Source organism: Mastigoproctus giganteus, chromosome 8 (assembly GCF_048544385.1).
Source record: "Mastigoproctus giganteus isolate SK-2022 chromosome 8, ASM4854438v1, whole genome shotgun sequence".
NCBI classification, from domain to species: domain Eukaryota; kingdom Metazoa; phylum Arthropoda; class Arachnida; order Uropygi; family Thelyphonidae; genus Mastigoproctus; species Mastigoproctus giganteus.
Genome location: NC_143582.1, coordinates 205,940,756 through 206,390,582, shown reverse-complemented (window position 1 = coordinate 206,390,582; position 449,827 = coordinate 205,940,756). Strand labels below are relative to the sequence as shown.

At 37.8% G+C, this 449,827-nt stretch overlaps 1 protein-coding gene across 2 annotated transcripts; it reads left to right on the top strand.

Annotated features, from left to right (window-relative positions):
- Window positions 1–103,846: 103,846 nt before the first annotated feature.
- Window positions 103,847–339,848, top strand: LOC150082224 (uncharacterized). Of its 2 annotated transcripts, XM_090380062.1 has the most exons (27): window positions 103,847–104,021; window positions 162,861–162,942; window positions 167,167–167,232; window positions 169,763–169,869; window positions 172,660–172,779; window positions 184,412–184,543; window positions 190,242–190,421; window positions 191,797–191,859; window positions 194,491–194,634; window positions 197,142–197,345; window positions 210,151–210,258; window positions 219,909–220,046; window positions 226,655–226,735; window positions 227,830–227,952; window positions 237,662–237,778; window positions 246,957–247,076; window positions 251,815–251,839; window positions 264,960–265,075; window positions 267,602–267,724; window positions 273,149–273,281; window positions 281,879–281,991; window positions 283,923–284,051; window positions 295,962–296,000; window positions 315,540–315,608; window positions 320,897–321,091; window positions 333,670–333,785; window positions 339,403–339,848. In XM_090380062.1, exons 1-27 carry the CDS (start codon window positions 103,881–103,883, stop codon window positions 339,710–339,712), a joined length of 3,294 nt encoding a protein of 1,097 aa, XP_090236188.1. In that variant the 5' UTR covers window positions 103,847–103,880; the 3' UTR covers window positions 339,713–339,848. The 2 variants fall into 2 exon arrangements, with proteins under 2 accessions (XP_090236188.1, XP_090236189.1); XM_090380063.1 differs by lacking the exon at window positions 167,167–167,232 and having other exon boundaries at window positions 339,403–339,847.
- The last annotated feature ends 109,979 nt before the right edge of the window (window positions 339,849–449,827 follow it).

Here is a 449,827-nt window from a genome sequence, read left to right as displayed (position 1 = left end):
AAAGCATCCCTCCTTTGAGCAGTGAGGTGCTGGAGGAGGAAATCCCTGCAGATGAATGTTGACATGAGTTTCATCAATTGGCATAAACTTTCCTGAAACTCCCAGCAGAACCAGTACTACTGAAGGGTATTCATGTAGCTTGAAAGGCATCCACACTTTCCAAAACTCTGATATTGCCATTCCAGTTGGTACCATGCTCCTTGGAACACCACTGATCCTACTGTAAGGGAATATTGTGTTTCCTGTATTTGAAATGTGCAAGAGGATTTGCCGACAATGATGGGTGAAGATACCTTAAGCAAGAACTCTGGAACCTGGCATGCACTCATCGACAATTTCATATACTAAAATAGTTAGCTGTCCTTCCCCAACCAGTCAACGGTAATGCTGCAATCACAAACAAAAACCAACTCACTCAGCCTGGCAAGTAGGAAGAATGAGTTAAACATGGAAACCAGGACAGAACACTTTGATCCCTGGTAACTTGAAACTATGGGAAGCACAGGTGTTTAGGTAGGGGGGGAGAGCAGATAGAAGAGGTGGGTGTAGATATCTGCTGCAACAATGGATACCGATCCAAGCATATCAAGAATATTTTTGACAATGCTTCTAAGTGATCTGTGCAACCTTCAGATACCTTCCTCCAGATCACACAAAAGAATCCAGAGGTGAACTTTTTAGTTGGCTAGCTGCAAATTCAAATGCAGACTCAGTAATTGCTGAGAACTTTAATATTTCACCCCAAAAGCATGGGAAAGCTAATTATGAGCTTGATGCAGTGCTTGGAGATATTAAATTTATGCAAATTAATACTTCAGCTACAAGCGGAACTCAGGCTTAAGACCTGCTGTACCATAACACATTGCACATTAGGTTGATTAGGAACCTACTGTAAATTTAATTTCGACCACAACACAGTAACTGTTGCGGTATCTTTGCAAATGGAAAGTCGTACTTAGGTAGCTGGCGCAAAAACAGAACAAAGAATCTTTTCTGGAAATATATCAGTTTATAAATTACAATTAAAAACATTACTGAATATAATTGGAATGACTTGCAATCAAAATAAGAAGCCACTAGCTGAATAACATATAGGCTGTTCCAAACTGCTCTGGAGGGCGCTTCAAACAAAATCAGATTTTCAGAGAGAACGAACGGAAGCATAGTTCGGACCCCAATTCAAAATCAGTTTTCAATGGAAAAAAATTCAGAAAATAGCAAAATCCTTATTGCATTACATATTGTAGAAGACGGAAAGAGCCAACTTCATTAAATAACAGAAGCAAGAGCATAACTTAATTTAGAAAGGAAAAGTTCTTTCTAAGTCAAGAAAAGCGAAAATAATTGTTGATTGCAGCGCTAATAACGATATGAGAAACAGCTTTAAGGACTGGGCTGATGCTACCTTTTGACACAACTCCCAAGATGTAGGAGTATCTACCCAGATATGAAGTGGGGGAGGAACCTAGACCTCGCAACCTCAAAAACATCTGCTAAGTGTGGAATTACAATCTCTAATTCTGCCCAGATACGAAGAAGGGAGTGTATATTGAGAGCATTGTGAATCAATTCGGTCCTGGAGAGACAGAATGTACAAGGCTCGTGCGGGGTAGAATTTTTTACAGCATGGTCTGTGCTTGTTAACAGGAAAGACTGTTTTTACAGGAATGGGATACACTTGAATAGAAGGGATGCAAGAATATTCGCTGATGCTAACGAGGCAGTGATAGGTGGGTTGGAAAACTGCTAGCCTGGGGGGAGGGAACTAATAGTTTAACTAGAGCCACAGGCAGAGGTTAAAGCGATTCTTGCATTGCTACTATACAGCAGCCTGGAAAGCAAGGCGTCTGGGATTTCAGACTCTGCTGTGGATCATCATGGAGCAAATGAATATGTGGACTGTGTAAGGGTAACTAAGAGTAAGAACATGTGCAGTATACTTGCATGTACACTAATGCTAGGAGCATTGTAAATAAATTTGATGAATGTAAAGTACTGATCAAGTCATCAAATGCAGGCATTGTAGGAATAGCGGAAATACAGTGTCACTCAGACATAAATTACATCATATAAAAAACATTATGGGAATCCTATTGCCCCAAAATTTGATACTATGGCATACCATCTTCAAAAGGGAAGCAAATATGCGTCGAAGGTCGTATTTATATGGCCCAGGCACGTTCCATTGTAGTATTTCAAAAGCGCTCGATTAGACAAGTTGTCTGTCCAACATGTCAGACATAAGTGATGCTGGATATGGTGTGCAATGTATACAGGACAGGAGAGGTGGACGGGTTATGCTCTTAGTTAAGAAGAATATTAAACCTAAGGCAGTGCATCCAGTTGATTTGGGTGATGAGTGCAATGTTGGGTCAATTTGGTGTGATATAAGCACTGGGAAAACAAAATTGAGAGCAGGAGTGTGTTAGAGGCCTATTGACTGTGGTGAGCAGTGTTGAATCCAGGGGGGTGAATAAAATTCCCGTGAAAAATAATATTTTTTATTTTATAAAACACGAATTCAATAAATTTATATCAAATAAGCAACACGAAAAATCACATCAACTAAGTGCGGTACTTGTTAGGTGGTAGACGCCGAAAATAAATCACTAAAATTCAAGACACGAGATTTTCAAAATAATTAAATGGGCAATATTTCTGGACATAAAAAGGACTTGGTGCGGATGGAACTATCCAATTATATTAATGGAGGCAGCAAAACGGGTAAGCAAATCCTTAGCCACAATTATGTGAGCATTTGGATTTAGAGGAGGTTCCTATGCACTGGAGGTGTCCGAATATATCTCCAATTCATAAAGGGGATCAAAAGGTGGCAGAGTGAGTGCAGACCCGTAAACGTCTGTTCCTGGGAAAATAATGGAATCACTAGTTCAAGAAGTAATGCAGGACCATTTGGAAAGGAGTGTAATTATGCTGCAATCACAGCATGGATTAATTAAAGGGTGGTATTGTCTAACCAATCTGAAAGATTACTATGATGCAGTGACCAAGGAACTGAATCCTAAAGATAACTTTGATATAATATTCTTTGATTTCAGGAAGGCTTTTGATACTGTTGCACATCAAAGACTGCTTACAGAGTGGTTATTAATGGGCACTGATGTTCATGGAGTTCTCCAGGGTTCAGTGCTGGGTCCATTGTTGTTTTCAATATTTATCAATGATAATAATGAAGGTATATCAGGCTTAATGTCTTAAGTTTGCAGATGATACAAAGGTTGGCAGGGTGGTTAGCGAAAGTCATCAGGGTGAGCTACTGCAACAAGATCTCGGAAAATTGGGTCCATGGAATACAAATGCAAGGTGCTGAACATGGGTAGCAGTAACACAAGAATAGCTTATCAACTGTGTGGTACTACACTCAGAGCAGTAGAGAATGAAAAAGACCTGGGAATAATTGTGCAGTCAGACATCATATTCTCTGAGCTGTGCAGACTTGTTTCCAGGACAGCCCATGGAGTTTTGTAAATAATATACAGAAACTTTGCTAGTTTCTGTATATTATGTATACGGCCATGGGTAGGCCGCATCTTGAGTACTGTATAGAGGTCTGGAAGCCTCACTTTAGGAAGGACTCTTACCTAGAAAGACTTCAGCTCTGAAAATTGCAGTGTCTCGAGACTAGGCACCTGCGGGGAGATCTGATTGATATGTGTAAAGCCTTGAATGGATTGAATAAGCTGAATGTGAGTGATATTCTTCCACTTGCTGAGACTACACACACGAGGCATAAATTCAAGTTGAGGAAGGATGGTTGCAGGATAGATGTGCCGAAGTTTGTTTTTAGCCAGAGGGTGGCTGATTATTGGAACAGACTTTCATCTGTTGTGAAAGTGGATGGGTTGAATAAATTCAAGAGAGGACTAGAAAAATTCTTGGAGTGTACAGATGGGTGAATTGTAGGGTTTTTTTTTTTTTTTTTCTTTTTTGGCTGATGCTCTATATGCTTGCTTTCTTGCATCATTTGCCGTTACTACTATTAATACAATCACAAAATGGAAACTTTAAAAATGCTATAAATCAGCTACTCAACAAGGCTACTATGGGGCCAAATAAATTTCTGGAAATATATCAGTTTCTAAATTAGAATAAGTATCTCTTTCATGATGTAATAATTCTATAATATATATTCAAAACAAAATTGGAACAGACCAGTTCAAGATATGAAGGTAAACGTAGAATAATATTATGTAAAATAAATTTAACAGAACTGATTAATGCTATCGAACCAACAATTAAACACTACAGAAGATTGTGATATAAGAAAATGTAGACTATGTAAAAATAAAAAAAAAAAATATATATATATATATAAATATTTTTATATATATATAAAATGTGCAGAGCCCAAGGTTTTGCACATTTTTAGAGAGAGGTGCTTAAACTAAGAATGCCAACAACAGATTTTAGTACCCAGCATAAGAAAGAGGCTAATTAATTGTACTCCAAGGAGAAGGCACAATGCCTTGAGCTATGACCAAAGAGAAAGCTCTGAAAATAATTAACTAAATTAATAAAATTATCTGGTCTGCTATTTGTTCGGTTATCTGTTATTCTGCTAGTACGCTATCAAATATTAAGCAACCAAATTATTAATAAATTATTACCTTTTTCTTACTAAGGCCTCTTAGCCTATCTTTTGGTCCTGCAGTTACTGGAAAATAGCAATCAAACACATAGCTTTTGCTGATTATTATTTGGTTGTATTGAATGGTGCTATATAACGCACCCTTGATAACGTACTATTCAATATATCCTCTTATAATAACTGGAAATAATTTTATTTTTATTAATTTAATTATTGTGTAGAGCTTTCTCTTTTTTGAGTTAAGGAGACAAAATGGTACTCATACCAAGAAAGGCTTCAGTTCTGCAAAATGCAATGTCTGGAACTAAGCACTTGCAAGGAGACCTGATTGAAACTTTAAACGGATCGCATAAACTAAATGCTGATGGCATCCTTACTCATTCTCGGACAACACACATAAGGGAACACAAATTTCAACTGAAAAGGAATGGTTACAGGATAGATGTAAATTTTCTTTCAGGGAGTAACTAATTGTCAGAATTAACTTTCCATCTGCTGTTGTGGCAGTGGATAGTTTGAATAAATTCAAGGAAGACCGTTGTGGTAACATTTTAGACACATCAGCGACTTAGACCGTATTCAGCCGTATACATTAATCTGGAAATTACTACGTTCTGTGGTCGATTTGCCGGTTTTCTGGATGAAGTGTTGCATGGTTTCCTCTCACCCGAAACGGACTAACTCAACCACGTTGTGAAAAAAACTCAAAATATTCCTCGCATTATTGACGGAATTCAAACTCGATCCTTTTCCATCGGTGCAGGGAGAACGATGCTTACGCGCACTGTGCTTATCGCGTGGACATTTAAGGAAGGACTAGAAAAATTATTAAAGGGGATGCACAAATGAGGTGGATAGTTTCAATAAGCTGAGAATTCTTTCACCATCTCACTTGCGATGTTGTACTTGAACCTCAGTTAAACCCTTGGAGGGTGCAAGTTATCACAAGGAATTTCTTGACGCTTGCCCATCTCCTACCGAGATGCTAGACGCCCCAAAGTTTGACAATATAATTTCTTGCCCACGGCCAAATGCGAGGCTGTCTGCTGGTTCGAGTTTAACACTGCTTCTCACTCAGCGTGCTGAATAATCTTCAGATATGTATCCCCAGCAAATATAATGGAAACATTTAACACACTTTAGGCCGACGCACAAAGGTTTTTCAAAGATTTTGGGGACTCTTTTCTTCTAGTTCAATTATGAAGAATCCCTGCAAATTTATGTATGATCTTTTGAAATGGTCGTTCTGTGTCTCTACGCACTATAATAGGACTATATTTCTGCTTAATAGGAAGCCATACTTCAAGATATTCAAGATCCTAAACGCTAGGAATAATACATGTGCAGATCTTGCTTAAGGGTAACTGTTTCTGTCCTTTCTGAGCATGAGGTGGCTCTGCTAACCGCTAATTTTGAAAGCTCCGCAGTCGCCGAACATTATTGGGTTGAGCGCTGGCGATCATCACGTGTACGTAATTCTGCTTTACCGACACTCGTGATGCACGATCATGCCCAGCTAACTTGTGCTATTGTAACCATCAATATATACTGAAGTACACCATTCACAGACTAGCTGATGAAGAGGCACTTCGCTTCGAAAGCTACTATATATTTTAACGCTTTTATCTTATTTCATTTCTGTTTTATCTTATGTATATATCATTTTTATTTTAATAAATTTATTTTAACCAGTTAGTCGGTCGCCGCAAGAAACTTTGATGATGATGCTTCTATCCTCTTGGGTAGCACAGTTTGATATAATCGCCATCTTCATCACACCGGGTGGAAAAGATCTGAGCTCAAATCCCGTCAATAACGCGGGGAATTTTTATGTGCCTTTTTCACAACGTGGCTGAGTTAGTCGGAATGAGACGAAGGTAGCATGTTTTTTTTTTTTTTTTTTTTCCCTCCCAGAAACGCGGGTTTTTCGTCCAGCAAACAGCAAATGAACTACAGAGCATACGCAATTTACAAATATAATACATACGGTGCAAAATAGTCCAAGTTGCTGATATCCCTAAAACTCTACAACAACAAGTAACTATTATTATTATTATTATTATTATTATGTCTAAGGTGGCACCTAGACTTCCGTCTATCTCCACCTGATCAAGTTGACTTTGTGCAGAACCTCTGCAAAATAGACGTGTATGGAAGGTCTCTTCGCCATCAGGGAGAAGCTGTCACCTGCACAGCCGCTCCCCGTTGGCGAATAGACCCTAATGGCCGCCCATATTCACTTGGTGCTGGTCCTGGTCTTCTATTTTAAGTGCCTCATGCACAAAAATCCCGCACCCACCGGAAGTAGTGCTATACCGGTGGGTGCCAGCAATCCCGCTCCCAGGCTGCCCACACCTGAGAGCCAGCAAAAAACATATATACACACACATAATATAAACAAACTAAAAGAAAAAAAAAAAAAAACAACAACAAGTAACTGTTTCCATACTGACATGGAAATAGTAAGTCAGTCAGCAGTGAGTTAATATGGACTGCATTGTAAGTAAATCCTGCACGGACTGCGCCAAAAATTTGTTTCTCATTTAAATCAAAACTTACTCATTTGTAATTTGAAGATATATCAAGTAATATAAGCAATTTTAAGACTCATGTAAACATTTAAGCAAGTGGAGCCCACATTTACTGTAATGTAACCCTATATGAATGTGTTAACTCGCAATTCAGTTTGTAGTTAACCTGGGCAACATCAGGATTCACCGCTGGATAACAACAGACTTAAGAGGTCACCTCCTAGCCTATTGTTGTTCAGCGGTGAATCCTTATTGATTAATAAACTGATAAATAATAAAAATAAATATCATAATTGGTTTTTCCAGCATTAGAAATGCGAATGCCTTTTACGAAGTCTTATTTAGTAGATGTAATATGAGAGCGAAAATGAATTCGTGCTAAAGGAGATGATAAATGCTGTATTACGTTTTAAATTTTTGAAAAATAATTTCGGAACCGAGACATATATGCGTCCTGAAAAAAATGTTGGGACACTGGCAGAAAACATCGAAAGCCCATACAAATTTTGGAACACCAGCACATCTAGGATGACAACTGGTTGTCCTAGTCATTAGGTAACTCTGGCTTCATTACTCCGCAAAACAATCAGACAGCAGTAAGTTAATAAACTAAGTGCTCTACAGGTCCTTAGGACATTCAGTTTACTGATTCACTACTTTTCCAATATTGTAAGTTCTTCAAGAAATATTGAAGAAATCTTACTAGCTGATGATGTAATTAATTTAAAATCATACAGACTATTTAGTGATGCATGCTCAATCCTTTAAAACAACCTAACAAAATTAATATTCTTTTCTTACCATCGCATGCACTTAGCAGTCTTTGGATTTCTTCCGCACAGCTACTATTCTCTTTTCACTAATAGTTGGGCTACTAGAGTACTGTCTTGTGTTTTGAAATTTCCCCATTTAGTTTCTCATCTCACGTCCACAAAGCGAAATTCTGTGAGACTTTTTTCAGAACTTTCGTCTCTCCAGATGTAACAGACAGTACGGCTAATCAGAACATTTAGTTTTATTTTTTGTTCGGTAGTAGCCAATTAGGAACTGAGTTAGGGGCCCCTATTCGCAACAGAAGAAAAAAGTCATTAATGGTATTGATTATATTTCTCTAACTGCAAAGATTGGAAAATGCTACTGGTTTCCAGACCCTGCCGATTTAATAAAAACATTGCGCACAGTATGTGAGATAAGCATTTAAAATATGAATTATATGTTTTATATAAAAATATTCAAACCTTACTAAGTTTTTCTTATTTTGACAAAAAAAAAAAAAAAAAAAGCTAAGAGTATCTTTTCCTAAAAGTAAACACCATATAGAAATGCGTGATCACAGATTAGCAATCTCGTGTGTAGACAGTGGGTAGGATCGCCGACCTCCCCACACCGGGTGGAAAATACCCGAGTTCGAGTGCTGTCGATGATGAGATGAATTTTATGGGTCTTTTACACAAAGTGGCTGAGTTAGTCGGGCTCACGCGAGGGTAGCATGGTTTTTCTCCTGGAAACTTGGGTTTTTCATCCAGCAAACAGAAAATCGCCATCAGGATACTTATAGACAGTATACACGGAGCAATATGGCCTTAGTTGCCGATGCTCCTAAAACCCTATAACAACAAAAACAACATAGATTAGCTGACAAACAAGTAAATGCACAAAAAATTCTTTTACAGCAGAACTATTTGTAAAAAATCTGTCATGAATGGATAATAAAATGTTAAAAGCTTAAACACGTTGTGAGAATTCCAGAATAAACAAAAAGGAACTTCTTCAATTGCCTCAACGTTTTGTTTTACTATTAGAAAATAGACTGCTTCCTACAGTACGATTCTAATCTATGACGCGAGAAATTTTTACGGCCTTTTTCACAACGTGGCTCAGTCATCTTTAGACGACAGTAAATTGGCTTTCTGCTCCCAGAAAACAGGCAAATTGACCACAGACATATACATACGGGGCAATATGGCTTAAATCGTTGATGCGTCTAAAAACCCTATAACAAATGCTGCTATGTTATAAATCCTCGCAGAAAGCACAGTGGTTTTGATTATTTTTTATTTTACATCGTGATTATGTGTAAGGGAGGACGGCGATTCTACCAACCAAATATACTACCCACGAGGTCTATTGACCACAAAATATCCGCAACAGTCCATTATACTGATGCTTGGCATTATGGCCCTAGTTACCTAAAAAAAAAATTCTTGTTTCTCAGAGGAAGTTCCAGGAGCAACGTCTACAAGAGATTAGGGCGCCTCCGTAACCAGGTGGGAAGGAGCAGCAATGCATACCACACGCTTCTTGATTAGATCGGGGTTCGAGCCCGTCACCACCAAATACGGAGGATGCGGAAAGATCAGGGAATGACCACCGCATATTCCCGGAGCAATATGGCCTTAGTTGCTAATACTCCTAAAAAAAAACAAAAAAACAAAAAAAAAAACAAGAGATTAGACATAATTATATCTCAACAAATATTATATCTCAGCAAATCTTGCTGATCCTAGCTTCTAGGATGGGATCCTCCATGCGATTCCATGGCACGAGAAGTCAGTCCACTTCTCCACCTCTATTTCATTTAGTCTTGCTTTATTTCTTCTACTTTCTAACTATTGGAGGGTTTCTCTGTTTGATCTTCCTGTCTTCTATTCTTTCCTACCTCTCCAGCTCCCAAACTTCTCCTTCAATAGTCTTTTAATTTTATCCTTATTTGAGCTCTCCCGGGTCTTTTTCCCTGGGTTAGTCCAGCAAATGATAGTAGATCCTGGCTGCCTCCACGTGGCGGGGATGAGGGGTGTGGGACGTGTTGACCAGGTGTTGCTACTTGCCATCTACTAAGAGCCAGGTATCGGCCGACAACATAACAATGCTATACTCATATGGTAAAAAAAGGTAAAGTGCAGCCATTATCAACCCACTGCAGGATGGAAGCCTCCTCAACAATTCACGCTGAGGGAAATGGACCATAATCTGTCACGCTGGTCCATTGCGGGTTGGCAGATCGACCGTATTCAGCAGTCAGGGGCTTGAACCCCGGTCTACTCAAAGAGCGTGTTTCCAATGCACTTACGCTCCTGACCACCCGGCTATGGAGGCCTTTTATACTCATATGAGGGGGTATCAAAAAGTTCGTACCCTGACCTAGATAAAATTCAGTAGGAAGCTGCCGTTTTTAATATAAGTTGTCTACATAATCAATAACTAACATGTGTAATTTCATCCGTAGGTGATCGTACCCCAGAGGTGGAGCCCGGAATCTGAGGAAGGACGCTATGGTTGACAAAGTGGAGTATCGAGCAGTGATAAAGTTACTGCATTTGCAGGGCAAGAAAGCTCAGGAAATTGACGAAGAAATGAAAGCTGTGTATGAGCAGAATTGTCCGTCCTATGACACTGTAAAAAAGTGGAAACGGGAGTTCCAGTGCGATTGTACAAGTGTCTTTGACGAGCCAAGAGAAGGAAGGCGATCAACATCCACAGACGGTGAGACGGTTGCAAAGGTTGAGCAGCTGGTACTGAGTGACAGTTCATTTAATCGAAAATGCAGTGGGAATTAGTTATGGATCTGCCCACAGCACTGTACATGACAAAAAAAAAATATATATATATATATATATGATATTAGGGTACCTGGTTAATAATGGGTAAATAATTACATCTACCCATATATTTATTTTGTCTGTAAATTGCGTGTGTTGTCTTGTCGATTTGCCTGTTTGCGAGACGAAAAATCCCCAGTTTCTAGGGGGGGGGGGAACCTTGCTATCTACGCCTGAGACCGACTAACTTAGCCACGGAGTGAAAAAAGCCCATTAAAGTTCCTCGCGTCATTGACGGAATTCGAACCCAGGCCTTTTCCACCCGGTGTGGGGAGGACGGTGCCGATACCAATGTGCTACCCGCGCAGGCTCATTTTACATGACCAAAAAAAACGAAACTATTATATTAGGCCACCCGAATATTTAAATTAATATCTTTATTGAAGGCAGTGAATGGTTACATGATTGCCTGATGCAATAATACCCATAACAGCGACAATGCTAAGGGCAAATTCATCATCTGCCGTGCATTGTGTATAATGTCTGTAAATTGCCTGTGTTCTATGGTCGATTTGCCTGTTTTGCTGGACGAAAATACCCAGTTTCTGGGGGGAGGGGGACGGAAACCTTGCTATCTACGCCTGAGACCGACTAATTCAGTCACGGGGTGAAAAAGTCCATTAAAGTTCCTCGCGTCATCGGCGGGATTCGAACCCAGGCCTTTTCCACTCGGTGTGGAGAGGACGGTGATAATACATTTTACATGACCATCTGCACATGTCTAAAGTCTCCGCACGATGGGTTCCAAGATTGCTGACGCCTTTTCAGAAGTTATGTCGAATGCAATGTTCTCGCCAACTGTTTGATTTGTGTAATGCGGATGTTGAGAACTTTTTTGTTCGATTGGTGACAAATGACGAATTCTGGGTGTACCAATAATCCGGAGACTAAAGCATGTCAAAACAGTGGCTTTGATTCGTCTCAGGAAGGCATCAATGAAGTGGAATCGTGGTTTCAGGCAAAAAGTGCGGACTTCTATGATCAAGGCATTGATCCATTGATGGGAGAAATGTGTTACATGCGGAGTATAATAAGAAAAGGATACATATAAAAGGATTAAAGTTCCTGTGAAGTTTCACTTTTCTAGGGCTATTATTTCTAGATAAGGGTACGAACCTTTTGATACCCCCTCGTACATCAAACACATTACATACAAATGGCCGGTTTTGGCGTAAGCTTCTACACAAGATGTACAACGGCGGCTAATGGGGGAAACCCCGGGATCCGCCTCAACAACACATGAATATCCCCTGAATATTCCGCTTAGTTACCTTACCACACGGACACAAAAATACAGAACTTTAATATAGCTTAAAATAAAATCCAGCTTTACTTAATACTACGAAAATGCCACTTTTATTGACTTTACATCCTCCCCAGAGCCTTTAAAAATTAATCAGATTCCCCGAACTTCCCACACTTAAGTTAGATTACTTAAGTGTGGGAAGTTAGATGTTTAAGTTATTATGATGATTTAAGATATTTAAGATGATTAAGTTAGATGTACTATATTACTTAAGAGTCACGTTTAGAGCTCTATTTGCTCATATTTTATAAGTTACTATTTAAAATAACTTTTTTTTTCTCTCCTATCTTGTGAGTTTATACAATCAATGGATTGCCAGATTCTGCACTGAGGTGCCCAGCCTTCCACCGAATACCAAAAAAGACCGAATCGGCGGTCTAGAAGATGTGGCACTGCACACTAATAAGTAACATTATGTTCTCTTTTTACAGAAGTGTTATTCATTAGTAGTTGTTGTAATAGGGTTTTAGGAGCATCAGCGACTAAGACCATATTGCTCCGTGTATACTGTCTATAAATTGCGTGTGTTTGCTGGACCAAAAACCCCAGTTTTCGAGAGAAAAAACCAAGCTGCCCTCGCCTGAGACCAACTAACTGAGCCACATTGTGAAAAAGGTCCATAAAAATTCTTTCCGTCATTGACAGGACTCGAACTCAGGTTTTTTAAATAAATATAAGACTTCGCTAGGTAATGTATTACAATTTTATATATATATATATATATATAAAGAATCTAGTAAACAAACATTCAAGCAAAAGTGATGTGAAGTTTTTTTTTTTTTTTTTTTTTTTAAGCGTAAAAATATCAGGCGTAAATGTTTAAGGAAAAGTATCCCTTTGTCTCACTGCTCAGCTGATTCGTTTTTATCAACCAGCACAATTTTTACATCGTTGGCATAACGAAATGATGTGAGAAGCAGATTACAAGCCTTAAAATCGTTTATCTTCTTTTTGATAAATGTCCTTTCCTTTAAACATGGAAACGAAAAGACAGAATTGTGGAGAATGGTCAGAGCTGTTGAATTAACTGCTTTTCATTACACTAGGAACCGGATCTAAGAAGGCGGGCCGAAGAGTGCGGATTCATGCTGAAGGGTTTTTCCTCTTCCAAATCTGGGATTAAGTGGCACGTAATCGGTTCCGGTAAAGTGAAGGAAGCTGTCCTGATCCTTTAATTCTTTCTCCAGTACACATGCACTCTCCTGCCTAGATACTAAGATTTATCACTTTACCTCGGAAATGGCGCATTTGCGGCTTTTCTTGTTTTAAACTCCGAACAACGTCCATTTATTTTCTTTCTCTTCTCGAAAGATTACTTCTTCTCCACCCCCGCTTTCTTTGACAGAAAATGTGAGAATTGATAACGGCATTCTGTTTCTATCGAACATAAAGAGTGTTGGAAAATATAGATAGAAGTCAGGTGTGACCTGTCGACTGTATGTAAGCTTTTTTTGAATGCGGCTTTTAGGACAACAGAAATATCCGCATTGTGGCAAACGTTGCGATGCAGAATCAGTTTTATGTCGCTTCATGGCCACAGCATTCTGATTCTGAAAGTAGCGAATTGATAGAAAAATATCGCCTTTTATGGGTATATTTATTAAGTTATAGTGTGACAGAGAGAGAGAGAGAGCGAGCGTACTAGTGCTGCAAGCGATCATTTGTTTCCCAACTTTGTATCTGGGAGGGCTGAGGACTAGGCTATGGCACAAGAAGACCTAACGTAGTCTGCGTAATTACTAGTCGATGGGCAAAGCGGTAATCCTACAAGAGATAGAGAGAGAAAGACAGAAGGAGAGAGAGTGGCGAACAAACATTGCTACTGACTCGATAAATTGACCGCAATGAGGAAGTAAACTTCAGCTCCAAGCGAAACGATTACGGTAACCTCCTGCGGATCGTCTGGGGATTTACGGTAGTCAGGGCTGTGGGGCTTCCTGACGTAACCAACGGTTTGCCAAACATAAAAAGGGTGAAACATTTCTAAATGCCTCTATATTCATTCCCACAAACTACTTTAGAGGGTAAAGCCATTGTCTCGGGTGATAGAAAATGCTTTCGGATAATTTTTATCAAGAAGAATTAATGGCAAGCATTATTACTCTGAGCAGATGGAATCAGAAGTCTTAAATCATAAAAAAAAAAAAAAAAAAAATGGTTTCTTTTTTTTTTTTTCTTTTTCTTTTTTTTTAACATTTATTTCTATCTGTGATATACTGGTCTTTTTTTAAAACTCGAAATTGATATTTATTATCAAATTAAATATGCCTACACGAAACTAGTCACCAAAAAAATGGGTGGAAGTACATAAATTATGCAGTATAAGTACTACAGTATTAACAATCAGATACATATCTGTTTTAAATAAATTCCCAAATGGACAATTTGATAAACGGCAAAATAAGCTTAGTACAATTAAATAAAACAGATTTAAACAATACGAGGGACGTTTGAAAAGTTCGTAGCCTGAGTATGAAGGGTTCATTTGAGGAGTCTGGTGACATGCTACTTTTTAACATCATCCCCTCTGGAATCGATACACTTTTGCCACCGATGCTGCAATGCGTTGATTCTGTGGGGGTGGGTAAGAAGCTATTTTTATTACTCTGAAAATCCTATTCCTCAAAGAGGCCTACAATTATATTATATTATGTTATATTTTTTTATATCCCCTTATTTTAACCCCTCCCACTTTAACACCTGACTTGATTGATTTCAGAAAATTCCCAGACTCACGGGGACCCCTAATATATTAAGGTATTCTTCCACTGGACTGGCTGAGTTTAGAAATGACAGACACACACACAAGAATGTAGAATATACAAATTTGTTTTTTATTGTCATATTATATATAAGAAAATTACAATAACCTTTAACAGAATACAGTATTTAGTTTGACACTTGTTATTTTACTAATTTATAAATGTGTATATATCTTGTAATTTACAGTCAACCTTGTTATCAAAAGAACTACTAAATCCTAATACTTATATATATCTACATATATATATATATCACTGTGTCTCTTCATGTTGCTCTACAAAGATTTCAGTAGGTCCGGGCATTTATTACCTCTCACAACGCACAATCAGTCTCTTTGCTCCTTAACAGTCCATGTAAGTCAATAAACCACCATCAGCCAATGAACAGACAAAATATAATTTCATAAGTGCTCGTTTCCCAACTTATTAGGAAATACATATATATTCATTCAAGAATCCTTCCTTGCAAACATGTCAACAGTCAACAATATCCAACCAATTTACTTAGTTACCTTTCCGTTCAATTAATCCACTATTTCACAATTAGGGCTAGATGCTCATTTAATTGTTTACCTGTTTAATCATTTTCTACTCCAAATAAGTCATACTCACAGCAATTTAACATTCACAATAATTCAAGGACAAAATTCTTACTTCCTACTACAGATTAACTTACTCTTAAATTGCATTACTCTGATCTCTATACTAAATTGAATTATCACTCCTTAAGTATTACACTCGTTCAAATATATATTTAGTACTTTGACACTCTCTCTTAAAACTTATAGCGTCCTCCTAGAGTCCTTTTCATTATTAAATTAGTTCCCCTTTTTTACAAATTATATTCTCAGTACTTATTCTAACACTTACGCAATGGTCTGGTATTCCTCCCTGCTCGGTCTCTCTTCCTATCTGCTCGGGGTGAGGACTGGAAAACGAAAGGTTGCTCATCCGGGGAACACAGTAATCTATCCTGGGTTTCTCTACCGGGTACGGCACGGCTGAAGATAATACCGGATCTTATCTCCTTTCTTCTTCCATCTGCGTTGCGTCCGAGGACTGGGATACCTTTCGGGTCGACTAGTCACTCAACTGCTCAATCGAGAAATTTGCTTCTAGGGCGTTTCACCATTCTTCCTCCATAGACTGCATTAACTTCTTCAAGGGAACGATACTTCCGACTCTAGACTTTCACAAAATAAATTCTTATAATCAATTCTCCCACTACAGCTTCCATCTCTCCAGGACTGCTTCCACCACAAAAACTCCTCTCCGAATGACCAGTATCAATTTTTTCTTCCCTTCTCTCCTTTCTCTCAAATTTCCCACCGCTTTCTTCCTGGCCAATCGTTGACTTCCCTATCCTTTCCTTCGTGATCCTATTCGTCTCCCTTCATTTCCGTGGGCGTGCTTTCTTTTTCCTAGTGTGACCGAACTTCCGATAATCTGGAAAATTCTGGTAATTTCTAGAAATTAAACGTAAGTTCCGGTCAGCTAAGAGTTTCAGGCTTTCTTTGTGACCTCACCCCCATATCCATTTCTAGTCGCCCACACCTGCTAGAGGTCGAACCGTGAAATCTATAATAGGGCCACTTCCGCACTCAGTGCCCTTTCTATAGTGTATATGCTCCTGTCTTAAGTGGGATTTGTTTCGGTTCATTATAATTACTTTTACTGACTCGCTTAAGGAATTCCATACAAACAAACTACAACTAAACAGGGAGTGACTGGAAGGTATTTTTGAATTCCAGAGCTTCTTAACCCATGTTGTTTTTATCAGAAAACCACTATTCGTATTACAGTTAAATTCTCATAATATTTAACAATTTTTATTAATTATTGTAAGGCTGGGTCCTTACATTGCATCTCTCTCCCCCTAAAATTTATATCCCATATATATAAATTTTATACAGGTCCTCAGGCGGATGTGCCTTCTTCCAGGGCCTACTTATTAACTACAATCTATCCCTCCTTCTAAATTTTCTATATACAATTATATACATGACATTACTTAAATTTTTTTTTTTTCTAAAACTATTCCCATCCCATGTTTTCATTAAATACTGCTCCTAAATACATTTGTTGTAGTCTGTTTGTCTCTTTCAACTTGAGGGCCCTTTCCCCATAGGAAGTTTCAGTTCTGTGGTTCCATGGCCATTCGATTCTCTTCGACTCTGTTGATTCATTTAGTTTGTGGTCATTCCCATTCTTTTCACCGCCACTTTCTTCCACTTTATTTAAAAGTTCGCTATCTTCATGTTTCTCTTTATCTTTCTCCTTTACTTCTAATGTTCCCACGTGTAGTGTTTTGGTCCTATTCCGCCGTCTGGGTCCCTTCTTTCGCCCTTTCACATCAATTTTTTCAGTCTCTTTCCACTTCTTTTCTTTCCTTTCAATTACCGAGCTTGATCTCTTGTCGTTTCTCTCACTTACCGGACTTCCATAATTCATCTCTCTCATTTCTGGCCTATCCTTGCACTCTATTGGACCAAATATGAGGTTTCTTGAGCGCCAAGGATAAAATCGACCTCTCTTGATCTTCCATGACTTTCTGGGATCAGTATTCCCATACTTGACTCCCTGATCCACCATCTGAGTCCGGCAGAATCTGGCTATATGCCCATATCTGCTGCACCTATAACACTTCACCTGACCTTGATGATTCCATTTATGTCCTCGATTGGCCAAAACTATTGGTTCTTTATTCATAAACTTACTTCTATGTGTGAGGGGCATCGTCCTTGTGCTGCCTGATTTATTCCTCCCTTTTTCACAGGAATTATTTTCCCAGTGTCTAAGATGCAGAGCATTCATACTTATATGCTGCCCTTGATTTGTGCCCCTGTCTTGGCAGTGTTCATTTCTGTCCCCGTGATATCTATCCCTATACCAGCAGTCTTTGGCCCAGTGATTGCTTCGCCCGCATATATAGCATTTCTTTCCATATCTTTCTCGCCTAACTTCTTTGACTTCCCCTTTCCACCCCTCTGTGTCGTTGTACTTGCCTCTTGTGCTCTGCCCTATTTGCGGTCTTATGCCCCCCTGCCTATTATTTTCATCTAGTGCATTCTTTTTTGTGTTTAATTGCTCTAATAATTTATTTAATTTTATTTCCATTCCCGCTATCTGTTTTTCTAGCCCTTCTAACTTAATTTCGCCTTCCCTTTCTTTATTACCTTTCCGTTTTGTCTCTTCTTCTGTCGCTAATACATTTATGTCCCCCTTTATAGCCCCCCGACCTTGGAGGTCTAGCTTTTCCTCATCAGTGGCTAGTTTCATGGCCTCAGCTAATGAATTGGGTTTTCTCCTTAGAATCTCTCGCTTATATTTATCCCTGACCCCCATCAAAAACTGTCCCATCAGGATTTTGTCAAAGGCACTATTTTCTTTTTCCGATACTTCTGTTGTTAATTTTACTGTTAAAAATCTTTTGTAATAGTCCTCAATGCTTTCGCGATTATTTTGACTATAATTATTTAATATCCCGATTCCTTCTAGGAACGTGATCTTTGGGGAAAATAACTTCCTTAATATCTTTTCAAATTTGTCTAATGTTGCTATTTCCATCCCTTGGGTCTCCTCTAAATACCTAGTCTGGGCCCTGCCCTCTAGCTTGAATTCCGCCATCATGACTATTTCTAGTTCCGTTAATTCTTCCTTTTCCTTAATCATTTTCAGTTTTCTCAGAAAATGTTCCACATTTTCTGATGGTTCCCCTTTAAATACTTTTAAAAATTTGCTTAACTTAATTGGGCCCCTATTATCATTCCCTATACTAACAATTGTTTCTCCTGATGTCTCCTGCCCGTTGATATTTTCCTCCCTTTCTCTATCCCTACTGCTGTTCGCTCTCCTTGTAGCCATGACTTATCTTTCGAGGTTGGGGTTTAATCTAATTAACTCGTTATTTGTTGTCAATACCTTTCTTATTCTATAACTTAATTCACCTAATTCTAAACACAAGGAAATTCTATTTCAGTACCCACTTTAACTACTTACTTTTTCACTTTTCACTTTCTGGCTCGCCAGCTGAATTTTTTCTATCAGTTTCAGCAACTGGATTACATATATATATACATGTATATATATTTTCCTGTCGTTCTGAACTCAGCCTTCCGTTGTGCAGAATTATCCTGGCTGGCTCGCCAATTGTGGGGGTGGGTAAGAAGCTATTTTTATTACTCTGAAAATCCTATTCCTCAAAGAGGCCTACAATTATATTATATTATGTTATATTTTTTTATATCCCCTTATTTTAACCCCTCCCACTTTAACACCTGACTTGATTGATTTCAGAAAATTCCCAGACTCACGGGGACCCCTAATATATTAAGGTATTCTTCCACTGGACTGGCTGAGTTTAGAAATGACAGACACACACACAAGAATGTAGAATATACAAATTTGTTTTTTATTGTCATATTATATATAAGAAAATTACAATAACCTTTAACAGAATACAGTATTTAGTTTGACACTTGTTATTTTACTAATTTATAAATGTGTATATATCTTGTAATTTACAGTCAACCTTGTTATCAAAAGAACTACTAAATCCTAATACTTATATATATCTACATATATATATATATCACTGTGTCTCTTCATGTTGCTCTACAAAGATTTCAGTAGGTCCGGGCATTTATTACCTCTCACAACGCACAATCAGTCTCTTTGCTCCTTAACAGTCCATGTAAGTCAATAAACCACCATCAGCCAATGAACAGACAAAATATAATTTCATAAGTGCTCGTTTCCCAACTTATTAGGAAATACATATATATTCATTCAAGAATCCTTCCTTGCAAACATGTCAACAGTCAACAATATCCAACCAATTTACTTAGTTACCTTTCCGTTCAATTAATCCACTATTTCACAATTAGGGCTAGATGCTCATTTAATTGTTTACCTGTTTAATCATTTTCTACTCCAAATAAGTCATACTCACAGCAATTTAACATTCACAATAATTCAAGGACAAAATTCTTACTTCCTACTACAGATTAACTTACTCTTAAATTGCATTACTCTGATCTCTATACTAAATTGAATTATCACTCCTTAAGTATTACACTCGTTCAAATATATATTTAGTACTTTGACACTCTCTCTTAAAACTTATAGCGTCCTCCTAGAGTCCTTTTCATTATTAAATTAGTTCCCCTTTTTTACAAATTATATTCTCAGTACTTATTCTAACACTTACGCAATGGTCTGGTATTCCTCCCTGCTCGGTCTCTCTTCCTATCTGCTCGGGGTGAGGACTGGAAAACGAAAGGTTGCTCATCCGGGGAACACAGTAATCTATCCTGGGTTTCTCTACCGGGTACGGCACGGCTGAAGATAATACCGGATCTTATCTCCTTTCTTCTTCCATCTGCGTTGCGTCCGAGGACTGGGATACCTTTCGGGTCGACTAGTCACTCAACTGCTCAATCGAGAAATTTGCTTCTAGGGCGTTTCACCATTCTTCCTCCATAGACTGCATTAACTTCTTCAAGGGAACGATACTTCCGACTCTAGACTTTCACAAAATAAATTCTTATAATCAATTCTCCCACTACAGCTTCCATCTCTCCAGGACTGCTTCCACCACAAAAACTCCTCTCCGAATGACCAGTATCAATTTTTTCTTCCCTTCTCTCCTTTCTCTCAAATTTCCCACCGCTTTCTTCCTGGCCAATCGTTGACTTCCCTATCCTTTCCTTCGTGATCCTATTCGTCTCCCTTCATTTCCGTGGGCGTGCTTTCTTTTTCCTAGTGTGACCGAACTTCCGATAATCTGGAAAATTCTGGTAATTTCTAGAAATTAAACGTAAGTTCCGGTCAGCTAAGAGTTTCAGGCTTTCTTTGTGACCTCACCCCCATATCCATTTCTAGTCGCCCACACCTGCTAGAGGTCGAACCGTGAAATCTATAATAGGGCCACTTCCGCACTCAGTGCCCTTTCTATAGTGTATATGCTCCTGTCTTAAGTGGGATTTGTTTCGGTTCATTATAATTACTTTTACTGACTCGCTTAAGGAATTCCATACAAACAAACTACAACTAAACAGGGAGTGACTGGAAGGTATTTTTGAATTCCAGAGCTTCTTAACCCATGTTGTTTTTATCAGAAAACCACTATTCGTATTACAGTTAAATTCTCATAATATTTAACAATTTTTATTAATTATTGTAAGGCTGGGTCCTTACAATTCCAGCTGCGAATAACATTTCTCTTGGGCCTCCAGGAATGCATACACTGCAGAAATTACGTCAATGTTCGGTGTGAAAATGGATTCCAGCCAAGTATTTTATCAAATTAGGAAATAGTTGGAAGTATGATGGTGCTAGATCTGGTGCAGGGGCGTTCCTAGGGTATGTGGCGCCCGCGTGCCAATCGCAATTTGCGCTCGAGTGCTAACTGAAGTTTTGAAGTTTAGCACTCCCCCTTTAAAATTTTCTTAATATGTGTATGTAAGTTTCAGGTTTTCAGACCCCCCTTGAAGTTGGCTCCCGGGTGCAGTGCACCCCTTGCACCCTCGGGGCGGCCCGCCTCTGATCTGGTGAATATAAGGGAAGGTCCAAGATTTCAAAGTCGCACTCATGTAGCCACAGCAATGATAGACTTTTGAATAGGCGCGTTGTTTTAGTGGAACAAGAGCTATGTGCTAAATTCTCCTCGGCGTTTGTCTGCTATTTTTACGTAAACGCCTCACAAGGTCTGCGTAATATGCCCCTGTGACTGTCTTGGCCTTTTTGAAGATAGTCCACTAGCAACACTCCATCAGCACCCAAAAGACCGATACCATCACCTTGGCAGAAGAAGGAATCGACTTGGCTTTCTTTGGAGGAAAGAAGAGCTATGTTTTCCACTGTTTGGACTGCTCCTTTGTCACTGGCTGAAAGCGATGGATCAACGTCTCTCGTCCATGGTCACAATCCTTGCAAGGAAATTTGCAGGATCTGCATGAAAACAATGCAAATATTCACTTGACTTGATTATTTTTGAGTTTTTGATCTACTGTCAATAATTTGAGGACCCATCGTGCCCATTAATTAAACTAAGTTTGGAGAACGTAAACCTATAAAGATTTCTTTAGTGTTTATCTTAGTAATTAATTGATAAGGAGATAACTATATTAACTTTTCATTTCTATTAATTACAGAAAATGAAAAAATCATTTAATTTAAGAAAAAAAATTGGACGAGCCTGAAATGTAAGGTACTGCATACATTAACTTGTTTTACACTATCCAAACAATTGGTTTCGTAGTGTATCATATTATTGTATACAATACACAGTATAAAATAAGAACACTAGTTATGTTTTATATTTAAAATTGTTTTCTGTGATTTTTAAGAATATTTTGTCTAAAAGTTTTTGGCCCGTCATAAACTTTTTAGACAGATATTTTTCCTGTTAAATACGAAAAATCACTAGTTTTATTATTAAATATTAATTGTACTATAAGAACTGTTATTATTATAAACATACGTTTACTATTATTATTATTATTATTTATTTGGGTTTTTTTTCATTCGGGTAGGGCACTTCTCAGCGCCAAGTAAATTTCTGATTATTCGCTAATATGCAGTCTCCTTCGCTAGAGTCTTTGTGCAGCAGTACAAGACTATTATGAAAATACAACACAAAGTTGTACACTGAATGGACAGAAATCATGGAATACCCACCTAGTACCAGGTAGGCCCACCTTTCGCCCGGATAAGGGCAGTCACACGGCGAGGCATTGAGTCCACTAGTTCACGAAAGCGTTCCACAGGTATTCCATCCATGCTTGCTGCACCGCTGTCCATAATTCCGTTGCATTCCTGGGTAGAGGATCCAAAGCTCGAATTGACCTTTCCACAGCATCCCAAATATACTCTACAGGGTTCATGTCCAGTAAATGAGGAGGCCATTCCATGGTGGTAAAATCTGCGGAATGCTCTTCGAACCATGTTCTAGTCACCATTCCTCTGTGGGGAGGAGCATCATCCTGCTGGAAGAGTCCATTGCCCTGTGGGTGCACGAGGACCAACAAGGGATGTAGATGGTCTGCAAGAATGGACACATAACGTGGGCTATTCAGAGATGCGTATAGACGTACCAGAGGAGGCCCCAATGTGTGCCAGTTGAACGCGCCCCAGACCATTACCGACCGTCCATCTGCCCGAACAGTTCCGTGTTGACATGACGGGTGCATAGCTTCGTGCGGTTTCTGCCAGATACGCACCCTCTCGTCGCTCGAAATAACTGGAAACGGGACTCATCGGAGCAGGAGATCAGTCTCCAATCATCTAAGGTCCAGTGCCGATGTTTTCGCCCAGTTGAGGCGTAGAGTCCTGTATCGTGTTGTTAGCAATGAGACTCTGGTGGGTTGGCGGCTCCCATAACCTACTGCGGCTAATGATCGCCTTTTGGTCTTGGTGGAGACGTTTCTAGCAGCTCCCTCGTTGAAGTCGGCAGTGATTTGTGCCAATGTCGCTCTCCGGTTGGCTGAAACAATGCGAGACAGATGTCGACGGACACGTTCATTCACCACCTTTCTCTGTCAACAGCGCTGTCCACGATGAGATATTATTCCAGAAATGGTGTATTCCTGATACATTCTTGATACTGTCGAACGGGGATAGTGCAATTTCTGTACCACCTCCGCGATAGCGTGACCCATGCGTCTGGCACCCACTATCATCCCTCTTTCAAAATCAGTTAACTCATACGTTTATCCATACTGACATTGAATTGCCGTCTACGTGAATGCAGTGATGCAGTGTACCTGTATAAATGCCAAGCGGTGGGTTCGTCCACTAGCGAGAGGGATTACAGCTTCGCGTTGCCCAGGAACCAGGTATTCCATGAATTCTGTCCTTTCAGTGTACATACTTCCAGAAGCTCATATTCTCTTCATTGGCGAGTCACTGTCATGCATCGTACTCCAAATAGAAATATTGCACTAGTTATCGAAATTGCTACACCTAGAAAAATCGACGGATATACCTGAAAATTTGCATGCATAACTGTAACATATATGGATGTAAACGACTAGCATGTAAAGCTGATCGGCGCAGTAGAACGTGCAATAACATGTCTGTTACCGCCCTGACGTAGGAATCTGATGGTGCTATAAAAACAGGCGCCTCTGTAGCCAGGTGGGCAGGAGCAGCAGTGCGTAGCACACGCTTCTTGATTAGACCGGGGTTCGAGCCCGTGACCACCAAATTCGGAGGATGCGGAAAAGTCAGGGAATGACCACCGCATATCCCCGGAGCAATATGGCCTTAGTTTCCTAATGCTCCTAAAAACCAAATGACAAACAAACTATAAAAACAGTGGCAAAACCGACAGATACCGACAATACCGACAGATCCGCCAAAACTGGGAGGCCCGTCAGGAAGATTGGTTTGGCATAGTTGTTAAACAGTATGGGGAGCCCAATTTCGTGTATCTCACAAAGTGCTCAGAATCTGTAGTTACGCTAATGTAAGAAAGCCTGTGTAAATATTAGTAGGCAAACAAAAGAATCAGCGAACGAACGTCTAAGGGTGCAACACCTTGAGTACTGCGTACAGGTCTGGAGGCCTCATTTTAGGAAGGATGTAGATTTACTTGAGCGTGTACAGAGAAGGGCAACAAGATTGGTGAGGGGAATGAAGGGATCCTCTTACCAAGAGAGGCTTAAGTTCTGCAAATTGCAATGGCTGGAGACTAGGCACCTGCGCGGTGATCTGATTGAGGTATATAAGGCCTTGAATGGGTTGAGCACGCTGAATTCTGATGGGATCCTTCCACTTGTTCAGATTACGAACCTAAGGGGGCATAAATTCAAATTAAGAATGGACAGATGTAGAATAGATGTGCGGAAATTTGCCTTTAGCCAGCGGGTGGTAAATTGCTGGAACAAACTTCCATCTGTCGTTGTGGAAGTTGATAGGTTGAATAAATTTAAGGAGGAACTGGACAGGCATTTGGAGGCAATGGTGTGATTTCACTTGCTTTCTTGCATCACATGCCACTACTACTACTTAACACCTTTAACACAAGTAGTGCAGCGTTACGTATATGAACAATCAACACGGAAAATGCCGTTCACATGAGTCGCGATGCCTGAATGGTTGGACACTATTGGCAACAATGGGTACAAGAAGGTACTCAGACACGTCGCTAGGGCTCTTGTGGCATCAGAAGACCGTCAGAAAGGAAAACCGACGCCAAATAGCGACAGGAAGTATATGTCATGATCTGTCGGATTTTCAGTATCGTAAATTCGTCACTGTTTGTGCCTGTTGCGGGAGACATGATTGGCAGACAACTGCGAAAAGCAAAACTGCGTTCTCGCCGTCCGTTACCTCCTCTACCTCTGACGTAATTCCATTTGTGGACGTCTGGTGGTGGTGGTGGTGGCGTTGTTATTGTTGTTCTAGAGCAGTGATCTCCAAACTTTTTTGGTCGCGCACCCTTATTTTACTTAAAAGGACTACCGCGCACCTCGGAATAAAAAATTAAATATATAAGTTTAATATTTTTATTTATTTATAAATCATTATATCTAAAATCACATATAATTTTAAAAGATCACAAATAAAAAAAATATAAAACAAAAAGTTCAAGCACAAAATTATATGAAATCATTAATGTAACAAGTGTAGTAAACGTAATATAATACTATTTGTTTTATTTATAAATAATTTACATGGTATGCATTATATCCAGAATCACATATATAAAATCACAATCTAATTCCATGCAAAAATACAAAACAAAACGAAATTGAAATTAAAGTAAAAAGTGGTATAAATCAAATCAACAGCATTTTTTTAGTAGGAACAATGTACTTGAATATTTTTCATTATTGCTATGTATCTTGGTTTCATATTTTGGGACACAGCTACCCGAAGATCTGGTTCCAAGATAAGTTTATTTCTAAACGTGGTTTTAATAATAGTCATTGCAGAAAAAGTCACCTCACATAGGTACGTTGATCCAGATGGAAAGATTGCATCGCTCGCTCGGCTTACCAAATCACCCTATGGATCATCCGAGCACCCCACTTTGGGGACCATTGTTCTAGGGGTTTTAGGAGCATCAGTGACTAAGGCCATGTGAACGAAAAACTCGAGTTTCCGGAGAAAAATCCATGCTACTCTCACCTGAGACCGACTAACAACTCAGCCACGTTGTGAAAAAGGCCCATAAAAATTATTCCTTACGTCATCGACGAAACACGAACTCATATCTTTACCACCCGGTGTGGGAGGACAGCGGTTCTGGCAACCGTGCTACCACAAGGGCGAGCAGTGGTGCAGGGAGAGGGCTGCTTACGCAAAAGAATAATATGTGCCGTCTTTAATGACGGATAACCTTTTCTGTTTGGGATACAGTGATGGCCGTATGTGTTTAGGGCCACGACAAGGTCATAAATAATCTACTCTGCATTGCCCACACATACAGACAGTGCCCACACATAGAGCTCTCATATCCGGAAAGTGCTTGTGTGATATGGATATGCTTCTCTGGCCCGCACGCTCACAAAATCTATCGCTGATCGAACACATTTGGGACATATTGGGACGTTTACTGATCTCTTTCTCTTAGTCTTTGTCTCTGCCACTATTGCTCAACTCAGCGCAAGGACAACAAGCATAGTTCAATATTCATCAAGATGATATTTGCGAAAGGTTGGACTGCTTGTACTGCTGTTGATGGAGGCAATACGTCACAGTGATGTGCACCACATTTTAGTAAGCAAATACAGCTGAATTCATACACAAACTTAATTATTTCTTCCCTACATAGATATCTGTCACTCCACTTATTTTGAGCTCAAAACATGCACGCCTTTTAGGTGGGACAATTTCAATGATGACCAGTGTATGCGAATTCGAATCAATGATCCAACCACACATCCATTAAACGTGTAAAATTATGGAAACGAAGTTTCACATTAAGAGGAATTTCATGTTATGGAATAAAACAGAATGCTACATTGTGTCATTTTGTTATACCATAGTGAAAAGCATAAAAAAGGCAAATGCTGATATAAAATATTATTTTAGCACCATTAAAAATACAAGTATCAATATTTTTCATAAGTGAACCTTACTTCATTGATGGCCGATGAAGCAGTGTATGGTGCCCAGAAAACAAACATAGGTTATTAATTTATTCATATCTCTTCGGAACAACTAGCCTGGAAAATTCATTTGATTTCAATCCAGTTCAACTCAAAAGTATATTTCAGTCTATTTGGACTGATACGACCAAAAATTTTGTCTGAATTAATTAATCATGTAAAATAAAAATGGGAAAAATCGCTCTTAGAAGCGATTTCACTGTTTCAAATTCACTGTTTATTTATGTAAACAAATTTGAATCAACAATAAAAATAGAAACAACAATAATTAAATAGCAAAAACTGGCATTCAAAATATGCAATCATTTTGAATGCCAGTTTTTGATATATTTTGCTATCATTGGTGGTTTGATGTCACTAAACACAGCCCTCTTGGGTAGTACAGTTAGTAGAATCGCCGTTCTCCCCACACCAGGTGGAAAAGACCTGCGTTCCAGTCCCGTCGATGATGTGAGGAAATTTTATGGGCCTTTTTCATAACGTGGCTGAGTTAGTCGGTCTCAGGCGAGGGTAGCATGGTGTTTTCTCCCAGAAACTCGAGTTTTTTGTCCAGCAAACAGAAAATCGACCACAGAACACACACAATTTGCACAGCAGTATATACGGAGCAATATGGCCTTAGTCGCTGATGCTCCTAAAACCTTATTACAACAATAACAATATTAAACAAGTTAAGACAGTAGTATATAGCAGTTTTTTGTTTTACTTAATGATTAGTGATTCTCTAAGAAAGATGGAGCACACTACCGAGTACGTGTGTGTGTTTTTTTTTTTTTTTTTTTGTCTGAAAAGGCTATATGGAGGGTTGATTCAGCCTTCTGATAACGATTTTGATATTAATCCTGCTTGTGACATATGGCAGCAATGTAATTTTTTTTCCCGCAGGCGCAGTCCCAAACCTTATGAACAGGTGTATCAGTTGTAGAAGTTGTTTTAATGTCGACATGCCTCAGAAATTGGACCCATGGTTGGAAGGTTACATAACCGCACTTTCCGAAGAAGGGTACAGTTATGCGAAAATTATTGATAGGTGCAAGTCGAAAAATTTTAAGTGTATCGAAGTTTGGTATCAATAAGGTTTTGAATGGCAAAGGAAAATTCCGCGAAGCTGCTGCAAGAAGGCGGAAAACACCGAAGAGACTGCAGCCTGCTCCAAGTTTATCGCATAATCAACGAAAATTTGCAACTGGAGAAGAAGCACAAGGCCCTCGTACACCACCAAGGCACATTGCAGAGCGGCGGGTCAATGCTCGAAAACTCTACGAAAAATATCTGGCAGCTGAAAGGTGGAAATTCGTAGCAACATTGGACGAAGGGTGGATGTAGCTGAAAGGTGGAAATTCGTAGCAACATTGGACGAAGCGTGGATGTACCTCTCCTACTGCAACAAAATTCGGGCAATTTATTACCGTCCACAAGGTGACAAAGCCTTTCTAACATGGGCGCATCAGTGCAAGGAAAGTTTTGGCCGAGGTTTTATGGTTGTAGCCGGATTTTGTTATAACGGCAAATTTGAGTTGCGTAGAGTCGCTAAAAACGTGAAAGTCAACTCAGTGTATTACCAGACTGAATTTCTACAGCCGTTGTTTGAACGTGAAATACCCACATTGTACGGTTCTGACGCTGAAAAGGTCTGGGTGCACCAGGATAAGGCGTCCAGCCACAGTCACATTCCACCCGTGCTTTTTTTTGTGGAGAATGAAAGCGGTAACAGGTATGCGTTCGATTCCGTTTGAAGATATACCTGTTAAATCACCTGACGCCGCACCCATGGATTTTTGCGCAATCGGACTTTTGAAAAGAGCTCTCGGAAATCGCCACCCCAGAACTGTTGAAGGTTTGTGGAAAGTCTGCCAGCAGGAATGGAACAAAGATCGACTTGGTAGTTTTGCAGCGGGATTTACTTCAATAGAAATTGCGATGCAGGGAAAACAAATAGAACACAACCGGTGGGGTGGTGGCGACACGGAATTTTATAGGTTTAAAGGACTGTCAAAATCGTTATCAAAAGGCTGAATCAACCCTCCGTAAAACTGACAGTTTTGTTATTTGGTTCCTCTGCAGCACGAGTTTTGTTTAAAGTGTGATTTGGTTGCAAAAAAGGTTTCCCCCAGGTTAGCAAAGAATTTAAACAGTCTGGTTCTATGATAATAACCAAAAATAAGTGCGGGTTGGCAGAAAGAAGTCCGTGAGGACGCCTGAAGATATTGCATGTGTACAGGAAGCATGTAGACATGTGTTATTGTTAAGGGCGGTTTCTGGAACGTTAATTCAAATCCACCTCGTATCACTGTAATTTTAAAGACTGTAAAAAAAAGTTTCAGACATGCAGTAGTGTAAGGTTTGTGTGGTTAGTGCGTGTTGTGTTGTTGGTGCTGGCCGCTTGGCTACCCAGGAGCAATGATCAAGGAAAGCTGCTTCTAAGTACACGTCCACACCACGGGAAGGCGGGCCAGTTCTAGTAGTAGGTAGAACGCGCTTAGGGTTCCGTTTACGAAACAACAACAACAACAACAAAAAAAAACACCACTCTGGGGGCCCACTCCAGAAGGGGGGAAAAAGAAAAGAAAAGAAAAGAAAGGGGAATCTAAAAAAGAAAGGGCAATTTAAAAAAAGAAAGAGGAATTTTTAAAAAAATTAAAGAAAAAAAAAGGAGTAGAACTTAAAATTCTTAACACTTCCCTCCACTGAAATCTTACGCATTGTCTTCAAAAAGTATTTATACTATACATTCTTTTTCTTAATAAAAATTATTAGCTATCCTCTCAATTTTTACAACACACTGGACCTATACAAAGCCATTCGTGTCAGCAGAAATTTTCGCCTTTTAAACATTTGATTGGCGAACATATGAAGCGCATTTAGATTAAAAGGAGTTTCAGTAAGTTTAGTTTCTTTACCAGGAGAAATTGTTCTCCAGTAGTTTAAAATTCTGTTCTGATGCCCAAATATTGTGGACAATCATACAAACCATGGCTCCAACTCTCCGCATCTCCATAAAAAAAAACAAAAAAAAACAGACAAATGTAAGAATATAAGAAGTAAACATGCTCATAGAGAACCACTTATTTGTCCTTATGTCCATTAAATAAGAAACCCGAGGGATAAATTACTTAGTCACTAATCCAGCCTCGGATATATCTCATCTGTCCTGCCATTTGTTCACCAACTCATTCCAGCATCTTTGTTTCTCTCTCTTAGCATCTTGTTGTGTGTCAATCTCAATTCCCATAAATGCAGTTGGAATCTGTTTACGGATATAAAAACATAGCCCTTGAAATACTAAGAAAAAGTCCAATGGTGGCACTTCGGCTAATACCTGCAAAGCAGCTGTCGATACGTGAGAATTAGCATTAGCATTAGTAGAGGCATATGATGCAAGAAAGTAAGCTTATACAGTATTCCTTCGCCCCAAACGTTTTTGTCCACTTCTTCCTTGAATTTATTTAAGCTATCAACTTCCACAACGACAGACGGAAGTTTGTTCCAGCAATCACCTACCCGCTGGCTAAAGGCAAATTTCCGCACATCTATTCGACAACTGTCTTTCCTCAATTTCAGTTTATGCCCCCTCAGGTTTGTAATCTGAGCAAGAGGAAGAATCCCATTAGCATTGAGCCTGCTAAATCCATTCCAGGCCTTATACACCTCAATCAGATCACATCGCAGATGCCTAGTCTCCAGACGCTGCATGCAGAATTGAAGCCTTTGCTTCGTAAGCTCACCCCTTTGTTCCTTTCACCAGTCTTGTTGCCCTTCTCTGTACTCGTTCTAGCAACTCTACATCCTTCCTAAAAGGAGGCTTCCGGACCTGTACGCAGTACTCAAGGTGTGGCCTGACCATTTCCTTATACAAGGGGATAATCACCTCGTTATCCCTGCTAGCAAAATTCCTGTATATCATTGACAAGACCCCCTACTCTGGCAGCCTGCCTGCACTGCTCAAAAAACTTTATATCTGACTGGACAATTACCCTCAGGTCTCTTTCCTTCTCCACTACCTTGAGCGTAACACCACCCAGTTGGTACATTTCTCTGGGGTTACTGCTGCTCATACTTTCATTTGTCAACTTCTCAGCCCATCGGCCCAACTTTTCCAGATCCTGTTGCAGCAGCATACTGTCATTACTGATACACTGATAAATATACAAAACAACAATGAGCCCAACAGTGAACCCTGGGGGACACCACTAATAACAATGGTCTACGAAGAGCAGTGTCCATTGATTACCACTCTCTGTCTTCTCCCACTCAACCATCCTTTTATCCAGTGTCGCAACTTGCCCTTAATGCCATACTGTTTCAGTTTGTACAGTAGTCCTTTGATACTGTGCAACAGTATCAAAAGCTTTCCTGAAATCCAAGTATATGATATCAAACTTATGATGATATGATATCAAATGTATATATGATATCAAACTATTATATCATTCTGTTATACTGGGGGGGGGGTTATATACTTCTTACTATTTATTATGCTTCTTGCTTGCTTATTAATTACTTACTTTCGTTCGTTCGGACTTCTCTGGACAACACATCTGTATGGCGGGACACTTTCCTTCCTTAATCATTTGTTCAATGATAACCCCAGTATACTCATGTGATTGTCTAGTGGTTTTTCATATTAGGACAATGATCTCGGCCCTCGGTAAACTATTCAAGGGAATAGGAACTGCAGCTTCGATCAGGCGTTGTGAAAATACTCAAACTCTTTCCAATTATAGGTAGAAATTCGAGTACCCGCGGTATCAGTTCTATTATATAATTCTTTGCTTACTCATTCGTGTGAATAGAGGATAGGCCTGAGGCATATGTTTAAAACAAAATATAGTTTAATATACTCCATTATAGAATTGATACATGTATGAAAACTACTGCCCTAGCGGCAGTGACAAGCAAATCCTAAATCATTTGGTTACAATAATATAAACTGACTTTATGGAAGTATTTAAGAGTTCTTAGCATTTATTGATGTTTTGGAAATTAATGGGTTCTTCACATAGGTGTTCTTCGTGTGGATACTTCATCTCAGGCAAGGACTAGCATATGACATAATGGTTGTACAAACATGATGGGGTCAATACTAAAAATACTGCACTATTTAGGATAGCATGCTTAAGATACATCATTTACCTATTGTTAATTTGTGAAACTGACAATCTAAGTGATGCGCTATTTAAGATAGCAGTATTAAGACATTTTACAATTTATCAATGCTAACATAATTAATTATATTATTGAGGAGTAAGGTTTATGCATAGCTGTGGGATAACTTACCTAAGTAAGGATGACTCATTCTATGGGGGGCGGAACTCGGTGAGGGGATTCCGTGCTTTCGCAGCCTTCCTTCGGGTTCTGCTATCTTCGCTCGCTCATTCTGTATCTTCTTGCGCTGTTCTTCAAGCTTCTCTCTGTACAGTCATTCTGTAACGTAATTCCCGTTTCCAAAAACTTACTGTATTTTTTCACTCTCTCTCATACAGACTAACTAACCGACTGCTTCTACCAAAAACCACCACAAAACCACTGTCGTCTCTCTCGCTCTGTCGTCCGCCGGGTATATCCTGCTTATCGCGTGAACTTTCACCTCCTCCTCCTCAGAGCTTGGTCACGGGTGGGACACTTTACTCACGCGGTTGACATCGGACAGCTGAACAGTGTTTGTCAGAGAGCGAAAGTTCGTATTTTCCTGGACTTGTGAACTTACTTCTGCGTGTAGCGACTGTTATCTTGAGTTAAGAAAATAATGGCAAAGGGAATTTATAACTGAGAAAGCAACTGGGTCGGATAAGAGTCTCACTAGCGAATTTAACCATCCTATATTTGACAAGAAACTGATAGCGGTTAGTCATGGTAGACTAGTATTTATATTTTCTGCTGAAACAGCCAAAATAACTCTTTAGCAAGAAGGGGCACAGCAAAGGGGGGGGAGGTAAATGCATGGGAAATATCTGTAAATTAATATGAAAAATGTGGGCATTTTACACTCCTCGCCACTACCGCTGAGGATTTCAGTCGGGGTACACAACTAAGACTGAAATTCTCGACGTCCCTACTGGGGCTTTGACTTTTGTCAGGGGGGGACAACATAAACATTCCTCCTCTTACAGTATGTAAAAGAAACTTAATTACTAACATATTATATGGATATAATCAAATAAAATACAAGACAAACAAAACAAAGCGTATAGCACTTAGTTCACTGTGCGGACTTAATGTATTCACACTTCTCAATGCTGTTCGCTCTCCACATGGAGGCCATTGTCTGCACCCATCTGTTGAGAAATTGTTTTTTTTTTTTTTTTTTTTTTCCTCACCACTAAAGTCCGTGCTTCAGTTAACAGTTTCCCTGGTTTAAATAAGTGAGCATTTTGAAGCACAACAGAAAACAGATCTGGACTTCCAGGCTGAGGTTGTCAGGCAGTAAAAGAAAAGTTCTTCTGTAGTCCATGATTCGGTGAGGTTATTCTTCAGCAGGCTGGAGACACACAAAAGGAGCTTATCCCTCCAAGGAATGTTCTGGGCACTGCTTTTGTTCATAGTCCTTACTTGGCTCACAGGCACGACATAAAACATAAACAATCACACAATTAGTAACTGTCCTTAGGTCATGGACACAAAGCATCTGAAGTTAATTAAGCAAGTACATTATAATTGTATACATGTAACTAAACATCACAATAACATAGACATGAACTAATAACTAAAATGGAACACTGCAACATACATAAAAGAAATATCATATATGTAAAGCTGATAAAAATATTAAAGTTAGGTCTATAAAATATATATATGTATATATATAATTTTTCTTTTGAATATTGTAGACCTTAGCAATCTCCTTACACAGAAATGAATGGAATTACAATCTCTTCTGTCTCCACGTTTGGCCTTGTCTTTCTTGGCTGTTAACACATGGCCTTGTGGTAAACCACTTTCACTATTCAGTTCTCAGGAAGAGCTTTTCTTGCCTTCACTAGACCGATGAATTCCAGCCACTGGGTGCAAAGGTTCACTGTGCGGACTGCACAGTGGTCCGCCGGGTGGTTCCAGGGACAATGAAAGGGATTGTTTCTTGCATCAGGCAAGAATTCTGGATCGTGACAGAAGACTTTAGCATCCACCACAGTCCGGAAGGGAAGGACTTTTTCCAGGCTTCGTGCCTTTCTTTCTCCTATAGCTATGATCGTTTGGTATGGCTTCGTAAGGATGCTTAACCATGATCCGAAATGCCGAGATGCAAACGCTCCTGCCTTTGGGGTTGATGCAATATACTGATGGTCCCAACTTACTAGGGCAATCTCCTCTACTTTGAGTGCACTTTCTTGGTTACTGGCAAATAGAAAATCAATGACGATCCACTTCGAGAAAGGAGGAAGTGATCCAAGGGGGTGTGTCGTTGGTGACCGGGGAAGGGCAGGTGTGCACCAGGTTGGGCGGACAAAGCGATTCACCATCCCAAGTCTATGTTTTGAGACCTGCACCTCACCTTTCCAATTTAGGAAACTTCTCGTGCCATGGTTCTCATAGTGGCAGGGAAAACGCATTTCCAGGGCTGCCTTAAGTTTCCTCCTCATGGGTTGAGACCGCCTTACTTCCTTTTGTTTCCGCTCTTGCTGGGAAAGCTGCTGCGGGGTTAGAATCAGCTCAGCTCCAGAAGACTCCTGACAAGGACTTATGGATTGATTAGGCGCTGGGATCTCCCTTTCTGTGGTGGTCACCCTCTGTATCCAACGTAAAGGTGCTAGGAGGAAGGTCAGCATTGTAGCGATGAGGCATCGTACAGACCTGTGAAACTCCACCATCGCGACTAAACAAGGACGGATAAACACGACTAGTTAGTGAAGAAATACTTTTCTTCCTGCTTTTCCTTCCATTCCTCTCTTCTATATTAAAGATTCGCTCCACTTACCCATCTTTTCCTCCTTATACTTTCGAATCCCGGGTGAGGGAGTATTTGGTACCATACATACTCCACATTTACCTTTCATTCATTCTTCCTGCTCTCACTCACAACCTCAAATGTCACTTTCTTGATTTCCTTGCATACCTCTCCGAAGACGAATTACTCAATTCATTTGCAAAATCAAACATGCCATGCATGGAAAAAAAAAAATAATATCCCCATCAGAAAACAAAAACTTTAGAAATCATTCTCTTATTTTAAAATAGCCCTTGATTCTCCTAATTAGCACAATGTTTTGTTTATCAGCAGTCTGGATTTTTGAAGGCACGAACATGAGTACACTACTTCAGCAATCTTGTTTCTGTTTTTTTTTTTTTTTTTTTTATAGTCAATATTACCTATATGTTTTGTTCTATATTGATCTTCTTACATTAATGCACTATCACTTACTCCCTACTGTCATACATGATGAAGTTCTCATTAGTAGGTAAACTTTATTCAAAAAGAAATTATTGACGGAATTAGAATTCTGATTAATATTGTTTTGAGGATTTCTTTCCACAGTAAAGTTTTTTTTTTTTTTTTTTTTTTTTTTAATATATATTATTTATATATATGTAGTACAAGAAGATGGATCCCAAGTCTAGATCTTGAAGTTCAGAAGTTACCTCCTATTCACTTAAATTTTTTTTTCCTCTGGAAAGTGATAAAAACAACTAGTGACTGGGAGGAACCAGCCGTCCCCAGGCCAATTGCCCTATCCTCTCTCCAAAAGAAACCAAATATTATCTCCCTCTTGTTCTCCCTTTTTTTTTTTTTTTTTTTTTAGGATCCTCTCTCTTGACTTTTGGATTTCGATGTGCAATGAGAGAGAGGGAAAACAAAAAGTGACTAGGGGATTTCCGGACATTCCCTCAGCCACCTGTATCCTTCCTCTCTCCATTTTTATACCGCATAATTTCATAAAGTCTAGATATATTTGGTGGAGAAAGGTGTTTGCTTTAATAGTATTAGCCCAATGGTCATATTTGAATAGAATTCGGATACAAAATCTCTGGGTTTTTTTTTTCAAGGTTCATTGGAGTGGTTCGTGCTTCTGCGTGAGATTTATAAAGATAAATTAATTCTATTTTCCTACTTGTGCCATGTCATTCAATTTGCCATCCATTTATCTGGCTGCTGATAAAACACATTGCCAGAATCCAACAAAACTGATCAATTTCTTCACCTCTGTGGTCAGTTATGTACTTTGATCCTTTTCTTATCATAACTTCGCTTATCCCCTCTCTCTTTCTCTTGAAATAACACAAGTGTTTTTTTTTTCACATTAGTACAGGAAGATGATCTACTTATCTAAAATCTTGATCTCCTGATGTCATAAATTTTTTTTTTTTTGTACTGGTAAAGTGATATGTAAATTAAAAAGAAACCTTTTCTCAATGGTCCTACCACAGTTTAAGCAGAAATGCAAATTAAATTCCCAATCATTCCTCATTCTCTCCTTAAAAAAAAAAAGACTTGTGCTTGCTCTTCACATCTGCTCCTATAGTTCTCAGTATTCTCTGTCCCTTTCATCTCATGCATTATTATGCAGGGGATGTGTATACAGGTGTATATCCCTTCCTCCTTCTCCTATTTAGCTATTTGATACAGATTCGGAATCGAACCTTTTGTACATTGAATGCCTTACAAGAATGCTAAAAAGATTTTTTTTTTTTTTTTTTTCTCTCCTTTTTTTTTCATCTCTTCTCTCTTCTGTGTTTCCACCTGTGCCATTTATACTTCTCAATCCTTTTTCCCGCTTCCACTTTCTGTCACCAATCTTATTATTTATTATTATTTTTTAAATTTTACTGGTGCTGGTTCTGAAACTGGTCGTTCGGTGTACACAACTGTCTTGCCAAAGCATTCACTTTGCTAGTAACTGTAATTATGGCTTGTTTCTCCTTGAAATCGATACACATCACTATCCTCACTTTAGTCTCTCCAGGCATCTCTCAGAATACCTGCCAGATCAGAACTACTGCCATCGCTTGGTCGAAGGTATCTCTCAGCAAGATGTGGACCCAATATCCACTGAACTGCTCTTTCTATCCTATCTGGTGGCTCGCTTTGGCTTGTGTTTGCTTGAGTGTTGTTACTCTGATCTGGGGTGACACCTCTTTCTGCTTCAGCTACATTGCTGGAAGTATCAACCACTGTATCTGCTCTTTCCACTGAAGCTGTCTCTGGTACTAATTCCTCAGTTTGTGACTGGGACACCACAATTTCCTTTGGTGGGGCATGAGTTACTCGGTCGCGACTACGTAAATTATATCCGTGGGTCTGAGTAGGTGCTTGCACAGCTCCCTCAGGTCTCACTGAATGCTCTGTCCTTGGTTGGCCCTCCTGATTTCTTTGTGGGAGGGATGACAATGGGATTGATATGGGTAAGCTTGTCGGATTGATCCTTGTTGGTCAGGGAATTATAGGTGGGATAAGATCACAATCCTCCACTAAAGGTTCATCAAAGATCCATGTCTCTTTGGGCACTGATGTAGTGCTTGTTTGGTCTGGTGAATTGCTATCTTCTGATTCCTCTACTCTCAATTCGGGAAACACTTTCCTGTCAATAACCTTTGTCAATCTGTCCACGTGCACAATTTGTTTATCTTTAAGGTTATACAGGTGCTGTATTTCATAATTCACTAATGATGGCTGACTGATCACACGGTAGGGACCTGTGCTCAATCGAGCCAATTTCTTTGTAGTGCCCACTTTTATTTTAGGGGTAAAAAGATAAACAAGGCTTCCTACACGGATGTTTTTGTCTACTGCAACAGATGCTCTACGATCCTCTTGCCTCTGCACTGCCTCTTCCAAGTGTTGGGAGACGATTTCATAGGATCTGCGAAGGCGTGCACACAATAGTTCTGCATAGTTTTCCAAAGACGCATATGAATGTCTCTCTTTGGAATGCCATAAGTCAGATGGCAACACCAAATCTCTGCCATACATTAAAAAGTTTGGCGATTCCTGTGTGGAACTATGAGTTGCCGCGTGGTACGCAGCGATTGCTAGTGGGGCCATGACATCCCAGTCCGTTTGAGACTCGTTCACTACATGAGACAGGATGTTTGCCAAGGTGCGGTTTAGACGTTCGACCTTTGCATTGGCTTGGGGGTGGAAGGAACTCGTATGAAGCTGATGAATATCTAGCTTTTTACACACCTGTCGTAACAGTGATGACATGAAGTTAGTGCCCTGATCTGTTAGGATGTATTTAGGAATCCCATGTCTCGAGATCACATTGTTTATGAAAGCTGTGGCCACTTCCTCAGCCTTCTGGGTATAAAGCGGGCTTACTTCTGCGTAACGGGTAAAATTGTCTATTGCCATCAGTAAATATTTGTGCCCTTTCAAAGTCATTGGAAGGGGTCCCAAAATGTCCAAGGACACTCGAACCCAAGGTGAGTTCTCATTAGGAACTCTCATCAGGGCTGCTTTTGCCTTAGGGTTATACCCTCTATGCTCCAAACATGATGGACAAGTCTCCACATAATTCTTGACGTCGCCAAAAAGGCCTAGCCAGAAAAAGTGTTTTCTAACCTTCTCTAACGTCTTGTGTAGGGCCAGGTGGCCCCCGCTGAGAAAACCGTCATGACAGGACTTCAACACTTCTGCTTTCAAGCTGGTTGGAACTACTAACTGTTCACAGGGCTCTGAGCGAGTAGCTCCATGGTCAGGTAAAGTGTAGTGATACAGTATCCTGTCCTCACTCAGATAGAAGGAGTCTGGGATTTTACTTGTTGCCTGGAGTGCTCCTTCTAATTGCTCAATTAACTCCTGCAAATTAGGGTCCTCTCTTTGGAGATTCCTAATCAAAGTTCTGGTTTGTTGTTGCGGCATGATCAGTGACTCTATGGTGGGATTTGCTGCTATAGGAGCAACTAATTCAGCAGTTTTGGATTTCTTAAGCCCCTTTTGTCTTTTCTCTTCCTCTAACACTGGCCTTGAAAGGAAATCGGCATTTGAGTGAAGTCGACCCGGCCTGTATATGATTTTGAAATTGTATTCTTGTAGAAGCATACTCCAGCGAGCTAATCTGGGGGATGGATTCTTTAAGTGAAGAAGATAGCTTAATGGTTGGTGGTCTGTTATTAGTGTGAAACTGGAGGCTATTAAGAATGGTCTGAACTGTGATACCGCAAAGACTATTGCCAAAGCTTCCTTTTCTGTGGTACTATACATAGTCTCTGCTTTCTTTAGTAGTCTGGAGGCGTAAGCGATTGGCTGTCTTTGATTTTCGTCAACTTGTTGCTCTAGCACAGCCGAGATTGCATAATTAGATGCGTCAGAGGACACAAAAAATGGTTTAGAAAAGTCAGGGTAAATCAATAGGGGTGGTGTGGTCAAAGCGACCTTCAGCTTGTCGAATGCCTCTTGGGCGGCACTGTTCCATAAAAAGGGGGTGTTCTTTTTTGTAAGTTGGGTTAGCGGCCTGACTATCTCTGCATACTCTGGGACAAACTTTCTGTAAAATCCTGTCATCCCAAGAAATGATCGCACTTGCTTCATTGTTCTTGGCTCTCGACACTCTCGAACGGCCTTCACGTTCGCTGGATCGGGACGGACACCGTCCTTATCAATGAGATGACCTAAGTATTTTATTTGCTCTTTTAGGAACTCACACTTCTTTGGTTTCAGCTTCAGATCGTACTTTCTCAGGCGCTGGAAAACGTTCTCAAGCTTCGAAAGGTGTGAGGACCAAGATTTCGACACTATGATTATGTCATCTAAGTAAGCGAAAATGGAATCTCGTTGTAAATTATCCAAGACAAGCCCCATTGCTCTCACAAAACTAGATGGCGCGTTTTTTAACCCAAAAGGCATGCGCCGGTATTGTAGCAGCGATTCCCCTGTAGTAAAAGCTGTCTTGTGGCGGTCCGCGGGGTGCACTTCAATCTGGTGGAATCCGGCTTCGAGGTCCAAAGAGCTGAAGTAGCGCGCGCCTCCCAGAAGTTCAAGTATCTCACTCATGGAAGGGATCGGGTATGCGTCGGAGATCGTCTTGGCGTTAAGTTTCCTAAAATCAATACATAACCTGTATCCCCCACCTCGCTTCTTCACCAGAACAATGGGCGCGGCATACGGAGAACAGCTGGGTTCAATGATGTTTGAATCTAGGAGTTCTTGGACCTGGTTGCGAATCTCATCCTTTAGTAAAAAGGGGGTTCTGTAAGCATTCTGTCTAACAGGAATGTTGTCTGTCAATTTAATTCTGTGTTGGATAACTTTTGAGTTGCCTAGTTGGGCTGGTGATTTGGCAAACACATCCCAGTATTTGCGTAACAGGTCTGATAATTGGTGTCTTTGATCGGCAGTCAGGTGATCAAGCTTAAAGTCCTCTATGGTCACTGGAGAAACTTCCCTTTTGCCTCTTTCCTGGCTCTTAGGGTTAATTGATTGAGGATTCAGGTTCTCCAGACACACAATACCCATGCCTTTTGGAAGATGCAGCGGTTCCGCTGTTAAATTGGCGACGAGCACAGATATTTTCCCACTTTCGTCCACCTGGTCTACCGAATATTTCACTGCTAAATCATCCCGGCTTAAGTTTGAATTTGGCCCTGCTAATACTAGTTGTTTGGGAGGAGCAGCAAGCTGGTCACAAGATACTGTTACCACCTGTTCTGTGCTTGCTGGGAGCACATGTTTACATGTAAGCTTAGCAACTGTGGGTGTGGAATCCACCAATTGTTGCCGAATATCCTCTTCCCTCAGGCAAATCCCTAATGGAACTGATCGTATGATCCCTTTACCTAAGTCTAGGCTGAATGAAAACTTCCTTAATATGTTCAAGCCGAGGATGATATCATATTTGCCACTAAAATTTTTTGAAGTAACCAAAATTTTCTCCCTAAAAGTTGCCTTATCTAATTTAATATTAGCAGTTACTGTAGTGTGTATTGGCACAATATTTCCTGAAACTCCGGTTACAGTTAATTCTGGAGGTCTGAAATCTAACGATGTATCATTTTTAATTTTATTAAATAAATCTGCACTCATTAAAGAAACGCCAGCACCTGTGTCTAAAAGAAATCTAGTTTTAATGTTTTGTACAGAACCCAATACCACAGGTAGTTTAGTATTATCCTCCAGAATGTAAATGCCATGTTGTGTTCTGATGTCTCTGACTTCTGGCTTACTAACTTTACTAAAGTTAGGGGTTGGCAAAAGGGTTTTATTACATCGCGAATCCTTCCTATTAAGTTTAGAACCCCTTTTTAGTCATAAATTTCTATCTCTATCTCGCCTGTAGCTTCCAGTATTTGTATAATTATTTTGCCTGCCCTGAAATGTTTTTGGCCGAATTTGCCCCTGAATATGCTCATTCCTATATGTTCCTCTCCTTATCCTAGAATAAGAGTCTATATTACTCCTATTATGATCAGCATAATACATTCTATTGGCAGCTTGATCTCGATTTTCATTAAAATTACAATATTGATTATTAGCATAGGGCGTCCTAATTTTTGGGGATGCAGTGTACATGTCCGTTTCGTAATTCGTGCACGGGCGACTGCGGAAAAGTTGAGTGAGTTGATGGAAGCTCGGACGGCCGTCAAAAATGCGTCTTTCCCTTCGTTCGCGATTGTTTACCATATTTCTGGCTGCCTGCTGCCGGCCGTGGTATGGCAAGATTATGCGTCTTTCCGGGCGGTCAACGACCTCTGGTCTGAAGGTCACGTTAGCGTCGGTTAGCGGATCTACTGCGCTGTCCGAGTGGAGGTAGGTAGCGCCTAATGCTGCTTGACCGTGGGGAGGGGAAAATTTGCCCACCTTCATAGTTTGCATCTGCTGACTCAGGGCGGCTATTTGTGTCTCTAAATTGTTGATTGTTGCGTGATTTACTGATAATGAACTTAACGATTGTTGTAAGTCGCGTATTTGATCTTGAATGGGTTCAAGAATGTGTTTGGGATTATTTTCCTGTCGCTCCCGTTCATTCTCGGCCCTTACAGGACTATTAATAACATGTACAGGGACAGTTTTTGTGTGAGTAAGTTGGTCATTAATTTCCTCTCTTTTCGAAATCTCAATTGCCTGTGAAAAAGTTAAAGGATTGTGTGTGAGCACCATTTTTCTAATTTTTCCAGATATGCCCCTAAGGAATTGGGCCAGCATTGCCTGGTCTAAAATGTTTAATACTTCAGGTGTCTCTCCCTGAATTTTGAAAGCTGCCCTTGCCAAATTCCTCACGCGCGCGCTATAACTCGCAATGGTTTCCGAAGGTTCTTGCACAGCACTGGCGAACTGCTGGAGGGAAGTGATAATTGGTTCCGTTTTTTCGAACTGAGCTAAAAAAGCATTCTTAAATATGTTGTAATTCTTTTCCCCGCGTAATTCAAAGGATTGGGCTAAAAAGTCGGCTGCCGAAGCACGAAGTTTAGATTTCGAGACTGCCAAAAGTTCTCTGTGTCCCCAGAGTGCTAATTCTCCAACACTCTCCAAAGTTTCGAAAAACAATTGGACTGAAGGGCCTTCATCATTTTTGCCAAAGAATAATGGCACAAGACTTAAAAATCCTGCGATATTCGCTGAATGCGGTCTGTCTGGTTCTGGGGTGGGTGGTGGCTGTTGTGTTTGAGGTAGGGGGGATGATATTCCTGTTGTTTGAGGAATTTGATCCTCCATTTTTTTTTTTTTAAATTTACTAGGAATTGGGAAATTTAATTGCTAATTTTGGGCCCCTGTCTTCCAAAATAATGTGACTTACCTGTTGCTGAAACAAAATTATGATGTTAGTAATCACTTATTTAAAACAAGAGTGTGTTATAGCATGTAGTCATTTGTTTATTAAATCTAATTATAAAAATAGCAATAATTTATTAATTAGTGTAGATGTCCTGTGTTGTTGCAAAGGAGTAATGCCTCCTACCTATTCTCTTAGCGCACGAAATCAACAGTCTTACTACTTATCAGTAATCCCTTTAGATTCTTTCTCTCTGTGACTTCTTCTTCTGTGTAGACAGTTTTTCATCCCGCAAAATATTTAATCCTGGACACAATTGGCACAAGTGTTATACTGGGGGGGGTTATATACTTCTTACTATTTATTATGCTTCTTGCTTGCTTATTAATTACTTATTTTCGTTCGTTCGGACTTCTCTGGACAACACATCTGTATGGCGGGACACTTTCCTTCCTTAATCATTTGTTCAATGATAACCCCAGTATACTCATGTGATTGTCTAGTGGTTTTTCATATTAGGACAATGATCTCGGCCCTCGGTAAACTATTCAAGGGAATAGGAACTGCAGCTTCGATCAGGCGTTGTGAAAATACTCAAACTCTTTCCAATTATAGGTAGAAATTCGAGTACCCGCGGTATCAGTTCTATTATATAATTCTTTGCTTATTCATTCGTGTGAATAGAGGATAGGCCTGAGGCATATGTTTAAAACAAAATATAGTTTAATATACTCCATTATAGAATTGATACATGTATGAAAACTACTGCCCTAGCGGCAGTGACAAGCAAATCCTAAATCATTTGGTTACAATAATATAAACTGACTTTATGGAAGTATTTAAGAGTTCTTAGCATTTATTGATGTTTTGGAAATTAATGGGTTCTTCACATAGGTGTTCTTCGTGTGGATACTTCATCTCAGGCAAGGACTAGCATATGACATAATGGTTGTACAAACATGATGGGGTCAATACTAAAAATACTGCACTATTTAGGATAGCATGCTTAAGATACATCATTTACCTATTGTTAATTTGTGAAACTGACAATCTAAGTGATGCGCTATTTAAGATAGCAGTATTAAGACATTTTACAATTTATCAATGCTAACATAATTAATTATATTATTGAGGAGTAAGGTTTATGCATAGCTGTGGGATAACTTACCTAAGTAAGGATGACTCATTCTACGGGGGGCGGAACTCGGTGAGGGGATTCCGTGCTTTCGCAGCCTTCCTTCGGGTTCTGCTATCTTCGCTCGCTCATTCTGTATCTTCTTGCGCTGTTCTTCAAGCTTCTCTCTGTACAGTCATTCTGTAACGTAATTCCCGTTTCCAAAAACTTACTGTATTTTTTCACTCTCTCTCATACAGACTAACTAACCGACTGCTTCTACCAAAAACCACCACAAAACCACTGTCGTCTCTCTCGCTCTGTCGTCCGCCGGGTATATCCTGCTTATCGCGTGAACTTTCACCTCCTCCTCCTCAGAGCTTGGTCACGGGTGGGACACTTTACTCACGCGGTTGACATCGGACAGCTGAACAGTGTTTGTCAGAGAGCGAAAGTTCGTATTTTCCTGGACTTGTGAACTTACTTCTGCGTGTAGCGACTGTTATCTTGAGTTAAGAAAATAATGGCAAAGGGAATTTATAACTGAGAAAGCAACTGGGTCGGATAAGAGTCTCACTAGCGAATTTAACCATCCTATATTTGACAAGAAACTGATAGCGGTTAGTCATGGTAGACTAGTATTTATATTTTCTGCTGAAACAGCCAAAATAACTCTTTAGCAAGAAGGGGCACAGCAAAGGGGGGGGGAGGTAAATGCATGGGAAATATCTGTAAATTAATATGAAAAATGTGGGCATTTTACAATTCTGTTCGAGAAACACGTAGAATAGCCAGCAGCATTGTCCTTTGCAATGACATGAGTTGACATGAATTGTCACTCCTAAATATTTCAATTGTTATAAGAGGAAGCAATTATTGGTAGCTCAAGAACATACAGTATGAGAAACTATTGTTGAAACAGCTACGTTTCAAACGAACGACTACTTTATAACTATTGACTGAGAACTGTTTCTTTCTTTGGACAAGACAAATTAAACAATCCCTGACCGTCATTGAGAAAAAAGGCGATTCGCCTTTTGTGACTTATTTCGTCAATATATGGAAACAATGCAAGTTATTCACTGTATATGGTTCATTGACGAAGCGCACTTCCACTTGATTCTAACTCAAGGTGTGGAGGTGAATGTGGAACGTTTTAACAACAAAGTGGGACAAGACCTCATAGGGCTTTTTAAGTGCATCAGCAACTTAGCTGATGCACTTAAAAATATAATGCCATACTACGCCATATACAGGGAGTATCATAACATATGGGACCCATTTCAGGAATTTATTTAGAGCATAAAAATGATAAAAAAGTTCAGACCTATCTTTATATAAACAGGTCTGAATTTACCCTGATTCCAAGTTACAGCCATTTTTGTGTTCCAGCAATTCTTTCTGCAAACTGAGTTAGCATAGCTGGCTTCATTCAACTGTTTACAAACAATTCTCAATATCTTATCGAGGACCTTGCTGTAGTTGTGTAAACAAGATCTTCTCGTAGTGGTCTTTGAGTGATATCAGTTAGTTCTCCTGGCAAGGTCATGTTTGGAGCTTGTTATTAACATTTTGATACTGCGCATGTGCTGTGATAATGCAGGCTTATTCAAATCAAGAGATGACAGATATGCATGTCATGTATGGCCTTGCTAAACCAACGCAGTCGAAGCAAGACGTCTTGCTTTGAAGCATGCAAAAAAGTCCCTAATTGTCATGTGCCAAATAAAAAGACCTTTCAGAGAATACATTAACGCCTTGCAAAAATTGGTTTCAGATGAGATGGTGGTAGATCCATCAGCACCAGAACAGCAAATCTGACAAATCAGACATCTGGATTTTTGAGCGGGTGAGGAGGTCTATGACGAGGCGCAGGATGGTCATTTTGGGCATTTCCTGTAAACGTAAGCAGATAGTTGCTGTAACCCAAAAATGCTGTAACTCAGAAACAAGGAGAAATCAGACCTTCGTTTTCATATGAACTTTTTTATTGTTTTTCGGTCCTAAATCCATTTTTGAAGTGGGCCCCACATGTTATGACACACCCTATATAATATATCTGTAAATTACGTGTTCTGTGGTGCATTTTCTGTTTTGTGGACGAAAAACCCGAGTTTCCGGGAGGTAAAAACCACGCTACCTTCTCCTGAGCCCGGCTAATTAAGCCACACTGTGAAAACGGCCTATAAAAATTCCTCGCGTCATTGACGGGATTAGAACTCAATGTCTTTTTCACCAGTGTGCGGAGGACAGTGTTTATAACACGGTAATGTCCACGAGGACACATACAGCGAATGCGGTTTTTTTTTTATTTCCAGAGGGAATCTTTTAATGCTAGAAATCACATTCAATTGATAACCCGGACGACATGGAATTAGGTGGTCTTGGCCTCCGTACTCGCTTAATCTTAATACCTTTGATTATTTACTTGGGGATTTCTGAAGGAAAACTTTTACATGAATAATCCAAATACCTTTGACGAATCCAAATGTGAGATCAAAACTGCTGTGGAGAGAATCTCTGAAGATACACTTTGTGGGAGTGGGGTTTTAATGATGAAACAATCTATCTCTATTTATCCCTGGCTGGGTCGCCAATTGAGGGGGGTGGCGTTTTTATCTTATATATATTTTTATATTACTTTTTATTTTGTTATTATTTGTTATTTATATTCCCCACTTTGCATCTGACTGGTTATCTCACAGAAGAATTCCGGTTCTGAGGGAGTTTCTATATTAGTGCACTCCTCCTTTGGGTTTTGCTGTGTGTTCAGAAATGACCAAACTCCATTTTCATTAAGTGAAATACAATCAGTTTATTATACATACTTACAAATAAAAGATAAGACAAATCATTACACATTATTCACTTCATATATAGGTACAGGGCATGGATCACGTTCCTGGTCATTAGGCTCTACCATCCATCATCTTCTTCTTACTATAGGCCCACTAACATCTCGTACAATCAGTTTAATTTAACTCTTTCTTAATTACAATTGACATTTATTATTTATCTATTTATATCTTTCTTTTTCATACCTATCTAGCACAATCCTACATTCTTCTTCAAGGTTGATACAATTCTACTTCTGGAATTATGTCCACTCTACAAACTATTCTATTCTATTCTATTCTCTCCCCAGCACTTTAAAGTTACATGTTAATGAAATGTACATGGGATTATTTATTTCTTCATTCCCTCAGGTAAACTTCAGCATATAGCGACTAACTTCTCTACTTCAGTAACATTATATAAATAACATACAACTGTACCTGCTCTATAGGCTAACCCGTCCAAAATTATTACTTTTACTCCATTGATTAATCAGTAAATAAATCATAACTGTAAACCATCCTTCATTAACTATTTCTATGATATTTCCTTACTTATCTATACCTTAACTTAACTCTTTACTGTATGCTTCCCAAAATCTCACTTAATATTTATCTATCTTCTCTGTAGTCCTTTGCAATTACATAGAGGTAACTTCGTTGTTTAACCACTTACTTCTGGGGATTTGGATCTTACCGCTAATACAACGTGTGGCTAGTGACTTTCTACTCTGCATCGGGTCCTCCATTGGTTTGGGAACGTTCATCTGGAATGCTAAACTCTGCCAGGGACACTTTTTGCTTTGCCGATCATACTGGTCTCGTATCCTTCTTTGCTGTGCCGGATCATTCAGTAGGGGCCGCTTCCCATCGCTTTATTTCCACAGGACGGTACGGTGTTCTTCTCGCTGTCCTCCTTTCAAATATATCTCTCGGTGGACGCTTTCGGACTTCTGTGATTCGTCTCGAGAAAGTTCCCCTTTCTGTAACTCATCTATACTTCATTAAAACTATCAGAATTTAGTGAACTCACCATAACTGGTTCTACTGGTGGATCGCTTCCGGGGACTGTTTCCTGGGCCTATCTTTCCAAAAAATCACTCTCGAAGAAATTTTATCATCTTCCGAAAAACTTTATTATCTCCAAAAAAACTTTATCACATCTCGAAAAATCATCTCCGAAAAACTTCATCACATATCTAAAACATCTTATCACCTTTAAAAAACTTTATCACACATCAAAAAAACTTTATCACACACCGAAAAACTTTTTCATCTCCGAAAAACGTTATCACCCCTCTCGTTTGCGCGCGCTCTTCTCCTTTTATTTCCCAAAATTTAGTAACGCCCCTCCTTTCCTCAACCAATCACTTCTATCTGACCATCATCGTCCCCTTCCGGTGTAGAGAGAACTTCCGTTTCTATAGAATTCTCGAATGTTCTGGAAAAGACCAGAATTTCGGAGCTCAGACTCCATCCGGAAAACATCTGCGTCCATTTTCTTGATTCGTCTCGCCTTATTATAAAATGACCACACCTGCTCTGTTTGCAGTAAACAAGAGCGCCCCCGCTGGTACCCCTATTGTCATCTCTGGACCAAACCGTCCCTTGCCATACTATCAGTTGACCCCCCACTGTTCCGTCTTGCTATCTTCGCTTGCTGTTTCCGGTGTGGGCACTGATCATATATCTGTTTCTAATGTTTTTCTTCAAGGTATATTTGCTTGTACATTAAATTTAACCTTCTCTTAAATTAATTCCATTAGCGCGAGACCCATTATCTTAAACAATATTAGTGACTTTAAGTGTTTTCTTTTGTGGTTTACAATATCACTATCTAGCGTTCTTTCTTAAATTATATTTAAACTTAACTTGTAAGACTTTGTGTCTTTCAACTTGCTATGGTAACTGTAATCGACATCTGCCAATTGTTTTGGATGCAGAAGTATCACATATCTGAGTATGTTTTTGCTTGAATAATAAGCTTCTAACATGCCTTATGCATTTAATGACAAGAAGCTTACCTATAAATAAAAAATACATAAAAATACACAATACATAAAAAAATATAGGCATTCAACGCTACTGCGGCTTTTCTTAATGATCCTGTATAAATATTTTGTTCTTTAAACTGGGTTTTTGTGAGTTTATTCTATGTTTTCCGACCCACGCAACACGAAAATCGCCCAACCATATGAAACGATTGGGCTGGTCGCAGTATGATAAAAACAATGTACTGGCCAAGCAAAAATATTCCACAGAAACCTACAAATCTAATCTACTGCATATAAAACCAACTTGTACAGCATAATAAACTTAACTGCAAGACACTAAAGTTTGTGTGAAAAACCTGATTTACAGGGACAGAATTGAAAAGATGTTATAGACCAGGGGTCCCCAACCTTTTTCATCGGAGGGCCACATAGAAAATTCATAACAAATGGCGGGCCGGAGTCGGTGCAATTTTGACGACTAAAAACACCGTAAATCAAAAAACGCAATTTTAGCGACTTCACCAGGTCAAACGGGGTGTACAAGATAGAAAAACTATAAAAAATTATAATATTGATTGTAATTAAAGACATAGTCATATTAAAAATCACAATTTTTATTATTATAATCACATTTGATATTACAGAAATAGCAAATCAATGAGATGTTTGTAGTTGTTTTGATTTAGCAATAATTGAAATGTTAGGTTAAATAGTAAAGTTCCCAATCTTAAAAAGTCTTGCAAATGTTCATCTGTCATTCTTGATCGATGTTTGGATTTTATATATTTCATTTTTGAATATGTTTCTCCACATAGGTAAGTGCTACCAAAAATAGAAATTATTCTTCTTGCTAATTTTTTTAATTATGGAAATTCATTTTCTGTCAAAGTTTTATAAAAGTTAATTAATGTTTCATTTTTCAATAATGTTTTCAGGTTATCGTTACTTTGAAGATCTATGATTTCTAATTGTAGATCTTTATCTATTTGTGAAACATTTACATCAAATGGATTCTGAAATAATGTAAATAATTTTCTATTGTTTTCGAAATCAACAAATCGATCAACAAATGCTTCCATCAATAATTCAAGATTTTGGACAAAATTGTCGGTAGAAAAATCACAAGTGGGCATATTATTATATAAACTTTCACAACACAAAAAATGGGAAAAATTATTTTGTTCAATTTGATTTTTAAATAATTCTAATTTTGTCTGAAATGCTTTAATATTGTAGAACAAGTCATTGTAGAACAAGTCATCGCGACTTTGAAGTTTTTTATTAAATGTATTCAAATGTTCACAAATATCTGTTAAAAATGCAAGTTCCCATAACCATTTAGAGTCTGTTAATTCTGGGACTGGTTTTAATTTTTCGTTCATGAATATATCTATTTCTGTTCTGAGTTGAAAAAATCTTTTTAACACATTATCGCAACTCAACCATCGCACCTCCGTATGATACAACAAATCACCATATTCGCTTTCGATTTCTTCCAAGAAAATTTTAAACTGAAGATGGTTCAGGCCATTTTTGCGTATAAAATTCACAATGCTAATTATAGTCGACATGATTGAGTTCGAAGACAAAAAATTACCACACAACGATTGCTGGTGAATAACACAATGAAATTGCATAGGTCTTTCGATGTTTTTGGAATCAAAATATTTATTAACATGGTCGATGAAACCAATATTTTTTCCAACCATATTCTTTGCACCATCGGTCGTAATTGCTGTCAACAATTCCCAATCAAGCTGCAGGTCTTCAAACACTTTTGATACGCTATAAAATATGTTTTCACCAGAGGTTTTATTCTTCAAGCTTTCAAGTGCAGCCAGTTCTCCTGTGACTTCAAAATTTTGATTTATACCGCGTATGTAAATGAGTAACTGTGCTGTGTTGGTAATATCTTCACTTTCATCAATTGCAATCTAAAAATTTATAAAATCTGTAACTTTTTGTTTCAGCTGATCTTTAACATTAGCAGACAAATCTTCGATTCTTCTCGCTAAAGTTGACACTAATAAACTTATAACAGCGAAGTGCTTAACGATGATCAGGGCATATTTCTTCTGCAATTGATAGGCACACTCTTTTCACAAACTCGCCAACAGTAAAAGCCTTCCCTTCTTCAGCAATGATTTGAGATGCTCGCAAACTAGCTCTAATTAAATTTAAATTCTGATTAGTGAAACGTGTCATCTGTTCTTGTTGCCTCTTGAAATCAAAGCTCAGCTCTTGTAATTTCTTGTTTCGCAACTCTCCTTGAAGTTTATCGTAAATTGAGGCATGTTTTGTCGTATAATGCCGTTTCAAATTATATTCTTTCAACACAGAAACTGCTTCCTTACATATAAGGCAGGTACATCGGTTATCGTCCCTTATAAAAAAAATAATTAATCGACCAAAGTTCATTGAAGACACGACATTCGGAATCAATTTTTCTTTTCCTTGACATCTTGATTCGCTAAAATTAAAATTAAAAATTCAAAGTTAAATAAAATTAAAAATAATACGCATTTATACAAATAGCACTAATAAATTGTTGCGCATGATAATCGGTGCAGCGACCCGACGACTACGGTCTGAATGAGAATAGCTGACCAGGAGAAAGATTAATACGCGTACTCGTCTTTACATTGCAAACTGCAAAGAACGCATTGCGTACTATTTTTTCACTAATACTTACTCGATTAATAATTAGATTAGTGTTTAGCAATTGTTTTAGCAGTCGCTTATTTTAACTTTACTATTTCACTTTTTGACAACTCGTGTTCGCCGGAAATACTCGAGGCTATAAACTTATAGCCTTGGGCACTCGCACTGTTGGGATTTCCGACATCGCAAGAAACACTGCTGCCAAGTGGAAGCGCACAGATTTGCAACAATGTTACAAAATTATATTTGGACGCATTTACATTATATTTTGATTAAAAATATCCTTATATACGATATGTAGCAACCAAAAAAAGATTTCTATAGAATAAATTTCACGAGGCGGATGAAATAGTCTTTCGGGCCGGATCCGGCCCGCAGGTTGGGGACCCCTGTTATAGACAATACGATTACGATCAGTAATCTCAATCTACTCCTAATACGCAAAAAATTATGCAATAATCGATGCAATTTGCATATACACTGCCCTACCATTAATATCCGAACACCTCTCCATGGATGGGGAAACAGGTCCTATTGCATGCAACACGTCACAGAGCCTGCTATAAATATGCACACTGCATATAAATTGCAAAAGTGGGCATGCAAGATGACACGTTCAACAGGTCAACAGAATTGATCGCCTCAACAAACGCTAGACGCCGATTAACATGGTGTAAGGAGCGCGAATCCTGGACTGCAGAGCAGTGGAAAACAGTCCTATGGACAGACGATTCAAGGTTCTCACTCTACCAGTCTGATGGCCATTCCTCGGTGTGACGAATGCCAGGGGGAACAGTTCCTTCCTGACTGTATCCCCCAACAGTGAAGTTTGGTGGAGGCAGGGTCATGGTATGGAGCTCCTTTCGTGGTCTGGCTTGAGCCCATTAGTCGATATCGACAAAACCATGAATTCTGTGCAATACCAGGACAGCATGGACAATTATGCACATGCACTTCCAACATTATGGCAATACTTCGGGGAAGGCCCATACCTGTATCAGCAAGACAACGCGCCATGCCATATTGTTCGGGTTGTAACAGAGTGGTTCGAGGACATGGGTGTGGAAAAGTTGAATTGGCCAGCCCAGAGAGCTGATCTGAACCTATCGAGCATCTTTGGGATGTATTAGATCGTCGGGTACGTGCACGTCGAAATCGCCCAAAGAATAAGGCAGAATTGGTGGCTGCCTTAAAGCCGAGTGGAGGAAAATATCACCTGGCATTTATAAAAAGCTGGTTGAGAGTATGCCACGAAGATTGAAGGCCGTCATAAAACCAAAAGGTTTCAGCAGAAAATATTAAATGACACAATAAAAGCTCTTTTTCTTTCCCTTTTTTTTTGTCTAAAGTCAGGTGTCCAGATATTAATGGTAGGGCAATGTATATGTGGTCGATAAGAATTTTAGAATGAACATTTATTATTATTATTATTATTATTAATATTAATTTATTTCCGAAGAAATGTCCCTTTACAGCTATGCAGCTAGAGGACACTAGTTACATACACAAATTAAATAAATAATGATAGACAAATGCATTGTGTACAGAGCCCAGATACAATACACGGCCTTAAACAGCCTCTGGTGAAGATACATACAAATAAAGATACAACAGACAAAAGTACATACAGATACAGTACAACAAAGTGTGGATAGAGCGGCATCTCTGAGAGTCCGCTTAGAGCATAACGAGGGCATACATGTCTGCAAGAGTGGAAGATCTGTAGGTTTTGTCCTTGCAGAGCTTCTCAACGACTATGACTAATCTATTCAATATTTGGAAGGAGCTATGTGAAAACATGTTGTCCAGAGAGAACATGCTACGCAGCTTCGATCTGTATGGGGATGTGTTGGTCTGGAATCTTTTCCTATCTGATGATGATATCCCAGATATCAGGTGAGCTCAGTTTTCCGGATAGAAGCTGAGAGAGGATAAGAAGATTCCTATAGATTATGTGATACCTCCAAGGAAGCATATTAAGATTGGTGACCAGAACAGATTTTGAGATTGTAGGTGTTAGACCGGCAACCCTATTTAGTTTCAAAATCCAGTATTCCAGGAATAGGAACCTGGCTTGGTATGATGAGGGTACAGAGGACCATATAGTCGAGGCATATAAAGGAATTGGGATTATGACTCGAAGAATGTATCTGATGATAAGGTGCGGGTTATGGAAGTTGGAGATCTCCTATTTTACTGACCATGAAGCGGCAAATGTTTTCATTCGAGTGGCATTAAAGTGAGCCAAGAAGGTGAAATCTTTATCCCATGTGACACCCAAATCCTTATAATCCTTATGTTGGGTGAGTTTTTTAACTGGAGAGTTCTCTATAATGATGTTCACATCGTTAGTATTTCCCTTCTTGGTGATAGAGAGCTGTTAGGTTTTCTCTGTGTTAATGGAGAGCCCAATCGCATTAAGGTAGTTTTACAGTTCATGTAGCTGTCGGTTGGAGCTCACAGTGATAGACTGGAGAGATTGGGGCATTTTGTGACGATGAAGAACTTTATATCATTTGCGTACGTGGTAAAGTTGGCAAGATTTGCGAGGAAGAGTTCTAAGGATGCAGCGAAGAGGGCGGAAGAGAGAACGCTCCCTTGGGGGAGCCCTCTGGAGCAGAGAATGCGGTGATTATGGTTCTGATTTCGGATGCACAGGGTTCTGAACTGTAGGAGTTTCTTAAGGAGAACTAGAATGTGACCAGAGATTTTGAAGTAATTGCACAGTATGGCACATAATGCATGGATGGACAGATTGTCCTAGGCCGCCTTAATGTCGAGGAACACAATATCCAGTTGCTGTTTGTTGCTTAAGGTACCTTCAATTCTGAACAGTGTGTCCATGAGGTTGGTAATCGTGGATCGTCCCGGTAGTACAATATGGAGGTATGGTGGTTTGTGGCCAAACATGTGATGGGTAAGAGCAGAGAGTATGGCTTTTTCCATGATTTTTGAGGAAGGTGCATTCTATAGAAATTGGTCTGTAATCGTTATGCAATTTTGGGTTAGACTTTTTTGGGATGGGAGAAACATAATATATGTTCCAGATGGTAGGATTAGCTCTTGTTTCGAGGGTGGAGTTGTATGCGTCAAGCAGGGGGTCGATGATATATACACTGCATAGTTTAATCATAAAAACAGGGAATCCATCCAGGCCAGTGGTGGACTTGTTGGGAAGACTGTTGATGACATCAGTAAGGCGTTCCTTTGTAATGGCTATTTTATCCAGTGATGGTTGGTTAGCTGGTGGATTAACCCGAATAAAGGGGTTTGGGGCAGGCGGGGGTTTAATTTCGAAAGAGTTAGCCCACGCGAGCAAGACGTCAGTAGTCATGGGGGACTGTTGGTTCTTGTTGGTGTAGATTCTTTTCCCAAGTTTCATTCTATGTGCAATCCAGTCGTTCTGTGCTATCCTCCGTATGAGTAGGAAGCGTGCCCGATGTTTTTTTATAGAGCTTGTAGTCGGTTAGATCCTGTGTTCTTTGCCATTTCCTGTATAGTTTCTGTTTCATGCTTTGAATTTGAGAGCAAAAAGATAATTTATATGAATAGTAATAAGACTCTAGGAGTGACACAGTGAACTGTTTTTATGTAGGATGTTTCGATATAGGACGCAGAATTAGCTAGCTACCACTCTTCTCATACCGCTAATGACAGACACGCGAATGCAGAAAATTTGTATTTTCATTGAATCCTACACGATAGGATTCGCTGGTTTAAATGGAATTTACCTGCAAAAAGTGTTCATAACTATATAATATGTTTTAATAGAAAATAAATTATTTCTATCTACGAAATGAAACGTAACAGGATTTCGATTATCCGTCTCTGGGTTAATAGTTTTGCAGCTCGACCACCTTTTTTAAAATAATGGCAGCTGCTTCGCTTCCCACCCATGCATTCTTAAGTGGCATTGTTGCCTCATTTTTCGTGCCACACTTTTCGTGAATTACGTTTTACTGCTATCGTTATGGTTTTATTTGCAATAAAGGCTTTGGCTATACGTTGAGACAAACATCCGTATTGCTTTTGCTCTTGCACGTACCCAAGAACTGTTGCAATCTGACGATAGCTGCCTATTGATAGAATTTACGTGTCATAAGAAATGTAATAAAAGGCAAAACTTGTTTACTAGCGCTAGAAAGGAAAATTTTAACGGGGATGAAATACTTATTAAATAAATGTAATAAAATATCTGTATTAATTACAGAGATTTTTAAATTAAATTAATAATTTTTTCATTAAAAGTTTAAATGGTAAAGTTAGTTCCAAGCGCCATCTTAGGAAAAACGCTTTCTGAATAAATTAAGGTTTAGTGACTACTAAAATTAAGAAAGTGGGCACCATTTTACAAAATTAGCTTAAATAATTCAAACTTTTTTATTACAATAATTCTATAACACGAGTAGAAGCGACACTGTCAGTTTTTTGAAACATTTTTAAATGGAATCATGTCGGCAGAAGGCATATACCCAAACAAGTTAAGTGAAAATTGTACTTTCTTATTTGTGTATATGTGAATAAAAATCAATTCCCATTACACGCACGGGATTAAACACTAGTCTTAGCTTCACTACAAGTTCTTCATTTCCACCAATTCGATCATCTTAGAATTCTAATGGTGGAAATGAAGTTCTACGTATAGAAATTTATTTCAATACGCCACTCAATCAAATATAATATCAAAATATAGTATCAAACATAGTAACAAAATATAGTAACAAAACGTGATGGGAAACAAGTTAGCTGTAAAGTAAAGAATTGTGCTATATTTCAGGCGCATTTGACTTTTTAAAAATTAATTAATTTTTTTTTTTTTTACCTTTTCTGTAATTAATGTAGATCGAAAGTAAATAACTAATTATACTAATAACTCATAAAATAAACGAACAGCATTGCGTACTTCACAACGAAATACCTACATTACAAACTGTAAACAGTTCTATAAAGTAGGTAATTCCACCTGGATTTTAATAAAAAAAATGAAACATGCATTTAGCGTATTTCTGTGATTAATCGAATAAACTAATAGTAATAATCCATTATTTATATATTTAATTTTAGTATTACTATTAGTATTGATAAATGATGCAAATAAGTAAGTTTATACAACATCAGCTAAAAAAACCTACTCACATCATCTGTTCATCCTCTCTAATACGAGGAGTGATCATTTTAATTGTCTTATCTTAATTGTCATCACCTGAATCTTCTGTGGATTTCTCCTCGAAATACTCTCCGCTGAACTTCACACACTTTCACCACCGTCGTACCCACTCATTAAATGCTTGCTTCTTACAAGCCATTTTTCAAAAGTGTCGAACGCTAAACGCTTGCCTTTTAGAGTTTTCAGATGTGGAAACAGGAAGAAATCACACAGGGCTAAGTCCAGTAAATAAGGGGGATGTGGCAGAACCTCGGAACCTATAGCAGTGATCACTCATTACGATACGCTTCATCTCTTTAACTGTTTCCGATGTGTTTAAGCCCCGTCTGATAGAATGACGAATTACATATCGCTGTTCAATCTGTATGTCCGACATAATATTTTCTTCAAAACGATCGTCAGTGACACGCGGATAAAAAAACTCTTTACGCAATACTAGCTCGACAAGTATTGGCATGCGCACACAGAGTCTGCTCAGTAACGATCAGGGTGAACGTCTCTAGCGGCACTTATGAAAAGTTCGCGCGGTAAACATAAAATCTTGCACCAGTCCGCGAATTAAATGATCGCCCCTTGTATAAGCCATTAGCTGATCGAACAAACATATTTTTAAGACCGCTTCACGGCTAATGAAGAATTTCGTAAAAGATACGGACAGCAATAAACATATCTTTCAATAATTAAAACTAAAGTTTCCATGTATTAGTAATGTCAAAATCAAAAAAGGTATTTTCGTCGGTCCGCATTTCAAAGAGTTAAGTGAAAGGTAAACATTTTGAAAGAGTGTTGAATCCTTTGAAAGTGGAAGCTTGGAAATCCTTCGAAAAAGTCGAGAACATTTATGAGCAACAAGGGAGCAGTTAACTATAAAATCTCGATTGATTTTGTAGTTGTCTGCTCGATTGTGTGTGTTGTCCGAAAAAGAGTAAGGATGTCATCAGAATTTAGTTTATTCAAACCATTTAAAGTCTTAAATTTTTCAATCAAGCCTCTTTGCAGGTTCCTAGTTTCCAGATGCCACAATTTACAAAACTGAAGTCTTTTATGAAGAGTATCCTTTTGTGCTCCTGTTCAATCAAATGCCTGATAGAGTTAATGGTGGTGTTAATTGGAGAAAATAAGTTTACGTCGTCAGCAAAGATCAGAGTCTGAGCTGTACTCTTTAATTATCCTCACCTGTCAATTTTAATATTAAGTTTCCATAGAGTTAGTTCCTAACATTAGTGAGGTCATGTTTCAATTGTAGCCTTAGATTCTATTTTCTTCATCCGACAAAAAACGTCTGCAATTAAGAAATCTTAAGACGCACATCTCTACCAATTTATTATTGATAGAGCGAAGATAATAAAATACTTTTTCAGCATACAACTAGCAGAACGAATGATTTCCGATATTCCGAATAATATTATTAAAATAGCTTAAAAGAATCCTTGACAGTTCAATTTTATCTATTATTATAAATATTGATGGATGTCGATAAAGGAACTTATTGATTGAGCGACAGATGGAGTTATTCCCTGTTATTTCCATAAAGGGCAGAACCCATGAATCTTTCTTCATTGCTTATTTGAAAAATCATGTTGAATTTCAACAGACCAAGACGTATCGATTTTTAATAAATTTCCTTAAATAATGCGAATTTCACTCAAGGATAAATTTAACTTGTCTCTGATAGCAAGTTTTATAATATCAAATTCTTCTAAGGTTTTATTGCTAAGAGGCCTTGAAGGTTTTATATTTTCGTTAATATTTAACTAGTTTGAAAAGCAACCACCGTCTGGGGTGAAAACTATTTTTTTATTTTTTTGATTTGCAAAAAAAGTAAATAGCCTAAGCATTTTTATTTTGTAAATCAATGCAAGCAAACAATACTCTTTTAAACAAGAGGCCTATTTAGTTTTAATAATACTCTTTTGCTTTTCAGACTGCTCTTTTCTAATACGAACTAGGAATATTGGAGTAGAAATCGGTGTGAGATTAACTTTTGATGGCACATTGATTTATGAAGTAGAATTATCCACATCTTCGAAAAACTTAAGGTAATCTAGACTGAACCAATTTATTATTAAGCTGTCGTTTCTAATTATCATAATTATAAAGTTTGAAGTAAACGCTTTGGCCATCACACTTTCGTTACTATGGTAACTTTAATCAGCGTTGAGTGTGATATGTTGCACCTGTTTTTTAAGTAGAAAATACTTTGCAAGAATGCGTGTTTAATTTAAAAGAAAAATCTGTGATAAGAAAACAAAAAGTAATAAAACATCCGTAAAATAATTTATAGCATTTTTTCTAACATTTGAAACGTTCGAGAGTATAAATAGCTTTTACTGGATTTATCATTTTAGGCTATGTGTACGGTAAAGAAAACGGGCAGGGAGGGGTTTCTCTAATAAAGGTTCAGCATGTGACATCCTTGTTTGGATCCATATGGAGCAGATGCAGATATGTCTGAGGACAGTAGAGTTAGACCATACGGTGGTGCTAAGACTTTTCTAATGCAAGTGTAATTCATACGATAAGTCAGTTCTGTAGACCTAATCAGATTTCAAATACATTAAACATTTCTTATATAGTTGCCGCTACTGTCCTTAACTTTAACCTTGAAAGAAGTAATCTCTTTCATGCACTCTCTCACGTGCTAAGCACACGTTAAGAGGACGCTAGATGTTCTTCGCGGCTCAGTTATCCTGGTTTATCAGCCTCACCTGTCGCTCACAGCTGTTCACGTCAGAAGAGTTTGCGAAAATTTTTTTCCTGCTCCGGAACCTGTTGTGTAGTGATGCGATGTTTGGAAGGGGGGGGGGTGCACTTCACCTACTTCATCTAGCAAACTCGGGAGCTGTGGCCTGGAATTTAGCTTTTCCTTATCTCCTCCAATCTGAAGATCGAACTTCCGCTTTGTGCTGAGGCCCCGTGGAGAAAATAGAATTAAGATATCCCGGCATGCATAGTATGAGAAGTAGCATGCGTGGATTGACTTTAAGCCAACGAAACTTTAACCGAAAGATGCGTTGATATTACAGTCCATTATTGGTAAACAACACAGACTGTATAGTGTAATTTAAGTAATATAATCCTTGTTGTTTTTCAGACCTGTTTCATCGAGTGGGATTTATACACTGCAAGGGAAAAGAAAGTGCGTCTTCCAATACGTATAATTTTTATGAACATATTAACTGCACAGGAGGGAATTTTTGCCGGAGAACGAAATCCTCAGTAGGGCCTACTGAGGATTTCGTTCTCCGGCAAAAATTCCCTCCTTGAATTTAATATTTTTTGTAAAAAAATACAAGTAATTTTAAATTATGCTGGTCGCTACTCCATCGGCGAAGCAAAATATCCAAAACCAATTACAATGGCTGAAATACGGTCGCACTTTCCTGGTCCATAACCATGATACCAGTCTTTGATATACACTCCCTTCTAAAAGTTTAGAATCACGTTTAATTTTTCGTAATTTTTAAAGATTTTATTAAAATAGGGCCAACTTGTTTATCAATTTTTATTAAAATATTTTCTGTTATGAATAAAAATCACACTTAAATAATATTTAAGAAATGTCTAGAATATTCGAGAATATTCCAGAAAGGTGTAGTAGAAGACTCCTGAATGTGGTAGAATATTATAGATGATTTCTGAATGTGGCAGAAGGTTGTAGATGATTTTAGAATATTCTAGAAAGTGGGAGTATTATTTTAATATTCTAGAAATTGGGAGTATTATTTTAATATTCTAGAAAGTAGGAGTATTATTTTAATATTCTAGAAAGTGGGAGTATTATTTTAATATTATAGAAGAATGTAGATGATTTTAGTGTTTTGCAAATAATACAAATTGAGGAGTAACTTATAAAATCGAACACCCGTAATTCAGAAATAGTGTTTGGTGTAAGTTTTGTGTGTTTCGTTTCGTGGCAATATATAAGGAAATGAACGTCGAAAAAAGAAGTGCTATTATAACTCTGTATAAAGAAAGCAATCCCATGAGAAGTACTGTCAAAAAACTTGGTGTTTCATTTAAAGGAGTACAAACTACCATTCGACGATTCAAGGAGATTCGCAGTTTAAAGGACAAACTACGATCAGGAGGACCGCGCGTAACAACGGAAGCACAAGTGTCTACATCCACTGTAACACTTCGCCATAAGCAGGACTTCATGATCGTGTAGCGGTCCAAAAACTCTTATTAAAACTGGAAAATCGAAAGAAACGGTTGGCTTGGGCTAAGCCATCAACATTAGACAATTCAAAAGTAGAAAAAGGTACTACGGACGGATGAATCCAAATTTGAAAATTTTAGATCCAAGTGTAGAGTTTATGTGAGACAATCAACTGGATAAAAAATAGTGCCACAATGTTTAGTGCTTACAGTCAAGCACGATGATGGTTCCATCATAACCTGTGGTTGCTTCTGTTTTAAGAAATTTTAAGAAAAGAAGGCTATGAAACATTCTTAAACATAATGCAATATCCTCTGGACTTCGACTTTGTTGAAGATATTTTATATTACAAACCAATGGGCCCCCGAAGCACAGCTCGAAGCTGTGCAGGGACATTGTAGCAACTAATCAACAGAAGGGGTATTGCATATTATGGTGTGACCATCCAAATCGCTTGACGTTAAACCCAAAAGAACTTTTATGGGATCATCTAGAGACAGTTCTAGACCATCAAGTCTGCGAAGTCTGCCCATCTTCACAAAATTTATGGGAAACCTTGCAGGTCGCTTGGAATAAGAACAAGACACTATCATAAAATTAATCGCCCAGAATTCCATGTCTGTGTAATAAAATCACCTGGAGGATACTTCGATGAAAAATCAGTATAGTTGGTAATATTAATCGTTCCAATATTTTTTTGCTGTAAAGTTTTCAATGCTTAATAAAAAGTCTTAAAATACTTTGTAATGTATTGTTCTTTTTATATTAAACCTTACATTGTCATAACTAATTTCAAAAAAATAAAAAATAAATAAAAAATAATGAAAACTGTTGTCATACGCTGTGATTCCAAACTTTTAGGAGGGAGTGTATATGCGGAAGATAGCAACAGAATATGTGAAAAAGAACATCTACGGAAGTATTTCACCAAAAAAATTAAACTAAGTAGGGTCAGTGTGTACTGTCCGTAAATTTTGTGAATTCTATTATCGGGCTGCCTGTTTTGCTGTATGAAAAACCTCTCCATTCCTCGCTCGAGACGGCTTCACTGTGGGGGGAAAAAAAATAAAAACTATAAAAATTCTTTCTGCTCTAGAACGACTTCTGTACGACGACCGCTGGAACAACTGGATTTTAATAGGGTCAGAAGGACTACGATCTTGGGGCAAGGATTGTACTTCTCTTCCGGAAATTTGGAGTTATTCATCCAACAAAAAATCGACAAACCGATCATAGAATATATGCCATTTACAATCATAATACACTGACACCTCATAGCCTTAACTACTTTATCAAAAATCAAAACTCTCACTTACACACAGACAGACAGACATGGCCCCTAGCAACTAGCATAGTAGGTGCAATCGGCATTCTTCCATAAGGCTGGAAAGGTCTCGGTTCGAATCGCGGTGACAATTTTTATTAGATTTTTCATATTGTGGCTGAGTTAGCCGGTTTGGGGGGACAATTTTATTCATAAAATAGCACTTAACTTGAATGCAGAATAAATTTCATAATAGAGGGAGTATCAGTTTATGCATCGTAGTGGCCCTTACAGCAATAATTCTCAACTTTTTAGGCCTAGAAACCCCTTTTTTGGAAGGAGGAAAAGAAACTGAAATTTGTGACCGATCAGAACTGAGCTTTTTATGACCAATTGACCATTTAGTCATAACAAGTTTAGTACTACCCCTCGGGGTCGCGATCAATCGATTTAGAACTAGTACTAAATATATCAAGAGCCCAGATACTGCCATTGGTTTAAAAAAAATATTTTCAAAGTTTTAGACATATTCATAAATGAACCAGGGATATTATCACCACGACAACAACCTATGAATATAAATTTCTGGTCATTATCAGTGTCCAACGACTAACTTTTAGGCAGAATCGATACCTTGTACGTGCCTCAACTATAATTTGTTTCCATAGTTATTTTATTTTATTTATTTATTTATTATTATTTTTTTTATACTCATGGCAGACTTTCTGGGGGAAATGCTACTTTTACCCACCAGGGAGATATTTTGATCGATGAGCGAGTGTAGGCTTGGGATTCTGTAGGTCTAGAACGACTGGATTCTAACAGGCTCCCAACTGCTTATCGGGGATTTGCAGTCGCCTTTGAATGTCGTCGCAACTCGGGGATGCCGACCGACAGGACCGAAATTTGAACTGAGGTCTATCAAGGAAGCGAGAAAGAGGATCATAGTGTGCTTTACCTGCTTACAGTAAGGGTGAGGTGATCAATAAGCCAATAACAGCAGCGAAAATGCAGTCTAATGGAGTTATAACAATATCCGTCGATTCTACAATGACTCTATGGTTTGAGTGTTCTGATCAGTCTTTCGTGAAGTTGACAGAAATTTTTAAAGATTAATTTTATTAGACAAACACGAATGGAAGAAAAAAAACGAAAAAAAAAAAAAAAAACTAAATCAGACGAATAAACAAAATTGTAACTGTATTCCTAAAAAAACCATTCCGGTAATGGAATACGTGGTGAAATGAAAGCTTAGTTACAGTTGAAACTAAACTTAAATTTAGAAGGCTTTCTTATAAAAATGGGGAAGTTCTCGAAATGCAACGCATGAACGATTTCAGAAAAACAAAACAGTATATTACGAGCGACCGGTTAGAAAGTACAATGGATGTAATAAATCCCTTTTCTCAATCCGCTTTATAAAAAGAGGTTTAGATTAACTGGAAAAAATAGCTGTCTAAATAATATCACTATAATATTAATAATACTTCCGTAAACGGTGAGAAGCAATAAATCTGGTTAAAATGCCTTTACACATATTGTATATATGCAAGTATTTGGTAGTATAAATAGTACAGAAATTTTTTTATATCACAGATTTTTAGGCGATTCCAGAAATTCCGATAAAACAATTGTAATGCGATTCTATAGATTGTGGTTTCTTAGTTTTGACTGAACAACTTTTAAATCTGATTGTTTTTTTTTTTTTCCAGAAAAATAGTTCAGACCCTCTTTTATAATTTTTCTGAGCTGCTAGCCATGTAACACTTTCCAAAGGAATTAAGAGGATCAAGTGATCTGTTTGATCTTATGATCCGTTTTCTAGTGTTCTTTTCTTACTCTAAGGCATCGATTTCCAAACTGGGAGGCGCGAACTAGTGCAAAAGGAGGCGCGAAAAGTTTAACAGAAATGTAATTTTCATAACATAGCATATATAAATAAAAAAATATATACATGAGTTTAATAAACAAAAGCAAACCTTCAAAAAAATAGTTTCTGTTCCATCAAATGCATTGCTAGCTTCGTACTAAGTTTCTTACAGAATCGCGAAATGTAAAAAACCACACACACAATAGGAGAAACTCTAGTTTTGTGGAAGAACTAGAAATTGCATAATTATGGATGTTTTACTTCAAGGGAGGCGCCGGGAAAATTTTACAGGTCAAGGGAGGCGTGGGCTCAAAAAGTTTGGGAAACGCTGCTCTAAGGAACACGCAGAAAATAAATGCTTGTTACACTATTATCAAGTTTGTGGAAGCAATTCGAAGTACGGGCCAAGCAGCTCAGTTGAATTACAAAGGATGATCTGAACTATTCTTCCGGAAAAAAAAAAAAAAAAAAAACTGAGGTTTAAAAGTTGTTCGGCCAAAACCAAGGAATCACAGATTACGCAGTCACATAAATTATTTCACTGGATTTTCCAGAATCGTCTAAAAAAATAGCTATCAGTAATTTAACAGGGCTACGTCGTTATTTCTGCATTTAGCGTGTAACGATACTTGTGGACATGTGTTATTGTAAAGGACTGCTCATAGAACGTCAGTTCAACTCTGTCTCGTGTCTCTGTGAATGAAGAACAGTACCACTGTAAAAGGGTCAGATATGTATTTAGTAAAGGTTTGTGTGTGATGTGTTGTTATGGCCACTTGGCTAACCAGAAGTATCAGTCACCGGGAGAGATGATTCCGGGTATTCGTTCACACCACGGGAAGGTGGGCCAGTCCCAGTAGAGCACCTACTGTGTCATCTGATGTTGCCAAAAGGTGAGACAGATTTCTTTGTGGGGCCCACTCCAGAGGAGAGAAGGGGGGGGGGGGAAACATGGTATTAGAAATAGAAAAAAGAAAGAAAAAGAAAAGCCTGGGAGCCAACCCCAGAAAGAGAGATAAAAAATTAGAAAAAACCTGGGAACCTTCCCCAGAAAGACACAACACAAAAAAAAAAAAAATAATAAAATAATAATAAAAATATTAGTAAACTGGATTTTTGCAGTTTCAACGAAACATATTTGTCATGGTTCGTTGAAATTGCAAAAATCTAGATGTCTCCCTGCTACTATCCTTTCTATAATTTCCAGAAATACGCAAAACGTATTTCGCCACCCGTCCCTTTGGCTTAGGTAACTGATCTCTTTTACCAATGGAGGGCAGGGAAACACGAATTCTAGGGAAATAAAAAACTTCGGAAGGAGCAAATCCAGTGAACAGGACGGATAGATCATTGCCCATATCTTTAATTTCAGCTTCGGAAATATTAAGTTATACACCCAAGGAGTCTATTCTGACAGGTCATAATTCGCCATTTTTATGGATTTCAAAAAATAGAACTATATTTCAAAAAATATAACTCTTAAAATATCAGCGTGCTATTCAGCGAAAATAGATTACACAGAAATATTTTAATAAATAAGATAATACTTTCTGATTAATTAACTTTCTGCAATATTGCTGAATTGAACCAATTGCCAAAGAGACCTGGCTTATTTAAAAATCATAATTTAAAAAAAAATAGCAATTTAGTCCATTTCCTGTTTGTTTTCTTCTATGTTGAAACGAAGCTTTCCCCTCCGTAGTTATGAGTTCTAAAGGCTCTTTCATTTCTTCCCGAAAACCATATATGCTAACTAAGGACTTCTGTTCGAATTTTCCTTAAAAGCTGCCTATTTCATCCCAAAAAGTTATTGAAAGCTCGACAGAAATAAGAAAAAAAAATTTAGAACGAATGGATCTCGTAAAATTAATGTGAAATATGAAAAGAGCATTATGATTCTGTGTTTGCCCCAATCTACTGTATTCTAAACACAGGAATATAAGCGAGCAATAGATACATTCATCCTAAAGCGAGTAGAGAAAAATCGATAAATTCTAAACGAATACAAATTGCTTTAATTTAACAAAGATACAAGCCCATCGCAGCTAGCATACTGGCTGAGATTGCTATTCTTCCACTAATGTCTTATGACCTTAACTACCTCGGTGTTTTTATTGAACAACCAAACAGCTGAAGTGCTAATAAAGAACTTTTTAGTAAAAGACTTTATCACCTTTAAAATAAATTTTAAGATAATCGCTTTCTTCGTGTGGCTTTGACTTCATGTTCGAAAAGAAACAGAGATCAGTAGAGATGACGCCTGGATGATGAAGTTCGAACTACATCTGCGTATATCTACCATATGATGCTTCTAATATATTTTCCAAACCTGTACGCCCGAATGAATATTAACATTCATTTAGTGTCTGTAGATAGGTGACAACAGACTTGTAATGGCTGTCCTTCCCCCCCTTTTCAAAGTCTGAAAGCTTCATATGTTGAATAATAAGACATGAATATTCAAGTTCTAGAGGTGTCTCTCGTCGCAGCGTTGTACCTAAGTCCTTATGAATAAGGGGATGTACTTTACATAAACATGTTACATATTCTGTGTATCCTCCAGCAGGGACGATTTGCATTTAAATGGAAGCTTCACTGCCGGAATAAGCGAGCATCAACCTCATGGACTGCAACTAAAGATCGCTTTAGTTTACCTCAAACGTGACATGACCTATGACATAACGGCGGCGTTTTAATTTCTGGGACTCAGCTTGATTAATGGTATTCACCATTAACGATTAGGGTTTAAGCTTGATCTACTGATCCAGTGCACTGAGTTCAATCGGTTCCGTGTAGAGGACCGCAAACTTCAATCCCCGAATAAATGGGGAGAAAACGAGTCAGCAAAATATGCATTAAAAATAATGATATTAAAAGCAACAAGAATAACAAAGCACAATGCATAATGTTCGAAGTTGGTAAATATGTAATGCAACCCCTTCCCAAATACTACTGTTTTCAAAAACTTAAATTCAACGAAGTTATGATACTCAAAGGCCAAAGTTTTAAAATAACTAATAAATGTCATACTTTGTTTAGTTTTCGTAAATCAGGTTAAAGCCTGGATGTAATTACCAACCTCAGCACCCCTCTATGCAACAGATGAGTCTGTTATTGTTGTGGAATATGTGCTGAAGCAGCTAAGGCTACGTATACTTAGTCTATTAATCAGATGCATTTTTTGACTGGGTTGCCTATTTTCCAGATGAAAAACCTGAATTTCTTTGAGAAAAAACCGCGTGACCCTCGGTCACCGCATAAAAATAGTTCATAAAACAATTGTATTTTCGATGTATTTTCAACTGTGTTTTCGATGTATTTTCAACTGTATTTTCGATGTATTTTCAACTGTATTTTCGATGTATTTTCAACTGTATTTTCGATGTATTTTCAACTGTATTTTCGATGAGATTTGGGCCTAAGCCCAAATCTCATCGAAAATACAGTTGTTTTATGAGATGTGATAAAAAACAGTTATGATATAATGACTATGGTAGCCGCGAGAATTTAAACTCATTGATGCGAAAGCTATTATGTGTTGGAAGACAGTGAATCTTATATATTAATAGCATTAATGAAAATTTGAAACTCATAGTTTCGGCGAACGGCATAGCATATTCAAATTAAAGATGATTTTTACAGGAAACCGCAAAAATAGCATAGAACGATTATAACATGTATCATTTTATTGCCCAAGTTTCCCTGGTAATGTTTGCCCGTTCCTTCATCTTTTCTACCTTTTTCATCATCGCTCTCTCAACTGTCTTTCGAAATAATTCCGCAAATTTTCAATTGGTTCAAATTAGGAGACTGTGCGATATATGCCACATCATTCTGAGTGCTCTTTAAACCTGCTTAACACTTATCCTGTGTGCATTGGCGTTATCGTCATGGGACATCCCACTAAGTTCTGTGTACGACAACAATCCAAGAAGAAGCATATGGTCTACAAGAACAATAAGGTACACCCAAGGGTTTACAGGGCACCTAAGGATGATGACAGGATCGATATCGTGCAACGAAAACATTTCCCATTCCAGAACACCCCAACCAGAGGCTGTGAAAGACAAAGAATATGATACGTGGCACTTACTGCAAAACCTATAACCGTTCGTCAGGGAAAGTGTGAAAATTAAAATTGCGAAACCTACTCCTTGAATCATAGTACAAGTTTCAACCATTCTAAAGAACACTCTCACAGTTCACAACACCAGTGAAAATGGATGTCACATTTGCTCAGATACGGAACGCTTATAGAATACTGTACAGTATGGCTGAGTCAGAGCTTTTGTTCCTGATGCGTGTGGCTATATGAATAGTTTTGAATTGGGATTAGAATGAAAAGTTATACAAAGAAAAATAACAACACCGAATACTTGACTTAAAATTTTTGAAGTGATTTACAGGTCTCTCAAAATCGAGGGCGGATAAGTCAGTTTTACTGGACAGTTTTGAATAAGGTATTCTTGTATGACACTCTCATTATTCAAAGTTTTTCTGCAAAGAGAGAAAGAATGGCGGTTATCACCACCGTTTCAGGATAGTGGCATATACTGTATGTTGTTTTATGCATTATGGTTGATTTGCCAAGTTTTCAGCAGGTTGCAGATGTCAAAATAACAAATATATCCCGCAGAATGAAGATGTCAAAATAACAAATATATCCCGCAGAATGAAGATGTCAAGATAACAAATATATCCCACAAAATGAAACCATCAACAATGAAACCATGAATGACAGAAAATTTCAATTATAAGTAGGCACAGAAGTTGAAGTTCACAATTGTTTGTGAACACTTTTAGCTGGGAAGGCCATGTTTACCGATTTCTTTGACATAAACAAAGTCAGTGACAGAGTTGCCAAAAAATGTCTCCTCAGCGAAAAGCGAGAACTGCAAATTACTAAAGCCAGCCACCAGAAGCAAACAGCGCAGATTGCTGCCATAGGATGTCTATTTGCAATACTATAATGCTCCGCCACGCCTCTTCTGCGAAGGTATCAACGACCAAAGGTCTGTCCATAGAAGTCTATCCACTAAAATAACCATACTCACGGGATGTGATTATCACTTGTGTGTGTGTGCCCTCAAAGGCGAATTCGATTCGAGAAACAATTTTAAAAAAATCACGAAGGCATCGAAGGCCAATCGTTTTAAGAGGTGTATCGAAAAAGGGAGTGACTACGCTAATAGCAAAATAATTACTCTTAAGGTAAAGCACTAAAATATGCTACAGCAATCGTTCTCGTATGAGGGAAAACTTCTATAGTAATACTGATAAATGTTTGATATCAGTCGCATCCTTCATTTTCATCCTCATCGGTGGCACCGTTGGTATAATCACCGTCCGCTCCACACTTGATTGAAAAGACCTGAGTACGAATCCCGTCAACGACGTGAGCAAATTTTATGGGTCTTTTTTCACAACGTGGCTGAGTTAATCTGTCTCACGCAAGAGTAGCATGGTTTTTGCCCTCCTGGAAAGTTGTATTTTTCGTCTAATAAACAGCAAATCGACCACAGAACACACACAGTTTACAGAGATATTATACACGGTATGGCCTAAGTTGTGGATGCACCTAAAATCCTACAAAAACCAACCAATCTTCATTTACAAATTGGTTTAGTTATAAATGGACTATTTTACCCATGGATGTCTGTATGCAGGTAAGTTTCTATTGCAGTAGATACTCGAATTTTGGCACATTTTTATCGTTTTTAAATAAACGGAGAAAATTAATTTGAAGAAATGAGATATCTGTGCAATTAACATGCGCAAACATCCAATGATTAACTTGGCTTCATCTGGAACAGGGGTCTTAACCTTTTATGTACGGTCACCTCCCTTCCAACTTTGACCTGCTACCTTACTTACCTTATTCTATTTCGTAAATTGTAAATAAAAATCATGGTCAGAAAATTCAATTTCGAAAAGACTGTTCTTTACAGTGCATTCTAACACCGTGAAAATCAAACAGTGAAATAAAAATAAATTATCGAATAAAAAAAATAAAATTTTTGAGATATGTTGGGAGGCCTTCTCATCTTCCCTAGTTTGGCAAGCTTCCCTCCGCCACCGATCTAGAACAATGATAAAAATCACACCGAAACTGTGGTCTATTCTAATTAGCCACTCAAAACATGTCCAAGATACAAGAATACCTTCAACTGGCCATTTTATGGAAAAGTAGGTCGTAATATGGTCAAACCTCATTTATAATGTCAGCTTACAGTTACTAGTCATACATCACGTTAAGCGACAGAAATCGGTCTCTTTCCCTTGTATAATCTTTTCAGCGAGGTCTCCTCTCCGTAACCGTTGTCTAACACTTGGTATAGCCTCAAAGAAAGCAGTAAAAGAATATCTTACAACCTTAAAATAATCTCTCTCTCTCTCTCTCTCTCTCTAAAAGAGGTCAATTCAATTTATTTTTGCACAATAAAAATAATTCATTAATAACAGAAAGAATAACGGTATATATTTTTGAATGAATGAAAACTGAGTATTCATTTTGAACTTACAAACTATGACATGAAATCATTTGACTTCATATTAAGACCATTTCCTGACTTCGAATTTTACTGACCGAATTCGAATTATAAATACAGTCAATAAATCGATTAATCAATTTTAAGCCCTAAGATTGAAATATATGAAAAAAAAAATTAAGAACTCAAAAGGGTTTCGTACCCAGCAAAAGCTACAACACTCATCCATCGCAAGCTTTCCATTTGCTGATATAATGGGACTGTCAGGAGAACAGATATTTCGTTGAATGAAAGGACATTAAGTCCGTGTAACAGGCTCTGATCTTTCAGGGGCAACTTCTGGACGATAACATGGTAACCGAAGAGATAAGCTCATTACAAGGACTTAATGTCCTTCTATTCGGAGATCTCTTCTCCCCCCCCCCCTAATGTTTTTTTTTTTTTTGGGTCTGGCAGCTTACCATATTAGCAAATGAACAAAAACCCTGAAATATATAAACTCTAAGCCTATTTAATCTTAGAACTTAATACAGTAGCTCGTACCACGTACTCTCGTGAATTTTGAAAGCCTCGCATTTGGGCTTAATATTTTATTCAACTTTGTAAATATAATGTAAGTATAATACAACACATTAAAATTAAATGTGATTAAACGTAAAAAGTAACTCGCCAATTTATGCTTTTGAAAAAAAAATCGAATGGTAAAAAATGGCGTGAAATTGTTATCAAGTTAATGACATACAAGTACAAAAACTGCGAAACTTTTCTCTTAAGTTACTTCTTTGCATAATTTTCATAATGCAGGCCAGCAATTAGCTATATAGCGAAATTATTAATTAGTCTTAGACCTACCCAAGATTAATCAATTTACATATTTAAGGAAGAAGAAGAAGATTTAAGGATACCCACTGTTTTGTGAATCACTCTGCACATAGAACGAGATTTATTATTCATTCCAAATTTCTTTTTAATGATAACTAGGGGGCTTCGCCCCCTGATTGTTGCACTCGCTTCTTTTAATAAAATAAAATACTTACAGAAGCTTTCGACACTGTGTGGGTCTCTTCCTTAGCTATGAATACATAAATACATTACATATGGAAATCAAGAATGGTACCACGTGGTCATTTTAGATAAACAAAGCACGAGCGCGAGGTTTTACAACAGTAAAACAAGCTTCTGTTACGTATTTTAGTATTTGTTACATTTACCACGTAACCCGCATCCCTCTTCTCCCATTGGCTGAATAAATATCACTAGGAGGAAAATTATTTTAATGTAGAAAAAGATAAAACAATTTAAAGGTATACGTAACTTTAGATTTCAAAACTCATTTGAAAAAAATCTAAAAAACTATTTTACTGATAACTACTGCATCAGTTACCGGCTATAATACTGAATAATAATGAAAATTTTTTTCGCAGAAATATGGTGAGCTAGTGTATATATATATATATATATATATATATATTTTTTTTTTTTTTTTTTTTTTAATGCTTATTTCGCATGTGCAGCCCTTTTTTTTATCTAACACTCTCAATTCGCAAGATATTTCATATTTTAATTTTAAAGTACTAAACTTTGGCCTATCTGTTCATATTAGTGAGAGTTTTCTAGATCTTGCTGCATTGGTCAGCTTCTAAACTATTTTACACCACCTGCTTCCAGCATATTAGTATAAGTAGTAGCAACGATTTAAGAATGAAAGCTTATACAGCATTAGCAAAAAAAAAAATTAATAATAATAATAAAATAAAATAAAACAAACTTCTCATATCACCTGTCTATCCCTTCTAATAATTTGTATAGTTCCAGATGGAAGATTATCCCAACCATCAGCTACTCACTGTTAGAAGACAAATTTCCGCATATGGATCCGGTAACCATCCTTTCCCAATTTTAATTTATGCCTCATCATGTGTGTAGTTTGAGCAAGAGGAAAGACTCCATCAACATTTAACTTACTCAATCCATCCAAAATCTTTCAAGTTTTAAAAGCACGTTCAATTGTTGAACGTGCTTTTAAAATCTCACATCATTGCGTTAATTCTACCGACAGTTTTTGTTAGGTTTGCAGTGATTACACAATTAAATCTTACAGACAAGTCTATAACGCTCATATTAAAGAAAGCATACGAATTTTATTTTTGTTGCAATTTAGGTGTTCAGGACAAGAAGCAGGCTCCTTGAGCACACTTCTTGATTGCCGCATATGATGAGGAACTAGAAGCTTGGAAATCCTTCAAGAAAAGTTTGTGAACATTTTTTGGGCTATAAAAATGTTAACTGCGAATTTATCACAAACCTATCAAAATATCGGTGCAATGTCTCTAAAAATATACTTCCTCCACTCAAGTTAAGACTTTTTTCTCAGATAACCTTGAACATGGAAATGTTTTCATCAAGATATTGCTACCATCGAGAAAAGTTCCAAGGAAGGTGGAAGTCTAATATTCTAGCAGACTATTGCTTGACATTGCCAGCCTCCTGATCATTACAAAATAAAATGCAAAGGAAAAAAAATTGGCTCTATATTTACGTCATTTATTGTGATACTTGTTAAAATTTTATTAAAACGCTGTCTACTGGCCACAGCCAACCACTATGCTGCTCACTCAACATGTTGGACAATCTTCAGAGATGCTTTCCAGCAAGCATACTTGAAGTATTTGCTAGATGTTCACACACTGGAGGTTCACACCGAAAGGCTTTGCGAAGATAACATATAGGAGACAAGTTTTAGCGACTCTTTTCTTCATACCTAACTGTAAATAACCCCTCCAAATTTAAGCTCTTGGAGGGATTTGATCTGTCTTATGCACTCAACTACAATTGGACTATGTTTCTGCTTAATAATGGGCCATACTTCAAGATATTCAAAATATTAAACTTTTAATAATAATAGATGAGCAGATCTTGCTTAACTTTACTGTTTCCATTTTGACAAAGGCTATAGTGTGACGTGACCGCCTTGCAAATAAAACCTTGTATAATTTTTTTTTTTTTTTTTTTATGAAAACCCCAAACACGAAAGGTATCAGAACCTATAGTACTTAGTACCGTGCATGGGTTGAAGGAGAAGTGCGGGGGAAGGGGGATACGTTATCGGGTTGAATCCACACGCACTGCATTCAAGATTTTTTTCACATTTAAATCAAAACTGTCTCATTTGTAAATATGAAGGTATACCAAGTAATATAAGCAGTTGCAAATAAGACGTGTAAATATTTCAGCAGGTGAAGCATGGACTACACATAGACCTAGATGCATGTAGTAACTTGCACCTCAGTTTGTAGTTAACACCCTTCTAGCCTGTGGTTATTCAGGGGTAAATCCTAATGAATTAATAAACTGATAGTAATAATAATAATAAAATTTCAATAAACGCAACCTGTCTTAACTCTCTCTAAATCTTTGAACGCTAGGCAATACCCTACTCCAAATTTAGATTCAGCTCATTAAAGTCCATTCGATGCACCATATTTTGGAAGGTAAAAAATCAAAGTTTGTTGTCTAGAGGAATTAATATCACTATTAAATTTATTTATCACTAATGGTAGATATTATTAACACGAACTATTTTTTGAGATCTGTTTAGTACTTATTTATAAGAGTGCCAAAGTTGCCTCCGTAACCAAAATACAGAGCTGTGTAACGTATAATCATGCTTGTAAATTGCGTTTTATAAAGATTGAATACAAATAAAGAACCCTTAGAGATTGCGTAAAGTTCTACAAGAATAAGTATGCATTGTACAATAATAAAATGCAATACTATATAATACAATAAAACGTTATCACTGCATTTACCCAATAAAATAGACTATAGAGCTTACAGTTCAATACCCAATAGCATAGAGCTTACACTTCATAAAATACAATATCCAATAACAAAGAGTTTACAGTTTAAAACGTATTGCACTTTTAAGTTACATGTACTAATCTTCCTTTCGTTTCTAGGACATTAGATCACAACCCAAGGAACGTCCACTACAGGTTAAAAAAAAAACAAATTAGAAAAAATAGACTGTCATATTAGGACCACCCGAGAATTACCTCATCTACCCGTTTGTATTATGTCTATAAATTGCGTGTTCTCTGGTCGGTTTGCCTGTTTTGTTCGTAGAAAAACTCAATTTTCCGGGATTACAAATCCTTGCTGTGCTCGTCTGAGACCGACTAACTCAGCCACGGAATTAAAAAAAACGAAACAAAACTATAAAAGTTCCTAGCCTCATTAATGAGATTCGAACTCGGGCCTTTTCCACGTGGTGTGTGGAGGCCGGTAATTATAACCATTGTGCTATCCGCGAAGACACCGTATCGTTAAGAGTGAGTACTCCCTCTGGCATTTGTAATAGCTTTAACTGTTTGAAGCATTCGGCTTAAGACCTGTACACAAATGAATACAACAGTTGCTCAGTACCCTAGCAGTGTTTTGTGACGTACAGTTAGTAGGGCAAATATGCCATAGGTCCTTCCGCTTGGGCGACTTTTTCCAACAGATTGATGAGGGCTGCTCGCACATTTCACGAAAATATCCGATGCATTCGAATCGCCTATTATATCAGTGGACGTCCACAGACACACTTGTCTGTACTGCTTCCGATATCTTTAAAACGTCTAGTACATTCTCAATAAGTGACTTCGTTTAAGCTTTTAGAGATAGAGCTAACAAAAGAGCTACCACAAGCCTCCTGTTGACTTCTACAAGTTGCATTTAGCAAAGCTCGCCGAGGTACGCCGGTGGGTTGAGCCTCGTGGGTTGATTTTTTTTTTATTTAAATTGAAGGTCACAAATTGAATTATCTCTCTAGGTATCAGAGATAATTTATTCAGCCACAGAATAAATCCAAATTGAGGAAGAGAAATTCATACAAAAATACCAAAATAAAGTTAAAATAATCCAAGGATATATTACTAAAAGAGCAAGAGGAAAAATTCCATCAGCATTGAGCCTGCTCAAACAATTCAAGGCCTTATACACCTCAATCAGATCACCTCGCAGGTGTCTAGTCTCCAGACGCTACAATTTTCAGAACTGAAGCCATTCTTGGTAAGACCACCCTTTCATTCCCCTCACCAATCTTGTTGCGCGTCTCTGCACTTCCTCAAGCAACTCTACATCCTTCCTAAAATGAGGCCTCCAGACCTGTACGTAGTACTCAAAGCGCGGCCTGACCATTGCCTTATACAAAGGGATAATCACCTCCTTATCCCTACTATCAAAATTGCTGTATATCATTGAAAATACCCCATGATCTGATCTGGCAGCCTGTCTGCACTACTCAGAAAACTTCATAGCTGACTGCACAATTACCATGAGGTCTTTTTCATTCTCTACCACCCTGAGTATGGTATCGCACAGTTGGTATGTTTCTCTGGGGTTACTTCTACCTATATGCAGTACTTTGCATTTGTCAATGTTAAATTTCAGTTGCCACTTCTCAGCCCATCTGCCCATCTTTTCTAGATCCTGTTGCAGTAGCATAGTGTCATTACTGTCATTAACAACCCTGCCAACCTTTGTATCATCTGCAAACTTGGACATTAAGCCTGATATACCTTCATCAATATCATTGATAAATATACAAAACAACAATTGGCCCAATACCGAACCCTGAGGGACTCCACTAATAGCATTAGTCTATGAAGAGCAGTGTCCATTGATTACCACTCTCTGTCGTCTCCCACTTAACCACCCTTTCATCCATTGTAGCAACTTTCCCTTAATGCCATACTGCCCAGATTACAAACCTGAGTGGGCATAAATTCAAATTGAGGAAAGACAGTTGTAGAACAGATGCATGGAAATTTGCCTTTAGCCAGCGGGTAGGTGCTTGCTGGAAAAAAAACTTCCACCTGTCGTTGTGGAAGTTTATAGCTCAAAGAAATTCAAGGAAGAACTAGACAAACCTTTAGAGCAAATAGATGTGTGAAATGGGATGATTTTTTATTTCTTTATTATTATTGTTTTTTTTTTTTGGTTGATGCTTTATAAGCTTGCTTTCTTGCATCATATGCCTCTGCTAATGCTAATGCTAAAAAGAAAGCACAAATAAATCAATATTTAAAAAACGTTTAGTATAATTTTATTAAAATTATAAAATTTTTCAAATAAATCCAATTTCAGTTGATTGCATAATCTCCTAGTTTTGTTGATAAACTTTTAAGTATTTAGATTTAGCATTTTGCGGTTTGAGTGATTCTGTTTTTCTATTTAATCTCGGGGGCAGTTAATGTTAATAGATGAACGTAAAGCGCTATTTTCATATTATGCATTAATGATTATGAAGAAAACACAAAGGTCTAAAATTTTTCTTCGATCCACAAGATGATTAATCAACCGAAACTTTATACACCTGTCAATATTAATAATTTCTGTAAAATATTACTTTTAGTTTATAACAAAGATATCTAGTAAAATTCAAATAGATTCCAAACTGGTGAATTATACTCCAGTATTGGTAGAACACGCATTTTAAATATTTCAGTTAAAAATACTGGATTACTAAAATTCCAGCAAGATCTTTTAATTAATCCAAGTTGCTTCGTGGATTTCTCATAAATGCATTTAATATGATTTTTATAAATGCCGGTGTAAAAAAAAATGGGGTGGGTTGTGTACGGGGACACAACCGCAATCGTTTAAAGCATGAATCCGTCTTTGTGTTATTAGAGGAAGGGTAAGATGTAAATGAATAAAGTCTTGGTGGTTATAAGTGACGTATAATTTTATTTATCAAAGGCCGATGATAGGAGAAGTAAGATACATATGGCATAGTATTTACATCGATGTTTCTTACAAAGGTTAAAGCTATACAAGTGTTGCCCAGAGTAGTGGGCGATGTAGAAATGTACTTCAAGTTGAACTTTTGAATTTCTTTCTAATGATATACGTTTCATAGATTTCTGTTCATATTTCCTTTGCAATTTTTTCGACATTATGAAAATTTTCTTCAACTCAGCACACTTATCGGCTTATAACTTTACAAATTTTATTTTATCGGTTATTATTGCTAAATAATATTGTATATCCTGTTATTCTCTACAAATCGACACCAATTTCAACGTCCTATCTCTTCGCAGTCCAAAGTTACACTGCCCAAACGCCGCGCGGCGTCGCCATTTTCAGTCTTCACGCGCAAGCGCTACCCCTCCCCCCTCACCGCTGCACCCCCCAGTACCCACCATTTTAGATACGGACATAAACCCTCTATCCAACAAAATTTAAATCATTAAATTATCATTTAAAGTTTATGAGATATAAGCGCGACAAATCTTGCCATTTTTTTGGTCGCTAGAGTTTTCGTAAAGATCCCCTATACCGGACCGAATTTAAAGCCGTATTCACGTCAAAATTACACCTAAGTCACAAAGTGAATTGTCTCTGGGTATCGGAGTAGTAGCCGAGTAATCGGGAGTGCAGTAGCACACGCTGTTTTAGTAGACTGGGGTTCAAACCTCTGACTGCAAAATACGGTCGACCAGCGTGGCAGATTATGGTCCAATTTCCTCAACATGATTTGTTGATGAGGTTTCCATCCTGTAGTGGGATGATAATGACTGCAGTTTACCTTTTTTATATATATATATATATATATATATATATATATATCGGAGTAATACAAGAGCATAGTCATAATGAGATCATCAGTGGAAAAAGTTCCGATCAAAAAAGTCTCGACCAGAAGTTCCAACGACACTCTAAAAGCACCATAAGGGTAACATGCTCTACTTTGAATTTAAGACCCACAACCAGTTATACTGAGCCCGAACCTTGTCGCAAACATTTTTGCAAATTCAGTTCTTACCATGACTTACTGTGATGATTAAAATTATATCGATCCTGCTCTATTAGTGGTGTTAACAAGTAACTCCTCACTCCATGAACCAATCCACTGAAGATTTTTGTTATTTTATTGAAATATATCACGCAGAGGATTCTATCGATCACCGTCATTGCATTGATATTCCTAATTTCATAGACGATTTCATTGTAACGTATTACTCATTAAAATGGCCACCTTTATGAAGTTCTCCATAAATTATGTTCACTGGTAGTGACTAATCAACTTGTGACTGTATTTCATGGATTAGATTCCAACATAGTCTGTGGATTCCATTAGATTCCAATATGATTATAATCACTGTGCTACCCGAAGGGTAGCACAGTAATTATAATCATCGTCATCTCACAACAAATACAAACAAACCGAAGAATACAAGCAATTCTAGACACAACATCACGACATCTGATAGCCTTGGTTGCTTTGCCATTTTACACACATATACATCGTAATTATTGTGCATAAAGTAGCCTTTATGTACAAGTTCAGCTGTCTTTTGTCTTTATTGAACTTGTGCTTAAAGGCTATTCATGTACCATCGTCTGATTTATTACTCGCTATATACATTTATATAGCGAGTAATAAATCGAGCATTAGCATATATGCATAAAGCGTCTATTTATTTCGCCATGTTCGTCCGTCCGTCCATTGGACTCATAGTGGATGGATTTTCATGAAATTTTACATTTCTCTCTTTTTGAATGATTGGTCAAGTGATTCCAAATTTCATTGAAAGTGGACCAATCTGACAATTATTTTTCTGTTCATCCGTCGGAATGTAAAAACTCGACTTTCACTGGATGGATTTCCATACAATTCTATAGAACAATTTGTCCAGCCATCACAAATTTCATTAAAATTGGACCAATACAAATCCGGAAATTATTTATTTATTATTTATTTTTTCATACATATACATGGGTAATCCACATACAGTATGTATGTGGATGGCCTTGGATAGCCTATATGTATTTATGTTTATGGATACCCTGTATACATACTGTTATATATATCGATAGCCATGGATAGCCTACGTACAATGGCGCACAAAAAAAACTGCATCATCTTAAAAAAGTTACATTTGTAGTGAAATGTATAAGATATTGTTTGATTGCAGTTATTTTGTTTGTCGCAAAGCAAAGGTATTGTGTCAGATAACACTTCTATTGCACCAGACAGCAATTTAAAGGTATTGCATCAGCCGTTTCTATAAATACGGCGTTGGAAGGGTATACACGCTCATTAGTATCCTGTTTACCAGGAGGTGTAAGCATGGCTCCACATGTTCAGTTGACACCAAGAACAAAAAGTGGAACTGTTGCTCTGTCCCAGGAAGGGCTTTCTATGCGTGCTATCGCTGATAAAATAGGCTGCCACCAGTCAACAGTATCCCGGGTGCTGAAATTAAAGCGTGAAACCGGTGATGTGAAGAGAAGACTTGGATCAGGCCGTAAAAGAGTGACTACGCCTTCCCAAGATCGATATTTGAAACGGCTATGCCTTCGTAATCGCCATGCTAGTGCTCCTGATCTAAAACTGGACTTTGAGATGGCTTCTGGTGTTGAAATAAGTGCACGAATTATCCAAAGACGGTTTGAAAGGAATATGGTCTGTATGCCTATAGGCCAAAGAAGAAGCCTTTGTTGATCCAACAAACGAGGAAGAAGCGACTTGCTTGGGCTAAAACGCATGTTTCACGGACAAAAGAGCAATGGGACACCGTCATCTTTTCTGACGAATCGAAATTTAACCTGCATTGCTCGGATGGGAAGCGATATGTCAGAAGACGAAAATCGGAGGCATACCATCCTGACTGCATAACACCGACTGTAAAGTTCCCCACCCGCCGGTCAGATGATCTGGGGATGCATAACAAGCAAAGGGGTGGGGCGCGGGCGAATTAAGTTTATTAACGGAACGGTGAATGCAGAAACCTACAGTGCTATCTTGGAGGAGTGCCTGAAACTCGTTATTAGGGATCACCACACAGACGTCCAAAACTGCATTTTTCAACAGGACTCAGCAACTTGCCACACAGCAAAATTGGTAAGTTTTATGCTATTTAGATTTAATGATGAGATTGTCTTCTAGTCTCACAAGGCTTAAAACATACTTACACCAATGTTTTCCCTCGTTTTTCTCCCTTAAGGGCAGTCATACCTTAGAAATGCTGGCATTACAGTGTTGGACTGGCCCGGCCGACAACAGTGCAGATTTGAACCCTATTGAAAATTGCTGTTACATAATGTCGTATAAAACTGCTCAGAAGAAACCAACAAGTAAGATTCAGCTGCAGGAGAGCATTGTAAGGGTGTGGTACCACGAAATTGGGCAACCGTATATCCAGAAGTTGATTAACTCTATGCCAGATCGTTGCAAGGCTGTAACTGCAGCTCGAGGAAGAAAAACAAAATATGGAGGACTTATTTTGCTGATTTACAATACATAATACTATTACGTTAACTTGTCATTTCAGTTTGTACACGTAAATGCAATAAAATGTAGGTTTGGTTGTCATGATTGCCAATTTGCATGATTTCTTATATTTCTATTAATCACGCATTTTACCCTTTGGGAAGATATTTATGGCAATTAGGCGTATCAGGTGGAGTCTTTTTATTGGATTTCATTCACAGAGATATACAGTGAGTGAACACTGAATTATGACCACACCTATGAAAACTGAATGCGACCCGTTGACCACGTGAGGTAGAGAGTGCGGAGTTAGTCGACCTATGTAGTATAGATAAGGTGTCAGTGGTTCAGTAGGTAGTAAAATTCCGAGCGTGATGGGTAAAAGGAAGGATTTATCGGACTTTGATAAAGGACAGATTGTGGGTGCTCGACGAGCTGGTGCCTCGATTTCCCAAACGGCTAAACTGATGGGGTGTTCGAAAGCTGCTGTGGTTAAAGTGTACCAGGACTGGCGTCAAAATGGTCAAACAACGACCCGACGGCAAAACTGCAAAGGTCAGCGATAGGTTGATGTTAGAGATGAGCGCCAGATCCGACCACTCGTACAGGCGCAGCACTGTTGAAGAGTTGACTACTCAATACAACATGAGCCAACCCGGAACAATATCTAGCATGACCATGCGTCGCACGCTCGCATGTATGAGCTATACCAGCAGACGACCCCTACGGAATCCTATCCTAACCAAGGTTCATCGGCTTAAAAGACTCGCCTGGTGCAAAAAGCATGCAAGTCGGACGTTAGAAGACTGGAAGAAGGTGTGCTGGTCCGACGAGTCACGTTATTTACTCCACACCGTGGATGATCGTGTACGGATTTGGCGTCAACAACATGATGTTCTTGATCTATCATGCATGGTATCAAAAGTGCAGGCCGGTGGAGGAGGTTGTATGGTGTAGGGCTTGTTTCACTGGCAGGAACTTGGACTCCTGTTGCATGTGAAACAACGTATCAGTGGTCTCCGCTATCGTCAATTGCTTGCTGACTGTGTACACCCCGCTATGTTACACTTTTTCCCGAATGGCGATGGTGTCTTCCAAGATGAAAATGCACCGAGCCATCGGGCACTTGTTGTGCAGGAATGATTTGAGGAACACAGTTCTGACTTCCAGCATATCGATTGGCCTCCGAACTCCGCCGATATCAATCCCATAGAGCACTTGTGGGAGATTATGGAAAGGCATATCAGGTGTCTGGATACACCAATCACCTCCATACCTGCATTGCTGACCGCATTGCACACAGTTTAGTTGACCCTACCTCCCGAACGAGTGAGACATCTTGTTGAATCAATGCCACGTCGGATAGCCGCTGTACTGAGGGCAAAAGGAGGACTTACGAAGAATTAGGTAGGTGGTCATAATTCAGTGATCAATCAGTGTATATCCCATCTAACAAATTCATTTCGAACATTTCTGCAACCCACAATACAGCGCAAAACACATTATTTGCAAAATTCAGTAGTGATGCAATTTTTTTGTCTGCCACTGTATGTTTTAGTTGAAATTATGTTTGTCACTGTACGCCAACTGGAGGAATGAATGGACAATATAGCGGATGAGCAAAACGAAATGTTTTTGGTTCGCTCATAAAAGTCATTGCTTTTTGTTCGTTCTTTTTTGTTATAAATCATGAATTATTACTATTGTACTTGCTAACCACGGCCTCCGTAGCCGAGTGGTCAGAAGCGGGAGTGCAGTAGCACACGCTCTTTGAGTAGACCGGGGTTCAAGCCCCTGACTGCTAAATGCGGTCGATCTGCCAACACGCATTGGACCAGCATGGCAGATTATGGTCTATTTCCCTCAACATGAATTGTTGAGGAGGCTTCCATCCTGCAGTGGAACGATAATGGCTGCTGCTTACCTTACCTTACTTGCTAACGCGTCTTCAAATCTTCTATGCCATATTGACCTTCACGCTCCAGCCGTGGCTACTAGACAGAAGACTACATTCCACATCGGTAATTCTAGATTAGAGATATCCAGGAACTCCTTCTTCAAAAGAACATTGGCACTCATGAACAAGTTTGACTTGGATATGGCTGTGAACAAGAAACAATTTCACAGAACTATTTGGAGTAGGTTGACCGATTGACGGATGAGTTCTGGGCTAAAGATGTCCTCATTAATTCGTGTGTGTGTGATGATGTCTCCTGCAGCAAACTGCTTTCTGCGAGTTTACATAGCGCTGGACTTGACGTCATGAATATCTTTTTTATTTTTGTGAATTGGACTTTTCCAGTTTGAATTAACTTTCATTGTACAAAGTATATAGATTACGTTCGATGGCCGTCATTCAGTGTAGCCACGTGTTCTGGAGCTCCTGAATGTTGAGTTATATTAATGTGTTTAAAGTATTTTCTTCCACTGGAAAAGTGTGCCAGCTAAAAGAACTTCGCAAGTGGATTAAGTGGGTAAAAAAAATTTTGTTATTACGAGGGTTATCTGGTCTGTACTCTCTCGTCATAGACCAAATCCCTTTAGGCTTAGCATTCTGCTAACGCTTTGCTGTAGTCAAACACGCATTGTTGGCAGTTAGGCCTAGTGGATATTGCTGGGAATACGATACGTACAGTACATAAAGTTTTGGTATCAGTGGGTAGCTCTCTTCTCCAGCTTCTGAAACAAGTACCAACAGAAGACTGAAACATACAGATGGTGTTGGAAGAAAGAGGAAATTGGACTGGATGTACAGGTGACCTTTTGTGACTTTTCGTTAACTATATTTAGAGAATGAACGTTTTTAAGAAATTTTCCTATGTAAACCAGTACAGCAATATGCTGGCAGTATATGTTTAGAATAATCGTTTTGATTAGAGCGGACCAAATTTTGGAAGCCCTAAAAACCTACAAAATAATCTCTTTGACCTGTATGCGTGTAGCGGGTATTGTTCACCAGCATATTACAGCCACAAACTGATATAAAGATTGTCAACCCCGATAATCCGCACGTCCGAATATCCGGAACCTTTGCTGATATGGATAGCAAAAATCACAAACTGAAAGAAACCCAGCCAAAAGGGCAGGACGACGAGATAACCCCCCTAGAACAACAAGAGGACACAGAAGACGCCTGTCCTGGGACCCCCCAAACACAAAGCAAGCGTAAAAACAAAAAGCTGTTAACAGCGAAAATAGAGCGGGGAACACGCTCCCAAACTGAGAATAAGGACACTCAGGAAAATGTCAATGCGAACGAAGAAACAAACAATGAAAAGCAGCAGGAATCTCCCCCCATAGATCCCTCCCTACCGGTGGGCACTGTCTATGAAAAGTCACTGGCACTCAAAACAGCACTGGAATCAATATTTAAAGAACCGAATAATAGAATAACCACCCTTGTGAGGTCGCAAATCGTCACAATCTTTAACAAGATGGAGACTATCCTTTTCAAGACATATGTTGAAAATGAAAAGGTCACCGCGAGGCTGCAGGCCTATAAAGAATGTGGGACAAATAAAATGCAACAGCGTGCTCCCACTTTTGCTGAAACGCTGAGGAGTAATCAAAATCAGGGAAAACAAACTCAGCCCGGGCCCCCAAAAAGGAAGCAACCTCTCTTGATGACACCCAACTTGGTTGTGCTTAGACCTGTGACCACAGATGGCCCCCAGGAAAAGAGAACTAGTGAAGAAATAAAGACAACTGTGATGAAGGAACTAAGGGATGACCTCAAAGCTACTAAGATAAAGTCCATTCGGAAAACGAGGAATGTAGGACTCGTTATTGAAACGGAGGGAAACGAAGACATACAGACGATAATGGATAACCCAAAAATTGCCACCTTGGGTTTGACTGCAGAATTGCCAAAAAAGAGAGGACCTGCTATCATTGTCTTTGACATTGACAAAGACCTAACCCCGGAACAGTTAGCCACAGAGATAATAAACAGAAATCTGAGACCGACCCCCCAGCAACTACAGGAACAGCGAACCCTGGTGCAGCCTAGGTACTCCACCAGATCTAGGGCAGGACCAAACAGAAACTGGGTTCTAGAGCTGGCCCCGACTGTCTGGCAGCAATTAAAGAATCAAGAGAGAATCTACATTGAATGGGGATCCCACCGATTCCGGGAGCATGTGGCAGTCCCGAAATGCTTCCGGTGTTGTAAATACGGCCACACAACTCATACATGTACACAAACAGAATCAACCTGCGGTCACTGCTCTGGCAGGGGACATGAATATAAAACATGTCCAAACAAGGAGCAAGATCCAATCTGTACAAACTGCAAGGCAGGGAAAATGGACCATTCGCATTCTATCAGAGACCCGAACTGTCCAGTTTATCTTAAAGTAAAAGGGTTATACCAGTCACGAACCGACTATGGAGAGACGCCCTAAAGAGTACAATAGATCCAAAATTGCAATAATACAGCATAACGCGCAGAGAGCTAGAGCAGTGGCGCAGCAACTTAGGGTCATAGCGGACGAGGAAGCAGCTGACGTCTTACTATTACAGGAACCATATACCCACTCAAAACGAGTGTGCGGATATCCGGCTGCATACAAAATAGTCCATGACGAGAGTGACACCCCTTGGGCTGCAGTTGTGGTGCGCAATCCCAATTATACTGTGACTAAAGTAACACAGCTTTGTGCACCCTGGGCGGCGTGTGCCCACATCTTAACGCCATTGGGCCAAATCTATGCTGTGGCCCTTTACAGCAGGCCGGGCGAGGACATCGCACCCATCACCAGGTACTTGCAGGCCTTGACCGACATGCTCCCTGATCAAAGGATCATAATTGGGGCAGATGTAAACTGCCGCTCACCAGCCTGGCACAGTCTGACCCCAGACAGGAGAGGTACCAGAAATGGACAGATTTTAGAGGACTTTCTCTCGAACTCCCGGTTCACTATCCTGAACAGACCACACCAGATGCCTACATTTTGTAATACCCTGTGGGAGGCGACTATTGATGTCACATTGTCCACGAGAAACCTTGCAGGTTACGTTGATGATTGGATCGTCAGAGACTCGTGGACGACTTCCGACCACAGGGTGATTACCTGCCAAATCAGAAGATCATTAAACAGGCTACTGATACCTAAACAAACACTAAATCGCTTCGCCATCCGCTGGGCGAACTGGGAAAGGTTCAGAGAGGTTTTAATGCCCGCTGCAGCCCTACACCTGGAAACAACAAACCAGAATGGGGATCCAGACGAGAATCAAAAGAGGGTAACGGAAATAATACTTGCGGCGAGTGAAGCATCAATGAAGAGGAGAAATCCCAAACCGGGAGCAGTCCCGTGGTGGACTCACGAGATCCAGCAACTCAGAAGGGAGACCATGAGAAGAAGAAAACTCTTTCAACGGGCAAGACGCACATGGCCTGCTGCTGAGGTCCAGATACTAAAGGAGCACTATAGAGAAGCAAGAAACAGATATACGGATGCGATAAACAAGAGCAAACAAAGAGCCTGGGAAAACTTGGCAGGCATAACAGGAAATAATGAGCCATGGGGGGTAGTCTATAGGATAATCACAAACAAACTCCCCAGGGGGGAAGTTATTTCTACCACATTGACACCACAGGGGAGCCAAACCACCACATGGCAACAGTCAATCACAAATATTCTGGGCACTATTTTCCCGGAGACTGCCATGCCTACTTCACCTGAACAGCATAGAATATGTCAGGAAAATGACATATACACCACTGACTCCCGTGAACCACCGTTCACGCTAGATGACATCAAATCCGCGGCAAATCACGTAAGAAATAATACGTGCCCTGGCCTCGATTATCTCGAACCGGAAATTGTCAAAAAAGTAACGGATCTGACCCCCGAACTCCTTCTAAATCTGTTTAACAACTGTTTGCATCAAGGCATCTTCCCAAGAAACTGGAAGACTGCGGGACTGAAGCTGATCCCAAAAACACCCACGAAGCCTCCACAACAGCCAACCACTTACAGACCGATAGCTTTGCTACCAGTGATCAGCAAACTATTTGAGAGAATGCTATATGCCCGAATTGACACACATTACAAGAGTGCTGAACTGCACATGTCTACCCAGTTCGGCTTTAAGCCTGAGTCTTCGACAGTAGAGGCACTTAGACATCTGCTGCACGGTGTGGCCAGTTGCAACAGTAAATACTACCTAATCATCTCCATAGATTTTGCCGGGGCTTTCGACACCATTTGGTGGCCAAGTGTCCTGGCAAGGCTAAGGCGGGCCAACCTTCCCTGCAATTTGTATCTCACTATCAAGTCTTACCTTACCGACAGGAGTATTAGTGTCGTGGCACCCTATGGTAGGGTAAACCGCCGTGTCTGCAGGGGTTGCCCCCAGGGTTCTGTCCTGGGGCCGCTGTTGTGGAACATTGTCTTGGATGAGTTCCTGGCCATGGACCTTGGTGACGTCCAAACCCAAGCTTTTGCCGACGACTTAATCTTGAAAATTGCTGCCGACAGTAGAACCCAGTTGGAGGTAAAAGCAAACCATGCCATCAGGATACTACAGGACTGGACCATCTTACACTGCCTAAAAATCTCACCAACTAAGACATCCTCAATCTTACTGAAAGGCTCCCTTGACCTGCACAGGCCACCTCAAATAAAGGTGAACAACACCACAGTGAAACTCCAAAGCCAGCTTAAGTACCTGGGGGTGATATTAGATTGTAATCTTTCCTTCAAGCAGCATCTCACACATTTAAGAACAAAGATAAGGAAGTACTCTGCACTGTTAGCACGTGTGGTTCGTCGGGACTGGGGACTTAAACGTCGCGTGCTCTCCTTATATTATAAAACGACATTCCTACCAGCTATAACATACGCCTCTGCGGTTTGGTATCACAAGGCATCAACCGCCGTAAATAGACGCATAATCGACTCAATCCATAGAACTATCCTGTTAACCATTACCAGAGCCTGTAGCACCACTAGCACTGTTGCCCTACAGGTCTTGGCCGGAGCCCTTCCCCTTGACCTGGACATCATACGTACTGGAATAGCCTATTATATAACCAAAGGAATGCCTTGCACCCACCAAGACTACACAGTGGATAACAATGCAACCCACAAGGCTGAAAAGAACAGGCTGCAGAAATACCTAAAAGAAACCTGGCAATACCGCTGGACAAACACAACAAAAGGGAACATCACCAAAAAGTTCATCCCGGACGTAGACAGAGTATACCCCATTCTTCCAACCTGGCTGCAACCCGGACTTTACACGACCTACCTCCTTACGGGTCATGGGGCTTTCAATGCAAAGCTTACAGCATTGGGAATAGTGGAGGATCCGCGTTGTACTTGCGGGGAACAAGAAAGCTGGGTGCACATTATGTTTGAGTGTGTCCAATACGAAGACCTTAGATGCAGACTAATAACTAGAGTTCACTATTTACCGAGGGATCTCGAGTCACATCTACTAGATACACAAGAAGAATATTTAGCCTTAACTGATTTTGCCCAGGGATTATTTAGCAGGCGCCAAACACTAGCCGCCATATACCGAAGACCTTAACGGAATGAGACAAAACAAAACTGCAAATAGCTGCGAGACGACACAGAGGAACCGACTATACAGACCTTGGACTGACTACAAAATGCACTAGGAAAAGACAAGTGACAATAGATTGTCGAACTACAAGAGTCATGATTACCGCCAATAGAAGCGAAAAAACACCTTTAAATAGTCGTGACATCAGAACAAAGGGACACTGCCCCAAGACCTTGCAGCATAGACCCACTACATAATGACAAAAGGTAGTGTAAGGACTAGCAAACATCACGGAAGGGATAAAACCCCATAATGACAGCCAGTAGACTTGATTATGACCCCAAGATAATGACCAGAAAATAAGCCCCAGACCACATGCAGTCTGGAAGGATGACATCCAGATTTAATCCCCTATTAGTGTCCCACCTAGATGAGACTCAACGGCCAATTTTTTAGGGCCTGCAAACTGATGGAGACGACATACGTGGCACTCTCCCGCCGGAACAGCCTATTGGCGACCCAAATCCGCACTCTCTTGAGCGGATCTTTCTTTCCAAACTCCTGGGGAGGAGAGGCTTGCCTCTCCTTGCCTCCCCAATTTTTTCACTCTGGTGGGGCACGGGCATGCCTCACTACCTGCAGGGGCCATCTACTCTGTCGGCCCCTTATTTCCAATTTCTTCCCCCCAGTCTTCATCCTCCCCCCAAACTTTTGTCTTGCACAGCGTTTAGCCCTACATGTCAAAATCAAAAGAGAACATCAAAATTCTTGCCCGAACCTATTTGGTTTTTAAAACTCACTTTCACCGCACAGCCCCACGTCGCGCAATATTAATACTAACTTGTATCACTAATATCAACCTCGATTTTTTTTTTTTTTTTTTTTTGGTCCTAGCCACTAAAATCCCAGGAAAGTAAGTGGCAAGACCAGCCAGAGTACAAATATTGGTAACACCCGGCCGGCCTCCCTGTGGCAGGTATTGGTAACGTCGGGTCTCACTAGGGGCCCGGCGACTAACAGGCCGGACGAACAATGGGCACAACAAACTACACAGTACATATCCCACACACTTTTAAATCTCTGGCTTGTCCGATACAGAGAACATACGCGGAGATGGGAGAAATCCCAGGTGCCGTCAGAACCCGAACATACCTAATACCTAATACCTAATGTACAAAGTATATTATGTTTTGTACAACCTTTGCTCTGTTATACACTTTAACTGGGCTAATGCCTGTTGTGTATATTATATGTTAAAATAAAAATAAAAATGTAACGCCCATAACTACCACGTTGCATACACCGAATATGCTTATTTTAATGTCAATATTTTTCTTTACTTCTAGCTTCCTGAAATTTCTTTCGCAAACTTCTGTTAATGAACCTTTTTTGTTCTTGTACCACTATTTTTCACTTTTCTTTGTAATTCATTAACTGTAATGTTTCTGTTTTGGCTACTAACTGTTTTAATACTGCTTTTTCGAGCACGTTCCGGGTCAAGATTTCACCGCGAACTGCTGCTCACATCCAGGGCTCCCACTCCTGGGTTTTTCCACCCAGATCTGGGTTTTTTGATTGTCATCTGGGTTGATAGGTTTTTTTCACAAAAATATCTCATTATCTGGGTTTTTTCGGTAATTTTTAATTTTAAGTCAAAATTTATTTTTATTTCTTGTAAATACAATAAAATTTAATACATTTAATAACAGTTTACAATTTTCTTAATTTTATATTCTAACAATACTGATCATAATTTGTAATATTTCAAGTGCTTGTACAAAATACTACAAATGTAAAAGGATTTCCAAGTTTTCACAGGGTTCTACACTATGATTTTCGTTCGTGTTACTAACATGTATGCGCAGCCTACTGAGCAGGCGGAAGGCGGTCTTTACTGCACAGTCTTTCGTGATCGTTCGTGGTATTATTGCATTATTTGGTGTGATTTTTACATTTATGCGTGTACTACATACAGTGATATAATAAATTTAAATTGTAGTGACTATTTCTATTTTATGTTAATGGATTAGTGATTTATTTTTTAGTTTATAGAACATTTTAAATAAGATAACTGCTAATTAGCCATACCAACACAATGTCTGAAACTTGTTCTCCACAGAGAAAGATGAGTAAACGGTGGTATACTCAAAATTTTAGAAATGAATGGTTAGAAGATCCGGAAATAAAGGATTGGTTGAAAGAAGACAGTAATGAAAAAGGTGCGTCTTACTGTATTTGTTGTGAAATGAAATTAAAGAATGCCAATAAATCGATGTTACTAGTGCATAAAAATACAGTTAAACATAAAAAAAGTGCAAATATTGCTAAGACAAGTTCAATGTTAGACACGTTCTTCACAAAATGTAAACCTACGGAGAATGAAGAAGTAGCAAAGGCAGAGTTAACAATTGCTGCACTAATTTCTGAGCATAATATTCCATTTGGGCAATGTGATCACCTTATAGAAGCATGTAAGTAAGCATTTTATGATAGCAATATTGCAAAATAAGTTCAGATAAAGGCGACTAAAGTCTCTTATCTTATACAAGATGGCATACATGAAAAAATATACATTTCTAACATATGCAGAAACAACAAGTTTTCAATGATAATAGATGAAGGTACAGATTTATCTTTATCGCAAGTTCTAGCTGTTGTTGTTAGATATTTTGATATTCAAAAACTTGATGTTGTAGATGTGTTACTTGACACTGTTCGTGTCGAAAATGGTACTTCAGAAGGGCTTTATCAAGCTGTAAAAGATCTTTTCATAGAAAAAAAAACATTCAAATAAGTAATCTTGTTGGCTTTGGAAATGATAATTGTGCCACTATGATGGGTACTAAGAGTGGGTTCCAGTCATTGCTAAAAAAGGATGTACCATCGGTATTTATAATGGGATGTGTTTGCCATTCTTTTAAATTATGTGCTAGTCGTTCAGTCAAGGTACTACAATCATATCTAGAAATATTTATAAAAGATATCTCTTGTTATTTTTCCCGTAGTAGTAAAAGATTAAACGAGTTCAAAATGATTCAATATGTTATAGATACTGCTAAGCATAAAATCCCCAAATTAGCACAAACACGTTGGTTATCCCGTGGCAATGTAATAAAAATTATTATTGATCAGTGGGATGCGTTAGTTCTTTATTTTCAGTCTCAATCAAAAATTGACAAAATCGATGGTGGAGGGAATATTTACAATACTATGATCACCAAAGGAACTAAGCATATGTTGCTGTTTTTAGGATATGTACTGGAGAAAATAAACTGCCTGAATATTGAATTTCAATCTGAGCATTTCAGATTGTACTTAATTCGATCAATGGTTTCAATTGAGTATAAAAATATTCTTAGTTTTTTCATAAAAGAAGAAGTCATTACTTCATGCAAGCTGGTTGAAATTGGTCCAAGCAATGCAATAAATCATAAGCCTCTGAATAAAATATATTTAGGAGGCCGTTGTATGGCCTTATTAAATTCAACACCACTTGGTGACAGTGAAAGCAGGTTTTAAAATGATTGTTTAAAATTTCTTGTTGAACTTTGTATGGAAATAAGAAAAAGATTTCCTCTAAATGATGATGGAATTATCGCCAGTCTCAATGTTCTTGACCCAGCAGTGATACATGATCGTGCCAATTCGCCATCATCAATTTTCCATTTAGCAATGCAGTTCCCTCACCTTGTTTCTGAAGACAAAATAGATCTTCTAGATGATGAATGGAGATCATTTCGTTTAAATCAAGATTTAGATTTCTCATACAAAACCATCCCTGAGTTTTGGTATCTGTTACGTAATGTAAAAGATGGCTTTAATAATTCTAAATATGAGATTTTATCTAACTTTATGACCAGTCTAACTATTTTACCTCACTCTTCGGCAAGCGTAGAAAGAATCTTCTCCCAAGTAAACCATATAAAAACAAAAGCCACAAACTCCCTTAAACCAGAAACTGTGAAAAATCGACTAATGGCAAAACAGGCGATAAATAGATCTAATCAAAATTGCTATATATGGAAACCTAAATCAGAATTGGTAAAAGAAGTCATACAAGGAACTTGTCATAAAAGATACGAAGAACGTTTGAAAAAATGAAAGAACTTCAAAAAATAAATGTGGAGGGAACTGAATGGGATGAAAATTCTGATTAAAATTAAATAAAAGATATTTTTGCATGGTAAGTTTTATCTTATTTGTGTTGCTATACTATATGATGAAAACTAGGTTTTTTTTGGGTTTATTTAAGTTGCAATCTAAGTTTTTTTAAAATTTGTGAGTGGGAGCCCTGCTCACATCAAGGTCTACTGCTGTAATCTTCCTGCCGGTGAATCTCGATAGAATAAACAGAATTATTTATTAAATTTTTCTAAGATAACCAAGTTTTGTAACGCCCTCTATATGTCTACGATACCTGAATATTACATTGCTAATGAAAAAAGCACCCACTAACCCAAAGATACTGTTTACAATGCAACCTGTATATTATTATCATTTAGGCTGTGTACTTTATAGGTTTTATTGCATATCCGGTTTTTAAATAATTTTTTACTTATGCAATTACAATTTTCTTATTATGCTACATGTAAATAAATGCTACATTATATCTGTTCATTCCTATTTGATCAGAGGATTCTAAAGACTGGGATTAAAAATGTACTTTTCCTTGTAAAAGTCATACTAACGACACTCTCCAACTACTTTCTAATAATATCGATCATATTATGAAAACATTCTGATCAGAAGGTAGTAAACTTCATGAAAATTCGTCTTATAGACCTCGCTTTATGGATTAACGTAGTTTTCCTTCAAGTAGGTTAAAACCTACTTGAAGGAAACAAACACATTAAATAATGTTTGAAGAAACATTAAATAAAAACAATAAAAAAACCAAACTTTTTGAAATAAATAATTCAGAGACATACCTGCGGCGTTGACGCATCGTGTCATCAGACGAGACACCCTTGATGAACTGCTAGTGAAACTAATAAGTGACCTCCATCTCATCATCCAAGTGAATGTGAACTTCAGCCCCTTATTCAAGACAGCCGGAGATGTAGTAAGAGCAAGGCGACAAGTCAGGAATATGGGCTGTGCGTTGCAGTACCTATTTCCCATACTGCTGGTGCGTTGGTTGTTTGTAGGGTTTTAGGCGCATCAGCGACTTATACTATATTATGCCTTATATACTGTATTATGTCCGTAAATTGCGTGTGTTCAGTGGCCGACTTCCTTGTTTGCTGGTCGAAAAACACGAGTTTCCAGGAGAAAAGACCGTGCTACCTCGCCTGAGCCCGACTAACTCAGCCACGTTGTGAAAAAGGCCTATAAAAATTCCTCCCATCATTGACGAGACTCGAACTCGGGACTTTTCCAGCCGGTGTGGGGTGGACGGCGATTATATCAACTGTGCTATCCAAGTAGGCTCTCATACTGCTGCAGCTAAGCCTAGATGTCAAGGGTTTCTTGACTTGTCGTGGGCAAGTTTCTCGGCCGCTTTGATATTGTGGTCCGCAGTAACTGCACTATTGGTTAGCTGTAGTGATGGTCACTGATTGTGGCACCGTGGGACAATCAGAACTGCATCACCGCACGCTGGACACATTTGGACGAATCGACTGTGTTCACAAAAAGCACTTTAGCCACCGTTCCCGCCTCGCTTTCAGTATCCGATACTTATGCGTATATACCCTGGCTTCTCAAACGGCGACCTGCGGGCCACTTCCGGCCGCCAGGTTGTTTGAACTGGCCCGCTAATTATTAGCTGAAGAGTATAGAAATTATGGAAACAAACAGTACAAATATAAATTCGTTTTCATAGAAGCTATTTTGAATTTGTGCCAAGCTAAGAGCAGCTAAGTTGTTACAATTACTAATATTACCACCAGAGCGTAGCACCTCTCTGAATGTCGCTTCCTGAGAGCTGATTATCTACAATGGTTGCCAATACAGCCATTTCAAAATTCAATGTAAATATTTGAAATCCAACCAAAATTTGTGTTATTTACACAATAAGCTTTTAAAATTGTTCATGTAAATGAAGCAAAACGAATTACACCCTTTTTCTTTTTTAATCTTTATTAGATGGTGACATTATGTTCTAGCAAGCCGTGACTGAGTTCGCGCGAACTGTACAATTGTTTATTCACACATTTTACGCAAACTGTCCAATTTAATTACATACCTCGTTTATTATCTTTTAAATTGTTTTTATTCAATTTTAGCAGAAAATGTCTTTCTTGCCCAATTGTTTAATCTGTAATGAAGTCCTGTCAGTTGCTAAAGTATGTAATCTGAAAAGACATGAGACCGAGCATAACGATTTTCACGTAAAATTTCCCACACCCTCGAAATCCAGAGAAAGTAAGCCAGATAACCTAAAAGCGTCATACAGGCAGGCCAACGTAATATTGTATGGACCTCCTGCATCAGAGGAAAAATGTATGGTGGAAGCTTCTTTGAGAGTATTTGCTAACATTTTGAGAGACGGTCGCCATCTTTCCAATCTAGCATTTTTGGTTGATATTTTTCTTAAATTAATGATCTAAATATTTGTCTCAAAAGAAAAGATAAAAACATCGGTGAACTCTATATGAGTCTATCTTAAGTTCCAAAAAGAAACTTGAGTTTTTCATTCAAGATGTAAGAAGTAATGAATTTATTTTCTTCAAAATTTTCAAGATTAAATGACAAGTACGTATGAAGCTGATATAATATTATTATTATAATATTATAATACACTGAAAAGTGAGTTCGATCACAGATTCAAAAATCTGGAAGGCAAACAAAGTGTGTTACGATTTGCTGCCAACCCTCTATCAATACAAATCACATCTAAATGGATGCAAGAAATAAAATAATGGTTTTAAATAGATGAGGAAATGTGTGAAATTATAAAAAAAAAATCAAGGGTTACTGAATTATTTAAGTTAACTTACAACACAAAATTTTCGATAGAGCTGCACACCAACAACGAATATCCTGAAATCACAACAGTGGCTACAAAAATTCTAACGATGTTTGGGTCAACACCTGCTTTTGGATCATTAACATCCATCAAGTCAAGATATAAGAGCTCACTTACTGATGAAAATACGAATCACACCCTGCGAATCGCACGCACAGACTATGTGCCTAACTACAAGGATGTGATGAGGGACCAGATGTGTCACTATTCCCACTGACTGACGATTGGCCCACCAAAGATTCAACAGCCCAGGTTAGTGGCTCTTTACTTAATTTAATTGAGAAGACTGGGTATATACTGTTCCAAGAAGGCGGCTGGCGCCTCCGTAGGTGGGCAGGAGCAGCAGTGTGTAGCACACGCTTCTTGATTAGACCGGAGTTCGAGCCCGTGACCACCAAATACGGAGGATGCGGAAAAGTCAGGGAATGACCACCGCATATCCTCGGAGCAATATGGCCTTAGTTGCTAATGCTCCTAAAAAAAACCAAATAACATAACCAAGGACGCTTCATTTCAGGCATATCCCAAATGTTTAATCCAAAGATCTGGTTCAACTGAACGACTCCTAAATTACGGTATAAACAGGCGGTTAAAACATTTACTGCAATGTAGAGAACGTAGCTTCAAATAATGTTGTATATTGCTACATATTCTTACATTTCCTAACCTTCATAGAGTGCTAAAGTTAATCATAAAATTTATGATGGTTTATCAAATAAGAATTACGCATTCAACGATACATCAGCCTTGGGAATAATTGCCTAAACATCTGAGTTGTGATTTCCTGAATAAATACGCCATTCTCATGGGAAGTTATTTCATTTTTTATTTTTAATGATAGCTATATAGTGCACTATTCAAGAACATATTCGGTTAACTCTGGTTTTATGTTGTTAACAACCATATCACTCTTAATTTATTCATTCGTGATAAAGGACCTCACTTCATCTCAAATTACTATTCCTGACTTAAAGGAATGTGCACTAATCAGGTCATTTCCTCTTTAAGCATTAATAGACAAATATTAAGAATGATTCATCCTAAGATGAAGTAATAGTGGCTACTACACTATTTACAAAATTTATAACATTAAAATATGCGCGATATCACTTCCAACATTCATTATTGCCAACAGCGAATTAAATTAGCACCTCACAAATTTTTAACTTGGTTCAAATAACAGGTATAGGAATATTAATTATATTTAGGCATCTTTAATTATCTTCATGGTATCGTACGCATTATATTGTGCCCCATGAACACAGCAAATGCATCGTTGAAATTAAGCTACGATAAATATTACTTATGAACTCGGGTCTTTTTTTTTCCCCCACATATAAAATTACATTTACAACATGTGGAGAAAATATTGAAGAAATGATTACCAGAAGCATATATTTTATAAAAAAATAATTTAAGGATTCAGACTGGGTGGGTTATTTCAAAAAGGTACTTCCGGAATAAAGGCCATGAGGTATTACCACATCGTGTTTTTAAAACATGAATGCTGACAGAACTTTCTGGGGGAAAAAAGGACTGGAAACATTTGAGTTTTTCTATCTGTCGCAGCAACTAGGGAGCAATGTAAAAATTGTTTGAAAATCAATGAAGAATTCCATCTAGAATTAGGAAGAGGGGTTAAACCCTCCAAGAAGGGGGAACCTTCACCTACACCTGAGATCGTGCTGAAGTATAGGTTCTCGATTAACTACTACTTTCAGAACAATATCAAATCAAATCTGGAGCCCTCGTGTCTAGCATAGTGGTCACGATCGTTGTCCTTAAATGCCGTGCAGAAAAGGCCTGGGTTCAACTCTTGTCGAAAGACAAGACAGGAAGAATTTTGAAGACCATGGCAGAGTTAGTAGGTTTCAACCGGTTACATGTTTTTTCCTCCAGACAACTTGAGTTTTTCATCCAAAAAACAGGCAAAACAACCATTCAATAGATGTAATTTACAGACATTATATACTGACGCTTATTAGTTAAGGCCGTCTCGCACTTATTCTAAACAACCACCAACTAAAATCTAGAAAAACAATTTTAACCATATAACTCAAGAATACCAAAAAATTCAAGACCGTGATTAAAGTCTATGACTGCTAAATACGATTAACGATTGTATTTATGATTTACTGTAAACTCCTCTGACTTGGTCAGAGGTGTTTAAACAAGAACTATATCTTGAATGAAGACACTCAGTGATGATTCGATTTAAAAATGTCATTTCACTATCATTAAAGGTGCATATTACTTGCTTGATGAAACGCTATGCCCCCTATATGCATCATCTCTGATAAAGAACCAAACTAATGGTTTAGTTGTGAGACTGAAAAAAAGTTTTTCATTCTACGGGCATACGGTCTTAAAGTTAAGATGCTTATAATCCACTGATTTAATTCCTTCTATCAAATTTCACCTTGGTCATTCAATGGTTGTTAAATCATCCATTTAAAAAGAAACAACAACAACAAAAGGAAAGGGTGTTGAGTTGTTTTTAGCATTTAAATGCTTCAATATGAGTGGCTGACATGTGTCATCTATAAAGAAAGAACAAATACTTTGTCATTGATAAATTTAAATCTTTTTGGTTTGACTTTTGGAGTCCATGACAGCGAATTGGCTCCAGCTTATATCAATTTTAGGTGCTCATCTTTAAACAAACTAAACTTAAATTTAGTTTGCTTAAAGATGAAAATTTAAATTTAGTTTGCTTAAAGATGAAAATTTAAATTTAGTTTGCTTAAAAAAAATACAAGATACCCATTACCCAACCCTAATACGAGTCTTGATTCTCCCATAACATCTGATTCAAACTGGGAGAATCAAGACTCATATTAGGGTTGGGTAATGGGTATCTTATTGTATTTTTTCAGAAAGAAAAGCAGAAGATAGACAAAAATTAAACAATGCAAAAATTAAAAAAAAAAAAAAAGAAAGCAAGGATGTAGGCAAAATAGTTACTATTCCGTCCCCGCTCAAAAATAATCTTAAAAAAAGATGTTAGAAGAGGCTGAAAACGCAAATCTAAGAATGTACACCAACCGTACTGAAACAGATTAAGAAAACGAGAGAAAAACGTTAAAAAATTTTATTTTAAAGATGTACAAACCAGCTTGGAAAATCGGATGAAGAGCTTTAAGATATCATAATAAGAAACAAATGAACTACAAATGATAAGGCCAAAGGCCGCAATTGTCTTGCATTTGGATTATTTCCATTTAGAAAAATGATTTAAACTAATGATTTTCAACATTAAAAAGAGGAAAACAAGCCCTCGTAGACAACTCCACATTTATTAGTTTAACTGGGTGAGAGGTTTAATAACATTCATATCAACGGCTTGCAAAATATGTCAATATTTCTAAATGTCAATACATGCATACAAGTACAATACACGATGTTTGAGCGAATTCGTTTTCAGAACTGCTGGAAATGAATTCACCCAAACACGGTTTCGTACTTTATTCAGTTCGCACCGCTTAAGGTTGCGCACGTACATTAACGGATCGCTCAGCGATGAAAGTTGCCTTTACGGGGTACTAAGTCTCATTTGCAACGCATCGTTGCGAAACTGACGGCGTCAAGTTTGGCAACAATAATTTTCATCCAATAAATGAAAATTCCTCCTCTGAACTGTAACTGGTAATGATAAAAAAACACGTGTTTTCCTTAAATAACCAATGAATTCCGTAATTTAAAAAAAAATTATTACGTTTTTCATGTGTCTATACCTCTCAAGGCACATGCAGAAAGGAACATGTGCATGAATTTTTAATACTGTACTGTAAATTAAATTAAATATACAGTAATCGGTATTCGTTGTAAAAGTTTTAAAATTATCGTTTAAAAATAATTCGTCATATAATATATTTTTAGAAACTGAATCCAAAATTTGCACAAGGATAAATTCAGATATTGTTTAAGACAGTTAATTTCATTATTAACTTCGGTATTCGGTTAATGGTAAATTACCAAAATCGGTACTTTCCTTATAGCCATTTTCACATAAGTACAATATTATGCATGATCATTTACTATATAGCGAGTGTAACGGATTATGCCGACCGGGCTAGCCAGGTGGGTAAAGTGCCTGCCTGGCAACCCAAAGGTCGCGGGTTCGATTTCCGCCTCGGGCTTGGATCAAAGTACTGCAAAAACCTTGGGAGGTGCACTATGGCCACAGAAGCCGATGCGCCAACAACTACCAAACCAAAAAAAAATAAAAAAAAAATAACTGATTATTTTATTGCAATATCCTCTTAGTTTATCGGGTACTTTCCATAAAAACCCTTTCGGGGAGCGAAGATCGAGAATTTAATACATGAAATTCGCCTATTAAACTTACAATTTAAAACGAATACATTGGCATGTTTTTAATGCAAATTTTATTGTTTGCCAAAGAAATTACTGAAGCAATGAAAAGCGTACGCTGAGTGGCCACTTTTTTTAGGTACATTTACCTAATAACGATTACTCATCTCGTCCTTAGAAAAGCCTAGGTTTGTTGTGGCATGAACTGAATGAGATGTCGAAAGCGTGCCACAGAGATGCTGCTCTAGGTTGACTCAGCTGCTTCCAACAGTTGTTGCAAATTGGACTGCTGCAAATCTCTACTCCGAGGAGTTCGTTCCATCTTATTGCACAGGTGCTCAATTGAACTCAGATCTAGTGACAGGAGAGGCCACAGCAATAGGTTGAATATACGCTCATGTTCCTGGAAACAGTTTTGTATAATCCTTGCCTTTTAATGTGCCGAATTATCCTGGTGGAAGTATCCATTCGAGATGGATACACTGTAGCCGTGAAGGGATGCGTCTTGTCGAAAACAATTTCCAGATAATCTATCACATCGAAATATTGCTTCACTGGTATCAAGGGGACCAATGTGCATCACGAAAACACTCACCACACCATTACATCGCTACCATCAGCCTTCATTTTTGTTGACACCAGATAAGATGGACCCACTGCTGCTGCACTATCATTTGACCGATTTTGTCTCATCTGTCTTGGCAGTAGCACAGTAGATATAATCACCGTTCTCCCCACACAGCGAATGGAAAAAAGGAACTGGATGCAAAAAAAAAATAATTTTGATATCATATACTTGGATTTAAAGAAAGCTTTTGATACTGTTGTACATGGAAGACTGCTATACAAATTGGAGCAGCATTGCATTAAGGGCAAGTTGCCGCTATGGATAAAGAGATTGTTGAGTGAGAGAAGACAGAGAGCGGTAATCAATGGACACTGCTCTTCGTGGACTAATGTTATTAGTGGTGTCCCCCAGGGTTTGGTGTTGAACCAATTGTTGTTTTCTGTAGTTATCAATGATATTGATGAAGGTATATCAGGCTTAATATTTAAGTTTGCAATGATACGAAGGTTGACAAAGTTGTTAATGACAGTACGCTACTACAACAGCATGTAGAAATGTTGGGCAGATGGACTGAGAAGTGGCAATTGAAGTTTAACATTGACAAATATATGGGTAGCAGTAACCCCAGAGGAACGTACCAACTCTGCGGTACTACACTCAGGATAATGGAGAATGAAAAAGCCCTGCGGGTGATTGTGCAGTCAGATATGAAGTTTTCGGAAAGTGCAGACAGGCTGCCAGAGCAGTCCATGGGGTTTTGTCATTTATATACAGGAATTTTACTAGCAGGGACAAGGAGGTGTTCATCCCTTTGTATAAGGCAATAGTCAGGCCACACCTTGAGTATTGTGTACAGGTCTGGAGGCCTCATTTTAGGAAGGATGTATAGTGCTGGAACGAGTACAGAGAAGGGCAACGAGATTGGTGAGGGGAACAAAGGGTTTTGCTCTTACCAAGAAAGGATTAAATTCTGCAAATTGCAGCGTCTGGAGACTAGGCACCTGCGAGGTGATCTGACTGAGGTGTATAAGGCCTTTCAGGGTTTGAGAAAGCTCAATGCTGATGGGATTCTTCCTCTTGCTCAGATTACGCACTTGAGGGGGTATAAATTCAAATTAAGGAAAGACAGTTGTAGAATAGATGTGCGAAAATTTGCCTTTCGTCCAGCAGTTGATTGCTGGAACAAACTTCAATCTGTCATTGAGGAAGTTGACAGCTTACATAAATTCAAGGAAGAACTGGACAAACGTTTGGAACGAATGGGTGGGTGAAATGGGAAGTATTTTTTTTTTTTTTTTTTTTGTTGATGCTGTATAAGTTTTCTTTCTTGTATCATATGCTTCTACTAATGCTAACTGTGTGTTTTTGTGGCTGCTTACAATGAAAGACAAGTTTCGCACCCCATTAGGATCAATCTATTCGCAACTATTTTGCCAAGTACGCACTAATTTGGTAACCGCCCACACTGATAAGAATCCCCGATATTGTAAAGCGTCAGTTGTTAGGGGTCCTTTCAGATAAAGCAAGGTTTCCTGACGGGTGCGTGTTACCGAGTTAATTGGTCTCTGGCGATGACCGAGCGATTTTTTTTTTCATTAAGAAGGGGTTCTAATCAATAAAAACAGGGATGGAAAGACATGAACAAAAATTAGGAGACGGAGACTCCTCATGGCCGCAGGTTCTAATCAATAAAAACAGGGATGGAAAGACATGAACAAAAATTAGGAGACGGAGACTCCTCATGGCCGCAGTTGCCTCCGCATTTTAAACTGCCCAACCCTGTCAAGATGATGGCACCTAATTACAAATAAAAAATCATGATCTATTATAGATTTTCAAAACCGTTCTTGAATATGTTTGTTCACATATTCATTTGAATATGCGAACAAATAGATCATATATCACTCACAAAGCCTCAACCAACAATCGGGTTTATGATATTAACCAGAATTTAAAGTTGTAATTTTTAAATACAAAATTAAATAACTGATGCATTTACGCAAACGCAAGGCGCTTCCGTAGCCAGGTGGACAGGAGCAGTAGTGTGTAGCACATGCTTTTTGATTAGACCGGGGTTTGTGCCCGTGAGCCACCAAATACGGAGGATGCGGAAAGGTCAGGGAATGACCACCGCATATCCTCGGAGCAATATGGCCTTAGCTGCTAATGCTCCTAAAAACCAAATAACAAAAGCACAATCGCAAGGATACTAACGATAACACTTGAAGCAGTAGTGTAATTAATAAAGACGGGTTTCATATTTTATTACTTCGGATATACGTGATCAAATCCAGTTAGGATCTATTTTTCTTTCTTTCGAACTATTTCTTGATTCATTTTACAGAAAAATTGAACGAAGTGATATAAACGAGAGATATAAATAATCAAGCATGTCATCGGGATGGGAATTTACTGTTAAAAAAATCTAACCACTGCACGAATTGGAACCTTATATTCGACCTTAAAACCAACCTCCACGTTCTGCGATGCAACTGGATCACAAATCTTACAGACATGTCAATCGCAGAATCCGGCATACCACCCCGCAAATTAAGTAACTACTTTTCAACCACGCGTTGTATAAGTATAGTAAATTATTGGGAATTCAACGCATAGTATTAACTCTTAACATTTATAAAACGCATTCGTGAGAGTACAAAAACCAGGGCATTTTTAAGGTTTTTATACGAGAGATCAATACCATTACGAAAAAAAAAATTTCTTTTCCCTAGTACAAACTACAGTTTGGAAGAATAGTACTGGTTAAGAGGAAGAATGTATGTTCTGCTTTTAATATTAAACTGGCGCTGAATAGAGAGAGAGAGAGAGAGAGAGAGAGAGAGAGAGGATGCGCAATAAATATTTACAGCATTCATTTAAAAAACCTAGAACTACATGCATTTATAGAAGCAACACATCAAGCAGTTTAATATAAGTAATACACTATATTAAATCTTACATCTTACCGATGCGAAGCGTCTGACCTATATTTGACGTCACGGATTTACAACACACTTTTAGATAATTCCTTCATGACTACAGAAGCCCAGAAAACTACTACTCTGGGGCTAATTTTTGGTTACGCACCAAGACACAAGCATACACAAGCAAATGCAAACAGTACTTACTGTACAGGCAGTGTTTATTGAGAAAATCTATGGGAGGAAAGTAAATAATAATAAATTTAAATTTTCTGCTTATACTCCGGGACGACCAAATGGTCAGGGAAGTAATCTTCATAACGTTTCTTAAGATCAAAGGTTAAAGTATAATTTAAGTGTACTAACGTGAAGTAAAGCACTGTTATAACAAACTCGCAAAAAAAGCAACCATTATTATTTCTGCATAACAAATTCAGATAAAATTAACTGTTTAAAGAAAACTTTCCACTATTTCCGCATAAAATAAGAATTTTCACAGTTTATTGCATCATTTCTCAGTTCAGGCATTGGATTTCCCTAAAATATTGCATTTTAGTATTTGATAACCATAGTGAGATCTTTCAGTATAAAGAAAACCGTCAGCGGTACCTGACGTCTTATTTTAATGTAATTAGGTCGAGCTCAGTATTCTGTTAAAATGTGGACTTCCTGCTGGAAGTTGTTTACCGATCCACGTGATGTGGTCGTGTTTTTGTTCGTAATTACTCCCAACTTTCTTCCACTGACGTAATTTGCGTCTGTTGTCCATTACGTAAAGCCTGTGATGCTAACAGGATGCTGTGGCACCTCCATCTAGCTCCTCATTTCCTCCTCTCTGGATTACGCGATGTCACATCTCAGTGATGACGGGAGGGTAGAGGGGGGGGGTATGAAGGCAAAGAAACTCCCGCTCAAGCGCGAGACGAGCCAAGTTTTACCTGCGCAGGCGGCACACAGAATGCCGTGAACACAAGGGCCCTCGATTACGACAGAGATGCCGAAGACTGTCCTACGACTGACCACGTGAAAGTAACCTCCAAGCACGTGGCGAGAGACAACAAAACACCTTCGTCACGTGAGCCCCCCTTCCCTCCCACGCGGTGGCCACTTCCGATATGAACCTCCGCGTTCCACGCCACTTGACTGCATCCTGACCAGTAGTATGTACCAGTCGGCCGCCTTCCTGCGGTACGTTCCCGCCACAATGGTGGGGCTGCCGTCAGTAGTTCCGCTCAGGGAGTTATACTCACTTTTCTTGCTACTGATTCTCAGAGGAACACTACGGGACTTGAAGGTTTACAGTGACCTGGGCATGGCCGAGGTGAACTGCGAAAGCAGTCTACAGGTAGGAAATGGTCTTTTGATTATTTCATTAATATTTAGTTTTGGATCGCAAAAATGCGTGTGCGTCAGCCTCAGAGCATAGTCCATCTAGACTATTTTCAGTTGAAATAAAAATGCAAGATATTATGTGTTTTCTCTAGATCTATATGCATTTGCGTTGCATCCGTGCGTGCGTATGCGTGTGCGTGTCAGCTACTCAGGCATAAACACTCATTGTCAGTGCCGGATTAAGGTACGGGCTAGCAGGGCTTTTGCCCAAGGCGCAATTCTTTAAGGGGGCGCCAAATTTTACAAATTATGAAAAGAGAAAATTAAAAAAATATATATATATCCTTAGTAAATGGGTACCGAAAAATCGTTCTGCCCGTGAAACGAAAGTACCTTGGTCCGGCCCTGCTCACTGTTTTCTGTTATAGAGTTCGGACAGCCAGCTTCTGGTTTATGAACTTGTTCAAACATCGGCACGGAGTTTATTATATTTCACCCGATTACTTTCATATCTTTCCTTTCTTCCAACTTAAAAATATATTATTTACCTGCTCCATTTAAAATTTATAACTTACAGGTTAAGAATGCTTCAGAGTGTACAGATAATTCTAGTTTATTGAAGGAATTGTATTTCAGAGAGCTATTCATAATACGTGTGCGCGCTTTCTCGCTAGACTGCTGCTACAATCAATGTTCACCTGCAGGGGGGTTCGCCGGGGTTTGATAGAACCCGCTATGATATCCCAGGTTCAGCGAACCCGTTGATTCAATGGTGAATTCAGACATCTTAGTTCGGAAGAGAAATTAAAAATATGATTTTTTTTTTTTGCTTGCTCGCCAAGAAGTTTCCAAAAGGGCCTACCATCCATTCTATTTTTTTTTTTTTTTTTTTTTTAAAGCTTAAGTTTGGCCTCCTTCATAAGAAAACACGTTACTGGGATTGCGCTAGTAAACCAGATCCCGTGTTTCACAACTAACATACTGCTTCCTGTACTTCCATAAAAAAAGAAAAAAGAAAAGAAGTTAAGTCTCTTATTTATGTTTATTGGCTTACTCCGATCTTACATTCGGATGATGTCCGCAAGATGCAGTTCTACCAGCACATCAGCTACTATGGCAGATTATCATATATCTTACTAAAGCATAGTAGATGGAATCCCATCCAGCTTTCAACGTTATTGCGAGGATGAAAGAAATCCCCTAAAGTACAATGGCCTGTGTGTGTGTGTGTGTGTGTGTGTGTGTGTGTGTGTGTGTGTGTGTGTGTGTGTGTGTGTGTGTGTGTGCGCGCGCGCACACCGATGTTTTTATTTTAGCAAGAAACAGTAAAATATTGATCTGGTAAATCAGCAGATTTAAATATACACCTATCATAAAATATACACCAAAACTTTTATTATTATTATTATTATTATTATACTGGTTGTCTATTACTACCGGATTAAAGAATAAATAAAATAACCCAACAGAAGTGGTCTCATTACGTTACAGTTCTGTACATACATTTTGCTGTCATAAAAATTACTTAGCCAAACTTAAAACTTTAATGACGTTTTGTCCACAATCTAATACACAATTCAGAAAGTGTGTTTACTGTCTGTTAGTTATTAAAAATACTGTAAAGTATTTTATTAACGAGAGTACCGCTTCGTAAAAATTTTATTTCAACCTCTTTCTGCGATCTCCTCAGACCCTGGAGGTGTCAAGATTTTGAAGATCCCACATTGGGACGAAAACATGTTTCCGAATAAGAACTTCATACTTGGATCAAAACAAGACTCAAGCATAATCCAAATATAAAGCTTCCACATATCTCCAAACATAGACTAGAAAATAAATTAAAATTAAATTAAATTATTTCTCCAGCCAACGTCGGGCACTTGGGCTATAAAAAAGATAACAGATGTTAACAGATGATAATCTGTTTATCATCATGTATCTTTATAGACGATAATTATAAAACACTGAAAAACAAAGACGTATCCAAAGTAATTTCATACAATTGGAACAGTGCCAGCAGCTACTAATGCAATTGAATATTTGTTTACAAGTCGAAATTTACCCCTATCCTACATTAAAGTAGATTTTTCGAGAAATTATATTTAGATACTGCATTTTCCACCCACCATTATCTCTCTTGGACGCTACAAACTTTCTTCATCCACATCCACATAGGATTACTTGGTTCTGTGATTAGAACATCTGATACTACTGTGTATAATATAGACTCCTTCACGCAACTATCTGATTAAGGGATTTTGATTTCTGTCATGTAATGCAATATGAAAAAGTAGTCGAGATAAAACAGAATACGCAGATATGCTTGACTGCTTAACGAGGAATCGTAATAATAAAAGAGTAAGGGCTACATTTGTGGAACAGAGCAACGAACTCATTAATAAAGATCTTTCCATCAAACTCGTAAGAAACTAAGCTGGCGATATTTTGTTGGTTTTAATTTTCAGTTAGTGGGTTAATTTTCTAGGAAAGTTTACCGCTGTGATAAATGAGGAATGACATATCAACAAAATTTAAAGCAATATACAAAATCATAAAATATACATAAAAAATATCGAAAATGTCTATGCCTTATGGCCATAGCATACTGCACTATTATTTGTTTATTTCCAATAAAACAGTCTTTTAGTAAAGAATTCTAAGGGAATGCTTAATAATATTTTCAGGAAAATCTGTACTTAATCATTACAATATTTACTAATAACTTAACACAGAGTAGCTGTGTACAATACATACAATATGTAATGCCAATTTTTATAGTATATACTCTGTGAACATATACAAGCACTTCGAATACGAAAAACGTAATGTAATACTAAAATTACACTTACCGCCAATAGAATAAACGTATGCTTTATGATATCCTGGCATTCAGCATTATTCTAATATTGAGTTTTGATGTATTTATCCATAAGAACAACATGGCGACACTTCAGTACTGAAAAACAAAATTAGCAAAATCACCAACCGATCAGAATAATTCTTGCGAAAAACTTCTTGCTGCTTCGAAACACATCCGCTAGGGGGTTATTTTAGTATCAATAAAAGAAATTCTCCGAAAACTAATATTAATTAAATATAAAATTAAACAAGGACTATAATTTCTACTTAAAATATAATGTAAACAAACAGTCATTCACTTCGCTTTAAATCGAAGTGAATGGCTGATGTTTGTTCATAAAGGTATATTTATAAAAATACAGTCTCTAATAATATATGATTATGTAATAACTAATCTAATTATGTATTTCTCAATAGACATTTTTAACGGTGCTCAGATGGTATTTATCTTTTTGTTCTTTAAGCAAATATATCAACAAACACTAGGTACTGGTTAATATTCTCGCTTTCGCTGAATCAAAATGAGTTGTTAAATTCTAGAGCCCAGTGGTACAGAAAATTCATTTCTGTGGTGGTGGTCAAGAAAATGAGGAGAATTACTGTTCTGTAATAAGTATTTAAAGAGCATTATCTTTACTATATTAAAAAAAACAAGTAAAAATATTTTATAGAGAACAGGAATGCGCCCTCCCTCTAAATTCACTATATTATATGAATTTAGAGGGAATTTATTCACTATATATAATTTCGAACGCTAAATCCTTAACTTTTACATCATTCCCAGCCTTGCGTCTGAGGCGGACGCCTGGGTTGCCAAACCCTCATCTCGACTCTACGTTCTTCAACAGTATATGGTACTTTATATAGATGACTGAAATTAGCGATGAAATTATTTGCATTTTAATCCTAAAAAATGCAATTAATTTAATTATCGCTGACGGTTTCGGAAATACATGTAGTTACATATTTCCATCATAAAATTGACTGTCGTTCTAACTTCAGAAATATGCAACTATTTTCGAAACCGTCAGTGATAATTAAATTCATTGCCTTTTTAACTATATAGTGTAGTTTGTGTTCAAACAGTTGTTTCGGACAGAGTCAGGTATTTTGAATATCCAGTCATGTTTTTTTAATATTATGAGTTTTGTTGAGTCCGTTTCCGAATAATTAAAAGATAATCAAAAATTAATATTTGTTTTTAACCAAAATTTGATGTTCCTTTTTTAACCAACGTTTCAGATTCGTTTTTTTTTTCATACCACAAAATCATATGTTTTCTTTATTTTTTCTTTTTTAGCAAAGTAACTAAGACCACGAGACGTCAGTGTATTGTTTTAAATTGATTTGTCCGTTTGCCTGCTTTGCTGGATGGAAAAAAAAACCGAAGTTTCTGGATAAAAACTGTGAAATCTTCTTCCGAGACCGACTAATTCGCTATGGTATGAAAAAATCCCCCCCCCCCCACACACACACACCAAAAATTCCTCCTATCTTGTGGGGATTCGAATCCAAACCTTTTCCATACGGCGTGAAAAAGACAGCAATTTGTGCCATCGATGAGGGTGAAATTACAATTAAATTGACTTCTCTGGACAAAGTCGAGCAACAAAGTGACAAAGGCATGCAAAGCAAGGATGAATACAAACTTCATTGGATTCATCCTTACTTTGGGAAGAGGGAAATGAGATATGAAAATTGCCCTATAATGCAAAAATATACAGTAAAACGATTTCGGAATAATCACAGAGACCATGCGAGATTTACCGGAATGTAGTACGGCTGCTCCAGGGACCCGAACAAACACAATTACTGTTAGTCCAGGGAACTCTGTGACTTTATTTTTAAAACCTTCAGAAATATGTACGCCAGAGCTGCTCCAGATTGCCTAAATCCTGCAATACTTAGGGGAAGTGGGTAATTACTCCATTTACCAGTGGACTCTCACTTGATTGCAAAGTTGCCATAATTTTCTGAAAAAAAAAAAAAAAAATCATAAATTCTGGGGGTTATCAACGCAGTTTAATCTCTTTCGAAATTTTGATACGAAAGAGGAGTTTGGAATATACTTGTATATAAAACCTGTATTTATTTTATTTATAACCCCAAAGAGCCATATGCTTTTCTTTTGGTTCTCTGGAAGCACGTCTCATCCCACTTTATTCAAGGCACTGGATATATTTAACTCCTCTTTATCTTCTGGAAGCTGTCCAACTTGGCTAAAAATTATATACTCAATTTTTATATCAACAGAAAAAACTCTAGGTTTCTAATCGAATATTACATTCCTTTATATTATTTAATTCTAGTGCAAACTAATGGATACGATCACCTGAAAAAACATTTTTTTCCTGCCGTCTACTTTCATTTGAACAAAATAACTGCATTCCCTTTCCTTTTGCAAATTCCATGAATGTGGACTTAGACCCAGAATTCCATGGCCTTGACACTGGCCTATCCGAGGCCTTCACTTCTAGTGCATCACTAACTGCAGCATAAACTTTATGTGCACGGTGTATAACCCATTCCTCTCACAATCTGCAGCTAGAGAATGACCTTGCGAGTTCCTTCATCATGAGACTATTTCTCATGCATTCACATTGAGTACTGGTGCGATTAGAGAACCTTTCTAGGTTCACATCTGTTCAGCGCGGTGGTGATCAAACTTTTCCTACACGCTCCTTTTTATTATAAAAGGCACTTGCTTGCTGTAATATATTTACGTCTATATATGCTACCTTCTCAAATGTACGCGCAGTGATTATAATCACCGTTCTTCCCTCACCGGGTGGAAGAGGCCCGATTCGAATCCCGTCAATGATGAGAGGAAGTTTTATGGGCCATTTTCGCTCCGTGGCTAAGTTAGTCGTTCTCAGGCACATATAGAGCCTCCCCCCCTTCGAAACTCGTGTTTTTCAAACAGGCAAACTGAACACAGAACACTTGCAATTTATGAACGTAATACATATGGGCACATAAGTTCGTTTTTGGGTAGCTCTAATATGACAGTTTGTTTTTTTGCCCTCTCAAATATATTCGGATACCCTTCCGAAGGTGATGAACGATGCGAACCAGGCGTATGCAGATAGGGAACAGGTGTAAAAGTGTACAGGAAGAACTACAACTATCAGTAGCAGACAGCATGTGTTGCTCACTGTGCTTCAAAAATTACGATTGTCAGTTGTCACGTGTGTTAATAATGGTACAACATAGCATTCGAATCTTTCGAAGTCGATAGTGCCCAATGTTGTGAAAGATGAAAGACAGAGTAATACGCCCTAGTGAGTAGCACAGTTTGTATAATCATCGTCCTTCTCACACCTGAGTTCAAATCCATCAATGACGCGAGGAATTTTAATGGGTCTTTTCCACAACGGGACTGAGTTAGTCGGGCTCAGGCAAGAGTGCCATGGTTTTTCCTCCCTGGTTTTTCGTTCAGCAAACAGCAAATCCACAATAGAACACATGCAATTTACAAACATATTATATACGACGGAATATGGCCAAAGTTGCTAAAGCCTCTAAAACCCGATAGCATGGCAAAAGAGTGATACAACAATTAATTAATTCCAAGATCGGATAGAGGATTTCCTAGAAAACATGGCACGAAAGACCGAGATTTTAACAAAACTGTCCATAAGTGTATTCTCTCTCTCCATAGGGAGCTGCATCGGCTTGGTTTTCATGGGTCATCTTCAGCTCAGCTCCACATAATACCAACGACCGCGAAACATCGTGAGTAGTTAGTTGGGAAAAAACGTTACTTGGTTTCTATCCATCCGATTATACCTAAACATGCGTCAATACTGGCTTGAGGTGTCATTTTTTTGGTTTATGAGATGGGGATTTCAACTCCCTAATAAATATTTAAGAATAAAAAATAAGTATATTAAAACAGAAAATTCTCCATTTCTCATGATACTTGTATGTCGTACATAGAGCATGTAAATTGTATTAATGAATACTCGGTAATATGAATAGAAAACATTTCGAAGAGTTTATTCGGGATCTGCTTATAGTAAGACATTGCAAGAGTTTTTTATGATTAAGGTTGACAGACATTTTAAAAGCGGGAGAACGCAACTTATTTCACATTTTAAAAGAATAGAGTTCGAGGAGGTTTGACAGCACCTCCCGAGCGGACACAATTTTGCAGGATAAGGCGGGTTTCATATCTGTGGAGTAAACAGCTGCTCAGACTAAAAATGATGTCGGAAGCGAAGGAGAAATTCTGGTTTTTGGGTGCCGAGTAAGTGATATTTGTGATATGCTTAAAGCAAGAAAATTTAAAAATTAATTCCAGTAAAAAGATGTGTTCTTGTCTAGAAATCTGAGTACTGTTGAAGATGAGCGTGACACAGATTCTATTTGTAGGAAATAAAACAATTGAATTGCAGAATAACAAGTTTAAATTAGATTAAACTTGTAATACTGTAATTTGACCTTTCTGAATCCATTGTGAGATTCTGTTGTCAAGCAATTCAACACCTTAAATACCAATACATTCAGATGAATTTCTAATCTGTTGTGAAGTTCTCCACCCCATAGAAAATTACTTGGACATTTAAGAATCTGATGGATATTGAAATAATAGTGGATGTGAAGTGAGATAACAGTATAAAAATACACACAATTTACAGACTCACTGTAGTGACGCCTCGTAAGCTTAGTTGCTTTTGCGCACGAGACACGAGCACGCGCGCGGGCACGCACACGAATCGGGCCGCCTTTGTTTCTAATAACAGCAAGTGTGCGGAGCCGGATTGATTCTACAAGTTGATACCTTCCACCTGTATCAGCAGACTCAGTCCGTGCTAACGAAATATTCCCCATACCATGATACCGCCTCCAGATGCTTGGGTTGTTTTAACAAGGCAAGCAGGGTCCATCATTTGGTGAGGTACTGGCCACACTCTCTGCTTACAATAGAAAAACAAAGTGTATTCTGACTACATCAGTTTCTTCCATTGTTCTAATGTCCAATTACGACGTTCTCGGCACCACTGCAAGCGGATTTTTTTGTTTTTCTCTGAAATAAATGGCTTCCGAATAAGCAGGCGACTGTCAATATCCAGTTTCTTCAATTCCCTGTGCATGGTTTGAGCTGAAATAGGGCGGTTCTGGACTTGGTTGAATTCAGATGCTATTTGCTGCACACTGGACGTCCCAATTTTCCGTACCTTCCTCCTTAGAGTACAACGACTTCGCTCTTGAAGTATTGTTTTTCTGCCTCATTTGAGATTTGAAAAAAAAAAAAAAAACACTTGCTTTACACTCATTAAAAACCTTTCAGAAGGATGCTCTTGAGAAATTCGTTTCTTGCTAAACGTGCACCCACGATAAGACCTTTTTCAAAGTCTGACAGGTAACGCGTTTTTCCCATTTTGGGTTCAGGTTATGTAGTTGAAAAGCCTGTGCATCCTTTATGCTCAACGAGGCAACACGTCATCACCCCATGTCCCATTTTTCTTTGCAGCTATTTGCATTTCTTCTGTCCGTGACTGTCTTAATACAAAGGTTCGTATATTTTTGGCCAGTATGAGTAATATTCCCTGTAAACTGCGCGAGTTCTGTGATCGATTTGCTGTTTTCTGGACAAAAACCTGAATTTCCGGGAGCAAAAACCATGTTACCTTCGCCTGAGACGGACTAACTCAGATATATTGTGAAAAAAAATCCATAAAAATTCCTGGCATCATTGACGGGATTCGAACTGAGGTCTTTTCCACCCAGTGTGGGGTTGTTGTTGTTATTTGGGAGCATTAGCAACTAAGGCCATATTGCTCCGGGAATATGCGGTGGTCATTCCCTGACCTTTCCGTGCATGGTTTATTTGGTGGTGACGGGCTCGAACCCCGATCTAATCAAGAAGCGTGTGCTACGCACTGCTGCTTCTTCCCACCTGGCTACGGAGGCGCCTACCCAGTGTGGGGAGGAGGGTGATTATACCAACTGTGAGACCCACGAGGGCCGTAATGTAGATGTTTTTTTTTATTTGATTTGGTAGTTGTTGGCGCATCGGCTTCTGTGGCCATATTGCACCTCCCAAGGTTTTTGCAGTACTTTGATCCAAGCCCGAGGCGGGAATCGAACCCGCGACCTTTGGGTTGCCGGGCAGGTACTTTACCCACTCGGCTAGCCCGGTCGGCAATGTAGATGTAACTAATAATGTGGTTACTTAGTGTATTTATATCTGAACAACTTTCAAGTATATTTTCAAACATATTTTTCCACTCCTGGGTGGGTAAATTTCACAGAAGGATTTTTGAAGCTACGGTGTTTATTTGTAACATGACATAGAGGCTCCGAGTTCCTTTGTGTATTATTACAAATAAACATAATATATCTCGGAAGAGAAACATAATGCTATTTATTTTTAATGCGATCCTTCTTCCGCATCTCGCTCCAGAAGAGGCTATCACGATTTCGTTAGCAGGAGACCAGGACTGATATCTATATAAACCATGTTAATAAAATATTAGATACTAAGAGCATACGTAACAAAGGTTTATAGACTAGATTTTAATAGGACGTAGAGCGATCTTTGGTATGTAATACTATACATAACATTCACGAACACTTTCCAACGTTTGACGCACGTCAAAGAATCTATTTCGGCATTCTTCCAACAGAACAATTTTTAATTGTCGAAAATTCGAAAGACATGTGAAATCGCTTTCTTGATGTGTTAGTGCCGAGTTCGGGATAACCGGCCTAACACATCTTTCTATTTTGAGCAATAGTGGTTCGATTAAAGTGACGTTGGGCTTGCAACGATCAAGTTCATCTATTCACACATCTGTCCGCACAGAATCACATTATTCTCTCCAACCAAGCCATCACACACTAATAGGGCATGTTGCCCTCGTGAAAAACTTAAGATTCTGCCTTCCCCATAAAACGTCATTAACGTTAGTAGAACTTTGTTATCCGGTATATCATATCACTTCTTCTACGATGTGCAATAAAAGAAAATCTTTCCAACACCTTACTACAAATAGCAGGCACCACAAACCAAGAGATTGTCGACTCCATGGTTCATAGTTGGGAGAGTCCAGCCTTTTTTCAACACGTTCTCTGGGTTAGAGTTACACCAAAGTTCTTCCATCTGAATCAAACTGAGTATATCTAGATTTGTTTCTCCAGAAAGTCCTTTCACGCTGTTACAGAGGCCAATTCCCCCAAACTTGGCACCCATCACTATGCACTATGCATTTTGATGAAATGCTCTGTGTACAGTATGTGCAGTGACAACTGTCCCTATACTTTTCTGGATCTTTTGGGTTATTCTATTGCGACTTCGAACATGGTTTCTCTGCTACATACTGTTCGAAGATTACTTGTCAAATACTCCCGCATGTAGCGCAGTAGTTATAATCACCATCCTCCCACAACTGGAGTTCGAATCCCGTCAATGACAGAAGAATTTTTATGGGCATTTTTCAAAATGCGGCCGAATTAGTCGGTCTACTAAGAGTGATTCGTGGTTTTATCTCCCGGAAACTCAGGTTTTGCATCCAGAAAACAAGCAAAACGACCAAACAATACACAAAATTTTCTGTCCCCCTCATAGCCTTGGCACATAACACTTAACCTAACTTTATAAAAACATTCTGTTTCCCTGGTTGACCTCTCCTGGTTAACACACTGCTGACGATCACTGTCCTTCGACACGTGTGAAAGCGACTGGAGTTTTTCATACTGTGGCTGAGTTATTCGGTCTCCGGAGAGGGCTTTATGATTCTTTGTCCACTCAGTTTAAATTTTCCACCTACCAAATTGGCATACCGACCGAAAAGACACCCGATTTTCAAAAACGATACACTGACGTCCCTTCGATCAGAGTTGCTCAACTTTGGCATACCCAAGTTCTTTTCACTATGGTAATATGCTGTCCACGGAATGTGTACAAGCTCCGAAACCCATCGTACGCTAAGTCCAGGCGTACGGCATACAACCACCTATCACACTGAAATTCTTTGCGTTTCTATCAGCGTAGCATGTTGACTGTAAATGGCAATTCTACCTTCTGCAATTTCATTATTATCTCTGTGCTATTGCAGTGCCCTCTACAATATTTGCGCAGCTACAGTTTGCACAAATATGATTATTTTTAGTACACTGATACTTTTGGTAACCCAGAATATATGGACAAAAATTTTGATATTTATAATAGCAGGACTGTTTTCATTATCCAGATATAAAGCTTTTTAGAGTTTTATTTTACTGATTACGAAATAATTTTTATTATTAATTGTATAGACGCTACAGTATTAATAATGTATGGATGAATGAAATCAGTCTTGACGAAAAACGTTCTGCTCAGACCAACAGGGGACCCGAATGTCACATATCCCAAAAAAAGGTTAATTTTCACAGATGTCTTTTAATTCTGAGCCTATATTCTGTCGCCAAGAACTGGATGTACAGCGCAGCGTAAAATAATAAGCGTATTAATTAAAAAGTAGAAAATAAAAAATCAGTGCACGGTGCTGTACATAAATTCAGGTATGCATCATCCACGACTTGCTGGAAACCGTGTGGTGTTTTTCATTGAAAAGCGATTTCTGAAAGAGGTGCGGCTATTGCGTGTGATAGCCCTGTTTTTGTACACGTACAGAACACAGTTGTCTAATGCTGGTAACTCTACTGCGTGGCCAGCCACAGGAAAACAATGTTAAGAGCTTGCAGATCGATGAACGCGCTGGCTCTATTACCTTTCACAGGTGTATTGGGAATAATTCACGGCAACCTGGAGATCACAATTTGGACATAACCAATTTATCTTCGATGCACTAGAAACGCTTAGATAGGAAAAGGAGAACTTTAACCAGGTCAAAGTTTTTTGTTTTATTACGTGTACATTTGTACTATATGATCAGGTCAGTATTACTGAAGGCCTACTAAGATCGTGTTAAAATATACCCTGAGTCAAAAATAACTTTTTATCCACACAGATTATTTTCAGAAATTGCAAAATGTTTTATGTCATCAACAAAAGTAGTTAATTTGCGTAAATATTCATCGCAGTATACATTCTAAATAACTGTAATCTCACAGCTATCTTCCAGACATGTTTCATTTGCCCTATTGTAGTATTTTAAGGTATTAGGACCATATACCTCACATTCAACCCTGGTGGGTAGCACAGTTGATATGATCACCATCCTCCCCACAGCGCCTGGAAAAAACCTTAAAAGAATCTGATCAACGACGAGGAATTTTTATGGGTCTCTTTTTCACAGCGTGGCTGTGTTAGTCGGTCTCAGACCAGCGCTGCAGATTTTTTTTTCGTCCAGCAATCAGCAAATCGACTACAGAACACGCAATTTCAGACATATACACAGCGTAATATAGCCTGAGTTGCCGATGCGCCTAAAATTCTACAACCACCAACCAACCTAACATTCATAGAAGTTATACCTCAATTCAGCCATAAATAAATAAATTTCCTGTTTATAATCAGAGGAGTTCACAAGATAGCGAGAATACAAGAAACAGCACCGTATTTAATAGTCACACAGGCTTGAACCACGGCCACTCAAAGCATCTGTACTTTGGGTGACCGTTTAAACAACTTGCTTTATTTGTCTTTATACAACACAAGAAATGCGAGTGGATCACAAATTTTCATTGTTTCTAGTACATAATGATACAGATCAGTGTCATTTTTGCACAGTAATTTCGCAATCTATCCTCCTCATATTACCGTACTTGTGCGCTTGCAGAAAATCATACCTCAGAACTGCAACCAAAGAAGTCAGCAAGAAGGTGGAACAACAATGTATAATGAAAATTTTGCTGAATGAAGCTCAAAATCGATTGATTTTCACCGAAGGTGTACAGTACAGTTCGGGAATGATGTAGTCTTAAATACAGGTGTATGACGGTGTTCTGCGTTCAAGGAAAACTGTGAGACAATGAATGGTTCCTCCGATTCCACTTGTCAATCCTATGAAAAGTAATAAATTAGAAAAGCTTATTCTGGACAATTGCCGCATATCTGTGCGTGAAGTGCTCGTCAGTGAACTGGATTAGTATTAGCCACACTCAGTGATCACCGAATTATGAGCACCCCATAATGGACTATGCCGCATAACTCGCATTAAAAACAGCCGACCAACTTCGTACGCTAGACTCTGGAGCAGTGGTAATTTGTATCTGGTCGTGAAAATCAAGGTGATAAAGTAGAAGTTATGGGACGTAGTAAAGACATCAAGGAGTTTCAAAAGGGCACGATTGTGGGAGCTCGTGAGTCGTTGCTTCCATATCCGAAACGGCACATTTTGTCGGTTCCTCATGGCCCACTTACGGTGTACAAAGAATGGTGTTGAACGGGACGAACCTCCCGCCTACAGAACTGTAAAGGTTTATTTACGTAAGGTGGATGTTTGTGGCGAGCGAAGGGTGCAACGCATTGTACGGACTGAACGGCGGGTTACTGTGCAGCAGTTGACATCGCAGTACAATATGGAGAATGCGAAAATAATATTCCAAATGGCGATGCGCCTCACACTCAAACGTATGGGGTTCCACAGCAGACGACCAAGAGACACCCTCTCCTCACCGCTGATCATCGTCAATGACGAATGCTGTAGTGTCAACAACACGCTGGTTGGACTGGAGGAGGATTGGAAATGAGTGCTGGTCGGAGGAGTCCAAATACCTGTTGCAACACACGCTGACGGACACCGTGTTGTGTGACACATGCAACACGAGTCCATGTACCCATCGTGCATAGTGCCCAATATCCAGGCAGGTGGCGGTGGCTGCTTAATATGGAGCATGTTTTGCTGGCAAAAACGAGAATCACTGGTGCGTATGGACCAACGTTTCACTGGTGAGGTCTTTTTTTTTTTATATCATATTAGGATCACCTGGAAAATTACTTTCAACTACCCATGTGTATTATGTCTATAAATTGAGTGTGTTCTCTGGTCGATTTGCCTGCTTTGCTGGACGAAAACCTCCAGTTTTTCCAGGGGTAACCTTGCTATCTACGCCTGATACCAACTAACTCAGCCACAGAGTGATAAAAGCCGATAAAAGTTCCTTGCGTCATCGACGGGATTCGAAACCTGGCCTTTTTCACCCGGTGTTGGGAGGACGGTGACGATACTAATGTGTTACTCTCGCAGACTCTGGTGAGAGCAACCGGTAGCTCTTAGGAGACCATGTGCATCCTGCCCTGTTGCCTTTTTTTCCCCTGAACAGAAATGGGATCTTCTGAGATGATAATGTGCCGTGTCATCGGGCCCGCATTGTGCACAAGTGGTTCGAGGAACTCAGAGAAGATATCACCCATCTTTATTGGCCTTCAAATTCGCCTGGCCCCAATCCATTGAACACCTGTAGGATGTTTTGGAACGGGAAGTGAGGCGTATGGACACAACCGTCATCTATTCCGACATAATGGGAAGCATTGCAGTCAACATGTCTGCAAGGCTTTCCACAATGCATGCCTGTAAGGTTTCCCACAAAGGCTTTAACTCCACTATATGTAATTTTCAGACATCTAGTGGAATCAATGCCTAGGAAAATTGCGGCATCTGTGCGAACAGTAGGTGATCATAATGCAGTAATCGCTGAGTGCATATACTGCAAGGAAGCCCGAGGTTTTTGCTGCACTAGCCAACCAAAAAATAATAATTGTAATAATAATAATAAATAACAATAATAATAAATAATAAATAATAATAATAATAATAATAATAATAAATAATAAATAATAATAATAATAATAATAATAATAAATAATAATAAAATAAAAAAAGATTAAAATAAATAAAAATAAACATAAACTACCTATGTGCTTCCTTCATCACGCAGGTACCTCTTAGCTGACCTTTGAAATTCTCCAAGCTGTCAGTCACTGACCACCCTCAGGCTCAAATAAAATTTTCTCCGATTCAGTCTAAAACTCTCCTCGTAATTATTGCACCCAGTTTTGGGATATTCAGTGAAAATTTCGCCTTTATTCATTTTACTGTCCCTTCTCAGAGCCTTATAGACCCTAATTAGGTCCACTCCAACGTGCGTGGTTGCTAAGCTCTGTATCCCACATATTCGAACTCTTTCCTAATATGTGTGCCATTTTCAAATCTTACCATGCGGGTTGTTCGTCTTTGGACCAGGGGCGACTCGTTGGTAGGCACTGCTGAACTACAGCACCCCAGCTTTTTAAATCTAATATACAGTCAAGGGAGTTATATGAAATTTTGTGAAGAACAATGCAACGCAATGAATATCTTTATTAACAGGTCCCGCATATAGTATACTCATTCTCTATTTCCAATAATCATTTCAATAATAAACGAATAAAAATACGAAATCGTTTTCAACTTTGAAGTTTAACCGTAGGTGGAACTGTGCGCTACACAGTTCCACATTTTGACCCCAGTAGTTGAGTCAATGCCTAGTTGGAAGGTTGCCAATACGCATTTTTTAGAGGTAATAAAACTAGTCAAAGGAACTGTGGAGCGAGCAGTGCCGATTTGAACAGTGCACCAAACTTGAATGAAAAAGTTATTATTCTATTTTCAACAAATAAAACCCGAAGAATGGATTTTGTTTTTAAATAAAATTTCGAGATTACTCAAGTCTCTTAATGGTAAGTGTCCAGTTAATGTTTTGTAGTACTGTATTTTTAACTTGCTTACTATTATTACCATCTATGTCTACATGTCTTATAACCAAGACAATTTAATGTAATTTTAAGAAGCAGTACTCCCATACATTAGAGTCACGAGCTGCCACTGCTTTGGACCCTTTCAAGAAGCTCGATGTCTTTTTTAGCATTGTGACCTTCTTTTTGACTTTCTTTTGACCTTTTTTTTAACATTATCACCTTCACATCTCTACAAGCAAATGTTCGATAAATCGTCGATAAAACATCATGGGTTCTCCACTACACTGCTCGGAGAACTTCATGTCCGCCCATATCATAACCAAAATCCCTTTCTTACTCTAACGTTATGAGTTCAGTCCTACCAAGTGTATAGGTTAATCTGGGGATGCTCTTCCCCAAGCGTAAGACTTTGCATTTTGCTGAATTAAAAGATTGCTGACCATTACTGATGCCAATCCGAGTCATTCTGAAGGAGAGCTGCTTGTTGCTTATCATTGACCTCTCCCCCAGGCTTGACACTATCTGAAAATTTTTACATCATATCCTTTCGTCGATATCATTTATGAAAATCAGAAACAACGGTTTTTTTTAAATTATTTCTTAGTAAGAGAAATAAATTCAAAATAAATTCAAAGCTAGAAGTAAGAGACATAAATTCAAATTAGGGGAAAGCGGTATAGATTGGATAACAGAAGGTGCTCTTTTAGCTTTGAAAACAAACAAAAAAAAAAAAAAAAACAGTCGCTGGAGATACTTCAAGTCCCACTTCAAATTCCAGCGATTGAAATTCTTGCCGATGCAATGAGGTCGCGCGTTGTTGTGTTGAGACAACATTGCTGTATTACTGGGACTTACTCGTTTGACTCTTTTATTGAGATAGTCTAATATTTCAATGTATTGGCTAAACCGGTCGCACTTCGTTTTTTTCCAAAAATTAGGAGTGAATGCATAGTTATCCTTTGAGTCACAAAAAATAGTCATCGTCACTTTTTTGACTGATAATTAGACTTTTAAATTTTTTGGACACGGATATTTTATAACAAAATTTATTGGAATGTCTCCTGTTTTCCAGATCTTAGTGGCGAATCCAGAATTCATCTGCAGTCACGATAACATTATTAGATGTTATTGTGACTATCTTCTTATTGCTTCCTATCCCTTATGCAATCCTTATAAAAGTCCTTATGGGCAATAATGCTGTCAGTTGGGGTATTTTTATAAAGATCTTATGAGTTTTCCTTTCGTAAACTCTCGTTTTTCATCCTGAAAAACAGAGAACGAATTAATTACTTCTTCATATTTTTCTAAAAACTCCAACCTAATTCCTCCTCCAACTACTTTCGATTATCACATATGGACCGAAGCTATACCAGCGTCATATTGTCAGCAACATTCCAAAATATTATAAGTAAACGGTGGAATTTAAGTCAAAAAGATGGAAAATTACAGTTAAATACTTTAATAGCATAGTAGCAAAGAGATGGCTATAAGTTTTTTTTCAGAAAAGTGCTGCATATTCTAGAATACAGGTGCAGTAGCGATCTGATCTTTCTTTCTTCTTTTTTTGTCTGTCTATCGAAGAATGTCTTTAAAGAAAATGAGTTCTGTCGCGAAAGCATTGACGGTATCTGTAACCAAGCAACGCTTCAGCTAGGATTTCCTTTATTAGTATGCTTTGTGGGTCGTGCTGAAGTCGGCCGTAATTCTGATCACGGGTTTATCATCTGTAAGGAAAGAACACAAAACCACTGAGAGCAATACATCACTGATCTGAAGGATTACTCCTGTCCAACTTATCGTAACTGAATTCATGAGGCAGCCTTTTTTTTCTTTCTTTCTTTCCTTCTTTATTATTTGTTTTTCTTTTCTTATTTTGGCTCTTTTCTTAACAGTTCGATAAATTTTAGTATTAGGTAGTAAGTGTTCTTTTTACATCATAAAAAGTTACCCATGGACATCAAACATACCGTATATTAACTGTAGTGAATGATGGTTTCAATAACAGATGGAATGGACTAGTAAGTACGATTGTCTCATTATGAGCAACTTCAACCAACTACTGACAGTTGGGAATACGTAAACCGGAAATACACTATATGGTAACATTTTTTTGAACAAACTGCATGAGTTCTACTTATTCTACCATATCCGAGAGAGAGTACAAGAGTCAATAAAATCCTACATCTGGTTCTCACTAAGGAGTCTAAAAGTATGAAAAACTTGACAGTGGTGGAACCAATAATAGGAAATGACCATAATAACAAAAAAAAAAAAAAAAATGGGTTGTATCTAAAGAAACCGATGTGATTAAAGGTAGAAGCGAGAGTTTCAATTTTAAGAGAAGAGATTATAATGGAATGAGATATTTTTTAGGCCCGATTAAGTGGAGAGATTACTGCATGCTGTTGGATATATACATGTTACGGAATATATTCGAGGGATTTATCATCGAAGACATAAGCTTATCCGTTTGTGGAGATATAATGATCGCAGAGAAATGGTTGGAGTTAAAGGAGGGCAAAACGCCAGAGGAGGAGGAGGATATGTATTAATTTGTAATTAAGAAGTCTGTATGTCAGCGTACAAATCTGTTGAGACTGTTAATGAGAAGGTTTTTAGATTCCAGGAATATCTCCTTGGTCTGCAGAAGTGTTAAAGTATCCCCAGTTCACAAATGTGATGCTAAAGAGGAATTGGGTAACTAGAAGCCAATGAGTTTGATTTCCTGTAGTAAGGAAGACCATGTAATCTATTCAGGACCATCTCGGCAAGAATGGTATCCTCAATAGTTCAGCATGGGTTAGTTAAGGGAAGGTCATGCCTAAATAACCTGGTAAATTACTATGATGTAGTCATTAAGGAGATGGAAGCCAAGCCACAATTTTAATATTATATATCTAGACTTCGGTAAAGCTTTTGATATTGTCTCTCATAAAGCTTTTATATAAACTGGAAGAGGATGAAGTTACTAGTAAGCTCCTACGCTGGATTGTAGTCTGGCTGAAAGACTGGATATAGAGGGCTGTCGTAAGTTGATCTCTAAGAGTGTTTCGGCCCCTTACCATTTCTACTTTTCATAAATGACATTATTACTATTATTAATGCTGTTATATTATTTCTCCCTGATTGGGGGGTTCCACCACGTGACGGGTATTGCTACCAACTACACAGGGTGGTTGTTGTTATGTCTGGTGTTACTGTTGGTCGAGGAACTCTCTGACTATCCTGCAGGTGTTCAGGATTGCGACTTTCTGGAGTTCCTTGTAAGTGTTCGCTGGGAGACTTATTGCTGCTAGGCTGTTATGTAGGGTCTTTGGCAGCATACCTGTGGTTGACACGATGATCGGGATGGTCGTTACTTGTTGCATAAGCTACATCTCTTTGATCTCCTGTCTTAGGTTCGTGTATTTCCTGATTTTTCCCCCATGGGTTTTCTGCAGGTTGCCAGTGTTTTTGGTACCGCTATGCCAATCAGGTAAGTAGACTTTTCCTTCTTGCCCACAAGGGTTATGTCAGGTCTGTTGTGCGGGATTGTCCTATCCGTTATTATGGTGCAGTCCCAGTACAGCTTGTGAGTTGGGATCTCTATCACTGTCTGGGGTTCGTACTAGTAGTACGGTACCCTTTCTTCGGTCAACTGGTATTTCCTTCCTAGCTTCTGATGTGTTATCATGGCTACCTGGTCATGCCTATGAGTGTACTCAGTCTGGGCGATCACCTTGCATCCTGCAAGGTGTTGGATCGTTTCTGAGGCCAGGTAGCATCATTGCCATGTGTCATCGGACACTCCGGGATCCTTGGCGATCTTTTTTCTATAGTTCCTGGTGGTAATTACCTGGTCTAGGATGGCGAACATGAATCCTTCAGTCTCGGGCAAGAGCGTCCCGCGCGTGAGCCATGCATTGGAAGCAATTTTATCTATGTGATCTTCATGGAGATCATTGTAGTGTCTGCCATGAAGTGTCTTCTGTACCCATCTTTCTAGCTTCGTTTGTGCCTCCTGGTTGGGGGGGGACGCCTCGCTTAGGTTGAGTGGGGTATACCGCTTGTCTATCTTCCTTATGGCCTGCTGGAGTGCTGCTTTGTGTTTCTGGAAGTAATCCTTCAGGTTAACTATCGCTGTCTTCAGTTGCTCAATGTGGTCTATCAGGCCCCTTCCTCCTTCTTTCCGGGCAATTGTCAGTCTCCCCACCGCAGATTTCGGGTGGTGTTGGCGCGTTTTGGTCATCATTGTCATTGTCTTTCTCATGATATCCTCCAGCTCGGTGTTAGTCCAATCTATGACCCCGAAGGAGTATGTTAGCACTGGGACTGCATTGGTGTTTATGGCTTCAACTGTGTTCCCTCCACTCAGCTTTGCTTTCAGCACGCTTCTGAGTCTCTGATGATATTTTTCGGTCAGGCAGGCCTTAATTTCCTTGGGCTGTAACTGCTGAGCCTGCATCATCCCCAAGTATTTGTAGGCCTCTTCCTCTGCCATGGCTTCGATCTCTTTACCATTCTGCAGCTGGTAGTTTCAGTTGACTAATTTTCCCTGGTGAAATCCGTGGGTCTTGCATTTGTCTAGACTAAATTCCATCCTAATATCATTTCTGAATTCTTCGGTGATCTGGAGTAGTTGCTGGAGGTGCTTCTCGGTTCCCGCGTAGAGCTTGATGTCATCCATGTACATCAGGTGGGTGAGGGTGTACAGGTTCTTCCTTCCTTCCTTCTTTGACCGTACTTGCTACTGTTGATCATGGTGGATAGTGGGTTAAGTGCTAGACAGAACCACAATGGGCTCAGGGCATCTCCCTGAAACATTCCTTTCCTGATGGTGGGGGATTGGCCTGGTTGTGATGTTTCGACCTTAATGGTGGTACTCCATTTCGCCATCGTTCCTCCTAAGAAGTTTGTCACTATCGGATTGACTTTGTAGATGTTCAGCGCCTCTATTAGCCAGCTATGAGGCACGGAGTCAAAGGCCTTGCGGTAATCGATGTAGGCTGTGTACATGTTGCAGCGCTTCTTGTAGGCTTGCTCTATAACTGCGGAATCTATGGTTAATTGCTCCTTGCATCCTTTCTTCTGTTCGGCCATTATGTTCTGGCTCTCCAAGTGGTGTGATATCTTCCTGGTTATGCAGCTGGTCGGGATCTTGTACATTGTTGGGAGGCAGGTGATTGGCCTATATTTCGCCAGATTTCTTGTATCTTTGTCTTTAGGCTTCAGATATGATTCCTTGAGTGAGAAAGTTCGGGATTGTCTCTGGGTGCCTTATCATTCGGGTTAACTGCTCTGCCAGGTGCTTGTGTGTGTGCAAGTGAGCTTCTTGTACCAGTAGTTGTGGACGTTATCTATTCCTGGAGTTTGCCAGTTGTGAGAGTTCTTGGTCGTCTGTTTTACTTCTTCTTCCCGAATTTCCCACACTCTCATTTCTTGTACGTCCTTGGTTTTCTTGCGTTCTAGTTCTATCCAGGGGGCTCGGCTGTTATGTCTTACTTCCCTGCTCCACATGTTTCCCCAGAACTCTTCAATCACCTTCTGCTCGGGTGGTCCGTTCCCTTCTTTCCTGTCTTCTTCGAGACTCCTGTAGAAGTCTCTTTGGTCTTCATCAAAGATTCGGTTGTTTATTTTCCTCTGGGAGCTCTTTTTGTATAGTCGCTTGCTGAGTGCAACGAGGTTCTGCTTCAATGTGTCCAAGTACTCTCCTGTTCTCTGATTTTTTGTCTCATGTTTGCTGTGGACGCTCTCTCTTAGGCATAGATAGCAAGCTTTTCCCACCAGAAACTGGGGTTTATCGTCCAGCAAAACAGGCAAATCGACCACAGAACACACTCTTACAGACATAACACATAAACGGGTATATGTCATAACACATATGGGAGACCCTAATATAATTTTTTTATTATTATTATTTTTTTTTTGTGGACGCTGTCTCTCTTGAGGATGCGCTTCACTTTTCCAATTAATTTCTTACTCCTATTGCCTCGTTGGTACTGTGTCAATTGGCCTATCTTGACTCTTAATTCTTCTATCTTCTGCTGAAGTCTTCTTTCTCAAGCTGGCGGTTCCTTCTGTTTTCAGTTCTTCTACTGCTGGTCTCTCTTTTCTCTTCCATTAATACTCGTGGCTGCTACCGCAGCACAATACACGGCTGTGTGGATGGCCTCCAGTGTTGCACCATTGCTGTCGAGGTAATGCGGAATTATGTGCCGATTGAGGTGGTCTGTGACTCTCCACAAGGTTCTATTCGGCTTCTGTTTCGGTATCACGTGAGTCTTTGAGGGATCCATTCCTTCGAATTCTGTTAGGGCCTTCTTCCACTCGTCCTCTGTTCTGGATATCATGACCTCGTCTCTTTCCACTTCAGTTACTGTGGGTTGTATTTCTTCTTGCTCTTCCTCCTCTGGTTCCGTGGTGGTATGTTCTTCCTCCTCTGCTTCCGTATTCTTTATCCTTTATAGTTAATTGCTCACATCCTTCTTGATTTTTTCTAAGATTGCAGGAGCTATCAGGTTCTTCGTGACGATGGTCCTTCTCTGATCCGCTATTCGCTGTTCGGTGACCTGAATATCCGGTCTGAATATTCACTTAGTATGTAGTCTTGCCCTGTAAGTTGTCATATCGGTGTCCAGCTTCGTTCTTTTGTAGTATGCTTGCATGATGTACTTATTCATTTCGATGCTCCACTTCATGCATTGGCGTTTTCTCCCTTCCTGGGTTGTCACTAGCGCAGTTGCGCAGGAAGCACTTCCAGCTGGTGGGGCTGGATGGTCTTGCCTTTCTCTCGTGGTGGCCATAGGGGGGGGGGACAGCGCCACTTGCTCCACTGTCTTCCTCGGGTAACCGTCTCTGATTTTTCGGACCTACCCCTCTGCCTATAGCGAGTGACTTTATCCTGCGCCACACTCAATGCAGTATGATTACTATTTCTCTGCGACATCATCTATCTATGGAGGTTGACCCGTTTAGCTTCGGCTTATGTCCAGTGGTAGTTTTCGGGAGCGACGCCAGATGGCGCCACAATCTGCCTTAGCCGCCACTCCGACCTTGGGGTAGGTAGGTCCATTGGAGCAACTTTCACGATGCTTATTTATTTATCAATTTTTATTACTATTAATTAATTTATTATTATTATTCTAATTTTATTACTATTATTATGCCAGTCTCCCAGCGTGATGGAGCCACGTTCGCTTCCGACAAAACGGTACTCGAATCCGAGTCCATCAGGCTGGTAGTCCAGTGTCGTAACCACTGGGCCATCGCGCCCCATTATTATTATCAGCAGCCATATGATGTAAGGATGTTTGAGGCTTATGCTGCACCAGCCACAAAAAATTTCTGAATTACCCTGAGAGAGAACTAGAATAGAACCAACAAGAAAGAGAAGAATGATGATATCCAGTTTAGGACCCTGAATGTGCCAAGCCCATACTCACCTGATGTGAGCCACTGGGGTTGAGGGGTTGATGAAGGTATCCAAGGGAATATGTGAAAAGTTTGCAGATGATTTGAAGGTAGGATGGGTGGTTCGCAGTTCAAGCCAGGACATATCGATTCAAAAATATTTACATCGGTTGCATATATGTTCTGATTATTCATTTGGGGAACAGAAATCCTGGAGTCACATAAAAGCTAGGGGGAGAGGAGCTAAAAGTGGTCTAAGAAGAAAAAGACTTAGGTGTTACAATTCAGGTTTCATAAAATTTTTGTGGGAATGGGAATAGTATGGAAATTTTGTTTTACTGTATATTATTATCATTTTTTTTGTGACTAATGAACTTACTAATACTGACAAAAAATGTCGTGCTGAATAATCCTCGTGGGTAACACAGTTAGTATAATCACCATACTTCCCACATCAGGTGAAAAAGACCTGCGTTCCAGTCCCATTAATGACATGAGGAATTTTTGAAATGCTGGGATTTGTCTTAAACTTCAACTAGGTAGTAGTGATGCAACTGCAATACACAATGTTATAGTTATTCAAAATAATCAATTCTTGATTGCGTTAACCAAAAGAAAAGAAATAATTACGGAGTATAAACTCAAATTTATACTCCACTGCTTGCACTGTATTTTAAATATTGCTTACAATTTAACAAAACTTCCCTACTGAACTACTCTTGGAATTCTTCTCGGATCAACTTACTTCAAATTGCACCAAAATATAATTTAAAAAATTTCATCTTTAAAGAGAAATAAGCGATTTTAGTAAATTTGAACGCTGAATCTACGAATATTAACTTGAAAATTTTATATCACTCATTATTTTCAAGGAAAAGGAAATGAAAGTGAATAATCTAACAAATTAAATGCAAAACATTATTATTTTTTTTTTCATTTGTAACTAACATCTAGATATACTGCATCCCATTTTTAAATGCATCCAACGATTCTTTAAAAATAGTATCTTGCTCTAACATTGACTAGGAAATTGGCAGTGACCATTTTAAAATAGATTCGTGCTGCATTTTGAGCTGGGTTTAGTGTGGCTTCAGATGCAAAAGTTTTCTAATTTGCTGGCCAACGAAAATACCATCTTTTATTTTCTCTTCATAAATCCATCACCGTTCTTATTCATGGCTTATACGAAGTTTTTCATTAGAGCCAATTTAATATGAAGGAGAAGTAAAAAAAAAACCTTTTTTTTCTGTTTACGAGAGGCTTGATGCAACACATTTTTCTGCCCTGGAACTAAGCTCTTTCTAATAGGCCATACTTGAACTGCTTCATGCATGACTTTTCTCGGTTGTCCCACTCACACAAAAGCAGCAATATTTGGTGTAGTATGGATGCATCCCAAGAAAAAGAATGCTATCACTTTCAGGTCACTACATACCTTCCACAAATATTTATCATAATCAATACTTTTAAAAGCGCCTGCATGTTTCCTTAGCATTCTAAGAAATGCCGATTTCTTAAAATTTTCTTAGCCTTCTAAGATCTACCTATGCCGATCGCACATAGATAAACATGTGCGATCGGCATAGGTGGATAAATATTTCCATTATGTAGAAACGTCGAATTGAATTTTAACTTTAATGAATCTAGGAATATATGCTATTCTTCCAGTTTGTACTCTCTAGTCCCAAAGCTTTCATAAATTAAATGATATCATTGTAAAATACTGCTTATAGAGATAAAAATTGCTACTTATAGAAGACAATTTAAGTCAAAATCTTTTTAACTTGTGCGAAACTAAATTACTTGGTACCGTTTTCCAGAAGGGTGTACTGAATTTTCTATAAATTCAGGTTCATAACAAGGTCATTTAATTCTGATTGTGAAATAAAGTAAGTAGTCATTAATGCAGATATCTGAAAATCCAGATCCATAAATTGAAAACTGTAGTCGACTCATTTTTTGAGTTGATTCTCTTTGTTTTAAAGTTTATCCTTCAATAATAAGCTCTGATCATGAGGTATTGGTTGAATGCAAAGAGCAAGTTTGGGTATTGTATATTACAATGTTTCAACTTCATAAACCATTTACCATCTCTAGAGGGTTCCTTTATGCCAGCCTTCACTAAACACCACGGAAGTTAATTATAAACAAGTATAATATCGTAACTCTGGCTGAACTTCTCGCTGCCAGACTAGACGACTCTTCAGACATATCATAAATCTCTGCTCGTTCTCACAGCAAAAGAAGAAATGCCGGTATCTGCAGCAGAACCTATAAGGCTCAATAAACTGGCAAAAGTTCTGCAATATAATCACCTCAGTCAATGTACATACTCCCTGTAAATATTTGTCTTCAATCTTTTTATTAAACAAAAACGCTATAAACCCTTGGCGCTATGCCGTGACAGCTTATTGCTAGTATCGCGTACTATACTTGTATTGTACATGCTTGCAGTACAGAGTTTAATAATAATAATACGGAGTACACTCATAGACACGACCAAGTAGCCAGGATAATACATCAGAAACTAGGAAGGAAATACCAGTTGATCGAATAAAGTGTACCGTACTACAAGTACGAACTCCAAGTACAGTACTAGAGACCCAAACCCACTAGCTGTACTGGGACCGCGCCATAATAACGGATAGGAAAATCCCGCACAACAGACCGGACATAACAATTGTGGACAAGAAGGAAAAGGCCACCTAGCTGATTGACATAGCGGTACCCAACCCTGGCAACCTATAGAAAACCCATGGGGAAAAATCAGGAAGTACACGAACCTAAGACAGGAGATCAAAGAGAAGTGGCATATGCAACAAGTAATGACCATCCCGATCATCATGTTAACCACAGGTATGGTTCCAAAGGTCTTACAAAACAGCCTAGCACCAATAAGTGTCCCAGCGAACACCTACAAGGAACTCCAGAAAGTCGCAATCTTGAACACCTGTAGAATAGTCAGAGAGTTCGTCGACCAACAGTAACACCAGACGTAACAACAACCACCCTGTGTACTTGGTAGCAATACCCGTCACGAGGTGGAACCCCCAATCAGGGAGAAATAATACAAAAGCAATAATAATAATAATAACCACCCGAAGTCTATCATGGAGAGACTCACTATAGCTCGGAAAGAAGGAGGGAGGGGTTTGATTGACCTCACTGAACAAAAGAAGAAGGCGATTAAGAATCTGCTGGATTACTTCCAGGAAAATACAGCACCAATCTACCAAACCATGAGAATGATAGACAAATGAAACACCTTAACAAGGAGTTAAGTCACACAGAAAGCAAAAACAAACCAAAAACAAAAACAAATACCAAAACAAAAACAAACCTTAACTAACACAGAGAGCAAATACAAAGACAGAAAGATTGGCGAAGAAGGCACTCCACGGCAGACACTACAATGGCTTTCATAAAGATTACATAGATAATATGGCTTCCAACGCATGACTTTTAGATTTTTAGCAAAGCATTCGACTCGGTCCCTCATGAGAGGTTACTGTATGAGATTTAACAAGATGGAATTACTGGTAAGATTCTAAGATGGATTGCTAGGTGGCTTCAAGTCAGAAGGCAGGGGGTTGCGATTAATGGATATTCTTCGGATTGGTGTAACGTCAGGAGGGGGCTCCCTCAAGGATCAATTCTGGGACCACTGTATAAGGCAATTGTAAGACCACATTTGGAATACTGTGTTCAAGTATGGAGACCTCATCCGAAAAAAGACATCGAGCTCCTTGAAAGGGTCGAAGGACGGGCAACTCGAATGGTGAGGTCGGAAGAAGGATGACCGTATGAGGAAAAACGCCGATTATGTGAGCTACAGAGCTTGGCAATCAGACACCTCAGAGGTGACCTGATTTAGGTTTATAAGGCTCTGAGAGGGATTAGTAAAATGAATGAAGGTGGTTACAGGGTTTGAGGTTTAGATTGCATTGTAGGAAGTTTTCGTTTAGCCAGCGAGTAGTTGATAGCTAGAACAAGGTGCCTTCGTAGGTAGTTGAGGCTGACAGTTTGAATAAATTCAAAGGTAAACTGAATTACTTGCTTGTGTGAGGAGAGAGGCATATAATTTATGTTTTCTTTCCTACTTAATTGTTTTTTGTTTTGTTTTTTTGCCCCTGCAGTAAAAGCCTGTGGCTTCCTTGCACTATATGGCGAATACTCTTACTTACGAGGAATAGCTTTTTCCCGATACCGAAGAACTCATGCTCGCCATCCAAGACCAGGTAATCAACGCCAGAAACTACAGGAAATACATCGCCAAAGTCCCTCTCCCGGAGTGACAGACGACATATATCAACGATGTCACCCGGCCCCAGACACAATCCAGCACATTACCACGAGCTGCAGGGAGATCACCCAGACGGAGTACTTTCACAGACAAGACCAGGTCGCCAGGATAACACACACCAAAAGCTAGCGCAAAAGTACCAGTTGATCAAAGAAAGTGCACCGCATTACAAGTACGAACCTTAGGCCGTACTAGAGACCCGTACTTACAAACTATACTGGAACCGTGCCATAAAAACGGATAAGACGATGCTGGACGGCAGATAAAACAAAAAGCTCATCGACATGAAGGAAAAGGTTCCATACCTGACAGATATAGCAATGCCCAACACCAGTAACCTCCAGAAAATCTACGAGGAAAAGATGAGGAGGAAGTACACAGATCTAAGACAGGAAGTCAAAGAAATGTGGCATATGGAACAAGTAATGACCATCCCGATCACCTTGTCAACCACCGGCATGGTGCCGGTGCCTAAGGGCTTCCATAAGAACCCAGCTGCAAAAGAGAGGAATCTAGGCCTCACAAAGAACACTCTTACATGGAACTCCAGAAAGCTGCCATCCTGAACATCTGTAGAAGAGTAAGAGGTTTATTTTTTTTTTAATAAAAACCTATAGTACTTAGTACCGTGCATTGGTTGAAGCGAAGGTTGAGAAAATATTTTTTGACATTAGACTTGGACTTCTGTAGATTGTAATTTTTAGGAAATACGTATGAAGGAAAGCTGTTCCAGAAAACAGAAGTTGAATGAATGAAAGGAAGAAGAAAAGTTGATTCTGTGAGTTTGAAGTTGGACAGTAAATGGATGTAAATCTAAATGGTAAATAAATTTGCGCTTATAATCCAGAACAACCACAGGTTAGAGAAGTTCACAAGACAGGGTGAATAAAAGAAACTGCACCATATTAATAAACTGCCAATTGAATTTACCTTGGACTTCGATATCAAACATTTAGAGGTTAGACTTTAGATAGACATTTAGATACATATTTAAAACAAAAGAAAATGTTCATTTTATGGATATCTGTGACTATTTTAATTAAAGCACATCACAAAAAAAAATATATATATATATATATATATGAGGTGTGGCAATAAAGTTCCTGGACTGCCACTGTTGCGGTCATATTCGATGAGTTTGCAAATACAAAAAATTAGTATGTTGTAGTTCAAACTACCTACAAGAGATGGTAGTACAGAGATTTTCCATTAGGCTGACAGGTTGTAAGTAACAACCAGTTTCGTTAGTAGCGTTAACTTTCCGTATCATGATTTTGCAATGGAGAAACGAATAAATATCAAATTTTGCTGTAAACTGGGAAATTCTGCGACAGAAACGTTGTTGTTGTGTTTTAAGAGCATCAGCAACTAAGGCCATGTTGCTCCGTGTATATTGTCTATAAATTGCGTGTGTTCTGAGGTAGATTTTCTGTTTTTGCTGGACGATAAACCGGAGGTTCCGGGAGAAAAAACCATGCTACCCTCGCCTGAGACCGACTAACTCAGCCACGTTGCGAAAAAAGACCCATAAAAATTCAATTCCTCTCGTCATCGACGGGATTCGAACTCAGGTCTTTTCAACTCGGTGTGGGGAGGAGGGTGATCCTATCAACTGTACTATCCACGAGGGCCGGAGAAGGAAGAGGAAGATCTGTGCAAAATTTCTGATGCACAGCCTCACGGATGAGAAGAAGCAACGAAGACTGTCATCATGCGAAGACTTCATCTAGACAATCCTAATTTCCTCAACTGTATTTTCACTAGAGATGAGTGTTGAATGTTTAAGTACGACCCAGAGACGAAGCGTCAGAGCATGCAGTGGACTTCGAAATCATCACAAAGGCCCAAAAAAGTTTCGTTTACAGAAGTTCAGGATCAAGGCGATGCTTATCATGTTTTTCGACAAACAGGTGAGATCCATAGGAATTTGTATCTGAAGATGAGAGAGTCAATGTCAGTGCTGCGTTCTACGTTCAGGTACTTCAAAGACTGTCGAAGCGCATTTCTCGGGTGACGCCTCAATTTCGACAGGCAGTTGGTCCTTGTCGCACGAAAATAACCCCGTCCATTCCGTACTTGTGACGCTGACGAAACATGGCATTGTACAGATCAATCATCCACCCAACTTTTCCGATCTAGCGCTAGGGAACTTCTGCCTCTAAACTGCCCTCAAAGGAAAGGGATTTCAGGATGCTGAGGACTTAAAGAAAAACGTAACCGCCGAACTGAACATCATCTCTTTTGACGCCTTCGCTGACTCTTCAGAAACTTTTAGAACGGTATAATAAGTGCATTCAATCAAGGGTGATTACTTTGAATAAAAATAAAACCATTTTTGAGCTCTATTTTGTGCTCTTTTTATTGCACCAGTCCGGGAATTTTATTGCCTCACCTCGTATATTGAAGAGATTACAGGAGAATTTTAGAAAATATTAAGTTGTAAGTAATCTCCTGTCTGAGATAGAAAGTAAAAATAGCTCTGGTAAATTACGTTCATCGTCAATCACAGAAATCAATTCTGTAAATGCATTTTCTATCATTTCGCACTTCCAAAACGCTAATTGAGTTGGCTCTTCAAATTGTACAGTGAATGAATTCTGTACACTTGCATTAGATGTGTTAACGTGGAAGTTTTGGGAGAAGAAACCATTCCTTCTAATGGAAAATAAATGTCATAATACTTTATATGACACCTCGTTAACTTCTGCCATCTCATTATGCTTTTGTCGAAACACTTAAAGAAAACTGATGATAAGATCAGCTAATATTTCTAAGGTAAGAGTAACAAGTTATCCCTCAGGAGAAGTCAACAAATGCGACATGATACATTTGTTCGGAGGTGCATTTCCATTCCCTTCTTTTTTCCTACTGTTAGCATCCAACGTGTCGAGCATAAAGAGTACCATGACTATCGGACAGAATGTTTCTACTGTGTTGGTGATAACGCTACTTGGCCCGCTATTGCACGTGGACGACCTCTGCGACGTGAGTTGATTAGAAGTAGCATCTTTCCTTGTAAGGTTACCATGATGTCTGATGCCTACAGTGAATACAGAAAGGGCAAAAGGCTCCCTACGGAGCAGTAGAAAAGATTAGGTCACTTTACTGGAATCAGACCGAGGTGCTGACAGTCCTAATAGTGTTAAAAGTAATGGAAGGACACGACTGGCAACCTCGGAAAGTGGGATGGAGGCACGAGATGCTGAGAAACTTGAGAACCTCAAGGGTGCGAATGGCATAAGCGCTGATATGTACATTATGATGCATGACTCACCTTTACATTTTTTATCTTTTGTTTTTAGTATTTTTAGGAGAAACTTGTAGCGAGGTTTTTATTACGTTTTGCGTAATCTATAAGAAACTGAAGTCATGTTGTAGCCGCGATTTTGATTTTATGAATAAATAATAATTGTTTCGGTTCTTTAGAACAAAGAATTTTTAAAATTTAGAATGCACAAAGTAGTTATCGAGCAATTTAAGGATCATATTTTAAACAGGACAGGCAGCTGTAATCTGGTCCACGCGGGTAGCATAATGTATATAATCATCTTTCTCCTCACACTCGGTGAAAAATGCCTTGGTTCGAATCTCGTCAATGACGTAAGGAATTTTTATGGGTTTTTTCACATGAGTTAGCTGGTCTCAGACGAGGGTTGTAATGTTTTTCCTCCAAGAAACTCAGTTTTTCCGTCCAGCAAAATAGGTAAACCGACGACTGAATACACGCAATTTACAGATAATACAATATACTGACGCCTCAAGGCCTTAGTCGCTTTGGCACTTAACAAACACTATGTCTATGAGCCTGAATGTATTGTGTGTCGGTTGGTATAACAGGTTAGGCACATTAACTCCATTTGCGCCACCACCTTAATAATGAGTGATCGATCTCAGGCATGGATAGGTTTGCCAGATTTCTATGACTGGATTAAAGGACACTGAAAAATAATTAATGCTACCACTCTCCAATTCTCACTCCACCCACTCCAACCCCAAAAAAGGAAAAATGAACGATTTCTTAGTTAATAATTAAACATTTTGTTTATATTTTTTAAATTTTGGTTTAAAAATTATAGTTTTCATATTGACTATAAATATTTGCAAATTTAGAATTAAATTTGCAAATATTTATAGTCAATATAAATTTAGAATTTAAAATATTTAATGGTAAACCACGGCTTTCTCTGGGGAAGGATATGAATTGATATATAAGGATAATGAACGATATGGATGATATAAAAAGCATGAATTGATCAAAATATTTTAATGCAAGTTTAGTGCATTAATTGACATCAAGCTTCAGAGGTTGAAACAGTTTCATAATTTGTTTTCAGTACTGAAACCTCATCAAATAAATCATTCATATCCAACTTCAGTTTTTCTATTAATTTAAACAAATATTCTGCAACTTCAACAAATGAGTCATAGTTAGGACAACCACTTTTAAAGCTTAATTTGCTGAGTTAGAAAAAAAGGGGTATTTTCATTAAAATTAAATTTCTTTCCTAAATATTTCAATGCAGCATTATAAAATGCTTTGAAATCATTTATTATTGTGCTTTTAACTACAGGGTTTAATTTCTGAAAATGCTGATGATACCCAAAAAATTTTTGATCAAGACGATTCTTCAGTGAATTTTTTAGATTATCCATTATATAAAAAATATCACTGGCACACGTTTCATTCTTTTCAAGATCTTTTATTGCTTCGCAAATTATTTCGATCTCATACATTGAGAAAAGAAAATATAATTCTGTAATTATAAAATTCTTCAAATTAATGAAAATTAATTTGAAGAATTTTAAAAAACTGTTTGGAACACTTTTGGTTTGCTTACAAAATAAAGGCTCAAAGCCTTCCATGAAAGCAAAATTCGTTCTATACATGGTTGTAAAGAAAGCCATCTAGTTGGTACGTGCCTTTAAAATTTCCTTAAACTCTGTTTCAGCAAACTCATGAAATTCTTAAAGGTTATCCCTTCTTTTAGCTGAAACAGAAAAATGACCATATATTTTTGAAGACAATAATTTCTATATTAAAATCTAAATTACCGAAAGCATATTTAGTTAATTATGAATAATGTGAGCATGGCAGTTTGCTTTAATTAAGTCTTCATTTAATTTCTTAATATTTTGGAATAAGGATTTATGACTCCCAAAATTACAATTTGCATTGTCTGCACTGAAACTAGATACCCTTTGCCAATCCAATTCTAAATTACTCATTGAATTTTTTAGGCACTCAAACATTCCATCTGCACTTTCATTAGCATTTTCAAAAAAATCAAGAAAATAGTTTGTAGGACCATATTCTTTGTTGAAGTATTGAATTGACAAAGGGAACATTTTCAGGTTCTTTCTATTAGAAGCATCAATCTGTAAACAAAAAAAAAAAATAATGGTGGATCATGATGTTTTAAATCATCAAAAACAATTTGCAATGCTTTTTTACCTAAAACATTACAAACAATGGCAGCAGATTTAATTCTTCCACATGGTATTTTTGGTGCAATTTTTGAATCATTGTAAAGTTTAAGGTTCAATTTCATGCTACAATCTAATGAGTTATAAGAACAGTGATGCTTAACTTCCAACCCCACATGGCCCTGCGCATGTGGGGTTGGAAGCGCACGCTTCCGAAGCCTATACGGAAATCCGCCACTGCCATTAAGAGGCACAGGCATTGAAAAATGAAAATAAAAGACAAATTGCATCCTTTCTCGTTTCAATAAAGTACATGGACAGTTTGGCTAAAATAAAGGATAATATAGGTCTGGCCACCCTAAACGTGGATGACAAGGCTCGCGCTCTCTCTCTCTCTCTCTCTCTCTCTCTCTCTCTCTCTCTCTTTCTCTTACCTCCCCCCTCCCCCCTCCGAAACTTGGGTTTTCGTCTAGCAAAACAGGCAAATACACAAGAGAACACACGCAATTTATGGAAGAAATGTGTGAAATGCTATGTTTGTGTCGTGTATGTGTTTGTTATGTGGTTTAGTTGTTTCTGGCTGCTTTGCTATCAGGAAGCAACAAGCATCAGGGAGGTGCGTCCTGATAACGTCTACTCCGCAGGGAGGCGAACCGCAGCAAACCTCGAGTGTTACGTACTGAATGTACAAACCATTCAAAATATGAGCAAATAAAACAAAACAGTAAAGTAATAAAAAATATAAAAATAAAAAGGAATTCAAAGTTAAAGAAATTTAAAATTTAAAGTAAAAATAAATTTTTGAAAGAAAAAAAATAATAAATAAAAATTCAGAAAAAATAAGTTAATAAAATACTAGGGGGGCTTCGTCCCCTGCTCGCTTTGCTCGCCCATCTCCACGCACGTTTCTCTATGTAACATGTAGAGGTATACGGAGTAAGTTGAATCTTTTCTACGTAAAAGACACACCTGTCGAAACGCACTGGTCGATATCTAATCAGGAAATGACCTATGTAATTATTTACCTGTGCATTTAGGGTGCGCGGCATTCTCAAGGTCGAATAAATATCACAGTAAATCTCCAGAACCTCCCTCCTTGTACACCCTCTAACATGGTGGCAAGCAAAACAGTGGGAAAGCAGTGATTGACAAGTTGTGACTCACATATTTCGGCAAAGGGACAGGAACAAAGCAGTGATTGGCAGATGCCGCTGCTTTCCCCTTCCCCTGTCCTCCTAGGTTGATATGCCTAGGGTGTCTTTCCCCACATTTGCCGCTGTTTTTAAATTGGGAGCTCGTTTTCCCATTTTAAAACAGCGGGACGAAGGAACAAGCACCCTACCTAAGCTAATCCCCCGCTCCTCGACGACACAAAACAATCAGAAAAGGGAGGTGCCTTCACCTGCCAATTATCGCCGTCTTCCTCACTTTCATCGAACTACCCTGGACTTCAGCCAATATCACTATGTAATTATTTACCTGCGTTTACATAGGTCACTTAGGAAAAGGCCTTTTGCTTCGGGTTCCATACTACACGAGGAATATTGTTGCATACGAAAGAGCAGGACTAAAATATTTAACTGAAATATTTGCAAACTATACAAATATTTAAAATAATTACAAAATACTAAACTACAATATTTACAAATATGCAACATTCATTAATATACAAAAAACGTTACAATGGAACAGCAAATGTTAGCAGTGAATCATGCACACAAGGTTGGTGAACGTTATAGAGGCAGTTGTCAATAATTAATTGCATTTGTAGTGACGTAATTGCCTCGCATTCTTCTGCCATTGGCTCGAATAAATATAAGTAGAAGGAAAAGTTTTTTAATGTATAGATAGAAATAAAATTCCGGCACCAGTGCAAGGTGGTGCCAGAAGATGATCCAACCTCAGGACCAGCCTGAGGCCAGCAGGAAATAGAAGTCAGGAAGACACAGTGATGTCGTTCGGCTTCGTACAAGTATGATTACCAACTGTCCAAGTCGAAGGTGAAGGTGGTACTTGAGCTAAAAATGGTGGTAGTGACGATGGTGATAGCATCACGAGATGGCGACGATGGAGGTGCTGGTCTGGACTGGAGGTAAAGCTGGAATAGGAGTAGTTCCTGAAATTGAGGCACTACTGATGAGTTGTCCACGTCTGGCAAAGGCTTTATGTGCAAAATCTTGCAGAAGATTAAAGTTTTCTTTGAAGTCCAAGAGAGACGACTCATTGCCTGGAGCAAATGGTTGACACACAGCAGACAGAGGCTGATGAAGATAAAAGTAATATGCACAGGTGAAAAGAACATGCTGCCAGTCTTCTGGACTGCCACAGTTACAGAGGGGAGAATCAGACATGTTAAACATAGCAAGTTTAGCACGAAGGGAACTATGGCTAGAAGAAAAAGGGTGCAGAGACTCGGACTGAACCATTTTAGAATAGACTTTTGTAAGGAAAAGGATACAGATGGAATAAAGTTTCTTGTGACCATACCTTTGAAAGAAGAAGACCACCGATCTTGCCAGGGTTAAACCAGGTGGTTCCAGCAACGAGTTTTTTCGGTTTTAGGATCGGAGTGGATATTAACAGATAAGTCTAATATGTCAACTGAAATTGCATGTCTAAGGTAATAGCAAAAACCTAGATAAGCGATTTAGAGGTCCAGAGATAAGCAACCGTTTAAAACCTGGAGCGCAGCTGTCGAGACAGTGCGACAGGTACGACTCATCATTAAGAGCATACGTCTTTGGATGGAGGAGAGTTTCTCTTGAATGGCAATCTTCTTATTTTAGTATACCAAAACCAGGCGCCAGCGCCATAGGTACAAATAGGAACAAACACCAATTTGTACAAAAGACGAAGCGCATGATGGTTAATACCCCAGGATTAATGCGAAAGATGGACAAGCATAGATATAAATAGATAAAATAGCCAAGTATACTTGGCTATTTTATCATAAAGGTACAAGATATGTTTCTGGAAGTTTAACTTGCGATCTAGAATAATACCCAAAAATTGATGTCAGTCAACCACAGAGAGAGAACGACCAAAACGTTTAACAGTCGGAGGCCTGAAAACATTAAGGTTGCCATTAAGATAAAGAAGCTTAGTCTTGCTAGGAGAAATGGTAAGTTCATTAATAACGGACCAAGAGCACAGATCATTCATAGTGCTACTGGCAGTACTTTCCAAAGAAGCACGAGAATTACCAAGGACAAGAAGGGTTAGATCATCGTCATATGCTATTTTAGAAGCATTGGGAGTTGAACGGAGAAGCCACTCATTTAGAACCAAATCCCAAGCGAGTGGACCAAGTACTGAACCGTGTGGACATCCTCTAGAGGCAGAGCAACTAAGTTGTTGAGTTCCAGAAATGACTTGTACAGAACGGTGGAGAAAGTCCAGAGAAATCTACGAAAATAACCATAGCATATTTAAACGTGCAGTACTTTGGAGAGAAGTTCAACCAAGATCTCCTCAGTTCCACGGCCTGGACGAAACCAAACTGGTCAGAGGACTTTAAAGAGCGTTCGGTAAATAGACAATCTAGACGGGCAGAAATAAGTCACTCAAGAGTTTTACCCAAGTTGGACAATAACGCAATAAGACGATAGGTCTTAGCAGAAATAGGAGTACCAGCTTTGGAAATTAATTTTAACAATGTCGTCTTCCAAAGGACAGGAAAAGTTGCCTCGTTCAAACATTTATTATGCAGTGTAACAAAGGCAGATGGATAGAGTTTGTGTAGTCGCTTAATAAAAATGTCCTCGAGGTTATTAAGTCCATGACAACTATTATTATTGATTTTGAAGATTGCCAAATCAACCTCCGCCTGGCTGAACAAAGGAGTGGATTCAGAAGTAAGATAGATACTGTTGATAGATCTAATTTGTTGGTGAATAGGAAGATAAGTATTGTCTGAGCCAAGCTCTCGAGGATAGCACAATGGTTAATCTCACCGTCCTCCCCACACCAGAGCCCTCGTGGTAGCACAGTTGGTACAATCGCCGTCCTCTCCAGACCGGGTGAAAAACACTTGAGTTCAAGTCCCGTCGGTAAAGAGAGGAATTTTAATGGCCCTTTTTCACAACGTATCTAAGTTAGTCGGTCTCAGGAGAGTGTAGCATGGTTTTTTAACTCCGGGAAACTGGGGATTTTCGTCCAGCAAACGGAAAATCGACTACAGAACACACAATTTACATCTAATTTGTTGGTGAATAGGAAGATAAGTATTGTCTGAGCCAAGCTCTCGAGGATAGCACAATGGTTAATCTCACCGTTCTCCCCACACCAGAGCCCTCGTGGTAGCATAGTTGGTAGAATCGCCGTCCTCTCCAGACCGGGTGAAAAACACCTGAGTTCAAGTCCCGTCGGTGAAGAGAGGAATTTTAATGGCCCTTTTTCACAACGTATCTAAGTTAGTCGGTCTCAGGAGAGTGTAGCATGGTTTTTTAACTCCGGGAAACTGGGGATTTTCGTCCAGCAAACGGAAAATCGACTACAGAACACACAATTTACAGACAGTATATACAGAGCAAAAAGGCTTAGTTGCTAATGCTCCTAAAACCCAATAACAACAACCCACACCAGATGGAAAAGACTGACTCGAATCCTGTAAATGATGCGAAGAACTTTTATGGACTTTTTCACGCTGTGGCTGAGTTAGCCGGTCTCAGGACAGAATAAAAAAGTTTTATCTCCAGGAAATTTTGGGATTTTCGTCCAGTAAACAGCAAATCAACCACAGAACATACGCAGTTTATTGACATCGTACAGGTGGATAAGGCTGTTCTTCGGTAATCCTAATATATTCATTGCAAGAAGCATATTCCAACTCATTACAACGTGTTTTATATAGGAATTGATGAATATTGTTAAATTTCACTATGAGTATAACACTAAACATAATAAAATTCCTTTTTTTAGAAACACACTAGAACAAAGAGTTGAATAGATTGAGATCAATTAACTGATCCAAAGCATATATATACACTGCGTTTTCGCACGTGTAGTGATAACCAATTATTTTAGAGAATTAGTACAGGATGGTTATAATTAAATTGCATCACTTTTGAAACCTTGACTCTCTCAGAGAAGAACTTGGAACAGACAGTGTCTAGACTCTAGACCATTTCTTTCAACAAAACTATGCGATTAATAGTTTTTGTATTTCATAGTGTGTCGGCGCTACTTTTTTCCTAAACTTCCAGACGCCAAAAGTAACCTGTCGGCGTTCATTTAATCTGAAATAATATATATATTTTTTCCCTTCGTTTATGTACGTTCTCCAGTTAGCAAAGGGTGTCTTTGAGCTGAATATCTTCACTGTTCTGGTGTGCACGAAAATGGCAGAGATATTCAGCTCAAAATATCAGGACCTTCATATCTCCTGGTGTAATTGGTGAGCAAGTTGCAGTTTTTACAGTATATTTCGAAATATCTGGGATGTTTTTATTGTTACAGACATGAAGTCATACTTGGAAAAGTTTGGTTGGATTTATCAAAGTAAGCACAGTGCAACTACAGCGGTGATGCGTTAGTACAGAGTAGTTTAACAGGGTTAAAATGCGTCACTTTGGCAGCCATGGTGGACATGACTAGTGATGCACACAGCTGCGACCACAGTAGCAATCAAAAGTCAATGTGATACTGGAAAAGAAATATCGCTTTGTTGGTAGAGCTCTTTTACCAAAACAACAGTAACATGTTCTCTGTGCTTCGAGAGTCCTCTCGTCATGATGAGAAAATTCGAAGAAACAAATGCTTTGTCTGTAGCTTCCAGCAGAGGATGCCACCCAGTTGCCACAAAAATTGCCATTTAGGCCAACCGAGGAATACCTCAACTATCCGTGTGTATCATGTCTGTAGATTGCATAAGTTCTCCGATCAGTTTTGTCTCTTTAACTGGACGAAAATCTCGAGTTTCGGGTGTTAAAACCCTTTATTTTCTTGCCTGAGGTCAACATTTTTTTTTTCATTTTTGATTAATATACATACAAATATCCACATACACAAACACTTTTCTTATACAATCTGCAGGGAAACTCCTTCTGATTATAGGGGCTCACATCTGGTGAGTATGGGCTTGGCAAACCCAGGGTCCTGAGCTGGATATCATCATTCTTCTTCTTCTACTTCTGGCTCTCTCTCTCTCTCTCTCTCTCTCTCTCTCTCTCTCTCTCTCTCTCTCTCTCTCTCTCTCTCAGGGTAACGCAGGAATTTTTTATTATTTTTTATTTTTTGGCTGGTGCAGCATAAGCCTCAGGCTTCCTTGCACCATATGGCTAATAATAATAATAATAAAATCTCATACAAATCCATAAATTACAATAAAGCACTCAAAAGACTCTAAAGAAAAATATGTATGCGTGTATACATGTAACCGTTCGGTGTAGCAGCGGCATTTCAATTCCGCCAGTTATCATCGTATTGTTTACAGAAAGCTGTAGTTTGGCCAAATGTAAATCCCATGTGGTTTGTATGTGCCACCTTAACCGGGCAGCAGCAAAGCGATACCCATCCGCAGCACGAGGAGGTGGGTCTGTATTAACCTAATTGCCCAAAAAGGGGCAGATCTCGAACCAATTGCAACTGCTGTTGTTGATGAAATTGATGTTGCTGTGGAAGACGGTGCCAAAGAAAATGCCCACTCGTTCCCTGGTGCCAGAGGCAGTGTCGCCACAATTAGATATTCTATGGAGAACAATGGATCTAAACAAAAAGTGTTTCGATCCATTCTGTAATGGTTTGCTTGCATGTTTGCAGGTACCGATGTCTAGCTAGGATGGAGGTGGATGACTTGTGGACCAATTATGTGCATTTCCGGCTAAGCTGCGTTGTGATTGCCCATAATTCCTTGGTATGGACAACGTCGCATCCACGTATTATTGAGAAAGTTCCTGTCAATACAAATATATTACTTTTTGGTACAAATTCACATAAAACTTCATAATTGAACCGTCCTTCTTTGAGGAAGTTCGATCACGCGATCCTGAAACGTATATCGTTACTGTAATCTTCTTTATCACCATATATTTCCTTCAGGATGGACTTCTACCATTGCTTGGTCAGTACAAATGTTGCTTCGGGCCACATTTAATGATGACAACGTTATTTCCCGAAATTTTGCCATCTGGCTCTCTGCATTCTTTTCATTTGTGGCTATGAGGATATCCAAAGGACAAGTTTTATCAGGACATTATTCCGTCTCTAGCTGAAAATAGCCATCATATTAAATAATTTTATTTTATTAACCTGTAACTCACTCATACTGCATTGTAACTTGATGTAATAAATTGTGCTTTGTGTGTGTAAGTCATTTGGTTGCATGTCGTGCTAAAGGCGTCCCTATGTCACTTTTTGGAATTAATTTTTATATACCACTTGTTTCTTCATATTTAGGATGTATATTCCCTATGGTCTATGCGATTCGTGGGATTTGCCACCTACAGGCAGCCAAAATGAACACCTCTCAAGTTTTTCCGATATTAGTTTAATACACGACCACTTCTTCAGAAGTGCAATCGGACACACACACACACACACACACACACACACACACACACACACACACACACACACACACACACACACACACACACACACACACACACACACACACACACACTTTCTCAGATTAATTTTTAGATGCGGGTGTTGTTCGGTATTTTCAATCTGTGATAGGCTATATCAGGTGCCTTCAACCTACAATACTGGTGCCAAGGTATAACAATTATAAACTTACAACATTTCATTAGAATTTTTTTACTAGAAGTTGGGTTTAGAAAGTCACTTTTTGGAAATCAGCTGTTGAAGACCACATTGGATTTGTTGTTGTTATTGTTGAGTTTTAGGCGCATAAGTGATTTAGACCATTACGCTGTTTACAATTGTACTGCGAAATATGGTCTCGTATATTATGTCTTCTGTAAATTACATGTGTTCTGCAGTCGACTTATTTGTTTTTGCACGAAAAACCCTTCAACCCTCACCTGAGACCGACTAACTCAGATACGTTGTGAAAAAAGCCCATAATTTCTGGCGTCATTGACGAGATTCAAACCCAGGCCTTTTCAACCTAGGAGGGAGGCACGGATGGACGGTACTTATCTGTAATTTTTTACCCGCGAAAGCTACTTGATTTATCAAGAGTTTATCTTAGGTGGTGACTCTGCATTATAAGACAAGTTGGTCTTATTAGAGGAGAAAGAAGTGAAAATCTGTGAGTACGTTCTCAGTACATACAGAGGGCATTTATAAAGAGTCGGATCAGATGATACGTCTGATGAGGATAACTTGCTTATATGCTTTTCTGGTACCTGGTTATTCATTGTCTATGGAAAGTTAGTTAAATAAATCCCCTGTATTTCTTGGGCACATCCGATGATGGCAGCATGTTGTGGCTGTTGTTGGGTTTTAGGCGCATCAGCGACTTATGCCGTATTATGTCTGTAAATTGCGTGTATTCTGTGGTCGATTTGCTGAAAACATGCTACCCTTGCCTGAAACCGACTAACTCAGCCACGTTGTGAAAAAAGCCCATAAAAATTCCTCATATCATCGACGGGATGATTTGAACTCAGATCTTCTCTACCCGGTGTAGGGATGACGGTGATTCTACCAACTGTGCTGCCCACGAAGCCGATGATGGTATGCCAAGTGATCAAAATTGGAAAGCAGTGGGCTTCGAGTGGTGCCAAGGCTTCTCTATTAACTCCGGGAAGTGGGAGAGGTGGAAATTATATGCGTAGTAGGATGAATCTATACGCAACGTAAAACATATTTCTAGGGCATGGATGCTATTTCCTCTTAAGGGCTGGACATGTGTACATATGTTATTGTCAAGGCGGCTCCTAGAACGTCAGTTAAAATCTGCCTCGTATTGCTGTAGGTTTTAACAGACTCTGTAAAATAGGCCAGACGTGTAGTAATGTAATGTTTGTGTATTTTATGGATATTGTGTTGTTGTGTCGTGCTGGCTCTTGGCTACCAAGAAACAGCGATCACCATAAAGGCTGCTTCCAGATAATCGTCCACACCACGGAAGGTGGGCTCCAGTAGTGGCACTCCCAAATCTCAGTTTATAAGACAAAAAAAAAAAAAAAAAAAAAAAACCTGTGGGGCTAAATGCCATGGTGTATGGGACACTCTGTGATGCTATAGAGCTTGCTAAGGAATTTGTTAAAACAGCTGAGGATCCGATATTCGACGTTCAGGAGGTGTTTCTGTTGAGAATGCCTAGGATTAACTAACCGACGCATAAAGGGGAATTGGAAAAATACATCTTTGTACGTATTTTTTGACCAGCCGAGGGTGGCCAGTGCCACTGATCACCCTCGGCTGGTCATGGTCTCAATGCCCTTGAGCTTCTGCTTCACTCGCCACAGTTCAGCCAGTTTCTTTTCCCAGAATCCGCGAAGTGATGCCCTAATGTCGTCAGATGCTCATTCCAAACAAGCGCAAGATGGTAGACGTTGGTGATCACGAAAATTGATAATAGCTTAGTTCAAATTTAAATTTCAAGAGGTCCCTTAATTCATTAAAAAAAAAAAAATCCACACCCTGTGGACTCCTCATCCGAGTGAACCCGCCATACAAGTCCCCATAACAGAGTGAAGTGGCATACCATCTCCTATGAGGTTGCCGGCTACTGGGATATGCAACAATTGAATCTTCCGAAACGTAAGAATGATTCACATCTTACTAGTATAAGATGCATGCCTTGGTTTTTAATGAATATTTTTCTAGAAGAAAACATAGCACGAGTAGTATTTGAATAAATTCGGTATATTATACGATTTGTCAACCTTTAAAAAATGCAAATAAATTTTAAAAACTTTAAAAAGAGCAAAAACACCTTAATTATTGTTTTCTCTGCATATCACTGGCGATAACTGCTCCAGCACTAAAAGGCTTTCTTACTACTTAACCGCACATTTTAAAACTTTCCTTTAAATAATTACATATTTTTTTAACCGTAAGAAGAGGCCATCGATATCAATAGAACTCTTCGCACGTTGGATATCGATGGATTTAATGTTCAATGTTTTTCTTTCTTCTCCCCCCCCCCCCGCCTTCATTAGAAAACCTTCAGCACGACGACAAAAATTTACAGTTAAAATTGTTCACAGTAATATTTTTGTAAACGCTGTTAGAAGCAGTTTCGTAGCGAAAGCTGCAAATCGGAAGATAAGCAGATTAAGTAAGATTAAAGTACTCAGCTTTACTGTAGAATACCAGTAGTTGATCAACGACGGTTTTCGTTAACATTTCCATCAATCAAAACCAGCATTCTCTTGAAAAATGATTTCAGAAGAAAGAACAAAAGAAAGCAGACGTCAAACTGAAGCAGAACTTCGTTAAGAAAATCGTTGTCACACTTCAGCGATATCCAGCAGAAGATAAATACAGTACACTGTATGCCATTGCAGATACTTATTTATGTAAAATAAATATTTTTTTGCGCTTTGCGGTTATTTTAATATGGCTCATATTTAAAATTTTTTTTTTCCATTTAAGTTCGTACTTTTTTTTGAAATAGTGTGCTTGGGATTTTTTATAATTTATTTATTATTATTTTTTATAATTTATGGCAACTAGGCACCTCAGAGGTGACCTGATTGAGGTTTATAAGGCTCTGAGAGGAGTTAGTAAAATGAATGAAGGCAGAATTTTCACTGATATAGAGAATTCCAGAACTCGGTGTTATAAATTCAAATTACTGGGTAAGAGGTTTAGACGAAATTGTAGGAAGTTTTCTTTTAGCCAGTGAGTCGTTGATTGTTGGAACAGGTTACTTTCGCAGGTAGTTGAGGCTGACAGTTTGAATAAATTCAAAGCTCAACTGGATACTGTAGCTACCTATATGAGGAGGGAAGTAAATAATTTGTATTTTCTTATGTACTCGTTTTCGGCCAGTGCAACAAAAGCCTGTGGCTTCCTTGCACTAAAAGTAAAAAGTAAAGTGCAGCCATTATCAACCCACTGCAGGATGGAAGCCTCCTCAACGATTCATGCTGAGGGAAATGGACCATAATCTGCCACGCTGGTCCAGTGCGGGTTGGCAGATCGACCGTAGTGAGCAGTCAGGGGCTTGAACGCCGGTCTACACAAGGAGCGGGTGCTACTGTACTCTCGCTCCTGACCACTCGGCTACGGAGGCCGGTGTATGATTATAATGTATTATTACCGGTAGAAACGCCTTCGTGGGTAGCACAATTGGTATAATCACCTTCTACCCAACACCGAGTGGCAAAGAGTTGTGTCGAATTCCTTCGATAACGTTGATGAATTTTTATGGTCCCTTTTCACAACGTGGTTAACTAGTTTAATTTCAAAGAAAAGAACGAAACAAGCACAGTGGATAAACATCGGTGCCTTTTAATTGAAACATCCCGTATGTAACATATACATAATAACATACTTATACATACAGGTTAACATTTTCATTTGTGATAATTATTTAGTGGGAACGACATTATAGATGATCACGAAATTCATTTGATGTATAGGTAAAGCTATATAATTTAATATATCCGGCTAATATGCAAATTGGGAATTTATCATAATTTCATCATTCATTATAATTCCAAATTATCTATCTATTAATTAGGAATTCTATCATAGACAGAATTCCTAATTTGCATATTCGCCTGATATATTAACTTATATAGATTTCCCCCTATATTTGCCTAATTTCATTAATGTTAAAATTTTAGCCAGACATTCTTATTTTACATCTAACATTTTCGAAGTGAGAGGGCGTTGGTGTGTGATAAGTGAAAAAAACTAAAGCTATGGGGATCAGTATATTCAACAGCACGTTTTCTTCTGTCAGTTTTCTGGTCAGTTTTCTTCTGTTTTCTTCTGTCAGTTTTCTTGTTTTTCCTGTCATTTTTTTTTTTTTTTTACAATTTCTTAGCACCATGATAAAGTGTAAATAATATTTTTTAAATATACACTGGACAGAAGAGCAAAATCTAATCGAAGTCTCCTGCACTGAAAGCGATTCTACAAATAACTGATACAAATGGACTTGTCTGGAATTTTTAAAAATTTTCTAAAAAATAGGATGCAGTGAATAACGCGACTAATAATTATAAAAGAATTATCTGGTGTTATTTTATTATTATTATTTTTTTAAATATAAAATTCATTTTGGCATTTGAGTTTCTGTAGTTCGCGTCCTTTATATATATATGAAAATTGTACTTGGATTGGATTTTTGTGTTCCTGCAGTTTACAGATTGATAATTTTACTTGAACCAAAAGTAAAATTTCACTTATTTTTTTCGCCATTTTATGTAATGATATTAGCAATGTGAATATTAAAGTGGCCTGGAAAAGCCAGGCAGTAAAAATTACGTTACCTTCACTTTTATAGTCCTGGAAATTCCCGATTTGTCTTCTTCAGAGAGCGTTTCTCTCGATTTTTTAATCAGAATTCGTTTTTCCCGATTTCTTTTTCCTTGAAAATCTGGTCACCCTGGTTATAGGCAGCAGCGGCTTTTGGTGATTTCAACTGGTAGTACCAAAATAAAAATAGATACATAAAAATAATATATATATATTTATTTATTTAAATCAGGTTAATTGATTAAGGACTTCTAAATCGTTTAATTTCAAGTTGATCATCGTACAACAGAGAAGAAAATAGCGAACCAGTTTAAGAGTGGCACGTTGCTTTTAGCCGTTGACTTACGAATATCATTACATTATGTAACATTTGATGTTTTATCAGTATTCCAGGCCTAATTTTAAAAACCTAAATAATATTAAGAACCTAAACCTAATATTAACAACTAATATTAAAAAGTGATATACTAGTAGGGAATAAATATGTAATTTTCTCTTAGTTCGCAAACTATAATAAAGTGTCTTTATTATAGTTTGCGAATTCAGACTTAAGATAATTCCAAATTGGAAAAAAAAAAAAAAAAAAAAGAGAAAGAAATTAAAAGAAGAGAAGAGAAAAGAAAAGAAAAGAAAAGAAAAATGGTAGAAATTCTGCAATGAGCTCTTCTTTCAGGTAGGTGATTATTCTTACTCCACATAAAATTGTTTATCAGAGTTCATTTTCAAGGGAGGGCCCCCACCTTGAAAACTGAAGTTTGTCCCCAAGGAAACTGAAAAATCGACTATAGAATTCACACAATTTGCAGACACACACTGATGCCTTTGTGTTTTATTTTTAATTTTTCTTTTATCTTCTGAATCTGACTAATATCTTTGTTTAGAAGTGACCAAATACCTGTTTAATAATAGGAAACCGAACTTGCTACGCAGGTAGCTGTTCGGATATTTAATTTAATTTAATCAGTAATTACACCGTTCTCTGCTTGCTAATATTCGTGTATAACTTCATTGAACTGGTTTACTCTTCAACAGACGCACTGGAATAGAAAACATTACAAAAATAAACTCAGAACTTATATTTTGTAATCTGTGTGAACGTATGTCTTTACGGTTGGGGAAATGCAGTTATTGTATTTACAGAGTTTACGACAACCAATTACGGTAGGACTTCAATATAAAACAAATAAACATTACGTAAAAAGTTTCCACGGTATTGTATAGAGGGAGTTGGTCTCTTGCTGCTTTGAAAAGGAAGAGGAGAAAAAAGCCTGTACTCTCTCCTTTCTATCTGCTTGGAAATAAGATTTTTCTGTCTTGTTCTGCTGCATCCACTTTTCGTGTTGTCACACGGGATGAAACACCCCCTACAGGCAGTGAAAAAAAAAAAAAAAAAAAAAAAGAAAAGAAAAGGCAAGCCCAATGGAGCAGTTCTGTGTTTCTACCCGCTCAAATGGCAAAATTAGGCTGGGGAAATACCAGTCAGCCCTAAAGAAAATCGTATTTTTTTCCTCTTTTCTCAGAGAATTGGCTAGGCTGCAGTAGAGGTTGTCTGGATTATCTGATGGTTTAGTTTGGTCGTGACAGAGCCGCCTCCAAGATTCTCGCGGGCAGCCACCGTTGATCAAATCGCAGCCCGTACCTTTTGGGTCGTTAGCAGTCGCACCGCGGTCGAAAGTGCTGATTAAGTCTGGGTCCAGGCTGACAAATTTAATCATTCCGCTGGGACGGTCATGGAGGGGTTTGTCGACTTCTCCCGGGTTGACGACTTGAAGGGGATTCTGCCAGTTGTCGGTCGGCTGAGCAGTAAGCTACCGACACTAGGAACTTGAGAATTTGTTCTCAGCTAAGGATTAGAAACTGGGAGAAGTTTCTCTTTCTTTCTCTTTGTCTCTGGCTTACTTTCTTGCACTCTCTATCTTTCTTTCTTTCTTTCTTTTGGTAGACAGCTAGACTGAAAGTCTCCGGTGGACCGGCGTGTTACTGGACGATTTGTCTATTTCCACACAAGTGAAAATAGAAGAAAGCTGACAATACCTTTCTGAAAGGCGTTTAATCTTTTGCACTCGATATATTTGTAATGCATTTTGCCCCTTGACTTCCTAACACCCATTTCTGTGTTTCTTAAGCAGGAAAAAGTTTTGCATTCTCTATTTTTCGATCGATTTCTTTCTCCGAATAAGAAATCGTGAATAATAAGTGCTGATATAACCAGTTTAATTTTTATTTTTTTTATTCTTCACCTGTTATCATTTTCTCGTTTCCCGGGAAAATAAAGATTATATGTTCGGAAGAAAGAGAGAGAGAGAGAGAGAGAGAGAGAGAGAGAGAGAGATCGGTAAAGGAAAGATACTTTTTACTGAATTCGCTAAAAAGACATGCCAAAGGATTTGCATCTGATATTGTTCGTTCTCATGACAATCTAGTATTTCCATTTCAACAGGACTGATTTATATAAACAAAATTTATATTTAATTCCAGTTGTTATCTATTTATGTCTCACCGCTTGCACAATAGATCCACAGCTTAATTTACAGATGTAGAAATAAAAAAAATAAAAAAACTGATAGTACCGAAATAGTGAAACAAGAATAAGAAAAATAAAATACTTCAATTAACAGTACTAGCCACTAAATTTGTTGATGTTAAGTGCAAAAATATAGAGCATTCACGTTACTTTTCAGCTGTAGAAAAAGATATTAAAATGAATTAACGAAATGATTAGTATATATTTAAATATTCATATATTTGCAGTTTAATTGTATACAATTCAGAGATCTCTCTTATGCAGCTACGGAAAATATTAGCGTAAGATCCAAAAATAATATTTCATTTATTTATCTGATGTTTGAGCATAACGCGATTAAGGAGAAGTCAGATCGACTTTGTTTCTCCCTCGGAAGTGTTTCATGCTCAGTTATGATTCCTTTCCCCAGCTTGCTCCCCACAGAAATCTATCTATATAGATAGATCCAATTTAGGCCCAATTTCGATTGCATATCCCCCAGTTCTGCTCCCCCAACACCAGATATCTTTCTACCTACAATAAATATTTTTTTTTTTGGTGGCAGTGACAATTTGAACGTGTGGTGTTAAAGCTCTTCACATCCGAGAGGGTTCAGTATGTGAGAACGTTGGAAGCAGCCGATTATATTATTGTGCTCTTCCTGCAGCCGGCTCCTCACGTCCCCAAAAATGGATTATAAATTTTCTCCACAATTTTAAAGTGGTGTCATTATTCGATTTCAAATGAAAACTACTTTCATGGAATTCTTTCTTATATATTGGCATGCAGCAATGAAACTTCTGAAGTAGGCTTTTTTCCCTCCGATAATGTAGAACATTTTATGTCACAACAGAGTTGGATGAAATAATACTACGTTCAATAATTACAGTCAGCCATCCACATACCTTCAGTTAAAAAGCGTGTCATGAATGTCAGTCTTGCAAAATTACAAATTCACAGTATTTACAAACCAATTATACCAGCGTTTTCTCAAACTATAGTGAGGCGCATCCGTAGCCAGATGGGCAAGAGCAGCAGTGCGTAGCACACGCTTCTTGATTAGACCGGGGTTCGAACCCCTGACCACCAAATACGGAGGATGCGGAAAGGTCAGGGAATGACCATCGCATATCCCCCGGAGCAATATGGTCTTAGTTGCTAATGCTCCTAAAAACCATAACAACAAACTACAGTCCGCGAACCCCTAAGGTCCCGTAAAGATGTTTCAGGGGCGCGAATAATGTCCGAAATTTGTTATCTGCCTTTAAAAACTGAAAAAATTTAGAGTTAAAAAGAATATTGTTTTTCTCCCAAAATACTTTTCTGGAGAAAAAGATTTTGCCCGAAATATAGAAAGTTTAAATGTTATTGATTTGTATATCGTAATTGGCTTGTTTCCAATTCTCCATTTTCATTTTCTGCCTACACCAAAGCTTGCAACAATTGTAAAGCAGTTACTAATCAGTCCAAACTATATTTTGAACAGGCTAACAGCAGAACACTTGCTTCATGCCCTAATGTTAGCCGAGCATTGTCTCTTGCCAAAGCTATTGGCTGCAACTTTTGTCCATCTCTGCTCCCACCTCTGTCCAAACCAGATGGTTCTGTTGTCGCTTCAGCCAAGGATAAAGCTGACCTGCTAGCATCCCATTTTTCTTCCAACTCATGTATTAATGGCCGACCGGGCTAGCCGGGTGGGTAAAGTGCCTGTCTGGCAACCCAAGGGTCGCGGGTTCGAATCCCGCCTCGGGCTTGGATCAAAGTACTGCAAAAACCTTGGGAAGCGCATTATGGCCACAGAAGCCGATGCGCCAACAACTACCAAAAAAAAAAAAAATATATATATATATATATATATATTAATGATCTTGGTAAAACACTTCCCACCATTCCCAACACGCTCCATTCAATGTCTCCTGTGGTCTTCCGTCAAAAGGATGTCAGAAGGATTTTGACGAATCTTGATGCTAAAAAAGTTCCAGGTCCTAATGGTATTTCTCCACTTGTTCTCAAAACCTGTGCTCCTGAATTTACTCCTGTTCTTTGCCGCCTTTTTCACTTTCTTATTCCAAAGGTGTTTTTCCTTCTGCTTGGAAATTTGCTCATATCCAGCCAGTTCCTAAAAATGGTGACAAGTCCCTTCCATCTAATTATCGTCCCATTGCAATTACTTCTACTTTTTCTAATGTAATGGAGAAATCAATTAACCGCCAACTCTTAAACTACCTAGAAACCTTCCGTCTGATCAACGATTGCCAATATGGATTCCGTCAGTGTCGATCGACTGGTGATGTTTTGGTTTATGTTACCCATTTATGGACTAATTCAATGGAAAAGTTCGGTGAAACACAAGCCTTGACATCTCAAAGGCTTTCGATCGTGTTTGGCATAAAGGTCTTCAAAAGAAGCTTCCATCTTAAGGTTTGCAAACTGTTTTTTGTAATTGATTATCCAGTTTTCTCTCTGATCACTCACTGAGGATGATAGTAGATGGCTCTGTCTTCTAACTTCTCACTAATGCCGGTGTACCTCAAGGTTCAGTTCTCTCCCCCACTCTTTTCCTCTTGTATATTAATGATATTCTTCCATTGACTGGAAATCCTATCCATAGTTTTGCCGATGATAGCACATTGCATTCCACTTTCCATTTTAAAAAACCTTGCTCTGCTTAATCAGCTTCAACTTCTCGAATATCAGCTACCAGTCCTTAAATGCCGATCTCCAGGTAATTCTCCAGTGGGGCAAAGACAACTTAGTTGATTTCAATCCTTCTAAAACTCAGTCTTGTCTTATATCTCGCAAAAAAGATTCTTCTGCTCTTATGCTTATATTTGGTGACACTCCGATTTCTAGGCAAAATAATATATCTTTTTTGGGGATTACCCTGCCTTCTATTCTCTCTTGGAAAAAGCACATTACAAATATTGCTTCCTCTGCATCAATAAAACTTGGTTTTCTCTTTCGCTCTTGGCGTTACTTTTCTTCCAAACAGCTGTTTACTCTGTACAAATCGCAAATCCGCCCTGCCATGGAATATTGTTCCCCACATCTGGGGTGGTGCTCCCAAAGCCTCTCTCAGGCTTCTTGATTCCATTCAGAAGAGGGCAGTTAGGTTAATTAATGACAGAGTCTCTTCACTCTAAGAGACTCTAACAGAGTCTCTTCACTCGTTGTCTCATAGATGTACTGTTTCTGCTCCATGCCTCTTCTACATTCCTTTTCTGTTTCCATGGGCACTGTTCTTCTGAATTGGCTTCATAATTCCCGCTCTCTCTTTGAAAACAGTTCGAACACGTGTCGTCACCAGCCAACATCCATTTACTGTCCAACTTCAAACTCACAGAACCAACTTTTCATCTTCCTCGTTTATTCATTCAACTGCCGTTTTCTGGAACAACCTTACTTCATACGTATTTCCTGAAAATTACAGTCTATAGAAGTTCAAGTCTAATGTCAACAAATATCTTCTTTCGTCTTCTCAACATCCAACCCAAGCATGGTACTAAGTACTATAGGTTCTAATACCTCTCGTGTTTGGGGTTTTCATAAAAAAAAAAAAAAAATGATTTTCAAAAATATGTAAACAAATGTCGGAATTTTTTTTTTAAATAGAACGAGTTTTCGATTGATACCGATCATGATCATATATATAAAAAAATCGCGCGTGTGCCGAGCACTGTGCTGCCACTTTATTAGGTACACCCCTGCTGTGCAGAAATATGGTCTGTCCCACAATGTTTCAAGTCACATGACCACAGTTTTGTGAATATAAATGCAGCAGAACAACCTTTCTAATATCAGTTAAGCGTAAAAACCGTAGCGAGAATGGGGAAAAGAGGTGATCTAACGGACTTCGAATGTGGGATCGTAGTAGGTGCAAGATGTGCTGGACAAAACATCTCTGAAACGGCAGTTCTCCTGAACCTTTCACGCACCACAGTTTCATGGGTGTATCGAGAATGGTGGAACGAACAGAAATTATCCTCTCAATGGCACTGCTGTTGAAGAAAATCGCTTGTTGATGAAAGAGTTCCCATCAACATGCATCATGTTGATGGGAGGTAAGGCTGAGAATTTGGCGAAAACAACATAAATCCATGGACCCGTTATGTCTGACGATTACTGTGCAAGGTGGTGGGGGCAGTGTTATGGTGTGGGGAATGTTTTCTTGGCATACATTGGGTCCATTGATACCCATAGATTCACGTCTGCATGCCACACCGTACCCAAACATTGTTGCTGACCAAGTGCATCCGTTCATGTTGACAGTTTATCCTCGGTCAGATGGTTACTTCCAACAGGATAATGCGCCGGTGCACAAAGCCCGAATCACTATAGAATGGTTCCAGGAACATGACAATAACATTTCTTTGCTGCAGTGGCCCGCTCAGTCCACGGATTTCAATCCTATTGAACATCTTTGGGATGAGCTGGAAAGGGCTGTTCGCTGCAGGCGTACACCTCCGTCGAATCCGAAGGAACTGCGTGATACACTCATGTCTGCATGGTACTCCATTCCTGCACAACGTTTTCAGTATCTTGTTCAATCCATGCCTAGACGAATTCAGGCTGTTTTGAAGGCTAAAGGAGGCTCAATACGCTTCTAGGTAGGTGTACCTAATAAAGTGGCAGCACAGTATACTTTCGATTGCACCGTATCTAAATGTCTCTGGAAAACAGCATCGATTGAGGTACCCGATACTTGCGATCTTCGTCTTTATTTGCTGAGGTTTTTCGCTTTCGTTCTTGCTGGATACTCTCGAGAATGTTCTGCACGTCGTGACTTCGGCATTGTTGAACACTCAAATTTTATTTTCGAAAATTATTGATCTGAAACATCTATAGCGGCACCTAGCAATGGAATGTAACAAAAATGCGAGACGAAAAAATAAATTGTTGACAAATATTTGTATTGTTGCAGTCATATGACAAATACTTGTATTGTTGCAATCATACTGCAGGAAGTATGATTGCAATTAAGTCACAATCGTGCAGTAGTAACTGCAAGATTGTGACGTCATACTATTCAACAAATAGCTACAATCAAATGGGTAATTAGTATATTGGCTTGGATTTCGCTAACCTCTTCCAAACTAAGGCTGTTTTCACATAAAAAAAAACCATCTTTTTAGCATACAAGGTACACACCCTTTTTTTGTTGTTGTTTTATTGTGTTTTTCTAATGCAGTTCGACGAAATTCAAGCGAATAGCATTTGAATTTTGTAAATCGGTTCACTAGAACTCGAGATATCGTACTGGTCACGAAAAATGTGTAATGTGCTCTAATCACACTAGTAGTGAGTGTCAGCGCAGACTAATGGTGGGAAGCGCCTCTGGTGGAAGCTGCAGATAGCATAATCACTTCCGTGACACATTTTTCGTGACCAATCAGATTTATTCTTTTGAAATTTTTGTAGGTTCCTCAAGGATGTTTTACATTAAAAAAAATGAAGCATAGCCAGGTGTATTTATAAATTTTAGAAATATCTGGATTTATAGTCATTTAGTTCAATAATGGTTGGCAGGCAATTGGTAAAAGAGTAGTACCATCAACATTTCGTCATCAGCTCATCACAATAGGGATGAAAAACTACACAATAAAAATAGCCGTTTTGAAATTCGGAACAAGTCAGACAATGCTTGGCATGGGGTTTAAACAGAGGGTCTACTTTTTTTATTAATTAATAGAAAAAGCTAAGCTTCTGTGTGCCCCTAATTTTAAATTGTTCTTTCAATTTCAAAAATCGTCTTCAACATGGTGGGGACCAGTTGCGTAACATACCACCAGGCCCACTTGACATGGCGATGTTGTGAAAATCATCCTACGAATCCTCGTGTCATTGAAAAAATCTAACAATAGAATTCAACAAAAAAATTTCACGAGGGATGTTTTACTGTGTTCTGATGTTAGCAGCAACTTAGACTATTTAAGTATGTGATCTGCGAGCTGAAAAACCCAGAATGACTAGGGGGATATCCCACTCGCTCTGCTTGAGATCGACTTGATTGAAGAGTGCTTTATAAATTCCTCCAGTCATTTAGAGGAATCAAACCCAGGCCTGTCCAAATGAGTGACAAGCAGTGAAACCACTATACTGTCACGGAGGACTCATTAACTGGATTCAATCTCTGGACTCAATCCCCTGGTGTGAGATGACTGTGATTTGGTCTACATTAGTGGACTGAGCCAGATGTCCATAAACAAAGCTTCATTGTTTCAACAGCAACCTATGGCTAACAAGCAGTTTTGCTACCTTGAAGTAGATCAAGTTTAAAAAATATCAAAACAGTTTGTAATTAGCATTGCATTAGCATTAGATGAGGTATATGATGCAAGAAAGCAAGCTTATACAGCATCAGCCAAAAGAAAACCCTTTCCATTTCACCCATCCAGTTACTCCAAAATGTTTGTCTATTTCAGCCTTAAATTTATTTAAACAATCAATTTCCACAATGATAGATGGAAGTCTGTTCCAGAAATCAACTACTTGCTGGCTAAAGGCAAACTTCTGTACATCTATTCTACAACTGTCTTTCCTCAATTTGAATCCATGCTCCCTCAGATTCTTAATTTGAGCAAGTGGATGTATCCCATCACCATTGAGCCTGCTCAAACCATTCAAAGCCTTATACACCTCGATCAGCTCACCTCGCAGGTGTCTAGTCTCCAGATGCTGCAACTTGCAGAACTTAAGCCTTTCTTCGTAAGTGCACCCCTTTGTTCCTCTCACCAATCTCGTTCCCCTTCTCTGTATTCGTTCTAGCAACTCAACATCCTTCCTAAAATGAGGCCTCCAGACCTGTATAGTACTCAAGGTGTGCCCTGACCATTGCCTTATACAAAGGGATAATCACTTCCTTGTCTCTGCTAGCAAAATTCCTATATATCATTGACAAAACTCTATGACCTGCTCTGGCAGCCCGTCTGTACTGCTCAGAGATCTTCATATCTGACTGCATAATTTCCCCCCAGGTCTTTTTCATTCTCCACCACCCTGAGTGAATACCACACAGTTGGTACATTTCTCTTGGGTTACTGTATCCCATATGGAGTACTTTGCATTTGTCAATGTTAAACTTCAGTTGCCACTTCTCAGCCCATCTGCCTAACTTTTCTAGATCTTGTTGCAGTAGCATACTGTCTTTACTGTCATTAACAACCCTACCAACCTTTTTATCATCTGCAAACTTGGACATTAAGCCTGATATACCTTCATCAATATCATTGACACAACACAACAATGAGCCCAGCACCGAACCCTGGGGGACTCCGCTAATAACATTAGTGCACGTAGAGCAGTGTCCATTTAATACCACTCTCTGCCATCTCCTACTCAACCATCCCTTTATCCATTGCAGTAATTTGCCCTTAATGCCATACTGCTCCAATTTGTACAGCAGTTTTCCATGTTCAAAAGTATCAAAAGCTTTCCTGAAATCCAAGTAAATGATATCAAAATTATTTTTTGCATCCAGTTCCTTTGTGACTACATTGTAGTATCCAATCAGATTGGTCAGACAAGACTTCCCCTTAACAAACCCATGCTGTGTCTGAACTATTGCTGCTGCTGTCTTTTCTAGGTGATCCTGTATCACCTCTTTAATCAGTGACACCATTATTTTCCCTGGAACAGAAGTTAAACTAACAGGTCTATAATTATTTGTGTAATGTAGTTCATTGAACTGAACAGGCAATACCCATGTTTATAGAAGTGAAACTCTGGAATTAATAGTTTATGAAACCTTGTGAACCACAGAATATGAAAACTTAATCGAATTAGAGAAAACTGTTTAGCCAAAAGTCAATTGGCAATAAAAAAATACTTATTTATTTCATTCATCTTTAAATAATTCTTGAAGTTACTGTATTTTCACAGTTTTCATGAGTTTAGATTTTCCTAGACATGTTGAGTGACATTTGGATGAAATTTTAAGTCCTTTGATGAAATTGAAGCTAGCCATAGTAATGGAATAAAGTATATGCTGTATACATTGTGAGAAGAAACTCATAGAAAGCCACAAAAATGCACTTCCTGTGGCTCTGGTGGCCATTCCTTTTTTTTTAATACAAAAAATTATTTTTTATTTTTGTTAATAATAAACATCCCATCCCCAAAATAATAAACATTTCCATCAATGTATGGAAGGAGAAAGCCACAAAAAATGCATTCCCTATGGTTGTGGTGGCCATTTTTTTTATACAAAAAGAATTTTTTATTTTTGTTAATAATAAACACCCCCATCCATTGATGGGGATGTTTATTATTTCATTCCATTTCTCTAGGAGTTGGTAGAGTGCGTACTAATAAAACAATAATAATAATAATAATAATAAAAGGTCAGTTGTCAAATATTAACTTTTGTTTTGGCACACCTAGGTGGGAAGTTTGCTAGCTTGACATAATGTTATTTATTATGCTATTTATTAGTTATGAATTCACAAATACTAAAACTAGGAACAATGATAAAAAGATATTTAATAAATTATATTCTTAAAGTTCAGTGTGGTAATCCTCTTTATTCAGACCCTTTCACATCTTTTAAATAAGTGGTTCTACTTATTATCTAACCATGATTTAATCCACTTTGAACATTTCTTTATACACTAAAATCCTGATACAACGAACTTCAGTGGGGTGTACAGATCTTTCCATTGTACCAAAAATTTCGTTCTAATGAATATTGCTGAAAATTATTTCATAAGAATAATTTGTTATTTGTTCAAATAAATTCTACTGTGCTTTGTATTACACAGTGTGGCAACTGGAAAACTAGACGGATGCTAGAAAAAAAAAAACAGTGGTCCCATTTGTGAGTAAACTGGCCTTTATTTATTCAAAGTAATTTCCTCCCACACACTGCGTGCAACAATCACAAAGTGACTGAAATACTGTTCAATGTTCTCATCACAGCTCTTTGAGTGGTGCCAACCAAGGCCACTGCAAGTGGGTAGACGAGATAGGTGTTGCCTACAGTCAACAGTTCAGGAGGGTGAAAAATTGCTAATTGCTTTCTGATTGGTTAATGTTCATCAGTATTCAAAGTTTAGGGCAGGAAACTTTATTTCACTAACTAGAAGCACATAGGGTTGCAGCACCACTGGTGTTGACACCATGAACATAACATACTTTCAGTGGTGCCTTAAGCTTTGGGAACAAAAAGAAGTTGTACAGAGCTGAGTCAGGTGAATATGGTGGATGCAACAGTATGCAGACTTTTTTTTTTCTAAAACCCCAGAACAGTGAGAGCCTTGTGGCTTGGTGTTTGTCATGCAAGAAGAACCAACTGCCATCTCCATACTGAGGCTGCACACAGTGGGTATTAACAAAGATGGCAGTTGGTTCCTCTGCAACAAACATTTCAAAACGTCCAGATGGTAGGAAGCAGTAACACTTTGGCCATTGAGCATGAACTCTTTGTGCACAATTCCCTTGCCATCATAAAAAGTGATGAGCATGGTTTCGATTTTTGACCTTTCTTGAGGAATTTTTTGGCTTTGGGAGACTTCCATCCTGCACTTTGTTGTAGATTCAAATCAAGGAAAATACCCCTTGTTTTCATTGTAGAAAGAGAAAATATGCCCATTATTTAGTTTGCTCAACATTTTTAAGGCCTTACACTCTTCAACAGATATCCATGCAGATGGTTGGTTTCCAAATTTTGCAGGCTTAAAAAACTGGAGTCTTTTCCTATAAAATTTGGATCCATAACTAACTCCAAAAATTACAGTATCTATAATTAGGAATCTGCAAGGAGACTTGATTGAAACATTCAAAGCTTTAAATAAGTTGAGTAAACTAAATGCTGATGGTATTCTTTGCTCTTTCTTAGATGATACTCACACACAATGGGATATAAATTTAAATTGGTAAAGGATGGTTGCAAAATAGATGTCTGGAAATTTGTCTTTAGCCAGAGACTAATTGATTGTTAGAATAAACAAATGATCAGAAGGGATGGGCAAATGAAATGCTTTTTTTTTTTTTTTTTTCAAGTGGCTGATGCTGTACAAGCTTGCTTTGTTACATCACTTTGTTAATACTAATAGCAATACTGATCTTGTTGTTCTCCTTTACACCTTTTAAAGCAAGTCAGTTCTGTGTATTGACTCTACAGCTTTTTTCTTATCTTCACAATTGTATAGCATCACCAGAAAAAAGCAAATCTGCAATACACTTAAAAATTTAAGATACTTCTGGGATAGTTGTTTTGTAGCTGACTGACTTCTCATTAGCTGGCATGTGGTCTCTCTTAGCAAATATTGCTGGTGTACTGATGGTTCCATCCACAACGAAATACATCAGTATACCAGCAATCAATAACATGCATACCTATTGAAATAAATGAACCTTTAAATGCATGAAAAGACCTCAGATTTATTTACAAAATTATAAACAGTAGTGGTTTAAACTCTACATTACTTTCAAATATAGATTTTAATGTTCCAGTTAAAAGAATTCGAACCCTTTAACCTTTAATGTGAACTTTCGGAAAAATTATGTAAAATATGCAGTCATTTTATCTTCTGTTGGAGATGACTATAATCTGGATCCATTCATGATTTACAACAAATTTCAGTAGCTAAAGGGATTATACCATTGAGAACTTATAAAAATAGTAACTAACTAATGAGTGAACATGCTGCAAATGAAATATAAAAGTATTCGTATATGGTGTGTATATGTTAGTGCGTATGTACATGTATATATGTGTGTTTATGTATATATATATGTATGGATGTGAGTGTTCATATCATCAATACCTTTACAAAAAATAATAATTCGTTTTGTTATTGAAACCAATATGAATTTATAACTTCTATTGTTTAAAGTAAATCTCTTCAAAAAATGTATACTTTTACAAATATTATTAATTATTTACCTAAATATAACTGCTTTTGTAATTGTATAGCATGTATTTTTGAATAATTTCTCTACACTACCATTGTCTGTAATGCATAATGAAAAATAAATTAATAAAAAAATATATGCTGAACCGTGAATGATATATTTTGTCTAAGTTAAGAGCCAAGTGGTATATGAAAATAAAACTTCTATTAAAAAGAAACAACCTTTATGTGTACCTTTAACTGCTGGAATTGGTTTACATTTGCCTTGTGCAGTACAACACTGTAGGGCACAGAGGTATATTTCAATGCAGTAGCTATATATATATATATATATATATACAAATAAAAATTTATATGCTTTGATTAAAATCAAATGCAGAAAGATGTACACATTTTATATGAACTTTAATATGCTTGCTAGGCATGTAATGGCTCTGACAACTATCATAATGTTTGTTCGTGCAAGATGTACAATGCTTGTTTGATAATTGCTTGAAAAGGCTGTACATAAGTGTATATTTTAATTTATAAGTATGAACTCTTTTCAGTTTCCAAAAGAAGATATTGCTCATCTTCATTTTGAAACAGTTAGCAGTTCAGAAAGAGAGCTACACAAACATGACCATGAAGGTATGATTTTAGCCTAAGTATACTATTTAGATATTTTTATTCCTCTGTGACTCTCTGAAATTCTAGTTAAAAATATTGATTTTTTGATCACTGCTTAGTATTTTGCAATTTGAATCATCATGGCTTGTCAATTGCTCCAATGATAGTGTGTCAGATCATCTAAAGATATTGTGGTCATACTCAAAACAGCCCTCTCTGTTGTGGCACCGCATTACAGATAAATAAACATTACTTATAGAATGAAAATTATTAATTTATTTGTAGTGCAACACTATTGTTTAAATTATATACACTACTCTGTGTGAAAAATATACACCTTTTATTTAGGATACTAACTGTTAACTGCTCATATATTAAAGATAATTTTGTGAAAATTTCTCCTGAAAGCATTATGAAATTTGAAAAGCTTTTTTGAAAACCAGTTTTAACTAGCCAGATATTTTGATTTGTTTTTAAACCTTCTACCATGGCTAATATTATAACTAATGTTCAGAAAAACTTACAGATTAAATGAATGACTTTTGCTTCAAGTTCAGAGCCTTAATTATGAATACAATCAAAAGAAAAAGAACTTTCATGTTGCTGTTTGAAGAAAAATTTCTATGAAATTATTTTTATATGTAAGCTCCATTAAGCAGTTAACAGTTAGCACCCTGATTAAAATGCATATATTTTTCATGCAGAGTGGTGTATGTCATTTAACCTGGATCTGGGCTCTTGAAGAATTGTTATTTCTCTAGATGCTGGTGTAAGAAACTTGATTTTAAATTTGCAAACACCTCTGTGGTTATATACTGAATAATCTGAAGTATGACCACCCCTATGAAAAGTGAATGTAACCTGTTGACCACGTGAGGAGGCGAAGTGCAGAGTTAGTCGACCTACGTAGCATAGATAAGGGGTCAGTGGTTCAGTAGGTAGTAAAATTCCGAGCGTGACGGGTAAAAGGAAGGATTTATTGGACTTTGATAAAAGACAGATTGTGGATGCTAGACGAGCTGGTGCCTCGATTTCTCAAATGGCTGAACTGGTGGGGTGTTCGAGAGCCGCCGTAGTTAAAGTGTAGGACTGGTGTCAGAATGGTCAAATAACGACCCGACGGCAAAACTGCAAAGGTTAGCAAAAGGTTGATGTTAGTGGTGAGCACCGGGTCTGATGACTCATACCGGTGCAGCACTGTTGAAGAGTTGACTACCTAATACAACATATGCCAACCGGAACAATATCTGGCATGACCATGCAACGCACGCTCGCACATATGGGCTATAACAGCAGACGACCCCTACGGCATCCTCTCTAACCAAGGTTCATCGGCGTAAAAGACTCGCCTAGTGCAAAGAGCATGCCAGTTGGATATTAGAAGACTGGAAGGTGTGCTGATCGAATGAGTCACATTATTTACTCCACACCGTAGATGGTCATGTATGGATTTGGCATCAACAACATGAGGCTCTTGATCCATCATACATGGTATCAAAAGTGCAGGCCGGTGGAGCCGGTTGTATGGTGTAGGGCATGTTTCACTGGCAGGAACTTGGACCCCCCCCCCCGGTGCATGTGGAACAACGTATCAGTGGTCTCCGCTATCGTCAACTGCTTGCTGACTGTGTACACCCCGCTATGTTACACTTTTTCCCGAATGCTGATGGTGTCTTCCAGGATGACAATGTGCCGAGCCATCGGGCACATGATGTGCAGGAATGGTTTGAGGAACACAGTTCTGACTTCCAACATATTGATTGGCCTCCGAACTTCGCCGATATCAATCCCATAGACCACTTGTGGGACACTATGGAAAGGCATATCAGGCGTCTGAATACACCAATCACCTCAATACCTGCATTGCTGACTGCATTACACACAGCTTGGTTGGCTATACCTCCCGAGTGCTTTCGACATCTTTTTGAATCAATGCCACGTTGGATAGCTGCTGTACTGAGGGCAAAAGGAGGACTTACGAAATATTAGGTAGGTGGTCATACTTCGGTGATCATTCAGTGTATGTAGTACGATACTTAGGAAATAGTAAAAGTCTGAGAGGTTTTGTTCCCTCGACTTCATTTCCTCAACTTTTCAACACATATGCAAGAGGAACATGGGTCTCACAGTTTATTTTTGTTACCTAGTTTCATCCAGAAATATGCACAGTTTACCTTTTTAACAAATTCTAAAATGTAATAGTTTTTTTGTAAAACTCTTTACAAAAAGCCTATTACAAATGTATTAAAATGGGCCAGAGCTTGACACATTTTGCTACATACAATCTTTATGCAATCCTTTGCCATATTGCACTAAAAAACTTAAAAATACAGAAAAATCTGTTTTACTTGAATTATTCTGTTCAGACTAAAACAGTATGGAGAATAAATAAAATAAAGTTTTTCTAATTTAACATTCATATATTTTTAAAAAACAAGCTTGGAACCTTTTTGATCCTGCATTTTATATATATTACACACTCATATAATTATTCCTCAAAATAGCAGTTCTTCCATCCTTGTAACAAACTGTGATTTCTCAGTCCATTATAAAACAAGGATAGAATTCCAGTTATTTTAATTAGTATTAATATTTATGGGCAGGGCCATATGCCATATATATTGACCGCCCATGTTCAAAGGAAAATTATGCCACCCGAACATTGTAATCCCCCCCAAAAAATAAATAACATTTTATCGATATTAGAATTTATAAATAATATTTACATTTTTTATTTTATTTCCTTATCACGCTTTCTTTACAAGAATTTCTTGAATTTCTTTATTTATATTGTCTTTATTCAAATTATGCTTAGATTCTATATAATTTCGATCTCCCTTGGATTTGGTCGCCCGTGTTCGTCACACATTCGAACACAGGGTTGGCAGGGCCCTGTTTATGGGCATGAAACTTCTTCGAAGCTCTCTTATTTTTAAAGTGAAATAATCAATACTGAGATGGTTGTATGTTTATATGCTTTTTATTTTTATGTTAGTTTCCTGAAAATTCAAAGTATACTCAAGTAAGTCAAAAAACCATCAGCGGTTGATTTTTAACATTTCAGCATTTGATAAAGCATGCCAAAATGCAGTTTATTAAAATGACTTTATTTCCTATGTAAATAATATTACGTCATTCTTAAGCGTAAAACTGTTGGTAGCCTTTTTCCAATAATGCACTTTTATATAAGTAAATAAATGGTGCACTATTGGATAAACAATAGGTAGGAACCTATTGTTTATCCAAATCCAAGGGGGGGCCGAAATGATATAGAACAGAATAATTCAAGTAAAACAGATTTTTCTGTATTTTTAAGTGTTTTATTGCAATATGGCAGAGGGTTGCATAAAGATTGTATGTAGCAAAATGTGTTAAGCTCTGGCCCATTTTACTACATTTGTAATAGCCTTTTTGTAAAGAGTTTTACAAAAAGACTATTACATTTTAGAATTTGTTAAAAAGGTAAACTGTGCATATTTCTGGATGAAACTAGGTAACAAAAATAAACTGTGAGACCCATGTTCCTCTTGCACATGTGTTGAAAAGTTGAGGAAATGAAGTCGAGGGAACAAAACCTCTCAGACTTTTACTATTTCCTATGTATGGTACTCCATACACTGAGTGATCACTGAAGTTTGTTCGTTATTTGGTTTTTAGGAGCATTAGCAACTAAGGCCATATTGCTCCGGGATATGCGGTGGTCATTCCCTGACCTTTCCGCATCCTCCGTATTTGGTGGTGATGGGCTCGAACCCCGGTCTAATCAAGAAGCGTGTGCTACACACTGCTATTCCTTCCCACCTGGCTACGGAGGCACCTGATCACTGAAGTATGACCACCTACCTAATATTTCGTAAGTCCTCCTTTTGACCTCAGTACAGCAGCTATCCGAAGTGGCATTGATTCAAAAAGATGTCGGAAGCACTCAGGAGGTATAGCCAACCAAGCTATGTGTAATGCAGTCAGCAATGCAGGTATGGAGGTGATTGGTATATTCAGACGTAAATTATATTATGTCAGTCTTAAGCATAAAACTGTTGGTATCCATTTTCCAGTAATGCACTTTTATATAAGTAAATAAGTGGTGCACTATTGGATAAACAATAGATAGGAACCAAAATTATTGGAGTTAAACTTATCATGAATCATGATGGGATTGTGATAGACAGACAATACAGATTTACATATGTAGTATGATAAAGCCCTTGTAAATTTTTGTAATAAGGATATAATTCCTTACAATAGGACCTTCTCCAATCATTTTTCCACCTCTACTTGAAGAAGAAGAAGAAGAAGATGATATTACTAAAGGTATTTATTTTATTTATCGCTGTTATAGGCAGATTTAAATCTAGAAAACAATTAATGGATTAAAGTCTAATTCAGAAACTGTTGTATGTTGCATGAACATTATAAATTCATTTATTATTTCGTGTGCACTGTGAGAATTTAATTACACATTTCAATCTTCCCTCCCCTAACTTTAGATGTCAGTTGAATTTGAGTTCTATAGTAAGGAGAAATACAACAGGTTGTTCAAGGTCAATCACTATGCCTATAAACTTGATATTGCTTTTTGCCTTATTGTAGCTTAGCATGTTGTATTAATGGAGTAGTGACTACTTTTCCACAGAGCAGGGATATCTCTCCATATTAAGAGAAATGCCAAAATTGGTAGTGGTCCATTTTTTCCAGAACTACTGTGCATGGACCACTGTCAGCAGGAAGGTTGATTGTTGAATCACCTTTCTTAGGTTCATGGAGTTAGATTGGCAAGGCAGAATTTGCTGCAAATGAAGGCAGGGGCATCAGTGTTGCAGGTATTGTTTGCTATTCCTTTTAGTAACTTCTGGATGCTTTATTTGATACCCATGATGATTTCTGCTATGATTGGATATGTGACAGTGGTGCAGAGTCCCCAGGCTGTAGTGAGTAGGGCTTGCCTTAGGCCTAGGCCAGTGCTTTCCAAAACTGTTTTGATGCATTACGCTATGTATATCACAAAAATAATTCAGTACTCAACCCAGAATTTTGTAATTATTCAACACCTCCCCTTTTTGTTTTTTATTTTTAAGTTGCCAGTAAATTTAGCGGTATGCAACTTTCTTTGTTTTGGGCCAAAAAAAATGTTGGTCTAACTTCGGGTATCCATTATCAAAGTTGGATTTGAAGTGGCAACAAGAATGCAATATCATTTAGTATATTAGGCATGGTAGAAAATAGATTTAAACTTTTTGTCTAATTTGGGAAGTCAATAAACCATTTAAAATTGCTAAATAAACAGGTGTCTAATTTTAAATATTTTTCCGGTACACTTGGAATATTGTAATTATGGCTGGAGGCTATGTCTAAAAAAATATTGAATTTTAGAGAAGGTTCAAAGAAGAGCAATCAGATTAGTAAGGAGCACTAATTGTTGCCTTATGAGGAATGACTAAAAAGGTACTGAATATGCTCAGACATCTTGGGGGGGATCCACTTGAGGAATATAAGGTCCTGGAAGGGACCAATAAAATAAGCGAGGGAAGTGTTTGCTGAGGTATAGTCTCACTGGTGGGAGGGAGAAGAGCAAGGGGTCCATAAATATAAAATCTTAGGGAGCAACAGAAGGCTGGATCTCTTGAAATTAACCTTAGGAGAGCATGTCATAGATCTTTGGAAGAAATTAATTCCCAAGAAAGCTGAAGCAGAGAGAAGTTCAAGATGGTTAAATTCAAAGCAGGAATTGAATGGTTTCTTTTTAGTGTAGAAAAAGTATAAGTGATTGAGGAATTTTTTTATAGTGCCTATTTCCTTATGCCTATCTAATGTATCTTATACTTAATGTAATGTAGCCTATCTAATGTATCTTATACTTAATATAATGTAGCCTATCTAACGTATCTTATACTTAATGTAATGTAGCCTATCTAATGTATCTATAAGATACATTATTGTACCCTGCATGCTTACTTCAAATAATAATGTTTAATTTACAGCTCTTTTTGTAAGAGAGGATTTGTTGTGGATATTCTTCCATTGATGATGGCCAGTGCTGTCACTTGGAGTATTAAAATGCTAATAGTGTTGATATTCAGATCCCTTTTGTGAGTCACATGTATCAAATTCTGGCAAAGTTGGTAGTTCTGCAACAACAGATCTTGTGCCTGCATGCTGGTAAAACTCTTAGCCCTGAGTATATCCCTCATGTTCAAAGTCTAAAAATACTGTCTGGTTCTTTGGAGAAACCACTAATTTGTGAACCAACCTAAGCAGGGGATTAAGGTGTAACACCCACACTGAGTGATAGCTGACCTTCTGTGAAACTAGACAGTACTAATTGATAGATGACTTTCCTCACCTGTTTCAGTGCCACCACTTTGCTTAACCACTTGCCTCACTTTCCTCTATACAGTATGAACCAACATCATGATAAAAAATGAGCTGCCCACATGTGGTAAAGGCATGGCTAAAATTAGGTGCACCACACATTTCAATGTCTTGGTTTTATTTTGAATGCAAATGTTCAATAAACTATGGCAGTATTATGTGATTGGCTTGTAAGATTTCACTTTTTCTATAATCATAATTTGTCTACTGTACACTAGATGACTCTACTTTCATTAATTCAATAATGTCAACATGTACTTTATGTGTGAATGCATAAATTAAGATTTCTTTGACTAGTGTTGGGATGTTTGCTTTGTCATTTTATTATTACTAAATATAGCAACAAAAAAAAGCTCTTAGCTATTTAGTTTGACAAGAAGAATATATCTTCTTATTAGTAAATTTTTTAATAAAATAAAATCAGTAATCCTTCATTTCAAATTTTTTTTTTGCAATTATGTTGGGAATACAGATTCAGAATTGCCCTATTCAGCTGTACATGGTTTTAATACCAACCATTCTGTTAGTGATGTCATACTTAGCAGGGAGAACGTGGAAACAAAAGTTGGTGGACTAAAGGTAAGAAAACTGCAGAAATATGGAAATTAAAGTACTCTTAACCTTATTGTATTTAATATTTCTTAGTTAATCTATTTTTTGTTATAATTGTAGCATTGTATTGGTACTTTTGCTGTAAATCATAGTGTTGTGCTGGTGCTTTTGCTATAAATTGTAGTATTGTAATAGTTTCCTTCTTGGTACTGTTTTGTGTTTGAATTACACAATTAATTTTTGTCACATTTTTATATATGAAGTTAGCACACATGTTCTTATTGTTTATTAATCATATGGTACACCTAAAAATTACTTTCTGAATGAAAATGAAAAATTGTGCTTATAGTGACCATCTGCTTAAAGTGACCACTTTTGAGCAGTCCATGAATGGTCACTTAAGCAGTTTTTACTGCATCTTGAATGAAGTCTGAATGTGATAACATTATCAAATAGTATTGACCACTAGGATATTACTAAATTCTTCTATAAAATTTTGGCAATTAAGCATATAGAATAATGACTCTAAAAGCACCAGAGAGTGCCATTACAATAAACTGCTTTTAACGCAGAACAGCCACCATTTTTTTCTGCATTCATCTTTTTGTATGTGCATCATACAACTAAACATTATTATAGTTAAATCAATCAACTTGAAGAAGAAGAGAATACAGCAGAGCCAGTGGAAGCAGTAACTAACTAAATTTAAGAAGTTTTAATACGACAAGTAGCTTTCGGAGTAATGAACTCCTTCTCCAGCAAGTATATACAGAAATGCAAACATGACATAAATCATTAGAAATGGAATAAATCATACTAAATATGCTGTATGTGATCAGATCTTCTTCTAAACTATGGAAACCAGTGCCATAGGCCCATTCTCTTTCAATAAACTTGAGATAGTGGAATGTGCTAGCTTGGAAGTTGAACTTCCAAGTTAGATGTTATGTTGTTTATCTGGCTAAAGAATTATTTATTGAATTTTGTATTCTTAGAAAAATAACTAATTACTTATCATTAGCCCTAATAATTATTAGCATTAGCATTAGTAGAGGCATATGATGCAAGAAAGCAAGCTTATGCAGCATCAGCCAAAAAAAAAAAAAAAAACCACTCCCATTTCACCCCTCCGTTCGTTTTAAATACCTGTCCAGCTGTGCCTTAAATTTATTTAGGCTATCAACTTCCACAACAAGGGATGGAAGTCTGTTCCACCAACCAACTACCTGCTGGCTAAAGGCAAATTTCCGCACATCTATCCTACATCTGTCTTTCCTCAATTTTAATTTATATCCTCTCAGGTGATTATTCTGAGCATGAGGAAGAATCCCATCGGCATTGAGCATACTCAAACCATTCAAGGCTTTATACACCTCTATCAGATCACCTCGCCGGTGCCTAGTCTCCAGACACTGTAATTTGCAAAACTTAAGCCTTTCTTTGTAAGAGCAACCCTTTGTTCTGAACTTAAATTACTGAACTTAAATTGATACCCACCGATATTTTCGGTTCTATAGGTTGTGCCATTTTGATGTGAATGCATTTAAGTGTTGCACTTCTTATAGAGTTAGTATGAAGGCAAGTAGCACATGTGTTTGATAGTAATCTGCAGTAATGTTTTGAATGTTTGCTAGTGTGTGGTATGGGTTGCAACAAAATATGAAGCGATAAGCACTCTTGCTTTTTTTATGTTGTCTAAGAAGTGTACCACTTAAGGGAAGCTCACATAGGATTTGACAAAAGAAAACCTCATACTGTTATTACATCCTTTTCTTTGAGAAGTAGGCCACATTTCCTTTGGTTAATCAAGCTAAAAAAATTAGAATATTATTGGGAATAGGGAATTTTATAAAATTAGTGTATAATTTTCATATCTTCTAACAGAAAAGTAATCAGGTTTTTTTTGTTATGCATAAAAGTGTTTTTTCTTGTTTTCCCAGATAACAATTATATCTTTTAATATTCAATATTAGAATAATTCTGGAAATGCTTACATATCACACATATCTCATCACACAATGCTCACATATCAGTATTGCATATGGGTAGCAGTAACCCCGGAGTAACTTATCAACTGTGGGGTACTACACTCAAGTTGGTAGAGAATGAAAAGGATCTGGGGTAATTGTGCAGTCAGATATGAAGTTTTCGGAGCAGTGCAGATAGTCTGCAGAGTAGCTCATGGTGTCTTGTCACTGATATACAGGAATTTTTCTAGCAGGGATAAGAAGGTGATTATCCTCTTGTATAAGGCAATGGTCAGGCCACACCTTGAGTACTGTATACAGGTCTGGAAGCCTCATTTTAGGAAGGATGTAGAGCTGCTGGAACGAGTACAGAGAAGGGCAACAAGATTAGTGAGTGGAACAAATGGTTGCTCTTATGAAGAAAGGCTTAAGATTTGCAAATTACAGTGTCTGGTGACTAGGCACCTGTGAGGGGATCTGATTGAGGTGTATAAGGCCTTGAATGGTTTGAGCAAGCTCAATGCTGATGGAATTTTGCCTCTTGCCCAGATTAATTGCCTGAGGGGACATAAATTCAAATTGAGGAAAGACAATTGTAGAATAGATGTGCGGAAGTTTGCCTTTAGCCAGCATGTGGTTGATTACTGGAACAAACTTCCATCTGTTGTTGTAGAAATTGACAGCTTAAATAAATTCAAGGCAGAACTAGACAAATATTTGGAGCAAATGGATGGGTGAAATGGGAAGGTTTTTTTTTTTTTTTTTTTTGGCTGATGCTGTATAAGCTTGCTTTCTGGCATCATATGCCTCTACTAATGCTAATATCAGGTTAATTTTTTACTAATTTCAGGAGGAACTTGAAGCACCATTAGATGACAGTCTCTTTCATGGTCACCATAATCTTAAAGGGGATAAGGGCGAACCAGGTTTCCCAGGAATGCCAGGGATTCAAGGACCAAAAGGCGAAAAGGCAAGTTTTTTGTTTTGATTTATAATGTTATTTCATTTAGACAGATAATAACTCGGGAATTTCTTTTCACTGATGCAGCATAAGCCTCAGGCTTCCATGCATCGTATGGCTAATAATAATAATAATAATAATATATTGTAGTTTTAAAATGAAGTCCTTCCTTTAAAATGAAGTCCTTCCACCACAAGAACAAAATGCACAGCACAAGGGATAGTATAAATCAGTGGCAAGCAAATTTTTAGCAAACTTTGACCTGCAATTAATCCAGTAACTGAAAATTTTAAATATAAACTCAGATATATAATATTCACAAAAAATTTAAAAATCAACAATGTGACTTTCTGTAAAGAAATAAATTTCTTTCTTTTTTGTGTGTGCATGCAGATGTGGAAAGTAAAAAATATAAGAGAGTTTAAAGCAGTGCTGAGTGACTAGTGCCCTCCAGGCTTTGTGTAACTATTAAGGGCTGTAGAAGACAATTCTAATTTTATGTAGGGATAATTTTTTAAAAATAAAATTATAAATATTGAGGACTTAAATTGAAAAAATATTAATTAATCAAATAGGGTATATAATTAAAAGGTGTAATTTAAAAAAAACCCAGAAAAAGTATAAGTTGAAACATTTTGAGAAAAACGAAGTTCTAGACACTCAGAGTGTATATAATGCTAAACTAGAATCACATTTCAAATTTTAACTCATTTTGGATTTCTAGATGATAAATTGACCGTATGCAGTCTGTGAGACCCCATGAAGAGCTCATTGTAGCCTGTTAGCAAGAAAAGGTTGCTCACCACTGGTCCAAGTTGTAATTGTATGCAACTGTTCAGACCTTATTGTTAAGAATAGTCTTTAATTAATGTGGCCTTCATGGGTGGCAAGTGGATAGTGCTATTACTACTCTCACGCAGTGTGAGAGTAGTAATAACACTATTCGCTTGTAAAGAGTTTTGAAATACTTTCTTTCAGGACACAGGAACTTTTATTAGCTTTGTCACACTGTCATTGAATTAGGCAGTCTGTACCAAGGCAGTATGTGGATTTTTTTCCTTCAGAACAACCTAGTTGAATACATGCAATTACAGACGTGACCTACTAATGTGTCATGGCCTTAATTAAACTCTAGAACAGTGTTTCTGAAACATTTTTTAAACTCTCTTCTCACTAAGATCATACTTTTAACAGTCATATCCCACTCAGATCATTATTACTAATGGGCACACCCCTATTAAAATCATTACTACTTGTATTTCTGCTAATGGTAATTTTTCACTCACACACACAAAATTATAAGATAAGATGTGAAAGATGTCAAGAGTATCCACATGCTGGTCCAAGAATTTTCAGCTCCAACAAACGGATAAGTTTTTGAAGAATTTTGCCATTTTATTGATCTAATTGTCATATTAAGTTGTACTCTATAAGTAGCTTTATAGTCACACTTGTTATTTTATTTTTTTAATTTAGCTAAAAATTTTCTGGATTACTGCTTAATATACGTGGAACCTTTGTATCATTTGAATCTTGCTGCCATTGTTATAGTTATACAGTGAGTAGCAGGGGAATTCAAATTTTTTAATTGTGCTAAATAAAGTTCTATAGTTAGAATATAGTTCTAATAAAGTTCTAAAGTTCGAATCTCTTAGGTTAGCACTAGTTGGATAATTTTATTATATATTATAATTAACTTATAACTTTCAAGTGTAACGGTATAGCCTAATACATATAACACAAACTTTGTAGCATGGTCGTATTATTGCTGCATAACTAGTGTATCAATAAGCAAATTTGAATTTTAATTATATATAATTAATAACATAAACTTCATAGCATAACTGGTGAATAGTTTATTACAAAATTAGGTATATTTGTTTAATGTAGTATTTTTAATTATACTGAATTTGAATGAAAATCATGCCTCAGACCAGAGCAGCAAAGCAAACAGCTCAAGCTAGTGGGCTGCTGTAGATCTGGGGAGAACTGAGAGAGGCAGTTATCCTCCAAATCATGGCCTTATGAGATGTATAACTTGTTTGATGCTGACAGAGCTATCAGGAATGGGACATAATATTGCCAAGGGGGGGGATGTCTATGTATGTGTGTGCCTGGTGTAAGGAATGTGAGAATATTATGTGCTAATTCAGCACTGTTATGGGCCTTTATGACAGCTTGAAGAACTGGATGCCCTCAAAGGAATTAAATTGGGGGTCCATTAAGTCCTCAGCTGCCCACATCAATGCCAGAGCTTGCACTTAAATCATCAGGTAACACAATGGCAATCCCCGAGGCAGAATGTGCTGGTACCACAGGAGCTAGTTGTTGTAAGTGACTCAGTTGTCAGGGAAATGGGAAATATATTGTGCAAAAAGGATAGATGGAACAGGCCTAGGGTATGTTTGCCAGGGGCAAAAGTTGATGACATTGTAGAGCTTATATCATCTTTTAAGGGCACAAAATGGTGATATTGTTGTACACATTTCACTAATGACATTAAGAGATCTGAAGACCATACTTAACAAGTACAGGGTAATGTTGAAAAAAGTTGTGAGTTAGGATTAAATTTGAAAGTGTCTGCAATTCTACCCAGACATGACAGGAGTAAATATATGATGAGAGCCTTGTAAATCAATTCGACCTTGGAGAGATTGCACAAGGCTCACAGGATAGAATTTTTCTCAGCATGGCCTGTGCTTTTAAACAGGAGAGACTGCTTCTACAGGGAGGAATACACTTAAATATAAAGGGTGCAAGAATGTTTGCTGATGCTATTGAGGCAGTGTTAGATATGACTGATATCTTGGGGGATACACAGACTAATAGATTAACAATACCAGCAGGCAGAGTGGAAAGTTATTCTTGCACTACTTCTATTGGAATGAGCAGCAGCCTGGAAAGCAAGGTGCCAGGGATTTCAAGTACTGCAGGGAGTCATCATGGAACAAATAAATACATGGGGGCTGTGTTAGGGTAACTAAGAGTACGAACAGGTGCATGTATAATTGCATATACACTACTGCTAGGAGCATAGTAAATAAATTTAATAAATTTTGAAGTGCTAGTAAAGACATGAAATGCAGACATTGGGCTATCAGAGACATTGTGTCACTCAGATGTAAAAAATGCAGAATTTGAATATGGGGGTATAATGTGTACAAAACGTCAAAATGTGTTTGTTTCATGGCATTCTCCAGATTTCTCCCTGTTAACTGCTGTAGCATCTGTATGAGGCATGTGCCAATGCCAGAAGAGTGGTAAGTGTGGGTACATAGGGTGGTGTATTTGTTCTGTTGAGTGTTGTTTGCTGGCTCCGGGCATCTTTACAGGCATGGGGCATAGAACGAGTGGCAAAGGTAAAGAAAGCCAATATGAGAATAATGAGAAACATCAGATAACTTATGTGTAAAATTAGTTTCCCGATACGGCACTCTAGCACTGCTCGCTTGGTAAACAGATGGTAGGTGTTATCGGTCTGGAGCAAAGTCGAGAACGATATATTGATTGACAGGTGGGCATGGCAAACAATGTGCTGATTGGTGCGCGAACACAACACATGATAACATTAGTTTAGTATCCCGTAACTCAGAAGCACTAATGGTAACTTGCTCTAATCGCCACTTTTCATAATGGTAAAAAAAGGTCAGGGTATTTTTTGAATCCCATGGGAGCTTGAACCCCTCCCGAAATGGAGGGGGTAACCTAACCTTTTTTCTTTAGAATCATGGTTGGACTAGCACAGAAATTGTTTATTAACAAAATATCAATTTTTTATTACTGTACTTTTATTTTTTAAGATGCTCATGCTGATACACACGCATCATAACATCAATCAACACCTCAATAGCTATTCGCTAAATATATATTTATATATATATAAAAATAATCTTTCTTTATTTTCCTATTATTTCCTAACCTAACGTTTAAGGTTAGGTCACGAAATAAAGGAAACTTTTTCTATTATTTCCTAACCTACCATTTAAGGTCAGGTTATGAAATATAATGAAAAATAGAGAAACTTTTTTCTTTTTTCGTAACCAAACCTAAATCAACAATATAGTAAAAACACTCATGAACTCCAAAAATCTGCTTTTAATAATGATAAAAAAACATAATGGAGAACATAAAAATGAACGGAACGAAACTTTTATTAATTTAGTTTTCATCAACCAACATTGTATTTTCCTTACAAATTTCTTCCATCTTGAAAAGATTCATCGCTACTATTACCTGTTTACCGTTCATCACAAAACTATTATGCACCGTTCTTTACTTATAAATACACATTATAATGCCAACCAATGACTACACAGTAGCTTGTCGTCCGTCACGCCCACCACCAATCAGTGTTTGCCACGCCTATCTGTCAATCAATATATCCTACTCGATTTCGGCTCCAGACTGATAACACCTACTGTCTGTTTACCGAGCGAGCAGCGCTAGAGTCCGGTGTCAGAAAACAAATTTTCCACGTAAGTTATCCGACTTTTCTCATCGTTCTCGTGTTGGCTTTCTTTACCTTAGCCGAATGAGTTTGTTAACTGCCCCCTGCCTCCCGTTCCTTGACACACGGAGGCATGCTAGGGTCCACACTGCAATGGCAGTACACCCAGGAAGAGGTTCCTCCAGTGAGGAGTCTCCCCCCACAAAAAGAAGAAAAAGAGAAAGTAAAAGGAAGGTCGTATGTTGGTAGGAGAAATCAGGTTTCGGGGAGGGAGGGGAAAGTTTTAGGCAGTAGGGGATGGAAGAGAGAGGCATCTCTTGAGAAAAGTAGAGTTAGTACAGTGGAACCTTTTGGTTCCGATCAGGATTCTTCAACTTGGCATCATGCTTTGGTCTTTGTCATTGTTGGTTAGTGTCTAAATTGGTGTTCATCTGTGTCCAGGTTCTGTTTACAGCAGTAAGGATTCTTTGCCTGATTTTGAAGAGTCCATCCACAAAGTCAGCAAACGAGGTGAATCTTTGAGGAGTCAAGATGAGATTTTTGACATTTTCTTGATCATATACTTCAGTGATTATTTGTAGTTGGGCTCTTAGGTTGTGATAAATATGGCATTGGAAGATTAGGTGATTGACTATCTTTGGTGATCTGCAGGGGCAGAGAGGTGAGTCTGTTAGTCCAAGAGAGTATAACTTTGAGATTATGCTGCCATGTCCAGTCAGCAAAAATGATAGGTGAAGTCCACGCCTGAACCATGTAGTTTGTTTGTTTCTCAAATACTTTAGCTTCTGGTAGAAATTTATATATGGTTCTTACTAGTGTCGAGCCAGTCCACTCCCTTTTCCACTCATCCATCATTTCTTAGATTATTCTCTTGTTGTCTTCTTTTGTTGACATGTTCAGGTTTATTGTGTAGTCTCTGTTGTGAGGAGGCTCTTCCTTCTGTAGTATTGAAGATGGTGGACGGCTACTTCATGTTGGATTGGTAGCTTGCTGCAGATGACCTGGAGTGCAACTGTGGACACTGTTCTGCAGGCTCTTGAGATTGCAACTGGGAAAAGGTGCAGTGTGTACTAGAGCTTACAATACCAGGATCCCGGTCATTTTTTTCCGGTATTTCAATACCGGAAAAAAATGACAAAAAAAATATATATAAAAAAAATAATTGTTTATAATTTAATCACATAAAGGTTATAAAATCACCTTTATGTGATTATGATGTCGTTATCTCTACTAGCAAATGTTCGATAAATCATCAATTCTTGGACAACTTCATGTCTGACCATATCGTAACTCCTAAGTCCCGTTTCTCCACTACTGCCTTTAGTTCAACTCCAACAAGTGTATAAGTTATTTTGGGGTTGCTATTCCCCAGGTGTAAGACCTTGCATTTTGCTGAATTAAAGCATAGCTGCCACTTTTCTGACCATCCTGGAAGTCTATCTAGATCACTCTGAAGAAGCTCTGCTTGGTGGCGATCATTAACTACTCTACTGATCTTTACATCATCTGCAAGTTTAGACCTCACGCCCTCCATCCCTTCATAGATGTCATTTAAGATAATCAAAAACAACAGTGGTTCCAATACTGATCCTTGGGGAACCCCACTACTTACATTAACCCAATCTGAGAAATAACCATTTATCACAACCCTCTGCCTCCTGCCCTGAAGCCATCCAGCTATCCATGTAAGGATTTTCCCTTTGATTCCAACCTGTTCCAGCTTATAAAGTAACTACTCATGTGTGGGACTGAGTCAAATTCTTTGCTGAAATCCAAATAAACAATGTTGAAATTATTCCCTAAATCCAGCTCACGAGTGACCTGTCAAAATGCCTAACCAGATTTGTTAAACATAATTTTACAAAACCATGCTGAGTATCCTACAGAATTCCATTTCCATCTAAATGATCTTGAATTCCACCCTTGATCATTGCCTCCATGATTTTCCCTACTACCGAAGTTAGACTGGCCAGTCAGTAATTTCCCGTTACACTCCTAGAACCGCCTTTATGTTCCAATTTACACCACTCCAAGAATCTCTCCTGAGTCCAGTGATGCTCTCATAACTAACCATCCGTTGTTCATGATGTGAGTGCATCGAACCTTAATGGTTCGATGCACTCACTTCTCATTAAATAATCATTTGAAATTTCAACATCATTAATCACATTTTTTTCAACTTCACTTCTATAATATCTCATTGACACAAAGGGTTTTTTTTAATGTAAATATTGATGCAAAGTAACTGTTGAGTTCATCTGCAACTTCAGCTATGTTATCTAATACTATCCCAAGTCCATTACATAAGGGTCCAATCTAATTTATTCCTTCTGTTCTTTGCATTTATATATGTGAAGAATTCCTTAACTGCACTCTTTGCTCTCTCCCAGACTCAATAAAGATACTATAGTGAAAATTATACTTTGCTGAATAAAACGTCTTTCTCCTTCAGAAAATGATGAACATAATTCAACCATGGAAGACCAACATGGAACAGAACCTCAGTGTTCCACAAAATCTTTCCAAAATAAGAAATTGCCTGACTCCAATGAGATTTTAAAAGATGAACTTGAGTCGGAAATTAATGAGATACTTTTAACTATTGTGGCTAAAATAATTCAAAGCCAGAAAATATGGACTGAGATCGTACATGATTATCTCAGTACAATAGTACCAGAATAGAATCTGAAAGGGCATTTTCTGCTGCTAATCAAATATTGTACGTACCAAAATTAGATCCATTTTAAACGATCATACTATTGATTGCTTATGTTTCTTAAGAGCTCACTTTATTCAGACAGGTAGTGTGGATGCTTAAACATAACTAAACTTTGCTGGTAACAATATGTTTTTTTGGTTTTTAGAATAACTGTATTTTAATGATTTTTTTCAGAATATTTATTATTGCAATAAAAGTTTATTTCAAACATGAATTCAAGTAATTACAGTACTTGTTTTTTTTTTATTTACTTTATTGCACCTAACTGTCATCAAAATTTATTGATAAAAACGTTTGTTTTTGGAATACAAGTATCCCGGTTTCATAAATTAAAAATACCGAAATACCGGTATTAAGATTTTGACCAGTACTGTAAGCCCTAGCGTGTACAGAATGGACAGAAAGGAATGGGGGAGGGTTATGCTATTAGTTAAGAAGTACATAAAATCTAAGGCAGTGCATCCAGTTGATATGGGTGACCAGTGGAAAACAACAAAGGCTCCTTTACGTATGTAAACACTAGAAGGAAGGGGATGAATCAAATTGGTCCACTCCAGCAATTCCCAACTGGTGGTTCACGAATCTCCAATGGTTCGCAAAAGTGTTAAAGGGGGTTTGCACAAAAAATTCAGTAACGGCGTCTGCTTAGATTTACTTAGGTATATTATTGTAAACTACAAAATATAACTAATAATACACAATAAAGTGAATCAAAATTAAATAAAAAGTAAAGAAAAGTAATGTATAGGTACTTTTCTTTTTTTAAGAACATATAGTACTTAGTACCATGCATGGATTGAGGGTTGAAAAGATGAAAGAAGATGCTTGTTGACATTAGAATTGAACTTTTTTAGATTGTAATTTTCAGGAAATACGTATGAAGGAAGGTTGTTCCAGAAAACAGAAGTTGAATGGATAAATGAGTAAGAAGAAAAGGTTTTGTGAGTTTCAACTTGGACAGTAAAAGGATGTTGACTGGTTGCAGCACGTGTTCGGACTTCTTTGAAAGAGAGAGAGAGAGAGAGAGAGAGAGAGAGAGAGAGAGAGAGAGAGAGAGAGTGGGAATTATAGAAGCCAATTCAGAAGAACAGTGCCTGTGCAAGTATCTATAGAAAAGGCATGCAGCAGAAACAGAAATTTGTGTCTATGAGACAGAGTGGAAAGACTCTGTTATAGATGAGACATTAATTAACCTAACTGCCCTCTTTTGAATGGAATCTAGAAGCCTGAGAGAGGTTTGGGGGGTACCACCCCAGATGTGGGAACAATATTCCATGGTAGGCCAGATTTGCGATTTCTACAGAGTCAACAACTTTTTGGAAGAAAAGTAATGCCGAGAACAGAAGAGAAAACCCAGTTTTTTAGATGCAGAGAATGCAATATTTGTAATGTGCTTTATGCCCAGAGAGTAATAGTATGCTCAGGGTAATCCCCAAGATCTTGCCTAGAAATCGGAGCATCATCGGAGATAAGCATAGGAGCAGAAGAATCCTTTTTGAGAGATATAAGATAGGACTGAGTTTTAGAAGGATTGAAATTAAGTTATCTTTCTCCCATGGGAAGTTGAAACTGTTTCAGCAGGGCAAGGTTTCTCAAACTGGAAGGTGAAATGCAATATGCTATAGTCAGCAAAACTATGGATAGGATTTCCGGTCAATGGAAGAAGGTCATTAATATATACAAGAGGAAAAGAGTGGGAGAAAGAACTGAACATTGGAGAACACCAGCATTAATGGAGAAGTTAGAAGACAGAGAGCCATCTGCCATCATCCACAGTGAGCAGTCAGAGAGAAAACTGGATACCCAATTACAAAGAACAGTGGCAAACCAAAGGATGGAATTTTATTTAGAAGGCCTTTATGCCAAACACGATCAAAAGCTATTGAAAAGTCAAGTGCAATGGCTTGAGTTTCACCAAATTTTTCCATTAAATTTGTCTATAGATGTATAACACACACTGCCCTACCATTAATATTCGGACACCAGCCTTTGGACAAAAAAAGAGCTTTTATTGTGTCATTTAATATTTTGTGCTGAAGCCTTTTGCTTTTATGACGGCCTTCAATCTTCATGGAATACTCTCAACCAGCATTTTATAAATGTCAGGTAATATGTTCCTCCACTTGGCCTTTAACGCAGCCACCAGTTCAGCCTTGTTCTCTGGGCGATCTTGACGTGCACATACCTGACAATCCAATACATCCCAAAGATGCTTGATAGGGTTCAGATCAAGACTCTTGGCTGGCCAATTCAACTTTTCCACACCCATTTCTCAAACCACTCTGTTATGACTCGAACAGTATGGCATGGCACGTTGTCTTGCTGATACAGGCCTTCCCAGAAGTATTGCCATAATATTGGAAGTGCATAATTGCCCGCAGCATTCATAGTTTTGTCGATAACGACTAATGGACCCAAGCCAAACCATGAAAGGAGCCCCATACCATCACACTGACTCCACCAAACTTCATTGTAGAGAGGATACAATCAAGAAGGAAGTGTTCCCTGGCATTCGCCACACCCAGGAATGGCTATCAGACTAGTAGAATGCGAACCTTGACTCGTCTGTCTATAGAACTGTTTTCCACTGCTCTGCAGTCCAGGATTTGCACTCCTTACACCATGTTAATCGGTGTCTAGCATTTGATGAGGCGACCAATTCTGTTGAAATATTGAGGTAATTCTGTTGAACGTGTATTCTTGCATGCCTACTTTTGCAATTGTCTGTTTGAAGCCCAGTGTGCATATTTATAGCAGGTTCTGTGATGTGTTGCATGCATAGGACCTGCTTCCCCATCCATGGAGGGGTGTCCAGATATTAATGGTAAGGCAGTGTAAGACAGAATATCACCAGTGGAATGACACTGATGGAATTTATACTGGTAATCGTTGATCAGATGAAAGATTTCCAGATAGTTTAAGAGTTGGTGGTTAAATGATTTCTCCATTACTTAAGAAAGAGTAGAAGTAATCGCAATGGAACAATAATTGGATGGAAGGGATTTGTCACCCTTTTTAGGAACTGGCTGGATATGAGCAAATTTCCAAGAAGGAAAAACACTTTTGGAATAAGAAAGTGAAAAAAGACAACAAAAAACAAGAGTAGGTTCAGGGGCCCAGGTTTTGAGAACAAATGGAGAAATGCCATCAGGACCTGGAGCTTTCTTATCATCAGATTCATCCAAAATCATTCTGATATCCTTTTGACGGAAGACCACAGGAGGCATTGAATGGAGTGTACTGGGTTTGAGGTGATTTACCAGGATCATCAATACATGAGTTGGAAGGAAAATAGGATGCTAGCAGGTCAGCTTTATCTTTAGCTGATGTGGCAACAGAACTATCTGGTTTTGACAGAGGTGGGAACAGAGATGCGCAAAAATTGTGGCCAATAGGTTTGGCAAGAGACCAGAATGCTCGGCTACTATTTGGACAAGAAGCAAGTTTTCTACTCTGAGCCTGTTCGAAATCTAGTTTGGACTGAATAATCACTGCAATAATACTTAATAATAATTTTTATTATTATGCAATATTGCTTATAAAAATGTAGTACTGGAAATATTTTATATTAAAAATTCAGAAAAATTATATGATTTCAGAGAGTATAGGCTTAGTGTTTCACATTAAAAATATTATGTTGAAAATGGTTCATGATAAAAATATTACGTTGAAAGGGGTTCGCAAGTAAAAAAAGGTTGGGAACTGTTGGTCCACTCGATATTGATTTTTTGGCTGTTGATGATCCTACTCAGATGCTGAGAAACTGAATGAGTATTTTGCATCTACATTCACACATGAAGAATTCTTTAGGGAAGGGGATGCCAAAAATTTATCAAGCTCTAACAGGGAGCTAAATGGTTTTGTAATAACTGAGAGGAAAGTGGAAGAGAAATTGTTGGAGTTAAACATAAGAAAGGCAGGTAATTTAGGAAATAAATTCTGTTTGTGAAAATAAAGAATGTTGTGATGTTTTCATTAACTTGCTCAATGCAGTGTGTAAGCTGAAAGATGGTTTTCATTTGTGAATATATTCTGATTGGGTGAGAATATGCTTTCTTCACAGCTGTGAAGGTAATTATGTAAAGGTAACTGTTATGTATATACAGTGGCATAGCCAAGATTTTTTGTCAGCAGGTATATTTACAAAAAAAGGTGCCAATTGAAAAAAAAAAAAAAAAAAAAAAAAGATGCCATTTGCTTTCTAAAAAAGGGCCACAATACCAGATTTCAGCGTCAGGGGTACAGTGTACCTGCTGACCCTACCATGGCTACACCACTGTGTATATACTTATGTATTGTACTATTAACAGTACAATACATAACTATGTATTGTATTGTTAAATGAAAATCTTTTTTTTTTTTTTTTGCAACCCAAAATTTTTTAGGGAAAGAATTTGGTTTTCAAATTCTGTCATCTTAACTTATTAAGTGTAATATTAAGTTAATTAAATTTGTACTATTTTTATTCATAATAGGGTGAATGCATTTTTAGTTTACCAGCAAATCCTGGATTAGAACGTGGATTCCGAATTCATTCTGAATCTTTGAGTGCTGGAAGTGATGATGTGTGGAATTCCCAGGGTTTAGGATCTGGAGAAGCAGAAATTGTAAGAAATTCACTAATACAGTGGTTCCCAAACTGTGCACCACAGAAAATTCACAGGGGTGCAGTGGGATACTTTAAATTTTTGCGGGACACACAGTGATACTCAACATCTGTTGGACACTGCACAAACTACTAGCTCGAAGTAGTTCACAGTTTTAACATTATCACAGTTTCAACATTACTTATTAAGTTGTTTGGATCTAACTACTTAATAAACGGAACTGTTAGGTATTTCTTTTGGCCTGGGGCACCATTAAAAAATTACAGAGCCACTAAGGGTGCCGTGAACCAAGAAAGTTTGGGAATCTCTGCACTAATAGATATATATTTATAACATGTTAAGAAGTTAAAATACATACATTTTACATAATGATTAATATTGTCTAAAGATTTTGTTTACTCTACTAATTTTATGTGATTTTATCATTTTTTCACATTCTTATTTGCTTCTCACTTGATTTATGTTTAATAATTTATCTTATTACAAACCCTCGTATTACAAACATGATACGAATGCTCTGACTATTCTGCATCCTATCGCTATTTTCACCTTCTTTTGACCATCTTTTTTCACCCTTGTATTACAAACATGATACGAATGCTCCAACCATTTTGCATCCTATCGCTATTTTTGCCTTCTTTTGGCCATCTTTTTCTCCCCTTCCCCACCCCAAGAATTTTACCATTCCCTATACCATTTGCTTGTCCACACTTTTTGATCAAATTTCTCTGCTGTATATTTGAATTTTTACATTTTTTAACCACATTAATTTAATTACTTTTTACCCCTTCCGCATGGTACAAGCATTTGTATTATATTTCACATTACACTTTTGTAAATTTGTATTAAATTTAAAAATTACATTATTAACTTAATTTTTACACTGCGTAGGGACTACCTTGTCTGTTAGTATTATGATAAAGGCCGCATATTTGCTCCCACCCTTTTTCTAATACTATAGACAAGTTTGGAAACAGTGCCTGATACATGGTCAGGAGTAGTTCCCTGATGAAATTCCTGGCTATGTATCATATTTTCATTTACTGTATTCAGATTTTGCATATTTGCCATCCCTTGATTCGACCTCTTGCTAAAATTTACCTTCCATATCTGAATACTGCGTCATTTATTATTTTTTATTTATTTGTATAAACTTATTTTTGTATATTGTTTGCTTCCTCAGTCCCAGTTAATTTTTGTACTAGGTTTTTTAAATTCTTTCACTTTTTCATCACCACTTCACTTCCAATTTCTATTAACCCTTAAACTTCTCTTAGTTCAAGCACGTTGTGTAATTTTCATTTCCATTTTCACAGACACTTTATTCACGTTACAAACCACACATTATTTATATCCTTTTGCTTCCTTTACTGCTGCATGGTGCATTTTGGAGCATTAGACATATGATAACTTTTGTTATTTTCCTTTTTCTGCTTATTTTGCTTTTTTTTTTTTTTTTTTATGTAAACCCCAAACACGAGAGGTATTAGAACATATAGTACTTAGTACCTGCTTGTGTTGGAGGTTGAAAAGATGAAAGAAGATATTTGTTGACATTGGACTTGAACTTCTGTAGACTGTAATTTCCAGGAAATACATATGAAGGAAGGTTGTTCCAGAAAACGGCAGTTGAATGAATAAACTAGGAAGATGAAAGGTTGGTTCTGTGAGTTTGAAGTTGGACAATAAATGAATGTTGGCTGGTGGCAACACGTGTTTGGACTGTTTTGAAAGAGAGAGCTTGAATTATAGAAGCCAATTCAGAAGAACAGTGCCCATGGAAGTATCTGTAGAAGAGGAATGCAGCAGAAACAGTACGTCTACGAGACAGCGAGTGTAGAGACTCTGTTAGAGATGAATCATCAATTAACCTAACTGCCCTCTTCTGAATGGAATCAAGAAGCCTGAGAGAGGTTTTGGGGGCACCACCCAGGATGTGGGAACAATATTCCATGGCAGGGTGGATTTGCGATTTATACAGAGTGAGCAGCTGTTTGGAAGAAAAGTAATGCTGAGAGCGAAAGAGAAAACCAAGTTTTTTAGATGTAGAGGAAGCAATATTTGTAATCCCCAAAGGAGATATATCGTTTTGCCTAGAAATCGGAGTGTCACTAAAGATAAGCATAGGAGCAGAAGAATCCTTTTTGCGAGATATAAGACAAACTGAGTTTTAGAAGGGTTGAAATCAACTAAGTTGTCTTTGCCCCACTGGAGAATTACCTGAAGATCAGCATTTAAGGAATTGGTAGCAGACTTTCAAGAAGTTGAAGCTGATTGAACAGGGCAAGGTTTCTCAAAATGGAAAGTGGAATGCAATGTGCTGTATCATCGGCAAAACTATGGATAGGATTTCCAGTCAATGGAAGAAGGTTATTAATATACAAGTGGAAAAGAGTGGGGGAAACAACTGAACCTTGGGGGACACCGGCATTAGTGGAGAAGTTAGAAGACAGAGAGCCATCTACTATCATCCTCAGTGAGCGATCAGAGAGAAAACTGGATAACCAATTACTAAAAACAGTTGGCAAACCATAAGATGGAAGCTTGTTTAGAAGACCTTTATGCCAAACACGATTGAAAGCCTTTGAGATGTCAAGAGCAACTGCTTGTGTTTCACCGAACCTTTCCATTGAATTAGTCCACGAATGGGAAACATAAGCCAGAACATCAACAGTGGATCGACACTGACAGAATCCATACTGGCGATCGTTGATCAGACGGAAGGTTTCTAGGTAGTTTAAGAGTTGGTGATTAATTGATTTCTCCATTACTTTAGAAAGAGTAGAAGTAATTGCAATGCGACGATAATTGGATGGGAGGGATTTGTCACCCTTTTTAGGAACTGGCTGGATATGAGCAAATTTCCAAACAGAAGGAAAAATACCTTTGGAATAAGAAAGTGAAAAAAGGCGGCAAAGAATAGGAGTAAGTTCAGGAGCACAGGTTTTGAGGACAAGTGATGAAATACCATTAGAACCTGGAGCTTTCTTAGCATCAAGATTCGACAAAATCCTTCTGACATCCTTTTGACAGAAGACCACAGGAGGTATTGAATGGAGTGTGTTGAGAATGGTGGCAGGTGTTCTACCAAGATCATTAATACATGAGTTGGAAGAAAAATGGGATGCTAACAGGTCAGCTTTATTCTTGGCTGAAGTGACAACAGAACCATCTGATTTGGACAGAGGTGGAAGCAGAGATGGGCAAAAGTTGCGCCCAATAGCTTTGGAAAGAGACCACAATGCTCGGCTACCATTAGGGCAAGAAGCAAGTTTTCTACTCTTAGCCTGTTCAAACTCTAGTTTGGCCTGATTAATAACTGCTTTACAATTGTTGCAAACTTTGGTGTAGGCAGAAAATGAAACTGAAGAATTAGAAACAAGCCAATTACGATATGCAACATTCTTCTCTTGAACAGACTTAGCACATTTATTGGAAAACCAAGGTTTAGATAAAGGATGAGATTTTAGAGTGGAGTGTGGGATAAAGGATTCCATTCCTGCAGGAATAATTTCACTGACACGATCTGAGCAAACGTGACATCAGAAGTTTTGAAACAGTAATCCGACCAAGGAAAAGAAGAAAAGAAGTCTCACAGGTCATCCCATTTTGCATTCTTGTAATGCCAAACAACATGAGGTTGGGAATAGCCATGAGATACAGGTTCCATTGGAGAAGAAACAATCACCAAGTTGTGATCTGAAGTGCCTAAAGGACCTCTCACTTTGACCGTGTATTTAGAAGGGTTGTTTGTGAGAAAAAGATCAAGCGTGTTGGCTGTATGATTAGGATTGTCCGGTATCCTTGTATGTAAATGAACAATCTGTGCAAGGTCATTAGTAATTGCAAAAGCCTCAGCATCTCGACCAGCTGGTTCGGTGTGACTAGAAAACGGAAGCCAGCTGGAGTTGTGAACATTAAAATCACCAAGGAAAATTACCTCACTGTTAGGAAAGTTGGACTGGAGAAATCAAGATGTAAAGAGAGGAAGTCAAAGAGCTCCAAGTGATTAGTGGAGTTGGGAGAATGGTAAAGACAACAGATGAATTTGACACAATGAGGTAGAGAGATTTTAAACCAGAGAAGATCAAAGAGAGGAGATTCCAAATTGCCAAGGCTCTGACAGGGAATATCAGAATGGACATATGCACAAGTACCACCTTTGAGGCGAAAGGAATCATACAGCAAATAATTTGGACATCTGAGATGAGCAGTAGTTGAATCAACTGATAACTGAGATTCTGTCAGAAAAGGTACATTGAGTTTGACAGACTGCAAGTGGAAATGGACATCGTTGAGATTAGAATTGAGTCCACGTATATTTGTGAAATGAATTAGGAAGTGCTTGGGAGGTTTAGATCTTTTCACAGATAAGCTTGCTCTATTAGTTTGAAAATTCATGGTGTATTCAATAGTAAGAAAAAGTGGGTGGGACATGCTGTATGAAGTAATGAAATTTTTGGATATGGCGTACACATGGTAAGAATATACCCAGATCCCTGACATAACGTGGCCTCGACAATGCTCCCCACATACACACTACTCGGACTCCCCCCAGTCACTATCTGGCAGAGTAGAGGTAGCAAGATTATACACTAGCTGATCTGGAAGCCTCCTAGAGAGTTACCAATAGGTTCGGTCTGGTGTACTAACTAGCGGCCGGCCTGAGAACACCGTTTTAGAGCTGTACCCTTGAAATGTAAGGAATATTGGATCTCGCCACGATGTTCATCATAACCTCAAAAGTCATCAATCATACTGTATGATGGAAGAGATCAGGAAGGGTTAACCGGAACTTAAATCTAGAGACTAAACATGGGTTCCACCACTTCAAGCCTCCAATAAGCAAAGTGGTGGTATTGCACTGGTTGATGAGAGTCATCTACCACCTAGTACTGCCTGGTAACATAGAGGGGCGGCGTTCCTCCATGTGGTGTGGGCGCCACACCTCGACCCCTGCTTATGTTGGTTCACACCTGGGTGGTCACCCACCATATACTTGTGCATGGAGGTTATACCCAGGATTACTAACAATCCCACCCTCGTGAAGGTGCAAGCAGAGGATTTGGCTGTCTCAGACTGTCCGGACATTGCCAAAATTGAGTCCACTTGACTTGAGTGTCATCCGAATATCAGTTCCATCAGCGTTTTAGACTCCCAGGTAGCAAGTACAGCTTGTCTGGCATATCTGCAAGAACGTCTGTGACAACCTCAAGGACCTAACAGTTTGCTTCTTAACAGTTTAATATTTCTACTATATATATGCTGAATGGAATAACAAGAAAGCGGAAATAAGAAGATAGAAAAATGGGGAAGTAGTCTTTTTTATTTATTTATTTATTATATAATAAAATAAATCTGCAGAGATTGCAGGATGGAGGCCTCTTCAGCAAGTCATGTTGAGGGAATGGACCATAATTTGCCATGGTGGTCCAATGCTCGTTGCCAGACTGATTGTATTTAGCAGTCAGGGGCTTGAACCCCAGTCTACTCAAAGAGCATGTGGTAATGCACTCCCCACTCCTGACCACTCAACTACAGAGGCCATATATATATATATTATTTATTTTTTTTTATTTACATATTTTTATAAATAGAAAAATAGAGATTTTCTCTATTATTTTTTAATAATTTTTTTCTTTTATAAATTTTGTTATCCATTTAGTAAACTAAAGTATTAAATTTTTGAATATTATAGCCTTCAAAGCTGGAACATCCTCTTTTTTCTGGATTAAGGGGTTTGCCTGGTCCACCAGGTCTTGTTGGTCCTCCTGGAAATTGCATCTGTAATATTTCATCAATAGTAGGTGAACCTGGACCTCCAGGCCCTTCTGGAAAGGATGGAATAGATGGTTTACCAGGAGAACGGGGATTGCCAGTGAGTGTGACCTTATATTCCTAAAAGTCGAATGATTTATCACATAAATTTATGTTATGTCCAATCTTTGTTCTAGGATATTCTCTACGTTATAATTATAAATTGCTCTGTTAAGAAAATGTATAAGTTTCACACAAAGAAATGCCAAAAATGAATTTCTTAAAACCAAATCTATCAGTTTTAAAAAATTATTAACTGTGGCAATAAGTGATTTTTTTAACTTTAAACATCATTAAGTAGTTAATTTAGGGTTACAAATGGAAAGAGAATGAACAGCCTTAAGAAAATCATTAAGGAAGTTAAAATTTTATTTATAAATAACATTTACTCTGTAACATAAATGTCAGGATGGCTATAGGTCTATAATACATAAATTAGAATAAACCTGTGTATAAGCCCAGATTACGCTACTTTTAAAAGAATTTACACTCAACATTTCATAAATACAGTATTGTCCAGTTGTAACATTGTTTTTAATAACATTACTCCTGGAACTAATGATTTCTGTGGTAATATTACTTTCATTAAACAATGCTGAATTTATATCTTTTACTTCCTTTTAATGACATAAATTTTGCCATTTGTTTTGAAAGCCACTATACATGATGAGATGTACCAAGGAGTTGAGGGAATTGACACAGTGTACAACAGTAATGCAATCCTGGTTTGTTATTCATATGCTAATGGTGCTTCTCGATGCTGAACATCCCAAAGATGAATTAACATAATCATCCTTCCAGAAAATTATCTTTCCCTTATCCTTTCTTCATGCTCTGTTGTTTCTTTTGGTGCTCCAGAACTTGAATAAAAACCATGAGTGTGTTCCGCTATTTGCTGTTGGCAACACTTGCCAACTATCTTAGGATCACATTCAACATGAATACCAGTTTGCCAGATAGAACAATCAGACTCACAAATTGTGACTGTATGACTCCATGCAAGCCAGTTCAGTTTTGTGTACTCTACTCATAATAAATAATAGCATGAATGTCTCACTGATCATTCCTTATTTTGCTTATTTTTATTCTCAACTTGTAGTTGTTTATCCATTTGCATATATCAGTAAAACCTATAGACATGCAAATTTTGAGAGAGTTGCAATAACTTTTTTAGCAGGGGCAATTTTTTTGATGCTGAGTTCATATATGATAAATATATAGTTAAGTGTCATTGTTTTAAGAACTTGTTGTATATATCTCTGTAATCACAGAGTCTATATTTAAGAGGATATATGAGTAATAAGTTCACATTCTTATAATTTATAAAATTCATTTCATTCTTTTCTAAACTATATTTTGTATATCTATCAAGTTGCTATAGTTTTTCTGTTTTGGATTCATAGAATTTTTAAAAAATGTTATTTTGCATTGTTAAGGGGCTTGTTGGGCCACCAGGACTGATAGGACCACCAGGCCTTCAAGGGGAAAAAGGTGATAAGGTAGGTCATATCATTATATATATATTGTGAAATATACAGGTGTCCCATAAGTCTGAATTCATAGGGAAAAATAAAAAATGGATTCTGCAAATGCTGCATTTTTCACATTCCTGTCTGAGGAAAATCTTTGAAGAGACTTTTTTGGACTTTTGCATACATGAATAAGGATGGAAGTGATTGTCATTGTCGATGTCACTTCTCAAAGGTCTACTACATGGTTTATGTTGCAAAGCTTAGGAAAACAGGATCTGTTTTCCTAAGCTTTGCAACAAGTTTGCTAACAACATGTGTTGATCCTGTTGATCCTGTTTTCCTAAGCTTTGCAACAAGTTTGCTAACAAAGCTCTGTTTTATTGGCTCATGGTCCTCTCTTTGACTGTAATTTCTTACAAGAAGTATTATCTGGACTCATTCTTCCTTAAAGACATCTTGGGGGTGCAGAGATGAAGGTATATGAATCAGTTATTTTTTTCCTGTGACTCCAGACTTATGGGACACCCTCTATAATCTGTTTATTGTTACTAACTGCATCATCACCACCATCAAAATATCTTATATCCAGTGGGTGTACAAGCCACTATTGATAGTGGTCAGCTGGAGAGCTTTTCATTCACTGTTTTCCTTCATGCTCTTCTATTTCCTGTTAGGTCTTTAGCCCTAGCCAGAGTAAATCCTCTTTCCTCTAATGTTTGCTTTACACCATTGATCAACCTTCCTGTGGTGTATGAATAGCAACAGACCTATTGATAATCACAGGCCAGTGGAAGGTTGCAACTCTAGACCTGTTGCTGTTTACAGTTAACTAATTGCATAAATATATAAAATGCATATAGTCACAAAGTAATGGAATAGACATTGAATGTATAAGGTTCTAATAAAGTGACATGCCTGGATGTAGTACAAGCAATTAAATACCATATGGAATTTCAATTATACAAGTATTTTTAATTATGCATCTTAATAAATATCAACAACAAAAACATTTAAAACAGTTAATCAGTGAAGAAAAGGGCAAAAACAAAGGATATTGTAATTTTTATAATTAAATTATTAATTTTAGTGTTATAAGATTTATGTTATAAAATATATACAAGCCATAAAAAACAAAATTTCCAATTCCATTGAAATTACAAGGTGTTATTGACATTAATCAGGGTATGCTACTTCAACAAAATCTGGATATACTATTCAAAAAGGTTAAAAAAAGGCATTTGAGGTATAACATTAATAAATGGAAAGAACTGTTTTTAATTACAGGATAACATACCATTTTGGTAGTATGAAGTTCAAGGTGGTCAATAATGATAAAGACCTGGGTGTAATTGTACAGAAAAAAAAAAAAAAAACAACATATTAGGACCATCCAAGAATTACCTCTTCTACCTGTGTATTACTACCACAGCTGGATGAAGAAAGTGAGTTTCCTTCATATCCTCACCTGAGTCTGAATAACTGAAGTCACAGAGTGAAAAAAAGCCATAAAAGTTCTTAGCCAGGCCTTTTCCTCTTGGTGTAGAGAGGAAAGTGATTATAACCAATTTGCTACCTACAAAGACAGGGGGTAATTGTACAATCTGACACAAAGTTCTCTTAGCAATGGAGACAGAGACAAAGAGGTTATTATTCCATCATATAAAGCACTGGTTAGGTCACATTTTAAATAATGGTGGAAACCATTATTTAAACAAGGGTGGAAACATAATTTTAGGAAGGACATAGATTTGGTGGTAATTATACCACCAAATCTACATCCTACTTCTAAGTTCTGATAATTAATTATCACAGAGATCTTTTAAGCTCATTTTGTTAATTTAGATTTTGCACACCTCTTGGAACCTCTCTCTTTCCTTGTGTGTAAAATATCACTTGGAGGTGCTGCACTTTAATGGAGTGTCTGTTCTTTTGCAAAGGAGGTAGTAATAACTGTTGAAATTACTTCTGGGGAATGACACTGCATGAAAAAAAAAAGAACAAGTAACAAGTAACTGGCATTTCTCTTTGGATAAGTGCCATTTATTTGTTGTTTTGGAGTTTTGAGGTGCATTGGCTACTTTGATCATGTCTGTAGTTCATCAGGTTCATATGGTATCCATGTTCATATGTTTTCTTTTATTGTGTATTATGTCTGTACAGGGTTATGTGTTTTCCCAGGTTAATTTTAATACTTTTTCTGGTTGAAGGCTTAGCATAACTTGTGGGGAGGAGGAAATCTTGTTCCCTCTGCTTAACATTGACTAACTGCAGCTCTAGTTGAAGAGTGCTTATATGTAGTGCATTAGCGAGGCAACTTGTGATAGGCTCACATGAAAAATTGATGCCATTCGAAAAGACAACTTTTCTTTTATGAACTTTGGTTTGCAATTAGTCTATTCTGTATAAATATTTATTTTAGATATATTTTTGTGTAGCCTATTCTATTAGATATATTTTTATATTGTATGTTAGCATGTTCTATATAAAAAATGAAGTCCTGTAAATTTAATTGTTTTGTATGTGTATACATATTATCATTGTACTCATTATGTTGCTTCCATAAGTAATAAGGTAAGGTTACTATACTTATCATCTTAAAAATATTATTTTGAAGCTGATCAATATTTTGAATATTGGCTGTTATGATTTTATATATAGGGCATGCCTGGTATTCCTGGTTCTATTGGTTTTAAAGGTGATTCTGGAGTGGATGGGTTACCTGGTTCTACGGGTCCACGTGGCCTTCCTGGACCTCCCGGACCACCTGGTCCTCCGGCTAATCACAGAGGGAGCATTTTCGATGTAAGATTTTAATAATTATTTGGGTTTTTAAATAATCATTTTGAAAGCTAGTTTATTTTTTATATTTATAGATAAAGAAACATTTTAAAGCATTTATTTTGAAATAATTCTGAGAAAAGTTATTTGTTCTTAGTGAAAGTAAATGAAAGTAAAGCATGAAATTCATTACACATTATTTATTTTAAGAGTCCCCTAAATTGAATAGAAGTTTTTTTTATGATCAAATAATATGCAACATAATAATGAGTTTAATCAGTATATTAATTATTATTTATTATTATTAGCCATATGGTGCAAGGAAACCTGAGGCTTATGCTGCACCAGCCAAAAAAAAAATTTCCCTATTACCCTGAGAAAGAGAGAGAGAGAGAGAGAGAGAGAGAGAGAGAGAGAGAGAGAGAGAGAGAGAGAGAGAGAGAGAGAGAAGGTAGAAAGGAATCACCAAGAAAGAGAAGAATGATGATATCCAGCCAGCTCAGGACCCTGGGTGTGCCAAGCCCATACTCACCAGATGTGAATTGGAAGTGAGATGTTACATGGATATACATATGGTATTAAATGTGATCTTTATTCACTCTGTATAAGTGTGTGTGGTCCTGGGCTCATTTGCTTGTTTTGGGCTTCACATATAGAAGAACTCTATTTCCTATGCCTGAGAATGGCTAACAGCAGCCCTGGTTGAATTCTGTGCCCTGGCTAACAGCAGCCCTGGTTGAAAAATAATAAAACACATAATAATGATAAACTACAATAATTAGATCAGAGTTAGTCACTTTGGCCTCCGTAGCTGAGTGGTCAGGAGTGGGAGTGCAGTAGCACACGCTCTTTCAGTACACCGGGGTTCAAGCTCCTGACTGCTGAATACGGTCGATTTGCCAACCCGCACTGGACCAGCGTGGCAGATTATGGTCCATTTCCCTCAGCATGAATTGTTGAGGAGGCTTCCATCCTGCAGTGGGTTGTTAATGGCTGCACTTTACCTTTTTTTTTTTTTTAGTCACTCTGCAGTTTAATAGAAGAGGCAAACTTGTGGATGGAGTTCATCAGTGGTTGGGAGTTGTCAAAGAAATCAATGAGAGAGTCATTTGCTGATTTGCTGATTCTGTTCAGTGGACTGAACTTCATAAAGTCTGTGGTGGCAGAGTCAAGGCGAAACGGTGTAAGATTCCTGACATCTACAAGGCGCATTGAAGTTGATTTTGCTAAGGATATCAGATGCTTCATAAGTTCCAGTGATTACTTTGGCTAGAAGGGTGATGTCAGCAGTAACTCTTCTAGTGCACAGAGGCCTCAGATGAAAGTAATCACACAGCGATTCATAATACACTGAGTGATAGAATAAAGGATTATGTTACAAAATGGTATAGAGGATTATGGTAGTGATAGAATAGAGGATTATGGACAAAATTTTTTTGGACTGCTTCAATTTTGTTAGTTAAAGTCTTTGTGTGAGGATTCCAGACGGATGAGCTGAATCCAAGGATTGGCAGAACAATAGTTTTATAAAGGATAACTGCATATCTATAGTTCTTGAACTTGTAAGTGTTCCGTTTGATGAATCCCAGTGTTTTGAATGCTTTTCTGGTGATTTTAAGGACATGGGCATCGAATTTAGCACTGCTGGAGAAGAGAATCCCCAAGTCGTTAACTTGGTCACACCTTTCGATGATCACAGAGTTAATACTGTACTCCATATTTATTAGTTGTGGAGATCTGCCGGATGAGAAAGAGATTACTTTGCACTTCGCGGGGTTAGCAGACAAGCCATTCAAAGATAGCCACAGGTGCCTCCGTAGCCAGGTGGGAAGGAGCAGCAGTGCGTAGCACACGCTTCTTGATTAGACCGGGGTTCGAGCCTGTCACCACCAAATACGGAGAATGCGGAAAGGTCAGGGAATGACCGCCGCCTATCCCGGAGCAATATGGCCTTAGTTGCTAATGCTCCTAAAAAAAACCAAATAACAATAACAAGATAGCCACAGAGAGAATTTATTGAGAGCACATTGAAGCTGTTGAGAATCGGTAACTCCTTCACTGCTGAGTAGATCTTAAGATCATCTGCATAGAGAGCAACTTGAACATTGGAGGTGTAGATGAAAGAAGGAAGATCATTTACGAAAACAGTGAAAAGAAGAGGACCTAAGGGGGAGCCTTGTGGTACTCCACTTAGTGGTATAAAGCAGTCTGAGTTCACTTGATTGATGATAATGCTCAAGGAACAATGCATAATATAGCTGCGTAGCCATGAGAGTAAAGGGTCACGGATACCATATGGTTAAGTTTTTACAGAAGTTGTTCGTGCGGGACTTTATCAAATGCCTTAGATATATCTGTGTAGACTGCATCATTATTTTAATAATGTAATTAGATATTAAATAGTATTAATAAAGTTTCGAGTAGTTTATCCATAAATTTAAATGTTATATGATTAAATAACATTTAATAAAGGCATATGATGCAAGAAAGCAAGCTTGTATAGCATTTTGTTTCAATATGCTTTATGTCAGCTGGATGGTGGATTCAGTTCTGGACTTTATGGGGCATCATCAGGTGATGGGTCATTTGGGCCTTATACAGGACGAGCTGGACCTCCTGGACTTCAAGGGCCACCTGGTCTTCCTGGTCCACCTGGAGGAAGGGGAGAAAGAGGATATCAAGGAACAAAAGGTGAAATGGGAGGCATGGGTGCAAAAGGAAGTAAAGGTGACATGGTAAGTAAATTTAATATTATTATGTAAAATGTTTTTAAAATTTCCAGAATGACATACTGCTGTATAAATACTGTAATAAATAATTACAGTATTTTTAAAGCAGTAAATAAACCATCAACCTCATCCTTACTGTGTACCAAATTGTCCTGTGAATTTAATTATTTTGTGTATGTGTGTACACATCCAAATACCAGTGTACTCATTGTGGTGCTTCCATAAGTAATAATGTCACTATGCTTATTAATTTTAAAAATATTATTTTGAATATTGGTTGTTATGATTTTATATATTAGGCATGCCTGATATTAATTAGGTAGATAAATAAATAGGTAATGAATAGGTAGATAAATTTTTACAACTTCTAGAAATTTGTAAGTTCACATGTTCATTAAAAAAATTATAAAGAAAAAATAATTTTTATTACAGGAATTTTTGGGTCTTTTTATTGCTGCTTCACCCAAGTCAATTTTTCAATATCGTTATAATTTTGTTGTTGCAGGAATCACCAGTCTCTTTTTACATTACATTCTGCAAGTTGACACAGCTGTTTGATATTTATTAGTTTCATTGGTGAAAAGGATTGTTCACAGAGATAAGTGAACAGTAACGTTATCAGAGCAAACGTGCAGTGGACCAATGCAGTTTAGTAACTTTCTTTCAGTATTCACATATGCAAAAAATTCTTTATTATTGTCCTTTGCTCACTTTACTCCATTGACTTTTCAAAGTCTACTTTAGAATTTCTTAATTCCATAATATATGTACATATTAATCTTACACTAAGACATGAAAATTGCAACACTCAGAAGGAGGTGGCAGATCTGGCTGAAAAATTAGCATTAGCATTAGTTGAGGCATATGATGCAAGAAAGCAAGGTTATACAGCATCAGCCAAAAAAAAAACTTCCCATTTCACCCATCCGGTCACTCCAAATGTTTGGCTAGTTCAGCCTTAAATTTATATAAGCTATCAACAATTTCCACAGCAACAGATGGAAGTCTGTTCCAGAAATCATTAGCATTAGCAAGGTCACATGATGCAAGAAAAAGCAAGCTTATAAACCATCAGCCAAAAAAAAAAAAAAAAAAACACACCCCCTTTTCACTTCACCCATCGACTTGTTCCAAATATTTGTCCACTTCTGCCTTGAATCTGTTTAAGCTATCAACTTTACAATGACAGATGGAGGTTTGTTCCAGCAATCAACCATCTGCTGGCTAAAGGCAAACTTCCGCACATCTATCCTACAACTGTCTTTCCTCAATTTGAATTTATGCCCTCTCAGGCGATTATTCTGAGCAAGAGGAAGAATCCCATCAGCATTGACCATGCTCAAACCATTCAAGGCTTTATACACCTCAGTCAGATCACTTCACAGGTGCCTAGTAACCCAATAGTCTCCAGACACTGTAATTTGCAAAACTTAAGCTTTTCATCATAAGAGCAACCCTTTGTTCCATTCACTAATCTTGTTGCCCTTCTCTGTACTCGTTCCAACAGCTCTACATCCTTCTTAAAATGAGGCCTCCAGACCTGTATACATTACTCAAAGTGTGGTCTGACCATTGCCTTATACAAGGGGATAATCACCTCCTCATCCCTGCTAGAAAAATTCCTGTATATCATTGACAAGACACCGTGAGCTACTCTTGCAGACCGTCTGCACTGCTGAGGAAACTTCATATCTGCCTGCACAATTACCCCCAGGTCCTTTTCACTCTCTACCACTGTCAGTGTAGTACCACACAGTTGATACGTTACTCAGGGGTTACTGCTTCCCATATGCAGTACTTTACATTTGTCAGTGTTAAACTTCAGTTGCCACCTCTCAGCCCATCTACTCAACTTTTCTAGATCCTGTTGCAGCAGCATACTGTCATTAGTGTCATTAACAACCATGCAGACCTTTGTATCATCTGCAAACTTGGACATTAAGCCTGATATACCATCATCAATATCATTAATGAATATAGAAAATCAACTACCCGCTGGCTAAAGGCAAACTTCCGCACACTATTCTAAAACTGTCTTTTCTTAATTTGAATCTATACCCCCTAAGGTTCTTAGTCTGAGCAACCGGAAGTATCCCCTCAGAATTAAGCCTGCTCAAACCATTCAAGGCCTTATAGATCACCTCAATATAGATGCCCCAATCAGATCACCTCGGAGGTGCCTACTCCCCAGATGCTGCAACTTGCAGAACTTAAGCCTTTCTTCATAAGCACACCTCTTTGTTCCTCTCACAAATCTTGTTGCCCTTCTCTGTACTCGTTCTAGCAACTCTACACCCTTCCTAAAATGAAGCCTGCAGACTTGTATGCAATACTCAAGGTGTGGCCTAACCATTGCCTTATACAAAGGGATAATCACCTCCTTGTCTCTGCTAGCAAAATTCCTATATATCATTGACAAAACTCCATTAGCTGCTCTGGCAGCCCTTTGCACTGCTCAGAGAACTTCATATCTGACTGCACAATTACCTCCAGGTCTTTTTCATTCTCCACTTCCCTGATTGTAGTACCACACAGTTGGTATGTTCTATTGGGTTACTGCTACCCATATGCAGTACTTTGCATTTGTCAATGTTAAACTTCAGTTGCCACTTCTCAGCCCATGTGCATAATGTTTCTAGATCCTGTTGCAGTAGCATACTGTCTTTAGTGTTATTAACAACCCTGCCAACCTTTGTATCATCTGCAAACTTGGACATTAAGCCTGATATACCTTCATCGATATCATTGATAAATACACAAAATAACAATGGGCCCAGCACCGAACCCTGGGTGACTCCACTAATAACGTTAGTCCATGTAGAGCAGTGTCCATTTATTACTATTCTCTACCATCTCCCACTCAACCATCCCTTTATCTATTGCAGCAACTTGCCCTTAATGCCATACCACTCCAATTTGTACATGAGCCTTCCAACCCCAGGGGCTCACATCTGGTGAGTATGGGCTTGGCACAACCAGGGTTCTGAGCTGGATATCATCATTTTTCTCTTTCTTGATGATTCCTTTCTACTTTTGACTCTCTCTCTCTCTCTCTCTCTCTTTCTCGGGTAACTCGGGAATTCTTTTTTTTTTGCTGGTGCAGCATAAGCTTCAGGCTTCCTTGCCACATATGGCTAATAATAATAATAATAATGTGCAACAATATCAAAAGCTTTCCTGAAAACCAAGTATAGTTGTGCCCCGTATCCGCTGATTCAGTTATCCGTGGTTAACCACCGAAAAAAAATGAAAAAACTTAACATGTACTACTTGCATGTCCAATACGATGCTCCCCTTTATTTTTTACGATGTTGGTTTTAAATTGAATAGTTTCCCTTTATTATTTTTCAATGTCGCATATGGTTTGGTCATCAACATTATAATGGTTCATTAGAGATTTAATGGATGCACTATTTCCAAACTTTTGAATAATTTCAAGGTTTTGTTTAATTTGAAAACAACTCTTGCCTGTCATTTTCGCGATTTCTAAACAAAAACAAAAAAAAATTCCGACATCCCTGACATAAATAACAAAACAAAATTTGTCCTTTTGCAGTGGTATGGTACATAACAATCGATGCGATGCACTAAATGAAACTAAACATTTGGTCCCTTTTTTTCTTTTTTCTTTTTTTTTTGTTTTGAGCAATAGGTGTGAAGCCAGCAGGGGTTGCAAGATAGTAGGTACACTAATCTCCTAATGACGACTTATAACACCAGTTCTTGTCACTTATTTACGACTTGCAAAATATCTGTTTATACCTATTCTAGTTATTACTTAAATTTTATGATTTCTGGTTGATTTTTTTTTCTTTTTTAAATTTAGTCTTGAAGTGTCTCAGTTAATCCGCTTCCCTGTAAATTGAGAGTCTGCTGTACTTTATTATTATCATATTCAATGTTGGTATTGCCTTACTGTGAGTTTAATTTATCAATTAAACTTTATCATATGTATGTATGTACAAGAAAATCACATTATATATGGGGTCAGTAGGTGTTTGCTTATATCCAGTATCCAGTGTTTCTGCCATCCATGGTAGGTCTTGGAACGTATCCCCTGCGGATACGGGGGTCTTACTGTATATGATATCAATATTACGGGGGTCTTACTGTATATGATATCAATATTATTTTTTGCATCCAGTTCCTTTGTGACCACATCCTAGTATCCAATCAAATTGGTCAGACAAGACTTCCCTTTAACAAACCCATGCTGTGTCTGAACTATTACTGAAGTCTTGTCTAGGTGATCCTGTATCACCTCTTTAACCAGTGACTGCATTATTTTCCCCAGAACAGAAGTTAAACTAACGGGCATATACTTATTTGTGTCACCCTTTGAACCCCCTTTGTGAATTGGGGATACATTTGCACATCTCCAGTCCATGAGGACCTCCCCTGAATCTAACGATGCTCTCATAATTATGGTTAAGGGTTTGCTAACTTCCTTTGCTGACTCCTTCAGTATAACTGGATAGATTCCATTCACCCCAGGTGCTTTTTTATGTTTAACTTCAACAATTTCTCCTCCACTTTGCTCTCAGTTATTACAAAATCACTTAGCTCCCTGTTAGAGTTTGATAAATTTCTGGCATTCCTCTAATTGAATAACTCCTTGTGTGAATGTAGATGCAAAATACTCATTCAGTTTACCAGCTACTTGCAGGATCATCAATAGTCGAACCATCTGTGTTAAGTGGACCAATCTGATTCATCCGCTCCCTTTTTAGAGTTTACATAAGTAAAGAACTCTTTGCTGTTTTTCTTTGCATCCTTTGCCAAAGATTTCTCATAATCTGCCTTTGCCTGCCTAACCTCCTTTGTCTGTCATCCATTTAGGCCTGAACTTTGAACACTATTTCTTAGTTGGTATGAAAAGCTAGTAGCCTCCAAGATGAAATCTCTGAAGGCTTCCCATTTAGAGTTCCCCATTGGGAACATCATCAGTTGATCCCACTGTATAGAATTTAAAATCTGTCTGAGACCACTGTAGTCACCTTTACAGAAGCGAAAACCCTTCCCTTTACCCTTGATGGTGGTTACATCTTTAAGTAAATCCTACATTAGTACACTGCGATCACTGTCACTTAGTGGTTCCTTTATCTTCAAATTATTAATGCATGAATAATCACTGCTGATAATCAGATCAAGAGTATTACTCCCTCTGGTTGCCCCTCGAACATGTTGCTGTAGAAAACAATCCTCCAATAAATCTAAAAAAGTCTTGCAATCATGCGAGTGACCAATCCACAAGTTCCAGTCAATATCTGGAAAGTTAAAATCCCCCATTACAAGACATTCTGATTTACTGGCCCACTTTATTTCTGGAGTAAGTTCTTCTTCGGGTTCTATGTTCAATTTGAACATCGGAGACCAGCATTTTCCAACCAACTTTGTGAAAAAGTCCTTGTGTTGTAAGACCCCTGTCCATTCTTTGATATTATCAAGCCACTTTTTTCTTTCTCTTCCTTTTGCTCTTTTGCCTTTAATCTTCCCTTGCAGGATTAGTTTCTGCAAGTCATATTTAAGGCCTCTTATAATATGCCCGAGGTAGGTAGTCTTTCTCTTTGCAATTGTAGTTAGTAGTATTATTGTGATCCTTGCCCTCTTAAGGACCCACTCATTGGTGACCTAATCAGTCACCATTCTTCTGAGCTCCACATCTCAAAGGCTTCCAGAGTCCTGATTTCTGCTTTCCACATGACCCAGGTTTTGCATCCGAATAGGAGGTGCTCTGTGTGTAGCATTTGGCCATTTGATATCTTTCCTGAAAGTCCAGGTATACAAGAGAGAATTAAAAATGTACAAGTTACACAACAATTTTTTTTCTTTTTATAGCAGATTTTTTCTCTTAAGAAAAGAGTACAATATAGTCTTCTTCAGTATCTGGTAAATCCTTATGGTTAGCAATATGTGCTGCTATACATCAAGGCAAAGAGTTATACAATTGATGGATGGCATCTTGTAAAACATTTTCCATGCATCATGTAATTGGTCAGCCAAGGTGGCACAAACTGAACTGTAGTTTGTGTCAATTGCTGATATGCCCAGACATGCTTCTCTATTAGAGACAAATCTGGGGACTTGGCTGGCCATGATATGATGTTCACATGAAACAGATACTGTATGGAGATCACAGCAGTATATGGAAAGGGATTATTTTACTTCAAGATGTCACAATATGTTGTCAGTATTCCCCTAGACTCTCAGACTTCCTTGAACAATTACCAAAGGGCTGTCATAACCTACGATGCCCCATATCATGACACTTACTGCTCATGCCATGTTGTGTTCTGAATATGATGGACAGTTTGGATCTCTGATCACACTGTTGTCAGACGTGAGTGTGGCTATCACTTGCACCCAGAGTGAAATGTGGCTCATCACTAAAGACCAAGAGACACAGATTATGTCTCCAGGATGCCCTATCCTAAAACTGCTGTTGTTGATGCAGGGAAAACAGTGACAAGCAGCAGTTTAGTGGGCAGCTTTCATATAGGCCTGCCTTTACAAGTCTCTAAATGTTTTTTTCTATTATTGAATGATTAAGAGTGTTATCTGTCAGAGGCTCTCATTTGAATGTGGAATCCTTGTGTTTGCTCCACCCACCATACGCTTCCCAAGTACTGCCTTCCCGTAACCACCATGTCTAACATAAATGAATTGTTGCGAGTGGTAGTCAGTATGACATGGTAAGTAAATTTGACATCATCTTGGTATTTAAGGATTAGTAGCTCCATGGTAATTAGCTTCATGCCTTTACAAGTCTTTAAATCTAATGGTAATTAGCTTCACTTAGTAGCTTCATGGTAATATTAGTCTCTTCAGCAAAGGTAAAGAAAGCCTGCATGAGAAGCACGCAAAAGTTTGATGAAATTTACCAGTAAAAGTACTTTGCCGTGACGGCATTTGTATTGTTGCTCACTCAGTAAACATACAGCGGATGTTATTGGTCAGGAGTAGAAATTGAATCCCGTAGGAGATTGAAACCCTCCTGAAGTGGAGGGGGTAACCTGACCTTTCTTCTTTAGAATCACTGGTGGACTAGTGGATAAATTGTTTATTAAGAGAAAAAAAAGGCAAAGGAAGCCCACACGAGAAGCACGGCAAACTTCCAAAAGGTTTACCGGTGAAACTACGTTACAAACATTTTTTACGCTTCCAGAACTTCCAATATGACTCTGTTCATGATTCAATTAGTTATTTCAATTAGTGATTCTAAAGAAAAAAGGTCAGGTTACCCCCCCACCCCCACTTCAGGAGGGTTTCAAGCTCCTGTAGGATTCAACTTCTACTCCAGACCGATAACACCCACCGTCTGTTTACCGAGTGAGCAACAATACAAATGCCTTTACAGCAAAGTAAGTACCTTTACTGGTAAATTTCATCGAACTTTTGTGTGCTTCTCGTCCAGGCTTTCTTTACCTTAGCCATCTCTTCTTTAAGTTATATGACTTTCACAAACACTTTTTAGCATTAGCATTAGCATTAGCATTAGTAGAGGCATTTGATGCAAGAAAGCAAGCTTATGCAGCATCAGCCAAATAAAAAAAAAAAAAAAAACCCACTTCCACTTCACCCCTCTGTTCATTCAAAATACCTTTTTCATTTGCCTTGTAGCATCATGCTGATACCACTTACAAACTTTTGCTTGAATTCATCACTCTTTCCAGGTATTGCAGTTTTCATGCCTAGCATAGACATTAGCATTAGCAATAGCAAAGACACATGATGCAAGAAAGAAAGCTTATATAGCATCAGCCAAAAAAAGACAAAAAAAAACCCTTCTTGTTTCACCCATCCACTCGCTCCAAATGTTTGTCTAGTTCTGCCTGGAATCTATTTAAGCTATCAACTTCTACAATGACAGATGGAAGTTTGTTCCAGCAATCATCCACACACTGGCTAAAGACAAACTTCTGCACATCCATCCTACAACTGTCCTTCCTCAATTTGAATTTATGCTCTCTCAGGCAATTATTCTGAGCAAAAGGAAGAATCCCATCAGCATTGAGCATGCTCAAACCATTCATGGCTTTATACACCTCAATCAGATCACCTCGCAGATGCCTAATCTCCAGACACTGTAATTTGCAAAACCTAAGCCTTTCTTCATAAGAGGAACCTTTGTTCCATTCACTAATCTTGTTGCCCTTCTCTGTACTCGTTCCAACAGCGCTACATCCTTCTTAAAATGAGGCCTCCAGACCTGTATACAGTACTCAAGGTGTGGTCTGACCATTGCCTTATACAAGAGGATAATCACCTCCTAATGCCTACTAGAAAAATTCCTGTATATCATTGACAAGACACCACGAGCTACTCTTGCAGACCGTCTGCACTGTGCTGAGGAAACTTCATATCTGCCTGCACAATTACCCCCAGGTCCTTTTCACTCTCTACCACTGTCAGTGTAGTACCACACCATTGATACGTTAATCTGGGTATACTGCTTACCATATGCAGTACTTTACATTTGTCACTCAGTTATTACAACAGGATCTCGAAAAGTTGAGCAGATGGGCTCAACTTTTCGAGATCCTGTTGCAGCAGTGTGCTGTCATTAGTGTCATTAACAACCCTGCTGACCTTAGTATTGTCTGCAAGCTTGGACATTAAGCCTGATATACCATCATCAATATCATTAATGAATATAGAAAACAATAATGGACCCAACACTGAACCCTGGGGGACTCCACTAATAACATTAGTCCATAAAGAGCAGTATCCATTGATTACCACTCTCTGTCTTCTCCCACTCAACCATCCCTTTTACCCATAGCAGCAATTTACCTCCAATGCCACACTGCTCCAATTTGTGCAGCAGTCTTCCATGTGCAACAGTATCAAAAGCCTTTCTAAGATCCAAATATATGATATCAAAATTATTCTTTGCATCCAGTTCCTTTGTGACCACATCATAGTATCCAATCAAATTGGTCAGGCAAGACTTTCCTTTTACAAAACCTTTACTGCATCCAAGCTATAACTGAAGTCTTGTCTAGATGATCTTGCAATGCTTCTTTAACCAGTGCCTCCATTAATTTCCCTGGAACAGAAGTTAAACTAACAGGTGTGTAATTACCTGTGTCTCCCTTTGATCCTCCTTTGTGGATTGGGATCACATTTGCACATCTCCAGTTTATGGGTACCTCCCCTGAGTCCAAGGAAGCTCTCATAATTATGGCTAAGGGTTTGCTTACTTCCTTTGCTGCCTCCTTTAATATAACTGGATAGATTCCATCCACCCCAAGTGCCTCACTTATGTTTATCTTCAACAATTTCTCCTCCACTTTACTCTGAGTTATTACAAGATTATCTAGATTACTGCCAGAATTTAATACACCTCTGGCATTCCCCTCTCTGAATAACTCCCCATGTGTGAATGTAGATGCAAAATATTCATTTAGTTTGTTAGCTACTTGAGCAGGATCATCAACAATTGAACCATCGATATCAAGTGGACCAATCTGATTCATCTCCTTCCTTCTAGAGTTTACATAAGTAAAGAACTCTTTGCTGTTTTTCTTTGCATCCTCTGTCAAAGATTTCTCATGATAGACTTGTGATAATGTTTAGTGTCTTTTTATAACTTATGTTTCATCCTATGCAACTTCCTTTTCTGTTACTGTTGTTGTTGTTGTTATTTGGTTTTTAGGAGCATTAGCAACTAAGGCAATATTTCTCCAGGGATATGCGGTGGTCATTCCCTGACCTTTCCACATCCTCCGTATTTGGTGGTCACTGGCTCGCACCCCAGTCAAATCAAGAAGTGTGCGCTCTGCACTGTTGCTCCTGCCCACCTGGCTATGGAGGCACCTTCTGTTACTAACTTTGTGAACTCAGTAGTCGTGCATTTTAGTCTAGGCCTAGAAGAATAATGTTTTATTGGTATAAAAAGATGAGAAGCTTCTAGAATTATTTCTTTGGAGAGTTCCCTCTACTAATACTTATAACAGTTACTTACTGTTTCTAGTGAATAGAATTCAGATAATTATAATTCCTAAGGCCATAATAATTTACCTTGCAAAAATTAAAACTCTTCTCTTTTCACTAACTTTCTCTTAGTATGTCTTAATTGTCTGACTCAGATAATTCTCTATATCCTTGTAAAGAATTAGTAAAAATTGGTAAAAAGAATTGGTATTTCTAATGGTATAATAAGCAGTCATCTATTCATTTAAGAAATAGACTTCTGCTGCAAGAGTTCCCCCACCCAAAAGTCCCAGTCTGCCTTAGGAAAATAAAATTCCCCATGATAATACATTCATATTTGCTTTCCTGTTTCATTTTTTTTGTATAAATTGCAATTTTACTTATCATACTCATTTAGTCTATATCACACCCCAATCATATTTTTGCTTTCCCATTACTTACATAACCAGGCTGACTCAGTAATATCTTGGAAGTTTTCATCTATATAATATACTCCGTTTGAATTCATATACTTTCCTATTCAAAGCATATAACTTGCACCTAAAAGTATAATGCTTTCTTCCCTTATGCCATGTCTCTCTCTGTCTTTCCTGAACACATTGCATTTACCATATTAATATTCTGTATCCAGTATATCAGAATGACACCATGTTTTTGATATTCATATTATATTGACCATTGTTGCTTTAATCAGTACTTTGAATCGAATTTATTGACTATCCTCCCAGCAATATCATACAAACATGAGAGTTTGTCTGGTTTATGCTTTTGGTATCCTGACATATCCCATGTAGTTTCTTATGGCAGTGGTCTCCTCAACAATTTTTGAGTTGCATATTCTAGTATTTCTACCACTCTCTCTATACAACCATTTAGCGGTTCTCCATTACTTTCCCACAGTCTCATCTGTTTTGGCCAAGTATGAGTATAGGACTGTGGGAAAGTAATGGCACTCAGAAGCATAGTGTTATTATAAGTATCTCTAATGAGCCATTTATTCCCCTAATAATTTTCAGGATGGTTTCAAATAGTGCACTAGTGTAATCTGCCTATGCTTTAGTCATGGTGAAAGTTTGGTCTCTTTAACCCCACCCTTCCCCATCATTTTCTTGAAACAATTACATTGCATCAATATCAGAAAATATGCTTTCTACTTTTTATTCAGGCATATCTAATTTCTATGAAAACAGTCCCTTACATATGGCAGGCCATGCTGTGAGAAATTCTACCCTTGAGACTTGCAAGGTAACCTTTGTTTGGTGAGATACTAGTCTTTTGTTACAAGATTCTTCATCTCTTAAATAAACCGAACATAGACAGTATTCCAAAGTACCTAAGCAAAGTGTTTGACACAATTGAATTTCTCCATGGTCTACAGCTGTAGTATCATGTCAAGCACACTTAATGACCAAAGCAAGGAACTTCATTATTCAATGAGTTAACTGTTATAAGTGAGTGTATATTTGCAAGGAAGGTAGCAGGAAGGCAAGGCAGAGAGAATAGTTAAGAGTACAAGTGGGTGGGAATGTAAGAATGTTTTACACTTACACTCATGCTTTTTATAAAATGTTTTTCATTATATTCTCCTTTATGAATTGAACAACAATGATTAGTTTTCTGAATTTTGGTGTAATATATAAATGCAAAAACTCATTTAACTCTTTGCTTGTGAGGGTAGGGGTCATTTTGATCATCATATTTTATTTTTATTTTTTTGCTACTTTGCTTTGAGTTTCTACTCAAAAACTATTTTGTTAATTCTGAATAATTCATAGGTAAATTTTCTAAGGCAAAATTTTGTGACATTTAATCTAAAATATCAAGAAATCTCTGTTGAAAAAGATAAAAACATGCTACAAAGTTAGCACCATTTTTATTTGATTTAAAATCACTCACAATAAGTTCATAACAAAAAAAAAAAAAAAAATTGGAATTTTTCCTCTTCATTGAAATAGTTCAGCCACAGATAAACAACAATGAAAAAGGCCAGTTTTTTCTGACAAAAGGAAAGAAGGAAGAAGTAATATTTACAATTCTGCCCTTTGCGGAATTAATACAAGCTGTGGGAGTAACTAAGCTTTTATGAGCTTAATTATTCCCACAGATGTAGCAAAGAAATAACTGCATATGGCCAGCAGATTTAAACAATATATCTTACATTGAAATATAAAAATATGAAAAATAACTCTAGAGCTGTACTTTAAGTAGTATTCAAGCAACAACTGTAAAACACAAATTTTTTTATATTTACATGTGAATCTGCAATGGGTTTACCATAGGTTTAAAACACTCATTATGTCAAGTTTCAAAGCATCGTCCAAAGTAAACGTATCATGCTGGATAATAGGTAGCTGTGGCTATTGTTCAGCATAATATATGGAATCTGGCAGGAAGCTAGTGTAGAGTAATCTGTAAAACACTAACTCAATGGTCTAGGTCGGTAAATTCAGATGTAAACCTACTTGTTGTTATCTGGCACATGCATAACAAGTTTACTCAAATGAGATCACAAAGCAATTGATCTAGACTTAATCCACAATAAATTGTGTGCAGATGCCAGTAATCTTTGAAGACATATCATTATTGCTTCACTAGCTGTAACAAAGTTTCGTGATTGCAGATCCTGGCTTTTTTTGTTAACATCACAATTCTGTTGTGCAATAAGCACTATTTTCATTTATTTATTTATACTCCGATAACTTTAAATATGTAAAATGAGCAATAGCATCTTCTTAATCAAACATAACTATCACATATTTCCCATAAATGATGCACAAAATGTCAGATGTTATGGACTAACCATGATCCTTATGCCAAACTTTCTTTCCAATATTCTTGATTATAAATATGTATGTATATTAGATTATTTATTTAGGGACCATTAGGACCTCGTGGTATAAAAGGAGAACCTGGACTTCAGGGTTTGGATGGAAATCCTGGCATTTTTGGTGAAAAGGGGACTAAAGGAATGAAGGGCGAAAAGGTAATATAAAATTAAGAAATAACTTACTTTTATATTTACCACATATTTAATTCTAAATATAACTGGATTCAGGGGCAGTCTCAGGATTTTCAAGAGGTGGGGACTGAAGCAGTGTTCTGGGGAGCCATCGATTTTTAATCATGATGTAACATGATTAAAAATTTGATGACTTTATCAAAAATCTACATTATTTTGATCAAATGGAGGGTGAAGGGACTGTAACTCTTCTTGGGATCACTCCTGATTTGATTATATTTAAAATCTGTATTAAATTTATAATTTTACTAAGGGTTATGTACATGCCCTTTAATAAAATGAGATTACAGTGATAGCTATACATGCTAAAACATGTATAGCTCTCATTATTCAGCTAAAACATGTATAGCTCTCATTGTTCAATTATATAGCTGAATAATGAAAATACAAAACTGAAATTACATCTTACCATACAGAAGATTCATTAGACACATATGTTATATCTGTGTGGTAAATATTTAGGCTCTAAGATTAAAATAACAGTTTAACGGTTAGCATGTTCGAAGAATACAGAAGATTATGCAGCGGTTAATGCCATATGAAATGAGTGTAAATTTGAAATACAGGAACAAATATTTTAAAACATAAAAATGTATTCATTGGTGGTTAAGACTGTGCGATTTAACATGAAAATATGTTTATGGTAAGGAAATGTTGCATGCTTTATGGTTTAGGAGAAAATTATTTTAAAGTATATTTAACATAATTGGAAATATTGGACATTAATTAGACATCGAAGAAGGAAGAAGAGGGATAATAGCATCACCTTATGAATACATTCATTGACTGAAGATATAACTACTTGTGCAAATCTAACGAATAATATATATACATTTACATACATAGATGACCTCTGGAAACCAGGCAAAAACCAGTTGTAATCAGCCTTCTGCACTAAGCGAGGCTCTGCTGTACACCTTTCCTCTTCGAGAGCATCTCGTGGGATGCGTGATGACTCTTCCTATGATTAAAACCAGCCCCTTTCAAAATCGGCCATGTGGTAGGCAATGGCATACCACCACATTATCTGATGCCACAGAGACCATAACAAAACCAACTCCAAAAACTGCTGTTAAAGGAAGACCAGCAACTAGAAGGAAGGATGGGATTAGGGAACTTTTGGGCATGACATTTTGTGATGCTGCTTATATAGCACATGATCGATGCAGTTGGAGGAATTTGTTGGTGGCCACAACAGCTCCTCAGGGGACTATGTGACTGGAAGAAGATGATGTTCAATTATGGGAAGTTAATATTAGTAGTCATAAATTAATTGCCCTTTTTAATTAAGAAACAACAAAAATACTTTCTATTAATCAAGAAACAAGTAGTAGAACATTGGTTCTCAACCTCTTTTGCCCCATGCACCCTTTTCGCCATATGTCAGAATGCTATTCCCCCGCTTTTCAAGATTGATGTCATCTCCCCCTTTCCAAGATTGTCTGACTGAAAAGGTGCATTCCAAAAAGATAAAAAAGTGAAATATTTGTCTTTATTTTTAATTTAATATGTGACATCCAATAAAGTGTGATGTCCTGTAGATTATGTACAATCTGTAGAATTGTAGTTTGTAGAAAGATCAATATTCCAACAGTTTGAGTCTGTAAATCTGTAGTCTCAATTCTACCCCCGAAACCCTAAAATTCCTCCCTGGTTGAGAACCCCTGTAGTAGGTCTTTAAACAGTGTAAATGCCTCATATAATGAGAGTGGTGTTCAGTAATATGCAGAGTTCATGTTCATCAGATTTATCATCATTGTACAAAAATTATACAGGTATTACTACTTTATGATGTTGTGATGTTATGAAGTGAACTTTATGATTTTGGTAACCTCAAAGGATTAGTATTAATAGGAGCAAAATGATGTAAGAAAGAAACCTTATATAGCATCATCCAAAAAAAAAAAAAAAAACACTATCTACTTCATTTGTTCATCCATTCTCATAATTTGTCTAATCCTTCTTTAAATTTATTAAAACCACTCACTTCCACAATGCCAGTTGGAAGTTTGTTTCAACAATCGATAATTACTCTCGGACTGAAAGCAAATTTTTACACATCTATCTTGCAATAATCCTTTTCCAATTTAAATTTATGTCTTGTGTTTAATGTTTAATTTAACATTGACAAATGTAAAGTACTGCATATGGGTAGCAGTAACCCCAGAGTAACATATCAACTATGTGGTACTAACTCAAGGTGGCAGAGAATGAAAAGGACCCGGGAGTAATTGTGCAGTCAGATATGAAGTTTTCTGAGCAGTGCAGACAGTCTGCAAGAGTAGCTTATGGTGTCTTCTCAATGATATACAGAAATTTTTCTAGCAGGAATAAGGAGGTGATTATTATAAGGCAATTGTCAGGCCACACCTTGAGTACTGTATGCAGGTCTGGAGGCCTCATTTTAGGAAGGATGTAGAGCTGCTGGAACAAGTACAGAGAAGAGCAACGAGATTAGTGAATGGAACAAAGGGTTGCTCTTACGAAAAAAGGCTTAAGATTTGCAAATTACAGTGTCAGGTGACTAGGCACCTGTGAGGTGATGTGATTGAGGTGTATTAAGGCCTTGAATGGTTTGAGCAAGCTCAATGCTGATGGGATTCTGCCTCTTGCCCAGATTAATCGCCTGAGGAGACATAAATTCAAATTGAGGAAAGACAGTTGTAGAATAGATGTGCAGAAGTTTGACTTTAGCCAGTGGGTGGTTGATTGCTGGAACAAACTTTCATCTGTCATTGTAGAAGTTGATAGGTTAAATAAATTCAAGGCAGAACTAGACAAACATTAGGAGCGAATGGATGGGTGAAATGGGAAGGGTTGTTTTTTTTTTTTTTTTTTTTTTTTTTGACTGATGCTGTATAAGCTTATGTTTCTACTAATGCTAATGCTCCCTTGTGTTGTTCAAGAAAAAGTAAGGTTGCCATCGTCATTTAGTTTATTCAATCTATTTAAAGACTTAAACACTCCAGTCAGATTTCCTTGTAAGTGAAAAATTTCTATATCTTGCAATTTGCAGGACTCAAGGCTTTCTTGTAAAGGGGTACCCTGTTGTGCCCATGACTAATCTTGTTGCTCTTCTCTTCACCCATTCTAAAAGATCTACATCCTTTCTGAAATGAAGCAATCAAACTTCTTTCTAATACTTAAGATGTAGCCCAACCATTGCATTTTACAACAGGAATTCCATGAGCTATGCTAGCAGCCTGTCTGCACTGCTCAGAGAACTTTATGTTGGACTGTACAGCTACTCCAGGGTCTTTTTAATTTCCACTACCTTCATTTTGAATTCACTCAAATGATATATTATTCTGAAATCAGTACCCTGCTACTGAAAAGCAGTACCTCACATTTATCAATGTTAAACCTAATTTATCACTTTTTTTGACCCACATACATAATTTATCCAAGTGTTTTTGCAGTGGCATACCCAGATTACTGTCACTTACCACTATTTTCACCTTTTATCATCAGAACTTGGACATTGAACTTGATATGCTTAGATTAATATCATTAATAAATATTGAAAAAAATAAGTGGTAGAGTACTGAACCCTGAAGAATGCCACTAATAACAATTTTCCAGGAAGAGCAGTGGCAATTAATAACCACATTCTGTCTTCTGTCACTCAACCAAATCCTTTATCTGTAACAGTAACTTGCACCTAATGCCACTTGGTCCTTGAGATTGTCACAGACATTCTCTCAGATATGCCAGACAAGTTGTACTTGCTACCTCTGAGTCAAAAACGCTGATGGAACTGATATTCGGGTGACACTCAAGTCAAGTGGACTCAATTTTGGCGAAGTCCAGGTGGTCTGTGACAGCCAAATCCTCTGCTTGCACCTTGACGATGGTGGGACTGTTAGTAATCCTGGGTATAACCTCCATGAATGCCGCCCCTCTATGTTACCAGGCAGTACTAGGTGGTAGATGACTCTGATCAACCGGTTCAGTACCACCACTTTGCTTGTTGGAGGCTTGAAGTGGTGGAACCCATGTTTAGTCTCTAGAGCTAAGTTCCAGTCAACCCTTTCCCATCTCTTCCATCATGCAGTATGACTGATGACTTTTGAGGTTATGATGAACATCATGGCGAGATCCATTATTCCTTACATATCAAGGGTACAACTGTAAAACAGTGTTCGCAGGCCGGCTGCTAGTTAGTACACTGAACCGAATCTATTGGTAACTCTCTAGGAGGCTTCTGGATCAGCTAGTGTATAATCTTGCTACCTCTACTCTGCCAGATAGTGATTGGAGGGAGCCCGAGTAGTGTGTATGTGGGGGGCATTGTCGAGGCCACGTTATGTCAAAGATCTGGGTATATTCTTAACATGTGTACACCATATCCAAAAATTTCATTACTTCATACAGAATGTCCCACCCACTTTTTCTTACTATTGAATACACCATGAATTGTCAAACTAATAGAGTAAGCTTATCTGCGAAAAGATCTAAACCTCCCATACACTTCCTAATTAATTTCACAAATATATGTGGTCTCAATTCTAATCTCAATGATGTCCATTTCCACTTGCAATCTGCCAAACCCCATGTACTTTTTCTGACAGAATCTCAGTTATCAGATGATTTAACTACTGCTCATCTCAGTTGCCCAAATTATTCGCTGTATGATTCCTTTCGCCTCAAAGGTGGTACTTGTGCATATGTCCGTTCTGATATTCCCTGTCAGAGACTTGGTAATTTGGAATCTCCTCTCTTCGATCTTCTCTGGCTTAAAATCCCTCTACCTCATTGTGTCAAATTCATCTGTTGTCTCTACCCTTCTCCCAACTCCACTAATCACTTGGAGCTCTTTGACTTCCTCTCTTTGCAACTTGACTTTCTCCAGTCCAACTTTCCTAACAGTGAGGTAACTTTCCTTGGTGATTTTAATGTTCACAACTCCAGCTGGCTTCCATTTTCTAGTCACACCGACCCAGCTGGTCGAGATGCTGAGGCTTTTACAATTACTAATGACCTTGCACAGATTGCTCATTTGCCTACAAGAATACCGGACAATCCTAATCATACAGCCAACACGCTTGATCTTTTTCTCACAAACAACTCTTCTAAATACACGGTCAAAGTGAGAGGTCCTTTAAGCACTTCAGATCACAACTTGGTGATTGTCTCTTCTCCAATGGAGCCTTTATCTCATGGCTATTCCCAACCTTCTGTTGTTTGGCATTACAAGAATGCAAAATGGGATGACCTGCGAGATTTCTTTTCTTCTTTTCCTTCATCGGATTACTGTTTCAAAACTTCTGATGACAATGTTTGCTCAGATCGTGTCAGCGAAATTATTCTTGCAGGAATGGAATCCTTTATCCCACACTCCACTCTAAAATCTCATCCTTTATCTAAACCTTGGTTTTCCAATAAATGTGCTAAGTCTGTTCAAGAGAAGAACGTTGCATATCGTAATTGGCTTGTTTCTAATTCATTTTCTGCCTACACCAAAGTTCGCAACAATTGTAAAGCAGTTATTAATCAGTCCAAACTAGAGTTTGAACAGGCTAAGAGTAGAAAACTTGCTTCTTGCCCTAATGGTAGCCGAGCATTGTGGTCTCTTTCCAAAGCTATTGGGCGCAACTTTTGCCCATTTCTGCTTCCACCTCTGTCCAAATCAGATGGTTCTGTTGTCACTTCAGCCAAGAATAAAGCTGACCTGCTAGCATCCCATTTTTCTTCCAACTCATGTATTAATGATCTTGGTAGAACACCTACTACCATTCTCAACACACTCCATTCAGTGCCTCCTGTGGTCTTCTGTCAAAAGGATGTCAGAAGGATTTTGACGAATCTTGATGCTAAGAAAGCTCCAGGTTCTAATGGTATTTCATCACTTGTCCTCAAAACCTAAACCGGCACCTCCATAGCCAGGTGGGAAGGAGCAGCAGTGCGTAACACACACTTCTTAATTAGACAAGGGTTCGAGCCCGTCACCACCAAATACGGAGCATGCGGAAAGGTCAGGAAATGACAACCGCATATCCTGGAGCAATATGGCCTTAGTTGCTAATGCTCCTAAAAATCAAATAACAAACAACAAACAAGCTCCTGAACTTACTCCTATTCTTTGCCGCCTTTTTTAACTTTCTTATTCCAAAGGTGTTTTTCCTTCTGCTTGGAAATTTGCTCATATCCAGCCAGTTCCTAAAAAAGGGTGAGAAATCCTTCCCATCCAATAATCATCCCATTGCAATTACTTCTACCTTTCTAAAGTAATGAGAAATCAATTAACCGCCAACTCTTAAAATACCTTGAAACCTTCCATCTGATCAATGGTCGCCAGTATGGATTCTGTCAGTGTCGATTCACTGGTGATATTCTGGCTCATGTTACCCATTTATGGACGAATTCAATGGAAAGGTTCAGTGAAGCACAAATAGTTGTTCTTGACATCTCAAAGGCTTTCGATCATGTTTAGCATAAAGGTCTTCTAAACAAACTTCCATCTTATGGTTTGCCAACTGTTTTTTTGTAATTGATTATCCAGTTTTCTCTTTGATTGCTCACTGAGGGTGATGGTAGATGGCTCTCTGTCTTCTAACTTCTCCACTAATGCCGGTGTACCCCAAGGTTTAGTTTTTTTCCCACTCTTTTCCTCTTGTATATTAATGACCTTCTTCCATTGACTGGAAATCCTATCCATAGTTTTGCCGATGATAGCACATTTTATTCCACTTTCCATTTTGAGAAACCTTGTCCTGCTTAATCAGCTTCGTCTTCTCAAAAATCTGCTACTAATTCCTTAAATACCTATCTTCAGGTATTTAAGGAATTTAAAGATTAGAAGTCAGGATTACCCTGACTTCTAATCTCTCTTGGCACAAGCACATTACAAATATTGCTTCCTCTGCATCTAAAAAACTTGGTTTTTATTTTGCTCTCGGTGTTACTTTTCTTCCAAACAGCTGTTCACTCTGTATAAATCACAAAGCTGCCCTACCATGGAATATTGTTCCCACATCTGGGGTGGTGCCCACAAAACCTCTCTCAGGCTTCTTGATTCCATTCAGAAGAGGGCAGTTAGGTTAATTAATGATTCATCTCTAACAGAGTCTCTCCACTCTGTCTCGTAGACGTACTGTTTTTGCTGCATGCCTCTTCTATAGATATTTTCAGGGGCACTGTTTTTCTGAATTGGCTTCTATAATTCCCGCTCTCTCTTTCAAAACAGTCCGAACACGTGCAGCCACAAGCCAGCATCCATTTACTGTCCAACTTCAAAACTCACAGAACCAACTTTTCATCTTCCTTGTTTATTCATTCAACTGCACTTTTCTGGAACAACCTTCCTTCATACGTATTTCCTGAAAATTATAGTCTACAGAAGTTCAAATCCAATATCAACAAATATCTTCTTTCGTCTTCTCAACCTCCAATCCAACCACGGTACTAAGTAATATAGGTTCTAATACCTCTCATGTTTGGGGTTTACATAAAAAAAAAAAAAAAAACTTGTTCATTTTGTACAGCAGTCTTTTGTGTGGTACACTAGCAAAAGCTTTACTGAAATCTAATATATGATGTTCACATTATTTTTCCATCCAGTTCCTTTATCACTGTGCCATATTAGCTAATCACATTGATTACACAAGATCTACTCTTAATAAATATGTGCTGTGATTGCTGTATAACTGCATTCCTATTGAGATGATTTTGTATTACTTCTTTAAACCACTGATTGCATTATTTTCCCCGAAACAAAGTGCAAAGCAAGTAATTGCAGGTTTTGTTTTGATTTCCCTTTGAATAGGAGGGATATTTGTGCATTTCCAGTCTGTACAAAGTTCTCCTGAACCAGCAGTGTTTTCATAATTATGGCTAAAGGGTTTTTTACTTGTTTTGCTGCTTCTTTAATGTAATTGGATAGATACCATCAGCCTCAGGTTCCTTATTTACTTTTGGCTTCAATAGTTTCTCTTCCAGTTTCCTTTCAGTTATCATAAAATTATTTAGCTCCTGGTTATCTTCTGATATATACTCTGTGTACTTCTGATATCCCCATCCTTAAAAAGTTCCTCATGTAAATGTACATGCAAAATATTTATTCAGTTTGTCAGCAACCTGAACACGACTTCATCAATAGTTATGCCATCCGTATCCAATGGATCAATGTGGTTTATCCTTTTCCTTCTAGTGCTAAGATAAGCAAAGAATTGTTTGCTACTTTCTTTTACATTCCTAGTCAAAGACTTCACACACCCTACCTTAGCCTGCCCAATCCCCTTAGTAACTTAATTGCAGGACAGCTCAATCTTACTGTAGTATTTATTTATTTATTTATATATTTTGCAGGTTTAAAAACCTGGAATAAATCATAGTAGTGGAGAGAACTGTACTTCCTCTGATAACTGCAGCTAACTGCAGCCCTGATTGAAGTTTCAACCCTTTAAGAATTCTTTTAGTTTTTAACAAGATTTGAACCCAGACCCTCTTCAAACAAGTTGAGGCAAATTATGCAAGGAAGCAAGCTCATACAGCATCAGCCAATCTTTTAATTATATTTTAATTTATAATTAAAAGCTTCTTTGCAAGACTTTTAATTTAATTATAAAGTGACAAGTGGTGAAGACACTTGGTATTGGCCATGTAGTGCAGGGAAGCCCCAGGCTTTTGCTGCATCAGTCAAAAAAATCAATAAATGAACTAAAATAATAATAATAATAATAATAATAATAATAAATAATAAAATAACTGTTTAAAACAAATACTACTTAAACTTTTTGGTTTAAATAAAACTTTGTATAATCCTAAACCTCTTCCTCTGTAATTTGAATTTATGACCTCTAGTTTGATCATTTATAAGAGAGTCATCTTCATTCATTTTATTTTCCTCTCAAAAGCCTTGTAGACCTCAATCACATCCCCTTTAAAATGCCTAGTTACCAAGTTGTGTGGCTCACATATTCAAATTCTTTCTTCATGTTGGTGACTTTTCTGAGTTCATCAGGCAGGTTACCCATATTTGGACCCTTTCGATAAGCTCAATGTCTTTTTTTAGATGTCATTTCCATATTTGGATACATTATTCCAAGTCTTACAATTGTCTTATACAGTAGGATTATGACCTCCCTATCTCTACAAGTAAATGTTTGATAATTCATTAATAGAACACTATGGTCCCTCCCTGTCTACAGTGCATGGAAAAATTCATGTGTATCCATGTTATAATCTACAAATCAGCCAAGAAAAAATAGTAAAGATTAAGTCTGTCATTCCAAATTTGCATAATTATTTTAGTTTATAAGAGATTCAAGCTGGAGGAAGCAGAATTGCCAGAAAGACTGTAGTGAATGGTAGAAGGCTGATATGTGAAAATGTGAGGTATGAGGGGTTTGTGCATAGTTTTTTGCACATAAAGATGAAGAATTTTAATTTATAATTGTATTTTATAGGAAAATTTTAATCTGTTTGATTTTCTTTAAACTTAAAAATGCTTTAATCAAGTACACTTTATCATTGGTCTACTGCCTTTATATTGGCCATCTTTAAATCTTCTGTCATTTCTTAAACTAAATTACAAATATTTATTTCAGTTTAAATTTAAATGAATGATTACATATTATGTATAATTTTCATAATTTATTTGACTTTTTTTATAGGGTGAACCTGGTATTCCTGGTATTAGCATTCCAGGACCTCCTGGTCCACCAGGTCTTCCAGGATATTTTGGAAATACTAGAGAAGGACTTTTAGCTGATTTGGAATTAGGCAGTAGCACTGATACAAGTGCAATTAAGGTTATTTTTTAATTATAAAGATTTATCAAAATAAATCCCATTGTAATCTTTGTTATACTTCTTTACTGAACCTTAGGAAAATATTAATTGAAAATATTAACTTAATTTTCTTTAATAAATTTAAAATAAAAGCTATTTGTTATGTCCTGTTTCATACATGATTAAATTTGTACAGTTCTGAAATTGTTTATATATCTATCTTATTTTATTTTATTTAGAATAACTAAGAGACAAATATGTTTACTTTTCTTTATATATGGTTTTATTTTACACACCTGCAAAACAGCTAATAGCATTTTATGTTTATTGTAGATTTACTCATGACATAATTAAAATTCTTTATAGAATTTATCCTAAGGATGCTACTCTGCAACTCGAAGACTTGGTTGAAGTTCTATTATGGACAGGGACCTTTCTAAACCCTCTCCAAAGGCAAATACTGTGGAAAAGGATTAGAAAGTATTAACCCCTTGTGGTGCAATGTCATATCTACTGTGATATCATAAAATTCCATTTCCAATCTGATGTTTCAGAAATATAATATTCACTTTTGTTCACTATGAGAACAATGAGTCACAAACTTAGCTTCATAAACTAAATATATGCGTGGCAAGAACTGGGAAACAGGAAGGGATTACCACCAGAGTGACAGCCACAAAGAAAATTGAAAACATCGACAGCCTAGTTTTTGGAAAGAGGTAAAGTTCAAATGTTAGCATGGAAAGACAAAAGAGACTGCACTTTTCTACCTTGCCATAGTAAATTGAACTGACAACAGAAAAAGTAAAAATATAGAAAACTTTCAAATTTAAAAAAATAATTGCTATTTGTGAATACACAAAACCCACAGGTGCTCTAGATAGAACTAACCATTACTGTGTGAGTTATTCTTTCACTTGAAAATCAATGAAATGGTGGATGAATTTGTTTTTCTTTCTTTTAGAAGTCTTTATCATGAGCAGTTTCACCTTGAAAGTGAAGATCCATCACAGATAAACCTTTGTCACATACAGTTTCAAAAGAAGTTACTTGATCAGCTAGTAGAAGATATATGAAATAACATTCTTTCTAGGAAAAAAAGTATCAAGTTCAGATGCAGAAGAAATATTGAGTGATCATTCTCATTTTGTGATGAAAGATGAGAATCCATATTTGTAGAAAGAATGTGGTGTAGTGACAGGAGTGTTTAAGGTGGGGGAAAAAAACAGTTTGGTATTGTGAGATGCATTCCAGAAAACAAAAAGTTCACTCTTATGAATGTATCAAGAAATATCACAAGCTAAAATTCTATAAACATTTAAAATTTCAAATATGTAATGAGTTTTTAAGCTCTTTACTACATATTTTTATACATTATCTGTGTAAATCAAAAATAAATAATTTGTGAACATCATATTTAAATTAGAAATTTTTTGGCATTTAGAGCTGAGCCATGTGGAGGAGACATCAAAACTAATGCTAGATTTCAAAGAATTAAAATTTAGAAGACTTATAGGGACTGTCTAAAATAAAACAAATTAGAAACTACCATGGCATATGGAGTGTTTACAGAGCAGAAATATTATTATGAAATAATAAGTGGAAGCATGGAGAGAAAAATTTCTCACTATAGTTAACCTTGTAAATTTATGAAAGAACTTTTACTGGTAACTTATAGGTGTTACAGATAGGGGCAATTCCAGGTAGGAGCTATAATCCCCCCCCCAGTAACTTGAGATAGATTTAATTACTGGTACATGATGATTAAAGCTTAATGATTTCCCTAAGCACTGCTTTAGCCCCTCTCCTTAATTACTTTAGTCCTATCTAGAAAATCCTGGAACCAGTCTTGGTTACAGAACATTATGAATAACAGTTATTAGGTTCAGCAGAACTAACTATAACCATGAAGAAATATGTTTATAGTTAATATGTCATTATTATGCTGAATAATAATTCCTCATTCATATATTCCTTGAATGAGGAATATTATGCTGCATCATTATTTCTCTCGAATAATGATGCAGCATAATAATGACATATTAACTCATGGGACAAGAAAATAGAAAGAGAATCAATGTACATACAGTTGAAGTTTCTACACTATCATTTCAGTACATTAGAATTACAGTTATCTGAATACCCAGCTCTGAAATTTCAATTAACTGAAATATTTTTCAATTCTTTTTTTTTTAATTTTATTTTTTCCTTTAATTTAACCAAGAAAATGATACATTTAATATTTAACTGTAAGAAACAAAACTACCACATTAATATAATAAAATCATGACTTCACTTAAACAGAGCATTATGAATGAAGCAAAGAAGGGTAAATTTCATCCATGTCACTTGTATAGGGCAGTTGTAAAGTCCTTGTGTAACTTTGAACTTTAATAACTTTGGATATATGCATGATAGAAGCACACTGTAAATGGCATATAAAAGGTGAATTCTTAAAGTTTTTTATGTATTAGTGTTGTTAATTTTGGGTTAATTAATTTTTATTTCCTTTCAGATCCTTCAACTGATTGAAAATCCTGACAGTAGAAGAAAAGGTCAACTGTGTGTTATGGCTTGCAGAATTGAAGTCCATAAAAGCTGTGAGGAGAAGATTCACTGCTCATTACAGAAAAGATGCACTACATAGGAACTCAATTAACAGTTGGATGAAAAAGTTTAGAGAAACTGTGTCTGTGAATGACAAATCTATGATCTGGAGACTAAAAATCAGCAAAGAGACTGTGGCTGTAGTCCAGGAAGCATTTGAAAGGAGTCCACATAGGTTGGTGCAGCATGCATCTGTTGAACTAAACATTTCACAATTGACAGTGCCAAAATTCTAAGAGTGAAACTGCACAAACATGCTTACAAGATTCAGGTGGTCCAATGTTACAGGAAGAAGACTACTAAGCGAGATTGGATTTCTGTCAACAGATGAAATCAAAAATGGACAATTCCCATGACTTTCTTGAAGAGTTGATGTTTTCTGATGCAGCTACTTTGTACATTAGTGGCAAAGTCAACCACCACAATTGCCACATTTGGGGAAGAGAGAAACCTCAACTCCCAAAAATCAAAGAAGCAATAGTTATTGGTGAATGTTACCTTAAAAGTGCTGCAGAATTTCCTCATTCCTGAACTATGATGATAAAATCTTTCAGACAGCATCTTCTCTCAGCGAGACAGTGCACCCTGCCACTATGCTATGAATGTGCAATGGTTTTTGAATGATGTCTTCCCAGACAAGTGGATCAATAGAGCTTGACCAATTGCTTGGCCACCTTGTTCGCCTGATCTGACCCCACTGAACTATTTTTTATGGGATCATATTAAAACTGTTGTGTACTCGACAAAATCATGTTCTTTGGATGAACTTATGGTCAGCATCACAAATGCATTTCATGAAATTACTGAGCAGCAACTGAGGAATTTTTTTAACGAGTTGGAAAATCAGTTTGAAAAATGATGGAAGTTATGTTGAAAGTTAAAAAAGCAAACTGTATTGCTTTAAAATTTTAATTTCAGCTTTTATATGCCATTTACAATGTGCTTCTACCCTGTGTACATCCAAAGTTATTAAACTTTAAAGTTGCACAAGGACTTTAAACCACTCTGTATAATACCAACTACACTTGATGTAATGTATAAATGCTTCACTGTTTGTAAAAAAAGCTACAAATTCACTATTGCACTAAATTACTGCAAACCTATATTTTTTTCCATTGGAATTTTTATGTATCACATCAATGTGGTTGTCATTATGTTATGGTGGTATGGATAATCTACTCAACATGCTTGGCTTTTTTTACAAATGAATCACGCACATTAGTTTTTGTTTACACACACACACTTTGTTCTTTAAATTTTTATTTGTATAAACCATATCATCAAAAGCTTGGGACTTGGTGCAATGCAGTTTATTAATTTTTTTTTTAATGTACCTTTCTCGGTTTTCCCTTTTGTCTCCACTCTGCCCAAGCTTAGAGTTCTGGTATAATTGCATCATCTGCATAATGGGATGATATGCCACTGCCCTCAATTTAACTTTCCATAAATACGGTTTCCTTTGTACAGTTTTCAGTGAACACTGTAATAAATACTTTTGGTTTTTCACAATACTGCACAAAACTATAGACAGAGAATGAACAATACTTTTCATTGTAAATCAGTTTCCTAACAATCTGGGTTAACAACTTTTTGACAGCATTAGCATTAGCATTAGTAGAGGCATATGATGCAAGAAAGCAAGCTTATGCAGCATCAGCCAAAAAAAAAAAAAAAAGACTTCCACTTCATCCCTCTGTTCGTTCGAAATACCTGTCCAGCTGAGCCTTAAATTTATTTAGGCTATCAACTTCCACAACCCGCTGGCTAAAGGCAAATTTCTGCACATCTATCCTATATCTGTCTTTCCTCAATTTGAATTTATGCCTTCTCAGGTGATTATTCTGAGCAAGAGGAAGAATCCCATCAGCATTGAGCATGCTCAAACCATTCAAGGCTTTATACACCTCTATCAGATCACCTCGCCGGTGCCTAGTCTCCAGACACTGTAATTTGCAAAACTTAAGCCTTTCTTCGTAAGAGCAACACTTTGTTCCATTCACTAATCTTGTTGCCCTTCTCTGTACTCGTTCCAGCAGCTCTACATCCTTCTTGAAATGAGGCCTCCAGACCTGTATACAGTACTCAAGGTGTGGTCTGACCATTGCCTTACACAAGGGAATAATCACCTCGTTATCCCTGCTAGAAAAATTTCTGTATATCATTGACAAGACACCATGAGCTACTCTTGCAGCCCTTCTGCACTGCTCAGAGAACTTCATATCTGCCTGAACAATTACCCCCAGGTCCTTTTCATTCTCTACCACTGTCAGTGTAGTACCACAGAGTTGATACGTTGCTCTGGGGTTGCTGTTTCCCATATATAGTACTTCACATTTGTCAATGTTAAACTTTAATGCTTCCCATTTTGAATTTGCTGTTGATGACATCATCAGTTGGTCCCACTGTATAGAATTTAAATACTGTCTTAGATCATCGTAGTTGCCTTTACGATAGCAAAAACCCTTCCCTTTACCCCTGATGGTAGTTACCTCTTCGTGTAAATCCCACTTCAGCACACTGTGATCACTGCCACCTAGTGGTTCCTTTATCTGCAGATTCTTAATGCATGAAGAATCACTATTGATAATCAAATCAAGAGTATTACTCCCTCTAGTTGCCGCCCGAACATGCTGATGTAGAAAACAGTCATCCAATAAATCCACAAAAGCCTTGCTAGTGTGTGAGTGACCAACTCACAAATTCCAGTCAATATCTGGGAAGTTAAAATCCCCCATTATAAGACTGTCTGATTTACTGGCCCACTCTATTTCCCTGTACAGTTTCTTATTATATTCATCAGAGTCATTAGGCCTATAGCACACTCCTACTCTCAATTTTGATATCCCAATGCTTATGTCACACCAAATGGACTCGACACTGCACTGTCAAGTGATGTCGACTGGCTTCACTTCCTTGAATTTTATGTTTCCTAATTAATAGCACAACCCCTACTCCCTTCCTATCCTGTCTATCCTTTCTGTACACATTGTACTCCCCAAATTCCAGTTCTGCATTCCTTATATCTGTTGAGAATGTTGTTTCATCATTAAATACTAAACTGAAGCAGACAGAAATTTAATAGAAAGAAGGTACATTATGATTAATCTGTACCAATGAAACTAACAGCCAGCAAATTCTTTAATGTCCTTTTGATATCTACTACATGGGACAAATTGCAAAAATTTGAATAAGAACTTGGCTTTTGATGAAAATACAAACTCTTGGAACTGAAAAGACTGACATGTTTAAAGCAGAAAAACATTGGCACTTATTTTAAAATTGTATAAGCATTCACAGTACATATAATGTGTGAATAATAATAAAAAATCAAATTACTGTAATTTTCTCTTATTAGATTTTTCTTGCTTCTCTTTCATATGTAGATAGAGTGCATTTTAAATTGATTATCCAAAAAAAAAATGAACTATCTGAAAATCTCTGTCCTTTACAATAACTGGGATTCTACTGTACTAGAACCTGATTACAATGCATGAGGAAATTTCATAAGGTTCTGTGGAGTGAAGTTCATAAACCAAGGAAGTGATTCATTGATTAGAACATTATAAATATACAGGAAATCTGGTTGCAACTTGATGTGCTGCAGGGTTAGTGGGTGACGTTTAACCACTTGTGTGCAAAAGAGGCTGCCACAGACACCCTTATAGCTGCCTATGTGCATTTTACATGGACAAACTGGTTTTGATATAATACTAGTTATGGCAAATTTTTAAATTGATGTTTGAAGCAGCTTTCCATTAATTAGAATTGGATGCATTACTAAAATTTCTCAAAAAAAAAAGGGTCTGAAAGAGGAAAAGTTAGAAAATTATTGTTGAGATCTGTATAAATTAAAATAAAAGCAAGTGAAGTGTAAATCTGCAAAGATCACTTATTCTTATCATCCAGTTCATCATTTCTTTCTTTAATTTATATAAAGAAAATTTTCAAGTGTATTGAAATTTCCAAAATTATTTTCTAATATGATGCATTTTACAAATATTTCTTTTTTTTTTTAATTACAGGGAGAAAAAGGAGAGAAAGGAGAAGCCGGAAGACCTGGTTTGAATGGAGTACCTGGAATTCCTGGGACTGATGGTTTCAAAGTAAGAATATTTATTATTTATGTTTATATTATTTATTATTTATTTATATTATTATATTTATTATTTGTAAATAAAAAAATATATTATATTCTGAACTTTTCACTTTTATCCAACTTTGAGATGTGAAAGCATTTTTTTTATATCCTTTAATTATTTTTCTTATAGGTTATTTGTGTTTATTCTTTGGGCCACTTTTCTTCTGCATAGTCAGAGTTATTCTGAATTGCATGCCATAAATGATATAGTAAATTCCTAACAGTAAGAGGAACTGAAAACACTCGTAAGAGTTTTTTCAAAATGGTATAGTTTTTAGGCCCACAGAAAAGATGGTATGACTTCCATTATCAGGAAACTATGATGTAAAAGCTGACATAATTACTCTGGAATATAGATTTCTCATGATATTCAGGTCCCAATTGTGAGTCAAACAGGTTGAATTTCAGCAAAGTCCATTTATTCTGCAAAAACCAAATCCTCTGCTTGTACCTTTATAATGAGATGTTAGTAATCCTGAAGATAAAGAGATAACTAAAATAGGAATATCCATTCCCATTTCATTTATCCCTTTTTTTATTTCCTGATAATGAATTTAGTATTACACATTTGGTTTTTTCCTTAAACTTCTATTTCATGAAATTGCTGCTTTCCACCCCAAAATTTTTTAAAATAATTCTTTTATCATTTTGCAAGAGGATACGTGACACACAACATCCCTTGTATATCATTAAATATGCAAATATGCCTATCTGAAAGTGATCATCACATCCAACCATTGGTTCAAATAAATTTGGTTTATGTTAGTTTCAGAAGTATGCCAGTGATGTTTTTAGACTAAACTGACAACAGGGAATAATTTTCCCACTGAGAAAAAAAAAGTAGATATTTATAAATTGTAAAATCTAAATGGTAATATGTGGCTCAATTTTAACATCAAATTGAAATATTTCAGCCCAAATATGGCAAAAAAGGTCCAGGCAACAAATAACCTAAAAATAAGTGTGATAGCCCTTGGTGCATTTTAATTGAAACACCTTATATTATTAGATATGAAAATAAATGAATAATAAATGTATTTATTTATTTATTTTGAACAGGGTAATCATGGTGAGGTAGGACCACAGGGACCACCAGGCTTAGTTGGTCCTCCAGGACCTAAAGGCGAACGTGGTCCTCCAGGACCAGCCTCTATAATATCTTCAGATAAAGCAGTTGTTGTAGTAAGTACAGTAATACTCAGTTATTTTGATACCCTAGCCAATGACCAGTTCTAGTTCCCTTTTTGCATCAGAAATTTTAACCACATTAAACATTTATGTTAATTTATAGTAATTAATGTCTTTCAGCAAATTATGCTGTTTGTCAATGATTTATATTAGCTCTGCACACTAGCGTAGCTACCCTGTTTTGGGCCCAGAGGCAAAGAATATTTTCGGGCCCCTACTTAATTAATGAAAATTGCAAAAACAGGAGACAGCCAAAGGCTCCGGTGCCCCTAAAGGGCCGAGGCCCGGAAGCAATTGCCTTGCCTGCCTACATGGTAGCTACACCACTGGCTCTGCATTGAAAATTAAATTCTTTAATTAATGTTTATATGCTTGTACTTTTTTGGGTATAAATTTAGTATTCTCCAGCTATTGTTTGTTTTTCTCTGCTGGTTATTCATTTGAATTGTCAGTATTTTCAGTGAATAGTTAAGTGTGGATTGTTGACAAATGATGGTAACCTCCTTTGTGAATTATATAAATTGAACATACTCTGTTATTTAAATTGAATAGTGAAAAACAGAAAATACTATTGAGATGTTTATAATCACTATCAAAAATCAATACACGTTTTTTAAAGTACTACAGAGATAATTATTCCATTAAAGTATAACTCTAAATATTAAATTATATATATAAATGCATATAATAAAAACTGAACTATTGTATTTATAGCAGTTGTCATAAATATAATAGTATAATATAAAGTGAAATTAAGAAAAGGTATTTTAGTAAACTTATTAGTAAACTTATTTACTTTTTAATAAAAATTGCATTTTTATTAAAACGTAAACACAATACATAATGCTTTTAATTTTAAAATACTTTTATGACAATTTTTTCTACATTTTATATCAGGAAAATTCAGCATTTACTGAAGTATCATTTTCTATGAAAAATCACTAATGAATTTTTTGGATTTTGGTGCAGCATACAAGTTATTTGCATACCTCAGCACACAACATTTGTCTGCAGATGGACAATATGTTGGTAATAACTAGCATATGATTATATGTATTTGCATATGTGCATGTGCAAATGCATATTTTGGATATTTCAGTCATTAGTTAGTATATAACAGAGCTATGATGCTCAATACATTCTACATTGATATCAATATTTGTAGATGTTTTTCATTTGGTTTTTACGAGCATTAGCAACTAAGGCCATATTACTCCAGGAATATGCGGTGGAAAATACGGTGGATGCTTTCCGCATCCTGCGTATTTGGTGGTGACGGGCTTGAACCCCAGTCTAATCAAGAAGCGTGTGCAATATTTGTAGAAGAATAAGAGAAGTTTACCTCAATATGATACGTAGAACACTTCCGTATGATACTCTCCAGAAATTAAGACTAATAAAAGATTAACGCAAAATGATTACAATAAAAAATCAATTGAAAACAATTCAAAAATTAATTAAAAATTCAAAAAAATTTTAAAAATTAATTAAAAATTCAAAACACAATTTAAAAAATAATTTAAAAATTATTTAAAGTTTAACATAAATTTTGAAAAAACTATTGTCTTTTATTTGTTTTAATTTCTGGAGAGTATCGTACGGAAATGTTCTATGTATCATATTGTGGTAGACTTTTCTTATTCTTCTACAAATTTAGTCATTAGTGCATATAAATGTATATAACATAAATATTGCATCTTTTGACAGTTTGATCAGTCTTCAGGCAATATGATACATTAAACTAAGAAATGTGATTTTAATCATTGAAAACATAACACTATTACAATAACATTAGCATGGGAAAAGATTTCAGTTAGTGAAATCCATGCTAATGATTTTTTCACTAAAATTTAGTGAAAAAAAATGTCATTGTTGTTTTACTCTTATTCTCATTCTATCAGTGACATTGGATGAGAGTATATTCTTTGAATGTGTAACATAACAGTTTGGTTTTGCTATAAAAATTTACAGAATGAGTAGTTTGAGCTTTTATTCAAAATGCTAATTTGAATAAAAGTGTCATATCAGATCTGCTTCAAAACTTATGGAATTGTAGATTGCAATCAATCAAAAGAATTCACTGTGGATGGTAGTATTGTCTTTTGTGTTTTTGTGAAAAGACTATTCCATGCAAAAAAAAAAAAACTATAGATTGACCAACATGCAAAAACAACATTATATGTTGTGGCGAAAAAAAAAGAAAGAAAGTCAGATCAGTTGCTTTTAACAAAGCTGTGTACTGCAAGAGAAGAGAAAAGTGACTTTTCAAAGGATCTCTATCTTGCCTTGATAAACAGCAGTATCTCTTTAAAATAAATTAAACAATCCAATTTTCCAGTGATTTTTGAAAAAAAAATTGTATAAATGAAAACATTCCAGGTGAATCTATCTTGAAAAAGAATTATCTTAATAATACTTAATCATTGAAAACATCACATCATCATCAAAATTTGTCAAGATATTGGAGAAAATTGCATCTGGATGTCTGCTAATGAAAATGCAGAAGCTTGTGATTGTTACATTTCACATTTGGTATACAGCAATAAAACCAACTTTTATAAAATACATGTACAACATAATATATGTATAGCAGTTTTTCCCAATCTTTTGTCACCCAAATAACACTTTAAATTAAAAGACAAATATTAACAGCACACTGAAATAGTGTTTGCCATTGAACTCAATGGAATTTTTCCTAATCTCATGGCACATTGGTTGGGAACCACTGATGTATAGCATGAATATTTAACACAATAGTATACATAATATACATACAGCATGAATAGTTACAACTTATTATCATCAAGTGCACTATGTTTTTCAATTTACTCATGCTCTGAGGGCAATCACCTCCAGAGTCTGAGTAAATCCTTCCTGATCTGCCACTGGTAGAGACATAATGCACATAGCGCAATATGGCCTTAGATGTTAATGCAACATATAAATCACAATAACAACAAAAACAGCTAATTACTGTTTTTATTACAAGTTCCCTGAGATCTAAGTTAAATGAATTCCTGGATATTTTATATAAGTTGGTCTTGAAAATTTTCGGTTGTGAGGTTCTTACAGGTGAATGGTCATCGGCTGTTGCCCACTTCACCCATGCCCTTCACCATCAATCTTAGAATTAACTTTTAATGGGTATGAAGCTTTTTTACTGTTTACATTCCTTTTACTGTTACGATAAGACCATCTTGGCATTAAGTGTAAAAATTGATTTGGAAAAAATGTGTCATAACATTCATTGTAAATAGTTTTGTTGTTTTAATAAGAATAGCAATATTAATAAAATAAGTAAAATAAGAATAGCAGTATTAATAAAATAAAATAAGAATAGCAATAGTTTTTTAATAATAATAAGTTTTAATGATGCTGATGTACAAAATTAAGCTTGTCTAAACCATCTATCTAATAGAAGAAAAAGATCTCTATGCAAAAATAAATGCATAGAGATCTACCGCAAAAAAAATGACAAGTTGCCACAAGAAAAGTCAGCTTAGCTTAAGAAAAATATTAGGTAACATCAGATATTCCTTGTTTTTGTTTAGATTACATTTTCATTTTCATTATTTATTTTTTTTATTCTGATTAATGAAACTTTGGCAGTAATCAGAAGAGTACTCTATGTACAGGGTGTATCCGAAGTCTGGATCCATAGGGAAAATGAAACCCTATACACTTAATTAATTTATTATTTAAATTTGCACGAATGTTTTCTTAGCTGAGAGTGAGAGCACACATTCCAAATGTTTTCTTTCAGTGCTGCAATATTTTTTGGTTTTGTGCTATAAACATGAATTTCATGTATCCCCCATAGAAAAAAGTAGAAAGCCATAGAGAAGGCCATAGAGTATTTCAACTTCTGAAGTATGTAAACAGATTTTATAACATGTGCTGATCCATTCCTAGAGTTATACGAGGGCTGTTCAATAAAGAATGATCATAATTTTTCATGAACAACTGTACTGCTTGCTGTTTCTAGCTGAGCTGTGTAATTTAAGACCAAACCAAGCTGCATCACATAGCAACTGTGCAGTTGACTCATGCACATGGTGTGACTTTGGTGGACAGTCAAATTTATGCCTGTTCAGCTTCACCTATGTAACAATGGATATGACATGTGAGGAACAGTATGCTGCTGTCATATTTTGTTTCCATCTCAAAAAACATCAGCTGAAGCATATGAAATATTAAAGAGGCTTATGATGAATCTGTGCTTCATCATAATCAGCTCACAGGTGGTTTAGAATGTTTAAAGATGGACATGATTCAATCACAAAATTCAGCAATCCTGGAGCTCCAACCACTGCTGCCACGAAAGAAACCATAAACACTGCTTTTTTTCTATAATCATGAGAGAAGATTGTCATATAACAGTAAGGCAAATGACAGAGATGTTGAGAATATCAATACTTAGCATGCACAGTATTCTCTCTGACCATTTGCATATGACATGTGCTTATGCATGCTAGGTTCCAAGACTACTCACACCTGATCAACAGCAAGTTTGCATGGAAGTTTGTCAGGAGCTACAACGGATGGTTACTGAAGATGGTGAGGTCTTGCACAAAGCGATAATGGCAGATGAGACATGTCTTCATCATTTTGACCTAGAGAGTAAGCAAAAAAGCTCTGTTTGGAAGTCTACCATCACCAACACAAAAAAAAGCAAAAGTTGAGGCTTCTGCAGAAAAGGTTATGGTCATCTCTTTTTTTGACATTCAAGGAATGGTTTACCAACATGTTGTGTCATGTCATACGGCTGTTACAGGACCTACTACAGAACTGTACTGCACACTTTGCGGGATCACATTTGTTGCAAACAATCACCAGTGCATGCAGGTGGGTGGATGACTGCATCATGACAATGAGAACTCTCACATTGCTCATACCATCATTGAATACTTAGCCAGCATGAATGTCAAACATTTCCAGTCATTAGAACTTGTAAAGACATTGGAGGCAATTCTCGAATGCATGTCAAAAAATGGCAGAAATGTTGGAGTAAGTGCATTTCATCAAATGGGAACTACTTTGAAAAGGACCATCAAAATATGGATGATTAATAAAGATTAATATGATTTCTGATTGTATGATATGATGAAGGTTGAAATATTGATATGATATGATAAAGATTGAAATATTGATATGATATGATAAAGATTGAAATATTGATATGATATGATAAAGATTGAAAGATTTTTATTTATAAAGACTGATGATTAATATGGATGATTTTAGTATTATACAAATGTATAATCGTATATGATATACTTGTAAGCATTAATGCCGGCAGGATATTTTGCAAGGTGGTGCATGTGGGAATAAAGTTTTTGTTCACCAAATTTTTGAATACATGCAATATCTTATGTTTCAATAAATTAATGAAAATATTAAAAATTGTGTATTACTTCAAAATTCAAAGAACTTGCACCATGCTGCCAGCACCCATTCTTGTAAGTATAATTTTAATTTTTAGATGTTATGAGTTTAGTTTTTTGTGTTAATTTTTATGTTAATGCTTGTTTTATTGCAAATGATTTAATTATATTGTCCATATCAGTACTTTCTGAAATATTGCTTTCCATTGCTAATATTTCAAGATCATTAAATCTTTCCTGAAGCATTGTAGAACCTTAAATAATTCTTGGTATATTTTCATTTTGAAAAAAGCCTTTCTCTATTTTCAACAGAAATATGAAGCATAAAAAATATTCACAATGCAGTATTTGGTAAAATTTATTTTGTGGTTATTTATTGTAATTTATTTTGAGTATATTTATCGTAATTTATTTTGAGTATATTTATCATAATTTATTTTGGTTTATTTATTGTAATTTATTTTGTGTTTATTTATTAAATTATATTCACATATTTGTTTTAATAGCTATTTTCGATCAGAATCTCTAATTTTGTTTAGAATCTGTAATGTGATAATGATAACAGTTCTTCAATTTTTGCTGCAATTTATATCACTTTCACTCAAAGATGCAACTGTTAATTTTGCATACAAATTTCTGTAATACTATTTAAGGTCTTTAAAATTAAATATAAATTATAAAAATACTTATTTTCGCTGTTGATAAGAGTAAGAATATTTTTACTGTTTGCTGTTTATATTAAACCATTACAATTTTAATACTGAAATTTTACTGTTTCCAGAAGTTTATTATTAAGAAAGTGTCTGTAATTCTGCCCAGACATGATAGGAGGGAGTATATGATGAGAGTCCTGTCAATCAATTCGGCCCTGGAAAGATTGTGCAAGGCTCAAGGGGTAGAATTTTTTTCAGCCTGGTCTGTACTTGTTAACAGGAGAGACTGCTTCTACAGGGATGGGATACACTTAAATAGAAAGGGTGCAAGAATGTTTGCTGATGCTATCGAGGCAGTGTTAGGTGGGTTGGAAAACTGCTAGATTGGGGGGATACAAGGACTAATAGATTAACAGTAGCCACTGGCAGAGGTGAAAGTGATTCTTGCACTGCTTCTATTGGAATGAGCAGCAGCTTGGAAAATAAGATGCAGGATATTTCAGAGTCTGCTGGGAGTCATTGGGGTACAAGTAAACACATGGGTTGTGTTAGGGTAGCTAAGAAAAAGAACAGGTGCATGTATACTTGCATGTACACCAATGCTAGGAGTTTGGTAAATAAATTTGATGAATTTGAGGTATTGCTGAAAGCATCAAAGGCGGATATTGTTGGGATATCAGAGACGTGGTGTCACACAGATATAAGTAATGCAGAACTGGAATTTGGGGAGTACAACGTCTACAGAAAGGATAGACAGGATAGGAAGGGAGGAGGGGTTATGCTATTAGTTAAGAAACACATAAAATCCAAGGAAGTGAAGCCAGTCGACATCACTGGACAGTGCAGTGTTGAGTCAGTTTGGTGTGACATAAGCATTGGGAGATCAAAATTGAGAGTAGGCCTAATGACTCTGATGAGTATAATAAGAAACTGTACAGGGAAATAGAGTGGGCCAGTAAATCAGAGAGTCTTATAATGGGGGATTTTAATTTCCCAGATATTGACTGGAATTTGTGGGTTGGTGACTCACACACTAGCAATGCTTTTGTGGATTTATTGGATGATTGTTTTCTAAATCAGCATGTTCGGGAGGCAACTAGAGGGAGCAATACTCTTGATTTGATTATCAGTAGTGATTCTTCATGCATTAAGAATCTGCAGATACAGGAACCACTAGGTGAGTGTGATCACAGTGTGCTGAAGTGGGATTTACTCAAGGAGGTAACTACCATCAGGGGTAAAGGGAAGGGTTATTGCTTTCGTAAAGGCGACTATGATGGTCTGAGACAGTATTTAAATTCTATACAGTGGGACCAACTGATGATGTTACCAACAGCAAACTCAAAATGGGAAGCATTCAAAGAACTTATCTTGGAAGCTACTAGGCTTTACATACCAACTAAGAAATATTGTTCAAGGTTCAGGCATAAATGGATGTCGGATGTACTAATGAGACATATGGCAGAGAAGAAAAATGCATGGGATACCTATAAATTAACATGTGACACAGAAGCATATGATAGATATAACTTGATCTGTAACCAAGTTACAAAGGAGGTTAGGCAGGCGAAGGCAGATTACGAGAAATCTTTGGCAAGGGATGCAAAGATAAACAGCAAGGAGTTCTTTACTTATGTAAACTCTAGAAGGAAGGGGATAAATCAGATTGGTCCACGATATCGATGGTTCAACTGTTCATGATCCTGCTCAGGTAGCTAACAAACTAAATGAATATTTTGCATTGACATTCACACATGAGGAGTTATTCAGGAAAGGGAATGCCATAGATGAAGTAAACACTGGCAGTGAGCTAGATGATATTGTAATAATTGAGAGTAAAGTGGAGGAGAAATTGTTGAAGATAAATACAAGAAAGGCAACTGGGTCGATGGGATCTATCCATCGTGGTGGATGGGATCTATCCAGTTATATTAAAGGAGGCAGCAAAGGAAGTAAGCATTCCGTTAGCCATAATTATGAGAGCTTCCTTGGACTCAGGGGAGGTACCCACAGACTGGAGATGTGCAAATGTAACCCCAATTCACAAAGGAGGATCAAAGGCTGACACAAGTAATTATAGACCTGTGAGTTTAACTTCTGTTCCACGAAAATTAAAGAAGCACTGGTCAAAGAAGCACTGCAGGATCATCTTGACAAGAATTCAGTTATAGCTCAGACACAGCATGGTTTTGTTAAGGGAAGGTCTTGCCTGACCAATTTGATTGGATACTATGATGTAGTCACAAAAGAATTGGATGCAGAGAATAACTTTGATATTATATACTTGGATCTTAGAAAGGCTTTTGATACTGTTGCACATGGAAGACTGCTGCACAAATTGGAGCAGTGTGGCATTGATGGCAAATTGTTGCTATGGATAAAGGGGTGGTTGAGTGGCAGAAGACAGAGAGTGGTAATTAATGGACACTGCTCATCGTGGACTAATGTTATTAGTGGAGTCCCTCAGGGTTCAGTGTTGGGTCCATTGTTGTTTTCTGTATTTATAAATAATATTGATGATGGTATATCAAGCTTAATGTCAAGTTTGCAGACGATACAAAGGTTGGCAGGGTTGTTAAGGATGCTACTGATGCTATGCTGCTGCAACAGGATCTGGAAAGGTTGAGCAGATGGTCTGAGAGGTGGCAAATGAAGTTTAACATTGACAAATGTAAAGTACTACACATGGGAAACAGCAACCCCAGAGCAACGTATCAACTCTGTGGTACTACACTGACAGTGGTAGAGAATGAAAAGGACCTGGGGGTAATTGTGCAGGCAGATATGAAGTTCTCTGAGCAGTGCAGATGGGCTGCAAGAGTAGCTCATGGTGTCTTATCAATGATATACAGGAATTTTTCTAACAGGGATAAGGAGGTTATTATTCCCTTGTATAAGGCAATGGACAGGCCGCACCTTGAGTACTGTATACAGGTCTTGAGGCCTCATTTCAAGAAGGATGTAGAGCTGCTGGAACGAGCACAGCGAAGGGCAACAAGGTTAGTGAACGGAACGAAGGGTTGCTCTTATGAAGAAAGGTTTAGGTTTTGCAAATTACAGTGTCTGGAGACTAGGCACCGGCAAGGTGATCTGATAGAGGTGTACAAAACCTTGAATGGGTTGAGCATGCTCAATACTGATGGGATGCTGCCTCTTGCTCAGAATAATCACCTGAGAGGGTATAAATTCAAATTGAGGAAAGACAGATGTAGGATAGATGTGCGGAAATTTGCCTTTAGCCAGCAGGTAGTTGGATGGTGGAACAGACTTCCAACCCTTGTTGTGGAAGTTGATAGCCTAAATAAATTTAAGGCTCAGCTGGACAGGTATTTTGAACGAATGGAGGGGTGAAGTGGAAGGGTTTTTTTTTTTTTTTTTTTGTGTCTGATGCTGCATAAGCTTGCTTTCTTGCATCATATGCCTCTACTAATGCTAATGCTAAAGTAAATTTTGCTCCCTTGTAGCTTGCTCTCTGTGTATTTATCATGCACCCCTATTTGAATGGCCCTGGAAATGTGTTTTTGTAATTTATTTTAAGAAAATGTTGCATATATGTCTTGTTGGACTAGACTTCTGATAGACCCTGTATATTAAATTTTTTTAACTTTAAACCATATATAGTGAAACTATAAAATATCCTTGATTGCTTATATACAATTTTAATAGGGACAAAAAGGAGAAAAGGGTCAACGAGGAAAACGAGGATACGTAGGTCCACCTGGTCCTCCTGGTCCACCAGGCAGATCTTCAGGTTTTGGTGAAACTACTCATCCTGGATTTACAGTATGTATATCTAAGCAAAATTTTTGTTTATCCAATGTCTGTAAAAAATTATCTGATTTGGTAGCTCATTTTATGTGAGGAATGAAACTGTATCAACCAAAAGTCAGCAATATATAGAATAGAAAGCTGCATTTGCATGTGCTACTTTAAAAAGACAGACTAGAACAAGTAAATTTTCATGTAATTAAAACAGAAGTCTTAAAACATAACATTGATATTCCATCCCCCATTCTACATCCCAAGGGTCAAGCACTGTGTAAATCGATCCCCCTTCCCTACACACTCAGTAGCGACAAAGCAATGTGAGCAATCACCAAAACTCATTATCACATGAAAGAAGTCAACAAAGTTGCACCCATCATTACAGAATACACAATTTCTTAAATGTAACAACAAATACCCAACAAGGTCAGGAAATGCAGAAACCACGTGAGTGCTCCCAAGTAACCAGGAACCATGACAGTGGAATATCAGTAGTATAACTTCTCAGTCTTATTTTTATGTTGCAATAAGAGATGCACAAGACATTTGAAACTCCCTCTGTGAAAATCATTTCTATTGTCTTAGAGATTGTTAGTTATAAAAAGATTTTTTTTAAAATAACATAGGAATGGGGGATGATTCAATGAAGATATCAAAATAAAACAAATTTTGGATGCATTACTCTTTAAGGATCATAGGGAGCATTATTCTGCCTCAAAAGGTTGACACCAAGAACTCATTACTAATGTTCAGGCTTATGTCTCTAACTTAGAGATTTAAGCCTGAGATTAATTATCTAACTTAGAGACATAATCCTGAGATGAGCTGCCATGATATTGCACTACCTCTAATAAGTAATGCTTCACCAATGGTAAAGACTATTATTACTTATTCTCAGTGGATACCACCTCCCAGGCAGCACCATTTCAAGGCTATTTGGCCCCTCTTCAGTGGGTGGGCAGGTACCTTGGTGTTGCAATGATGACATACCTGGATTGTCTTCATAACTAGATTGTCATCTTTGCAACACCAGGGTACCTGCTCACTTACCAAAGAGAGGCCAAATAGCCTTGAAACAGTGCCATCTGGGTGGTGGTATCCACCTAGAATAAGTAACAATAGTCTTTACCATTGGTTAGGCATTACGTATTCGAGGTAGTGCAATATTGTGGCAACTCATTGTGAAAGTATTCACAATATGAGATATACTAAAACAATCCCAATTTAACTACTTTAGTAGTTTGCCGTGAACTAAAATGATGCACTTGCACTAACCTGTACATGTTAAATTTACATAACATAATGACAGTAACAGTTTTTACCTACAGACAGTTTTGCTCATCTGACCAGTGAGCATTGACATCCTGTAATGAGGTAAAATTCTAAACACATACTTTAATTAATGTTGTTTATTAAACCTACATTCCTGGAAAGTAAATTTTCCTAGAAAATATTAATAGCTTTTAGTATGATTGATGGCAGATTATCAAAACTGTCTGTATGTAAAAATAATAGGGAGCATTATTTTTACATACAGACAGAGCTGAGGTGTAGACAGTTATGATAATAATTTTGAATAATGATTCAATCATGAATTGTTGAAAATATTCTTTCAATCTGTTCATTATGTGCCAGAATGGCAGACAAAATTGCAGATAATTTTTCATTTTCTGAGAGGTTTGAGTTTGACGTATGGTGGAGCTAAGGTGTGGACAATCATAATAATGATTTTGAATATGATTCATGAATTTCTGAAAATATTCTTTCAATTTATTCATTATGTGCCAGAATAGTAGACAAAAAGTCTGATGATTTTTAATTTTCTGAGGTGTCTGCTCTTATAATACAAATTTCATCAAAAACAATGACCACCAATTGTAAGAAGCTCTCATAAGCTGTCATCGTTACTGTCTTTCATTTCTTATAAAATGAAATTTTATAGCTAAGAAAACTGACTAAAGAATACGTTTTTGTCAATTTGAATTCTTTATCAGCAATATTTTTACACACATTAGATACTTCCTAATAAATGAGTGTACTTTTTAAAGCATCCATTCCATGAATTTGAATTTATTGAATGGTTCAATCCATTTTTCTAGGAATCCACAAGTCATTTTGTACAAATTGAACATTTCATTCTTAAATGATATCATTTCTTCACTCTGAATTTATAAGTAAAAATTTTGCAAGAACTTAAGAGAACAAATTTTTCTGTGATGCATAATTGAAGCATTTCATTATGCAATTTTTGGAACATTAAATATTTAGTAATTACTTATTGAATGTGTCAAGAACACTATGCATAACATGAAAGTACACTTCATTTAATCGTTCACTGGGTGCAATAAAAGTATAACATTAGCAAGTACAATGGTGGCCTTTTCTCCCATTGTGGTGCACTTTAAAAATGTTTTTATAATTTATATTTTTACACTTGCATGCTGGCATTATCTTCACTGTCAGTGAGCAAAACTTGAAAGAAAGAATTGAAAAAACCCAACATTCTTGAGCTATTGGATAAATGCAAACATGGAGCCAGCATGCTTTTAAATTCACATTTTAGAATGCTTGATAGTTATGATAGTTATTGAAGAAGCATAGCAAAACCTAAAAAAAATCATTTTATGGCCAAACTTCTTCAATAGCAAAACAGTAATAATACACTGAAAGTCAAACCAATAATGAAGGAAAACTAAAATTTACATTTGCATCACTTTAAAAAATATTTTTATTTTCAAATTTAAGTCATTTTGGTGAACATTTACCACCAACATGCTCAGCAAAGGGTTAGTTGTGAATCAAAAAAATTTTTCACACAATTTTGGCAGCTTTCTTTTGCAAACAAAAATGTCTTCAATACTTAAATAAATTTTTAATACTCAATCTCTTTCTTGGTATAAACTTAACCAACTAGTTTTGAATGAGTCAGTCACTTGTTATACATAAAATTTTCTGAATAAAAAAATAACATCACATCTTTGAGCAATTTTTATGAAGATTTCAAGGCATATTATCACTCCACACAATGCAGATTGTCTGTTGGGACACTTGTTCACTGTCCACATGGAAATCTACCTTTTAGTCCACAGGAGAATGCTCTGCAGGAGAGTACAGTAAGTGTACTAAAAATCTACTCTACTAAGACCACTTAAAGACTGAAGAGAGGGAAGGGAAATACATACACTGAGCTCTTATTCTTATTTTCTTGGAATCAGCTCTTTGCAAACTTACATGCATAAGTGATTTTTTCAACAATATGAATGCCTTTTGTAAAGTCATATTTGATAGATTTAAGTTGAGATGTAAAATTAATTCTTGCAAATGGAAATGATTAAAACTGCTGGGTAAAACATTATACTTAAAATATCAGAAAATTGGGACATTTATATATCCTGAAAACAAATTTTCAGAACAAAATATTGAAAACCCAGATTGCTGGTCATCCTATCCTATTGGGTAGCACTGTTTCCTGCATGTTGAGATCAGCACCTTCTGTGATTCCTCAACTGCTCACTTTGACAGGATCATTGTAATGGCATCCTCAGCAGCCATTACAAAATATACACCTCTCCAAAAATTATCATCAAATATTTTGTATTACCCTTATAATTTCCATGTGTCCATTCAGAACTTCTATTCTTGTCTCTTTTATTGTATTGGAATAAATGGTTAGTTATTTCACTAGGATATTATGATCTACAACCATGTGATTTTTTTTCTAGTTTAGTAAAAAATCACAACTGTACTTCATGACAGTTTAATTTGATTGAATATGAAAATCCTAAAGATAAAATTAAATCCTGTATAACAGGTATAGTGTAGAATAGAAAATTTTGTCTCTTCTGTTCATTCCTATATTCCTACAACATGATAGTTACTAAAGGAACAATTCTGGTAGACCTCAAATAGGTGTTCTTGTTTTATTTATATTCTGTTTTAAATTACTAAAAGGATAATCTTAATCTTTCTAGTTTAACCTCACTTGCATTAATCATATCATTCCTAGCATTCATTGGTTAGCTTTATATAACTGACTACAGTAAATAATTATTTAATATATTTATCAAAATAGTTATTTTTGTGCTTCTCTTTTTCTTTTTTATTTCATGCTTTCAAGAATGGACCTAATGCACAAAAGGTAATAACATATTTTTTAAATGAGCTTGAACTCAATGTTTTGCATTAGGTTTGTTTAAATGAAAGTATTATATGAGCAGTGACCTAATATGAGTAGTGACAAGTACAAGTAAGTGCCAAATGAAGTCTAGAATAGTAAATGAACTTCACTGATTTCAGAAGTATGGAAATCAGTGATCCCTTAAGCTTATGTATATGTATATCTCCCAAGAACATCCTAATTCACTTCACAAATATTGCATATTTATGAAGTGAATTAGGATTTTCTTGGGAGATATACATATTTGATTAGCTTGATGTTTCACAATTCTTTAAGAAAAGTAGTTGACTAAAACATGAATTTCTGAATTATTTAAATGTGCTATACACATTCAGAAAGTATATCTACCTTCTCCATAAATTGTGGATCTGACAATGCTCTCCACATACCACTACTTAGACATCCTATTTTTGCTTGTTATTTAATATTGCTTAATGACTCAGACTTTTATTTTTCCCAACCAGCATTAATTTACATCTAGTTGGTCCTCTTCAGCATACAAGACATTTATATTGCCATTAATGGCTTTGGCCTACTGACATATCTATTAATATCTTTTTAATATTCTCTTAATATTGTTTTAATATCCCATTGCCTGTTAAAATCACAAGGGCTTTATTTTAGATCCACAGGTGATTTCTTTGTATAGCCAATCCATAAAGGTGGTTCCATGAATGAAGTGGGTGTACAGACTAATCAGTATAATATACTGGTCTGTAACTGATCTGTAGTTACTATTTCTTTCTTGGAAGCACTTTTTCTTTTTTTTTTACCAGTCAGTCTGATTTAAGTGGCCAAAAAAGCTATGGCAGCAGTGATAAAGAGTGCATTACTGAGTCATCTGGATAGAAAGGGTTTTCTTTCAAGGATCACAGCATGGGTTTGTAAAGAGAAGATCTTGTGTAACTAACATAAACTATTATGACAGGGTCACTTATGAGTGACTACACTCATAAGTGACCCTGGATACAGGAAGTAACTTTTTACAGTTTTGTTGGACTTCACGAAAACACTTAACTCTTTGCTATTATATTACTATCTTTACTGCTATTATATATTAGCCATTAATATATACCAAGGCTAATATATAATAACAGCTAATATGTAATATCATAGCTAATGTATAATATACTCTGACTACCTCTGAAATGATCTGGTCAAAAATTAGTCAACAGCCTGTAGTCCATGCAAATTATACAGGGTGCCTTTTTATTCATCATACCATTTTATTCATCTGAAGAACATAAAATATTGTTTAGGAACACACCTTCACACTCTGACTGTGAGGATGCACCAAACAACATATTTGGTGCATCCTTGTTAGACAGAGTGTGAAGTTGTGAACAGCATGCTCCAATGTTTCTCCTGATGTGGAAAAAATTCCATCTTCAATTGGTTTCTTCAGCACAGGAGTGATTTATGATATCTTCTGAAACACTGTGTCATTAAGATAAATTCAGAGATAAAAATCACATGGGTTTAATTCAGTTAACATTGAAGGCCGTGTCATTCCTTTGCTCTGTACCTTAGAGTAGCAGTTAGAAACCACCCTGTTAAGAGAAATTTCATCCAGGAACTCCACTTCTCCTTGTAGTACTCAATGTTACCAGTCAAATCTCCAAATCTTTCTCTGCAGAATAATGATATTTATACAAAAAATTTGAAGCTTACAAAACCAAAAAGAAAAAGAAAAGAAATAGTATGATGAATAAAAAATCACATGTATGAAATTATTATTTTATAGAATATTTTTGGGAAGCATTTCAATTGTGCAAATGCACTTAAGCACATGCTTGGTCATAAGTCCATTGTGTATATCAAGTAAAGAGTTATGATTATTATTAGTAGTGGCATATGAAGCAAGAAAGCAGGCTTATAAAGCATCAGCTAAAAAAAAAAAAAAAAAAAAAAACTCCCACATCACCTGTCCATCCCCGCCAATAATTTGTTCATTTCTTCCTTGAATTTATCTCAAGCTACCTCCTTCCACAATAGCAGATGGAAATTTGTTCCAACAACACACTCTGCATGGTTTTTGATGTTTTTGTAAATTAATAGCTGTTTTTAACTCAGTTTTTTATGCTGATTTCAGAACTGTTATTTGTTTTTTTCTATCATGTACCATTTTTTCATAAATCATCAGTAAATGCAGGGAATTTGTAAACTGAATCTTCTCATGTTAACAATACTGCTTTCAGTTATTTGTTTCTTGATGTTGAGAGCTCCATGCAGCAGTGTTTATCAGTGTGAGCTCAGTTTATTTTTCAGATTATCATGTCATTCTTGTGCAGAAAAATTGGTAAAATGTCTTCATGCAAGTGTTTGAACAATTCAAACTTATTTTGTTATATTTGTGGAAGTTATGTAGTCCTCAAGAAAAGACAACATATTACAGAATTTCTAAAAAATGTGTATTGTTCTTATTTTGAAGTGAAACTCAGTGACCAAGATAAACAATGGGCTCTGCATAAAGTTTGCTGAACCTGTGTTGAAGCATTGAAATTATGGAAAAATCATAAAAAGAAGACTGTGCCATTTGAAATCCCATGATTTGGCAGGAGCCTACAAACCACTGTGATGTTTTTTTTTTTTTTTTATGAAAACTCCAAACACAAGAGGTATTAAAACCTATAGTACTTAGTACCATGCATGGGTTGAAAGTTTTGCTTGGTTAATGTAGAGGGATACAGTGCAAAGTGTAAGAAGGGCATTGTGTATCCTAATATTTCATCTGCCATTAGACCAGTCCTACATGGCAATAACCTACTGATTCCATGCAGCCCCCACTTATATAGAAGAACGTAGCAGCAGAAAGTGCTGAAAGTGAAGCTTCTGAAGATGAAACTGAAGTCATTGAGTCACTGGTCAACTGAGTATATTGTGTCACCTGGATAGTATATTATAAAGTCACCTGGAGACATTGAGTACAGCCCTCAAATGTTTTCACAGCATGAACTCAATAATTTGGTAAGATATGTAAATTTATCAAAGGAATCTGCAGAACTCCTTGGTTCTAGACTTAAGTCAAAAAATCTTCTAGTACATGGGACATTTTTCTCACAGTACAGGCACAGAGAACAACAACTAGTCCCCTAATTTTCTGAAGATGATTCTATGTTTTTTTGCAGTAATATAAATGACTTAATGAACTATTTAGGAATAGGTACAATCATACACAGTAGAGGGTTTTTATTGACTCATCAAAGAGGAATCTCAAAGGTGTGTTGCCCCACAATGGAAATAAATATGGGTCAATTCCTGTAGCTGAATTTGTGCATTTGAATGAAACATATGAGAACTTGAAATTTTTGATAAATATTAAGTATGAAGAACATGGTTGGCTGGCTGGTCTGTGCTGACTTTAAACTAATAGGCATATTACTTGGACAGCATTCTGGCTACACAAAAATGCCTTGCTTTTTGCGTGTGTGGGATGCAAAGTAAGCACTGGATGTTAAGGTCTGACCAAAGAAGAGCAGTTTGCTGCCTGAATCAAAGAATGTAGTTCATAAACCACTGGACCCTAAATTGACCCCAAAATTGTCCTCTTTCCTCACTTGCACATCAAACTGGGTTTGATGAAACAGTTTGTAAAAGCTTTACCTCAGGATTGTCCCTGTTTTAACTACGTTGTATTAAATTTCCATTGATCACCCAAAAGAAGCTAAAGCAAGGTATTAGCATTAACATTGGTTGAGGCATATGATGCAAGAAAGCAAGCTTATAGAGCATCAGCTAAAAAAAAAATAAAAAAAAACCCTTCCCATTTCACCCATACAGTCACTCCAAATGTTTGTCTAGTTCAGCTTTAAATTTATTTAAGCTATCAACTTCCACAACAACAGATGAAAGTCTGTTCCAGCAATCAACTACCCACTGGCTAAAGGAAAACTTCCACACATGTATTCTATAACTGCCTTTCCTCAGTTTGAATCTATGCCCCCTCAGGTTCTTAAACTGAGCAAGTGGAAGTATCCCATCAGCATTGAGCCTGCTCAAACCATTCAAGACCTTGTACACCTCAATCAGATCACCTCACAGGTGCCTAGTCTCCAGTTGCTAGGTGCCTAGTCTCCATATTTTTGTTGGACCCCCAAATTCGGAAAGTGATGAGGGACTGAGATTTTGAGGGAACCATGAATAAATGAGAAAAATAAAAAGAGAAAGTAGAATTAAATTCTACAGAGATGTTTTTCATAGAACATCGTTCACATGTGCCCCGGGCATGCATATTTTTTTATGTTAAACTTCAACAATTTCTCTTCATCTTATGTTAAGCTTCAACAATTTCATCTCAGTTATCGCAAAATCATTTAGCTCCCTGTTAGATTTTGATGAACTTCTGGCATTCCCCTCCCTAAAGAACTCCTCATGTGTGAATGTACATGCAAAATTCCTGTTCAGTTTGTCAGCAACCTGAGCAGGATCATTAACAGAATCAATGTTATTCACCATCAAGTGGACAAATGTAATTCAATCCCCTTCCTTCTACTGTTAATATAAGTAATGAAGTTTTTGCTGCTTTTCTTGGCATTCTTTTCCAGAGATTTCTCATAATCTGCCTTTGCTTGCCTAACCTCCTTTGTGACTTGATTACAGACCAGTTTTTATCTACCATAAGCTTCTGTATGCATGGATAAGTTTCTTGAATGTAAATCTTTTAAAACTTTATATGGGTAAAATATCAAGAAACTGTTGGAGCAACTTATAAATTCATTACTACCAAAATGTAAGTGAAGTGCATTGCAGGTAAGAGAAAGATATAAATTCATGTGGAATGGTGGAATTGTTCCATATCATTTTACTGTGCTATGAATAATAAAAAGTAAGGGAACAGTTCCATTATTCTGTATATATTTATTACTTAAAAATTTTTCTGCACTGTGCAGTTTTATTCATTAGAACAGAAAAGCATGAGGATGAAAATATATTTTAATTCACATGCTTTGTTTTGTTATTAGTTTAGTTGCTATTTAAGAAAAATAGATTTCTGATTAATGTAGAATGTTTTTAAATTAGGGAAGGCCTGGTATCCCTGGTAGGGCTGGACAGAAGGGGGATCCTGGAATTGGTATCAAAGGAGACAAAGGTGATAGAGGTGAACCAGGACCTCCTGGCTTGGGAGCATATGTTGGACCTGTAAGTGAAATACTCAATTGTATCATGTTTTATGTGATAATTTGTACAGGCAACTCTCATTCGTAAACTTCTCGGTTTACGAATGAGTTCCGTTCCAAGATGTTGTTCGTTATACGTTTTGTTTGGTATGTGTATCTTGCATTCCTGAGCTTTTACGATATGTATCGTATAAATTAGCAGCCATTTTAAAGCATTAAACATGTAAAATAAAATTTTCTGTTTATACTCAACATGACAACCAAGTCAGCAGAGTTTACAATAAATCGTCAATACAAATATTTATCGTATTTAGTAGTCACGGGCTTGAAACCCGGTCCACTCAAGAAACACGTGCTATGCACTCTTGCTCCTGACCACTGGGCTACGTCAAACATCGAATGGTGTATACAATGTTTTATTATAATGTATGAATGCATTATGGTTTATCGTGTATAATATATATGATATGTAACGTAAAATAAAATAAAAAGGAATAAAAAAACAAGATATTGTACTTGTTAATTTTAATTAAAAACATAAAGAGTTACAAAATAGAAATAAAGAAAATGAGTACTAACATAATATATGTACTGTACATACATATGTGTTCAACTTTTATTCGTCAATATCTTCATCAGAGTTCAATATTTTCCACATAATTATTATTTTATTATTATTATTATTATTATTATTATTATTATTATTATTATTATTAGCTATATGGCGCAAGGAAGCCCGAGGCTTATGCTGCACCGGCCAAAAAAAAATCCCTATTGGCCTGAGAGAAAGAGAGAGAAGTAGAACGGAATCACCAAGAAAGAGAAGAATGATGATATCCAGCTCAGGACCCTGGGTGTGCCAAGCCCATACTCACCAAATGTGAGCAAGTGACACTAAGTGCAGATGAGGTAGATGGAAGGGCATCTGATAATGAAGAAACAGCTGGTTTTCCACTTTTTTAAAATATGTTTTTATTGAAGATTGCACAGCTAGATTCTTTTTTTTTTTCTTCAAAAATCTCACTGTAGCATGCTAGACAGTCATAAACGCCTTTTTTCATTTTTGCAATTCTTTCCATATTTGCATCTTCTTCTTCAATGATTGCCAATCCCTCAGAAATTAATTTAAAAGCTACAGCCATTTTCTGCCTTGTAAATGTTCTGGGAGGCTGTGGAATATCAGGTTCTTCTGTTACTTCAGAATTTAGTTTTATCTCCATTTCAATTATTTCATCGGTTGTTAATTCCTCAAAATGCTAGTCCAAAAGCACTCTCACGTCAGTCACATTAAGGTCAAGGTCCATTTTATTGCCCAGTTCAACAATTTCCTGATAATTATTGCAATAAATACATTTTTTAAAAGTTTATTTATTTAAATCTTACAATTATGTTCACTATATGTTTGGCATTTTGTTTTATAAGGAACCCTATCAATTGGCGACTTGTAGAAATTTTGAATGATTGTGACATTTGTTATAGCGAATGTTCATAAATCGAACATTCGTTAAACAAGAGTTGCCTGTATTAGGATACTTTGGTGTTTGCTGCAATGTGACTACATACTATGATGTAGTCACAAAAGAACTGGATGCAGGGAATAACTTTGATATTATATATTTGGATCTTAGAAAGGCTTTTGATACTGTTGCGCATGAAAGACTGCTGCACAAATTGGAGCAGTGTGGCATTGGAGGCAAATTGCTGCTATGGATAAAGGGATGGTTGAGTCACAGAAGACAGAGAATGGTAATCAATGGACACTGCTCAACGTGGACTAATGTTATTAGTGGAGTTCCTCAGGGTTCAGTGTTGGGTCCATTGTTGTTTTCTGTATTTATAAATGATATAGATGATGGTATATCAAGCTTAATGTCCCAGTTTGCAGATGATACAAAGGTTGGCAGGGTTGTTAAGGACACTACTGATGCTATGCTGCTGCAACAGGATCTGGAAAGGTTGAGCAGATGGGCTGAGAGGTGGCAAATGAAGTTTAACATTGACAAATGTAAAGTACTACATATGGGAAACAGTAACCCCAGATCAACGTATCAACTCTGTGGTACTACGCTGACAGTGGTAGAGAATGAAAAGGACCTGGGGATAATTGTGCAGGCAGATATGAAGTTCTCTGAGCAGTGCAGACGAGCTGCAAGAGTAGCTCATGGTGTCTTGTCAATGATATACAGGAATTTTTCTAGCAGGGATAGGGATGTGATTATTCCCTTGTATAAGGCATTGGTCAGGCCACACCTTGAGTACTGTATACAGGTCTGGAGGCCTCATTTCAAGAAGGATGCAGAGCTGCTGGAACGAGTACAGAGAAGGGCAACAAGATTAGTGAATGGAACAAAGTGTTGCTCTTACGAAGAAAGGCTTAAGTTTTGCAAATTACAGAGTCTGGAGACTAGGCATCGGCGAGGTGATCTGATAGAGGTGTATAAGGCTTTGAATGGCTTGAGCATGCTCAATGCCGATGGGATTCTTCCTCTTGCTCAGAATAATCACCTGAGAGGGCATAAATTCAAATTGAGGAAGGACGGATGTCGGATAGATGTGCGGAAATTTGCCTTTAGCCAGCGGGCAGTTGGTTTGTGGAATAGACTTCCATCACTTGTTGTTGAAGTTGATAGCCTAAACAAATTTAAGGCTCAGCTGGACAGGTATTTCGAACGAACGGAGGGGTGAAATGGGAGTAGTGGTTGTGCTTTTTTTTTTTTTTTTTTTTTTTTTTTTTTATGGCTGATGCTGAATAAGCTTGCTTTCTTGCATCATATGCCTCTACTAATGCTAATGTATCCCTTTAAATTTAATCTAGAATTCAGATTACAGAAAATGCTTAGGGTACAGAAATTATTTTTAAAATTTCTTTACTTTTAACTACATAACCCAACCAGTCTGTAATTTATGCATTTAGATTTGTTCAAAAAGTATCTTGATTATTTGTTCAAAAAGTACCTGGATTATGCTTGTTGTTTAAGATTGAGCAAAAAAATTCCTCTTTTATGTGAATACAGATGCAAAATACCTGTTAAGTTTGTCACTTTGTGACTTGCTGCCAATAAGTTTATATCTACTGTAGGCTTCTTTATTACCTGATAATTTATATGCACTCCACACATTTTTCTTCTCTGCCACATGTCTCATCAATACATTTTTCTTTTTTTTTTGTCCTCGCTTTTTCCCATTATTATATGGGGTCAGTGTTTTTATTGTTTTTGTATGCAATTTTTACGGCCGGATGCCCTTCCTGACGCCAACCCACACCCTTTATCCGGGCTGGGAATATGCGGTGATCATTCCCTGACCTGCCGCATCCTCCGTATTTGGTGTACGGGCTTGAACCCCGGTCTAATCAAGACGCATGTGCTGTGCACTACCTGCTCCTGCCCACCTGGCTACAGAGGCGCCCTCATCAATACATCTGGCATCCAATTAGGTCTAAGCCTTGAACAGTATCTTAGTTGGTATAAAAAACTTAAGTAGCTTCTACGATTCCATCCCTGAATGCTTCCCATTTAGAATTCGCTTGAACATGTGACTAATGAGACTTTTTGAAATATATTGTAATGTATTATTATTTTTAATCTGTTAATTTATTTATTTTTTGGCTGGTGCAGGAAAAGACTGTGGCTTTCTTATATACTATATGGCTAATACTGATGCTACTACTACCAATTCTAACATATTCACTTTAAATTACAAACAAGGGCAAAAAATTATATGCTTTATTTATGTTCTTGTTCTTTATTTATGCTCTATTTATGTTCTTATATGCTTTATTTATGTTCTTGTTATTTTCAAGCACAAACATGTGCTTGAAAATAACATTATTTCAGCATTTTTGATTCATACATACAAGTATGTTACTAGAAAAAATCATTTTCCCACAAACGTCTCTTTGTGGCCTTGTTATAAACTTCTAAACATGAGATGAGATGAGATGATATTATGAAGTTTTTTAAAAATTAACTTTTGCCATTATGAACACAGAATTTCATTTTCACAAAAATTTGTGTGTGTGTTATAAAATCAGCCACTTAGAGAAGATTGCTATTATGAATATGTGTTAGTTGTAAGGTGCGTATCGTATTATTAACTAGAAGAGAGGTGCCTCTGTAACCAGGTGGGCAAGAGCAGCAGTGCGTAGCACACGCTTCTTGATTAGACCGGGGTTCGAGCCCGTCACCACCAAATACGGAGGATGCGGAAAGGTCAGGGAATGACCACCGCATATCCCTGGAGCAATATGGCCTTAGTTGCTAATGCTCCTAAAAACCAAAACAGCAACAACTAGAAGAAAAAATTAATGAGAAATATTAAAAATCAGACTCTCTGTAAACATAAATGCAAGGGAGACTTACAGAGAGTATGTTTTTTTAATTTGATTATAAATTTATTCAACAACTTGCATTACAAAACTGACACACTTGCTGACTAGGTTAATAATTTCTCTTTTTTCTCTCTCTCTTCTCTCTTTTTTCTATTATTTACCTTCAGTATCATCATCATTATTCTGATCTTATCACTCACACTTTATAAGATTACCAGAGAAGTATAGTTCTTTTGTGATCTGAAACAGTCCTCTTCATGTTTCAATATACATTTTACTGTTCAAATATACTATACTATTGTGAACAGGCTTTACCCATTCCTTTGTAATATACATGCAATTTAAACAATAATATTTAATAATTATATTGATTACACATTTTTTTATCAAATTTTGCTTTTAATATAAATTTCCTTTTTTTTTCTTTCAGGAAGGACTGAATATTGTTACTGAAGGTAAGACAATGAAATTAATTTATTAATTACTAATGAAATAATTTATTTATTAATTATTAATGAATTAAATTAATTTCTTAATTTCGGACATCAATGGCTCATCACATGCCATCAGATCATTACCTCACACAATTATTACACCTCCCACAGCTTTCATAGTAGGGACAAAGTACAGTGGATTCATTGTCTCATGAGGTTATCGCAATGCCATTATCTCTGCAATTTAGACAGTGGAGGACAAATTTGTATCCACTAGACCATAATACTTGCTTCTAGTCCTCTAGATTAAATTCACATTGACTCAAACACCACTAGGGCTTTGCTTTTGGCCTTTAAATGGCTAAAATAATTGTTTTTAGATAAAGTGATGACTACTAATCCCAGATTTTGCATTTTTCTGCATATTGTTAGAGTTGATGCAGGTTGATGTCAGCCTAGGCAACAAGTATTCCCCCCCCCCCAATTTCTATATAGTAAATCCGCAATTTAACTTCATAGTCCACAAAACGTTGCAGTCTCTCTGTGTAATATCCCCTTTCTATCACACTTCATTCTTTCCAGAAGTGGATAGCCCATCTTCTAGCTGCTTTTTGTAAATTCTGGGTATTATAGCCTTGGACAGTCCAGTGATTTCTATTGTTCTCGCTGTTAAAGCCTTGGCTCCCTCTGCACCAACAAGGTTTTGGTTACTGACTATATTTCAACATTTAAAGCAGGAAGTTGATGGAGCATGTCCAGAATGATCATTACTACAGCTACAGAGATTCTTTTTCGTATGAGTTGTGGTCATTAAATAGCGAAACTACATGCATATTTCTAAACATATCTACAATTTCCAGCAACTGTAGGAACATATCTACAATTTCCAGCAACTGTAGGTCTAGTAGTTAACTTTGAACTTTCTTGTGCACCAAAGCATGTCAATAAGTTACTAACTGTGCAGGCTTTTTTAAAATTTTTTTATAACGAAGGCTTTGCATAAGTGCCATGAAAGTGCTAGATGCAAAAATTGAGCAATGTATAATCATCAAATTTTTAATGAAATTGAAGCAAACTGAAACTGAATCATACAAGTTGTTATGTGATGTGTAATGGAAAAGACATCTTAAGTGGTAGAAAATTATGAATGAAAATTTAGAAGAATATGGAAAATTTGAGGACTGTTATGCAAAGTAATAATTATATGAGCATAAGAATAATAACAGAAGTATTAAATCTAGGTGGAAACAGTGAGTAAAATTTTTACAAGTGATTTGAATGTGAGAAAAGTCTGTGCCAAAGTGGTGCCAAAAATTTAGTGAAGATCAAAATTCAACCAGGAAACAAACATGTACTGAAATTTTAGAAAAAATTCAAAAATTGAATGCCTATGATAAAACTCAACTCTTCCAGTAGGACCTAAAAACCAAAAGACAATCAATTCAGTGGAAAATACCTCTTTTCCAAAACCAAAGAAAGCATATGGGTGCTTTCTTTGGTTTTGAAAAACAGGTGCAGGTATACTTGCGTGTACACCAATGCTAGGAGTTTAGTAAATAAATTTGATGAATTTGAGGTATTGCTCAAAACATCGAAGGCAGATATTGTTGGGATATCAGAGACGTGGTGTCACACAGATATAAGGGATGCGGAACTGCAATTTGGGGAGTACAACGTCTACAGAAAGGATAGACAGGATAGGAAGGGGGGAGGTGTTATGCTATTAGTTAAGAAACACATAAAAACCAAGGAAGTGAAGCCAGTCGACATCGCTGGACAGTGCAGTGTGGAGTCAGTTTGGTGTGACATAAACATTGGGAGATCAAAATTGAGAGTAGGAGTGTGCTATAGGCCTAATGACTCTGATGAGTATAATAAGGAACTGTACAGGGAAATAGAGTGGGCCAGTAAATCAGAGTGTCTTATAATGGGAGATTTTAATTTCCCAGATATTGACTGGAATTTGGGGGCTGGATACTCACACACTAGCAGGGCTTTTGTGGATTTATTGGATGATTGTTTTCTACATCAGCATGTTCGGGAGGCAACTAGAGGGAGTAATACTCTTGATTTGATTATCAGCAGTGATTCTTCATGCATTAAGAATCTGCAGATAAATGAACCACTAGGTGGCAGTGATCACAGTGTGCTGAAGTGGGATTTACTCAAAGAGGTAACTACCATTAGGGGTAAAGGGAAGGGTTATTGCTTCCGTAAAGGCGACTACGATGGACTGAGACAGTATTTAAATTCTATACAGTGGGACCAACTGATGATGTTACCAACAGCAAATTCAAAATGGGAAGCATTCAAAGAACTTATCTTGGAAGCTACTAGGCTTTACATACCAACTAAGAAATATTGTTCAAGGTTTAGGCCAAAATGGATGTCAGATGAACTAATGAGGCATATGGCAGAGAAGAAAAATGCATGGGATACTTACAAATTAACACATGACGCAGAAGCCTATGATAGATACAAGTTGATATGCAACCAAGTTACAAAGGAGGTTAGGCAGGCGAAGGCAGATTACGAGAAATCCTTGGCAAGGGATGCAAAGAAAAACAGCAAAGAGTTCTTTACTTATGTAAACTCTAGAAGGAAAGGGATGAATCAGATTGGTCCACTTGATATTGATGGGTCAAGTGTTGATGATCCTGCTCAGGTGGCTAACAAACTAAATGAATATTTTGCATCGACATTCACACATGAGGAGTTATTCAGCGAGGGGAATGCCAGAGGTGTATTCATCTCTAGCAGTAAGTTACAGAATCTTGAAATAACTGGGAGTAAAGTGGAGGAGAAACTGTTGAAGATAAACACAAGAAAGGCACCCGGGGTGGATGGGATCTATCCAGTTATATTAAAGGAGGCAGCAAAGGAAGTAAGCAAACCCTTAGCCATAATTATGAGAGCTTCCTTGGACTCAGGGGAGGTACCCATAGACTGGAAATGTGCAAATGTGACCCCAATTCACAAAGGAGGATCAAAGGCTGACACAAGTAATTATAGACCTGTGAGCTTGACTTCTGTTCCAGGAAAATTAATGGAGGCACTGGTTAAAGACGCACTGCAGGATCATTTAGACAAGACTTCAGTTATAGCTCAGACACAGCATGGTTTTGTTAAGGGGAAGTCTTGCCTGACCAACTTGATTAGATACTATGATGCAGTCACAAAAGAACTGGATGCAGGGAATAACTTTGATATTATATACTTGGATCTTAGAAAGGCTTTTGATACTGTTGCACATGGAAGACTGCTACACAAATTGGAGCAGTGTGACATTGGAGGCAAATTGCTGCTATGGATAAAGGGGTGGTTGAGGGGGAGAAGACAGAGAGTGGTAATCAATGGACTCTGCTCATCGTGGACTGATGTTATTAGTGGAGTCCCTCAGGGCTCAGTGTTGGGTCCATTATTGTTTTCTGTATTTATAAATGATATTGATGATGGTATATCGGGATTAATGTCCAAGTTTGCAGACGATACAAAGGTTGGCAGGGTTGTCAAGGACACTACTGACACTATGCTGCTGCAACAGGATCTGGAAAGGTTGAGCAGATGGGCTGAGAGGTGGCAAATGAAGTTTAACATTGACAAATGTAAAGTACTACACATGGGAAACAGCAACCCCAGAGCAACGTATCAACTCTATGGTACAACACTGACAGTGGTAGAGAATGAAAGGGACTTGGGGGTGGTTGTGCAGGCAGATATGAAGTTCTCTGAGCAGTGCAGACGGGCTGCAAGAGTAGCTCATGGAGTATTGTCAATGATATACAGGAATTTTTCCAGCAGGGATAAGGAGGTGATTATTCCATTGTATAAGGCGATGGTCAGGCCACACCTAGAGTACTGTATACAGGTCTGGAGGCCTCATTTCAAGAAGGATGTAGAGCTGCTGGAACGAGTACAGAGAAGGGCAACAAGATTAGTGAATGGAACAAAGGGGTGCTCTTACGAAGAAAGGCTTAAGTTTTGCAAATTACAGTGTCTGGAGACTAGGCACCAGCGAGGTGATCTGATAGAGGTGTATAAAGCCTTGAATGGTTTAAGCATGCTCAATGCTGATGGGATTCTTCCTCTAGCTCAGAATAATCACCTGAGAGGGCATAAATTCAAATTGAGGAAAGACAGATGTAGGATAGACGTGCGGAAATTTGCCTTTAGCCAGCGGGTGGTTGGTTGGTGGAACAGACTTCCATCCCTTGTGGTGGAGGTTGATAGCCTAAATAAGTTTAAGGCTCAGCTGGACAGGTATTTTGAACGAACAGAGGGGTGAAGTGGAAGTGGTTTTTTTTTTTTTTTTTTTGGCTGATGCTGCATAAGCTTGCTTTCTTGCATCAAATGCCTCTACTAATGCTAATGCTAATGCTAATATAATGTGTGCTTTTTTGGTTTTGGAGAAGAGGTTTGACATATTATGGCAAAATCAAAGATCAGGACAATTAATTGTTTTATTTAATATGAAAGGGTAATATCAGGGGGTCAAAATGGAAATATTTAGGAAATAGCATACTCATTAATAAAATATCTTATTTTTAATAATCAAGTGAATCACTGAATTTACATTGATTTACATAGATGTTGACGAAAACTGCTATAACTGCTGCTACTGCTACTAAATTGAGAAGCAGAGGGAGATCATGATTGTAGGAGGGAAACAGTTTCATTCTGCACCTTCACGCAGGGCAATATTGGTTTAGCTTTTTTCTGGCCAAAATACAGATTCTGTTTTTGACCACATTCTAGTCTTTCCTAATCTCATGCTGTGCAATTTTTCTGAAGTAGAAATCCACAACAAAAAGTGACACAGTTCCTCAAGAGGCTAATAGAAAATTAATTTCAGAGTTGCTTCCACAGCATGGCAGGAATGCATAAAGCACTGTGTAGCTGCTCGGGAGAATTATATTTTTGATCTCAGTCTTACTATTTAATGGTCACAGCCAGTAGATATCATGAATTTTCTCGGATGCAAAACAGTCCAGTGGTGTGAGCTCAAAACTTTTTGGGGTTAGTTCATTAGTCATCTTTCTCAGTCCATTGGTTAGGAAACTTAGCATTCACACTGCAAACCTAATGGCTGAAATGTGGTAGGGCTGCATCTAATTGGAAAACTATTTCACATGTATTTTCTCTTTCAATAGTCAATATCTTGATATTGACTATTGAAAAAAATGTTTATTAACTACTAATTTGTGGGTAATTTTATCATATCAAGAAAACGTATCTGCAGTGATGAAGCCAGAAAAAGAATGTTGGTTTTTTTTTTTTTTGGTTTTTTTTTTAGGGTTTTTTTTTGGCCAAATTCTATCACACAATTATGTGGTTAATCATACTAAATGTTCACTTTTGAGGGTTATGAACATGCTTACAAATTTTATTTGGCTATTGTTCTCCCCAAATTCTACAGTGGTCTCATAATTGATATGGGCATAAATGTAGCTTAATCTATGAAAGCACCCATTTTAAGAAACTTTTATCATTATCAGTTTCATTTAATGTGAAACATGAATTTGACTCATTTTGGACAGTCATTTACTTTAATTCCTTGTCTAAACTGAATTTTGTAGGCTTGTAATCTCAAGTGCATATGTAACACATTTGTATAGTTGTGTTGGGTATACCTGCTTTCAATTTGTCCTTGGCATCTATAATACAAGACAACATGATGCACTCTGCAGTCACAAAACTATCATACCACCAAATCCACTACTGCAGGTGGGGGAAGGAAGGGTCAGGGTTCCAAATGGCCAGTTTGAATTAGTTGTTAAAGAACACAGGAGGCCTGTTTGTGAATCGTATGGGAGGATCAGAATTTGTAGTGTTGCTACTGATAAAGTCACATTTTCTTTTGAAGTATGTGCGCTTTCCATTGATTTTCTGGTTCTTCCAAGTGAATTTACATTATTTATTTTACAATTGACTTACTTTCAACATCTGTAGAATGACATTGGATAGGTACCTTACTGCTAATTATGATGGTTACATAGCATGGCTATCATTATACATTCACAAGACTTTTTAAAATATCACATTAAACCTTGAGAATTTCTCAGCATTTACAAATATGTTCTTGTTTTTCATTTTGCATTTAAAGACTAAAAGACTACAAGGCAATGCTGAAAAAAAGCCGTGAGTTAGGGTTGAATTTGAAAGTGTCTGCAATTCTGCCCAGACACGATAGGAGGGAGTATATGATGAGAGCCTTGTCGATCAATTCGGCCCTGGAGAGATTGTGCAAAGCTCAAAGGGTAGAATTTTTCTCAGCCTGCTCTGTGCTTGTTAACAGGAGAGACTGCTTCTACAGGGATGGGATACACTTAAATAGAAAGGATGCAAGGATATTTGCTGATGCTATCGAGGCAGAGTTAGGTGGGTCGGAAAACTGCTAGCATGGGGTGATACACAGACTAATAGATTAACAGTAGCCGTTGGCAGAGGTAAAAGTGATTCTTGCACTACTTCTATTGAAATGCAATTGAGCAGCAGCCTGGAAAGCAAAGCAATGGGAATTTCCAGGACTGCTGGGAGTCATTAACCCCAGGGGCTCACATCTGGTGAGTATGGGCTTGGCACACCCAGGGTCCTGAGCTGGATATCATCATTCTTCTCTTTCTTGATGATTCCCTTCTACTTCTCTCTCTCAGGGTAACTTGGGAATTTTATTTGGCTGGTGCAGCATAAGCCTCAGGCTTCCTTGCACCATATAGCTAATAATAATAATAATAATAATAATAATAATAATAATAATAATAATAATAATAATAGTGGAACAAGTAAATACATGGGCTGTGTTAGAATAACTAAGAGTAGAAACAGGTGCATGTATACTTGCACCTGTTTCTCCAATGCTAGGAGTATAGTTAATAAATTCGATGAGCTTGAAGTGCCAGTCAAGACATCAAAAGCAGATATTGTTGGGATATCAGAGACATGGTGTCACACAGACATAAGCAGTGTGGAACTGGAATTTGGGGAGTACAATGTATACAGAAAGGATAGACAGGACAGGAAGGGAGGAGGGGTTATACTGTTAGTTAAGAAACACATAAAATCTCAGGAAGTGCATCCAATTGATGTTGGTGGACAATGCAATGTTGAGTCTGTTTGGTGTGACATAAGCACTGGGAAAGGAAAAATGAGAGTAGGTGTGTGTTATAGGCATAATGAATCTGATGAGTATAATGAGCAATTGTGCAGAGAAATAGAGTGGGCCAGTAAATTAGAGTGTCTAATAATGGGGGATTTTAATTTCCCAGATATTGACTGGAATTTGTAGGTTAGTCACTCACACACTAGCAAGGCTTTTGTGGATTTATTGGATGATTGTTTTCTATAGCACCATATTCAGGAGGCAACTAGAGGGAGTAATACTCTTGATCTGATTATCATAATGATTCATCAAAAATCTGCAGATAAAGGAACTACTAGGTGGCAGTGATCACAGTGTGCTGAAGTGGGATTTACTCAAAGAGGTAACTACCATTAAGGGTAAAGGGAAGGGATTTTGCTTTTGTAAAGGTGACTACAGTAGGCTAAGACAGTATTTAAATTCTATATGGTGGAACCACTAGGTGGCAGTGATCACAGTGTGCTGAAGTGGGATTTACTCAAAGAGGTAACTACCATTAAGGGTAAAGGGAAGGGATTTTGCTTTTGTAAAGGTGACTACGGTAGGCTAAGACAGTATTTAAATTCTATATGGTGGAACCAACTGATAATGTTACCAACAGCAAATTCAAAATGGAAAGCATTCAAAGAATTTATCTTGGAAGCTACTAGGCTTTTCATACCAACAAAGAAATATTGTTCAAGATTTAGGCCTAAATGGATGTCAGATGAACTAATTAGACATGTGACAGAGAAGAAAAACGCATGGGATGCATATAAATTAACATGCGACACAGAAGCCTATGATAGATATAAGCTGGTCTGTAACCAAGTTACATAGGAGGTTATTCAGGCGAAAGCAGATTACAAGAAATCTTTGGCAAAGGATGCAAAGGAAAACATCAAAGAGTTCTTTAATTATGTAAACTCTAGAAGGAAGGGGATGAATCAGATTGGTCCACTTCATATCGATGGTTCAACTGTTGATGATATTGCTCAGGTAGCTAACAAACTAAATGAATATTTTGCATCAACATTCACACATGAGGAGTTATTTAGCAAGGGGAATGCCAGAGGTGTATTCAACTCTGGCAGTAAGCTAGATAATCTTGTAATAACTGAGAGTAAAGTGGAGGAGAAATTCTTGAAGATAAACACGAGAAAGGCACCTGGGGTGGATGGGATCTATCCAGTTATATTAAAGGAGGCAGCAAAGGTTGTTGTTGTTGTTGTTTTTAGTTTTTAGGAGCATTAGCAACTAAGGCCATATTGCTCCGGGATATGCAGTGGTCATTCCCTGACCTTTCCGCATCCTCCATATTTGGTGGTGACGGGCTCGAACCCCGGTCTAATCAAGAAGCGTGTGCTATGCACTGCTGCTCCTTCCCACCTGGCTACGGAGGCGCCAGGCAGCAAAGGAAGTAAGCAAACCCTTAGCCATAATTATGAGAGCTTCCCTGGCCTCAGGGGAGGTACCCATGGACCGGAAACGTGCAAATGTGACCCCAATCCACAAAGGAGGATCAAAGGGAGCATTAACATTAGTAGAGGCATTTGATGCAAGAAAGCAAGCTTATGCAGCATCAGCCAAAAAAAAAAAAAAACACTTCCACTTCACCCCTCTGTTCATTCGAAATACCTGTCCAGATGAGCCTTAAACTTATTTAGGCTATCAACTTCCACGACAAGGGAGACACAGGTGATTACAGACCTGTTATTTTAACTTCTGTTCCAGGGAAATTAATGGAGGCACTGGTTAAAGAAGCACTGCAGGATCATCTAGACAAGACTTCAGTTATAGCTCAGACACAGCATGGTTTTGTTAAGGGGAAGTCTTGTCTTACTAATTTGATTGGATACGATGATTTAGTCACAAAGGAACTGGATGCAAAGAATAACTTTGATATCATATATTTGGATTTTAGAAAAGCCTTTGATACAGTTGCACATGGAAGACTGCTGCACAAATTGGAGCAGTGTGGCATTGGAGGCAGATTGCTGCTATGGATAAAAGGATGGTTGAGTGGGAGAAGACAGATGTTGTTGTTGTTTTGGTTTTTAGGAGCATTAGCAACTAAGGCCATATTGCTCCGGGATATGCGGTGGTCATTCCCTGACCTTTCCGCATCCTCCGTATTTGGTGGTGACGGGCTCGAACCCCGGTCTAATCAAGAAGCGTGTGCTACGCACTGCTGCTCCTTCCCACCTGGCTACGGAGGCGCCAAGGAGAAGACAGAGAGTGGTAATCAATGGACACTGCTCTTCGTGGACTAATGTTATTAGTGGAGTCCCTCAGGGTTCAGTGTTCGGTCCATTGTTGTTTTCTGTATTTATAAATGATATTGATGATGATACATCAGGCTTAATGTCCAAGTTTGCAGACGATACGAAGATTGGCAGGGTTGTTAATGACACTAATGACAGTACACTGATGCAACAGGATCTAGAAAAGTTGAGTAGATGGGCTGAGATATGGCAAATGAAGTTTAACATTGACAAATGTAAAGTACTACATATGGGAAGCAGTAATCCCAGAGTAATGTATCAACTCTGTGGTACCACACTGACAGTGGTAGAGAAAGAAGAGGACCTGGGGGTAATTGTGCAGGCAGATATGAAGTTTTCTGAGAAGTGCAGATGGTCTGCAAGAGTAGCTCATGGTGTCTTGTCAATGATATACAGGAATTTTTCTAGCAGGGATAAGGAGGTGATTATCCCCTTGTATAAGGCAGTGGTCAGACAACACCTTAAGTACTGTATACACGTCTGGAGGCTTCATTTTAAGAAGGATATAGAGCTGTTGGAACGAGTACAGAGAAGGGCAACAAGATTAGTGAATGGAACAAAGGGTTGCTCTTACAAAGAAAGGCTTAAATTTTGCAAATTACAGTGTCTGGAGACTAGGCACCTGCAAGGTGATCTGATTGAGGTGTATAAAATCTTGAATGGTTTGAGCATGGTCAGTGCTGATGGGATTCTTCCTCTTGCTCAGAATAATCGCCTGAGAGGGCATAAATTCAAATTGAGGAAAGACGTGCGGAAGTTTGCCTATAGGCAGAGGGTGGTTGAGTGCCGGAACAAACTTCCATCTGTTGTTGTAGAAGTTGATAGCTTAAATAGATTCAAGGCACAACTTGATAAACATTTGGAGCAAGTGGATGGGTGAAATAAGGGGTTTTTTTTTGGCTGATGCTATATAAGCTTGCTTCCTTGCATCATGTGCCTTGCCGACCAGGCTAGCCGGGTGGGTAAAGTGCCTGATTGGCAACCTAAAGGTCGCGGGTTCTAATCCCACCTCGGGCTTGGATCAAAGTACTGCAAAAACCTTGGGAGGTGCATTATGGCCACAGAAACTGATGCACCAACAACTACCAAAAAAAAAAAAAAAAACATGCTAATTCTAAGTAGAAAGGTGTGCTTATTGCCCAGCTTAAAAATGCCTGAGGCTTTAAATTTTTTTTGTTTCTTTTCATTCAGAGCTGCAAATAGCTGGGCTCAGGTGAAGGATTTTTTTCTATTAAAAATGTGTAAAATGGCCTAGAATATACACATTTTACATGTAATGTTACACTGATTTATCATTAAATCCCTCCCATCCAATTATCGTCCCATTGCAATTACTTCTACTCTTTCTAAAGTAATGGAGAAATCAATTAACCGGCAACTCTTAAACTATCTAGAAACCATCTTATCAACAATCGCCAGTATGGATTCCTTCAGTGTCGATCCACTCGTGATATTCTGACTTATGTTACCCATTTATGGGCAAATTCAATGGAAAAGATCGGTTAAATACAAGCAGTTGCTCTTGATATCTCAAAGGCTTTCGATCGTGTTTGGCATAAAGGTCTTCTAAACAAGCTTCCATCTCATGGTTTGCCAACTGTTTTTAGTAATTGGTTATCCAGTTTTCTCTCTGGTTGCTCACTGAGGGTGATGGTAGATGGCTCTCTGTCTTCTAACTTCTCCACTAATGCTGATGTCCCCCAAGGTTCAGTTCTTTCCCCCACTCTTTTCCTCTTGTATATTAATGACCTTCTTCCATTGACTGGAAATCCTATCCGTAGTTTTGCCAATGATAGCACATTGCATTCCATTTTCCATTTTGAGAAACCTTGCTCTACTCAATTAGCTTCAAATTCTTGAATATCTGCTACCTTAAATGCTGATCTCCAGATAATTCTCCAGTGGGGCAAAGACAACTTAGTTGATTTCAACCCTTCTAAAACTCAATCTTGTCTTATATCTCGCAAAAAGGATTCTTCTGCTTCTATGGTTATCTTTGGTGACACTCCGATATCTAGGCAAAATGATATATCACTTTTTGGGATTACCCTGACTTCTAATCTCTCTTGGCACATGCACATTACAAATATTGCTTCCTCTGCATCTAAAAAACTTCGTTTTCTCTTTCACTCTCAGTGTTACTTTTCTTCCAAACAGCTGTTCACTCTGTACAAATCGCAAATCCGCCCTACCATGGAATGTTGTTCCCACATCTGGGGCGGTGCCCCCAAAACCTCTCTCTGGCTTTAGGTTCCATTCAGAAGAGGGCAATTAGGTTAATTAATGACTCCTTTCTAACAGAGTCTCTCCACTCTCTGTCTCATAGACATACTGTTTCTGCTGCATGCCTTTTCTACAGATACTTCCACGGGCACTGTTCTTCTGAATTGGCTACTGTAATTCCTACTCTCTCTCTCTCTTCAAAACAGTCCAAACACATGTCACCACCAGTCAACATCCATTTACTGTCCAACTTCAAACTCACAGAACCAACTTTTCATCTTCCTCGTTTATTCATTCAACTGATTTTCCTTGTTTATTCATTCAGCTGCCGTGTTCTGGAACAAACTTCCTTCATATGTATTTCCTGAAAATTACAGTCTACGGAAGTTCAAGTCTAATGTCAACAAATATCTTCTTTTGTCTTCTCAACCTTCAACCCAAGCACGGTACTAAGTACTATAGGTTCTAATACCTCTCATGTTTGGGGTTTTCATAAAAAAAAAAAAAAAAAAAAATCATGGCTTTAGCTGTTTCCATGATTACTTTATTGAACCTGATATGAAACAAAAAATATGCACATTTTACTTTGCATCAGTAAAGATTATATAAGTTCACTTTAGACATTTGCCTCAAAGTTGTACATACACAAGTCTGAGTCTGAATCCCATCAATGATGCAGGGGAAATTTTATGGTATTTTTTATTTTTTGGTTGAATTAATTGAGCAAAAGTAGTATGGTTTTCATCCAGTAAATCAGTCAAACTGACCAGAGAATGCACTATTTACAGATGTAATATACCACAGTTTGTATGACCTTCAGCTTGAGGAATCCTAATATTTATGTCAATGGATTGTAAATGTGCATGCAGAAACATGGAGAAATACCTCTGTTGATATAAAATTCAGGCATATATTCTATAAATAAGCTCATTAATATTCATATGGAAATGCTTGCTTATCATAATTATTAACTCTATAAAAATATTAATCATTGTTTTTGGTGTAAAAAGTGCTTAATTTTTGAACTCTTTTTTTTTTTTTTTTTTTTTTTTTTTTTTAAAGACTGAAGATATGGTAATCTCATGGAGAAATGGCATTAGGGATCATGTCTGACTATTTCCCAATTAAATCTCTCTCTAGCTTGGCCTTTTTACCTCTCACCATAAGAGAATATATTATCAGACAGAAGGTAACACAGAACCCAGCAGGTAATAAAGGAACATGTCGATATGTCCCTTTATTGCCTTCTGCGAGTGTAGCATTTTGCAGTAGCATAATGATGAATGCTGTTCCAACCAACCTCACTAGCCAGCTTGTGAGGTTGGTTGGTTGGAGATTGGAGACAGCATAAAGAGAAGTATTTTGGAAGAGCATTGTAAATTGTTACTTTTGGCTTCAATTTATGTAGATCAAATCACCTTGAAAAAAGGAATATCTTATCTGTGTATACATGCTTCTTTTTCATATTGTTCATTATTTTTGTGTATTACTTATGCTTAAAAATTTTATTTTAAAGCAATAAAAGGTGAAAAGGGTGAGCAAGGTAAACAAGGACCTTCTGGACCAGAAGGTTTACCTGGAATTCCTGGTATTCCAGGAGATAATGGAAATCCTGGATTTCCAGGCCCAAAGGTATGTATATCTTCATCTAAATTAGCAATCAGCTAGTTTGCCGAATATTGTTAAAAACTTTAAAAGTAATCAAAATTTGAATAAAAAATTTAACTAGCAAAATACCGTATTTTCTTATCTTTTCTTAATGATAGATTTAGTATAGGCTTGCACACATAGATAAGTATCAAAATATACTCATCTTAATTTTACTGAAAATTAAAGACTTACACAGAGTCACTTTTTTCATCAGCTTATTCTAAGAAAAAAATACAAATTCCAATGATAATAATATCTGTAGAAAATTGTACATGAAATAAATTATAAAATATTTGTGATGAACAGGAATTGAAGACATTGGGAAGACTGATTTGCAATGAGTCTACAGCAAGCTGTTACACTTTTGTTTACTTTTCATTTTTGTTATCTATATTATTTATATAAATTACATTAGTGAAGTATATTTAAAAACTATTGTAAGAACATTGATTTTTGCTGGTGATCTTAAGTTTTTTATTTATATAAAGAATGTGAAAGATGGAGATCACTTGCATTTAGTTTTTAATAACTTTTTAAAATGATCCATATCAAGTGATATGATAGTAGAAATTAGCAAAAGTAAAATTATTACATTTTATTTTGTTGAATATAAAGGAACTGGATGCAAAAAATAATTTTGATATCATATATTTGGATTTCAGGAAAGCTTTTGACACTGTTGCGCATGGAAGACTATTGTACAAATTGGAGCAGAATGGTATTAAGGGTAAGTTGCTACAATGGATAAAAGGATGGTTAAGTGGGAGAAGACAGCGGGTGGTAATCAATGGGTGCTGCTCTTTGTGGACTAATGTTGTTAGTGGAGTCCCACAGGGTTCGGTGTTAGGTCCACTGTTGTTTTGTATATTTATCAATGATATTGATGTAGGTATATCAGGCTTAATGTCAAAGTTTGCAGATGATACAAAGGTTGGCAGGGTTGTTAATGACAGTAATGGCAGTATGCTACTGCAACAGGATCTAGATAATTTAGGCAGATGGGCTAAGAAGTGGCAACTGAAGTTTAACCTTGACAAATGCAAAGTACTGCATATGGGTAGAAGTAACCCCAGAGAAACTTACCAACTGAGTGGTACTACACTTAAGGTGGTAGAAAATGAAAAAGACCTGGGAGTAATTGTGCAGTCAGATATGAAGTTTTCAGAGCAATGCAGACAGGCTGCCAGGGCAGGTCATGGGGTTTTGTCAATGATATATAGGAATTTTGCTAGCAGGGAAAAGGAGGTGATTGTCCCTCTGTATAAGGCAATGGTCAGGCCACGCCTTGAGTACTGTGTACAGGTCTGGAGGCCTCATTTTAGGAAGGATGTCGATTTGCTTGATCGTGTACAGAGAAGGGCAACAAGATTTGTGAGGGGAATGAAGGGATCCTCTTACCAAGAGAGGCTAAAGTTCTGAAAATTGAAGTGGCTGGAGACTAGGCACCTGCACGGTGATCTGACTGAGGTGTATAAGGCCTTGAATGTGTTGAGCACGCTGAATTCTGATGGGATCCTTCCACTTGTCCAGATTACGAACCTAAGGGGGCATAAATTCAAATTAAGAAAAGACAGATGTAGAATAGATGTGTGGAAATTTGCCTTTAGCCAGCAGATGGTTAATTGCTGGAACAAACTTCCATCTGTCGTTGTGGAAGTTGATAGGTTGAATAAATTTAAGGAGGAGCTGGACAGGCATTTGGAGGGAATGGTGTGATTTTTTTTTTTTTTTTTTTTGGCTGATGCTGCATAAGCTCATACACTTGCTTTCTTGCATCACATGCCACTACTACTACTACTATATTATAGAACGAACATTCTTAAATTGGTGACTGCATTAATAATACAATATTAGAGTGGATGTCATAGATTTGTGGCTTTTTTCATTGCCTGTTTCATAATCATATTGCTAACATGTGAAGAAAGCAACCCAGTAGATTTTATTAGTGGTAAACAAGAAATTACATTAATGGAAAGGTTACAATATTCCCTAGATTATGCAGATTTAAGAGGGTCTCGTCTTGAGTACTGATTCCAGAGAGATTTCTTTTGTAATAAACGTGCTTATTGTAAAAGTAATAAACGTTATGAGCTAGTGCTCTTAAATCAATTAATTCATGGAATGAGTAAATGAATCACACTCTTAGACTACCAGATAAGTTTTCTAAGGGATTTTACAAACTTTTTTTCATCAATATAAAATTTGGTGTTTGAACATGGTTTTCAGCACTCCAAAAACATTAAGAGTAAGTTAGAAATATTTATGCTTTATCTTTCCATGATATCAGGAAATAAATTCAACTATGAAGTTTGATTGATAGTGTAGAGAGAGTGAGAAATATGGATTGTTGGCCATACAGCACACAAGATTAGCATTGTATTTTTTTCTTTTCCAAGAGAGTACATAATACAAAATCATTATTTGCTTATATTTTTAGATATTATTGCAGTTGGTTGCAGCATTGTAACCTGTAATTATAATTTCATAGTTGGGGTTTTCAATTTTTAGGGGGAAAGAGGAGAACCTGGGCCTCCTGGCCCACCTAGTCCACTTAGAACAAATGGACTTTCAAGTGAATCAGAAGCTAGTTTTATTCCTTTGCCTGGACCACCAGGAGCTCCAGGACCAAGAGTAAGTTGTTAATTTGTTATAAGAAATATAATTAAATATAAACTATAGAAATTAATAACTAAATGTATAAAATATTTTATAATTCACTTGAAAAGGTGTAACTTTGCTGGTTCAACCTAATTATTAATGGGTGCAATAGAGAAAACAAATTGGAGAATATACATGTGTCTTGAAAAAAGTGCTTTACACAAAGATTATTGTTAACCTGGTGGTTTATGAAATTTCTTAATGATTTCTGCCTAGTCAGCACACTAAAATATCTTATTCATAATCACAGCAGTTATTATTATTTTTTAAGTCACATCTTTTCCATTTTAATTTGATGAAAGTTTATAATGCAGGTTCTAGTAGACATTTTTCCTTTAAATTTTTTTGCCAGTTAAATATCTCTAAGAAAGAACTATAAGTTTTCAAGAAAAATATATGTATTGCAATTTCCTAAAAAGAGTTATATGAAACAATTTAGCAATAACTGGTCTTCTTCTTCTTCTGCTACTTTTCAGACATAACATTAAGTGGCATCTTACTAAGAGTTATATCAATTGGTACTTTATCCTGCATGTTTCCTGTTTGTTCAAAAGTTAATGGAAATTTTCAATAGACAAATTAAAGAAAAGGCTTTTCATTGAAGGTGGATCAGATTACAGCTGTTTGCATGGCATTTGTATTGGCAAAATGATATAAGGAAGCAAGCAAAAAAAAATTACCCACTTAATTTTGCTCATCTTTTCTGATAATGTGCCTAATCTTATAAATTTACTCAAACTTCTTATCTCCACAACACTAGGTGAAAGTTTATTCCAACAACCAGTTACTCTTTGGCTGAAGAAAAATTTTCACACATCTGTTTTATTCCTATCTTTTTTCTATTTAAATTTATCCTCCCCTAATGGATGTAGCTTTTAGAATGAGCAAAGGTATCATCAGTATTTAGTTCTCCATGTAGATGGCTAGTTTCCAGATGCTGCAATTTGTAGAACTGAAGTCTTTTTTTTTATTTTTTTGGCAGATACCTTTTAGTGTTCCTACTAACCTTGTTAGATGTTATAACAACTGTAACATCAGGCAATTGAAGATAAAAAAGGATAAGATGTTTAAAGAGTGCAAAAAAAAAAAGCTAAAAATTACTGGAGCAAATGGAACTGACTCTGCATGTATGCTAGTGGGTGGAAATACTAAACTAGATGGCGACATGTGTAATATTATATATATTCTATTTTAGATCTTGTGGTAATTTAACTATAAAATTAATTTCAATTGATTTTTATGTTCGGCAGTTTATTCCACCACCATGGAGTTTAAATTTCTCTAAACATAAGCTGAGAACATTAAAACAAAAATAAACAGACACAAGTTCATCATGAAAAAAAATTTCAGTTGAAAAGCTAACATACACTCATAATTGTTTTTTTTTTTTTTTTTTCCCAATTGAATGTTAAGTACAACAAAGCAGAACTTTTTGTGTTCAGCTGTTGATGTCTTCTAAATGAGTAATTGAATCAAATGCCTCAATTTGTAATCAGAAATTAAACATTTGTACAGTTACAGTTTCTCTAGATATCATGTGACTACAAGCTGGATAATCAGTATAAACTATCTTTCAAGCTTCGTGCATTATTTAATGTTTGAAAATCCAGACACTACATTGAAATTGTTGGAATTATGGCTCTGAGGTTGTACACCACTGATTTATTTTAAGTTCATGCTGAGTGACATATTTTTGATTAAATATGCATTTAGTTATAATACTCTGAAAAAGGTCGGTGAATTACATGCATATCTAGAAATCTAGAAGTGATTAAATTTAAGAAAGATCTTTGTTGATATGAGTTTAGTTTATTAAAATACTTTCAGAAGATCATAGTAACCCCCAACTACCCAGTGTAATTGATTACTAAACCTATATATGTTTTGTTAAATCCTATTAAAATCCTATTATTATGCTAATGAATATGGGAAATTAACCAAATGCAGCAAAGCACTGCATCTTCTACAGAAATCTGACAAAAAGAAATCTGAGGTCTAGTGATTGCCATATTAATAAGGCAGAAGCCATAAAAGTAGTTAAATGAAAACTAAGCTGTCATAAATGAATTGTTTAAATACGTTGTATGCTGTAGGAATACAATTTATCATTTTGCTTCAGAAATTCTTTGAATTTAAATTAAGTTTAATTTACTACTGCATGCTTTTAAAATAATGCTAGTACAAAGCCTGCTTTACCCAGAAATCCAGAGAGTTTAAGCATTTGGCACTTTCTATCATCTCGTTATAGCATCATAAATCCAGCAAAAATTCAGGATCATCTTGTATGAGTTGTATTGAATTTGCTTTATAATTTATTGTTTACTCATAGTTGTATTTTGGTAAGGATTTTAATGATTCTGATAACAGTTATCATTGTCACTATGAAAGTTTGTTGTTTTTTAACATTCTTTGAAAATGACTCCTAAAATTACACAAGTAGTAGAAGAAAAAAAAAAAAGAAAGAAAACTGTTAACTTTAACAATTCCTTTCTTTCTTCATGTAGCTATATATATGAAGAAAGAAAGGAAGTCCAGTGAATAAACTGAATACATTAAGGATACACTGTGATTATCAATTGGTGGTGGTTATATTTTTATCTGCCCAGTTTGTTCACTGTTCATCAAGAGGAGTAGTGACCAAGAGACTGGCAGAAGTTCCAGAATGTGATGCTACTAACAAAAATACAAAAACTAGTATTAGTATATAAATTTGTGTAATAGTATATAAATTGTTAATTGGTAGTTATCTCTTAATGGAAATAACTCACAAAGGAAATAACTCTTTTAAAGTCAATGAAATTTAGGAAATGGGCCACTGAACTGGACCTGTGCATCCCACTCATCAGCCTCAAATATCTTTATGGAAGTGGGGGAGGGGTGCCATCGGTGCCAGATTAAGGCACGGGCTAGCAAGGCCCTTTCCTTGGGTGCCATTCTTTAAGGGGCACCAAATTTTACAAATCATGAAAAAATATATAAAAGATGATATCTGCTCTACAACGTCATAAACTTTTGCCCCTGGCAGACATACCCTGGTCCTGTTACACCTATCCTTCTTGCATAGTATATTCCCCGTCTTCCTGACAATAGTGTTACCAACAACAACTAGTTCCTTTGGGACCAGCACATTCTGCCTTGGAGATTGCCTCTGTGTTGCCTAATGCACAGGATTCAGCTCTGCCATTGAGCTGGGCAGCTGAGAGCTTGATGGGCCCCTCATGTTAATTTCTTTTAGGCTATTTACTCTACACCTCAAACTCTCATAGACGTCCATCAGAACGTTGAGTTGGCACCTTATTTATTGACACTTTAGGTATCTAGCACACAGAGACATCCTCCTTGGCTAGATCATGTCCTGTTTAAGAAAGTTCAGCAAACATTCCACATTTCGCACATTTTTTGAGAATGTGATGTGTTGGAGAATCGCTCCCTTAGTTTCTCCCCCAAGTCACAGCACTCTTTCTAGTCTGTGATCTTTGCTTCGCAGCTCTAGTCTGGATTATGATTTCCATTTAAATACAATTTAATTAACAATGGAATTTAATAAGATAAATAAATATTTTTGATTAATTGATAATACTATACTAAGCTAACAGATTTCTAATACAGTGCTTCGTATAGCATTGTCTTTACTTTATACCTTACGCTATCAGTTCAAGATATATTGCGCTATTTCTTATTGATTACAATATGGCGGCTAGTTCAACAATATTGGCACTAACACCAGGAGTCATAACTTCAAAAAATCACTAGTTAAATTCAAAATAGGAAGCTAACGAATGCCACTAAACCTATTTAATATCTCTGTAAAACGCAATGTACTATGTTAATTAACAAAATACGGTAAAACTGTCAAAATACTTATCCCTTTACAGCAGCCAAATCCGCCGACTGTTTTCTTCTGTGAGCAGAGTGCCCTCCAAAGTATTATCCATCAAAAATGTCACTGAAGTTTATGTGAAGGTTTGGGAACACACAGGAGCAGTTGTTAGTGAGCATATCATAATACTTATGACAGCAAGTAGTTCATACATGAACTGTTGTCCACAAGCTTTTCATTATGAAAGATAGTACACAGAAACAATGCAATAATAGTATTGTGCTTAAGGTTTGGAGAAGTGGAAAAGGATGTTCTGAAAAAAAAAATATCAATATATGTAGTTTTCATCAAATGGAAGAATTGGGATGAGAAAGAGAGAGAGAGAGAGCATTTTATAAAGGATTTTGTAAAGAAAGCCTGCACAAGAAGCACGCAAAAGTTCGATGAAATTTACTGGTTAAAGTACTTTGCCGTAACGGTATTTGTATTTTTGCTCGCTCGGTAAACAGACGGTGGGTGTTATCGGTCTGGAGTAGAAGTTGAATCCCACAGGAGCTTGAAACCCTCCCGAAGTGGAGGGGGTAACCTGACGTTTTTTTTTTTTTAGAATCACTAATTGAATCACGAACAGTCATATTGGAAGTTCTGGCGTTGTAAAAAATGTTCATAACGTAGTTTCACCCATAAACTTTTTCGAAAATTGCCATGCTTCTCGTGTGGGCTTCCTTTGCCTTTTTTTTTTTTTAATAAACAATTTATCCACTAGTCCACCAGTGATTCTAAAGAAAAAAGGTCAGGTTACCCCCTCCACTTCGGGAGGGTTTCAATCTCCCATGGGATTCAATTTCTACTTCTGACCGATAGCACCCACCGTTTGTTTACCAAGCGAGCAACAAAACAAATGCTGTTACAGCAAAGTACTTTTACCGGTAAATTTCATCGAACTTTTGCGTGTTTCTCGTGTAGGCTTTCTTTACCTTCACCAAGGATTCTACTGTTTCAATTTTGAAGCATAAGAAGTAGCAGTCAGATAGATTTGGGTATGCTGTTTTGTAATTGTAGTAATTTGGAGTGATATTGTGACATCATTAATAATTTTTTTCTTCCAACACTTTCTACAGCTTTATGGTGCAGTACCTTGCATTTCTCAGCAGCACAATGCCTGTGTCATACAGCTTGATATGTGACAGCTTAGCTTAGAGAAAGTAATGTGACACTGATGGACTGGCCTGCTCAGAGTTGTAATCTTAGCCCAACAGAACCAGTATGGAGGGAATTGGGAATATGTGTTAGGGCTCATCCATGGAGGCCAACATGCTTGCCTAATTAAAAACCATTCCTCTGGAGGAATAGAGAAATGTTTTTATTGAAACATGCCATAAATATTTGGAAAGTGTTCCATAAAGATTACATGTGGTATTACAAGCCAAAGGTGATTCTCTTGACTTATTAAAATCTGATCTGTAAGCCATTGCTGTATTTTCACATAATTCTACACTTATAATAATGTAACAAAGTTTCATGTTTTGATTAGTTTTCTGTGTTACCAAGAATTTTAAAAATTACATTTTTTTTAGGGTCCTCCTGGGGATGTTGTTGAAGGTTTACCAGGACCCCCTGGACCACCTGGCATTGGATTGCCAGGTCCGCCAGGTCCACCTGGTCCCCCTGGTCCTGCTTGGATAAAGAATGGAATGGCAGGAGGAAAAGGTACTGTTTGTTCGTGCATGTGTGTTGTACATATGGGGTCACCTGAAAAGCAATGATTCAATTTTTTTCTTATAAATGTGATTTTTTTTTCCAATTATAATGTGAGATAATATAAATATGATGTGAGATAACACTGACATTTTGATTGTTACAGGTGAGTATCTCCCACTTCTCTGAGGTAGTAGAGGTGGAAAACTATACCATTGGTAATGCAAAATTTTCAATAGTTGAGAAGAAAAAAAAATTCCAAAAGTATAAATGCTCAAAATACTGGCAGTTTATAATAGTCTAAAATGCCAACAAATCATATTGCATTACACACACACACACACACACACACACACACACACACACACACACACACACACACACACACACACACACACACACACACACACACACACACACACACACACCCCTCAGGTCCTTGAGGTTGTCACAGACATTCTTTCAGATATGCCAGACGAGCTGCACTTGCTACCTGGGAGTCTAAAACGCCGATGGAACTGATATTTGGGTGACACTCAAGTCAAGTGGACCCAATTTCGGCGATGTCCGGACAGTCCCTGACAGTCAAATCCTCTGCTTGCGCCTACACGATGGTGGGACTGTTAGTAATCCTGGGTATAACCTCCATGCACAAGTACATGGTGGGTGACCACCCAGGTGTGAACCAACGTAAGCAGGGGTCGAGGTGTGGCGCCCACATCACATGGAGGAACGCCGCCCCTCTATGTTACCAGGCAGTACTAGGTGGTAGATGACTCTCATCAACCGGTGAAATACCACCACTTTGCTTATTGGAGGCTTGAAGTGGTGGAACCCATGTTTAGTCTCTAGAGCTAAGTTCCGGTCAACCCTTCCCTATCTCTTCCATCATGCAGTATGATTGATGACTTTTGAGGTTTTGATGAACGTCGTGGCGAGATCCAATATTCCTTAAATTTCGAGGGTACAGCTCTAAAACGGTGTTTGCAGGCCAGCCGCTAGGTAGTACACCAGACCGAACCTATTGGTAACTCTCTAGGAGGCCTCCGGATCAGCTAGTGTATAATCTTGCTACCTCTACTGTGCCAGATAGTGACTGGAGGGAGTCCGAGTAGTGTGTATGCGGGGAGCATTGCCCAGGCTACGTTATGTCAAGGATCTGGGTATATTCTTACCATGTATACGCCATATCCAAAAATTTCATTACTTCGTACAGCATGTCCCACTCACTTTTTCTTACTATTGAATACACCATGAATTGTCAAACTAATAGAGCAACCTTATCTGCGAAAAGATCTAAACCTCCTAAACAGTTCCTAATTCATTTCACAAATATACGTGGTCTCAATTCTAATCTCAACAATGTCCATTTCCACTTGCAGTCTGCCAAACCCCATGTACTTTTTCTGACAGAATCTCAGTTATCGGTTGATTCAGTTACTGCTGATCTCAGATGCCCAAATTATTTGCTGTATGATTGCTTTCATCTCAAAGGTGGTACTTGTGCATATGTCCGTTCTGATATTCCCTGTCAGAGACTTGGCAATTTGGAATCTCCTCTCTTTGATCTTCACTGGCTTAAAATTTCTCTACCTCATTGTGTCAAATTCATCTGTTGTCCCTACCGTTCTCCCAACTCCACTAATCACTTGGAGCTCTTTGACTTCCTCTCTTTGCAACTTGACTTTCTCCAGTCCAACTTTCCTAACAGTGAGGTAATTTTCCTTGGTGATTTTAATGTTCACAACTCCAGCTGGCTTCCGTTTTCTAGTCACACCGACCCAGCAGGTCGAGATGCTGAGGCTTTTGCAATTACTAATGACCTAGCACAGATTGTTCATTTACCTACAAGAATACCGGACAATCCTAATCATACAGCCAATATGCTTGATGTTTTTCTCACAAACAACCCTTCTAAGTACATGGTTGAAGTGAGAGGTCCTTTAGGCCCTTCAGATCACAACTTGGTGATTGTCTCTTCTCCAATGGAACCCTTATCTCGTGGCTATTCCCAACTTCGTTTTGTTTGGCATTACAAGAATGCAAAATGGGATGACCTGCGAGACTTCTTTTCCTTGGTCGGATTAGTTTTTCAAAAGTTCTGATGTCAACGTTTGCTCAGATCGTGTCAGTGATTATTCTTGCAGTAATGGAATCCTTTATCCCACACTCCACTTTAAAATCTCATCCTTTATCTAAACCTTGGTTTTCCAATAAATATGCTAAGGCTGTTCAAGAGAAGAATGTTGCATATTGTAATTGGCTTGTTTCTAATTCTTCAGTTTCATTTTCTGCCTACACCAAAGCTCGCAACAATTGTAAAGCAGTTATTAATCAGTCCAAACTAGAGTTTGAACAGGCTAACAGTAGAAAACTTGCTTCTTGCCCTAATGGTAGCCGAGCATTCTGGTCTCTTGCCAAAGCTATTGGCCGCAACTTTTGCCCATCTCTGCTCTCACCTCTGTCCAAACCAGATGGTTCTGTTGTCACTTCAGCCACGGATAAAGCTGACCTGCTAGCATCCCATTTTTCTTTCAGCTCATGTATTAATGATCTTGGAAAAACACCTCCCAACATTCCCAACACACTCCATTCAATGCCTCTTGTGGTCTTCCGTCAAAAGGATATCAGAAGGATTTTGATGAATCTTGATGCTAAGAAAGCTCCAGGTCCTGATGGTATTTCTCCACTTTTTCTCAAAACCTGTGCTCCTGAACTTACTCCTATTCTTTGCCACCTTTTTTCACTTTCTTATTCCAGAGGTGTTTTTCCTTCTGCTTGGAAATTTGCTCATATCCAGCCAGTTCCTAAAAAGGGTGACTAATCCCTCCCATCCAATTATCGTCCCATTGCAATTACTTCTACTCTTTCTAAAGTAATGGAGAAATCAATTAACCACCAACTCTTAAACTACCTAGAAACCTTCCGTCTGATCAACGATCGCTAGTATGGATTCCATCAGTGTCGATCCACTGGTGATATTCTGGCTTATGTTACCCATTTATGGACTAATTCAATGGAAAGTTTCGGTGAAACACAAGTAGTTGCTCTTGACATCTCAAAGGCTGTCGATCATGTTTGGCATAAAGGTCTTCTGAACAAGCTTCCATCTTATGGTTTTCCAACTGTTTTTAGTAATTGGTTATCCAGTTTTCTCTCTGATCGCTCACTGAGGATGATAGTAGATGGCTCTCTGTCTTCTAACTTCTCCACTAATGCCGGTGTCCCCCAAGGTTCAGTTCTTTCCACCACTCTTTTCCTCTTGTATATTAATTACCTTCTTCGATTGACTGGAAATCCTATCCATAGTTTTGCCGATGATAGCATGTTGCATTCCACTTTCCATTTTGAGAAACCTTGTCCTGCTCAATCAGCTTCAACTTCTCGAAAATCTGCTACCAATTCCTTAGATGCCGATCTTCAGGTAATTCTCCAGTGGAGCAATGACAATTTAGTTGATTTCAACCCTTTTAAAACTCAGTCTTGTCTTATATCTTGCAAAAAGGATTCTTCTCCTCCTATGCTTATCTTTAGTGACACTCCGATTTCTAGGCAAAATGATATATCTCTTTTGGGGATTACTCTGACTTCTAATCTCTCTTGGCACAAGCACATTACAAATATTGCTTCCTCTGCATCTAAAAAACTTGGTTTTCTCTTTCGCTCTTGGCGTTACTTTTCTTCCAAACAGCTGCTCATTCTGTATAAATTGCAAATCCGCCCTGCCATGGAATATTGTTCCCACATCTGGGGTGGTGTCCCCAAAACCTCTCTCAGGCTTCTTGATTCCATTCAGAAGAGGGCAGTTAGGTTAATTAATGATTCATCTCTAACAGAGTCTCTCCACTTGCTTTCTCATAGACGTACTGTTTCTACTGCATGCCTCTTCTACAGATACTTCCATGGGCACTGTTCTTCTGAATTGGCTTCTATAATTCCCGCTCTCTCTTTCGAAACAGTCCAAACTTGTGCCGCCACCAGCCAACATCCATTTACTGTCCAACTTCAAACCCATAGAACCAACTTTTCATCTTCCTCATTTATTCATTCAACTGCTGTTTCCTGGAACAACCTTCCTTCATACGTATTTCCTGAAAATTGCAATCTACAGAAGTTCAAGTCCAATGTCAACAAATATCTTCTTTCGTCTTCTCAACCTCCAACCCAAGCACGGTACTAAGTACTGTAGGTTCTAATACCTCTCATGTTTTATGGTTCACATAAAAAACACACACATGTATCTATATGCACATGCGCATACGTGCAAGCATGCATGTGTGTGTGTGTGTGTGTGTGTGTGTGTGTGTGTGTGTGTGTGTGTGTGTGTGTGTGTGTGTGTGTGTGTGTGTGTGTGTGTGTGTGTGTGTGTGCACGTGTGTGCGTCCTATAAGGATAAATTATTTGAACACCCTGCATGAATATTGTGTAGTGTGCTAGAAGTCTCCCATGTGTGCATATAGGCTCAGACATACCAACATAAATCTCATGGATTTGTGCGGCAGCAGTAGCAATTTATATTGAGGAATTTCAATATGGGATAGTGGTTGGATGCTACATCAAGAACCTTTCTGTGTGCATAATTACAACTGAACTGAATCTCCCAAAATCTGCTGTGGTAGATGTTATTCAAAGAGATGGAAGACATCAGACGACAGCCCAATGAAAAAAGGTCTGAATGGTATCACAATCCCTAACCAACTGTGGGGATATCTTCTTAAAAAGTCTGCATTCAGAAAAACTATGTTTTGCAAAGTTACAGTCACACAGAAAATACGTTAGAGCAAATCAATAAATATGCCAAGAAAATATATGAAAGAAAATGCAGTAAATGTCATTATTGAACTCATTAAGGAATTATTGAACATTTGAAGGCATAATAAAATGAAAAATATATACTACTTTTTAATAAACACAGTAATTTCAAAACATTAAAAAATGAGTCCTAAATACATCCAGGATGAGGATGTATAAATGTTGACTTAGAACAAATAGATGTTAAGTTGCTTTTTATTTTACCTCAACTATGCACAGTACTATATACATATACAGTAGAATTCCTGATTAGTGTCAGTAATGGCCATATGGTGCAAGGAAGCCTAAGGCTTATGCTGCACCAGCAAAAAAACAAAGAAAAAAAAGAGCAAAATAATAATAATAACATTAAATAAAATAAATAATTAATAAAAAATAACGAAAAGGAAATAGACAACCTATGCATTTCCCTCCTCCCATAGGTAACTATCCAGCCGACCTCTGAATTTCCCCAAACTGTCAACTTCAACCACCCATGTAAATAACTTATTCCATTCATTTATAATTTATAACTTGCTGGCTAAAATAAACTTCCCTCAATCCAATCTAAACATCTTCCCTCCCCCCGCCTGTAACTTCAATTTATGGCCTAGGAGGTAACTGGAAAATAAATTTTCATGGATAATCTGAACACAGATAACCCATAAAATGAAAGAAAAACTTGTAAATATGACAAAAACATAAATTTATTTATATGCACACTGTATTCATATTAATTAAAAGTAAATTTTCATATTTATTAAAAGTATACTGAAGTGTGAGAGGAATTCGACATGAAAACAAAAAACAGTGAAGGTTGTTCTTTCCCTAGGTTTGCCTTCCTATGATTGGTATGTGTAAATTTAAAAGCATCTTATCAGCAAGAACAACTTCTTGCTGTTTTATGTAGTTGAATAGAGATTCATTATGAGTCTCTACTCAGCTATATGTGTTGGAGTTTCTGTTCAATAGAAAGAACAACCCTCTTTCATTTTAATGTGATGAATGCACAGATGCAAATTTAAAAATAAAAAATTTGGGGAAGAATGTTAAAATTAACCATACAATGATAAAAACAGAAGGATTACTGAATTATGACTTGAGTGAACCAGAGGCAGAAAGTATAGTAACAGGTTCCAGGTATTTTTTTCACTATTCAACTTAGACTTCTTTGGGCTGTAGAAACCCTAATTAATCTGTACCCCTGGTAATTCATTCCCAGATAATCACGAGTCTGTTAGATGGTACTGATGAGTGCATGATTAAGAGGGTAAAGCATAAATAAATTCCTTCCCTCTGCACTATCTGCTAAATTCACCGCTATGACAGGAGGTGGGAGCAATAATTGTTATGCTCTTTTTTTAAAGGAGACTGTACCAAACTGAAAACTGTGGATTATAATTTTTTTATACAAATATTAAACCACATGATCACAAATCTATGGTGGCAAACTTGCAGCTTTGAAAGAATTACTATAATCTTTGCTCACACTATGGCCTTGAAAGGTTCATCCTCAGTTGTAGTCTATTTTTAAATTAGCTTTTCAAGAATATATATTTGCCTAAAAGTGATGGTCAATAATTTAAAGGTGAACTGTACATACTACAATATGCAAAAAAAGCATAGTATACATCAGTGCCTTAGAGAACATGGGCGTTTCGCACATGGAGTATGAGCAGATAGGCCGAGAAGCATAATACCTGATGTTGAGGAAAGGATGTTAGAAAGAATAGAAAAAATTCCAGGAATTTTGACAAGGAGGGTTGCTCTGCAATAGCGAGTTCTAAGTCAAAGCAGTGTGTGGCGAATTTTACATTGCCAATTACTGTACCCCTATCATATCCAGTGTGTACAAAGTCTCAGCAATACAGACTACCCTCCTAGAGTGAACTTCTGCCAGTAGATGTAACAACAGTGTCGTGAACCCTCCAATTTTAAACAACATTTTGCTCACTGACGAAGCTGGATTTACTCGTGATGGTATTTTAAATTTTCATAACTGTCACGTTTGGTCTGACAAAAATCCTAATGCAATTTATGAGTCATGACATCAGCAACGTTTCTCGTTGAATGTCTGCACAGGACTACTAGGAGACCGTCTATTTATTATTATTATTATTATTATTATTAGCTATATGGTGCACCAGCGGAAAAAAAATTTCCAAGTTACCCTGAGTAAGAGAGAGAGAGAAAGAAGTAGAAAGGATTCACCAAGAAAGAGAAGAATGATGATATCCAGCTCAGGACCCTGGGTGTTCCAAGCCCATACTCACCAGATGTGAGCCCATGGGGTTACTTGGACCACACTTTCTGCCAAACAGGCTAACACGAGAGCTGTACCTTCACTTCCTGCAGAATGTTCTTCCAGACCTTGATGATGATAATGTTCCACTTCAGCAACGCCAGAACATGTGGTTTATGAATGATAGTGCACCGGCACATTTTTCTCAAGTTGTGACTTGATATCTAACTAGAAGGTATGGTCAATGGTGGATAGGTTGGTTGGTTGGTTGTTGGGTTTTATTGGTGCATTAGCAACTAAGGCTATAATGTGCCAAAACCAGGTGATATATAAAAATAGTGGATAGGTAGAGGTGGGCCTGTAATGTGGCCTCCCTGATCACTAGACTTAAATCCTATGGATTTTTGTATTTGGAGTCATATGAAAAGCTTGGTGTATACTTCTGACATTAACACAGTTGAGGAATTGCAGCCTTTCAGCAAATCAGAAATGACCCAGGAATGCCTGAGAGGATTCGTAACTCAGTACAGAGAAGACTACAAAGCTGCATATGAATGCAAGGACAGCATTTTGAACACCTTTTGTAACATCCTGTAACATGTGCCATCTGTAAAATCATGTGGTGTTGAAACCAAAAATTAAAAATGTATTATCTTATGTTTAATAAAACCACCCTTAGCAAAGGATTCACATTTCACAGCTTTTTGCTAAACTAGTGCTCCCATAGTCAGTGGCGGATCTTAACAGAAAATGTGCATTATCTCAAAAACGGTTAATTTGCGACCCGATGTTCACTGGGACTTTTTTTCTTATTTTAGTTTGTACATCTTTAAAATATTGACCATCATTTTTGAAACACCCTGTATATGGCCTAATTAGATGTGTGGACCATAGTTTTGCATTGCTCCTATATACTACTTAAAGTAGAATATGTTTTGTAATTCACACAAAATCTGTAGAAATCTGTAGAACAAAATCTGGTTAACTAAACAAACATTTGGAGTGAATGGATGGGTGAAATGGGAAGGTTTTTTTTTTTTTTTTTTTGGCTGATGCTGTATAAGCTTGCTTTCTTGCATCATATGCTTCTACTAATGCTAACTCTTTTTTGATTGAATTTGAAACTAGAATTTTAAATTCATTTTCAGTCAAAATTGATGATGAAATAAAGATTAATAAATTAATTTGATTAGTTTTTTGCTCAATGCATAATGAAATCTTTTTGTTTGTTTATTATTTGGTTTTTAGGAGCATTAGCAACTAAGGCCATATTGCTCCAGGATATGCGGTGGTCATTCCCTGACCTTCCCGCATCCTCCGTATTTGGTGGTGATGGGCTTGAACCCTGCGTGTGCTACGCACTGCTGCTCCTTCCCACCTGGCTACGGAGACGACTTAATGAAATCTGAAAGAAATTTAATGATTAAAATACTTTTATGACTCAGAACTACAATTCTATTTTTATTCTTCCTATAACTGGAGAATATATCATTTTAAAATTTTTATTTTTTATGAAATAAATTATATGTATTCATACTCATGCTGTTTTTTATATCTTCTTGCATGAACTTTGTAGGTCTGCAACTGTCAAGTGGCCCACCTGGACCACCAGGGCCTCCTGGACCACCTGGTCCACCTTCAAGTTCTGCAGAAGAGTCACGTAAAAACCAGCCTGCTGTAGTTCCAGGGGTAAATACATATTTGAATTTTAGTATATAATTTTATAATTGCAGCTTTAGTAAATGGCTTTCATATATTGGCAGGAAATTATTTTATCTTTTAGTAAACAGATTCCCTTCAAAACGTAATAGGCTATTTAGGTCATGTTATTTAACATAATTTAAAGCATGTAAGTGGTCACACATAAATTATCAACCTAATTATTGAATTGAGCTTAAGAAACACTTGAACCACAAAGTAAATACTGCAAATTAATTAATGCTGTTAATAGCGTTATATGTAATGCAAGGTGCTCTTCTGCTCCTGTGAACATAACCACTCCTGTATCAAACTAATTACATTCTTCATATTCATCAGGAGTAGAAAATTACTGTTATGGATATTACAACAACCTTTGTAATATCAATAACAGTAATTAAGAAAGGTTAAGAACCTTTTGGTACTAACAGGCCACATTCAGTTTCTCTCTTTGTAATGCAGGGTACACAACTAGCAGATTAAAAAAAAAAAAAAAAAAAAGGTGCATTGGTGTATTTATCATATAGACATAATTGTTATATTTTATTTGCTTTCTTGATATCAATTTTATATGATATTATGGTATCAATTTTATATTATTTTTACAAAGGTTTTTGCAATTATTTTTATAAATATTAGCCACCTTTGTTTACTTCTTCAAATCATTAGTGTGGCATGGTAAATTCTATTAAGGCTGTGATGCTTCCTGCTACATTCAGATTAAAACTTTCCTGTTTACTTCTTTGACTTGTCACCCAACCCTCCCCTGTCTTCCATCAGCATTCAATATAAACAAATCTTTCCACCAACATTCAATATAAATACATCCTTCCATCAACATTCAGTATAAACAAAACCTTCCATCTTCATTTCAGTCAATCATGGTGTCAAATACTATCAGCTTTCCTTCTTGTTACCTGTTTCCTTGTGTGTTTTTGTATTTTTGGTTTATTGAAATTTGTACGATAGTCAGCATATTAGCTTATTAGGCTACCAACACTCTGCAGAAAAGAGATCACACAAAAAAGACCCATGGATCAACATTTCTAACCTCTGGTATACTTTATACTACACTTTGATCTTAGCCAAAAAGGCCGAGTCATGCTACATTATTTTCAGCATGCTTCATTTGTAGTAATAGTAATGGCAAATGATACAAGAAAGCAAGTTTATATAGCATCAGCCAAAAAAAAAAAAAAATTTGCCCGTCCGTACCCTCCAAGAATTTGGCTAGTTCTCCCTTGAATTTATTCAACCCATCCACTTCCACAACAACAGATGGAAGCCCATTCCAACAGTTAACCACCCGCTGGCTGAAGGCAAACTTCCGCACATCTATCCTGCAACCATCCTTCCTCAGCTTGAATTTATGCCTCCTCACGTGTGTAGCCTCAGCTTGTAGAGAGAGTGTCCTACATGTCTGGCAAATGGAACATGGTTAACGACTGTCTTACTCACATAATTCAGCAACTTGACCACTGTTGCCTTGGATCATTTGTCAAATAGGAAAATGGTAGCATTCTTATTACAGAATACATCTCTCTTTTATCAACTGTTAAACATCTTAAGATGCATTTTTCATGGAATTAAATTGTAATCATTAAGATATCTGTTAGTGTTCATATGTAATGATCAGAATGCTTCTCAAAATCCCAGCTGTATTCTCTTCACATTATATTCATATTGCTGATCAACACTAATGTGGTTGTGATAGTTTCCTGTAGCACTGTAGGAGCTAATGTGGCACCAGAATAGTGGAGGGCCTTTTTTCACAAATTTTTCATCAAGCTGTTATAAATGTTATATAAATTATTTATAGTATGTTTTATTTCTTTCCTTAATAACTTTAACTTCATTAGATATTTAGATGACTTAAAAAGTGTTTACATCGATAATATGCTTGTATATATATATTCCACTAGGCTGTAACCTTTAAAAATATGGATTCTTTACTTCGAATGTCAGACATAAGTCCACTGGGTACCCTGGGATTTGTGCTTGATGAAGAAACTTTACTAGTGAGAGTCAGTGGTGGTTGGCAGTATGTAGCTGTAAGTAAATATCATTTATGTAATTATTGTTAGATAATACTTTTTAATTTCTTTCATCTATTCCAGTAGATTCAGTGTCATAGCATTCCCTTAGTTTCCATAATGCCCTAAATTTTAATATGTTGCTATTTAAAAAAAAAGAAAAAAGCCATTGGGCAGTAATTCATGAAGCAATGGCAAAAGATTTTCAAGAAAATATGAAAAATACAAATTCAGACATTTAATTGAGTAATAGAAATATGGCATAAAGTATGGTGGCAAGCACTGAGGAATGGGGCGGAGGTATGGGCAGCAGGGTAGCATGTAAAATAAAAATTCAAAAAATTACATGATGGAGATAAAGTTATTTATATATATACCTACATAAGCATCTATTGTCTTCACCAAGTCATTCTGTCCATCCATCTGCATGTAATAACTTGACTCCCAATAGACTTTTAAAAAGAGTTGAGCCATCCTAAATTTCATTAAAATCAGACAAACAGAAATCCAGCGATTATTATTCTTATTCTTATTTTTTTTTTATACATATCACATAGGCTATCCATATATTGTATATTTCAGCTGAAACACTAAAAGGATTTTCATGAAATTTTATATTTAGTCATTTTATAAAAATTGAGCCATCCAAATTTCATTAAAATTGGAAAAATAGGAATCCAACAATTGTTATTTCATTTTTTCATATGTATCACGTAGGCTGTCCATATACTATAATATATATTGCACCTGAAGCACTAGATATTAGGTGCCTCTGTAGCCAGGTGGGCAGGAACTGCAGTGCATAGCACAGCTTCTTGATTAGACCAGGGTTCGAGCCCATGCCCACCAAATACGGAGGATGCGGAAAGGTCAGGGAATGACCACCACATATCCCTGGAGCAATATGGCCTTAGTTGCTAATGCTCCTAAAATCCAAATAACAAACAAACAAATACCAGATATTGTGTGCATTGCTATCTGCTAATTGGAGGAATGAATGGGGAGTATGTCAGATGCACAGAACAGAAATGTTCTTGGATCTCAGTTCAAACAAAAAAGATTTTGTAACTTAAGAAAAGCTCTATTTTTGTTATCCATTTACTAAATATATAAATCATGAATCTCTCTGTTTATTATATTAAACTCAGCAGAAACAGTAAATATGTGTTATATTAAATTCAGGAAGAAATATAAAAAAAAGACATTATGAAAATGTTGGCAGCATACTACAATTGTTTGATTGAATAACTTACTGCATATATTAACTAATTTGTTAGGTATAATATGCCAGTAATTTTTGACACTCTTATATAAAATAAGATTCTATGAAGTTATATGAATATGCCAATATGCCCTTTTATCGGTTACATTGATAAAAGGACATATTGGCTCTTTTATGAATTCATAATAATAAAATTATCAAAACTAACATATACAGTTGGACCTCCATATAATGAAATCGATAGTTTGCCAAAAAAATTTATTATACAAAAATTTTGTTATAAAGAAATATGACCTTTTGAACAATGAAAAATACTGTAATTCAACATTCAGAAATACAGTAAAATGTGGTAAGTAAATCAGAAATAAGTGGGAATGAATAAATTTTCTAACATTTTAAAACAATGAATTTATTGATATCACATATTAAGAAATGACTACTTATTTCTTAATATGTTAGTACACTTTTAAGAATTATGTCATAAAATATTTTGTTATTTTTTGTTGTACACTGGATTTTACTGTACATTGTTCATAAAAATGTTCGCATTTGTTTAAGCGATCAAATATATTTTCTGGCACATTTTCTTCACACTGAACGCCTCAATTCAAAGTTTCAAATGCTGCAAACATTTCGTGTTTGGAAGGTTTAATATTGCCCTCGTTACCTTTGTTGCCCTCATTTTCATCCAACTCATCTTCGATATTGTCACTAGTTCTTTGAATATTCTCAAAAATGTTGAAGTCACTCAGATATTCAGCTACTATGACATCGTTATCAACTCCTAAAAATTCTTCAAGAACAATTTCTCCACTGATCAAACATCTTGCTTGGAGTTCTTCCCACGATTGCTCAATGTCTTGTGGCAGTTCATCCCTCTCATTGCTGTTAATTGACATTTTAGTAAAACCTGCTTTTGTGAAACAATTCTTAATCTTTGTTTCCGTCACATCTTGACTCTAAACTTTTGCCAACTCTGATATGCATATCTGCAAATCTATAATAGAACCTATAGGTTGGTTGGTTTCTATTCTCAGTATAATTTTTTTCAGTATGCACCTTCGGTAGTGCATTTTCAAATTCTTGATAATGCCTTGGTCCATTGGCTGCAGTTTAGATGAGGTATTTGGAGGGAATAAAACAAGCTTCACACTTGTAAATTTTGAAATTACCAAGTGAAGGTGGGCAGTTTTCAACAATCAAAGTGATTTTTCTGTTTTCTTTTGTCATCTTTCTATCAAAATTTAAAATCCACTGTTCAAAAATTTCACTTGTCATTTGATCTTTATTGTTGTAGTTGTAGTCCAACTCTAGCGACTTTACTCCTTTGAAACATTGGCGTTGTTTACTTTTGCCAATTACCAAAAGCTTCAGTTTTTCATTACCAGCCATATTTGCACCAACCAAAACTGTAATTGTCTCTACTATTTTTACCACCTAAACATTTATCACTTTTAAAAGTCAGTGTCTTGTTCGGCATACATTTAAAAAATAGACCCGAAAAATAACTTTTATCAATGTTGAATGTCTTTTGTCTCGTAGTCCTCCATAATTTTTTCAAAACTGTTTCTTTTCAATGGGCACAGTCTTCTTCAATTGCAACCCCACTTTCACCAGAAATAACTTTTTTGAGTAAGCAATGGTGCTTTTTAAATTTGTCCAGCCAACCAGAACTGGTTTGGAATGGTTTATGCCCCAGAAAAGATGCATTAGCAGTAGCATTAGCATTAGTAGAGGCATGTGATGCAAGAAAGCAAGCTTATATAGCATCAGCCATGCATACTCCATAGCCTCTTATTTTATTAATATCCCTGATATCGGCATGTTTTGGTCTCAACTTCACCCACTTAAAAACGGTTTCATCTACATCATACATTCATAATTTTGCAAGCTTCTGACTGGATCCCATTTCCTCAAAACAGTTTGAGAATCGAAACACAGTTTTTCAGAATGGTTGATGTTCTGAAAAATCGTGTTTCACTACTGGAAAGGATACCAAACTTTAAAGCAATTTCTTTTTTTTTTAATGCCCCGATCTACACTGTTAAGCACTTCCACTTTTTTCACTACACTCAAAGACTTCCTCTTAGACATTGTAAGGTTACTTCCACAGCAGCTAAAATAAAACTGATTTAGGGACAACTTGTACCAACCATACAGAGACAGGTGAAATTTAGTGAAAGTGTGGATGACTCATTTCTGCGAAACAACAGATGAATTTCCGGGATAAAGGAAAATTTCTCTCTGCTAATTCTCTAATACAGAATTTCCCAAACTGGGGTCAGTAGATTAGTTCCAGGTGGTCTGTGAAACTTTCAGAACATATCAAGTAATATGTGTTTATTTTCTTAAAAAATATACTGATAGAATCACAAAGAATTTTGTTATAGAACATTACTTATTTTCAATATGAATATACTGATAGAATCACAAAGAATTTTGTTATAGAACATTACTTATTTTCAATATGAATATACTGATAGAATCACAAAGAATTTTGTTATAGAACATTACTTATTTTCAATATGAATATACTGATAGAATCACAAAGAATTTTGTTATAGAACATTACTTATTTTCAATATGAATATACTGATAGAATCACAAAGAATTTTGTTATAGAACATTACTTATTTTCAATATGATTAGTATATATCAGGGGTGGCCAACAAGTCAATATGGCTTTAATTTCAGTAAATCACGACGAATTTTAAATATATAGTCACCCCTCGATTTGCACGGTAAGGTATACTACCAAAATTTTATATTGTGCAGTGGGTTTCGCTACCTGCGCGTTACTTTTTTTATTATTATTATTATTTTTTTTTTTACAAAGCTTCAAAAATAGGAATAAAGAGCAGATTTTGAAAATTTATTTTTGTTTTTTTTTGCTTGATTGAAGATTTCATTGAAGGAGAAACAGATTTTGCCATAATAAAGTAAAATCCCACAGAATTCCAGCTGTCTGTATTATTGCAAATGCAGTAAGGTTGAGTTTTTTTTTTTTTTTTTTATGTAAACCCCAAACACGAGAGGTGTTAGAACCTATAGCACTTAGTACCGTGCTTGGGTTGGAGGTTGAGAAGACGAAAGAAGATATTTGTTGACATTAGACTTGAACTTCTGCAGACTGTAATTTTCAGGAAATACATATGAAGGAAGGTTGTTCCAGAAAACGGCAGTTGAATGAATAAACGAGGAAGATGAAAAGTTGGTTCTGTGAGTTTGAAGTTGGACAGTAAACGGACATTAGCTGGTGGCGGCACATGTTCGAACTATTTTGAAAGAAAGTGCGGGAATTATAGAAGCTAATTCAGAAGAACAATGCCCATGGAAATATCTGTAGAAGAGGCATGCAGTAGAAACAGTACGTCTATGAGATAGCGAGTGGAGAGCCCCTGTTAGAGATGAATCATTAATTAACCTAACTGCCCTCTTCTGAACGAAATCAAGAAACCTGAGAGAGGTTTTGAGGGCACCACCCCAGATGTGGGAACAATATTCCATGGTAGTGCGGATTTGTGATTTGTAAAGAGTAAACAGCTGTTTGGAAGAAAAGTAACACCGAGAGAGAAAGAGAAAACAAAGTTTTTTAGATGTAGAGGAAGCAATATTTATAATGTGCTTGTGCCAAGAGAGATTAGAAGTCAGTCCAACCGGGCTAGCTAGGTGGGTAAAATGCCTGCCTGGCAACCCAAAGGTCCCGGGTTCGAATCCCACCTCAGGCTTGGATTAGAGTAAAATGCAAAAAACCTTTGGAAGGTGCATTATGGCCGCAGAAGCCGATACGCCAACAACTAATAAAAAAATTAAAAAAAATAAATTAGAAGTCAGGATAATCCCCAAAAGAGATATATCATTTTGCCTAGAAATCGGAGTGTCACCAAAGATAAGCATAGGAGCAGAAGAATCCTTTTTGCGAGATATAAGACATGACTGAGTTTTAGAAGGATTGAAATCAACTAAGCTGTCTTTGCTCCACTGGAGTATTACATGAAGATAGGTATTTAAGGAATTAGTAGCAGATTTTTGAGAAGTTGAAGCTGATTGAGCAGGGCAAGGTTTCTCAAAATGGAAAGTGGAATGCAATGTGCTATCATCGGCAAAACTATTCATAGGATTTCCAGTCAATGGAAGAAGGTCATTAACATACAAGAGGAAAAGAGTGGGGGAAAAAACTGAACCTTGGGGGACACCAGCATTAGTGAAGTTAGAAGACAGCCATCTACTGTCACCTTCAGTGAGTGATCAGAGAGAAAACTGGATAACCAATTACAAAAAACAGTTGGCAAATTGTAAAATGGAAGCTTCTTTTGAAGACCTTTATGCCAAACATAATTGAAAGCCTTTGAGATGTCAAGAGCAATGGCTTGTGTTTCACCAAACTTTTCCATTGAATTAGTCCATAAATGGGTAACATAAGCCAGAATATCACCAGTGGATCGACACTGACAGAATCCATACTGGCAATCGTTGATCAGATGGAAGGTTTCTAGTAGTTTAAGAGTTGGCGGTTAATTGATTTCTCCATTACTTTAGAAAGAGTAGAAGTAATTGCAATGGAATGATAATTGGATGGGAGGGATTTGTCACCTTTTTTAGGAACTGGCTGGATATGAGCAAACTTCCAAGCAGAAGGAAAAACAACTTTGGAATAAGAAAGTGAAAAAATGCGGCAAAGAACAGGAGCACAGGTTTTGAGAACAAGTGGAGAAATACCATCGGAACCTGGAGCTTTCTTAGCATCAAGATTTGTCAAAATCCTTCTGACATCCTTTTGACGGAAGACTTGAATGGAGCATGTTGGGAATGGTGGGAGGTGTTTTACCAAGATCATTATTACACGAGTTTGAAGAAATGTGGGATGCTAGCAGGTCAGCTTTATCTGTGGCTGAAGTGACAATAGAACCATCTGGTTTGGACAGAGGTGGGAGCAGAGATGGGCAAAAGTTGCGGCCAATAGCTTTGTCAAGAGACCAGAATGCTTGGCTACCATTAGAGCAAGAAGCAAGTTTTCTACTCTTAGCTTGTTCAAACTCTAGTTTGGACTGATTAATAACTGCTTTACAATTGTTGCGAACTTTGGTGTAGGCAGAAAATGAAACTGAAGAATTAGAAACAAGCCAATTACGATATGCAACGTTCTTCTCTTGAACAGCCTTAGCACATTTATTGGAAAACCAAGGTTGGGATAAAGGGTGTGATTTTAAAGTGGAGTGTGGGATAAAGGATTCCATTCCTGCAAGAATAATTTTGCTGACACAATCTTAGCAAACGTTGATATCAGAAGTTTAGAAACAGTAATCCAACCAAGGAAAAGAAGAAAAGAAATCTCGCAGGTCATCCCATTTTGCATTTTTGTAATGCCAAACATTACGAGGTTGGGAATAGCCATGAGATAAAAGGCTCCATTGGAGAAGAGACAATCACCAAGTTGTGATCTGAGGTGCCTAAAGGACCTCTCAGTTCGACTGTGTACTTAGAAGAGTTGTTTGTGAGAAAAAGATCAAGAGTGTTGGCTGTATGGTTAGGATTCTCCGGTATTCTTATAGGTAAATGAACAATCTGTGCAAGGTCATTAGTAATTGCAAAAGCCTCAGCATCTCGCCCGGCTGGGTTGATGTGACTAGAAAACGGAAGCCAGCTGGAGTTGTGAACATTAAAATCACCAAGGAAAATTACCTCACTATTAGGAAAGTTGGACTGGAGAAAGTCAATTTGCAAAGAGAGGAAATCAAAGAGCTCCAAGTGATTAGTGGAGTTGGGAGAACGGTAGCGACAACAGATGAATTTGACACAATGAGGTAGAGAGATTTTAAGCCAGAGAAGATCAAAGAGAGGAGATTCCAAATTGCCAAGTCTCTGACAGGGAATATTGGAATGGACATATGCACAGGTACCACATTCGAGGCAAAAGGAATCATACAGCGAATAATTTGGGCAACTGAGATGAGCAGTAGTTGAATCAACTGATAACTAAGATTCTGTCAGAAAAAGTACATGGGGTTTGGCAGACTGCAATTGGAAATGGACATCGTTGAGATTAGAATTGAGACCATGTATATTTATCAAATTAATTAGGAAGTGTTTGGGAGGTTTAGATCTTTTTGCAGATAAGCTTACTCTATTAGTTTGACAATTCATGGTGTATTAAATAGTAAGAAAGTGGGTGGCCTGTATGAAGTAATGAAATTTTTGGATATGGCATACACATGGTAAGAATATACCCAGAGCCTTGACGTAACATGGCCTCGACAATGCCCCCTGCATACACACTGCTTGGACTTCCTCCAATCATTATCTGGCAGAGTAGAGGTAGCGAGATTATACACTAGCTGATCCGGAAGCCTCCTAGAGAGTTACCAATAGGTTCGGTCTGGTGTACTAACTAGTGGCCGGCCTGCGACCACCGTTTTAGAGCTGTACCCTCGAAATGTAAGGAAGATTGGATCTCGCCATGATGTTCATCATAACCTCAAAAGTCATCAGTCATACTGCATGATGGAAGAGATTGGGAAGAGTTGACCGGAACTTAGCTCTGGAGACCAAACACAGGTTCCACCACTTCAAGCCTCCAATAAGCAAAGTGGTGGTATTGCACCGGTTGATTAGAATCGTCTCCCACCTAGTACTGCCTGGTAACACAGAGGGGCGACATTTCTCCATGTGGTGTGGGCACCACACCTCGACCCCTGCTTATGTTGGTTCACACCTGGGTGGTCACTCACCATGTACTTGTGCATGGAGGTTATACCCAGGATTACTAATAGTCCCAACACCATGAAAGTGCAAGCAGAGGATTTGGCTGTCACCATCTGGACTTCGCCGAAATTGGGTCCACTTGACTTGAGTGTCAACTGAATATCAATTCCATCATCGGTTTATTACCCATTTATAATTAGATTGCACTTACAGAAAAGCCCTATAAATGCTACTGCTGCTTGTATTCTCTACAAGCAGCAGTAGCATTTCCACCACAAAAACTGTAGACAAACACCATATCGTCATATTCAGCATGTGTGAAGATGTTCTTAACAACGCTTGTAACACCAAACAGTGACAGGTCACATCTGATTCAGGGAGCTCTGCATGCCAGTTTCAAACAGCTGTATCTCTGTATCCATTGAGAATTGGACACATGTTTATACAAACTTTTTTACTCAGAATAATCGATACTATAACCTTCCAAAATATTTACTATTCCTCCTGAATCATCCTATATATATGTAGGGGTCTGCAAACTTGTTTTGATTTTCGAAGCAGTTCCCAAACTCTCAGTAGTTTGGGAACCACTGTTCTAATAGGGTGCTTACAATAGAAATCAGGTTGACCACAGCCAATATCCGTGTCGGGAATATGCTTTAATCTTTGCCAATAACTGTGGACAACACATAGGTAGCAGTTGACCAGTGTGACTTCTCGGTACAGTAATGGCTTTACAGGCAATGCTAAATTGTGGAATGCTCTTAAGAATTAAATCCTTTAGCTATTAAAAGCTAAGGTGATTAATTTTTAATCCTTTTAGCTCTTAAGAATTAAATCCTTTAGCTATTAAAAGCTAAGGTGATTAATTTTTAATCCTTTTAGCTCTTAATTCCTGCTTTCTACAGCATCAGCTCTATTGCTAAAGGCCAGAGGTGCGAACAATGCATACCTAGATCTTTCGAAATCAGTTGGTTATATAGTAATTTTCTTTGTTATATGGAAACTATTTTCAATGTAATGATCAAGGGGAAATCAAAAAGGTTCGCTACATAGAAAAATTCACCATATGGAAGTTCGTTAAAGAGAGGTCCAACTGTATATATATATACACTACTGTTGATCTGAATCACTGCTCTGATATGATGTGGCAGTATGGCATCAACAAGGCATTGAAAGGGGACAAGAAGAATATTGGGCATTTCATGCAACAAAGCTGTTCTCAATTCCTTGTATAATGTGAGCAAGAATTGTGCTGATGATGTGCTGAACTGTGGGATGAACATGCCTTTCGATTTCATCCTGCAGATGCTCAACAGTATTGAGAATTTGGCACCTGATATATTGGCATATATCTGATGGCAGACAGCACTGTAAACCCATGATTAACTTCAAACTTAATATCTCAGTAGAATAAATCAGTGTTAGATATTTGCTGAATTGAAGCTTTTGTATTATTATGAAATTGAGGCTGATTTACTTATCTTGAATTAAATATTTATTATAGATTGATTCGAAAATTGGTTCTTAAATGTAAAGGTCTATGCTTTGCAAAAGTCTGGGCTTTGGGATTATTTCATAATGCATTTTAATATTTATTGGTACATATTGTGTCAGATATCAGTAATCATGCTGATAGACACAATAAGTTGAATGTAGCTAAGTGTTTCACAGAAGTCCTTCCCCCTCCATATGGCCAATGGTTTAAAAGCAGCTATATGCTAACAGCTGTCATGAATGAGGAAAAATTATTTAATATCTTAAAAGTTCATGCTGTGAAAACGAAATGAATAATCAATATTAATAGAAAAATTACAGGAGCAACATATTTAATGACACTACAGGACCACTTGCAAGACAAGGAATTTGACTTACTGATCAATTTGAGTTTGGTCCCTGTGATATGAACAGATTAAGATTTAATTAATATCTTGTCCAGCCAGCAAAACTAAAATGGTGTTACTGGTGCTGAGCTGATAATTCATGATATATTTAATTTAATTTAATTTAATAGTAAAAACTACTAAAATATTCAACTACCAAATATTCAAGCTCCAAAAACTATAATAGTGAAAAGGGAATTTTCATTCATTGTGGCTACAGTTACTGTATGTTACTGTATGTATAGTTTCTAGAAGACAATAGTCTTCTAGAAACTATATTTTCTTAGAATTAAATTAAGCAAATTCATTCTTACCAGAGTTGAACCATCTTCTCAATTATTATTATTATTATTATTATTAGCTATATGGTGCAAGGAAGCCTGAGGCTTGTGGTGCACCAGCCAAAAAAAAATTCCCGAGTAACCCTAAGAGAGAGAGAGAGAGAGAGAGAGAGAGAGAGAGAGAGAGAGAGAGAGAAATAAAAGGGAATCATCAAGAAAGAGAAGAATGATGATATCCAGCTCAGGACCCTGGGTGTGCCAAGCCCATTCTCACCAGATGTGAGCCCCTGGGGAAGTGATGAAGTTTGAATTCCTGTTGGATCTGTGTGAAAACTCAGAACTAGTAAAAATGCTAGTAGAAGCATAATCAAATTTGAGCCCTAAAAAATGAACAAAAATCTCATAACACTCACAGTGGTATTAAAAATATCTCTTCCTATTCCATCTGAAACAAAGTTACTTCTTCCTTATCAAAGTCTATTATTTTTGAAAAGTTTTTTTTTTTTTTCTGCATATAGCAACTTATAATTGCTTTCAGATCAATCATGTACAATAGTCTTCCAATTTGTACAGTAGTCTTCCATGTGCAACAGTATCAAAAGCTTTTCTAAAATCAAAGTATATGATATCAAAATTATTTTTTGCATCCAGTTCCTTTGTGACTGCATCATAGCATCCAATCAAATTGGTCAGACAAGACTTTCCCTTAACAAACCCATGCTGTATCTGAACTATAACTGCAGTCTTGTCTAGATGGTCCTGCATTACCTCTTTAACCAGAGACTGCATTAATTTACCTGGAACAGAAGTTAAACTAACAGGTCTGTAATTACTCGTGTCACCCTTTGATCCCCCTTTGTGAATTGGGGACACATTTGTCCAATCCATGGGGACCTCCCCTGAGTCCAAAGAAGCTCTCATAATTATGGCTAAGGGTTTGCTTACTTCCTTTCCAGCCTTCCTTTGATGCACCTTTCTTTGTGCATATGGTGGTAAGGTTTTTTATCATAAAAACAATCAATCGTCATTAATCACAATTAGTTGTGTGGTTCTGTAATAAGCCAAGAATACTGTTGACTACATAACCTTTTTTTTTTTTTACAGGAATCTTAATTTACTCATTCATATGAAATCCAAATTCATTTTTACCAACTGCCCACATTTGAAATTTTATATTACGTAAACTAACCTAATGTATAGATCTGTTTTGTATAGTTAGCTTAGGGAAGCTGGCTATAGTATTAAACATGAAATAGGTTAAAGTTTATTTTTAAATTGCAGTTTAACAAAAGACAATGCACTTCTTCAGCAGTATTGCTCCATAACAAAATAAATTTGTAGAAGAATAAGAAATTTACCTGAATATGAGGTAAATTTCTGAGGTATTAGTCACAAAACTACTTCTAACAAGATCAAAGTAAACATTTCATAACTACAAAGCACACTGACAGCTGAAGCTTCAGTACTATGGAGAATACTTAGATGCCCAGTATTCAACTAGTTAACATTGTTAAAATTACAAGCATAGAAGCAACTGCTGTGAATCTGATAGCCCCACTAGCGCAATTAAGGATTAATAGCTATTCTCTACTAATTCATTAAGTAGACAACTTACAACCAACTTTTTAATAATGCTTTGTTTTTATACTGTTTTTATAATTTTGCTACTTTTGTCTTTGTGTTAATATTATGAATCCACTAAAAGAATTTTTATCTTCATTTATGCTAAACCATTATTATAATTGATTATCTAATATATTTACTATAAATGTAGTAAAATATGTTTGTAATTTCATATTAACAGTTATATCAAAAGTCATGATTTATAATTTATTTTTAGCTTGGTTCCTTGGTGCCTGTTCCTTCTGCTACAACTACAGTGAGTATCTGAAAGGGCTTTCAGGAAGCATACTTAGGATTTGAACAGGTGTAAACAGTTTCACAAAATTTTAAACATACTAAGATTTTAAATTATTAAATAAAATTTGATTGCTATGTCTGATAATTTTTTATTTTACTGCTTATGTACTGTTTACTGTTACTGTTTATTTTTATTAAAAAAAACATTGAAACTTTAGTTTAATAAGCCCAGATTTATCAACTTTCTATTCATAACTATTTTTATAACTAATTTTATAATGAATTTTATAACTAATTTTAACTTATATGCCCACAAAACAATTTTTACCATCTTAAGGTATTTCAGACCATTTTTTATGATTTTATGACAAATTTCAGATGCTGAATAAAATTAATACAATGTAAGTAATATTGTGGTCCTAATACTCAAAGAAGAACAAACTTCCCTCAATTCCAAGTTGGATATAAAAACACTACTTTTAAGCAAATAATATTATTGAAAGGCTAGCCTGTTATTTTCTTAAAATATGAGAGCCTGTATCAAGATAATGATAAAGTTTATTTGTAAAGTTTATTTGTAAGCTTATCTGATCAGTTATTCTTTCATTAAATGTATATTTCTATGTTGTTGTTCACAAAGTGAAGTGGCTTCTTTCAATGACTATTTATAATAGTAAAAGCTATATGGTCTATGAAATAATTACTAATCCTAAGTAATTTTCAATGCTTAGTCTTGTCCTTCTAGATACTTGTATTTGGCAACCAGCAGAATTAAAACTACCATAAGTATTGTGATTGTCTTTAATAATCAAGATAGAGTATTGCATATTAAGACCTTGAATGATTATGATCGTGAGTCTGCTCAGTATACTTTTATTCAATTTATTTTTATATAATTTTTTATAAAAATCTTTGGAATTCTGCTGGCTGCCATATTCTTAGAAAGATAGGATAGTCCTCAGTGGAATATAATTTCATTACTAAAATAAATTAAAAAGAAAGAAGGCTTAAAATAATATATTTTGCTTATTGAGCTCCCATGGAAAAATAGATTTGTCATTTGCTACCTATTTGGTCTCAATTTGAATTCCATCAGTGACTGACATTTACAAATCTGTTGCCATAATAATCCTGACAGGTTTATGCATGTTAGTATCACTTGTTATTTAGATGCATTTGATGCCAGATGTATGTTTTATTATCTTTGTTTTTCTTTTTATAAAGTGGTTTTCTAACAATCACTATGGAGAAAACACACACAATCATGGCTGAGTGAATTTACTAGACATTTTTGCTATATGCATGGATTACCAAAATCACTATCAGTCTATATCAAAAATGGATAAATATGCTTATTCTCTCTACTTTGGATGCTGCAACAGAAATTGGATACAACACATATGCTACAGGTGTCTAGAAATAGGTTACATCATTTTGTTACTAATGTCACAAATGTGAATATTTCACACTAAAATATACACAAGAGGCAAAGGCCTCTGTAATGTATGTAGTGGACTGCAAACTAAGTTTGTTAAAAAGGCTTTAATCTCATATTGTGAGGCAGATCACCAAGCATTGCCTCAGGTCAACATTTGAACTTCCAATAAAAAGCATTGCTCTTAAAGAGATGCACACTCAATGATCACTGAATTGTGACTGTCCCATCCGTAATGGACTATGTCATGTAGCTCTCAGTATAAAAGGCTGAATGGCTCCTTACACTAGGGAAGTAGTAATTTGCACCTGATTGAGCAAGTCAAAGTGATAAAGTAGCAGTTATGGGATGTAGTAAAGATATCATGGAGTTTGAAAAGGGCATGATTGTGAGAGCTTGTGCATCAGCTGCTTCCATATCAGGACTGTCAGTTCTTGTCAGTTGCTCACAGCTCACTGTGGTTAAGGTATACAAAGAATGGTGTCTTAATGGGTCAAACCACCTTCCACCAACAGAACTGTAAAGGATTATGCAAGATGGATGTTCGTGGTGAGTGAAAAGTGCAGTGCATTGTACAGGCTCAATGGCAGGTCACTATGTGACAATTGATTTTGCAATACAATATGGGGAATGCAAGAACAATATCCCAAATGGTGATGTACCACACACTTAGATGTATGGGGGTTCCACAGGAGACACCCTCTTCTCACTGCTGATCATCGTCAATGACAAATGCCGTGGTGTCAACAACATGCTGGAGGACTAGAAATGTGTGTGCTGGTCAGATAAATCCAAATACCTGGTGCAACACACCAACAGATGCCTTCTTTTGTGGCACAAGCAACAAGAGTCCATGGACCCACGAACTTGTGTTGCTTTCATTCAGTCACTGCATGGTTTACACAGGTAACGCAACATTCATTTATATAACTTAACCTGCATGGTATCAAGGTAGGTGACTGTGGTTACTTAATGTGGGGCATGTTTTACTGGAAAGAACTAGGATCCCCCCCCCCTGGTGCATATAGACCAATGTTTAACTGGTAAGTTCTACTGGCAGCTCTTAGGAGACCATGTGCACCCTGCCATGTTGTATTTTATCATGGACAGAAACAGGATCTTCCAATACAAAAATGTGCCATGTCAATAGGCCCACACTGTGCACAAGTGGATCGAGGAGCACAGTTAAGATATCACCCATCTTGATTGGCCTCCAAATTTGCCTCAAGTCAATCCAATTGAATGTGGGCATGCAGTGCTGCTGTGTTAGTAATCCCACATCCGCAAGACCAGCTGAAGCCAGTGTCAGCACATCATGCCTCAGAATAGGGACATGACATCAGCAGAACAGGGGGTTTCCTGGTATGTTGCCCTACTACAGTCTAATTTGGGAGGGGGGTGCGGTTAGAACAACACATCTCTACATGCACATTTCAGTTTCACACCTGTCATACTTACATTTACACAGTTACACTTTTTTTATATATACGTATTTAGGGGCAGACTGAACAATAGCTCATAATACAACACATTCTCACATGTTTATTACCTTACTTTCATCATCGTACAGACAGCAGGACACAGGTGCCACCTAAATATAACAACTACCAAGATGTAAATTTTTTTATTTATATATTAATTATAAACATTCATTCAGTTACTGCACGGTTTACACAGGTAACGCAACATTCATTTATATAACTTAACCTGCAAGAATAGCTATTTTTTAAATTTTATTTTATTATATATACATATTCAGGGTACAACAGTTAACACTTATAGGACATTCTCAGTCATTCCTCATTCTCACACACTTTTTAGCATTAGCATTAGTAGAGGCATTTGATGCAAGAAAGCAAGCTTATGCAGCATCAGCCAAAAAAAAAAAAAAAAAACCCACTTCCACTTCACCCTTCTGTTCGTTCAAAATACCTGTCCAGCTGAGCCTTAAACTTATTTAGGCTATCAACCTCCACGACAAGGGATGGAAGTCCGTTTCACCAACCAACCACCCGCTGGCCAAAGGCAAACCTCCGCACGTCTATCCCACATCTGTCCTTCCTCAATTTGAATCTATGCCCTCTCAGGCGATTATTCTGAGCTAGAGGAAGAATCCCATCAGCACTGAGCATGCTCAAACCATTCAAGGCCCTACACACCTCTATCAGATCACCTTGCTGGTGCCTAGTCTCCAGACACTGTAATTTGCAAAACTTAAGCCTTTCTTCGTAAGAGCACCCCTTTGTTCCATTCACTAATCTTGTTGCCCTTCTCTGTACTCGTTCCAGCAGCTCTACATCCCACTCGAAATGAGAGGGATGTAGAGCTTATCCCGCTCATTACAGTATCCAGAATAGGACGGCATATAATTTTTTTTTTGCAGGTTAAGTGTACTCATTTCTCACCCAGCACAACACACACATATTGACATATATATGCACACTTACATTCACTCGCATATATACATACATTTACTCATACATTTGCATACATACTGACAAACATGTGCATATTCACAGACACATATCCAGTATAGTACAGCAGACACCCATGCACCCAAACATATACATATTATCACATTTAGACCTAGCTGTGCACATATATTCACACTCATGTGCCCATTTATATTTATAATCTGTATACTCAGGATAGACAATATTAGACAGATAACGTATATTGTTATTATTACTCTTATATTATTAGCATTAGCACTAGCATTAGTAGAGGCATTTGATGCAAGAAAGCAAGCTTATGCAGCATCAGCCAAAAAAAAAACAAAAAAAAACCACTTCCACTTCACCCCTCTGTTCGTTCAAAATACCTGTCCAGCTGAGCCTTAAACTTATTTAGGCTATCAACCTCCACCACAAGGGATGGAAGTCTGTTCCACCAACCAACCACCCGCTGGCTAAAGGCAAATTTCCACACGTCTATCCCACATCTGTCTTTCCTCAATTTGAATTTATGCCCTCTCAGGTGATTTTTCTGAGCTAGAGGAAGAATCCTATCAGCATTGAGCATGCTTAAACCATTCAAGGCTTTATACACCTCTATCAGATCACCTCGCTGGTGCCTAGTCTCCAGACACTGTAATTTGCAAAACTTAAGCCTTTCTTCGTAAGAGCACCCCTTTGTTCCATTCACTAATCTTGTTGCCCTTCTCTGTACTCGTTCCAGCAGCTCTACATCCATCTTGAAATGAGGCCTCCAGACCTGTATACAGTACTCTAGGTGTGGCCTGACCATTGCCTTATACAATGGAATAATCACCTCCTTATCCCTGCTGGAAAAATTCCTGTATATCATTGACAATACTCCATGAGCTGCTCTTGCAGCCCGTCTGCACTGCTCAGAGAACTTCATATCTGCCTGCACAATTACCCCCAGGTCCTTTTCATTCTCCACCACTGTCAGTGTAGTACCGCAGAGTTGATACGTTGCTCTGGGGTTGCTGTTTCCCATGTGTAGTACTTTACATTTGTCAATGTTAAACTTCATTTGCCACCTCTCAGCCCATCTGCTCAACCTTTCCAGATCCTGTTGCAGCAGCATAGTGTCAGTAGTGTCCTTGACAACCCTGCCAACCTTTGTATCGTCTGCAAACTTGGACATTAAGCTTGATATACCATCATCAATATCATTTATAAATACAGAAAATAATAATGGACCCAACACTGAGCCCTGAGGGACTCCACTAATAACATTAGTCCACTGCTCCAATTTGTGTAGCAGTCTTCCATGTGCAACAGTATCAAAAGCCTTTCTAAGATCCAAGTATATAATATCAAAGTTATTCCCTGCATCCAGTTCTTTTGTGACTGCATCATAGTATCCAATCAAGTTGGTCAGGCAAGACTTCCCCTTAACAAAACCATGCTGAGTGTGAGCTATATCTGAAGTCTTGTCTAAATGATCCTGCAGTGATTCTTTAACCAGTGCCTCCATTAATTTTCCTGGAACAGAAGTTAAGCTCACAGGTCTATAATTACTTGTGTCAGCCTCTGATCCTCCTTTGTGAATTGGGGTCACATTTGCGCATCTCCAGTCTGTGGGTACCTCCCCTGAGTCCAAGGAAGCTCTCATAATTATGGCTAAGGGTTTGCTTACTTCCTTTGCTGCCTCCTTTAATATAACTGGATAGATCCCATCCACCCCGGGTGCCTTTCTTGTGTTTATCTTGAACAGTTTCTCCTCCACTTTACTCCCAGTTATTTCAAGATTCTGTAGCTTACTGCTAGAGTTGAATACACCTCTGGCATTCCCCTCGCTGAATAACTCCTCATGTGTGAATGTCGATGCAAAATATTCATTTAGTTTGTTAGCTACCTGAGCAGGATCATCAACAGTTGACCCATCAATATCAAGTGGACCAATCTGATTCATCCCCTTCCTTCTAGAGTTTACATAAGTAAAGAACTCTTTGCTGTTTTTCTTTGCATCACTTGCCAAGAATTTCTCGTAATCTGCCTTCGCCTGCCTAACCTCCTTTGTAACTTGGTTGCATATCAACTTGTATCTATCATAGGCTTCTGTGTCATGTGTTAATTTGTAAGTATCCCATGCATTTTTCTTCTCTGCCATATGCCTCATTAGTTCATCTGACATCCATTTTGGCCTAAACCTTGAACGATATTTCTTAGTTGGTATGTAAAGCCTAGTAGCTTCCAAGATAAGTTCTTTGAATGCTTCCCATTTTGAATTTGCTGTTGGTAACATCATCAGTTGGTCCCACTGTATAGAATTTAAATACTGTCTCAGTCCAATGTAGTCGCCTTTACGGAAGCAATAACCATTCCCTTTACCCCTAATGGTAGTTACCTCTTTAAGTAAATCCCACTTCAGCACACTGTGATCACTGCCACCTAGTGGTTCATTTATCTGCAGATTCTTAATGCATGAAGAATCACCGCTGATAATCAAATCAAGAGTATTACTCCCTCTAGTTGCCTCCCGAACATGCTGATGTAGAAAACAATCATCCAATAAATCCACAAAAGCCCTGCTAGTGTGTGAGTAACCAGCCCCCAAATTCCAGTCAATATCTGGGAAATTAAAATCTCCCATTATAAGACTCTCTGATTTACTGGCCCACTCTATTTCCCTGTACAGTTCCTTATACTCATCAGAGTCATTAGGCCTATAGCACACTCCTACTCTCAATTTTGATCTCCCAATGTTTATGTCACACCAAACTGACTCAACACTGCACTGTCCAGCGATGTCGACTGGCTTCACTTCCTTGGTTTTTATGTGTTTCTTAACTAATAGCATAACCCCTCCCCCCTTCCTATCCTGTCTATCCTTTCTGTAGACGTTGTACTCCCCAAATTGCAGTTCTGCATCCCTTATATCTGTGTGACGCCACGTCTCTGATATCCCAACAATATCTGCCTTCGATGTTTTGAGCAATACTTCAAATTCATCAAATTTATTTACTAAACTCCTAGCATTTGTGTACACACAAGTATACCTGCACCTGTTTCTATTCTTAGCTACCCTAACACAACCCATGTGTTTACTTGTACCGCAATGGCTCCCAGCAGTCTCTGAAATACCATGCATCTTGTTTTTCAGGCTTCTGCTCATTCTAATAGAAGCAGTGCAAGAATCTCTTTCACCTCTGCCAGTGGCTACAGTCAATCTATTGGTCTTTGTCTCCCCCCAAGCTAGCAGTTTTCCGACCCACCTAACACTGCCTCGATAGCATCAGCAAATATTCTTGCACCCTTTCTATTTAAGTGTATCCCATCCTGTTAACAAGTACAGTCCAGGCTGAAAAAAATTCTACCCCTTGAGCCTTGCACAATCTTTCCAGGGCCGAATTGATCGACGATTATTTCTCCCTGATTGGAGGTTCCACCTTGCGACAGGTATTGCTACCAAGTACACAGGTTGGTTGTTGTTATGTCTGATTAGTTGAGGCATATGATGCAAGATAACAAGCTTATACAGCATCAGCCAAAAAAAACCCTTCCCATTTCACCCATCCAGTCACTCCAAATGTTTGTCTAGTTTAGCCTTAAATTTATTTAAGCTATCAACTTCCACAACAACAAATGGAAGTCTGTTCCAGCAATCAACTACTTGTTGGCTAAAGGCAAACTTCTGCACATCTATTCTACAACTCTCTTTCCTCAATTTGAATCTATTTTCCGTCAGGTTCTTAGTCTGAGCAAGCGGAAGTATCCTGTCAGCATTGAGCCTGCTGAAACCATTAAAGGCCTTATACACATCAATCAGATCATCTTGCAGGTGCCTAGTTTCCAGATGCTGCAACTTGCAGAACTTAAGCCTTTCTTCATAAGAGCAGCCCTTTGTAACACTCACCAATTTTGTTGCCCTTCTCTGTACTCATTCTAGCAACTCAACATCCTTCCTAAAATGAGGCCTCCAGACCTGTATACACTACTCAAGGTGTGCCCTGACCATTGCCTTACATAAAGGGATAATCACATCCTTGTCTCTGCTAGCAAAATTCCTGTATATCATTGACAAAACTCCATGACCTGCTCTGGTAGCCCATCTGCACTGCTCAGAGAACTTCATATCTGACTGCACAATTCCCCTGAGGTCTTTTTCATTCTCCACCTCCCTGAGTGTTGTTGTTGTTATTTGGTTTTTAGGAGCATTAGCAACTAAGGCCATATTGCTCCGGGATATGCGGTGGTCATTCCCTGAATGACCTTTCCGCATCCTCCGTATTTGGTGGTGACGGGCTCGAACCCCGGTCTAATCAAGAAGCGTGTGCTACGCACTGCTGCTCCTTCCCACCTGGCTACGTAGGCGCCTCTCCCTGAGTGTAGTTGCACCTCCGTAGCCAGGTGGGAAGGAGCAGCAGTGCATAGCACACGCTTCTTGATTAGACCGGGGTTCGAGCCCATCACCACCAAATATGGAGGATGCGGAAAGGTCAGGGAATGACCACCGCATATTCCCGGAGCATTGTGGCCTTAGTTGCAAATGCCCCGAAAAAAACCACATAACAACAACAACAACTGAGTGTAGTACCACAGAGTTGGTATGTTTCTCTTGGGTTACTGCTACCCATATGCAGTACTTTGTATTTTTCAATGTTAAACTTCAGTTGCAACTTCTCAGCCCATGTGCCTAACTTTGCTAGATCCTATTGCAGTAGCATACTGTGTTTAGTGTTATTAAAAGCCCTACCAACCTTTGTATCATCTGCAAACTTGGACATTAAGCCTGATATACCTTTATCGATATCATTGATAAATACACAAAATAACAATGGGCCCAGCACCGAACCCTGGGGAACTCCACTAATAACATTAGTCCACATAGAACAGTGTCCATTTTTTACCACTCTCTGCCATCTCCCACCCAACCATCCCTTTATCCATTGCGGTAACTTGCCCTCAATGCCATACCACTCCAATTTGTATAGCAGGCTTCCATGTGCAATAGTATCAAATGCTTTCCTGAAATCCAAGTATATGATATCAAAGTTATTTTTAGCATCCAGTTCCTTTGTGACCACATCGTAGCATCCAATCAAATTGGTCAGATAAGACTTCCCCTTAACAAACCCATGGTGTGTCTGAACTATTGCTGCTGTCTTGTGTAGGTGATCCTGTATCACCTCTTTAACCAGTGACTCCATTATTTTCCCCGGAACAGAAGTTAAACTAACAGGTCTATAATTATTTGTGTCACCCTTTGAACCCCCTTTGTAAATTGGAGATACATTTCCACATCTCCAGTCCATGAGGACCTCCCCTGAATCTAACGATGCTCTCATAATTATGGTTAAGGGTTTGCTAACTTCCTTTGCTGCCTCCTTCAGTATAACTGGATAGATTCCATCCACCCCAGGTGCCTTTTTTATGTTTAACTTCAACAATTTCTCCTCCACTTTGCTCTCAGTTATCACAAAATCACTTAGTTCCCTGTTAGAGTTTGGCATTCCCTTCCTTGAATAACTCCTCATGTGTGAATCTAGATGCAAAATACTCATTCAGTTTATCAGCTACTTGAGCAGGATCACCAATAGTTGAACCATCTATGTTCTGATTCTTCTCCTTCCTTCTAGAGTTTACATAAGTAAAGAACTGTTTGCTGTTTTTCTTTGCGTCTTTTGCCAAAGATTTCTTGTAATCTGCCGTTGCCTGCCTAACCTCCTTTGTGACTTAATTACAGACTAGCTTATATCTGTTGTAGGCTTCTGTGTCACATGATAATTTATATGCATCCCATGCATTTTTTTTCTGTGCCATGAGACTCATTAATTCTTCCAACATCCATTTAGGCATGAACCTAGAATGGTATTTCTTAGTTGGTATGAAAAGCCTAGTAGCCTCGAAGATTAAGTCCTTGAAGGCTTCCCATTTAGAATTCACCATTGGTAACATCATCAGTTGATCCCACTCTATAGAATTTAAAAACTGTCTGAGACCTCTGTAGTCACCTTTACGAAAACAAAAACTCTTCCATTTACCCTTGATTGTAGTTACATCTTTAAGTAAATCGGTACCCTGTGATCACTGTCATCCAGTGGTTCCTTTATCTACAAATTCCTAATACATGCATCATCACTGCTGATAATCAGATCAAGGGTATTACTCCCTCTGGTTGCTCCTGGAAGATGTTGCTGTAGAAAAAAATCCTACAATAAATCCAGAAAAGTCTTGCTAGTGTGCAATGACCAATCCACAAGTTCCAGTCAATATCTGGAAAGTTAAAATCACCCATTACAAGACATTCTGATTTACTGGCCCATTCTATTTTTCTGCACAAACTGTTCATTGTACTCATCAGTGTCATTGGGCCTATAACATACTCCTACCCTCATTTTCCCTTTCCCATTGTTTATATCACACCAAACAGACTCAACATTGCACTGTCTACCTGTGTCAACTGGATGTACTTCCTTAGATTTCATATGTGTTTTTTAACCAACAGCATAACCCCTCCTCCCTTCCTACCCTGTCTGTCCTTTCTGTACACATTGTATTCCATTGAACACCTGTAGGATAGTCAGAGAGTACACATTGTACTCTCTGACTATCCTACAGGTGTTCAGGATTATGACTTTCTGGAGTTCATTGTAGGTGTTCACTGGGAGACCTATTGCTGCTAGGCTGTTATGTAGGGTCTTTGGCACCATACCAGTAGTTTACACGATGATCTGGATGGTTGTTGCTTGTTGCATATGCCACATCTCTTTTACGTCCTGTCTTAGGTTCGTGTACTTTCTGATTTTTTCCCCATAGGTTTTCTGCAGGTTGCCAGTGTTGGGTACCACTATATCAATCAGATAGGTAGCCTTTTTTTTCTTGTCCACAAGGGTTATGTCTGGTCTGTTGTGCGGGATTATCTTATCCATTATTATGATGCAGTTCCAGTACAGCTTGTGGGTTGGGGTCTCTAGTACTGCCTGGGGTTCATACTTGTAGTACGGTACACTTTCTTTGATCAACTGGTATTTCCTGGCTAGCTTCTGGTGTATTATCCTGGCTACCTGATTGTGTCTATGAGTGTACTCAGTCTGGGTGATCACGTGACATCCCGCAGTGATGTGTTGGCTTGTTTCTGAGGCTAGATGGAATAATTGACATGTGTCATCATCGGACACTCCAATCTCCTTGGCAATGTATTTTCTATAGATTCTGGTGTTGATTACCTGGTCTTGGATGGCAAGCATGAATCCTTCAATGTCGAGGAAGAGGGTTCCGCTCGATGATCTCCATCAAGATCACATAGATAAAAGCAATTTTATCTATTTGATCTTGATGGAGATCATTGTAGTGTCTGCCATGGAGTGTCTTCTTTGCCCATCTTTCTAGCTTTGTTTGTCCCTCCTGGTTGGGAGGCACAAGCGGTATGCCCCACTTGCTTAGGTTGAGTGGGGTATACTGCTTGTCTGTCTTCCTTATGGCCTGGTGGAGTGCTGGCGTGTGTTTCTATAAGTAATCCTTCAGGTTAGCAATCACTGATTTCTGTTGCTTGATGATGTCTATCAGGCCCCTTCCTCCTTCTTTCCGAGCAATTGTCAGTCTCTCCACGGCTGACTTCGAGTGGTGTTGGCAGCTCTTGATCGTCATTGTCCTTGTCTTTCTCATGATATCTTCCAGCTTGGTATTAGCACGTGCAAGACTGCTACACAAATTGGAGCAGTGTGACATTGGAGGCAAATTGCTGCTATGGATAAAGGGGTGGTTGAGGGGGAGAAGACAGAGAGTGGTAATCAATGGACACTGCTCATCGTGGACTGATGTTATTAGTGGAGTCCCTCAGGGCTCAGTGTTGGGTCCATTATTGTTTTCTGTATTTATAAATGATATTGATGATGGTATATCGGGATTAATGTCCAAGTTTGCAGACGATACAAAGGTTGGCAGGGTTGTCAAGGACACTACTGACACTATGCTTCTGCAACAGGATCTGGAAAGGTTGAGCAGATGGGCTGAGAGGTGGCAAATGAAGTTTAACATTGACAAATGTAAAGTACTACACATGGGAAACAGCAACCCCAGAGCAACGTATCAACTCTATGGTACAACACTGACAGTGGTAGAGAATGAAAGGGACTTGGGGGTGGTTGTGCAGGCAGATATGAAGTTCTCTGAGCAGTGCAGACGGGCTGCAAGAGTAGCTCATGGAGTATTGTCAATGATATACAGGAATTTTTCCAGCAGGGATAAGGAGGTGATTATTCCATTGTATAAGGCGATGGTCAGGCCACACCTAGAGTACTGTATACAGGTCTGGAGGCCTCATTTCAAGAAGGATGTAGAGCTGCTGGAACGAGTACAGAGAAGGGCAACAAGATTAGTGAATGGAACAAAGGGGTGCTCTTACGAAGAAAGGCTTAAGTTTTGCAAATTACAGTGTCTGGAGACTAGGCACCAGCGAGGTGATCTGATAGAGGTGTATAAAGCCTTGAATGGTTTAAGCATGCTCAATGCTGATGGGATTCTTCCTCTAGCTCAGAATAATCACCTGAGAGGGCATAAATTCAAATTGAGGAAAGACAGATTAGTATTAGTATTAGTATTAGTAACGGCCACATGGTGCAAGAAAGCCTATGGCTTATGCTGCACCAGCCAAAAAAAAAAAAATCCGAACAAAACAATGATAAAAATAAATAAATAAATAAAATAAAAAATAAATAAAAAGGAAATTAAACCTATCATCCTATGCGCTTCCCTTACCCGAAAGTACTATCCAGATGACCTTTGAATTTCCCCAAACTGTCGGCCTCTACCACCCGTGAAGGCAACTTATTCCAGTAATTTATAACTCGCTGGCTAAAATAAAACTTCCTGCAGTCCAACTAAACATTTCCCCCCGTAACTTGAATATATGGCCCCTAGTTCTAGCATCATTTATAATCTTGAAAATTTTGTCCTCATTCATTTTACTGATGCCTCTCAGAGCCTTAAACACCTTAATCAAATCTCCTCTAAGGTGTGCCCAACAGGTGTAAGGCACTAATTAAAGCCCACGGCGGGCCAACAAAACACTGTTATAGAAGACACAATGGTATCTCAACTGTATTTGCTGCTGGTATATTTTTTTCTGTCTTATTACATAGTTAATTTTAAATGTTCACCACAATGAAAGGGCATTCGTTTGTCTTGCATTGTATTTCTATAATTATTTATAAATAAATTGTCCTTTTTAAATTTATTTTCGTATCAAAAAAATCGGAAAAAAAACCTTTTATGTCAGTGTATAACAAGTTTGACACTATAGGGACAATTATTTCAATTATAATGCACGTTTTGGTAGAAAATTTACAGTGATGCATATGTGGCTACTACTGTATGTAATAATCAAGCTAGACTAAAAATTGGGTAGCCAATATATATATATATATATGTAGGATAGACGTGTGGAAATTTGCCTTTAGCCAGCGGGTGGTTGGTTGGTGGAACAGACTTCCATCCCTTGTGGTGGAGGTTGATAGCCTAAATAAGTTTAAGGCTCAGCTGGACAGGTATTTTGAACGAACAGAGGGGTGAAGTGGAAGTGGTTTTTTTTTTTTTTTTTTTTTTTGGCTGATGCTGCATAAGCTTGCTTTCTTGCATCAAATGCCTCTACTAATGCTAATGCTAATGCTAGTTTAAACTATGACCCCAAAGGAGTATGTTAGTACTAGGACTGCATAGGTGTTTATGGCTTTAACTGTTCTCTCTGTTCAACTTTGCTTTCAGCAGGCTTCTGAGCAGGGCCACCACAAGTGGATAGGTGAGGTAAGCATTGCTTACAGGCAGCAGTTCAGGACGGTGCCAAAAAATTTTTTGACATATACAAGTTGGACCTCTGTTTAATGAACTTCTTTATAGAGAAATTTGATATTTAGAGATTTTTTAAATTCCCCTGGTAATTACATTTATAATAGTTTCAGTAGAACGAAGAAAATTTTCATATAACAAACAGATTACGAGAGACTTTACTGGGAACGCATTGTTTGCACCTATTGAGTCATTTAGTGCTGCTGCTAAGCACGAATTAAGATCCAAAGTGATTACCATTTTGCAACTCAGTGTTACTCTTAAAACCTATCCAACTGCTTGTCCCACATAAAGAGAAGTCGCGCTGGTCATCTGATTGGTTTTATACAATCAGTGCGACTTCCATCGTTTACCAGTGTTCAACACGACAGGCAAATAATTCATTTGAAATAAATATAGTACATGAAATTGCAGGCGCATTAATTTGCTTATCTGGATCTATGTTTCATATTTATATTTTGCAGTTATAAAATCTTTTTTCTTCAAGTTCTCTGCCCTCAGGCAGGTTCAGGGCTTCATTGATGCCATGCTTCTCTATCTTGTGCTATACTTTTAATTCCTGCATAATTTCCTGTTACTGTCCAATCCATCATTCCAATTCTCCTTATCCCAACAGTTCTCTTCCCACACATCTACCCCTCAATCCCTTTCCTCAGCATGCTTTCTTTTCTCAATATGTCCTATAAAGTTATTTTGTCTCCTTCTTAATTCTTTACAAATGTTCTCTCTTCTACTTTCTGCAAAATCTCATTCTCACTCTGTCCACCCATTTCACCCTTTCCATTCTCTTCCACACCCATATCTTGAAAGCTTCTAGGGGTCTAATCTCCTCTTTCCCAGTATCCATGTTTCAGAGCCATATAGTACAACAGTCCATATTAATGTTTTCATCATTTGCTTTCTTAATTCCTCCTTGAAATTTCTTCTCAATAGTTCTTTTCTATTATTAAATGCTTCCTTCCCATTGGAATTCTTGTTTTTATTTCTTTCAGGCTTTTCCCAGTTTCTGTCATTATGCTTCCCAAGTATCTATATCTGTCTACCTGTTCCAATATTATTCCATCTAATGTATTGATTCTTCTTCCTGGCCACTTTGAAATTAACATTACCTTGGTTTTATTGCTGTTAATCTTCATATTTTACTCCTTTATTGTGCTGTTCAAGATGTCCAAGGAGCTCTGTAATTCTTCATTATTAGCAATCAATATATAGTCATCTGCAAATCTTATTGTTTTTATCTTCCCCCTTCCTACTTTTACACCTCCTTTCTGCTCTTCTTTGAACTCTTTCATCAGTGCTTCTGCATATAAATCAAATAGTACGGGGGACATGGAACATCCTTGCCTTACACCCCCTACTAATGGGAAATCACAGAATGTTCTAGAAAATAGAACAGAGGAAGCATTCCAAAAATTTCTCAATTCAGCTAATAATATGGCTACTATCACTGGCATTGCCGCTTCACTTCCAGAAGTAAGCAGTGTAAGGAAAAGATTGAAAAGACGACATTTCGATTAAGAAAAGATGACATTTCAAAACTATTCAGGATCCGCAACAAAATTTCAAAATAAATTTTTTTCTTTCAAATTATGGACACAATTTTCTCGTTAACTGAAAGGTTTAGAAATATGAAAGAACATGTAGAAATAATTAAAATATTTTATAATATTTCTGAATTTAAAAAAAAATGGTAATATAATTATTTCTTAAATCTTTGCAAAGATTTATGTAATAAATTAAGTGATATTGATGGATTAGCTTTATTTGAAGAACTTAGAGAACTTCAAATTTATATTAAAGACAATATTACTCTATTTGAAGTGTTACAATATATTTTTAAAAACAATTTTATAGATACTGTTTCAAATGTAGCAGTTGCATTAAAAATTTATGCAAATGAAGGGAACAAAGGGGTGCTCTTACCAAGAAAGGCTTAAATTCTGCAAATTTCAGCTTCTGGAGACTAGGCTTCTGTGAGGAGATCTGATTGAGGTGTATAAGGCCTTGAATGGGTTGAGCAAGCTCAGTGTTGTTGGGATTCTTCGTGTCTTGCTCAGATTACGCACTTGTGAGAGCATGAATTCAAATTGAGGAAAGACAGTTGTAGAACAGTTGTTTGGGAATTTGCATTTAGCCAGCAAATGGGTGAATTTGGAACAAAATTCCATCTGTTGTGGTAGCTTAAATAAATTCAAGCAAGAACTGGACAAACTTTTGGAGAGGATGGGGAGGTGAATAAGTAGTGGGTGGTTTTTTCCCTTTTTTTTTTTTTTTTTGGCTGATGCATTAAAATTAATGAAAATTTATTTACAATTGACAACATGTCAACAACGACTCTCTGATTTGGCAATAATTTCAATGGCAAGTGATCATTTGGAACAAATAAACATAAATGAAATAATTAATAAATTTGCATCTCTTAAAGCAAGGAAACACAGATTTGTATAATTTTTTTAACATTATAATTTTCCTTTTATTTTATTATTGCGATAGAGTACGATTACTGTGATTTAGAATTTAAAGTTTAGTTCTAGAATTTCAGAATGATTTTGTTATTTTTGTTTGTTGTCTCATTATATTATATGTGAGATATGTTATTATTCTTTTCTTTTTCTATAAATTAATAATAATTATTTACGTCTTATTTTATTTTTTAATCAAAATATTTTGGGGCAGCAAATTGGATTTTGCTTATTGGCGGCACATAGGGTCATAGCGGCCCTGCTTCTGAGTTTGTGATGGTATATTTCGGTCAGGCAGGCCTTAATTTTCTTATGCTGTAACTGCTTCATCCCCAGGTATTTGTAGGCCTCTCCCTCTGACATGGCTTCAATCTCTTTACCAGTCTGCAGCTGGTAGTTTCGGTTGACTAATTTTCTCTGGTGCAATCCGTGAGTCTTGCATTTGTGTAGACCAAATTTCATTCTAATATCATTGCTGAATTCTTCGGTGATTTGGAGTAGTTGCTGGAGTTGCTTCTCGGTTCCCTCATATTGCTCGATGTCATCCATGTACATCAGGTGGATGAGGGTGTACAGGGGTTCTTCCTTCCTTCTTCTTTGAGGTTATATCTGTACTTGCCGCTGCTGTTGAGCATGGTGGATAGCGGGTTAAATATTAGACAGAACCACAGTGGGCTCAAGGCATCTCCCTGAAAGATTCCTTTCCTGATGGGGACTGGCCTGGTTGTGATGTACTCCATTTCACCATTGTTTCTCCTAGGAAGTTTGTCACTATTGGATTGACTTTGTAGATGTTTAGTGCCTCTGTTAGCCAGCTATGAGGCACAGAGTCAAAGGCCTTGCGGTAATCGATGTAGGCAGTGTACATGTGGTGCTTCTTGTAGGCTTGCTCTATAACTGCAGCATCTATGGTTAATTGCTCCTTGCATCCTTTCTGCTGTTCGGCCATTATGTTCTGGCTATTCAAGTGGTCTGATATCTTCTTGGTTATGCAGCTGGTCAGGATCTTGTACATCGTTGGGAGGCAGGTAATTGGCCTGTATTTCACCAGGTTTCTTGTATCTTCATCTTTAGTCTTCAAATATGTGATTCCTTGAGTGAGAAACTTTGGGATTGTCTCTGAGTGCCTTATCATTCATGTGAACTGCCTGCTATGTGCATGTGTGTTGAAGTGAGCTTCTTGTACCAGTAATTGTGGACGTTATCTATTCCTGGAGTTTGCCAGTTGTGAGATTTCTTGATTGTCTGCTTTACTTCTTCCTCCCGAATCTCCCACTCTCCCATCTCTTGTATGTCCTTGGTTTTCTTCCATTCTAGTTCTATCCAGGGGGCTCAGCTGTTATATCTTACTAAGTATATGGTAATATTTCTTACAGATTGCATCAGATAAGATTGACAAGCATAGATGATGACGTAATATTGTATCAGCTGTTACTTTCAGCTATATAAGCATGCTCTGCAAAAGTTGCAGTCATTCCTTGCTTGTGTTGGGATGGCGAGTTACATGCAGTTCATGCCACGAAGAAAGAGTGCTATTATTGCTTTATGTGAGGATGTTCTTCCCGTCATATTGCTTATAGAGTGTCTTTTAATCAGTCGATAGTGAGTAGATTTCTTTCCAAACTCAAGAATACTGGTTCTGCTGATAGGAAAAAAGGAACCGGACACAAACAAGTCTCTATGCCAAAACAGGACCGCGTTTTGAAGCACTTATGCCTTAAAAACCATAAAGCTTCTTTGTCTGAGCTGAAAAGAGAATGGAAAGAACATACAGGAGCGGTAGTAAGTGCAGTAACAGTCAGAAGATGCCTCTTCAAAAATGGACTTGTACCCTGTCGTCCTAAGAAGAAGCCCCCTCCTCACACAAAAAATGAAAAAGGCCCGATGAATTTGGTGTAAGGAGCATGTTAAATGGACCCTCGAGCAGTGGAAGTCAGTTATTTTCTCGGATGAGAAGAAATTCAACCTGCATGGTTCTGATGGGAGACAAACGATTCGCCATAGACATGGTGAAAAATACCATGGAGATTGTATGGTGTCTATAGTGAAATTCCCTACCAGCCAAATGATATGGGGGTGCATTTCGTATTGTGGAGTAGGTCACCTGCAGTTTATAAAAGGTTCTGTAAATGCCAATGGATACCTGGCTATATTGGAAGGCAAATTGCTGCCAACCATTAGAAACCATTTCAACCTGCCAAGTAACTGCATCTTCCAGGCCGACCCTGCTCCTTGTCATCAGGCAAAGAGTGTAAGTAGGCACTTCTGAAGTTACTTTTTTTCTGCATTAGAGGTTTTACAGTAATGTGTTTAAATTTGTTGCAGGTGAAAAAATGGTTGGAAGAACAGTCCATTACAACTCTTAGCTGGCCAGGAAACAGCCCGGCCCTGAATATTATAGTGAACTCTTGGCATCGTGTGGAATCTGCAGCTGCCAGAAAGAAACCAAAGACACTTCGTGAACTTCAGGAAGCTATAATTCATGTTTGGAACCACAAACTGTCAGTTTATCTTCAGAAATTGATCTTGTCAGTGCTTTGACGGTGTACTGCTGTCATCAGGGCCAGAGGCAGTTCAACTAAATATTAGTTTGTACCTGGTGAATTTTACCTTTTGTTTTCCATTTAAAATGATAAACTGAAGCAAATTGAGGGCTTCTGATAACATTTCAGCCATAATTGTCGTGTTTACCAAAACTGTTGTATAAAGGTTGCAAATGCTCATTTTGGAATATTTTGAGAGCACCTGTCAAATATTACTTAGCTTTGCCTATTAATAAATATATTTTGTTTATATTTCTCTTTGTGATGCTAGTCATTAATGTAACATACCATCCCATCCATGAAGAATGAATGGGGATATGATGGGTAATATATCTGCACCAATACCATATTATAATTTGGCTCTTTGTACTAATCATGTATATTTTTTTAAAACTCACCTTTTATTTATTATTATTTTTTTCATTCAAGGGAGGTTTGACAGCTGGAAAGCCAAAAATTGAGGGAAGGGAGGTATAATAGAAGAGTGTAAAAATGCATACAGAATAAGAAATTTAAAACAATGAAATTAGAATAAATTACTTAAATCATAATTAATAAAACTGTTTTCAGTTGAACAAAAAAGCTAAAAAATTATCACTGTGATATATGCATTATTCCAAACAAACAAATGATTTTCTATAATAAAAAATCATATTTGACTGATGCCATATAGGCAGATATGTTCCTTTTAGAGGTGTGGCTGGTAGCATGCATTAATACCCACGAGAGTGTTACAGATATATCCCTATCTCACCCCCACATATACCTGCATATGAATTAACTTAAATTTGTATTTTTTTATACTTTGACTGCTACATTCATCTTTCATGATACTACTCTTTTTTGAATTTTGATTTTCAGACAACTACCACTACTGTAGCACCACTTAATTCTCCAGTTGGAAATCTTAGACTGGATAATACACCTAGAGTAAGTAAACAACATTTATTCAAAATATAGTTGAACGTTTGTAAAGGTTATTTACTGTAATTTTAAGATTGACTTGATAAGTTTTAATATCAATAAAATGAATTTTTTTGACCACACTATATGTTAATATATTGGTTAATGTGCAAAGTATGAATTCTATCACAGATTCTTACTTATATTTGCTTGAGTTCAGTAATATGAAAATTATGGAATATTACCAAAATTTTACTACTACTATAAGAGACCGTATAGAACTTTTTGAAATAAATAAGAAATTCACCATTATGTACAATGAGTGATACCTAAATGATATCAGCTTTCTTAAAAGTGACTGTAAATTTTATATCATGTTTAAAGTAGAAGCATATATTGTTTTAGTATTAGTATTGTATTGGTAGTGGCAAATGATGCAAGAAAGCAAGCTTATAAAACACATCAGTAAAAAAAAAAAAAAATCCTTCCCACATCACCTGTCCATAGCCTCCAAAAATTTGTCTAGTCCTTCTCTGAATTTATTGAAACTACCCACTTCCCCAACAACAGATGGTAGTTTGTTCCAACAATCAATCACCCACTGGCTGAAGACAAAGTTCTGTATGTCTATGCTGCAACCATCCTTCTTCAATTTGAATTTATGTCCCCTCACATGTGTACTCTGAGCAAGAAGAAGAAGAAGGCCATCAGCACTGAGCTTGCTCAATCCATTCAATGCCTTAAACACCTCATTCAGATCACCTCACAGATGCCTAGTCTCTAGACACTGCAATTTGCAGAACTGAAGCCTTTCTCTCTAAGTCCACCCTTTTGTTTCTGTTCACCAATCTCATTGCCCTGCTCTGTACTTGTTACAGCAGATCTACATTGTTCCTAAATTGGGGATTCCAAACCTGTGTAGAGTGCTCAAGATGCGGCCTAATCATTACCTTGTTTGATGGGATAATCACCTCCTTATCCCTGCTAGCAAAGTTTCTGTATATCATTGACAAAACCCATTGAGCTGTCCTGGCAGCCTGTCTGCTTTGCTCAGTGAATTTAATATCTTACTGCACAATTACCCGAGGTCTTTTTCATTTTCTGCTACTCTGAACATACTTAATTGCAGATTAACATACCAGTAATCCCAAATGTTAGTCTGGAATTACTGCTCCCTATATGCAGTACCTTGTATTTATCAATGTTCAACTTAAATTGCCATTTCCCAGCCTATCTGCCTACATTTTATAGATCTTGTTTGCTTACCCTGATTACTGTCGTTAACCATGCTGCCAACCTTTGTATCATCTGAAAATTTAGATATTAAGCCTGATATACCTTTGTCCATGTCATTAATAAATATAGAAAACAACAATGGGCCTAGTGCTGAATCCTGGGGGACTCCACTAATAACATTAGCCCAGGAAGAGCAGCATCCATTAATAACCATTCTCTGTCTTCTCCCACTCAACCATCCCTTTGTGCAAAGCAGTACCTTGCCCTTAATGCCACATTTCTCTAATTTGTGCAACTGTATCAAAAGCTTTTCTGAAATTCAAGTACATGATATCAAAATTATTTTAGTACATCGTAGTATCCAATCAGATTAGTTAGACAAGATTGCCCCTTAGCAAATCTAAATCCATAACAAATCCCCTTAAAAAACTGTTACTGCAATATAATTGCATTCTTATCTACATAGTCCTGTATTACTTCTTTAACCAGTGATTCCATTATTTTCTCTGAAATAGAAGTTAACATGTCTCCTAACAGGTCTGTAATTACTCATGTCACATTTTGATTGCTTACCTCCTTTGCTACCTCCCTTAATACAATTGGATAGATCCCATCTACCCAGGCACATTTATTATGTTAGGATTTTTCCACTTCCTTTCAGTTATCACAAAATGATTTAGCTGCCTATTAGACTTTGATAAATTTCTGGCATCTCCCTCCCTAAAGAACTTGTCATGCATGAATGTAAATGCAAACTATCTATTCAGTTTGTCAGCAGCCTGAGTGGAACCATCAATAGTTAAATCATTGGCATCAAGTGGATCAGCGTGTACAACCCTTTCCTTCCACTGTTAATGTATGTAAAGAAGTCTTTGTTGTTTTTCTTTTTTCTTTGCATTCTTTGCCAGCGATTTCTCATAATCTGCCTTAGCTTGCCTAACCTCCTTTGTGACTTGATTACATACTAGTTTATATTTACCATAGGAGTCTGTATCACCTCATAATTTTTATGCATCTCATGCATTTTTCTTCTCTGCCACTCTCATCAATTCATCTGATATCCATTTACATCTAAGCTTTGAACAATATTTCTTAGTTGATATGAAAAGCCTAGTAGCTTCTATAATTACTTCCCTGAATGCTTCCCATTTAGAATTTCTTGTTGGTAACATCATCAGTTAGTCCCACTGCATAGAATTTAAAAGCTGTCTGAGACCCATGTAGTCACCCTTACAAAAGCAAAAGCCTTTCCCTTTACCCCTGACAGTAGTTATGTCTTTAATTAAATCCCATATCAGTACACTGTGATCACTGTTATCTAATGAGTGTTTTGCCTGCAAGTTCTTAATGCATGAAAAATTGCTGCTGATAATCAGATCAACAGCTTTCTACAGCAGCATGTTTGATAGACAAAGTCTATCAAACATGCTGCTGTAGAAAATATTAAATTTTCTTTAATTTAATATTTTGCTGTAGAAAATATTAAATTAAACTTAACATCAAACACTTTTTTTTTTCAACACATAATTTTGTTGCTAAAACTATAGCAAGTATTTTGTTTGCAAGGAACTTGCATGCAATAAAACTATAGTATAGTTGTTGTTGTTGTTGTTATTAAGTTTAATGATACAAGGGCTACTAAGGTCAAATTGTGCCAGTTCATAGTTTATTTCTTATATCCATATACCTATCAATAATTTAATTATATACTTGCATATAGGCCAGTATGATTTGAATATGATAACAGTTCTTCTATGTTTGCATGATTTCCAAGAAATGAGATCAAATCTGGGATTCGTTTAATTTGCCAAATGATCGAAAGGTGGTAGAACAGATTGATAAGTAAAGAGGACAGTCTACAAGAAAGTGGTAAACTGTAAGTTGTGTCTGACAGGATATGCACTGGGATGGACCTTCTCCCAATAATAAAAATGGGTGTATAATATGAGTATGCCCAATTCTGAGTCTTGCCAATACCACTTCTCATCTGTTTCGTCTGAATCCAGACAGCTACAACTCTGGTTTTTGTTTGATTTGGTAAAGTTTGTTGTTGGTATTACTTTGCCAGATTTCTGACCAGTTTTCTATAGTACAGCATAGTTTTGGTAACAAGCTCCTTGTTGTTTGCAAATTTTGAAAACAACAAGCAGCTTGCTTACAGATAACTATTGTTAACTATTGTTATCTGTGTGTAAGCAAAATGTGGAAAAATATGACCTTTTGAGGATCTTCAGGTGTGGCCCTCTCTGAAAAAAATCATGTCTGTTGTTCCCTTATCATTATATCATGATTTTTATTTCTTTTACAGTATTTCATTATTTTCTTTTTTGTGAGGTGTCTGCATTCCCCTGTAGGATGTCCTTCCATAGTTTTCTTCTCACATACAGGCAGCAGTAGTGTCATTACAGCAGAATTCTGTAGATTGCTCGTAGAAGTGTAGGCACCTAAGCACTCCCTAATTCTCTCATTTATTCATTCTTTATTCTTTTAATTTTCAGTTGTTTATTATTTGTGAATTTTTATTTCTTTTTTCTTTTTTTTTTGCTTGCATATGATGAAGGAAGCAAGCTTATATAGCATCAGCCAAAAAGAAAATAAATATACAAAAAGAAAATTAATTAATTAAATATTAAAATAAATTAAACTACCAGTATCATTTGTCCACCCCTTTAATAATATGTCTAGCCTTTCCTTAAATTTATTCAAACTACCCCTTTCCACAAATGTTGATGGCAACATTTAGTTGAAATCCATTGAAAGCTTTGAACATATCAATCATGTCTCTTAGCGGGCCTAGTTTCCAAATTCTGCAATTACTAAGAAAGAATAGTAAGAGTACTCTTTTGTGCAGCTAACTTACGTTGTTGCATTTCTCTACACTCATTCTAACAGATCCATTGCCTTCCTAAAATAAGGCTTCCAGACCTGTATGCCATACTCAAGGTGTGGCCTATCCATTGCCTTATACAATGGGATAATGACCTCTTTGTCCCTGCTGGCAAAATTTCTGTGTATCATTGACAGAACTCCATGAGCTATCCAAGCAGCCTGTCTACACTGCTCAGAGAATTTTGTGTTGGACTGCACAATTACCCATAGGCCTTTTTTGTTCTCTATTATCTTGAGTGTGATAGCACCCAAATGTTATGTTAATTCTGGAGTTACTGCTACCCAAATGCGATTGATCTTGCATTTATCAATGTCAAATTTCAGTTTCCACTTCTCAACCCACCTTCCTAATTTCTCTAAGTTTTGTTGAAATAACTTACCCTAACTCTTGTCATTAACCACTCTTCCAACTTTTATATCATCAGCAAACTTAGACATTAAACTTGATGTGCCTTCATCAATATTGGTAACGCTTCAGTTGTTCAGTTTATAAAAAATGGTTATTAAGATATGCTTCACATGCTCCCTGTATAAAATACTTTACATTTGTTAATCTGAAATATATGTTATTGTGAAACTTGTTAAAAAGTTCTTTGAATAATAGTCCCTTATTTCCCAGTATAAAAATTAAATTATAAGCATTGGAATTTTTCAATTTTTCTTGGTATCTGTTTTTTTATTTTCATTTTTATACCAGATGACAACCTTATTTGACAGTTTGTTGTTTTTTTTGTCTTTCCTTGCAATCCTCAGATAAGGAGAAAGGTTTGTGCATTTTTTTTATAATTAAATATTTGAAATTATTTTGTTGTCTTTTTTAATTTTGAAGTTAAAAATATATTGTTCATATTGTTTACTGGTAAAAATTGAATTTCCATCAGTTATAACTTTCCAGAAATCATGACACCTGAGGTATGTAAAAGATGTCAGTGCTTGATTACTAATCTTAAATAAAATATGAGTTTGGATATGAGTCAAGTGATAAAATATGTTTGCCTGTTTTAACTGAGTGGTATAGTTTGAAAGAATTGTATATGTTCATGGACTGTTTAAATGCAACTATATTTATGCAACTTTTGATACTTTTGGGTTTGCAGTTGCATTTATTTGAAACTTACCTCACATTGTCTGAAATTATTCATGAAGTATACAGTACATATATAATTACATTTTTTAAAAATTTTTTCCAGTTGCGGATGGCAGCTTTAAATCAGCCATATACAGGTGATATGCATGGAGTCAGAGGTGCTGACTATGAATGTTATCGCCAGTCACGTCGTGCAAACTTTAGAGGAACATTCCGTGCTTTTCTAGCTTCAAGAGTTCAGAATTTAGATAGTATTGTGAGACATAAAGATTCTGAGTTACCAATTGTTAACATCAAGGTAAGTTTGATTTTTATTCAGAATATGGAGGTGTGGAAATAATGCCAAATTTTTTGTTGTTGTTGTTATTGTTGAGATTTTAGACACATCAGTGACTTAGATGTTATTGTGTCATTGTATATTACATTAGTTCTAGAATGCCTGTAGTGAATATTTCAACAAAACTGTTTCAGAGAAGTAAAGGTTAATATAGAAGTAATTACAAAAACCTTTCCCTCAGCTCCCTTTGCTGTTAGCTAAGGTGTCAGAGGAATGGACCTGCATAAAAATGCAATTTGATAATTTTTTTCATGTATAACTATATCAGCCTTTAAAAAAATTACAGTTATTGCCCAAAAATTATCTGGACCTGAAAACTGCTGCATACAGTTGTCCATGAGCAAAAATTGCAACATTATTGAAAGTCTGACCCTGAGATTTGTTGATTGTGATGACAAAAGCTAAGAAATTGTCTTCTCTTCAAAGTAAACAGCAAGTTAGTTTCACTGGGAGCTAAATCAATTCTTGGGATTTGAAATTTGGTCAGAAATTTCTTGGATTTTTTTTTCTCAATTTTACTGCTAAATAAAACCTCTTGCAAAAGGAATCAGGTCAAAAGCTTGTTTAGTCTTTGAGTTATTCAAGTTCAAAGAGTGTTCCAGATGGAGGGCCATAAGCAAATTATTATATGGATTACGAAAACCTTTTCCTTGGCTCCCTTCGCTGCTAGCTAAGATGTTAGTGAGACAAACTTGGGTAAAAATGCAATTTGATAATTTTTTGCATATATGACTATATCATCCTTTAAAAAAATTGTAATTATTGCACAAACCTTATCTGGACCTGGAAACTGGTATATTAAGTTGTCCACAAATAAAAATGGCAACTTTGTTTAAAGTCGGACCCTGAGATTTGTTGATTCACATTCATTAGTTTGTTTTTAAATTTAGCTAGAGATTTTGTAAGTTGCTACTTAATACATATAGAACCCTTTGTATTGGTGATTTGGTGCAAATATCATATCTCGTAACTTTGTACTTTGTGGTAAGGGAATTCTAGTGTCCGGTTATGGTAAATAGGTATATCAAATATTCAAATCATGTAGGTTAGCTTTAATAGATAATTTTATTAGCTGTTATAATTAACTTATAACTTTACAAGCATAATGGCATAGCATATTCACCCTGGTATAGCATAAACTTGATAACATAATATGTATAACTTAAACTCCATAAAGTAATACATATAACATAAAATTGATATCATAATGCATATTTAATAATGTAAACCTGATAGTATAATATATATTATTGCTGCATAACTGGTGCAAAGTATTATTGCATTTAAGTATATTACTTTAATATAGTATTCTCAGTTAAATTGAATTTGAATGGAAATCATGCATAAGACCAGAGCAGCAAAGCAAAGGGCTCTGAGTAGCGGTAGTGCCGTGGGCTCAGGAGAGAACTGAGGGGGAGTTGGTTGTCCTCTGAAAGTGTGATTCAGAGGACAACTGCCCTCCAAATCACAGTTTCACGAAATGTAATACATGTTTGATGTTTGCGGAACTCTGTGTGTTTGATGTAAAGTGTGTGAGAATATTAGGCATCAACTCACTGTTCTGATGGGCATTTATGAGAGCTTGAAGAACAGGGTGGATGTCCTTGATGGAATTAAGTTGGGGGGGAAACCTATCAAGTTCTCAACTGTCCACCTCAGTGCCAGAGCTTGCACTTGTGCATCAGATAACACGGCTGCAACCCCAAAGGCAGACTGCACTCATTCTGCAGGAGGTAGCTATTGTCAGTGAAACAGGAAATATATTGTGCAAAAAGGAAAGCTGCAATAGGACCAGGAGTATGTCTGCCATCAATGTTTGGTTCCTGGCTACAACGTCATCAACTTTTGGTTGATGACATTGTAGAGCAGATATCTTTTAAGGGCACAAAAGGTGATATTATTGTACACATTGGCACTAGTTACATTAAGAGTAAGAGATGTGAGGATTTACTTAACAAGTACAGAGCAATGTTAAGAATAAGTCACCAGCTAGGTTTAAATTTGAAAGTATCTGCAATTCTACCCAAACCCAATAGGAGGGAGTATATAGCAAGAGCCTTGTCAATCAATTCAGCCCTGGAGAGACTGTTCAAGGCTCATGGGGTAGAATCCTTCTCAGTGTGGTCTGGGCTTGTTAACAGGAGAGACTGTTTCTACAGGGATGAGATATACTTAAATGGAAGGGGTGTAAGAATATTTGTTGATGCTATTGAGGCAGCGTTAGATGAGTTGGAAAACTGCTAGCCTGGGGGTGATACACAGACAAATAGATTAAAACCAGCCAATTGTAGAGGTGAAAGTGATTCTTGCACTGCCTATTGGAACATGCAGCAGCCTGAAAAACAAGGTGTTTGGAACTTCAAGGCCTGCCAGGGGTTGTCATGGAACAAGCAAATACATGGGCTCTATTAGTGTAACTAATAATAAGAACAGGTGTGTGTATATTTGCATGTAAACTAATACTAGGAGAAGAGTAAATAAATTTGATGAATTTGAAATACTGGTCAAGTCATCAAATGTGGACGTTGTAGGGATATCAGAGACGTGGTGTCACTAAGATATAAGTGATGCAGAATTTGAATATGTGGAATACAATGTGTACAGAAAGGACATAGTGGCATAGTGTTTGGGTTGGCGGCACCTCCAGTGGTTTCCCACAGCTGTGCCATATACTCTGTGTGGTGAAACAATACTCTGTGAAAGCCAGATGTGTGAGTAGTGTGTTGTTTTATGAAGTGTAGTGTTGCCATCTGGCTTTTTGCTGTGGGGCCCCTGATGGGACTCCACGTTGCCCACTACTAACCTCTGGGAGGTAGCCAGGGAGTCCCAAAATTTCTCTGCCAGGGTCACTTGAACTTCCTGACAGAGACTACAAAAAAAAAAAAAAAAAAAAAAAGAGAGAGAGAGAGAGAGACAGCACAAAAGGGGGAGTGGTTATGCTCTTAGTTAAGAAGTGTATTAAATCTAAGACAGTGGGTCAAGTTGACATGTGTGCAAGTGCAATGTTGAGTCAGTTTGGTGTGACATAAGCACTGGGAAAACAAAAGTGAGAGGAATTGTTATAGGCTTAATGGCCGTGATGAGTACAACAGACAACTGCACAAAGAAGTAGAGTGGACCAGTAAATCAGAATGTCTCATAATGGGGTATTTTAACTTCACAGATATTGACTAGAACTTGTGAGTTGGCTACTCACACTAGCAATAATTTTGTAGATTTATTGGATGACTACTTTCTACAGCAGCATGTCAAGAGGCAACCAGTGAGGGTAATACTCTTAATCTGATTATCAGCAGTTATTTGGTTTGGTTTTCTTTTTTTTTTTTAGGAGCATTAGCAACTAAGGCCATATTGTTCCGGGGATATGCGGTGGTCATTCCCTGACCTTTCTGCATCATCCATATTTGATGGTCACGGGATCGAATCCCAGTCTAAACAAGAAGCTTGTGCTACGCACTGCCGCTCCTGCCCACCTGGCTACGGAGGTGCCTTATCAGCAGTGATTCTTCCGATAAAAGAACCACTGGGTGGTAGTGATCACGGTGTACTGATATGGGATTTTCTTAAAAGTGTTGGAGCAGTGTGGCATTGGAGGCAAATTGCTGCTATGGATGAAGGGATGGTTGAAGGGGAGAAGACAGAGAGTGGTAATCAATGGACACTGCTCACCGTGGACTAATGTTATTAGTGGAGTCCCTCAGGGTTCAGTGTTGGGTCCATTGTTGTTTTCAGTATTTATAAATGATACTGATGATGGTATATCAAGCTTAATGTCCAAGTTTTCAGACAATACAAAGGTTGGCAGGGTTGTTAAGGACACTACTGACCCTATGCTGCTGCAACAGGATCTGGAAAGGTTGAGCAGATGGGCTGAGGGGTGGCAATGAACTTTAACATTGATAAATGTAAAGTACTACATATGGGAAACAATAACCCCAGAGCAACGTATCAACTCTGTGGTACTACACTGACAGTGTTAGAGAATGAAAAGGACCTGGGGGTAATTGTGCAGGCAGATTTGAAGTTTTCTGAGCAGTGCAGACGGTCTGCAAGAGTAGCTCATGGTGTCTTGTCAATGATATACAGGAATTTTTCTAGCAGGGATAAGGAGCTGATTATTCCCTTGTATAAGGCAATGGTCAGGCCACACCTTGAGTACTGTATACAGGTCTGGAGGCCTCATTTCAAGAAGGATGTAGAGCTGCTACAGAGAAGGGCACAAAGAACAAAGGGCTGCTCTTATGAATTGAACAAAGGGTTAAGTTTTGCAAATTACAGTGTCTGGAGACTAGGCACCAACGAGGTGATCTGATAGAGGTGTATAAAGCCTTGAATGGTTTGAGCATGCTCAATGCTGATGGGATTCTTCTTCTTGCTCAGAATAATCACCTGAGAGGGCATAAATTGAAATTGAGGAAAGACAGAGGTAGGATAGATGTGCAGAAATTTGGCTTTAGCCAGCAGGTAGTTGGTTGGTGGAACAGGCTTTCATCGCTTGTTGTGGAAGTTGATAGCCTAAATAAATTTAAGGCTCAGCTGGACAGGTATTTCAAATGAACGGAGGGATGAAATGGGAGTGGTTTTTTTTTTTTTTTTTTGGCTGATGCTGCATAAGCTTGCTTTCTTGCATCATATTCCTTTACTAATGCTAAAGAAATAACTGCGGTAAAGGGTAAGGGGGTAAGTGTTTGCCTTTGTAAAGGAGAGTGCTCTTAAATGGTTTTTAAATTTTATACAGTGTGATCAACTAAGGTTGGTACCAACAGCAAATTCTAAATAGAAAGCATTCAAGGAGACAATCATAAAAGCTACTAAGCTTTTCATTTCAACTAAGAGATACAATTCAAGGTTTGGACGTTTCAGATGAACTAATGAAACTCATGGTAGAGTATAAAAATGCATAGAATGCATATAAATTATCAGGTGATACAGAAGCGTATGGTAGATATCAAGTAGTCTTCAATCAAGTCACAAAGGACATTAGGCAAGCCAAAGCAGATTATGAGAAGTCTCTGGCAAAGTATGCAAAGAAAAACAGGAAAGACTTCTTTACTTTTATTTATAGTAGAAGGAAGGGGCTGAATCATGTTGGTCCACTTGATGTCAGTGGTTTAACTGTTGATGGTCCTGCTCAGGATGCTGACAGGCTGAATAGGTATTTTGCATCTACATTCACTCATAAGGAATTCTTTAAGGAGGGGATGCCAGAAGTTTATCAAACTCTAACAGGGAGCTAAACGATTTTGTGATAACTGAGAGGAAAGTGGATGAGAAATTGTTGAAGTTAAACATAAAAAAGGCACCTGGGGTGGATGGGATATACCCAATTATATTAAGGGAGGCAGCAAAGGAGGTAAGCAAACTTTTAGCCATAATTATGAGAGAGAGACAAATTAATGGGACTGTATATGGGGAGCAGTAATCCCAGATTAACATACCAACTGTGCTGTACTATGCTCAGCTTAGTGGAAAATGAAAAAGACCTGGGGGTAATTGTGCAGTCAGATATGAAGTTCCTTGAACAGAGCAGACAGACTGCCAGGATGCTCAATCGATTTTGTCAATGATATACAGCAATTTTGCTAAAAGGGATAAGGAGCTGATTATCCCTTTGTATAAAGCAATAGTTAAGCTACATCTTGAATACTCCACAAAGGCCTGGAGTCCTCATTTTAGGTAGGATGTAGAGCTGTTGGAATGGGTACAGAGATTTGCCATGAGCTTGGTGAGGTGAACAAAAGGATAATCTTGCCAAGAAAGGCTTCAGTTCTGCAAATTGCAGCATCTGGAGACTAGGCACCTATGAGGAAATCTGATTGCGGTGTTTAAGGGTTTGAATGGATTGAACCAGCTCAGTGCTGATGGGATTCTTCCTTCAGTTTTGACTATGCACATAAGGGAGCATAAATTCAAATTAGGCACCTCCGTAGCCAGGTGGGAAGGAGCAGCAGTGCGTAGCACATGCTTCTTGATTAGACCGGGGTTCGAGCCCGTCACCACCAAATCTGGAGCATGCGGAAAGGTCAGGGAATGACCACCGCACCGGAGCAATATGGCCTTAGTTGCTAATGCTCTTAAAAACCAAATAACAACAACAACAACATAAATTCAAATTAAGGAAGGATGGTTGCAAAATACATGTGCAGAAGTTATCTTGAGCCAGTCAATGGTTGATCATCGGAACAAACTTCCATCTGTTGTTATGGAAGCAGATAGTTTAAATAAATTTATGGAAGAAAACTATTGGAGGGATATACAGTTGATGCAGGAAGTTTATTTATTTATTTTTTTTTTTTTTTGCTGATGCTGTATAAGCTTGCTTTCTTGCATCATTTGCCACTACTAGCATTAGCAAAGGCACATGATGCAAGAAAGCAAACTTATATAGCATCAGCCAAAAAAAAAAAAAAAAGACCCTTATTTCACCTATCCACTCGCTCCAAATGTTTGTCAAGTTCTGCCTTGAATCTATTTAAGCTATCACCTTCTGTACTGACAGATGGAAGTTTGTTCCAGCAATCAACCATCCGCTGGCTAAAGGCAAACTTCCGCACATCTACCCTACAACTGTCTTTCCTCAGTTTGAATTTATGCCCTCTCAGGTGATTATTCTGAGTAAGAGGAAGAATCCCATCAGCATTGAGCATGCTCAAACCATTCAAGGCTTTATACACCTCAATCAGATCACCTCGCAGGTGCCTAGTCTCCAGACACTGTAATTCGCAAAACTTAAGCCTTTCTTTGTAAGAGCAACCCTTTGTTCCATTCACTAATCTTGTTGCCCTTCTCTGTACCCGTTCCAACAGCTCTACATCCTTCTTAAAATGAGGCCTCCAGACCTGTATACAGTACCTAAGGTGTGGCCTGACCATTGCCTTATACAAGGGGATAATCACCTCCTTATTCCTGCTAGAAAAATTCCTGTATATCATTGACAAGGCACCATGAGCAACTCTTGCAGACCGTCTGCACTGCTCAGAAAACTTCATATCTGCCTGCAAAATTACCCCCAGGTCCTGTTCTTTTTCTACCACTGTCAGTGTGGTATTACAGAGTTGATATGTTACTGTGGGATTACTGCTTCCCATATGTAGTACTTTACATTTGTTAAACTTTATTTGCCACCTCTCAGCCCATCTGCTCAACTTTTCTAGATCCTGTTGCAGCAGTGTACTGTCTTTAGTGTCATTTACAACACTGCCAACGTTCATATTGTCTGCAAACTTGGATATTAAGCCTGATATACTATCATCAATATCATTTATACACAAGAATATTTGCTGATGCTATCGAGGCAGTGTTAGGTGGGTCGGAAAACTGCTAGCTTGGGGGGAGACAAAGACCAATAGATTGACAGTAGCCACTGGCAGAGGTGAAAGAGATTCTTGCACTGCTTCTATTAGAATGAGCAGAAGCCTGAAAAACAAGATGCATGGTATTTCAGAGACTGCTGGGAGCCATTGCGGTACAAGTAAACACATGGGTTGTGTTAGGGTAGCTAAGAACAGAAACAGGTGCAGGTATACTTGCGTGTACACCAATGCTAGGAGTTTAGTAAATAAATTTGATGAATTTGAGGTATTGCTCAAAACATCAAAGGCAGATATTGTTGGGATATCAGAGACGTGGTGTCACACAGATATAAGGGATGCAGAACTGCAATTTGGGGAGTACAACGTCTACAGAAAGGATAGACAGGATAGGAAGGGGGGAGGGGTTATGCTATTAGTTAAGAAACACATAAAAACCAAGGAAGTGAAGCCAGTCGACATCGCTGGACAGTGCAGTGTTGAGTCAGTTTGGTGTGACATAAGCATTGGGAGATCAAAATTGAGAGTAGGAGTGTGCTATAGGCCTAACGACTCTGATGAGTATAATAAGGAACTGTACAGGGAAATAGAGTGGGCCAGTAAATCAGAGAGTCTTATAATGGGAGATTTTAATTTCCCAGATATTGACTGGAATTTGGGGGCTGGTTACTCACACACTAGCAGGGCTTTTGTGGATTTATTAGATGATTGTTTTCTACATCAGCATGTTCGGGAGGCAACTAGAGGGAGTAATACTCTTGATTTGATTATCAGCAGTGATTCTTCATGCATTAAGAATCTGCAGATAAATGAACCACTAGGTGGCAGTGATCACAGTGTGCTGAAGTGGGATTTACTCAAAGAGGTAACTACCATTAGGGGTAAAGGGAAGGGTTATTGCTTCCGTAAAGGCGACTACGATGGACTGAGACAGTATTTAAATTCTATACAGTGGGACCAACTGATGATGTTACCAACAGCAAATTCAAAATGGGAAGCATTCAAAGAACTTATCTTGGAAGCTACTAGGCTTTACATACCAACTAAGAAATATTGTTCAAGGTTTAGGCCAAAATGGATGTCAGATGAACTAATGAGGCATATGGCAGAGAAGAAAAATGCATGGGATACTTACAAATTAACACATGACACAGAAGCCTATGATAGATACAAGTTGATATGCAACCAAGTTACAAAGGAGGTTAGGCAGGCGAAGGCAGATTACGAGAAATCCTTGGCAAGGGATGCAAAGAAAAACAGCAAAGAGTTCTTTACTTATGTAAACTCTAGAAGGAAGGGGATGAATCAGATTGGTCCACTTGATATTGATGGGTCAACTGTTGATGATCCTGCTCAGGTAGCTAACAAACTAAATGAATATTTTGCATCGACATTCACACATGAGGAGTTATTCAGCAAGGGGAATGCCAGAGGTGTATTCAACTCTAGCAGTAAGCTACAGAATCTTGAAATAACTGGGAGTAAAGTGGAGGAGAAACTGTTGAAGATAAACACAAGAAAGGCACCCGGGGTGGATGGGATCTATCCAGTTATATTAAAGGAGGCAGCAAAGGAAGTAAGCAAACCCTTAGCCATAGTTATGAGAGCTTCCTTGGACTCAGGGGAGGTACCCATGGACTGGAAATGTGCAAATGTGACCCCAATTCACAAAGGAGGATCAAAGGCTGAAACAAGTAATTATAGACCTGTGAGCTTAACTTCTGTTCCAGGAAAATTAATGGAGGCACTGGTTAAAGAAGCACTGCAGGATCATTTAGACAAGACTTCAGTTATAGCTCAGACACAGCATGGTTTTGTTAAGGGGAAGTCTTGCCTGACCAACTTGATTGGATACTATGATGCAGTCACAAAAGAGCTGGATGCAGGGAATAACTTTGATATTATATACTTGGATCTTAGAAAGGCTTTTGATACTGTTGCACATGGAAGACTGCTGCACAAATTGGAGCAGTGTGACATTGGAGGCAAATTGCTGCTATGGATAAAGGGGTGGTTGAGGGGGAGAAGACAGAGAGTGGTAATCAATGGACACTGCTCATCATGGACTAATGTTATTAGTGGAGTCCCTCAGGGTTCAGTATTGGGTCCTTTCTTGTTTTCTGTATTTATAAATGATATTGATGATGGTATATCAATCTTAATGTCCATGTTTGCAGAAGATACAAAGGTTGGCAGGGTTGTCAAGGACACTACTGACACTATGCTGCTGCAACAGGATCTGGAAAGGTTGAGCAGATGGGCTGAGAGGTGGCAAATGAAGTTTAACATTGACAAATGTAAAGTACTACACATGGGAAACAGCAACCCCAGAGCAACGTATCAACTCTGTGGTACTACACTGACAGTGGTAGAGAATGAAAGGGACTTGGGGGTGATTGTGCAGGCAGATATGAAGTTCTCTGAGCAGTGCAGACGGGCTGCAAGAGTAGCTCATGGAGTATTGTCAATGATATACAGGAATTTTTCCAGCAGGGATAAGGAGGTGATTATTCCATTGTATAAGGCAATGGTCAGGCCACACCTAGAGTACTGTATACAGGTCTGGAGGCCTCATTTCAAGAAGGATGTAGAGCTGCTGGAACGAGTACAGAGAAGGGCAACAAGATTAGTGAATGGAACAAAGGGGTGCTCTTACGAAGAAAGGCTTAAGTTTTGCAAATTACAGTGTCTGGAGACTAGGCACCAGCGAGGTGATCTGATAGAGGTGTATAAAGCCTTGAATGGTTTAAGCATGCTCAATGCTGATGGGATTCTTCCTCTAGCTCAGAAAAATCACCTGAGAGGGCATAAATTCAAATTGAGGAAAGACAGATGTAGGATAGACGTGCGGAAATTTGCCTTTAGCCAGCGGGTGGTTGGTTGGTGGAACAGACTGCCATCCCTTGTGGTGGAGGTTGATAGCCTAAATAAGTTTAAGGCTCAGCTGGACAGGTATTTTGAACGAACAGAGGGGTGAAGTGGAAGTGGGTTTTTTTTTTTTTTTTTGGCTGATGCTGCATAAGCTTGCTTTCTTGCATCAAATGCCTCTACTAATGCTAATGCTAATGCTAATTTATAAATACAGAAAACAAAAATGGACCCAACACTGAACCTTGAGGGACTGCACTAATAACTTTAGTCCACGAATGCCATGTTTGTATAAGTTAGCATTTACAAGCCAATTTTCCTGTTGTGCCAAGAAAAAACTTGAAATAACTCATGGATTAGGGGACTTTACTCACTCCACTTGAGTTCAGCTAACTACAGACTCGATTGAAGAGAACTTTAGAAATTCTTCCAGTCATCAACAGGAATCAAACTTCACCAAATGAGTGACAAGTAGCAAAACCACTATACTTTTGTGGAGGATATAATACCGATCTGCCAGATACTATTCATTAACTTGTATGATCTAAAATTCTACAAGTGAACCATTTACTGCACGCTAACTTTCAGTGAGGTTAGAAATTACATTTGCTATTTAAAAGTCAAAAAGTTTCATTTTTACTGAATTGCCTCAGTGAAATACAGGGTTTGTGAAATATGTGAGGCCCTAAGCTGTAGCTTTAAAAGTAATGAGGAGATTTATTTTAAAAAGTGTTATGTGGGTGAAAGGACCTTAGCAATACGTAGTTGAACATTTATTATGATTGACTTAACACTGAATACCAATAAAAATGTTACCCTGAATTATTAACTGTTCCTCACTTTAAGGAAACATGCAAATATAAAGATAAGTATTAATTAAAACAAACTTTTATGCTTAACAAAGTTCTGGCTAATATCTATACAGTATTGTGTAGGCCTAATGTTAACTGTTACTACTCAGTGCGACTTGAAAATTCTGTGATGTACTGAAAATCTTTACTCACTCTACACAGAAGTGAAATTTCGGAGAATTTAAAGATTGGTCTGGTGAGTTACTTTATAAATTATCTAATTGGATGATTGGTGGACATTACTACCCAAATTAAAATACAGTTGTTGATGTTGAACTTCCTTGTAAAAATATTACATTTCATTTATCCAAAATTAAAATGAGATAGCTTAACTGATCTATTTTGATCAGTTAAGATATCTCCTTATCAATATTTCATGTCAATTTCCCTTCTATTCAGTTAATTGCTGGTAAGTTCAATGTCTGCTAGTAGAGAATAGAATCTGAGTCCAAAACCTTTCTTGATTACCTTCTGTACTGTTCATCAAGAACACCAAGTTCCAGATAAAACATTTTCTTGATGGTTGTTTTAGAAGAGCATAGTGACTCAATAGTTCTGACATATTACATTTTAGTTGACAAGTAACCTAATTTCACTTTATTCAGGATGCTTCTTTGAAAAAGCTTTTTCCCCATTTATACAGTATTTTCTCTCACACACACACACACACACACACACACACACACACACACACACACACACACACACACACACACACACACACACACACTGGATGCTTGTTAAACCATTTACAAAATTGTCTTTTATTATCAATTAGTATATTCTTCTTTCCTGTTTTTCTCCTTTTTCATGCACTAAACCGTTTGTTACTAGTATCATCTTTAGAGATGAATAAGCTCATGTCTGCTGTCCAGGGCCAGATTTAAACTTGTGGTCCTACGCTATAACATGTATGAGGCCCTTCTCTCTTATGGTTCACTTGTGTCAATATTAAAAAAAGATTTTTTAAGATGGAGCAAGGCCTCTTGTAACATGAGGCCCTAAGCTGTAGCTTGTTTAGCTTATATATAAATCCGGCCCTACTGCTGTCCTCAGTGAGCAAGCATTTCTTCAGACTCATGAATTGAAACAAAAAATACAAATTAGCATGAACAAATGAGATGTTTTTAGTCACTTTCACATTAAATAAAATGATATTGAATATACATGACCATACAAAAAACTGCTATGTACATAATCCTTTAACTGTCTATTTCTAGATGTAATGGTCTAGCTATATCCCCCATTTCCAAAAAAGAAAAGAAGAGAAACATCTTGTTAAACTTGAGTAATCCCACTAACCTGGTTTCAACACTTTTTGGCAATTTGTTGACAAAACCAGACTTCCTCTTTAGTCTATCATCTGCTATTGGTGAAACCCAAGCTGATCATTACTGCTGTAAAGATAACATTAATCATAACCAATTATTGTTTCTTTGTTTTTCTTGAAAGTATACTTAAGTAAGAAAAAGGGTTAAATTTTATATATTTATGTGATGATATTTATTAGGGTGAAGTTCTTTTCAATTCTTGGAAGGATCTATTCTCAGGAACTGGAGCACCTTTCTCATATCCACCTCGTATATATTCTTTTGATGGTAGAAACGTTTTAACAGACAATACTTGGTAAGTCAATTATTTAATGTGGAATTATTAAAGCAGTGATTATAACAATGTTATATAATTATCCAAGGTAAATAGTTTACTGTAGAAATCATTTCTTTTTTATTTTGATATGAATTTCAAATCAGAGCTACGATGATATTCTTTATAAACATTCCATAATTTATATCTTCAGTATCTTGGATAAAAATAAATAGGAGCTTTACTTGAGTGAAGCTAACTTGACTACTTAGGTTATTTTTAAATGTTTTACATAATATTAATGATACAAGGAGATGACAAATTTATCACAATACCAGGTGGTATTCATTTTGTTGTAGAAGAATAATTTGATTTTATTTTTATACCATTTGTCATAACCATATTCACTTTATCATTTTTACATTGTTGCTGTTCCCAGAAGTAGTTTTGACTTGCACTAAGCTCAGAAGAAGAAATCAGTATGATTCCTCTTTGGATTTTGAAGGCAATGTTTGATTTACATTTTAACATGTTGTGAGGTTCCTGTGAAATGCAAGGCTACATACAGTAGCCAGCCATGCTTGTGTTTAAAGCCTAAACTCCATGTGCAGACTATTGTTTCAGTCTAATACCACTATAAGCTATATGTTGACTAATGATCTGGCTTTTGGGAATAAGAAATGTATTTTTACTAACTTTTAAAGAAACTACACAGAACAACACTGTGTAGTTTCTGATTTATATAATTACTACACAGAACAACAACATTATGTAGTAATTATATAAATCAGAAATTTACTGCAAATTTGTGTAATTTGTAAATTTTAAACTTTATTTGGCTATTTGTCCCTCAAAAGAAGTGAAAGAATTATTTTCTTTACTTTCTATTTGTAACTCAAAAAAAAATGCAATATTCCTAATTAAACCTAAATTATTTTCACTAAGTCGATATAAACCATCTGTGATATAAACTATTCATGCTTGGTTAAAGACTTATCAAAAGTTAAATCAATGGAAAGCTACTAAGAAGTTTTTAAGTTAAGGAAACACTGTACCCATGTCATAAATACATTTAGTTTATTGAATTTTCTTGTAAAGTTACAAAGCCATCTGCCTAATAGACTTAATTGCTGAACAATTAGTAAACTTTTTAAGTATATGTTTTGGGGGTCCACTGTGGGAAATTGTCTTTGGGGTTCCTACAGTGGATCCTATTGTTGCTGCAGTCAATTGTGCAGAAGCTATTAATTGGAATTTAATATTAAAACAGGGTTACCTCCTGATATTTTCAGACAACTATCAAAACATTGTAGATATTCAGATGTCAATAGGTGAGCATGCCAGGAATTAAAATCTGAAACCTCAGATCTGAATCTCAGCAAGGATACCGGAGAGTTTCAGACTCTGAATGAGCTTCAGTCAGAGTTAACACTGCTACTATATAATATGTCAAAATTTCAAGCTCTTCTACTCCACAGTGCAGTAAATTAAAGTATAACAACATGTTGGTGATGATATATGTTTATTTTGAACTTAACTGATTTAGCAACCAGGTCTTGTTCTCATATATTCTGTTAAATCTCGGTTTTACTGTTGAGTAGCATAAAAGTAAAATAATGCCCCCCCCCCACATCTTATATCTTCCAACATCATCTACAATTTCCAGATCCTTTATGAACTGGATGGCTATTATGTTTTCAAAAAGCCCATGAATACACTAAAGTTTGGTGTGACATAAGCATTGGGAGATCAAAATTGAGAATAGGAGTGTGCTATAGGCCTAATGACTCTGATGAGTATAATAAGGAACTGTACAGAGAAATAGAGTGGGCCAGTAAATCAGAGAGTCTTATAATGGGGGATTTTAATTTCCCAGATATTGACTGGAATTTGGGGGCTGGTCACTCACACACTAGCAAGGCTTTTGTGGATTTATTGGATGATTGTTTTCTACATCAGCATGTTCGGGACGAAACTAGAGGGAGTAATACTCTTGATTTGATTATCAGTAGCGATTCTTCATGCATTAAGAATCTGCAGATAAATGAACCACTAGGTGGCAGTGATCACAGTGTTCTGAAGTGGGAGTTACTCAAAGAGGTAACTACCATTAGGGGTAAAGGGAAGGGGTATTGCTTTCATAAAGGCGACTACGATGGACTGAGACAGTATTTAAATTCTATACAGTGGGATCAGTTGATGATGTTACCAACAGCAAATTCAAAATGGGAAGCATTCAAAGAACTTATCTTGGAAGCTACTAGGCTTTACATACCAACTAAGAAATATTGTTCAAGGTTTAGGCCTAAATGGATGTCAGATGAACTAATGAGGCATATGGCAGAGAAGAAAAATGCATGGGATACATAGAAATTAACACGTGACACAGAAGCCTATGATAGATACAAGTTGATCTGTAACCAAGTTACAAAGGAGGTTAGGCAGGCGAAGGCAGATTACGAGAGATCCTTGGCAGGGGTGCGAAGAAAAACAGCAAAGAGTTCTTTACTTATGTAAACTCTAGAAGGAAGGGGATGAATCAGATTGGTCCACTTGATATCGATGGGTCAACTGTTGATGACCCTGCTCAGGTAGCTAACAAACTAAATGAATATTTTGCATCGACATTCACACATGAGGAGTTATTCAGCGAGGGGTATGCCAGAGGTGTATTCAACTCTAGCAGTAAGCTAGAGAATCTTGTAATAACTGAGAGTAAAGTGGAGGAGAAATTCTTGAAGATAAACACGAGAAAGGCACCTGGGGTGGATGGGATCTATCCAGTTATATTAAAGGAGGCAGCAAAGGAAGTAAGCAAACCCTTAGCCATAATTATGAGAGCTTCCTTGGACTCAGGGGAGGTACCCATGGACTGGAGATGTGCAAATGTGACCCCAATTCACAAGGGAGGATCAAAGGCTGACACAAGTAATTATAGACCTGTGAGTTTAACTTCTGTTCCCGGAAAATTAATGGAGGCACTGGTTAAAGAAGCACTGCAGGATCATCTAGACAAGACTTCAGTTATAGCTTGGACACAGCATGGTTTTGTTAAGGGAAAGTCTTGCCTGACCAATTTGATTGGATACTATGATGCAGTCACAAAAGAACTGGATGCAGGGAATAACTTTGATATTATATACTTGGATCTTAGAAAGGCTTTTGATACTGTTGCACATGGAAGACTGCTGCACAAATTGGAGCAGTGTGGCATTGGAGGCAAATTGCTGCTATGGATAAAGGGGTGGTTGAGGGGGAGAAGACAGAGAGTGGTAATCAATGGACACTGCTCATCATGGACTAATGTTATTAGTGGAGTCCCTCAGGGTTCAGTATTGGGTCCTTTCTTGTTTTCTGTATTTATAAATGATATTGATGATGGTATATCAATCTTAATGTCCATGTTTGCAGACGATACGAAGGTTGGCAGGGTTGTCAAGGACACTACTGACACTATGCTGCTGCAACAGGATCTGGAAAGGTTGAGCAGATGGGCTGAGAGGTGGCAAATGAAGTTTAACATTGACAAATGTAAAGTACTACATATGGGAAACAGCAACCCCAGAGCAATGTATCAACTCTGTGGTACTACACTGACAGTGGTAGAGAATGGAAGGGACCTGGGGGTGGTGGTGCAGGCAGATATGAAGTTCTCTGAGCAGTGCAGATGGGCTGCAAGAGTAGCTCATGGTGTATTGTGAATGATATATAGGAATTTTTCTAGCAGGGATAAGGAGGTGATTATTCCCTTGTATAAGGCAATGGTCAGGCCACACCTAGAGTACTGTATACAGGCCTGGAGGCCTCATTTCAAGAAGGATGTAGAACTGCTGGAACGAGTACAGAGAAGGGCAACAAGATTAGTGAATGGAACAAAGGGGTTGCTCTTACGAAGAAAGGCTTAAGTTTTGCGAATTACAGTGTCTGGAGACTAGGCACCAGCGAGGTGATCTGATAGAGGTGTACAAAGTCTTGAATGGTTTGAGCATGCTCAATGCTGACGGGATTCTCCCTCTTGCTCAGAATAATCACCTGAGAGGGCATAAATTCAAATTGAGGAAAGACAGATGTAGGATAGTTGTGCGGAAAGTTGCCTTTAGCCAGCGAGTGGTTGGTAGATGGAACAGACTTCCATCCCTTGTCGTGGAAGTTGATAGCCTAAATAAGTTTAAGGCTCAGCTGGACAGGTATTTTGAACGAACAGAGGGGTGAAGTGGAAATGGTTATTTTTTATTTATTTATTTTACTTTATTATTTTTTTTTTGGCTGATGCTGCATAAGCTTGCTTTCTTGCATCAAATGCCTCTACTAATGCTAATGCTAAGTTTCCTTGTTTCATAAGTTTTGGATTGGCATTTTTCTGTACTCCAAGTAATTAGAGAATTCAAAAACAAAGAGTGATATTTCTCTCCTAAATTCTATCATCATTTATGCAACTATTTAGCAATAAGCTTTCTAACTCCACTTTTTAAATTATAATCAAAATAACATATAGATTTCAACCCCCACCTCCCATCCTTTTCTTCTCCAATACAATCCATTAAGGCGCCTCCGTAGCCAGGTGGGAAGGAGCAGCAGTGCGTAGCACACGCTTCTTGATTAGACTGGGGTTCGAACCCGTCACCACCAAATACGGAGGATGCGGAAAGGTCAGGGAAGGACCACCGCATTTCCTGGGGCAATATGGCCTTAGTTGCTAATGCTCCTAAAAACCAAATAACTAACTAACTACAATCCATTTTATAGAGCCTTCCCTAGCAAGGACAAGGTTATGACTCCAGAATATCCAAGGACAAACTTTAATTTTTCATATACTTTTAACTTGCTATCGCTTGATATTTCCAGCACTCCAATCTGACAGGTGAACAAGTGTGAACCTGCAAGAGAAACCTAGCAGATTAGCCATATAGGAATGTAAAAATATAATGTTCTGCTTTTGCTGCATTATGATACTCTGTCTTTGCATAAGAATGATATTGTAATACACAAGTCAACATTTTACACTGACATTTTACACTCACATTTCATTTGAATAAGATTATTTCTGCTTCTTTATTGTGACTATAATAATTTCCATAACAATTAAGAATAGAAGAGAGTAAAAAGAAATTAAGTATATGAAAGTAAACCATCCTTCTTCTTATAACATTGTTCATTGTACAACATCCTTCTTCTTATATAAAAATTTGGTATGGCTGAATGCCAACAATCACATAGTTGAACATGTTGCAACAAGTGGTGAAATTACCATACTGACACTATGGGGGAAGGGGAGAAAATGGTTGGGGGTCCAGGTGGTTGGTGTGACATTTTTTAACCAACATAAGGGAGCAGAATTCATTGTTTTACTACTGCGAGAAGGCAAATGGGGGGGGGGAGAGAGAGAGAGAGAGAGAGAGAGAGAGAGAGAGAGAGAGAGAGAGAGAGAGTGCTATCAGACAAGTGAGTCTGAAATAGAAATGAAAAAACTGTATTTGAATACAGTCATGATATATGAAAATTATTAGGAGCAAATAAAATTTAATTTTTACATTCAAATGTTAGGGAGAAAAATTTGTGTAATTAAACAAGACAAACTCAAGGTAATAATGAATCATTTTATTCTTGTTCAAACAAAACAAATTAGTATTTAATTTAATTTGTATTTTAACATTTTCAGGCCACAAAAACTGGTATGGCATGGCTCAGACAAACTGGGAATTCGAGAAATGGAAGCGTATTGTGATGCTTGGCACTCTGATAGTATGGCCAAAGTTGGATTAGCAAGTTCCCTTTTAAGGAATAAACTTCTTGATCAGGAAAAGTATTCATGCAACAACAATTTCATAGTTCTCTGTATTGAAGCAACTAGCCAGGATGAATTCAGGAGAAGACGTAAACGAGGTTCTTTAGATGTGAGTGAGAATAAGGAAATGTCAAAAGAAGACTACCAAAAGTTGTTAAAAAGGATAATCAAGAAAGAAAGCTGAGAAATTTTTTGTATAAATTTTGTAGTGCCAAAAAGCCATTTCTAGTTGCTGAAGAATGTTGATATTTTAATGTTTGGTGTGATCAGTAACTTAATTATGAGGGAATATTGCACGATTATAGTAAAAAATATTCTGAAGTTGTTATCTGTCTACCTTTAATTTACTCTTTTTTTTATTTACAGGTCATTGAAATTTAAGAGTAATTTTAATTTGTTCAGTTTTCTGAATTAAATTTTTTTTATTTATAATTTAACTATTAGCATCTTTTATGCACTTTAAAAATTGCTTCTATAGTAAATTACACATGTTAATTTAAGAAAACGTACATTGTAGAGTGACATAATGTGAACATGGCATTAATATGGTACTGTTGTGTTGTTGTCTTCAGTAATTATTATTTATATTCCCATTTAGAAAAAAATTATCATCCATTTATTTTTGGATAATATCAGTTTATTTTGAAAGTATCACTGTTTCTTTTTAAAAAAAAAAAGTGCAAAATAGAGAACTTTTAATTCTGCTACTCTTGTGGTTCCTGTGATTGTATCATATTGTTAGAATTTCCATTGAACCTGGTTTGAATGGGGTTTAAGGCTGAGTTATTCTCCTTAGAGTTGCATAAACAATAATTCTATGCACTTTCAACTTCCACTTTATACTTTAATTTCTATTTTAATATGGAATAGAAAACTTGCTGGAAAATGTTTCATCAGTCAATTATTTTTGAGACATGCTATATAATAAATTGGTCAGAATGTGTTCATACTGTCATTACCAGTCTTAAATAGGTGATCAGATTTCCATGGCTGTTCTGTGCAGGAAGCTTGCATTCTTCCTATCACTCTTATGTTAATGGAATTAATTTCCGGTGAATACTTTTGCGAAGGTAGCAGTGCAGTTGCTCTTACCAGCAATATGAACATAGTAACAATAATGAAAGTGATAGGATCACTTTAAAAACTACTGTATAAACATAGCCACTTTATTAGAATTTCTATGTATTTGTGCCTTCTTTTGCCATGATAATAACATGCATTAAAGTTATGATGTGTTATGTCATATAACATGGAGTTTAGAAGATACCTTAATATATTTAGGAGAATGACTAGGACTTCAATACGTTATTTCTTAAGCTCTGTGGTTCAACTGCAGTAGAAAGAGGATAAAGATATTGAGCATAATGTTAGCACATAACTGGTGCTGTTGCGTGGTGGTGTGGAAACCATTCTGCTTGACCATATAAAATGGTCTCCCCCACTACTGAAGTCTTACTTAGGGGAAACTCCAATTTTTATCTTATGCAACAAACAGAAATTGACCTTTGCAACACGTGCAGTTTACAGATAATCCATAAAAGTTATAGGATGACTTTAGTTTTGGCTAACAAAATAAGATCAGTTTGTAATGCATGAAAAATATCATATCAGTCAACCCATAATATTTATATGCCTTAGTATCCTTTGAGCTTAACAAATTTTTATTTTGTTTATTTTTATTTGTTAGGGATCTGAATATCCTTTGTTTGTGGTGTTAGACTATTCTCTCCATTGAAAAAATTTTGTTTGTTCATTTTTATTCAGTACTAATAATTTAATTGTAAATTAAATGCAGTGAATGAATATCTCAATGCAAAAGGTTCTTAATATATAGAAAATTATCTGTGTTATTATTACTGCTCATTTGTTGTTAATATTTTCTATCTGTAGTAAAAAAAAAAGCAATTTTAAATATATATATAGTAAACATTATCTCTTGTCTAAAAAAAATTCCTTTGTATAATATATTATTTCTGGTGTGAAGCTATGCAAATACATTATTTATGAGTTTTTAATGTCCACAAACCAGTTGCTTTTATTGGTGCATGAAAAATGATTCATTCAGTATTTGTGCACTTCTAAAATAAATGCAGGACAGTATTTTATTAATAATAGCTGTATATCAAAAACAGGATTTCCTTTAATGTTATAAACAGTGAGTGACGAGATCTCATTTCAGTTTAGAAAAGATACTATATGCATATAGGTGTCTGGAAACAACCTCTATGCAGAACCAAAAATTCTTGGAAGAAAGCAATAATAATGTTACCAGGCATTGCTATAAATCAAGTTCACACCTTGTTCAGAGTTACCACCTTTTCAAAATTTCTGGCCAAGAGATCACTAGGTGTGAGTGGGTAGTAGAAGCAATCTTGAAAGTTTTTCACATACAATATACATTTTCTTAGATTACTTTCTAACAGAATAATAAGTTGGCAAATGTTATTTATTAGGAAAACATTTATCAAAAAAAGACTCTTGTGATAACTACTTACTTTTATATATATTGCTAATTTCCAGTTTAGGACAGCACCAAAATTTAAAACAGGGGTTGGCAAATGATCAAGCATAGAAATAAAAATAAAATATAGTTTTCTGGAAAACAGTTCCAGAAATTTCATTTATTACTTGCCTGAGTTAGTTTTTAAGTTTACTTCAAATTTTGATGTACCTATTTATCTAAGGTGTTCTTATAATAAAAAAAATTGTAATATTTCTATATTTAATGCAATTTACTTAAAACAGATAAATTTTAAAAAATTGTGATAAGTTGACCTCACGACCTTGTTTATTTTTAAAATAGCTCATATAGTGGGAGAGTCTGTTGGCACTGGTTTAAAACATTCTGGTAAATGTCATACAATTATTAAATAGTTTTGTGAATTATATACATACTAAAAATAAAGCAACATACAGTAATATCATATTTGTGACAAAATGGAATAGAAATTTTAATTTTTCTCTATGATTTTACGAACTACAACAAAACCAGAAACTTAAACATCATATGCCTAAACCTGAAGAATTACGTCAGATCCAGAGAGGTGGCAATGTTAACCTTATTTCATCATATTGTGTAATGAATTATTTTAATTTTAATTGACATTTATTTTAATTGGCAGACTGAGAAACTGCATATTAAAAAAAAGGAATCAAGATTCCGAAAACTAAAACCAACCCTTGTTGTTCGATCATGTTGTTGGTTACACAAACCATGCTGTAGATTATTCTGTCAAGTCATTTACTGGAATAATATTAAATTTTTATAATGGAATTTATCATCTTAAGCCCATTAGAAGTTCCCACATTTTTTACAGAGGATAAATACAGCTGGGGGGGGGGATGAAATGGGAAGACCAAGTTTTACATCAGTGGGCCTACTTTGACTTTCTGGTATCTTAGATATATGTTGTCTTTGAATAAGTATTTTTTCATAGCTATAGAATAAAACTGAACACAATCCAAAATTTTAGTCAGTATATAACCTAAGTGGGGCTTTGCTGTAGTCACCTTTCCTCTTCAAGAGCATCTCGTGGGATGCATGATGACTCTTCCTATGATTAAAGCCAGCCCCTTTCAAAATCGGCCATGTGGTAGGCAATGGAATACCACTACATTATCTGATGCCACAGAGACCATAACAAAACCAACTCCAAAAACTGCTGTTAAAGGAAGACCAGGATAGGATCAGTGAATTTTTGGGCATGACATTTTGCGATGCCACTTGTATAGCATATGATCGATGCAGTTGGAGGATTTTGTTGATGGCCACAACAGCTCCTCAGGGAACTATGTGACTGGAAGAAGAAGAAAAGGATAACCTAATATTGTATAATATTATAGTATAATCTAATTACACTGAAATCCAAGCTGGACTGAAACTATTCTTCTGTTTCTTCATCCAGAACCATGTGCATGAAAGCAATCTCTTTATACAAGTACTTTTGCTCCCAAGGAGAAGATGGATGGCCTGTTTATAAAAATATTATATGTTGCATACAGTGATATGTCATAAATTATGGTTTTGTAAAGTCACATAATATAAAAATATATTGTAAACTTGTCCTGTCAGGTTGTGCAACTTTTTTGTTGAGATACTCTGTACAACATTTAAGAGTTTATCAATGTAATTGGAACTCCTTCAGTTCAAAACTCCAAATACATGCATAAGCCTTAAGACACTTGAAAAGGTTTAAATGCTTTAATTTTGGAAGTAGCTTTATTGAGCAGCAACTCTGTCAATTTTTTCCCCCCATTTAAATTTCCATAGTATTGCACCATGAATAAAATGCTCTTTTATTGACATTGCTAGCTTCATCTCGATTACTTAGCAGTCAGGTGATATATGAAATCCAAGAGATGTATGAATTATTAGTGAATATTTTATGGTGGGAGGAGGGAATGCTGCTCTTTTTCTGAGCAACTGTTAATCCATTGTATGAAGGTCTGTTTAGAGAGATCTTGTTTTACTACTGCAGGGCTGGTACTTAGGAAGGGGGAAAGCAATGAGTGCAATGCACCCAGGCCCCAGACTGAAAAAAGACCCCAAACTCCAACAAAGGTCGGGGGGGGGTTTCCTCCTCAATCTACAGGTGGAATTAACTCCCCTTTCCTGCCCTTTTCCCTAACATTAACTCTTACACTTGGACCAACCCCCTTGTATTCTAGGATCAGCCCTGTACTATCCCATAAATTTTAAGATTTTCTGATTCTTGGTTCCTTTATAATATACAGTGGATAGTGTTTTGCTAGTAAGATATTATTTAACTATTATTTAATAGGCTGAGCTATTAAATAATAATCTATTAAATAAATAATTAATATGAGCTCAGCCTATTATTTATTAATATGCAAAAGATCATCCTGTTATTGTTATTACATGTGAAGTTAAATATCTTTGTATACTTGTGGAGTATAAATCGGGAAATTCTGAAAGTGCCGTGCCAAAAATGTTAATAGTAGGTAATAGCACTTTATCATTTCATAAGTGACTCGTGATAGAACTTATGCATCCTGATATCTTTGGGTAGTTCTATAAAATACATAGATTTATAAAAGTACTTCTTTATTTAAGATGGTATTTTATGTTTTTTATGGGAAATACAATTAAAAACCTTTTGGTGTTTTCAGCATTTCTCATTTACAGTTCACATTTCACAAAAATATTCATCTTTGTTATTGTCATTTCTTCTTAGATTATCCCAAGAAAGAGCCAAAAATATGCAAATACAAAGGTGATACAAAAAGTAATCTCAATTGATTTATACTAAATATATATAGTTAAAAAGCATTTACTTTATTTCATTTCAAATTAAGCATCTAATAACAATTTTTAAATTGCAAACGTGTAACATGAATAGTTAATAAAGAATATTGTATCAAGGTCAAGTAATATTCAGTAATTTGTTGTTTAAATGCTAAAGGAGTACAACCTTTATAAATTTAAAAGAATGAAGCAGCAACAGCATAATGAAAGATTTTTTTTACCAGAAAGAAAGTTTACAAATGGTAGTGGGTTCAAAAATTCAAAAGACATCGTAAAGCACAAATTTCAGGACAATAATTAAATGATTGAAAGAGCACAAGCCTGGCTAGATATGTAGAAAATGAGTTTTTGCAGATTTTGTTCCTCTTATGATAAAATTTCTGTTACTTTTTGAATCACCCTTGTACAATATGTCAGAATTATCTGAGGAGAAAAATGCACTGAGAATGAAATTTTATCATTAGAATTCACTCTTTCTGTACAAATTACAGTATTTTAAATTTGTATTTCAAATAGTAGTCTTAGTTATATATACAGTTATCCCAAATGTTAGATGCCTCCATAGCCAGGTGGGCAGGAGCAGCAGTGCGTAGCACACGCTTCTTGATTAGACCGGGGTTCGAGCCCGTGACCGCCAAATACGGAGGATGCAGAAAGGTCAGGGATTGACCACCGCATATCCTCGGAGCAATATGGCCTTAGTTGCTAATGCTCCTAAAAACCAAATAACAAACAAACAATCCCAAATGTTAATGAAAGCAATGCATTCCTAAGAAGTCTTTCATCAAATGAAAACTTATTTTCCCAGTGACTTCCATTACATAATTTGAGCCCAATTCTTACATTAAAATTTTTTGTGTAGGACATAATAAAATGACACAGAAGAATAAAAAGCATATCTACTTAAGTAATATTTAATTTAATAGTGAAATATAACACCTGATACTGTAATATGTATGTATATCCATAATAAATTTCGAAGTAAAATTGATTGACAATCAAATGTAACCTAAGACAATACAAAGACTAGTTTGTCAAGCATGAAAAACATGGAAAATTAGCATGCCACTGATGGCGAATCAATGGCATGCATTCCTCAAGCAGTCTGCAAAGGAATGTGTACCAGTGCATAACCAAGAATGGATTTGGCTGCAGGGACACCAGGAAATTTCTTGTTTCCTTAAATCCATAGGCCTCAAGCAGTAAACTACTGAATGTATAATTGCAAAGTTTTAAACTTTATCTCTTACATTATCCCTGAATTCTTATATTTTGAAAAAAAATTGTCAAAAAGATAAATGATTACATATTTTTGTGCTTTGGAGATTTTTGGCACATCTACTCTTTCGGTCATATTGCACTGATTCACATGGTTTATTATGTTTTATGTCTGTACAAGTGTGTTTTCATAGGCTGATTTGCATGTTGTTGGGAGTGTAAAATTGAAGCTGCTCTATTTCCTTCTAATTTCTTTATAGAGTTCTATAAAAATTAAAAAGAAAAGATAAGCAGTTTTAAATTGCACAATTCAAAAAGCTGATTTCTATTTTCACCACATCAAGCTCCATTATATCCACCTTCTCTACATCCTGCTCTTCCATCTAGAAATCATTTCTGTTATCTCTAGAAATCATTTCTGTATATAATATTTTTGGGATTACTGGTAAGTTAAACATTTGTATATTTTTATATGTATAATTTTCATGACTAATTTTTCTTATTTGTATTGTTTAAAAATAGTTGTCGTTGTTGTAATAGTGTTTTATGAGCATCAGTGACTAAGGCCATATTTCTCGGTATATAATATGTCTGTAAAATTGCATGTTCTATGGTCGATTTTCTGCGTACTGGATGAAAAGCCCAGGTTTCTGGGAGAAAAAAGCATGCAACCCTCGCCTGAGACCAATAACTCAGCCACGTTGTGAAAAAGGCCCGTAAAAGTTCCTTGCATCATCAACAGGACTTGATGACGCAAGGAACTTTTATAGTTCTTTTTCACTTGGTGTGGGAGGATGGGGATTCTACCAACTGTGCTACCCATGAGGGCTTAAAAATAGTATTTCTGTATTTTACAACATTGCTTGAAATGTAACCCCTCCCCTTTTTCCATTACTTTAAGTATCTGCTGTTCCCAGTTTTTGTCAGTCATGATGAGTTCTGATCCTTAAATGCTTCCCACACTCAGTTAGAAATAATTTTAGTTCAGGAAGAAATTGAAGGTACCCCTTGAAAAAACATTTCCAAGTCCACATTTCCCAACTCCACCCACCCCTGCACACAACCACTCACAAATAGTTTATACTATAAAAAAAGTATTTGAAGACAAATTTGTTTTATGATCTATCAGTGAAAACTGTAAGTGTAGTTGTGTTCAAATTTCTGGAGTGATAAAGGTCTCATTTGAAACTTTGTTTCTTTTATATTACCTTTATAATACAGTGGATTCCGGTTATTTGGGCCACCAGTTAATCGGGGCAAATCTTAAAAAACAGAACCCAATCGAGAAAATAGCCATGGTTTACTTCGCTTAATTGGGACAGCATGCCATTTAATCGGGGCAGGAGACCGCAGCACTGGAGATTACCCTATGATTGTCTCCGACGGTACCACGTGGTTCAGTCAAAATTCTGGAAGTCACAACCATAAAACAATAAAAATAATTAGCAGTCACCTGTTTATTGGACTTTTCTGTTAGTGAAATCTATCATAAATGGACAGTAAACTTGATCTTACTGAATTTGCGATAATACCGACAGCTGGAATTCTGTGGGTTATTATGATAAAATGTGTTCTGTGGGTTATTATGATAAAATGTGTTTACACTTCCATGAAATCTTCAATCATATAACAAAAAATTAATTTTCATAATCTTCTCTTCATTCCTATTTTTAAAGATTCGTAACTTGTTATTCCATTCTCATTACGTGTATCATGTTACTTGCAATTTGTGTGTGCCATGTTCTTTGTTATTGATTGCTTATCTTTTTACTGTTTTGAATTTTAACCCCCACCCACAAATGTCAGTGAACAGAAATGTCAACTAGTTAGTATGTACATATTACAGTACGTATTAATTCCGATTTTCACGTATCATTTAATTTTTTAATTGGTAAGGTAATAAAGGGTAAATTTGTGCTTAATATATCTTTGCTTTTAGAGCCTGTGGATAATATTCCTACTATTTTCTCTATACTATGTTGAGTTCATCGTAATGTGATTTGATTGTACATTTACAGTGAACCAATTGTAAAGGGGGGCGGGTACATTGTATTTTTAACTATTTACGTGAAACTTCGGATAATTTGGACAGCCACTTAATCGGGCCAAAATGCATTAGTCCTGATGTATCCCAAATAACCGGAATGGACTGTATTAATAAGGACCTGTTTACTAATTTTAGCCAGCTTTGTTCCTATGGTGCAAGAAAACTGTTCGATGCAAGAACACTGTTTCAGTTTATTTTTTGGCATACAAACTAGAAAAAGTTTGTCATCACTGGCATATACAGTGTGTGTTTGACTGTTCATTATGGCTTTATTTATTTGTATATCAAAATCTTATATGGCGAAACATAGTCTTATATGTACCTGCATTTCCCATACTTATAAATAGCACATATAAATTTATTTATTTTGGTATACAGTATTTTATTTTTATTTATAATTATAGTTATTGTTAGTTATGTTGTATTCTATGTATGTAAATATTTTTAAACTTTATATTTCATTATTTAAATATCAGTAATTGTTTTCTAATATATAACTTTTATGACTTTGAAATTTTCTTAAAATGGCTCTTTATTAACTGAGGGATACCTGTATATAAATTCTAGATTAGAAAATTGCTATATTTGTAATCAGTTATTTATTGACAGAAGCCAACTTCAGAAAGTTTTTTAGTTCTTTTGTGTTGTCTCTTATACTTTCATACAGTTTTTTAATGACCTTTTTAAAGATTTTGTGGTTGAAGTCCTCATGTTTGATTGTGTGGAGAGAAATAATATCACTATGCAGTGGTTCCTACTGTGTTTTTCACTGTTTTAGACAGTAGTAAAAGTGTGTACGTAATAAGCATCAACAGGTCTGTTCATAGATTTCAGAAAATATTAGTTGCAACTCATTCATCAAATCTTTTGTAAAAACCTTCTTACACAATATTCCTTTTTTACCATTGGATCATTTTGTTTTACATTCTGCATTTAGTGTCAAGTTGAATATGGTGTCTTCTAGAATCAGATTTGTTATATGTATTATAAAAGAACCTTATTGTTTGAAACAACTTTGAAGAGGTGGTAACAGAATACCTCTAAGTCATTTTTATCTCAATTTTGAGATGCTAGAATTTTTTTATCATTTACATGTACTGACATACAGTGTTTGTGTTTTTGCTAACAGATATATCATCTAGTGTACTTCGTTTCATATTAATAAAACAATAAAAATTGATTCAAATTACATTTTGCATCTAAATAATCTTCCATTACATTCTTATCTTAGGTTAACAAGAGTTTATAAAGTCAAGTATAAAATTGCAAACAACATTTTTGTTGTTGTTTGATAATATAAACCCACCAGTCATGAAGCAACATTTTCTTTTCTTCTACTTAAATGCTATGTAGTATAAGCTTTAGAAATTTGTAGAAGAATTACGCAGCAGCATGGTGAAGCATTCTGGGTAAATTTTCATTTGTCTTAATGAAAAAAAACCAGCTTTTGAGGTGTTTTTATTTTTAAAAGAAAAAATATAAGAGTGTTAATAATAACATTATAATGCAAATAACATCATTTACATTAGTGGCAGAAGAAATTAAAAAGACTGGTGTTTTTTTTTTTTTTATGAAAACCCCAAGCATGAGAGGTATTAGAACCTATAGTACTTAGCAACGTGCTTTGGTTACTTATGGATTGTCCCATTTGTGGTCCCTTATCGAACATTCTTTTCATAGAGATAAGGGTCAAGGTTTAGACCTAAATGGATGAACTGATGGGTCTAGCAGCAGAGAATAAAAATGCATGGGATGGTTATAAATTATCAGAGAAACAGAAATCTACAGTAAGTATAAACTAGTCTGCAGTCAATTCACTAAGGGGATTAGGCAAGCTAAGGCAGATTATAAGAAATTTTTGGCTAAGCATGCAAAGAAAGGTAGCAAAGTGTCTGCAATTCTGTCCAAAAACAATAGGAGGGATTATATGCTGAAAGCTTAATGGATTAACTCAAGACGTCAGGGACTCTCCAAGCCTCTATGAAGGAAATTTTTATCAGTATGGTCTGCACTTGTAGGTAGGAGGAATCTATTTTGTAGACAAAATAGTAGACTACAAAATAGGAATCTATTTTGTAGACAAAGCTTTATAGACATAGTTACTCTTGTTATTTTTATTTTTAATTTAGATAGAGATTTTGTAGGTTACTCCTTAATATATGTAAAACCATTGTTTCGTTCGATCTTGCTGCCATTGTTATAGTATAGAGCAGTGGTTTTCAACCGGGGTGCCCCAACAACATTCTTGGGGTGCCGCGTAATTTGGATTTAAGTTACTTAAAGTTATTATTATTATTATTTTTTTAAATTTGTATATTTATTTCATTATAAAAAGGTGTACGGTGTATCCATTCTACCGCATCTTTTTAATTTTGTGGTAATCTATAATTGATCTTTATTTAGTACCTCTATATAAAGAATAAAATTATTATATAGGTATATATTAAAAGGTCGAAAACCACTGTGTTTGGTATTTATTTTGGCCTAGGGGTGCCGTGAAAAAATTACTGGGACACTAAGGGCACCATGAACCGAGAAAATTTGGGAACCTCTGGTATAGAGTGAGTGGTAGGTAATTCAAATTTTTAGCTGTGGTAAATAGATAACTAATGTAAAACTCAATAGCATAGTACATATCACTGCATTTAGAAATCTATTAGATAGTGTAGTGTTGATAATTGATTAATTAAACTGATTAATCTATTAATTTTCATTGTATTCAATCATGCCCCAGAGTAGAGCAGCAAAGCGACGAGCACAAAGTAGCAGGAGTGCTGTGGCTCGGGGAGAACCTAGGGGGGGGGTGGTTCTCCAACGAATCGCAGCCTCAAAAAATGTGTGACTTGTGAAATGTTTGTGGATCATTTTGGAACAGGATATAATCTAGCCAAGGAGGATGTCTTTGTGTGTGCTAGGTGGAAAGAGTGTCAAGAAATTAGGCACCAACTCAGCATTCTGATGGGATGAGATGAGAGTTTGAAGAGCCGGGTAGATGCCCTCGAAGGTATTAAAGTGGGGGATCCATCAAGCTCTCAGCTGCTCAACTCAATGCCAGAGCCCCTTCTTGTGCATCAGGTTACACAGAGATAATCTCCAAGGCAAAATACACTAGTCGCTCAGGAGATAGTTATTGTCGGTGACTCTATTGTCAGGGAGACGGGTAATCTATTGTGTAAAAAGGATAGGTGGAATAGGACCAGGGTATGTCTGCCGGGGACAAAAGTTTATGATGTTGTAGAGTAGATATCTTTTATGGGCACAAAGTGTAATATTGTTATACATGTTGGCACTAAGAGTAGGAGATCTGCAGTCTTACTTAACAAGTATAGGTCAATGTCGAAAAAAAGTCGCGAGTTAGGGTTAAAGTTGAAAGTGCTGCAATTCTGCCAGACACAATAGGAGGGAGTACATGATGAGAGCCTTGTCAATCAGTTCGACCCTGCAGAGATTTTGCAAGGCTCATGGGGTAGAATTTTTCTCAGCGTGGTCTGTGCGTGTTAACAGGAGAGACTGCTTCTACAGGGATGGGATACACTTAAATAGAAGGGGTGCAAGAATATTTGCTGATGCTATCAAGGCAGTGTTACATGGGTCAGAAAACTGCTAGCTTTGGGGGGGGGATACATGGACTAATAGATTAACAGTAGCCACTGGCAGAGATGGAAGTGATTCTTGCACTGCTTCTATTGGAATGAACAGCAGCCTGAAAAACAAGGTGCAGGGAATTTCAGAGACTGCTGGGAGTCATCATGGAACAAGTAAATACATGGGCTGTGTTAGGGTAGTTAAGAATAGGAACAGGTGCATGTATACTTGCCTGTACACCAATGCTAGGAGTTTGGTAAATAAATTTGATGAATTTTAGGTGTTGGTCAAAACATCAAAGGCAGATATTGTTGAGATATCAGAGACGTGTCGCACAGATATAAGGAATGCAGAAATGGAATTTGGGGAGTACAATGTATACAGGAAGGATAGACAGAATAGGAAGGGTGGAGGGGTTATGCTATTAGTTAAGAAATGCATAAAATCCAAGGAAGTACAGCCAATCAACATGGGTGGACAGAGCAGTGTCAAGTCAGTTTGGTGTGACATAAGCACTGGGAAAGCAAGATAGAGAGTAGGAGTGTGTTATAGGCCTAATGACTCTGATGAGTATAATAAACAACTGCACAGAGAAATAGAGTGAGCCAGTAATTCAGTGTCCTATAATGGGAGATTTTAATTTCCAGGATATTGACTAGAATTTGTAGGTTGCTGACCCGTACACTTGCAAGGTTTTTGTGGATTTATTGGATGATTGTTTTCTATAGCAGCATGTTCGGGAGGCAACTAGAGGGAGTAATACTCTTGATCTGATTATCAGCAGTGATTCTTCATGCATTAAGAATCTGCAGATAAAGGAACCACTAGGTGGCAGTGATCACAGTGTGTTGAAGTGGGATTTACTCAAAGAGGTAACTGCCATCAAGGGTAAAGGGAAGGGTTTTTTCTTTCGTAAAGGTGACTACGGAAACTGCTCATCATGGACTAATGTTATTAGTGGAGTCCCTCAGTGTTCAGTGTTGGGTCCATTGTTGTTTTCTTTATTTATAAATGATATTGATGATAGTATATCAAGCTTAATGTCCAAGTTTGCAGATGATACGAAGGACACTAATGAGTTGTTAAGGACACTAATGACAGTACGCTGCTGCAACAGGATCTAGAAAAGTTGAGCAGATGGGCTGAGAGGTGGCAAATGAAGTTTAACATTGACAAATGTAAAGTACTACATATGGGAAGCAGTAACCCCAGAGTAACGTATCAACTCTGTGGTACTACACTGACAGTGGTAGAGAACGAAAAGGACCTGGGGGTAATTGTGCAGGCAGATATCAAGTTTTCTGAGCAGTGCAGACAGTCTGCAAGAGTAGCCCATGGTGTCTTCTGCCACCAATCACGAAATGTTGGCTCAACTGTACATGTAAATCAGTCAAATTTGACAATTTAAATATTGCAAGTATTCGAAAATTTGGTGGGCAAAAAATTTATTTCTGCATGCACCACCTTTCAAAATATTCTGCCGGTGCCCATGCCTGTTAAACATGGTGCCATTTCTTCTATTCTCCCCATCTTGTGAACTCCTCTATCGTGTGGTAGTCGAGCATAAAGAGGAAATTCATTCATAAAATCACTTATTACAGAATCACTGAAAAGTTGGTATTGCATTGGGCATATAAAGCAAATCAATGCACACCATTCAGAGGTTTGCATTTGTTTACTGTGTGCAAAAGAGGAAAAAAGGCAAGGACACAAAAAATAACTTTTTGTAATTCATATTACATCTTTCTATAATATGTAAATGATCCAGCAACAGGTTTTCAATAAAAAATAAAAAATAAAAAATACTGACACCAGAGTAACAAAATTACAGATCATTCTGTCAAGTTGTAACAAAATTGAGTAATATTATTATCAAAACTGGACAACATTTTGACTATCGCAGACATCATGGATCATTCAACAATTGTGAACAGAGGCGGACTGGATCAAAAATTCTTACCGGGGAAAACTTTTAGCAGCCTCACAACAGTGTTTATGGCTATGCAATTGCACATTGGTCTCTAGCATTCAGGCCACTGGGGTTTCCCCGGAAAAGTCTTATGGCTAGTCCGCCTCTGTTTCAAATGGTCCATCATTAAAACTAATGAAAACTGGAATAATAAATTTACTTACATTTTCAGCCTTTCTATCACAGGTTAAAAAAAATGCTTGAATGGGTGAATTTTCGTGATCTGCTCTGAGAAACTCGAAAACATAAAATCGCTATACTTGACAATGCAGAATAGTACATAAGAGCTGCAGATAAATTTTTTTTCTGTGCCAATAAACCAAAATGAAAATATCTGATTGGCTGAATTTTTTTGTTTCGTTTCCCACTCTCGTTTCTCCAGTTTCTCCTTCATATAACTTTGCAACAAATTTTCCCACCCCAAACGAAAACAGAACATAAAAAACGGTTATAAAATATATTAAAAGCAACAAAGTCCAGCCTTGTTGACTGTATAGAATGAAAGCAATAGACAAGGCTACCAATGTTGTTGTGAAAATAGCAAATGACCTCAAAACCATAAATTTAATGAAACTGCATGCTTTGGAGTGACATTATTATTTATTATTATTATTATTAATATCCATATGATGCAAGGAAGCGTGAGGCTTATGCTGCACCAGGAAAAAAAAAAGTTCCCAAGTAACCCTGTGAGAAAGAAAGAGAGAGAGTCAAAAATAGAAGGGAATCACCAAGAAAGAGAAGAATGATGATATCCAGCTCAGGACCCTGGGTGTGCCAAGCCCATACTCACCAGATGTGATCCTCCTGTTGAACAAACAATTTGTGTGATCAAAACCCACTAATTTTGGGGTGACTGAAATAAACGTTTTATACTCTTCCTTGTCATTGTTTAATTCGCTCTTTGAACACCACAAGATAAACACTAATTACACAAAAGGTTCCTCCCACTGCATCGGTCACTTACAGAACATCATCAACATAGGTGAATATCAAAGGATCTGGCAATTTAGATGTCTCTGGTTAGGATAGTAATAACTCATTCGTAGTCCTGTAGTTTTTCATTTCAGATAAACAAAACACAAATCTAAGGCACTAAAATGACAACAATGGCCATAGCTAGACTGTTATGTGACAAATTTGTGTATTGTAAAATAAAACATAAGCTAGTCTATAATCAAGTCACAAAGGAGGTTAGGCAGGCAAAGGCAGATTATGAGAAATCTTTGGCAAACGATGCTAAGAAAAACAGCAAGGATTTCTTTATTTATATGAACTCTAAAAGGAAGGGGGATGAATCTGATTGGTCCACTTGATATTGATGGTTTGACCGTTGATGATCCTGCTCAGATAGCAAACAAACTGAATGAGTATTTTGCATCTATATACACACATGAGGATTTATTAAGGTTTGAAAATGCCAGAAAGTTATCAAATTGTAGCAGGGTTCTTAATGATTTTGTAATAACTATGAGCAAAGTGGAGGAGAAATTGTTGAAGTTAAACATAAGAAAGGCATCTTGGGTGAATGGGATCTATCCAATTATATTAAAGGAGGTGGCAAAGGAAGTAAGCAAACCCTTAGCTATAATTATGAGAGCATCCTTGGACTCCGGGGAGATCCCCAAGGACTGGAGATGTGCAAATGTATCCGCAATTCACAAAGGGGGATCGAAGGGTGACACGAGTAATTACAGACCAGTTAGTTTAACTTCTGTTCCGGGCAAAATAATGGAGTCACTGGTTAAAGATGCATTGCAGGATCATCTAGACAAGACTGCATTGCAGGATTATCTAGACAAGACTGCAGCAATAATTCAGACACAGCATTGGTCTGTTAAGGGAAAGTCTTATCTGACAAATTTGATTGGATATTATGATGTAATATCCAATCATTATGAGAGCTTCCTTGGACTCAGGGGAGGTACCCATAGACTGGAAATGTGCAAATGTGACCCCAATTCACAAAGGAGGATCAAAGGCTGACACAAGTAATTATAGACCTGTGAGCTTAACTTCTGTTCCAGGAAAATTAATGGAGGCACTGGTTAGAGAAGCACTGCAGGATCATTTAGACAAGACTTCAGTTATAGCTCAGACACAGCATGGTTTTGTTAAGGGGAAGTCTTGCGTGACCAACTTGATTGGATACTATGATGCAGTCACAAAAGAACTGGATGCAGGGAATAACTTTGATATTATATACTTGGATCTTAGAAAGGCTTTTGATACTGTTGCACATGGAAGACTGCTACACAAATTGGAGCAGTGTGACATTGGAGGCAAATTGCTGCTACAGATAAAGGGGTGGTTGAGGGGGAGACGACTGAGAGTGGTAATCAATGAACACTGCTCATCGTGGACTAATGTTATTAGTGGAGTCCCTCAGGGTTCAGTGTTGGGTCCATTATTGTTTTCTGTATTTATAAATAATATTGATGATGGTATATCAAGCTTAATGTCCAAGTTTGCAGACGATAAAAAGGTTGGCAGGGTTGTTAAGGACACTACCGGCGCTATGCTGCTGCAACAGGATCTGGAAAGGTTGAGCAGATGGGCTGAGAGGTGGCAAATGAAGTTTAACATTGACAAATGTAAAGTACTACACATGGGAAACAGCAACCCCAGAGCAACGTATCAACTCTGTGGTACTACACTGACAGTGGTAGAGAATGAAAAGGACTTAGGGGTGGTTGTGCAGGCAGATATGAAGTTCTCTGAGCAGTGCAGATGGGCTGCAAGAGTAGCTCATGGAGTATTGTGAATGATATATAGGAATTTTTCCAGCAGGGATAAGGAGGTGATTATTCCATTGTATAAGGCAATGGTCAGGCCACACCTAGAGTACTGTATACAGGTCTGGAGGGCTCATTTCAAGAAGGATGTAGAGCTGCTGGAACGAGTACAGAGAAGGGCAACAAGATTAGTGAATGGAACAAAGGGGTGCTCTTACGAAGAAACGCTTAAGTTTTGCAAATTACAGTGTCTGGAGACTAGGCACTAGCGAGGTGATCTGATAGAGGTGTATAAAGCCTTGAATGGTTTAAGCATGCTCAATGCTGATGGGATTCTTCCTCTAGCTCAGAAAAATCACCTGAGAGGGCATAAATTCAAATTGAGGAAAGACAGATGTAGGATAGACGTGCGGAAATTTGCCTTTAGCCAGCGGGTGGTTGGTTGGTGGAACAGACTTGTATCCCTTGTGGTGGAGGTTGATAGCCTAAATAAGTTTAAGGCTCAGCTGGACAGGTATTTTGAACGAACAGAGGGGTGAAGTGGAAGTGGGTTTTTTTTTTTTTTTTTTTTTTTGGCTGATGCTGCATAAGCTTGCTTTCTTGCATCAAATGCCTCTACTAATGCTAATGCTAATGCTAATGTGGTTACAAAGGAACTGGATGCAAAAAATAATTTTGATATCATATACTTGGATTTTAGGAAAGCTTTTGACAGACACTGTTGCACATAGAAGACTAGTGTACAAATTGGAGCAGAATGGTATTAAGGGTAAGTTGGTACAATGGATAAAAGGATGGTTGAGTGGGAGAAGACAGAGGGTGGTAATCAATGGGTGCTGCTCTTTGTGGACTAATGTTATTATTGGATTCCCACATGGTTCGGTGTTGGGTCCACTGTTGTTTTGTATATTTATTAATGATATTGATGAAGGTATATCATTCTTAGTGTCGAAGTTTGTGGATGATACGAAGGTTGGCAGGGTTGTTAATGACAGTGTGCTACTGCAACAGGATCTAGACAATTTTGGCAGATGGGCTGAGAAGTGGCAACTGAAGTTTAACATTGACAAATGCAAAGTACTGCATATGGGTAGAAGTAATCCCAGAGAAATGTACCAACCGTGTAGTACTACAATTACGGTGGTAGAAAATGAAAAAAACCTGGGAGTAATTGTACAGTCAGATATGAAGTTTTCTGAGCAATGTAGACAGGTTGCCAGGACAGGTCATGGAGTTTTGTCAATGATATATAGGAATTTTGCTAGCAGGGAAAAGGAGGTGATTGTCCCTCTGTATAAGGCAATGGTCAGGCCATGCCTTGAGTAATGCGTACAGGTCTGGAGGCCTCATTTTAGGAAGGATGTAGATTTGCTTGAGCGTGTACAGAGAAGGGCAACAAGATTGGTGAGAGGAATGAAGGGATCCTCTTACCAAGAGAGGCTTAAGTTCTGCAAATTGCAGCGGCTGGAGACTAGGCAACTGCGAGGTGATCTGATTGAGGTGTATAAGGCCTTGATTTGGATGTGTTGAGCACGCTGAATTCTAATGGGATTCTTCCACTTGTTCAGATTAAGAACCTAAGGGGGCATAAATTCAAATGGAGGAAAGACAGATGTAGAATAGATGTGCGGAAATTTGCCTTTAGCCAGTGGGAGGTTAATTAGAGACATTTAGGGTTGTTAATGACAACCCTAAATATTTTTTTTTTTTTTTTGTCTGATGCTGGATAAACTCATACACTTGCTTTCTTGCATCACATGCCACTACTACTACTACATATTGCACTGCGACAACAATCAGTACACACACACACACACACACACACACACACAAAATGTAAAATAAATTCAACATTAGAATAAAATCATATGTGATACACTGTGTATATGAATATTTGGCACTGGTTTTGCTGAATATTTCATGACTATCTTTTATTTGATACTATCTCTATAAGCGTGGCACAGTCAAAACAATGCTAGGATGGCCAGTTGCTGTGCTGATAAAATGTGTTACATTTTATTTAAAGATAAAAAAAAAAAAAAAAAAAAAAATTCTCTTTTAATGGTTCCCTTTCAAGATTGGACCCAAATGCAACTGCATTAGAATAGTTACGCCACTGAACAAAATCATTGGTTTTTTCTGGAGATTATCTTTCAGTTAGCTCCTCATACACTGAAAACCCCTTGAGAAAATAGAAAAGAAGCAAAACACCTACTGCATTCTTTTTCTTTAATTTTGAATTTTTGGTTAAGGTAGGGCATATGCCCCATCTGTCCCCCTGAATATGCCATTGGATAAAGGGATGGTTGAGTGAGAGAAGAGAGAGTAGTAATCAACAGACACTACTCTTCATGGACTAATGTTATTAGTGGAGTCCCTCAGGGTTCAGTGTTTGGTCCATTGTTGTTTTCTGTATTTATTAATGCTATGGATGATGGTATATCAGGTTTAATGTCCAAGTTTGCAGATGATACGAAGGTGAGCAGGGTTGTTAATGACAGTACACTGCTGCAACAGGATCTAGAAAAGTTGAGCAGATGGGCTGAGAGGTGGCAACTCAAGTTTAACGTTGACAAATGTAAAGTACGGCATATGGGAAGCAGTAACCACAGAGCAACATATCAACTGTGTGGTACTACGCTGATAGTGGTAGAGAGTGAAAAGGACCTGGGGGGGGTAATTGTGCAGGCAGGTATGAAGTTTTCTAAGCAGTTCAGACGGTCTGCAAGAGTGATGTCTTGTCAATGATATACAGGAATTTTTCTAGCAGGGATAAGGAGGTGATTATCCCCTTGTATAAGGCAATGGGAAGCAGTAACCCCAAAGCAACATATCAACTGTGTGGTACTATGCTGACAGTGGTAGAGAGTGAAAAGGACCTGGGGGTAATTGTGCAGGCAGATATGAAAATTTTCTAAGCAGTGCAGATGGTCTGCAAGAGTAGTGTCTTGTCAATGATATACAGGAATTTTTCTAGCAGGGATAAGAAGCTGATTATCTCCTACTATAAGGCAATGGTCAGGCCACACCTTGAGTGCTGTATACAGGTCTGGAGGCCTCAATTTAAGAAGGATGTAGAGCTGTTGGAATGAGTACAGAGAAGGGCAACAAGATTAGCGAATGGTACAAAGGGTTGCTCTTACGAACAAAGGCTTAATTTTTGCAAATTACAGTGTCTGAGACTAGGCACCTGCGAGGTGATCTGGTTGAGGTGTATAAGGCCTTGAATGGTTTGAGCTTGCTCAATGCTGATGGGATTCTTCTTCTTGCTCAGAATAATCACCTGAGAGGGCATAAATTCAAATTGAGGAATGACAGTTGTAGGATTGATGTGCAGAAGTTTGCCTTTAGCCAGCGGTTGGTTGATTGCTGGAACAAACTTCCATCTGTCAATGCAGAAGGTGATAGCTTAAATAGATTCAAGGCACAACTAGACAAACATTTGGAATGAATGGATGGGTGAAATGAGAAGGTTAGGGTTTTTTGTCTGATGCTGTATAAGCTTTCTTTCTTGCATCATATGCCTTTACTAATACTAATGCTAAGTAACCCCAGAGAAAGTTACCAATTGTGTGGTACTACACTTAGGGTGGTAGAAAATGAAAAAGACCCAGGAGTAATTGTGCAGTCAGATATGAAATTTTCTGAGCAGTGCAGACAGGCTGCCAGAGCAGGTCATGGGGTATTGGCAATGATATACAGGAATTTTGCTAGTAGGGACAAGGTGGTGATTATTCCTTTGTATAAGTAATGTGGTCAGGTTACACCTTGAGTGCTGTGTACACATCTGGAAGCCTCATTTAAATTCTAGAATTGCTAGAGCAAGTACAAAGAAGAGCAACAAGACCTTTGAGGGGAACAAAGGGTGGTCTTACAAAGAAAAGCTTAAGTTCTGCAAATTGCAGCATCTGGAGACTAGGCACTGGTGAGGTTGTTGTTGTTTGTTATTTGGTTTTTAGGAGCATTAGCAACTAAGGCCATATTGCTCCGGGAATATGCGGTTGTCATTCTCTGACCTTTCCACATCCTCTGTATTTGGTGGTCACGGGCTCGAACCCTGAGCTATCAAGAAGCGTGTGCTATGCGCTGCTGCTCCTGCCCACCTGGCTACGGAGGTGCCTACTTGTGAGGTGATCTGATTTAAGTGTATAAGGGTTGAGTGGGTTGAGCAGGCTAAATTCTGTTGGGATTCTTCCTCTTGCTCAGATTACAAACCTGATTAGCATAAATTTATATTGAGGAAAGATAGTTATAGAACAGATGTGTGGAAATTTGCCTTTAGCCAGCAGGTAGTTGATTTCTGGAACAAACTTCCATCTGTCATGTGAAAGTTGATAGCTTAAATAAATTCAAGGAGGAACTGGACAAATGTTTAGAGGGAATGGATGTGTGAAATGTTTTTTTTTTTTTTTTTTTGGGTGGCTAATGCTACACAAGCTTGCTTTCTTGCATCACATGCCTCAATCTACTGCTACAAAGTTATTCATTTGAACAAAGGGGGTGCAAATGTTTACCTGCAAAATTTGGTTATATTTCCTCCATTAGTTCACCTTCCAGATTACTCTAAATGGAGAATTTTAGATAATATTTATCACCAGAATGGTAAATATTTGCTAAAATTCCCTAAAGTAGCTATTAAGAGAACTGTATTTCATCTATATATAGTAATAATAAAAATAAAATATTTCTGCATACAGGAAAAGAGCTTGTAACTGAATAAAATACCCTTATAAACAGTGATGTATTTGGACCAGAACAATATTCCGGTACTTTTTTCTAAATGTCATCAACAGAAAATCATTAAAATTATACACCTAATATTATGAAATAATGGCATAATCAAAGAGGAGGGAGAAATATCTATTTTACCCATTGCTACTAAAAATATATATTAATAGTAATTTTTAAAATTAATAGATTTCTTTAAATTTTATTTAAAAACAAAAATATAAATTTTGCAATGAAACGTGAACATTTCTTACTAAAGTATAATGTATTAGATAAAGAGATCCAATGAATGAGCTATACTGTGATGCGTGCAAACGATGCATTTTGATTCGCCATGAGCTGAATGTTAGAACTGGTTGTTCTATGAACCGTGAAGCTGATGTCTGATTCAGTTACTATACAGTCGATGTGGCATTAGCATTAGTAGAGGCATACGATGCAAGAAAGCAAGCTTATGCAGCATCAGCCAAAAAAAAAAAAAAAAAAGCTCCGATTTCACCCCTCCGTTCATTCCAAATACCTGTCCAGCTCAGCCATAAATTTATTTAGACTATCACTTTCCACAACAAAAGATGAAAGTCTGTTCAACCATTCAACTACCCACTGGCTAAAGGCAAATTTCTGCCCATCTATCCTACAACTGTCTTTCCTCAATTTGAATTTATGCCCTCTCAGGCAATTATTCTGAGCAAGAGGAAGAATCCCATCAGCATTGAGCATGCTCAAACCATTCAAGGCTTTATACACCTCAATCAGTTCACCTCGCAGGTGCCTAGTCTCCAAACACTGTAATCTGCAAAACTTAAGCCTTTCTTCATAAGAGCAAATCTTTGTTCCATTCACTAATCTTGTTGCCCTTCTCTATACTCATTCCAACAGCTCTAAAACCTTCTTAAAATGAGACCTCCAGAACTGTATACAGTACTCAAGGTGTGGCCTGACCATCGCCTTATACAAGAGGATAACCACCTCCTTATGCCTGCTAGAAAACTTCCTTTATATCACTGACAAGACATCATGAGCTACTCTTGCAGACTGTCTGCACTGCTTAGAAAACTTCATATCTGCCTGCACAATTACCCCAAGTCCTTTTCATCCTCTACCACTGTCAGTGTAGTACCACAGTAACGTATCAACTCTGTGGTACTAAACTGTCAGTGTAGTACCACAGAGTTGATACATTACTCTGGGTTACTGCTTCCCATATGTAGTACTTTACATTTGTCAATGTTAAACTTCATTTGCCACCTCTCAGCCCATCTGTTCAACTTTTCTAGATCCTGTTGCAGCAGCGTACTGTCATTAGTGTCCTTAACAACCCTGCCAACCTTCATATCATCTGCAAACTTGGACATTAAGCTTGATATACCATCATCAATATCATTTATAAATATAGAAAACAATAATGGACCCAACACTGAACCCTGAGGGACACCACTGATAACATTAGTCCACGAAGAGCAGTGTCCATTGATTACCACTCTCTGTCTTCTCCCAATCAACCATCCCTTTATCCATAGCAGCAATTTGCCTCTGATGCCGTACTGCTCAAATCTGTGCAGCAGTCTTCCCTCTACTTTTGACTCTCTCTCAGGGTGACTTGGGAACTTTTTTTTTCCTGATGCAGCATAAGCCTCGGGCTTCCTTGCACCATATGGCTATTAATAATAATAATAATAATAATAATAATAATAATAATAATAATAATAATAATGTGCAACAGTATCAAAAGCCTTTCTGAGATCCAAATATATGATATCAAAGTTATTCCCTGCATCCAGTTGCTTTATGATCACATCATAGTATCCAATCCAATTGGTCAGACGAGACTTCTCCTTAACAAACCCATGCTGGTGACTCTATTGTCAGGGAAACGGGGAACATACTTTGTAAAAAGGATAGGTGGAATAGGACCAGGGTATGTCTGCCAGGGGCAAAGGTTGATGACGTTGTAGAGCGGATATCATCTTTTAAGGGCACAAAGGGTGATATAGTTGTACACGTTGGCACTAATGATATTAAGAGTAGGAGACCGGCGGAATTACTTAGCAAGTACAGGTCACTGTTGAAAAAAAGCCGTGAATTAGGGTTGAACTTGAAAGTGTCTGCAATTCTGCCCAGACACGATAGGAGGGAGTATATGATGAGAGCCTTGTCGATCAATTCGGCCCTGGAGGGATTGTGCAAGGCTCAAGGGGTAGAATTTTTTTCAGCCTGGACTGTACTTGTTAACAGGAGAGATTGCTTCTACAGGGATGGGATACACTTAAATAGAAAGGGTGCAAGAATTTTTGCTGATGCTGTCGAGGCAGTGTTAGGTGGGTCGGAAAACTGCTAGTTGGGGGGGATACAAGGACTAATAGATTAACAGTAGCCACTGGCAGAGGTGGAAGTGATTCTTGCACTGCTTCTATTCAAATGAGCAGAAGTCTGAAAAACAAGATGCAGGATATTTCAGAGACTGCTGGTAGTCATTGCGTTACAAGTAAACACATGGGTTGTGTTAGTGTAGCTAAGAATAGAAACAGGTGCATGTATACCTGCGTGTACACCAATGCTAGGAGTTTGGTAAATAAATTTGATGAATTTGAGGTATTGCTCAAAACATCAAAGGCAGATATTGTTGGGATATCAGAGACGTGGTGTCACACAGATATAAGTAATGCGGAACTGGAATTTGGTGAATACAATGTATATAGAAAGGATAGACAGGACAGGAGGGGTTATGCTATTAATTAAGAAACACATAAAGTCAAAGGAAGTGAAGCCAGTTGACATCGATGGACAGGGCAGTGTCGAGTCAGTTTGGTGTGACATAAGCATAGGGAAATCAAAATTGAGAGTAGGAGTGTGCTATAGGCCTAATGACTCTGATGAGTATAATAATATATTGTACAGGGAAATAGAGTGGGCCAGTAAATCAGAGAGTCTTATAATGGGGGATTTTAATTTCCCAGATATTGACTGGAATTTGTGGGTTGGTCACTCGCACACTAGCAAGGCTTTTGTGGATTTATTGGATGATTGTTTTCTACATCAGCATGTTCGTGAGGCAACAAGAGGGAGCAATACTCTTGATCTGATTATCAGTAGTGATTCTTCATGTATTAAGAACCTGCAGATAAATGAACCACTAGGTGGCAGTGATCACAGTGTGTTGAAGTGGGATTTACTCAAGGAGGTAACTACCATCAGAGGTAAAGGGAAGGGTTTTTGTTTTCGTAAAGGCGACTATGATGGTCTGAGACAGTATTTAAATTCTATACAGTGGGACCAACAGATGATGTTACCAACAGCAAACTCAAAATGGGAAGCATTCAAGGAACTAATCTTGGTGGCTACCAGGCTTTACATACCAACTAAGAAATATTGTTCAAGGTTTAGGCCTAAATGGTTGTCAGATGGACTAATGAAACATGTGGCAGAGAAGAAAAATGCATGGGATACATACAAATTAATGGGTGACATGGAAGCCTATGATAGATATAAGTTGGTCTGTAACCAAGTCACAAAGGAGATTAGGCAGGCAAAGGCAGACTACGAAAAATCCTTGGCAAAGGATGCAAAGAAAAACAGAAAGGAGTTCTTTACATACTTGAACTCGAGAAGGAAAGGGATGAATCAGATTGGTCCACTGGATATTGATGGTTCAACAGTTGAGGATCCTGCTCAGGTGGCTAACAATCTAAACGAGTATTTTGCATCTACATTCACGCATGAGGAGTTATTCAGGAAGGAGAATGATGTAGGTAAAGTAAACATTGGCAGTGAGCTGGATGATTTTTTAATAACTGAGAGGAAAGTGGAGGAGAGATTGTTGAGGATAAACATAAAAAAGGCACCTGGGGTGGATGGGATCTATCCAGTTATATTAAAGGAGGCAGCAAAGGAAGTATGCAAACCCCTAGCCATAATTATGAGAGCTTCTTTGGACTCAGGGGAGGTACCCATAGACTGGAGATGTGCAAATGTAACCCCAATTCACAAAGGAGGATCAAAGGCTGACACAAGTAATTATAGACCTGTTAGTTTAACTTCTGTTCCAGGTAAATTAATGGAGGCACTGGTTAAAGAAGCACTGCAGGATCATCTAGACAAGAATTCAGTTATAGCTCAGACGCAGCATGGTTTTGTTAAGGGCAGGTCTTGCCTGACCAATTTGATTGGATACTATGATGTAGTCACAAAAGAACTGGATGCAGGGAATAACTTTGATATTATATATTTGGATCTTAGAAAGGCTTTTGATACTGTTGCACATGGAAGACTGCTGCACAAATTGGAGCAGTGTGGCATTGGAGGCAAATTGCTGCTATGGATAAGGGGATGGTTGAGTGGCAGAAGACAGAGAGTGGTAATCAATGGACACTGATCAACGTGGACTAATGTTATTAGTGGAGTTCCTCAAGGTTCAGTGTTGGGTCCATTGTTGTTTTCGGTGTTTATGAATGATATTGATGATGGGATATCAAGTTTAATGTCTAAGTTTGCAGATGATACAAAGGTTGGCAGGGTCGTTAAGGACACTACTGATGCTATGCTGCTGCAACAGGATCTGGAAAGGTTGAACAGATGGGCTGAGAGGTGGCAAATGAAGTTTAACATTGACAAATGTAAAGTACTACATATGGGTAACAGTAACCCCAGAGCAATGTATCAACTCTGCGGTACTACACTGACAGTGGTGGAGAATGAAAAGGACCTGGGGGTAATTGTGCAGGCAGATATGAAGTTCTCTGAGCAGTGCAGACGAGCTGCAAGAGTAGCTCATGGTGTCTTGTCAATGATATACAGGAATTTTTCTAGCAGGGATAAGGAGGTGATTATTCCCTTGTATAAGGCAATGGTTAGGCCACATCTTGAGTACTGTATACAGGTCTGGGGGCCTCATTTCAAGAAGGATGTAGAGCTGCTGGAACGGGTACAGAGAAGGGCAACAAGATTAGTAAATGGAACAAAGGGTTGCTCTTACGAAGAAAGGCTTAAGTTTTGCAAATTATAGAGTCTGGAGACTAGGCACCGGCGAGGTGATCTGATAGAGGTGTATAAGGCTTTGAATGGTTTGAGCATGCTCAATGCCAATGGGATTCTTCATCTTTCTCAGAATAATCACCTCAGAGGGCATAAATTCAAATTGAGGAAGGACGGATGTCGGATAGATGTGCGGAAATTTGCCTTTGGCCAGCGGGTGGTTGGTTGGTGGAACCGACTTCCATCACTTGTTGTTGAAGTTGATAGCCTAAACAAATTTAAAGCTCAACTGGACAGGTATTTCGAACGAACGGAGGGGTGAAATGGGAGAGGGTTTTTTTTTATTTTTTTTTTGGCTGATGCTGAATAAGCTTGCTTTCTTGCATCATATGCCTCTACTAATGCTAATGCTAATGCTAATGCTAATGTTGTGTCCGAGCTATAACTGAAGTCTTGTCTAGATGATCCTGCAGTGCTTCTTTAACGAGTGCCTCCATTAATTTCCCTGGAATAGAAGTTAAACTAACAGGTCTATAATTACTTGTGTTGCCCTTTTATCCTCCTTTGTGAACTGGATTCACATTTGCACATCTCCAGTCCACGGGTATCTCCCCTGAGTCCAATGAAGCTCTCGAGATTATGGATAAGGGTTTGCTTACTTCCTTTGCTGCCTCCTTTAATATAACTGGATAGATCCCGTGCACCCCAGGTGCCTTTCTTATGTTTATCTTCAACAATTTCTCCTCCACTTTCCTCTGAGTTATTACAAAATCATCTAGCTCACTGTCAGGGTTTAGTTCACTTCTGGCATTCCCCTCCCTGAATAACTTCTCATGTGTGAATGTAGATGCAAAATACTGATTTAGTTCGTTAGCCACCTGAGAAGGATCATCAGCAGTTGAACCATCGACATCCAGTGGACCAATCTGATTCATCCCCTTCCTTCTAGAGTTTACATACGTAAAGAACTCTCTGCTGTTTTTCTTTGAATCCTTTGCCAAAGATTTCTCATAATCTGCCTTTGCCTGCCTAACCTCCTTTGTGACTTAGTTACAGACCAGCTTATATCTATTGTAGGCTTACATGTCACCCATTAATTTATATGTATGCATTTTTCTTCTCTGCCACATGTCTCATTAGTTCATCTGACATCCATTTAGGCCTAAACCTTGAACAATATTTCTTAACTGGTATGTAAAGCCTAGTAGCTTCCAAGATTAATTCTTTGAATGCTTCCCATTTTGAATTTGCCGTTGGTAATATCATCAGTTGGTCCCACCGTATAGAATTTAAATAGTGTCTCAGACCTCTGTAGTTGCCTTTACGAAAGCAAAAACCTTTCCCTTTACCCTTTATGGTAGTTACCTCTTCGTGTAAATCCCACTTCAGCACACTGTGATCACTGCCACCTAGTGGTTCCTTTATCTGCAGATTCTTAATGCATGAAGAATTACTACTGATAATCAGATCAAGAGTATTACTCCCTCTAGTTGCCTTCCGAACATGCTGATGTAGAAAACAATCACCCAATAAATCCACAAAAGCCTTGCTAGTGCGTAAGTGACCAACCCACAAATTCCAGTCAATATCCTGGAAATTAAAATCTCCCATAATAGGACACTGATTTACTGGCTCACTCTATTTCTCTGTACAGTTGTTTATTATACTCATCAGAGTCATTAGGCCTATAACACACACCTACTCTCAATTTTGATTTTTATTAGTATTAGCTATATTGTGCAAGGAAGCCTGAGGCTTATGCTGCACCAGCCAAAAAAAATTCCCAAGTTATCATGAGAGAGAGAGAGAGAGAGAGAGAGAGAGTCAAAAGTAGAAGGGAATCACTAAGAAAGAGAAGAATGATGATAGCCAGCTCAGGACCCTGGGTGTGCCAAGCCCATACTCACCAGATGTGAGCCCCTGAGGTTAAATTTCCCAGTGCTTATGTCACACCAAACTGACTCACCACTGCACTGTCCAGTGATGTCAACTGGCTGCACTTGCTTGGATTTTATGTGTTTCTTAACTAATAGCATAACCCCTCCTCCCTTCCTATCTTGTCTATCCTTCCTGTACACATTGTACTCCCCAAATTCCAGTTCTGCATTCCTTATATATGTGTGACACCATGTTTCTGATATCGCAACAATATCTCCCTTTGATGTTTTGACCAATGCCTCAAATTCATCAAATTATTTACCAATTTATTTGCATTACCATATAGTCTTCTGGAGAATGAGCATTCCAGTAAAAATTTTTTAGCACTACACCTCTGCTTATAAACCTCTTAAAACTATTAAAATGGGAATGCTTATCATTAATATTTTTTTTTATTTGTACCTTTAACCTTCTGCTGATAGTATAACATCTGATAAATGCCACTTTTTAAAATGTTTCTGTAAATTTTTAAATGAAATTGAATCCTCCTGTGCACCCTTGCCCACCAACATTCTCTAACTGGTTATACAAAATTTTCTGCTTTTATTTGAATATAGGATAAATTACAAGACAATAAATTTTAAATTTTTCTTGGTGTTTAACAGATGCCAGATTAGCAAAAGCCTCTATTTCTCAAGTGGAGTCTGTGAGATGCCACATACAAGTGTCTAATCTTTTCATAGAGCTTTGATTTTACTGGATAACAAACAGCTCACAAAAATATAGATGTTCAGGTTGCATAAGCCAGATGCTAAGTGAACATTTGTTTCCATTTGGCAGATGAGTGTTCTTGAGAATTCTAAAAAAATATGAAAAAACTTTTAATATTATTATTATTATTATTATTATTATTATTATTGGTTTTTCTTATTTATTTTTGTTTCATATTTTTAAGGAGTTTAGCAGATCATATGTTATAGAGCACTATTTTTAATTTTGTAAATTATCTAGAAATTAATTTTTATTATTAAAAAAATAATATCTTAATCAAATTTTTATTGTTTTAATTGAAAAAATTAAAACAATAAAAATTTGATTAATATCTTGATCATTTTTTAATGTTTTAATTTTTTATAATTAAAACAAAAAGAGCTTTCTCACAGATTCCACCTGAGTGTCTTTGTTAAATTGGAGGTCAAGGTTAAGAAGTGTATATTTTTTTTCCGCATTCACTAATTAAATGGCAAATTGATTTTATGACAAACTGTATGAAACATGGGCATCACTTGTTTTCCAATTAGGAAATAAAATTCTGACAGTTAATTTATTCTTTTAGTGGCAATCCTCTCTACCCATCCTAATATTTATCTTTTTTTGATTGCTAACATAGTGTTGGCAACCACAACTTAGATGGTAATGATGAAATTTTTTATGATAGTAATATTAGATGGTAATGATGAAATTTTTGATGTAGTAATATTATTTTTATCAGCAAGGAAACAAAGTCGATGTGAAAATCCGTGCTATTAGTTCCTTTTCCCGACAGATGGCGTAACGTATCAAAGTATATAGATTGACAAGAAAACTAAAACAATTCCCCGCCAGAAGGCGCAGTATATCAAAATATAATAGTATAGAGAGCGATAGAAAACGAAAAAAAAATCGAAATGCGCTTTATACATTATTGCTTAATTAGTCATATTATTCTTAGTGTGTGACAGGCGAAAAAGCCATTAGTGTTACTTCACTAAATAGACACTTCAGCGTTTTATTCATAGATCTTTCATTATCGTGAAAATTTTGACTAATATTTTCACATTGATGCTATAGTGACAGTTACAAATGTGGGATGCTAGAGGCAGAGAGAGAGAAAGAAAAAATGTTCATACCTGGTGTTCATTGTTCTAGGGTCAGGGCTAGTCAGACCACCCAGTATATCCAGGATTTAATATAGTTGCCACAACCACCTGGGTCGCCATCGTCACTAACACATATCCTTCATTAACAAATCTCAAATTTCAATGTATTGGGGAGAGGCGGATATTTTTTTTCAAAAGATTAGTTTCCAGAATGTCCATTAGGTGCTCGTGGATGCGAAGGCCCGCTGTTATTACCTAATTACAGGTGATGTGTGTGTCTAGTAGGCTTCTCAATGATCATCTTTGAAAAAAAAAAAAAAACATAATTTAGTTAATAAGTAACTAACTGTTATTATAGGTATCAGAATATTAAAAAATATTGAAAAAATGAAATATACATGACCCTTTCTCTCACTGTGATAGATATATAAACATTGTAAAATATGAAATAAATTGTATCGATGCAAACATTAGAAATGGAAAAACATTCCAATAACATCCTTTCTAGATTTCTCCAGACTTTGCAAATTAACTATTTAATAGGTACCTTAAAATAAATAACAATGCCCATAAATGCATGCTTCAGTGAAAACTATAATATAAATATGAGCAATTGTGGTTGAATAATTGTTACCTGTGTCATATACAGAGAAGTCAGTTAAGTCCTTATTTTCTAAACATTGAAATATTCTGTTGTTATAATTGGTAGCGATTTTTTAAAACCTGAATTTTCCCTTTTTTTTTTTTTTTTTTTTTTTTTTTGCTTTTGAATATATCTGAAGTTTGAAGTTTATTTGAACTTTATTTGAAGTTTAACATTGACAAGTGTAAAGTACTACACATGGGAAACAGCAACCCCAGAGCAACGTATCAACTCTGTGGTACTACACTGACAGTGTTAGAGAATGAAAGGGACTTGGGGGTGATTGTGCAGGCAGATATGAAGTTCTCTGAGCAGTGCAGACGAGCTGCAAGAGTAGCTCATGGTGTCTTGTCAATGATATACAGGAATTTTTCTAGCAGGGATAAGGAGGTGATTATTCCCTTGTATAAGGCAATGGTTAGGCCACATCTTGAGTACTGTATACAGGTCTGGGGGCCTCATTTCAAGAAGGATGTAGAGCTGCTGGAACGGGTACAGAGAAGGGCAACAAGATTAGTAAATGGAACAAAGGGTTGCTCTTACGAAGAAAGGCTTAAGTTTTGCAAATTATAGAGTCTGGAGACTAGGCACCGGCGAGGTGATCTGATAGAGGTGTATAAGGCTTTGAATGGTTTGAGCATGCTCAATGCCAATGGGATTCTTCATCTTTCTCAGAATAATCACCTCAGAGGGCATAAATTCAAATTGAGGAAGGACGGATGTCGGATAGATGTGCGGAAATTTGCCTTTGGCCAGCGGGTGGTTGGTTGGTGGAACCGACTTCCATCACTTGTTGTTGAAGTTGATAGCCTAAACAAATTTAAAGCTCAACTGGACAGGTATTTCGAACGAACGGAGGGGTGAAATGGGAGAGGGTTTTTTTTTATTTTTTTTTTGGCTGATGCTGAATAAGCTTGCTTTCTTGCATCATATGCCTCTACTAATGCTAATGCTAATGCTAATCTGTCATGGTTCGGAGATTAACCGTGCTCAAGAAAGCAAATTGCTTAACAGTATGAGATTTTAACGGATTTCAAAAGTCGTGGCAGTAAGAAATGAGAAGCTACAGCACTTTCGTTCATAGGGCAATTAATACGTGTTACTAAAAGCATATAGCGACTGATTCAGCTAAATTTATAAGCAGATCAAGAAGTCAGACCGTGAGAAGGTCACCGTAAAATATGGAGAGTATAAATTATAAATCATTAAGACAATAAACTATCATGGGAATTTTGAAGGAATTAAAATTGTAGAAAGCTTACAATGCTCATCAACCGTTTCCAAAAGACTGATAAGAGAATGGAATATTTTGTGAACATTTCTTTCAGCGATAATAAATATATTACATAAGCTTGTGTTATCTAAGGGGTTTGTTACACGTTGATGGCCTTGTCAACAGTATGTTACACGTTGGTTTTGTATGTTACAGTCGGGTTTGTTACACGTTGATGGCATTGTCAACAGTATACTTGTTAATGTTAGCCAGTAAATTATCTAAAAATGACAGCCATAAATAAAATATTGGTTGTGAAACTGTCCAAATTCATCTTATTGGACCAGTAGTATATCTGGGATTTAGTGGACTCAAGTGCGATGAATAAAGAGGAGCCCCTTTATGCATCAAGTGGGCTCCCTGTACTCATAAGGCCAAGGTGTATCAACACCTGAAGCACACTTGGATGATAATCTCCTGCATTTAAACTGGCATCTTCTATGATGCCAGTTTAAATGCATTACTTCTATGATGCAATGAATCAAAAAGAGCTACTCCAACATCTTGTTCCAAATATTTAGCAAGGGTATAACAGAAATGAGATTACTGTCATGCAATATGGCGCTTCTATTTCTCAACTGAAGCTTTTAATTGAATAGAAATGGATTGTGCGATGTAAACGGAGAATTATGATTGCACTTCATCCAGTTATGATTATTATTATTATTTTTTTTTTGTTAGCAATATGCTAAAGAAAGAGTACATGTATATGCCCGAAAATCTGATGTATTTGCGAAACAGACACAAGTGGACACCTCGATGCGTAGTGTTTTTCTCGATTTTTCAAAGTCGATATAAATTTATAATTTAAATGGAATTTAATTTAAATTCTATTTAAATTAAATTCCATTTAAATGTTAAAATTTTTAAAATTCCTTTTTTATTCTGTGCGTTTATATGCAAAATAGTTTTAATGAGAAAAAACTTATTGAGAGTTCTCCAATTTTAAATTAATAAAATATCGATAAACTGAAATTAATTGTAATTTATATTTAATATTTATATTTTATTAGATATATAAGTATTGATACAATATTTTACTTATATTTAGCGCCCCTACTGGAGTTTGGCATTATTTTTGAGATGCTGTAATTTTGTCGTCTGACAATTAAAAAACAAAAGTTGTAGTGATGGCGTTGTTTGTGAAGTATTGCTGTTTTGTGTTTGTCTATGTTCTATCCATAATGAACTGATGTTAAACATAATTGTTAATTGTGTACTGGATGTTAAATGTTTAAGTGATCATTTATCCTGTTGTAACTTGGCTTAACTAGAGGACAGCGGTATTTATTTATATTTTTCACATCCAGTCTGAGTGATTACGGAACGGATCGTGAAATGTGGTTATGGCCTCAAGAAAGGTAAGGTATTATTTTTATGTATGTTATAATAACTGCGTTATACTTTGGAAGCATTTTAAACTTCCATAAAACAGGTTAAGCAGGTCGTTTTATCTCACAACTAACGACCATCAAGATTTAAATATATGTTTCGGAAAGTTCATTATATTAATTTTTTAAAATTATTTATATTATACAATTTTTATTTAAATATTATATACTAATATAATATTTAGGGGATCCACCCTCCTCCATTTGGAGTTTATATGATGACTTACAGATGCCAGAGCTCATAGTTCTGTATCTGCTGGGAAGAGATGAATAAATATTACATCAGCATATAAAAAATCTAGAAGTATTGTGGCACGATGAAAGAGCCAAATTGATAACCGAGGCAGTACCAGTAACAATAAGTCTTTTCCAATAACTATCAGTAAATATTGTTATTTTTGTTGAAATTTTTAATTTTTTCTAGTGTTCTCTAAGATAAATGTGAAATTTTAACGAATGTACTAATATATAGCAGTCTGTCAAAATAAATAAAATAATAATAAATAAAAAGAGTGCAAAAATTTCTGTCATCGTAAAGATATTTTGCATTCGTTATATTTTACATTTATTTTTTTTTTTTTTTGGGACGTTAAGTTTTAAAAGAATCAATTCATTACAGTATATGATTCCTCTCTTAATTAACCTAGTTTTATTCGTTTATGTTTAGAAATACGTAGGGCCATATGCATTACAAAAGTAACGCTTGTAATGTCGCGAGCAAACAAACGCACACGTACACACATTGATAAATGTATATCAACAAATATGTGAAATAGCAAAAGATTATCCACGAATAACTTGATATTAGATATCTCGAATGCTTAAGAAACCATTTTAATTAGGTCTTTTTTACATTGTGTGCAAATTAAATACTTTGAGCCGATGGAAATGCTTAGGAACTGAGCAGATAGAGAATGAGAAATCGTGTGTGAAATTTCTTTTATCGCTCCAATAGTGGGCATATTATTACTACTGTCAAGGAAAGGACAGACATGAGAGCCAGCGTTTATTTAATTAGCTCACATTCCAGGACTCGTGTCGACTATGTCAACGTCAGAAAGCGTGAACGAAACAAAAACCTTGTCAGGCGAATACAATTAGTTCAATAAATTATTACGGAGATAAGGCTTATTTCATGTGAACAGATAAGGCCCTATTTCACAGCGCGTGATTTCAGTGGAATAAAAACTACAGGGACAGACAGAGGGGAAAGGGAAGGAGGGGGAAGAGGCTTTTGCGATCCAGTGAGGTGCAGCCATTTCTCTTAATTTGTTGCAAATACCTGTAGACATTCCTGAGAGGAAGATGACCACACGTCACTGTTGTACTGCAGTCGCCAACGCTGATGTAGCTAGAAGGGATAAATAGCGATGTTTAGGGGATCCCCCCCTCCTCCCTTTGGAGTTTATATGATGACTTACAGATGCCAGAGCTCATAGTTGTGTCTCTGCTTGAAGAGATAAAAAAAAAAAAAAAAAAAATGGGCTTAATAGAAAGAAATTGTTTTCATTGTGCAAAAAAAAAAAAAAAAGAAAAAAAAAAGGGAAAAAAAGTCTTTGTAGCGCGAGGTATTGTATTATGAAGAGTTGAAAGGAGATAACAAGAAAGAGGCTGCAAATGCCAGCATGTGGAATGTAAAGTTACAATGTTCAAAAACAGTAAAATTTCAAAATGCTTCTTCACAAATTCACTTAATGGGATTACGAAATTCGAAAGTAATGGCCGAAATTTCTTATAAATACTGTATTTAAAAACTGAAGGCATTTACAATACACAAAAAAAAAATTTAAGAATTTGGGGGTGGGGGGGTCGTAAACAAATATTAAAGCTAAAAGGTGGTTCTTATCACTAAAGGTTTAAGAACTACTAATATGTTTTATTATTTTTTTATTACTATTTATTATTTTTTATTGCATTTTGTCCTACCATGTGGATTGAAACGCTAAGCATGTATAAGTTATAGATATGGGCTTGGCAAACCCAGGGTTCTGAGCTGGACATCATCATTCTTCTCTTTCTTGACTTCTTGGTGATTCCCTTCTACTTCTGACTCTCTCTCTCTCTCTCTCAGGATAACATGGGTATTTTTTTTTTTTTTTTTTTTTTTTTTTGGCAGGTGCAGCATAAGCCTCAGGCTTCCTCGCACCATATGGCTAATAATAATAATAATAATAAGTTATACAGTGTAACCTTTGCCGAGTGGTCAAGTTTAAAACAGAGTTAAGCACACGTGCTTGGAATCACATTACTGTATATTACAAAATAAAGCAAAATTCGTGTAGTAGGGTTTTTTTTTTTTTTTTATGGCTTCTAAAGCCATATTTCTCCGTGTGTATCATCTGTAAATGGCGTGTGTTCTGAGATCGATTTTCTGTTTGCTGGACAAAAAACCCGAGTTTCCGGCAAAATTCTTGTAAATATCCATAGTTGTAAAGTCTTGCCGTATGTAGCCATCTCGGAGTATGAACAGAATCTATAACTCTATACTTCCACGATTGACTACTTCGCGTGATATAGAATCGTTTTAATCATCACATGCATGCGTAAAAGGAGATTGGCTGTAATAAATTTCGCGTGATTCATGGCTTGTGTGCAGACCTACGAGAAACAAAGTATCGTCCGACGTAAAAACGATTTAAAAAGGTGTCAAGCAAATTGTGTATAAAGCACGACATGGAATGGTGCCTGCGCAATATTCAGCGAGACTGCGTTGTGCGCATATGGCTGTATTCATAATATCATATCCGGAATAGCCATGCGCTGGAGTATGCTGAAAGAAAATGAATCATGAACCAAACGTTGGGCCATGCTTTCTTGTTTGTCGCATCATACCTTCGACGTGTGAGTAGATCACCACATCAAGGGTTTTTCCCTCTTATAAGATTTGTTAAGTTAGCTTCTTATTATTCTACCCCTTGTCCACGATCCCTTTCCTTTCCTTTCCTTTCCTTTCCTTTCCTTTCATATGCACGCTTATGTCTATACCGGATGTGATGGCACGAATATTATAGCCAGTTTTTAACCACAATGCGGCTTAGTCAGCGCTATCTTGTTAACTAGGTGGCCCTGGCTTAGCAGAGCAGTGCAGTATATTCCATTTTGGTCTTCCTCCGGGAATGGTGCCATGCGTGCATATGCACGGTTTTCTTTACACACCGTGTAAAAGACAGATTTAAACAGAGAAACCTATCTTGCTGAAATTTCAGAAATGTTCACATTCGTTAATCTCGATATGTTACTGTCATTTATTTATTTATTTAGAAACATCTCACCCACAGGTCATATAATTTAGTGCAATAGCATCATTTCTATACAATTTTGCAGTGGCATCATTATATAACGCATCTCGTATTGTGAATTCCTTCACAATGAGTTGCCTCTCTCATTATAACTCGGAATAAGTAACGCTTTCCCAGTACAGAAGACTATTATTATTTTTCTCAGTGGGTAACGCCACCCAGCTGGCCATTTCAAGGCTGTCTGATCTCTCATCGGTCAGTGGGTGTGCACCCCGATAATATAACAGCTGAGGCTTTTTAGCCCTAGATCCTATATGTATCGAATTACACCATACTTGGCATATCTCATATTTTGAAATGAATTCACAACTGGTTGTCAGCTGTTATACCAGCGGTTCCCAAAGTTGAGGATACTACCCCCCGGGAGTGGAATTACCTAGGGAGCGCTAAGAGGCAAGGGGTCGGCAGGGGTGCGCTAGAAAAGGTGGGCCCCTCCGAGTGCGTGGTCGCTTATTTACGATTGACTAGGCTAGAGCTTAGGGCGAAACACCTTCCTCGCTTCGTATTTAAAGTTTTACTGCTCATATCACTTTCAAAGCTATTTCCACTTTGTATTTACGATTCGGAGTATCACAAGATAGCCAATTATTGGAAATAGCTATTGATTTTTTTAGAATTAATTACCGTACATACATTTATGGTAGGTAAAGGTTTGTGCATGTTTGGTGAGTAGTTATATGTAAATATTTTTTGCTGGCTTTGGTGTGGCCATCCAACTTCTCTCCAGGCAAAGAAATCGACTCCCGGTTACTAAACGTGGTGACTTAAGATTCCTGATAAGTGACTTTAAACCAGACATTGGGAAACTAGTATCATTTCATCAAGCCCATCTATCAAATTAAGAATTCATTGAACAGTGAGGTAGTTACTAAATATCGCATCTAAGATTTGCTAAGTGACTATCAAGTTCTTCAACTTTGTTGAATTAAGCCAAAAAGTTTTAATTGGATTTTGAATAAATGTGCAATTAATTGTTACTGTTTTGAATTTTATTGTGTTATTATCTTCTTTAATGGGTCTTGTAAATCGCTAATCTGAATAATGCTTTTTATAGAGTAGGGTAGGGACACTGGGGATGAATTTATGGAACTAAGGGGGTGGCGGTCGAAAAAGTTTGGGATCGACTGTGTTTCTTCAACTAGTGAACATTTTCTGGTGGGTGCGGACGTACCGCTAGGCGTCTCTCCAATGAGGGGCCCAGTGGCCTTGAAATTGCTGTCTGGGTGGTGGTATTGGAGAGTGATAGGGAGTTCCCTTGATCTGTTGTATAAGTGTATGTTTATTCCGATTATTGGATTTATCGCATTGGATTTGCCGCTAGCTTTTTGCTAACTGTTGCAGTTAGGAAAAAGCTAGTGGATGCTCAAAGGCTTGCTATTCTGGAGGTGACCCGAGCCTGTCGGACCGTCTCTAATGATGCTTCGCTGTATTAGATGATAGATTGCCAGCAGATTTGATTGTGATTATGAAGTACCTGGAATATGCAATGGTACATAACATTCCCACAGAGGTATTGGGAGTTCTTGCCCAGAGAGAAGGCAAATATTTGGTAAGCAGAATAAAAATACTAAAATGAAGAGAATAAAACAGGGGTCGGTACAAATATGGCGAGAGCGATGGGGCGGTTTGGAGACGGGGAGGTCACCTTTGCCTTTCTACCGGATCCGGTAACTATGCAAGAAAAGAGAGGATCGCCTGAGTTAGAGTTGCATGCAACAATGATCATAACTGGTCATGGGCTTAAGGAGAGGTTGCATAACTTAGGAGTGCAGATCTCTCCATTATGTATATGTGAAGAAATTGAGAATACCATGCATTTTATGGGGGAGTGTGCCAGGTATCAAACATATAGAGAATAAATGTTTGCAATAATGAGAGTTACAGAGTGGACTAAGAGGGTGGATGCAGAGGTGGTGTTCGAGTCGAAAGAAAGTTATATTGCATTTTTAAACTTTATAAGGCAGTCGTTCTATAGGAGGTCTTGTGTAATACACTGGTGTGCAAAATTTAAGGACCAGTCAGGTTTTCACCTGTAGCTTCTCATATCAGTGGCCTAGATATGGGAGAAGCATACCAAAAGAACCTCGTGGGATACAGAAATGATGAAGGAAACAACATCAACACAACAACGGAAACAAAATGATACAGAGGGACTTTATTCAAAAATGGCAACATAGTACTGGCTGCCATGATACAGATACATCACTGCCCAAGATGGAACAAAGGGAAGAGGTGGTCCTCAGTAGGAGATATGGCCACCCCTAATGTCGATGCATGCTGTGCACTGCCTGTCCATACTTAGAACAATGTTGTTGATAGGGAAACAGCAACCCCAGAGCAACGTATCAACTCTATGGTACTACACTGACAGTGGTAGAGAATGAAAAGGACCTGGGGGTGGTGGTGCAGGCAGATATGAAGTTCTCTGAGCAGTGCAGACGGGCTGCAAGAGTAGCTCATGGTGTATTGTCAATGATATACAGGAATTTTTTCAGCAGGGATAAGGAGGTGATTATTCCCTTGTATAAAGTAATGGTCAGGCCACACCTTGAGTACTGTATACAGGTCTGGAGGCCTCATTTCAAGAAGGATGTAGAGCTGCTGGAACGAGTACAGAGAAGGGCAACAAGATTAGTGAATGGAACAAAGGGTTGTTCTTACGAAGAAAGGCTTAAGTTTTGCAAATTACAGTGTCTGGAGACTAGGCACCAGCGAGGTGATCTGATTATTATTATTATTATTATTAGCTATATGGTACAAGGAAGCCTGAAGCTTATGCTGCACCAGCCAAAAAAAAATTCCCGAGTTATCCTGAGAGAGAGAGAGAGAGAGAGAGAGAGAGAGAGAGAGAGAGAGAGAGAGAGAGAGAGAGAGAAGTAAAAAAGAATTCTCAGTGCTGATGGGATTCTTCCTCTTGTTCAGAATAATCACCTGAGCGAGCATAAATTCTAATTGAGTAAAGACAGATGTAGGATAGACGTGCGGAAATTTGCCTTTAGCCAGCGGGTAGTTGGTTGGTGGAACAGACTTCCATCCCTTGTTGTGGAAGTTGATAGCCTAAATAAATTTAAGGCTCAGCTGGACAGGTATTTCGAACGAACGGAGGGGTGAAGTGGAAGTGTTTTTTTTTTTTTTTTGGTTGATGCTGCATAAGCTTGCTTTCTTGCATCATATGCCTCTGCTAATGCTAATAGGTTCGTGCAGTAACAGCGTCCATTCTTCTGTCAGCGCTATCTTCAACTGGTGAACATTTTCTGGTGGGTGAGGATGTACCGCTAGGCGTCTCCGCAGAGCGTCCCATATGTGTTCGATGGGATTTAGATCGATGGAACGGGCAAGCCAATTCATACGAACAATGTCCTCATTTTCCAAAAGCATATCACAGCAGCAATGCGACGGGATGAGGCATTATCATCCATAAACACGAACTCTTATCATCCATAAACACGAGGGACCAGTGGTACCTAGGAACAGACGCACATGGGGAAGGATGACCTCAGTACAGCAGCGTGCACCGATTACAGTACCGCCTTCCAGTATCTCGAGTTGTGTACGTTTCTGACCAATTTTACAATTCTGACCTATTTTTCGCACAAGTCTGGCTTACCAGACTGGCCTGCGCATCATGCTGCTAACCTGACTAATTGCTTCAACATTGTTTCTCTCTGCCTCTTCTCTTCCCCAGATAATGTCTTTCTCGATTTAAAAAAGAGGAAAATTCGGGTGTGCCACTAATTGAGTTTTTTTTTTGTCTCAGAAAATAAGCAGCCGATATTCCGGAAAATTTGTGGAGTTTTTAGACGGGGTTCAGCCCAGGACCAGGCTTATAGAATTATTATTAATTCAGTTTGATTTATATTAATTGTGCAAATAATGACGTCTAAGGGCAGCTCCTCTTCATCCAGTGAGGATGAATCAGATAATTTTCCCCCTCCTCTGCCTACGACGCCACCGAAGACTCCCCATCCTTTACATAAGAAGAAAAATAATAAGAGCAAGAAGAAACTTAAGCTCCTTTTGTCCCAGTATGAGACTGCTGCTTCTGCAGATGAACAAGTTAAGCTAAAGTCTTTAGAGGCAGTGGAACGTCCTTCTGGATGTCCTGTTGCTGACTCCCCTGGTAACAACCTTGTTGTTTCTAAGGATCTCTCTTCAGCCACTCCTGTTGCAGCATCTGTTTTGGACCGCGCATTTGCTTCTGTCCTCAGTTCTTCCTCCAGGCTGGGGATTCCCTAGGATTCTAGAAATGCAGAAAATTAAGAGTCTTGAGGATGCTCTCACCGTCAACAGATGATCTCTAAGCTGCATTATGAACTGTTATCTTTTATTAATTGCAATGCAAACGGATTTGCAGAAACAGCAGCGAACTACATCCATGATTTTTGGTCAAACCTGGAGATAATTGCCACGGAGCTGCTAATCGACAACGATGAGCTACGATCCAGAGCGATCATCCTCGAAAAAGTCTTAGACACTTTCACTTTAAATCCACCTACATCTTCATATGTCCGAGATCCTGCTCCATCATTTGCAGAAACTCTGAGGAGGGCATCTCCCCCACCTTCTGGTACCAACAAACCTTTCACAGCCTCAAATGGCCTTCAGCTTGGCCCCAAAACCCAGCCATCAAGAATATCCTTCTCCTGAGAGCCAATGAGACCAGCGAACTGAAAACGCCATGAGGTGAAGGAGTTTGTTTCCAAAATGCTCAAAAGTTACTTCAAAATGGTTAAAGTAAAATCTCTCAGAGTGATAAGAAATCGCGGAGTCATCGTGGAAACCGCGTCCAAACAAGATCTCAATATTATCTCCTCCTTTGCGTCACTCTCTGCTGCTGGCGTCGCCACTTCTGCTCCAAAAAGATCAGATCCTGCAATTATATTCTATGGTGTTCCCAAAGACTATGCAAATGAGGACTTCTTAGAGGGCCTTTACTTTAATAATCTTGATTTAGGATTCTCATACGAGGAAATAAAGGAGGGCACAATGTTCCGGTTCAACACAAGGTCAAACTCATCCTCGACTAATCATATGATTTAGCTTTACACAAAACATCTATAAAGAAGTACTATCCCGAGAACGGGTGTTCCTTGGCTGTGTCTCCCAAAAGTTTAGAGCATTTACGATAGTGACCAAATGTTTTCTTTGCCTAGTTTACGGGCACAGCACACAACGTTGCACTCACAGCTCTGCAACCTGCAGTCAGGGCCGTGCGGTAGATTTTCTCAGTATGATGCAAGTCTTCGTAATGCCGCCCCTTAATGGTTCAAATTGTATTTTGATTTCGCTGCTTATGCCGCCCCCTTACGGTGCCGCCTGATACGGCCGCCTCTCTGTATCATAGCACGGCACGGCCCTACCTGCAGTCACTGTGCCCGTGGGCACATCATTGCAGAGTGCCCACACAAAGAGGAGCAGCCTGTCTGCATTAACTGTAAGAGGGCTTCACAGCACTCGGTAAGAGATACAACCTGCCCTGAATACCAACGTGCCGGTTATATCAGCAGCACGTTGGTTATATCAGCGGCACCGTCAAAAGGATGTCAGAAGGGGTTTGACGAATCTTGATGCTAAGAAAGCTCCAGGTCCCGATAGTATTTCTCCACTTGTTCTCAAAACCTGTGCTCCTGAACTTACTCCTGTTCTTTGCCGCCTTTTTTCACTGTCTTATTCCAAAGGTGTTTTTCCTTCTGCTTGGAAGTTTGCTCATATCTAGCGAGTTCCTAAAAAGGATGACAAATCCCTCCCATTCAATTATCGTCCCATTGCAATTACTTCTACTCTTTCTAAAGTAATGGAGAAACCAATTAACCGCCAACTGTTAAACTGCCTAGAAACCTTCCGTCTGATCAACGATCGCCAGTATGGATTCCGTCAATGTCGATCCACTGGTGATATTCTGGCTTATGTTACCCATTTATGGACTAATACAATGGAAAAGTTCGGTGAAACACAAGCAGTTGCTCTTGACATCTCAAAGGCTTTCGGTCGTGTTTGGTATAAAGGTCTTCTAAACAAGCTTCCATTTTATGGTTTGCCAACTGTTTTTTGTAATTGGTTATTCAGTTTTCTCTGTGATCGTTGAAGGTGATGGTAGATGGCTCTCTGAATTCTAACTTCTCCACTAATGCTGGTGTCCCCCAAGGTTCACTTCTTTCCCCCACTCTTTTCCTCTTGTATGTTAATGACCTTCTTCCATTGACTGGAAATCCTATGAATAGTTTTGCCGATGATAGCACATTGCATTCCACTTTCCATTTTGAGAAACCTTGCCCTGCTCAATCAGGTTCAACTTCTCGAAAATCTGTTACCAATTCCTTAAATGCCGATCTCCAGGTAATTCTCCAGTGGGGCAAAGACAACTTAGTTGATTTCAATCCTTCTAAAACTCAGTCTTGTCTTATATCTCGCAAAAGGATTCTTCTGCTCCTAAGCTTATCTTTGGTGACACTCCGATTTCTAGGCAAAATGGTATATCTCTTTTGGGGATTACCCTGACTTCTAATCTCTCTTGGCACAAGCACATACAAATATTGCTTCCTCTGCATCTAAAAAAACTTGGTTTTCTCTTTCGCTCTCGGCATTACTTTTCTTCCAAACAACTGTTCACTCTTTACAAACCGCAAATCCGCCCTACCATGGAATATTGGTCCCACATCTGGGGTGGTGCCCCCAAAACTTCTCTCAGGTTTTTTGATTCCGTTCAGAAGAGGGCAGTTAGGTTAATTAATGATTCATCTCTAACAGAGTCTCTCCACTCGCTGTCTCATAGAAGTACTGTTTCTGCTGCATGCCTCTTCTAAAGATATTTTCATGGGCACTGTTCTTCTGAATTGGCTTCTATAATTCCCGCTCTCTCTTTCAAAACAGTGCCGCCACCAGCTAACATTCGTTTACTGTCCAACTTCAAACTCACAGAACCAACTTTTCATCTTCCTCGTTTATTCATTCAGCTACCGTTTTCTGGAATAACCTTCCTTCATACGTATTTCCTGATAATTACAGTCTGTAGAAGTTCACGTCCAATGTCAACAAATATCTACCTCCAACCCAAGCACGGTAGTAAGTAATCTAGGTGCTAATACCTCTCGTGTTTGGGGTTTACTTAAAAAAAAAAAAAAAAACCAGAACTGGTCCACTGACAACGTTATGCGATTATATAATGACTACATTGCCAAAAAGAATGCCTTTAATAAAGCAATTGTAACGAGAAAAAGAGAAACCTGGACCGTCTTTGTAAAAGAATCCAACAGCAAAAACTCATGTGGCCTCATGTACAAGATAGCTCGGGAGAGAACATTTACCTCTGATGTTCTCGGCACTGTTACCCCTGAGACTCGTGAAACCTCTGGCTGGACAGACTCTATCAACCAAATTCTTGACAACTTATTTCCTATGGCTAACCCTTCTGAAGATTCTCCAGAGCATATGGAAATTCGGGCAAATAACAAGTACACCACTGAAGAACGTACCGAGCCATTTACTTTAGAGGTGGTGGTCAAGAAGATCAACGTGAAGAAGTGTCCAGGAATGGATATGATTGAATATGTGGTCATTCTTCGGCTGTTAAAATTAAGACCTCTCTACTTGCTCTTGCTCTTCAATAAATGCCTCATGGAAGGCATCTTTCCCTCTGTTTGTAAGGTTTCTTTGCTCCATCTTATCAAAAAGCCAGATAAGCCTGCCTCAAATCCACATGCCTGCAGACCAATTGCACTACTTGCTAATCTTGTGAAGATCTTGGAGCGGCTTATGGCTCTTCGGCTAACAGCTCTGTTTCAACAACAAAATCTGTTTTCTGCCTGTCAATATGGCTTCACCCCAGGTCATTTTTGCGAGGTGGCCTTGTCTGACTTTGTCTGGCACATTGTAAATTCTAAATCCAAATTTGAACTAGCTATTATGGTCTCGACTTCGAGGGCGCCTTCGACACTGTCTGGTGGGGCAGCGCTCTTGAACGTCTGCGGTCTGCCGGATGCTCCTTTCATATGTAAAAATTATTTCAAAGATATTTCTCTGACCGCTCAATAATTGCCAAGTCAAAATTTCTCCAAGTCTCTATGAAGGTCTTTCGTGTGTGCCCCCAAGGTTCAGTCCTGGGGCTCCCTTATCTGGAACATTGTGCTTCAAGACTGGCTGAGCCGCTCTCTCCAGAATTGTAAAATTTTTGCTTTCGCCGATGACCTGACAATTGTGGTCTCAGCAGTTCTTGTGCGGTGTTGGAGGTGAATGAAAACGGAATTTTAACTGACCTTTCCACCTGGTCATTGGCTAACAAACTTAAAATTAACCCAATGAAAACAAAAATGATACTTTTTAAATCCAAGTTGGATCTCAGGCGGCCTCCCCTAGTCGAAATATTTGGCAAGCGGCTCTCTATAGTCACTGAGGCAAACTCCTTCGGGTCATTATTGACCATAAGCTTTCCCTATCCTTATTTCATTCACATAAGTACTAAAATAAAATAAATTCACAGGGTCAATTATTAGAATTTCCAGAGGGAGTGGAGTCTCTTCAGGAAGTTACTCTTTCTGTACTATAATGCTGTTTTTCTGCCCATAGTCACCTGTGCGGCAGGAGTTTGGTTTCATCGGGCCACCAATTCCAAAATGAGGTTAAAGTGAATTCCATCCAGCGGACCATACTCCTCTCTGTTCTCAGAGTCTGTAGAACAGTTCCACCGCTGCAGTGCAAGTTATTGCGGGGTCCCTTCCGTTGGATCTATTTGTCATCTATCGTGGCCTCTGCTTTCGACACAAAAAAAACAAATACTTTCAGAATTATTTGGTATCCAGCTAAATTTAAATGAAGATCCTAAAAAAGAAAAATCCAGATGCTTTAACGAGTTAATTATCATCTGGCAGACCAGATGGGACACTACCCCGCTTGGAGCGGCCACAATAAAATTCCTGCCTGATGTGACCTTACTCTCTAAATCGGTTAAAACCTGGTGCTTCTTAACTATGGAAACTTCCTTTCTGGTAACTGGATATCTCTCTCTCAATCAAAACTCTTTCAGTTTCGCTTGCATCGCACCGATCTCTGCAGCTGCGGGAATACAGAAAATTGGAGTCACCTGCTATTTAACTGTGCAATCTACAACGATCTTAGGGTTAAGTTCCGAACTGGCGTTTCAGGTCTCTCTCCAGGGTGGGAGGAATTGCTTCTGCAGAATAAGAACCATCTCTCAGCTCTTCAGAACTTTGCGTCCGAGGTGTTTGCTCGCAGAAAGAGAAGCAACGCCGGAGTAGCGCACCAAAACAATCCACCAAATACACCTGTGTAAGCTGGACAATAGTTTGCTTCTCTGCTGTCCTGGATCACAAAACATGTACTGTACTTTCAGGACACACTCAGAAATTTCCGTGTAGTGCTAGGCTACTCTGAATTAAGCACAATTGCATTACAATTCGATATATTTTCTTCTATGGCTCATGTACGCAAGAATTGTCATTGCACTGATCCTGAAGGTCACCAGTTCCACATCTGAATTATCCTGGATACAAGTACTTATTGAAGACTACTTTTCTCTTCTTTTTTTTTTTCATTTTTGTCAACCAGCACCGGGTGTTTTTTTTTTTTTTTTTTTACCAGCACCAGTCCCTTTTTATTATTATGGTTGTTGCTCTTATATTATTTCTCCCTGATTGGGGGATTCCACTCTGTGACGGGTACTGCTACCAAGTACACAGGGTGGTTGTAATGTCTGGTGTTACTGTTGGTCGAGGAAATCTCTGACTATCCTACAGGTGTTCAGGATTGCGACTTTCTGGAGTTCTTTGTAGGTGTTCTCTGGGAGACCTATTGCTGCTAGGCTGCTATGTAGAGTCTTTGGCAGCATACCTGTGGTTGACACGATGATCGGGATTGTCATTACTTGTTGCATAAGCCACATCTCTTTGATCTCCTGTCTTAGGTTCGTGTACTTCTTGATTTTTTTCCCCATGGGTTTTCTGCAGGTTGCCAGTGTTTTTGGTACCGCTATGCCAATCAGGTAAGTAGACTTTTCCTTCTTGCCCACAAGGGTTATGTCAGGTCTGTTGTGCGGGATGGTCTTACCCGTTATTATGGCGCGGTCCCAGTACAGCTTGTGGTTTCAAGTCTCTAGTACTGCCTGGGATTCGTACTTGTAGTATAGTACACTTTCTTTGGTCAACTGGTATTTCCTCGCTAGCTTCTGATGTATTATCCTGGCTACCTGGTTATGTCTATGAGTGTATTCAGTCTGGGTGATCACCTTGAAACCCGCGGTGATGTGTTGGATCGTTTCTGAGGCCAGTCGACATGTGTCTGACATTTCGGGCTCCTTTGCGATGTATTTTCTGTAGTTTCTGGTATTGTTTACCTGGTCTTGGATGGCCAGCATGAATCCTTCAGTCTCGGGGAAGCGCGTCCCGCTTGTGAGCCATGCATTGGAAGCAGTGTTATCGATATGATCTTGATGGAGGTCATTGTAGTGTCTGCCATGAAGTGTCTTCTTTGCCCATCTTTCTAACTTCGTTTCTTGTGCCATCTGGGTGGGTGGGGGTTCCTCGCTTAGGTTGAGTGGGGTATACCACTTATCTATCTTCCTTATGGCCTGGTGGAGTGGTGCTGTGTTGTTCTCGAAGTAATCCTTCAGGTTAACTATCGCTGTTTTCTGTTGCTCTTACATGCCCCTTCCTCCCTCTTTCCGAGCTATTGTTAGTCTCTCCACTGCTGACTTCGGATGGTGTTTGCGGCTCTTGGTCATCATTGTCCTTGTCTTTCGCATATCTTCTAGCTCGGTGTTAGTCCAATCTATGACCCTGAAGTTGTATGTTAGTACTGGAGCTGCATAGGTGTTTATGGCTTTAACTGTGTTCCCTCCGTTCAATTTTGCTTTCAACAGGCTTCTGAGTCTCTTATTATATTATTATTATTATTATTTCTTCTTTTTTTTTACTAGAACCAGCTTTTTTATTATTATTATTTATTTTTATTTTATTATTTACTGCTTTTTTATTACTACAAATTATTTTTTTTATCCCAATGAACACCAATGTCTCTTTTTTTTTATTATATTTTATTATTATATTTTTCAGCCAGCACCACGGGTTGTTTTTTTCTTTTCCTCTGGAATGGGCCCCAGAGGATCCTGGCCCACCTTTTGTCATCACTAGGTGGGTCAGAGTCTCTTTTGAAACATTACATGCTCTACTGAGCTGGCCCACCTTCCCGTGGTGTGGACGAGTATCCAGAATCATCTGTCCAGGTGACTGATGCTTCTGGGTAGCCAAGCGGCCAGACACAACAGAACACAGACATAATACACACAAACCTACGTCACACACATATCTGGCCCATTTGTAGTGATGCTGTTCTTCACAGAGACACGAGGCGGAGTTGAACAGACGTTCTAGGTGCCGCGCTATACATATACACATGTTCACATACCTAAATCTCTGGCTTTTACAGCGTAAAGCCAGAGATTGATATTGCATAGTGATATTGTATCACAAAGTGATACAATATCACTTTACAGTGCAAACTACGCGGAAATGGGGGAACCTCTGGAGCCATCTGATCCTAAATACACTTTACCTAAACATCATTGCTGACCAGGTACACCCTTTCATGGCAACGATCTTCCCCTCTGGCGGTGCCGTCTTTCAGCAGGATAATGCGCCATGCCACATCGCCCGGATTGTTCGAGATTGGTTTGCGGAACATGAGGAAGACTTCCAGGTATTGCTCTGGCCTTCAAATTACCCAGACATCAATCCCATCGAGCATCTGTGGTTTGTGTTGGAACAGCAACTCCGATATGCGGCGTCTCAGCCACGGACCTTACAGGAGTTAAAGGATCTGCTGGTTACGTCTTGGTACCAGATACCACAAGCCACATTTAGAAATCTTGTAGCGTCCATGCCTCGCCGGGTACGAGCTGTTTTGGCTGCACATGGAGAACCAACATCATATTAGGTAGATGGTCATAATGTTTTGGCTATCGGTGTAGTTGGGTAAAGTCAAATCAAATTAAACACTTTAAATCGCTCTTATTATTGGTATGTGTGTGAAATTTAAAAACACGATCGGTCTTAGGACCTGTAGTATTTAATACTGTGCATGGGTTGAGGCCTGAGAAGACAGAAGATACTTGTTAGCATACGAGTACTTCTCGAATTTCTGTAGATTTTCTGGAAATACATGTGAAGGAAGATTATTCCAGAAAACAAGTAGAAGAGAAATGAGGAAGATGAAAAGTAGGTTCTATAAGTTTTTTGTTGGAGAGACAATGGATGCTGACCGGTTGCGGATTAAAGATGCCACTTCAGAAGAACAGTGCCCAATTAAGTATGTGCAGAAAAGCGGAAACTGAACATTTTTGAGACAGAGAGTAGAGCGACCTTGTAAGATATGTGTCGTTAATTAATATGATATCAGGCGAGAGTGCATGGTTTTTCTCCCGGAGACTCGGGTTTTTTGTTCAGCAAAAAGCAAATTGACCACAGAATACAAGCAATTTACATAAAAAAAAACTATGCAATATGGCCTAAGTTGCTGATATGCCTAAAACTCTACAACAACCCTCCAATAATTTGTCTAGTTGTTCCTCGAGTTTATTCAACCCATCCACCCCACAACAGATGGAAGCATGTTCCAACAATCAATCACTTGCTGACTGAAGGTAAACTTCCACACATCTGCCCTGCAACCATCCTTCCTCAACTTGAATTTATGCCCCTCATGTGTGTAGCCTCAGCAAGAAGAAGAATGCCATTAACAATCAGCTTACTCAATCCATTCAAGGTTTTAAACAACTCAATCAGATTTCCCTACAAGAGCCTGGACTAAGATTCTGCAATTTGCAGAACTGAAACCTTTCTAGATACGCGCACCCTTTTGTTCCCTCACCAATTTGGTTGCCCTTTTCTGCACCCATTCCGGCAGATCTATATCCTTCCTCAAGTGAGGTCTCCAGATCTGTATACGGTACTCAAGATGCGGCTTAACCATGATCTTATACAAAGCGATAATCACCTCCTTATCCCTGCTAGCAAAGTTTCTGTATGTCATTGGCAAAACTCCATCAGCTGTCCTGGCAGCATGTCTGCACTGTTCAGAGAATTTCATGTCTGACTTCACAATTACCCCCAGGTATTTTTTTTCATTCTGTACTACCCTGAGTGTAGTACCACACAGTTGATAAGTTACTCTGAGGTTACTGCTACCCATGTGTATTACCTCGCACTTGTCAATGTTAAACTTCAACTGCTATTTCTCAGCCCATCGACCCAATTTTCCTAGATCTTGTTGCAGTAGCCACCCTGATGACTCGTTAACCACTCTGCAAACTTAGATATTAAGCCTGATATATCCTCAGCATTATCATTGATAAATATTGAAAATTACAATGGACCCAGCACCGAACCCCAGGGAGCTCCACTAATAACATTAGTCTACGAAGAGCAGTGCTCATTGATAATCATTCTCTGTCTTCTTCCACTTAACCATCCCTTTATCCATAGTACTAACTTGCTGTTGATGCCACATTGTTCCAATTTGTACAGCTGTCTTTTATGTGCAATATCAAAGCCTTCCTGAAATCCCAAGTATATGATATCAAAATCACTGCATGATAGTAACCTATCAGATTGGTTAGAGAAGACCGCACCTTAACATATCCATGTTTTGATTGCAGTATAATTGCATGCCTGTACAGATGGTCCTGCATTACTTATTTAATAAGTGATTCTATTATTTTCCTTGGAACTGACGTTAAGCTAACAGGTCTCTAATTACTCATGTCGCCTTTTGTGAACCCCCTTTATGAATTGGGGATACAACCGCATATCTCCAGTCCATAGAGACCTTCCTTGTAACCAAGGATGCACTCATAATTATGGCTAAGAGTTTGCTTATCTCCTTTGCTGCCTCCCTTAATATAATTTAATAGATTCTATTACCCCAGCTGCCCTTTTTATGTCTATCTTCAGCAATTTCTTTCTCATCTTTCCTTTCAGTTATCACCAAGTCATTTAGCTTCCCTTTAGAGTTTGGTAAACTGCTGGTGTCCCCTTCTCTAAAGAATTCATCATGTGTGAATGGAGATGCAAAATACCTATTCAGTTTGTCTGAACCTGAGCAGGGTCATCAAGAGTTAACCTATAGACATCGAGTGTCCCAATGTGATTTAACCCTTTCCTTCTACTGTTAATATACGCACAGAAATCTTTGCTGTTTTTCTTTGCATTCTTTGCCAGAGACCTCATAATCTGCCTTAGCTTGCTAGCATCTTTTGTAACTTGATTACAGACTAATTTATATCTACCATAGGCGTCTGTATCAACTGATAATTTATATGCACTTTTCTTTTCTCCGCGTGTCTCAGTAGTTCATCTGACATTCATTTGGGTCTAAGTCTTGAACAATATTTCTTTGTTGGTATGAAAAGTCTAGTAGCTTCTTTAACGAAATCTAGTAGCTTCTTTTCCCCCAAGAGCAGGGGGAAAAGCCTCTCTCAACGTATACTCCATCCTATCGTGTCAGAGCAGCATTGCAGTCACTTTCAAATTCAATCCTAACTCGCCACTTTTTCCAAACATTGCCCTGTACTTGTTAAGTGAATTCTCAGATCTCTTACTCTTAATGACATAAGTGCCAATGTTCACAACAATATTACCTTTTGTGCTCTTAAATTCACTTATGAATAAATTCACTGACTGTAGATGTAATAACTACTGGTGCGAATCTAATTAATAATATATATCCGTTTATATACATAGACGACCTCTGGAAACCAGACGAAAACCAGTTGTAATCAGCCTACTGCACTAAGTGTGGCTCTGTTGTAGTCACTTTTAGTCTTCAAGAGCATCTCGTGGGGTGCATGATGACTCTTCCTAGGATTAAAGCCGGCCCCTTTCAAAATCGGCCATGTGGTAGGCAATGGCATACCACCACATTATCTGATGCCATAGAGACCATAACAAAACCAACTCCAAAAACTGCTGTTAAAAGAAGACCTGCAACTAGGTGGAACGATGAAAGAATGCCCAGTTTTGATGCATAAAAAGCAATATTTGTGGTTGGCTTATGCAAAGAGCGAGATTAGAATTAAGTGTAATCCCCTAATAGAGATTTGTGATCTTTTTCTAGAAATCTGAGGGAATCGAAGATAAGCATAGGAGCAATAGATTCTTTTTTGCGGGAAATAAGATAGGACCGAGTTTTAGAAAAATTGAAGTTTTCTTTGCCCTCTTGGAGAATTGTAATATTTATGTATGTGTGTTTTTCACTATGTTTTCTTCATGCCTTCCTCTTCAATCCTCCTCTGGTATCTCACATGTGAATATATCTCATCACTGAGTTGATCAAGTTTTCGCAGCACTTACTTACTCACCGATGAGATCCCAAAAAGGATCGAAATCCGGGTGTGGGTAGCGTCATACCTTTTAAGTACCGTAATTAGCAATACACTTCTTTATTCAAAGAGTGTTTTTTATGTATAGTGCTGTACCGTGGTAACTCGTGAACTGTCTCTACAATGTGAGTTGGATGTACTAAGTAGAAAACTTAGTTTGCTCATTGCTAACTATAAAGAGTGGTTGTACCTTACATATGTAATCGTGTTTTATAGAAGATACTTCACATCGATTATCCGCGATAGGTTATCCGGACTGTAGATTAACCAGTAACTGGAATATGATTACTGTCATATTCCAGTAATCCTACTGGAATATGACCAGAGTCTTCCACTGGTGGAAAAGACCTGAGTTCCAATCCCATCGATAAGTGGAGGAATTTTTATGGGTCTTTTTCACAACGTGGCTGAGTTGGTCTCAAGCAAGGGTAGCATGGTTTTTTTTCTCCTGGAAACTCGGGTTTTCGGCCAGCAAAACAGAAAATCGATCACAGAACACATGCAAAATACAGACAATACGCACGGAGCAACATGGCCTTAGTCGCCAATGCTCCTAAAATCCAATAACAACAACAATCCAGTAATCCTTCAGATTTACTGGAATACGGTTAATTTTAACATTCTTCTGCGAGTTTTATAATTTCCATCCGTCCGTTGAAATTGTTGTAGGGTTTTTGGCGCATCAGCAACTTAGGCTATATGTATATAGAAGTATATATATACTCTTATGTCTGTAAACTGCGTGCTTTTTGTGGTCGATTTGCTGTTTGCTGGACGAAATAATCTAGTTTCCGAGAGAACACACACACCATGCTACCCTCGCCTGAGACCTGTCCGTCCGTACGTCTATCATGTTAAAACGGAAAAGGAACGTTCTTCCCATAAAACACAAACTTCAGCTCATCAATAAACACGAAGAAAGTATCAACTTTAAAATCAATCTCTGCTTGACTACATGGAACAAGGTGGTGATGCTCGAGATTTACTTAGTACCATTAACAGGAAGGCCAACCTAAGAAAATAGCGAATTTTATTGTTTTCCGTTTTTCGAAAAATAATATGTTCGTAATAGATTTAATAGCAGATAATCTCGGGCTGTAGTATAATTTATAAATATGAATATAGTATTTATGTAAATAAATCTACGTTTTTGTCACATTTAAAGTTTTACTTTCATTTTGTGGATTATCCACACAAATGTATACTATGCTGCCACTTTATTAGGTATACCTATCTAGTAGCGTGTTGAGCCTTCAAAACAGCCTGAATTCTTATAGGCATGGATTGAACAAGATGCTGAAAACGTTGTGCAGGCATGTTTCTTAGCAGATAATCTCGGGCTGTAGTATAATTTATAAATATGAATATAGTATTTATGTAAATAAATCTACTTTTTTGTCGCATTTAAAAAGTTTTTCTTTCATTTTGTGGATTATCCACAGAAATGTACACTCTGCTGCCACTTTATTAGGTACACCTACCTAGTAGCGTGTTGAGCCTCCTTTAGCCTTCAAAACAGCCTGAATTCGTCTAGGCATGAATTGAACAAGATGCTGAAAACGTTGTGCAGGAATGGAGTACCATGCAGACGCAGTTCACGTATGAACAGTGTGTCACGCAGTTCCTTGAGATTCGACGGAGGTGTGGGCATGCAGCGAACAGCCCTTTCCAGCTCATCCCAAAGATGTTCAATAGGATTGAGATCCATGGACTGAACGGGCCACTGCAGCAAAGAAAAGTAATTTTCATGTTCTTGGAACCATTCCATAGTGATTCGGGCTTTGTGCATCGCATTATCCTGCTGGAAGTAACCATCTGACTGAGGATAAACTGTCAACATGAACGGATGAACTTGGTCAGCAACGATGTTTAGGTACGATGTGGCATTCAATCGTGAATCTATGGGTATCAATGGGACCCAACGTGTGCCACGAAAACATTCCCCACACCATAACACTGCCCCCACCACCTTGCACAGTAGTCATCAGACATGACGGGTCCATGGATTCATGTTGTTTTCGCCAAATTCTGAGCCTTGCCTTCCATCAACATGGTGCACCAGAAACTTCGACTCGTCAGACCAAGCAACTGTTTTCCAATCCTCGATAGTCCAGTGCTGGTGTTGCTGTGTCCACAGGAGGCGTGCTCTCTTCTTCTTTAATAACAAAGGTACGTGATGTGGCCGTCGGCTGTTGTAGCCCATTCCCGACAAAGTGCGACTAGTGGTCCGTTGCGATATTTTGTTCTGCGCACCAAGGTTGTATTCTGACTTGATGTGCGACATTGTGGCCCATCTGTTTGCTTCCACAATTCTAGTCATCCTTCTCTGACCTCTCTCATCAACAAGCTGATTATAAGAATCTAAAAGTGAAATCCCTGAGACCCATTAGGAACAAAGGAGTCCTACTGGAGACCGCAACAAAAGAAGACCTAACAAGTATTGCCACATGTGGTACTCTCACAAATGCAGGAGTGGTCATAGCTCCTCCTAAAAAGTCAAATCCGTCAATCATAGTGTACGATGTTCCAAAGCACAGTTCCAACGACGAATTACTTGAAGATCTGTTCCACAGAAACCTACAGGACCGGGGATTCGCCTGGGAGGAAGTTAAGGCTGAGACCACTTTTAGGTTTGCAACAAAATCAAAATCCAACTCTACAGAACACAAAGTAATCAGCTTCTCTCCACGGATTTATAGAACTGTCCTCTCTACAGATAGATTATTCCTTGGTTGCAGTGCACACCGATTTCGCCCGTTTACAATTGTCACAAGGTGTTTCCTATGTCTGGGATATGGGCATACCTCCCAACGCTGCTCCCACAAATCTCCATCCTGCGGGCATTGTGCCAGGAGTGGGCATGTCCAAGCAGAATGTCCCTACATTGACGAAGAGCCCTCTTGTGTGAATTGTAAAAGGAACAGGCGAGCACATAACCATTCCCTCCGGGATATTTTATGCCCAGAATACCAAAGGGCTCTGGAACTCGTAAGACTAAGGACCGCTGATGCCTAAACCAACAAGAAATCCCAGTTGTGTCCCCGCTCCAGTCCTGCCCACTCTTTCTGGGAGCCTAAGAGGAGCCCCTGTATCTCAAACTAAATACTTGCGAATGATGCAAATAAATGGGCAAAGGTCCCGCACAGTTGCGGATGAAATACGCCAGGCCACTGAGGAGCATTCAATTGATGTTGTTCTGATTCAAGAGCCGTATGCTGCAAGAATACAACCCCATCCAACCTCTAAAATTACTGGCTTTTCCATACACACGCGAGTCATTCAACCTGTCCCAGTGGACCCAAAAACATGTATAGCAGTCATAAATAGGGATCTCGATGTCCTGGTTGTCCAGGGCCTCTGCAATCAGTTCTCCACCTGTATCCAGATTACATGTACAGATCAATCATTCTACCTGATGTCACTCTACAGCCCTCCCTCAAGTAACATCAATGAAGCACTAAACTTTTTGGAATTCGCCCTGAATTTTATTGGCTCCAAACAACTCCTGGTTGCATCTGACTTGAACGCAAAATCCCCCTTCTGGCACAGTGCAGTTGCCAATGGCCGTGGCCAGCTTCTTGAGGACTTCATCCTCAGCCAAAATCTTATTATCCATAACCAGCCTAGCCAGTTCACTACTTACTCTAGCTCCACCGGTGAATCTAATATTGATTTAACCCTCTCTACAAAAGACCTACGTCAGTCAGTTAGTTGCTGGAAGGTAACTCCGGATCTGACTGTTAGCGACCATAGAGCCATACTGTTCCATCTTGACTTGGTTCCACCTAGAAACAACAACAGAGCAAGGCCAACTGACTTCATTAGATTCTCTTCGAGAAACGTCAATTGGGAAGCATATGACAGCTCCATAGAACTGGACTTTCCAAATCCAGACCCATCACAGATGGACTCGCTAAATGCACAGGACTTGACCACCTTTATCCAGCACTCCGTACTCAGAGCCTCATACAGGTCCTCAAGGAAGAAGGTGTTCCGCCCAGCAATCTGCCCATGGTGGACCCGGGAACTTACCATCCTTCGTAAGGCAGTCCACTCTGCGCGCAGGAACTACCAGCGACACCGTGATTGGCCAGCTCCTGATGTCGAACGCCTTCATAGGGATTATATCGCCAAAAAAAAAAGAATGAGTATACCAAGGCAATTGCAGCCAGAAAGAGAGAAACTTGGGCAAATTTCGTAAAAGAAACCAACCGTACAAATCCATGGGGCCTGGCATATAAGATTTTGAGAGAGAAAACCTTCTCCCCAGAAATATTCAACACTGTTTCAGTAGACGCTCAGGAAACTAAGTGTTGGCAAGATTCTGCCAACCTTATTCTAGACAAACTGTTTCCACCTGATGACATCTCTGAGGATCATCCAGAACACTCAGCAATTAGAGCTGCCAACAGCAATTACATAGCAAAAGAGCAAGCCAACCCATTCACACTAGAAGAACTGGGAGCAGTCCTTAAAAACATTAATGCCAAAAAGTGTCCAGGCCTTGACCTAATAGAATACATCTTCATCATCCGCTTTCACACACTGCGGCCGCACCATCTACTCCTTCTCTTCAATAAATGCTTGGAAGAAGGATGCTTCCCAAAAGAATGGAAGTTTGCCCTCATTCGCCTCATCAAGAAGCCTCACAAACCACCAACAGACCCCCGCAGCTTCCGGCCTATTGCCCTGCTGGCTAACCTTGGTAAGGTCCTTGAGCGACTCATGGCTCTCAGGGTTGTCTCCATGCTACAAATGCACGATTTGGTCTCGCCATGCCAGTATGGCTTCACCCGTGGAAGGTCGTGTGAAGAAGCTCTGTTCGATTTGGTTTTACATATTGAAAGTTCTGAAGAAATATTCGAATTGGCCATCTTCATAGACTTCGAGGGAGCCTTCGATACCGTCTGGTGGGATAGTGCCTTGGCATGCCTTCGAACTGCCGCTTGTCCCCAGCAATTATACAGCCTCTTCCAGAACTATTTTTCCGACCGAGCAGTTATTCTCAAGTCAAAATTCCAGCAAGTCACAAGATCAGTAAATCGAGGTTGTCCCCAAGGGTCAGTCCTGGGACCCCTCATTTGGAACATAGTCCTCCAAGACTGGCTCTCCCGCACCTTCAGGAATACAAAAATTGTGGCCTTTGCCGATGATCTCACAGTTGTGGTGTCAGGGCATTCACGGAAGGCCATTGAAGAAAATGCAAACCAGGTCCTCGACGATCTCTCAACTTGGGCCGCACTTAATAAGTTGCATATCAACCCAACAAAAACCAAAATGATGCTATTCAAGAATAGACTGGATCTCAGGCGCCCACCGCAGGTAAAGATATGTAATGCTCAACTGCCAATCGTCACCGAAACCAAAGTACTTGGAGTGATTATTGACCACAAACTCAGCTTTCTTCCACATCTTGTTAATTTAAGAAACAAAGTTAAGAGATTCTCAGGAACCATCATACGCATCTCTAAGAATGATTGGGGACTCTCCAAAAGGTCCCTGCGGTTGTATTACAACGCAGTATTTTTACCAATTGTGACCTATGTAAAGATGCGAGACAAGCTTGGAACCATCCAGAGGTCAATGTTAATGGCAATCTGCCGAGTGTGTAGAACGGTCTCCACTCCTGCCATTCAGGTCATTGCGGGAGCACTTCCGCTCGATCTACATGTCACCTTCCGAGGGTTGTGCTTCCGAATTAAGAAAAATATCCCAACAAGGATCCTTGACATTGAGGTTAATCTGGATGCTGACCCCAAGGCTGAGATGACACGTTGCTACAACGAGCTCTTCAACATTTGGCAAACTCGATGGCATAATTCAACAAAGGGCATTGTCACAAAAAGATTCCTACCTGATGTAACCTACACTGCTACTAAATCTGTACAGTCTTGGTTCACCCCTTCACTAGAAACATCATACCTAATTACCGGACACGGATCCATGAATGAAAAATTACACTATCTGGGTCTCCACCCAACAGATCTCTGCCATTGTGGAGCCAAAGAGAACTGGTGGCATGTACTATTCGAGTGCATTGCGTATGCTGATCTGAGACACAACCTTGTCAGCTGTACACAGATCTCTGGCGAGCATCTAGAGCTCTTCCTACAGAACCCTAACAACCTCCCTGCACTGCAAACCTACTCAGCTGAAGTCTTTAGGCGCAGAAGAAGGATTAACAGACCACCAGTGGCAAACATCGATGACCCAGCAGTGGACTGAAACCGACCATGTATTTCCCCCCTCCCTCCATCCTGCTGCATGGGCTGTGGAGCTTGTTTCTGCGGCCTGTGTTCAGGAAGGAAAACATCTCTCTCTTTCTCTTCCCCCCCCCCTTTTTTTTTTTTTTTTATAGATATATATGTATATATATGTTTGTTTTTTTGTTTTTTTTTTCTCGCATTCTACAATCAGTCCATGGCTGTTTTTTTTTTTTTTTTTTATTTATTTAAAATTTTTTTTTTTAAATTATTATTATTATTTTTTATTTATTTAATTTATTTTATTTCTTTAATTATTTTATTTATTTATTTTTATTTTTTTTTTTCCTTTCTCTTCGCGTTCTACAATCAGTCACATGGTTGGTTTTTTTTTTTTTTTTTTTGCGTTTTCAGGGTTGCTGTCACTTTTTTTTTTTTTTTTGCGTTCTACAGTGATATTATTTTATTATTTTTTTTATTTATTTATTTATTTATTTTTTTTTTTCTTTTGCACCACGGGAAAATCTAAATAAATATATATGTTTTTTTTTTTTTTTTTCTCTCCTCTGGAGTGGGCCCCTAGAGGAATCTGGCCCACTTTTGGCAACATCAGGTGGATCAGAGTCTCGTATTGAGACAGTACGTGATTAGCTGAGACTGGCCCACCTTCCCGTGGTGTGGACGAGTACCCAGAATCATCTGTCCAGGTGACTGATGCTTCTGGGTAGCCAAGTGGCCAGAACAGAACAACAGAACACACACATAATACACACAAACCGACGTCACACACATATCTGGCCCATTTGTAGTGATACTGTTCTTCACAGAGATACGAGGCGGAGTTGAACTAACGTTCTAGGAGCCGCCCATTACAAAAACACATGTCTCATCAACAAGCGAATTTCTTCCACAGGAGTGCCGTTGAGAGGATGTTTTCTGTTCATTGCATCATTCTCGATACACCCTTGAAACTGTAGTGCGTGAAAAATTTAGGAAAACTGCCGTTTCAGAGATGCTTTGTCCAGCACGTCTTGCACCTACTACCATGCTACGTCCGAAGTCCGTTAGATCACTCCTTTTCTCCATTCTTGTTCCGGTTTGTACGCTTAACTGATACTAGAAAGGTTGTTCTGCTGCAATTATATCCACAACTGTGGTCATGTGACTTGCAACGTTGTGGGACAAACCATTTGTGTGCACAGCGGGGGTTTACCTAATAAAGTGGCAGCACAGTGTAAGTCAACATTTAATGTAATTGCGGAAAAGTGTTGTAGCGTGAATTACACTTGGAGAAGCTGGTACTTGTTAAATTCTGCCGTAGTTACTTCTATAGAAAAACTGGAATAGTACATCTAACAAAAAAATAAAAAATAAATAATAATAAATTAAATGATAAAAGCCTATGGTAGTAGGTTTGCATTATCGTTGTCGTCCGTCATCACTTTCTTTAAGAATAAGGATGTAAGTAGTTATGCAACTTTGTGATAGTGCTCCAAGAAAGAGAAAGACTGCGAAATACTAAATCAATTTTGGTGCAAGTCGTTCATTTTGTAATATTCTATGTAAGAGGCCACATTAACTTTTTTTTTTTTTTTTTTTAATTATTATTCTGTTTGTTTGATTTCAGTAAAGTTTATTATTATAATAGTGCCTTCATGGGTAGCTGTTATAATAACTTTCCTACCACACTGGAAGGAAATGTCCTGAGTTCGAATTCCGTTAATGATGCGGAGAATTTCTATGGGCTTTTTTATCACAGTGCGGTTGAGTTAGCTGGTCTAAGGAGATAATAATAATAATTTATTTATTATTATTATCTGAGATGGTTACATAATCCCCCCCCCCTCATTTTTCTAGAAACTTGGATTTTTCGTCCGACAAACAGCAAACCGAAAAGGAATACGCGCAGTTACAGATGCAATGTTCCAATGCCTCATATCTGGCGCTTAACACACAACTAACCTAGTAAAGTATATAACAGATGTGTTTGCTTCAGAATTTATGCGCTATCAGTCTGTATTAAGCTTGCTTTCTCTATGCAAAAAGAATAAATAAATAATACATACAATACACAGAATTTATTTAAATCTAGATTTATTTAGCTATAACAATTATTTTTCTCAATTTTCTCAGCTCTCGTTATAGAAAATTTTGACCGTAAGTGTTTTTAAATTGTGTCTTTCACCAGTGTTGAAATGCACGCTTTCTTGGAGTGGGAAGATTTAATCTGAGTTCTAATGATATTTAATTTCGGGAGGCAATTTTGCATCTTGAGATAGAATTTCTCTCCTCGAACTGACTTTGAATTCAACATTGCTTTGAAAAGGAAATTGTGCAACAACTTGCACAGTATAAGCCTTGATCTGTTCTATAAATTTGCTATATGCAGTAATTCGTTAAGGTCTGAATAAACCTCCATTTCTAGCGTGTTGTGTAAAATCTCCATCGTCGAATCTGTTTTTTAGCCGTCATAAATTGTATCTAATTACGTAAAAAAGGGTGTTTATCATTTACCTAAATTCTCTAGTAACTTTTAGCGCACATAGTCATAAAAACCTCAAATAAAAACTGAGTTTTTTATAACCCAGTTAAAATAAAAACTGGACAGTAACACGGAGAATGCTGGAATCTACGAGAAATTCAATGTTGATTGCTCTTGGTGTAGAGTTTTAGGCTCACCAGCATGTGTAATATGTCTTTAAATTGCGTGTTTTCCGTAGTTGGTTGGCTGGACGAAAAACCCTAGTTTTCGGAAGGAAAAATCATGCTACCTCGCCTGAGCTTGACTAACTCAGCCACGTTGTGCAAAAAAATCCTCGCGTCATGGACGGGATTCGAATTCAGGTCTTTTCCACCTGGTGTGGAGAGAACGATATTTATACCAACTGTGCTACATGCAAGGGCTCATGAGGAATAGCACTCTGCAGAAATGGTTCACATACAGTACAGCTAACAAAGCAGTAGGACCTGCTTTTTTTTACTATCTAGATGCATCCGTCAGAACTGTCTATACAAGATCAGAGGATTTTTATTGTTCACGTGCAGTAAGGCACCAAATGTGATACTATTTAAACGACAACTGGTTTCAGTTTTGCATCTGTTAAATTGAGAAGAACTTCCCTTAAGTAGTAGAATTCACTTCCTTCTTTATCCAGAGCCTTCATTAATCCAAGTTCTTATAGGTGGAAGAATAACCTTTTTTGGTTATCCTTCCACCTATCTGTTTATTTATTTTATTATTTTATTTTTTTTGTATGTGGAAAGCATGGAGATTTATCATATGAAAAAAAAAAAAAAAAATCTTATACATTTGGAATTCTCTGAGAGTAGTCCATTCTGTGTGTTCTAGCAAAAAATAATTCGAAAAATTCACACGCACACGGTAAACCGCATAATGGATTGGCTGTTGTTAATTTATACATTATTGTCATATTCAGAGGAGCTTGCTCCTGTTAGTCCCTCACGAAAAGGAAGACAGGGCAGATAAAAGAATGCCATAGTCATTGCATAGCACTAAACTAATGGTGACAGCTATCTTTTATCAAACAACTCCAAAAATGTGTCCTTGGTAGTTCGTAGACCAAGAATCGGATGTTTTGCTGGTCGGTATGTCCATCCCCCAACCCTGATCTTTTTCTAAGAATGCCCCCATCACCGTCACCACTGTAGGTCTAATTAATTTCCTCTCCAAGTTTTGGTTACTGCTACCTAATACAATAATCAACTTTAACGTCCTAATCATTCAGTGTAGACGTTTCAATTATTAGCTCGAAGAACAGCAGTTTTCTCACGTGCTCCCCTTGCCTCCCCAGGTGCAAGAGGCGGAAAACAAGTTTCCAGAGTAATTACGAAGTCACTGTTGGAGGGTGCACGAATCGCCCGCGGTCTTTCGACACAAAAAACCCTCCCCAAACATAAATCTAGAGTGACGGCTACCTTCCCCCGATGTGCGTAAATTACATGGTTCGGTAGCTGAACACTTACCTGCGTATGCCGTAACTTGACCGTAATATAGCCACGGAAGAGGTAGGGAAACTAGTTGCCTAGGATGGCCTTTGGATCAGGAACTCTAATCGATCTTCTTTGGCGCGACTGTGCTAATGTTTATTGAGTTTTCTAAATCTGCTTTAAGAGTCGGGACCGAACGTGCGTTTGTGCATGCGCGTGCGCTTGCATACATATATTATGAGCTATCATTTAGATTTGCATACATGCATACTGTATTCAAATTTTATTATCGTATTGTTATTTCCTTTCGCTCACACCCCGCTTCATTTATTTCATGTAACGGACTAAATGAAATATTTGAGTTATGTGTTAAAAGTTGGGCACATTTACTGTTTGCAATCGAGCAATAATAGGACTTATCTGAAGTTGTTTTACTCTTCCACTTTGTCTATGACGTTCTGATTGTTTCCTCAGATGTTCCTTTCGGATCTTCTGTATCGGTTTGTGAGTTCGCACTTTTCACTCATTTGGAAAGGTCTTATTTCGGATCACATCAAAGACTGCTGTTTCTTTTGCCTACTAATCGAAAACTTTTTAAAGCTTTTAAAATAATAGCACATCTATTTGATAATCACTTCGCTTATTCCATTACTGTATTTTCACACTGCGAAAGGATCCTTAAAGAAAGGTTGAGGTGTGTTACCAATATTAGACAGCCTTGTCAACCAGTAGGCTCATCCCATTTCTAAATTTAAAAATATATATATATATATACTTGTATTTTCACTTTTCTGTGGTCTTCATAACCACGAGCTTGCAATTTTCCTGAACTGTAGTCGTGCAAGTCTTGCATCCGTCGGCTAACAGTATTGAGGATACGAAGTGGGGAGAGAGAGAGTTTCTACCACAATATTACTTCTTTCTGTTAATTATTAATCATAAGGTAAGCGGTTGGCTTGGAATTAGTGAAGTTACTAGCAAATCGTTATCAGTGTACTCTCCATAGTACCTTTTATATTCCTATATCCAGTGCTTCCATCAAATCCTTATTTAGACATCATTACAACTTTCTGAATGTTTTCTCAGCAACATTAGCAAAAAAGATTTCATGCACTTAAACTATGTGAAAATTGTATGTCAAGAAGATCTCGGAATCCCTCTTTATTTTTGTCATTTATGCTTCAAATGGAATAAAACTCGCACATTACAACTTCTTTTTTAACTTTTGGCCAGGTTTTGATATGTTTTGGCCCACTGAGATTTGCAGATGATATATATCTGATACAGAAAAATAGTTACAGATTTTGATGTGAAGACTTAACCCCGTATTTTTTGCAACACGAATGATATCGCTCGGCCTGACAGGCCACAGATTTTTAGTATCTTTAGTATATGAAAAAAGTATTCGGTTTTCGAATTATGCTTGGAATATACTAATGCTTGACCTTTTACTAGCACATTTCAGTGTACATTGCGATTGAAATGCTCACTAACCCTTTCAATGAGATCACTAATAGGCAAAAATTCCTTACAGCTTGCTAAGCTGTAGGGTAATTCCTGTTGGTAAAAAGGCAGATCCGAAAACTGCTGTCGATTTCAGGCAAATCTCAATTGCATCTCCTTTATTGAAATGCTTAGACAGATATATTTTCGTGATATAGCTAGACAAATATTTCGTCACAGACCTGAACAAATGTCTAGCTTTATTTAATAAAGGTTAGACCATTTTATTAAAATGGCTAGACAGCTATACAAGCTCTAATTAAAAACTCCTTGAGTACAATGAACAATTGTACAGAGAAATAGAGTAGGCCAGTAAATCAGAATGTCTTATAATGGGGGATTTTAACTTCCCAGATATTGACTGGAACTTGTGGGTTGGTAACTCACACGCTAGTCAGACTTTTGTGGATTTATTGGATGATTGTTTTCTGCAGCAGCATGTTCGAGAGGCAACCAGAGAAAGTAACACTCTTGATCTGGTTATCAGCAGTGATCATTCGTGTATTAAGAATTTGCAGATAAAGGAACCACTAGGTGGCAGTGATCACAGTGTGCTGAAGTGGGATTTACTCAAAGAGGTAACTACCGTCAGGGGTAAAGGAAAGGGTTTTTGCTTCCGTAAAGGGGAGTACAGTGGTCTCAGACAGTTTTTAAATTCTGTACAGTGGGATCAACTGACGATGTTACAAACAGTAAATTCTAAGTGGGAAGCATTCAAAGAATTAATCGTGGAAGCTACTAGACTTTATATACCGATTAAGAAATATCGTTCAAGGTTTAGGCCTAAATGGTTATCAAATGAACTAATGAGACTCGTGACAGAGAAGAAAAATGCATGGGATGCATATAAATTATCAGGTGACGCAGAAGCCTGTGGCAGATATAAGCTAGTCTGTAATCAGGTCACAAAGGAGGTTCGGCAGGCGAAGGCGGATTACGAGAAATCTTTGGCAAAAGATGCTAAGAAAAACAGCAAGAATTTCTTTACTTATATAAACTCTAAAAGGAAGGGGCTGAATATGATTGGTCCACTTGACATCGATGGTTCGACTGTTGATGATCCTGCTCAGATAGCAAACAAAAGTGAATGAGTATTTTGCATCTACATTCACACGTGAGGAATTATTACAATTTGAAAATGGAAGAAGGTTATCAAATTTTAGCAGTGTGCTTAATGATTTTGTAATAACTGAGAGCAAAGTGGAGGAGAAATTGTTGAAGTTAAACATAAGAAAGGCACCTGGGGGTGGATGGGATCTATCCAGTTATTTTAAAGGAGGCGGCAAAGCAACTAAGCAAACCCTTAGCCATAATTATGAGAGCATCCTTGGACTCAGGGGAGGTTCCCACGGACTGGAGATGTGCAAATGTGTCCCCAATTCACAAAGGTGGATCGAAGAGTGACACGAGTAATTACAGACCAGTTAGTTTAACTTCTGTTCCGGGTAAAATAATGGAGTCGCTGGTTAAAGATGCATTGCAGGATCATCTAGACAAGACTGCAGCAATAATTCAAACACAGCATGGGTTTGTTAAGGGAAAGTCTTGTCTGACAAATTTGATTGGTTATTATGATGTGGTCACAAAGGAACTGGATGCAAAAAATAATTTTGATATCATATACTTGGATTTCAGGAAAGCTTTTGACACTGTTGCGCATGGAAGACTACTGTACAAATTGGAGCAGAATGGTATTAAGGGTAAGTTGCTACAATGGATAAAAGGATGGTTAAGTGGGAGAAGACAGAGGGTGGTAATCAATGGGTGCTGCTCTTCGTGGACTAATGTTATTAGTGGAGTCCCACAGGGTTCAGTGTTGGGTCCACTGTTGTTTTGTGTATTTATCAATGATATTGATGAAGGTATATCAGGCTTAATGTCGAAGTTTGCAGATGACACAAAGGTTGGCAGGGTTGTTAATGACAGTAATGGCAGTGTGCTACTGCAACAGGATCTAGATAATTTGGGCAGATGGGCTAAGAAGTGGCAACTGAAGTTCAACCTTGACAAATGCAAAGTACTGCATATGGGTAGAAGTAACCCCAGAGAAACGTACCAACTGTGTGGTACTACACTTAAGGTGGTAGAAAATGAAAAAGACCTGGGAGTAATTGTGCAGTCAGATATGAAGTTTTCTGAGCAGTGCAGACAGGCTGCTAGGGCGGGTCATGGGATTTTGTCAATGATATATAGGAATTTTGCTAGCAGGGAAAAGGAGGTGATTGTCCCTCTGTATAAGGCAATGGTCAGGCCACGCCTTGAGTACTGCGTACAGGTCTGGAAGCCTCATTTTAGGAAGGATGTAGATTTGCTTGAGCGTGTACAGAGAAGAGCAACACGATTGGTGAGGGGAATGAAGGGATTCTCTTACCAAGAGAGGCTTAAGTTCTGCAAATTGCAGTGGCTGGAGACTAGGCACCTGCGCGGTGATCTGATTGAGGTCTATAAGGCCTTGAATGGGTTGAGCACGCTGAATTCTGATGGGATCCTTCCACTTGTTCAGATTACCAACCTACGGGGACATAAGTTCAAATTAAGAAAGGACAGATGTAGAATAGATCTGCGGAAATTTGCCTTTAGCCAGCGGGTGGTTAATTGCTGGAACAAACTTCCATCTGTCGTTGTAGAAGTTGATAGGTTAAATAAATTTAAGGAGGAACTGGACAGGCATTTGGAGGGAATGGTGTGATTTTTTTTTTTTTTTTTTTTTTTTGGCTGATGCTGCATAAGCTCCTACACTTGCTTTCTTGCATCATGTGCTACTACTACTACTACCTAGAACTGCTCTCGTCTATACTGCTCTTCACACAATTTTCTTTGGATTGAGGTTAGCATTTAATTCTTTTCCTACTTCTATAGAATTATTATGGTTTCTCTGTAGATTTTTGGAAGTATTTAGGTACCTGCTTACATTGTTTCATTCATTCATTTAAAAATTCTCCTTGCTAAATAATAGTATTACATGTGACACAGAAGCCTATCATAGATATAAGTTGATCTGTAACAAAGTTACAAAGGAGGTTAGGCAGGCGAAGGCAGATTACGAGAAATCTTTGGCAAGGAATGCAAAGAAAAACAGCAAGGAGTTCTTTACTTAATGTAAAATCTAGAAGGAAGGGGATGAATCAGATTGGTCCACTTGATATCGATGGTTCAACTGTTCATGATCCTGCTCAGCTAGCTAACAAACTAAATCAGTATTTTGCATCTACATTCACACATGAGGAGTTATTCAGGAAGGGGAATGCCATAGATGAAGTAAACACTGGTAGTGAGCTAGATGATCTTGTAATAATTTAGAGTAAAGTGGAGGAGAAATTGTTGAAAATAAATACAAGAAAGGCACCTGGGGTGGATGGGATCTATCCAGTTATATTAAAGGAGGCAGCAAAGGAAGTAAGCAATCCGTTAGCCATAATTATGAGAGCTTCCTTGGACTCAGGGAAGGTACGCACAGACTGGAGATGTGCAAATGTAACCCCAATTCATAAAGGTGGATCAAAGGCTGACACAAGTAATTATAGACCTGTGAGTTTAACTTCTGTTCCAGGAAAATTAATGGAGGCACTGGTTAAAGAAGCACTGCAAGATCATCTTGACAAGAATTCAGTTATAGCTTAGACACAGCAGGGTTTTGTTAAGGGAAGGCCTGACCAATTTGATTGGATACTATGATGTAGTCACAAAAGAATTGGATGCAGGGAATAACTTTGATATTATATATTTGGATCTTAGAAAGGCTTTTGATACTGTTGCACATGGAAGACTGCTGCACAAATTGGAGCAGTGTGGCATTGGAGGAAAATTGCTGCTATGGATAAAGGGATGGTTGATTGGCAGAAGACAGAGAGTGGTAATTAATGGACACTGCTCATCGTGGACTAATGTTATTAGTGTAGTCCCTCAGGGTTCAGTGTTGGGTCCATTGTTGTTTTCTGTATTTATAAATAATATTGAAGATGGTATATCAAGCTTAATGTCCAAGTTTGCAGACGATACAAAGGTTGGCTGGGTTGTTAAGGACGCTACTGACACTATGCTGCTGCAACAGGATCTGGAAAGGTTGAGCAGATGGGCTGAGAGGTGGAAAATGAAGTTTAACATTGATAAATGTAAAGTACTACATATGGGAAACAGCAACCCCAGAGCAACATATCAACTCTGCGGTACTACACTGACAGTGGTAGAGAATGAAAAGGACCTGGGAGTAATTGTGCAGGCAGATATGAAGTTCTCTGAGCAGTGCAGACGGGCTGCAAGAGTAGCTCATGGAGTATTGTCAATGATATACAGGAATTTTTCCAGTAGGGATAAGGAGGTGATTATTCCATTGTATAAGGCGATGGTCAGGCCACACCTAGAGTACTGTATACAGGTCTGGAGGCCTCATTTCAAGAAGGATGTAGAGCTGCTGGAACGAGTACAGAGAAGGGCAACAAGGTTAGTGAACGGAACGAAGGGGGGCTCTTACGAAGAAAGGCTTAAGATTTGCAAATTACAGTGTCTGGAGACTAGGCACCGGCGAGGTGATCTGATAGAGGTGTACAAAGCCTTGAATGGTTTGAGCATGCTCAATGCTGATAGGATACTGCCTCTTGCTCAGAATAATCACCTGAGAGGGCATAAATTCAAATTGAGGAAAGACAGATGTAGGATAGATGTGCGGAAATTCGCCTTTAGCCAGCGTGTAGTTGGTTGGTGGAACAGACTTCCATCCCTTGTTGTGGAAGTTGATAGCCTAAATAAATTTAAGGCTCAGCTGGACAGATATTTCGAACGAACGGAGAGGTGAAGTGGAAGGGGGTTTTTTTGTTGTTTTTTTTTGGCTGATGGGGCATAAGCTTGCTTTCTTGCATCATATGCCTCTACTAATGCTAATGCATAAGTTTTCAACTTATGCACACTAAATTTTGATTTTATTATTCACGTATATCAGAACATTTATAGTAATATAGTACTGTCTTCGTAAATGAAACACTTGAAAGAAAACATTCAGCATCTTTAGTTCAAAACACTTGTTTTATGGTTCCTCATTCCTAATCCCCTAGACGTAATTTCAAACTATCAAACTCAACCAACACCAAGTTATATTCTTTTCTTTGAGTATATTTCGTGAGCATAGTCAACAGACTTTCTATATTTTTCTGAATCTAAGAGAACACTAATTAAGTTCTGATATGTTTCACTTTATTTAAAAATGAAGTCATATAGAGGTCTTGTATGCTCCATAGGCATATGAGACCAGAGCCAGACATATCAAAATCAAATAAGTTTTTATTTGATTTTGATTCAATTATTTTATTGAATTTTATCATATGTTATCATGGCCCTATGATAACATATATCATAGGGCCATGACTTGTGATAATTCTTTGAGGTCCAATGAAAATTCCTTCTTTCAGTTTTGCATCTGTTAAATTGAGAAGAACTTCTCTTAGGTAGTAGAATCCACTTCCTTCTTTATCCAGAGCCTTCATTAATCCAAGTTCTTATATGCAAAGGTGGAAGAATAACCTTTTTTGGTTATCCTTCCGTCTTTTTTTGGTTATCCTTCCACCTACCTATCATTGAGGTAATCTGCTAATACTCCACATAACTGTCTTGAACATTTTGCTGTTCTCACTCTTTAAAGAGATTACGGTGATCGCTACGTACGGTATTTCTAATATAATGAAGCGACTGGCGAGGTCGCATGGACTGCCCTTGCTATACCCTATTTCACAATAGAATCGAGCACAGGTGACGGCTCGTATTTCGACTCATTGACGCCTAAGAGATTTCTAGTGCTCAAAGGACGTGACATCCTTATTGGCAGACCATTGGAGATCAGCGTCCCACAAAGGAATTCGCTCTCGATCCTACTCTGCAGTTATATTTGCGCCTTTATGAATGTGGCCCTTGCTTTTCTGGCATATGCTGACAATATGATTTGCTATATGCGGTGCAAGATTCGCAAGAATTTTGTGGGGTGGTGAACATATTCAGTCACTACACTTCCTTCATCAGATTCGCCATCATTCCTGATAAATCCAGCTACAAAATCTTTCCAGCAGGTTTCAGTAATGTAGAAAATGTTTTCTCTTTAAATCCACATTTTGAAGGGCACTCGTTGATCCCTCCAAATCTGTTAAATTCCTGGAAGTTATACTTGGCACAACTTATACAAAGAGCACATCTAATACCATCACTCTCCAAGTGTCCGGGACCTTTTTTCAATAGAAAATTTTTCGATACAGCTCTTTTGCACCATTGTTGCATAACACAACAAAATTATAATCATGAAATACGTATACTTCTTTTGCTCAGTGTTCCAGTATTCCCTCTGTGACATTGAAATTATAGCACTCTGAAGAAACAGAGATGGAGAAAGGATACTTAAGATTAATGATAGCCAAGGAGTTAAGGAATACGCCATAAAAGTTGCAGACCCCAATGTGTGTATGTGTGAACACATTTAATGACGCAAAATGAGTCTTACAATGGGCAGATCAGTATGATGTAAATCCACCATTGTTACAGATATGTTGTGCTAAGAGTCTCGGCGTTGAGTCGTACAGGTGTCGACTAGTCTCCTGCGGTATTTCCCACCGAGCCTCTTGTACCTGTTCCCGCAGAACGTCCGTGGTCTGTGCTGGCTGTGGATGGCTCTGTAGATGGCGTCCAGTCCTGGCCCACATGTGCTCAATCGGGGATATATCCGGTGACCTGGCTATCCAAGACGGTACGTCCACACCACAAAGACATTCAAAGGAAACTCCCTACGGTGTGTGTTCGGGCGCTGCCCTGCTGAAGAATGGCCTCGGGCACTGCAGTTAGAAAGGGGAGAGCAACCGGTTCCAGAATCTCGACGACATAGCGGAGAGCATTCAGATTGCCGTTGACGAACTCCAACGACGATCGACTATCAAAACTGATCGCTCCCACGCCTCCAGCAGGGCGTGCAGTGTGGCGTTCAACAATGGCTCTATGATCATGCGTTCACCACGTCGTCGTCACACGTGAGCGGCGATCATTGGGGCCCAAGCAGAAGCGGGATTCATCGTTGTAATCCATTTGATGCCATTCTGTAACCCTAGTGGTGCATAAACGGCATCATTCCAGACGATATTGACGATGGGCAGCAGTAATTTTTTTTTTTTGGGTGTCAATTGTTGTTGACATTTTTTTCATTATTTATTATATTAGGCGTTCCCAACCAATTTTTCTGGCAACCCGCAACCTATTTACAGTATTGTACAGATAATATTATACAAATGCAGATTAATAGTATCATTGGTTATTGCTAGTGAACACATCAATTAGCCAGCAGCACAAGGAGCTGACATTGTAGTAGTTCAGTCACAAGCAAGTAGATGCATGATCCATCCTAATCTGTTCATATTTTTTATGTTGGTACTGAAAACTTCAACCTAGTCTGTTCTCTGGTCATTAGCACAAGAAGTCTCTTGATCGTGCAGTAGTTCAGTCAGTCAGCAGCACAAGGAATGGTGGTAATCAACTCAACGCCCAGTATGTACGGCGTCCCCCTTCTGCTAGTCGGCGTGCAATGGTTCGACGGGTGATGGGGTGACAGCCGACTCATGTTACAGCTTGTTGGGTTCTAGCCAGTGTGGCCATAGGTGTAGTGAAACCTGTGGATAGCTAAGACGATACTTCCGTTCTGTAGTCCTCTGTCGTGCTCCTCTACCCATTCGATGAGCAGTCGTACTTTACCGCAGCCACTGTTGCCAACATCTGTGCACTGCGGCAGTGTCATGACCCACACATTTTGCTACACGACAAGGCGACCATCCAGCCTCTGGAAAGCCGATAATTCGCCGTCTCTCGAAGTCGCTGAGTTGTTGATATCGGTATCGAACGTGGCGTCTCGGCATTATTAACAATATCCTTGTACTCTGAATTCGGGTCTTACAAAATAGAACTGAGTTACGCACGTGTTGATTTGAATTTCATGATCTCTGCGTTTGTTTTTATATCTGCCGAAGCTTCCCCCCGATTGGTCCCTTATTTTAATTACTCGGCGCACTCATCCGCCTACTGATTTGGTGTACTTCCGATCATTCCTTCTAAATGTTGCAATTTCAGTGTTGCAAATTCAGATTTGGTCAACAGCTGCTGAGTTCTCCGAAAAACAAAATTGGGGATTAAATTTCTGGGTCCTGAAGTAAGTGGGCCAGCCGACGGTTCTGAAGACCTTTCTCAAGCTATAAGAAAAATCTTCAGTTTCAAAAGATTATGTCCACACTTTGGATACCGCTGGATAGTGAATTAGAGTGACGGGATTAAGAACGTCTCCAATGCTATTCGCCAATATACAGAGATTTTATATGTTTAAAGGTTATTTCCTTAACTCAATTCTAGAGACAGCCAGATCGTTGTCTACGGCTTGCGAGAAATAGCCCTATGCTAACCGATCTCGCGGATAGCATAGTGGTTATAATCACCGTTCTCCGGCGCCGTGTAGAAAAGGCCTTAATTCAAATTCCGTCATCAGTAAAGGAATTTAGCGCTTTTGTAGAGGTCCTTCGAGAGGAGCTTCAAAACTTCCTGAGCATTGGTAGACAGTACCACCGGAGACGATTCCTGCACCAAATATCATAAGAAGAAAGGTTCAGTAGTGTGGAAGTTGGGCGATGACATTTCATAAAACTCATACATGAGAGAAGCCGCATTCTAATTGTTGAAAAACACAGATCTTCGGATGGTGTTTGATGCGAAGTCCTGTTCCATCACCATCTCGAGGAGCTACAAGTGTGAATGATCAGGAAGAAGTGACTTCGGAACAGAACCTCCTCAATGTAACGAATCCCATTACTACAAAGAAATTTATACAAACAATTATTTACAGTGGCATGAACAGATTACAGCAAGTTTTGGTTTTAAATGGAAGTGCAATTCCCTTCCCTCCTGTGCTCAGCTACCATGTTACCAGAATTAAGTCTGATCGGGTTGTCACTAATAATCAAGGAAAAGAGAGAGTGACTTCCAATGAAAAATTATGGAACATCAAAGATGAACGTCATAAACAACCTTATCCCCTTCCAGAACATCCAATAATTTCAAGTAGTTTTTCTCTTATGACAGGTGTCCAATGAAAGAGATTTCTGGATGAATTTCCTTTTTTGAAAAAATAAAAATAAAAATAATAATTAAATTTATTTATTAATGAAGTTATTAATTAAAATTAAAAATAAAATGAATAAATAAAAAATGTTTACATTTTTATGGTGTAGGATAAGCTTTAGTGCATATATACTGTATAGTCACGCTGGATCAAGGTCGTGAATTTCTTAACAAATATGTAGGTCTGCATATTTTACTGCTTTAAAAGTTTCCTTTTATTGGCAGGAAAGACTTTTTGTGAATAATAGGAGGCGTCTTAAGATGACAGGGATTTTATGAGACAACTTATGTGAAGTCCGTAGATAGCATAGCGTTCTACCCACTTTCTTTAAGACGTTTGACGCCTTGGGTGACCTGATCGCATAACGTTTTCTTCTCCCCGAATTTCACTCATTAGAGTAACTCTGCTGAAAGACTTAAAAGACGAACGAAATTTCCTGTCTGTTGGCAAGTGGGACGAGGAGTACGTAATGATAAAGAAGTAAAAAAAAACAACAACTTCTGTTTTTGCTTCTGTCTATTCTTTGTCCTTTCTCTTTCGTCATGATGGGGTCATAAATCACTGTCCAGTGCCGTCAGCGAATCCCCTCAACTTGTTGCCCGTCGCGGAAGGCAAACTTATACACGGCGGTGGGCCATCCCAAGTGGTCGAGGTGCGAGATGCACTTATCTTGGCGGAATTGATTATTTCATGTTTCGAAATGAGTTCTTGTTTAGGAATAAACGGCCTCTAGCGGTCCGTAAATTACTCTTCCAGGTGAGCTAATGGTGGCCTTGAGTTTAGTTTCAGGCTACACTACAACCGGTGTGGTCTGAACAGTCCGCAGGTACATTATTCGGAATTCCTCATGTACTGGTTGACAAACGTTAAAGATCAATTTCGGCCTCGATGCTGTAGGTCGAGCGTTGCACAAAAGGACTGCTTAATAGTAAACTGAGTGTCTTTTCTTCCATATTTCATTGGTCTAAAGGGTGAAAATACTGTTGTTTAGCAACTGTTTCATTTATTAGAAACAAAAAAAAAAAAAAAAAAAAAAAACCTAGAACGTAGCAAAGCCACAGCAATATTCCGGAATGTTTTTATATGCTTTGACCGAAACAAAACTTAATACTTTTTTTATAAACTCCAAATATTATATGATTAAAAATTTTCCCTATCTGAAACGGTTAAGTATTAGTTGTGTGGCGTTGAAGCAACTAAGGCTATGAAGCGGTAGTATATTGTGTTGGTAATTACGTTTGTACTTAGTTCGGTTTGCTGTTTACCGGGCAAAGAACTCGAATTTCTGGAAGTATAAATCATGCAGCCGTCGCCTGAAACCGACTAACTCAACTACGTTGTGCTTGTTTTTTTTTTTTTTTTTTTTTTGGTTTTTAGGAGCATTGGCAACTAAGGCCATTTTGCTCCTGGGATATGCGGTGGTCATTTCCTGACCTTTCCGCATCCTCCGTATTTGGTGGTCACGGGCTCGAACCCCGGTCTAATCAAGAAGCGTGTGCTATGCACTGCTGCTCCTGCCCACCTGGCTACGGAGGCGCCAACTACGTTGTGAAAAAAAAAAAAGTCCATAAAAAATCCTCGCTCCATTGACAGAATTCGAACTGGGGCCTTGCCACTACGCGCAAGGTCCCCCCCCCCAAGTCTGTAAAGAAATAAGACAAAGATTTTCAGTTGCATTGAACTAAGGGCATTGGATATTTTTAAGATATCCAACTGTCCCATTTCTTCATTTTTATATAATCTTAATTAACGAAAATGTTTTTATTTTGATTTACATCTTTAAAGATTGTTTCAGTGGCGTATTCAGGTATTATCGTAAGGAGGGCATGGCAACCAGGTCCAGGTATCATCGTAAGGGGGGACATGGCAACCAGGTCCAGGTATCATCGTAAGAGGGGGAATGGCAACCAGGCTTTTGAGTTTTTTTTTTAGAATGCCTGCTGCGTTCTTTTTATTTAATTTTAAATCTTGGGTTAAGGAGGGGCATATGTCACCTCTGCCCACCCCTGAATACGCCCCTGTGTGACGTTACTATCAATCAATAACTATAAATAACACGGGTCTGCAAACCGGAATTTTTTTTTTTTTTTCCATTCCATTTCTTACAACGCTGATTTCATTGTAAATCTGCGATGTCGATTGAAAAAATAGCATAGGTTTTGTTCCACTATGTCAGGATTTTCTCATAAAAAAATAATAAATGCATTGTCATATATACATTACAGTTTTATTAATTTTATTTTAAAATAAAGGAATAAAGATGGTATAGATATTTAAATAAACATTTTTCTTAATTTCATGAATTATACTCGGTATGCTTTTTTGTATTTCGCCCGAAATCCCTCTTTTCAGTGACTAGTAGCAATTAGCAATGTTGACGTTTCACCTTCTTGGCCATTTCTTCTCCATTGCTTTGATATCCTAGAGAAAATTTTCTTCTTGTGTTTCGCTGCCATTATTAAGATCTTCGGGGAAAGTAGTCCAAATGGGAATATAAGACGTGAACCGTCACAGTCATAACCAACCCCACTTCTGAATAAGATGTTTGAAACTAACTCATAATTCTCTTCATTTCAGAGTTTCTTCAAACTATCCACCCAATGCTGACTTGCTGACTTCCTGATTTGAGGGCCCACAAATATTTCTTGTTTAACTTTCTTGGCTAGTTGGGAATTTGTTGAAGATATATACTTGAAGCAGCCACCATTATTATCCAGTGCCTTCACGAACATGCGTCATCAAAGCCAGTTTTATACTGGGTGGAGCAAGCAGCAATTTGGTTGGCTCAACCACTTTTCACAAATATTTTTGGAGTAGCTGCCAGACCGCATCTGGATGATAGCAGCTTCTTTTTCCAATGATGTTGACATCCAGCTGTAGTGTCTCATTCATAGCGTATGCCATTTTTGTGTACCGGACTGATAGCTGAGAATTCGGACAACTAATCAGTATATAGAGAGCTTTCAGGTGTCCATCTACAATCCCTTCATGCTCATTACGTATTGAAACTTTTCAGGCGCGAAAAGGAGTTCAAGATTTGTGTTACTTTCAAGTGAACAGAATGAAGAACAGTTAATGTACGTAGTGCATTACATTTCAATCGCGTTAACAAATATCAATAATTTATGATTTATAACAAAAAAAAAAAAAAAAAAACGAGTAAAAACCAACGACTATGCGTGAACTGAAAAACATTTTCGTTTCTGCACATCCGCTACATTTCTCATTCATTCTTCGAACCTGCGCGTGGCAATAAACAATGAAATTTGAGGAAAGCTCGACAAATCACTCTAAAAGAACGAAATTTTATATTTCGCTCTTTTAGAATGATTTGTAGAGCTTCTTTACCTATTAGGCCTACGGAGAACGGAGGAGCATATTGTATTTGTACTGAACGATAAACCTTTCAAGCCTTCCTTTTGGGAGGTAATGGTTATCCTCCAATCACTTTGTTGATAGGCATTTCATAAGCTACATGTTGATAGGCAGTTCTTAAGCTTTTCGATGTCATTGTCCAAAGTGACGTCGAAAAATCAGCCCTATATAATCATGGCTGTGTGACGTGGAGCGTCGTGGTGCTGTTACTGAGAGGGCGTTTCCGTAGTGGGACCCATAATTATCCAAAAATGTCTAAGTAGGCCATGAACGTCATTATTTTACTCATTCTCATCAACGGATCTAATTGTAACAAACTAAAACATCCCTATATCATCAAACCGCCTCCACTAAAATTTATGATCGAGACAATATTCTCCGACAAGGAACATTTTCCCGAAAGTCTCCACCGAAACACATCATTCGGAACGAAACGTTGTTTAGCGATATTCGTTACTCCACAGCATCTTCTGCTCTATTCTGGAGTCTAGAATGACACCACTCCAAACATGGGTTCGCATTGGAGACCCTGATATTGGTCTTATACAGATATTCCTTTTGTCCTTTGTACTTGCACCCTGTTGATTTCCGCAGACGACATTAATTAATTTATTTATTTATTCATTCAAGTAAAGGAAAAGGAAAGGTTACATCCACCCCTAGACAGCAAACATTTGCTAGGAGGGTAAACATAACTATAACAGATTAACTATATATACATTAATATACAGATCAAATAAATTACAGCAGGCTAAGACAATGTTCAAGATAAATGTTCTAAATGAATTCATCTCTCGAAGCACGGTGCGGGAGAGCCGGCAAGTTGTAGAATGCTGTCCGGAACAGGAAGGGGAACACAGTTTATCCTCAAACACAGAAGCCTACGGAGAGCGGAGGAGACTTGAAACATGTAAAATTGGTACACTGCGTAGGTATCCGCAAAGACTTTGGATCTGTAGATTTTGTCCACGCCAATCGCCTCTGGGTTAATATTTAGGTTGTTCAGGAGTCCAATCATGTTTGCTGGAAACATATGACTGAGATAGCTGATTTGGTTTAGGGCAGGCCGGATCTTAGACGTTTGGTGATTAGTTGTTCTTCTGTTAGCTTTGAGTAGAATGATGAGCCTATCGATGATGGGAGCATCTAGTCTACCCGAAGCTTGGAGAGGGTAATTATATTGAGAGTAGTGCTTAGGCCTGACGTAGCCGAGTGGTCAGGAGCGAGAGTGCATAGCACGCGTTCCTTGAGTGGACCGGGGTTCAAGCCCGTGACTACTAAATACGATAAATATTTGTATTGATGATTTATTGTAAGCTCTGCTGACTTGGTTGTCGTGCCGGAGTATAAACAGAAAATTTATTCATTATTTGTTTCCAAGGGGTCATTCCATGCATCGAATACAATATAACCCAAGAGATAGTAAGGGGATGCCCCGAAGTCCTATTGAGGGATCGCAGCAGCCAATACTGAAGCCCCAAGAACTGCTGCTGGTAGGTGGGAGGAGCGGAGGACCAGATTTCCGATGCGTAGAGAACCACTGGTACAACACAAGTTTGGACAAATCTAGTTATTAACTTCTTATTGTCGTAACCAACCAGTTCCTGTCTAGCAGACCAAAGGACTGCGAAGAATTTGTTTCTTGCTTCCTTAAAGTGCTCCAGAAAAGACAGGTTCGAATCTCAGACCAAACCGATATCCCTGTGGGAGTTGACATGCTTGATTTGATGTCCATTTATAGAGACGTGCATTGGGTTTATTCTTTTCCTCTTTGTGAACGTCATCCGGGCAGATTTTTCGGCATCTCATTTATTTGTTTTATTGCATCTCTTTGGACTGAGAGCGCTTGTTTTCGCTGATCCGAATGAATGAAGAGCTTCAGATCGTCGGCGTACTAGATCATGTTTTGGATATTTGCGAGCAGAGGTTCCAAAGCAGCTGCAAACAGTGTTGCTGATAAAACGCCACCCTGTGGAACCCCTCTGTAGACAGTAAAGGAACAGGAGAGACCATTGTGCTCTACAAGGAGCCGTATTTTCTGAAAAATTTTATTGAGTACGGTGAGGAGGTTATCGGAGATCCTGAAGTAATTCTTCAGGATGTTAAGTAAAGATGTGATGGATATCCTATCATATGCAGATTTAACGTCAAGAAAAATTATGTCGAACTGTGTTCGAGAATTCAAAACATCCTGTATGTGAAAGAGAGTTTGAAGGAGATTGGTGGTAGTAGATCTTCAAAGGACCACGGTGCGAAGGTGGCGACGTATGTGATGGAAACAGTGCTTCGTAAGTTGAGTTAGGATTGCCTTTTCAAAAAGCTAAGGAGCGAAGAGCCCACTTGAGATCGAACGAAAATCCTTCGCAGTTTTTGGCCTCGAATTCTTCGGAATGGGTTTGACGTTGTAGTGTGTCTGGGGTACCAACGAGTTTCGCAAAATTTCATTAAAGAAAATTATGCATTAACTACCTTCTTCGAAAACGTTCCGTGAGTTTATGAGCCCGTCTCGACATTTTGTTCGTTTGGATGTTATTCAAACATGGAACACCTACGGTCTTCCATGTTTGAATAACATCCGTCTCAGTGGATTTTGGAGGTTTCAAACGAATCGAAGATGTAAGCACGGAAAGGTTACTGATGTAGCATCGAACTACTGTCCCACGCTGAAAGTCGGAATTCGGATTCACAACCCATACTGGCTTCTATCGAACTGCTTTTACAGTGGAAGACCACGAGATTTATGTTATATACAGTAAAATCTCACTAATTCAGATTCTCTGTAATTCGGACTGCCTTTTTGATGCAGCCGAAACGGCGATTTTTCCTAAATAAGAAGTTAATGATACCATTCTGAAATTCTTTTAGAATGGTTCCACAATCACTTTTGTAAAAGAAGTAAATGCGAAAGGAAAATTAAATGCAGATGACAAAATTAAGCCATTTCTATCGTTAGATAATGCACCTACACTTCTTTTTGATAAAATTTTATCAAGTGATGATGGCTGTATCAAATGCCTTTTTTTTCACAGACTTTTAACCCCAGGGGCTCACATCTGGTGAGTATGGGCTTGGCACACCCAGGGTCCTGAGCTGGGTATCATCATTCTTCTCTTTCTTGGTGATTCCTTTCTACTTTCTCTCTCTCTGTCAGGGTAATAGGGAATTTTTTTTTTTTTTTTTTTTTTTGCCTGGTGCAGTATAAGCCTCAGGCTTCCTTGCACCATATGGCTAATAATAATAATAACATATTGAGGGTTTAGTGTCAAACAACGTTAAACTACAAAATTGCATTTTATTTTTTTACGATAACTTTAGTTTTACTTTATACAAATAACAGTGCATATCATGTCATTGAACCGTATCGCTCTAGTACTTTACAAGTTAGTTTAGGCTGTAAGTACATTTCTAAGTAAGTTAGCTAAGAAAATGTTAAATGACTTTTTCTTGGTTAATTACAAAAACGTTCACTACAAAATGATTTTGTAGTTAACGTTGTTTGACACTAAACCCTCTATATGTTTCAGAGAATTATGGTTAGATTTACGCTATGTATAAGTTAAGTGCGATAGCGTCATTAATACATAGCCAAATCTGAATTAACAGAATATTTTGCAAGGCGGCATCGTTTAAAGTTATATCTCATATTGTGAATACCTTCACAACGAGTTGCCATGATATTGCACTACTTTGAATAAGTAACGCTTCCCCGTCCTGGGACCTCTGGTGTGGAATATGATCCTACAGGACTGGCTTTCCCGCTCCTTTGCCAATACCAAGATTGTTGCTTTTGCGGACGATCTCACGATAGTGGTGTCCGGCCGCTCTCGCAAAGCCATAGAAGACAATGCTAATCGGGTCCGTGACGACCTCTCTTCCTGGGCTGCACTAAATAAACTACGGATAAATCCAAGGAAGACTAAAATGATGTTCTTTAAAAATAAGCTGGACCTCAGACGGCCTTCACAAGTTAAAGTCTCTGGGGTACAACTTCCCATTGTCACACAGACCACTGTGCTGGGGGTGGTTCTGGATCACAAATTAAGCTTTCACCCCCACCTCATCCATCTCAGCTCCAAGGTGAAAAAAGTTTCAGGCTCAATCATCAGAATCACCAGGAATGAATGGGGCCTGTCCAAGCGGTCGCTTCAGCTGTACTATAAAGCCGTCTTCCTTCCAATCGTGACGTATGCTGCAGGTACTTGGTTCCACCGAGCTAGATTGGTTAATATGATAGGCAAATTAGGCTCTATACAACGGACAATGCTTCTGGCTACCCATAGGGTATGCAGGACAGTATCCACTGCTGCTATCCAGGTGTTAGCTGGGACCCTTCCACTGGACTTGTATGTAACCTTCCGTGGCCTGACCTTTAGAATCAACAAGGAAATTCCAACCAAGATCTTAGACATTGAGCTAAACCTGAACACTGACCCTAAGGCAGAGAAAAGACGCTGTTATAATGAGATGATAAATATCTGGCAGACAAGATGGGACACTTCCACCAAGGGAGCAGTTACAAGGAGATTCCTGCCGGATGTGACTTTCCCCTCCTCTAAGTCGGCACAGAAGTGGCTCTCTCTAACTCTTGAGACATCATTCCTAGTCACTGGGCATGGCTCATTGAACGAGTAGCTCTTCCAACTAGGCCTAATACCCATAGACGTTTGTTACTGCGGGGCCAAGGAGAATTGGTCCCACCTTCTCTTCGAGTGCGCTCTCTATGAGGACTTGAGGCAAGACCTAGCAAATACCATCCCTCTCACTGAAAACCAACTGGACATTCTGTTAGAGACACCACAGAACCTTGCTGCCTTCCAGAACTTTTCGACGCAAGTGTTCACGCGCAGGAAAGCCTCCTACAGAATAACGCAGGCTATGAATGGGGAACCCCAGACAGCAGCTTAAAATTTTTATTTTTAATTTATTTTATTTTAATTTTTTATTTATTTTTATTTTATTTATTTATTTATTTTTATTTTATTTATTTATTTATTTATTATTATTATTATTATTTTATTTATTTTTTATTATTATTATTTTATTTATTTATTTATTTATTTATTATTATTATTATTATTTTATTTATTTTTTATTATTATTATTTTATTTATTTATTTATTTATTTATTATTTTTTTCACTTCCTCTGGATTTTTTTTCCCCACTTCCTCTGGAATGGGCCCCCAGAGGAACCTGGTCCACCTTTTGACAACATCAGGTGAGTCAGAGTTTCTTTTGAGACGGTACGTGTTTTAATGGGACTGGCCCACCTTCCCGTGGTGTGGACGAGTACCCAGAATCATCTGTCCAGGTGACTGATGCTTCTGGGTAGCCAAGAGGCCAGAACAGAACAACAGAACACACACATAATACACACAAACCTACGTCATTCACATTCTGGCCTATTTGTAGTGATACTGTTCTTCACAGAGAGACGAGGCGGAGTTGAACAGACGTTCTAGGAGCCGCCCTTTACAAAACACATGTCCACATGTCACCCGAGGGAATGACTAATGTTACTTATTCTCAGATGGATACCACCACCCAGACGGCACCGTTTTGAAATATGGTATGGGATAAAGTTCTCGGTTATCCTCATACCATCCCTATTAGACTTAGAAAAGAGATAAAGATGTTGTTGTTTGTTTGCTATTTGGTTTTTAGGAGCATTAGCAACTAAGGCCATATTGCTCCGGGGATATGAGGTGGTCATTCCCTGACCTTTCCGCATCCTCCGTATTTGGTGGTCACGGGCTCGAACCGCGGTCTGATCAAGAAGCGTGTGCTACGCACTGCTGCTCCTGCCCACCTGGCTACGGAGGCGTCTTGAGATAAAGATGTAGGAAGGTGATAGTAGGAGAGGTAGAGGAAGGAAATGCCGTAGAAGGAAGAAAGGGACAGTTGCTCCTTCAACTCACACTCAAAGCTCATATATTCAGATTCTTTGTAGTTTCCTCTGTTGAGTTTCTTTTCTCTGTTGAGTTTCCTCAACAGAGAAAAGATTCTCTGTTGAGGAAACTCAGCTCCTTCGACTCACACACAAAGGTCATATATTCCTCGAATAGGCAACGCTTCCCCAGTAGAGAAGATTGTTGTTACCTGTTCGAGAGAACTCAGTGGACCCCTCAGACGGCACCGTTTCGGGACTATTTGGCCCTTCTTCGGTGGGTGGATGAGTAGGTACCCAAGTGATGCAATGATCGCAAAAACAGTTATGAAGTATAACTCCACAATATGAGAGATGCCTGATGGTATGATGTGTTTAGACTATAAAGCATTTAGGGCTAAAGCCTCAAGCTATGAAAAAGTCTAGACTGTGTATAAGTTAAGTGCGATAGCACCATTATAGTCTAAACACATCATACACCATCAGGCATCTCTTATATTGTGGAGTTATACTTCATAACTGTTTTTGCCATCATTGAATCACTCGGGTACCTACCCACCCACCGAAGAAGGGCCAAATAGCCCTGAAACGGCATCACTTGGGTACCTACCCACTCACTGACGAAGGGCCAAATAGCCCTGAAACAGTGCTGCTAGGGGGAGCTTGATGATGTCCGGAGTTTCCGAGAATAGGTAACTACAGCCTTCTCCACTGGGGAAGCGTTGCCTATTCGAGGAGTTTATGAGTTTTTGAGTGGTGTGAGTTGAAGGAGTTACTGTCCCTTTCATTCTTCTACACTGTTTCTTTTCCTCTTCCACTCCTACTATAACTTTCCCTCTACCTTTTTTGCTTTTCTAAGTCTAATAGGGACAAGTGGATATTCGAGTAGATATTCACATACATACATCAAATAGCCCTGAAACGGTGCCGTCTGGGGGGGGGGGGGCTGATGGCCACTAACAACAATCTTCTCTACTGGGGAAGCGTTGCCTATTCGAGGAATATATGAGTTTGAGTGTGAGTTGAAGGAGCAACTGTCCCTTTCTTCCTTCTACTGCATTTCCTTCCTCTACCTCTCCTACTATCACTTTCCTACATCTTTATCTCTTTTCTAAGTCTAATAGGGATAGTATGAGGATAACCGAGAACTTTACCCCATACCATATTTAAACACGGTGCCGTCTGGGTGGTGGTATCCATCTGAGAATAAATAACATTAGTCTTCTCCTTAAGTGAAGCGTTACTTATTCGAAGTAGCGCAATATCATGGCAACTCGTTGTGAAGGTATTCACAATATGAGATATAACTTTAAACGATGCCGCCTTGCAAATATTCTGTTAATTCAGATTTGGCTATGTATTAATGATGCTTTCGCACTTAACTTATACATAGTCTAGACTTTTTCATAGCTTGAGGCTTCAGTCCTAAATGCTTTATAGGTTAGATTTACGTTAATGTCCTTTTTTGAAATTTAAAATAAAAAAAATTATAATTTGGACTTTTCACGAATTCGGACTATCCCTTCTCCCCTTTAGTCCGAATTAATCAAGTTCTATATGTATGTCATTTTAAATAATTTCGAATGATAATTTTAAATCATTTATCATTTTAAATCATTTCAAGTTCTATATGTATATCATTTTAAATCATTTCAAGTTCTATATGTATATCATTTTAAATCATTTCAAGTTCTATATGTATATGAAGTTTAAATCATTTCGAAGTTTACAACTTCTTCCTGTAACGATAGGATATTTTGTCGTATTTAGAAATTACTATAAATAATCCAGCATTTTATAATTTTACAATTAGAGATTATCTAACAATTTTAAAATTTACATATAATTAGCTATTTTGAAACTTACACATTACTGGTAGTACAGCTAATAAAGCAGTTTTGCAATTTATGACTTCAAACAAGGCATAGCTGTGCTACTCGATGACAGTTAGCCCTAAAGGCTTCAAGTCGGATCGAACGTGGAATGGGTGTATAGGGGCATCCGCATTTGCTAACTGTGTGGGTCGATGGCACTGTAGCTCCGAGCGTTCCATAAGTCGTACTTCAGTTTCTGCGTCTGCTTGAGCACAATGGTTACCGTCCCTTGTAATACAGTAGTTATAATCACCGTCCTCTACAGTGGCGTAGCTACCATGTAGGCAGGCAAGGCAATTGCCTCCGGGCCCTTTTGGGGCCAGGCGTCTTTGGCTGTCTCCTGGTTTTGCAATTTTCATTAATTAAGTAGGGAACATGTCCTTTGCCTCCGGGCCCGAAAAAGGGTAGCTACGCTACTGGTCCTCTCCATACCGTGTGGGAAAAGGTCTTGGTTAGAATCCCATCAGTGACACTCGAGGAACTTTTATGGTCCTTTTCACACCGTTCCTCAGTTAGTCGGTCTCAGGCAATGACATAATTCACATTGGTGCATAAGTTTGTTCTCTCTGGTAATCCTAATGAAAAATTTAGTACGATGTTCTGTAGGGTGGGCTTTTTTCTTCTCCCCTCCATGGCTGCATGACTTTTTCTAGGAAACTTGTGGTTTGCATTTCATAAATGTTAAAACTGGCGACAAACTGGCACGCACAATAACGTGAGTTTGAAAAAGATAGTATGTGAAACTTGAGCTGGTTGAAACGATGTATATTCGCGTGGGGCAGAGCTAATTAAAAATGATATTCTGCTTCCATCCATCCATTCCCATGGTTGGGAAGCATTTATTTATTCGTTTATAAACAGTCACAGAATGCCAAATTTTCCTTGAACAAAATTCCAAAAAATAAATCATGGTACACCTCGCGAACGTTCACAATTCCTAACTAAAGTGGAAAACGACTTCTTTTGCATATCTACACACACTAGGTAAAGTTCGTTTTTAATAAGACGTATCACTACTTCTTTCACCATGCAATAATTTTTATAAATTTGGAATCATTAAATTAATTGTGAACAATGAAGTGCAGGTCATTTTCTTAAGAGAATTTTCTGAAGATGTTGAATTGCAATATAATCATCTTTTGGACAAAGTAAAACTTAGTGTTTATCTTAGATTCTTGCCATTATTAAGATTCTAAAAGCGATTCTTATGGAGAAATGTAATTCAAGCGAAACGTGTAATGAATTTCATAATGAAATAGGTACCAATTAGGGCAACTGTAAAACCCACTTAGCCGAGAAATGCAACTGATTTTCGGTAATCTGTAGAGATTTTCTTATGCATTCAAAAAGTATTGGGAATGCCTTCCCCAGCAAGATGTAATACATTTACAAACTTGGTTGCATGATAATAAATTAGCACTCAGCTTTGAAAAAACAAAATTTTTGATAATTAGACCTCCTCATCGAACCTTGGACATGAATCCCTCTATTAAATTACATAAACATGAATGCCTACATGATCAGAATTTCCAGAATTGCAAATGCGTAACTGTGGAAGGAGTTTCAAATCATTGTTACCTTGGGTTATGGATTGACTACAGTTCAAAAACTGAAGTTAAATTTAATCTTGAAAAATCTTAACACTATTTTTGAAGAGTCAAATCTGCAAAGAAATGTCTCACATAATAAGTAAGGAACCCAAAAGCAATTTTTTTGCCTTACCCTAGGGTACTAAATAGATTTGGAGATAGGCATACAATGAATATAATAAACAACTTGTTTGCTAGTGTAGATTTCAGGCTCAGGAGAAGTTATTCTAGCTCCAAATTAAAATTCTTAATAAGAACATTTTTGATACGCAGTGATACAGTAGATTAGAATTGTTATGCAGATAAATTGCTATCTCTGTTTGCAGTGCGGAATGTACTGTGTTGTGATTTCATTATCTTTTCTGTTAGATAACAAATTTGTATGCAAAAACTTGTAAATGAAGAATTACAACTTGTTGTCAAGAAATTTACTTTTCTTAACAAGTTCATTCATTGTAAACAAATTCTCTTGATAAAAATAAATTGCATTGCTGCGTATTATTATTATTATTATTGTAACAAACTTGTACAATGCATATAACAAACTTGTACAAAAAAATGAGATTTTACGTTTACTTTTTTTATTACATTAAAAATAAGTTAAATCTAAGAACAAAAGTTACCTTATATTATGCATTAGTGGACTCCCAACTCAATTGTTTAGTAAATGTATGGGCACGAGCAAATATAACTGAAATAAGGGTAATAAACAACTTACTTAACAGGATTCTGAAACTTTTAATGGGGACAAACCCTTGGAATGATCTGAATAAGAGAAGGCAATTTTTGTTGAAATATAAAATACTTTATCCAATTCAAAAACTGAAATTAAATTTATTCTTGAAGAATCTTAACACTATTTATGAAGAGTCGAATCTTCAAAGGAATGTATCACATAACTTTAGGAATCCAAAAGCAATTGTTTTACCTCACCCTAGGGTACTAGGATGAGGTAAAACAATTGCTCCAAATAGATTTGGAGATAAGGCACACAATGAACATAATAAATAACTTGTTGGCTAGTGTTGATTTCAGGCTCAGGAGAAGTTATTCTTTCTCCAAATTAAAATTCCTAATAAGAAAATATTTGATACTCAACGATACAGTAGATTAGACCTGATATGCAGATCAATTACTTTCTCTGCAGTGTGGAATGTACTATGTGTAATGACTTCATTGTCTTTTCTGTTAGTTAACAAATCTGTATGCAAAAACTGTTGTAAATGATGAATTACAACTTGTCAAGAAATTCACTTTTCTTAAAAAGTTCTTTTATTGTAAACAAATTCTTTTGATAAAATAAAATTGTATTGTATTGTATTGTATTATTACTATTAGTTTATTTACTCAAGGTTCACCCCCTGTACAGCTAGTGCGCTAGGAGGGTGTACAGATATTTTGAAATAAATATCATACACTTTTATACAAATTTTCAGATCTTTACAATAATTATTAAGTAAATAGATCTTTCAGATCTTTTTGTAATGAAAACTTAATAAAAATTTTGGGTTCTGTATGTTTTATTGACTTCAAACTTTACCGGATCAATGGAGAAGGTGTTGAAGTGTTCAGTGGTGTTACATGGGAACATTCCTTTTAGGGACTCCAGGTTAGATAGCTTCATCCTAAGTAGGAGATGGCTTCTATTTCTTGCTCTTGGGAGTGCAATGATAGAATTTATGAGGAGACTGAGGCTTTGGTTGGTTGGTTGGTTGGTTTGAGTTTGTAGTGAAGCAGTTAAGGCTATGAGACATTCGTATGTAGTGAAATTGCGTATATTATATGTTTGGGTTGCTTGTTTTGGAGTGAAACTAATAAGTTTCTTGGATAAAAACATGCAACTCTTATTCGAGACTGGCTAACTGTCACAATGTGAGAAAATCCTATAAGAGTTCCTTCCAGTGAGGGGATTCGAGCCCAGGCCTTTTTCGTACTGTGTGGAAGGACATCGATCGAAACCACCTTTCCCCCCCCCTGGGATGGCTCTTTTGTGTATAGCGTATATTATATGATTGGGTTGAGGGAACACAGATAGTGGTCATCGAGCATGAACCCTCCCCCAGCCCCTCTGATGAAGCCCTCAGCAAGCACTAAAACATGTTGTTCAGTGAAATCTTCTGTGGCCCCTCGCATTTAGTCACATAACTGTTATCTTGCGTCGAAGTGACATGCAGATGGCCTAGGACAGGTTTTCGAGAGATAGTTCGCGTGTTTTGAAACTGGTTCCATAGTTTCTTTGCAACGCTGCTTGTCATATTCGGCCACCTGGCCATTTCAGCTTGACTTTTTTTCTGCCTCCATTCTTCCTGCCGTGGAAGGGGATGCTGGGAGGTCCCTTCTTTGATGATCGTTCCTCTCGGAAACTAAGGGACCAGTCGAATAACACACTACTCACATAACCCACGCCGACTACATTTGCAAAGTTATGCAGTATGACAGTGCTTAATGCGGATTTGTGGGCAACCACAAGAACTGCTTAACAAAGACATAAGTTCATTATGTCCTCCATTCTTCCTGTTGTTACTCTCTATCCTCAGTTACTCAAACGACATTTTCAATGATTATCATATTGAAATCAAATAGCGAAATAGCTGTCGTATTTCGTCCTGTTGTAAAATTAGGAAAATTATTCTCTACACAGTAAGACTTATCACGCGAGGAAACCGTTATGTTTAGGCACAGTTTGGTTTGTCAATATGGAATGCTCGGGTTGTAATCTCCCCTTATCAGGGGTCAACTCCATGCATCGTACTCTGGCATAGGCTGCCGTTTCTGAGAGAGGTGTATACTTCAGACTGTTTTAAATTTAAAAATAAATAAACAAAATAAGAAAAACTAAAAACATTAAAAATTCTCTTAATGCTAATTCCGGAGCCTTGAAGCTCTCACAACATGCCATATCCGTCTGCCACCTTTTCATATTTAACCATATTTTCATACTAGTCTTCTAGCCTAATTATTGTACATTGCTTACCTCTGAAACTCTTCATATCAAAATACGCAAGAACTTTAATATACTCTTTAACTTTCATCATCTGTTCATTATGTCTGACTCGTGGAACTATGTGGGCTTACGTTTGAAGTAATTTCTGTCACCTCTTTAAAGGTAGTTTTGTCCATGTGTGGATAAATCCGCGCCTCTTTCGAAAGTATGTTGTCATTTTCAACCTTGTCCTTGACAATGGCACAGTCAAAAATTTTTTCTGGCTTCGGAGAAGGTTTCTTGGTTATTTTTTTAAAGTGTATATTAATGGATAAATGGTACCTCAGTGGATTTTAGTTTCTTTTTTTTTTTTATCAACCGTGAGATATTGAGTTATCTCACGGTTGCTCTGTTTGATGACTAAATGGGAGTAGTTATTTTGTAACTATTAGGATTTCACTTGGCATTTATAATTATTAAATGGGGACTGGTTTTTAATGTTTTTAATACACGATGTGTTTCGGAGGTTAAAGAAGTACCACGTAATAAATCAGAGGTAAATTTCTTTTTAAAATTTGGATAGTGCAGATCTTTTCAAAAATAATTCTCTGGGTTGGACTAATCTACACTGCCCAGAACCAGTTTCTACCATTAGATCATCCACTTCTTTAAATTAAGAATTGCTGTCTGTTTAAATATTAGGATCAGGTTAGCTAATATTTCTTAGTTCCTTTATGATCGCAGCCGCATTGCGTTCCGAAAGCCATTTCGATCCCTTTGCTTTTCGAAATCACCAACAGTGTTCACAGCATTTTAGTGGTATGTTATGCAGCCTCCTCGTAGACTTGACTAGATATACATGCCTGAGAAATATTGACGTGCTTCTAAGACAATAGTATGACAATTTAGAGTAAAGATTACAGACAGAACTTATTCCTATGCTAATATGAACGTTTTCTGTTCGTAGGTGTTAAATTCCATTGAGAATACCGGTTAAAATACCATAACGATATTGAAAGTAATAATTTATTCTATAATAATGAACGTTATACCATAAGAATAAGTATTACAAATTTTCCAAAAGTTGTGGGAGGCCAGTTTGATTGCCGTAAATCGTGTGACTATGAAATATGTAAATGTTTTGGCCTTTAAAAGTGATTATCGGTTAGCCCGCAATTTATTTAAAACGTTTATGCCAAACGATGAGAGTACATGGAAAGAGCTTTCAGAGTTACCGTTGGGAATAATAGTTGGATGTCATGTGGGGAAAATCTTGTGCTCAAGAATAAAAATATTACCGAGTCGACAATTGGCAACGTACAGAAGCAATGGAAATTCACAGGCGACACTGTTCCCAAGAAACGAACAGATAGGCTTGAATTGCTGACAAGAAAAATTGAACTTTGAGATGGCTGGCTACGTGATCTTACAAAATCTGAATTTGTTTTGCTAGCTGCTACAGGAAAATTTGAGTCTCTACAACACATGAGATATGCTTGCTATGAACTACCACGGAAATGCCTTTGATAAAAAAAAAATAAAAAAATAAAATAATAATAAAAAAACAATAATAATAATTATTATTATTTTAACGGTCCCTGGGCGTTACCCAAATCTATGCGTGATTATATCTATCGAAGTGTGTGTTCACGAGCCAGTTTGCATGTAGTGCTAGCTGAAAAACTTGGGGAAACCTCTCTCTGGGATAGGCTAACTGCAGCCTCGATTGAAGATGACTTTAGAAATTTCTCCAGTCGTCGACGGGATTCGAAATTAGACTTCAAACGAGTGACAAGTAGTGAAACCACTACACTGTCACGGAGGACATAGCAAAAACAAATGCCTACCGTCGACTGGCATGGTACAATGCCCAACGGACCTGGACTACATACTGAAGGAAATCTGTTCAGTGGAGCAACGAGTCACGCCACATGCTCTTTCAGTTTAATGGACACTTTTAGGCATGGAGGATGTCTGGAGAAGGTTTTTTTGAGTGTGTGTGTGTGTGTGTAGGAACGTGTGTGTGTATATAACGTGTGTGTGTATATAACGGTGGATAAAATAATGGAAACACCTGTGATAAGAGTTACAGGTATGTACTAATGTGATGTTGGGCCACCATTTGCTTCTAAAACAGCTTGTATTCTACGTGGAATAGATTCAAATAAATCTGGAACTCTCTTAAGAGGAATACTGGACCATTCTTCATGGAGGACCGTTTCACGCTTATTGGGTGACGAAGGTGGATGAAATCTGCTCACTCTCTTCTCAAAATATGCCCACAGTGGCTCAATATCGTTTAAATCTGTGATTGTGCAGGCCATGGGAGTTGCTTAGCCTTTGTTTTATGCTCTTGAAACCAAGATTGGATACATCTGGCTGTGTGTATTGGAACATTATCATCTTGAAGGGGCTTAGAGGGGAACAGGTATCCTGTGTGTTATCAGACACTCAGCCTAAAACACTGATGGATCCAATATCTCTCTATTACAGAAGATTTAGGAGAAGTCCGGTTGGCCTGCCTCCCTAAAATCCACTCATGCACACCTTCTTGATGGTAAGCCCTGTTACGTCACTTAGGTGGCAACGAACGTGTAGAGTGGTTCTCTTCAAGACGCCTGGTCAGCGTGAAGAGGAAAAGACCAAACCCTCCAGCAATGAGAGCACAACAATACAAATGGCCCTCAGTCCCCAGCAGCTTTCACTCTCCCTCTTACGGCAGCGAGAGGATCAGAGTGGAAGCAGAGGGTGCTAAGAATCTCTGGGTACGACCAGGCTGCCATGCACGGAAATTGAACTTGGCCTGTTATAACGTACGATCACTCATCGGTGAAGACAGGATATTAGAGCTGGAAAAGGAATTAGAAGATGTGAATTGGAATATCATCGGTTTGGCTGAAACAAGAAGAAGAAATGAATCACTTATAAGTTTATCAAGTGGAAATCTGCTGTACACCAATGGAAACAGTGAAAGGAGTGAAGGTGGAGTTGGGTTTCTGGTCCATAAAGATTTTAAAAACAACATTTTGGAATTCAAAAGTACATCACCAAGGGTGTCAAGACTAACACTCAAGATTTCTAAGAGGTACAAGCTAAAGATTATAATGATTTATGCACCAACATCGAGCCATGATGATAAAGAGGTTGAAGAAATGTACACTGAAATTGAGAGTCTTCTAGATGAGCAGAAAACCCACTACACTATTATTATGGGGGACTTCAATGCTAAGGTTGGAAAAAGGCAAAACAGCGCAGAAAGAGGAACTATAGGAAATTTTGGAATTGGTGAAAGAAATAAAAGAGGTGAAAGACTTGTGGAATTTGCAGAATCTCAAGGAATGTCAGTAATGAACACTTTTTTCAAGAAAAGGGTGAACAGAAAGTGGACATGGAAGAGTCCAAATGGATTAACAACTAATGAAATCGACTTCATCCTCACTAACAGAAGATATATTGTGAATGATGTTACCGTCCTGAATAAGGTAAATGTTGGAAGTGATCACAGAATGGTAAGATGTACACTTGATATAGATGTAGGAAAGGAAAGGAAAAAACTGACTCGAGTAAATAATACAAAGGTCTTTGAAATAACAGAGGAGGAGAAAAAGCAGTATGCACTGGAACTTAAGAACAAGTTTGAGCTTCTGCAGACTGCTCAGGACCAAGATATCGACGAGGAATATTACAACTTTCTGAAAGTGATAAAGCCCAAGAAACCTATAGGGAAACAGAAATCCAAAGAAGAAAAAATTAGTCAAGAAACACTTGTCATGATGAACCAAAGACGACAAATGAAGAGCAAGAAAAACACTGACAGGGAGAAAATTGAGTATACTGAGTTATGCAAAGCCATTAGAAAGAGACTCAGAGAGGACATAAGAAGGTTTAACACAAGAAAAGTAGAACAAGCATTAAGGGAAAACAAAGGATTTAAATCAGCAGCCACGAGCAGTAATACAGAAAGACAAATGATACTGAAACTGAAGAATAGCGATGGTGTACTTATAAACAGCAGAGAAGGCATAATTCAAATAGCAGAAGACTACTATAGAGAATTATACAAGGAGCGAGGGAATGATACCAGCAGTGGGAAAGATGGATTGCAAAGTAGCAACACATACGACATACCCGATATTCTTCCTGATGAGGTAGAACATGCATTGAAGAAAATGAAGAATCGGAAAGCCCCGGGGGCAGATGAAGTTACTGTAGAGTTGTTAAAATTGGGAGGAAGAGACATAACACAAAAACTGGCAAGGCTCTTCACAAAGTGCATTAGAAAAGGTGTGATGCCTAAACAGTGGAATAATGCAATCATAGTTTTGCTGCATAAGAAAGGAGATAAATCAGAAATTGGAAATTATAGACCAATTAGCTTGTTATCCCATATCTACAAGTTGTTCACAAGGGTCATTACTAACAGATTAGAAAGAATACTTGATGAGAATCAACCGAAAGAGCAAGCTGGCTTTAGGACAGGATTCTCAACTATGGATCACCTTCATGTAATATCACAGCTAATGGAGAAAGCAAATGAATATAAAACACCATTATGCCTGGCATTTGTGGATTATGAAAAGGCATTTGACTCTATACAGCATAAGGCAATGTTTCGGGCACTAGAAAGACAAGGCATAGATACTCCATATATTATGATTTTGAAGAAAATATATGAGAGTGCTACATCCTTTATTAGACTAGACAAAGACAGTAGCAAATTTAAAATCGAGAAAGGAGTTCGACAAGGAGACACAATATCTCCGAAGCTGTTTACTGCTGCCCTTGAGGAAACTTTCAGATTAGACTGGTCGCAGAAAGGAGCCAATGTGAACGGAGAGTACCTAAACCATTTACGATTTGCAGATGACATTGTGGTCATAAGCCACGATCCCAAAGAATTAGAGGAAAATCTTAATCAGTTATGCACAGTTAGTAAGGATTTTGGACTAAAGATGAATATGGCTAAAACAAAAGTAATGATGAACAAGTATGCCACTGAAAGGGAAATAATGATTGAAGGAGCAGTAATTGAAAAGGTGGAGTCATATATTTATCTGGGACAAGTTATTAGCTGTAATAATGATAAATGGCTGGAAGTCAAGAGAAGAATAAATTTTGGATGGATAGCATTCAGGAAATATAGTCACATACTGAAGAGCAATATCCCAGTTTGTCTGAAACGTAAAATAATGAATCAATGTATACTCCCCACCATGACTTATGGAAGTGAAACTTGGGCACTCACCAAAAGAATGGAAGAGAAGCTAAGAACTACACAGCGAAGAATGGAACGAATTATATTGGGAATCAGACTGTTAGATAAGAAGAGAAACACATGGATTAGGCAGCAAACTCAAGTAAAGGACATTCTTATCAAAACTAAAGAACTAAAATGGTCTTGGGCAGGACACATAGCTCGAAGACATGATGACAGATGGACTAAGAAAATAACAGAGTGGTACCCAAGAGGAGCTAGAAGAAAACCTGGAAGACAAAGGCGGAGATGGATGGATGAAATTCATGAGTTTTTGAGTAGTAAATGGATGGCCAGTGCTCAAAACAGAAGGAACTGGAAAGTTGCTGGAGAGGCCTTCATCCTGCAGTGGATTGAAAATGGCTGATGATGATGATGATGATGATCATCTTGAAATATGGCATCATTTTTGGGAAACGGTATTTGCACAATGGAATGAACCTGGTCACTCAAAATATTCAGTGGTAGTAATTCGCCTGCTCAGGGTGATGATAAGACGTAAAGTATACCAAGTTATTGCTGCCAAAACCATTGTTGATTCTCCTCCATTTTTGACGGCTGGTACAAGACAGTCAGGATGATACGTTTCCTTTGGCGTTCGCCAAACGTAAACTATTTCTGATGTTGGAAAAAGTGTGAATGATGATTTACCTGAAAATAAGACCCGTTTCCAATCATCAAATGTCCAGTTATGTGCTCCTTTACTAAAACAAATCAGGAGTTTTAGTCACCGATGGTCCTGTTACGCCATTTCATACTCTTTCTAGTACATATAACCATCAGTAACGAGTGGCTTGGCAATAGCGGCTCCGCCATAACTTTCAGCTTTATGAAGTTCTCGCCAAAATGTTTTGCTGATATTCAGTTATTTTTGGAGGCAATAATTTTATGTTTTCAGGCTACAATCCTTTTCAATGTCCGGCAGTCTGTCTCGGTCAGCTTCGATTTTCTGCCACTGTTCGTCCTATGAGATTTTGTTTTTCCATACTTGGTGAATGCGGACATTACTTTAAATACAGTTAGTCTGCGCGTTAGCACAGTGGTAACGTCACCGTAACGTCCTTCCCACACTGGGTGGAAAAGGCCCTGGTTCGAATCCCGTCGATGACGCAAGTAACTTTTAGTGGCTTTTTCACTCCTTGGCTAAATTAGTCGGTCTCAGGCATAGATGTCTATCATCACGGGTTTTCTTCCGGACCCTGGGATTTTTCGTCCAGCAAAGCAAATCGACCAGGGGACACACGCAGTTTACAGACACAATACACATGGGTAGATGAAATAACTTTCCGGGTGACCCCACATCTAGTGGAATAAGTGGGCACTATTCGCAGTTTCATTCTAATTCCATATCGTCATGAAATTCAAAATGTATTTTTTTTTAAAGATGCTTTTATTTAGAACTGTAATTAGGCATGATAAGGCTGTAAGCTAAATCGTCTGAAGAGACTCAAGATCTGTAATTCTAGTTTTTTTATTTCACAAAAGGAAACGGCTAGGTTCTCCTTCTTATAATAAAGCTAATTCCTGGCTTATTTGACTTGTGCCTAATTCCAGCACTTTCTTTGTTCTGCTGATCTACTAGGTAATGCTTGTAGTATTAGGTTATCTAGCTAGTAGTTTTTAAATTGTTTTCAGTGCAGTTGTTCTGGACACATTAAACAAATCAGTAGTTTTAGTCACCGATGGTCCTGTTAAACGTGCGCCAAAAATTTGACCTTTTTGGAATTCAGGCAAAGTCGGTCATTTTATTCATGTACCTTGTTATATCACCTCCAACATCAGCTTTCATCGTCTTTTTTTCACATTGCTACCTGCAAAAAAAAAAAAAAAAAATATTAACATTACTGCATGTTTATAAATACGTGCCATATAGCCATTAGAAAAACTACTACTTTCATATCAGGTGTTTCCATTCTTCTGTCTGCCGTTGTACAGTACATTGATATTCTGAACAGTTCTGTGTGCCATACATTGATATTCTGAACAATTAAGGCCGCCGTAGCCTAGTGGTCAGGCGCGCGGGTGTCTAAGTACACGTGCCTTGAGTGACCGGGGTTCAAGCCCGTGACTACTGAATACGGTGCTGTTTCTTGTATTCAACCTGTCATGCGAACTCCTCTTACTGTTTGGTCGTCCCGGAGTATAAACAGAAAATTTATTTATTTATTAATTATGTTTGTCCTATATATCCGAAAAATTCTTTTGGCATAATGGGACAGTTTCTGTGTCTCTTACCCCTTCCAAGTCTGAAATCCTCCATATTACAGAGCAAAAAGTATGAACTCGTTATTTTTAAAGAATAACATCGAACGCTGCAATGGCCACCATGGAGCACCGACGTCAATCCAATGGAACGTGTTTGTGATGAATTGAAAAGCAGAATTATGGCGAATCCAAGACAGTCCTCTTCGTTTGTGGAACTCGCGGATGTTTTAAAGGAGTGGGGTGTTGTACCCTGAGTTATTACAAGAAATTAGTAGAAAGTCTTCCACGACGCATTGAGGCAGTAATTAAAGTCAAAAGCAGATCAATATGCTCTTAATTTCTTTTGAATAAAAGACAGCCCTCTTTTGGTAAGATAATATACACAGATAGTGTGTATATCAACTCCTTGATCACATTCATCATCTTATCTTACAACTGTAAAAAAAAGGAGAAAGCGCACAATATCTGCAGCACAATTGCAGCTGGCGAGTATGTACACATATAATCCAATAAGCTGCATAACCTGTCTATGACCTGATGTGCATTGCATCCTCCATTCCGTCACATTGGAACGAAGTTACCTATAAATATAAATACTAAATTTGTTCGTTGCATAGTGATTATAAGTACTATCCTCTCACACAGGGTGGAAAAGGCCCAAGTTCGAATCCTGTTGATGACACGAGGAATTTTTACGGGCTTTTTACAACGTGGCTGTGTTAGTCGGTCTCAGACGAGGAAACTCGAATTTTTCGCCCACCAAACACCAAATCGGCCGAAGAATACACGCAGTTACAGTCACAATATACTGATGCCTCATATGCCTTAATGCTTTGGCGCTTAACACAACCCTTACTTAAAATATTAAAATATGCACATTTATAGTTACCTGGAACTGTACCAATCAGTAATTATATGTGTAATTACACGTTGATAGTGCTGCCATCTAGTGGAATAAGTGGGCACTATTCGCAGTTTCATTCTAATTCCATATCGTCATGAAATTCAAAATGTATTTTTTTTTAAAGATGCTTTATTCAGGGCTGTAATTAGGCATGATAAGTCTGTAAACTGAAGAGACTCAAGATCTATAATTCTAGTTTTTTTACTTCACAAAAGGAAACGGCTAAGTTCTCCTTCCTATAGTCTTCCTATGATGGTCTGAGAGAGTATTTAAATTCTATACAGTTGGACCAACTGATGATGTTACCAACAGCAAATTCAAAATGAGAAGCATTCAAAGAACTTATCTTGCAAGCTACTAGGCTTTACATGCCAACTAAGAAATATTGTTCAAGGTTTAGGCCTAAATGGATGTACGGTGAACTAATGAGGCATATGGCAGAGAAGAAAAATGCATGGGATACATATAAATTAATGGGTCACGTGGAAGCCTATGATAGATATAAGCTGGTCTGTAACCAAGTCACAAAGGAGATTAGGCAGGCAAAGGCAGATTATGAGAAATCCTTGGCAAAGGATGCAAAGAAAAACAGAAAAGAGTTCTTTACCTATGTAAACTCTAGATGGAAAGGGATGAATCAGAGTGGCCCACTGGATATTAATGGTTCAACAGTTGAGGATCCTGCTCAGGTGGCTAACAAACTAAACGAGTATTTTGCATCTATATTCACACATGAGGAGTTATTCAGCAAGGGGAATGCCAGAGGTGTATTCAACTCTAGCAGTGAGCTAGATGATTTTGTAATAACTGAGAGGAAAGTGGAGGAGAAATTATTGAGGATAAACATGAAAAAGGCACACGGGGTGGATGGGATCTATCCAGTTATATTAAAGGAGGCAGAACTTCTCTTTTGTGAGAACTTCTTTTGACTCAGGGGAGGTGCCCATAGACTGGAAATGTGCAAGTGTGACCCCAATTCACAAAGGAGGATCAAAGGCTGACACATGTAATTATAGACCTGTGAGTTTAACTTCTGTTCCAGGAAATTTAATGGAGGCACTGGTTAAAGAAGCACTGCAGGATCATCTAGAGAAGACTTCAGTTAAAGCTCTGACACAGTATGGTTTTGTTAAGGGGAAGTCTTGCGTGACCAATTTGATTGGATACTATGATGCAGTCACAAAAGAACTGGATGCAGGGAATAACTTTGATATTATATATTTGGATCTTAGAAAGGCTTTTCATACTGTTGCACATGGAAGACTGCTGCACAAATTGGAGCAGTGTAGCATTGGAGGCAAATTGCTGCTATGGATAAAGGGATGGTTGAGGGGGAGAAGACAGAGTGTAATCAATGGACACTGCTCATCGTGGACTAATGTTATTAGTGGAGTTCCTCAGGGTTTAGTGTTCGGTCCATTGTTATTTTCTGTATTTATAAATGATATTGATGATTGTATATCAAGCTTAATGTCCAAGTTTGCAGACGATACAAAGGTTGACAGGGTTGTTAAGGACACTACTGACGCTATGCTGCTGCAACAGGATCTGGAAAGGTTGAGCAGATGGGCTGAGAGGTGGCAAATGAAGTTTAACATTGACAAATGTAAAGTACTACATATGGAAAACAGTAATCCCAGAGCAACGTATCAACTCAGTGGTACTACACTGACAGTGGTAGAGAATGAAAAGGAATTGGGGGTAATTGTGCTGTTATTGTTATTTGGTTTTTAGGAACATTAGCAACTAAGGCCATAGTGCTCCGGGATATGCGGTGGTCCTGACCTTTCCGCATCCTCCGTATTTGGTGGTGACGGGCTCGAACCATGGTCTAATCAAGAAGCATGTGCTACGCACTGCTGCTCCTTCCCACCTGGCTACGGAGGCGCCAGGGGTAATTGTGCAGGCAGATATGAGGTTCTCTGAGCAGTGCAGACGGGCAGCAAAAGTAGCACATGGTGTCTTGTCAATGATATACAGGAATTTTTCTAGCAGGGATAAGGAGGTGATTATTCCCTTGTATAAAGTAATGATCAGGCCACGCCTTGAGTACTGTATACAGGTCTGGAGGCCTCATTTCAAGAAGGATGTAGAGCTGCTGGAATGAGTACAGAGAAGGGCAACAAGATTAGTGAATGGAACAAAGGGTTGCTCTTACGAAGAAAGGCTTAAGTTTTGCAAATTACAGTGTCTGGAGACTAGGCACCGGCGAGGTGATCTGATAGAGGTGTATAAAGCCTTGAATGGTTTGAGCATGCATAATGCCGATTGGATTCTTCCTCTTGCTCAGAATAATCACCTGAGAGGGCATAAATTTAGATTGAGGAAAGATGGATGTGCCGAAATTTGCCTTTAGCCAGCGGGTAGTTGGTTGGTGGAACAGACTTGCATCCTTTGTTGTGGAAGTTGAGAGCCTAAATAAATTTAAGGCTCAGCTGGACAGGTATTTCGGACGAACGGAGGCGTGAAATGGAGTGGTGTTTTTTTTTTTTTTTTTGGCTGATGCTGCATAAGCTTGCTTTCTTGCATCATATGCCTCTCTACTAATGCTGTAATAAAGCTAATTCCTAGCTTATTTAACTTGTGCCTAAATCCAGCACTTTCTTTGTTCTGCTGATCTACTATGTAATACTTGTAGTATTAGGTTATCTAACTAGTTTAAAAGTCCAATGAAATTCATAATGTTAATGAAGTCCGTTTTGAAGCTTCTACCTCTGCATTTATTTGTTCTAACGGAACGTCATCTACAGGAATCTCTAACTACCACCGATTTCACTTGTTACTCATTCTAGGATTCCTTACTTTTTGAAAGTAGCATTTGGTTTTGGTTACTTAGATTTTAATTATTTGGATGTTGAATGGATGGGTGAAATGGGAACGTTTTTTTTTTTTTTTTTGGACTGATGATGTATAAGCTTGCTTTCTTGCATCATATGCCTTTACTAATGCTGACTTTAATTTTACAACTGTACTGGCCAAGCGGTAAGGAGATTGAGAAAGCTTCTGCGATCACTAATAACCTTACAGAAATTGTTTTAGCTGCTAGAATACCTGGCAATATTAATCACATATCCAAAACTCTTGGTTTTCCGACTGCTCTCCAGACGAACAGTTAATATTACACTACTCGACAAAATTAAAAGAACAAAATATTTTTATGAATATTTCATTGTGCGCAGTGTCGCCGAAGGTAAATATTTGATATAATAGGCATCCTAGCATGAAAATTCTGAGTATCCAGTAGAACCGATCTACCACTTTACAGAGTTGCACATTATGCAAATTTTCATGCATATAAAAAAAACGGGCGACCACATCACTTATTCCCGTTTTTTTTTTTTTTTGCTTTCTCCGTGGGATAGTCACAGATCCTATACATAGGATAGCAAGTTATCGTTTAAATGATTCTTTCAGATGTCGGGCCGTTGGACGACATGAAGCCGGGCAGTCGTAAGCAGAGGTGGCACGTCGACTTAAAGTGTCACGCAATGTTGTCTTGGTGCTATGGAAGTAGTTACAGGAGACAGGAATATAAATTTTTGACGTTAAAAACGTTTTTACTGGTGTTATTCCAAAAATTTTGTAACGAAAAACTGTCATGCGAAAAGCGTTACGAAAATTTATTCCAGTTTAATTTATCTTCTAATTGACTAAATTTAATGAAATTTTGCACGAAGGCTTGGCTTTATACTAGAGGGAAACTTTCAACCCTCTGAAAATTGCAGTAGTTTTTCCAGGATATTGGAAAATATGAACATGTGATCAAGGAAATTTTCTCACGTAATAAACGGGATAATGTGGACGTATAGCACATCGTTGGAAAGCTAGAGAATTTAAAAACAGAAATATTAAGGTTTTAAGATACAAAAAATCTTCGGAAACTGGGAAATGCGTTAATTCGAAAACGCATCTGGTTTCAAGTCACCTGGTGTTTTCAGATTGAATGTAATTTTTTTCTTTACAATTAAACTCCGAAGCTGAAAAAGAGTTCTGCACATTTATGAAAACATTCTTCAACTTAGATATGTCATTAGATTTTCGATAAATACTACACGTAATGAAACAACTATAGATGATGTATTTAGTCGTGAACTAAAATCTCTTCAGTGTAAAAATTATATATCCTACTTTAATCATCACAGACCAGTACTTTCAGTAACCGATATGTAATTATTAATAATAAAATAAAAACATTGTTATATTATTATCCATGAATTTTATTAATATCTGAAAATTAAAACGTTTTTAACGCCTGTCGATGACTCTTAAATGTAAAACACGTTAAATATGCTAGCGGCAGAGCACATTATGTACCTGGTACAGAATTTTTAAATATTCTCTGTAGCCATGGAGTGAAGCTGAGTGTCTCACTTGATGACATCACAAAACACAGCGTATTTTATGGTAGGAAATTGTCCCTCCTTAGAAGATAGAAGATGAGGAGGGTGGTACAGAACTTATACCAAGTGTAGTTGTTGCAGCCCGAGTTTACACAGTATTAGGTAATGCAATAATAGTTAACTCTAATAGTTAACATTAAGTGAGATGAAATTCGAATTTTTAAAATCATTTTATTGTTAACATTAATTATATCCCACCACATGTGCAAATGTATATGGTTCAATTACAAAATAATAATTCTTTGAAAGATGCTTTTGCCGAAAGCTATTTCAATTTCTTGCTGAGGTGCTGTTTCAGAGTTTATCATAAAGACCTCAAAAACAAATGATCACAGCATTGGGCAGCATTTGCATCTGTAAGAAAGCATTCTTGTTTATGAACTATCGAAAAAAAAATAAATATTATTCTTTACTTACTATGAGCAGTGCATTCTGTGATATGCATTTCATCTTCCAAACCCTCGCGGTAGCGTAGTGGTAATAATTATCGTCCTCCCATATCGGGTGGAAAGGCCTGAGTTCGAATCCCGCCAGAAACATGTGAAATTTTTTTGAATTGCCAAAGATCTCGCAAAACTGCAAACCTAGATCAACGGTGGTTGTCTGGGTTTTGCTCTGGTGGGACGAATCGATTAATTGCTAATGTGGCAATTAATCTTTTATATGATGTTTCTTGTAGAGAATACAAGAAACAGCATGGTATTTAGTAGGCACGTGAGCTTGAATCACGGTCATTCAAAGTACGTGTCCTTATGCACCCTCGCAGTAACCACTACGGCAGCCTTATGCTCCAGAACATCTTTTTACCTTGGACCAGCCTTGCATTCTAGCCTTCATTAGCATAAGATTATTACAAATACTGTTTTTTGCATTCCAAACATAGGATTTCTCTTTTGCTCGTCCTTTACTGCCCTCGTGGGTAGCACAGCTGGGGTAGAATCGCCATCCTCCCCACACCGGGCGGAAAAGATCTGAGTTCGAGTCCCGTCGATGACGTGAGGAATTTTTATGGGCCTTTTTCACAGTATTCACCGAGCAATATGGCCTTAGTCGCTGATGCTCCTAAAACCATACTACTGCAATTACAGCTCCTTTACTTTTCATCTGAGCAGCTATATCTGGACGAGTCCCCCCACAAATCTTAAACCTACTCTATTACATTTTCCTATCAGAAATTCATTGGGCATTTGTAGTTAGGACAAAACATGTTAATAGCGTGTTGACCTACCTTTAATAACAGTTTTAATGCTCTGTGGAAGCCTTTACACTATAATTTCTGGTATAGGTGATGATATTGTGCTTCTCTCATCCTTTAAAGCATTTGTGAGCAAAAATAACAAAAAGGGTCGTATTATTTCTGTAACTTGCGTGGGTTATCTGGTCGCTAGAAGTGTGTCTCTATTGTGTCTCTAGAAGTGTTTGTTCACTGGCGGATTTGTATGTCATGCGGTCTGAAAAATCCGAATAACTCATAGGCGGAACCGTACTCTCTCCGCTTCAGGGCTACCGCAGTAGGTTGAATTCATTCTCTTGTTCTTGGAATCAGTTCTGTACAACGAACAGTTCTTGGATTAGCGAACTATTTTCGACCACAAGATCGCATCGCCGTTGACTGGATGATATTTGGTAATTGGACCAATCTCGACACGCTTGAGACAGTCATATTTGAAAACCCAAGCAGAGTTGCATTTTCCGAGATACACTTACAGATGCGTCTGGCGCTCATTACCATGCCCGTTTCGGCACTGATTGCATACGCACAGCATTCCTGCGTACCTCCCCACCTGCTTTACATGTATATCGCATGCTACGAACACTTGATGCTGTTACTGAAAGAGTGCACCATTTTATGAAAAGGTAGTGTTCCTAATAAAGTTGCCACTCAGTGAATGCCCAGGAATACCTGAATACTATCACCCAGTCAAAGACATATGTATAATTGCGAATGTTTTGAAATAATTATTTTAAAAAATGTGCTTATTGTACTATTCATTAAATAAAATCGCTTCAATCTATATTGAAATCATTGTAATCGACTAAGTTGCATGCCATAAGCAGATGAATCACGTACTGCACTTCACGCTTTTATGTCGCATACACGTTACAGGGTGATCTCACGGTTACACTGTAGAAGGTTAAGGTCAGAACGTTAGCCATGTTCCACTAGTTGCAGACAATTGGAATTGTGAAATGTTAACTTCACAGCATGATACACAAAAAACATTTGGGCATTATGGTATTAATAATTCCACTTTATTTTAATAAAATTAAAAGGTGTACAGCTATTGGTTGTCACTGTAAAATTAGTTCAGTCGAAAGTCATACATTGTTGTTGGAAAGGTTAAAAATTACTAAGTATAGAGGAAGATCACTTTGGAATATTTTATTTTCTACTTTGTTAAATATCTTTTAGGAGGCAGTCAGTCTTGCACCGCCACCAGATTAATCCAAATTCCTCTCACTTAAATTCTCATCCTCCCATCTAATAAAGGGATTACGATCGGCGTCCTTCTGTGGTCTTGCACAGCCATCAGATCTTAATTAATTCATTTTAATTAATTATTAATTAATTTATAGCGTAAGCGTAATTCGTCCAGTACTCGCCTCTTAATCCGTATTTATAACATTTTGAAGTTCATAAAAAGATAAAGTAAAAGTTTTAAAAATTACATTAATAATTAAGATTATGCTATGGGGAAACTCGCCGGGGAAAAAGAAGTTTGTTTGTTTGTTATTTGGTTTTTAGGAGCATTAGCAACTAAGGCCATATTGCTCCTGGATATGCGGTGGTCATTCCCTGACCTTTCCGCATCCTCCGTATTTGGTGGTGACGGGCTCGAACCCCGGTCTAATCAAGAAGCGTGTGCTACGCACTGCTGCTGCTCCTTCCCACCTGGCTACGGAGACGCCTGAAAAAGAAGTGCACCTTTTTTCCTTCCTCCAGTTGTCACCTGAAAATACAGCGTTTACCAGACATTATTGCCTGGAAACGACTGATAACTACAATCAATATGGCTTGAGTGATTTCATCACCGTGCTTCTGGCAGCTTTTGTGAGTGGTACATCCCGCCATCTGGCTTAAGAGGCACAAAATCCTTGAGTATGAAAGCTAATAGGCGGAAGCTGCTGAAGAAGCCGACAGGCCTTGGCAGGTTCATACGCCTTCCAACGCCTTGGCAGGTTCATGCCAAGGCGTTGGAACAATCCACAGCTTGTTCAAATTGTAATTGACCTTGAAAGGCTAATACAAGATCCTAAGTGCAGGAAACAAACCGTGATGTGGTTTGTTCAGGCTAATGTCGCTTAACAGTTCTGTGCGTAACTACGTGACTCAATGCTCTGCTTATGTGAACAAGTGTACCACGTATATAGTGTATTCAGTGGTGGTGTTGTTATATTCCTTTATATTGTATTATATGTAAATCTAATTAGTATATATATATATATATTGATTTGGTGAATTTGTCTTTCACCAAAGCAACACTTAAGTATCTTGGTAGGACAAATAAAGATTGATTGAAATCCATAAATTACTGTGTAAACGAGAAGAAACTAAATCCAGTGGATTAGAAGCCAAGAGTCCAAACGAAACACTTTCGATATATTCATCGTCAGTTAACTAAATAATACAACTGAAGGTAGGTTCTATATAGTAATTCTAGCTCCCATGATACGTCACGTTAAACACGTGGAAATTTAGCAGTCAATTCTAAGATACTATTGATGATACTAAGGGTAGTGCGATTTTTTAGTGTAGTGTCTATTGTTAACAGATTGCTTATTTCCTGCAACTTGTAATATACGTTTACGTTGGTATAAACCACCCTTAGTATCAATGGTATCTTAGAATTGACTGCTATCTTAATTAAAGCAAGACATTTGCAGTTTAAAGATGACACTTATGAATAGATTTATGGATTTCCAATGGGATTGGGCATTTCAGCCCCCCTTTCCGAAATCTGTTTAGCAAGCATTGTAAGGCTCCAACCGTTCTCGTCTGGAATCAAACTATTTATACGGTGCGCGGACGACATATTATTAATCGGCAATAAAAACGTTATTCAGAACCTCCTAATTAATTTTAATTCTACACCGATCAGCCGAAACATTATGACCAGCGAGTCGTTATGCAAATGGAAGCAGCCGCAAGTGAACTACGTCGCATGCGCCGGTCGGGACACTGTACAAGAACACCAGATACTGAGCTCCGTTAATCAGTGTTACTCTTGTTCTTCGGATGGGAAAGACAGCGGATTTAAACGAGTTTGACAAAGGCCAAATTGTAATGGCCAGACGACTGGGTCAGAGCATATCCGAAACGGCATGGCTGGTGGGATGTTCACGGTCAGCCGTGGTTAGTACCTACCGAAAGTGATTCGAGAAGGGGAAATCCACGAACCACCGGCGAGGTGTTGGACAACCATGGCTCATCGATGCTCGAGGTGAGCGAAGGCTCTCCCGGATGGACTTGGCAACAGAAAGGCGACTGTGGCGCAACTCGGCGGTAATTCGAATGCTGGTGACGGGAGTAATGTGTCACAACACACAGTACATCGAACCCTGCTGAAAATGGGGTTGCGTAGCCGCAGGCCGCTCAGAGTGCCCATGCTAACCACGGTTCGTCGGTACAGCGCCTACAATGGGCACGCGAGCATCGAAACTGGACCTTGAGTGATTGGAAGAAGGTCGTCTGGTCCGATGAACGTTTCCTGATGCACGATGTGGACGGCCGGGTACGTGTGCGTCGTTTACCTGGGGAAGTGATGGCACCTGGATGCACCGTGGGACGAAAACAAGCCAGTGGCTGTGGTGTCATGCTTTGGGCGATGTTCTGCAGGGATACCGTGGGTCGAGTCATCCCTGTGCCAGGCACTCTGACGTCTGGACGGCTTCCTTACCCAGAATCATGGCGACGTCAAAACTCAGGCTTTCCCCGATGACCTCATCATTACCGTTACGGAAAATTCACGAGCAGAACTGGAAAGCATGGCCAACAACTGCCTGGACAAACTGCAGCAATGGGTTCGACACAATCAGCTGCACATCTCCCCAGAAAAGACCAACTCAGTGTTGCTCAAAGGCACCCTACAAATCAGACGGCCCCCACAAATAAAGATAAACAATACAACCATTAAATTATCTGCAGAGATCAAATATTTGGGTGTGATCCTAGACCCAAACTAACCTTCAAGGAGCATATAAAATACATCCGCAAAAAAATCAGATCCTACTTAGCCATGATCACGAGAGTCACCCGAAAGGATTGAGGCCTCACCGGGCGCACGCTCCACAAGGCAGTGTACATCCCCATCATAACGTATGCTGCAGGAGTGTGGTTCCAAAAGGCCACACTCGCTTCCAACAAGCGACTAATAGACTCCACCCAAAGAACCATACTACTGTTCATCACTGTCAGTACCCACGCTCTCTAAGTCATTGCAGGAGTACTCCCACTGGACCTGGAAATAGTCAGACGAGGACTTCTATACCACCATGCCAAGGGCATCTCAAAAACCTGCCTGGACTTCACAACAGACCCAGACGCTAATCAGAAAACAGAGAAGAAGAGACTGAACGCGCACTTAATACAGGTGTGGGCAGGAGAGATGGCAAAAATCCAGTACTGTGGACATCACAAGAAAATTCATACCTAATGTGACTCGGGTATACCCCACGTCACCCAACTGGTTCTCCCCTGGCTTACAATCAACCTATCTATTCACAGGCCATGGGGCCATTAATGCAAAGTTATCACTCCTTGGGCTCCAAGACGACCCCCACCTGTGTTTGCGGAGGATTAGAGAGCTGGCAGCACCTCATGTATGACTGCCAGCTCTATGACGACCTACACAACACCGTACCTATCAAGATTAGATACCTACCAAGAGGCATTGAACAACACCTCCTGGACACCAAAGATGAGTACCTAGCGTTCACTGATTTTGCCCATAAATTATTTGCAAGACGGAGAGCAAGCTACGCCATCGCCTACAACTAACAACACTCCCAGGAGAAATTCAGTCCTGACTTAAAGTAACTGGATCATGATAAATCTAAGCCCCAAGGCACATACCTTGACAGTAACCAACGAGAAAAGCCTGGAACTAATCAGGTGAAATGAAAAGGAAACCCCAATGTCCTATCACAGACGAAACCCCAACCGAAGGCAAATATCAATTCAGAAGCAGGGGAACAGTCTTCTACTGTAAACCCAACAAAAGAACAGATAAACACTCGGGGATTACCCGCACGGACGAGACTCCCGACTAAAAACGAACCAGAATGGACCATAGACAATGAAGAAGGAAGAACAAGAAGTGAACTTAATAATGAACACCCACGAGGTACACGACTAGTCGCCTATAACCACAAGCAGAACCTGAGCACCTCCACGTAGCTGGAACAAAGGGATCCTTGCTCCTGTTCCAGGACAAATACCGGACCGACAACTCGGACGGAGTTGACGTGTGTGACACGCAGCCCAGCTGCCGACGCCACATGGCGATCTGAGCTGGGCAACCTATCCCGATTCTCTTTAAATCCTGGTGTGGGAGGCCCCCACCCCTCCTTTCTTTCTGGTGGGGCATGTCCATGCCTCACTAATCTACTGGGGTCGCCTACTCTATTGTCCCCCATACTTCTGCATTACTCACCCCAGTCTACAGTCTCCTCTCCTTCTATCTTTACGCAAGTGTATGCCCACACACCAAAACCTTAAACAACTCCAAATTAACTACGCCCACTTTCGGCCTTTTTACATCTAAGCGATATTTTCCCACGCATATATGTACATATTATACACACATATATATTTTATATATGTGTGTGTGTGTGTGTATATGTATATATTTTATATATGTATATATATATATATATTTTTTTTTAGGTCCTAGCCGCTGAAATCTCAGAAAATTAGGCGGCAGGACCTGCCAGAATAAAATTAGTCTACTAGGTTCCTGGTCTGCCTCCATGGGGCGCAAGTGGGGCAACGTTGAGCCTCAGCAGGGGTATAGCGGCTAAACGACCAGATGAACAACGGTACACGACATAACACAAATTCAATACCCACACACTTTTAAATCTCTGGCTTTCCCAGCAAACTGGTACACCCACATTGTAAGCAACGCGGAGATGGGGGAAACCCCTGGTGCCACTAGACATCAACACACTTTACCTAAACATCGTTGCTGACCAGGTACACCGTTTCATGGCAACGGTCCTCCCCTCTGGCGGTCCCGTCTTTCAGCAGGATAATGCGGCATGGCACACCGCCCGGATTGTTCGAGACTGGTTTGCGAAACATGAGGAAGACTTCCAGGTATTGCCCTGGCTTCCAAATTCCCCAGACATCAATCCCATCACGCATCTGTGGTTTGTGTTGGAACAGCAACTCCGATCTGCGGCGTCTGAACCACGGACCTTACGGGAGTTAAAAGATCTGGTTACGTGTTGGTACTAGATACCACAAGACACATTTAGAAATCTTGTAGCGGCCATGCCTCGCCGGGTACTGTTTTGGCTGCACGTGGAGGACCAACATAATATTAGGTAGGTGGTCATAATGTTTTGGCTCATCGGTGTATACACAGTAGACTTAAGTACACTTTAGAATTGGAAGAAAATAATCACATCAGTTTTCTTAATTTAACCATATACAAAAGCGACAACAGACTGAGGACCAAAATATACAGGAAGAAAACACAGACAGGGAAGATTTTACGATTTCATTCCCACCATCCATATAACACAAAGAAATCTGTGTTGTACAACCATAATCGTAAAATATAGTCATTCAGAAAAAGACTTAGCAACAGAACTACAATATTTGATCAAAACGTTTACTACCAGGAAGTACCCCAAACAGTTGATTCAAATCACCATATCAGAAATAAAAAAATAGCATCAATAATCCTCTCAGCAATAGTATTAGAAAAGACTGTACACAATGCACTAAGATTATTCTCCCATATCACAGCAGTTTGTAAGGCAGCTAGGTAACGTTTTTGCAGGCACAAACATTAATATTTTCTTCTTATAATAAATTTGGAGCCTCCTTCAGTAATTATAAGGAGACTCACAAATATAAAATACAAGATATCAACAACGTAATATATCTTATTAAATGTCAACCAGATTGCAATGCCTGTTACATAAGTAGCACCACAACGAAATACGGGTCATATAAAACGGCGAACACGAGGGCAATCTACCATTACAATAGTTTTAAACCCAACCAAACAGGCACTGAACTCACACAACATGTACAGTTACATAATCATAACCCGTTAATTGATTCCGCAATTACCCTAATTAAATTAAATTCCAATTAAAGGAAACTCCAATATGAACCCTTAGCAATAGAATGGTTTCGGCATAATACGTCACTGAAAATATTAAACAAGAGATTACCGGCCGGTCTTTCAACAATATGGAGCCTCGCACGCTTCAAATTTCCACGTGTTTAGCGTGACGTATCACGGGACATCTGGACCTGGGAGCATAATTCCCATTTGGAAATGATATGCGGAAATAATATAGAACTTACCTTCACTTGTACTATTTAGCCAACTGACGATGAATATATCGAAAGTCTTTCGTTTGGGTTCTTCGCTTCTAACTAACCCAATGGTTCTAGTTTCTTCTTGTTTACACAGTGATTTATGGATGACAACCGGAGGAAGGTAAAAAGGAGGTTCACTTCTTCTTCCTCTGAGCATAATCTTAATTATTAATGTACTTTTTAAAACTTTTACTTTTATCTTTTTATGGACTTTAAAAAGTTATAAATACGGATTAAGAGGTGAGTATGGGACGATTAAGCTTTCGCTATAAATTAATTATGAGAAAATAGACAGTACTTTAAGA

What these genes read in the sequence shown, in the direction of transcription:
- LOC150082224 (XM_090380062.1), top strand. Translation starts at nt 103,881, where the DNA reads ATGGTGGGGCTGCCGTCAGTAGTTCCGCTCAGGGAGTTATACTCACTT. An exon ending in ACTGAATATTGTTACTGAAG is followed by an intron (nt 251,840 to 264,959) that starts GTAAGACAATGA and finishes TTTATTTTAAAG; the next exon opens with CAATAAAAGGTGAAAAGGGT. An exon ending in CTGGATTTCCAGGCCCAAAG is followed by an intron (nt 265,076 to 267,601) that starts GTATGTATATCT and finishes TTCAATTTTTAG; the next exon opens with GGGGAAAGAGGAGAACCTGG.